Genomic DNA, 576,716 nt, shown 5'->3' with positions numbered 1-576,716 from the left:
ACAAGAATTGCTTCCTCCTTACTTTTCTGGGGGTACCAGGTCTGATCCAGCTTCAGACTGGAAAGGTGTCTAATTTTAAAAGGTGTCTAATTTACTAGGCCTGACCTGGATGGCCCAGGCTAGCCTGAGCTCTTCAGATCTCAGAAGTTAAGCAGGGTCGGCCCTGGTTAGTACTTAGCTGGGAGACCACCAAGGAAGTCCAGGGTCGCTACGCAGAGGCAGGCAATGGCAAACCACCTCTGAACGTCTCATTCCTTGTTCGATCCTGACCAAGTAATTTGCTGAGTAGTCAACGTTAACTTTTTTACACAGCTGCCTAGTCCAGCAGTGTCAAGTGAGGAGGTCAAGATGGACTCTTTCTCCAAAGGTCACCTCACACTCAAAGGTCTTTGACCACACAGCTCATTCTGCAAACAGAGGAGATGATGCCTTTAAGCAAGACCTGGGTGTGTTTTTGTTAAATGTTAATTCACTTTGTGATCTATGGGGCATCTGGAAGTGGAATCTGATTAGTAAGATGAGAAGCCTTGACACAGTCTATCCCCATGCTATTTGTTGCTGTGGTTACAGGTATCAAAGGCAGCAATAAAACATGTTATGCCCGGATATGGGTGGGGAGGGGAAGGCATGGATTGCTTCTCTCATTTCCCCATCTCCTTGTACAAAAGCACTCCACGTAGGTTTGAAAATTAGCTTGATCAGAGCTGGCTTCAAAGGAAAGGTGCATTTTATCACTCGACATAACTCTGATACTGAAGATTCAATATCCGTTTTTGGTGGACTGAAGCAAAAAGGAGAAAAGAAGAAGAACGTCAGGGCCAGGGTATTGACCCACATGCTTTTCCTAAGGTCAAGCACTGGAGATACAAGCTTGAGTCGAAAGCGGCTAAAGGCACAAAATTAAAAGCATACAGAGAGCTCTGCTGGATCAGACCAGTAGTCCACCTACTCCAGCATCCTGTTTCACACAGATGCCAACCAGTTATCCTGCAGGTAGGGTTGCCAGGTGCCCAGTGGGGGCGGGTAAACCCCCGGCAATTCGCCCTTCTGCCCGCCGACCACCTGAGGGTTGGCGGCAAACGTTCACGCGCCCACCAACGCGCGTGTGTGTCACTTCTGGAAGTGCCACCTTGCGAGGGGCCTTTTCCTCTTAGTTTGAGTGGTAAAGGGCTGCTTTACCACTCAAACTAAGAGGAAAAGGCCCCTCACGAGGCAGCAAGTAATGCACACTCACACACACAATCGTACCCACAGCCCTATAGCCTCCTGCCGGAGCAGAGGAGGGACCTGGTAAGCCTACCTGCAGGGCCAACAAACAAGACACAGAGGCCAAGGCCTGTAGCAATGGTATTCAGAGGTTTAGCGCCTCTAAAAGTAGAGGTGCCTTTTGGTCACTAGTAGGGCGAGGAGCCATGGATGGGCCCATCTGACATAAATCAGTCAAAGCCCCCTTTAAAGCCATTACACTCCTGGCCACCACATCACTGGCAGAGAATGTCACAAATTCAGGCGGCCCAAAGGGGAACTGCTCCTTTTAGCTATTTATATTTTTTACCAGGCCTAGCCAATCCAGATGCTTCATCTGAACATATGAAGCTGCCTTACACTTAGGGTAGCCAGGACCCTCTTCGCCACCGGCGAGAGGTTTTTGGGGCGGAGCCTGAGAAGGGCGGGGTTTGGGGAGGGGTTTCAATGCCATAGAGTCCAATTGCCAAAATGGCCATTTTCTCCAGGTGAACTGATCTCTATCGGCCGGAGATCTCCAGGTATTTCCCAACCCAGATTTGGCAACCCTAGGCCTAGCCTATTGAACACCTCAATTAACGTTTAGGTATGTTGTCTGCTTTAGTCTTCTTTGAAATGGCCACCCGTTTACCAGAGAGGTGGTGGTCTCCCAGCCTCTGCAGCTCAAGACCAAACTGAGTTCCTCTTGTCTGCAACAGACACATTGACTAACAAAACCATTTTGCTATTTTAAACTCTAATTGATGCTTTAGGGTTAGCAGGTACAAAGCACTGTGGTGCCATAATGAGACACAAAGAGCAACCCGGCTCTGGTTTGAAGCAAGGGACACAAAGGAATAGATTGTGGGTGCATGCCAATTCCCAGCCAACAGAAAACATTTCGAGTATAGAGCCATTCATGGTTTAAGCGATCATTAATTCAGACACAAGCTTATTCAGAGCTAGGCACAGCGTCTGCTCAGGCAAGCCTTAAGCTGGCTGTGGATAGGGTTGCCAACCTCCAGGTGGTAAACCCTCAATAATAGATACGTATGCTGAACAAACACTAGTTAAAGAGAAATGCAGCACCAGCTCATTTAAATGAGCTGGTGCTGCATTTCTCTTTAACCTCCAGGTGGTGGCTGGAGATCTCCCGCTATTACAACTGATGTCCAGTTGTAATAGCGGGATATACCTTCGCATTTCTTAAAAGGTAAAGGTCCCCTGTGCAAGCACCGGGTCATTCCTGACCCGTAAGGTGACGTCACATCCCGATGTTTACTAGGCAGACTACGGGGTGGTTTGCCAGTGCCTTCCCCAGTCATCTTCCCTTTACCCCCAGCAAGCTGGGTACTCGTTTTACCAACCTCGGAAGGATGGAAGGCGGAGTCAATGTTGAGCCGGCTACCGGAAACCAACTTCCATCGGGATCAAACTCAGGTTGTGAGCAGAGCTTGGACTGCAGTACTGCATTTCTTAAGAGTACCTTTAATGGGACTCTTTTGAATTTGCTCCGCCCCCACATCAAAGCATTTACTGAAGGAACCATGAAAAATCACAGCCGCAGCTTAGCTATGCAAACGACCATTGCTAGTGGCTATGCAAACGAAGGAACGAAGGAGCAGGCAAGTGGGGGGTGGAATTTGTTTGACTTTCTCCTCTTGCATCAGGACCGTGAACAGTCATTTTAAAGGGTGGATTTTAAAAAGCAGCTTTGAGCGAGCATCAAAATCAACCCTGCATAAATGGCCTGTGTTTACCATACCAAGACCTTGTGATGCTACTGTGTGCCGGGGTGTAGCCACACTCTCAGCTCAATGGTACTAGCCTAGAGAGCAATCCTAAACTGCTCTGCTCAGAATCCTGCACAAGTCTATTCAGTGGGGCTTACGTAGGATCGCACTGCTACTTTCCAGCCTCCTTCCCTTCCTCCACAAGCTCTGTTCCTTTTCCATGTTGTTCCCCCCAATCTATCATTTGTTTACTAAAATATATATATGCCACCTTTCCTGCTGGCCATAGCGGTCAAGGCAGCATACGAAAAGCCTGACTGCAGACAACAAGCAATTGAAATCCAAAGCAAACAGCACAAATGAGCACTCGGAATAATACCATACTGATAGAACACATGAAGACATGAAGCTGCCTTATACTGAATCAGACCCCTGGTCCATCAAAGTCAGTATTGTCTACTCAGACCAGCAGCTGCTCTCCAGGGTCTCAGGTAGAAGTCTTTCACATCACCTGCCTGCCTAGGCCCTTTAACCGGAGATGCTGGGGATTGAACCTGGGACCTTCTGCATGCCAAGCAGAGGCTCTACAAACTGAGCCAGAGCCCCTCCCCTATAGGACAGCTGCCAGACTACTACCTGAAAAAGGATGACCTGAGTATTCTTACAAAATTAGATAGCACAGGGGCCCTTTGCAACTCCTCAGGGAACCCACTCTATAACGCAGGAAGAACCCACTCTATAACGCAGGAGCTGCTCCCAAAAAAGAGAGAGTCCATGCTGCAGCTAGATAGGCATTTGGAACCGAGGGCCTCACCTGAAATATATTAAGAGAAAAGTGTCTCCTGGCTCTATTCTGAGCCCATCACTCTTTCTCTTAGGACACCTTTGTGAGACTAAAGTTTTAAGAGTCAGTCCTTTATATTTTGTTCAGGGTTTACTGGAGAAACGATCCCTGAATTTGCTGCCAGTTCAAATGAATACCTTATTAAATGGTACTGTATAATTTTTTATTGTTGAAAAAAATAATGGTTTTGGAAATTAGGTGGGTTAGGGGTTGCCAGCCCCAGGTTGGGGTGGAGCCTGAGTAGGGCAGGGTTTGGGGAAGGACTTCAATTGCCAAAGTGGCCATTTTCTCCCGATGAACTGATCTCTATTGGCTGGAGATCAGTTGTAATAGCAGGAGATCTCCAGCTACTACCTGGAGGTTTCGCAAAAAATAGACACTGCTGTACAATTGTTAGTTACAAGAATTCATATATGATTAGTCGTTTATAGACAATATTGTTAACTAGAGTAAAAACAAAATATTTATTATACTTATCTGATATAAGAAAGAGCTTGTACCTTTTTGATACTTTGTATGTGTACACTAGTTGGTGGATTGTATAGTTTATATGGGTGTGTTGACAATTTTTGTAACAAAGGATTTGTATCTATATTAAGTTGTGACTGTATTTTTGGGGTTGTAACTACCTGGAGGTTGGCAACCCAAAGGTGGGTTATGAATTCTGGAAAAGTTAAAATGATTAGGTAACACCTGGGACTTGACCCCAGACCATGATCCAGAGGTGCTCTCAGTAGATGTCTATAAAGTCCCATATAATATAGCACAAAAGGGAACAAATAGGGTTGCCAACCTCCAGGTACTAGCTGTAGATGTCCTACTATTACAACTGATCTCCAGCCAATAGAGAGCAGTTCCCCTGGAGAAAAGTCCCTCTCTTCCCCAAACCCTGCCCTCCCCAGGCTCCGCCTCCAAAACCTCCCACCGGTGGTGAAGAAGGACCTGTCAACCCTAAGAACAGAACAGGGACCCGAGAACTTGGTTTTTGTGTGGCTTCTTTCTCAAGTTTCTACATATAGGGGAGGGGCTGTGGCTCAGCTTGCAGAGCCTCTGCTTGGCATGCAGAAGGTCCCAAGTTCAATCCCCGGCATCTCCAGTTAAAGGGACCAGGCAGGTAGGTGATGTGAAAGTCCTCTGCCCCGGAGAGCCGCTGCCAGTCTGAGTAGACAATACTGACTTTGATGGACCAAAGGTCTGATTTAGTATAAGGCAGCTTCATGTGTTCAACAGCTAGATTGATACAGCAGAGTGGATTTATATGGCTTTTACTATACAAATATCTGTGAATAAGGAAGGCTGGGATAGTAGGAACAGGAGAAGGGCTTCACCGATGCTACATGGACAATTACAGAACAGCTGCAGTTGAGCTCTCTTCTGCTCTCTCTATTAACAGACCCTTAATAATAACTATCAGGTTCTCTTTAAGACCAAATGGATTAGAATGAGCACATAATTGTAGTTGGGAACAATAATCTGGAGTCATTTCTTACACTCGCTAAAAAACACAGTTGGGTGCTTGAGTAATTATACCCTTGGCAGGCAAGCAGGCGCTGCAAGTGTTAACAGTGACGACTAACCGTTTACAGTCCAGCAACAGGCATGAGGCAAATCCAGCATGGTCCTGCCAGACGCTCAGCAGCAACAATGCGGCAATTAATGTGCTTCATTTGCAAAACTGACCATTTGCATAAAATAGAAATTAGATTGCCAAGATTTGAGGAGCTGGAGCATGATAACTAGGGTTGCCAGCCCCTTTTTGCCACCAGCAGGAGGTTTTGGGGTCAGTGCCTGGGGAGGGTGGGGTTTGGGGAGGGGAGGGACTTCAATGCCATAGAGTCCAATTGCCAAAGCAGCCATTTTCTCTGGGTGAACTGATCTCTATCGGCTAGGAGAGCCAGTGTGGTGTAGTGGTTAAGAGCAGTGGTTTGGAGCGGTGGAGTCTGATCTGGAGAACCGGGTTTGATTCCCCACTCCTCCACATGAGCGCTTTGGGTGCCTATTGGGGAGGAAAGTGGGGTATAAATTAATTAATTTAAAGGTACCTAATTGCAGATAATGCCCACATAAAACTCTAACGTTAGTGAGGGATTATTCTCTGCCTTTTGTGGCTGCCTCGAGACTTTGAATCATGTTGTTCTGCATGCGCGCGCACAGCCTTCTGCAGTCCCTCACCCATTTCTCTCCTTTGTCCCTCAAACCAGAGCATTTTTACAAACTGCAGAATCTTAAAAACTAGTTTCAGATAAATCATGCAAAAACAAAAAAACTATAAATGCCCCTTCTATGATTAGAGCAACTGCTCTATGAGGAGCGGTTAAAACGCTTAAGGCTGTTTAGCTTTGAAATAAGGCAGTTAAGGGGAGACATGATAGAGGTCTATAAAATTATTCATGGTATGGAGAGAGTGGACAGGGAGAAGCTTTTCTCCCTCTCTCATAAGGCTAGAAGTTGGGTTCATCTGCTGAAGCTGGAGGATGAGAGATTCAAAACAGATAAAAGGAAGTATTTCTTCGCACAACACATAGATAAATTGTGGAACTCCCTGCCCCAGGATGTGATGATGGCTGCCAGTTTGGAGGGCTTTAAGAGGGGAGGTGACATGTTCATGGAGGAGAGGGCTATTCATGGCTACTTGTTAAAATGGAAACTAGTCATGATGCATGCCTATTCTCTCCAGGATCAGAGGCGCATGCCAAATATATTAGGTGCTGTGGAACACAGGGAGGACAAGGCTGCTGCAGTCATCTTGTTTGTGGGCTTCCTAGAGGCACCCAGTTGGCTGCTGTGTGAACAGACTGCTGGACTTGATGGGACTTGGTCTGATACAGCATGGGTATTCTTATGTTCTTATGATGTATTTTGAACATTTGGCTGTTTGATACATAACTGGTTTTTTTAAATATACAGTATATCATCTTAGGTCAAGCCAAAATCAATTTTAAAAAAAATCTCATTTTTTCCAATATTTTTACATCTAACCTTTTTTTAAAAAATCTTTAGGTTGTTTTTTTTTTTTACTTTATTCTCCGCCTTGGTGATTTTCTTCTTGATTAGCTTTTTGACTCAGTTGCCTTGGTTTGTTGCCTAAGAGACTGTGGCATGACATCAAGTTCCTACAGTTTAAAATGTGGCCTGCAATCGTGCTTTCATACCCATCTGTGCACTAACACACTCCATTTGACTTCAGTGCAATGCTATTAAAGCGAAGGTAACGGCATGCTGTGTAGCTAACCAACCATGTGCTGCACAAAGCCAAGGGAGCATGAAACGGAAATAGCTGAGCGTTCATTGGCCAGGACGAGGAATCTTGCTTTGAGGAACATGAGTAGCACATCTGTTTCGCAGTACTGAGAAAGTATAACCTCAGTTCAAAAGTCATGCAGATTCTTACCGCATTACTTTGGCAGGAGATGATGTTTACTCCTCACCCCCTGATTTCCCCAAATCAGTTCTCACTCTTAAATAAGATCATCTGCATTCTCATCATCATAAAACAATTATTCTAATAAACGTTGCTTCCTTCCATTCCTTTATCCCTTAGAAGCTCATGATCCATTGATCTTGAGCAGCGTAATTTTAAATCTAATGTTTGAGGGATATAAGGACTGAAATAAATCTTGCCATTGACAATGTAGCCTTGGGATCTCTGTCACTTAATTAAAAAGACATTATGTCAGACACAGAGGTATTGTTTTCTTCCATATAAAGGGCTGGATCCCATGAAAGATTTCCTTGTGCAAGTAGAGATACTGAAATTATCCCTTGCTCTCTGCTTGAGCTGAATGAAAGGAATTGTATCCCCACCACCTTTTCTGTGTATGCAACACATAACACAAGGTATTTCTTCTGACACCATTTCAACAGCAAATTAAATAAAACCATGTGAACCATCTGTTCTATGTTCCATTGCTTCATATGCACAGTTATTTCATTTAAAGATTACCAGAAAGTGCTATGTACCGTATGGTGAGGATCGTGAGGATATGGGGGTTGCCAGGAGCAGGGAGAGAGGAAATAGTGTGGGGAAAGGGATACAGGGGGAAATGAGGTGCCCCCTATGCAAGTGTTTGCAGGTTCCCCACAGTGCAACTGGTCCTGATCCAGTGACTGGCACTGCACAACTGGGCCATAGTTTTCCCAGGGAGAGCTTTCCGGGGGGGGGGGGAGAAAGGAAAAGGTGAGGACGGGAGCAGGTAAAGGTAAATTGGCTGGCTGGTGGGTGGGTCAGAGAAGCAAGAAATGAAGCAAGAAAAAGGGAGAGGCTATGGGGGCTTTCAGGAAAGGAAAAGATGAAATAGTGGGGTGGAAGGCTGAGTCAATCTTGAACCTGCTACCTTAACCCGACTTTCATCAGGACTGAACTCAGGTCATGAGCAGAGCTTCGACTACAGTACTGCAGCTTACCACTGTGGTACGGGGCATTTACAGCCTTTTAAATCCATTGAAGTCAATGGGTTTAGAAGGGTGTAATTCTGCTTAGGATGGCACAGTTAATTACTTACCAGCTATTAGTGGCATGACAGACACTTCTTTATGGTTCTCAACCATGCCTCTTGGTACATAAGAATAAAGGAACTACTTGGAAGGGACAGAATCGCTAGGGAAGAACCATGCTAGGGTTACTTTGCATTAGCCCATTCTGGTCACTATGCTTCTTTTCAGGTTGTTCTACCACACTTGGAACTGTAGCTCAGTAGTAGAATATCTGAGATCCCAGGTTCAATCCCTGGCATTTCCAGTTTTAACAGATCTGGTAGTATTTGATGTGAGCCTGAGACCCTGGAGATCTGCTGCCAGTCCAAGTAGACAGTGCTGACCCGGATAGTCCAAGGGTCTGATTCAGCATAAAGTACCTTCATGTGAGAATTCCTCTACCACTGAGCCATAGCCCTTACCTATAATTTGATATGAGCTTTCATAGGCAACTACCTGCTTTATTATCAGCATTCATCTGTGCTGGTCTATGACCGTAACAACAATAAACTAACTAAAACTATCAGCATCCAACGAATAAAAATTCCATACTGGTGAGATTTTAAGCAAGGCTTACATAGGTGGACACTTGTGCATGGTAAGTATTTCATAAATTTTATAAATTCATCAGTGCATTAGATTTGTATTTTTCAGACAGAACATGCTACTCTTATTGGAACTTGAAGCGCTTAGTGCATTGATGCATATATTTTTGAAAGGAAAAAAATAACCCATCTTTTCAAGCTTCTCTGTCATCATCAGTGGCAACTAAATAAAACATGTTTGTAATTGCCTAAATAGCACTTCCTTTCTAAATCCCATGTTACTCAATTAAAAGAATACTTTTACCTTCATTAGCTTTGTTATCTGATCTGTTTGAAAAGATTTTTTTCAAATTCCCAATATCCCATATGTGATTATTTTTTTAAAGAAACAGTTTTATAGCAACTGGTGGTGACGGGCAGATTGAAAGACTGATTCTCCTGTCAGAAGAAGAAAAGTTGGTTTTTATATACCAACTTTCTCTATCTTTTAAGGAGAATCAAACTGGCTTATAATCTCCTTCTCTTCCTCTCCCTACAACAGACACCTTGTGAGGTAGGTGAGGCTGAGAGAGTTATGAGAGAATTGTGACTAGCCCAAGGTCACCCAGCTGGCTATATGTGGAGGAGTAGGGAAACCAACCCAGTTCACTAGATTAGAGTCTGCCACTCATGTGGAGGAGTGGGGAATCAAACCCAATTCTCCAGATTAGAGTCCACCGCTCCTAACCACTACACCACGCTGGTTTATATTGTTGCTATTCCACTCAGAGTAAATGGAAAGAGGAGTTCTCCCCCCACCTGGTTGTCCACATAGAAACACCTCAAGATGTGTACAGAAAAGGTCTGAGGGCAGAAGAGAGTGAGATGAAGCCCCTGAGAGTGAAGGAAAGCCTGTTGCAAACTGAGTAGAAAAGCTGAACTCATGAGCTGGGCCAGATTCTGAAGGTGATACGGGTAAGCATTGAGTGAGGCCTCAAGGGCAGCAAAAGAACCAAACAGCATCCCCATTCTAACTTTGCACACAGAACCCAAGGTCGGCAGCAGAATGAGATGGTAGAATCCTGATGTTGTAAAGTGAACAGTGCCCCTTTCAAATTGTAGGTGGCGAGCTATTTTAAAAAAATATTACTCCTTTTTTTAAAAAAAAATAGCACATTAGGGGAGAATTGCTGAATGCATTAAAAACAAGGTACCTTCTGTGGTGCTTGGATCTAGATCCAGTGGAGAACCTCTCTCCCAACGTATGGATTAGATCCAACCAGATTTTCTGCGGGTGAAAAAAGAGCCCACCCCAAACCACCCTTTGACCATCTGAAAAAGCTACACTGAGTATTATGGGACCTGTTGGTACAAAATCCATGCTGGATGGGGGCTGTAGTATAGGGTTGCCAACTGCCAGGTAGTAGCAGGAGATCTCTTGCTAATTCCACTGATCCCCAGCCGATAGAGATCAGATCACCTGGAGAAAAATGGTGCTTTGGCAATTGAACTCTATGGCACTGAAGCCCCTCCCCTCCCAAACCCTGCCCTCCTCAGGCTCCGCCCCAAAAAATATCCCGCCGGTGGCGAAGAGGAACCTGGCAACCCTACTGTAGTAGGGAACATAATTTGGTATGATTCAGTGGGGAATAAGACTGGCTGGATCCAACCCAACTTCTGTCATCAGCAAGACCAGAGGGAGAAGCAGCAGCCAGCCAGTCCTTCATTGTGCCTGGATCTAGCCCCCTGTGAGAACCCCTTCCTCCAATAACCAATTGCCATCAGTGAGGCCAAAAGGAGAAGAGCAAGGAGCCAGACACCTTCCCCTCATGCCTAGATCCAGCTCCAGCTGAAAGCCCCTTCCTCTCAGGTACCACCTGGAGGGCTGGCGTGGTGTAATGGTTAGTGTGTAGGACTAAATCCTGGGATGGCTGGGTTCAAATCCCTCACTGGACCATGGAAGTCTGCCAGGTGACCTTGGGCCCATCAAAATCTCTCAGCCTTGACTTTCCTTGCAAGGTCGTTGTTGTGAGGATTATTAGGGGGGGGGACTATGTGAAAAGCTGCTTCAAGTCCCTGACTGAGGGGAAAAGTGGGATATAAATTTAAAAACAAGCAAATAAAATAAGCACTTGTTATCTCCAGAGGAAAAGGTGTCAGCAAAAAAGCTGGAATTGGAACTGCCCTGTGGCACAGAGTGGTAAGCTGCAGTGCTGCAATCGAAGCCCTGCTCACAACCTGAGTTCGATCCCTACGGAAGTCGGTTTCAGGTAGCCGGCTCAAGGCTGACTCAGCCTTCTATCCTTCCAAGGTCTGTAAAATGAGTACCCAACCTGCTGAGGGCAAAATGTAGATGACTGGGGAAGGCACTGGCAAACCACCCTGTAAAACACAGTCTGCCTAGTAAACACTGGGATGTGACATCACCCCGTGGGTCAGTAATGACTCGGTGCTTGCACAGGGAACTTCCTCTACCTTTACCTTTTACATCAGTCACACCGAAATCTCTGTGAGGGAATGCCCTCAGGCTGTGCAGGAGAAGGTGGGAATCCCTGCCTGCATCCTTTATAGGAAAGACTTTCCCAAGCTCTCATTCATAGGAAAATTTTTGGCTCTTCAACTGGTTTAATTGTTGGCTACCTGAATCTGTATGAAGAAAAGGTCAGGTAAAAGATAAAACTTTTTTATCAGGTCTCTACTTAGGACCAATACAACAAAGAAGGAAGGATGCATTGTATATCTTTAGGACTGAAAAGGTTTTAAAACATGGGACCTATGTTCAGAGATGCTCTGGATGATATATAGTTTTTGACAGATATTGGCAGCAGAATGAGTTTTTCCTACCAAGCTTGCATGGTAGCTTAATCTTGCAGATAACGTGGTTCTAAAGCAAGTAAAAAAGAGTCTGAATAAAGTCAAAGCACTTTGGTTCAGTCCTGAGTAAGTGCTTGTAATGGGATAGAGCGCCTTAATGCATCTGAAATTTTAATGCACATGTGTGGAAACTGCATCCGTTTGCTATAGCAAGCAGCAAGAAAAAGGAAGCCACACAAGAAATCACGAGGTCAGTTTCTTGAACTATGGGGCACTTTGCTGGAGGAAAACCAGAATGGTGGCATCTAAATCCTAGATGATGTTCTCACAAATGGGGCCACATCTACCTGTCTGTCTCCCACTTTCATCTATAGCACTTGAGATTTCTATACTTGCAGGGCAATCCTTAGCAGGGTTACACCATTCGAACCCACTGACTTCAATTGGCAGATACTGCAATCCTAAGTAAAATTACACCTCTCAAAGTCTATTGAAGTAAATTATCTCAGAAGGGGGTGACTCTGCTTAGGATCACACTGTTGAAGACTGACTGTGAATTGACTCCGTTGAAAAGCATGGCATTTGGAAGTTATGCAAGGAGATATGGAACCTGAATGCATTGTAATGTCTGAAATGTCCTATTCACCAAACATTACTAGATGCTGCAGTCATAGATAGTTAGCCATGCCTGTGTGACCCTACGGGACAATGAAACAAGCAAGCTTTGTCCCCATGTCAGTCCTGCTTCTGACAGAACAGTTCAGTTCCAACATTCCATGTTTTGCAGCATGCTCACCCCGCTAAGCACTAATGAGTATATTTCATGCACTCTGCATGTCCTCTCCCATAAATAAACCCTCAGGAGCCCAATTTAGAGATAGACGTCTCTTGATGGCTTAAAATAAACTTAGCCTACTAATATCTTTCCTTTCTGATAAGCAAAATGGAAAACTGCTTTTGTGTTTTAGCAACAGTACTCTGCTTTTGTGTTTTAGAAATAGGTGCCTTTTAAAAATCATAATGAAGTGGAATTATTTCTGAAGAATATTTCGAACTTGCCTCTCCTAAAGCTTGCTTAAGGGGGACAACAAGGACAAAAAAAGGATATGTTTAATTTGAAACAAAAACAGTTCAGAAAATTGCAGACAACATTCTCAGTGGTAAAAGCCATCATCATCTAAATCAGCAACTTAAAACATTATTTATGAATAAAGGGTAGGTTATATAAGTCATGAGGCTGCCTTATATGTAAGACCCCTGTCGTCTCTTCAGTTGAGACCACCACCCCAAATTTTGATCCCCAATCCCCTCTTAGTTGTTCCTACAGGGCAATGGGGATTTTCTTGGCATACATTTCAGAAAAGTGCAATGATGCATTTACATACCCCCCCCCCAGCTCCGCGGGATGCGTAATACTATATATACACCATGCTTCAAGGGCTGTTTTCAACAGAATGGCCCATTTCTGGTTAATGGGGAAAGTATCATCTCCGCTCTAGCTATCATTCAGGTCGATCCACCCAGGATGGGCCACCAAGAGGACAATTTACCTTTTCTTCAGTCCTGTGGTTCTTTGCCAATATGCTAAAGATACCCATCAAGGGCCTCACCTTGGAATGTCAGGTGTCATTTCCCCTCTTCCCGCTGAATTTTGGGGGCAGTTTCCTTCAAACTGCTTGATCGAATTCAAACTTTATTTCCTGACCAACCCTGAGCCTGGGAAAGTCAGGTCCCATGCCAAACTGTGGCATTTCCCCCCGAAAAAGGAGTAGCCCAGGTCTGTGAAAAGTGTGCCAGGTTTCTCTCGCTATTTGGACACCCCCACACACAAACTGCTTTGTGGGATCCTCTTGCTCCTCGTTGGACTTCTGCTGCACAGACTCTCTGCAATTCTCAGCTCCTCACCCACCTTGGATCAGGCAGTATTACCCACTTTCCCTCCTTAACCTTGCTTCTTTCCTTCATTCCTTTCTCCCATTCTCTGGTGTGTGTGTATGTGTAAGTGGCTTAAGAAATCAGCTTTTAATTTTATTTTTTATCCAATATAGTTACAATTACAATCACTATCTCTCTCTCTCTTTCTTTATAATTTTATTTTGGGGTACCCCTACTGAGATCTACCCTGGTATACGTAGACTACAAGGTCTCGCGTTATCCCTTTCTGGAACTCTTTTTAGCTAATTTCTCCTGCTCTGGGTCCGGTTTGGGGTAACATATACTGAATCTAACCCTTGGTCCATCAAGGTCAGTATTGTGTACACAAACTGGCAGCAGTTCTCCAGGGTCTCAGGCTGAGGTTTTTAACATCACCTGATCCTTTTAACTGAAAGTGACAGGGATTGAACCTGGGACCACCTGCATGCCAGATAGATACTTTACCACTGAGAGAGTGAGTTTAAACTACCAAAGTGTGATAAATTAGATAAATACTTGGGTAAAGAGTAGGGCTGTGCATATTGATATACCCAAACCAAAAATAAATTTGAAATAAGCGATTCCTGAAAAAGCTGAATAATTATCGGCTATTCACCTTTGTTCAGATGCACAGCTCTGTGCTTTCTCCCATTTTTCTATCTTTTTTTTTTTTACTGGTTTTGTTAGGGCCCCATAATTGGAGCCCTTTTGAGGTAGGGGTTGTGTAATTGGAGCCAACTTGGTCTGACCAACCAGGCGGTGGGCTGATTTGCACTTAAAAGATTGGGCTCACCTAGTCCCGTCTGGAGGGATATACCCTCCAACTAAAAAATGCCAGCTTCTACAATAACTTATTGGGCTACTGAAGAAGACTCCTTACCTGTGCTGACGAGCAATCTCCTTCACAAGAGCTGCCTTGGCCATGACTTTGGCTGGCTCCAATATTACCCTCCCCCTGAAAACCTGTTCTGAAACGGAAGGTTGCCCAAAGTAGAGGCTTCGTTCCCCATACCATGACCATCTGTTGAAATCACATTTTTTATGATTACAATAAAGGATGTCATTTGCCACCAAAAGAAATGTTTGGCATGCCTTCTTTTTCTTGCATTTAAGCTGTTTTCCTCAGTTTGGAAGCTAATTTGCATGGACATCATGGTATGTGCCCCAAATACGAATGGAGCCCCCAGACTGAGACACCAGCCTGCCAATCAGCCCTTTCCACCAGTCCTCAGCAGCGCTGAACTTCTGAACCTGAAAACTGATGGACAGCTCGGCTCCCAAATGCCTCGAGTATGGGGGTGAACCCTTTACCGGCCCATAAAATTGGACCTCTGTCCCAACATTCACCAAACTTCGGTGTCCATCTAAGGAGAGTCCCTTGCAGTTACGGTGCAAATATGGGGACTCTACTTCCAAAAATGCCCCCACAGGATCCTTGAAAAAAATCCCCATAGACTATAATGGGCCTGAATTTTTCGGTGAACCCAGAAATAAAGCCGAAATACAAATTTACTGGTATGGGTATTCTGCTTATTCGGAGTTTACTGGAAAAAAATCGGGCCCAATAAACCCGAACCCAAAATTTACCGAATGTTTGTTTTTTGCACAACCCTAGTAATGAGAAAAGCCATGGGCCAATCTAACAATGTGTGCAGAATCTTCAAGGCCACAACTGCACTAACATCATTAGCAAAGAAGTGCCATTGTGAAGGTGGCCATTTTACAAGTCTGAGTGATGGAGGTAGTAAAAGTATAGAAACCCAATCAAGATCTAACCAGGATGCCGAACTCCAATAAGGACAAAGTGGGAGTAGAAAGATGCAAAGGAGAACGTATTGATGACAATTGCGTCCCCAATGCATTTTAGCTCTTAATTAGGAGAAAGTTAATTCCAATTTATGAAATCAGTGCAGGACAATATTCTTGGCACATATTAATTTAGTTGGTGGAAATAAAACATATCAGCATCTCATTGCAATTAAATTTTCCCTTACAAAGAGATGAGAAAATAAAGAGCTTTCTTGAGTTTTACTTAATACTTACTGCACCTGTTTGCTTTGAAATCCAAACAAACCCTTTTAATTACCATAGTCAGTTGTTTACACAGTATAGACCCTGCACCATCCATGGGCAGACGTGTGTGTTTATGTACATACCAAAATAGCTTCTCCCTGTAAGAATTCTATACTTGCTCATATTTCTTTTTCCCTTCTTGCACACCTCCCCCTCACTTCTCCTCCATCTCTCCTCCTCTTTGGAAGCAGCAATGGAAGCAATATATGCTTCCTTAACTTCTTTGAGGTGCTGCGTTATGAACCGACATGCACTTCCAGAAGGCTCACAGTCCCTTTTCAGAACCCACTCAGTATCACACTAGTGAATCTTTCCCCATGTTTTAAAAAAAGCAACAACTTAGCTTGGAAAGAAGGCGGCTGAGGGGAGACATGATAGAGGTCTATAAAATTATGCATGGTTTGGAGAGAGTGGACAGGGAGAAGTTTTTCTCCCTCTCCCATAATACTAGAACATGGGGTCATCTGCTAAAGCTGGAGGGTGAGAGATTCAAAACAGATAAAAGGAAGTATTTTTTCACACAACACATAGTTAAATTGTGGAACTCCCTGCCCCAGGATGGGGTGATGGCTGCCAGCTTGGAGGGCTTTAAGAGGGGAGTGGACATATTCATGGAGGAGAGGGGTATTCATGGCTGTTAGTTAGAATGGATATTAGTCATGCTGCATACCTATTCTCTCTAGTATCAAAGGAGCATGCCTATTATTTTGGGTGCGGTGGAACACAGGCAGGATGGTGCTGCTGCACTCGTCTTGTTAGTGGCTTCCTAGAGGCACCTGGTTGGCCACTGTGTGAACAGACTGCTGGACTTGATGGGCCTTGGTCTGATCCAGCAGGGCCTTTCTTATGTTCTTAGGTGAGATAACCCGAAGGTGGCAATTTGAGGAGCATAATTGGAACACTGGGAGGGATGAGGAGAGACGGTTCTTTAGATAGGTGGGTCTCGGGCTATGAAGGGCATTAAAGGTTATATATTAAATGTTGTTAACTAGCATTTTGAATTGAACTAGGAAACAGATGACAAGCAATACAGCTTTTAAAAACAGGCAAGATGGGTTTAAATTGCGGGTGGAAAGCTACCGGCTGGATATTAAGAATAATTTTTTTTACAGTAAGAGTTGTTCGACAGTGGAATCAGCTGCCTAGGGAGGTGGTGAGCTCCCCCTCACTGGCTATCTTTAAGCAGAGGCTGGACAAACACTTGTCAGGGATGCTCTAGGCTGATCCTGCATTTAGCAGGGGGTTGGACTAGATGGCCTGTATGGCCCCTTCCAACTCTATGATTCTATCAGATGTGTTCCATCTGGCTAGACCCTGGGAATCATCAGACTGCCACCTTCTGAACTAATGAGAGTACCTGGGTTGTCTTCAAAGGCAACCCTATGTGCAGTGAATTACAGTAATCTAACCAAAAGGTTACAAAAGTATGGATGAACACGGCCAGGTTAGCTGAGAGTTGCCGAATCAAATGCTGATGATAGAAAGCACTCTTGGCCACCCCACCCACCTTCTTTTCCAACTGCCTGGTCCATGCTCAGGTCCCTTAATTTCTGCGCCTGCTTTGCAAATGTCAACTCTACTCCGTCCACCACAAGTGGGTCCAGTCCCTCCAAACCATCACCCTTCCCAACCAACAATATCTTCATCTTGTCTGGATTCAGCTTAAGCTTGTTCTGCCTTAGCCACTTGATGGAGGCCTCAAAGCACCTTGTGAGGTAGGTGGGGCTGAGAGAGAACTGTGACTAGCCCAAGGTCACCCAGCAGGCTTCATGTGTGGGAGTGGGGAAACCAACCCAGTTCAGCAGATTAGAGTCCGTGGCTCATGGGGAAGAGTGGGGAATCAAACCTGGTTCTCCAGATTAGAGTCCACCGCTCTTAATCACTACACCACACTGGCTCTCAAATGTAACTGAATGTCCCTTTCATTATTCAGTTCATAGCCCACTGTTCATAACAGTCTACAATTTATTGTTCAGTTACAACCAACTTGTAAATTTCCAAGACAATATGCAAAGTCTGCCCACGCTTTCATTTGTCTGCTTGGCAAACATTGGATAAACATTTCCTTCAAACCCATTAAACATAATAATATATTTCCTACATAATAAATTCAGAGGGGATTCCTTAAAGACTAATCAGATTAATCCCAGTGTGAGCTTTCAGGTGTCCAAGCGCTGATTCACAGAAGTTCATGCTGGAATAAATCTGGGCAGTCTTTAAGTTACCACTGGTCCTGTGTTTAATATTTTTCTACACTTACCCCTGAAAGCAGTTTGATGGGAGCTTTTTCATTCAAAGCATGCCAGTAACTACAAATGCGGAGATATTTGTCACATGGGGAGATTGTGGCAAATCTAGGTGGGTGAGCACTGGTGCTAGCAAAGTCACAGTGAAGCTAATGCAGCTATATGTTCTCCCCCTGTTGTTGAGGGCCCTTGAGGAAAGCACCAAAATACAGCTGCTTGGACCTACAGTTCAAAGCTAGAGAGAAAACTGATGCAGTAGGACAGAGAATCAAGGTCTAGGAGGAATATCAACCAGTCTTTCTGTACCCCTGCTTATTAGCCCTGAACGGCAAATGATTTTACTACTTTGCCCTCATCTTTCCCTCTTCTCCCTCACCTCACGGGCGGAGAGGACCAAGCAAAGAGTAAAACAGGGAAAGGATCCCTGCTGTGTGCTGTATCCCCAGAAGACAATGGTGTGATCCACAGCCTATTCACAGGATCACATTTATCACACTGTGATTCCAATTTATCATGTGACATAATGGACATCTGAACTGCCGCCCTGTATTAGCCATCTCTGTTTTTTAACTGCAGGCAAGCGGGCTCCATCCACCCGAGTCAAGTGTGCCTAAAATAAGGAGAATCATCACAAAACTGGGTCCTCAGTGGGTCATCTCTGATTCTGCCTGGAGTTGCACACTCTCATCAGGCAAAGGGCACCAGCTTCAAGAAGCACTTTGGGAACAACAGATAATGTTTAATGAAGGGAAAACAAGAATCCTAAGAGAAAACATGGCAGTGTGTGACAGGAAAGACTCTGCAAACAATTATCAGTGACTTTCATTGTGAAGGAAGCAGCTTATTTTTACTGTGTCTTACTTAAATTTCCTATATATATTTTAAAACAAAACCAATAGCTCTCAAGTAGTTACTCCTATGCAGACATTCCCCCCAATTAATCTTTAGCACATAAATGCTTCCAGCTGGGCAACCAGGATCATCACCCAGGAGCCTTCTAACATTCATGCCTTTTGGCCCCAAAGCCCATAGAACCAGCATGTGCTTGAGAAACAAATACTTTCACAGCTGAATGATGAAGACATCCTTGATATACAATCTCTGAGCTATCTGGAAGTAAGCCTGGAGTAGTTTGCAAACCTGTTTGAAATCACTATATGAAATGCCTTTTTTTTAAAGCAAATTCACAAACAAAACATATTATGAGCTCATAACTTTTTTATCATTATTATTCAAGAAGATCAATCCTGTAACCCAAACAATAAGGGAGAAGCAGTAAAGGAAACCCATATTTGCTGGATTGACTATTCTTCCTTGAACTGGGAACAGTATCAGTATATCAATATGTCTAAACCCCGGCTATAACAAAGTGTAATGAATTCTCAGGGGACCAGAATCTCACTATGGGGAACAATACTTCACTTTCTGGAGACATTTTTAAAAATACATAAGGCCAGTTCAGAGTTGCATAATTCCTTATAGTACACAGTATCAGTACATTTTAAATGCAGATTTAAAGTAGCCATAACCTTATTTTTAAAAGCATATACTTTTTTATACCCTCACCCTTAAATTCTTGTTTCTCAGACAAAAGAATAATTAGCTTTTAACTCAAGCAACAATAATTTGTACAGGGCGTATCATTTGTGGGTATTCTTACCAGTCCTTCTTCATGCTACATAATTTGAGTGCACTGGAAAAAAAATTGAATCAAATATCCTAACATGGAAGAAGTAAAATGCAAATGACCACATAGTTTTACACACTTGTTTGAGTTAAAAGAAATGTCTGCACAGACGTATTCCCAAGAGAAAGACCGTAACATGTTGCTTGGCACATCTATGCCACCCATGCCCACTTCTGGTCTATTATGCATATTGTTAGGATATGTATAAATGCCATATTGCTCAGAAACAATAAGTCAGGGTCCAGGCACACAACTGCATCACTTCATGCATGCATCTTGGATGTGACTGCAGAAGGTTACCTATTAGGATAACCAGAAGAAGCACAGTCTCTGTCCATCTGATCTTCCTTCACCTTCACAGCTGGGCTCTTGTTGGGCAAAAGACAGCTCAGGAGGCAAAGGAGGGAAATGGCACTAGGAGAAGGGGCTAACCCCTCTCCACCACCTCCCTGCCACGACCCCAATATAAACTTAAGGGGGAAACACAAAAGGGGATGTCCCATCTATTTTCACCTTTATCAGAGCCCAGTTGTATCTAGCTCCTACTAGGCAAACCTCATAGATATGTTTGGTCCCACTACAGATAGAGCAGATCAAAGGAGACAGAAGAAGAAGAGAAGAAGAGGGGATTTTTTATATGCCGACTTTCTCTACCACTTAAGGAAGAATCAAAACTGGCTTACAATCACCTTCCCTTCTCCTCCTCACAACAGACACCCTGTGAGGTAGGTGGGGTGAGAGAGCTCTAAGAGATTAGTTCTTGTGGGTTATCCGGGCTGTGTAACCATGGTCTTGGTATTTTCTTTCCTGACGTTTCACCAGCAGCTGTGGCAGGCATCTTCAGAGGAGTAACACAGTGTTATTCCTCTGAAGATGCCTGCCACAGCTGCTGGCGAAACATCAGGAAAGAAAATACCAAGACCACGGTTACACAGCCCGGATAACCCACAAGAACCAATGAACTCTGACCGTGAAAGCCTTCAACAACAGCTCTAAGAGAGCTCTAAGAGAAGTCAGCCAGCTGGCTTCATGTGCAGGAGTGGGGAATCAAACCCCATTCCCCAGATTAGAGTCCACCTTCCCTAACCACCACTCTTAACCACTACACTACACTAGCTCTCAAAGGCCTAGTGAACTTAAATCCACCATACTGAGAGAGCCAAACAAGACATAAGGTGGGAGATCTGTGTGCAAAAGTTTCAGTTTGTTTGTTTGAATCTCTGGGATACCCAAACATGGAAGTCCCAGGGCAAGAAGAAGAAGAGTTGGTTTTTTATATGCCGTCTTTCCCTACCACTTAAGGGAGAATCAGCCCGGCTTATAATCACCTTCCCTTCCCCCTCCCCACAACAGGTAGGGCTGAGAGGGCTCTAAGAGAGCTGTGACTAGTCCAGGGTCACCCAGCCGGCTGCACGTGGAGGAGTGGGGAAACCAACCTGGTTCCCAACCACCGCTCCGAACCCGCACTCTTAACCACTACAGCACGCTGGCCAGCCAGAGTCTGCGGGAGCGGAGGAAAGTGCTTAAAAGTAACGAGAGTGAGAAAAGTACGTTATGCAAACCATGTATGCAGAATAAGAAATATATATTTGAAATTCGTAGAAAAAGAAACAGTTAAAACAAAAAAAGCCCTTAAAAGTAACGAGAGTGAGAAAAGTACGTTATACAAACCATGTATGCAGAATAAGAAATATATATTTGAAATTCGTAGAAAAAGAAACAATTAAAACCAAAAAAAGCCCTTAAAAGTAACGAGGGTGAGAAAACCATGTATGCAGAATAAGAAATATATATTTGAAATTCGTAGAAAAAGAAACAAAACAAAACAAAAAAGCCCTTAAAAGTAACGAGAATGAGAAAAGGACGTTATACAAACAATGTATGCAGAATAATTAATATATATTTGAAATGCATAGAAAAAGAAACAAAACAAAACAGAAAAAGTAACGAGACTCCGGCGTGAGGAGGCGAGGCGCGGTTCACTCACACGAGCTCCGGCAGCGGCGCGGGGCGAGGGGCAGCTCCAAGCCGGCCGGCCCCGGCTCCTCTCCCGGGCGCTTCAGCACCGCGGACAGCGCCTCGCCCTCGCCGCTCTGCCGCCGCCGCCGCCCTGGCCGCCCTGGCCGGCCGCTCCTCGGCTCCCAGGCGGCCGGGGCAGGCGGGCGGCGCGCCCGGCGGCCGAAGAAGCGGCGCTGGCCGGGCGGCGCCGGAGCGCCGGGCTCGGAGCGCAGCTGCACCACGGTGCTCCGCGAGCGGCTCAGCGCCGAGGCGATGGTGCCCATGGCCGGGGCGAGGGTCGGGCTCCCGGGGAGAGCTTCGCCCAGGGCCGGGGGGACGGGCGGGCGGGCGGACGGACGGACGGGGAAGCCCCTTTCTCAGCGCGTCCGGACGAGCGGAGGCGGCGCCGGCCTCTCTCTCTCCGGCTCCAGGCAGGGAGCGCCGCTCCGGTCTGCGCCCTGGGACCGTCCCCCCGACGGCGCCGGGGAGGGGAGGGACGCCCCTTCGGCGCGCCGCTCGCTCGCTCGAGCCCCCTCCGCGCCCTTCGTTTACCCCGGGTCCAAGCCGCCCCGCCTTTAATCCCACATTTACACTTTTCGTGAATCTTATATGAGCGATCGGTTTAACTACTAGAAAGGATAAGAATGTGTTGATTGAAATAGTCGTGGGGTTAGCTCTGTTAGCAAAAGTTTATGCAATTTGTTTTAAGATAGAAGGGGGTGGGAGGGGAGGCAGCTTGGGATTGAATATAGTCGTATTACAGAATTTTTAGCATTATTAGTTTTTGTTGATGTTGGATATTATACTTATGTGTTGACATATCAAAATGAGAAAATAAAAAAAATTGTTGATTAAAATAGTCGTGGGGTTAACTCTGTTAGCAAAGGTTTATACAATTTATTTTAAGATAGAAGGGGGTGGAAGGGGAGTCAGCTTGGGACTGAATACAGTAGTATTACAGAATTTTTAGCATTATTAGTTTTTGTTGATGTTGGATATTATACTTATGTGTTGACATATCAAAATGAGAAAATGAAAAAAAAATGTTGATTAAAATAGTAGTGGGGTTAGCTCTGTTAGCAAAAGTTTATGCAATTTATTGTCGAAGGCTTTCACGGTCAGAGTTCATTGGTTCTTGTAGGTTATCCGGGCTGTGTGACCGTGGTCTTGGTCTTTTCTTTCCTGACGTTTCGCCAGCAGCTGTGGCCGGCATCTTCAGAGGAGTAACACTGAAGGACAGTGTCTCGGCCCCTTTTATACAATTTATTTTAAGATAGAAGGGGTGGGGGGGAAGTCAGCTTGTGATTAAATATAGTAGTATTACAGAATTTTTAGCATTATTAGTTTTTGTTGATGTTGGATATTATACTTATGTATTGACATATCAAAATGAGAAAATAAAAAAAATTGGGGGGGGGAGGTGTCCTGCCTTGGCTTTTTCAGGGCGGGAGACGGGGTCTCGGTTCGCAGAGGCCGTTTCTGCCGGGGAGGTTTGGCCTTGGCTTGGCCACTCTCTAGATGCGTGTTTCCCCCGTCCTCATTCTCAGAACTCGGCATGGGGGCCGATGGTTGAATTCTGAGGGTTTGGGTGGGGGAAATGTGCAGATGCAAATCCAAGGCGAAACCTCCCGTGAGTAAACGATCAGAGACTCCGGCCTTCTCTTCGGAGCCTGAGGCCATTTCTGCACGGGAGGTGTTGCCTTGGATTTGCATCTGCACATTTCCCCCATCCAAACCCTCAGAATTCAACAATCGGCCCCCATGCAGAGTTTTGAAAATTCAGATGGGGGAAATGTGCGTCTAGAGAGCGGCAAATCCAAGGCAAAACCTCCCATGCATAAGTGACTTGAGTGTGTGTGTGAAGTGCCGTCAAGTCGCTTCCGACTCATGGGCCATTTTTGCATGGTCAATTTTGATGCTTGCTCAAAGCTCTTTTTTTAAAATGCGACTTTAAAAATGCCTTTTCGTGGTCCCGACGCAAAAGGAGAAGTTCCACTCCCCCCACTCGCCTGCTCCTTTGTTCCTGATTGCATAGCTATTAGCATATGCATAGCTAATGCGCCTCTGTTGTTTTACATTGTTCCTTGAGGGGGATTCTTTGCCGCAAAGGTCGGGTTAAATGGGCTCTTTGGTAATGTGAATCTGGTAAGCACCGGCTTCGCAGTCACTTCTGGAATGACGGTTCAGCGTGCAAAATTCAAAAAAATATGCGGAGCAATTCAGCCTGGAAAGTGCTGCTAATTACCATGCAAAAATGGCCATGGTGACCCTATGAATCAATGTCTTCCAAAACCTCCTACCCTTAACAGCCTTTCTGAGGTCTTGCAAATTGAGGGACGTGGCTTCCTTTATAGAGGCAATCAATCTCTTGTTGGGTCTTCCTCTTTTCCTGCTGCCTTCAACTTTTCCTAGCATGATTGTCTTTTCCAGTGACTCTTGTCGTATTTTGGTCACATTATGAGAAGACAAGAGTCATTGGAAAAGACAATCATGCTAGGAAAAGTTGAGGGCAGCAGGAAAAGAGGAAGACCCAACAAGAGATGGATTGACTTAATAAAGGAAGCCACAGCCCTCAATTTGCAAGATCTGAGTTAGGCTGTCAAAGATAGTACATTTTGGAGAACATTGATTCATAGGGTCGCCATAAATGAATTGCTTACCTCTTTTCCTGCTGCCATCCACTTTTCCTACCATTATTGCCTTTCCCAGTAATTCTTGCACAAAGCTTAATACATTTGTTTCAGGTGAAAGTGCATTGGTTCTTTCCTACAAATGGATTTATATATGTATATGCGGGACTGCAACAAAGGTAAGAGGGCTAGTGAATCTTTACGTATATAAGATTCCTTTATTGAGTCAATGCATCTCTTGTTTGAATCTTTTCCTGCTGCCCTCAACTTTTCCTAGCATGATTGTCTTTTCCAGTGACTCTTGTCTTCTCATAATGTGACCAAAATACCACTGGACAAGACAATCATGCTAGGAAAAGTTGAGGGCAGCAGGAAAAGAGGAAGACCCAACAAGAGATGGATTGACTTGAATGCCTTCCTTCTTTGTCCGTATCTTTGTTTCACTTTATTAAGCTGAATTTGATCTATTGCTTACCTGCCAATGTTTCTTCACCTCCTTTTCTAGGATAGGCCCATTATTGAAACTCTGCAGGCACAACACAGCCATTGTGCCTCAAACACCACAGGCAGCACCTGCCACCCCCACTTTCAAATGGGTCAACAAATGCAATACAAGCCACAGCCCAACACAGTCAATACCTCAAGCAAATTCCTTTAAATGAACTGTGCTCTGTACTACAAAGAGAAGCAACATCAATACCAGAGCACAGGGCAGACTGGAGATAATTACTCTCTTTCTCCCAAGTATGTAAATACGTTTGCCATTTACAGAGCCTGAAGTGAACTCACATACCCTAGTCAGTCCAAGAGAAATATAACCCCCATTTTATGCCCTCCTCTTCCTGAGAACCACAGTCAATGCTGTGTTAAACATAAAGCTACTGTAGAAAACCACATACTTTGCACCTTTCCCCTTTCATCACAACTACATGAGCTCTTTTGTGACCTTACATCACAACACGCTACATTTCCTCAATCGTACGTCATTGCACTGGTGGAAGGAGGGGGAGTGAAGAAACACAGAAAGTCACAGTGTGTGCATAGTGCGCATAGAATGTCTTAGTAGACTTATATAAGGCTAAGCATAAGGTTACCATTTGCAATGGCATCTGCACAGTTAATGTAACATCTACTTTAGCCTTGATACCAAAGTAGGAGTATAACAGTGTCGTGCTAAGAGCACAATCCTGAAGGGGGGCGGGAAATCGGCATAGGATCCAGCATGACTCCGCACTGATGTAAGTGCCCATTTGTCCTGGGGTTAAGAGGCACATACACCTTCCTGGGTGGCACACAAGCCGGCGCCAGTAAGCCATGCCACTGTGTGGGGCATTCCAGAGGCAGCATCCTAACGCATTTCACCTTGGGAATGCCCCCTTGAGTTGTGGCATTACTACGCCATCTTTTGGGGTGTTTTGCTGTTTTCTACGGGGACATTTCCCCCATTTTTACCTTTTAAATTGTTTTCTTTCCTCTGCAACGGACGGGAAGCCTTTGTGGAGGAACCACAACTGTGGCGTGCCCAGCTGCCGCGCATTTACTCCCCCCCCCCCCGGTTTAGGAATAGGCTGTCTGTGAAGTTACTCCCTTTTTTATTATTCATTGTTGAAAGGGTACAGGAAAGGAAAAAATGGATAAAGAGGAAAAAAATAGGGGAAAAGACATATAGGGAAAAAGATACACAATTTGGTTTATATCTGTGCCCTTCAAAACCCGTCTACCTGTCGTCTTTTATTGTTATAGTTATCGTTATTGTTCTTTTAGTGGTGCGGGGGGGGTGAGGAGTAGGAGTAGGGTGGGGGGAATAGGGGAGTGACAGTTGTACTTTGATCCCTTCCACCACCACCCATCTAATTTAGCGCCTGAATCATGCGGACCTGTAAAATTTGTTACTGAGTTTTTTGTTTTGAAGTGCTATCCAACTATCTGAAAGGTGTTTGGTCTGTCTCAAGGTAAAGAGAAAAAAAGGGGGGGGGAAATTCCGGATTCTCCCTGCTGTGACTTGGAGGTAATCTTAGGTGCATGGGTCTTGCAGTCTGAGTATGTTCCAGGCCAGTTCTCATCTGTATTTGTCATAAAAAGATAGCCACTTTTGTTGATGGTTCTCTAGTTGTGTGCCGTGAATCAGGCTAGTCAGTCTTGCCATCCTCCAGCATACTCCAGCATTTTTGTAATCCATTCAGATGTTTTTGGGGATTCCTTGTGCTTCCAGTTTCTAGCATATAGAACTCTCGCTGCAGTCACCACGTATTGGAAAAATTCCTTGTGTGTGGTCTGTATCTGAGGTGCTGTTATTCCTAGGAGCATGAACTTCGGGTTTAATTCAAAGTCCACTTGGAGTATTTCCCTGATCTGTTTGTGTATTCGCTCCCAGAACTCCTGAGCCTTTGTGCAAGTCCACCATTGGTGGTAAAAGGTTCCTTCTGTTCCCGCGCACTTCCAGCAGTTTGCCTGGTTGAGTTTGTACATGTTCTGTAAGTCAGTGGGTGCTAGATACCAGTTTTCTCGTACGTCTTGGGACTGTGAGAATTCGATGCCAGAGTTCCACAGTTTCTCCCAGTCTTGCATTAGTATCGTTTCCCCAAAGTCCTGTATCCATTTTATCATGCATGTTTTGACTTGTTCCTCAGCAGTTTCTGTGGTCAATAGCATCTTGTAGAGTTTGGAGAGCAAGTGATCTTGGGATTTGGTTATCAGTAGTTCGAATTTCGTGGGTGCTTCTGGGGTATTATATTCGGTTTTTAGTCCATGGACTACTTGGTGGTATGCAACCCCGTTATTTTGACATTTCCTGCCTTCAGCTCCTCGAGTGTTTTGATCTGGCCATTTTTTTTCATGAGCCCACCGTAGGTCAGGAAGTCATTTTGTGTCCTACTTCCCAGGTCCAAGTATGCTTTGGTAGGTGACATCAGGCTTGATACAAGTGGACTGAGCATCCATTTCAGGGAGTTCCAGGTTTTCAACAGATTGAAGTTACTCCCTTCTAAGCCCTTTGGCTTCAATGGATTTAGAAGAGTGCAAACCTGTTTGGCTGGCACTGTAAAAATGACCATAGCCACTCCATCTGGCTTCAGTTGTATAACCGAGGTGACTCACCGGTTGGCAAGGCTGCCAGTGGGGAGAAATCATGCAAAATTAACAGAGGATGGAAAGGTGAAGAATCCACCTTTCTTCCTATTAGAGCCAGCGTGGTGTAGTGGATAAGAGTGGTGGTTTGGAGCGGTGGAGTCTGATCTGGAGAACCAGGTTTGATTCCCCACTCCTCCACATGAGCGATGGAGGCTAATCTGGTGAACTGGGTTTGTTTCCCCACTCTTACACATGAAGCCAGCTGGGTGACCTTGGGCTATTCACAGCTCTCTCAGCCTCACCCACCTCACAGTGTGTCTGTTGTGGGTAGGGGAAGGGAAGGTGATTGTAAGTCGGTTTGATTATGCCTTAAATGGTAGAGAAAGTCAGCATATAAAAACCAACTCTTCTTCTTAATGCAATTAAGGCATCGGACAAGCTTGCCTGTTCCTTCCTGGGAAGCAACAGACAACCTCATCATCTATCATTTCAAATACCCAGTCTATGTGTACCTTAGCTATTCACGCAAGGCTGAACGTTCAAGAGATTCAAAACTGAAGGCTGCTGGGAGCGGCCGTCCTAGCATTTCATAGAAAACCCAAGGATTACATCAAGTCATAATTACTGTAATATAACACTCGTCCCTGCTAAGAGGCTGATAATAGACCAGAGAGAAACTGCTTATGCTGGGGGTGTGATTACATTGAGCATCACACCACTGAATTTCCAAGATGACAAATACCAGTATATGCTGTTGTTGTGTATTTGTTTGTTACGGATACCGTGGACTGCCAAAAAAAACAAATCAGTGGGTTATAGATCAAATCAAACCTGAACTGACCCTAGAAGCTAAAATGACTAAACTGAGGCTATTGTATTTTGGCCAAATTATGAGAAGACAAGAGTCAGTGGAAAAGACAGTCATGCAAGGAAAAATTGAGGGCAGCAGGAAAAGAGGAAGACCCAACAAGAGATGGATTGACTCAATTCAGGAAGCCACGGCCCTCAATTTGCAAGATCTGAGCAAGGCTGTCAAAGATAGGACATTTTGGAGGACTTTGATTCATAGGGTCACCATGAGTCGGAAGCAACTTAACACAAACAGACGTGTATTAGGTTATTTTGCCCTATATATGGTCTCAGAAAAATGTCCAGCTGTACCTCTGGGTCTAAGACTTCTTTTTTAAAAGATTTTATTTTTTATAAATATAAACAGAACAAGGAAAAACAGCAATTACAATTACATCAAAAGAAAAAGATACACAAGCATTAAATGGTGATTATCATAATAATGTTAGACAATATTATGAAATGAATTGTGATGAAATAGAATAGATAAAAACTTGCAGTGGTAATTACTATTATAAATCTAAACATAAATTTATAAAAATACTTCTAGAATATTAAAAATTGAGTCCATCTATTGTTATCATCTATCCATAATATATTAGATATTTCCCTCCTTTTGACACCTTTTCAAATACGATATAACTAAAGGATTATTAGTAATTCATATATATCATTTCAACAACCTCCTTCTCTGCTCCCCATTTTTTTAAATAATGTGAGTAGTATGGTTTTCCGTTTGTCTTGAAATTCTTTAATTTGTCTACTATTCACACAGTTAGTTAATTTTTGACATTACTGCATATTCGGCTAGTTTACTTTTCCAGTCCTCCCAGCATGGACACTCTTCTGCTTTCCTTTTTTTTGCAAATGTAACTCTTGCCACCGTTATCATATATCTAAACAATTTTTCCAAGATTTTTGGGATATTTTTGGCACAATGCCCAATAGCATGCTCTCGGCTTCCATCAAAAATTTAAGTTTTAAAATATTCCAGATTTCTGCAAGTATTTATTTCCAACTTTTTTGTCTTTTTGCATGTCTACCACATATGATAAAGGATGTCGTCCACCTCTTTGCAATTCCAACATTTCCCTTTATAGTTCTTGTCCATCTTCCCTTTATTTTGGGGGGTAATAGATCACCAATAAAACATCTTATACCAATTTTCTCTCAATGTTTGACTAACTGTAAATTTTATATCTTTTGTCTATAAAGTTTCCCATTGTTGGAGAGATATCTCTTTGTCAAAATGTTGCATCCATCTAACCATAAATGTTTTAACTTGTTCTGTTTCTGTGTCAGATTGAAGTAATAGTTTATAAATCCATCCTAATAAATGTACTTTTTGCTGCATTATCTCTTTTTTGAATTCTGTCAACTCCCTTATTATGCCTCTTGCTGTGTGAATGTCCTTTTTAAATCTTGAAACTAGTTGAAAATATAGTAGCCATTGTACTTTTTTTTTTTTTTGCCTTCATCCTTCATCTTAATTAAGCAAACAAAGAATCAGGCTGTAATCACCTGAATAAGATTTTTCTTTTTTGCCATGCCAAAAAACAAAAAGAGCACTATTCTCGTCCTGAGCCATGACGGAATTTTGATGGAGACCTAGGTCAACATAGCAGCTCTGACATCACAGGGAGTTTCTCTTGCTAACATAATTGTCCCTTCAGTGAATACAAAGGATTCTGGCACACTCACCCTCCAAGCTAAAGCAGAAAACAAAGCTCCAACCTGTCCCTTTTCATTTGTTGTTCCTTGTCTCCAGGGCATCTCTAAGGTTGGTCCGTTGCTTTCCCCTAAAGGAAGAAACACAGAGGAGCAGCAGAGGTAAAATAATAGGTGGTGGAAAGCGTCTTTCCATCCCAAGGGGTGTCACTTTGCCAGTGACTAAGGATTGACGCTTTCTTGCGCATGCAGAACTGAACGGAAAGAAGCCACCCTGGAATTGATTTTTTTGTTTGGTTCTATTTCGTATTTTAGTTTTGTATCCCTCTCCAATGCTTAGGTCTCAAAGCAAGTAATAGTGTTTCCTTGTGGGTGTTATGTGCCCTCAATTCACTTCTGACTTATGTCAACCCTGTAAATTAATGACCTCCAAAATGTCTTATAATTAACAGCCTTGCTCAGGTCTTACAAACTGAAGGCCCTGGGTTCCTTTGTTGAGTCAACCCATCTCATGTTGGGTCTTCCTCTTTTCCTACTGCCTGCAGCCTTTCCTAGCATTATTGTCTTTTTCTAGTGAGTCTTGTTTCTCATGATAGCCTCAGTTTAATTATTTTTTTGGGGCAGTAAGAAATATCTGAAAGCCCTATAATATTAGGATTTGTGATAAGTTATAATTTTATATTGACCACTGAGGAAGGCCTATCCCGGCCGAAACATGCCTGGTCCTTTTTGGATCTCATATTGGTCAAAGAAAGAGTGTACATCAAAGTTGTTTATGTTTGTATATACTGAATGTGTAAATTTTAGCCTTTACTAGGAATTTTATGCTTTTAATCTACATGTGCACCTTATTAAAATTTATATATTTGTAATTTTAACTTTTTCCAGCTCAACTTCTTTGGTTTGCAATCAGTATTTTGGTTGAGTTCCATCAGGATTCCCCCCCCCCTTTTGTTGTTTTATCCGTAAGACTGCTCCAACATCACATTTCAAATGACTCAGTTTTGTTCCTTCATCGTCCAACTTTCACATCCATATGTAGTAATGGGGAATATCATAGTATGAGTTATCTTGAGCTTCGTCTCTATCAACACTTCCTTACATGGGTTTAGGATCTTTTCTAGTTCTTTCCTGGCTGCCCTTCTGAGTCTCAGTCTCCTCCTGATTTCTTGGTTGCAGCCTCCCTTTAGGTTGATGATTGCACCAAGGAATAGAAACTCCAAAATCTCTTCCAAATCTCAAAACTACACATGTGACAAGATGATTATTTTAAAAGGGATGTCAACCAATGAACGAGTTTTAGGACTTACGAGGGAAGGGTTGGCCTTCTGTTGCTGAGAATTTTTTTACATGGTCTGAAGACTTCTGTTGATTGACTTGATTCATTTCCCTGCTGCTAATTTTAATAAGATTTTAATGCTTCTGTTGTATGTTGCTTTTAAGCTGCTCCATCCTGCTTTTTGCTGTTTTAAGTTATGCTACTTTATTTCTCTTCTTTTGCAAATTAAGTGTTGCCTGCTCTAAGCAAAATCTGTCAATACATGCCTTATGAGACACAAAAGGATGTGTAAGATTACTTGCAATTGCATATAAAAAAGTCATCAATCCTAGTTATGTGAAAAAGCCAACTTTGCATTTTTATGCTCACATACCCGATCTGCCTTGAGTCACATCAAGAAAGGGAGTCTACAGATAAACAAAAAGATAGATACATTCCTTCCTGGCTCCGGCCGGGGAGAGCGGGCTATAAATCGTAAAACAAATAAACACATAAACAAGCAAGCAAGCAAACAAACAAGCAAACAAACATCATTTGGTGTGAACAAGGAAAAGTGTTTGTTTCTCATCTTTGGTAGGCACAATTGGAAACCCAGATTTTTGAGGGCATCGGTTGGAAACGTGCACCCAGCCCTGTTCACACAAAATGGTGACTGCGTGTTTGAAGGAGTAACATCATACGAAGAAATATTTGAGTTAAAAATCATCAAGAGATATACTGCATTTTAATTAAGGGATATTGGTGTCTTTTATCTAGGGTTTTTTGATCTTGACTTTTCCACTAACTCAAGCTGTTATCGCAGAACATAGTAGTCATATGGCACTCTTTAGAAGGTTTGACATACTGTATGTATGGCTTTATGTCTGATATTGTAGTTTATCGTCTTTTGCTATACATATAATAAAATATATTTTAAAATATAGATACATTAATAGATAAATAGGGTTTTTTTAAAGAAACTGAGCATGTCCCATCTTGCACCCTCTTTTCCTATGGGATGGAAGTGGTATATGAAATGGTAATCGTTCTTTTTAAGAGAGCCACCATAGATAGCATACCATACAGGATCTCAGCTCTGAATGTAATGCAGAACTTTTTGATACAAAGGAATGGAAGGCCATGGCTTCCTGGGCCACCCACAGGAGATCCCTGGGTCACAGGTCACAGAGAAATTTTACCATTAATGCTATCCAATTAATCAGTCTTTGATTTCTTCCTTATGGATTTGGGGGTTGGGTCTGGGTGGTGCCAGGGGAAACCCAGAGGGAATCTTTGTCTGGGGACCCATGATGGCTCTTGAAAGCCCTGCTCTTTCTTTTGCATTGTGACTACGTTGGTATCTGTAAAACAAAGACTGGAGTTCTGGACCTAAATGCCAAACTGTCAACTGCTCTACATGATCTGCTTCGTTTGCCATTTCTTAGACATTATGGAAGACACAGCTCCCCCTCCACACACATGGCTTTTCAACTGCTGAATGGCTGTCATGCTAAGAGGAGACATAAAACACTGCACTTAATGACACCGGTGCGGAAACCTCACACCATGCCTTGCAACCCTGATACTGGTGGCCCAGCCTTCACTGACATGAATCTTATTCTGGGAAACAGTTAGGATTGCCAACCTCCAGGTACTAGCTGGAGAACTCCTGCTATTACAACTGATCTCCAGACGATAGAGATCAGTTCACCTGGAGAAAATGGCTGCTTTGGCAATTGGACTGGATGGCATTGAAGTCCTTCCTCAGGCTCAGCTTCAAAAACCTCCCACCGGTTTTGAAGAGGGACCTGGCAATCCTAAAAACAGTGCATGTCTGTCCATAGCAACACACTGCAAGCTTTAACCCCATTGCAATAGGCATCTTGAATAACAATATTAAATTTAGTCAAATCATTAATTTAACTACATCAGCTTATACTCATGTTCAAGGGTTTTGCTCCTTGCAAGGAAATTTGGAAGTTTAGAGACTACCCAAGCTTCTAAAATAAGCATTTGTCTTCTAGTCTGGTTGAATAATGTCAGCCACATTGTTTTCAGAACACTTCTAATCCTTTATCCACTAGGAGGACATGCAGTCTCTTTGTGGCCACACAATACCGAGATTCAGATGTAAAGTATGTGAAACCAGGAAACAAGTCATTTTAACCACTGAAGGTTAAATCCTTGACATTTTGTAGTGACATATGAACTTGGCTTAATTTGCACCTCCCTCATAAGCCTTCAGTTATATCCAACATGAAAAGTCAGACAAAGTGCTCCGTTGCAGGTACAGCCTCATAAGTCTGTGAAGGCCCTATTAAAACAAATGAGTAATTCAAGCAGGATTCCCTGCCATGGGCACGTTCACCAATTGGGTTTTACAGAGACAAACCACTGAAGGTTAAATCCTTGACATTTTGTAGTGACTTATAAACTTGGCTTAATTTGCACCTCCCTCATAAGCCTTCAGTTATATCCAACATGAAAAGTCAGACAAAGTGCTCCGTTGAAGGTACAGCCTCATAAGTCTGTGAAGGCCCTATTAAAACAAATGAGTAATTCAAGCAGGATTCCCTGCCATGGGCACCCCGTTCACCAATTGGGTTTTACAGAGACAAACAGAAGACTTGAGTTGAAAATACACTTAAACCAAATGGTCCATTTGCTCAACACTCCTTCCGTAATGTCTTCTATTAGTCAAATCAATTAATGTGTAAAAGGCAATACACAAAGTAGGGAATTTCTGTGGAATGCCTAATCAGTCTGTTATATAAGCTGAAGCCCAACTGTTGCTCAGGGCTACTGCCTTTTTTGCTATGGGCAGCCCATTCCTGGCCTCCAAGGACGAACGTCTTTAGGAGGCCAAAAGGGGGCTTTATTGGCATTGGGGGGCCCCGCGCTGGCGCCCGGACTACTTACACCGCGCATAGCGGCCCCAACGCTGGCAGGTAGGCTCGGATGCCAATCTCCCAGTTCTGCCGTGGCAGCACCACCCAGGGATGCTGGCTGGACTTTCTGCCAGCGTCCCACTGGCACAAAGGCCCACGCTGGTGTCCCAGGGACGTTTCTGGGGCGTGCCAGGGGGCTGAGCTGCCAGTAGGCAACTTCCTGCCCCCTTTTGGCCAGCACACTGTTGGGGAGAACAGCATTGCTGCGACTACTTTTTTGCAGGCACAGCCCCGCTGTTCTCAGTGGGGCAAAATGCCCCATTTAGTTTAAGAAGCCAGAGAAAGGTTTTTAAAGCCTTTCAGCGGCCAGGAAACGGGTTTGGAGGCACTGCGGCCACGCTGTCCTTGGCCACTGAAAGGTAAGGGCTGTAAGCAGCAGTTAGCCTTATTCTGTGCACAAAATAAAACTTTGTTCGTCTCGCACGTGGCGTTTCTTCATTGACCTAAAAGTTGCACCACAGTTTTGTTGTACAGATTTTTTGATCTGTGCTCTGTGGGCCACCCTGACCTGGATGGCCCAAGCTAGCCTGATCTCAGCAGATCTCAGAAGCTTAGCAGGGTCACCCCTGGTTAGTACTTGGATGGGAGACCACCAAGGAATACCAGGGTTACTATGCAGAGGAAGGCAATGGCAAATCACCTCTGTTAGTCTCACCTTGAAAACCCTACTGGGTTGCCATAAGATGGCTGCAACTTGATGGCACTTTACACAAAAACTCTGGGGGGCAAGTTATGAATTAGAGGTGATGGTTTTCAGGCTACTAGTGGAAAGTAATAAATATCGCTTTCTGTAACAATATCCACACAACTCTCTGACAGTTTATGGTTAAATATCTCAGAGCAGTGTGGGCTTGTTTGAGGCCATCCCCATTCACAGCTAAGAACTGAGCACAAAGAAGTGTGACAAAAAACAGCAATTGGTGCAAGGGAAAATATTTAATAATTAAATTGCCCCTACATGTTTTGCATACACTTCCTCAGGGGGGGTCTGATAAATAAAACATACAATAAAAGGTTAACACGTATATCCACATATGTTAAAAACACGTCTATAACATATCTAAAACAATAATATAAACCACAGCTACCTTACCAGAACACATGTTACTTATGCATTACAACCTAATCGATTATACTTAACACTACTCTTAGAGCAGCAGCAAGGTGTGTTGTCAAAACACAAAGGTTTTTTGGAAAAACATTAAATACAAATAACCCTGCATTCTATATAAAATTATCAGAAATCCTTCCTCAGAATTCACAAGACATATTACTGACCTTTCTTATCTCAAAGGTCCCAAGCAAGTAATGAAGCAATCATGGAACCTAATCCAGCTGCAACCAGTATCTTAATTATAAAAGTGCTTGCCAGGAGATAGTTTCATTTAACCCTTGAGGGTGTAATATTTTCAGCTTTAATATCAATTCAGCTTTTTTCCTTAGAAGGTTTTTGTCATTAATTGTCCCTAATTTGTATACAACCCAAAAGGAAAAATCTGTAGGTTTACTATTATTATATGAAATGTTCCACTAGACGTACCCCTATCCTGTAATGCAAAATATTACTTTTGTGCTTTGAAAGTCTTAATTTTAAAGGCTTGTTAATTTTGCCTATATAGATTTTTTCACACTTGCAGGATATTGCTTATACCACATGGTTACTACTACAGGTAGTAAATTGCTTTAAGTAAATTGCAAATGGCTTTTGTCCACTGGGTTTACAAAGCATTTCATGGATTTTGTGTTGCTATAGAAGCAGCAATGCCCACATAGGCAGTAACCTGATGGTACATTACTGCCTGACAGGACAGGTTGTAAATTTTTGGAATAATAAGTGTTGCTATGTACCAACAGGTCCTTTAGACTAGCTGTTTTTTGGTATGCAATAATAGAAGAAGAGTTGGTTTTTATATACCAGATTTCTCTACCACTTAAGGGAAAATCAAACTGGCTTACAATCACCTTCCCTTTCCCTCCCCACAACAGACACCCTGCAAGGTAGGTGGGGCTGAGAGAGTATGACTAGCCCAAGGTCATCCAGCTGGCTTCATGTATAGGAGTGGGGAAACCAACCCGGATCTCCAGATTAAAGTCCACTACTCCAAACCACTGCTCTTAACCACTACACCACGGTAGCTGGTTTCTTGTTGCACATAGGTTTCTTGCACATAGGTAAATCATACAAAATATTCCAGTTCCTATAGATGCTCCTTATAAATTACACCCACATAAATTGTAGGTGAGGCTGCATACTAGCCTGTCCTGATCCTTTTTTACTTTCCTGCCTGGGAGGATCTGACTTCTGTCTTTAGTGATGGCTTTAGTAAAGGACTACTTTGGGTATCCTTTATCTGCCATTTTTTTCTGTAGTATTGAAGCCTCCCTTTGAAAATCCTGTAGCTTCATGCAATTTTTTTCGAGTTTATGATGCTCTTACTAGCACCATCCTGCTTCACAGCCAAGATATGCAAAGACTTCTTCCATAAAAACTCAGGCAGCACTAGTTAATGTTAAACAAATGCAGGGCAACTGTTGCATGTTCACAGGCTCTGCTGATTGTAAATGATCATCACGGTGACTCAACTTTTGTGGGTGTTGCAATAAAAGGCCAAGCTTATCAATTTCCTACAGTGCACTTATAATTTAAATAGCCAGGACAAACCACTAACAAAATTCCTATTAGCTCAGCCTCGCTATCAGATCTTAACAGGGGACAAATCCCTATGTTCTGATTAACACCACAAAGCCCTGGGCAGTATGAATCACAAACATCCACCTCTCTGAGGGGGTTGCTTTTTCCAGTGTTGTTCTAGCTGAGTTCCATTAGGACCAACCTAAATGTCACAAAGGAGTGAGGAAACTTGCAAGTTTCCCAGAACCTTTCATCAGGATGTTAAATAGAAGAAGGGTGTGTGTGTGTGTGTGTGTGCACAAAAAGCACCAAAAGCTAATGGGACAGAAAAGCAAAACACGCAAACATGGTCCCTTTATTTACTTGATTTATTTGTGGCATGCCTTTCTCACTGAGGCTCAATGCAGTGTAAATCAATGCAATCAATAGGACGAGAAATATAATAAGCAATGTAATAGGACCAGTATTACTGCAAAGGCGTTCCCTTCAAATCAATACAATCAGTAGGACGAGAAATAGAATAAGCAATGTAATAGGACTAGTATTACTGCAAAGGTGTTCCCTTCAATTCATCTCCAGGTTTTTAAAATGAGGGCTACCCTGTTTCCTTCTGCGTCTTGCCTTACAAAGGGCCTGTGAGATCCGATCAGTGCTGGAGAAACGGCTGAACAGCTGCTTGCTTTTATATTACCAGCATCATCTAATCAAATGAGGACTGAAGAGAAAGGGGTGCTTTAAAAAACTGGAGATCCAAGTGCATATCAGCCAGAAGGCAGCATGACTGTGTTTAAGAACAGAGGGATACAGTAGGCTGATGTAGTGGGGGACAGTAAAGGGAAAAGCCTGAAAGAAAAAGGGACAGGGTACACATGGAATTGCCAAAGAGTGGGAGTCACAGGAGGAAGAATTGGTTTTTATACCCCACTTTTCTGTACCTTTAAGGAACCTCCCCTTCCCACAACTGACACCTTGTGAGGTAGGTGGGGCTGAGAGAGTTCTGAGAGAACTGTGACTAGCCCAAGGTCACCCAGCTGGCTTCGTGTGGAGTGGGGAAAACAACCTGGTCCTCCAGATTAGAGTCCATCGCCCTTAACCACTACACCACACTGGCTCTCAAGGACTTTAATCAGATCCTAGAGAAAGGAGAAACCATTTTCTCTGTTGATGGTGAAAGGACAATAAGGCTGAGAAGGCGGCTGAGGAAGAAAGTAGGAATTGAATTTCATACAGAAGGCAGGGTTTTTGTTTAAAATATTTCTGCCTGTACTGTCAGGCACATCGTGGCTCATGAGATAACCTACATGAAGGTCCAAAAACATAGATTACAATCTACAAAATGGAAAAATAACAGCATACTTCATGAACTGGTGATGCACAAAAATGGGTTTACAAAATGAAGACCAAAACCAAGCAGATGAAACAAAAAGCCATATTGGAAAATACCATATCAAAGAACAGAGATGTGAAGACCTGGAATAAAATTTTAAAGATGGGTTTTCCCCCTTTACCCAAGGGTTTTACCTAAAAATTCCAATGGAAAATTTTGAGGAACACTGTAAAAAAAAAAAAGCATCTCTTTTGGAACAACTAAAATGATTACTCATTCAACATGCACAGTGTTCTTATATAAAACAATTCAGTGTTAGACAATGATGATTCTTGTGTATACTATATATACCATTTTCAAGGATATCTTTATTTTTAAATGTGACAATACACTATCCAGTGATTTCAACGTTGTAAAGTTTATGTCAATATCCAGATATGCTGCTAGTCCTATTTTGAGTGTATGAGACTGTTTCTGCCTAAAGTTTGTTTTCTATTTTCTATTTTAATTCTTCCCTACCTCCTAAGACCAAGCATATGTGCAGCAGTCTGTGGCTGTCTCTAGTATTGTGTATAGTTGCAATTTTGCTTGTTGAAGACATTTATACTTTTAAATTTAATACATATAAGTGGGGGACTCACAAGGACTTGCAGGGGGCATCTCATTTTCCCTATATCCCTTCCCCATTTTCTCTTTCCCTTCCCTGCCAGCCCTCATAGTCTCTCCATTTTTCCTGCTTCCTTTTTGTCCTTCCCGTCCACCAGCCACTTTATGTGCCCCCCTTCAGCTTTTCCCTACTTCCGAAAGGGCGGGGATCGGGGTGGGGGGATTTCAATGCCATATAGTCCAATTGCCAAAGAGGCCGTTTTCTCCAGGGGAACTCATTTCTGTCAGCTGGAGATCAGTAGTAATAGCAGAAGATCTCCAGCTAGTACATGGAGGTTACAACAAAGAAGATACAACAAAGAAGGACACCTTTGTACTGCTACCTGGAGGGTTTGGAAATCAGTGCATAAATAGCATAAACAGTGAAATGCAAAATCTATTGAAAGACAGTCAAACTTACAAACAAATTGTAGATACAAAAATCATCCAATCCTAATTACATATATACAAAATATTCTCATAGGTCTTGTGTGAATTTTTAAATTTCTGTCTTCACCATGGTCCACATACAGGTACCACCGGGAAGCGTCCCACACTGAAGGTAGAAGGGGATACAGCTGTTTCGAAGTCTTCTTCAGTCCCATTTCAAATCATTTTTCAATATACGTTTTCCATCTTACAAATTTCCAGTGTAATGATAACAACAATCTTCTTACATCAGGATGGATTGCTAGTTCCTCATCAGGATACCCAAAGTAAATACTGATGTAAGAAGATTGTTGAGAGACTTATTTGCAGCCTGTCTTTTAACCATGTCAGTGCGGGCCTTAAGGAAAGCATATATAGGAACAGGAACATTTTGGAAGGCATTCCTAAGTGTGACAAAAGTCCCGTTATCTCTGTTATGAGAACATGTAATCTGAGAGATCAGTTGACACACAGTTACCACCTCTGACAGCAGGCACAGACTTTACCTGGAACTAACCTTTCCCAGGAGCTTTTTGCCTGTGGGAACGGCAGGTATACCTTTAGTAGGAACAATTTTATAAACTCTGTAGATAATAAAACAGACATACTCAAGATCTTACTACATGCAGCCCCATTCAGGTAATTTATGTTACCAGCTGTGCTTGTCATAAATTGTATGTTGGGGAAACATTCAGGAATCTAAAAACACATATTGTAGAACCTAATAGTAACATCCATATTTAAAAAGCAAGTGCTCCCCTAATTAATTGCTTTATACTGGATACTCACCATCCCATGAACCTGACATTCTGGGCCATTCAGAGACTAGCTAGTCATAAGGATAAACTGTCACTCAGAAAAGAGGCTGAATGGATTTTGAGATTGAGAACTTGGGTTCCTCATGGGTTAAATGAGGACCTGCATCTTTTGCAGTTGGCATAGATAAGACAGCTGCTGTATTCTGCTTTCTTTGTGAGTTCAGCAGTTTTGGGGGAAACGCTGGAGATAAAAATATTTACAGATCAGTTCTATTATATGTTTTCCAAATCCATTGGTCTAAGTATTGTTATATGATACTTCATGCTTGGGACAATATATTAACTATGTGCAACAAAGTTCTATATTGCTCTGTCAGGGAGTACATGTTTTATTGTCTGCAATTTATTAATTGCACCAACTACGGTCAACAGGCAGCCATCTGTTAGCTATCCAACCACTTAGGGTCCTGGCTAAGGTTGCCAACCTCCCGGTGGTGGCTGGAGATCTCCCGCTATTACAACTGATCTCCAGGTGACAGAGAACAGTTCTCCTGGAGAAAACGCCCCCTTTGGCAACTGGACTCCATGGCATTGAAGTCCCTCCCCTCTCCAAACCCCACCCTCTTCTGGTTCCACCCTCAAAATCTCCAGGTATTTCCCAACCCGGAGCTGGCAACCTTAGCCCTGGCCTTTTCCATCATGGCTCCGGCCCTGTGGAATGGGCTTCCTGAAGATGTGAGGGGTTTCCCCTCCCTGGAGATTTTCAGAAGGCGCTGCAAAGTCTGGGCCTATTTGCCTGGGCGTCTGAGGGGGTTTGAGCACCAGGCATCTTTTAAGGGGGGCAGGGGAGGGATTTGGGGCTTATTTTATCTTTGTTTCTAGTTGGGGGTTTAAAAATTATTATTGTAAACCGCCTTGAACCAAGAGGAAAGGCAGGATATGTTTTAATTGATAATAAATAGTAGTATAAATTATTTATAGTAGCTGGGATTTTTCAAATTATGTAACCTTTTCACTTGTGCTCATTCATTTATGTTCCTTCTAATGTGTTTTTAATTTCTTGTACTTTGTTTTATTAATGTTCCTTTTGTATCATGCATGCGGTCCCCTGATTAATTTGAGTGGAAGGGGCTTTTTTTAGTATCCATACACTAAATATTAATTTCTCCGCTGCACCATTTAGCTTTGCCTTCTGTTGTCTTGATGACTGGTGCAGACCTTCTTGTTTTCCTCTTTCCTTCTCCACCGGGGACATGACAGGGGAGAGGTACTGGACCTTTTCTAGGGCTGTTTTGGCCTCCAAGTCCATCGCTGTTCCTTCCCATGGCTCAGCAATATTGTTGTGGTTGCCTAGAAACTTCCAAAATGCCCACGGAGAGTTTAGTGGGCATTCTTTTCTTAAAACTACAGGGATTGTTTCTATTATTTGGGAAAAAAATTAATCCCATGGGTTGGGTTGGCTTTTTTTTTAGATTTTTCTGGAAACCAGGAACTTTCTTCAGTTTTGTATAGAAATCCCCTTTATCTGAGCCTAGCTCCAAATTAGATATATGATGCCAAACAGTACAATTTTAGATACTAAGTTATCAATTATGCATTTGATGCAGTTAAAAAAGTAAAATATATTTTGATTTTAAAAGTAATTATTGCACATATTTCAAATTTCCCCAAAACTTCCATTTTTAAACAGGAAAAATGCCCCCCACAGCTTCCAAATTTGCAAAAAAATAAAAATAAAGCAGACTTTTCTGCTAGCCAGTGACATTTGGATTTTGTTGAGAATTTAAACTCTGCAGAGCTGTCATGCACTAGTTCTGGTACTAGCTGCATTTTCAATAAATGAATAACTTTGACCAGACCAGCATGAACTGGTTGGCACATTGAAAAGCCACGTAGAAACAAGGAGCAATATCCACCATTCCTCTTCTAATACCATCACAAAAGCAGACTCAAAGAACAGAATGCGGGGTCATCTGCTGAAGCTGGAGGGTGAGGGATTCAAAACTGATAAAAATATTTCTTTACACAACGCATAGTTAAATTGTGGAAATCCCTGCCCCAGGATGTGGTGATGGCTGCCAACTTGGAAGGCTTTAAGAGGGGAATGGACATGTTCATGGAGGAGTATTCGTGGCTACTAGTAAAAATGGATACTAGTCATGATGTATATCTATACTCTCCAGGATCAGAGGAGCATGCCTATTATCTTAGGTGCTGTGAGACACAGGCAGGATGGTGCTGCTGCAGTAGTCTTGTTTGTGGGCGTCCTAGAGGCACCTAGTTGGCCACTGTGTGAACAGACTGCTGGACTTGATGGGCCTTGGTCTGATCCAGCATGGCTTTTCTTATGTTCTTATCCAAAACAAGTACAAGACACTTTGCAGATATAAAATTAAGACTGATGACTTGCAATTTGTCATTCTTTATGCAGTGTCTTGGAACTTCATTACAAGATGAAATTAATTCCATTATGCTTGTCCTTTTGTTCATGTGCCAATTCCTTTGGCTAACATATGCTGCTATTATTTACCCATTGTTGGTTTTCTTTTGGAAAAATGTATTAGAAGTATATGGACAAGATGCTACCACTCCAATGTAATGGCCAAGTTAAATTTAATACAGCCACTTAGCACCCAACTAAACTGATAATAGATACTATACACTTGGAGTGCTGTTCCCAGTTCTCAAAAAGAATCCTTTCATCTACTTTGATTTGTTCACGATGGAAAAGTACTTACCTGCAGAATTAGGAAATTCTGTATGACAGCAAGAAACGACAAATAATAATTTGAACTGTCAATTTTTCACAGTTTGCTATCAAAAGACCACACTGCTAGATGTAAATTAATGGGTCTTATTCTCCCTTTGAGTTGTTACATAAACTCTTAGTCTTCCAATGATTGTTTGTTCAGATATTCTCCCTCTAGTGGTTGTTTAACATCAGTGTTCTTGAAAACAATTAGACTCACATGGCTTGAATCCAACTCTTAACCATTTCCACCAACTCAGTGAAACACAAGGTACATGGGGGAGCAGGTACTGGCCGCCAATTCCTTTCCTGGCTACAACATGTCACTCTAAAGCCAAGGTCCCCCTTACTCTTCAGAAAGGGCTTTTCAACAGGTCAGGTGGAACATGCCAAAAAGGGGGAGAACAAAACCACCCTTGTATCAGCAGGAGCAGTTTCATATTCATGTGTGTTCAAGCCTGTGTGCCCAGAGACTAGAATTCAAGGGGCAAAGTGGGACCAATTTCCCCCTCTGGTGTGTATCAAGCAAAAACTGCAATTAGGGCAGCAATAACTTAGTTTTAAAACCTGCCACCTCACATAAAAGCAGTTTCTGAATGTCCCGCCTCTGAAAACTTTGCTTCCTCAAACCACATTTTCATAGAATCATTGAGTTGGAAGGGACCAACAGGGTCATCTAGTCCAACCCCCTGCACAATGCAGGAAATTCACAACTGTCTCTCTCCCATATCCCCAGTGACCCCTACTCCATGCCCAGAAGATGGCCAAAAAAAACCCTCCAGGATCCCTGGCCAATCTGGCCTGGAGGGAAATTGCTCCCTGACCCCAAAGCGGCGATCAGCATTACCCTGGTCACATAAGAAAGGGGCATGAGAGCCAAACACTGACGCAACCCTTCCTCCCTCCCTCTCATGATCTGCCTAAGATCACAGAATCAGCATTGCTGACAGATGGCCATCTAGCCTCTGCTTAAAAACCTCCAAAGGAGAGCCCACCACTGTTCCACTAAGGAACTGCTCTAACTGTCTGTTTAGCTGGAAACTCTTTTGATTTAATTTCAACCTGTTGTTTCTGGTCCGACCTTCTGGGGCAACAGAAAACTCCACACTATTTTTTTCATTGTTACACTGAACATCATGAAACCATGGTGTCTTTCCCTAGTCGATTAAATAATCTACAATGGGACGGTCATCCAGGAGTATACCGTTCTGCAAACCTAGGGTAATCTCTGAGTTTGCAAAAACACACATACACTTTGGGGTTGAAACATCCCCAAAAGTACCTTATGATGTTTGCATATGTGTAGATGACATTTTTTTAAAGGCGAAACAATAAGAAAAGACATAAGGATTGACAAAGGAGAAGGGGAAAACATGCAACGGATAGGGCTGAGGGAAGGGGTGGAGCAAGAAGAGAGAAATCTGGGCCCAGTGGGTAGGGGGGAAGGATTTTCTCCTACTTTCTAATCTCAGTTTCCCTGCTTCTGTATATTTCTTCAGATGTTGTATATTTCTTCTGCATTTGGCAAACAGCAAATGGTAGGGTCAGTTAGTAACACAAAAGTGGAGAGGCTATACAAAGAGACTTCAGTAAGCAAAGCGTAATGAAAAGAATGATTTATCTCTAGTACTAAAGAGGACAAGAGCAAAGAGAGATCTACGGGATGAAAAAACACACGTTCTCCAAGGGAAATGCAGCTAAGCAGTCCAACAGTTTAAAAGTGATATTTATATCAATTCTAAACAGGTTGAAGCAGTGCTCAAAATTCATAATCACATATATTAACTACATAAACAGAGTGGTTTTCACAGCTTCGGTAACATAAAAAAAATCTTTATTCCAAAACTCTGAACAGAAGATTTTGCTTTACAACAAAGTCATGATTTCAACTTACAAAGTCATCATTAAAGATGCATTTTCCCTGAAATGGAAAGTCTTACTTATATTCAAATATCAACCTTAAATGTAAAAACAAAAACACCATTGTTTCCTGAAAATATTCCTGCAGAATATTTAAGTTCACCAAGAGGAAAATGAATGTATTTACACTTCTGGTCCTTCTCCTCCAGGAACCAACTATAAAGGATGAAAAAAAAAGAAAGAGATGTCTGTGTCATATGAAAAGATAAAGAATGTAAGCATTTCATTGACAAAAGGTTATTTCAACCATTTCTACGCCTAAAAGATGGAATTACATAGAAACATGCCCAGTGAATTTTTGATTTGAAAAATGAGGCAACTGCTAAAAATAATAAATTACATCAGAAGAACCTTTATCCCCCTTTTATATATTTGTCAGGACATTTATACTCATTGTTAATAAATGCTAACAGAGACACAATTACATATTTGTTCAAAGTACAACACTTTCCCACAAGGGAATCTTCTTAGGGCATTCTATTAGGAATTTTAAAATGTGATAGTGCTATTTGATTTCTTCCATTTATACAGTGCTTTTTTTTCCCAAACAGCAAGCAGGAGGACATTTAACATTTGACTGCCTAACTCTGAACTTGGCCCCAGGGTACAAACTTAAATATTCATATAGTGCAGGGGTGGGGAACCTTTTTCCTGCCAAGGGCCATTTGCACATTTATAACATCATTCGGGGGCCATACCAGGTGTAGATCTCCCGGGGGGAGGGGAGAGGCTCCGGCCATCACCTGGAGGCTGGCAACCCCAGGGGAGGCCACGCAGAGAAGGCCTGGAAGGCTCCCCCGGTCCTCCCCCCCTCCCAGGCGGGAGGGCAGCCAGCGGTGGGCCCCGAGCAAACGAGGCGCCAGGGAGGTGCAGCCCGCGGTTGATCGGCAAGGAAGGAAGGAAGGAAAACAGAGAAAGAGGAAAAGGGAGAGGGGGAGAAAGAAATGGATAGAGGGGGAGAAAGAAAGGATGGAAGGAGACAGACAAAGAAGGAGACAGAAAGTGAGGGAGAGACACACACACCCGCCGGCCCCACACGACCTGGCCCCAGGCTCCATGCCCTCCCCGCCCCAGAATCCACAAAAGGCCCCCTGAAGCCCGATCGGCTCCTGCACGCATGCTCTGCCACCGGGAGCTGCGAGCCTCTTCCCTCCCCCCTCGCTTCTCAACAGCCGACAGGCAGCAAGAGGGGCTTACAGTGTGCCCCGGTGTTCCTGCACGCTGTGGCTATAGGGGGCAACCTTGGGGGAAGCGTCCCTCCCCCTCCTTTTGCCAACCAACAGCCGTCAGTCGGCGAGAGGAGATCCAAAGGGAGCTGCAGCACCCCTGCAAGCCATGGCCCCAGGAACACCCTCAGGGAGGGCCGTCCTATACCGCGCCTCCACGGTGGGGCCCAGGAGCTCCCGAGGGCCACAAAAAATGTCCTCAGGGGCCGCATACGGCCCCCGGGCCTGAGGTTTCCCATCCCTGATATAGTGGGTACATAGGGACAGGAGAAAACCCTGAAGAGTTGCAGGTTAAAAACGCAGAACCATAAAGACACAATGGTGGTGGTGGTAGAAAATGCCTTCATGTCGCAGCCGACTTATGGTGACCCTGTAGGGTTTTGAAAGAAACGTTCAGAGGTGGTTTGCCATTGCCTGCCTCTGCATTGCTACCCTGGACTTCCTTGGTGGTCTCCAATCCAAATCTAATCAGGGTCAACCCTGCTTAGCTTCCAAGATCTGACAGGATGAGATCAGAGTAAAAAAAAATACTGTATGCACACGTTCAAATGGTACGGGGGGGGGGGGCTTGGATGACAATTTTTGTTTGCCACAGCACTCTGAAATGGCACCCCACAATGCAAAGAGAAGTGCAGTGGGAAGAAGAGGGGAGAGAAAAAGAAGAAACTGTAGGCAGGGGAAGAGACAGGAAGAAAAAAAAATGGGAGGGCAAGTAGACGGAAGGAGCAGGGTTTTTCTCTTCCTTATGAGTTCTCTCAGCTTTGCAGCCATTCTTGGGTGTTAGAACGTAGCTGCTGAGGCAGTCCCAGCAGCCATTGCTCTTTAAACCCTGAGGGTAGTTGGAAAAGTAGTAAGAGGCCTATGCTTGCAGACAACCTCAAGGTTAGATGCTGGACTGCACCAGCAGCTGCACTTTCTCAAGCCCAAGAATGGGTGGAGATGCAGGACCATTTGTCTCTGTAGCCATCCTCAACTCACATAAAAACAATCTGCAGTATTTTGTTGGGTGTCCCATTTGCACATTCTGATCACAATTTATGTACTGGGTGTGAAAACACTGCTTCTCTCATAGTTAAGCAAGCTTCCAGTCTGAGCCAGTCAGCAGGAATTTAAAGGAAAAAACAGCACGCAAGAAAGCACACTTACCATTGTTATGTTGTTGCCATTTAGCAAAATCTGATCTAACTTTGTGATTCTTCTTCCTTCAGGTGTGATCTCACTGTAGAATAGTCAGGAAATATTTCAAAGTCAGAGGTGTAGATGAAAACAATCAAGGCCGTCAGCAGCAGTTTTCATTCAAAACTTTCATACTGAATAAAGGCTGTGCTCTCAAATAGTTTTATATAAAAGTAAATTCCACTTAAATTAGCAGGACTTAAGAACATAAGAACATAGGAAATGCCATGCTGAATCAGACCAAGACCCACCAGGTCTCGCAGTCTTTCCACACAGTGGCCAACCAGGTGCCTCTAGGAAGCTCACAAACAAGATGACTGCAGCAGCATCCTGCCTGTGTTCCAAAGAACCTATTATAATCAGCTCCTCTGATACTAGAGAGAATGAGTATGCATCATGACTAGGATTCGTTTTGATTAATAACCATGGATTGCCTTCTCCTCCATGAACATGTCCACTCCCCTCTTAAAGACTTCCAAGTTGGCAGCCATCACCAGATCCTGGGGCAGGGAGTTCCACAATTTAACTATGTGTTGTGTGAAGAAATACTTCCTTTCATCTGTTGAATCTCTCATGCTCCAACTTCAGCAGATGACTCCGCATTCTGGTATTATTGCTGGAATATGCAAGGCTGTCATATTAGCTGTGGCAGGCAGAGTTAGATGTAGTGGATCTAACTGTCAACCTGGGCTGATGTCATGGCCTGGAAAGCCCCTAGGAGGCCTGATTACACTGGCCAGAACCAGTTGAGGCCAGAGGCTGAGGTGATGTGTTGCACCTGTAGGGTGACTCAGCCTGAACTACTAATTGATGCCTGGTGGTGGCATTATGTATATAAGTGTTAGACTCCATGAGTCTGTGTCGGGAGATATGGTAGATAGAATGGATATTTAGCACTGTAAATAAACAACTGCATTTCTATAAGCTCTAGTGGTTCTGGTGGTCATTCCTGGACGTTGGCACAATCCGCCAGCTCTCGCGTCAATTATGAGAGAGGGAGAAAAGCTTCTCCCTGTTTACTCTCTCCATACCATGTGTAATTTTACAGACCTCAATCACGTCTCCTCTTAACCGCCTTCTTTCCAAGCTAAACAACCCCAAGCTAAACAGACTTGTTTGTAAACATCAGGTTCAAAATTTGCTCTACTGATTCCACCAGTCTTTTTAACCGGTGGCATCTGATCCTTTCTATGGGTTCTCTCATCTGTTCTTATCTTTCTGTAAGAATCCACCTAACTCCTAAACTCCAGAATTCCCTCTTTGTGGATCTGTAATCACTTCCCCCCCTGCGCATGCCATGCCTGAGGCGATGATCTCAAAAAGAACTGCTTCAATTGAGTAAGTGCACTTTTAGTCCTTAAAGTTCTACAACCTGTTCTGTTCACACTGGGCAGGTGCAGGGGATCAGTGTCAGCTCTTATGTTAATTTAATGATACAGTGGCTTCCCAAATAATTCTTGAAAATGTAAGAGCCTTAAGACACTACATGTTGAATCAATAGCATGGCTGCTTTCCACACCTGCACCACCCAGTGTTGGCGACAACTGCAGCAGCGCTTCCCACGTAATCTAACGAACCACACAGAAAATATGGCTATTAACACTATAGGCAGAATTGCCAAAAACTATTCTGGAATACCCCAAGTAACTTCAAAGACAATTCTGCTGGGAGGAGAAATCAGCATTATGTGTCCCTTTTCTGAAACCAGTGTGAACAGGGCAGAAGGCAGACACACCTTCCGGAATAATCCCAGAAGAAGTACCTAATGTAGTAGCCTTATTTACAAGTGAATATAGGAAGCTGCCTCGTACCAAGTTGCACTACTGGCAGTGCTGGTAAGTAGTCTACTCAGGTGGTCTCTCACACCACCTAATACATTACCTTTTTAGCTGGAGATTGAATTTGGGAACTTCTACATGCAAAGCAGCACGACAGTCCTCATAAAAAAAACAATTCTACCCTTGATTGATAAAATGAAATCTAGCCAAGAATTCTCAGTATGCCGGTTTTTGTTGAATGAAACTATTTCTGAAGTCACTTAAAGATGGCGGAATTTTAGATGGATGTTGTCAATATAAGGACTGAAGTCTAAACCATATTTAAATCAAAAATGTATGGACAGTGAATTTTGTGTACTGCTTATGTCATATCTCTGAGTATATGCCAATACAGGTCGATTGTTGTTGTTACATGCAAAGCAAATACATGCAAACTGAGGCAAGCTAGCAGAGAGAACAAAAGTAAGGACAAATGTTGGTACAACTAAATAGCCATGAATCTGTTTAGGTAGAAAACCTCAAGCAGCGATACTTACAACTCTGTAACATCTTCTAGTACCATATCTAGAGTTTGGTGTCAAGGAAAAACAATGATTATAAGAGTACTGATTAGCATTTGTCCAGTTTCAGAGGTTGTTGAAGGGCTAACATGGTACAAGAGCAAGATGCGGGCCCTGTTAATATGTTCTGTGGCCCCTAGGAAATGTCCAGGTGTGGTTTATCATACTGGACTATGCTTGGGGAGACCCAAGTTCAAACCCCACTACTGTGAAACTCACTGGGGACCCAAGGACAGGCCTTCCTCTCACACTCCTCCTCTTAGCCTACCCCACCTCACAGGTTTTAATTAGCAAAATGGGGGGGCATGTACCAAGCTCCTCAGAGAAAGGGCAGAATAAACATCAAATAGAGCCGTTGTCTAGCTTCCAAGCTGCTGTACTGCTTGGGACTAATGTACAGTTTCCAACTTTCTGCTGTTCCAGCAACTGAGCTGTCACATGTTCTGATGAGGGTGCACTCCCCTTGAAGGAACAGGTCTGTAGGTTGGGGGTGCACTTGGACCCAGGCCTACTGCTGGATAAATAGGTGGCAGCTGTGGCCAGGAGCGTCTTTTACCAGCTTCAACTGGGTAGCCAGCTGCAGCCTTTCCTAGGCAGAAAAGATCTGGCCACAGTGGTACATTCCCTGGTTAGATTGGATTACTGCCTGGTTAGATTAGACTACTTGGGGGCTGCCCTTAAAAAGTATTTGGAAACTCCAACTAGTGTAGAATGCTGCTGTCAAGATGTTGACTGGGGTGGATCATAGGAACCATATCCCTAGAGTCTTGGACCATTTGCACTGGCTCCCTATTTCCTTCCGGGCACAATTCAAGGTGCTGGCATTGAAATTTGAAGTCCTACATGGCTTGGGACAAGCATATCTGAAGGGCTGCCAACTCCTTTATAAACCTACCAGACTGCTATGGTCATCATCTGAGGCCCTACTTTGGGTGCCCCCGCCTTCTGAAATTAGACGGGTGGCCACATCGGCATTCTCAGACATGGCACCAAAACTCTGGCCCTCTCTGCAGAAGATTCGTCTGCCCCTTTCTGTTGCCATCTTCTAACAACAGGTAAAGACTTTTTTTGTTTGTTTCATCCAGCTCTCTTCCTTCATGCCCTGTGTAAATTGGTTTTATGTTTTTGTATGTGTATTTTAGCTTGATTTTAGTAAGTTTTTGTTTGATTTTAATGGTTTTCAAGAAACATTATATACATATTTTTAATGCGTTAATCATCTTGGTGGCCTTGATGTACCACCTAATGTGGGGTTCAAATTTTGTAAATAAAAGGATACCATACCCATGCAGAAGTGCCAATTAATATAAATGGGAGCTCCATGTAAGCCCAAAGGACACATGCACATTCTCAGAGTCACATAGCCAAGAAGCACATGAACCAGCTATAAGAGTTAAACCTCACCCTGTTCAAATAATCAACACAAACTCTTTACCACCAAATGCAGATTTTGTTTCAAAACAGGCTGGCAAAAGCTTCAAACACTCCTTTTAAAGGATACTGACAAAATCATCGAAACCAAGGAGGGTGCCGACAATTTCTTTGTCACTTTTCATCACGATATGAATGCGTGATCCAATACACTTGTCCACAAGCTCTGCCAATGAGAAAAATATTGGTTTAATAGCAGATACTACAGTTTTAAACATACATCTTTTACAAGGTAGCCTAAAAACATTTGAAGGGTTAGCAGAACTCAAAAACTTCAATGTGACTTTAATCCAAAATCTCCTATATCTGGTTACATTTTCTAATAGCCTTGGGTCAAACATAGCAGATGTTTTTTTTAAAAAAATAACCTCTGGTTTCACTTCTGCGTTACAAGCTTCACGACTGCTTCAGCACTTTTTCACACAACACTCTAAACATGCAGCTAAAATATCTTAGGAGTTACCGTCTACCTCAGGGGTGTCCAATCTTTTGGCTTCCCTGGATCACATTGGAAGAATTGTCTTGGGCCACACATAAAATACACTAACATAACACTAACATAATGTTTTAAGTAAGTTTATGGTTTTGCATTGGGCCACATTCATAGTTGTCTTGGGCCATATGTGGCCCGCAGGTTGGACAAGCCTGGTCTACGTGGTCAGTCTCCACTGTGTAAGAGAATTCCATGCAGAAATGTGTGAAATTAGCCTTCGTGACTCACAACAGTTGAAAGGCAGTAAAATGCTAAGGAATTGCAAAAAACAATCTACAGAGAGAAATATGCAAGGTGAATAGATGTAATGCACTTTAGAAAATAAGGAATTCGCCCTTGCTTTTCTATCAAATCCCATTTTTGTCTTGATAGGAATAACATCTTAAGAGTACAACTGTATGTGTGCACTGTTATGGTTCTCTGCATTTTTGCCAACAGCACCAATAACATGGTCATGCATATTTTTTCTTTTCCCACCACCTTCATTTGTTACCAATAGAAACTAGCGGCCTTTGCCAATACTACCAAATTGAAACACAGGAGCAAAGCACAATTCCCATTATAAGAAGGGAAAATAAAAGCAACAGAACACGAAGATTCTTTATATGTCAATGACATCCCTGCCTTTTGACAGCCCAGGACAACTATTTGAGTACAGCCCCAACTTCATTGCAAAGCCCTGTTACTTGTGAGGGATCGGTCCATGCAACAAAAACCTGTACCTCCAGAACAGAAGGGTAGGGTACAACCATCTTTTTCACTGAATCAGTTCCCCTCTATGCTCCACCTCTTTTGGCTTTTGTACACAGAAGTCCAATAATTCTCAGTGTTGCCTTTCCTGGACTGTCAAAGAGAACATCTCTTTCCTTTTCCACCAGCAGAAGAGCTAGCTAGATCCAAACCATTGTTTGGAAAGCAGAATATACAACCTGGCCAGACAGAGGGTCCCTGTTTTATGTGACCTCAAACATACACAATTTTCAGTTAAGACAGCCCACACATTCAGCATAGCAGGGGAGTAAAATTTGGACTGCAAGTGAAGAAATCACATTTTTCAATTTTTCTCTACATTAAGAACCCCTTAAAAAACGAAAACAAGCACAACAAACAAAGAGTTAAGCCCTTTCTTCTAGTTTTCTACTTGCAGGGGATTTTTTAAAAAATGTGTGAGAACACCGTGGAGTTCTTTAGCTCATCTGTAGTCTGAGTAAAGTACCACAGTAAATCCTACCAGCGCCTTCCGCTGCGCTGTTAATTATACAGCAGAATAAAGTCAAGAAGTGCTAAGGCAACAGTTGGATGCTCCCATTCTAGATTGCATGTAAGTGAATACGTTTTTGCATTCTAGATTGCATGTAAGTGTTTGAATACATTCTAGATTGCATGTAAGTTTTCGAATACATTCTAGATTGCATGTAAGTTTTTCAATACGTTTTTGAATACTCCTTTAAAAAAAAGCGAGCGCATCCAGAAGAAAGGATGTTTCCCCTTAGGGCTAGCTTTCCACTTGCAAGGCGAGTTTCTTTAAAACGGGTGTTCAGAAATGCAGCGCCGCTGTAAATCAGTCCAGAAATTTTGGAAGAAAATACATAAGAACGTAGAAGGCATTCTCGACCAAAAGATAATATATGATCCCAAACTATATCTATTGAATAAAACCCCAGATAACATCGACAAGGACCAACAAGATATGTTAAAATATTTAATTACAGCTGCAAGGGTAGTTTTAGCATCTCTATGGAAAACAAATAAATACCACAAGTCGAGACCTGGACTGATAAAGCATACGAATATATAACAATGGCACAATTAACTGAAACACTACAGAAAGAGGCTCAAAAACAAAATAGAGACAAATGGAAATCCTTCTATGACTACATTAAAACCAAAAAATAACAATAAAACCTTGTAAGACTCAGCAGATTCATACTTGAGATCAAACCCAATTAGTTAACAAGTTACTGTATTATGACACTCTATAAGGGGGCAGTACTAGATATATTAATGCTGCACAATATCTATGTATTTATCTATTTTTCTTTTCTTTTTTTCTTATTCCCTTGACTTTCTTTCCTTCTGTATCCCATTTATTATTAAAAATCAATAAAATATTTATAGATATAGATATAGATCTATTTATAGATCTATTTATAGATCTATTTTTAATAATAAATGGGATACAGAAGGAAAGAAAGGGAAAAAAAGAATATATATATATATATATACACACACATACACACATATACATACATATATACATATACATATACATATATACATACATATACATATACATACACATATACACATATATACATATATACATATATATATATATATATATATATATATATATATATATATATATATATATATAAAGAAATACAGCGCCGCCACAGATACCCACCCCAGTCTACTGGGCGATTGGGTTATCGAGCAGTGTACACGAGCGTCTGAACGAACCAACCCGGGTCCATATGGCACACCCAAATGCCACACTCTGAAAAGCCGACGAGGCTAAACGGCTCAGCTTCTCCACCCACCCTCCCGAGTTCCCGCCCTATCCTAACGGGCCCTCCCCGCTTCGCTCTTCCCGGCGCGACCGCGGCGTCGGTTACCAAGCGGCAGGAGCTGAGAGGGGTTTGTGGTTGGGTTGGCGGCCATTTTGCAGAAAGGCCTGAGCAGTCGATCCTGCCCGGCTCTTATCGCTCTTCCCGCGAGACTACCGGTAGCAAAGGAAACGCGGGAGCGGCCTGTTCTCCCATTCACGAGCGACTGGGCGGTCTTGGGCCGAGCAGACTCGACCAATCGATGAACGAGCAATCGAACTGCAAGCGCTAGGAAAAGGAGAGAGCTAGCTTAGCAGGTGTATTCCCCCCCCCCCCCGGCCAATGTTTAATTTGTAAAATGAAATGAACTCGTGACTAAGCTCGAACAAAACGTTTCTCAACTAGTGGTGATCACCTCTGGCATTGGAAAAGGGGCTGGTGGTCGTGAGGAAACATGTTCTGGAAAAGCACACGTGGACTGCGAGTGCAGTCCTCTGCATATTTCCCTGGGCATAAACACCGTTGAATATAGTGGGGCTCGCTGACTAGATAAATAAAATGTTTGAACTAGCAGAAATGGCTAAACTTACTGCTTTAGTAAATCAAAAAGACAATGAAGAATATGTGAGAGAATGGGAGGCACGGATAACACATTGTGAAAACGAATTAAATGTGGGAAATGTTAAAGGCTATGATTTAATCTAATTCAATTGATTAATGTTGAAAGGATGAAGAATTTAACAATTAAAGTATATAGGATGATAATATGTAGTTTATTGAAATGATACAATGAATTATAATGAATTAAAAAACAAATACAGCGGATTATATGGATATTAATTTGATACAGGAGTGGAGAGGGGAAGTCAGAAAAAGTCAATACTGATTAGGCTGATTAGTTTGAGATTGTTTATTTTATGTAACTCAAGATGACAATATTGAAATTGTATGTGACTTAATAAGAAAATAAAAAATTAAAAAAATATAGGGGGGCTCGCTTCTGAGTAAGCATGCACAGGTTGCTGTCTATCAGGTTTTTATTTATTTTGTTTTATTCATTGCTCTTAAATCCCGCTCTTCCCAGCAAAGCCGGGCTCAGAGCAGCTTACAATAAAATATAAATCTATTAAACTGTTAAAATACATCTAAACATTATATACCAGTAAAATCCAGCCCTGAAAACAACAAATCACTAAAAGAATAAAAACTGCGTAAGTGCAAAGATGGCACTCCTCAGTTGTATACGCCATTGCAGGGCCTATGTGCAGTAAGTCTCCCCACCTAGTGAATGACTGAATAAAGATGTCAAAGAAAGGGGGTGGGGGGTAGGGAGGACTGCACTGATAGAAAAGTGTAGCTGTCTTCAATCATAAGCCTGGCAGAATGCCTTAAAGCCCCGCAGAGCCCTGATCTCATTCGGGAGGCTTTTCCACCAGATTAGAATGCCGACAAATGTGTGGGGAGTATGCTTCCGTTGGAATAAAATTTCACCACCTTCTAAGGTGTCCCTGGGCTCTTACATTATTTTACGGGCACAGACTTTCAGAAACACACAGGCACTGGAGGAGATGCCTGCCGTCACGCACCCACACCATCGAGGCAGCCATATCCATGTATTTCACAGCTCCTTCTCGGTCGACCACCAGGCCTAACTTCTTAAGAACATAAGAAAGACCATGCTAGATCAGGCCCAGGCCCATGAAGTCCATCACTCTCAGGGCCGGATTTAGGTTTGATGAGGCCCTAAGCTATTGAAGGTAATGGGGCCCTTTATATGTCCAGCTGTCCTTTGTCAACAATAATATTTACGCAGGCTAGTAGGCGGGGCCCATTACTTACATCAGAGGAGCCTACACAACACAAAACACTGTTGCTGTATGTAGGTTTTATTTTGTTTTTTATCTTATATTTTGGAAATGTACATCCAGGGTTTTTTTCCTTTTAATTTTTTTGGGGGGGCCCTCAGCTATAGCTTGTTTAGCTTACATGTAAATCCGGCACTGAGCTGTCTGTCCACACAGCAGCCAACGAGGTGCCTCTAGGAAGCCCCCAACCAAGACGACTGCCGCAGCACCATCCTGCCTGCGTTCCAAAGCACCTAATATAATAGGCATGCTCTTCTGATCCTGGAGAGGGTAGGGATGCATCACGACTAGCATTCGTTTTGACTAGTAGCCATGAATAGCCTTCTCTGTCAGGGTCCTGACTGAAGTTTTCCCTGACTTTGCTCCTGACTGACGTTTTCCCTGACTTTGCTCAAGTGGCGTGTTGTGCCGTTAATCATGCTTATGTCTGTTCACGTGTATCATGTGGGTTTGTTTCTGTGTGTGATGTCAAGCCGTCAGGCAGGCTCTTGACATGAGTTAGGCCCATTGCTGTTCGATTGTTTCTTTTGGGTTTCGTTTCCCTGAACTGTTCAAGCAGCCCACTCTCCCATCCTCCCTCCCTGCTCCGACCTTGAGCCCCTAGCAGGCCTCACAGTATTACGGCTGGCTTACTCCCCTGCTTCCTACCAGGCACTGCTTTTATCTTTTGATTCCTAGGCCGCTTCGCTTTGCACCTGGGATGGCGTTAATGCTTAAAGTTATGCTTTGCAATTTTGGTCGCCATTAGCAGCTTTGACTTTGTGGATTGCTCATGCTGTATACCTGTGTTGGCGAACCTATGGCACGCGTGCCGGACTTGGCACGCCGAGCCCTCTCTGTGGGCACGCGCGGGTAAGTTGAGCAGCCCTCGCGTCTGCCTTCCCTGGACTCCCCGCCACCCAGAACTGCTCCGCGCTGCCTGCCCTTCCCTGGACTGTCCACCGCCCAGCTGCGCGGAGCAGTTCAAAGCCCCCCCCTTCCCTGGACTCCCCTCCGCCCAGCTGAGGGGCTTTGAACAAACATTAATTGTTCAAAAGCATGGCAAATGCAAACTTTTACCTTTCAATAAAAAGTTGTTTGTATCATTGAAAGCTCTCTTATTGTGTTTTTCTTTTAAGGCAAAAGATGTGAATGTATGTGTTGTTTTTTCTAAACTAAAACCTCAGTATTCAGGTTAAATTGCCGTGTTGGCACTTTACAATGAATAAGTGGATTTTGGGTTGCAGTTTGGGCACTCGGTCTCTAAAAGGTTCGCCATCACTGCTGTATACCTACATGCTCCTCGATAAACGTTTACCTGCTTCTGATTTACCTGCCTGAGCAAGTGGCTTAATTGGGACTGCTGAGGGCAGCTGAAGAACCTCACACTCTCCTCCATGAGCACGCCCACTCCCCTCTAAAAAGCCTCCCAAGTTGGCAGCCATCCCCACCTCCTGGGGCAGGGAGCCCCAGGGAAGAAGAAATATTTGCTTTGCACCTTGCTCGGGCGTTTGGGGAGGGGTATGCCTTTAAGAATAGAGCGCTGGCTTGAATCTTGCTCGGGCGTTTGGGTAGGGGTATGCCTTTAAGAATAGAGCGCTGGCTTGAATCTTGCTCGGGCGTTTGGGTAGGGGTATGCCTTTAAGAATAGAGCGTTGGCGAGCGGTTGCCAGGAGGAACCGCCCCGAGGCAACGGGGGTAAGGCGACCGCTCGCTTTCTGTCAACACCCCGTTGTTTACAAGCGCTCCCAACGTCTTTCTTCACCCGCGGCCCCGGTTTCCCTCCCTTCCCCCCTCCCCCGGCCCCTCAACAGCTTCTCTCCTCCTCCAACGCCCACCCTTCGCCGCTTCTTTCGCCCGGGGTCCCCCCTTCCCTCAGCCCAGCCGCCTCCGCACCCCCAAGGCGTCATCCCCGAGCCGGGCTCCAGCGGGCAGCCGTGCCCACAGCGAGGGCCGCGGCCGGCTTCAGCCGGCGCCACTGCGGCTGCGCGGCCCCTGGGCGCATGCGCGGTGCCGGCCCGGCCGCCGATCCTCCGACGGGCAGCGGCGGGCTGGGATCTGGAGCGCGGAAGGGCGGCCCCGGCGGGCTCGAGGCGAGTCTCCTGCCGCTGCTGCCGGGGCGGCCTCCTTCATGGAGCGGAGGGGGGGAGAGCGAGGCGACCCCCTGCCTCCAGGCGGGGGCGGGCCCCGGGGGCCAGTGCTGCACATCGTGGTGGTCGGCTTCCACCACAAGAAAGGCTGCCAGGTGAGGGGGGGGGGTGTGCGCGTGCTCGGCCCGGCTCCTTCCTTCCTTATTTATTTTGGCGACTTCTAGCCTGCCCTCCCCGGCCGAGGCCATGCTCAGGGCGGGGGACGTCATTTAAATGCATCATTATTATTATTATTATTATTCGCAGTGGGTCGCCGTGTTAGTCTGTGTGCAGTAGTAGAAAAGGGCCAGGGTCCAGCAGCACCTTCAAGACTCACAACAATATTTTCTGGCAGGGTATAAGCTTTCGTGAGCCACAGCTCACTTCTTCAGATAGTAGAAAAGCGCAAGAGTCCAGTAGCACCTTTAAGACTAACAAAAATATTTTCTGGCAGGGTATGAGCTTTCGTGAACCGCAGCTCACTTCTTCAGATACAGCTAAACTAAACTCAGTGCATTTACCTGGGCCGAATAAAGACCTTGCGTTCATGGCTCATGGCCAATGCTGATTTCTCCGCACCCATCTCTCCCCTGGACATCACAGACTCTTCTCCAGACCACACCTCATCCCATCACGCCTGCTATTCACATTGACATACTGTTAATATTGACATACTAATGCTTGTCTGAATTCACTCTCCTCTACTTAAAGACCGATGGATTCACATTCTAAGCTGTATCTGAAGAAGTGAGCTGTGGCTCACGAAAGCTCATACCCTGCCAGAAAATATTTTTGTTAGTCTTTAAGGTGCTACTGGACTCTTGCTCTTTTCTACTATCTAAAGAAGTGAGCTGTGGCTCACGAAAGCTCATACCCTACCAGAAAATATTTTTGTTAGTCTTTAAGGTGCTACTGGACTCTTGCCCTTTTTCTATTATTATTATTAACATTGGCAATCAATTCTAAGTTTTAAAGCAACAAAATCCCCTGTGAAATAGCTTCCTTCCTTGCTTGAACACGTGAAGCTGCCTTCTACCGCATCAGACCCTCGGTCCATTGAAGTCAGTCTTGTCTACTCAGACTGGCAGCGGCTCTCCAGGGTGTCAGGCAGGGGTCTTTCACATCACCTACTGGCCTAGTGCCTTTAACTGGAGATGCCGGGGATTGAACCTGGGACCTTCTGCATGCCCAGCAGAGGCTCTACCACTGAGCAACAGCCCCTCCCCATGAACACATGAAGCTGCCTTCTACTGCATCAGACCCTCAGTCCATCAAAGTCAGTCTTGTCTACTCAGACTGGCAGCCGCTCACCACGGTGTCATGCAGGGGTCTTTCACATCACCTACCAGCCTAGTCCCTTTAACTGGAGATGCCGGGGATTGAACCTGGGACCTTCTGCATGCCAAGCAGATGCTCTGCCTCTGAGCCGCAGCCCCTCCCTTGCTTCTTTGCTTGCTTCCTTGCTTTCCTTTCCTGACAAATTCTAAATTTTAAAGCAATAGAATCACAGTTAAAATAGCTTCTTTCTTTGCTTCCTTCCTTTCCTTTCCTGACAGTAAATTCTAAATTTTAAAGCAAAAAAAATCCCAATTAAAATAGTTTGCTTCCTTCTTTTTCCTCTTTTCTGCCCCAAGCCCTCCTCCCCATCACTGCCTACATCTGCCTCTGCCTCCTCCTCCTCCTCTTCTTCTCTCCCTGATCACTTTGCCCTTTGATTTCTCTTGTCTGTTCATGCACTGGCTCCCTTTTCTCCTCCCTGCTCCTCTCGGTAGAGGTGCACCATCTGTGTCTGCTTCCATTCCCCCATAAAGTAACCTTTGGCTCCCGAAAGCTGATGCTGGAGGGAACGCGGCTAGTCTTGAAGGTGCTGCTGGACTCCTGTCTTTATTTTGCTGCTCCTGACGAACATGGCTACACATCTGGAATCACGGGAGAGCATGTGCTTCCTTCTGTCATCCATGTGTGTGCATTAGGCATCCATCCCTCCAGTGAGGCTGAATGTCTTTTTCAAGGCTGCTAACGATTCTAAAAGAGCAGCCTGTCATTGCAGCAAAAATAAGCAGGCATCTTGTGGCACCTGAAAGGCTAACATGTGTTTCTCCTAGTATTTGGGGAGGTGGCTAAATATTGGGAGATTTTGGATAAATATTAGGGAAAACTTACACATGATGACAGCTGTTCAACAATGAAATATATGGCCGGGGGGGTGGACTCCCCTTTACTACTAGGGTTGCCAACCTCCAGGTGGTGGATGGAGATCTCCCACTATTACAACTGATCTCTAGCTGATACAGATCAGTTCACCTGGAGAAAATGGCCACTTTGGCAATTAGACTCTGACATTGAAATCTCTCCCCTCTCCAAACCCCGCCCTCCTCAGGCTCCACCCCCAAAATCTCCAAGTACTTTCCAACCCGGAACTGGCAACCCTATTTATTACAGTGGCTTGAATGGTCATCTGTTGGGGATGCAGTAGTTGCGTATATCTACATTGAACAGGGGGTGGACTAGATGACCTCAAAGATACTTTCCAGCTCAAACACTCTATGGCTGTCATAGTTTTTGGTCACATTATTAATTTGCTTCATTTATATCCTACCTTTCTCCCTAATATGGACCCCCATTGTTTTCTTCTCCGTTTTATTCATGTTGCGAGTCCTAGATTCACTAGATGCATCTGACGAAGTGAGCTCTAGTCCATGTGAGTTTATGCTGGAATTAAAATTTGCTAATTTTTAAAGTGATGCCAGGCTTCTGTTTATTTTAACATGGAGCTTTTGCGATCTGATCATATACGTGTTTACTTTGAAGTAAGTGCTGTTTAGTTTAAGGGAACTACTTCTAAACCAAGATTGCATGCTTAATACCTGGCTTTAACCACTGAGTAGTACTTCTGTTTGTGCCGACAGAATAAGATTAGATTATTTTCACCCTCTCTGTGTGTTTATGATGATGGAGTACCTTGTAGTCTTCATGAGGGCTTGTGAGTGTAGAAATAGGGAGTGATCGCTAATTACAATTAAGTCCTACAAAGCATGAAGGTGTGATCTTGGAAATGTGTTGTCTGTTTGCTCTGACTCACCAAAGTTCATGCTAGAGTAAATGTTGTTAGTCTTTAAGGTGCCACTGGACTTTTGTCTAGCATTGTGCAATTCTAGTTCATGGCTCCAGGCTTTTCATACTCATCCTATGAATTTTTACTCAGAAATAAATACCGCCGATTTCAGTGGCCCTTCTTCCAGGTAGGTGTGCATAGGTTTGTGGGTTTAACTTTCTGTTTAAAAAAGAAACATTGATAACCGTTTCTTATTTCTATGGGTGAGGCTTCATTTATTCTGACTGGCACAGACAGGACTTATTCCCTAGAGAAGCAATGATTCAGTTTGTCTGCTGTAATATCTTGCCCTTGTACTCAGCAATATTTATTCAGCTAGTGTCTTTCTCAGCTTTCAGATTCAAAGGTTGTACATTTAATAGAAGGTGCAAAATTTCAGGCAGGTTTAAAGAGAGGTGGCAGAACAAGTTGTGAGTATTATCAGACAAATCATACCTGTCAACTTAGATATCCTCCTTAATGGGGACAGAATGATTATGAATGAACAGAGAGTAAGAAACTCGCTGAAATGGCTTTTTGAAAAGGAAATGGCACAAATATTTATTTATGGCAGTTTTATCCTGTGCTATCTATCAGCCACGCTGGCTACAAATAAAACAGTCATCGACCTGAAATAACATGTTACAATACTGCCCCCAATCTAATAAAAGTAGTTCAGAGGCCAGCGAAGTAATAATTTATGTCCATAAGGCAGTGCGAGGCAGTTCAAATAGAGGAAGAAAAATTGGGGGGGTATATGACACCCATCAGGCAAATAGTTGTGGGGAAGAAATGTTGCATTTGAAAATGTCACAATGTAAAAGGCCCGGTCTCTAGTGGCCTCCAAGCTTACTTTAGAAGGGGTGGGGGAGTATATGACGCAGAGCCAGTGTGGTGTAGTGGTTAAGAGCAGTAGACTCTAACCTGGAGAACCAGGTTTGATTCCCCACTCTTCCACATGAGCGGCAGACACATGAAGCCAGCTGGGTGACCTTGGGCTAGTCACAGTTCTCTCTGAACTCTCTCAGCCCCACCTACCTCACAGGGTGTCTGTTGTGGGAAGGGAAGGTGATTGTAAGCCAGGTTGATTCTTCCTTAAGTGGTAGAGAAAGCCAGCATATAAAAACCAACTCTTCTTCTTCTACTTAAACTGAGCAGCACCCTCCTGTGAGAGAGGGCAGTCTTTTAGGTGCCTAGGCCCCAGGCCTTGGAAATGCAATTTTAAGCGCATTTATTATGTACTCATAGGAACAGGTGGGCCTAAACCTGTATAGAATCAGGCTGAAAAGCTTCCTTTTTTATGTTTGGATTCTCTTTTGTTACCTGCGCAGACTAACTGGTTCTTTGTATATGTAGATCAATTGCATTGCTAAATTCCCCTTGTGCATTCTTGCATTAAGTTCACTCAGACCTGTGCAAGTGTACTTCTTGGTGGGTACTTAGCCGACTGGCAGAGGCCAGCACTGTTTGATCATGGTTGGGTGCTAGAGACATTTATGGGGAAATCAGTTTCTCTCTTGTGCTTAAAAGTGTGAAAATGTATCAAGGAACTGCACAGAGTTAAAAGATTTCTGTTTCAGTACCCTCTCTAGGGAGAGCCTGGTATAGTGGTTAAGGTGTCGGACTAGGATCTGGGAAACCCAGGTTCAAATTCCCACTCACGCCATGGAAACTTGCTGGGTGACCTTGGGCCAGTCACACACTCTCAGCCTCGACCCCTACCAAGTATTTGGATGGGAGACCTTCAAGGAATACAAGGGCCTGATACGGAGGCAGGCAATGGCATACCACCTCTGAATGTCTCTTGCCTTGAAAACCCTACGGGGTTGCCAAAAGAAGAAGAAAAGTTGGTTTTTATGTGCCGATTTTCTCTACCTTTTTTAAAGGAGAATCAAACCGGTTTATAATCTCCTTCCCTTCCTCTCCCCACAACAGACACCTTGTGAGGGAGGTGGGGCTGAGAGAGTTCAGAGAGAACTGTGACTAGCCCAAGGCCACCTGGCTTGCTTCATGTGTAGGAATGGGGAAACCAACCCGGTTCACCAAATTAGAGTCCGCCGCTGATGTGGAGGAGTGGGGAATCAAACCCAGTTCTCCAGATTAGTCTGCCGCTCTTAACCACGCTGGCCCTCTGCACATCACAAGTCGATTGTGACTTGTGGCAAAGCACACACATGCACACTGTCTCAAGGAAGATGGTTAAGCAATTTTGAGACACTGACCACATTGCAGAACTGTGTTCGGGCTGGGTCACATGTAACCTTTCTAATCACGAACAAGCCTTGTGCTTGCATGCTTCCTACTGGCTCAAACAAGATACCGTTTGCTGTTACTTTAAAGTGGTAAACCATAGTTTGTGCTGTCCCTCTAGGCTGGGACTGGAATCCAACTTCTGACTGCTTTCCAGTCCTGATTTGGAGGGGGCAAGCACTGTTCGCCTCTTCAGCAGGAAAGCAACCAATCAATTCTGAGTCTTTGAGCAAAGTAAAGTACTGTCAAGCCGAAATCTCATTCTCACTAGTTAGAAGAATCAGAAATGTTGCATGTGAATGATCCCTTTGATGCAACAGGTCACGTTATCATTATCCTTCAGGTAGATGTTTATTTAAAAAAAAGGTAAAGGTCCCCTGTGCAAGCACCGGGTCATTCCTGACCCATGGGGTGATGTCACATCCCGATGTTTACTATGCAGACTTTGTTTTGGGGTGGTTTGCCAGTGCCTTCCCTAGTCATCTTCCCTTTACCCCCAGCAAGCTGGGTACTCATTTTACAGACCTCGGAAGGATGGAAGGCTGAGTCAACCTTGAGCCAGCTACTTGAAACCAACTTACAGTGGGATCGAACTCAGGTCGTGAGCAGAGCTTGGACTGCAGTACTGCAGTTTACCACTCTGCGCCACGGGGCTCTTAGACATTTATTACCTGGTATTAATTATGATTTGACTGATTAAATATGCCTATCGGCTATCTTTTCCCCATCCAAATACATAATCCTTAGCTTTGATGAAGCTGTTACTGTCAAAAAGGGAACACAGCTGGATAATATTTGTCAGATGTTGTATGAAACACTGTGTCTGTGACTCAAAGAACTGTGTAACTAGTTATATGGACCCAAGGGAATGTTGGCCTTGTGTTTCTCGAATAGCAGCTCCACTCACTGCATGACAAACTGTTTTGTTTGTTTTTTAATCTGGAAGGCCTTTCAGAAGCAGTTAGAGATATGACTTCGTAGGAGGGTCTGTTTTTGGAAGTGAAAAAGTCAAAATCCCACAGGGCATCCCAGAGCCCTCAGGTGAGCCTAAACTAGCCCTTTGGAACCCAGCTACTGCTGCTGCCGTGTCCCTTGTTTTTTCATAAGGCTAATTAAGTTTTGCTTCTGTAACTGATTTAAGCCAGAGCTTTTGCATCTGTTTTTTCCAGATATTCCAGGAACCTCAAGGGTTGGTTTACCATAGCAAAGGCATTTGCTCATTTTAAAAATGTGCTGCTTAATCCCCCCACCCTCCTTTGAGCTCAGTCACTTAACTTATATACCTTAATGGGATGAATGCTTCTAAGAGAAATTGCAGACAGTGGTCGTTTATGCATGGGTATTTACACTCACGTTCGCCCCTGGTCTGTCTCGGTTGTTCCTTGGAGTTATGCATGAGTTTTCCATCCATTAGAGATGACCTCGCTGCCAGCCCTCACAAATCCCAGGATTTCCTGTTTCTCTGTTAACCCAATTCTTCCCTCTCCTCTGAGCTCAGCCCAGGTGAAATCTCTGTGCATAAGGCCAAGCGTAGAACACTCAAGCTTGGTTTCTCTCACAGCCAATTACAAAGCAGTGTGTAAAGCGGCGGGGATTCAAATACTTTCTGCTTCCTCGGAGCTCTTTTTTAAGAGCTTTTTTATGCAGCAATTGGGTGCGGGGGGTGGATTTTCTCTTACAGTAAGCTCTAAAACGTAAGCCAATTACAAAGCAGCATTTAAAGTGGCGGGAACTTGATTTGAGCTTGGGAATCTCTGCACCAGCAGTCTCCAACAGGAAAGTGTGGGTCCAGCGAGCAACAAACCTCAGGTAAAACTCCCATGTGTAAATGACCAGTGTATTTGAGAAGAAACAAATAAAAGGTCCAGTTTGAATTGTTCAGATACAAGATCCAGCAATTGACTGTGCACCCTTTTTGGTGTCTGGGTGCCACTTCTGATTTTTGGTGTTATCATCCAATGGAGTTGGAACTGCAAACTAGCAACAAATGCCTTGTGTGTGAATAACCCAAACCACCCTGAAGAGCCTATGACAACACTACGTGAAACCACAATTTTTTTTAGGAGTGGTTATTATCACCCTAGCTCTTTTCCCCTTCAACCTACACCTTGCTGGTGGTAAATTGGGTGCCTGAGACCTTTGCCCTAAGCACTGACCATAACATTAGGTAGGTTGTGCAGCATGTGCAAAATGGCCATCTGTGTCCTTGGCAAACTCTGCACGCAATCTGCTTGCTGTGATATTGGCAGGGTCTAAAGTAGGGAGCCCCGTGCTGCAGAGTGATAATCTGCAGTACTGCAGTCAGAAGCTCTGTTCACGACCTGAGTTTGATCCTGACAGAAGTCGGTTTCTGGTAGCCGGCTCAAGGTTGACTCAGCCTTCCATCCTTCTGAGGTCGGTAAAATGAGTACCCAGCTTGCTGGGGGTAAAGTGTAGATGACTGGGGAAGGCAATGGCAAACCACCCTGTAAACAAAATCTGCCTAGTAAATGTCGGGATGTGACGTCACCCCATGTGTCAGTAATGACCCAGTACTTGCGTAGGGGACTACCTTTACCTTTTTAAAGTAGGCAGAAAAATGGTCATGTGAATTGTCCTTCAGCCCTCTCAAGATGCATGCACAAGTTTTGCATTCAATGGATAACCTTGTCCCTGCTTTGGAAGTGATTCTTTGTTCTTGATACAAAACAGATTGTTATTTCCAGGATGCCTGGCAAATTACTCTAAGTGAAGCATCATCATTTCTGCTCTGGTGCCTGCCTTGTGACGCCAATAACTTCCCATTTCCATGGCTGCCTTCAGAGAATATACCATAAAGCATGTAAAAGTCAGCTGATTTACCACTCAGATTCAGGAGGCCTGCAGCTAAAGCTTATTTAACCTTCATTTCCTGTCAAGCTTTCTGCCTTGTGGCCTTTACTTTAAGATGATTATTCCACAGAAGAGGTTTTTGCCTTGTAGCTTGATGTAGAACCTTTGAAAGTTATTCCATACTTGTATAACATCATGATTTTTAAAAAATAAAACCTGGTTCCTGATTGTATGGTTTTACTGAAGAAGTGGGGAGGGAAAGTTACTATTCTGTTATGATGTCCAGTACTTTTAGAGTATCTTCTTGAGTGACAAAATGCTGGAAGTCTACAGCCAAGAAACTGGATGTTTAGTTCAAATCAGTATGTAAAGTTCTAGTCTTTCCTCCATAGCTTCTGGGTCCATCTTGCTCCCTTTAGCTTGTCACAGTGCTATGGAGACTGTACAAAACAACTGGCAGAATTAATCTGTGCAATCCTTCAAGGTATAATAGCCCATCAGAGTCTAGAGACCAGGTTTAGCAATCCTATGCCTTCTTGGCTCCCTAGTTCGTGGTTCCCAGCTCTCGCTTAGCTGTCCATTTCTCCAGAGTCCATTCTCTAACATTAGGCCCATCATGACTAATTTCCCCACCTCTTTTGCTTCCTCCGCCTGACACTTTCTTGGTGTACATGGTTTTCCACCCCCATTTTATCCATTTAACCCTGTGAGATAGGTTAGGCTGAGACAGTGATTAGCAGAAGGTCATAAAGTAATTAGAACCTTTCCGGTCCTAGTCTGAGACACAGCCCACTAAGTCACAGTGGCTTTCAGTTCATCTCCGGTTCTTAGCAGCTGTGCTCTCTCAGAAGTTGGAATGTTTATTAATATTCTGTGCCATTTTGTCAGTTTACTTAATCTGTGCTTGAGGTTTCACTGCCTTAGGGACAATACAATGTAGATACAGAGCTGGCAACCCTAGTGTGGCTTCTGCTTCATTCATTTCAGCATCATTTTCTTTTTTTCTATGCGTTTCTGTAAGAGCTGCATTGAGCTTGGATCTTGGCCACAGCTTGAAATAATAATACTTATCAGAAAAGGTGTTGCTTAAACAACATTCAGCAGTTCTTTTTTGTGGAAGGAGAGTGTTTGTTTGTTTTTAAGGTGGAGAGGAAGGTGATAAAAATCTGCTTGTAGGCATTCTTATTCCTGAGAGCGGCTGAAGAACATTCTGTCTGATATGATAACTTTCGGAGTATAAAGAGAGTTTCACAGGGGAGCTATCATCTTGATAAATAACTTACATTCACACAATAGTTCCAGACTATCTGTTATGTGGAACAAGTTTGATCCCTTTCAATAAATATTTCTTGTATGTTTTTCTATTACCGTATATACTCACGTATAAGCCGGGTTTTTCAGCCGCAAAAATGGGCTGAAAAAGCCGGCCTCGGCTTATACGCGGGTCAATACGGGGGGAGGGAGGGAGGAGGGAGGGGGGAAACTTACCGCCGTCACCGCCAGGCCCGTGCCGCTTCCTGCCGCCGGGAGCGGCCTGGGGCAGCCTCCTGCAGCCGCAGGAAGGCTGCACCGGCCCCCACCGGCCCCCGCCGCCATTTTTCCCGGCCGGGAGGGGCCATGGGAAGCCTCCTGCAGTCGCAGGAAGGCTGCCCCGGCCCCCGCCGCCATTTTTCCCGGGCGGGAGGGGCCTTGGGCAGCCTCCTGCAGCCGCAGGAAGGCTGCTCCGGGTCCCCCTGAGCCTCGCCGCCGCTTCCTCCCGCCGGGAGCGGCCTGGGGCAGCCTCCTGCAGCCGCAGGAAGGCTGCCCGGCCCCCCCCGGGCCGCGCCGCCGCCGGACCCTCTCCGCTGGAGAGCCCTGTCAGGTAAGCCTGCGGGGGGGGGGGGTTATAAGCCGACCCTCGGCTTATACGCGGGTGCCTAATTTTCCCCCATTTTTGGGGAGAAATTAGGCACCTCGGCTTATACGCGGGTCGGCTTATAAATGGGTATATACGGTACTAGAAATCATTCATATGTGTTTTGTAGGTGTGTCCTTCTTCCACTTGTTAGGAGTTCTGCCAGATGAAGTTTACAGCTGCAATCTCATGGGAGAGGGTGCACAAAACAGGCAAAGGCTTTGTGCAGGATCAGGCTTTGGAGTGTTTTGTTTTACATTGTGTCACAGACTGCAAGTGTATCTAGTTTTCTTAAGTGGACAAAAGAGTGAGGCTTACAAGGGCTTTTTGCAATTCTAGTGGCAGAAGAAAATGCCAGCGTGGTGTAGTGGTTAAGAGTTGTGGTTTGGAGCAGTGGACTCTAATCTGGAGAGCCGGGTTTGATTCCCCACTCCTCCACATGAGTGGTGGACGCTAATCTGGTGAACCGGGTTGGTTTCCCCACTCCTACACAAGGGTGACCTTGGGCTAGTCAAAGCTCTCTTAGAGCTCTCTCTGCCCCACCTACCTCACAGGGTGACTTTTGTGGGGAGGGGAAGGGAAGGTGATTGTAAGCTGGTTTGATTCTTCCTTAAGTGGTAGAGAAAGCAGCATATAAAAACCAACTCTTCTTCTTTTTCTTCTTCACCACAGTGGACAGGAAAGTTCTGTTCCATGAGTGGAGCGCCATCCGGAGTTGGTTGGACACAACCCCAATGAAAGATATTTATCGATATAAACCACTCATGAACACAAACAACCCTTGCTTCATTCTCTATATGTGGCCTTCTGCTATTAATTGTCCAGGATTTTCTGCTAGTTGTTTCAAGAAACATGATATGCGAAGGGATTGTCTATGCCATCTTACACATGGATATCGGATGACTGATTACTGGATTTGGCAGGTCACTCCTATGGTTCTGGAGTCGCCATTCTTATAATGTCTCTGTTTGCAGGTTGAGTTCTCCTATCCTCCCCTAACCCCAGGAGAAAGTCACGACAGCCACAGTCTGCCAGAGGAATGGAAATATTTACCTTTCCTTGCATTGCCAGACGGTGCTCACAATTATCAAGAAGGTGAGTAGTCACTTGGGGTGGTTCCACCCAGTGCTATGTGCTTTCATTTTGATTTATTTTTTTTAAGAAAGGAAGTTTCTTGACAGACTCCTTTTATTCTGCCAGAAAAAAAATACTTTAATGGGTACTGTTTTTTTGAAGATGGATGGGTGGGGATCAAAATTAATTTTCATCCAGGGTAGCACAATAACTTGACCTGAGTCACATGCAGCTGCCTTATACTGAATCAGACCCTTGGACCATCCAAGTCAGTATTGTCTACTCAGACCGGCAGCGGCTCTCCAGGGTCTCAGGTAGAGATCTTTCACATCACCTACTCACCTAGTCCCTTTAAATGGAGTTGCCTGGGATTGAACCTGGTACTTTCTGCATGCCAAGCAGATGCTCTACCACTGAGCCATGGCCCCTCCCCACGGCCCTACATGCCATGTGTGCCAGTGTACCACACCATGGTTTCTGCAGTTTTTCCTAGGTACGCCATTCTAATGGGAAAATTGACCCTTAGGGTTACATTGTGAAGGATAACACCGTTGAAATGTCAAGCCTTGTTTCTGTATCATGTCGGTGGATTATGAGGCATTCTTTTTATTCTTTCAGACACTGTTTTTTTCCATTTGCCACCGAGATGCGGGGATCGAAGCACAGTGTATGGTGTCTCATGCTACAGGCAGATTGAAGCCAAGGTAATTGGGCATCGTTTGTGTGAATCTTTGAAAAATAAAAAAAGCTTTGTGCAGAAGCCAGTGTATGAAATGTAGTGAACTAAGCAGGAAGACAATGCAGATGGAACGCCATGCAAATATGGGGAGTTTCGGAGACCTGGTTCATTTTAATAACTGAGCTATGGTGGTCTATTTCAACCACTGTATAGGGGCGAGAATAGGAGCCCCATGGCACAGAGTGGCAAACTGCAGTACTGCAGTCAAAAGCTCTGCTCATGATCTGAGTTCGATCCCAACGGAAGTCGGTTTCAGGTAGCCAGCTCAAGGTTGACTCAGCCTTCCATCCTTCCGAGGTCAGTAAAATGAGTACCCAGCTTGCTGGGGGTAAAGAAGATGACTGGGGAAGGCACTGGTAAACCACCCCGTAAACAAAGTCTGCCTAGTAAATGTCAGGTTGTGACGTCACCCCATGGGTCAGGAATGACCTTGTGCTTGCACAGGGGACCTTTACCTTTTTACCTTATAGGGGCGAGACCTTGACTGTGGAAGAGAAAATGAGCACAAGCACTAAGGAGAAATATCCAAGAGAGGAATCTAATCTAGTTTTTAAAAACTGGAAAGTTAGACTCTCCTTTGATATAATGTAACATGTTTCCTGCAAGCTTCTCATAGCAGATGTATCTGTTTTTGTCCCAGAAAGACTATTCCCAAAGTTTTACAAAAAGAATTTACACAGTGGTACAAAATCCATCTATGCATTTGAGTGAAAGCTGATACTTTGGGGGCAGCATCTGAAATACTGGGTTTCCTGAAAATGTTTGTATCCTGCAAATGCTTATCAAAAGACTTCCAAAGCAGCGCAGTTATACACAGCGATTAGACAGGCTAAGCCACTGTTAAAAAACAGTTAAAACATTTTAGTCACAAAACTAATAATATACAGCTATCTACAGTGGTTTGCAGGAGTCGTAAGCTGTAGTACTGCAGTCAAAAGCTCTGCTCACGACCTGAGTTCGAGCCCAACTGAAGTCGATTTCAGGTAGCCAGCTCAAGGTTGACTCAGCCTTCCATCCTTCTGAAGTTGGTAAAATGAGTAACCAGCTTGCTGGGGGTAAAGGGAAGATGACTGGGGAAGGCACTGGCAAACCACCCTGTAAACAAAGTCTACCTAGTAAACGTCGGGATGTGACGTCACCCCATGGGACAGGAATGACCCGGTGCTTGCACAGGAGACCTTTACCTTTTACCTACAGTGGTTTGCAGCGTGACCTTATAATAAAAACGACACACAAAGCTCAACCAACTCAACAAAAAGCCAGGGCAAATGGCACCTAACCCTGAGCAAACCGGGCACCTGGCAAACAGTTTTGGGAAATCAGTTAGGATTGCCAGCTCTGTGTTGGGAAATACCTGGTGATTTTGGGGGCGGAGCCTGAGGAGGGCGGGGTTTGGAGAAGGGAGGGACTTCAATGCCATAGAGTCCAGTTGCCAAAGCAACTGTTTTCTCCAGTTGAACTGATCTCTTATTGGCTGGAGATCAGTTGTAATAGCAGGAGATCTCCAGCCACCACCTGGAGATCTCCTGCATTCCTAGAGACAATTCAAACTAGTGAGGTGCTGCTCCAGAAAAAGGCCCTCTTCCTGGTTTAACACTTGCCATGACTCCAGTATTGGAGAAAGGTGGACTAAAAATGCTTTAAATACATAGCGGAAGCACTAGTTGGAAATCCATGTATTTAGAATACAGTTTATAAGAGATATTGTGAAAAAAATACTTAGAGTATGTGCCACCTGTCTTTCTTGCACCCTTTTACTGCAGCCTGCCACCCCGCCCACCAGGAACCTGCTTGGCTGGTAGATGGCATCTACAGTCACAGGGAGAAATCAATGAATATTGCTCCCCACTTTATATGGGCAGAAATACCTTCTGTAAACAGAAAAGGTGGTTAAGATTTAAACCTTTGTGTTTTTGCAATAGAGTTGCTAAACTAAAACTAAAAACATATTTTGGGGGGGAAATATATAATCTTTTCAATTTTACTTTTTAAAACCCCCAACTGGAAGCACCTGTTCACTTGAAAATAATGCCTGCCTACCACCTTCTGTTTATATATTTTATATGCTAACCTCATTGTCCCAGCATATTTCATTGGCAGCAGTGTCTTACTGTGCGATGACTTAATAACAACAAATTGTGTTTGTTGTTGTCACCTGTGCCCTAATTGTACTTCAATAATTGTTTTAATGTAGTATACTCTGTAGTTATTGCCTCATTATTAACTGTGCCTGTTCGAAGTTAAGTCTTACGGTCTTGATGTCCCTTACCTACTGCTTACTTATCAGTAAAGATTGATTATTTTTACTGATTATGTTTACTGATTACCGTATCTGTTGATTTGTGTTACGTACAAGGCAATAAAACACTAGGTAAATGTTTTCAATATGCCCTGCCGATCTGGGACCTAAATATTGATGCCGGGTGCAGTTTCCATCCTGTTTTCTGGAGCATGGGTGAATTGTATGGCAGCACATCATCTGGCATAGCTCTTGCTGCTGTCGCTCCCAACGGGGAGAACTGCTTGTTCTGGCTGAGAAAGCTGCTGACAATCTGGTGTCGGCATCACTGCATCTGGAAAAAAGGGCTGGGAACAAAAAGAAAAACCGACCTTTCTTCAGGCAGAAAGTTCAGTTAATTGGTCTTTTGGCTCAGTTTTAAAAATGCCTCCATTTACCTGAGAAGCATATTGTTTTTAAAAGTCTTTTTTTAAAAAAAATGCAAGTCACCATCAGTTCCCCACATCCATCTCATGCGGAAGTAAATATTTCTTTTATGATGTCATCAGAAAACAAAACAAAGACAGTCAGCTCCTCCCCCACCTTGCAGAATGAATTTTTTTTATTCACATGAACACATGAAGCTGCCTTCTACTGAATCAGGCCCTTGGTCCATCAAAGTCAGTATTGTCTTGTCAGACAGGCAGTGGCTCTCCAGGGTCTCAGGCAGAGGTCTTCCACATCACCTACTCGCCTAGTCGCTTTAACTGGAGATGCCGGGGATTGAACCTGGGACCTACTGCATGCCAAGCAGATGCTCTACCACTGAGCCACGGCCCTTGCGCACCATTAATGAATTAAACCATTAAAATTTGTATGGTTACCTGGATTGTCAAAGCACAGACAAATGTATAGAAATTAGAGCTTTAATTGGCTTCTTTTTTCCCCATCAAGTCACAGCTGAGTTATGGAAACCCCTCTGGGGTCTTTAAGGCAAGAGAAGCTCAGAGGTGGTTTTCCATTGCCTACCTGGATTTCCTTGGTGGTCTCCCATCCAAATACTAACCAAGGCCGACCCTGCTTAGGTTAGGAAAATCAAGTTAGGAAAATTGTCTCCTTCTGCAGGGTGACACAAATACTTGCCTTACAATAAATGATTGAGAATGTTAGCCATTGCAAAACAAATAAATAATGTTGGCTGTAAAAAGGGACAGAAAAACAAAAATGAATCAAGAAAAGATGCAGCACTTTCTTCAAATGTGCCTTTTTCCTAACTTCTCCCTGTTCCTTTTCTCCCCTGATGTTTCTTGTCCTTGATCAGGGTAAATACTTGCAGAAGGTATCCATCCATCTTTGTACTTTTAATTTGTGTACAATGTCTAATTCTCTTAGGTGATTCAATAATAATAAATCATAAGTGGCCTTGTAGTGGCAAAAAAAATAATCTCTAGATGAATGTGTTTTTTAAATTGTGCAGGAGTAAAAGTACAGTAATAAAACATTCTCTCTTCTTCTTCTTTTTAGGCATTGAAAGTACGGCAGGCAGATATTACCCGAGAAACTGTACAGAAAAGTGTCTGTGTTTTAAGTCAGCTGGTAAGAGAGAGAGAGATGGCTAGAAAACAGCTTGGTTTTAGATGTTTCTTTTATGCTAGACTCCCCGTTCTTGAAAAGTATCATGGGTGTTGAAATCTTCGGCAAAAGTACGTGGTAAACAAAGAAATGGTAGCATGCTCTTAAAATGAGAACAGTTCTAATTGGTACATCCTAGGATGGGATAGCGTCCCATAGCATACTGGTTAGAATGTCAGACTAGAATCTGGGAGACCCAGGTTCAAATCCCTTCTGCTGTGGAAGCTGGGTGAACGTGGGCCAGTCACTCTTCCTCAGCCTAACCCATTTCCAAAGGGTTGTTGCTGTTGTGAGGATAAAAGGAAAGGAGAACATTTTAAGCTGCTTTGGGTACCCATTGGGTGGGAAAGTGATATATAAATGTGTAACACTTCAGCTTCATGTATGTTAGAGTGAGTGCATAGAATGTGCAGAGCAATTGGGTATTACAACCAGATCAATAGGTGGAGAGCTATCATATCCTGGATGATCCTTTTCTTTCTGCATGTAACATGATGTGTTTTTCTTGCAAGCCTCTGTATGGACTACTCCAGGCGAAGCTGCAGCTAATTACGCATGCCTATTTTGAAGAAAAAGACTTCTCGCAAATTTCAATTCTTAAGGTAGGTTTTCAATATACAAATACCCAGGACTTTGTAAAATAAAAAGTGCATAAGGACTTGTGGCTATAAGAACTTATATATCTAATTCCCAAGTCTGCGGATACCTAAATCTGCTGATCGGGACCACATTTATTCGTAGCAAATGTTTGTGCAGACTTGGGGCACCCCCTAGGTCTATATTAAAATCTGACATTTAAAAAAATATATTGGAGGGGGGTTGAATCCCTCCCCAATTAAAAAGTGCACAGAGAACGCTCATACCTCTAGAAACGGCAGCAGCTGCTGCTGCCCAGATCTACTCCAGGCCCGGCCGCCGCTGTGGTGGATGCCTGGAGCGGCTCCGGGCCCAGCCTCCACCACGGTGGATGCCAGGGGAGGCTCCAGGCTCACCTTCTGCGGCAGTGGGCTTAAGGTAGGTGGGGGGCCCTGGAGTAGGGTTGCCAGGTCCCTCTTCGCCACTGGTGGGAGATTTTGGGGGCGGAGCCTGAGGAGGGCGGGATTTGGGGAGGGACTTCAATGCCATAGAGTTCAATTGCCAAAGCGGCCATTTTTCTCCAAGTGAACTGATCTCTATCGGCCGGAGATCAGTTGAATTAGCAGGAGATCTCCTGCCACTACCTGGCCATTGGCAACCCTACCCTGGAGCCACGATGGGCCAGAAATAAAAAATCCCACGGGGCATGTGGAAGACTTGGGGCATGCCCATTAACTCTTTGGATCATGACCCATGTCTGCAGGAGTTTGTTGGATTAATGCCATGTCTTTTGGAATTCCTTTAAAATAGTTTCAAAGCTCTTAATATTTTGCCCAATCCTTGTTGTTTTGAAGTAGGATAGGCTTTTTCATTTATTTTCTGGTTCTTACGGGAGCTGCCTATATGAAATGTTAACGCTTTCTGAACCCATGATTTTCACAGGAGCTTTATGAGCATATGAACAGCTCATTGGGAGGAGGCCCGCTGGAAGGTTCTCAAGTTTACCTTGGTAAGCTGCTCTTACTAAAGAAGATCAGGCTGTTGAATGTTTGGTTTCCTGGAGAATGCATAAAACCGAATTAAGTACCCAAAGGTCAAGAAAAAACAACAACACCCAAGGCCAAAGGTTATACAATGTAAAGGTTATAGCAATACAAAATATGAATATATTTATTACAGGCTAAAATCAATAACACATATAAGGCCCTGCAATAGCCTACCAAGCCAACATGTTCATGTAAATACAACACAAATAGAAATAAAATCACAGAATTAGACTTTGACCGACTGTGTTTCGGCCAAATGGCCTTCTTCAGTGGTCAAAACAATCGCAGTTCCAGATTTAAAATGTACACGATTTTCTAAAAGAGAGCCAGCGTGGTGTAGTGGTTAACAGTGGTGGTTTGGGGCGCTGGACTCTGATCTGGAGAACCGGGTTTGATTCCCCACTCCTCCACGTGAGCGGTAGAAGCTAATCTGGTGAACTGGGCTTGTTTCCACACTCCTACACACGAAGCCAGCTGGGTGACCTTGGGCAAGTTACACCTCTGTTAGAGCTCTCTCAGCCCCACCTACCTCACAGGGTGCCTGTTTCTGGGAGGGGAAGGGAAGGTGATTGTAAGCCTGTTTGAGTCTCCCTTAAGTGGTAGAGAAAGTCGGCATATAAAAACCAACTCTTCTTCTTCTAAAAATCTTTATGACTGTAGGTACGTTGTGTTCTGCAAGACTTCCTCATCTGTTTTAGGCGTCCATACAAATGGGCAACTAATCCCTGTATGTGTTTCCCTCTTAATAAGGAGATGTTATTATTCAACCATATCTTAGTCATAAAGATGTCACAGAGTCTGGAGCAGCTATAAAGTATTTTTTTGAACTTTCTGTACTTAATTTTGTTTTTAGGGTTACGTTTCCCTTTGTTATTGGTGTATGACTAAAGCCTACTTCCAAGTCTGTTTGCCTGAATAATTTACTAATTATTATGATTACTTTTCCCTTCAGTCATGGGACTAAGTAATTATCTGGCCATCCACCCCCCACCCCCTTTTCAGTTTTCTCCGTCTGTGTGGAATTCCTGGCATTCCATTTACTCAGTCAAGTGAGCTGCTCAGCCAGTTCCCTTAAAACTATGTTTATTCATAAAACAGCAGCTAGAGTGTTAAAGATATATTAATAGGTTGTATATAACTTGCCTTCACCCTCTTTAGTTTTTTCCCCTCTGGTGAATTTGATGGGGGAAAGGCAACAATTTTGGGTGGTTAAAATGCAGTTGGGTAGTTAAAATACCCTGTGGCGCAGAGTGGTAAGCTGCAGTACTGCAGTGAAAAGCTCTGCTCACAACCTGAGTTTGATCCCAACGGAAGTCGGTTTCAGGTAGCTGGCTCAAGGTTGACTCAGCCTTCCATTCTTCCGAGGTCGGTAAAATGAGTGCCCAGCTTGCTGGGGATAAAGTGTAAATGACTGGGGAAGCCAATGGCAAACTGTAAAACATAGTCTGCCTAGTAAACGTCAGAATGTGACATCACCCCATGGGTCAGTAATGACCCGGTGCTTGCACAGGAGAGTACCTTTACCTTTTAAAAATCCAGTTCATGCTCCTGGTCAGTGAGCCATGCAGTGGCTGTTTTCCTGTGCTGAATATAACAAAAATACTGTGAAATCCTGCAGTCATGTTGCTGGCAGGCTTCTCCATATGTGTAGTGAGACATGTTTAACTATTTATATTTGGAAGTTCTACACACAGGAAAAATGCACTAATTGTTTTGTTTGCCTTGGTTTTTTTTTTTAGGTTTATCTCCCCGAGATCTTGTTCTTCAGTTTAGACACAAGGTATATATTCTTCTTGATCTAAATTTTTAGCACATGCAGCTCATGTACCACATATTTTTATTATGGGTCAAAGATTTTCAACCTATGAGCTGCTGCCCGTTTTTATAGTGTTCATAGGCTGTGTGCCAAGACGAATGCTGCTCTTTAGGCAGGGAGATTTGACTTACTGATTATCCTCTTGACACAAAAGATAGTTTGGATGTCAATATTGTCTTTGCTTCTTGACTGTCATCTTTCTCCTGACCTAAGCATCTCTTCACATTCTCTGTACGGTGATGGGGGGAGGAATAGAAGGTAGTTTTCATTCCTGCTTGCTTATGACTCTTAGATTTTGCTGTTTCTGGTACAAAAGACGATAATGTGCTATTGCATAAATGGTGCAAAAGAACTGAGTGAGAAATTGACCTTGACTTAAATGTGCACCATTGATGTCTAGTTAATGTTAATGACCCATTTGAAAGAGCTGCTATACATGTGGTAGTTAAAAGGGCAATTTCGACACCACTGTTGAGTTGGACCCATGGTTCCCTGTTGCTAAGGGAGGAATCTTACACTGAAGGAGGGAATCTTTTCTCCTATGGAAGATTGCTCTCTTAAGAGGAAGCATTGGTTCTAACCAGTGAGTGAAACAATTCATATGCATATAAATTGATGATCAGTTTTAATCCATGTATATGCCAACCCTTGAAGTACATAAGCATCATGTACGTAATTGCTCAGACCTTCAATGTACCTTAGCCCACTGTGAACTAACAAATATTATAGTGGAATAGTAATGTATGTACCAATTCCTGGTGTTCACTGAAAGACCTGTGTTTTTTAATTTTCAAGGTCTTAATTCTTTTTAAGTTGATTCTTCTGGAGAAAAAGGTAAGATCCTTTCATTCCTTAAGATGGTAGAAATAATTGAAATGGGCTTGCTGAACTACAGGATGTAATGTAATATATAGAGAGGATTAGGAAGTCGGAAAGTTACTAATAAAAATCTGACCTGAACTTTACCTGTTTGCAATTATGCTCCAATTATGAACAATTTCTGGAATTTGTGCGTGGTCAAAATCTGATCGCTTTTTCCGGTGGACTTTGTAACGTATAATTAGGCCTTCACTAAACAATACTCTGACAAGACAGTGACAGTAACAGTAATCTGAGAATGCTAGCTGTCCTCAGCCCTGCTGTATCTGCCTGCCAGTACAGTGGGTGCGATCAACAAGGGGTCAGCCTTTCTCTTTACTGTTGCCTTGTCTCTCTTGGGACATCTACATGGTCCAGATGTTTCAGGAAGTACCAGCAGCCCAGGCTACAAATAATGAAATTGGCCATTTACTTACAGGTTATGGATATAGCTGGCATTCTTCTTCACCTCTGCCAGTTTTCTCATCAACACCGGTTTATCTAGTGTTAGGATGAACAAAAAAATTTTTAACTACAACTTCAGTGCTCGAATGTTCTCTGTATGGGTTGTGTGTTGTGGTCTTTCAACATCTATTTGAATGAAAGGCCCTAGGACTCATGTCAAAGGGGCATTTCCCATTCATTGCTGTCGATTTAAGACATTGTGAATTGGCAATAGTGGTTTTTGTTCTTGTTTCGTCTCATCTCAAAGTTAATGCTGTCATTTTTTTTTCCCTTTCAGGTTTTGTTTTATATCTCGCCGGTGAATAGGTTGGTGGGAGCACTACTGACTGTGTTATCACTTTTTCCTGGTGAGAATATTTTCCCCCACTGCTATTCTCTCTTTCACTCTAATCCCATTTATTTGGTTCAGTAGCATATGGGGCTGTGTCTAAGGGCTGCTTCCTTTAGGAAACACACACACCACCCCAGCAGTAGCAGCAATACAAAATGGCTCAGTTCAGACACCTCACAAAACCGTGGATTATTTTAACTATGGGTAGCTTGTGAAACTAGGATTCAGATTGTGATTTGCACAAATCCTGGTTTTGCCTTGTCGCTACTTTCTCTCTAGCCCAGGAGGGTGTCGCGAGGGAACAAGTCAGAATATTTGCATGTGAAACTATCATTAATAAACCAGCTTCAGATCCTGACTTCACAGCCCAGTTTGATATTGTAATTAATCATAGTTAGTAGTTTGGCCTTCATTCAGACAATCACAGTAACTGTAGTTAGTTCAACTAAACCTATGGTTTCACATGTCTGAACCAAGCCAATGGCTGCAGTTCAGGTTGTAAATTATGAGGCATACAACCATGCATAATACTTGGGACACTTTTCTCTGTGGTGCTAAGATATAGGGTTGGATACAACCAGGTTTTCTGCTTGCAAAAAAAGGGAAGAGGCGTTGTCTTTTGACCACCCAAAATGGCTATGCTGAGAGTCATAGGACCTGTGCAGTGGGGGTTGCAGCATAGAGGGGAGCTGAGTGAAAAGCTGGTTGGATCTAACCCGTAGCTTATATGTTTGTGATTGGCTGATGCCCTCCTTTTAGGGCCTGTTGGCTGGCTGATAGAAGGAAGTTATGCTTGAACAGAATGGAGGGTTAGAGACAACAGCTTCGGTGTTTGATGCAGGTAATGTAGCTGTTGCTGCATCAGAAACCTCCTAAAATACCTGCCCACCAGCTGCAGTTCTGTGGCTCACTCATTGGTGGCATGTGCTGCTGTATGAGGAATGACTTCCTGTGCTAGCAGTGCAGATGGAGATAAATGTTTCCTCCTCCCTCCCACCCAGTGTAATGGAAGGAGCAGAGCTATCCTTGCTGCTGCTGTTGATGGATTAACTTTCTCAGCTACTTTAGTGATATGCTGCCACTGCTGGGGATCAGGGACTTAGAAACTGTGTCAGTGCTTGCAGATATTACACACGAGCAGAAGACTGAGGGTTAAAGTACTTATTCGACTGAGAATCTTTGAAGGAAAGGATTCCCAAAATGATTTAAGCAACAGCTGTGGACGAGGCTGGGGCCGTGGCACCAGGGAAGAGGGGAAACTGCACTGAACCATTCCCCCTCAGCCGAAACCATTTCCCAGGTTGTTGTTATTCCTCGCTGTAAAGAGACAGATGCCCTCTCTTTGTTAGCGAACAAGTGTGGTATTGTGGGTAGCGTTTTGGACTAGGATCTGGGAGACCAAGGTTCGAATCCCCACTCTGCTATGGAAGCTTGCTGGGTGACCCTGGGCCAGTCGCATCCTCTTGGCCTACCCTACCTCACCAAGTTGTTGCAAGGATAAAATGGAGGACAGGAGAATAATGTGAGCCGCTTTGAGTATGAAAAGAATGGGGTATGAAAATATAATGTTTCCCCCCAACTGATAGCCACTTGCATACAGATTTTTAATGAATAGCATTGGGGGGATTGCGCCCCCTTTTCCCATTACCTCCACATTCCAAATCAGGATATATTGGAAGAAGAAGAGTTGGTTTTTATATGCCGACTTCCTTTACCACTTAAGGAAGAACCAATCACCTTCCCTTCTCCTCCCCACAAGAGACACCCTGTGAGGTAGGTGAGGCTGAGAGAGCTGTGACTAGCACAAGGTCACCCAGCTGGCTTCATGTATAGGAGTGGGGAAGCCAACCCGGTTAACCAGATTAGCCTCCGCCGCTGATGTGAAGGAGTGGGGAATCAAACCCAGTTCTCCAGATCAGAGTCCACCACTCCAAACCACCACTCTTAACTACTACACCACACTGGCTCTCCTAGATATGTTGCTATCCAAATGTTGTGTTACTATCCTGGACTTTATCCAAAATGTTGTGTTACTATGTTTAAATTCACCTTCCATGACACTGTCATTGAGTTTGATTTGTGTACCTTTGTTTCCAGGGATGATAGACCACGGCCTAACTGACTGTTCACAGTACCGGCCCAGAAAGAGCGTTTCTGATGATGGTGTCCACCAGGGAATTGCTCTCCCTTTAGAGGATGACATTTCACTCTCTGCTGCGGAGCTCTCCAGTACAAACCTGGGGAGGGCAGAGGAAAGCCAGACTTTGTTGGAAAACCAAGAACCAGCCACTGAGAAGGTGGACGGGCCTGTATTCGAGACTGAGGATAACGCCAATAAAACACAACCTTCCAACGGCACAGGGCAGCATTTGAAACCTCCTTCCCATGCTTCTCCAGAGTCCTCTGAGAGCGACTGGGAAACCTTAGATCCAAACGTCCTGGAGGACCCCAATTCGAAAGGAGAACACGAACCTTCTGTGACAGCAGGGGAGCCTGAAACCCTTCCCAAGGAGTTGGTGGTCTCTGAAAGCATTCCGATTACCATGCAGCCGCAAGCTAAGACTGGGCACACAGTGTTCGTTCCTGGACTTATATCTGGTTTAGAAGAGGACCAGTATGGCATGCCTTTAGCTATCTTCACCAAGGTAAGAGAGTTACCAACATTTTACGGCCTTTCTTCAGAAGGTGAAGCGCAGTCTCCTGTGCGATGCTGGTTTAAAAGGTCTTGGTTTAGGCCAACAAATGCTACAGATCTAGGTCTTAATAGACTTCGAGGGCAAAGGTGCATCTGACACAGTTGTAGCAGGACAGATGAGGGGTTCACTCAAAGCACCACACACACTTTGGGGAAACAGTCGTGTTGCCAGCTTGCCAGGGGGAGAAATGAAGGTAAGTGCGTGGGCTGTCTTTGAAACTGTCTGGTGTATAAGCTGTTTTAAAACAAGGAAAGGGAGTACATGGTAAGCAAAAACCAAAAGTAATGACTGTGAACAATCACCATGTAGTGAAGCTCATGGGCCAGTTGGCCTTCCAATTAAACAAGCTTATTGCTATGAGTGTATCATGCATAATCAGATTTATACCAAGACTGTTTATTTACAACATGTATTAAGTCATTTTTTTTGTTAAGCTTCATACAGCACTTTGCTGTTTATATTTAAATTTTCTATGATTGACTACTATTTTACAAAACTTGGCCACTAACTTTGTTACCTGAGAAAATTCATGCTTAGGAAGAATGTTATCTCTAACAGATTCAGGATAACCAGTGCTCTTTCTTAAAAGAGGGCCAAGAATCTTCTCCCTGTCCTCCTTATAGTAGTTACACCTAAGGAGGACGTGTTCCAAAGTTTCTGGTTCCCCACTGTTGCAGGGACAGAGCCATTGCGAGAAGGTTTTTTTTAAATTTTCCTTCTAATACTGCGGAGGGCATAGCAGTATTGAAAAGTTGTAAAGTGGATTGATTGTTTAATTTCATTTATATTGCTGACCAGCTATTTTAATGAGAGCAACACTTTGTATAGTGTTTTAATCAAAATGCATGGTTTTATACTGCCTTTTTTGGGTTGGGCAATGTACCTGTAAATATTTTATGTTTGGACTAAAGACTGTTATTATTATTAATTTATTTATTATTATTATTATTATGGCACTTTGCTATAGTTATTTTGAAATTTGATCAAAACGCTATTGTTATTTGGAAACTTGGTATAAATTTGATTATGCATGATACACTCATAGCAATAAGCTTGTTTAATTTGTAAGGCCAGTTAGTCCATACGCTTCACTACACGGTGATTGTTCACAGCCATCACTTTGAGTTTTGGTGCATAAGCTGAGCAGCTGGGATGTGAAGGCGGGGAATGTCCAGCTCTTGGGGATCCTTTGGGCAACCTGTCCAAGGAAGACTGTCAATGAAAACAAACGGGAATGAGGCAAGTGAGCAGAGAGACTGCCCCCAGAGTCCCTGCTCCATCAGTGGGAACACTTGGACATGCCCATACAGTTCAAGGCCCAGGCGGATCTCACACCAGTCAAAGAAGCAATGTTCATTTTTGATCAGTGACCCTTTAGTGGACATTGGGCCCAGCTATGATTGGGAAATACCTGGAGATTTTGAGGGTGGTGTCTGAGGAGGGCGGGATTTGGGGAGGGACTTCAGTGCTGTAGAGTCCAATTGCCAAAGCAGCCATTTTCTCCAGGGAAACTGATGTCTATTGCCTGGAGATCAGTTGTAATAGCGGGAGATCTCCAACCACCACCTGGAGGTTGGCAACCCTAGGCCCAGCACAGCACTTTCCTAGCTTCATCGGTTTCTGGTGCCGGCCACACACGATGTCCTTAAAAGTCTCATGGCTCAGGTGTTACAATGTCAACACACAAATCCGTGAGATGAGATGGGAGGGGCCATGGCTCAGTGGTAGAGCCTCTGCTTGGCATGCAGAAGGATCCCAGGTTCAATCCCCGGCATCTCCAGTTAAAGGGACTAGGCAAGTAGGTGATGTGAATAGACCCCCTACCTGAGACCCTGCAGAGCCGCTGCTGGTCTGAGTAGACAATACTGAATTGGATGGACCAAGGGTCTGATTCGGTATAAGGCAGCTTCATGTGTTCATGAAAGGGCCACAAACTATTGCTCAGAAAGGATGCAGAAGCCTCTGAACATGGAAGATTTCCGCCCCCCTCCCCCTTTAATCATTGTGGCTAAAAAAAACCACCCTTTGGGGGACTGTTCATGGATTTCTGTCATTCTTTTTAAAGCCATCTGTGCTAAAGGGTCAACACGGGAAGCAATCTGCTGGTGGCTCCTGAGCTTTGTGTTACAGGAATTCTTGCCTTTGTTTCCTGACTGCCAGGCATTCTGCCACGTGCTTCCTTTCATCCTGGGTCTGCTCTGTGTGCCCGCTGCCCTTTTTACTTAAATGCCACAATTTTTATAGGGCAGCAGCTGGAAGCAGGCTGGCATTACTTGTTCTATTTATAATTTTCAGCTTATTATGCCTTCAGTGATATCCTTTGAATTCAGGGTGTAATCTACATAAAAGTACTTTGTTCAAAGACTTTAAAAAACACAACTCGAAGCTTTTCTGGGAAGTACTAACATAATTGATGGCATAGGAAGAGAAAAATATGGAGCACAGGAAATACAGCCGTTGGCTCTGTAATCTTCACTTGGTGAAATTCTAACTGGAAAGTGTGGGGACCTCTGTTAGTAACTGTATGGATTTCTCTTGGAGCGAGTTTATACAATGAAGTTTGTGGGGTGAGCCCTGCACCTACTAGAAAGGCAAATTCCTTGCATTCTTCCATGGCTGCTCACTTTGATAACCCCATGATGACTTTGAGGGAGTTGTCCCCAACTGAATTTCTCTGTGTTAACATTTGTGGGAAGGAGGGGGACATTTATAAAAGTGAGCAACCACAGAAAAATTACAGGGAGTGGTCACATTTTTTCTGTAAAAAAAAACTTTTTAAAAGGCAGCTTTTTCTTATATCTTGGCAGTAGAATACTTGTACATCTATCTCTGTGAAAGGTAATGGTAGTCCGCTATGCAAGTACCGGGTCATTACGGACCCTGGAGGGACGTCAGATCACAACATTTACTAGGCAGACTATGTTTACAGGGTGTACTTTGAGCCTTTTGTTCAGTTACCAAAGATGATGGTAATTGGTCTTACAGTTGGACAGTTTTGTTCCCATGGTCATTTGGCACCTCCAAGCTATGCTCTACTGGATGAACAGCCTGGATTTAAATGAAGGGATGGTTCCGATGTAACGCCATGCTGCACTTCGGTGCTCCCTGAATGAGCCCTATGTTCACATTCTCCGCATAGTCAATTAGTGAGTTCTGCTGCAAACCACAGTTTGCTGTTACATCTGGCTGCAGATTGTACTATGCCAATAAAGGTATTTGAAATTTGTTACTTCTGGAACAGCAAAGAACAGTCTGAGTTCCTCCTCCAAACTGGGATTGCAAATCCCAATTTGAAGGCAGTTTGCAGTCTAGTTTTGGAGGGGGACTGCAAGCCCTAGCTCAGATGGCAAACTGCTTGCGCTATGGCAAACGCCGCCTGTCAGCTGAGATGTCATGGGAGCACAAGCATTGACCATGTGGTTACAAATCATGTTTTGGCATTGCGTCTGAATCATCCCTAAGACCTGATGTCAAGAGAAATGGTCACCTCTGTATCAATCAACCTGACAGTTTATAAACGCCAGCAGTTAGCCATTTGGTGTAGAGGTTAGGAGTGGTGGACTCTAATCTGGAGAACCGGGTTGGTTTCCCCACTCCTCCACAATTAGCCTGCTGGGTGACCCTGGGCTAGTCACAGTTCTCTTCGAACTCTCTCAGCTCCACCTACCTCACAAGGTGTCTGTTGTGGAGAGAGGAAGGGAAGATGATTGTAAGCCAGCTTGATTCTCCTTAAAAGGTAGAGAAAGTTGGCATATAAAAACCAACTCTTCTTCTTCATAAATTTAAAGCATCACCTGTTTCCTGATGTGTCTTCCATGTGTTGAAGAATAACATGGGGAGAGTTCCATATCCAATGCTTACCGCTCTTCTGCTGTTCCCAAGATAAGATGAAGAGCTCGAGATCGCACATTTGCATTTCAAAGTGATCTGACTTAACTTCTTTCAGTGATGTGAGATGGGAGGAGGGAATCTTGCTCCTCTTTGAGAATCATCTTTTGGATCACATTCTTGATTGGCTTATACTGGTCAGGGGGTCAGTGCAGCTTCCTATAAATTTACCCTATAAACATTTGGCATAAGTTTTGCCAAGTGTGGCCCAAAAATACCATCAGGACCAGTAATAGGTCAGGTTCCATCCTGCTGCATCTCCTACCTGATACTTTGCTACTCATGCTGATTAGAAGATGTTGTGCCCTGCTTGCCTTCACGTATACAAGTGTATGTTAGGAAGTTAGATTTTGTTATTTTTGGTCCTTTGCCATATGCTTAAGCCCAAACCTTTTCTTTAATCTTTTCAATAAAGGCTGTTGCTTTTATTGGTGTGTTCTACTGCATGTGTGTGAGTCTAAACCCAGTTTTGGTCGACTATCAGAAGCTGATTTATTCCAGGGTCCTGGGGCCAGGGGGATCAAATCATCCTTGCAAGGATGTGGTGGGTTGGAAACTGCCACCTTTGACACCTGGCCAGGTTGTTCCTTGATTGGTTGATAACCATTCTGCTAAATTAAAATAACACTATTCCAGTGCGGTAACTGTAAACGTGAATTCCACAGTGGAGATGGGTCATTATGTTGCTTAGTGTGTCATCTAAGAACATGACATCTCTTTCCCCATCAAGTCTTTTGTCTTTCCTTTGCAGCTAATCACTTCTCTTTTCTGTTCCAGGGGTATCTTTGCTTGCCTTACATGGCGCTGCAGCAACACCATCTCCTCTCTGATGTAACCATCCGTGGTTTTGTTGCGGGAGCCACCAACATCCTCTTCCGCCAGCAGAAGCATCTAAGTGATGCCCTCGTAGAGGTATGAATCCTTTCCCTGAACAGCTTTTGGAAACACCATTATTTGCACTGGGAACACGCTGAGCAGTGGGGCCAGGTGACGTTCAACGGGCGCTAAGAAGCTGATGTAGGAAAGCAGGTTATATATTTTGAAGTGAATAAAATGTTTTCCAGCTGGAAGTTTACTACTAAATCCGCATCCAGTTTGGCTTCCTGTTAGTAGCCATCAAGCTGGTCTGCAAAGTTATTTACAGGCTGCCTAAGGGCTTTTTTCCCCCCCAAAAAATGCCAGAGTAAAACTAATGAGGCTTTGCATTTGCACAAGCTGGCTTACACACTGTAGCTCCCACATGGTAGTTGCTTGAAACAGCCTTCCGCCCCATATCAGAACGTGCAGAATAGTTCATTTCCATGTTGGGTGGAACATCTCTTCATCACCACTGGCAGCCCCAGCTGTAACTGACCTTTCTGAGTTGGAAGGGACCATGAGAGCCTGGACCAGCTGTGCCTAACAGGCTGGAGCAGCCTCCCCCCTCCTCCCAGATCCACCTGTACAGCCCATACAGAGAGCCAGCATGGTGTAGTGTTTAAGAGTGGTGGTTTGGAGCAGCGGACGCTAATCTGGAAAACCGGGTTCGATTCCCCACTCCTCCACATGAGCAGCAGACTCTAATCTGGTGAACCGGGTTAGTTTCCCCACCGCTACACATGAAGCCAGCTGGGTGATCTTGGGCCAATCACAGTTCTCTTAAAGCTCTCTCAGCCCCACCTACCTCACAGGGTGTCTGTTGTGGGGAGGGGGAGGGAAGGTGATTGTAAGCTGGTTTGATTCTTAAGTGGTAGAGAAATTCGGCATATAAAAACCAATTCTTCCTCTTCCACTTCTTTCTCTTCCTCCTCCTCCTCCACCACCACTGGCCGCCCCAGCTGTAACTGACCTTGCTGAGTTGGACGGGACCATAAGAGTCTTGACCAGCTGTGCCTAACAGGCTGGAGCAGCCCCATCCTCCCCCCCCCCGAGATCCACCCATACAGTCTATACCACAGTTTATCACGAGAAAATGAGTGATTATGAGCGACAATGTACATGGTCTTAATCAATAAGTTGCCTTACCCCCTTGCTTTATGGTTGGACAGAGAGGGCACACATCTCCAAATGTTACACTATCTGATATCTGCTGTGGTTTGTTGTACAGCGGAAAATCATCTCTCGCTCACTCTCTATCAAAAATAAAGCTCTGTTTTGCTTTTGTTCTGGACTGCTTTTTCATGTGGGCTCAATCCCAACCCTGTGGCGCAGAGTGGTAAACTGCAGTACTGCAGTCCAAGCTCTGCTCACAACCTGAGTTGGCTTCAGGTAGCCGGCTCAAGGTTGACTCAGCCTTCCATCCTTCCGAGGTTGGTAAAATGAGTACCAGGTTTGCTGGGGGTAAAGGGAAGATGACTAGGGAAGGCACTGGCAAACCACCCCGTAAACAAAGTCTACCTAGTAAACGTTGGGATGTGACGTCACCCCGTGGGTCAGTAATGACCCAGTGCTTGCATAGGGAACCTTTACCTTTTTTTTTTTTTTACCAATCCCAACAGATTGAAGAAGCCCTTGTCCAGATCCATGACCCAGAGCTCAGGAAGGTTCTGAACCCCACCACCGCTGACCTGAGGTTTGCAGACTACCTGGTGAAGCACGTCATGGAGAACAGAGATGATGTATTCCTGGACGGCACTGGCTGGGAAGGAGGAGACGAGTGGATCCGGGCTCAGTTTGCCTCTTACCTCCACGCGTTGCTGGCCGCTACGCTTCAGCCAGGTAAGCGCTACTACCATTGTTTCTCTTTATAGTTTCTTTCAACGTTTTATTCCTTTCACATATTATGTAGATAAGTCTAATGGGGTGGAAGAAAAGAGAAAATTCAGGGAGAAGGGTCAGCCCTGGTTTGTACACAGATGGCACCTCTGACCCCATGTTAAAAAAATGCAGCCAGTGTGGTGTAGTGGTTAAGAGTGGTGGACCTGGAGAACCTGGGTTTGATTCCTCACTCCTCCACATAAAGCCTGCTGGGTGACCTTGGGCTAGTCACAGCTCTCTCAGCCCCACCTACCTTACAAGGTGTCCGTTGGGGGGGAGGAAGGAAAGGTGATTGTAAGCCGCTTTGAGACTCCTTAAAGGTAGAGAAAAGCAGGGTATTAAAAACAACTCTTATCCTTCTCTTCTTCTATTTCCCCACCCAGTCATGTAAGTGCCTGACAATTTGCTGCTCAAGTATACAGGGTAGTGTCTGCTGAAGAGTCTGCCTCCTTTAAAAAGACTTCTTTTTTGTTTTGACAGCACACATTTCTTGTGTTCAAGGTTAGAGCTACGTGTGTGAAAGCTGGTGGGTTGTGTGTGGGGTGTGTGTTCTTGCCCACATAGGGTGATTTGTCTGTGCTCTGCCATCTGCCACCCTGGCACTTGCCAAAATGTTTTACAAATTCTTTGCTAATGCTCAATGATAAGCATAGTATCTCAGCAGTTCTCTGCTGCAGTGTGCTCAAAGCGTGAGTCATCTTGTTGTCAATTTATTGTTGTAAATGCGGGGATGAGGCTGAGGGAGTAGCTTGCACAAGACCTATTTGTTCAGTTGTGTGTTTTTTCAATTGTATTTTTAGTCCATCTTTTCTCCAAGGAGCTCAGGAGAGGCATACATGATTGTCCTCTTCCCCACTCCTTTCCGACTAAATTTTTCTTAGTAGGTTTATGATGGAGAGGGGGACTCCAGCCAGGGACTTCTTTATTTGTTGCTCAAGCTCTAGCAGTGTACAAGCTCACCAACTCTCTATGAAACTTCTGATTAGAATTTTTTTTCCGGATTTCTCTACATTGTCAGAGGAGCATGGCTATTATATGAGGTGCTGTGGAGTACAGGCAGGATAATGCTGCTGCTTGCTAGAGGAACCTGGTTGGCCACTGTGAACAGACTGCTGGACTTGATGGGCCTTGGTCTTATCTATAATGTTTGTGTTCTTATGATTAAAAGAAACGGGATTTCCCCGACATAGAATTTTGAGCGTATGGCTGAGAGCTCTGTTTACAAAGTCCAGTGCAGTGAGTGAGGGCCAAGGCTTCAACTAGATGCATGGGAAGAAACTGTCCTGCCTCTCCAAGTGCAGCTGACTTGATAATTTGTTTTTACTCTGGTGCCTTGTCTCTTCCCAAGCTGTTTCCCTGCATTTTATTCCCATGTCTTGTGATCAGTAGCCCGGTTTGAAAAGAGTGTTGCCATTTCTCATTGATTTTATAAATTAAACCTTTTTTTTATATTCACTAATATTTTTTTGAGTACCCAGCTTGCTGGGGGTAAAGGGAAGATGACTGGGGAAGGCACTGGCAAACCACCCCGCAAACAAAGTCTGCCTAGAAAACGTCGGGATGTGACGTCTCCCCATGGGTCAGGAATGACCCGGTGCTTGCACAGGGGACCTTTACCTTTACCTTTTTAATATTTTTTTATCTTTTGGCAGTAGAATAGTAGTTTTAGAAAGCATGGTAGGATTCCTGCTCATTCAGGCGTTTAAATTGTAATGGATTTTCTGAAGGGTGGGTGGCATTTTTGAGTCTTGCAAACAAAACCGGTCCACTTGCTCTACAGTGAATGTACATTCATTTGTTATATCCATGTCTGTGTTCTTTTCCTAGAGGTGTTATTCCAAGCAAAAGGATAGGCTTAAATGCAAGGGGACGGTGTTCATTTATTTGCATTTATATACATACACAAATATCTTGCCCTCAATAAATTGTCATGTAAGTAATGAAAGAAGACCCCCCCAAGCTTATCTGCCTACATGGCAGCAGACAACACATCCAGTGAAAAGTAAGAGACTGAATATTCAGTCTCAGTCAGTTAACAATTGCCCCTTTTTGAAGAGCTATTGTCCTCCATTATCTGTATTGTGTATATTGTTTCCATACACAGTAGTTTTCGTGGATCTTTTCTTGGGTACATGCAAACATATACCAAGTGTGTGAAATTCTACAGAACCACTTAGTGTGCCTATTGTATTTATTAGACAATGAAAAAATACTGTCAGATTTTGGAACGACCTTTGTAGCAGCTTGGAGGAATACACACAACTACAGAGTGTGGAACAGCAATAAACACCCCGCTCTTGCAGAGGTAAATCCTAGGTAAGAAACGAAGATTTTGTGTGTGTTTACAACTGAACCAATTGTGAGGTCCATTTTGCAATAATGGACATCAGTGTCAAAAGTCCCCCTTCTTTGGCTGTTTCAGCATCATATCTGATATCAGTGTACAAGCATTCGAATCAGAGTAGTAGCCATGTTAGTATGTTGTAGCGAAGTCCAGTGGCAACTTAAAGGCTAAACACTTATTTCAGACTTCACTTTAGATATGTAGAAAGAAAATCATTTTGGGAATTCTCTCACCTGTGCTCTTGATATTGCATTGGCCTCTGCTTCTGGACATCACTCTGGGTACTTTGTGCACGGTCCTAGTTTATTGCATGTTCTGCTTCATCAGCCCTATAAATTGTCGATTGGAGGGGGGGTGGGCAGGCAATTGGATGCTGGCTGTACATACAGCTGCTCTACAAAACTAGAACTGGGAGGGAAAGGCCAAAAAGATTGAAAGCAACTGGGACACGGTTTGGCATAGACTAACCAGTTTTAGATCAGGGAACCACTTGAAGTCTCCATGTAGGGGAGAAGATACAGAGGAATTGGCAGAGCATAGGAGGAAGTGGATTCAGTGGAGAAACTGGCTTGTAGCTCTGGGAAGAAATTCTGAGATGGGTCCATGCCAAACATTCTTATTCACTCTTCAAGAGAGGCTCTGGGGTCTATCCATGTCTTCTCCCTCTACCCCCAACAATTTTGCTTCAATGGGAGTGATTTTTGTTCAAGTATTTCAGGTCTGAAAGAATGATGGCTTATTGTTATAGTTGACAAAGAAACATTTGACATTCTCATCTTGTTTTCTCTCCCGTTTTTCCCTTTCCCATCCTCTCCCACCCCAAAACACTTTCCAGTCACCCATTCCAAGGTCAATATTCGGTTTCAGATGTAAAATTAAGATTATCACAGTAAGTACCATATCTAACTATGCTTATATGGTGCTTTATTAAATTTGTGGGCTGACCTCTTAGTTTCAGTTGGGGTTTACACTCTAGGAGGAAGTGGTTGTTGTAATGTAAACAACTGCTAGAACGACTCTAATTCTGATGCCAAGATTATATAAAAACTTAGATTTTTAAAAAGATCTCTAGACCTCTGATCACTTACTTAATATTCCTTAACTGATAACATCAATTTTACATACCTCGGATTCCTAAATCACTGTGAATAATGCTGTATTTTCCTCTTCGTTTAGTTCTGTTCAGAACAGTGAACGGGGCAAGAAGATTGGCAATGCCATGGTTACTACCAGTCGGAACGTTGTACAGACAGGAAGAGCTGTAGGTAAGAAGCCCCACAACCACTGTGTGGCATCAGCTGCAGATACATGGGGGAGGGGGGGAAGGCCACACCGCTGGGCAGGTGAAGACAAAGGAGAGCAAGGTGCAAGGCCGAGAGTTTATTCAGCTCTTCTAGATCTTTACGTGTTTCTACATTCTGTCATTCTGCCAGAGTCCAGGAGATGGGGTGTAATGCATGCTGAAAAAAATTATCAGACTACAAGTCTTGGAGGGCCAGCATGGTGCAGTGGTTAAGAGCAGTGGACTCTAATCTGGTGAACCGGGTTGGTTTCCCCACTCCTACACATGAAGCCAGCTGGGTAACACTGAGCTAGTCACAGCTCTCTTCGAGCTCTCTCAGCCCCACCTAACTCACAAGTTGTCTGTTGCGGGGAGAGGAAGGAAAGGAGATTGTAAGACGGTTTGATTTAGCTTAAAAGGTACAGAAAGTCGGCATATAAAAACCAACTCTTCTTCATGGTTTAAAAAACATTTTTGGGGAGGGGCCATGGCAATGGTAGAGCATCTGCTTGGCAGGCAGAAGGTCCCAGGTTCAATCCCCGACATCTCCAGTTAAAGGGAACAGGCAAGTAGGTGATGTGAAAGACTTCAGTCTGAGACTGTGGAGAGCTGCTGCCGGTCTGAGTAGGCAATCCTGACTTTGATGGACCAAGGGTCTGATTCAGTATAAGGCAGCTTCACGTGTTCAACAGTTTGAGTTTTACTCTTAAGCACAAGCAAAGATAAGCTGTTTCTTTTTCTCCCCCCACCCACCCCCTCCTCCAAATCTTGAACACAGGGCAGTCAGTCGGAGGGGCCTTCACAACTGCAAAGACAGCCATGTCCTCCTGGCTTTCTGCTCTCGCCCAGTCACCCCAGGGCATTGGAGAGTAGCCGTCCTGGAGGGACCAACGCCTGGTGTTTCATTTTGGGAGAGAACGCAAATTGCTTTGCTGAGCAAACCCATACAGAGGGTTTGAAGCATCATGAAGATGAAGTATCGCCTTCCAAGCTGTTTTGTAGGACGTCATTTGCATTTAATGCCTCTTTGTGTTTAAATCTGAGCCTTCGTAGAGACAGTAGCAAACAAGCCTTCACGTAGGACAGGCTTTGTTTTCCAATGTATGCTGTTCTGTGGGTGGTGAAGACGTTTTACGTAAATCTGGCTATGTTCTAAAATCCCTCCAGACCTGTTTTTTTGTTTGTTTTTGCATCAGCTGAATCATATTTCAGGTTGGAACAGAAGCTTTCAACATTTCAACAGCAAGGTTAAACTCTCCACCCCGAAACCTATCTGGAGAAATGAGTTCCTTCCATTTCAATGGAACATACTTCCATGAACCCGTGTACAGGATTGAGTACCTGCAAGTGGAAGAAAATGAAACAAATGAGAATACCTTTTGATGGATAATGAAATGTCCTGTGCCAGCTTCCTTTTTATCTTTTAAAAAACACAGCCAGTAACACTTTCCCCCCAGCATTTATGAGTTTAAATTTAGACTGGTCTAAAAAGCTGGCTGAAATTCATATTCTAAGAGCCCCTGTACTTCATTGGTAAGAGCTGATTCTTGGAGAAACTACTTTTGCTCAATTAAAAGTCCCCATTCTGGTAATGATGGGAATATATGATCTTAATTATTTTTGTCTAATAGCTGGGGAAACTGTTTAATTTCACTTTCCCCTTCTGCTGTGTATCTCCAATAGGTTTGGAGAACCTTTCACCAGTGAATACCTATAACTAAGTACCTACCTCTCTAGTAAAGTTAGGCTCTGCAGGGGAGAGTCAGGAGTACTTCTGCTTCCTTAGTTCCTAGCTGCTATAGAATTCTTTAGTTTGATGTGCGAGCTAGCAAGGACTTGGAAAACAGTCCTTGTCACTGCAGACAGAAGCAAACGCAAGATTGCACCTGTGTGCTAACTGAGCTAAGTTTGAGGCAGATATGGCATGATTACAGCATGGCTGTCAGTAACCCAAGGAGAATAAAGAGTTCTAAGGCTGCCCCACTTCTCCTTTTTTATACATATCGCAACCACAACTTTCACATTCCCTCCTTGACTAACCTCACTTTCAAACCTCGAGTAGGCCAAATGTGCTAGAAGTCCTCTGTACCTGCATGGCCCAACTATTTCTGGGTCCCTTCTTGAAAACTGAATATTCATATAGTACTGATGAACATTGTGGGCCTGCTAGTGATAGAGAACTATTCCAGCTTTGGGCTTCTGCCTACATCTTCAAAATCCTAGCTTGTAGGTATATTACAAGATGACTTTTATATAGATTTAGTAAGATCACTTTATGCAATTTTCTTAAACCATATGATGAACTGTAGCCCACTGTATATCTATTTTGTACAGAATGAAGAATTGGGGTAAGTTGTGGCACATTGCCAAATACACATGGCAAACCGTGTATGTGGCCTTCCTACGGGAGTGTGTGTACACTCTCATTCACTTGCTATGGGTACCACACTGTGCAACTCTGCACTTCAAATAATTCCATGCAAACAGTTTTGACTATAATTGGTAACTTCGGGCCTTTCCCCCCAAACTGCTGACGCTGGAAACACCTTGTATTCTTCAAGTGGATAAAAACTTTGAAGGTGCTAAAGGTATAAACTACTCAAATGAGCCTCCACTCTGTGGTTCAGGTCTCACACTACAGGTGCTGCCTGTGCATACCTAATATATTTTGACCCTGAGGTTGTACTGTACAAATATTACCCTTTAAATTTCAGAAAGAACTTGGTATGCCATGACAGGATAGACTAGAGCTTGTATCATCACACATCACCTTCTGCCCTGCCACCTTCCATAGAGCTATATTTTAGAGATTAGGCTGCAGAATTCTTAAACACACAATGGGATGAAAGGCTAACATCTTCATTGAATTTTTAAAGTGATAATTCAGTATAAATATTGTATATATATTTACAATAGCCACTATCTTAGAATTAAAAAGTTCAGTATTTCACTCTACTTAAACAATCATACCTGTTTCAACAAAAAAATGGGCAGTATTTAATTGTATAATTATGTGTCAATGCAGTTTAGAAAAATGTTTAGTCAGGTAATGTAACATTCCTTCTGATTAGAAATAAGTGGAAGAGCCTGTTATCGTATTGCTGTGTGTTGCAACAGTAGTTAAGCGCCTCTAACACAGCTAGTATACACTGAACAAATCTGTAAGCCCCACTTCAATGGATTTGTGAAATAGCATACGTGTGTACCTCAAAAATTAATATCAATCCATATGAAACTTTGTTTTCCAGCCATTTATAACTTCTCTTTTGGGCCACAGGCATATGAGACATCAGCCCAAAGCTCTTACTAAAAACTTGTTTTTTTATATTATAACAAAATTTTCGCTCTCAGAAGAGAGAACTGCATGAAGCTCTGTCTGACGCATCTCCAACGAAGATGATTTCATCTTCACTAATTAAGGAACAGGACAAAATACAGCATGAGAAACATTCTTGTGCTTCTAATCTTGTTCACTGTTACTTTAGGGGAACTTTTCGAAGCTAATATAACCCTGTCCTAGCAGTACTTTTAGTGGTATTTTTCAAGAACTGGTTTACACAGCAGGCCAGCATGTAGGTTGTGTATATTGACTTGCGTACTCCCCTCCCCAAGAAAGTATGTGATCCAAGACCTGATTAAAGAGACTGCATCGAGCACTTCAGCACTGCATAAATACTGAATATTAACACCTGTTTCCATAGATCAGCATGTGCATCTAAGCCCACTATAACAGATCACACTGAGGGGAGCACAGATTATATGCAGCCTGCTGTACATAAGGTACCCAACACTACATGTAGAAAGCAATAGAGCCCAGGGTCCATCTGAACCAATCTCAACCAGCAAATTCATTAAGACCCCCCGAAAGACTGTTACAAGCCTAATTGTGCAGAGATCTTGCCCCACAATCAAATTAGTGTTCAGGAGTGAACACATCGCATGGAATGCCAGCGCATCGCTTAGCGCAATGTTATGGCCCTTAGCGGGATATTATGTTAAACTTCTCGTCCTAACTAATGTTTGGGACCAGGCTGTTATAAAATATCAAGTTAAAAGCACTGTGTGCGCTTTCTGTACAAGTTACACATTTACATCATGCATAGAGAAATTGACTCAAAAGTTTTAAAATTTAGCATTCAACATGTACCTTAATACCATAGAGACTTGAATTCTCTTCTCCCATTTATGTGGGACTGACCAATTTCTATTTTCTTACCAAATTTAAGAGACACAATACAAGGCTAATTTCCGAGCATGGGTTATTTTTAGCATAATGTGATGAATGTTACTTCTGTCTGATCTTTGCTGCTACCAACCTGCTAGGTTGGTAAGTTTAAATATCACATCTATTGTCAATGTGCAAAGAAGTTACTGTATCCCAAAAGACTATGGATGCTGCTGTATATTTTGTTATAAAGAAAATAAAGAGATTGTTCTTGTTTTGCTTGAATACCATGTTACTAGGCACTGAATAAGCATTTCTTAAGTATAACTATTAGCTGGCAAGGGAATTCTTGGAGTGTAATCAGGAACAGGCTTCAGGCTAGCAACTGCATTCCAGTTTGCTCACCGCTAGGTACAAATGAGCCAGTGAATTAAAGACTTCCAGCCCAGCTCTCACTCACACAAAAGAGGTACAGTAACTCAGGCTTTCCCTCACCAGTAGCATAGGTCTAGTTTCTTGTGAGGGAAGAAAGAGATACGGTTGCAATATCTATACACTTATAGCTTTTTAAAACAGGGAAACTAAATACAAGCATACCTTGAAGATATAGCGGATTCGGCTCCAGACCACCTCAATAAAGCGAGACATGCACATTTTTTAGTTTCCCAGTGTGTATAAGTTATGTTTACCCTATACTGTAGTCTATTAAGTGTGCAATAGCATTACATCTGTAAAAATGTATACTGTAATAGTAATGAAAAAGCTTGAACTATTGCGAGATTTATCAGATAGAGAGGCACGAAATGAGCACATGCTGTTGGAAGAATGGGATTGTGGCAAGTAGAGGCCTCCTCCTCCCTGGTCGAGACCTGGGTGCGTTGGCAGGGGACTTTCTTCGCTCCAAACTAGATTTGTTTGTGCTGACAGTTTCCCTACTGCCCCCTCTCCCCTGCTTGCATTGGGGAGCTCAGGAAGACCTCCTGTGTTTCTGTCAAGGCAAACCCCTGGGTTTTTCAGAGTGACATCTTGATCTGTTCTTCCTGCATCGGATCAGCATCCCAGTCCACACAGATGGTTGTGTGCCACTGTGCATAATCTGCACATTTAAATGCTCTAGGGTGCTCAGAGCACCTCCACATGCTTACCTGTGGAACAGAGGGCTGGCACACGCAAAAGTACGTTCAGACGGAAGGGGGAGTTCCAAAAGGTGCTTCTAAATTGATACAATCTGAACTATGTCAATTACTAGACATGGTAGGAAGATACTTTATTCCAGCTGGGGACTCTATGTAAACCACCTGTTTACAAAATGTTTCAGGGGGTTGAAAGCACTTCATAGGCATTGCCTAGGGTAGCCAACTAGCCAGGAGATAAATGTGTCCCTCTAACAGAGGCTTAGAATCAGAGTTGGAAGGGGCCAATACAGACTAACCCCCTGCTCAAAGCAGGATCAGCCTAGAGCATCCCTGACAAGTGTTTGTCCAGCCACTGCTTAAAGACTGCCAGTGAGGGGGATCTCACCACCTCCCTAGGTAGCAGATTCCACTGTTGAGCAACTCTTACTGTAAAATAATATTCCTAATATCCAGCTGGCACCTTTCCACCTGTAATTTAAACCCATTGCAAGTCCTTATCCTCTAACAGGAACAGCTCCCTGCCCTCCTTTAAGAATTAGTTTGTACTATAGTCACTATATTTATTATTTAATAAAATACATTGTTTTATTTAATAAAATATCAATGTATTTTCTTGATTTAAAAAAAAAAACTAATACCCACACGGTCTTTATGGAAAGCAAGGGGAAGAGTGATGGTGCAATCCTATGAAGAGTTATTGCAGTCTGGAGTAACTCTCCATAAGACTGCACTGTTTGGCCCAAAACCTACCTCTATGCTTTTCCTCTTTGTGGTATGTACCATAAATAATAATTTATTGATGGTCAGTAGTCACAGAACAGTGAGGAAAGAGAGGACCGAGTAGAACTAGTGAGACTGAAATGTTAGAATCACACACACAACTGCCTGATTTCCTGTTTGGCTTGCAATTTTCATTTTACACTCGCTTTTCAACTGTTACAATCAATCATGCACAACGGGAGATCACACATCGCACATGCCTCTTAATATGCATGGTTGTCACTTGGTGCGAACCAGGCAACACACATATTTTCCACCTTCTCTATGCCCAAACAGATATCCAAAAATGATCTAGGTTTTCTGATCACATGGAACAAAACAAGAAAACAGGTGTATTGCCGTGTTCAAACACGGCGACTATGTGTGTCAAGAGGATCATGGTATGCACAATCTTCCCTTACATGTGGATGGTCATAACAACTGAAAAAGGGCACTGTGTGAAGGTTAAAAGACCTTCATTAAAGTAAAGGAAGTGTAACTTCTATTTAATTCACAGAGGAATATCAAAAGAAATGTTTTTAAATCAAATAAAGGGAGTTCACGTCTTTGACAGTGTGACCCCACCTTGTCACACTTATATTTATGAAAATGACAATAAACAAACTTCAAAATTTCTTTCCCTCCCCTAAGGAATAATATATGAAACAATTAAATATGTATAATAATAATTGACATATAAACAGTTCAGGCCTGTTGTGTTCAAGCAGGCCAGGCTGTCAAGTCTTTTCTGACCTCTATCTAGCCTGTCCCTTAAAGAGGTATCAACATGCAGCTCTGCTCATGTGTGTTGTCTGCTTTTTCTTCAGTTCCTAGTAGCCCTAGAATATCAATGTGTAGTTTTATATAAAAGTAGGAGTCCTAGGATCCCTAAAATATCAATGTGTAGTTTTATACAAAAAAAAGTTGGGAGTCCTCCTGAGGTAAGCAACCTGCAGCTTGAGGCCCTCCAGTCACTCTGGGAAGTGTGTGCCTTTTTCTCATATGAAATACCCCCTCTTTAGCACCCCCTAGGGGCCTCAGGGTTAGAAAAGCACAACATCCCTATACGAGCAAGTTCTCTGGAGCAAAGGTTGAATGCATTTAGCAAAACATTTTTACTCTGCTTTTCCCCTCTGAAAGGGATGAGCAACGTGCTGAGTTTATGTCAGACTTACTGCTTCCTCTGTTGCAGTGTTTATTGCAGTGTAATAAAGGAGGGCTAGCTCACTGGAAAAACACCTTACACTATCTGGGAGATAAAACTGCCAGGAGGCAATGCATTGCAGTTAAGACATTCAAATTGTACTCCAGTGGCTTATTGTACAGGCCTGAAAAAGATGACCTGAGAGTGGTCATTTCCCAGCCATACATAATTCTACTAATAAGCCTGCTGTTTCTGCTTGCCCTGTTCTCTTAAACCTTTGGAAAGAGTTCACTGGAGGTATCTGCACTGTGAGGTTGACCTGTGTTTTATTTACTCATTATGTTTGAGAAGGCAACAATTTTCATGGCTGAGATCCCTGCACATGAGCAGAGGTATGGGAGGGGGCTAGGCCAGCAATAGATACCCCATTAACCTGCCCGGCCCCATGAGGAACAGGAGAAAAAATGGCCTCCGTGTAGTGATGCTATAGGAATTTCCCCTAGAGCCTAAGGGGAGGCAGTCTAGAGCAGGGTTCCTCAATTTTTTTGAGCCTATGAGCTCAATTCAATTTATTTGGAATTAATTAATCCTCTATATTTTACAATTGATTTAAAGGAAACAGGCACCATAGAATATCTGAACATTGATTGAGAAAAATGCCAAGCAAGGCAGGGTACATCTATCCACTGATAGAATAGCAGCTGAGGGGTATTAGAGTGCGCATCTTTAATATTTTAGCTGTTTGCCTGGAATTTAAAAAATAGGATTAACTCAACAGAATCCCCTATTCAGTGGGATGGATTCAACCAACTTTTCTTACAAAAAGGAAAGGAAGCACTGTCTTTGATCACCTATACATGCTATGCAGAGATAATCAAGGGATTTTTATGTACAAAAGCCATATGGGATGGAGTAGGAAAGAACTGGGTGTACTGTGTGAAAAAGCTGGCTGGATCCAACCCATCATCTTCTCTTCTCCCTCCCCTCAATGAAAGCCTTATTACTGCAGGGAAAAAACCCATCAATTAAGATCACAGCAGCAATACACTATTACCTGGAAGTCTTCAATGACATGGCGGTATAAAACATGGGAATTCTCGTCTGAACAACTTTTTCAAATGCCTAGCAAGAATTCAGATTCTGAATTTATTCAGTTTCCTCCCACTTTACATTCAGTTAACCCTGTCACTCCTTATCTCAAGAAGAGGAACCCCTAAAGATATTTCATAATTCATTTTTTTTAAACTTACCAAGGTCGCTCTAGTCCGCCAACAGTTTATTCCACAGTGTACGTGATATCTATCTCTAAGGCGCCACAAGACAATTTTTGCTGAAGCAAACTAACACAGTTGATAATCCTCTGGAATCTGGGCTTCCATGACCGCCTCAAAATTAAAAGAAGCAGGAACAGCAGGAAGTAACGAATGGTTCTCCTTTTCTATAGTATAGACCCTTTGCATCTACCCAGTCTGGACACAGATTATACATCTCACCAGAGTGGGGAAATGGCAAGTTTTGTTTTAGCTGATATACAGAAGCACAAGGAAGAAGGGAGCACTCATTTTCTCTTCCTGTTGTCTAAACTGCTGAAGCTAACTACTGTAAGAACCACCCCTTTGTTAGGTAATACAAGGTTTGAAGGAGTGAGAGATTCAGTGAACAAAAAGGCCTCCTAAATCGTATCAGATACTCTGGTTTCCAAGACAATGATATAATGCTCATATACAGAGTACACGCATTTTGATTGTTTTTTTTAATAAATTAATATCATTCAAAATACAGTGCCAGAACATGATACAGCTGAACATGCTAGTATGATCCATCATGAAGCACCTGTGCTCATGTAATATTGGTGGCTCCCCGCTACTGCTAGTGGTTCCTGGGATTAATGCCAGAGCAGCACTATTCAGCTGCTCTCTTGCACAGAAGGGTACAGAGTATTCCTGAACAATTTTCTCCCCTCCCCCCCCCCCCAAAAAAACACAACAACAGCTAAGGGGTTATCTACACACAGTCACACTACAGTAATGCTTGATATTAAATTAACAAAAAGAGACCTCGGTTAATCCATACTACATCTTTGTTTACAATGGGGGTGGGATGGGGGGAAGGGAGAACGTAAGCAGCAGGAAGTAATATGCATGAGCCAATGTTTCCCAAATACAGAAATGTGGAGTCATTTACTGATCCAAAGCTCCACAGAGACCCGCACTAGGAGGGGCTGGCAATTCTTAACTGCAAGCCCAGCAATGTTAAGTCCACACCTGGTAAGCTACCAGCTGCTCGGAAGACCTGTATTCTAAATAGACAGGTATAAGTTAGTGAAAATACATGCACATAATGATAATAATAATAATACAGCTTGACTGAACCCGCAGTCATTTTGCCCTGCATGTCACTGTAAAATGGAAGATCTACCCTTCCTACCACAGGGAGATCCATGGGGTTTGTTTCTTCTTTTACATGGCATTATTACATACCAACGCAGCTGTTGTGTATTAAGTGCAGCACATTCCATTAGGCCACACTGAATCTACTATAACGAGCACATACAAAGATTTCCAGAACTCGATCATATGCAACTGGAAGATACTTTCAGAGCAACTGACATACCATCCTAAAAACAGATGCTGCTTTTGTGAACATTTCCTGAACTAAATCGTCTTCACAGGACTAGACATTTAGGCAACGAGCAGATGCTTTAAGCTTGCAATATACATAGGCTTGGATCCAGCAATGCACAAGCAGAAATACACACAGCAGTTCTGCCTGTGCAAGATCTTGTGCAACACCTACTTTCCTCCCTATATATAGGACCCAGAAACTGGATGTGCAAGGTCTTGCGCAAGCAGTAACAGAAGGAGGGGAATACAATATGTTTGATAGCACGAGCTGTTACTATGTTTTTGTCCCTTTCATTTCTGCTTGAACACGAGCTCTAGCACAAGCAGAAATTTTGTGCTGGATCTGACCCAGAGATCCCATCAGCTATCAGAGGGATTGTTTTAAATTATGGAAGCTTATCTGCTTGGAAATTTCACCAATTTACATTGAATGGCCACAGGGCGTACAGACAAGAGTCTTGTTGTTGTTTTTTAATTCCCAGTTCTGATCTTTCAGACAAATTTTCATGATAACCAATTACAAACATGCAGTCTGAGTTTTGGGAGCTAGACAGGCGGTAGCGTAACCATCTCTCCGTGCAGCTCAAATTCATCTGCTCCATCTGGTGGAAAGAGATATGGTGGAGGCTTCCATGGGGACTCTTCAAGGCAAGATGGATAGAGCTTTCCCACAGTGCATCGAAAGTCTTTCCCTAGGTCCCATAGCACCCGCTCAGAAATATGTTGCCGCAAGAACCACCGGTCAAGGTCCATATCGTACTGGTAGGTGGCATACTTGGCTCTCTCGTTCATGTGGGTTTCTCGTATGAACACACATAGAGTGTTGGAGATGACAACCGCTCTGACGCAGGGGTCAGAATACCGCTTGGCAGGGATATTGGCTGCCGTTCGCCATTCATTTTTATTCACATCGTAGACTTCCACGGTTACGGAAGACCCATCTACAGTGCTAGTTGGGAGCCTTATACCGGAGTTGCTGCCAACATGCAAGCCACCAATGTAAAATATTTTGTCTCCAAAAGCAGCAGCTGAAGCAAAGCATCTACTAGTCTGTCTCATAGCCATTTCAACCCAAGCATCTGACCTAGGGAAGTAACAGTACATCAAATTGTGCGCCATTACATAAATGCAGTTGTGAACAGCAACTGCCGTACTCCATTGCCATGAGCAGGGCAATGGGCTTACCATGGTCCACTCATCTCTCTCAGTATCATATCTTTCTACAGTTCTCCTGTTTAGCTCTCCGCCGACATTGTCTCCTCCAATTGCATAGATGTGGCCTTCACAGCAAACCAGAGATGGCTTTATGCGAACAAACAGCATTGGACTCTTTGGAAACCAAGTGTTCTGCTGGGCATCAAACCAGTAAAAGCAATTCACAGTTCGGAAGGCAACCTGAAGTTTGCTTGTTTTACTGTGATTGGTTTTTGTGTTTTTCAGTGGAATTTGCCCACCTGCTATATAAATGTCATTGTCAGGAGTTACAAGTGTTCCAACCTTATGCAAATCAGCAGGAGGGCTGCAGAGCTTGTAAACTTTTTCAGCCTGCGGGCTGTAGCATACTGAAGAGTAAAGGTTACCGGGATTTTCAGCAGCAGCTTCAATGAAAATCATCATCTCCTCTTTAGTCATCCCGAGCCTTGGCTTAAAAAACTTAGGCATAGATTTATACAATCCTTGAACCACAACTGACTTATCATTTGGTGGCAAGCCTTGAAACCAAGCTCTCTGTGTAACTTCAGAAAGTGCGTCAATTCTTATTTGGCTAAGAACAGACGACAAATACTGTGATCTAGATTCCGTGTTATACTCCAGCCACAACATAGCAGCTTCACGAACTGTTTCCTCCTTTTCCACATTTAAATTGTCACTGCTCAAAATATCTATCAAAAGATCGTGAGAGAGCTGCATGAAAGCCTCCTGATGATATACAGCTGTGAACTTGTGTTCTACCATCCTCTTAGCACTCTGTTTTAACTCTTCACAGCTGAAAAGGTCAGCAAAACTCAAGAGCCGCACACAGTTCTCTGCATTAATTTTTTTAATTAAGTATTCTCGACACCGTTGTAATACATCTTCTACCTGCAAAGGAAAAAAAACACTCATGTTAGAGGCAAAGTATGGTTTATGTTAAAAAATGTACAAGAACCACAACTATATACATAACAGTAGAAAAAGTGGGGAAGCTGCCCTAGATGCAGCTGTTTCACATTTTATTGAACAATGTCTGCTCCACCAGGGTGAAGGGATCTGTTACGAAGTACAGGCCTCTTCCCACACTGAAGACAAACCAACACTAGGGGTGTTTTGCAGCCTAGAACTAGGGAAGGGAACCAACTGCCTACACACCAGTCTGCTATGGAAGAACTCACCTGACTGGCAGCATTCTCTATTGATCTCTGAATAATTAAGATTTGCCAGCTGTGTTTGTCAACCTGGGTGGCAAATTACAGGTAGGTCATAGGGCCCAGAGAGAGGAGGAGGAGAACAAGGAGAGAAGGGGTGGTTCTGGGAGGCTCAGAGGCAAATATGGGTTCATCTGAATCCTATATGAAATGGCCATGAAATATAATCAGTTGTTCAGCAGTGCTCCAATAAACTTGAAGAACTGTAAATTTGTTCAGTATATCCTGAAAAGCAGCATTATACACCAGTAATCCAGCGGCCATGAAGTACATAAATAGAAATAGTGCCATACAGGAGAAGGGAAAACACACTCAAATATCTTGTGCCTAAATGTTAACAGGCTAGGTGTCGGGCTAGCTGCTGCGGACAGGTCACTCAACAATCGAGGTACCATTACAGAAAAGACACTCTGGCATTAATTGCCTCTGAAGGTGGGGAACAGAGCAGAACTTCTCTAGAAGGTTGTGACTGGCAGGCAGGTTTATATGGGAGTAGACAGTCTTTTAAATACCAGGGGGGAAATGCTACCTTTCCAAAATAACAAAAAAAGGTACCTAAGTATGAAGGGAGACAAAACAAAAGTAGATAGTAAATAAAACCAACCGACACCCACAAAATGAGGAAAGAGATTCTAATCACTGTACAAACAGAAAAATTCACTACACAACATCCTACTATTCATAAAATGTATCAAATTGAAAAATATACCAAAGAATCAGTAAACCTCTACAATAGAACCATTTGATGTGATTCTAACAACATGTATAATTTTTTTGGTTTGGTCTTGTGTGGTATTTAACTATTTTTGGAGTTTTGTTGTAGCTTATCTTCTGATTTTTTACTTTTCCATGTAGTCTCATAAAAGGAGTTTTTCCAACACATGGGTTTGTTAAAAATAAGGAGACAGAAAAAAAAGAATACATTCTGGATGTGAGGAAAATTGTAGATTGAAACAATCTGCTAGCAGACATCAAACCATTCTATTTTATTACATTCTATTTATGGTCTCATTACAGAAGTTTACAGGAACCCCACGGAGGTGGACTATATTAGTCAGTCCCACCCCCCTCCCACAACAGTTCCAGATTTTTGAGAGTCTAAATCTAACCAAGGCAATAGTGGATCTATGATAAAGAAATTATCGACATTTCATGTCTTCATTCTGAGCTATTCAACATTTGTTCAGAACAGAAACAAAATCAAGCCGAGCACATGACTTGCCACATGCACGGTGAACATGATGGCTTAGGGCAGCTACCTAGTTGTCAAGGCCCAAAGCTACCCCCAGGTAAGGCAAGCCTCTGCATGGATTTTGAAAGCCAAGGACTAAAAAGATTCAGAATTCGCAATACTAGATTCTCAACACCTCTATCAGATCAAATAGGACAACTAATGCTACAGCAAGAACCCTGACAAGAACAACTGGGAGACATCAATTTTCCTCCACCGCCACCCCACCCACCCAACAAGGCCTCAGTGCCAGTTCAGCTTTTTCATGCACAAACAGGTCCAAGCATGATTGACATCTGACCAACGACTGATCTAGGGGTTGTGAGGTACCCCCTGGCAATTGGTGGGGGAGGGTTGAGGGGGTGACTTCCTGAGAGCAAAGGGAGGCCTAGGCTGGCATTGCCCACCACGTCACTTCTGGTATGCACTGGAAGTGATATCACCGCATCATCGGCAACATGGGGCTCCTCTGGTATTCAGACAAAAAATATATGGTAGAAATCATTTTTATCATAGAGTTTTTGCCCAAATACTAGAGCGTTACATCCTCACTGGCAACCTGATAGCATCACTTCCACTGCATGCTGGAAGTGATGCTGCTTGCAGCATAGGCCTAGGCCTCCTTTTGCTGCCAGTGAGCACCCCCTCCTGCTGGCCAGCTGATTGGTGCTGAGGGAAGGCCCTGGAGCAGGGAATAATCCTCCAGTAGTGGAGGACTGGCAACCCTAGAATCATCTGACATCTAGCAAAAACAGCTGTTTGAGACCCTATGGCATCCTGACAACTTTCAGGATGCAGATAGTTGAAAGACCAGAAACAGAGAAAGGTCCTATTGTCTGATCTCCCTCTCTTTATTTGGCCCATTCTTCTCCTGACAACATATCCCTCCTACCTGTAATCAACTTTTGCACCTTTGTAGATCTCCCTACAGTAATAAAAAAATTATAAGTCAATTCTCAAAGGTGTTTTCTTAGGGCATCCTGTTGGTGTTATACTTCCTTGTCAGACAGTTTACAATTACACCCTTAGTATGGAACATGCAAATACTTCCATGGCAATTTATGATAATGTTCCTCGTCCATATCTACAAAAAGCAAATTGACTTGAAAACAAAATCTGATTACACACTTTAATTAAGCTCAATCATTATATATTTTAAATGTCATTTCAAGACAATGTATAGCTTAGAAAAATTACAGAACATTCCTACCTGTAAGAAGCAGGCCGTTTCATAAAGCTGTTCAACTGTTGTGTCACTTATTGCCAAATTACCCGTGTAAGCATAAGTTATGATGATCTGTAAAGTGGCTGCATCCACATTCCTCAGATGGATATGGGTTTGCTTGCTTTCACTCAACCCGCTCATGAACATAGCCCTGAGGAATAACCACAAAATACATTAACCTCAGCCATCTTCTAGCTTCTAATTTCCCAACACTCTGGAGATTACAATGCCCTGCCTTCTTTCCACCTGAGAGGTGGTTTGTAAAGAAGCACGAATCAGATGATACAATTTTGTTTAAAAGTTGATAGATGTTATCCACTTATTCATTGGTATGTCCACAGAAAGAAACTACTGGTTTTCCAAGAGACTGAATATAAAATGGCTGACCTCTGACGCTTCAAGGAAGTCAGGGCAGTAGTCACAGAGCTAGGCTGGGAAGTCGAGCTGTGACCATGGATAAGTTGGCACTTCTCACTACAGCCTACCCCACCCCCAGCCAAAGGAGACCAAGAAACTACTCTGACAGCACTCACAGCTGAAATTGCTGTTTTCCGCCTCTACTAGCTCTGCATCCTTTCTTTTGTTGTCTTTGGTAGTGAAGGAACAACTACTGGCAACATTCCATCACTTTTGGTATTTACTTCCTGTCAAACCTTTGGTGCTGGCCAGTCACTATGTTACACCCATGGAAACACTGCACCCCACCCACATACCAGATTTAAGCCTTTTGTTTTGGCAAAATAAATTCTGATACCTATATACAGCATAAGTACTTGCTACAGCTCTCAGAATTTCAAAATACTTAAAAATCAGGAAGCAAAACATGTGCAGGAAACATGCACATCCTGGCATTCTCTATCCCATTTCAGGGGATCTTATACCTTTGAGTTCATCCTCAGCAGCCACTATTTTAGTGGCCTGGTGAGCTCAAATACAATCTCCTGTTTGAACTAATGCTGCAAACTACCCCAATCACTTCACTACTTTGTTAAAAGGGAAGCATTCTGATCTCCCTAACCTGAAGACTAACAATCCTCAACATTAATGGGATCCAACCTCTGTTATTTAAAATAGCTGTGCCCCACCTTATCTCCACACATTCAAGGTGCCTAGCATGTGTGCATATAGTATTATTTTTCTGGCCCAACTCCTCTAACAGACCATAAAACAATGGCAGTCTGCTTCTTTTTTCTTAGATATACTTGCCATCAACCTTAGGACAACATGAGCATGGGCTCAACACTGGTAGATTTTATCCCCACTAAACAGACTTCCTTCCATAAAAGCCCTAACACCCCCCCCAAAAAAATAGAATGCTGCCTGCATTGTTACAATGTAGATTTCCCACTTTCACTGCAGAGCACCTGTGACCCTTGAAGTGGTCTGAGTGGTGCACACTGACTTAGTGTTTCCATATTAGCAATTTAAAAAAAAATATTTCAGCCCTCCATTTTTAAGTTATCAGCAGAACCAACATTAGAACTATGCTACACATTGGACAATGTGAACATCTGAGTAGCAGCATCATTTAACACCACATTTTTTTAGATCAAGCAATAATGCTTTAGGCACATACCTGAAGTAAGAGCTACACGTAGCAAGAACCATCTTATGGCATGGGAATTCAGTACCCTCAACAATTAAAACTATGTCAGTTAATAATTGCTGTTCATAGAACAGCTTTAACTGCTCCAGTAAAGATACAGCATATTCCGTATTGATCTGCCTTTCTTCCTGTGTAGACATGACTATGTTCCATTAATGTTTCCAGGATCAGATTAGAGAAGCCACTTTAATTTGGCAGGACAGAGATCAAGCAATCATTTCTTGAAAAACTGAGAAGAGACTAGAGGAAATATGTTTGAAGCCTTTACAAGCTTTATTTAAGACATTTAGCAATGATGGACTAAACTGCTGAACCAAGATTGCTTCAGACTTTGACCCACTCCCAGGTCACAATACAATCATTTGGTGACCATCTATTCTCCTGAGGCTTTCAAGAACAACTGCCAAACTTCTCGTGAGATTTCCAGTGATACAGCACATTGGCAAACAAATGCAATTTGTGAGGTAGATTTTCTTGAAGCATCTCTGTCAGTCACTGCACTTGGGAAACTAGAAGAAAAACAACAGTGTCAGTAACTTTGCTAAGCCTGTTGTTCACAGCAGTTCTGCCTAAAATACTGTTTAGTAAACATTTAAACTGTTTATCAAGCAGTTTTACCCAGAGAACAGGTGCAAAAGTTAAGATTAAAAATAAATTTAATACTGTTTCTTTACCACTACAATACATGAAGAATGCCTGTAATTAGAGATGAAAGGCTGGCTAAGAGTACTGGTGCTGAAGTATTACAGAAATACACTCAGAACTATGACTGACATGTCTTGCTTCTGTGCTGTATTGGAAATGTCTCCCTCATAACCCCAAATATGGTTAAAGGTTTTTGCCTCTCCCTACATTAAGCGACACGGGTACCATCTAGCTCCACTGGTGCAATTATTTACATTTGTGTTTTAATCCTGACTTTCTCACCGTAAACAGTTAAGGCAGCTGATGAAGCCGCTGAAGCTAGCAACAGGACACTAAAATCAAAAGCGCCGGAAACATTAACACATCAGCAGCCAGCCATCATATACTCCTCAGACATAATATGCCACTCAGCCCCACTGATGTACCCCAATGAAGATAATTAAATTCTGTTTAAACAGAAGAGTGGACAACAGTACCCATGGCACATTATGCACAGTACTTCAGATGTGCTAAAATTAGGTGCCAACCACTGTCAGTGCCTTCAGGATTTTTCAAAACAAGTACATGCTGCATTGTCTTTAAATGTTACATTCAAAGCTTTATGCAGAGTTTTTAGTAGATCAATACTTCTAATTTTTTTTAATCACATTTCATTTGTTTGTTTTTTCTAACCAAATATTTCAGTTTAACTGTATTGTGACTGGCACATAAAATTAACATGAAGTATTTAAAAAATCTGTTTACTTAGATATAAGTAAAAATAAATATGCTGACTCAGATCATGCTCTATTTAGGACATCAAATAACTTCCTAGAATTTTTTCGTATTCTCGCTGTGCCAGAAAACCTGTATCACTGCAATGTAGTATGGAAGCTGCTGAGTTCTCTAGGACTTCATCACGCTGGATGCAAAACAAGGGGGAAAGAAAAAATTCTGGCCATTATGGTCTTTTATCTGCATCTTGTGAAGGGTGTACTGCAGACTTGATATGATCAATTGGTGCTGCATGGAAGTAATATTATATTCCACCTTAGCCTACCAAGATGAAGGGGAAAATGTCATCTTCTATTAGAAAATACAAAATGCCACTTTTTCTTCACTTCAGAAGGCTAAAGTGCAACTCGATACTACCTACACACAGCACAATAAAATTTCATTGTTTAAACATTAACCATTTCACAATGCAGTCCACATATGTATCTTTACATACCTATCAGCTTTGCTTCTGATCTTGACAAACAATTAACATGCTAAAGCACTCCAGTATCAGTCTTGTGTGCAGACGACCAAACAGTAAGGCCAGCATTGGAAAACACGTTCCGCAAGAGCAGTGAACCTGGAATGCACAGGTAACCATTTTTTAGTTTTGGAAGCCCACAAAAATCATGTCCATATTTACAGCAAAATGTAATTGGTAAGCAAATCCTTATCACTTAAGCATTCAATTTTAAAGCCTAACCCAAAACAGTCACATGTGAAGAACTATGGTGCTCCGTTCTCTTTAAAACAGTGGACAGAGTCTCATAATGGGTGACAAAAAGTTGAACAAGCTAGGGTTAAGCTTGTTAATGTTAAGACATCTCTGAATTAATGTGAGGAAACCAGTTTGAAGACAACTATGAATTACTGTAACAGATAAAACACTATGAAGTTTTGCAAAACACTGGATTTAAAGTAATAAAAGTGGCATGTTGTCCAATATTCTAATAGCATAGTCAGTCATGATCTCATACCACCATAAAGATGAAGGACCAATTATTCTTCCTCCAATAATTAATACTGCACAGTAATTCCATCTTCATAACTCAAAAGAAGAAAAAAAATTAAAAGTAGCAATAGGATGACATCCACTATATAGCCTGACTCCTAAACCAAGTGGACAATTAAACTACCTTTCACAACAAATTGGATGCACCCAAGTTTCAGTAAGACCTAACCATGCCAAACCATTTCTTCTCCTGTCCCTGTCCCACACACTCCTACTTCTAGATCCAATATTGTTTTATGTAAACCACTATGACCAACAAGAGAAGAACTTTTCTTTCAGGTTTTTTTCCTTTGCTTTGCTGATCAGGAAGTTTAAAGTCCTAAACCAGGAGGAACAGCTACTCTTCTACCTGAAAGGAAAACTAGGTTTTTGCCCAGAAGTGCTGTCAAAAGGACAAACAAAAAACACCACCACCTGGGGGTTGTCTTAAATTCAAATACCAGTTACAGGCATGTACTACAATAAAGACCTTTGTGCATAACATTTTTAAGGGGGTCACCTTACTTTCAGGTAGCTTAATTTTCATAAGGTGAACAACATCCAAGTTGGGGAAATGAAATAGTATCTGCTTAGCAGTTACCCAATTTTTTCAGAACAGTTTATCCAAATGTTCAATTAAGGGTTCCCCTATATCTTAGGATCCCCACTTTATTTACTTCCTTTATACCCCACCTTTCTCCACAACGGAGACCCAAAACAGCTTACATCGTTTTCTTGTTTATTCTCACAACCTCCAAGTGAGGCAAATCAGGCTGAGTGCTTGTGACTGGCCCAAGCTCAACCAGCAAACTTCCATGGCAGAGTGGGGATCTGAACCTTAGTCTCGCAGATCCTAGCACAAAACTCTAATCACTACACCAAACTGGTGTTCTAAAAAAAAAAGTCCTGAAGTCAACTGAAATACAGTTTCCACTGCAGACAACTTAGCCTACAGCATCTTAATCACTTCTACCTAAAATGTTACATTCTGTGCAATCTCCAGTCCACAGAACCTTGACTGTACAGTAATTATTTAAGAACTCTGAAAGGCATCCCAGTTACAATGGCAGTTACCTCAAAGTAAGCGTATCTATTAGAGTGCAACTCTGAAGATGACCCCAGCTGATGGACTAAGCATGCTAACACACTGAAACAGCCAGAGTTACTCCACAACTATGCGACCAAGAGAAACCATGATCATGCAAGAACCTCAGTATGTGTTCTATACTCCCAGTACTTGGGAGTACTAAATTCAGCAAGCAGCTATCACCGTATTCCAGTTATTCATGCAGTTCTTGACTCAGTTCAACCTTCTGTAGCTGAAAGTGCCAGTTCTCTTCTTGCTACAGAGCTATCCTAACATGACACCAAGGTGTAAACCCACCCCATACCACAACTAAAATATGTCAACTATGGCTGGTTATGAAAGCTGTGCAGAGTACTGTCTCCAGTCAAGCCGTTAGTTGTTCAGGCTAACAGAATGAGATCACACAGAGTTGTCCTACTGCATATCCATGAGCACTGCATGCACAGCTCAGTCTCCAAGGAAGTGCTATATTTGCCTAAAGACAATTTTTAATCACTACAGTAGGCAAAGCAAGCTTTGTTGTGAACTACTTCCTATATGCTTTCTATAAGCACCCTCAATATTACATGATTTGTGTAAATTTTACTTGACCACTGTGGTTATCTTTTGCCCTGCTCCCATCTTCTGAGTGAGTGGCAACCAGGAACAGAGCCCTCTCTGTTGTGGCACCAGATTCTGGAACTCCCTCCCCTGGAAGACTCATCTGTCCCTTCTTCTGTCACCACCTTCCACCAGCGGGTGGAGACTTTGTTTTGTTTGGCGTTCCCTCACTGATCCTTCTTCCTGCCCAAAGTTTTAATTATTGCTTTAATTTTTTGTATGTGTATTTTTAGCTCTAGTTTTAATTGCTTAAATTGTGTTTTTTTGCTTTAATTGTTTTAATGATATATTTTGTTGGATTTGAGTATATGATTTATTGTTTTTAATTTGTTTGCACCTTGATGGTTCTTATGAAGGCAGAAAAGCAGGACAGATTTTGTAAAATAAAATAAAGTAATTCACACCTATGAAGGCTGGTGCATGTTTTAGAAAACCATTTTTCCTTCCAATTGAACTCTTTACCCTGTACTATTAAACACAGAACACATACAGGGTGACTGAGCAAAACAGAGTTCTCCACCCACAGCCTTTCAGATCTAGTGAAGTTCAGTTTTTAACTTGCATACAAATTCTAAAACCTTTCAGAAATCACATGTAAACAACGTGATTTACAAAGTCTTTTTCAATAAAACTCTCAGTAGTGAACTGTTTTATTCATTTTCCCCAAAACTCAATCAGCTTATGATAAGACTTCTTTAGAACCGTACAAATCAGTTACTCAGGCCAGATAACTGCTTCTACTAAGTGATCCACACCAGATGACATATCAGCTCATTCTAAATTGCAGGTCCTGAAAGTCACAATCAATTGCTGAATGATACACAGTAGGAGCAGCATTTTAATACAAACTGGCACTCTACCAAATTTAAAAACACTAAGATGAACCCTGTTGTTACAATAATTTATCTCCCACCCAGAAACACCAGCATGTCAAAACGCTCCACAGTCATCTGTTTTTATATCTCAGAGGAGACTGTATTCATTGCTTCAAGAGAAGAATCAGATTTACATATATCCTAATCAAAATAGATCACAGAAGGTAATCAGGCCACTGTTCTCAAATATTGTAAAACAAATGCACTTCATTCACATTGTAAATCAGTGGTTCCCAAAGTGGGCAGTACCACGCCCTGGGGGGCGGTGGGATTACCTAGGGGGGCACTAAGAGGAAAGGGGGCAGCAGGGGGGTGCTAGAGGTGGGCCCCTTCAACTCTGTTGTTCACTAATTTATAATAGATCAAGCTATGGCACCATGCTAACAAATTTGGTGTAAACTATCAGATTTTTTTTCCAGACTTTGAAGTTGAATAAATTTCAACTACAAATTTTTAATTTGATTTTGAATAGATGTGCAATTGTTACTGTTTTGAAATGTTATTATCTTTAGTGAGTCATGCAAACCCCTTCTTTGAATAATACTTTTTATAGGCTAGGGGGCGCTGGGGTTGAGTTTGTGGAACCAAAGGGGTGGTGGCCCGAAAAGTTTGGGAACCACTGTTGTAAATGAAACATTGTCCTTTCCAGCCAAAGAAAAACCCAGGCAAAAACAAACCACAGCAGGTCCACAATCTAAACTCAGGTGAGCCCTTTCCTCATTATGGAAGATATTTACCACAACTTTACATCTACAGTCAGAGGGGCCAGGGTGGTGTAGTGGTTAAGAGCTGTGGAGTCTGATATGGAGAATTGGGTTTTAGTCCCCACTCCTCCACATGAGTGGTGGACTCTAATCTGGTGACATGGGTTGGGTTTCCCACTCCTACGCATGAAGCCAGCTGGGTGACCTTGGGCTAGTCACAACTCTTAAAGCTCTCTCAGCCCCACCTAACTCACAGGGTGTCTGTTGTGGGGAGAGGAAGGGAAGGTGATTGTACGCCAGTTTGATTCTTCCTTAAGTGGGGGAGAAAGTCAGCATATAAAAACCAATTCTTCTTGGGGGGAGCGGAAGGAGCAGTTCACCTCACCACCTGGGGCAGAAGGTAGCATGACTCACCCACTGGGAGGCTACGCTGGCATAACCTTATCGCATTTCCTTTCCAAGGGTGCTGGGAACGTTTCCCTAACAGCAACCCAGTGTGAAGCCTCAACGTGGACGCCCAACACAGTACTGCCACGCAGCTCTCCCCCCTCATCCCACCCCTCCAAAGTGCTTACAGACAACCACGGCTGCAATGCAGACTGAGACGTGAACCGGAGCTGGAGACAGGCCGAGCACTGCACCGTGTTAACAGACGCCCGCCCTGCCGCGGCTTCCCCTCCCACATCCCAAATATCACTTCCAGCTTCCCCAATACCACCTCCTGCATCCCAAACATCACTTATAGCTTTCCCAGTATCACCTCCTGCATCCCAAATATCACTTCCAGCTTCCCCAATACCACCTCCCGCATCCCAAACATCACTTCCAGCTTTCCCAGTATCACCTCCTGCATCCCAATCACTTATAGCTTTCCCAGTATCATCTCCTGCATCCCAAACATTACCTCCTGCATCCCAAATACCACCTCCCGCTTTCCCAGTATCACCTCCTGCATCCTATCACCTCCAGCTTCCCCAATACCACCTCCCGCATCCCAAACATCACTTCCAGCTTTCCCAGTATCACCTCCTGCATCCCAATCACTTATAGCTTTCCCAGTATCATCTCCTGCATCCCAAACATTACCTCCTGCATCCCAAATACCACCTCCCGCTTTCCCAGTATCACCTCCTGCATCCTATCACCTCCAGCTTCCCCAATACCACCTCCCACATCCCAAACATCACTTCCAGCTTTCCCAGTATCACCTCCTGCATCCCAAGTATCACCTCCAGCTTCCCCAATACCACCTCCCGCAACCCAAACATCACTTCCAGCTTTCCCAGTATCACCTCCTGCATCCCAAATACCACCTCCCGCATCCCAAACATCACTTCCAGCTTTCCCAGTATCACCTCCTGCATCCCAAATATCACTTCCAGCTTCCCCAATACCACCTCCCGCATCCCAAACATCACTTCCAGCTTTCCCAGTATCACCTCCTGCATCCCAATCACTTATAGCTTTCCCAGTATCATCTCCTGCATCCCAAACATTACCTCCTGCATCCCAAATACCACCTCCCGCTTTCCCAGTATCACCTCCTGCATCCTATCACCTCCAGCTTCCCCAATACCACCTCCCGCATCCCAAACATCACTTCCAGCTTTCCCAGTATCACCTCCTGCATCCCAATCACTTATAGCTTTCCCAGTATCATCTCCTGCATCCCAAACATTACCTCCTGCATCCCAAATACCACCTCCCGCTTTCCCAGTATCACCTCCTGCATCCTATCACCTCCAGCTTCCCCAATACCACCTCCCACATCCCAAACATCACTTCCAGCTTTCCCAGTATCACCTCCTGCATCCCAAGTATCACCTCCAGCTTCCCCAATACCACCTCCCGCAACCCAAACATCACTTCCAGCTTTCCCAGTATCACCTCCTGCATCCCAAATACCACCTCCCGCATCCCAAACATCACTTCCAGCTTTCCCAGTATCACCTCCTGCATCCCAAACATCACTTCCAGCTTCCCCAATACCACCTCCCGCATCCCAAACATCACTTCCAGCTTTCCCAGTATCACCTCCTGCATCCCAAATACCACCTCCCGCAACCCAAACATCACTTCCAGCTTTCCCAGTATCACCTCCTGCATCCCAAACATCACTTCCAGCTTCCCCAATACCACCTCCCGCATCCCAAACATCACTTCCAGCTTTCCCAGTATCACCTCCTGCAACCCAAATATCCCCACCCGCAAAGCATCAGCACCTTCCCTCTGTACTTAGCCGCAATACGGCGCGGGGGGGGGGAGGGGAGGCGCTGGCCGCGCGGCTACCAAGCAGCCAAGCCCGGCCCCTTGCCTCTGCCCCCACCGCCGCACTAGGCCCCACAAGCGCAGTCCCCGAGAAGGGCGCCCTCGCAGCCCTCCCCCTCCTCCCCTCGCCGAGTCCGGCGCTCTCAGCGCCGAATCAACACAGCGCCCCCTCCCCTCCCCGCCCCGCCATGACACTCTTGAGGAAGCCGGTGCCGACCATCCCCGCCGCCCTTACGGAGCCCGGGCCGCTTCCCTCCTCCGCCTCCCTCAGGGCCGCGCCCAGGCGCCGCGGAAGGGCGACGGCGCCTCGTTCCCTCGGCCGTTTCCCCCCCCCCCTCAAGCAGCGCCGCCGCCGCCTCCCCTCGCCGAGGGGAAAGGCCTACGCACAATGGAAGAAGAGCCGCGGCGCCCCCGACCGCTTCCCCTCACCGACACAAACCGCCGTCCGCCGCCGGCGCCGCGCAGGAGCCTCTTGAGCGCGGAGAATGAGCGGAGAGATGGGGGAGAGAAAAAAAAACACCCGGCGGAGGGATACACGGCGACTGCGCGCGCCCTCGCTCACCTCCTTTCCCGCCCGCCCCCCCGACGTCCGTTGAGAAGCAGAGGGGGGGAAAAAGAGCGCGCGCGCGCAGGCCCGTCGCTTGCCGTCCCTCTCCTGCGCAGGCTCCGAGCGAGGGGGTCGGACGTAGGCGGGAAGAGACGGCCGAGGGAGATGTGCGCATGTGCAAAGCAACCGCCGTTTCTCCCCACCCCCGCTCTTTTAAAAAGTCGCTCACCCTTCCGCGCTTTTGCGCATGCGGATCTTTATCTCGTCACGACAACAAACCGAAAACAACCTGAGTCTTAATAGGCCTTTGATAGAGGGGAACGGCAGACGGCGATATCAGTCTTCCCTTGTCTCTCGCCCCCTGCTGGTCGAAGGCTGTAACTACAGCCTAAAGCTGAGCATCACATTAGAGGCGGATTTGCCTTTGAGTTGCCAGCTCCGAGTTGGGAACAAGGTTGCCATCTCCATGTTGTGAAATACCTGGAGATTTTGGGGTGGAGCCTGAGGAGGGCAGGGTTTGCGAGGGGAGGGACTTCAAGGCCATAGAGTCCAATGCCCAAAGCAGCCAGTTTGTCCAGGTGAACTGATCTCTTTCGGCTGGAGATCAGTTATAATAGCGGGGGATCTCCAGCCACCACCTGGAGGTTAGACCAAAAAACTCACTCTACTGTAAAAAGTATTGATGCAAATAAACAGTAGTAGGTGAAGATGAATCAGGCAACGGACGATAGCAAGCAACAAAACAGCCAAAGCTGTAATTATAATACATAACAATGAAAATATTATGCAACAAGGCTAAGCAACCGAGGTTACAAAGCTGAGACGTAACAACATAAGGAAGAAAAGCAACCAGCTAAAAAAGCTGATGAAGTGCAAAAAAGTTCATGTAAGACATAGAGTCATGTTCTAGTCATTATCAATGTGTCTTCAGTTGACAAGAGATGCAGATGGTAACACGGCTCCGGATGCATTCCAGCGTTTTCGCTACAAAAGTAGCTTCATCAGCCAAAGAAGGCTTAATAATACTATTCCTAGGATAAATATGGAGCTCCCTGACAGGCTGCTAGCTTAATAAGTCATGTGTCTCCAGTCATCACCTGGAGGTTGGCAACCCTAATTTGTCTCATCTCTGCTAACCACGTAGTAATCAAGCATTAGAGACGGATTCAGATCTCTGATGAAGTGGGGCCTAGTAGTCCACGAAAGCTTATGCTGGAATAAAGTTAAGGTGAAACCCAGAGTTGGCAACTGTAGCTGTTCCCCAAGAGTTGGTGGAGAAGACGTTAGGGAGCTTTGCAAACAGCAGCAGGAGAGATCAGGAAATTCCCTTCTGGGTTCAAACAACTTAGGATCTAAGCCTTCGTTTATGTTGAGATCTAATTTTTCACCCTAAAAAAATGAAATCTTCTGTGGCCAACTGTATTCCAAGAGAAGCTGGAAAATGCATTACTTCTGTCTTGCTGACATCTGCAATGGTTCAAACATTTGATCTTGTTATGGAGTTGCTCACACCCATGGGGGACATTACTTAAAAAGTCACATCAATACGGTTGCCAGCTCCAGATTGGGAAATTCCTAGGTATTTGAGGGTGGAACCTGAGGAGAGCAGGGTTTGGGGAAGGGAGGAACCTCGGCAAGGTATAATGCCATAAAGTCCACCCTACAAAACAGCTGTTTTCTCAAGAGGCATTGATCATCTGTAGATCGGTTATAATTCCAGGAAATCTCCAAACCTTACCTGGAGGTTGTCAGCCAGATGTCTTCACATGTTTTAAAGCATTGCATTAAACCACAGAGAGCCAGCATGGTATAGTGGTTAAGATGTTGGAGTAGGACCTGGGAAACCCAGGTTCAAATTCCCATTTGCTCCATGGAAGCTTGCTGGGTAACCTTGCTCATAGTTTTTGTCATTATTTGCCATATTGGTCATTTAAGCCATGGCTGCGTATTCCAACAACTTTTCTTTCCATTCTTCTGTGTCTGTGAGCCATGCCTACTTCCATTTCCTTGCTAAAACTGTTATCACAGCCGTTGTAGCATATTTAAACACATCTTTAAGTTGCGGAGGTAATTTTGATGGCATAATGCCTAACAGCATGCTCTTTGGATCTAGAGAAATTTTTTGTTTATCCATCATGAGCTTCAAAAGATGTTTTTTCTTCCAATACAACTGCAGCTTCAGACAGGTCCACCAAACATGAAAATAAGATCCATCTGATACGTCACATTTCCAACACACCACTTGGTTTGTGCTGTGCATCTTTTGTAACACTCTGCATTCCCCTTTCTATGAAATACACACACACACACACACACACACACATATATATAAGGATGTGGCTATCTTATACAGACATAATCAGTTCAGCTCATATTACTCAATTAAACCATAAAATTTGTTTTCTCTAAAGATGTGATATAAGATGCCTTTGAGCAATGCAAAGAATAATTTTTGCAAACCCTGTTCCATTTGTTATAGGATTTATTCTGGGCATCAAGCCATTGATTCATACTTTATTATTCTCAACTGTTAACTAGAATGAAGAAAAAAAGGCATGTTTGCTAGGGTTGCCAACCTCCAGGTTAGACCTGAAGATCTCCCAGATGTACAACTGATCTACAGATGACAGAGATCCGTTCCCTTGGACAAAATGGGTCCCGCCCCAAACCCAGCACTCCCAAGACTCTACCCCCAGATCTCCAGGAATTTCTCAACCTGGAGTTGGCAATCCTTCTTTGCAGATTTACACAAAAATCTAAAAGCAAAATCTAAGGACTACTGTGTTAAAACATCAAAAGCAGTGGTTTAAATTTAAAATTCGCCACACTGTAACAGAAAGTTCTTATGGCTGCAGTCCTAAGGTCTCTTTTCTGGGAGCAAGCCCCATTTAATAAAATGGGGCTCACTTCTGAGAAGACATGCTTATGATTGCCCCAGAAGTGTGGAGAATGTACAGATAAAGGAAGCAAGCCAAGCCACAGCCTCATTCATGGGCTGCTGAAGGCCCGAAAAAGGAGCTTGGTTTTGCAGATTCTCTAAAACCTGTAAAGGTTGGTGCCTTCCTCGCTCCTTGAGAAGCCCCATTCACAGTGATACCCAAATTGGGGTTCAGGTTCGTCTGCCTGGTGCTATTTTGATACCAATTACAACACACACACTTAGTGGCCAAGAACAGACTGACACAAGGGAGTCATCTCCAAAGCTTGCGTAAAGAGACAATAGGTGTGCTTTGCATTTTATACCTTGATTAATTTGCCATTTCTTTGGTTTGACAACATATAACGTAACATATTCCGTCCCATTTCCAACATACCGCTTAATCCATAGTTGGTCAGCAGTTCCACTTATTTACCTGGTCTCCAATACCTGTGTCTTTTCAACTTTGTTATCTGCCTACCTGACATAAGTACCCATTATACAGTAACTGGTACTCATTTCTTCTTGGCCCCTCTGTCAGCTACCTCATCCTACTCCTTTCCTTTCTGTTCACACAAAGATTCCTCATTCCTAGCCTGAATATAGTTTTTGGCAATCACTCCAGGTACTAGCTGGTGATCTCCTGCTATTACAACTGATCTCCAGCCGACAGAGATCAGTTCACCTGGAGAAAATGGCTGCTTTGGCAGCTGGACTCTACGGCATTGGACTCGCCAAACCCTGCCCTCCTCAGGCTCCGCCCCCAAACCCGCCCGCCAGTGGCAAAGAGGGATCTGGCGACCGTAGCAATCACTAACCAATTCTAACATATCTTAATAAAGCATACTATATATGCCAACAGAATTGATGTTTATAATAATTCCTACCATTTTACTACATAATATATATTTTCTCATACTATCAACAGCACAGATGCAGCCACAAAGTGTGATCCTAAGCAGCAACAGTTCTTCCTGATCTAAGTGGGGGAACTACTGGCAACCTTGGCCTGATAGCCGGAGCTGCCTGGCTGGCCCATATGGGTGGAGGTGGTCTCACAGATACATTCTGCTGCACAGATAAGCTCACATGTATATATAGTGATTAGCGTGTTGGACTAGGATCTGGGAGAGCCTGGCTCACTTTGCTTGCTTGCTGACCTTGAGCTAGTCACACACTGTCAGCATAACCTACCTCACAGGGTCATTGTGAAGATAAAATGAAGAAAGGGGGGAACATTGTAAACCACACTGGGTCCCCAGTGGGGGTATAAAGTGAAGTACATAAGTGTATATATGGTGTCATTTGTGCGTAGGGTTGCCACCTTCCAGGTACTAGCTGGAGATCTCCTGCTATTACAACTGATCTCCAGCTGGTAGACATCAGTTCACCTGGAGAAAATGGCCGCTTTGGCAATTGGACTCTATGGCACTGAAGTCCCTCCCCTCCCCAAACCCCGCCCTCCTCGGGCTCTGACCCAAAAACCTCCGCCGGTGGTGAAGGGGGACCTGGCAACCCTAATGTGATGTCATTTGTGCGGCATGTTCTTGATTACTTCCCAACCTGCACAAGAACTGGCCACCAGATATTGAATAGCTCTCTGGTGCTTCCCAACTTCTGCTGCATACCATCTGTTTACAAAAAATATTTTATGTCCTTTCCACCCACAAACCTCATTTTCTGAAGGGGAAAAAACTTTAATTTCACACGAATGAAACTTAATTTATAGCTCTCAGTGACTATGCATAGCTATGTACCTTAGGGTTGCCAACCTCCAGGTGGTCAGCACGGAGGCTCAATAATAAACACCAACTGGTAAATATATATGAAAAATTATAATAAAGGCATTACTTCATGCAACAACAAATGTGAAATCAACAGTTAAATCACAAACTCAAAATCCATACAACATGTGGATAAACAACTCCACGTTATGGCAGCAAGAAACCTCAGGTCAGCGGAAAACGTCCGTTCCAATGTGTAATATATAAGGGGTCCAAAAGTCAATAAATCAATTCAAATAAAAAGAGAATGTGTGGCTAGTCGTTGGTGCACGTTTCAAGGCTGGATATCTCCCACTATTATAACTGATCTCCTGGCGACAGAGATCAGTTCCCCTGGAGCAAATGGCCACTTGGCAATTGGACTCTATGTCACTGAAGCCCCTCCCCCTCCAAACCCCGCCCTCCTCAGGCTCCACCCCCAAAAACTCCAGGTATTTCCCCGCCTGCAGCTGGCAACCCTAATGTACCTGCTACTTCCAGTGTTTCAGACAGTATCTTTAAATGCTAATTATACATTGAGTTCAAACATATGTAATGAAGCCCTGACACTTTTTAAAACTGAAAAAAAATGGGATCTTTGAACCTAAGGAAGGAGAAGTCCACCATTTCTGTGTTCCAAATTATCTCCCTTCCAGGTTCCTAAAGTGAAACAGCAGTGGTCAAATGAGTTACATACCCTTTCTCTCCACCAAATTATCCTTGGAATGGGTTAAAGATTTTCATTTTTTTAAAGGAGTCTGTGAAGGACATCCAGAGCTAACTGCAGGTTATACACAAACTAGGAGCTGAAGTGGAAGTCTAGGGCTAGGATCAATTAAGCATTTCTGCAGGCAGAAGGATTTTTGCCCACAGAGCGCAACTTTCCCCCATTCCACTGCAGCCCAAAACGCCCCCAGAAATGCTGGTCCTGGAACACCATCCCAGGGGGTATTTAGGGTTGCAATGTGAGGGGTGGGAGAGAAAGCCTTCTATCCTGAGAACACTTTCCTGAGAGTAAGCCCTGTTAGATAAAATGGGATTTGCTTCTGAGCAGAACTGCTTAGGATTGCTGTCAAAGCCACATTTGGGAATCTTACTCCTGAGGAGACATTCTTTTGAATCCAAGACTAGAACCTTATACTGAATGTAAGTGAATGGAATTAGGGCACATCACTGAACTCTATACAATTGCTCATCTAAAACGCTAACTTTAACAGTGCAATCCTAAACAGAGTTACTCCAAACTAAGCCTATGAATTTCAGTGGGCTTAGACTGGAGTAACTGTCCAGGGTTGCATTATAAATTGGCTTTAATTGTCGTGTAATTGAGCATCCACTGTTCAGGTAATTAAAAAGGTGTCAACGGAAAATGTTGATCTTGAAACTTTAGAAATAGTCAATGAAATGTTATAGGCGAAGTACAATTAAATCCGAAAATAGTTTAGTTGAAAGAAGTGATCGCTATCCAGAAACTATTGTCATAGCTGAAATCTAGAAGACTGTGAGAAGACAGTGAATTATAGACTTAAGTTGCTTTGACAGAATTTGGATAATGCACTCTCCCTGCACCATAGTACAATTTGCCACCAGATTTTCCTGTTTCACACAGGAAACAGATATACTTTTTTTTTTATCCCACCTTTCTTCCAACTAGCTGAGGGCGATGTCCATCATCCTCTGCTTCTCAATAGTATCTCAAGGCTAATCTTGCAAGGTTGTAGAAAAGAGCAAGAGTCCAGTAGCACCTTAAGGACTAACACAGTTTCTGGCAGGGTATGAACCTTGTAAGGTTGGTTAGGCTTAGAGGAACAGGCCAAAGTAACTCAGTGAGCTTTTATGTCTGAGTGGGAATTGAAACCGGAGGCTCTCAGATCTGAATCCCACACTCTAGCCAATACTTCTAAATGAAAGAATATACATGACTCCCCCTTCTATCAAATGTATATTTAGGCTTTAAAATGCAAAGTTTCACACCTGAGAAGCTGGCTTCACCTAAGCTGGGGTGGTCTAACTCTGCATGAGGTTAGGCTTCACAGAAGTGGCAAGCAAAAGAGGTTTGCTGGTGATGGTCGTGGGTACAGGATAGCGCTAAGTATTCGCAGGATCAAAACTTCTTCCTGCAACAGTGACTGTGTATCTGTTAGAAGCTTGAGCATAAATACCCGAGGGAACCATATAGGTGCACCTTAACGGCCTTGAGTGGAGGTATCTAACACAGTACGGGAGTATGTTGTTCTGTTGGTGGCTGTAGCATTAAATTAGTTACAGGCATTTGAGGGGGGGGGTCCTAGTCCTGTGATTCTTATGAAAGACCAGGAGGGGGGGGGGTTCCTGTGATTCTTAAGAAAGACCAGAGGAATGCTGGATTGGGTTCTTGCTGGGCTGCCTTCGGCTGTATCAACAGCTGGGACCTTTGGTTCAATACCAAAGGGTTAAAAGCAGCTAGAAGGCAGGAGGGTGTCTGGTCTGCGAGAAGAGGGTTCAGACAAAAAGCCTTTTGCTTTTCTTTAATGAGAACAACCACTTGTTAGAAGGGCTCTTCATTGCTTTACTGTCTTTTGGTTCCAGCAGAGGTAGGTAGGCTAATGTTCCCATTTAACTGAATGGCTTTCCCTTTTGCTCACCCTCTATTTGCTGTATCCTTAGGCATGTATCTTAATACACAGCTTGTCTTAATAATGCTAAGCAAAAGATAATTTTATTTGTAGCTTGGGGTGGGGTCCTAATAATACTGAAGTTACAGGGAGGTTTGTAGGAAGATTTCTTCTTCTTTTGAATTAACGTGGGTGGGGTAGATGAGTTGTAAGGGTGGGAAGTCTGCGCTCTAATTGCTTTGGTTTAGTTAGAAATGGCTACTTTGATTCAAAGCTGATAATCTGGCTCTATAGTGTACTGGGTTCTTAGGGCTGCCAACCTCCATGTGGTGGTCTTCCGCTATTACAACTGATCTCCAGGCAACAGAGATTAGTTTGCTTGGAGAAAAAGGCCGCTTTGGAAGGTAGACTCTATATGGCATTATACCCCATTGAAGTCCCTCCCCAAGCCCTGTCCTCCTCAGGCTCCACCCCCAAAATCTCAAGGTATTTCCCAAGCCACAGCTGGCAACCCTCTTTCTAAATAAACATGCATTAGATCCAGTTCTAAGAGAAGGATTGCTAACTGGCCAAGAGAAAAACATCCTGTTCCTTTAGCAAAGGCTTAATACATAGTAATGGGTACTGGAAGCTTAATATGGCATGCAGGTAGATAACATCACCTGGTGTTTGCTGTGGGTGGGGTTGCAAGCAACCTGAAGGGAGAGAAAACCATCCTGCCCCTTTAATAGAGGCTTAATGTGGGAAAAGGTACAGCTGAAGCTTTTCATGTAATGGAGGTAAATGACATCACCAGGCAACATCCCATTAAGCTTCTCTTACTGGGGCGGGGCGTTTTTCTCTACACTGTAAGCAGCACTAGCTATGGATCAAACTGATATTAAGGGACACCTAGAGGGACCTGTTCAAAAGGTGGCAACCCTATGTAAGGTAGCCTCTCTGAGGGTTCTTTTTTGAGGTTCTCTGTTATTCCGTAGTAGTGTAGCTCTAGTGCCGTTCTGCAAAAATATAACTCACAAGGTGGGCATGGCTGGTGTATGTGTTTCACTTCTCTGTCTGGCCCATATGACTAGAGTGTTTATGGCGTATAACAGCCTTAGTAGGGTTGCCAGCTCCGGGTTGAGAAATACCTAGAGATTTTGGGGAAGGAGCCTGAGGAGGACAGGGTTTGGAGAGGGGAAGGACCTCAATGAGGTATAATGCCATAGAGTCCACCCTCCAAAGCTCCCATTTTTCTCCAGGGGAACTGATCTCCGTAGTCTAGAGATGAGCTGTAATTCCAGGGTATCCCCCGAGCCCACCTGGAGGCTGGCCCCCCTAGTGGGGCATGTGTGTAACGTCACCTGGAGGATCTTCCTAAGCTGCCTTTGCTACAAGGAGGAATATCTAGATACATTTGCTCCTCCGTTGTCTGTCTGGGTCTCCCTCCTCCTTGACTACCTGAGGCAGAATATGGTTTAGAAAAGGTTGCCCCATGTATGACATTAGCTGCTTGTCTATTTTAGCCTAGAAAATGAATGCTGCTTCAGCCTCAAAAAATGGACCCTTTTCCACAACCCAAGAGCCCTTTTTTTACGCACAACCGACTGCTCAGCAAATATTCCCGAATCCATGCTTCCTTGGCCCTATGTACAACCCATATGGCATTCCTACCACAGGTAAGGCAAGTAACAAATGATGGGGGGAATAGGTAGCTTGAGCAACTGTTGGTACTAAAACACTTGGGGCGCATTCACACACACTGAATAATACACTTTCAATCCACTTTAATGATAGTTCGCAAGTGAACTTTGCCGTTCCGCACAGTAAAATCCAGTTACAAAGTGCATTGAAAATTGATTATTTGGCATGTGTGAAAGAGCTTTAAGCTTTCTGTTAACTTTCATGTTGGAAGTTAATGTCCAAAGCTTCCTCTGACTTATGTATCTGGTTAATGTTCGTATAATATAGTATACTTATATAGGTGTCCCTATAGTTTTAGTTATCAGGCTAGTGTTTCTCCATCTTCTACGGGAGATCTTCTTTGGTCAGTGGTGTTAGTAGCAGAACTTCAATGTGTAAAACTGTCAGAAACTTGCAGGTAGTGACAGGAAACACTTCATCTCCTCAGGAGACTCGTGAAGACTAAAACTTTTTCAACATAAGTGTTTGTGAGCGTATGCTTGCTTCCTCAGCTGCATGGGAGTGTCAGTCTATGAGGCCTGACCATATACAGAGCAGAAAGGGGTGAATGCTTCAAAGGGAGGCTGATGTAAAAATGAGATCAACCAAAAGAGTAATGGGTTCAGAGACGCTTCCAGCAAACAACAAAGTGGAATTAACATCAGATCTAATGCAGGATGAAATGAGGGAGTATAACTTCAATATTTGTAAGGTGTTGGACTGTGGAATGTTAGCCCCTATATGGGATTAAGACTTCAGGGTATCATTGCAGCCTTAGGGCCTGTGTTGTCTTTAGGGTTGCCAACCTCCAGGTAGTGGCTGGAGATCTCCTGCTATTACAACTCATCTCCAGCAGATAAGAGATCAGTTCACCTGGAGAAAATGGCCGCTTTAGCAATTGGACTCTATGGCATTGAAGTCCCTCCCCTCCCCAAATCCCGCCCTCCTCAGGCTCTCCCCCAAAACCTCCCACCAGTTGCAAAGATGGACCTGGCAACCCTAATTGTCTTGAGTGTTAATGGATTCTAATTCAGCACTTTCTCTTTGGCACTTATCTAGGGTTGCCAGCTCTGGGTTGGGAAATACCTGGAGATTTGGGGAGGGGAGCCTGAGGATGGCAGGGTTTGGGGAGGGTCTTCAATGGGGTATGATTTATAATGCCACACAGTCCACTTTCCAAAGCACCCATTTTCTCCAGGTGAACTGATCTGTCACCTGGAGATCAGTTGTAATCCCAGGAGATCTTCAGCCACCACCTGGAGGTTAGCAACTCTAAGCCTACTTGTCAAGTTCTTTTGAAGAAGGCAGAGTAATCTGGAATGGAACACTAGAATTACTTCATTTGGTTCATTTGTCTTAGTCATCTGTTAACAATTTGGGGAGGGGTGGAGTAGAAAGAAAAACCCTTAAATGCTTCTTCAGAGCATTCATCCATTATGAATCTAAGCCTGCATTGCACAGAGCAAGTCCCACTGAAAACTATAGGGCTTACACTTGGAGTCCTGGTCCCATAGCCAAGATGTGTAAAGCTGTTGGCAAGAGATGCCTTTAATGAAAATCAGCAAGTATACTGGCCTTCCTTTAAGTTTACTTAAGTTTACTTAGTTGCATGTGTGGTGGGGAAATTCTTTAAGTTTGTCAGGCAATTCAAAATGGCTAAACAATGTGCTAAAATTGCAAGGGTGGGTCAGGAATGGCTATACAGTTCAGCAGATGTGGGTCTTTGTTGAATTCTGTGGGCTTCTAGTTCCCTATGACATAAATTGAAGTAAAAATGGTTTAACTATGCAGTGTTCACAGATTTCCAATACGGAAGGAAAGTAGTCTGATGGAGGACAAAGCTGTACCATCAGCTTAGGGTTGCCAGCCTCCAGGTGGTGGCGGGAGATCTCCTGCTATTACAACTGATCTCCAGCCAGCAGAGATCAGTTCCCCTGGAGAAAATGGCCACATTGGCAATTGGACTCTATGGCACTGAAGTCCCTCCCCCCTCCAAACCCCACCCTCCTCAGATTCCACCCCCAAAATCTCCAAGTATTTCCTAACCCAGAGCTGGCAACCCTACATCAGCTGGTATGAAAGGTTTCCATCTAGAGAATGGCTTATCTGGTCTTGTTAAAGGTCTGGGGATCTGCAGTGTAATAAACTAGCGAACTTGGAAGTCAGGAACATCTTGGAGAATATTCTATTGATAAAATGTGTGTGTTTCTTGTTTGTCTAGGCTTTAGGAGTGGAAATCCATATTACCCAATCTATTCTATACCTCTCCATGACTACCCGGGATTTCTTGTCCCACAGCATCCCATGCATGTAAGAGTGAACAGAAGACCTTATTTTAACGGTCACGTACCCTCACCCATGTTTCGTCAAGCGACACAGGTCAGGCACTACAGCCCAGGGAGACGAACGGAGACTAAAGAAACCCAGACAGATGTGAAACAGTCTGAAAGTAAACTGAAAAAGCATCAGGATCACGGTATGGAAGTTCAAGGCTGCAGTGCTGGAAATACAGCTTACACCCCCTCTAGTACTGTTAAAGGAACTGAAAGCCCCTTGGAAAAACAGGATAGGTCTGTGTTTTCTACTGTTTCCGACAGAGACTTTGCCAAGAGCTCTTCAGGGTCTGTACAGCTCCGAAGCCTCCCCCCACCAAGCTATGCCTACGAAAAAGAGGAAGTCAGAATAGAGTATGATAATGACGGTGCCCCTGCCATTCAGTTATGGAAGTCCTTCAAAGAAACCATCCCTCTATATGATGTGGCGGAGAAGTCAGTCCCAGAGAATGTAATGCAAAGAGATGTGTTTGTTCTGGCTTCCTGTGAAGGAGTTGTGTATGGGCCCCGTGAACGAGGGGAGTTGGTGCCCAGTATCACATATCCAGAGGAGCAAAAGGCTCTTGAGGATGGGCAGGAGAAAGAGACTCAACATAAAGGAAAACAGGATGCCGAAAAACCAGGGACCACAAGCCACTGGACAAGATCCCCACCAGATAAAACCAAAGCAGCGCAGATGGCTGAATCAACTAAACATGACTCGGTAGGAGCAAGGCAAGAAGATCTGATGTCCAAAAGATCTTCTGGCTCAAAAAGGTCAGTTGGTTCAAAAACTCCTCAAGAGGCATCAGACCAGGTTCAACAAAATGAACCATTTCTGTCTGATAGAGAGAAAACAAATGATGCCGGTTTCCCTAAGAAACTGGAAGAAAATAACGAGGTGTCCCTTGGAAGTCAAGCAACTCTAGAAAGAAGCCTATGGTGTGATGAGTCTGAGAAATACATTCCTTCCGACAGTTGGCTGGCTTGCTTGGACTACATGGACACCAACCAGAACATGTATGTGTCCCAAAGAAAACGCCCTAGTGTGCTCAGTCTTACCTCTGACGAGATATCTTCTGTGGATGAAGGCTCATCCCTTGATAATGTACCAGTGTCTTATTTTGCCCCTGGCCACGCATTTCAAAAGGGTGTTCATCCCTTCAAAAAAAGCACAGAGGGCTCAGAGAGAGAGAAAATAAAAAGTGGAGGTTTCCTCAATGAAGACAAGGAAGTGGTGGGAGGAGAGAAGGTCGGTGTTAGTGAGAGCAGGAATGTGAAGAGCTGTTCCAGGATCAAGATTAAAGAGCTCTCCAGCCGATGTAGGAAGCTGGGTACTCTGGGTAAGTCTTCCAGTAGAAAGAAGCTCTATTCACTGAAGAAAAAAGCTGCTAAGAGTTGGTCGCCATCAGAAGCCGACGACTCTGAAGAATATTGGGTGAAAGAAGCGGAGGATGAGGAGGAAGAGGAGGAACAGGAAGAATACTACTTGATCCGAGGGGTCGCTCCTTATGGGACTTTACCCCCTGCCAAATATGGCCTCTACCGACAGGATGGCCAGCAAGTGTTTTGGAAGGTACCCAAAAATGCTGTTCCAGCACAGCTCATCAATTGGCCTGCTCAAGAAAAAATAAAAATTTCCAGACTGGCTAACAAGCTGAAGGACGAAGAAGAGGATGAAGAGCTTTGTGATGACTACAACTTCTATCTGAAGAGACCAATAGCCCAACAACTTGAAGAGCTTGAGCACAGAAAAAATTTCCAAAGGTATTCAGGTAAAAAAAAAAATGGCGCTTATACTTGGTAAAACTTCTACAGCAGCATTCTTTTTGTCTGTGATCTTTTGCCTATTGAAAGTGAGTGGGAGGGGGATGAAGCTTTTAAGCGCCTGAATCTGGAGTGGGAGAATACTTTGAGGCTGATTGGCTGAATGTCCATCAGACTGCTGAAGGCCCCATTGCACTGGTTCCTAGGTGTCAAACTCAGTTGTTAGGAGGGCCGGATATGACACAAATGTCACTTGGTCGGGTCGGGCGATGCCTCGCCAGCCCAGATCGAGAGGGGGGGGGGGAAGCTGGCTGGCTCATGGGCCAGATAAGAGCTCTCAAGGGGCCAGATCCAGCCCACAAGCCTTATTTTTGACACCCCTGGTCTAGGACATACAAGTTCATGCACATTCGTATATCATGATTCTAACGTAGTAACTTGTGGTGCTTCTTCATGGAAATTCAGCATCTATTGAAAGTCTTCTTTAACTAGAAGGAATGTCCTATCCTTGAGCCGGAGGAGGCAAACAACCTAGTCTCGCTAGGATTATTGCAAACCAAAGTGCACATTATTAAGTTCTGCTATTAAATTGGGCCCTGACCTGGATAGCCCCAGGCTAGCCTGATCTCGTTCAGACCTCAGAAGCTAAGCAGGGTCAGCCCTGGTTAGTATTTGGATGGAAGACCTCCAAGGAATACAAGGGTCGTGGCATAGAGGCAGGCAATGGCAAGCCACCTGTGAACATCTCTTCCCTTGAAAACCCTACAGGGTCGCCAAAAGTAAACTGTGACTTGACGGCACAAAAAAATTAAATCAATGCATGGGAGGTGGGGTAAGAAGATCTAATGGGCAATGACCAAATAGTAAATGGATGCTAGCTGTAAAATGTAATTCTAGAGGCATTTCTGAACACTCTGTTTTCAGCTCCATAGACTGATGATATGCTTGCTAACATTTATAAGATCAAGGTATGAAGCAACTGATTGGCATTTTACTTCCTTAACTCTTTGACCAGGAAAGCTACTGAAGGAAGGTGAAGGAGTTGCAGTCGATGACTACTGGCTAAGAAGTGGTGCTAAGCCCAAGTTTGCTAGCTTGCTTCATGGTGGACTCTCTCCAACATCCAAAAGCAGAGAGCCAGGTATGGCTTTATCTCTTTAGTGCATATTCGAATGTCTCGTTTTTAGTTATGCTCCGGCACTCTGTGATTTATTGTTTTGGCTTCTGTTCTTGTTCCTGCCCACAGGAGGGAGAACAAATTGGCGAAAGGAGGCATAGATTGGGCATTACAATCCACAAACTCTTGATTGAAGTAAAGACTATTGCAGCAATTTAAAAAAGTGTGGTACCTCTAACTCTTCTATTCCACCCTTTCTCCAATGTCTCCAGCTGAAAAACAGCTGGGAAGGAGACATTTGAGCTACAGCAGACAGAAGCCAAGTTTGTTTAGTACCTTTTATCCTACCCTCCTTCCAAGCAGCTCGCCTAGATGTACATAATCATTCTTTTCCTCTATCTTATCTTCACATCAGCTCTGTGAGTTAGGTTAGGCTGCAAGAATGACCTACCCAAGGTCACCCAGGGAGTTTCCTGGTGAGTAGAGATCTGAACTTGTCTCCCAGAACAACACGCTTCCTTACCGCTGTACCACACTGGCTCTTGTATTAAGTTCCTATCCATGTGTCTTTCCCTACCAGGGCTTAAAGCAGTTAGGGGTGCGTGTGTGTGTGTTTCAGTTGGGAAAATGGTGCAGGGCAGGTTGAGTCCCGATCCACTCATGACTCTCTCTTGCAGATAACTGCATATCCATAGAAGCATAGAGTTGGAAGGGACCACCAGGGTTATCTAGTCCAACTCCCTGCACAATGCAGGAAATTCACAACTCCCCCCTCCCGCCACAGATCTAGTTGCAGATCCCCACTGTACATGTAGTGTGGCCCTAATCTAAAAATGCTGTTACATCAATTAGCCCTGAGAACGAGTCATATGACACTGTTCTACAGATTCTCATTAGTTTAAGAATAGGCTAGTCAGGCTGGCAGATGGGCCAGTAAGACTTCTGGGACTTTGGTGCAAATTCCCTACTACAACAATAGAGGGAATAACTCTGTTAATCCATCCAAACTGGGTTTCATAAACCTGATTGATTCTGCACGCAGAATGCACACCGAAGAAGAGAGGGGTACGCAAGCCTCCGCACAAGCGTAGAGACACCAGGCATGATGCAGAAATAGAGGAGCAATGGGAGAAGATGAAAACCACCCATCACCACAAAGGTTAGTGTACAAGGAAGGTGGATGCTTTAGCAGGAACAAGCAATGTAGTTATGTTTTTTTGAGTTCAAGTATCTGGACGACCTTAGCCTCCTGGACCAAAAGTCTCCACTAGCATGTGGGTTTCCAAGAGTAGCTGTGCAACACTAGAGTGAGCTCTCTGGTGCGGGATGCCACTGAATTTGGAAAGCATAATGTGACTTTGAATCTGAGTACTAGATGCTTTAGAGGTCATCATTAAATAAATAGGGGCTGTGGCTCAGTGGTGGAGCATCTGCTTGGCATGCAGAAGGTCCCCGGTTCAATCCCTGGCATCTCCAGTTAAAGGGACTAGGCAAGTAGGTGATGTGAAAGACCTCTGCCTGAGACCCTGGACAGCCACTGTCAGTCTGAGCAGACAGTACTGACTTTGATGGACCAAGGGTCTGATTCAGTATAAGGCAGCTTCATGTTTTCATGTGTTCAAATCTTTATTTAAAATGAAAATGAGTACGTTAGGATGTAGGTGACTTTCAGCCCATTCCTGAGGTTTCAGGTTGAAACCTCTTAGGAGGCAGCCTGACCCCGCTGCCAGCATAAGTGCGTGTAATCATGAGATTACATGCACTTATGCTGGCGAGGAGGGCGGCTCCGCTGGTGCCCAAGCACCGTGGAGCCTCACCCTTCCGCCGGAGCAGCCTCTCTGTGGCTCAGGCCATGGCGTACAGTGGCCAAGCTGGCGCAGGGGGACGTCCCGGGGGCGGGAGGAGCGGCTCCCTATCCCAGTTCGGCCCAGTATGCCAGCGCCGGGAACTGCGGTGCTGCATCTGCTTTTTAGCAGGCGCAGCCTCGCTGTTCCATATGGGGTGAAAGGCCCGTTAAAACAAAAAAGAAAGCTGCGAAACGGCTTTTTTGTTTGTTTGTTTAACGGCATACAGGAATCAGCTTAGGAAGAGGCACCACCGCGCCTCTTCCCCGCCTTCCCCGTACGCTGCCAGCTCAGGAATGGGCTGTTAGGCACCTTTTCCTTAACGTTTTAGCTTTCCCCAGACAGAGCTATTATGGGACAAGATGCAAGCTTAATACTGGCCAGAGCAAAATTCAGAAATGGCACAAACCTTAAGACAACATCACATGTGCCTGCATTTGCCATTTTATTCTGATTAGACTGGGCTTAATGGTAGGCAGAGTTCTGTTGCAATAAGGAGCGCAGCGTTTAGAGTGGGTTCCTACTAGGATACCAATGGGTGATCTCTGCAGCTCTGAATGTAACCCATTTTGAGGCATCTCTTGTACATAAGCGTTACACTGATTCAAGATTCACCTGTATCTCAAGCTAAACTCAATCCGTTGCTAAAGAACAAGTGCATATTTAGAAAGAAACAAATAATAACATTCCTTAATCTCTTTGTGCAGTACATGGAACAAAAAGATTTCTCTATAAATGAAGATCAGCAGAACTGTAAAAATGCTGAAGTTTCTCCGTATCATCCTGATGAGTTATAATTTATCTTGCTGGAAGCAACTCAGCAAGATTTAAGTTGCACTCCAAAGGCAAGGTTCCTGACTGCACGTTGAAAAATGAAATATATTAAAAGTCAGACATGAAATTAAAGGTGTTTATTGTGATGTTTAAAATACTATTAAAATTTAAAATTGCACAAATGTGACTTGTAAGACTTATTGAATCCTCACATAGATGTTACTAATAAACCAAATGACCATCTTAAAGGGCAGAAACGAACGACTGCATTCGGACATCATGATATATTTTGTTTGAGCTGGTCTGCATGACCCCTGGTTGGCATACATAACTGGTCACAATTTGGAAATCCAAGGTAGTGCTTCTTGCCAGCGTGATGTAGTGGTTAAGAGTGGTGGACTCTAATCTGGAGAACCGGGTTTGATTCCCCACTCCTACACATGAAGCCAGCTGGGTGATCTTGGGCTAGTCACAGCTCTTTCAGAGCTCTCTCAGCCCCACCTACCTCACAGAGTGTCTGTTGTGGGGAGAGGAAGGGAAGGTGATTGTAAGCCGGTTTGATTCTTTAAGTGGTAGAGAAAGTCGGCATATAACAACCAACTCTTCTTCTCTTCTTCATTTCCCATCTCCCAAGGAGAAGCTCTGGATGCTCTCTCAAGCTCCCATGTCCTGTTGGGCTGATGGCAAAGCCTCATTCCATATACAACTTGCTGTATGTTGGGTTTGTTGCAAAAAGGGGGCACAGCAAGCCAACCCACATTGTTGCTAATGATCATTGGTCTCCCTCTCCCCCTGGCTGTTTTAACTGAATTCCTGAACTTCTCAGCTGTGAAACGGCGCCTCTTCTCCCCCAGCCCCTTCTGTTAGTTTCATTGCTTCTTAATGTTTCCTTTGGGAGCAACTGAAAACCCAAGCATATTCCTGCTCAGGGCTTCCTCCTTAGTGTGTGTGGGGGGGAGGGTGTGTCTTAAGGCACTGCTGAAAGGTGAATGCTGCCGGAGCAGCAAATTGCTTGGTCTGTGCTTCCCTCTGTGTGTGCAGGAGGCGAAGAGGAATAGTGCAAGTCGGGGTGTTTGTGTGTCTGTATTCAGACCTCGTGATAAACCGTAGTTAACCCAGATCCAAACCAGGGTTTAAGAATCCTAGTTTAGTATCTGCTATCTGCACGTAGCTTGTGTTCAGACAAAACTTTAAGTGGGAGTTTAATCAAACATGCACCCAAATGTCTACAATGGCCCCTTCTATATTTCTGATTTTGCCCAACCAAATGAGCAAATTTATCAGTCTGCCTTGCTACCTAAATTTAACTGAGCTTTAAAAAAAGGATGTAGTTACTTCTCCCCTACAGATTGTGTAGAAAGATTACCCATTAAGGATAGTACTCTAGCAATTAACTGAACAAAAGGCTAAGGGAAAGGGCTCTCCCCTTATTAGACACCATATTACAGGGGTACTAATGATCAGTCACGTTCGGCAGCTGGCTTTTTCAAAATTGTTCTCGTGTGTGATTATCAATGGTAACCACTACAGTAATATTTCCTGTCTACAGCTGCCTCCTACGATTGAGTGTTATCTGAACTTATAACATGAATTAGCCTGAGCATTGGATGACATTTAAGCACCTTTACATAGGTGGTTTTAGACAGTCCAAAGATTACTGCCAAGGGAGATAAGCAGTTGAGTTTCCTTATGTGCAACAAGCCAAGTGAGGACCCGAAGTTTCAGCCCCTTACTAGAGCGGAGGCACAAATTCTAGCTTTGCAAATTCTGCTGGAAACAGGGTCATTTGCCTGCTGTTGGCCTCGCTCATTTAAGAGTATACTAAATATGCTGCAAAAGTTAGCCAGTGCAGGAAAAATGTGCATTTCAGTTATGCAAGATTGGTATAGAAAGCTAATCAGTGGCATTTTTTATTCCTTCGACACTAGGTAAACAATTTATCTTGAATTAGTCAATTGCTTACAGAGATGACATTCAAAATGTGTAGGTTCTACATGGAATTTGGTAATATAGCTAATTCAGCCTAACCTACCTCACATGTGAGGATAAACTGGAGGTGGGGAGAACTATATATGCCACTCTAAATTCCTTAGTAGAACAATGAGATGGAAATGTACTGAGTAAGTAAACAAATACCACATGTTTCCAGTTGTTTTAAGACAAGCGCTACTCTTTTTGTCATTTGGGGAGCTCCCCAGTAGAGAATAGTTTGAGGGAATATCCTATCTCGTCTGCTTGGAGAACAGTGGAGTAAAAATATGATAAAAAGCCATATTTTCTGCCTTACTGATTTATTTTCTTCCATTCAGATTAAGACCAGTCATGCCTCTCCCCATCCTAGTATATTCTAGAGCATCTCATTGAACCTTTAGGTTAGGGGTGTCAAACATAAGGGGCTGGATTCAGCCCGCAGGCCTTGAGTGCTCTTATCCGGGCTGCAAGGCAACGCCCCCCCCCAATCTGGGCTGGCGAGGCTTGGCCCAGCCCAACTGAGTGGTATTTATGTCATATCTGTTCCTCGTAACAATTGAGTTTGACGCTTTAGGTACTTTTGGAATTTTCAGAACAGGTAGTTGGCGCCACCACAAAATGACTTGCCGTGCTGCTTGGTTCCAATCACAAAATGCCGGGAGGGGCCAGACATCCTCTCTTGAGCGAGGCGGCTGTTTCTGAATGGCCGCCTGACACAACAGTGAAGCCTCCTGGCCTCATCTGCATAGGCAAATGCTTTCTCAGAAAAATAACTGTCTAAGAACGCCATGTTCAAAGTATGGAGAGAGTCTCCATACTTTGTAGTATAAATATCTGAGGAATCAGCAAATTCACCTTTCGTTGCACCTTCTACTGGCACACACATATTTGAAACATCCCGGTTTTCAGGCTGTGCTCCTTCAATTCCCCATGAATGAATTGCCCCGTCTGTGCATTCAGGTACAGGCTCAAACCCAGCTCCAACTCCACGACCACCCCCACAATAGCTACAGCAGAATAGGACATCAGAATAGGAACCAACACAAATATGAGCGCTCCGAGAAACATCAGACCGATGACCATAGCACTAGGGCTGTTGATTCGGTTCCATCCGACATGAAAAACAGCTGAATTTTCCCCGATTCGGCAGTTTCTAGTTCAGATAGAGCCGAAGTAAAAAAAGGCGGGAAAACGAGCCGAATTCGGCAAGTTCGGGCGGATGCCGAATACATTTGGGCAAATTCGGAGTCCCCGAATGAGCATTCTCTCGTGGCCAATGGTGGCCCAAGCTGGGTCTTCTTCTGGCCAATCAGAGCAGGGATTCTCCGTTTTGAATAGGCCAGGAGAAGAGTATAAAAACTCCCGTCCCATCCCGAGTCTGTATTCATTTCCTTCCATTTTGGTGGTGCTGCTCCTGAGAGATCCCGCTTACTGGAATAGGATTGGATTGGATTTACTTCTCCTCCCTGCTCCTGCTGGAAGACATCCACAGTTTGATTTTTGGAGTTTTTCTCTATACCTTTTCTCATGTGTGTGTGTGTGTGTGTGGGGAAGCCAAAGGAGGGCTTTTGCCTGTTCGGCTGGGGGGGGGTGCCTGCTCGCCTCTGCGGGAGTGTGCGTTCTGCCTTTTTCTGCCTGTTGCCACCCTCACCTGGAGTTCAGTAAGTGCGGCGGTGCGGCGTGAGTCTCCGCTCAGCACCCGCGCCGCCTCCTCCTTGGGTCGTTTGTTTGGGGTTGAGCCGAGCCGTACTGGTTTGAGGGGGGGGGGCTTTTGCCTGTTTTGCTGGGCGGTGCCCGCTCGCCTCTGCGGGAGTGTGCATTCTGCCTTTTTCTGCCCGTTGCCACCCTCGTCTGGAGTTGAGTGCAGCTGTGCAGCCATTCCCGTTGTTTCTAATGGGCTAGCCTGTTATTAGTTTTAGTACATCCCATGTCAGTGAGTCTCTCTCTGTCTGGCCTGTTCTTCTCCTTCGTTTGGAATTTGAGTCTTCTGGTTTGGGGGGGTTGTTCTGCTGGGGGGGGGTTGATTGCCTCTGTGGAGTGTGATTTGGGGGGTTACCTGTCCTGGGGGGCTGATTGCCTCTGCGAGTGTGATTGTTGCTATGGAAGATTTGAATCCAGAAGCATGAAATCTATCAATACTGAAGATACGCAATTTGCGCAGGTCGCACTTACGCTAGTAGCGTTATAAGATGAACTTTCACTGTATTGAAATGAAAAGATACGTTACCCATGCTAGTTACGCTGTTTACTTACGCTTTGAGCATTCTAGGATGCACTTTCAGTGTAGTATGAAAGCTTTTCTTGCTTGTTTTACATCGGCTCTTAGAAGCCACAGACTGGCTTCTACTGTGTGTGGGGGGGGAGCCAAAGGGGGGGTTACCTTACCTGTCCTGGTGGGGGGTAGCTTGATCTCCTCTTTGCAAGTGTGATTGTTGCTGTTTTCACTGGTTTCACAGTGTGAGTTAGTGAGTCTCTGGCTGCCCCAGAAACAATGGGAGGTTTTGCCTTGGATTTGCCACTCTCTAGATGCACATTAAGGATTGCCGGCTCCCATTCATTCCAATGGGCGGATGGGGGACCCCTTCCAGACCCCATAACTCGGGACCCCCTGTCCCAATCTGCACCAAACTTGGGGGTTCTTGCAAGTAGAGTCCCTCTAAGCTACCCTGAAAGTTTGGGACCTCTACCTCCAAAAATGCCTCCCCCCCCCCGGAGCCGCGGAAAGCTGCGAATGTGCTTTAAATGGCTTTATTCGGCCAAATTTATTCGGGGATGTCGAATTTCATGCCGAATTCCACTGATCCGAATAGGGGGAGTTCGGACTTCGGCATTTCCCGAATAAAAACGGGCCGAATTTTGCCGAATCCGAATTTTACCAATTTTTTTAACAGTCCTACATAGCACTAACTGTCATTGCTCCTCCTTGCTACCTTGGAGCAAGATAGCCACCATAACCATAATCACCACCAGCAGCCATACTAGTGCCACCACCAAACTCACGGGGTATATGTGGGCATGGGTCTCCAGGAATGGCTGTCTTTATTAGCCTTCTCACTGGATCCTTGCCATGCCCCTAATCCAAAGATATGGGTACCTCCCACCCCTTTGATATATTGGGTACGGGTGAATACCATGAGTCCTCCTCCTCCTCAGGTGGAGCAGTTGGTGTCACTCCTCTCACCTCAACTCCTTTGGCCTGTGGTACCTTCCCCTTCTGTTCCTGGGTAGCACATTTCTGTCTCCACAGCTGGAGCAAGTCAGGTGTTGGAAGGCCGTCTATCTTCTCCTTTTTCACTCCTTGCCTAAGAAGCTCAAAAAACATCTGCCTTTGAGTTACTTTTGGCTCCTTTATTTTACCCTTTGACCACTCCTGCTTATTTTCCACAGGAGCTCTGGGCTTATTTTCTCTTGGAACGTCCCCCAACTGTCCCTGAAGGATTACCACATCCCTCACTGCCCGCCCTTGAGCAAGTCCCAGCAGGGCTAATAGAGCACCATCCAAACTAGGCAGGGCTCCCCTAATTAGCCGTGCTCTCATACCTGCCGTTAGGAGCATAGGGTCAAGACCTTGGAATCCCTGGATATATATCCCAGTTTGCATTACCATCCCCCTAAGCTGTATTGTTGCCTCAGCAATGGTATTCCAGGGTGGCAAATGTTCCTCCCAGTCCATGGGGGCAGGGTACCGTTATCTTACACCCATGCAAATCCAATCAAAGAGGGTCTGTGTTTGACCAGTAGCTCCCCTCAAATACCCATTAATCAGTATATCATTGGATAGCGCACCTAATTTCAATAACTCCTGGGGGCTCATATGCACACCTGTATAACCTTGATCCCAAAGTTGCACCAGCCATTGGCTCAAACATTCCCCGGCTGCTGCTTGGTATTTCTGGTGATTTCAGACAGCTCCTGCTGGCTGAAATCCCTTACAGTGCGAGTGACCTGTGCTTGCCCTCCAGGTGGACCCTTGGCCTTGTTGGAAACCAGAGGTCTTACGTGCACTTTATCATTTCTACTACCTTCCCCCTCAGTCCACTCTGCCTCACTGGAATCCCCTGACTCTGCAGAACTCCAGTCTCTAGGGACCTTGAGTGCTCTAGTTTTATAGGGGTATTTCTTCTGCTGTCGGTTCCGTTTAATATTAGTCACACGAACAGCTATAGCCCCTGCCTGTTCCTCAGCAGCATTCCTGCCTTCTCTTGCCTTCTTCAGGGCTTCCTGCAAAATCATTTGCTGCTCCTTTAAGGTACTTATCTCTTCAGCCTGCTCTTCCACTTGCTTTCAGGAGGCTTCCAACAACTTCCAGACCATTTTTAGTGCAGTTAGAAGTAGCCAACCCACTTTGCCACATTCCTCTACATCTTCACCTTCGCTTATTCCTATCTTTCTTAAACATTTAGTTATTGCCCTGGGTGTGGGACCTCCTGCTTTTTCAAGCTCCATATCCCATTTGGTAGGTGGGGTTATTGAGTTTAATATGTGCGCAGCTGGGACCCATGCACTCGTACAAGACCATCCTGGGATGCAGCTTTGCACATTCCCTGCATTCCTCTGTCCCCATATTGCCTCTGGAATCTTGCTCACAGTGCCAATTGTATTACCCATGTTTCAGTAAAAACGGATTCCAACAGACAAGTATTGGGGAGAAAAAGGTATGCAGCTTTATTAAACAAAAATAACCCTTTATCCAGGCTAATAACCTTAAGAAGATGGGAAGTCGTCTCCTGGGAGGCAAGCAAGCCGCTCCATCCTGTCTGGCAGCCCGTCCTCCTTCTGCAGACGCTCCTTCTCTCTGTCTCTGGCTTATCTGGAGCCCTCTTCTCCTCTCTTCAGTAGTGAGCGAAGCCAGATTTATTTCCCCACCACCAGGTGCTCATTATTTACAGTGTAGTGTGACAATTAACTCCTTGAAATCCTTAGATTGCTCTCACATGGAGAAGGGCTGTATTGAGCACCACCTACCTCCTCGTGAGTACTCTTGTCTTCCACAATTTCCATTACAGTAGTAGTTCTAGTACTCTTATAAGGTATCTTCCAACCCCCCTGCCAAAAAACATGGCATAGAATCATTACAAAAAACTGGCCTAACTCACAACTGTTTGCCAAGACTTTCCCACTATATCCAAGCAATAAATCCTGCAAAGCTGTATAGCTTATTTTTAAGGCTCTTTTGCAGAAATCAGAAGGAGATGGGGACTGGGAAGGGCAGCCATGAAGGAGCTAGAAAAGATTCTTAAGTGTAAGGATGTGTCACTGGCAATCAAGATCAAGTTAATTCATGCTATCATAAGCTGGACAATGAAGAAAGCTGATAGGAAGACAGTAGATTCCTTTGAAATGTGGTGTTAGAGGAGAGTGCTACGGATACCGTGGACTGCCAAAAAAATATATATCAGTGAGTTATAGATCAAATCAAGCCTGAACTGACCCTAGAAGCTAAAATGACAAAACTGAGGCTGTCGTCAGTTTGGTCACATTATGAGAAGACAAGAGTCACTGAACAAGACAGTCATTCTAGGAAAAGTTGAGGGCAGCAGGAAAAGAGGAAGACCCAACAAGAGATGGACCAACTCAATAAAGGAAGCCATGGCCCTCAGTTTGCAAGATCTGAGCAAGGCTGTTAAATATAGGACATTTTGGAGGACACTGATTCACAGGGTCGCCATGAGTAGGAAGTGACTTGACGACACTTAACACACACTTTTGCAGCAGTCAGTTCATTTGCTTCAGCCTGCTCTTCCACTGGCCATATCCAAATATTATCAAGATAGTTTTAATGCCTGGGAGTTCCATTCAACAGGCCAATAGAATTGTTTTAAGAGTGAATAGTGGACTAGAATCCACAATCTGCAGAGGAAAATCACTACAGAAACCACAGCTTCTACTGCATTGGTTAGGATTCTGCAAATCCAAATGCTTTTGTATGATACAGTTGCAATAAAGCACTAGCATTATTGCTCAGACTTCTTTCATTCCCCTTTCTGCCAAGACTTTCTCTATCAGACGAAGACTAAGGGGATGGTGTAGCATAATCCAATTTTATGAAATAGTATCATAGGTGGCCAATTGTTGTATGTGCTGTTCACGGATCTTGATTTACATCATTTTGTCACAGCAGACGGCGTAAATGAAAGGGCTGGATATGACTCCACATCATATACGTTGAGGTTTCAGATAACGGAACTGTCAGAACAAAACACTATCTGCCAATAACTCAAACGGCACAGACGGGTTGAAGTTAAGCCTGTATAATTGAAGCCAAGTGCAGCCCTTCAGCTGTGTAGAGGGGCTGGCCAAGTCAAGGGTGAACTGGGGAGTTAATACAGTCCAGAAGTAAGCCAAACTGCACCGCCCTTATAGCGCACAAGGCCACCAGTGGAAGTGGTTGGAAGAGGAAATTGGTCAGTCGACACCAGTCGTGGTTGCAGCTGAAAGGTCTGAGCCAAGAAGCTCCTGCATCAATGCTTTCTCCTGGCCATGAGAGGCCCCACCCAGGAACTTTTCCTGTAAGTTAAGTGGCTGCTTTATCCCTGGACCAAGTGCTTGACAATTACCCCCTGATTTTGTAGTTCCAAGCAAGCAGCAATACAGGCAGTTCATGGAGCCTCTTATTGTACAGATTTCCCGAAAAATGGCACTGTTTGGCCTGGTGGCCAAGAAAATCAGGGCGAAGCAAATCACGAAAGGTGGTAAAGCTGGATAGAGTCGAATGGGCGTATTTTAATTTCTTAATTTTCGTATTCTTTTAATGATTCTGGTTTTGTATATTTTAACTTATTATATTGTTTTAGATTGTAACGGCCTATGGCCTTATACAATAAACTCAATCTGATCCTATTATACAGAGCTAGTAGTGTGTGACAAGTTGCACAGGCCAGCTTTTAAGTTAAACTGGGTATAACCCTGTTTCCATTCAGGTACAATTGTAGTCATGAACCATCTCCTTGAATTACAGGACACGAGCTACAGTTTCTGTGAAGTCAAGATAAGTTTCCCGTGCTGAAAAAGCACCCCTTTTCATTTGAAGGTTCTGCAGTGTGAAATCCACACAAAATCCCACTCTTGTTCTGGCTGCTCCTGGCCTTTGCTTCAGAGAACATGAGCCTGGTTGGCCGGAAGCAACCATCTTTAGCCTGCCACAGTGCAGAGATTTCACTTTCATAACACTAAAGCAATTGTCCAAATCTCTACTCTCCAAAGTTACAACCCAGAGAGTCCTAGTGCTTACACTGCAACAGTATTTTTCCAAGCATCCCTACTGGCAATTCCTCTCCCGCTTCCCATCCTGGGTTCCAGATTAACACACCTGGCTGCCAAATTGCTTTCAGCCTCTTAGGAGGCTAAAAGGATATATAGGGATCTGTAGGCCAATACCTCCTAACAAGGAAACTCACAGGGAAAAACAGCATATGCATATTGGAGGCAATTCTCTTTCACAGCAGCTCTTGTACCAAATCATCCAACTAGTTTTTAAATCTTAAGTGGGCGAGAAATGCAACACAAAGATATAGCTGGAGAGCCTGTCGATAAGACAACTTGCACAATATTGCCAAGGAACACGTAAACGTGTCTGCAGATCGTATCGAAACGATCCCAAAACACCTTGGATGCTTCCCAATGCTTCACAAAGCTTGCCGCGGTGGCAACATCTCCTCAGTCCGATTCAGACCTTCTGTCTGACTTGGAAGATTTGCGCTTTCTCTTTTTCTTCTTCTTCTTCTCTTTTTTCTTTCTCTTTTTCTTGTGCTTTTCCTTACCCTCCGAAGAACTGGAGCTCTCATTACTGCTGTCTTCATCCGAAGTGGAGTCTTCGAGCAGCTGCTTCAACTGCTGTATCCTAAACAGATAAATAGACCTGCAAAATTAAATTCTGTTCTCTCTCTCTCTCCCTCTCTCTTTTTTTTTCTTCCCTTTGTTAGACAATCTACTAGTTTCATTTTGGCTTAAATACAATCCTTATGCTTGAGACACGGTGACCAGATTAATGACATGATAAATGGTGTGTGTGGATGTTTTTCTCTTGAACTGGCACTGAATTCTGAAAGTACCAATAGTTGAGAACTACCGCACAGCTACTTAAGAAACGTGAGATTTAAACAACGTGAGATAGCTATGCTATGGATCTTGGGACCTGCAGCTACAAAAGCCACATGGGATGAGGTCTGCAGTAGGGAGGGGAACTGAGGTCATCTCTGACCTCAGGAAGTGGTGTTAGGCAAGCCACTCTGTCTCTTAGCCCCAATCCCTCATCTGCAATACAGACATACTGCATTATGTTTTTGATCCCACCCTTCCTTCAAAGGGCTCAGAGAAGGATGCACAATTATTCACTCCTCCTTTTTATCTTTACTACAACCCTAAGAGGTAGGTAAGGCTGAGTGAGTGAGCTCCAGGCCATAAGGGAGATCTGAGCTTTTGCCCCACCCTTTCTCTAAGGGCATTGGAGTGACACAAAGTTCAAATCTCCACTCTGCCACGGACCTTCACCGGGCAACTTTGGGCCAGTAACACACTGTTGGCCTAACTTACCTTACAGGGTTATTGTAAGGATAAACTGGAGAAGAGAGGAACAACATAAGGCTCTTCATGTCTCCGGTAGGCAGAAAAGAGGAGCATAAAAAAAGTAGGTAAATACATAAAGTGCTGCAAAGTATGTTTGGCCGAAAGAGTGACTGGTCAAAGGTCAAGGTCTGTGGCCCAGTGGTAGAGCCTCTGTTTGGCATGCAGAAGGTCCCCGGTTCAATCCCCGGCATCTCCAGTTAAAGGGACTGGGCAAGTAGGTGATGGGAAAGACCCCTGCCTGAGACCCTGGAGAGCCGCTGCCGGTCAGAGAAGGCAATACTGACTTTGATGGACCAAGAGTCTGATTCAGTATAAGGCAGCTTCATGTGTTGTATGTGTCAGCCAGCAACTTTCATGGCTGAGTCAGAATTTGTACCCAGGTCTCATTAGTTCTAGTGCAACCGTTGGCACTCCCTAATACTACAGGGTCACTGTAAAGATTAAAAAAGATAATGGGTTGGATCCAGCCAACCTTGCTACTGGTGAAAAAGGAAGGAGGGGTCTCTTTGGCCACCAAAATGGCTATGCCATGGAACATGGGACCTGCAGCTACAAACCCCACATGGGATGAGGTCTGTAGTAGGAAGAGGAACTGGCTAAGATAGAGTGAAAAAGCTGGCTGGAGCCAACCCAATGTATATGGAGCACTATGAACACTATTATTATTCAATATTTGGATATGTTTTAAAAGAATGCCAGGCTTACCGCATTTCTTTCTCATGGTGCTTATTTTCCCTTATTATATCGTACATGGGGTCTTCATGTGCCTTGAAAAAGAAAAAAGCTGTAAAATTTATTTCTAACAGCTTTGAATGATGAATGCCAAAAATGGAATCTGACCATATACCTAAGGTTTAGAATGCAATTGTACATTTATGGTATTTCCAATATATGAGCATTCAGATATGTAATGTGTTCCTACATTTTCTGGGTTTCAGTTGTCCTCAAAATGACAGGCCATGTAATATGGATCATGTCCAAATACAGTGCAGGCTCCCAGGAAAGGTAGCATAAAAATTCTCTACAACAATAGCAATAACAATTATTATTATTTAATAATAATAATTTGATATCATTGTTTCTGCTACACAAGGCTTCTAAATAATTATCGTCTACATTAACAGTGAATTGAGAATGTTTCTGACATTCTTGTTGTCCAAGTTTCTCCTTGGAGTTAGGGTTCTGGGCTTGTTTCTGGAGTGGGACAATGCATTACGAATCCCCCACTGTTTCATTAAAAATAATTTAAACTGTGTAGTAGTGATGGAAAGTGCCATAAAATCACAGCTGACTTATTGCGACCCTGCAGGGTTTTCCAGGTAAGAGACAATCGGAGGTGATTTGCCATTGCCTGCTTCTGCATAGGAAACAAATCTTGACAATTGAACACACTGAGGTTCTCCCCCACCCCCCGTGGTTTACCAACACATATAATAATGGGTTTAAGTTGAGGGCGGAAAGGTACCGGCTGGATATTAGGGACATTTTTTTCACAGTAAGAGTTGTTCGACAGTGGAATCTGCTACTTAGGGAAGTGGTGAGTTCCCCCTCACTGGCAGTCTTTAAGCAGAGGATGCATGAACACTTGTCAGGGATGCTTTAGGCTGATCCTGCATTGAGCAGGGGGTTGGACTAGATGGCCTGTATGGCCCCTTCCAACTCTATGATTCTATGATATGTGCACATCAGTAATATACAAGAGGAAAAAGACATTAATGAAGGAAGAAACTGTAAGCTGCAACAAACTACATCAATCGTCAAGATTTGTTTTCATATACTGTGCAGGGGTGCATCAGTAAAACAGTGCATTAAAAACATCTTGATGCAGCCCCTATCAAGACTGCTTTTTTGCAGTTTTACCAATGTATCATGTACCAGCGTGAATAAGGAACGTTGATGCAAACCAAGATGAAAATTAATCGAAAGCTGCAACAAAAGGCATTTCCTCCAATTCCGAATTAAATTTAGAAATTATCCTCCTTAAACCAGAAATAAAGAGGAGTAGATCACCTCCCCCAACACACTGTATCCTCCCCACCATCACCACTTTTCGTTCCTGTGGGTCAGTGGACCTCAGAAACAGTGTTGGGGGAAAAATGGGGTCTGCAGGGGAAGGGAGAGTTGACAGAAATCACCCTCCATTCCTCCACTAATAAAAATGCTGTTCTGTTGGTGGAACTACAGCTGCGCCAATGGAACAACAAGTTGAGATCCTGTAGGAATGGACTGGGGGAAATCTGCACACCTCTATTGCGAATTACCACCAAGAAACAATTCAGAAGTTGTACCAAAGTTGCCTCTGCTTTTTAAGACTGCAATGGGTCACATTAGTGAATTGTTAAGTCTACTTATTCAGAATTATTATATATAATGTATACATATACACACACAAAGAACATGCTGCTGTATTTTACTTACTACTCTGAATTGTTCAAGCTTCTGATTGCCTTTAATGAAGAAAGGACACTCTTTATCCCCTGTTCTGTGTCCATAACGTTTACATCTCCAGCCTAAACACAGAAGATAGGTTTTAAAGATGTTTTAGAATAGTGCACTGTAACAGGGAAAAAAGGACTTTAGCAAGCTTTGTTTTCTATTTTTAACATAGTGGCAAAAGTCTTCTTGATTTTTGTTAGAGAGAATGGTTAATTTTTAGCTCCAGGGGAGTGTGGTGTAGTGGTTAGGGTTTCACACTAGGTTCAGGAAAACTCAAGTTCAAATACCTACTATGCCATGGGAGCTTGCTGGGGGACCTTGAGCAGGTGATTCTCTCTCAGTCTAACATGCCTCTCAGGGTGGTTGTGAGAGTAAAATGGAGAAAACTATGTTAGAACTATGTTCCTCAACATCTAGCATCGCTTACTATTAGCACTAAATCGCTATTAAACTGTAGTGGTGGTGGCTATACTTACCAAGAAAAGAAAAAGGGCCCAGTGTATCCCAATCATTTTAAAAGAAAGGGACATGGTTATATGTGAAAAGAAATTAATTATTTTTATTTTAGTCATCCAAACTCCACTTTATTTTCTCAAACTGTCCTTAGTCATTACTTTGACTGTATACCAGTGGGGTCAGAGATAGATGTGACTGATGAAATTGTGGTAACATGCTGCAAGTTTATAGGATGGGTTGGTGTTTAAATAAACAAGCAATTTGATCATCACTATGACGTCAATCATTATCTCAGTTCTTACACCTACTCTTTTTCCTGCCACATGATTTTGAAGCGGGTCAGTGCCTTTCGAGAGACTAGGCTCTTAGAATCGACCCCTTCCTGAAAAGGGATATATTATCTTATTCAGCCAGTCACCTACTAAGCAGGACTCAACTACTTTACCTACTTTTAAAAAGCAAGTCTTTTTATTGATATACTTCCAGTAAATATATGTAAATGCAAGTTATAAAGTATTTATGTTCAACAACAATGTATTTAACAATGTTTGTATATGCAGCAACAATGTTTGTAACAATGTATACTGTTAAGCAAGCAAGTTCTACATACTAATCAAAATCTTAATCCAATATTTCAAATATAACAGTCAAAAACCACTGACTTAGGTTAAAGTATCTAATTCAAATTCTAGAATAATATATTAGTAAAGCCATACATACCAATCAGCCTTGTCTGAGACTCTTTAAGAGAGAAGTCTGAAGTACCAGTCTTACTGGGTCTATATTTATACTATTTCAGTTACCTTGAGGCTGTGCGTTACTGCTCTATTTTAAGCAGCCTTTCAAGTCACCTATTCCCTAAACATGCTGGAATTTCTCAAGGCAGGAGACTGTATTGCTAACTATAAACAATCAGTTTTAAGCTTTATCATTACCCTATATATTCATATTTAGTATCATTCTCATCTATAGAAAAATAGCTTTCATTTGAGCCTATGCATTAATTTCCAGGAGCCTAGTATCCATATATAAATCATAAAACATAATATAGTTCACATTACAATATTTGTATATTTTGGACAGTGCACTTGTACACCTGTCTATGATGTCATAACATTCAACAGCTGTGTTCCTGCTGGAATTCTAGCAGCATGCTATTAATGGATATTCCAGTAGCCAGTACTGATTCTGATGTCCAAGCTGGAATTTCTCCAGTAGGCCATTGGTAGTGATAGACTGGAATTTCTCCAGTAGGTCATGATACACTGGAAGTTCTCCAGCAGGCAGTGAATGTTACTTGATAAGTTACTTGAACTTATCAAGGTGTCTGTAAGAATGTGAACAGTGAAATGTAAATGTAAGAGACAGAAAGCCTTTTACATAAGAGTATTCTTCTTCTTCCTTTTAAAAAGAAATACATTTAAGTATTTTAAAAGGAAATATATTTTCTGTATGTTGTGTTTGTGGTGCTATATTCTGAATAATTCTACATATGTACAACACCAACATCATGTTCATGTGCTCTATATGTCAAAGCCTGTGACAATTTGTCCCTCTGTATAAATGATTCTGGAGGGAAGGCGGCATGGTATAGCCTGATCTAGTCAGATCTTGGAAGCTAAGCAGGGTTGGTACTTGGAAGGGAGACCACCAAAGACGACTCTGCAGAGGAAGGCAATGGCAAACCACCTCTGCTTCTCACTTGCCTTGAAAGCCCCTTGCTGGGATCGCCAAAAGTCAACTGCGACTTGAGGGCACTTTACACACATAAATCATTCTAGCAACATCCAAAGCTTACATTGCATAACTTTGACTTCTTTTCCTAGAGGCATCCAGAGCCCCTTTGTTGGCGCATGTGCGAGGAATTCTCGTGCGTTTTCATTACCAGGCACATCAGGAATGCAATCCTCTGGTTTTGTCTCGTTTTCCTGGGACAAGGGGGAAACCACATAAAAAATAAAACCGTGGAAGTAAAATGTGGGAAAAGCGAAGTGGGTGAATTTTGCCTCAGCTTCTGATCTACAGGCAAATGGTTCCCACATGGTAAACTCACCTCAGGATACTGGACTCAATTTTATTACTGTAGAAGCAAGTTATGCAGTTGCTAAAAGTTCTTTTTTTCAACTAAACGTTCTTTTTTCAACTAAAAGTTCTTTTTTTTTCAACTGTAGGGCCTAGCCCTACAGATGGCCCTTTACCTTGATATGGCTGATCTGGCCACTTGGATCCATGCCATGGTAACATTGAGACTAGACTGCTGCAATGCGCTGTACATCGGTCTCCCCTCAAAATCAATTTGAAAACTCCAATTGGTCCAGAATGCTGCGGCTCAGATACTATGGGGAGCTAGATGGACCATGCCTATTACTCCCATCCTGCAGGCACTTCAATGGCTGCCCATCAGTTACCAGGCTCAATTTAAGGTATTAGCTATCACATACAAAGCCCTTCTTGGCCTTGGACCCTCGTATCGGCCAGACCACCTCTCCCCCTATGCTTCACCATGACAACTTCATTCATTGGAGCAGGGTCTTCTGCAGGTGCCAGCCTGCAAATGGGCAACATCAACAACTGCCCATACACGTGCCTTCTCTGTTGTGGCCCCCAACTTGTGGAATGACCTGCCTGAGAAGGTCAGGAAGTCTCCCACTGTCATGCCTTTCTGCAAACTGCAAAACTGAATTATTCAAGAGGGTTTTTCTATGCAGGCAACAGAGTTGCACTGTACTAAATGATAACTGTACTAAATGATAAAGTTACTTAGAAAAACTATTAGGGGCTGTGGTCTATACCACTGGTTACAGCTTGCTGAAACTAGGATACTGCTATGGAATCTTGCATCATTTAACGTGTCATGTTACTACTTATGCTTCAGTTCTGTTTTTAGACTTCCGGTTGGTTCTACAGCCCTAATCCTATTACGCTATTTATTGAATGTCCCACCCGTTGATTGTATTGACTCACTCTGTGCAATCCGCCTTGAGTCCAAGTGAGCAAGGCGGACTATAAATAACGTAAATGAATAAAATAAATACATATACTGGACCCACACGGAGAATTTGGTGATCATTTCTGTGAGGTTAAGAAGAACCTTTAAAATGTTTCTGAGATATTTTTAAAAAAGCATTATGGGCTACCAACCTACCTTAATCAGCCCTGGAGGAAGTTTCTCATAGCTGGAAAAAAAGAGAGGAAAATACAGCTCTATTAATACTTTTTCTTTTACTACTTATGCAAAGGAAAATATTCAATCAAAACAAAAGTAAGGGGAGAGGGATAATTTTCTAAGACCTGTCACTTCAGTATTTTTACTTCCTCTACATGAGGAAGCTGACAGGAAACAGGTTAGGGAAAGGACCCTTTTACGAAGCCCCTTCTGAAGAGCTAAAAAGATACCCATTTACAAGTAATTCAGTTCTGCAGGTCTTATCCTAATTCAAACTAACAGGGACAGTTTCCGGTCAGAGAAACACTGCTCGAAAATAGAATATCTTCCTGAAAGTGCTGCTGCTTTCTAGAAAATGGCGTCCTGGTTTATTTCCACCATCTTGCCACAGTAGACATTGTCATCAGGTTTTCACCATGGCCCCCATTGCAGTATCAACTTGGGACAGCCTGTCTCGCACAGATTTACTGGCAGGCCTGTTCCTCTCTTTAGGAGCCCAGGGCGGTGTGCTACGGTTTTCCTTCCCTCCATTTTGCCATCACTACAACCCTATGATGCGTCTTCAGCTTAGAGGTTACCCAAAGAGTTTCCTGAGCGAGTGGGGATTTGAACCTTGGTGACCCAAGTTGTCATTCAGCTGTCTAATCAATATACTAGACCGGCTTTCTGGAGGATAGAAAAGCTATAGTAAATTGGCGAGGAGGCTCCCAAGATGGGGACCAGCACGCTGCTGTGTCAGGTTCTCTTGCCAGGGTTTTAGCGATTTAGCATTTATTTTATCTCATGTTAGTTTAATTTTAACTGGAGAGGCTGCGGTTTATCTCCAGCGGTCCCGGGTAATTAATTGCATTGCAAGTAATTTTCCTGTACTCCAGCTGGACTTATCTTCGTTGTGGTTGTAAACCATGAGCCCGTGCTCATGGAGACGGAGTTCTTTCAATATGGAAGTACCTTTTTATGACTATATGGCAACTAAAAAATAATAATAAGACTTCAAGAATTACAATAGACTCAAGGTGGAGTTTTTATCCCCTTAATTAGAAAATAACGGTATTAAAAAAAAAAACTCTAGAGGGTAGCGCAAAGCACTATACTGTTAAATACTGAATAATTTATTGTTTGTCTGTTTTTTGCTCATTTTCCCCACTATTCCTTTTTTTTCTTTTTGTATCCTTCTTTATTGTTAAAAGTCAATAAAAATATTTATTAAAAAAAAATATGGAAGTACCGCCGCCAGAATCATATACGCAACTTATTGGAAAACTTCGACGACCCCAGAAATGGCTGAATGGATTAGCAAACTATTTGATTTTGCTCTGATGTCCACATTAACACACTTGATTAAAATGAATTAAATAGATGAGTTTAAGTTGAAATGGCAGCCGCTATATGACAAATATTCACGTGCATTAAGTGCTCTTGTTTTTCAGTATGCAGAGAGGCACTGGGCAGTATGCTAAGCTAGTATTTAGCATTTGAAGGTTGCAGTTATAGTTTAATTGATATAAAAACGTTTACATATGCATTTTATCGTAACCGTTATTATCTTATTATTAACTACTAAATAAGCACTTCCAATGTTTTTCCTTTTTATTGTGATTTAGGAGAATGATAAATTAATAATCAGGATTAGAAATCAGGATTAGAAACGAACAATTTAAGTTTAAAGTTGATGAAGGGTGTATGTATGTATGATCACACTGAAGCTTGGGCACAGACATATTTCTTTTTCTGATTTCTTCCCATTCTTTTTTCTCCTCGTTTTCTTTTTCTGTACCCTTATAGAGAAAAATAAAAATTATTTAATATTAAAAAACAAAAGAAAAAGAAAACGGAGGAGGAATTCAGGCCGGCTTTCCCCAACAAAGTCTACAATACAATTGAAAATTGACGATTTTATTTCTTCTAAGGACAATGCAAGTGGCTTATCAGCTTTTTACTCTTCAAATAGAAAATAGGTATCGGAACAGCTTTGGCCAACAAAGGCAGCAGCAGTAATTATAGCATGAAACTAGAAGCCTGTCAGGTATCTGAACATGTACTGAATGGCCACCTCTCATCACTAGGGATTGTTCCCTTCCAGCCTGTGTGATGTGGTTAGTGCCAGACTAGGACCCGGGAGGTACCGGATTTGAATTCTCACTCTGCCACGGAAGCTTGCTGGGTAACTCTGGACCGGTCAGGTATAAATGAAGCAAGAAAGCAAATAAGAAAATAAAGGCATTCTCAGGCTATTAGACCACCATTTATGCCCACAGAAAGTACTGAGGGTGGTAATGAGAGAAAGGGCCTTATCAGGAATGCCCTGCCGAGGAAAGTTCAAGCAGCATCATCCCTTCTGCTTTCATGGGTTGCTGGAAATGGCCCGTTTCAAAATGCTTTCCTGTTGAACTATGATGCTGCCGGTTACGATAAATGCTTTTGACCGGTGATGGTTTTCAGACTGATTATAAATCTGTTGCAACCTGCCATGGGAATATTATTTCCTTGGTGCACTTTTATTCTCCCTTCCTCCAAGGAGTTCAGGGGGGAGGTATGCCATTGTCCCCTCCTCCATTTTATCATCACAACAACACTGTGAGGTAGAAGAGCTAGATTTTAGTCCAGGGAGCCCCGTGGCGCAGAGTGTTAAGCTGCAGTACTGCAGTCCAAAGCTCTGCTCACGACCTGAGTTTGATCCCAACGGAAGTTGGTTTCAGGTAGCCGGCTCAAGGTTGACTCAGCCTTCCATCCTTCCGAGGTCGGTCAAATGTGGACCCAGCTTGCTGGGGGTAAAGAGAAGATGACTGGGGAAGGCACTGGCAAACCACCCCGCAAACAAAGCCTGCCTTGGAAACGTCAGGATGTGACATCACCCCATGGGTCAGGAATGACCCGGTGCTTGCACAGGGGACCTTTACCTTTACCTAATGCCTTAGAGATCAACAAGATTTTCAGGGTTTAAGCTTTTATTTATTTATTTATGTTATTTATAGTCCACCTTTCTCACAGGGACTCAAGGTGGATTACACATAGTGAGTCCGTACAATCACACACACACAAATGGGACATTCAAGAACCAGTGCATTCGGATTTTAGAAGTCTGGAACCATCAGAAAGAACTGAAGCATAGCATAAGTATTCACATGACACATTTAGTGGTACAGAAACTACATAACTAGGGCCCTACTTACAATAAGCTAAACACAGCAGTGTAGACCACAGTCCTTAATCATTTATCCAAGCAAGTTTGTAACACCAGCATGGTGTGGTGGTTAAGAGCGGTGGTTTGGAGCAGTGGACTCTAATCTGGAGAACTGGAGAACTCCTATTAGCTGTGCGGGAAAGCCCTCTCAAATAGTTCAATGTTGCATAGTTTGCAGAAGGCCAGGAGAGTGGGAGCTTTCCTGATCCCTTCAGGCAGGCCGTTCCACAAGGAGGGAGCCACCATGGAAAAAACTCACGTCCGGGCAGTTACCCATTTGCAGTTTGGCACCCGCAGAAGCCCCTGCCGACTTGAGCGAAGTTGCTGTGGCAAAGTATAGGGAGAATGGCGGTCCCGCAAGAAGAGGGGCAAATGCTATGAAAGACTTTGTACGTGACAGCCAACACCTTAAACTGAACCCAGTAACACGGGCAGCCAACGGTGCATCTGCTGAATGGGAGTAATATGTACGAACATATGAAGCTGCCTTGTACTGAATCCGACCCCTGGTCCATCAAAGTCAGTATTGTCTACTCAGACCAGCAGTGGCTCTCCAGGGTCTCAGGCAGAGGTTTTCCCCATCACGTACTTGCCTAGTCCTTTTTAACTGGAGATGCCAGGGATTGAACGGGGGACCTTCTGCGGGGTAGAAGTTTGATAAAATAAAATAATAAACTTCCCACAGCTGGAGCTGGAAGAAGGGCAGCTCAAGCTAGCTAGGCTGATTGGGGGGTGGGTGGGGGTGGTGAATGAAAGAGGATGAGCTATAGTAAGGGGTCTTGACAAGTTCCCCTTTCACAGTACCCGGGTAACAAACACAGCTGTCACTATGGTGGGGGGAGCTGCATTTCAAGCACCGTCATTGTGTGCAAATTTGCATTTGTGAATCTAAAGTAGCATATGCAACTTTTGTGCAGATTTCAGTCCTCTCAGTCATCCACAGGTGGGCCATGCTTCTTTAGGGGCCGCTTGAAGGCTCGGCAAGTCCTAGAAATCTCTCCAGGATCAGAGGAGTATGCTTATTATATTAGGTGCTTTGAAACACAGGCAGGATAATGCTGCTGCATTCGTCTGGCTGGTGGGCTTCCAAGAGGCACCTGGCTGGCCACTGTGTGAACAGACTACTGGACTAGATGGACCTTGGTCTGATCCAGCATGGCCTTTCTTATGTTCTTATGTATGTACATCGATGCATACCTATTCTCTCCAGGATCAGAGGAGCATGCCTATTATGTGAGGTGCTGTGGAACACAGGCAGGATGGCGCTGCAGCTGTTTTATTTGGGGGCTTCCTAGAGGCACCTGGTTGGCCACTGGGGGAACAGACTGCTGGACTTGATGGGCCTAGGTCTGATCTAGCAGGGCCTTTCTTATGTTCTTATGTATGTACATCGATGCATACCTATCCTCTCCAGGATCAGAAGAGCCTATTATGGACTTGATGGGCCTTGGTCTGATCCAGCACAGCCTTTCTTATGTTCTTATGTATGTACATCGATGCATCCCTATCCTCTCCAGGATCAGAGGAGCATGCCCATTATATTGGGTGCGGTGCAACACAGGCAGGATGCTGCTGCTGCACTCGTCTTGTTTGGGGGCTTCCTAGAGGCACCTGGTGGGCCTCTGTGTGAACCGGCAGCTGGACTTGACGGGCCTGGGTCTGATCCAGCAGGGCCTTCCTTACGTCCTTATGATCCGAAGAAGTGAGCTGTGGCCCACGAAAGCTCACACCCTGCCAGAAAATATTTTTGTTCGTCTTCAAGGTGCTACTGGACTCTTGCCCTTTTCTACCACTTCACTTCAGAAGAAGTGAGCTGCGGCTCACGAAAGCTCACCCCCTACCAGAAAACATTTTTGTTCGTCTTGAACACTGGTTCCCAACCAGGGGGTCCACGGACCCCCAGGGGTCCGCGAGAACTCCATTAAGGCCCGCGAAACGAAGCGACAAAACCCAGAACCAATCAACATTTTCAATTAACAGTTCTCTATTATAAAATATATATATTCAAATATTATTCTAAGTTTAATGTTTCGCTCACGGTTGTGATTAGAGTTTATTTTTCAAATCCTCGGAGTTTTTATTTGGAACCTTGGGGTCCCTGCAGGGGACAAAAAAGTCCTAGTGGTCCCCGGTCAAAAAAAGGTCGGGAACCTAGGTGCTACTGGACTCTGGCCCTTTTCTACTTAGGTCCTTATGTCATCCAGTGGCCGTCCAGCTGCTCCCCCCCAAAACACACACACACACACACACACACACACACACACACAGAGCCAGGGCCGCCCTTACAAGGACTCCAGGTGCTGGATTTCTGGCCCTTTTCTACTTAGGTCCTTATGTCATCCAGCGGCCGTCCACCTGCTCCCCCCCAAAACACACACACACACACACACACACACACACACAGAGCCAGGGCCGCCCTTACAAGGACTCCAGGTGCTGGATCTCTGGCCCTTTTCTACTTAGGTCCTTATGTCATCCAGCGGCTGTCCACCTGCTCCCCCCCCCCAAAAACACACACACACACACACACACACACAGAGAGCCAGGGCCGCCCTTACAAGGACTCCAGGTGCTGGATCTGCTGGATCTGCTGGACGTCGCGCCTCTTCCTCTTCTGCTCCTTGCGCTCCAGCCCTTTGCCGCCGCCGCTGGAGCCGCTGCCGCTGCCGCCGGGCCAGGGCGCGCCGGGGCTGCGCTGCCGCCCGCTCCGCTCCTCGTGGCGCCGGCTCGAGTGGGACATGCGGGCGGCGGCGGCGGCGGCGGCGGCGGGAGCGCGCAGGCGGCAGAGCCGGAGCGGAGGGAGGGAGGCCCCGGCCCGGCCCCCTTCCCCCTTCCACTTCCAGGCGAGGCCGAGGCAGGCACTTCCTCCGGCCGGCGGGGACGCCTCGTCCTCGGCAGCGCCCCCTCCTTCCCCGCCTCTCCGCCTCCTCCAGCGCAGGAGGGACGGGGCGCGGCGGCTTCGTGCGCAGCGGGGGGGGGGGGGATTTGAACCCGGGGCTTTCCGATGGCAAATCTCTCTGCGCGCTCGCTCGCTCTCTCTCTCTTTTTTTTAATTAATAATTTTTGTGTGTGCTACATTTGATTTATTTTGGGGCTGTATTCGACCGAGTTTATCTTCCAATGGAAACTGCTATATTGTTTTTATCTACTTAACGTTTTACCCCCCCCTTTTTTTTCCCTCGTTGTACCCCCCCCCCAATTATATAAATAAATAAAAAACACCAAGCCAAAAAAAAATTATTTTTTTTCTCGGCAGGCTACGCTCTAATATATAAAATCAATAAAAAAATTATAAAAAATAATAATAATAATATTGTCGAAGGCTTTCACGGTCAGAGTTCATTGGTTCTTGTAGGTTATCCACGCTGTGTAACTGTGGTCTTGGAATTTATAATAATAATTTTTTTTATTTTCTTCCTATAACCTATCTGCGTATAAAACAACATCCAGTACAAAAAATAATAATAACAACAATAATAACAAAAATTCTAATAGTATGGCTAATTTAACAATAAGGCGACTTCCCCCTCCCCCACTTCCATCCAAAAACCAATCGTCTAAACTTTTGCGAACGGAACTGATCCCAACATTATGTTAAGTAATACAGTCTTATCCTATCCAACATTTTTTAAAAACTATACCTAAATATAACATTAATTTAAAATATAGATAAGGGGTTAGATCAAAGAGTGTCCTTTAAATGAACCCGTTGAAAATTGATTTTGCACAATACATTCTCCAAGGCTCCCATCCCCCCCCCCAAAAAAACCTGAACATTATTATTCTGGTTTATCAGAGCTTGTAAGCTTCGCCATTTCAGTCAATCCCAGCATCTTTTTTATCCAGTCTTTTTTGTCTGGTATCTCCAAAGACTGCAAATCTCTGCGCTCTCGTCGCCAAAAGAGCCACCAAGATGATCAGGGGGATAGAGCAGCTGCCCTATGGGGAGCGGTTAGGACGCTTAGGGCTGTTTAGCTTGGGGAGAAGGCGGCTAAGGGGAGACATGATGGAGGTCTATAAAATTATGCATGGTTTGGAGAGAGTGGACTTTTCTCCCTCTTTTCTCCCTCTCTCATAATACTAGAAGGCGGGGTCATCTGCTGAAGCTGGAGGGTGAGAGATTCAAAACTGATAAAAGGAAGTCTTTCTTCACACAACGCATCGTTAAATTGTGGAACTCCCTGCCCCAGGAGGTGGTGATGGCTCAAGCAAGTAAAAGAAAATGTTTATGCAATCCCTAGTGTATAGACTATAAGGGGATAGTAGAACACATGGTTTGCATGCAGAAGGTCCCAGGTTCACGTCTTAGTTATACAATTAAATTGTGGAACTCCCTGCCCTAGGGTGTGGTGATGGTTGCCAACTTGGAAGGCTTGAAGAGGGGAGTGGGCATGTTCATGGAGGAGAGGGCTATCCATGGCTACTGGTAAAAATGGCTACTAGTCATGATGCATCCCTATTCTCTCCAGGATCAGAGGAGCTTGCCTATTATATTGTGTGCGGTGGAACACAGGCAGGATGGTGCTGCAGCAGTCGTCTTGTTTGGGGGCTTCCTAAAGGCGCCTGGTTGGCCACTGTGTGAACAGACTACTGGACTTGATGGACCTTGGTCTGATCCAGCAAGGCTTTTCTTATGTTCTTATGTCACAGGATCACGCTGGCCTACGACTGTCAGAATCTTGCGGGTCGGAAAGCTCCTCTTATGAGAGGCTCCTTAATAGTGTGGGGTGACCCCTTCAGTTGCAAGGCTTCAGTTGCACAATGAAGAGGGATGTAAGCCCCTCTGAACTCAGCGTGACTTGCTACCCAATAAACGGGCATCACCTCTGACTGCAAAGGTGCTGGGGGGCTTGAGGCCTGTCTGGGAAATGGCCAGAACATAAGAGTAGCCGTGCTAAATCACACCATTTAGCGCTATGTCCCTTGAGTCTGGCATGCAGTTTCCAACACTGGTTAGTCAGATGTTACAGAAGCCCGCAAGCAAGGCTTAGAAGATAAGAAAAGGCATGCTAGTTCAGACCAAGGCCCATCAAGTCCCGCAGTCTGTTCACACAGTGGCCAACCAGGTGCCTCTGGGAAGGCCACAAACCAGACGACTGCAGCAGTGTCCTGCCTGTGTTCCACGGCACCTAATATAATAGGCATGCTCCTTGATCCTGGAGAGAATAGGTATGCATCATGACTAGTATCCATTTTTACTAGTAGCCATGGATTGCCCTCTCCTACACGAACATGCCCACTCCCCTCTTCAAGCCTTCCAAGTTGGCAGCCATCACCACATCCTGGGGCAGGGAGTTCCTCAATTTAACTATGCGCTGTGTGATGAAATACTTTCTTTTATGTTTTGAATCTCTCACCCTCCAGCTTCAGCAGATGACCTTGCATTCTCTCCATACCATGCATAATTTTATCGACTTCTATCATGTCTCCCCTTAACCGCCTTCTTTCTAAGCTAAACAGCCCTTGCTACCATCCCTTGCCTGCTGTCTGCTTTTCAGCATCTGACAACCAGAAGTGTTCTGCCTCTGAACGTGGAAATCCCATTTGGCTAATCGCCAGAAACAGACCTATCCCCCATCAATTGGTTCAAGTTCCTTTTAAGTCTCTCTAAACCAGTGGCTATCAGCATCTCTTATGGCAGTGAACTCTACAAATCAGCTACCTGTTGTGTGAAGTAGTACTTATTGTTTTCTGTACTGAATCTACTGCCAATCAGTCTGACAGGATGCCCCCCTTGGAAGTCCTTTTATCAATGTCATACTGTAATTTCTGGCAGAGTCTTCTCCTGTACATCCTATTTAGCACAGACACCCGCTATGCTGCTTTAATAAAACAGGACAGATCTGTAGATTGCTTCACACTGTATCAATGGCAGGACTTAATTTGGACTGGGTTTACCAGGGAATAGCCCAGCATTAGCACCCAATGGCAGGGTTTAACGCCCAGAACACATGAAGTAAGGAAATATTACTATGCTCCTAAAAATGTTCAGAATGTATTTCCATCACTATTGAATAGGAGAGATAACACTTGAATACACCAGATTAAGGCTTCCATATCAGTGTTTCCAAGTGGACATGAGTCATTGCAACCAACCACGATCTGTGTTGCACAGTGTTGTGCTCAGTCAGAAGTGCTGCCTTGAGTCATCACCCTGTCACCCTGCCCCACACACTTTTTGATGTACAAAGTACAACATGTACTGTCTGCAATTTTTCCCTCAGTTCCCTTCCACAATTGCACCAGCAGGGAAAATCTAGTGTGGACCCAGTTTAGATCATTGTATCAAGAAAAAGACTGGGTAATAACATACAGTTTTAACAAATGTTGATAATTTCACATTTATATCTTGTTTAGAATGAAGAAGTAGAGTTGGTTTTTATATGTCGACTTTCTCTACTGCTTAAGGCAGAATCAAACCGGCTTATAATCAACTTCCCTTCCCCTCCCACAACAGACACCTGGTGAAGTAGGTGGGGCTGAAAGAGCTCTTAATAGAACTGTGACTAGCCCAAGGTCACCCAGCTGGCTTCATGTGGAGGAGTGGGGGAACCAACCCCGTTCACCAGATTAGACTCCGTCACTTATGTGGAGGAGTAGGGAATCGAACTCGGTTCTCCAGATCAGAGTCCACCGCTCCAAACCACCGCTCTTAACCACTACACCACGCTGGCTCCTGATCTTTAATTCTGCTTTTTAAAAAAGACATCATATTCCATAGTGTTTAGAACTGAATTTTTTATCCTTTGAGATTCTGATCCCAATAATTTCAGGTATTTCAAAATATTAATGGGTCAAGAAAGATTTTCCTTTTCAAAGTCTCAGAAATGATGTTCTGCTTAGGAAAATGCCAATTCCACAGGGGTCGCTGGTTTAGTGTGGTGTAGCCAAAACAATAGTCTCGTGGCACTTAAAAAGCCTAACAAATTAATGTCAGCATATGGTTTTGCAAGCCAAACCCCCTTCATCAGATGCAGGGAATGTTACGTTTCATTTGCAGGAAGGTATACATGGGCAAAAACAGATGAAAAGAGGGGGAGATTAAAAAAATTAGGTCAGGAGGCCCAGCAGTCCAAAGGGTAATTGTGTTACAGTAAAAAAATGAAAATGAGATACAGATAAAAGAACAAATAATCCAATCAGACTGGATGCACACCACTCCCGACAGGTGATGCTGTAGCAAAACAAGATTAATAATATCCCTGTGAGAGGCAAATATTTTCTGAAGTGAGCTAGCCAGCCCTAGATCCTATTGAGTCCGATAGTATCAAATCTCCATATGAATACCAACTCAACATCTTCACGCTGAGGTGAGGTATCCCTTTGAAACTTTAAATATGACAGTTTTTAAGTCTGCTACTGAATGTCCAGTGAGCTGAAATTCTCCCTCACAGGTTTCTGCATGTGTTCATTTTTTGTATCTGACTTTTTCATTTTTATCTTTTTTTGCATGGGCCCAGTCCAGCTGGGACAATGCAAATGTCAGAAAGGCACTGCCGTTACATGAGAGTGTAGGTTAAATAAATAGGAAATGCAGGGGTTTTGACTGGCACCTGGAGAATTCCAACCTACATTGGAAGCTGCTATGTGAACCCATTCTATGTAAAGGATCGTATGTTGCTTTGTACTCTAATGGGACAAGAAACAGCCAACTACGGACACCCACTGATTTCTATGGAACAAATGGACTGCTATCTAAGACCTGGAGAGGGGAAATGCCTGCCCCCCAACACTGAGGTCACTACAGAAATAGGGACGATTTAGCCTGCACCCATAATGCCCCTGAGTACACCTCTGTGCTTTCCCTATATATTAGTCATTCTCTTCCATGGAGAAAAATAAATGGCTGCACGTAGAGATAGAGGGGGCCAAATATTGGAGTGGCCTAGCCCTCACTAAGAGGACTACATTGGAGAAGAATGTAATGAGTCTCTGTGCACAGATAATCACCGCATCAGCCCCTACCTAGGGATTTTTGCTGTGTAAAGACCTTCCTCATCCACAGACTTGCCTCTGTAATGAAAGGCATTTTGCTGAAATGACAGAATCCTGCTAGACAAACTCTTCGCCAAGTGGCCAAAAGCTCCAGGGCAGTACTACTGAGCTCAGTCTTTTGGCTGAGGAAGCACTGGAGACTTAGGATGTCTTTGTAATATTTATTGTATTTACAAATATGCAAGCAGCACAGCAGCGAAGGCTAACAGCTCCTCCTACGAGACAGAACATCTCCACAGAGAGGACCTCCTGCCCACCCAAACCTACACCCCTAGTTTCAGCAAACCAGACAAAAACTTTCTGTTCTGCCTTTGCTCATTTCAGCTGCAAACTGCTTATGCCTCTGCCCTCTTCCCAGGCCCACCCTAAGAACGATTTGCCCATTCAAGGCACCATCCACACTCATTCAAGGAATATTTGTCCTTGAATACTGACAACTCTTTTGTCAATATTCTGACTCATCCAGGGGCACTTCAGGTATAGTGGCAGATTCTTTCACAGTGTTCAGACAAATCCACAAACAATATTTTCTTTCTTCAGCAAATTCTGTAGTAAACTGCAGTTGCTTACCACAAAAAAAGGGGGTTTGGGGAGAAATAGGGAAACAGAAATAAAAGGTTATGTTTGATCATGAACACTTATGCGCTAAAGATACATTCTGTAAGAGCAGCATTGTTAGTTTATTGCTGCAAAGCCAACAGATAATCTTGGGGCCTTGCTAATTTTTTTTGTGGAATGAGCTTTTATAGGGAAGTAACCTGTTTCTTCAAACTTGTGGTTGTTGTTTTTTAGTGCACAAGTGTCTTTCTGGCTTTTTGAAGTATATGCAAAATCCAAGCACAAATGCCAAGTTCAAAAGCTGTCAGTGCGAGTTCAGCTGAATTTACACTGTAGTGACGAATCAACTCTGTGGACTGGAAGAAAAAGGGAAAGGGAAATCCTTTAATAAACATTACAATAGAAAGTTCTCTCTCCAGTTTGTAGGATATAATATAACGGATGCCAAAGACTTACAGAATCATTTATTTAGAAGTTGAGCCTGCCCTGTTCTTAAAAGTGGTGAAATTATAGAAATCATAGAAACATAGAGTTGGAAGGGTCATCTAGTCCAGCCTCCTGTCAATGCAAGAACTTCTCAACTACCTCCCCCACCCATACCCCCAGAGGTTGGCAAAAAACCCTCCTTCTAGCCTAGATGTTGTATATAACATTTGCTCCTATTGTTCAAAGTCACAGCAATCCTGTCAGTCAGGTCTCAGTTATTCCTATATCTTTGTATTCTGCACTTCTTACAAAGAATATAGGGTGACACCTGCCCCCAAGACCTATTAGCCTGAGCGACTGCACTTACACTAGATCACATTTCAGTGCAGTGCTCATGAGGACTGGCATTCCCCATTAAAATCAGGAATAATGCACACACCTCCAGCACAAGCTTTTCCTAACCTGTTTGGATTAGAAATATGAACTTGGTCCCATAGTGTGCTGAAGTATCTATTTGATACAATGCGTAGAATGGCTACGAAATTCCTTGAAATCAGTGGGAATAAGAAGAAGAAAATAGTTGGTTTTTATACCCTGATTTTCTCTACCTTTTGAAGGAGTCTCAAAGCGGCTTGCAATCGCCTTCCCTTTCTCTCCCCACAACAGACACCTTGTGAAGTAGGTGGGGCTGAGAGAGTTCGGAGAGAACTGTGACTAGCCCAAGGTCACCCAGCAGGCTTCCTGTGGAGTGGGGAAACCAACCGGGTTCACCAGATTAGAGTCCGCCGCTCATGAGAAGGAGTGGAAAATCAAACCCAGTTCTCCAGATTAGAGTCCACCGCTCTTAACTACTACACCACGCTGGCTCTCTGGAATTAAGTGGCCGATATCTGTGACAAATACAACTCTTTTGTCACCACCTTTCTTTCTAGAGGACCCGTGTCTTTAACAGATGCATATGGCTGCCAACAACTTAAGAAAAAAGTCTTGCCCCTTTAATAGAGGCTTAATTGGATGTTAGCTACCAGGTGATATAATTTACCTCTGTACTATGAGAATCTTCAGGCGCCCATTTCCACACATTAAACCTCTGTTAAAGGGGCAACACCTTTTTCCTCCCCTCCAGGTTGTCAGCAGCCCTACAGTTGCATCACATGAAAAATCGACCAGTGTAGCTTTCCTGGCAAAGAGATACAACTTTCCCTTTGCTGCAAGTGCTACATTTCTGCTGGTCTGCTTTGCACACAACAAAGTCCCTCAGCGGAAAAGCAGCAACCTCAGCACTCCCCTGAGCATGTGTTTAATTTTAAATATGAAAACTTTAGTGGAAAGGCTTTGAGCTGCAAACGCTAATTCAACAACACAAAATCATTTTTAGAAATAAATAATACAAGAATTCAACAAAAAACAGAGGTGGCGTAAATAAAACTAATCAGAAGGTACATACATCGAGTCCACGGTGAGGAAAGGGACTTTCTGGAAATGTGGCCAGTCCAAATTCCAGAGAATAAAGAACTATAGCCAGTACTGCTACGATCGTGCTAAGAATCATGGCAATGAAGGTCCATTTTTCCTGCGGGGAAGGATAAACAATTGTCGGTTAACCTTTCAGGTTCACCAAACCTTAAATTCTACAGTGGCCATCAGTACCATCTCTGTCCATTTTCTTGGCCTGCTATGATACGCCACAAGACATTCCCAGATTTTACTGCTCAGAGGGAATCTGTCTTCAGCAGAATGCTAATATACTTAACTGCTTAGGTGACAAAATTGAAAAAGAAACATGGTTTAGGGCTGGGAGAAGCTGTATTATCAAGAAAGGGAGAACAAACAGGACTTCTAGGTAGGTAGGGTAGGTGAGGGTTGGGAAACTAGGGAGAAACACAGGAGGGTCAGAGAAGCCTGCAACTAGGTGGCTGATAGAAAGGAGACAGAGTAGACAGTGGGCTGAAAACCAAGCACTTTTAGGTTGAGGACATGGACAGATGGAGTTACAGGGAACTGAGGAAAGGAAGAGCAGAGGAGAAAGCAGGACCAGGGAAAACTTCATCAGGGGCCTAGTAAAAAGTGGAGTTGTGTTTTGTGAGTAGGCTTTGGATTCAGAACTAGAGTTTCATGGGCAGGAGGCCAAAGGAGAATAAGGGGCTAGTCATAAGTAGACTTGAACCTAGCTCAGTTTTAGCTGCAGCTTGCCAGAGCTGAAGTCTTTTTAAAAACAAGATGATGGAGCTCAATACCCACATCTTCTCATTTGGAAGTCTTTCCCCATAATCTTTGATGTGTGGCGACTGTGATTCAACAGTTGGGCAATGTACTCTGCACTTGCTCATGGTAGGGCTGCCAACTGCCTGCAGAAAAAATGTCCCACTCCTTTAATACAGGCTTAATGTGATTTTATTAACTAGATGATGCTATTTATCTCCATGCCGTGAAAAGTTTCAGCTGCCTCTATTAAGCCACCATGAGCCAAGAAGAAAGGTGAGGTGGAAATGTTAAAGGGAAAGGATATGTTTCTTCAGGCCTGTTGGCAACCCTAGCCCAGAGTCATTTTTGTCTAGGCCTGTCATGAAAACCTAATGCTAAACCCTGTTGTGCTCTGGCATGAATTAAGCCCAACTCTAGTATCAGTCTATCTAATTCTCAATCTGGCCCTATCTATGGGTACGTAAATCTGGCGATGGCAGTCAAGAACAGACAAGACAGATCTTTCTACAAACTGAGAAAAAAACTCAAGTTTGCAAAAATAAAAACCTGAATTCTAAAAGAAACAAACATTGTGGGGATTAAAATCCCCCCCAAATAACAGACAAAGTAAATGTCTGTGGTTTAAGAAATTAATGCCCTCAGTGGCTACTGATATGCAACCACACAGTAATGCCAGCCTTCAAGCCTTGGTTTCTATCAGAAAAGGCAGTGGGAGGAGGCAGGACCCTTTCCAGGGCTGTTTTGGCCTTTAAGGGGCAGCAGCCCTGGGAAAAACCGTTGGGTGACTTGCTATCACTCACCCAAGCCTGGCTACTTGCTCCTGTTCAACAGCAACCACCCCATGAAAGTCATTGTCATATAGTGGTAATAATTTCAGTGTAGAATCTGGGAAACCCAAGTTCAAATCCCCAGTCTGCTGTGGATGCTCACTGGGTGACCTTGGGCCAATCACACCAACTCAACCTAACCTACCTCACATGGTGGTTAAGGGGATAAAATGGAGGAGAGGGGAATTATGTAAGCTGCTTTGGATCCCAATTACAGAGAAAGACAGGGTACAGATGAAGCACATAAATATAGCGTTAAGATGGGGGAGGCACCCTTATGTCGATGGCCCAGGCTAGTCCGATCTCATCAGCTCTCGAAAGCTAAGCGGGGTTGGCCCTTGTTAGCACCTGGATGGGAGGCCACGAAGGAAGTCCAGGACTGCTCTGCAGAGGCAGGCAATGGCAAACCACCGCTGTTCATTTCTTGCCTTGAAAACCCTACAGGGTCACCATAAGTCGGCTGCGACTTCACGGCACTTTCCACCACCATCAAGGGGGGGCAGATAAAATGTAGGTGGCTGGTGGGTGAGAAGGAGAAAGGAAGCAGGAAGAGAGGCTATCGAGGCTCTCTGGGAAGGGAAAGAGGGAATAGTGTGGGGGTGGAATGAGATGCCCCCTGCAAATTCTTGTGGGTCCCCCACTTCCTCTAAACTGTAACTTAAAAGTTTATGTATTTGGCTGACATATTTTTCCTCCGCAGGTCAGAAACTACTGCTTTTCTACTGTGTATCTTTTCTACTGCTTAGCAGATTTAGAGGATTATTTTAAAAACTGATAGTTGACAGTTGGAAAGTTTTAAGGCTTAGACTGATCTTTATTTAAGAAAACAAACTTTCTTAACTTTCAAACTTTCTGCTCATGTTCCTACCATTTCTAGCCTTTTTCTGGAAAAAATTACGCAAGTCTTCTTTATTTCAATGCTGTTTATGCCAGTGGGGCATGGGGGACCAAAGTACCATGAGCTTGATCATTTTTCTGATCTGAGGAACTTACCCAAACAACTGTCTGCTTCTTTAGCACCAGTATGAGAAGAGAAGTGCCAGATATAAGGAACTGCAATAAGAAGAGAAAAGGTAAAGATAGTCCCCTGTGCAAGCACCCGGTCATTACTGACCCACGGAGTGACAACATATCATGATGTTTACTAGGCCGACTGCATTTACGGGGTGGTTTGCCATTGCCTTCCCCAGTCATCTACACTTTACCCCCAGCAAGCTGGGTACTCATTTTACTGAACTCGGAAGAATGGAAGTCTGAATCAACCTTGAGCTGGTTACCTGAAACTGATTTCCCTGGGAATCAAACTCAGGTCATGAACAGACCTTGGACTGCAGTACTGCAGCTTACCAGTCTGCAACATGGGGCTCCTTATTAATAAGAAGATAACAAGGATTTTTTCTTTATATTTTGTGTGTTGGTCTTGCTGCCAGAATTGTAAATCGGCTGCTTGTATAGTGGTTTTTGTCTATGTGGGGATAATCCATAGCTCAGAGAATACAAACTTGGTTGGTATATATAACGTCCTATGTTCAATCCCTAGTAGCTTCAGTTAAATAATCAAAGCTAATGGCTGTGAAGGACCTCTGCCTGAAGCATCCAAGAGGTGTTACCAGTCTAGGATGGAGGAAGCAATTGACGAGCGAGGCTTCAGTGTAAACCAGATTTTTTAATTTAATTTTTATACAGCAAAAATAGGACAGTTTAGTTTGGACTAAATAAATACATTAGTTTGTCTGCCTTTTTATTACCGACTATGATTTTATTACCATGATTCCAGACCACCATGGTGTTCCAAAGCCCGGTTGTCCAAAACAGCCAGCTACAATCATTGCGACTGCAGACAAAATGTGTAATATCTGCAGAGAGGAAATTTTGCAGGTCAGTTGCAAAACTTGAATATGAACTAGAGGCAAATCAGTAATCGATTTTTCACAGCCAACTTTCACCAGGCTTTTAAATTCACGATTCTAAAGCTAGTAGGAATTACATCTCCATCCTGAAAAATTCAACAACAAAGCTACTCCTCCTCCCCCCCAGCCCAGATGCAGACATTATTTTTTTATTCCTGATTTCAGCTACATGCATAAGTCCCTAATTACTGTGATGATTATAACTGAAGGAATAGACCCAAAGCTAAAAACAGTGTCTCTGCACTTCAATATATTCCTGCTTCATAATGAACAGTGAACCAGAATTTTGTTCCACCTTTAACAAAACTTTATTCCCGCATAAACTTTTATTGACTTAAACTGGAATAGAAATATTTTGTTAGTCTTTCAGGTGCCACAAGATTCCAATGTATATTTCTTGCATTAGAGTAACACAGCTACCTTTCTGGAATGAGAAATTGTGCTCTCCCAGAACAGGGGTCGGCAAACTCAGTAGTCAAAAGAGCCAAATATCAACAGTACAACGATTGAGATTTCTTTTGAGAGCCAAATTTCTTAAACTTAAACTATATAGGTAGGTACACTGTTTATTAACTTAATAAACTTTAATTAAAGTTTTAAGTCTTAATTAAACTATAGGTACACTGAATAAAACTTGACATCATACTTAATAGTGATCTTATTTATTGATAAAAAATAAATTGTAAGTCCCTGCCATTTCCCCCTCCCCATCTGGAGGGTCTACCACCATAAAAGCCTATTGGTAGACCTGGCCTCCGGCTGAGTCCCATTGGGAGGCCAGGTCTACCCATTGGCTTTCTTGGTAGTAGACCTGGCCTCCGGAGGCCCATAGAAGCCAATTGGTAGACCTGGCCTCTGAAGGGGGACTTTTTTCCCCTCCTCGGAGTCCAGGTCTACCGCCAAGAAAGCCAGTGGGTAGACATGGCCTCTGAATAGGACTCAGCCGGAGGCCAGGTCTACCAAAGGAAGCCCGCCCTGCCCAACAGCTGATAGGCCAGGGGGCGCAGGAACTGCCAAGCCGCCCGCCCAGCAATCGTGTGGCTAGAGGGGAGGGGAGGCTTTAGCCTCCCAACCATTGAGGGCAAGGGAAAGGGGGACCTGGCCATTCTCCACGGCGGGGGGGGGGGGAGAGAATCAGGGCGCCCGCTCGCCTGCTCTCTCCCTCTCTCTCTCTCAGGTGCGCCGGCTTCGCAGCCCGGCTGCCAGCGCGAGCAGGCGCGAGAGCAGGGGCTCCGAACCAAGTTTGGAGAGCCGCACTCAACAGGCCAAAGAGCTGCATGCGGCTCGGGAGCCGCAGTTTGCAGACCCCTGTCCCAGAACAAGCAGTATCGGACCTGCCTTTGCATGAGACAACTCTGCTGTTATTCTTCACTTTCTTAATGTTTATAAAACACAAACAATGCACTGATCTGTGATGCATGGGTAGGGTTGCCAACCTCCAGGTGGTTGCTGGAGATATCCCGCTATTATAACTGATCTCCAGGTGACAGAGAACAGTTCCCCTGGAGAAAATGGCAGCTTTGGCAATCGGACTCTATGGCATTGAAGTACCGCCCCTCTCCAAACCCTGCCCTCCTCAGGCTCCACCCCCAAAATCTCTGGGTATTTCCCAACCCAGAGCTGGCAACCATATGCATGGGAGTTACATCACCCTCATCCAGAGGACCTAAAATTCAATATTATGAGTTACCAAAAAACAATTTATTTTTCTTCAGGATCTACCTATCAGTCCGACCTGCTGAGCCATTCATGATTGTATGGTGTCAGGGTCCCAGCAATGTGGTGAGGTAAGGGCCAGACTAGACATGATGGAGTCCTCGTGTCTGCCACGGGGATGACAATGCTCTTTTAAAGTGATTTAAAGGTGCCCTAAGGGTCTGGGTCCACAGGCTGAGGTGCTCTTGTCCCCCCACACCATGCCTTTTCAACTGTTGAAACAGCTGTGCCCCTCCTGTGGCTGTTCTGGCTCTTGAAAAAAATATGCAGAGGGGGAACAAGAGTGTCTCAGGATGAGGACACCAATTTCAATCTATATATGCTGTAATACGCGAATCAGTACTTGTCTTAATACCAATTTACAGGGAACAGTGATCCCTGCTGGGTATTCGGATCCTCTAATTCTTTTCCCGGAGATCTGAATGAGATTTTGGATTAAAGCAGCCACTCCATGTTTTCTCCAGCAAAATCTCAGTGTTCTGGTGACCATATGGGAGCCTATGGTCTCTTTTAAGTATAACCAGTAACAGATTGATAACTGTTTCACATATTGCAGAACTAAAGTTTATACTGCTTCATACTGCAAACATCTCACAAAGTGGGAGGGGAAAACAGAAACATCTTTTTCTACCACATGTGCAGAGCTGCATTTAATTTGTGTGTCGTCTCTTAGAGGGTATGCGAGGAAAGCAAGCAGTATTCATTCAACTATACCCACTAATTTTACAACATGCTAAGTAGCCCTGCCCATTGTAAATACTCACAGCAGGTATTATAGGTCGCATTTTTTCAAATTTTGTTTTCCAGGCTTCTGGTAGTTCACTACTTGTGCGTGTAGCTTCCATCATCCTGTGAAAATATTAATCTGTAAATTAATCAAGGAAAAAAGGTAAGAAAGAAGACAAATAATTAAGAACTATAAAAGGAGGAGAAAGAATTTTTAATCCAGCCAGAAGGAACTGAAGCCCACAAATGAAGCAAACATAGCATCAAGCATCAAACAAGGCAAGAAAGTTCTGGACACAATTAAGGGCCTACGTGATGTAGTGGTTAAGAGCAACAGACTCTAATCTGGAGAACCAGGTTGGTTTCCCCACTCCTTTACATGAAGCCAGCTGGGTGACCTTGGGCCAGTCATAGTTCTCTCCAAACACTCTCAGCCCCACCTGCCTTTCAAGGTGTCGGTTGTGGGGAGAGGAAGGGAAGGCAAGGCAATTATAAGTCAGTTTGAGACTCCTTAAAGGTAGAGAAAATTAGGGTATAAAAACCAATTCTTCTTCTTCTAAGAAGCTGAGACTGAAAAGACAACAAATAAAATATTAAAAATGATCAATATGATCAATGATCCCATGCATCATGTTAGTTTGGCCTTTAATCACAGGTTGGACACAAATTTTGGACTCTATAGCATTGAAGTCCCTCCCCTCCCCAAACCCCGCCCTCCTCAGGCTGCACCCCAAAAACCTCCCGCTGGTGGCGAAGAGGGACCTAGCAACCCTATTTAGAAAAGAAAGAGAGAGACAGAAGGGGATATAGTAATGGTAGTACTTTTCTGATGCTTTAGTATTCATAAAATTATAAGAAAGGTCTCCATAACTCTGGAATTTATCTTCCGTTTGCCTATATTTGAGAGACCTTGTGGTAGCAACCCATCACATTTTCTTACTCCCTCACGCAGAAAAACATTTTAAACTCCTAGACACAAGCATCTAATGTGTAGGCACAGAACCTAAAGAAAGGTATGAAATGCCTATGAGTCAGCTTAAGTGCCTGGGTGTTCATCAACCTGGGAATTTCCTACCTCTGGCTATAAGAATCTCTCCCTCTTCCTGATATTTATGGGAGCATTTTAATATGACTATGAAAGAGTCTCTAGCCATGGGATAAACATGCTCATCTTTCCCTCATACCTGCAGAGAATACCCCAACAAGAAAGCTTTGTTTCTAATCAGCTGCTATGGCAGATTTTAGTATAGTATACAAGATAACAGATCGAGGATCAGTTTCTTACCACCACATTTTTAAGAGACAGTCAATCCTTGCTTGCTATGAAGCTCACTAGATGACCTTGGTCCAGCCATCTATCTTTCAGGCTAATCTACCTCAAAGCATTGTTGTGAGGATAAAACTGGGGGCAGAAGGAGAAAAAGAAAAGTTGGTTTTTATACTCTGATTTTCTCTTCCTTTAAGGAGACTCAAACCAGCTTATAATTGCTATCCCTTCCTCCCCACACAACAGACACCTTGTGAGGTAGGTGGGCTGAGAGAGTTCAGAGAGAACTGTGACTGGCCCAAGATAACCCAGCAGGCTTCATATGGAAGAGTGGGGAAACCAACCCGGTCCACCAGATTACAGTCCGCCGCTCCTAACCACTATACCACACTGACAGAGACCACAGTTAAGCTGTGATGCGCTTAAGAATCCAGAAAAATATTGCTCTGCAATCTAACTAGAAAAAAAACTTTTAACTAAATGAATTTTCAGTAAATGGGCTGCTATAGTTGAAAGCGAGGAAATGTGAATACTCACATTACTATTCTTCTCTTTCCTTCCTTTGGGCAATGAGCGGATGGTCTTCTCTCTTATATTTCTGTTGCCCGTCTGGTTTCGAAACAGCCTGTATTGCAAACGCAAGATAAAGAAGAAAGTTTACCTCTGACTAATGCAAATGTTTTACTTCTGTAAGGAGGAAGTCAAATGATTGAGCAAGAACATGTCTGCCTACTAGCGTTTTAAAAAACGGAATGCATGTAAACAGTATAACATTTAGATGGGCATGGGGAACAACTTTTAGTCAGAGTAGCTACCTCTACTTTACTTCTCTCCTGTGGTAACTTTATCCCTCATTTCTGACCCAAGGTGACTTAAAAAAAACTTTGTACTCTACTCTCCCTTCCATTACAGGGAGAAAGATCCTTGGATATCCATTAAGTGCCTTACATCACATTGCTAACTGGTATAAACTATGTATGCACAGCTATAGCTGTTATAAACATAATTTCTGGGACAGAAGAGCACAGCCTTGGTATGTAAATATTGAAGAGTCTTAACTCTGCCAACTCACACTAAATCTTTTAACAAGGAATCTCCAACAGGCAACAATAGGAACAAGGGGAGTTCTAATAGAAATAGCTCAGCTCCCCCATACCTACAGTATCCAGGATTGCTTGGCAAGGTATGAAGAAGAGTTGGTTTTTATACCCTTTAAGAAATGAGAACGAGGCTTTTGAAAACCTTTTTAGTCACACTCTGCTTCATTTGGTGAACTACTAACAATGAAATAGCAGCCCATTTTGGGAGCGGTGAAACAGCTATAAGCTATATTGCATATTTGAAGGTAAGCTGCATTGTTACTCCTACATATTTTTAGGTAGTCTATAAACAAAATAGCAGCCGATTTTGGGAGCGGTGAAGCTATATTGCATATTTGAGCAGCTATAAGCTATATTGCATATTTGAAATTTATGTTATATTATGCAATCAGGCTGAAGAAGCCACTTTTATGGCAAAAGCGCTGCTGCATATCCGGAAAAGCGTTTCCTTTGATGTGCCCGTCTGCGCAAGCATCTAGCATCGAGTCAACCTGATTCTACTGGACATTGTTTCCATATTATGAACTTACAAAAATTACATTGATTATTATTGCTGTCGCTTGCTCATATCATCTCCACACAGAGTTTGTTGCTTGTTGTTGCTTGTTATTGCTGCTTGTCATTGTTGTCATCTCACTTGCAATCTGCCATGTGTTTCTGTATTGCTACACCTTGTTGTTTGTAAATTTGCTATTGTTACCTTTGGTGTTTTATTACACTATTATTATTGTGTGCAGAGCCGACTACTGTTTGTTACTACAACCTCCAGGTACTAGCTGGTGATCTCCTGCTATTACAGCTGCTCTCCAGCTGATAGAGATCAGATCCCCTGGAGGAAAAGGCCGCTTTGGCAATTGGACTCTATGGCATTGAAGTCCCTCCCCTCCCCCAACCCTGCCTTCCTCAGGCTCTGCCCCAAAAACCTCCCGGTGGTGGCGATGAGGGACCTCGCAACCCTATGGATGGAAGCAGTCAGCCCTCAGAGGATCTGATCTCTCGACCCATAGCAAAATGTTGTAGTAAAACAGTGTTTCTGAAAAACAGCCCCCCCATTCTGTTTGCATATGTTAATGCAAAACTGTTATCTTTATTTCTGATGAAATATAATCTCTTAATTAGTAGGAATGTGCATTCGTACAGATCAAAATCAGATCCTTGCTCCTCTCTTGTTTAATCTACGTATACCTGAATGATATGGCAACCAATTTCTCAGAGTTTTGCCACCCCCTAAAGCTTGCAAGTCATCCCACCCCAATTCTACTCTATGCTGACGATGCAGTTCTCCTGTCCTGCACAAGAATTGGTTTGAAAAGATCTTTGCAAACTTTTTCTGAGTACTGCTCTAGGGAAGGTCTTAAAATAAACCATCATAAATGTAAGATTATGATCTTCACTAAGAGGAGAAAAATGCCTCTTTTTCGCTGGGTATTAGATGGCTTTGAGGCTGACCAAGTCAAGGAGTTTGTTTACCTTGGCATTCTTTCCCCCCATAACCTAAATTGGAATGCCCATCAAAAAGCAGTGTCCACCGAAATTAAACCTTGGGTTGGTGCTATTGTCAACTTTTTTCACACCAAAGGTGGCAAATATATTCCAGGGGCTATTCAGGTTTTTAATCTGAAAATTACCCCAATTATCCTCTTTGGTGTTGCCATCTGGATAACAGTCATCAATGAATCTATCGATCGTCCACTGCTCCAGTTCTTACAAAAACTCCTAAATGCCCCTCGATGTGTTGCTGGCATTACTCTTCGTTCTGAGTTTGGCCAAATGTCACTTGAAGCTAGGATGTAGTTGGCCACCTTTAAACTACACCTTAAACTGTGCTTTAGCACTGAGGGGTTCCTACCTTCTCTGAAGCATGACCCTTTTAAATCCTCATGGCAAAAAATCTTAGATGAGAAACTGTCATTGTTGGGCTTCTCACAGGATATGCTATTAGATCTTGGGAAAACTGAAGCTTTTACCAAAATTAAAAAGCGCATTAAAGAGCTCGATTATAACAACACTACTTTTCGTGCTCGTCGTGTCTGTTCACCCCAGTTCTTCGGAATACCCCCTCCACGTGGTCTGCCTGCCTATACATATTATCTAACAACTCCTCGTCTTTGTAGAGCTTTTTGCTTGGCTAGATTGAATGCTAACCCTTCTATGGTAATGCAGGGCAGAATTCTGAATATACCATACCCAGACAGGATCTGCCCTTGCTCTTCTGGCTCTATTGACTCATTAACTCATGCCCTTTTGGAATGCGGCTTTTACGAGGAACTTCGATTGCACTATATTTCCCCCCTTTTAACATACTAATCCAGTGCCTCTGTGACTGACATAATGCCTTTTTTACTAAGCGATAGGGACCCCAAGGCTACTGTCAGTGGCAAGATTTGTTTCAGTCCTTATATCCCTCCAACACTAGATATATGCTGCTCAAGATAAATTAATCAAGGAGCTTCTAAGGGATAAAAGAAAGGATCAAAATCAGAACAGAATCACCTTTATTGTTTAATATAACTAATTCAACTGCTTAAAATGACAATTATGAGTAATCTGTAGAAAACTTTGAAAATAACTGTTATTCTGGTGCCTTCCTTCCTGTTTTCTCAGTTATACAAGGTGAGGTCAGCAAAGGGAGAAGGTGATTCACCAGGTAATCTGATAGGGGCATCTTCCAAGCAGAAGAGTTAGCTGATGATCTAGTTGAAGAGGTTAATCCCATATGGGTTTCTATGGACAACATTTTTACTATCTGTTCATCACTGTAACAAGGCTTTCATGTGTTCTGTAACATATAAGCAGAAAGTGGATCCAGTCTACTTGCTATTCTCTGTTGCTGAGTTTTCCTGCCTGCCAAGGGCAAATATTTTGCTTTTACACTCCAGGCACTCCAGACTGCTTAACCTCAACAAAAGGCAGGGACAAATGGATGAGATGTGTTACATCCATAATGATGGAGAAATTGAGTTCTCTTTATGTGGGAGATCATTAGGGATCAAAGTTCTGAGACCTCTCAATGTTTCATTTCATGTAAAAGCATCCATGCCTTTTCTCCAATACAAATATCCCCTACCCAAACGGCTAATTCTCCAGGTAGGTAAAAAAAGCGATGAAACCTCCTATACCCATGTTTAAAAGTGTGTGTTTCTATTTTAAAACAAAATTGGACCAGGTGGGAAAGGGAAGCTGAACTCTGTCCCCTCCCATTCTTTACTCAGGTGCTTATATCATTATTCTACCAGCCCCAGAATTAAATCTAAAGCAAACAAAACCAATATGATTTCTGAGTACATTCCTGCTAAAGGGCTCCTGCTAATACCTTTTCCAGACTCTGTTACCCATAACCAACATTTTTATACAGTCATATAGAACAAAATCTCATACAGGAAATCTGTGACAAATTCTCCAGTAAAAGTTAAATAGCTAAATCAGCCTTGCAGTTTATACATGGAGGGGAAAAACAACTTCAGTTTTTTCCCCACTAGGATCAGGAATATGTTTCAAATTCCACTGTTGTTCTCTGGAGCTTGAGTTATTAAAACAATTTTATCAGTGCTATGTACATATTGACCCTGGGCTGGATAGCCCTAGACTAGCCTGATCTGGTCAGGTCTCAGAAGCTAAGCAGGGTCGGCCTTGGTTAGGTTTTGGATGGGTTACCTCCAAGGACCACCATGTGGAGGCATGTAACGGCAAACGACCTCCGAACATCTCTTGCCTTGAAAACCCTATGGGGTCGCCATAAGTCATCTGTGATTTGAATATACACACACACACTCATGTAACTATGTATTAGTTTTAATGTTGATTTAACTCCTGTGTTAAGGAATTCATTGTGTTAGGGAATTTGTTCTTAGAGATCTGTAGCTCCATAGGTGACTGGAATGACTGTTAATGCAGTTTAAGGGGTTGACATATGCAATGGTACCTCGATCCCATTTTCAGCTTTTAAGGCCATTTCAGGAGTGAGAAGGGAAAGGAGTGCTCAACCTTATTGATTTCCCTGATCCAAACTTTCCCCCAGGTAGCTCCTTGTTATGGCTTTCCAAATACACATGTATGAGGAAGCTGCTTCCAGGCATAGTTGAGTCATAAGAACATAAGAAAGGCCCTGCTGGATCAGACCAAGGCCCATCAAATCCAGCAGTCTGCTCACACAGTAGCCAACCAGGTGCCTCTAGGAAGCCACAAACAAGACAACTGCAGCAGCACCATCTTGCTCGTGTTCCACCGTACCCAAAATAATAGGCATGCTCCTCTGATACTAGAAAGAACAGGTATGCAGCATGACCAGCATCCATTCCAACTAATAGCTATGAATACCCCTTTCCTCCATGAAAATGTCCACTCCCCTCTTAAAGCCCTCCAAGCTGGCAGCCATCACCACATTCTGGGGCAGGGAGTTCCACAATTTAACTATGCGTTGTGTGAAAAAACACTTCATTTTATCTGTTTTGAATCTCTCACCCTCCAGCTTTAGCAGATGACCCCGTGTTCTAGTATTATGGGAGAGGGAGAAAAACTCCCTGTCCACTCTCTCCAAACCATGCATAATTTTATAGACCTCTATCATGTCTCCCCTTAGCCACCTTCTTTCCAAGCTAAACAGCCCTAAGAGTCCTAACCGCTCCCCATAGGACAGTTGCTCTAGTCCCCTAATCATTTTGGTTTCTCTTTTCTGCACCTTCTCAAGCTCTGTAATATCCTTTTTTAGGTGTGATGACCAGAACTGTACACAGTATTCCAAGTGTGGTCTCACCACAGATTTGTACAAGGGCAGTATGATATCAGCAGTTTTATTCTCTATTCCTCGTCTAATTATGGCCAGCATGGAATTTGCCTTTTTTACAGCAGCCACACACTGGGTTGACATCTTCATTGAGCTATCCACTACCACCCCAAGATACCTTTCTTGGTCTGTCGCTGCCAGCACAGATCCCACCAGTGTATATGTGAAGTTGGGATTTTTTGCCCCAATATGCATCACTTTACACTTACTCACATTGAAACTCATTTGCCATTTTAATGCCCATTCTTCCAGTATGTAGAGATCCTTCTGGAGCTCTTAACAGTCCGATTTTGTTTTAACCACCTAAATAATTTGGTGTCATCTGCAAACTTGGCTACTTCACTGTTTAACCCCAACTCCTGGGTCATTGATGAACAGGTTGAAAAGCACTGCTCCCAACACAGATCCCTGAGGCACCCCACTGCTGACATCCCACCATTGTGAGAACTGACCATTGATTCCTACTCTCTGCTTCCTATTTTTCAGCCAGGTCTCAATCCATAAGAGGACTTGTCCTCTTATCCTGTGACTATGAAGTTTGCTTAGCAGTCTTTGGTGGGCAACTTTGTCAAAAGCTTGTTGGAAATCCAAATACACAATATCCACAGGCTCATTCCTGTCCACATGCTTATTGACGCTTTCAAAAAACTCTAATAGGTTAGTGAGACAGGACCTACCCTTACAGAAGCCATGTTGGGTTTTGCTCAGCAGGCCTTGCCCTTCTATATGCTTGACAATTCTATCTTTAATAATGCTTTCCACCAATTTACCCGGAACAGACGTTAAGCTAACTGGCCTGTAATTTCCTGGGTCCCCCCTGGAACCTTTTTTATAAATGGGTGTTACATTGGCCATTCTCCAGTCCTCTGGTACAGAGGCTGATCGAAGGGACATATTACATATCTTATGTTAGAAGTTCAGCAATTTCCCATTTGAGTTCTTGAATCCTAAATAGAGTGACACCTTTCAAAGCCCTTTGACTTCAATGGACTTAAAAGGTATAACTCTGTTTAGGATTGCACTAGACACTTACTTCTGAATAAACATGCTTAGGATAATACTGTAGGGTTTCTTTAATTGACACAGCAATCCTAATTTCACCTGTTGGCAAATGCTTTGCCTAAGATGACTGATCTTGGTCCTTGCACTAAAACTGAATTACTGTCATACTATTTATAACTATTCTGGGATACAAAAAACCCACCATCAGTGATTAAACAGAGACTCCGATTTCTAGAATAATTCACAAGCTGTTTTCCCTGATCTAAACTGCTGTAAACATGTATTTCATCTTCCGTGTTGTACATATATTATCTGCTCAAATGCCAAATGTAATACCTTGTCTCTTGATATGTTGTGGCTCAGAAATGTTCCTTTCTGTCATCTGAAAGCTTTCTACTATTACCAAGGGAAATTGATCTAATAAATTATATCTGATTTGCAATTCTCATACTGCAATTGTATGCACAGTTAAAGGTAGTCCCCTGTGCAAGTACTGGGTCATTACAGACCCACGGGGTGATGCCACATGCCGACATTTACTAGGCAGACTGTATTTACGGGGTGGTTTGCCATTGCCTTTGCCAGTCATCTACACTTTACCCCCAGCAAACTGGATACTCATTTTACCAACCTCAGAAGGATGGAAGGCTGAGTCAACCATGAGCTGGCTACCTGAAACTGACTTCTGTCAGGATTGAACTCAGGTCGTGAGCAAAGCTTCTACTACAGTACGGCAGCTTACCACTCTGGGCCATGGGGCTCGCTTATGCACAGTTACTCCATTAAAATAAATTGGCTTAAATTGAGGTAACTTTGCATAGGATCTCAATCTCTCCAGACCAAAGTATTTGAGTATGACTTGTGCCTTGCAAAAACACTGGAAAGAAAGAAATGTGAATTCATTTCTGTGGATTTTCAGATGGACAGTTATTGATACAAGACTGGATACAATTAGGCAGTAACAGATAATGCAATAAACTCATATTTAATATCTCTGGTATTGAATAGCTATGCTAAACATACACTTAAAGCAAACTATTTGAACAGTGCAGTGTGCTTGCTAATCCAGTGATTCCTTTTTTCCTTTGCTTTTTGGGGTCAGTGATGATGTTTCCATTTTCTTTTTATAGCTTCTTTATGTAAAGTATAACAATTGAACACATTCAGACCTGAATTTTTCTGCTGCCAAACTTCTTTTAAAAAAAGTTTCCATGTTATCATAAAAGAAGGTTTTTGTTGTCAGCTAAAATGTTAATTACAGAAGAACCTGGACTTTTGAGCCAAATTTGAGTATTAAGAATTGGATGAACAAAGTCTGGCAAATCACAAATCCAATAAAGGCTAAGTGAGACAAAATCCAGTAGTTTTTAACCTTTAATTCACTGTGTGTGATAAGTGCCGTCAAGTCGCTTCCGACTTATGGGGACCCTATGAATCAGTCCTTCAAAATGTCCTATCTTTGCCAGCCTTGTTCAGATCTTGCAAATTGAGGGCTGTGGCTTCCTTTATTGAGTCAATCCATCTCTTATTGGGTCTTCCTCTTTTCCTGCTGCCCTCAACTTTCCCTAGCATTGAATTAATTACCCGTGATGTATGCAACATTATCTTTGAATAGCCCGAGTCACGTGAAAAACAATTAGGACATACACACAGCAATCCAGACATTTATTATCTAATTCTGAATATGCCTTCTGTGAGGACCAAAACCTCCCCAAGGAACGGGGGGGGGGGCATTTCCAACAAACTCAGGAGAACCTCCAGGTTTGCAGAAAAACCAGACCATTAAAAAAAAGTGAGAAGCGTTTTCAAAAATTCCAAACTGACTTACAGAAAAAAAAAACAGGAGATCTCACAACACGACATCGTGAGATCTCAGCTGCCGTATCGGGTTGCCTCCTTGCAGCTCTGACAAATGTTGCTGAAGGCTATGGGAAGAGAAGGGGTGGGAGGACAGTGGCACCAGGAGGGTGCAGATGTTGGGAGGAGACAGCCGGTGGGGGAGGGGGGAAGGGAGGGGGACGGCAGGAGGAGGAGGGGGAAGGAGGAGGCAGTGATGGAAAGGCAGAGGAAGAAGGGAGGGAGCTCCCCTGTTTGTACAAGCATATTTATGATATAAGCTGATAAAGGAGAAACAAGGTATCAAAAAAGCACAAACTTCTATTTGAACCCAGTTAGCACATTCTGTGCCTAGAACCTCTTTCTACCACTATTTTTTGTTGCTTTTCCTGTGCCTCCTCGGTTGTTTTCTGCCTGGAAGCTCATTGGACACTTCTAGTCTCACGGCAGGATTATTTTTTTGGCCCACTGGGGAGAGGACATTCCTGCCTGAGTTCGACTGCTTGTGAGTCACTGTTTTTAAGGGCGGGGGAGGAAGTCTAGGATCTTGGCATTTATCCTCATTTATTGGGGTGACCAATACGTGGGCACCACTGTATATTTTCTTGCAGGGGACAGTCTCTGGAGTGTGGGGATGTGTAATGTGGGGCGGTCCAAAGATTGTTTTGGGGGGCAGCTGAGCCCCAGTTTATGTGTGTGCATTTGTCCTGGGGGCACCCCACTCGGGAGCAGCTGGCACAAGAACTGGACTTTGGACCAGGACCCAGCATGCGCCCCCTCGAAGGGCACAGTGCCCTGAATGTGGAGGGGGGGTATGATATGTGGTGGTCCAAACTTTCTTTAGGGGTGCAGAGCTTTTAAATTGTCCCCAGTATCATTCAGGAGCGAGGGAATGTGAATAAGGAACTGGGAACGAACTGGGAACCAACTTCAGCCTCCTCTTGTCCGAGGCCTTGGAAGTGAGGGAAAAGGGGGTGTCTGAGCTCTCCAAAGCGCCCCTCCCGGTTCTGAACCCCCCATTTCGAAATCAATCCTCCTTGCGGAAAAACTAATGAAGGCAAGCTGGCATGAAGAAGGGGCGAGCTGAGGCGTGGGCCTGCGCCTTCGGCCACTCGCTGTAACTCCACCACCTCCCATGACATGAGCAGGGATGCTCTTTTGCTTCGAGCAGTGTTTCCCAAACTTTTTGAGTCACGGAACACTTTTCAGGTGAGAAAGTCATCACGGAGCACTAATTTTCACCTTGCATCTATATACTAAACCGAACGATGGTAGTATTTTTCTTTTCAATCTCTTCATGGAGCCCTAGGAGACGTTTCCCAGAGCACCAAGTGCTCCTTGGAGCACAGTCTGGGAACCTCTGCATTAAAGAAAGCCTTCTTCCACCGCAGTGGTTCCCAAACCTTTTGAGTCACGGAGCGCTTTTCAGGCGAGAAATTCGTCACGGAGTACTAATTTCCACCTAGCACCTATATACTAACTAAAGCGAACGACGGTAGTATTTTTCTTTCCAATCTCTTCACTGAGCACTAGGAGATGTTTTGCCAAGCCCCAAGTGCTCTATGGAGCACAGTTTGGGAACCGTTGGCTCAGAGGACTGCCCTGCAAACCATGGGGGCGCTGGACACACTGAGACCTGACCAGTGGGGGGCAAGAATTGACCCTTCTAACAGACCACTGTTAGAAAGGTAAATTCTTGCCCCCACAGGCAGAGGCGGATCTACTGTGAAACTAATGAAGCTTAAGCTTCAGGGGCCCTAATCCCGGAAGGGCCCCCTAAGCAACTTTTTTTTTAATGAGTGAATTTCTCAACAAAATCGATGGAGTTTTTTAGTGATACAATCATAAGCCAATGGGTTGAAGTACTTAATACTGACCTTAGAATATGCTCTAACACCCATTTCATATGGCCTCAAAATGTCCCTGTAATTGCCAGAAGCTATTCATAGCCTACATTTTTGGCAGCCGGATCCTCAAATCCTTTGTTGGTTACGGCTTAATAGTTCTGTAGTTTTATTTCGTCACTGTATGGCCCATTTTCAAGGACTCCACCCCACCACCCTGTTCACTCCCATTTGGGCCTCGAGGTCCTTGCAAGGGCAGCAAGGCCCTTTGGACCTTGTTGGATGTTGCCCTATTGTTGCTGGCTGCAAAGGGGGCCCCATAACAGTTCAAGCTTCAGGGCCCCAGAAATGTAGGTCCGCCACTGGGCACAGGTATTTAGTCGCCAAGCTTAAAACTTACCATATGTGGAGCACTGATTGTTGCTTGGAATCCTATAATGCAAAAACACACACATGTGAGTCACCAAATGCTGAAACGTTTGCAAGTTTGCTATAGCACATATATGAGCAGGATATAATTTCTAAAGTATTATGTCTAAAGAAATATTTTCTGGAAAAATCACTCATGGTCTTAGTTGGGGCTTCAGGAAAAGGACTCAAGAAAAGGACTCAACGACTCAATGCTCATGATTTAAGGAAGAATTATTAAACTTATTTTGGGGGCTCCCCTGACAGATTTCAGTGGCAGAAAGCTCAGATGGGGAGAGGCACTCCTCAGCCCATACACATCTCTGAACATCTAAGGATTTATAGATAAGCAGCAGTACTTAGAATACTATCCAGAAGCTGACAAGCAGCTAGCGCAATTATCTGACCAGACTTATATCTATTTGGCAACTATTTGGCAATTATCTCAGTTTGTCCAGCGCCCTGCTGCAAAGGCACCCTCCTTCGAGGCGGAGAGGGGGCACTGTTGCTGGGAGGCCTGAGGACATATTAATGGAGGAGAGGGGTATTCACGGCTGTTAGTTAGAATGGATATTAGTCATGCTGCATACCTATTCTCTCTAGTATCAGAGGAGCATGCCTATTATTTTGGGTGCGGTGGAACACAGGCAGGATGGTGCTGCTGCAGTCGTCTGGTTAGTGGCTTCCTAGAGGCACCTGGTTGACCACTGTGTGAACGGACTGCTGGACTTGAAGGGCCTTGGTCTGATCCAGCAGGGCCTTTCTTATGTATGTACATCGATGCATACCTATTCTCTCCAGGATCAGAGGAGCATGCCTATTTTATTGGGTGCGGTGGAACACAGGCAGGATGGTGCTGCTGCACTCGTCTTGTTAGTGGCTTCCTAGAGGCACCTGGTTGGCCACTGTGGGAACAGACTGCTGGACTTGAAGGGCCTTGGTCTGATCCAGCAGGGCCTTTCTTATGTTCTCATGTGTTTACTGCGTCTGTGAATCTAGAGAAAAGTTTGCTCCTACTAAAAGTATCATGTTGAAAGGTAGTGGGAGAATGGTTTATGAAATTTTAATGAATTATTAAGAGGGGAGTGGACATGTTCATGGAGGAGAGGGCTATCCATGGCTACTAGTCAAAATGGATACCAGTCATGATGCATACCTATTCTCTCCAGGATCAGAGGAGCATGCCTATTATATTAGGTGCTGTGAAACACAGGAAGGATAATGGTGCTGCAGTCTCCTTGTTTGTGGGCTTCCTAGAGGCACCTGGTTGGCCACTGTGGGAACAGGCTGCTGGACTTGATGGGCCTTGGTCTGATCAAGCAGGGCCTTTCCTATGTTCTTATGAGAACCAGAGGCCGCCAAGCCAGTCCCCCCGCTGCCTTGAAAAGGAGCGCCACGTTGCAGCGCGAGCTGACCCAAGGGGTTTGGGGGTCGTCGCGTTGTTGCCGCCCCCCCTCGCCGCCGCCCCCTTCTGGCATAATGCTCCTCGCAACCTTAATAATGGATCGGGTAAAATGGCTAGGTATCTAGATACCTAGAGATGCCTTCTCAATGCCGCGCTTTTCTATTAGCTAGGGTGAATGCATTCCCATCTAGGATGCCCTTAGGCCGATCCCTTCCGATCCCTAGACGTGAACGCTTACGCACATGCGGTTTAAATTTGTTGGGTACAATCGACCACATCCTTTTCGGTTGCCCCTTCTATGTGACCCTGCGGGATAAACGGCTATTTATTTGCTCCAGTACAAGAGATACAGGAGTAATGAAGCGAAATGCAAATTTTCTCCCGAGCGATCATGATCCTAAAATGACGGCTCCCGCGGCTGAATGCCTTACAGGAGTTCTTAAAGAACAAGAAAAGTTTTATTAACCTGACTTGTAACTTCTATGTCAGGGGTGGGGAACGTCAGGCCCGGGGGCCGCTTAAGGCCCGCGAAACCATTTGGTCTGGCCCTTCGTGGGTCTTCGCAGGTCTCTAGCTCCGAAGGATCTACGACCGGCGATCCACCCCTGCCACCGCAGGAATAGCTTCTATTCAAGCCAGACGTGAGTTTGTTTTGCCGAGAAAAGCAACCTTTATTCCCCCTTGCAGAAGAGTCGTTAGCGACGGAGCCGCTAGGACCGCCCGAGATGCCACTGGTTGGATGCCTGCCTACTTGCCCGCACCGGGGGGGGGGGCGGGCGTGTCCTCTGGGGCAGCTGCGTGCTTGGGGTTGGGTTGGCCAATTGTCAAGTCGATGATTGTCTACGGCCCGCGAACGATGTTATAAATATCTAAACGGCCCTGGGCGGGAACAAAAAAGGTTCCCCACCCCTATTCTATGCATTGCCCTTGGGAGGCAGATCGTTGTTTCAGCTCTGACTTTTGGCATGCCAATAAAGGGGAATGGAATGAAACGCTCCGGCCGGAGGGAGCTGGGGGGGGGGGCGGCCGGGCCCTCCTCTCCCCCCCCCGACGGCGCCCCCCTTCCCCTCCCCTCCCCTCCAGGCTGGGCTCCTCCTCCCGCGCCCACCCCTTCTCCACGTCTGCAGCTCGGGGAAGGCGGGATCGGGAGGGCAGCCCCCTGGCCGTCCCTTCCTCCCTCCCTCCCTCCCTCCCTCCCCGTCGGCGCTGGCTGGGGCGCCATGGAGAGGCCGCGAGCGCTGCCGCCCGGGCGGAGGAGGCCGAGCCGCTGCGCCTGGCCGCTGCTGGCCGCCTTGCTGGTGAGCTGCGTGGCCTGCCAGGCGCCGCCCGTGCCGGCCGGCGGCGAGCCCCAGTGGGACGGCCGGGCCGTCTGGGTGCACAGCCGCTACGTGCCCCCGCGCTGCCCGCGCCTCGTGCGCGCCGGGGACTTCGTGCGCTACCATTACCACGGCACCTTCCCCGACGGCCGCAAGTTCGATTCCAGGTAGGGGCGGCGCGGGGGGGGGGGGCTGGGTCTGAAAAGGGGGGGCCGGGAGACGAAGGGGGCCCGCAGCAGGAAAGTCCCCGAGCCCGTGTCACGTCTGCGTCGGCCTCCCGCCACCCTCGTCGGAGTTATTTATTCTTAAATCTAAAGCATCCTTGGGAAATGATGTTATTCCAATAGCCCATGCCCTTTGGGAAGGCCGCTTTTACCAGGAACTTCGATCGCACTATATTTCCCCCCCTTTGAACATACAAATCCAGTGCCTCCGTGACTGACATAATGCCTTTTTTACTAAGCGACAGGGACCCCAAGGCTACATTGTCAGTGGCAAGATTTGTTTCAGTCCTTATATCCCTCCAACACTAGATAGATGCTGCTCAAGATCAATGGAGCAAGTACTTTATTAAGAGGCGGACAGAGGTGATGGGGAAGTCAAAGAAATTTCCTTTATCTTTTTTCTTTCTTTGTAATATTTATATGTTCTTAGCTATTATGGAAAATTTCTATTATAAAAACCAGTAAAATTTTAATTAAAAAAAAAGATCAATTGATCAAGGAGCTTCTACGGGATAAAAGGAAAGGAGTTATTACAGTAGCAACGCAGCGTCAAATTTAGTGGCGCGCAGTGATGATATGGAAACTTCTGTTATGTTTTCAAGCTACGGAAAGGTCGTTAACGTTTTTAACATGTTGTCTAAGGTTTAATTTGCAAGATCTGAGCACGGCTGTCAAGGATAGGACATTTTGGAGGGCTTTCATTCATAGGGTCGCCCTGAGTCGGAAGCACTTAAAGGTCGTTAACATTTTTAACATAATGTCTAAGGTTTAATTTGCAAGATCTGAGCAAGGCTGTCAAGGATAGGACATTTTGGAGGGCTTTCATTCATAGGCTCACCATGAGTCAGAAGCGACTTGACAGCACTTAAAGGTCATTAACATTTTTAACATAATGTCTAAGATTTAATTTGCAAGATCTGAGCAAGGCTGTCAAGGATAAGACATTTTGGAAGACTTTCATTCGTAGGGTCGCCATGAGTCAGAAGCGACTTGACGGCACTTAAAGGTCATTAATATTTTTAACATAATGTCTAAGGTTTAATTTGCAAGATCTGAGCAAGGCTGTCAAGGATAGGACATTTTGGAGGGCTTTCATTCATAGGGTCACCATGATTCGGAAGCGACTTCACGGCACTTAACGCACACACACACACTAAGGTTTAAGGGGGCCCATTTGACATCGGGCCAGCTGACACCCTGGCCAGTCCGCCACTAGGCAGCAGGCCCGTACCCGGATGGGCATGTTGGCTGAGGAGGGAGGTCCGTGGGTAGTGGTTGGATTGACCCCCGGGGTAGTGGTGCATCAATTTTGGACACGTGTCACATGAACACATCTACTGAATCAGACCCTTGGTCCATCACAGTCAGTATTGCCTACTCAGACCAGCATCAGCTCTTCAGGGTCTCAGGCAGAGGTCTTTCACATCACCTGCTTGCCTAGTCCCTTTAACTGGAGATGCTGGGGATTGAACCTGGGACCTTCTGCATGCCAAGCAGATGCTCTGCCACTTAGCCATGGCCCCTCCAAGATCCCACGTGCACTCCTGGCCATTCAAAGGTTAAATGAACAAGCCTGGGAAAGCAACTGCCAATATTAGGCTAGCCTTGTATTGGCAGCTTTCAAAGGTCTGGTTTCTTTGATGTTCACATGGATGGAGGTGATGCCTTAGAAGCGATGGGAGAAGCCCAAGAAACATCCCCTGGGGAGGAATTTCCAAATAGAGATTGCAGGTGGCACTGCTGGTCCAAAGAAAAACTCAAAGCCCTGTCACTCCTTTCATTTGCACCAACCAAAATAACACAACAGTTTTTTCAGCAGGTTTTTCTATGGGTGTTAATCATAGGTATGAAATGAGTTTTGATTCTTAGCAGTGTGTGCCTGTCGGCATGTTTAAATGCAGAAGAAATGTGTAGATGCTCCTCCCCCCACCTAGGAAGACCTTCCCTAGACTGAAGGGTTGCTTTGTGTATGTGTGTGTGGGGAGGTGGCGGTGGTTAAGGCAGAGGTGCGCACCCCATGGGCCTGCAATGGTAACACTAGAAGAATGATGCACTGATGTCCTAGCAAAGACTTGTAGGTGTTTTGACACAAGTTGCCTTTGCCCCTATCTTTTCTTGCATCTGAATGGATGCAGTTTTGAATGTACCGCTCTTCAAAGGCTGTTTGAAGGCTGTAATAGGTCTACAGTGCAGCAACTGGTTTGATTTCTTGGTGTTAGTGGAACTGCTAATATATGGGCCGCACTAATTTACCAGTATGCTTCCAAGTTCCAGTCTATATTTAAGGGAATTATTTTTCAAACTTGAAATCCCTTTGTGTGCTTGGCCATATGCTTGAGGGGACACCTCCTCTAAGTACCATCCTGCTCATTAAGATCTGTCAGAGGCTGTTACCGCACTAGGTATTCCCAGCGATGTATCAAGAGTTTGGAAATGTTATAAAAAACATTGCTTTAAAAGGGTTTTTGGATGCCATGGATAAAAAATGGTTGGAAGACGTCTTCACAGCTAAAGGGGCCAAACAAAGTGCGAACAGTATTTTTTTATAACAGTTTCAAACTCTTAATACATCGCTGGGAATACCTAGTGCGGTAACAGCCTCACTGATAATTCTTCAGTGATCTTTTTGCTGAAGAAAAACGAATTCTATTCATTTCTGTTGCAGGCCCAAAACACAATTGCTTTATTGTGATGTTACCATAGGCCTGAGTATCAATGTGAAAGAATAACCCTGGTGTAGAAATGGAAAGAAATAACAAAGATAAATCTAGGGGCAGAGAAAACTCTAAATCTACCTCTTTAGAGTTCACGTTGCTATAAATCCCACTAATGTAAGGCTGACGGCTATCACCAAACAGTCTACTACACCTTTTTTTGGATCCCACTTCTAGCTGTGGTTTGCCGCAGCTAAGACCTCGATGCTTTTCAGAGAGGATTGGAAGAGTCATCTGTTTACCTAGTCATTTGGTGATCAGTGTATTTTGTGATTGTTGGTTGTGGTTTTAAGTTTTCTCTTTTTAGAGTTGTATTTAGTTTTATTTTGTGTACCTCCCTTTGAGAGCATCACACTGGGGGAAAAGTCAGAATTTCTTTCAAATTAATATATCTTCATAATTATGTTGAGGGCCTGGATGGGAGGTGGAGTCACATTCACATTGGAATGTGGATGTGGTTTATTTATTGCTGCGAATATGACATAGCAGACATCTTCTCACATTGTTGCTACAGGGCTGAATACTAGCATTTGCACTAGTTAGGTGAGGGAAAATATTTATGAGCCAGTGAAATGAAGTGGGTAGATATATTGCAAATATGCAAGATCATTAAAGTTTTGTTTTTTTTACTGTAATGTGTGCAGTGCCCTCTGGCAATGTTCCAGAAGCCCCTATGGAGAATGCGCACCTTGTTGGGAGTTAGATTTGTACCTCATTACATCACCTGAGTAGCTGTCTGCAGCCATTATCACAAGTGACAGTTAAATCAGTTTGCTTGAATGGTTGCATGAGATTTTTTTTTAAAAACCCAATCATTCTGTAAAAAATGCACCCAAGGCAACTAACGCTCATTACAAAAAAAAGAAGAAGAAGAAGCTCAACTACAAACTGAAATTTTACCTCTGTAAAGCTAATGGGGAAAAAGCTACATTGCTACAAAATAATAAAGATTAGAAGAAGAAGAGTTGGTTTTTATATGCCGATTTTCTCTACCTTTTAAGGAGAATCAAACTGGCTTACAATTTCCTTCCCTTCCTCTCCCCACAACAGACACCTTGTGAAGTAGGCTGAGAGAGCTCAGAGAGAACTGTGACTAGCTCATGGTCAGCAGGCTTCATGTGTAGGAGCAGGGAAACCAACCTGTTCACCAGATTAGAGTCTGCTGCTCATGTGGAGGAGTGGGGAATCAAACCTGATTCTGCAGATTAGAGTCCGCCTCTCTTAACCACTACACCATGAAAAGAAGAGCAGAATCGCGCAAAGTGGTCAAATGTGGCCACATCAAATGGAGTGATTGCTTTTAAAGGGTCAGACAAATTCATAGAGGGTAGGCCTTTCAGCAGATGTTAGCCATAACAGTGGTGGTGGGATGGGACAAAATTTGCAACCTGACAATGAAATACTTGAAATAAAGATTGAGTGACTTATGAGTGACCTTGTAACTAACCTGTTTCCCCCCCTCTCCTTCTAGCTATGACAGGGGTTCCACGTTCAATGTGTTTGTGGGGAAGGGGCAGCTGATTGCAGGAATGGACACGGCCCTGCTCGGCATGTGCGTGAACGAGAGGCGATTTGTGAAAATCCCACCCCATCTCGGCTATGGGAGCGAAGGCGTTTGTAAGTGCTGTGCAAAGTGTGTAAAAGATGCCTAGATATGATGAAGATAGTTTCAGAGGGTAGCCAGGTTGGTCTGCAGTTGAAGAGCTAGATTCGAGTCTAGTAGCACCTCAGAGACCAACACTATTTTCAGGGTGTACATTTTCAAGAGTCAAAGCTCCGTTCTGCTAGTGGTGGTAGTTTCCTCTAGTAGGAGAGCCCCTTGTGTCGGGGGAAGCTCTTTGATTTTATTTACTTAGGTAGTTTTACCCTGCTTCTCTTCCCTGTGAGGAATTCAAGCAGCTTACAAAAATATAATTTAAACACACAAACAAACAAAAGTGCAATAGCTCATTCAAGATGTGGGAGAAGAGGGCTGCCCCAGGGATGGAGTGAAAGGACAACAACAACAACAAAAAGGTGCAATAGGAAATAGAATAGTTTGATTCTGTTATTCTAACCCAGTACATTTCACTTCTGCTTCTTCAGGGGGATCAGTATAATAATCCCTAGCAGTTCCCACAGCAACAGAAAAACGGAATTCGTTGGGGTAGTATAATGGAATAAAACTATTATTTTCTCCATTGAACCAGAGCATTCAAGGCTGTGATCCCTGGGCTGAGAACCAAGGGCCAGGCTCCATTTGGGTCTTGTCTTTCACTCGTTCCAAGAGGCCATGCCCAGGCTTAACTATGGCCTTTTATGCATGGGTTGTTTCCATCACATATTTTCTGACCTTTATAAGTCACCTCACTCTCCCTTCACATTTCCCCTGTTTTGTGGATGCTGTTTTACCCCGGTTTAGTGCCTACCTTGGTCCCATATTGAAAGCTGGTCCCGTGCATACTTGTCAATTTGGGGTCTTCTCCCCACATTCATTCTCGCTTCTCCCTCCCACTTGTCTTTTCCCCTCATCCAACCCCTCCCCTCAAAGCTGGAATACTATGAGACTGCTTATTTGGTCAGTTTCACAGTGAGTGTTGGTCAGTTTCAGACCTCAGCCTGATGCAACAGGGTTTTGTGTGTGTGTGACTAGCCAGAATGCTTAAATAATCACAAAGGACCTATGAAGCTGCTTGTTTGGTTAGTTTCACAGCGAGTGTTGGTCGGATTCAGGCCCTTGTGCAGAGTGATTTGAGAATTCGACTGCAAATACTGTGCATTAAGAGAGCAGCATATCCAATGGAAACAACCTGTGCATAAAAGGCCTACCTGCGGCAGGTAGGGAAACAAGCTCAGCCCAGATCTTATGCTGCAGGCAGATGCCCTCAAGAATTCCCCTTTCTTGCTGGAAGAGCCTGTGACCGTGCTCAGGCTTCAATACCTTGCACCAGAGGAAAGTACCACTGCTAGCCAAAAGGATCAATGAGTTGCAACCCGTAGCTACAAAAAGCTGTAAAAGCTTGCCAAGCCTGTGATTCATGGATTTATTACTGCCCACAAAGAGACTGAATTAATATAGGCAGGGATAGAATTGCTTAGGTCTGTTTTTAGCCCTGGAGGAATGTGACACCATTTCTGAGGCTTTTCCCCCAGACCAGAGGAATCTTGAGAATCTCTGCTTTTATTACAAAATATGAATTTCCAACTCTTGTTACTGCAAGGAACATGGGATGTCAAAACTGCCCAGGGCTGAACAAGTTGCTATTGCTGATTTGGCCATTATTTGCTTTATACAATATGACACTTTAGCAATGAGAAGCTTTGGATAGTGCCAAGGTCATGGATTGGGTTTCCCAGACTTTTAATCTGAATTAAAATCAGAAGGGTTTTTCATTCTTACAGTGAAAAATAGCCTGATTTTAGAGTGTATAAGAGTAGGAAGTTACCACGGTCAGAGGAACCTCCTCTTTGTGTCTGCATGCTAGTAATTGGAAAGAGGCAAGTTAGGTGTCCATGCAGAGGCACAATCAGTAGCCTCCTCTGAATCAAGTCGAAGGTTACCACGGTCAGAGGAACCTCCTCTTCGTGTCTGCGTGCTAGTAATTCGAAAGAGGTAAGTTAGGTGTGCATGCAGAGGTACAATCAGCAGCCTCCTCTGAAGACAAGTAATGCTGTTGCGTCTCTATATCAGAAGCAGTTGAACAATCTAATCAAGTCTGATGCAGAGGCTACCTGCCACTCATAGAGGCTGGTTAGAAGGAGGCAGATCAAGGCCGTTAAATCATGAATCGATGCAGCGGACAACTTCCTTATGTTCCTAGAGCACATACCCGCATAGAATTGCTATTTACTAAGCCATGCCATTGTATAAACTCCGGCTGGATCAAACTCCTCACCTTCTGTGCTGGCTACTGATAGTCCTTCTGAATTTGTTCTCTTGCTCCCCCTGTTGGTCTCTTGCAACATTACATGTTCCTAGCTGTTGTGTGTTATTGTGTGTGTGTAAAGTGCCGTCAAGTCGCAGCCGACTTATGGCGATCCCTTTTGGGGTTTTCATGGCAGGAGACTAACAGAGGTAGCCGTTGCATTTTGCTTTACTTTTCCTCTCTCAGATGTCATGCCTGAATAAGTAATAAAAAAAAGCATCGTAAGCATTGTTGCAGCACCCTTTCAAGTCCATTGAAGTTAGAAGGGTGTAACTCTTCTTAGGATTGCACTCTTGTTACGAGTGCATTTGTCTTGCTTGGGAGGTCTACGTTACCAGTCTTGATGAAGGTGTGCTTGTTTCATATGTAAATTAGCAGTAGAAGCTCCAGTAAGTTGCAGAGATCTTTCCAAATCAGAGGGTGAGATTCCCTTAAGATCTTTGTGCTCGGGAGAAGAACTGATTTTGTTAAAATCTTTGATGTTGAATACTTAAATATTGTCTTTTTGGATTAGGACATTTACTTGCAAGGGTTTTTTTTGGGGGGGGTCTGTATTTTGGTGAATGTAAAATTGAATGTAAATAAGACTAGAATAGGTTAATTGCTCATCTTCTGTTTAAAACATTGTTGATGACTACCATGTGTTTGCATGGTACATATGCCATGGAAAAACACAAAGACCCCTTTTAAACAAAGTTTTTAACATAAAAATACAAACAAGGACAATGTCCCCTTAATGGAAGTATTCAATGCACAAACAGGTTAAAAACAATCCTGCACAGTTTATTTATTTAAAATATATGTATCCTGCCTTTCTGCCCAATTGGTGCCCTCAAAAAGACATTAAAATCCACATTAAATGGAATACATGTACATAAAACCAGCAATTAAGAAGAGAAGAAGGGTCAGTAAATAAATGCCAGATGAAGCAGAAGAGTCTTCACCCGCTGGCAGAAAACAGTGATCAAGGGGGTTATCAGATCTCCCTGGGGAATAAATTCCATTATTTTGGTGCCACTGCTAAGAAGGCCCCTTCTGTGGTTGCCGCCTGTCTTCTTCCCAACAAGGTAACAGAGTAATTGTTACAGTAATGCTCTGTGAAGATGCTTAATTATTTCTGGCTGAATGTATCTTTGTGCCCCACAGCTGGTGTAATTCCTGCAAACTCTGTCCTTCATTTTGATGTACTTCTGATTGACATTTGGAATGCTGAAGATCAGATTAATATTCAAACTTACTACAAGCCCGAAAACTGCACCAGGACGATTCAAGTGTCTGATTTTGTACGGTACCATTACAATGGGACGTTTCTAGATGGGACACTGTTTGACTCAAGGTATAGTTCAAATGTTTTTCTTTTTCATTAATTTTGTATGTGTGTGTAGTCATACATATATATTCACACATTATATATACACACATATATTATTGGGGCATTTGCAAAAATGTTAAAATATGAATGAAAGTAGTTTGTTGGCAATAGTGAGAAGACTATGCCTGGGACATTGAGGGTAATGGCCAGTCACAGCAGATAGAAGAAGAATAAGAGTTGGTTTTTATATGCCGACTTTCTCTACCACTTAAGGAAGAATCAAACCAGCTTCCAATCGCCTTTCCCTCCCCACAACAGACACCCTGTGAGGTGGGTGGGGCTGAGAGAACTCTAAGATAGTTGTGACTAGCCCAAGGTCATCCAACTAGCTTCATGTGTAGGAGTGGGGAAACCAACCTGGTTCACCAGATTAGTCTCCGCCACTCATGTGGAGGAGTGGGGGATCAAACCCCGTTCTCCAGGTCGGAGTCCACCACTCCAAACCACCTCTCTTAACTACTACACCATGCTGGCTCCCATGGATTAGATGGATGAATGGTCTGGCCCCAATGTAAGCCAGCTCCATACCATCAAGCCATGGCAGCAAACAGCTATTGAATAAAATGTGACCCAGAAACAGAAGTACTGATGTCTTTGTGTAGCTTTTGTTTAATTGTTGTGGGTTTACACTGGCTCTGGGAAGCAACGAGGCCTCCTGTACTGGCGCTGTCTCCTTGGCAGCGTTTTTCCAGTGCAAGTAGCTGCACAGGTATCCGGGGTGGGGGGGCATTTCCGGGGGTAGAGCTGCCTTTAGAAGAAGAAGAAAAAAAAGAAGAGTTGATTTTTATATGCCGACTATGTCTACCTTTTTAAGGAGAATCAATCCGCCTTACAATCTCCTCCCCTTCCTCTCCCCACAGCAGTCACCTTGTGAGATAGGTGGGGCTGAGGAGTTCAGAGAGAACTGTGACTAGCCCAAGGTCACCCAGCTGGCCTCATCTGTAGGAGTGAGGAGACCAACCTGGTTCACCAGATTAGAGTCCGCCGCTGATGTGGAGGAGTGGGGAATCAAACCCAGTTCTCCATATTAGATTCCATTTGTAGTAGCTCTTAACTACTACACCATGCTGGCTTTAGGCAGCTTCCACAGCCCTTTCGCCCCAGGAATGCCCCATTTTGCAGGCATCCAGTTATGCCTGCAAAATAGCTGGCATTGCCCTATGAAACTCAATGAGGGAGTTTCACGGGGTTTCTTTTTAAATACATTTTTAATTTTTTTTCTGGCCAGGAAGCCTCTTTGGAGGAGGCACGACTGCCCCGTCCCCATATGGTAACTAACTAACCCCCCTTACAGGAATGGGCTGAAAATCAGTATCATATATATTCCATCTAAGACTTCCAGTTTTTCTCTCTCTTCCAACATTAGAACAAAGAAACTGACTCTTAAGTAATTTTGAGTTTATTTGTACCTTCAGTCACAATAGGATGCGAACATACGATACCTATGTGGGAATCGGCTGGCTTATCCCTGGTATGGACAAGGGTCTCCTAGGAATGTGCATTGGTGAAAAGCGCATCATCACAGTGCCGCCGTTTCTGGCTTACGGAGAAGATGGAGATGGTAAATGCCAGCTTGGTTTATCCCTGTCATCAGTTCTTAAAAACGTTAACAACTAGAAGATACTTCTGCATTATATAGTGTCATCATGTCTTCTGTGTAGGAAGCAAATTATTGACAAGACATATTCAATACCCTTATTTGGCAAAAGAGATTTTTGTCTTCAAGTCCAAGTTGCAAATGGAGAAAGTTTTATTTGTTATCTGTTAAACACCCATTTGTTTTCCTGACGAAGTAACAATACTGTGTTACTAAAATAACATTATTTTAAAGTTTCTCTCCCTCTCTTTGGCTACAAGCCTCCATGAACAATAAGTGCCAGTGGGAAGGAAGCGCCTTGGACTGGAAACATGAACACACTGTGCTGTTACTTATTTCTGAATCTGTGAACAACCGGGGAGGGGGGGCAATTTTTCGCTGTTCCATGATAATAATCTGAATGGAGTTTTTTTATTAAAGTGAGAGGATAATGAACAATATTACAAGTGGATTTCAAAAAGAGGTTGTGTGTATTCAGAGAGGTTAAGAACATGGGCATCATGCCGAATTGTCCAAGCTTAATCAGCTAAGGATGTCCCTAGAAACAGCTGGAAAACAGGAACAAATAAAGCAGATAGAATGAGGACCTGACCCCTTCCAAAAAAAGGGCACCTGCTTAACAGTCCCATCGATTTTGCCACATGGAGTTTTTGTAATATTTCTTACCTTGATGCTATGGATGCCTTTTTGGAATAAGCCTTACTGAATGCAGGGGGTGCTTCCGAGAGAACATGCATAGGATTGGGCTTTCAGTATAATTGATACTCACTTCTTCTGGGAGTAGCATTTTTCCTTCTGCCAACTGATAAATGTATCTGCTTAAGAACTGGCAAGAAATCATATTGGGGAATTGGGGAGGGGCTGTAGCTCAGTGGTAGAGCATCTGCTTGGCCTGCAGAAGGTCCCAGTTTCAATCCCCAGCATCTCCAGTTAAAGGGACTAGGCAAGTAGGTGATGTCAAAGACCTCTGCCTGAGACCCTGGAGAGCCACTGCCGGTCAGAGTAGACAATACTGACTTTGATGGACCAAGGTTCGGATTCAGTATAAGGCAGCTTCACGTGTTCATGTTGTCTGTTAGCATGGAAGAAGTGTGGGATCAAGGGAGCGTACTGGGGGCTTACATACATTTCTTGCATAATTGTTACATTGACTTAAGTGCTCAATGTTTGCCTCACTCCTAGGTAAAGAAATTCCTGGTCAGGCTTCTCTTGTCTTTGATGTGGCTCTCTTAGACCTTCACAACCCAAAAGATGGCATCACAGTTGAGAAGCAGTATGTGCCTGAATCTTGCGAGCGGAAAAGTCAAGTGGGTGATTTCCTCAGATATCATTACAACGGGACACTTCTGGATGGCACGCTGTTTGACTCCAGGTGACCAGTCTACTTGAAAACAAAGTTCTAGCTTCCTGTTTATGCATGTGTCCTCAGCGGGTTATTCAGATAAGAGTATTTTTTAAACTGGTGCAATGATTTCCCTTGGTTATCGTTGAAAGGAATCCTCTTGAAATGTCCTCCTTTTCGCTCTGTTTACCATAAGAGATTTTAAAAAGCGTGGAAGGTGGTGTTGTAGAAAGCACAAGTTGAAAAATATGCACAAGTGCTTCATGTCATCCTCCTTTCTTGAATAATTATTATGATTAAAGTGCAAAATTTTGCACTTTCCAGTTGCCAAGTTAATGATCGGTGGAGAAAAAAATGAGCGTAAAATGTACACTGGAAAATTCTGTGCGCACAAAATCATTTATCACAGGATGTCAAAACACATCAAGCAAAAATCAGATTACCTGTTCAAACTTTAAGTGCTTTGTTTTTCGTTGCTGTTGCAGTTTATTGCTTCAGAACATTACTTTTGCATGCTCATAATGAACTAATAGATGCCCTTTTAAACACACGTGTTGATTGATGCAACAGGCTTCCTTATCTTAATGAGCAGGTAAACAATAAGCACCATACCTGCCATTAAAGTGGCATGAACTCATTTAAAAAATGCCATTTCTCTGAACTCCCTGCATAGGCCGCAAGCATGGGCAGTTTCCTGACATGCACCAGAGCTTTGTCAGCTTCTAATTTTGTTATTGGGATTTGAAACATGTAGGAAATCCCAGCTGTTGCCTAAAGTATCTGCTGGTTTGTATATATGGGCTTGGATCTTGCCTACAGTTTCAGCAGACAGGATGATTTCCATCTGCAGGTGTAGCTTTCCCACCCATCCCTTCCTCCCACTGTCCGTAGCCTGAGATGTGCACTGAAATGTTGCTACTGGGGGTGGCAGACCCCAAGGAGTAGCTCAGCAGCTCAGAGGTCTACTGTAGGAGGGGGGAACTGGCAAAAATGCTCCCAACTTACATGGACTTACATTTTTAGACAGGATCCAATTCTGTGTTTGTGATAGCTAGTGCGCAGGTGGAACGTGCGTGTGGAACATATTGGTCCCACTATGACAAGTAGTTCAAGGCTGTGGCTCAGTGGTAGGGCATCTGCTTGGCATGCAGAAGGTCCCAGGTTCAATCCCCATCATCTCCAGTTAAAGGGACTAGGCAGGTAGGTGATGTGAAAGACCTCTACCTAAGATCCTGGAGAGCTGCTGCCGGTCTGAGTAGACAAGACTGACTTGGATGGACCAAGGGTCTGATTCAATATAAGGCAGCTTCATGTGCATGTGTTCATCACAGACTGCTTTTTCCCATCATCAGGCACAACAGTCTGTTTTGTGCATTCATCAACTTCCTTCTGGTTCCACTGGGTACTCCTCAAGAGCAGGCTAGAGAAATAAGCCCTACTATCAGGGCTGGCAGGAGCTAATTTCCAGTACCCCTGATTGCTGTTGTTCATGGCTTGGTCTATACATGCAGCAGAATGAGGTGGTAGAATGAGCTTTACCGTTTCAGAAAGCAGGTGAGAGCATGCGGGTTTTTAAAATTCTCCTCCAGGTACAAACTCTGGTATGTAAGAAAAATTAGCACAATAGGGGGAAAGGTTCTATCCAAGCCCATTCCATGATGTGTTGGATTTACATTTATAGGGAGTTAGTCATGTAGGTGAAGGAACTTCCAGACTGCAGTCTCTCCCCAGCAGTGTGAAATAGTACTATCCATTCAGCCACCTTGTTCTGGTGAATGTGTAGACCAGGCCTCTAGCATTTCTACTTCATTCTCCCAGTCCCTAAAACTGTGTGGTGAGGTTGCCATAAGTTGACCCCCAAAATTAATGATGAAATATTAAAATACTTGACACTTTGAATATGTCTGAATTAAAAAAAAATCTTGTAAGAACTCTAGGTTTTATCTGTGTAATGGATAGAATGTTGGATTTGGATATTGGAGACACCATTTGAAATCCTTGGCTCACTCATATATTCCCCCCTCCTTCAGACATCCCTCTGGACTGCTGCTTCCTGTGCAATGGAGAAGCATCCCTTGTCCCTCCCTTCTACCATACATGCCTGGTCCCCAAATGGTTTATTCATGTTCTTGTAGCTAGCTTTATTGGGTTTCTGCTGTTCATGCACCGTGATACTCAAACCTTTTCAAGGCTAGAGAGAAGGTGTAAGCTTAAATAGTTGCTAGCAGTCACAGTAACCTGCAGTACTACTCTGAGTTACAGAGTAACTCGGGGGCCTTGCTTTGAGAGCACATCACTCCAGTGCTGAAACAACTGCACTGGCTCCAGCTAGAGCATCAGATCAGGTTCAAGGTGCTGGTTTTGACCTTTAAAGCCTTACATGGCCTGGGACCATCGTACTTACAGGGCCGCCTCTCCTGGTACACCCCCCAGAGAGCTTTATGCTCAAGGAACAGCAATTTTCTGGTGGTCCCCGGCCCACGGAGTATGCGGCTGACTTCGACAAGGGCCAGGGCTTTCTTGGCCCTGGCCCTGGCCTGGTAGAACAGTCTACCAAGCGAAACCTAAGTGAGTTCTGCAGGGCCTGCAAAACAGAACTGTTCCGCCAGGCCTATACCTGGTCAAGTCTTTTCCATTTTCATCTTTTGCTGGCCTCCCCATCCTCCCCCAACCTAATCTGGGGGTCCACTGCTGACCAGCCCTGTCTTGTGTGGCTACGATTGAAATTAAATGTCATCCTGTTTTATTGTAATATGAAGTATGAGTTTTTAAAGTATGTTTTAATTCATGTTTTCATCAATGTTTTATGACTGTGTTGTGATCCACTCTGAGCCCGGCTTGCCAGGAATGAGGGCGAGATAAAAATCCAATAAATAAATAAAGTGATTTCAGTAGACCAAGACAATTGATTGTATATGGCCATTGGCCATCACAAATAACTAAAACATAGCAATACAACAAACAGTAGTATGTACATACATACAATTGGCTAAAACATGGTAATACAGTAATATAAATAAAACAAATCATCGATTAAAATACTATAACAGATACTAGAATGTTCACTCGCTGTTTTAAACTTAATTAATGACTCCTTCAGAAACCTTAGATCTTATTTTCTTTGCTAAGTGATTTCAGTAAAAGCAGAGTCTTTCCCCTAGCTATTCACGGAACCACACATACGACACCTACATTGGGAAAGGTTATGTAATTGCTGGGATGGATGAAGGCTTGCTTGGTGTATGCATTGGAGAGAAGCGGAGAATAACAGTCCCACCTCACCTTGGATATGGAGAGGAGGGAACAGGTAAGTACATGTTTCAGTTCAGCATTATTTAAATTTAATTCCGCATGAAGACAGTAAATGTGCTGCAGTCATTGAAGGGGTAGGACCTGAGAGAACTGGATTCAAATCCCCACACAGTTTTGAAGCTAGCTGGGTGACCTTTGACCAGTCATACACACACATTCATTCATTCTCTCTCTCTCAACATAACTTACTTAACAGGTTGTTGAGAGGACAAAACTAGGGGTGGAGGAAGAACCACGTATGCCAGAATAATAGATTAAGATGTATTGATAGATTTCTCACTAAGACATTATGGTTTTTTCAGTTCACATTGGTGGGGCCAGAATGACATTAGCCCAAGTATGGAAACGGCAAAAGACTAGAAAAAAGACAGTGGATAAATAGGGTTTGGTTTGTAATGGCTATGAATAAGATCTGTGGTCACAGAAAACTTGGACATTTAACAAATTTGTAAGAATCAGTTCTCTTTGTATGAAATTTCGGAATCAGTATAATCCACAAAGCATGGTAAAGGAGGAGGTATTAGAATATATTTAATAATGTAACTGTTCACTTACCTTGCAATTCTTTTACTTTTCTGTCTAAGTGAATAGTTCTGTATTTTTATGTTTTACGTACTGGGCTGGCTCCAGCCACCCTTTCCCCTCAGTCTCACCCTGTTCCCCTCCATACTACGGCCCCCATCCCACATGGCTTTTGTACACACAAATCTCTTTGTTCTCAGCATAGCCTTTCAGAGTAATGAAAGAGGATGCATTCTTCCTTTTCCAGCACCATTAAAGGTGGTTGGATCCAGTCCACTATGATTATAATGGATATATTTACATCGATAGAACTCTTCCCTATGGATACTGTGCCTGTGTGTGTATACATGTAAGGACTGGTTGAGATTGTTTATGCATGTATTTTTATTGCAGTTTTTAAAAATGGACAGCTAGAGAGAGGTTCTTTCACAAGCACCAGTGTCCTACAGTTCAGTCAAAATCTGTGGAGGCAGGATCATTTTATTTTTAAGGAAAACCATAGTATGTGGTGTATATTTTTATGCTTCTAAAGAGAACTGTTTTCAAGTATAATGAAGTGTTAGTCCCAACTCAAGATCAAAGTCTGAAAGAACTTCAAAGAGACTATATCACAGCCCCACTCCTAGACACTTAGCACTTCTACACACGTGCCACATTGATTTGTTGGTATTGCTTCTTTGAGGTATGTTTTCTCTTATTATAGAGTTAGATTGGTTTGTCCAGTTTTAACAAGGGATTTCAAAATAATATTTAGACCAGAACACAGTAAAGACAGTCAACTGTGCCAACCAAGCCTTTTACTCACATATGTGGACACTTGGTTCCATCTCTATAAATAGGAGGCACATGTAACTACAAATCAGTAGTGATTGTTTTATATATTTAAATTTTTGCAATTGATCAGGAATTTATTGCTGAAAGAACAGTCGCTTTTAAAAAATGTACCTGTAGTTATTGGGAAAGAATCACCATCTTAATTTCACAGTGAGCATTAGAGATCCCAAATTGGCCCCAATGGAGGGAAGGGCACTTGATACATACTTGAGTTGTTTCATACAGCTTTGAAAGACTGTACCTCTTGAGATAGGAGGTCTATAGGGAAGGTGTTGGAGTTGTTGGAGTCTTATTGACTCCAAACAGAAGCAAGCACACTAATTAAAAGTATGGGCATTTAAGAGTGGCTTCAGATATTATAAGGAAATGCCTGGAGAAAATGCGTTTCTAGTACGATGTCAGACATTGTGACTTTTACATTTCTCCCAAGTGTAAAGGTCATTTTAAATAAGACCCCCTTGACGTGCATGAGATGTGTGCAAATTAAAAAGGTCAAATGCCCCCAATTTAATAAACCCATTCCAAATAATTCCCTGGGAATCTTGAAGGGCTGTTGGGCAAATCTCATTTAGTTGCATAATATACATTACCAATAGATTTTGCCTACCGAGTATTTAATCAGTATAAGCAGAAGGGTGGGAGTTTTTTTTTCATATGATTGTTTATTACTATAGGGAAGATTCCAGGATCGGCAGTGTTGGTCTTTGACATTCATGTGATAGACTTCCACAACCCTTCAGACTCGGTTGCCATTACTGTCCATTACAAACCGAGCAACTGCTCAATACTGAGCAAAAAAGGCGATTACTTGAAGTACCACTACAATGCCTCACTCCTAGATGGTACTTTGTTAGAGTCGACGTAAGTATATCACTTGGCATTTAATGGTCATAGAAGCATGGGGTTAAATGCATCCACTGTAACAGAGTAACAGCTTGGGGAAATTTGTCACATGTGGCTTCATGCATGTGGGCCAAAGCTGAATATTTCACAGGTATTTCGGTTGAAATAGGTGAGAGAGACAGAGGGGTGACAAAGGGGAAGGATAATCCAGATTGAGGGGTACCGAATTTTGGGGGTAGCTGTATAACAAATGTAGCAGCATGAACAGCTCAAGCAAGCCCAAGCTCGGAAACTAAGCTGGGTTGGTCATGGTTATAATTTGGATGGGAGGCCACTAAAGAAGTCCAGGGTTGCTATGCAGAGGCAGGGAATGGCAAACCACCTCTGTCCATCTCTTGCCTTGGAAACCCTATGGGGTCGCCATAAGTCGGCTGCGACTTTACAGCACTTAATGATTATTACATAACAGATATTCTGTATGGGATAATTCTGTATGCAGATAATTGATCAGATCATCACTTAAATAAGGGCATGTGTGTGCAGGCATAAGTGCAGAAAGATGCAGAAGAAGGCAGGATGGTGCTACCATTAGCATATCCAATCCTAAAGCAGAAAAAGCATAGCTCTTTGCTTGATGGCCTGTAGTTATCTAGATGATCATTTTCACACAATATACCATGACTGTTTGGGTTGTAATCCACTGTTTTCTTTGTTCAGATTTAGCCTTGGCAAAACCTACAATATAGTTCTAGGATCTGGACAAGTTGTGCTGGGAATGGATATGGGCCTCAGAGATATGTGTGTGGGAGAGAAAAGGACTGTTATCATCCCACCCCATCTTGGTTATGGAGAAAGTGGAGTTGGTAGGTATCTGAAACCACATGCATGCAGTTACTTAGCCTACCAAAGTTGGAAAATTAATGCTGACCGATACGTTGAACAGTTTACTTTTAATCTTTGAACACATACATGAACGCATGAAGCTGCCTTATACTGAATCAGACCCTTGGTCCATCAAAGTCAGTATTGGCAACTCAGACTGGCAGCAGCTCTCCAGGGTCTCAGGCTGAGGTCTTTCACATCACCTATTTGCCTAGTCCCTTTAACTGGAGATGCTGGGGATTGAACCTGGGACCTTCTGCATGCCAAGCAGATGCTCTATCACTGAGCCAAAGCCCCTTCCCTAAGCCACAGCTCCCTTCCCTATCCTTTCTTTGCAGTGTGCCATGATTCACTTCTGAGCTGTCTTAATTCCTTTAAATATTCATTGATCTATGGGCAGCTCCTTGCTGTTCTCCTCTGTTCATAACACAGAGCAAATCTGAATGATGTAGATCATGTAGGAGGAAACTTAGAGCTGTACCATTATTCTACTTTGAACTAGTGATTCTTAGATTGCAGTACGGGTTTAAATGCAGTTTTAACATTAGCCTGAAGGTAACATGCTCAGCACGAGAAGTAATGAAACCAGTTTATCTTTCTGAATACTGAGCACACTTTCTATTAATAAAATAATTGTGAATTTTAAATGAACATGGTGATCCATAGGAAACAGCAAATTTACCTGTGTTAAGTCCGCAAATAGTTGAATGCAGGAAAAAATGTCAAACATGAACACATGAAGCTGCCTTCTACTGAATCAGGCCCTTGGTCCATCAAAGTCAGTATTGTCTACCCAGATGGGCAGCGGCTGACCAGGGTCTCAGGTAGAGGTCTTTCACATCACCTACTTCTTTTGGACCCAGTAAATACTATTTCTCCTATATCTCACTGGATTAAATATTATAATTAAATATTATTATTTATATTTGCTGGAGGTGGGTGGATGAGGTTTTTTTCTACACTTCATATAGAAGTGTACACTTTTCTACACCATACCACGTTGCAAAGACTGACATTTGTTTTTGTCATTTACTGCACCAGAAGGAGAAGTGCCTGGTAGTGCCGTACTGGTTTTTAACATCGAATTGCTCGAGTTAGTGTCTGGCTTGCCAGAAGGCTACATGTTTGTATGGCATGGTGACGTCTCCCTTAACCTCTTTGAAGAAATTGACAAGGATAACAATGGAGAAGTTCTTCTGAATGAGGTAAAGTTTTGGCTGGTAAAGCTGTTTTGTAGGGATTCCTTGTTGGCAGATTCCATTTGGTTCACAGGGCATATAATTTTGCATCTGTGGGACAGTAGCTTTGAACACGATATTCTTTGTGTGCTTCCAGGCACTACACAAAGTTGTGTAACTTCATGTGTGCTAGGTCTTAGCAGCAGTATATGGGACATACTGAAATCCTGCTTTTAAACTGTACTGTTTATGGAGGTCTAGGGTCAACTGATTTCAAACTCACGTTCCTGTCACTCTAATCCATAGTTTTACTCTTTTTGAAATTCACAGTTCTCTGATTATATCCATGAACAAGTTAATTCTGGCAAAGGAAAGCTGGCTCCTGGCTTTGATTCTGAAATAATTGTGAAAAATATGTTCAGCAATCAGGACCGGAATGGAGATGGTAAAATTACAGCTGAAGAATTCAAACTGAAGGACCAGGAGCCAAAGGGACATGATGAATTGTAGTTTGAGTGCTTGTTTGTTTTTTAATTGTTTGCTGAACTGCTGTTAGAGTGTATGCACCATAGAAATGGGTTGAAAAGCATGCACACTAAAACTGAGGATAGTGGGAACAAATGTCCATGTCTCTATATTCATGATGCAGGTTAAGGCAAGGCTATACAATGGAAGCCTTTTTTTCCATAAGGCGTTTCTTGTATAACACATGAAAAGTGCTGAAATTGGTTTCATCAGCTTTTTCCAAAGGCCACACAGCCTACTGTACTGACAGGCATAATCTTTGCAGCCTGTCTCAGAGATACAGTATAGAAGCTGATGATGGATTTTCAATACAAAGTGTGTGCGTTTCCATTTAGGACCCTCTTGAATTTTCACACTCCGTTACTCTTCAGGCACATAGTTCTGCTCCACTGTTACTGAGCATAGATGGTAAACCATCAAAGTGAGTTTGCTTCACATTGATTCCACCCTCTGCCCCCACTAAGCTACTATATCTGGACTAAGGTGGTAAAACCTAGCCCTGTAGGTACCAGAGCTTTGTGCTTCCCTAGAATCTTTATTTGTAGCTTTGGAAAAACCCATTGTCACATTAAATTATTCTGGAAAAGATTGTCACACAATTGCAAGACTTTTCTTATCCTAGGTATTACTTAGGTAAATTAGAAAAGTTAAAGAAGCATTGGAAAGAGAGAACTTTCCATTTTAGAAAAGTAAATTAAAGCATTGGAAAGAGAGAAAGCTTTCCATTAAAAAAAAAAAGCAGGATGGTGGACTTGTTGCTTGTACAACATGCAGGTATTTCCATCTACTACTTGGATAAGTAATAATCCTCACATTAAATAATTGTTATTTGGTACCCTTTAGAGAGAATCACAAGCTCCTAACTACATCTATTAAAACCATGTTGCAGATGTGGCTAAATATTTAAAATGAGAGCATAAATTAGGTGAAAAAATGACTTTCCCAAAGCTAAAGGCAATGATCATAAAATCACAGTAGCTCTGAATAGCAACTGGACTGAACAAATTAATATATGGCCTTTTTGTGAATGGTGCTAGTTTTAAACTCAAGACATGCTTCTTAATTTTTTTTACAGTACATAAAAAGTTCATAGATTTTTAAACACTGTTTAATACTAATAATGCCATGAAGATTTCTCGAATGTGATACATGCTGGTATGTTTTATTAAATAAATATTGACAGACATTATGTATGGCATTTCTTCAGGTGTGTGGGCATGGGAAAGGCTTATCTTGCATTATCTTGCAACCTGGATTTTAACTGATCTTCCAAATGATGGTTAGTATTGAAATTGCCTTGAGATCCTGGCTTCAGACTCCTTGGGGAAAAGAACAGGGATTTTGATAAAGCAATTTATGTACTTAAAAGTTCACCTACATGATGGCAGTAAAAGTCTACCTCACATAAGGCTTAATAAACTAAGGCTTATTGCAATTCATTTAGAAGAAAAAGAGATGTTTTTTATATGCCGACTTTATCTACACTTAAGGAAGAATCAAACCGGCTTACAATCACCTTCCCTTTCCCTCCCCGCAACAGACACCCTGTGGTAGGTGAGGCTGAGAGAATGTGACTAGCCCAAGTGCAGTGATTAATATTTAACATCCCTAATGCATTGCAGACAGGATATAGTTAAGTGATCATGAACAGTATTTGAGATATTACAGGGCTGCTTTGAGATGTATTTTCTTTTTAGATGCAAGGTAATTTACTTTATAGTCCACCTTTCTCTCTGAGACTCAAGGTGGATTAAATCCATCTAGCTGTTGGAACCTATTTTTTAATGGGAAAAAGTGAATGTGTGTGCTGGGGACGGGGAGAGAGAGAGAAGGTGGAAGGGGTAAACTCCCTAAGGCTGATCAAAGCTGTCTAGGGGAAAAGACAGGACCAGTTCATGGGTGTAATTAGCATCACTATGAGAAACCTGAAATGCAACCATGTGTGCATGAGGGTATGAATGATGAAGAAGAATTGGTTTTTATATGCTGACTTTCTCTACCACTTAAGGAAGAATCAAACCGGCATACAACCACCTTCCCTTCCCCACAATAGACACCTTGTGAAATAGGTAGGGCTGAGAGAGTTCGGAGAGAACTGTGACTAGCCTAAGTTCACCCAGCTGGCTTCATGTGTAGGAGTGGGGACACCAACCCTGGTCACCAGATTAGAAGAGTCTGCCGCTCATGTGGAGGAGTGGGAAATCAAATATGGTTCTCCAGATTAGAGTCCACCACCCCTAACCACTATACCATGCTGGCTCTCCAGAAGAAGAGTTGGTTTTTATATGCCAACTTTCTCTACCCCTTAAGAATCAAACCAGCTGACAATCTCCTTCCCCACAACAGACACCCTGTGTGGTGGGGCTGAGAGAGCTGTGACTAGCCCAAGGTCACCCAGCTGGCTTCATGTGGAAGAGTAGGGAATTAAACCCAGTTCTCCAGATTAGAGTCCACCGCTCCAAACCACCACTCTTAACCACTACGCCTCAGTAAAAACCATTACAATCTCAGGGGGAACCAGTTCCCATAAATTGGCTGGTCTCTCATTGCCACTTGAGAAAGTGGTGAGTTATACCACCAGTCACACACATATGACCCGGGGACTGGAAAGCCTGTCCCAAGTCATTGAATGCTAATGTAACAAGCCCTGCTCTCCTCTGTATACGAGATGCCGCCACTTGTTCTGAATAGGTTGTGAGGAGAGATTCATTTCACTGCTTAGTCAACAGTGCAACATTGCTGTCTCCTAGTTTTGAGGATTTTCATGTTGCCTGTTTATTAGCTATGAGTCTTCATTATAGGGAGGCTGTGATCAACTGACAAGGACATTCTCCCTCTTTAGCCATTGTTATGGACTTTGAGGAACAGGTTTCTTTAAACTGGACTAAAATAGTCTTTTTCTCCTAAAGCCAAAAAGCAAAAACACTTGGATTTGCCTGCTACCTATAGAAGAAGAAAAGCTGGTTTTTATATGCCGACTTTCTCTACAACTTAAGAATCAAACTGGCTTCCAATCTCCTTCCCTTCCCCTCCCCACAACAGACACCCTGTGAGGTAGGGGAGGGTGAGAGAGCTCTAAGAGAGCTGTGACTAGCCCAAAGTCACCCAGCAGGCTTCATGTGGAGGAGTGGGGAATCAAACCTCCAGATCAGAGTTCACTGCTCCAAATCACCACCCTTAACCACTACACACTGGCAATAGGAGAACAGATCCCTGGGACAGTAGATATAAAATGGCCAAGACTACATCCTTCTCCTAAAGCACAAGGGTAGAAACAAAGGAGGAGAAGCCAGACATTTTTCTTTGACGTCTGTCTCTTATTGGCCAGAAGAAGAGAGAAGTCCCATGTATAAAGTGCTGCTCAATAATAATGTAACGGGTCCAGTTTCAAAGCATTTGACTTTCCATGTTACCTGAGGGATGAAAAGTACACCGGTACATGGTATATATTTAAAATGGCTATACCAATAGTACATCTCATTAAGGCCATAATGAAATTATATCCTCCAGAGCTGGCTTGAAAAATTACTGCAGTGTTCGTACAACTCGTGACTGATACTGATTAAATCAGAAAAAGGGTCTTGAATCCAAAAGGTGTCGGTATACATTTCATGTTATTCCAGGTGACTTTCTGGTCCTCGAGCAGCTTGGGGGGCACAGGGAGCTGAAGAAGAAAAGACCTGTTTCACAAGTGGTAATCCACTCACTGCAATTTGGATACAAGTTGGGGTCTTTAGAACTGTCCAACGCCACAAATACAGGGAAGCCAGAACTACTCTCTTGTGAAAATACTACAGTAAAGCTCTGTAATAGTATATGCTTCAGCATTACTTAGCCACGATTTTGGCTGGCAAGATCTTGACATTTACCCTAACTGCTCTTTCCAGTAGTGAAGAATTAAAGTTGATTTTGTTATCCATACTCTGGAGTAATTTAAGGAAGATACAAAGCTCTGCACTATTAAACTACTTTCTATTTTAATTAACAGAACTGTAATCTGGGCAGTCAAACACTGCACATTTAGCTATTCACCATGTTTTGCATATTTTCTACCACAGTTCCACACATTCTGAAAGTGACCCTTTATTATGCACAAGTAAAAACTGAAGGAGCCCTTTTTCAGTGATGCATACATCCTATTAGAATAAAGTATGCATATTAAAGATGGTGTTTTAACAGAAGAAGAGGAGCTTCCAGATGTCCACAGATGCAGTATATTACTTTTTTAAAAAAGCGACATTCGCATGGGAAACAGAATGAACATTAGTATTCTAAGATAGCATGAACATGCTGCTCTGTCCATCTGCCTCCATTGGGAGGAAAGATCAAATCCTGGTGAAAACAGGTTACAGAATCTTCTGCAGGATTGAGTTGGCCACATCCAAAGAGTCATCCTTCACCAGAACAATATCATAGGAGTCCATATATTTTTCCAGCAGTTCTTCAACCTAGTGTTAAGAATTAAAGAAAAGCCAGGTAATACAAGAAACAGCTATAACTTGCCAATAAGTGTCAGAAGTGTATTTTTTTTGGCTACAAACTACCGTATTTTTCGCTCCATTAGACGCAATGGACCATAAGACGCCCCCCCCCAGCTGGCCGTCAGGGCGGGGAACGGTGGCTCTGCGCCCCCCCGCTCCCAGCTGGCCGTCGGGGCGGGGAACGACGGCTTGCGTCGCTCTGGAGGGCGGGGCACACAGAGAGCCCACCTCCCAGCAAGCCGGCGTTCCCCGCCCTGACGGGCAGCTGGGATGAGGGCGGGCCCGCTCTGTGCGCCCCCCCGCCTCCCAGCTGGCTGTCGGGGCGGGGGCGCACAGAGCTGGGCGCGCCAGAATGACGCGAGCCAGCGTTCCCTGCCCCGACGGCCAGCTGGGAGGCGGCGGGGGGCCGCACAGAGCGGCTGTGCGCCCCGCCCGCCTTCCTTCCAAGCTAGAATGTGTGTCTTATGGACTGGGCTAGGGTCCATAAGACGCACATTCACTCCATAAGACGCACCGACATTTCCCCTCACTTCTGAGGAGGAAAAAAGTACGTCTTATGGAGCGAAAAATACGGTAATGTAAATTTTTTCTCATAAATTCCTAGGCAGATTGAAACTATACTATAAATACAGAACCACAGAACTAGAGAACTTCAATATACAGATATTTTTAGGCTTTAGATTACTTACTATATTTCAACAAGACATATTTATCATTATTCACAATTATAATAAAATATTTCTGACTGGTCAGGGAAACATTCAGATGCTGTTTGATTTTGGTTTCGCACCACTCTGGTTTACCTTGATTTTATCTGCTGTTTGAAGTTTCATTACTAATGTATTTTATGGTGCAATTTTGATTTTTTCTTGTAATCAGCTTTGAGGAGACATTTACAATTAAATCTGATTACTAGTCAAGAATATTAGTCAAAAAGGCTATAGCTATTATTAAATACTGCCCCTATCAAGTAAATATAATGGCTTTACAAATTAGGACAGACTAATCAAGGAAATCAATGTATACTGTAAAGACAGTTCCACCCCCCTTTAAACAGATCTGCGCCTCCCAGCTGGGAGGCACAGACCTGTTTAAAGGGCCCCCTGAAGGCGCACGGGGGCCCTTTAAACAGGTTATGCGCCTCCCGGCACATATCCGTTTAAAGGGGGTGGTGGAACAGGGGGGGTGTTTAAAGGGGGGGTGGAACAGAGCTGCGCCTCCCAGCTGGGAGGCACAAAACCTGTTTAAAGGGCCCCCCGCGCGCCTTCAGGTGGTTCCCTGAAGGCAAGCGGGGGGCCCTTTAAACAGGTCTGCGCCTCCCAGATGTTTAAAGGGGGGGGTGTTTAAAGGGGGGGTGGAACAGATATGTGCCTCCTGGCCGGGAGGCGCACATCTATTTAAAGGGCCCCCTGCGCGCCTTCCCGGGAGTCCCGGGAAGGGGGTCGGGGTGGCTCTTTAAAGTGATCTGTGCTGCCAGACAGCCCTGGCAGTGCAGATTGCTTAAAAGACCCACCCCCACCCCTTCTCCAGGCTTCCGGGAAGGGGGTCGGGGTGGCTCTTTAAAGTGATCTGTGCTGCCAGCCCATGGCTGAACTTCCCTCCCCCGCTCGGCTTCCTGGGACTCCCAGGAAACTGGGCAGGGGGGGTTTAAACTGCTCCATTGCCTGGGCAGCTAATGGGTGGGTCTTCCGAAAACTCCAGGAGCGGGATTTTCAGCTTCCGGCGCGCTCTGATGGACCCCTTCCCTGGTAAATAGGGGTTGGGGGGCTCCTTCCCCCACTCCCGCGGGTCGCCATTGGGGCCGGGAGCCTAGGTGGGGAGTTTAAAGCCCCCCCAACCTGGTTTCCCAGGACTCCCGAATTTGTTCGGGAAAATGCCGAATTTCCTGCCGAATTTGGCATTCCCGAAGGGGGGGGGTCAGAATTGGGCCGAACCGGACCCAAGCCGGTCTGGGTTTGGCCGAATCCGAACCATACTGAATTATTTTTTTCAACAGCCCTAGTTAAATAGCATCCAGCACCTTACAATATCACACCCCTTGTGCTTACCAATAAAATGCTAACTTACTTTATCATTAAGATACCCAATCTTGAGAATATGCTCCACATTGGCCACTCCGTCTGCCATAGTTAAGTCTCCTTGGGAGTCTCCAAGCAATATGATGTTGCTATTTTCTTTTAGCTGTTTAAAGTACTCTGTGTTCTTCAAGGCACCATCATGTTTATTGTAAACATGGATCAGCTCCCCTTTAAATCCTTTCAGTACACCCTGTTAAATATGACAAAAGTAAATTCCAAGGCTATGCAAGCATACTTTAAACTCTGTTCTTAACAACACACTTCAATCATGCAATTTATCATGTAAAGAACAATTTTTTAAAATTAAAAAATGGGACCGTTCATTACTTTTTGGGGAACCCTTTTTCCTTTTAGTAAATCTGATCTAACGTACAGAATTACTTTATGAAAAGGAAAGGATATCCCCATTTTCTGCTTGGGTGGGCAGCTATATAGCCCATTTATATAATATAGCGAGGGTTTGAACTGAATATTATATAATATATAATTTGCTATCAGACACTTTTATACTTACATTCTCGTCAAACTCCATGAAATTGGAAACTACTTTGATGTTGGGATGGTAGACACCTGCCTGATGGATGACCTCTTCTAAGATGTCACCAATGCCAGCAGAAAATATGAATACAGGAATATTATGCTCATGGAGCTTATCAAAGAAGGCCTCATATCCTTCTCTGTAAAGCAGGATAAGAAAACAATGTAAGCCTAACTGCATTACAGCTCTTTAATGCTAAGACATTACTTTAACCCCCCCCCACACACAAATGTTTATGAATATGCAAGATGATGGTACACTTTTCTTTAATTAGTAGCTTCTTACCGTATATACCCGTGTATAAGCCGACCCGCGTATAAGCCGAGGTGCCTAATTTCTCCCCAAAAATGGGGAAAAATTAGGCACCCGCGTATAAGCCGAGGGTCGGCTTATAACCCCTCCCCCCCGCAGACTTACCTTCTGGGCTCCTGGCGGTGGGAAGCGGCGGATCCGGCGGGGGTGACCTTCCTGCAGCTGCAGGAGGCCCCCCCCCCCGGCCGCTCCTGGTGGCGGGAAGTGGTGCGGCCCGGCGGGGGCGGCGGAACGCCCTCCCCGCGGCCGCAGAGGGCCTCTAGAGGCCTCTCCCGGCCGGGAGAAGGTGGCGGGGGCGGCCGAGCGCCCTCCCCGCGGCCGCAGGGAGGCTCTGGAAGCCTCTCCCGGCCGGGAGAAGGTGGCGGGGGCGGCCGAGCGCCCTCCCCGCGGCCGCAGAGGGCCTCTAGAGGCCTCTCCCGGCCGGGAGAAGGCAGCGGGGGCGGCCGAGCGCCCTCCCCGCGGCCGCAGAGGGCCTCTAGAGGCCTCTCCCGGCCGGGAGAAGGTGGCGGGGGCGGCCGAGCGCCCTCCCCGCGGCCGCAGGGAGGCTCTAGAGGCCTCTCCCGGCCGGGAGAAGGCGGCAGGGGCGGCCGAGCGCCCTCCCCGCGGCCGCAGAGGGCCTCTAGAGGCCTCTCCCGGCCGGGAGAAGGCGGCAGGGGCGGCCGAGCGCCCTCCCCGCGGCCGCAGGGAGGCTCTGGAAGCCTCTCCCGGCCGGGAGAAGGCGGCAGGGGCGGCTGAGCACCCTCCCCGCGGCCGCAGAGGGCCTCTAGAGGCCTCTCCCGGCCGGGAGAAGGCGGCGGGGGCAGCTGAGCGCCCTCCCCGCGGCCGCAGAGGGCCTCTAGAGGCCTCTCCCGGCCGGGAGAAGGTGGCGGGGGCGGCCGAGCGCCCTCCCCGCGGCCGCAGGGAGGCTTTGAAGGCCCCTCCAGGCCGGGAGAAGGCGGCAGGGGTGGCCGAGCGCCCTCCCCGCGGCCGCAGGGAGGCTCTGGAAGCCTCTCCCGGCCGGGAGAAGGCGGCGGGAGCGGCCGAGCGCCCTCCCCGCGGCCGCAGAGGGCCTCTAGAGGCCTCTCCCGGCCGGGAGAAGGCGGCAGGGGCGGCCGAGCGCCCTCCCCGCGGCCGCAGGGAGGCTTTGAAGGCCTCTCCTGGCCGGGAGAAGGCGGCAGGGGCGGCCGAGCGCCCTCCCCGCGGCCGCAGGGAGGCTTTGAAGGCCCCTCCCGGCCGGGAGAAGGCGGCGGGGGCGGCCGAGCGCCCTCCCCGCGGCCGCAGGGAGGCTCTGGAAGCCTCTCCCGGCAGAGAAAAGATGGCGGCGGTAAGTTCCCCCCTCCCTCCTCCCTCCCCTCTACCGTATTGACCAGCGTATAAGCCAAGGCCGGCTTTTTCAGCCCTTTTTTTGAGCTTAAAAACTCGGCTTATACGCGAGTATATACGGTAGTCCATGACCTCAATATTTTAAAATGCTTTATCAGAAATCTGCGATCCACACCCATGAATCTGTGTTCTTTTAGAAAATGTTGTGATGCCCTCTGGGGGGAAGGGGAACATCATACCTGGGGGACATTGTACATGGGGTCCATGGGGACATGAAAGCACCAGCTCAGTCACTGCTTCATTGCACAGGGGGTTTTTATTTCCAGTTGACTCTTATAAGTATCTGACTGAGGGTGTGGTTAGCTTCACCCACCTCAGGATTACAAACAAATTGGTCTGGCATTCTGCTGTTTGGTACACATGTCAAAGGCTGCTTGACAAGGACAGAAAAACCTTTTGCCTCTGCAATGTCTGATTCTGCCTTCCTCATGACTGAAGGCACTGCAAGAGGTTGCAGTCTGGCCTGCGTGCCAGGTCTTATCACTTCCATCGAATGGGGGGAAAAACAGGAGGGGGAATCTAAGCATTCTTGTAAAGCAAAGAAGGGGGAGCTTTAACGTGGTGAATCTGAATATAAAAACAGCCTCCTTTGTACTATAACCCCTACTTACACATTCATTCTACCGTTAATATTATAATGAGAACTTTACAGCTTGTGGAGAAATGGCCCCACAGGTGATCTGTATATAATTTTCATTTCTGGGTGGGAAAAGAAATAAAATCTGCCTTCTTAACGCTCAGAGGTTAGTCTAAATCCTTTCTAGCCTTCTCCCTGCCTGAGAGCCACAGATTTTCCAAGCTAGATTTCAGTTGGTGTCTGCCATTCTGGCAGAAATGCAAAGATATGTTTGTGATTAGCCGAAGAAGGAGGTACAGTCCTGACCTAGTCAAGTGTTAGCATAAATAGGGGACACAGATGATGCTGGAAACCTGAAACACTGGGTGATATTTATGTACTTCATTTACTTCTGCCTTACAGCCCAATGGGGGCCAAAAGTGGCTCACTCCATTCTCCTCTCCTCAATTTTATCATCACAACGACTTTGCGAGGTAGGTGAGTGTTAGAGTGGTCCAAGGTCACCCAGTGAGCTTTCCTGGCAGAGTGGGGATCAGAACCTGTGTCTCCCAGATCCTATCCCAACACAAACGCTGCACCAGGCTGACTCTAATAGATCTCAGCAGGAACAGAGCAGGATGTTTTTGTTAAAGCAAGTGGGGGACATGGTTGGGGGGGGGGGGATGTGGCTGACATAGTCAACTGAGAGTATCTAAATTTTAGCCATGAGGGAAGCAGGAATTCGCTACCTGAATTCCCTCAGGGCGGGTTTAGATAATGATGTACATATTTCCTATTCTGATTTTCCAATGCTCAGAACGTTATGAGCAGATTGCTTATTCAATATGTTATTAGTATCCACTAAAAAAAACACAACTAAATCTTTCCCCCCAAATATGTGTAATTATATTCCCCCAAATGTGGTCTGTACCCATCTACACTCACTGAATTTGATCCATACTAACAAAGGAATTAAGAGCCCCGTGGAGCAGAGTGGTAAGCTGCAGTACTGCAGTCCAAACTTTGCTCACGACCTGAGTTTGATCCCTACGGAAGTTGGTTTCAGGTAGCCGGCTCAAGGTTGACTCAGCCTTCCATCCTTCCAAGGTCGTTAAAATGAGTACCCAGCTTGCTGGGGGTAAAGGGAAGATGACTGGGGAAGGCACTGGCAAACCACCCCGTAAACAAAGTCTGCCTAGTAAACGTCGGGATGTGACGTCACCCCATGGGTCAGGAATTACCCGGGCTTGCTTGCAACAAAGGAATTGGTAGGAAAACACAGTTGTTTCTTTTTGGATGTTCAGTGTGAATGCAGGGTAACTAAAGTAGTAGCCTGAGAAATTTCTGTGGAATGGTGTTTTTGGAGGACTTTTGAATGTCCTTATAAAGGTTTTTGTAAATAGGAGGAATAAAACTTTAAAATATTTATCTCTTATTGGTGGCAGTGGTTAAAGATTTTAATTCTCTTGTGGGTGACGAATAAGGCTGGGAAGGAAAAATCTTATTGAGGTCTGGTAACTTTGGACCTTAGCAAGCTGGTTAAATTCCTTATCCTGGTAAGTTTTTCAAACTACTGCCTGTTTTTAGAGACTGCAACATTGATGAAAAGTTCCTTAAACTTTAAATCACTGGCACTTTTAATTCTAAGTCCAGTACTGAAGTAAAGATTTTCCGGAAAAAAATAGGAAACAGTATTGTATCACAACTCAATGATCATAACAGCACCAACAGTTATCTTCAAAGACTACTAACAATATCTGAGCTGCTTTTTTATGGAAAGGAAAATCATAAATATGCACAGACATCCCCAAAACAATTTCTTCTTAGTTTTAGTTATGTAAAACTCACACATTAAAACATCACAACCTTTTTTAAAAGTCCAGTTCTCATGTTACCATTGTGATGCAATAACAGGTTCAGTCTGATAGACTGGGTACATGACCATGTCATCTCTCTTTTCCATTGTAAGTTTTCGAATACAGGAGTTATAGGATGAACACAAGGCCCAACCACATGGAAGCAACTTCTTCCCACAACTGTAACATAACAACTAGTCCTTAGTGGAACGCATACAGGCATACAATATTTAGCACAGCTTCTTATTTCTGAAAGCATCAGCAAACTTTTTCCTCGTGAAGTGGTACTGTACAGTACCTATGAAACCACAAAGGAACAGACTACTAAGAAGAAGCTTGCTTACTTCAGCATAACGTCCGACTCCCTCACAATCTCTGTAAACTTGTCCTTTTGCAGTCCTTGCTCAATAAGCAAAGCATGTGATTTATTGTACCTAAAACGAAAATGAAGTTTAAGTTTTATGCACATGCACGTAGGTGGAGAGTTCATTCCATCATACACAGAAGAATATACATTAAAAAAGAGTTGTGGCTGGTCTTTGGAGAATTATTTTAAATGCTTTAAAATAATTTGAACGTGTTGAATTTAAAATAGTCACAGCAAATGTTAGACATACCAGACAAAACCAATTCTCAGACCACTCTTTAAAAATGTACAGTGAAAAGTCTTCCATCATAAGATAGATCATCTATATACTATTTCCCAAGTGTGCCCCCTGTGGATATCTAAATCAATGGATTGGGGCCACACCTGCACTAAACTGATGTTTCTGCAAACTTGGAGGACCCCCTACATTTGCAGAAAAACCTGACAATAAAAAACAACAACATTGGGGGTTTGAAATTTCCCCCCAAATAACCCCTCAAATAAACATCAGCACAACTTTAACAGAAAAGAAGAGAGTTTAAGAATGAATAAGACTTGGCTTCCTGTCCTGAAAACCTCCAGACTAACAAAGACTACAATCCACAATAGCCATGCAGATTAGCCTTGGATTTCACACATTAACAGATCACTTCAGGATACAATGGTTCCATATTAACATACCACACCCTCATTAGCACATTATCTTGATACTTACAGGACAATGATTAGCACATTACCTTTGATACTTTTTGCAGGACAACGATTCAGCTCAAACCCACCCCTTTCTGACTATATATTACTCTTCCTACACACTTGACACTGAGAGAAACTGTCCTTCAGTGTTACTCCTCTGAAGATGCCTGCCACAGCTGCTGGCGAAACGTCAGGAAAGAAAATACCAAGACCACGGTCACACAGCCCGGATAACCTACAAAAACCAATGAACTCTGACCGTGAAAGCGGAGCTTGGAGATGGGCGAGTGTTGGGCAGGGAGCGAGGGGTGGGGGGGAAGTGTGGAAGGGGCTGACTCGTGTCTCGTGGTGGGGGCGGAGCTTAGAGCAGGGTGGGGCGAGTGTTGGGTAGGGACCGAGCCGTGGAGGAGGGGGTGCACCTGAGGAAGCGGCTGACGCGTGTCTTGTGGCGGTGTCTGCTGGGTTTTTTTCCCCCATGTGTGACAAGGGGGCGGGCTCTTCCTGGGTAGCGTTCACACATGCACTCTCAGTCCACTGTCGATGCATTTTGCAGCTGGGTTTTACTGTGTGAAACTGCAAAATCCACTTGCAAACGATTGTTAAAGTGCATTGAATGTGGATTGAAAGTGTGTTATTCAGTAAGTGTGAAATTGCCCTCTGTGTGCATGTGACTGTGTGCATGCAGTAGGGGTCCCTGTGGGTGTGTGTGGGGGAGGTATATGTATATTTCCTGCATTGTGCAGGGGCTGGGCTAGATGACCCTGGTGGTCCCTTTCAACTCCAAGATTCTATGTTGTTGTCAGGATTTGAACCCAAGTCCTTGCCCATTCTAGTCTGATACTGTCACCTTCTCCACACTGCTCATACAACCTATAACCACTTTCTAAAAACACTTGGTGGGTGCCATGGCACCCAGGGGCACTGCATTGGGGACCACAATTTACTGGATATCCAATTTGGTTGATTGTGTTGACTCACTTTACGTAATCCTCCTTGAGTCCCTGTGAGAAAGACGGAAAGTTGCATTCCCAAACAAAACATGTGTGGATTTACTACAAATGTTACAAAAGGAGTTTCAAATTAGATTTAAAGAGCTTCATCTCCATGGACAGGATGTACAGCTTTTCCGGAACCCATTTTCTGTTGACATTGAAAATGTCGATCCGATTTACTAAATGGAATTGGCCGAACTACAGAACTGTGACTCTCTAAAAGAAGCATTCAAATCAAGCAGCCTTACTAATTTCTCTGCATCTCTCTCCTCTGAGATATATCTTAATCTCAGGAACCATGCACTCAAAATTGCAACCATCTTTGGCAGCACCTATATCTGTGAACAGACTTTTTCCCGAATGAAACATCTGAAATCTCCAACCAGATCCAGACTAACTGATGAACACTTGCATCACTTGCTATGACTAGCAGTGACAAATATGGAACCGGATATTGACCATCTCATTAGCCAAAAGCAGGCCCATACTTCCCATTGAAATATTATAAGTTTATGTTGATTAAAATCGTACTTCATTTTAAATATTGCATTGTTTCTCTTATTTTTTGTGCACTACAAATAAAATATGTGCAGTGTGAATAGGAATTTGTTCATATTTTTTTCAAACTATAGTCCGGCCCCCAACAGTGTTTGAGGGACAGTGAACTGGCCCCCTGTTTAAAAAGTCTGAGGACCCCTGATTTAGATGTTAAGAGTAGCCATAATATTAACCCTTACAGAAAGGCAGTCAGTCACCTTTCATAAACTCACCACTCAACCATGTAAGGATACTTCTCTTCAATTGTAAGATTTGGGTCAATTTCAATGGCATAATATATTTCTTTCAGTTGTAGCAACTGGAAAAAAAAATCAAGTTACAGCTTTTACACAATTATTCAGAAACCACTACCTTGTCTGTGGTTGGTCATGTTTTGTTTCCCTACTGATTTACAAGGAACCATCACATTTGCTACCAGAGTGAGTGATAACATCTGAAACCTGTCCTGCTATGTATTTGTAATTAATATGGCAAAGAAACACTGTAACGGTTGTTTTCGTAGAGATAAAGTGTTTGGTAACTACTACCTTCCACACAACTTTAACATTCAATTCAAGAACCAGGAAATAACTTCAGCGGCAAGAACAGTTTTGACATCAACTTGGAAACAAGAAGAAATTCCAGAAATGGGAAAATGGCAAGACAAAATGGCAGAATACGCAGTGATGGCAAAACTATCTATTCTGGTGAAAGGCAGTTTGATGGAAAAATTCCAGAAGAACTGGGCATCTTATTTTCATTATGTAAAACTGAAATTATAACTTAGTAAAGAGGGGTCAAGGTATATTTGTGCTTACTAGAAACTAGAATAGCAATATAAAGATAATAAACTCAATGGATACATGATATAGCTTAATATGGAATGGTAAATAGAGATTATAAACTAAGTTAAGATAAAAAGAAATGGTAGAAATGACCAATATTACTTCTAAAAATCTAAGATTACCGTATTTTTCGCTCCATAAGACGCACTTTTTTCCTCTTCAAAAGTGAGGGGAAATGTCTGTGCGTCTTATGGAGCGAATGTGTGGGAATCCGGCCCCGGGGTGAAGGGCAAAGCTGCCTAGGCAGCGCAGAGCAGTTTAACCTCCCCCCTCCCCCCACGCTTCCCGGTCCCGAGGCTCAGCTGTTGGGCGGGTCCCCGCCCAACAGCTGAGCCTCGGGACCAGGAAGTGCGGGTGGGTGGGTGCGGAGGTTAAACTGCCCAGGCAGCGCAGAGCGGGGATCCGCCCAACAGCTGAGCCTCGGGACAGGGAAGAGCGGGGTGTGTGTGCGGAGGTTAAACTGCTCTGCGCTGCCTGGGCAGGCAGCGCAGAGCAGTTTAAACCCCCACCCCCACCCCTTCCCGGGAGTCCCTGGAAGCCGGGCGGGGGGGTCTTGAAAGTTCTCCATGCTGCCATCCCAGTCAGCGCAGAGCAGTTTAAATACTCCCCCCCCCGCCCGGCTTCCAGGGACTCCCTGGAAGCCGGGCCGGGGGGGGGGGGGACTTGAAAGTGTTCTGTGCTGCCTGGGATGGCAGCGCGGAGGAGTTTAAAGACCCCCCCCCGCCAGGCTTCCAGGGAGTCCCTAGAAGCCGGGCGGGGGGGTGTCTTGAAAGTGCTCTGTGCTGCCTGGGATGGCAGTGCGGAGAACTTTCAAGACCCCCCGCACGGCTTCCAGGGACTCTGCTTTAAAGCCTCCTCTAAAAACTTGTTTTCCTCCTCTAAAAACTAGGTGCGTCTTATGGTCAGGTGTGTCTTATGGAGCGAAAAATACGGTAAGCAGGGTACTGATAAACAGCTGTGCTTTTTTTCTTTCTTGTAAGTTTGAATCGATAAATTCAAAACGAATCCCCTGGAAGTTTGGCTATATTGTATGTATGGGAATGATTGAGTTTGTCAAGTGTGTTCTTTTCTTTTTTGAAATTTTTAATAAAATACTTTTTTAAAAAGAACCAGGAAATAACTTGTTCCATAATATTCTACAGTTAATACTTTTGGTTTTGCACTTCAAAAGGTAAAGTTAGCAAAGAAGAAGTAGGAAGAACTGAAATAGATACAAAAAGCATATTGTCAGATTAATGATTACCTTTTTACGACATTCATCTGTGATGAGTTTGCAGTTGTCAATGATGTCTGAAAGACATTCACAAAGTTATCAGAAAAAACTATGTAGAACAAAAAGCTGAGATGGATCCTGCCGATCTTCTAGAAGAGGCACTTGTCTCTGGCAGAAGGCTCCTTCTGCTGGAGGAAAGAACCCCTGCTGAAGGAACAACACCACGGGATCCAAACCAATGCAAGGTTCTTACTTGCTCTCGACAATGCAATTGTTTCAACCGGTTAAGTAGCTAGCAGAGCTAGTGATAGATTGAATACTGAAACTGGCAAGACACATTTGGGCGCAAATCTGAGCAACCTTTAGCTTGCAAAAGTCATTAACTCTAATTCCCGTTACTACAGGAAGGTCTCCGTACGTTAGATTCATATAGAAGTTCTTATGTGCATAAACTGAAAGTAGTACTGAACTAAGTGTACAATAAGTTTTACATAAAATAAAATGCAACGTCAAAAATGAGCCATGGAATGAACTGCTAGGGAAGGCAAAAACCTCTGAGGTTACTAGCCCAAATGACCAGATTGTGCGCGTTATATGTAGAAAAATATACTGATCTCAAATACTATATTTTATTGCAATTCTAATAGTTACTTTGAAGTATAACAAAGTATCAGCAATGTCTCAGACTATATTTTGATAAAAAAAATTCTTATAACAAATGGTACTTACTATGACATGTTGGACATCTTTTTCCATTGTAGGAAAATCTACTTAATGTCATATCAAAGTCTGTAATTATCTGTAAAAATGAAGAAACCAGTTACAAACCATAAGCCCAATTGATTCTTGTAGGTTATCCGGGCTGTGTGACCGTGGTCTTGGTATTTTCTTTCCTGACGTTTCGCCAGCAGCTGTGGCAGGCATCTTCAGAGGAGTAACACTGAAGGACAGTGTCTCTCAGTGTCAAGTGTATAGGAAGAGTAATATATAGTCAGAAAGGGGTTGGGTTTGAGCTGAATCATTGTCCTGCACACTTGACACTGAGAGGCACTGTCCTTCACTGTTACTCCTCTGAAGATTCCTGCCACAGCTGCTGGCGAAACGTCAGGAAAGAAAATACCAAGACCACGGTCACACAGCCCGGATAACCTACAAAAACCAATGAACTCTGACCGTGAAAGCCTTCGACATAAGCCCAATGTTAAGTTAAATTTAAAAGAAAGACATAGGTAATATGACATATTCAGTATCCCTGCACTAACATAATAAATTATTCAAGGAATGATTTAAAATGATTAAATTACATATGTGAATTGGAGGAGGCATTTACTAAGAATTTTAACATAAATTGTAGAACTCAAGGAAAATGTAAGATTTCTGCATCCTCTCTTAAAACCTTTTTATTTTGTCTCCATAAACCAAAACACGATTTTTTAATAATACAAGTATGCTTTGTTTCTCACCTGAAGTTTGGCAGCTCCACCTTTGATGAGGCCACAGATAATTTCTTCCACTCTTTCTGGGTCCTTGATATGGACAGTCTTTTTCTGAAATTCAGGCATCTAGAAGAGAAGAAAAATCAAAATAGATATTAATTTTACAAAGACACAAACATTTTACAATTTGAACATATGACCATTAATGGTACAGTAGTAGATATATTAACAGCACAATCCAAGGGGAGGGTAGTTTTGCGGCAGCTGGGGATGGCGCAGCTGCGGCACCTCCCAAGTGGTTTGTTGTACCAAGGTGAGCAAGCCACACAAGCAAATTCCCCAAACCCGCATGGAACTGCTGTTTGGGGCTACACCACCATTTTTGCTGGCTCAAGTTCATGCCAGCAAAAATGGGCATTCCTGAGGCAAAAGAGTTTTGGGAGCTGACTAAAGTTAGCCCCACCACTGGGAATTCCCTCTTTGGTGCTGGAGGATTGCTGCTGCCGAGGCTGTGCTGGCGCCCATGCCTTGTGCTGCTGCGCCACTCCCTGGCGCTGGCATAACTGGCCCAGCACTGGCATCAGTGCACATCAGTGCAAGTGGCACTTATGCTGCCACAGGGTTCACGCTGCCTTCCCAGGCCTTTCGGCTCCCTTCCCCTTAGGATTGCACCGTTAGGCTATTTTGTGCAAACCTGGCTTGGCAAATGGTGGGTTAATCATTAAAAATTTAAATTCTGACTCACAATCTAAAAGAAAATGCAACTACCTAAGGCAGGTAGGAAAACAGAGATATCAATTTGACAGTTAACATACCTTCCTTAAAGTAGCTGTATTTTAAAAGTCTTTGTTTTCCAGTGTGCCTTTGTTATCCTGCCCTTTGTCCAAGGAGCTCAAGGTAGCATGAGCTCTCCTTGCCCTTCCCTCACAACCATCCTGAGAGCTACACAGGATGTAAGAGGAACTTGCCCAAGGTCACCCAACAAGCTCCATGGCAGAGTGGGGATTTGAACCCAAGTCTTCCAGAGCCCAGCCCAACATTCTAACATCACACCGGATCTCGTGATTATAGCTCATTATTATAATTGGCATGGATGTGAACCACCATGTAATTGCTGTTGTACCATGCTGAGAGATAACTAAATATGTATTATATATATTGTTGCATATCAAGAAACCATGCTTTATTGTGGCATTTCAAAATGCTTAAAAATATTACAGACAGATTATACACTAGTTTTCAACTTATGGTAGTATGAGAACACCTGTCTATTTCCTAGGCTCTGGGGTACAAAACCCCACACACTAAAGAGCACCCATGAACCTTTACTGATACACTGACAGACCATGTAGATAGTCTGTAGATGAGTGTTCAACTGCGGGTTTTTCACCTAACAGGAGAGAGAAAGTGAGTAGGCGCCCCAGAGAAAGTCACCTGAGAGGTGACTGTTGATTACAAACATTTCATCCCCCCTCCCAAGATTAATACTGTTTAAATTGTACAGATAAACTGCTTTATTATTTCTTCTCCACTGTAATCTAGGTAATTAGCATTCTTTTAGGATGAACAATTACTGACCAATAATAGCTACAGTATTAAATAGACATATTAACAACATCCTTTCAGGAAGGATGACAGGATACTTGTTTGGCCAGTACCAATTCAGTAGCTCACTGGAATATACTCCTGGGTATGTGCACAGCTGTAATGGTTTTGAGAGAGAGATCGAGAGATGCCCTGACATAGCTATAAAGGTATTTGAGGTGAAGAGAGCAATTCTCGCTATCTGCAGCACAGCAGTTAACAACAATCCCCATCTACCCAAGATAATGTTTCTGTTGTTGGCTCTATGGCGGTAACTGCCATCAAACGGCAGCTGACTTATGGCCACCCTGTATGACTTTCCAGGCAAGAGAAGAACAGATGGGGCTGGCCATTGCCTGCCTCTGCAAAGCAACCCTGGAGTTCTTTGGATGGTCTCCCAGCTAAATGCTAACCCTGCTTAGCTTCCAAAATCTAATAAGATCGGGCTACCTTGGGCCATCTAAGGCTCTATGGCAGTTGAAAACAATCTAGGATGGGCACAAAGTTCTCTGTTTTGTTAAAGACACAAGCAGATAATACTAAAATCTACTTTATCTGATTGCTGAAATGTAGTTTACCTGAGCAGTTTGGACAACTGATTGGTACGTGCAAGTGAAGTAAAGAAAAGGTGTGCAGCCAGAAACCCAAACTGGACTATGAAACATTAATATTTACTATAAATAAAATATTCCTGGCACTAATAGAATGTTAGAGCTGTGAGCCACGCATTAAGCAAGTAAACAAAGTAGACTTGCTTAAAGAAAAATGGGATAATTTGTCAGAAAGACAGGACTATAAAAACAAAGCACTCTTATTTGTTGATAGAAACATGATTATGAACGCCACCTAGGAAATGTTTACATAAGAAGCTGGTCTTGAAGGAAGCAAAAAGCAAAAGAATTTGAGGAGGGGAAAAAACATTCCTAATCTGCCGAATAAAATCCCTATTTCAAATATATGGCCTTTGTCGGAAAGTGTTTTGTCTTTGGCATCTTATACTCAATTCCAAAACACACATACTTGGCAGAAGTCCCACTGAGAGAACTTAAGATTCTGGCCAGTGGTATAGTCAATTATGGAGTATCAACATAAGAGCAGTGGTGTTACAAGTGTTCTTGCAATAAACTGTACATTTAAACAGTTCTAAAAAAGTGTTGCTAGATTAGAGACCATTAGCACCTTAGAGACCAACAAGATATTCGGGGTATAAGCTTTCGAGAGTCGGTGCTCCCTTCAAGAGTCAACTGAAAAACTTAAAGAAATATTTAAATAATGTTAGCAAAAGAAAGCAAAAGCCATGTACAAGCACTGGGATTTGTCCATGCCTTATATCCCACATTTAGCCCATCTGACATGATTGATTTGTAGAATAGCTCTGTCAACTATAGTTAAACATGCTGTATTTATATACACGAGTAGAAAATTTCCCATAGAAAAATATAGCATTGGAAATTTTTCTGGAAATGTTCTGTTTCGAAAAATTTTCTGCCCCATATCACTGTAAGTATGGCTTCATTCCCCAGAGGCAGCTAACAAACAATATCAGGAAAACCTTGAACATCATTAAATATTGCAAAAGCTTGAAAACTGATTCGGTCATTATTTCTTTAGATATTGAAAAAGCGTTTGACTCGGTAGAAACTAATTACCTAATTCTTTTATTAGAGAAAATGCAATTTGGGCCAAAATTTATGCAAGCAATCAAAGCAAGTTACACTCACCCCACTACTAAAATAAAAGTTAATGGCTTGACTTCAGAATCAATCAGACTACACAGAGGAACCAGACAAGGGTGCCCCTTGTCTCCATTATTGTTTGCATTAGCGACTGAGCCCCTCGCCCATCACATTAGAACTAATTCAAAAATTGAAGGTATTAGCATAGGAAACAAGACATACAAATTGTCACTGTTCACATATGGTTCTTTATATTACAGAACCCTGCTCATCACTCTCCTTCGTGGATGAAACTATTGGGCATTTTGCCAGTATTTCAGGTTTAAAAATTAACAAAAATAAAAGTGAACTTTACCCTATACATTTATCACCTAAATCCTTCTCAACAATCAAAGAGAATTTTGACTACAAGTGGGTGTCTACAACTTGGAACCACCTAGGTTTGTCAATCCCTGTCAATATTGCTGATCTAGAAAAAATCAATATAAAATAAATCAGAAACTCAACCAGTTATACTTGGAATGGCAAACAATACAACTTTCCCTATTTGAAAGAATTAACCTTATTAAAAGTTTAATTCTTCCCCACTTTATATTCTTATTTAGATCTCTCCCATCAATGTTTTCTTACTCCTGTTGGAAGTATTGGCAAAACAAGATCCAAAGGTTCATTTGGAATAATCACAAACCAAGAATCTCACTAAATACACTTCGGTCTCCATCCGCAAAAGGAGGCCTAGATGTCCCGGATATCCGCCTCTACCATGAGGCTATTCACCTCAAAAATATAATAGTACTAATGAAAGATAAGCCTGCCCCGGACTTGTTAGACTTGGAATTCTCTGGCAGAACACAAATCTCAGTATTTGAATTCCTCTGGAATAATCCCACTGATAGACCAAATAGAACTCAGAATTCCTTTCTTAATTTCAGTATAAAGATCTGAGACAAATATCGACAAACTTCAGCACCCCATCCATCTAGAATAACCCCCTTTATAGGACAAAAATGGTTTAAGCCAGCTTTTAGCACTAATGACTTTACTTGGTGGAGGACAAATGGGAAAATTACTTTTGAAGACACCATCAAAGCAGGACATCTTTTAGATAAATCTAGGATTGAAGCTGGTACTAGCTCTAAGTTACCCTGGTTTCAATATTTCCAATTAAAATATTTATTTAATAATAAACAATTTTTACAAGCTTTTAAAAAACCCCTAACTGATTTTGAAACTCTGGTTAAATTATACACCAATAGACAAAAAGGCCTAATCTCAAAACTTTATCATATTTTACTGGGGAAAATATTAGAAAAAGGAGTTATTACCTACTTAACTAAGTGGAACAAAGGTTGTGGAAAAATAATTTTAGACAAACATTGGTCACAAACTTGGAAATCATACAGCTATACATCAAGAATAGTTTCTGTCAAGATGCAAATGGTGAAACTGTTGACAAGGTGGTATCTAACTCCTTGAAATTAAACCATATTAATAACTCCTTCTCTCCAAAGTGTTGGAAAAATTGTGGTAGTCTGGGTACCTACCTACATTGTTGGTGGTCATGCAAACACATTAATTCTTTTTGGGACGATATACTAAGATAAATTCTTTTACTCACAGGTTATTCCATACCAAAACAACCAGAACTCATATTATTAAATCAAGGATATGATCCCAAAATTCCCAAGATTAGAATCCAGCTTATACAAATTCTTATTTCTATAGCAAAAATAATAATAGCATCACAATGGAGAAACAAAAATCCTCCCACAGTTTCTATGTGGCCTAATTGTATTAAAGACTTCCTGATTATGGAAAAAATATCAGAAAAAGTACAGCAAATGGAAAACCCCAACCACGAGTCACTTTTCTTAGAAACATGGTTTCCAATCCTAGAAAAATTTGATATGTTGGCTTTTCCCGATTTTAAATACCTGTTTTAACTACTCAATACGTTCCAATCGGTAAAGGTTTTACCTACTATTCTTAAAGTCATTACCTGTTGATCCAATTTATCATAATGTGTTATGTTGAATAGTTACGAATTGTATTGTATTTGTTTGTATGTGCGAGTAAAAATAAAATAAAAAACTACAAATTAAAAAAAAAAAGTAATGGTTGCCTTCCATTTCCTGCTCTATTTGTCCAGGTTTCGCGTTCATCCCCTCACAATTCCATTCTAAAATCTCAAGAAGCAGGGTCCTGAAAGACCCTATCCGGCAGCACAAGGCTGTACGATCCTTACTGTTAAAGGACACTTCTAGATCAAAAATACCTCTGACCAAGGCGAAAAGCTTCCTACATGGCTTCTGACCTGGAAGCATGAATGCAGAGATAGTGTAAAGAAGCAAATGCATACACTGGGATGGCATCCAAAGAGCAGCTGTGACTGTCATCCCTAACAGCTTGGTTTCCGTAATGGGCTATGCATTTTGAAGGACACTGGCCACAAGTATAATATCAAGCATGATTCTCTAGGGGGATTGTCAATTACAGTTATACAGGGCAGTGTTTTGGAGACACCTTGAAAAAGTCTCCTAGGGAAAAAAACAACAACAGAGTGGTGTATTTATAAACAGACAGCCGTGTAAGCCTATACTACTGGTATATATAAAGTTCTCACTTGCTTTGCCAAATGTGTGATCTGTTTATCAGGGCTCCTTAAAGTGAAGACCTGCTTTAAAATCCCCCAAAGAACTGACTATTTTTAACTTGCCAACCACAAGAAAGGTGGCAAGTTATATATCAAAACAGGATTTTTCAACTACCCCCCCAAAAAAAGATGCTATTGAAGACTACCCTACATAAAAATTACAGCAAATCTAAAGGACATGTGGCAAAGGATCATTATAGCAGGTAAGAATCGGTTGCAAATACGGTGTGATGTTCAAAATGTAAATGCACCATGAAATAAAAACCATTAGGTACTTTCAAAATCTATGTCATTTAGGAGTTTGATCTCACTCTCTGCAACACAGAAGCAGGCACGCAGAAGACTGTGCTCCAGGCTCCCCTAGAACTGGGCTGGGAACTGCCCTCACTGCTTGACTGAGGTGGAGAATCCTCAATGTGGTTTTAGGGCAGAACTGCTGCCAGCCCCCATCTGCACTAAAGGCTGCAAGACCTCTTTGCTCAGGTCCTAAGCGCCCAATGTCAAGACTGTTTTGCAGCTGCTGGAAGCTAGCAGCGCAGCCTTTCCCTCTTGCTTACAACAGAAAGTGAGGCAGAACTGGATAGCTTTACCCCACTAGTGTGCTGCAGGGTGCTTTACTCGTGCAGCAGCCCTCTAGATTAGGATAAGATTGGGCTACAAGGCTGCAATCCTACACAGAAACAGTGGGACTTGCCTGCCAAACATACAAATGTAGAACCACAGTGTAAGCCACAGAGCTGAACTTCAACAGTGACTAATCTAGAGGAAACAGGGGAAGGTACGTTTCTTTCATACCCGTTCGCCCTAAAACAACTGTAAATAAATCCATTAGAGATGTGGTGCATGAAGATGTTCTTTCAATGATGGCAATTTAAATAAAAAGATAATCACTCTTCCACAGATTTAACAGAGAAAGCAAAGTTAATGCCAATTACTACTTCTTTAAACTACTGTGTTCTACATGTCTAAAATGCATCCAGATGTGTAATCTATTCCATCAATAAAGAGAACGCAGTAGCAACAGGTTTCAGTCTGGTTTCATAGACAGTGGTCATACAGCTGGAGAGTATTTTCAAAATTCTATTCTGTATTGGTTCTGTCAAGACACTGGCATTTTATCATCATACCAAGTTGCCATAGAAACACAGCATTACTTTTTAAATTATTTAAGATTATTATTTGGTATACCAAATTCTGCCAACTGATGGTATAATGCATGGATCAAAATGTCATTCAGACCTCGTTACCAAGAGCTTAGATGCAAACTCAATAAAAATAAAACTAGAGAGCTTTTATGTATAAAAATATACCTTAAAAAGACCAAGATACTAAGTTGCTTGAACAGTTTTCAGACTGCCACGCGAATAAGACAGCAATCCTAAACAGGAGTACTCAGAGTCCTACTCAGGTCTGTTCAATGGGGCTTACTCTGTGAGAACTGTTGTTAGGATTGCATTGTAAAGCATTTTTTCATATTGCAAAACTCCCCAGACTTTCAGCCGCATTGAACTAGGGAGCTTCTGGAAGACTAGCAACACTTACAAAAATGAAAAAAAAGTGTTCTAGCTTGGTTTGTGCTAATTTTGGAAACGGAGTTTATCAGTTTTCCTTTGTGCTTTTTTGGATTAAAAGGAGAGTACCTGTGTGCTGAGCTTAGGGCACTCTTGGTTCTTCCGTTCTTGATTCTTTCCTACCGCAACAGCACAGGTGGCAATCAGAATCCAGAGATGCAGGGCTTGCATACAGGCTGCCAATAAAAACCAAGCAAACCACTTAAGAAATGGTCTGCCACATTATCCTGTCTTCAATATTAGTGTGTATAAACAGGGTACACACAGAGATTCATTTGAACAGCTTCAGAATTATCTGGATATGTTCTGATCTACGAACAATTCTCAATATCTAGGGCTAACTCACATAGCAATATTTATTTCTGTGAATTGATTTTAACAACCCCTCTAAGATTGTTCAAAATCTGCCACAATCAGGCATCACAAAGCAGACAATACTAACTTGGAGAGCAACAGCTCTGTTTACAACTTACCGGAGGGGCTGGCTGAGGCTGCTGCAGCAGCAAAAAGAAAATTCTTCCTGCTAGGCAAACACTAATATAGCAGCACAAGGTGCAGCTGAGGGCGTTTCCAAAAGCAGCCTGACTAATCCCTGGGCAAAAAGAACCCGCCCCTGTGACGCACATCAGGAAGGCATGGCTCAACAATCCAGCCTGTCAGAGTTACAGATGATCAGCGGGGGACACCAACAACAGAATCTCAGACTTCCAATGACTGGGCAGCTCTGACAGCAGGCAAATTGGAACGGCTGTAACAAGAGGAAGGCACTTATTGGGAAAGCAAAAATCCTACTTCAAACGAGAACACGATCCTTGTATTATCAGTGTTTTAGAAACCTGTTGTGACACTTCCTGGAGTAAACAATATTGGCACCTTTGCCTGCCAGAGTTGCTCAGTGTATTTCACAGAAAGGAACCAAACTATAATACATACTCAAAACTTCAATTAGAACAGTGAACAAGGAAGTTCAGAAGGGTGCTTTATCTGAATACAGGAGACTGAAAATCCAATTATTTCTTAAACAAACAGTAAGGACAACTTTAGAAACATTTATAGGACCAACTTCTTGCCAAGGTTTTACTTTGTAAGAATTAAAAAAAAATGTTTTGTATTTTGGAAGAAATTCCAGCTTGACAGAAACTGTATAAATTCTGTTAGGTTGAATATTGCCTGTCTGATCTGGGGGTTTGACAGTCTTTTCAGACCCTCACAACCAAGAAGGAATCAATTTGTTTTTAACGTTGTAGCCATTAAAGACAGCATGGAACAGGCACAAGTTATAGAGCCCCTCGAGCTTCAACAGGTTTATCACCTATTTGTTCTGTGAAACAGAAAAGGAATTGCTTATGTAATCAAGGCTGTTCCAACCACAAAGTGAGAGGCATTATACCTTATAAAGTAGTCCTTACTGTCACTACCTTATATGCCTTTTATTAAATTTTCGAAGAAGGTATGAAACTTAGCTAAATTAAAGATGATCAAATTATTGGAAAGATTACCTAAGGAAACTCAAGGACGGACATTTTATATAGGCATTTGCCAAGATTATCTATCTATCTATCTATCTATCTATCTATCTATCTATCTATGCTCATACAGCTATAGAGTTGAGCAGAAAAAAGTACCGTAATAAAAATGCCTTACTTAGTGTTATTCTTTTGGTATTTAATTATTCCCCCTATAAATCTTGCCACAGACAGAGTAACAGAATCATTTGTATCTGATAGTAGCCACACTACTTGTGCCCTCATTCTGCCAGATGCCTCGTTGGATATTTCCATATTTTTAAATAAAGGAGTAATTAAACTGGCCCTCAGCTCATTACATATAGGACACTGCACGATCATATATTTAATAGTTTCACCTTTGTCATGTGATCATCTACATGTTCTCGTGTTTCTGGAATTAATGATTGCCTCTGACTTTCATATCTTCTCTGTTTCTGGATTCAACAATTCAGGGGAAAAGGGTGATATTGTCTTTGACAAACATCTAAACACTCATACACAAATATCCTGGTATGTGAAAGTTAGCAAATTAGGGAAAAGTCAAATAAAAGTTATATTCAGGAAAAAGGGGAGTTATCCCACAAGTGCATTATGTAGTACAGCCTCAAGAGAACTGTACCATATTTTTGTGCTCATTTGACTTGTTCAGAGGCAATTCATACAAGCATTTCAGTCACACAGAGAAGTGTCTGAAATTGCCAGTCACGGGACTTCCTATGGTGGAGATGAAACTCTTCAAACTATATGGCATTACCATTTCTGGGACGATCTCAGAAATGCACAGCAAGTCAACCCTGAGGTCCAAATCAACTATTTGGTTTGAGGTAGTACAGCCTTTCCCCCCGCCCCCGAGGTTGCAAATCCTGATGTAAGAAGTGCAATTTTTTATGCAGGTGGAATTTTCAAACCAGCACCATGAAAACCAAAGTTCTATAGCATTCAAAAGCAGAATAAGTCATAGTAAGAAGGGAGAATTCTACATGTGCTGAAAAATTCCTGCAATGTTAACTAATTAACTAATTTAAGGGATCAACATCACATTTTGTCAATTATGAAAAGTAGTAATGGATTATGTAAAGATGGAATCCTTTCCAAGCTGATGATTTAGAAGAGCTCAACTGTCTGCTCCTAATATTTTTGAACTGTAACTTCTGGATCAAAACAGGGATGTCCCTGATAAAACAAAATACTGAAGAGGTATGCTGCCTTTATAGTTTATCTGTAGGGATGTCTCACATGTCTCTATGTGCTGACACATAACTAAGTTTTGAACATTCTTCTGAAAATCATGCCGACCATTCTTTGCAGACCATTCATGAGATTAATATATATTTTAATAACAGAGAGGCTTATGTTGGCTAATACTGGATTGCATTTGAGAGTTTCTTCACACTAACACTGATTAAAGCTTTTCAAGAGTGAATCAGTGTCAAATTAAATCTGACACATATTAAATGTGACAAAGCTATGTGACCAAAGATAAATTCAACTGGCACCACAGAATTTCAGTGTGCCTGAGATCAGAAAATAATGGAAAAGGTGATGAAGTACCAGAACATAGACATAGAGAGCCTTGTGATGGAAAAACTGTTTCTCTGTCCTGAAGGAGGGCTGGGGGGGGGGGGGGATGAACTCTTCAGAATTTGAGGTCAAGGTGAATTAAGATTGAGAGGAAAAGCTGAACTGTTTCAGAGGCTGCAGCACCATGCCTTGACCAATAACCCCTTTCAGAGGTAAAACAAGAGCTCCCCATTAGAAAACTTTCCACAGAAAGGGCAAACAATTCTAATAAGGGGCTTTCTAAATATTCCTATGATCTGAAACCATATATAAAATTACCCACAATTTTTTAAAAAGTCATATTTTACACAAGTTTTGCAGATACCTAGTTTTTGAATACCTCTAAAACTCATTGCTTTCTGTTGAAGGCTTTCACGGTCAGAGTTCATTGGTTCTTGTAGGTTATCCGGGCTGTGTAACTGTCCTTCAGTGTTACTCCTCTGAAGATGCCTGCCACAGCTGCTGGCGAAACGTCAGGAAAGAAAATACCAAGACCACGGATAACCTACAAGAATCATTGCTTTCTGCTCAGAAATTAGAGGCAACATTCATTGTGGCCTGATATGATACATAAAAAAAATAAACGGTGTCAGGGACTCTGGAGTTTGAAGCAGGAAATTCTTCGCCTGAAGGACTGGGAATCTAGTCCAGTGAGTTCCTTGGAATTATGAGCACTCTGGCCTTAGAGCCCTTGCATAGAAAGGGCCTAAGGAGATGCAACAGTAGTGCCTGAAACTGGAAAGCATTATGACACCTCTGAGCTTACTAGGCCTAGTATAAAAACTAAAAGTGATCAACATTTCTGTATGCTTGCATTTCAAGCCATTACCCTCACTCCGGGCTCCAGAAACAGCTAAGACTTTGCTCTGGCTCCAGCACATGACTTGAGGAACTCTTGAGCTAGAGAAAACACGTTCCATCCTGGATTCATCACCCATGGCCCCAGACCCTGAAAACTCATCCCTGACTGATTCCAACTTTCTACTGGAAGACGTAACTAATCAGTGTACTTTTACAGAATAAATACATATAAAAACCAGCCTGACATTTGGAAAGTTCTTCCTCTTCAGAAAATGGCTGTACTGAAAACTTATAATAAATAAATAAAATTAAAATGGCAAATTTTATTCCATATAATAGCTAAAACAAATCTTTTGTTCAATATAGGTGTACTTCAAAAACATTCTCCATTAAAATATTTCTATAAAATCAACACAAGTTGTACTATTAGAATTTAATGAAAAACGTTTTCTGCCTTTTATTTCACATAAATATAATTTGCCTATTATTTTACTTGTTAGTATCAACTAATTTCTGTTTTAAGAATTTAATATGCTTTGAAACCTGTATTATACCAAATTATTAACAAGTTACAAACTATTATTCTCTCACTTACATACATATATATTTCTTCCTTCATCAGATGAAATTTGCCTTACAATAAACAGTAAACGTGATCTCTTTAACTTTAAGTAAGCTTCTAAAGAATTAACATAAAATCTCTAGATGACAGTCCAAGAAATTTAAATGAATCAAGTTAATACAGGAATAATATTGTGTAAGTTAAGTGCCATCAAGCTGCTTCTGACTTATGGCAACCCTATAAATTAACTGCCTCCAAAACATCTTTATTGTTCACAGCTTGCTCAGGTCTTGCAAACAGAGGGAATAGTGTTACCTGGCTTCAATATTGTGATAAAAACACCTACTCAATTAAATTATGTTCCTCAAATAAACTATTGCAGGAACAGGGGTTTGTACAGAATGATCCCTACCCTAACATATAGAAGAATTTAAATATACAATATTTTAAGTAAATTTTTATCAGTGTGCCCTACCTGCTTTTCAGTTTATGTTTTAAAAAAATCACTTTATATGATAACATCAGGGTTAACACTGAACAGAAAATTATGAATAGTTATATCTTATATAGTTTTATATATATAGAGAGAGATTTTTTAATCTATATAAAGTTATGTGTCTGTGTAAAGTGCCGTCAAGTCGCAGCCGACTTATGGCGACCCCTTTTGGGGTTTTCATGGCAAGAGACTAACAGAGGTGGTTTGCCAGTGCCTTCCTCTACAAAGCAACCCTGGTATTCCTTGGTGGTCTCCCATCCAAATACTAACCGGGGCCGACTCTGCTTAGCTTCTGAGATCTGACGAGATCAGGCTAGCCTGGGCCATCCAGGTCAGTGTATATATAGTTATAGTTATGTATAAAATAAATCTATAGGAATATTTAAAAGTTTCAAATCAAAATAGTTAAGGGGGGGGGGAGAAAGACTCCAACAGGCAAGTTACAGGTAGCCCAAAAACTTGTAACCCAAAACTTGGGACCTGTACAAACTAGTGGAGACAGCTACACATTTGCAAGAGTAATCAGGTGCAACAAATAAGTACTAAAGAAACTTGCATCTAGAGTCATCAGATGAAACGACCTTTTGTGCTTGGGACCTGACTTGACACTACCAGTCAGCACATTTTTTATATCCATCAAGATTCTAGGAAGAATGCAAAAAAAAACTAGGACAGGGCAAAGAGTGTCATTAACCCTCCCACAGCACTGATACTCCAAAGCTGTAATTCTACACAGTTTACAGGGAACTAAGCACCAATGAATTCAGTGTGCTCTATCTCTGACTTGCTGGGACAATGTGACTCGCTTCTGGGTGAATGTATTTAGGAATGGACTGCCAGAAACTACACATCACTTCAAAACTAAGATTAGGCTGAAAAGCAACTGGTTTAAATTCCATTTCTTTTTTTTTTTAAAAAGGAGGGGGTCAAAATGACTCCATTAATTGTGATAAGTTAAATCCTGCACAAAGAAATATAAAGCAAACTTTGTACTTAGGTAAGAAAAGAACTAACAAATCCAGTATTTCCAGGCTCTTTTTTCCCCACACTAATCAGAACAATCTGTAACACAACATTCTTGTGGGTTAAAACTCCAAAGAGCAGAAAGATTATTAGTTCAGTAGCTGAAGGAGTAATCCTAAACTTGGAAATCTTTCCCATTTCGTTCAATGGGTCTTACTCCCCACTCATTCTTGAAGCTTTTTTAGGATTGCAGCTGTAAAGATGCAAGTAATGGGGGGGGGGGAGAGAATCATCATCTGATATCACATGGTCACTGAAGCCTACATAGGATAGTACCTTGCTTATCCCTAAATGCGTTTTGAAAGAAAATGCCACTGATTAGGTTCTCTCTGAAGTGAAATGTCGAATTCTCTAAATTCAGCCTAATACTCTCCCTTCAGTCTCAGTATTCTGTATGCCCCTTCTGATAAACAGATTCAGGAGCAGGCAGAAGGATGTACAAACCTAGAATATTAGACAGATTTCCTCTGCACATTCTGCAAAGTCGGTGTGGTGTAGTGGTTAGAGTGCTGGATTCAGGAGACCCAGGTTCAAATCCCTATTCTACCATGGAAGCACACTGGGTCACCTTGGGCCAGTCGCTCTTTCTCAGCCTAACCAACCTCACAGGGTTGTTGTGAGGATAAAATGGAAGAGGGGAGAATGTTGTTTCAGGTCCCCTTGGGAAAGAAACGTGGGGTATAAATAATTTCTGAATTGCAGTGATTTGAAATTTTGCAACTTGTTTTTCACCAGGAAATGGATACAGGGACCACTTGTTTTTTCCCAGCTGCCAATTTGACTGCAGACAGCAAGGGACAGGCAATTTTTGACTCAAAGCCGTAATGGCCCACTCACTGTACCTTTAGCACTGTTTGGCTCACTAAAATCTACCTGCCCTGCATAGAAGTTCAATCTGACATTGAAACAAGAAAGGAAAAGCCAGGAAGCTCAGGCCACTAGCATCCTCAGAAAGACAGTCTACTGCTATATTGTTCTGTCTTTTCACATTTTAAGCTGTAAGCCATTTTGAGAGTCCTATCAAAGGCAGCATATAAACACAGTAAGTAAATGATTAAACAAACTCTATGTGTTCTGCCAGGTTTCTGGACTACATTCATTCTATTAATTTTTTTACTGCTTTGTTTCATTGTATTCCTATTTTGCTACTGATGCAGATTTTTATTGGAATATTCATTTGCTGTTCAGAATTTAGTGAAGTGGCTCACTGCATTACCTTCTATTTTTAAGTATCTTGTACACTACCTTGGGTAGGTCTGGGATAACCGAATGGAAAATACCACCACCACAGAATACTATGAGTTGGCTGAGCTCTAAGGCTATGTGCTCACCTAAAACACTGGCATCAAATATAGTCACTCAACTTGCCTTCTGTGAGAGAAGTATTATAACTCTACCCATGCCCCTACAAGACAGTTTGGAGAAGATGCAGAGACTGGGTACACCCTACTCTCACCTCCCCCCCCCCCAATCCAGAGTACCACAAACAGGGCTCTGTCCACTTCACTGCTTAAAGAGAATGGGATGGGATTGTTAATTAGGATCACAAGAAATGCTTCTCTGTCAGTTCTAATAAACAACCCCCCTCCATATTGTTTAGCTTCAAATTGCCTTTAAAAGATTATAATTTCAGTATTTGGTGGTGGGAAATTAGGACAGAAAGGCTCTGTTGAGTGCTCAAAATCATGCTCAATTTTCCTTTTTTCCCCCCTGTGGCTCCTGTAAGGTGCTGCATGTGCATAGCCCTCTCTGAATAATTTTTTGCCCTCCCTCCCTTCTTTTTTTAAATTACGAGTGAATATTTTTCTGCATACCTGATGAATCTATGGGTATGCAGAAGAGTTAGTAATGGTCTTATGCTAAAACGGCTCTACTGCTGTGGGTTGATTAACACAGCCTGGCTTTCTACGGTTGCAACCCTCTTAGAAGCTGACAGAATATGAAACCATGTCCTTGTTTAAATCTCTTTTTCTGCAGCAGCTTTGACATTTTATACAGTATGTTAGGGAGTATCTTCTAATTGTTCATCTTCTGTGAGTAAGAAGCAGGACTCCAAGGGTACACATGAAGCCAGCTTTGTGGCGAAGACTACCTACAACCCCAAATATGTATCACCTCCGTTCAGACGTCATGCTAAATAATATTTTTACTAGTTTGGTGTGATGTCTGATTTGAAAACTACTGTTACAATCTGATATCATAAGCCAGTATGGTGTAGTGGTCAGAATGCTGGTCTAGGATCTGGGAGACCCAGGTTCAAATCCCAAATCTGCCATGTTGCTTGCTGGGTCACCTTGGCCCAGTTACGATCTGTCTCAGATACCTCACTATTGTGAGGAGACAATGGATGGGAACAGCACAGCATACACTGTCTTGAACTCCTTGGAGAACAGATGGATAAAAACAAACTTAATGAATAATCTGTGAGCATAAAAAAAACAAAAGTGGTCAGGAAATGCTAAACCATGGTTACTTGCACACTGGGAAACTCAACCTATGGTTTGGATTCTAAACTACATTCTCAATTGTCTGGACTGAGTATATGTGCACGTACACATTCTCCCGAACATGAAGTGCAAAGGAGCTGGACAGGCATAACTAATAGAATACACTGATACCTAAACAGGTAAGGAGCCCCGTGATACAGAGTGGTAAGCTGCAGTACAAGCTCTGCTCACAACCTGAGTTCGATCCCGACGGAAGTTGGTTTCAGGTAGCCAGCTCAAGGTTGACTCAGCCTTCCATCCTTCAGAGGTCGGTAAAATGAGTACCCAGCTTGCTGGGAGTAAAGGGAAGATGACTGGGGAAGGGACTGGCAAACCACCCCATAAACAAAGTCTGCCTAGTAAATGTCGGGATGTGACGTCACCCCATGGGTCAGGAATGACCTGGTGCTTGCACAGGGAACATTTACCTAAACAGGTATATATTGCACTTATCCATTCTTGAACTCTGATTTTTACAGCTAAACAAAGCGAGAGAAAAGGCAATGGAACTTACTTGTGCATGTGTTTCAGAACAAATTCTAAAATGCTTATTAAAGCATCACTAACTTCAGTGACAACTGAATAGCAAAACACTTCATCAACAGGAGCGGTTAATGAGTCTCTCACTTCATTGCACTTTAAGAATATAAGGAACGTCTAAACACAGTAGAATCATAACTCTATAACAAAGAGCTATTTTACTGTACAGTTCAGCACTTTGGTTTTCCAAATCGAGGAACCCTGCTTGAGGAGTATAGCCAGTAAATCGCAATATGGGCCACAACTATCAGGCCATACATATCTATGTTAATTCCAAATTAAGTCCTGGTGATTTAAATGGGGCTTACTGTCAAGAATGCATAGGATTGCAGTCTTTATGCAGTTGCAGCCTATGCAGATATTTTCACACAGAAAAGATATTACGAAAAGCATACCGGCACCTCACTCTGAGTGTGGTGCAGTGGGCAAAGTGCTGGACAAGAACTGGAAAGATCTGTGTTCAAATTCCCACACAGTCAGGAAGCCCTATTATGGGAGAAAGGCAGAAATAAATAAAATGGGTGACATTGGAAAAGTTTTTCCTTCTCTCAGCTTAAGCTACCTCACAGGTTGTAATGAAGATAAAATATAAGCAGGGAGTATTATGTATACTGCCCTACACTTGTTTAGAAAAGGGAAGATAAAAATGTAACTGATGTTTTCTTTGGAGAGTGTTTTCCTTTGCTTTGTATCCACTTAATATGAATAAGGGAACAAAAAAGAAAGAAAAAAGATACATGAAATGAAGAAGACATTCGCTGGATGAGAGTTAGTATTGGGGGATGAGGAACTGTAGGGTGTAAATATTTCGCTGTTGCCTAGCAAGAAAATGAAACTTGTTCAAATATCCTCTTTACTGACTGGTGATGACTGTTGTGCTACTACAGAAAAGGAAAACAGCAGCAAAATGGTAGTCAGAACATGCTGAGAGTTCTGTATTCAGAGTTCTATTTTTTTACTTTTAAAAAGAGGTACACATTACCTTATTTGATAACTTGTTCCTGCCGATGTTGCTGATTTTACAACAAGCACTTTTTTCAAAATCAAAACTGAAGGAAGTGATTACTCATGCCTTCTGACTATTGTTTCACACTATTTCAGAAGCACATGTTCTGTGTTTCTCAAACTACAATTACTTTCGAAAAATGCATTATTAGCAGAGAACATGCCGAATGCCACTCATCCAATTCTCCTCTTAAATAGCTATATGCAATTTAAAACAGGCTTACAGTGTAATCCTAAACAGAGTGACTCCAGTCTAAACCTATTGATTTCAATGGGCTTAGACTGGAGTTACTCTGTTTAGAAGTGCACTATTAACCACCCAGTTATATTTTCATTTCTAGTTTCTATGCCATGCACAAAAGATCATGCCCCATGTTCTCCAGTTATAAGTCTTTGGCTACATTCTGGTGAATGAATATTATGTTATTCATAAAAAATGTATAAAAAAGATGAAAGATCTACTGTTTTGTCACATGAATTACAATTTACATATTGAGCAGATACTGACCTCCATTAAGGGACCAGAATATGCCTTCACAGAAGACAAAAAGAATGGATTTGCCAGACTTTCAGTAACTACTTTTGGTTGCAGTGTGGACTGCAGTATCAACACTATAGAAAAGGTTTATATGGATTCAATGAAAACAAACTAATCTTTTATTTTCCCTTGCTTCCTTGCCAGAGAGTCTGGCCTACACCAATTAAAAAACAACAACACACCACTGTTTGCATGCAAGCACCCTCTACAAAGAATGCTTAGTTTCAAACTGCTGTGCCACGTACATTTAGTAGGAAGTTCTAACAACACAAGTACAGGACAGGCCTGCCCAAGCCTCACTCTAAAACATGACTATTAACATGACTACTTATTTTAAGGCATGCTCACACTGTATGAAGGGAACACAAAGAATGTCATTAAATCCGTTGCATAAGAACTCAGAAATAACTTGCACTTTCTTCAGAGTGCCTTGCTTCCAAGTTAAACCTGCACAGGACTACTGCTTCACAGCCAGATACTGCAAAGACAATAGGATTTATTCCTATGGAAGCCAATTCCTAACAGTTACTTACTTACAGCAACATTAAACAAGAGTTCGGTGGCATCTTAAAGACAAATTAGCCTTAAAAGGGGAAAGCAACTGTTAACACCATGCACTGAAATAAGGACTGAAAGAATGTCAAGACTTTACAGTTAAATGGTTGCTTTTTGTGTTACAGCTCACAAAAGTCCATGCAGGCATAATTTTTGTTCATCTTTAAGGTGACACTGGACTCCTGTAACTTTCCCCATGGAAGCATGCATATAGGGAACAGAAGCCTTGACTTAAAGCATGCTTACTTAGAAATAAACCCCCAACTCATATGCTCTGAGGAAGCAATATTGAACTGATGTACAGATTTATATTCACACGAACTGCTTATGAAACCAGATCAGACCAGTGGTCCATCTAGTCCAGCATCCTGCTTCCTATTCCCATATCTGCCAACCAGTTGCCCTGTACGGACAACAGACAAGGCGCAGAGGTGGAGGCCCTCAGCTGATGTTCCCACCTGGCACCAGTATCCCCAGCAGTTTATTGCCTTTTAATGATGAGGTCCCCTTTCATCACTAACAGTGCAATCCTAAGGAGAGTTACTCCAGTCTAAGCTCACTGGTTTCAATGGGTTTAGACTGGAGTAACTGAGCATAGGATAGATCATGATGGGTAGCCGTGTCAGTCTGTCACTAGCAGTAGATAAGAGCAAGAGTCCGGTAGCCCCTTAACAACTAACAGAATTTCTGGCAGGGTATGAGCTTTCGTGTGCCACAACTGACAAAAGCTCATACCTTGCCAGAAATTTTGTTAGTCTGTAAGGGGCTACTGGACTCTTGCTCTTATCTACTGCTAGTGACAGACTAAAACGGCTACCCATCGCGACCTATCCCCATGGAAGGCACCACGTTTAGCCGTACAGAATGGAAATCCATCCTGTACAGAATGGAAATCCATCAAACTTGTAAAGAAACTTGCACAGGTACAGACATCTGCATAGGATTGCACTGTAAGCCCAGCAGACCCAAACAGAACTGGTATGTGGGGAAAGCAGAAACCACATCACTGATGGGTCCCTTAAAAGAAATTAAACAGGGTGTATGAGACTGCAGCCGTGGGGGGGGGGGTTACTAAAAACATAAGAAAGGCCATGCTGGATCAGACCAAGGTTCAGCAAGTCCAGCAGTCTGTCTGCACAGTGGCCAGCCAGGTGCCTCTAGGAAGCCCCCAAACAAGACGAGTGCAGCGGCACCATCCTGCCTGTGTTTCACAGCACCTAATGCTCCTCTGATCCTGGAGAGAATAGGCATGCATCATGACTAGTAGCCATTTTTACTAGTAGCCATGAATACCCCTCTCCTCCATGAACATGTCCACTCCCCTCTTCAAGCCTTCCAAGTTGGCAGCCATCACCACATCCTGGGGCAGGGGGTTCCACAATTCACTCTCGAGTAATCACTGATGGGGTAAACGGGGGTTCGTGGGGGGAGAGAGAGACCTGAGATCGTTATTTCAAGAAAACATTTTATTTGCAGCTGCTGACTCAGAGGCCCTAATGGGCAGAAATCTCTGAGATCGTACTGAGGGAGAGATATTTCTCCAACTTCAAGATGTGACAACCCATCAACACTCAGGGTAAAGCTGATAAGCACTACAGACGTAGAGGCGGCAGTAAAGAAACAGTTTCACCCAGTTCTTGTTATGGTTTACTGTAACCCTCCGCGACTCTTGCCCCAATTACTACAGACATAGAGACACAGAGATATCCTGCCCAGCAACAAGCTATTCCCTTGCTGTCCTAATACATTTCGATACATTTACAGAAAGGAAAAGAGGTTATTACCAACCGCTAAATCAGTGGATCTTCCATGGTCAGGGGAAGTCTACCTTGCTGTCTCATCACCGACCCCACCGCTACGACTACGCGCGCGCCCGCCCCCCTCGGCAAACGCGTGCGCGCCTACCATCTCTATGATCTTGGTCTTCCTGCCCGTCTTCTTCTTCATGGTGAAGATATACTGGGCCAGGACCACCCCGCCGACCAGGGCGCACACGCTGGCGCTGGCCACCGCTCCCATTTTGGCCACGGCGCTCTTGTCCATGACCACGGCCCGCCTGGCAGCGGCTGACCCCGACGCCCCGCACCTCCCCGCCGGCGGCGGCGGCGGCGGCCAAGTCGCTCCGGGCCCGAAAAACACAAGAAAAACCCCCTTCCAATGTGGGGAGGAAGAAGAAGCCCCGCCCCCCTTCCCCCACACGGCGCGCGCCGCCAACCGAAACAAGCGACGGTTACACGCTCCTCGTTGGAGGAAAAGAAAGGACGCGCATGGGGGAGGGAGCTACTCGAGAGGGAGAAACCATTCTGACGGCAGCGGGGGGGGGGAGGCCGCTGGGTCTCTGCCACCTTTTGGGAGGGGCCTTCCTTTCGACAGGTTCTTCGTGACTATAAAGGGGCGGGGATGAGCATAACGACTATAAAGGGGTGCGTGGGGGGGGTGTGACAGCAAAATTTTTCCCGTGCTTAACAACCCCCCCCCCAACCCAAGGGGACGTTTCCTCCCCCTCTCACGGAATCGTTCGACGCCCCGCTCGTTTACCTTTTTTGGGGAGGGGAGAAGACTACATCTCCCAGCATGCCCCGCGCCCCCGAAACAACGCCGCTGTTTGTTTGTTTTTTTTGGCCCGGGTCTTGGGGCGACTTCTCCGGGCGCCGTTGGTCGAGAAGGGCGGTGGGCGGGGCTGACGTTGGCTGTTGAGGCGCTATGGCAACGGGGACAAAAATGGCGGCGGGCAGCGTCGGCTAGAGGGACGCTTTCGGGGCTTGTTGATTTTTTAAACCTCGTGCTAGCCGCCGCCCCGAGCCTTACGCTCAGCTTTTCTCGCCTTTCTAGGAATCCGCGCGGGGCGAGTTGCTTCATGCTTCCCCACAGCCTCTCCTCGTTGGTCGTTACCCTCATGGCCGCCCCTAGTAGACACCCGTCCCATAAGCAGCGATGGTGACAAGGCCTGAGCTGTCCTCTCGTGGCCAGCGACTTAATTCTCGCAGCCAGCCTGACGGGGTCGATGCAGCCCCGGGGACGAGCTTCCTAATGCACGCTTCACACACACATTGGAGCCTCCCTGCACGGGCTGGAGCCCCTGTGGTTTCTATATAATTGGAAATTGCTGTGGGGGGGGGGAGGGTCCAGGGGAGAAGATAGCCCCCTTCCCCAGAATTCCTGGACAAGTCGGGTAAGTAGATTAGAGGAGCTTAAATGTTGCGTCCTGCATAGCGGGAAAGAGACGCTCTTGTCACTTGGGACGTTTTGTAGTCCATGCCTGCCTGCGGGTGTTTACTTGGAAGTAGGTCCCAGTGTGTTCAAGGGGGCTTACTCCCAGGTAAGTGTGTTTAGACTAGCGCCTTACTGTCAGAGCTTGTGCATTTGACTCGGCCCAACGTAACGGAATATGGCTTGCTTAGGTAGATGTAGGATTGCTGCTCAGCTATCCTTGCTTTTAAGTATACTTAGTGGAAGCAAGTTCTGTTGTGTTCAGTGGCGCTTATTGGTAACCGTGTTTACGTTTGCCATCTTGTCCTATGCATGCATGATCTGGAAATAATCTCCATTTAAGTTGCTGGTTCCTGTGAGTAAGAATGCTTAATGCTGAGCTGTATGGATGATTAAGTATATTACAAATACACTTTCTCTCTAGCATGAGAAAAGAGCAAAAGTCCAGTAGTACCTTAAACACTCTCAAAATTTCTGGTAGGGTATGAGCTTTTGTGAGTCACACCTTACTTCTTCAGGTAACTGAAGAAATGAGTTCACGAAAGCTCATACCCTACAAGAAATTTTTTTACTCTTTAAGGTGCTACTGGACTCTTGCTCTTTTCTACTGCTACAGACAGACTAACCCAGCCCGATCTATCTCCTATATGAGTAAAATAAGGTAAAGAAACATGTGTTGCCAGGGTCTGTAGAAAATATCCAGTGACATTTATTTAATGACTGCCCATTGTGGACATTGATGCAGAACAACATTTAGAGCTGGAAGTTTTATTTTCCCTGCAAGTTTACCCCTGAAGTGTTTTGCGTTCTTTGTGGCAACTGCATATGTCTAAAGATACTGTGGTTTGGGTGGTTAGATGTTAGTGCAATGGGTCCTTCAACAGTTTTTCTAATTAACATCTGAGCAACGTGTTTGCACATTAAAAAGAAGCTAGTAAGATTGCTGTGTATTTTGGTGTGCGTACTTAAATGCTTGCCTGAGGTACTTATCCAAGTACTTGTAGGCTGAGACAAGGATTGTTGCTTCTTCAGTGTGTTCTAAATAACTGCAAGCAGGCATTAGAGCAGTCTATTTGTGTCTTGCTAGATTGAGTTCCTTGTGTCTTAAGGACAGCTTCAAGATGATTACATCAGAGGCCTAGATGCTTGTCTTGTTCATGGTTGCAGTCTTGTTACGTTAAAATCAATGGGAGCTTGCTCATTGCTGATTGATTTGTGCTATTAAGGGACTTCACCATATAATCTTGACTTGCCATTTGTTGTTTTAATATATAATGCTTTCCATTTACATGGGTCAGGATTGAAGTAGCCCGAATATGAGCAGGAAATATTTTGGTTAATGAAGGAGAAGATTCTGATTTTTCTTTCTACTTGCAGCTGTTAATACCATGCTGAGTTGTCCTTTAAACCCCCTGCTTCCCCAATGTACAGGGACAGCTTTTGGGGGAAGGGTGAGTGCAAGAGAATATGGTTAGAACGATTCCTAGTCTAGTCTATTGCATGTACTCTACACATGGTCCTTTAGCCCTGCATTCTACAAGGTAACAAAAAAGATCCTTGCTCTTTTTGAAGGAAGTTGCAATTTGATTGTCTTGCTAGCCCTTTTGAGGGAGGAAGAATGCACCGTTATAGTTTAATCTATACAGCTACCGTCATCACTTCATTGTTGGCATAGAGTTCATTTCTCATACTGAACAGTCTGGGGTAAAGATACTTTATAAATGAGTAATTTGCAGAATTAAGCCGTTACCTTGTGATATGTTAATGTCTCTTTGGTATGGGCAATGGTTATCTGTGTGAATGAATGTGATGCATGTGATCCACTGGTTCTTTCCAGACACATAAAGATTTGCACATGCGCTATACAGGATATTAATCTCTCCTTATCTTCCAGCAGCTTCAACACAGCCTTACAAGTGGCTATTGAAGGTCATCTGAGTTCTAAAAAGCAGCATGTGATGGGGCATGGGAGGAGGGACCCTCTGGGCTATGTCGGATGGTGATGCTTTCTTTCTCCAATACAATACCAATAGCTGAATTTTCGTTTTGAATTGTGGGATCATGCCCCCTTATGTTCATTTTCTTGGAGTGAGCATAGAAGAGTCGGCCCATCCAAAATGATATTTAAGAGAGCAAACTGTGTGGAGACTGAAGATGATACATTGCCAAGTCCACCATTGCTATTTATGTTCCACAGCTAATTTTAACAGCAGCCCTCTTGTGGTTGGGAAAATATTGAATAGATGTTAGGGCCATTTGCTTAAGTATTTATTAAAAACTGCATTGTGACTATAAATAGTATGCAAAATATGGGTTGATAATAATAATAATAATAATAATTCCCCACTAGGGCTGAAGAAGAATGTCTTTATTTAAAGCTCGTGACTGGTGGTCTACAGTAGTTTGCAATAAAGAGGAATTTGATCAAGGATGCTTATGTGTTGCAAATGTTGACAACAGCAGCAGTGGACAAGGTAAGCGGAAACTGTTTTGTAGATTTGATGCATGACTGTTGATGTGAAATGTATCGCTTGTGTGTTTATTTGAACATTTATACCCCATGTGTTTATTTGAACATTTATATTTCTCCAAAATATTCCAAACTGATTGACAGTACACCAGAATTAACAAATACAAAATCCACAGTAAAACAATCTATTGACAACCTAAAGAAAAATGCCCCAATTTGTATTGGTCAGCTGCCCTATGAGGAGGAAAGGAGTCAGCTGGACTTTCCAAAAGGCTGTTCCAGAGTGTTAAGGGCTGTTGCAGTGATGAGTCCTTGATGAGGTCAGCTCCACTTGGAGAACTGGTGGAGTTACCAAGAGGAATTTATTGGCTGATTTAAGATGGCAAGTGGGCCTAGGGAAATGTGATCCCTGTTATATGGTGTTCGTCAGAGGTTGCAATCCCATGTGTATTAAATTGGAAATATTTTTTGTTGAACTTGAAGAGCATTAATTCTGAGTATGTTTAGAAATGGGCTGTAATTTTTCTTTTTCTTTTCTTTTATTCAATTTGTACCCCGCCCTCCCCCAGCAAAGCAGGGCTCAGGGCGGCTTCCAACATACTACAATCCATCAGTCATAATACAGTCAATAATAATAAAATCACTTCTAGTTAAATATAAAATCAGTTCATTTAAATTATAGGATTTTGTTCCTTTTTCCATGAATGTAAGTCTATAACCCCGAGATCCATCCTGAACAGTGCAGCGTAGGAGCAGTTTTATAAGTTTCACTGTTACTTCTTGCATATGTTTATTTTTCAGATAAAATAATTGTGGGCAGTTACATGGGATTTCTTAGAATCTATAATCCCCATCCTGCAAAACCTGGAGATCCTATGCAAGCTGAAGAGTTACTCTTAGAAACGCAATTACGCGAACCGATACTGCAAGTGGAAGTAGGAAAATTTGTTTCGTAAGTAAATAGTGTTGTTGCTAATTATCATTCTAATTAGGAGACTTGGGTTCAGAGGGTTTATCGTCAAAGCCAGCTTACCTCCCCAAGGATTGAATAGATACATTATGAAGTGCTTGCTTAGTAGCAAGCATGTTAGAATCAAAACATGGATTTTGGCACATCCGTTGTTGTTTTTCATCCTAAGAAATCTTTCTTCAAACATGAAGGATTAGAAAATTAACTAATTAAAAATTATGCAAAGCTCTTATACTATTTGTTTAGATAAACTTCCAGGTTGTTTGGGAACATGCCTCTGGCTCACACACTCCTTCCTTGCTTCCCCCTCACATTTTGTTTCCTTCCTTCATTTTCCTGTTTCCTCTAACCATAGTCTGCTGTGACACCCGAATTGGGCAACTGCAGAATTAATGTGGGAGAGGGCACCATCATGTTTGTGGTAAAAAAAGGAGGGTTGGGCTCCTTGAAATGTGTCTCTCCCCCAGGCTAATATTTTTGCTTTGGTTCTCTCGTTCTCAGTAGCTGCTGTAGTGCTGCTTTTTTCTTTCTTTCTCGCTATGCGATCCAGATGCTGAAAGATCACATAGCCAGTGTAATTATGTCATGGAGCATAAAGCCAATCGGAGCTGGGTACCCAAGAACGTTTTGAAGATGAAGCAGAGTAAATTCAATTGTGTAGCTCTCCCAAACTGTTACTGAAATAGGAAGGGTGTTTTCAGGGAGTAAAGATTTTTTTTGATCTAACCCCGTGACACCTCCCGATCCCTTTCAGAAAAGTAAGTATTAACTATCAAACTATGGTTTGAATACCTAAGCCAGCCCATCATTTACATTTGTGATTTGGAAGCTAGTATGCCTGATTACTGCATCATGGTAAACTATGGTTAAAGGCAATCGGGAAATCTACATGCAGGGGGGAAGGAGAGAGTGAGGAGGACCTAAGTCTGCAGTGTGTTCTCTGCCCTCTAAGCCACACATTGCAATGTGATGCCTGAAACTCATTAAAGTATTTACACTTCAATTTGGCACAGTCATCTTGAGAGTAGTTTAATTGTTAATACTGCACTTAGGTAAGTATCTTTTTGCTGGGTGTAGACACTGGATGTATATAATACATGTATATTGTAAGCAGCATAAATGGAATGGAAACTGTTTAATTTTTCTTAAACCTTTCAAGAATATTGTTTATTTCTATTCAGTGCTCTTAACTGGTAATTGGATATATGTAAGAACTCTTCAGAGATGCCTGTTATTGAGGTATCCCCTGTCTCCATGAAATAATGTCTTGCATGTATATCAAAAATGATGGGTGAACTTGTTTAGTTCATGTGCTTGCAAAGCCAAAAATATCATTCAGCATGAACTTGATGAACATGTAAATGTAGTGTGACTTGTCAAAGGTGTTGAATGTGAAAATTCTTTCAGGTGCAGTATTGTACTCGTTACTGGTTATTAGCAGTTTGGAACTTAATCTTAACTAAAGAATCCTAATTAAGCAATCTCAGAGTATGATGTTCTTTTTTCATGAAAGTTCACATGTTTTTTCTCTTGTCCTTTTCTGGCAGTGGTACAGAACTGCTTCATCTGGCTGTGTTACACTGCAAAAAATTGTGTGTGTATGCTGTCTCAGGTAAAAAAAAAGACGTTCTTTTGGTCACAGTTTCTTTTTCACCCGTGGAAAACTTATTGCACTTTTGTTACTCCACATCTACTGTTGTCATGTTAGTTTCTACAATGTAAGAAACTGTGTAGTATAAACTTGCTTCTTGCTTTCTTGGGAAAATTGCTATAACCTTTGCTCTCTTGTTACTGAAAGTTAATTACTGGATGAGTCAAATGTCTCTTGCTTCTCAAGAAGTATTTCTTTTTCCTTATCTGTGCCTCAGAGAATGGGGCTTCCATTTAATATTTGTCCGTCTAGGGAAAGCTTTGAGTAGAGCATTGTCTCATTTGGTAGAGCCTGGGCAAGTCATTACTAATCTCATATGCATGATAATAATCCAGTGGAAGCTAAACTCTGGAATGGAATGATTGGAATTTCAGTGTCCAGTTAGACTGCAATGTGGAAAACAGTTATAACTAAATTATGAATAGTACAAATGGAAGAAAGAGTTAAGAAATATAGCAAAAAACAATTGTCTGAATTTGAATTTGCAGTAATTTGAAAAGGCAAGGTTGTCCTGATTTTGATATGTTGGAAGGTAAGTGAATTGCCAATCTGAAAAGGATTATAAACTAATTTTATAGCAAAATGAAGGAAAGGGCCAAAACTTGGATATACAGTGGCCATCAAGAGATTTGTGCAAGATTAGTGCAAGAACTTAGACTCTGGCTATAGATTCAAGACAGACAAAATTAATATTTCTTTGCTCATTGAGCATTCACTGCCAACAGACATAGTGAGGACCACAAGCATAGATGGCTTTAAAAGGGGGTTAGACAGGTTCACGGATGACAGATCCATCAATGGCTACTAACCATAGCGAGTTAAAGGAACCCCCGTTTTTAGAGACAGCAAATTTCTGAATACTAGTGCTAGGAGGCAACTTCTCTTGTTCTTCCCCTTGTCCTCTCTGTCCTGTTTGTTGGCTTTGTAGGGCAACTGGTTGGCTACTGCTTAAAACAGGATGCTGGACAAGATGAAACACGGGTGTGATTGAGTGGGGCCCTCCTTATGTTCAATTCTCAATAAAGCTGAAGGGATTTTGATTATGTCTTTTTTCCTTACAACAATAACAATACCAATTAATTTGCAACATGTTATCCTAAATACGTAATGTACTTCTGGTGAATGACAGTATTTTAATTTGAATTCTCTGGCAAAAAGAAAGTGTTAGTTTTGTGTTCTTCAAATTTTACTTTCATTAAAGAGTGACAGTATGAACTCTGTGTTGGAGGTATTTGGCAGAGGCTAGTGCTATAAATAGCAAATATATCCTAGCCTGACCTTTAGATTTGAAACACTGGCAGTGTGTCTGGGGTTGCAATATAGGAACACATAATAAAATGCCAATTTAAGTTAATTTTAATTTAATTGAGCGAATCAGTTTCTGAAACAATGTACAATAATAAGAAATAGGGCTTACGTGGAGAACTGAAGGAGTAAAAAGGGAAGCGTGGTACTTCTATATATTGATAATCCATAAAGATGGAAACACCAGAGGTACTCTGGGCAACATTATTAAAATCTTAATCACCAAGTTTTCCCTTTTGGTTTTAGATGCTTTAGAAAAAGCAATATATGTGACTACCTTTTTTTTTGTGTGTGTGCTTAACACAGTACTGTTTTATTACCATTTTAAAAACCCGCTCATATCTTGATAATCTAGGAGAAGTGAATTCTGTAACCAGGAGGCAAAGAATACCTAATAAAAGGTTTTGGATGAAGTACCTGGAGAGCAATTATGATGGTGTCCAAAGTTGACCTGTTGTTCTATAGGTCAACAGAGTAATAGCTGATCCAGATGTACAGAAAAAGGATATGGTGTACTCTGGGGCTTCATGTTTCAAAAGTAACCTGTGTGAAAAGGGAGATTGTCTCTGAAAAGTGGGGTTATAGCTACTGTTAATATTATAATAATACATATTGTAATGTTGTTTCTTTTTGAGAGCCAGTGTGGTGTAGTGGTTAGTGTGTCAAACTAGGATCGGGCAGACCAAGGTTTGAATTCTCCCTCTGCCATGGGAGCTTGCTAGATGGCTTTGGGACAGTCATGCACTGAGTCTAACCTACCTCACAGGATTGTTGTGCTGTCACTTTCAGAATTCTGTTTCATAGCATCTCCTCTTTCTTGCAATGTTACGTAGGATCTAATTCAATTGAATTATTATTCCTGATTTATTAGCCTCCTGATGCAGTACAGTATATATTTTTCAGGAAGGGAAAATACTGCTGGTATAACATCTACGTTCTCTTCATAGGAACTTTGGGAAACACAGAACATGGAAACCAATATCAGCTCAAACTTATGTATGAACACAATCTGCAGCGAACAGCATGCAACATGACTTATGGGCCTTTTGGAGGGATAAAAGGTAAACTTTAAATGAAGAATGCATTGTTTTATACAGCAGTAGGAAAGAGCAAGAGTCCAGTAGCACCTTAAAGAGTAACAAAATTTCTGGCAGGGTATGAGCTTTTGCGAGTCACAGCTCACTTCTTTAGATACCTTGTTTTATATAATACATACAGCTGGAATATAGTTGTAACAAATTCTCCCTGTTCGCAGTGGTTATAGGAGTCATAGGAAAGGCTGATAACTTGGGTTCTACAGAAAAGCGAGGGAGGACTGGGAAGTGTAGTGGAGTCCTAAGATCACTTTTTCCTGGGAGTAAGCCTCAGTAAATCGAACTGCTTAGGAAATGTACTGGCAAAGAGATTATAATGAGCCAATTGGCTCTTGTACCATTTGTGAAGGGGCTGGGGTGGCTGAACAGCAGTATCTTCTTGTAATATGATTGCCATACCATTCTTGAGGTAGGAAAGGGCAAGTTGGAAATAACTGGAGTGGGTTTTTCATTCATTCATAGCCTTATTTATTGGCATAGTAGCTTAAAACATCAAGTACAAAATACGGGACATCCAATACAAAATACAGGGCAGTTATAAAATGGCCATACTTTGGCCAGACCTATACAAATAATAACTACAAACAGCTTTAATGCTCCATATAGAGGCCAGGGAGACCATTATATAACCTGAATCCTTCGTTCATTAACTACATTCACTATTACTCCAAAGTAACCGTAAGAAATTTAGCAACCGCTTCAGAGAGCTGCGAGTTATGATCCTTCAGTAGTCGATGGGCTAGCCATCTACTTTTGCTGTCCTCACCATTTTTTATCCATGGTGTAATTAACTTATCTCGCTTGGGAGTGGATTTTTGCTAGCATGCCTGTGAGAACATGGGTGGTGGTAAACTACTCAAAAAACGGCAAGGAACGTATGTCCAACATTGGGCATAGTAGCGAAGTGTTACTGATTTCAGTGGGCTTAGACTGGAGAAACGTTGTGTAGGATTGCACTGTAAAACGCACCACACTAAAACAACAACAAAACTAGTATTAAAGCATTTTCTTTCTTTCCTGGCTTCTCCTCAGTTAGAAATCTTTTGGTAAAACACATTCAGTCATGGTAACCTTGAGCGTATATTTATTCAGCTTGGATAGAATCCCAGGTGAACTGTTGATCTGAACATATGTTGTCATTTTACAATGTGTATTGTTCTGTTAGGGTAGTTGAAGCCACAAATAGCAAGGCTTGGATAAAACTGGGCTAATCTTGGCTTTCGTTGAAAAGACGTAGTTATTCACGAGTGGTCCTATTGAATTTTTCCTTGGTGGTGTCAGAAAAGCTGCCAAAGTCAGCTTGTAAGTCCTCCTGGGTGTGCAAAATATTAACTAATGCTGTCATATTTTCCTTAAAGGCTCAGAAGCCAAGAGAAATAAAATAAGTTAGAACTGATTAAAATCATTTCATAATTGTTTGTGGCATTACCACTGTTAGAGTACTGTTGATTTGCAAGGTATTTTACAGTGTGTAGACAATAGGTCCCTTCCCCCTAGGAGCTTGCAGTCTAAAATTTGAGAGTGGGCGGTAACACTAGAGTGGAGGACGATGGAAGTGTAAGTAAACAAGGGGAGTGTACGTGTTCATTACATTTACGTGTCCATAGGCTTAGTTTCCACTGGAATAGGGAGACAAGAAGTTGATTTTCTCTACCTTTAAGAACTCTCAAACCAGCTTACAATTGTCTTCCCTTCCTCTCCCTACAGCAGACACCTTTTGAGGTAGGTGGGGCTGAGAGAGTTCAAAGAGAACTGTGAGTAGCTCAAGGTCACCCAGCAGGCTTCATGTGGAGGAGTAGGGAAACCAACACGATTCACCAGATTAGAGTCTGCCGCTCTTAACCACTACACTACCCTGGCTCTCTAAGGGGTTGTGCCAAGGGCTTCAGTGAAAAGGAGGGATCTGAGGAAGGGTGTGTATGAGAGAGAGCCTCATGGAGGTGTTTTGGAGGCAGTTCGGGCAGGCTGCAAGAGAGGAAGTGGTGGGAGATGACCAACCTGTGCTCCTGCGTGGGTGAACCTTTTATTGACTTTCTCAAGACCCTCCTTCCTGTGCAGCTGTTGGCCCACCAGGCTCAGTCCTTGGGTGAGAAGGTGTCTGGGAAATATGGGCCCACGGTGGAAGACCCAGCAAGACCCTGGGGCCTTTTGGTGTGAAAGAGGCTTCTCCGAGACCTGCAGCCTGCTCCTCTCCTCATTCTCAGGCCTAGGATCATGACGCTTTGGGTGATTTGTTTGATTTTTGGCTCTAAAGGCTTTATTTAAAAGAGATACAGCCCATTCCTGATCCTAAAAAACGAAAGTCCTTAGGAAGCCAGAAAGGGGCTGTGTGGCATTTGGGCCCCCTGCGCCGATGCCTGTGTCACTTACGCCACCCAGGGTGGCACAGACGCCGATGGGGGGCCCCAGATGCCATTCTCCCAGCGCTGCTATGGCAGCGCTGCCCAGGGTCACTGGCACAGCCTCGCGCCGGCATCTGGATGGAACACTTCCATGCACCGTCCTCCCAGGGGCATTCCTGGGGCGATTCCCGTTCTGGGCCAGGGGAGGAGCCACCTTTAGGCGACCTCCTAAGCCCTTTCTGCCTGGGAATGCCCTCTTTCCCTTACCTGGAGATACACCACCTTTTGAGGTGGTGTATCCCTGTGCAACCCAATGGAGCGGTTGCACGGGTTTTCCAGGTAAGGGCAAGGTTTCAGCCTCAGTTGGGGGGGGGAACCTCTTTTGGAGGCAGCCCTCCCCCTCAATAATGGGCTGTTAGTGTAGTAGTAAGTAATGTCAGACTAGGCTGGGAAGATCTGGGTTCAAATTGTCAGTCAGCCACGACGCTAGAAGACCTTGGACCAGTCACATGCCCTCAGGCTAGCCTACTTCATAGCATTGTAGTGAGCACATATTGGAGTATGAAAGAACTGTGTACCTGTGCTTCTTGGACCATGGGATGAAAATAGAAATGAAATGAAATTTGAATGGAAATGAAAATCTTGTTTTTAAGATAGGTGGTGTTTTTCTCTTAAATGTGTGCTGGCCTCTGTATTAATGTGATTTAAATATATTATTTGCCAGGTAATTTTATATTGTGTTTTATGTATGTTCTGGAAGCTGCCTCAGGGATGTGGTATAAAATAATAATTTAAATAAATCAAATTGGGCATACGTGGAGACCTTTAGGAAGTTTAGAGCAATGGAGCTGGAGGAAGCACGGTCACAGGCAGGGACACATTAGGATATGAGGGGAGAAATAATTCATTTTCCTTCAGTAGGGAAACTTTAATCCTCAGAGTGTGTTCAGTTTGGGTGAGCAGAGGGTCTTTGAAGTGTATTTTACTTTATAGTGTAAGAAAATTTACTTCCTGGGTTTTATGTCCATAATTTAACTGTTTTATGTGCTTTTAATTGAGTTGCAAGATTCTAGTTTGAGTGCAAAATGAGATATTACATATTTTTGCATGCATATGCATATATTTAGCCACCAGAGGGCGCTCATGTATTTCTCTGAACCATGTGTGTTGTGGGGGCCGGGGGAGAAGGTAGACAAATGTAGAATTAAAACCTAGCATAAGATACTTAAAAATCAGTTAAGTGTTCTCCAGGCAGACTAGAAGTGATGCACATACACACTGAGCACAGGAAAGTCTTCGTGTGTTTATGAGCAGTGCCAACATCACATACAAAAAGAGCATGGAACTTTTGGCACCATCTGGTCTGCAGTTACTTTGACGTATCAAAAAAGTAGAGTTCACAACTAAAATTTAGTTTGCGACAGCAGAACATCACAGAAAAGGGGAGTTGATATGGAGGAGTAAATTTCCTTGCTAGGAATAAAATGTGTAAACAAAATTTCAGTGTAAAAGCCCTTTGCATGTTACTTTTTTCTAACACTGATAATAAGTCCCAGAGAAGGAATCCTTTGACTTGGCTGATAAGACTGAAACATTGTGTATCTTTCATTATATTTCTTAGCTAGAGTAAGATAAGTAATGTGGCTTGTTTCTTTCCTGCCATTTTAATGAGGCTTAAAGCCAAAATCAAGAATCTGAGGATTAAGGAAAGCATTTCCTGCATTGTTGTATATTGTCAATGTGACATCTGTTATAAATAACTAGATTATAATATAGTATGGTGTTTGGTTAAGCATCTTGCACTGCCAGCCTATCAATATTAGATCTGTGCTGTGGACATGCAGACTTCATTTCTTGTAGTCCTAGTCAGCGGTTCATTCATTAGGAAATGGCATTCTAGACCTTATTTGATTTCATTGCCTCCACTGTAAAATTTAAGAGGGATTGCATTCTGGGGACATTCTGCAGATAGAAGGAGAACAGGCAATTCACCTGATTCCTCTTCTCATTCGTACCGCCTGACCCACAGGTCCACAGGACAGGGCTTTTTGTGCTTGGTGACAGTTGCTTACCATTGTCCGGCAACCTTGATCCAGCTTTGTGAAGACAGTGGAAACAAGTACCCAGAACCTGCTGTGCCCCTGTAGCCCGCCTTTGCAGATGTTTCCTCAAAGATCTGTGAAACAGACACGCACAGGCTGGGAAACAAGTTGATAACTCCCTACTTTGCTGGAGGCATTGGTAGTATTTTCAAGGGTTGTTTAAATGTGACTCCTTTTGTCTACAGTTATTATGCTTTAATGTCTGTTACAGGTTGACTATCCCTTATCCGGACATCTGATATCTAGACTGATCTGAAAACCGGACCTTTTGAGCCAGCATGGAGGCATTACTCACAGACCCTCAGCATTGCCTCTGATGGTTTAATGTGCACAAAATTATTTAAAATATTGTTTCAAATTACTTTCAGGCTATATAACATAAATAAATGTGGTGTTTAGACTTGGATCCCATCCCCAAGAGATCTCATCATGTATATGCAAAAATTCCAAAAAATTCCAAAATACAGAAAGATCCAAAACACGGGCCATTTCTGGTCTCAAGCAGTCCGGATAAGGGATACTCAACGTATGCTATTGAAGAGTTTAGTGTTTTGAATGTTGCAGAGCTTAACTCTATAGCCAACTATGTTGATAGTCCTCTTGTGACTGTATGAAAGTATTTCTGTCTGTGTAACACATGAGGTTGGATCCAACCAGCTTTTCTGCTGGTCAAAAAGGAAAGGAGAGCCCCCCTTTGACCACCAAAAAGGCTGTGCTGGCAATCATGGCACCTGCATGTACAAAAGGCATGTGTGACAGAGCTTTAGTACCAGGGAGGGTAATTTGCATGATGTTCACTGCAAAGCTGCTTAACTCTACTTTTTTTTTTTTAACGAAGGAATTTGTGGCTTTCTGTTTTCAACCTTTATTCTTTCCAGCCTCTCAGATGGTGAAAACTAAGAAATACATGGTAAGGTAGCATAGGGCAGGGATCTGCAAACTGCGGCTCCTGAGCCGCATGCGGCTCTTTGGCCCGTTGAGTGCGGCTCTTCGAACTTGGTTCGGAGCCCCTGCTCTTGCGCCTGCTCGCGCCGGCAGCCGGGCTGCGGAGCCGGCGCGCCTGAGAGAGAGAGAGAGAGAAAGCGCGAGAGAGCAGGCGAGCAGGCGCTCTGTCTCTCCCCCCCCCCCCCCGGCCGTGGAGAATGGCCAGGTCCCCCTTTCCCTTGCCCTCAATGGTTGGGAGGCTAAAGCCTCCCCTCCCCTCTAGCCGCACGATTGCTGGGCGGGCGGCTTGGCGGTTCCTGCCCCCCCGCCCGCCTATCAGCTGTTGGGTGGGGCGGGCTTCCTTTGGTAGACCTGGCCTCAGGCTGAGTCCCATTCAGAGGCCATGTCTACCCACTGGCTTTCTTGGCGGTAGACCTGGACTCCGAGGAGGGGAAAAAGTCCCCCTTCAGAGGCCAGGTCTACCAATTGGCTTCTATGGGCCTCCAGAGGCCAGGTCTACTGCCAAGAAAGCCAATGGATAGACCTGGCCTCCCAATAGGACTCAGCCGGAGGCCAGGTCTACCAATAGGCTTTTATGGCGGTAGACCAGGCTTCCAGACGAGGACTCCAGACGGGGAGGGGGAAATGGCAGGGACTTACAATTTAATTTTTATCAATAAATAAGATCACTATTAAGTATGATATCAAGTTTTATTCAGTGTAAAAGGTAAAGGTAAAGGTCCCCTGTGCAAGCACCGGGTCATTTCTGACCCATGGGGCGACATCACATCCTGACGTTTTCTAGGCAGACTTTGTTTTACGGGGTGGTTTGCCAGTGCATTCCCCAGTCATCTTCCCTTTACCCCCAGAGAGCTGGGTACTCATTTTACCGACCTCGGAAGGATGGAAGGCTGAGTCAACCTTGAGCCGGCTACCTGAAACCAACTTCCGCTGGGATCGAACTCAGGTCGTGAGCAGAGCTTCGACTGCAGTACTGCAGCTTTACCACTCTGTGCTACGGGGCTCTCAGTGTACCTATAGTTTAATTAAGACTTAAAACTTTAATTAAAATTTATTAAGTTAATAAACCATGTACCTACCTATATAGTTTAAGTTTAAGAAATTTGGCTCTCAAAAGAAATCTCAATCGTTGTACTGTTGATATTTGGCTCTTTTGACTAATGAGTTTGCCGACCCCTGGCATAGGGTATACCAGTTCGCTGCTCTGTCTTTAGTACTGGATGTATTTGAAATGTTGCATGTAGAAGGGTCAGGCATTTAGACTTTCAAATTTTATAAACATGCCAAATAGTGCAGTGTTTATGGTAAGTTATATGTATTTTATGTTGTTAAAGCAGTAAAGCTATGTAAGAAAGTATTAATTTATATTTTAATGGTTTCCCTAATATCACCCATTCCCAACTTTCTGCTATGGCTTCAAAATTTTCTGAAATTTTACAGTGCCTTTTCAGGGGTCACATAAGGCTACTGTGGGAAGGAGGGGGAGTGCCTCCTGTGGAACACCTGTAGGATACAACCCAAACTGCAGAAAATACTTTTTGAAGTAATTTTGGGGTGTCATACTAGAGTTCTAAATGGCTCATACAGATGGCCAGAATTTTGAGTAAGGCTTGCTGAATTCGTATTGAGCTGCTTTTGCATCATATGTTGAACTTTTTAGAAGGGTATGATAGTATGCATTTCATAAGGCTGTGATTGTATGGATGAGCAGCTTTCCTTGCTTGACACAATCAGACTGTGAGCTGATCAGGTATATGTTTGGATTGCGCCGACCAACTTGAAGGGCCGCCAATCATGAAGCTTGCAGATGCCTGGTGTTCAGAAGTGGACTCATGGCTGAACATTGGGGGATCAGCTGGGAGTTGGGTTCTGACCTACCCACTCAGCAAAATAGTTGTGCTGTGAAGTTGCATGCTTGGTGGGGACAGAAGCAATGCTTTTGATCTCTGAATTGCAAAAAGGAGAGAAAACGCTAGTTTCTCTTCCCTTCCTTCCAAGCTGGGTGGGGACCGAATCAATGCTTTTACAGTGTGCGTTAAGGGAGTATGGAAAGAGCCCCCCTTCAGCTAGGCAATGTTTTTAATCTCTGCATTGCAAAAAGAAGAGAAAGAGCTGGCTTCTCTGCTTTTTTCTGCAGCCCAAGTTGACAGTTTGTGGTTGGGGAGAAAAGCAGAAAAATCAACTGGGCTTCTGATAAAAACACCCCCCCCCCCCATATACTGCATCTCCACAAGTCTTGGAGGCAGCAAAGTTTCCAGACCAGGAGATCAGAAGAACCCAACTCCCAGCTGATCAGTTGGTAGCAAGTAGCTTGTTCTGCGAGTAGACGCAAACAGTTGAAAAGTGCGTCGATTAATTACCTGCCTGAATGGGAAGTGAGCCAAACTAGCAGGTGTTCGAGCATCCCTTGAATGTGAAATAGCATTTTTATAGCACAAGTAGCATTGTAAGGATCACAAGGACTCTTACGCTGTTTAAAAATATAAAACAGCTCCCAGAATTACACATCTGGTTTATGTTAATCCACAGATCCAGAAAAACAAAAGAGAAATAATAAATACAATGTACAACGGTAGAAAACCTGTACAGGAAAAAAACTACAAGGGAAAAATACTATAGGAAAGCTAGCTTTTCTTAGCCAAATGTCTGAATCCGTTTTACTTTTATTATAGTTCTGCCTGGAGGCAAAGCATGTTTCAGTTGTATAACAAAGAAGGTGCTATGAGTAAGAATTCTTTTTAATAACAAAGTACTACATATGTAAAAACCTTGCAATCTTGTAACAGGAAACTTGTAAGAAAAGTAGACTGTGGTTTATTTTTCCACGATTTTGCAGGGTGATTTTTTATTAGGTGCTAGTCAGAAAAAAAGATTATCAGCTGAGCTTTATGTTGCAGAATTAAGTATCTTTTGCCTCTGTGAAAATAAGGGAGTGATATAAACATGGACTTTGATTTATCAGGTGTTTGGCTACTAAATTGGAACATTTAGCCTTTCACATGAAGACTGTTGAACAAAGCAACATGATTTCAAAAATTCTTTTGTGAGTTTTGTTCAGCAGATAGGGCCAGCCCAGGTCTCTACCAACTGTCCTATCTTTCCAATTTAAGATGTGGCTAGCCCAGGTCTCTACTGTCTGTCCTGTCTGCATCATTAGTGATGCCATTCATAACTAGGAATCAGACTTCCCTGGTTATTGCACAGGTTTTATGTAACAGTTCTCCCATCTGTGTCTGCTAGCTCCTTTTCCTGTTAGCTATCAAAACAGTGTAGGTGTTAAAGTGTCAGACTAGGATCCGGGAAACCCAGGTTCGAATCCCCACTCTGTCAGGGAAACTTGCTGGGTGACCTTGGGCCCAGTCACACACTCTCAGCCTCAACCCTGGGAAGTCTTTGGATGGGAGACCTCCAAGGAATACCAGGGTCATGATGCGCAGGGAAGCAATGGCAAACCACGTCTGAACGTCTCTTGCCTAGAAAACCCTACGTGGTCACCATACGTCAGCTGTGACTTGACGGCAAAAAAAAAAAATCGGAACAGCTTAGAGAAATTTTTCGTTTTAAAAGACATGTCCCTATCTGCTGCTGAGCTTGAGGTAATGATGATGTTTAAGGTTTTTTTTTTTGGGAAGGATGGTTATTAGGGCTTTTTGATAACTGTTTTTCTACTTTAATGAGTTCAGTCCTATGTACTGTAAGCATAACCGTGTTCCCACACACACCTACTATTTAAAGAATAAACTGCTGGGAACTCCACTCATAGAACTGGTTTTGGAGGTAGGAGAGGAGGGGATATTTTCCAATGCTCTCCCCACTTCAATTCAGATACTAGGTTTATGGAGGGAAAGAAATGCATTATGTTGATAAACTCTGTGTGTGTGTGTGGGGGGGGATGGAAGCAAAATGTTCCCTACCTCAGTCTCCAACAAGATGCCGGTGTTGCTTTGGCTGGATCTGAAAAGCCAGTAACTCTGTCTCTTGGTTCTGACCGTTTTGCTCCTTGACCTTTCCATTTATCATCAAGGTGTTTGCTGTGGGCAGAGTAATATACGGAGTCGAGATTGCTTGGTTGGAGAAACTGTCACATGATAGCACATAATCCATTACCTTTCCTACAGAAGGACCTTCTCACCGTTGTGCCTGCCTTATTTCTCATTGAAGTGAATGCCCCCCTAGTGGGTGAGAAAACATAAACTGGGAAATAAGAAATTGCCTTCAGGAGGAAACCAGAGTTTGCCTCAGAGAAGACCATCTAGGACAGTTCAGGTTTTCCTTGGGCATTCTATTTCCCATCACCTCCATCTCCCTTGTGTGTCTTGTGTATTTCATCCTTTGGTTCTTACCTATCCCTTCTGGATGGACTTCTGCCATATCTCCATCTCTTGGCTATTTCTTTTGGATCTCTGATCCTTTTATCATACCATGTCCTTTGTGTGAAAGATGCAGCTTCGTCACCAGGGTTCAGTTCACCGAATGGCTGAGATGCCAGCAGGCCAGTGTAAACTTAGCTTAGCATTGCATGTAAATATCCTGAATTATGTACAGTTTAAATCCACCAGATAAATATGTTAAATATAGCTGCCTTTTTGCTGTTTTTATACAAATCATACAATGGCCATATTTGTTCTGTGGCCAAAAAATGAATTGTTATTTTATGAAAAAAATTCTGCTTTAAAATACATTCCCTATTAATAATGTATTCCCAGTCCAATCAGAACTGAGCTTCACGGCACAGAGTAGTAAGCTGCAGTACTGCAGTCCAAGCTCCGCTCATAACCAGAGTTTGATCCTGAAGGAAGTCGGTTTCAGGTAGTCGGCTCAAGGTTGACTCAGCCTTCCATCTTTCCAAGGTCGGTAAAATGAGTACCCAACTTGCTGAGGGTACAGTGTAGATGACTGGGGAAGGCAGTGGCAAACCATCCTGTAAACACAGTCTGCCTCATAAATGTTGTGATGTGATGCCCCCCATGGGCCAGTAATGACCCGGTGCTTGCACAGGGGACTACCTTTACCTTTAATCCAATCAGAATTTCAAGTTGTCCCCCCCCCCAGTACATTTAATTAAACGTATTACTGTTGAACTAGAATGAAAAACTGTTCAGAACCGAATTGGCTGTATGAGCAGTAAAGTAACTAGAATGAAAAATGCCCTAATTCTGATCTGTTGTAGCAAGAGTCCTGTGCATACACTAATATGTATACAAAATATTGCAGCCATTTGAAGCATCAAGTACTTCTTCGATCTGGGTGGTGGCTTGTTCATAGCGATTGAACAGGCCAGGTCTTGATACTAACTAGTTGTATCTGTGGCAACAGATACCTTCCCAGTTCAATGCAGATATCCCTGTAGTGGTTTGTGGTGTGATTTGGAGATGCAAGGTGCTTTGAAGCTCACCAGGGGTTCCCTAGGATCCTGACTGCTGCTTGCATTCACAGGGAAGAGAGCCATAAAATGCTCTGTGAGGTCAGCGGAGCAGAGATGTGTTTCTGCAGAGAGATAACCATGTGCTGTGACTGCCAGGAAGGGCAAGATGGATAGGGGCCGTGGCTCAGTGGTAGAGCCTCTGCTTGGCATGCAGAAGGTCCCAGGTTCAATCTCTGGAATCTCCAGTTAAAGGGACTAGGCAAGTAGGTGATGTGAAAGACCTCTGCTTGAGACCCTGGAGAGCCACTGCCCATCTGAGTACACAATACTGACTTTGGTGGACCGAGGGTCTGATTCAGTATAAGGCAGCTTCATGTGTTCATGTTACAGCTGTTGAAAAACATGATTCAGGTATTGAGATGTGTGAGATGTGTACCCTGGGTTGATTGGGCGACTGGGACTCACCTTCCCATGCTGGAGCGAGTTCCTAAATTTGTACTGAGCAAGAGGCTTCCTGCCAGAAAAGGCAGGAAGGGTTAAAATATTGGTAACACCTGTTAGTCTTCATTCAAATGCTGGATGTCAGATTCCCCTGCATGGAGCAAGGTTAGGATGTACATTTGGAAGATATTGGAGGTAAATCTTCTACAATGGAGGAATGCTCTGTTTGGTAACATCAGGGCCCTGCGGGACCTTAAAGAGTTCCTCAGGGCCTGCAAGACAGAGCTTTTCTGCCAGGCCTACAGTTGAAGACAGCTGCAGGTATCATCCTCTGCTGGCCTCCCTATCCCCCCCCTCGTTCTATGTTACTCTCATTATTGGGGGGGGGCAACCTACTGCTTACTCCGGGCACTATGGGCCAAGTTAAGCGCCATCTGGAGTTTTAAAGGGTTTTTAATTGGGTTTTATTGTTTAATTTTAGAATTATTACTTTTATTGTTAATATTATATATTTGATGTTCCCCTCCCTGAGCCTGGTCCTGGCTGGGGAGGACGGGTTATAAATTGAACAAATAAATAAAAATAAATATTGTTAAGTTTAGCTTAGTGTTATGCTTTTCTGTTATTTTCCTTAGATCTGTAACCCAGTAGGCTGGATAGTTATTTTCCCTGTCTTGTGCTGTAGCTTAATTTGTAGCAATAAATATTTTCCTGTTTAAGAGAGCAGACTGTGATTCATGTGCCTTAATCACTCACTCCCACGGGGACGGGCTGGAATAATTGGGAACCTGCCCTTTGAAGATGCTAAGAGGCAGCCTTTACTAGTGTCCCCCAAGTGACTGGTAATGTGGGAGGCTGGATTTCTAATTGGGGTGGTGGCACAAAGAGGAACACGCTTTACATACACTTGAACACACAATGTGCATACGAGCACACATAGGCCCAGGGTGGGTTTGTGACAGTTTGGAAACCGTTTTGTCAGGAAGGAAGTTTCACTTTGACACAAATTAAGTATCTGGTGCAGTTACTTCAAGAACATGGGGATGTGAGTTCAGCCTGGGTGCCAACATTCTTTTATCCTTGTTTGTATGCATACAAAAAGGATAAAAGAATGTGAAAACAAGGATAAAAGAACATGAAAGATACTGCAGACTTGGCCAACCTGAGAAATCGGCAGTGGCTGAACATGGACTGACCCAAACAGGACACAGGGTCTTATTCCAAGACACTGAAAGACTGGACAATTCTACCAACTATTTTGTCAGATTACACAGAAAAGCCATTGAAATTCATAAACATCAGCACAACTTTAACAGAAAAGAAGAGCGTTTAAGAATGAATAAGGCTTGGCTTCCTGTCCTGAAAACCTCCAGACTAACTAAGACTACAGTCCACAATAGCCATGCAGATTAGCCTTGGATTTCACACATTAACAGATCACTTCAGGATACAATGGTTCCATATTAACATACCACACCCTCAATAGTACATTATCTTGATACTTACAGGACAATGACTAGCACATTACCTTTGATACTTTTTGCAGGACGATTCAGCTCAAACCCAACCCCTTTCTGACTATATATTACTCTTCCTACACACTTGACACTGAGAGACAGTCCTTTAGTGTTACTCCTCTGAAGATGCCTGCCACAGCTGCTGGTGAAACATCAGGAAAGAAAATACCAAGACCACAGTCACACAGCCCGGATAACCTACAAGAACCGATTAGCATACAGTATTTTCAAATATTTTTAAGGCAAATCTTTTAACCTATCATACCCCCCCAATAGTAGCTTTATGTTTAAAGTCATTTTCTGGCTGAGGTAAAAGCCACTTACGGCTGTGGTTCCTGAAATTCTATGGTACAATCTAAGTGATTCCATCTGATCTGCAGCAAACTCTATGTTCTATGTTTTCACTTTATAAATATGTCACTGGAAAAGCCTGAAGTAAGCTTTTGGAAAAGAGAATTTCTGGCCTTGTTTTTGGAAGACTCCATTTCTGAAACTGAAGTACAAAACCCCTATTCATTTTGTTCATATTTAAAACAAAAGGCCAAAGGAAGCACAATGAACTAAATATGATGATTTAATTTTGTATGACTGTTTAACTTTGTTTTAGTTTTATAACCTGATGCCAATGCTATAATAAAGTATCTTAAATTGTAGCATCTATAAAGAACACATAACTCAGGGGAAAATAAAAGGGTTAAATTTTATGTAGGGGTATGTGCCATTAATTTACAGAATGATTTACTAACTTAAGCACACATGTAACAAGGTGCTTATGAGTCTCTAGGAAGTAGGATTTAGGGAATATGAGGTTTTGTAAGAATTACTAAGGCTCCTGCAAAATAATCAAAGTAAAGTATGCATCGGGGTAGTTCTTGGGTTGAGGTGCAGACCATGTCAATCTTTTTGTAGTATATTCTCAGGAATATTACATGAGAGGTGGAAGCAGTTGTTCCCCTGGTGGGATAGAAGCAATAGATTGAAAGATCAGAACATGAACTAAGGAAGAAAACCTCACAAAAAGCCCAAAAAACCTGCATGTGGCTGAGGAGGCTGGGTAGCTGAGGGCTAGGAGAATCTTTAGTACTTCAGGATACGGAGACCAGACTCTTATCTTTGTTCTCCTGTTTATCACACTATTCCAAGCAGAGTATTCCATATTATTAAAAAAAAACACAACCTACCTACTTCAGAAAAGGTAGACTGATTTTCCATTAGTTTGTCTAATTCCTTTTAAAAGCCTTCTGTTATATTAGGGCTGAATCCCTATAATTTGAAGACTAGTTCTAGGTTTCTGGATTAGATTAAGCCAGGAAAATCTGTGGGAAAACTATTTTCCACCCTTCGTTATCCCCACATGTGAGCTTTATTAAATACGGTCATGACTAATAGCCATTGATCATTGTATCCTCCATGAATTTGTCGAATCTATTTTATGAACCATCTAAATTAGTGGATATCATCACATCTTATGACACTGAATTTCTTTACATTGAGTGAAGCTTTTTGTTTATCCTAAACCTTTGTCAATCAGTTTTAGTGGGTGCCCAACAATTCTAAAGTTATGAGAGAGTTAAACTTTAATTTTTTAAAAAATCTGTAGACATGTAACGACAATATTGTAGAAGGTAAAATAGAAACCCTCCAATTAAAATGGTATTATCATAAGCTAATAGTGTGATTTGTTTATCAAGTAGTATTAGTATAAAATATTTTACCAATTTCCATGGACTACTTTCTGAATGAATGTTACTGGACTCATTTCATGTGATCGTTTCTGAGTCAGGAGTGGAATTGAAGCAGTCCACCAAATGTTCACTTCAGCCAGGAATGCTAATCAGTGTAAATTCCCAGAGTGTTAGAGAAACTATTATAAATAAATAAATGATTTTATTGTTTGCTTGTTCTTTTAGATTAGATAAATATGTATTAAATAATAACCATAAAGGGTTATCACATTTTAACAATTGGCTATAGTAGCATATATATACACAGTATGAAATGAACTGTTTCTAATGTTATAAACAATAAAATCTAGACTGAACAGAAGCCATATATCCTGTTCTATAATTTAAAAAACATGTTTCATGAACCTAAGGAAAGTCCTAGCTCTAAAACAATTGACTTGTTCAGAAAAGTCTTTAAAATTGTACATGTTAAACCTATAATTCTGTTTAAAATTATTGAATTTAGTAATAGGAAGCGTTTGCTCATTGACTTAAACTGAGGAGTTTTTGTTTTCTAGAAGGATGGATGAGCTTTACTACAAAAGCAATAGAAAAGTCTTAAAATTACCACCGCATGGAAATCTGAAACAAACTTCAACATTGCATAAACATATTATGATGAATAGAAATGATCTAATTTCAGTTGTTAGTGAAACTTAACAACGGGATTTACAGTCTAATGATTATTTGTGTGAGTGTGTATGTGTATATAGTTTTTATTTTTTGTAAGTTGTAGGGAAAATGCAAAGAAGATATATTTTGGCTGATTTTCTGTAGTTGATATGGAATGACAATTTTTGGTACTGTGTATCTAATACTTCCATATTGCAGATCTTTTTTCAAAAAATACAGCTAATATGAAAGATTAATTTTCATTGGTTCGCTGACTTCCTTTGAATGTCATGATTAATGTGCTGTTTCATTCTATTTCATGTTTAATAAGGGAAACAGGATTCTTTTTAAAAGTGATGGAAATACTTTTAATATGCTGATTTACGATTTTGTTAACTCCAGCTGCTAGCTCTTTTTATTAAAGTTTTTGGTATATTGGAAATGTGTTTCCGATCAACAGTCAGTAAAAGAATAAAAGAACTTTTACACCTTGAGATAATGTACCTTATGTTTAATAAGAGATGTTTTTTTCCTTTCAAAAAAGGCAGTTTTATTTGAATTGGAAAAGTTTGATGTACTAGCTGAGATTTACTTAGAACTATATCTCATTCCTCTCATTTCATTAATATTATACTTCTACAGTTGCAGTATGATTCTCCCATAAAGCAGACAAAATTTGGTTAATATATTAGGACATGAGAGTATATAGAGAAATCAAAACTTGCTGAGAAATTTCTAAGCTATAATTTTGTTTTATGTCAGGCATTTAAAAAAACAAATTTAAAATGTTGTAGGTGGTAACAGATGTGTTTCTTTCCTATTCACACTACTTTTGATTGACCGTGATTATATGATATGACTGACTGGATGTTTGCACAGTTGTATTTGTCCCAAGGAAGGAAATTCTAGCCGAATTTATAAGTAATTGTGCAACTCTGGTATAATGTAGAAAATAAGGATATATTTGAAAGCATGTAATAGAGATTGAGAGCCCCGTGGCGCAGAGTGGTAAGCTGCAGTATTGCAGTCCAAAGCTTTGCTCACAATCTGAGTTCGATCCCAATGGAAGTTGGTTTCAGGTAGCCGGCTCAAGGTTGATTCAGCCTTCCATCCTTCCGAGGTCGGTAAAATGAGTACCCAGTTTGCTGGGGGTATAGGAAAGATGACTGGGGAAGGCACTGGCAAACCACCCCGTAAACAAAGCCTGCCTAAAAAATGTCGGGATGTGACATCACCCCATGTGTCAGGAATGACCTGGTGCTTACATAGGGGACCTTTACCTTTAATAGAGATTGAAAAAAGGAAAGCGAGTATTGATACTCATAGCAACAAGAGTAAAAAAACACATACAATTTATATTTTCGTGTAGACAGTTAGCCCCTTGATAGAAACTCTTTCTATTATTAAAAGACTGTTATTAGGTCTTTACTGAAAAAAATCATCTTTGAATCCAGCTGACCTGAGCAACTACAGTTCAGTGCTGAACCTGCCATTTTGGGGCAAGGTCTTGGAGAAGGTGGTGGCTATGCTGCTCCAGGTAACTGATTATCTTGGTCCTTTTCAGCCTGGCTTTCATCCAAGTTGTGGAAAAGAAACAATGTATCTGTGGGACTTAGTTTTGCATACAGATTTGAACCAATTAGTCACTGCAGGCTTCTAATGTCTACTAATAAACGTTAATTTGCAAAACCTTAGCCTTATTGCTGTGCTTCTTGGCATTTTGTTTGTCATGCTTCATCAGGTGTTTGCAATCAAGGTTGCATATATGGGATATTCAGTAACTTTAAAAAACTTTTTTCAGAGGATAGCCATGTTGGTCTGCAGTAGAACAGTTTCAAGTCCAGGAGCACCTCAGAGACCAACAAGATTTTTGGTGTATAAACTTTCAAGAGTCAAAGCTCCCTTCATCATATATCACTTGACCAGTTGTATTTTTGACAATAAAAACACTTGACCAGCTGTATTATGTATTTATTTCAAAAATGAAAGAAAGAAAAAAGAACAAACCCCCCCTCAAAATCCAGCAACTAAATAGAATAAAAAAGGGGGGAGTATGCATGAAGTAGAGACAATCATATAACAACAATGGTGGCAGATCTACACATAAGTTTCTATAAAAGATTTCCAAACATCTAAAAATAAGTCCATATGCAATTGTCGTCCATGTGCCATGTGTGCAAATATAGATTTCTAAGATCCTCCATCTGTTGATTTACCGAGGTGGGCATTTATCTTTCCAGTGTCGTAGTACGAAACTAAGCTGTAGTACATAAAATGAAATCTAGCCAAGAATTCTCTGTATGTCGGTTTTTGTTGAATGATACTATTCCTGAAGTTACTTTAAAGGTGGCGAAATTTCTGATGGAAGTTGTCAATATTGGGACTAAAGTCTAATCCATATTTAAATCGAAAATATATGGACAGTGAATTTTGTGTACTGCTTACATCATGATTCTGAGTATATGCCAATAAAGATTGATTGATTGTAGTAAGAACATGGAGGGTCCATTTCCACTGACCATCGGTTAGCCTCCTAGAGACAGGCAGATAGTTTAAAAGTACACAAGCATCCTGAAAAATCAATGAACACTCTAATACAAAATTTAAACAAACTGAATGAATGGACATGCCCAAAGCATATGTTTAGAGGATGCGTCATGTGAGTTGCAACGCCAACAGTTACACTACTCAGTCCTTTCCTAAAGAGCTACCATGGTGTCTGGTATATTCTAAACATGATGTTTTGTTGTATAAGTTGCAACTTAAGATCCATTGAGAGAGAGTAGGTATAAACTTAACGTCCATATCCTATTGCTTTGGCAAAATAGGGCAATCTACCTCCTTATTCCATCCCTGAGACACTGAATATCATATTTATTTATCAACATCAAATATTCATAGACAAATTTTGTAGGTTTCATTTTCTGCATCAATTCACTTAATGCTACAGCGCCATACTTAAACACCAACAGTTGTTGCAACTGTAAATATTCATACCAGAATGAATAATTCAGGTATTAAGGATTCATTCTGGTATTAGGCGTTTTGTCAACCTTCTTTGTTACCTGGTCTTTCTGGGCTGAAGTTTTTCTTCCCCTTTCTGTTTTGGTTTTGCAGTTGTGACTGTTGTCATTCAACAGAAGTTGACAAGTTATATCTAGACCTCAGCTGAGAAAATGACAAACTCACCAGTTTTATTGTTGACATAAAACCAGTCATATTGTTGACAAATGTGTAATAGTTATAGTGAGCACTTGCTGTTAAGTGTTCATTATACTTCTATTATTCCTTGGGTGAAGAAACACATAATAAGTACTTTTTAAAAATATTCTGTGTATTCATATTGTAGCAGCAATTGGGACAGAATTTTTAATTTGGAATTCTGTGGAACCTTTGGATTCAGCAAGCATATCCCATGGTTTTTGCAAAATCTTATACTCCCCACCTCAGACACGTCATTTTCTCTTTGTTATAATTATTAATTAGTAGAAATGTTTTGCTTTTGAATTTTATCATTGGTTAAAATGAATGAATCACCACTTTTTACTTTTGGTGGGCAGGGGTAGGGGACTGGTGCTTTGGGGGATATCGTGATGTTATAGCGATACCTCAGTAAAAAAGGGGGTTGCAGCTGTAAACCACTGCATTGGACTTCTGATGAAGAAATGGTTCGCTAAAGCTAATGATTTTGCTTTACTTAGTCATGTTGGCTTTAATATGTCAGTTACATATCAAGGGATTTACTAGTAATTTCATAGTTTGCATTTAAGAAATGTAGTAGTTTTAAATCATATACTTAGTTCCAATAACAATCCAGGTCCAGTTTTCTGCAGAACAGAATAGCTTACATAGACTGCTTTGTTTCTTTTTTATTTAGGTCGGGATTTGATTTGTATACAATCTATGGATGGAATGCTCATGTTGTTTGAACAGGAAAGTTATTCTTTTGGCCGCTTTCTACCAGGCTTCCTTCTGCCTGGTCCATTAACCTATAGCTCTCGAACAGATTCCTTCATTACCGTCTCTTCTTGTCGGCAGGTTGAGAGCTACAAGTATGTATGAATGTTAAATATGTAACTAGTTATATTGAATCTGTTGCCTTTTACCAGTTAATTGAATCGAGCAGAAACAGTCACATTTTGGGGGATGAACCATATTAAATGCATATCACTAACCTAACTAGATCAGATCTTGTATCTTGTCTCTAACAGTGATTATATCAAGGTGTACATCATGGTGTGCTAATGCTCTGTACCTTTAGGCTATCCATGCAAAGCAATTTTGTTAGTTCTTAGATTAGAATCTTCTAGTCCAATGAAATAATAACAGATTTAAAGAATGGATTCTTTTACATATTTTAGTTAGTTTTTCCCCATAGGTTCTAAAACAGTGATTACACACACAAACACCCAGGTACAAATATGAAATGATTTAAAAGAAGCTACTTAGGGGGTTATTTTTTGTTCTTTCTTTTTTGCAATAGGTACCAAGTGCTTGCATTTGCAACAGATGCTTCCAGACAAGAAACGGAGCAACAAAAACTAGGTGCTGGAAGAAAACTCGCGGTAAGCTCCGCTCGTCAATAAGAACAATCAGTGGCATGCTAAAGAAGGGGGAGGGGAAATTAAGTTCCAATTTATGTCAAGAACATAGTTCCTTTTTTTAAAAAAGGACATCTATAGGCATGGCCCATTAAGCTGCTTTACAAGCAATGGGTATTTTGTTTTGCTTGCTCTCAGTAGGAGCCTTCCCTGCTTGCATTAAGAAGCAGTGCTTTAAACTTAAGGGAATTTGAAAAACAACTTGTGTTGAATAGGTTGCTCTGGTTTAGAAAAGGTGCACAAAAGTCCGACTTCTCTGTACTGGGGCTGTTATATTTTCCTCGATATATGTTGTGGGTACAATATACGAGTGTTTGTTACTAGTTTTTTTCTTTTTGTGTTTTATCTGCCGTGATGTGTCTTTACTGTGATGGAGAGTAGCCTTTGCTGAATGGAATTTGTGTGATGGAAACTGGCTGGCGACTGACAAATCAAGCAAAAACAAACAAACCTAAAGTCACAAAGTCAGCAGATACGATAATTTAAATACAATGTTAACGTCACAGATTATCACTAGTCACTTGCTGTTACATCCACCTTCTAACACTAATTTTAATGAAGTTACTGTGATATTATGAGTTTGGTACTATGTCAAAATTTTATTTTTGTATGATTGAGAAATATAGCACTAAAATGATATGCCTATTTGGTAGCTAATCATACAACATTAATCTCATGTTGCTGAAAACTCATTTGATTTGAAAGAGCTAAATATTTTGCTAATGTCTTCTGGAGTGCATTCAGTTTGCTGGACACTGATTTTCTGGTTTTTTGCGGGCTTTTTTTTTAGGTGGACTGGATTTTAAACATTGGAGAGCAAGCTCTGGATATATGTGTTGTCTCTTTCAATCAGACTGTTTCATCTGTATTTGTTCTGGGGGAAAGAAACTTATTTTGCCTTAAGGATAATGGACAAATTCGGTTCATGAAAAAGCTTGACTCCAGTCCAAGTTGCTTTCTTCCTTATTGTTCAGGTTTGTGAAAATAATTTTTTAAATAAAAGAAAATTAGTTCCAGCAGTTGTGATTGCTATAATGTGACAGTACCCTAAGCTCAATATTACTTGTTTTTACTGTTGCCTATTGAAGCTAAGTGCTTGAGTCCATACCCCAAATTTTGTGTTCATTATGCTTATTAATTCTATTTTTAATTACATGATGATTAGTTTGCCTTATGCAGGGGTTGCTACAATGTTGTAAAATGTTATGCATATGCTAGCTGTGGCCTGATGCATAGTTAAGAGTGAAGGTGCTGGTTGTCAGTCCTAACGACTGTCAGTCATGCTTTGGAACTATACTACTACTACTGCTGTTGCTGCGAAATTGCTGAATTAGAATTCATTGACATATTCAAGACAAAGTACCCCAGGCTTAAACTTAGCTTCTGAACTGACTATAGGTATTAATATCCTGCATATCCCACCTGTTGCAAATGCTTTGGCTATATCTCTGTAACTTCCTATTGAATCTGCTTTTTCATTATCTAATAATAGTTGGAGGTGTCTCACACCCCTGCTGAGTGAACTGATTGTTCGTTGGATTTGGTGTGCTTTGAACTGGCCTCTGTAAAATCCTCTCTTTCTGTTGTGTACATAATGGATTTACATTCCAGTGCATCTCAAGAAGTGAGCTCTGGTTCATGAAAGTTTTGGATGCAGTAAACTTTGAGGTGCCACTAGACTCCCATTTTTGTTCTACTCCTTCTGATCACTGTTCGTTTGAAAAGGCCGCAGATGTCTATGTCTTGATGAGGTGGCTTGCTGGGGTCACATTACACCGCACTGGCTTCCTGTTGTATTCTGAGCTTGATTCAAAATCTGAAGTTGTTGAAATTGATTATGTCACATAACGAATACAGTGACATGCCTCAAAAATGAGAGAAACAGACTCTTCAAGAAATGTAAAATAAAAACGGGTTCTAAGGTCTTTCTGTGTTTTTAACAGTGTCTGAAGGAACAATAAACACTCTAATTGGAAACCACAACAGCATGTTACATGTTTATCAAGATGTGACTCTGAAGTGGGCAACTCAGCTGTCCCACGTTCCTGTAGCAGTAAGAGTGGGGAATTTCCAGTAAGTAACCCTGGCATAATTTCAATTTAAATACTTTTTGCATTATTTTACTACAATGCCCTTGGGCGGATTTTAACATTGATGCCTTTGATTGGAATAGTGCAGTTTTCTTGCTCTTTGATTCTTGTAAAAGTCTCTAGTTGACATTTTAAAAACTTACACATTTTAATACAAAGATGTGGGAAACGTGGCAAAATGTTAAGGGCTAGAAATTAGGACGCAAGAGAAAACCAGCTTAACAGCCCATTCCTGAAACCTGCAAAAGCCGGGGATGGCATGGCTGTGGCTTGGCTGTGGTGCTGCCACTGTGCCTTCCCAGAGATTCGCAGTTACTGCAGGGGGAAAAAAAGGCATTTCCCCCCAAAAAAAATTAAAAGAGGGGGAAGTCTCATAGAGAACAGCGATGCTGCACCAACAAAAAGTTGGCGCAGCACTGCTGTTACAAAAGAGGGCATTCATGGGCTGAAAGGGGTTAGGAAGCTGCCTACCGGCAGCTCCGCCCCCAGGAACGCCTCCCAGGACTCCGGTGGGAGGAATTGTGCCGGAAGGATGTCGATGGGAGGCTGAGCTGGTGCCCGAGGGTCAGCGCAAGTGGTATGGATGCCGGCGTTGGGGGTCACATTGCCTCCTAAGCCCGTTCAGCCCCCAAACTCAGGAATGCGCTGTTAGAATTTTACAGAGACAGGCGTAATATTGGGGCTATCTTGGCTACTGCTTTTTGTTGCTGTCTTGCAGCTTTTGATCTCTACTTTTTGGTTGTTTAATTGCTTGCTTTATTGTATCATGTTCTGTTCTAATCTCTGTTGTTTTAGTATTCAACTTAAAGGCTTTTGAAGTGGAAAGACAAGCTAGAATTTTTTTTAAAAAAATAGCCAGTGATAAAGAGTTTGGAAAGAGGCTGTACTCTGTTCTTAAGCTTGTGCTGAGAAAAACACTCCCCTAACTATTGTTAAGGAATACTCTGGTGTGCATATTAAGCACATTTGAGGCTGACCGGACTTTTTATACTCTAGTCTTGCCAAGTTGTTAATAATAGTTGATGTAGTGGATTCAAAATTCAAAGTATAGCTACCAGATTTCTTTGATTTCTTCTAAGATTCTTTGAGTCTCAGTCTCTCTTGCTTTCTATTTAAAGAGGAAAAGTAGTTTAAAATACTACAAAAAATTCAGAAATTTGAATGTGTTATATTTGACCAATATTTATTACTTGTATATTCTTGTATTTATTACATTAAATACCTTGGTGGTATAAGTTATTACTTAAATCTTTGCTGGACCATAACATAATTTGCAGACAAACATTAACATAATCTAGGTTTCCAGTTCCTGATTTATTTAAAACACTGCATATTTTGAAAACAATACAGATCGACCTTTTAACTTTAATATCCAAATGAAGATGTGAAGAGAGCAAGTAGAACTTATAATAAGATGAATAAGCATCTTTGGATATATATATTTAATCTGTCTTAGTGTAATAGCTACGTTCTAAGAGGAACTGCAGAATTTCAGAACTTTCTCTTTAATTTTGACAAAAAAGTGTAAAAGACAGAAGGAAGTGAAAACCTGTAATAGGAAGTAAAAACCTATAATTCGTACTTGTGATTTCATGCTTTGTAAGTTTTGTGTAAGAATAGTTTTGTAGGAGTAATGTCAAGGCTACCTTATTTGTCCTAGTCTGTTCTTGAGGCATATGAAGACATCAGGTTATACTGGCAGCCTAATGCTGCCATTTGCGATCTGTAGTCAGCTGGCCATGTATCTTGAGTGAATGAGTCTGCCTTCCCAAACTGGATCTGTTGTATAAAATAGCTGTGCATAGGAAAGAAACCACTCCGCCAGTGTCTCACTCCTGTCCTAGAAAGAGCTGTTGACCGGTTTTATTACCCAGCTAGAAGGAAATATGCCCCAAACCTTGTCCTAGACCACCACTTTCTGATTTAAGGATTTTTTTTTGGCAAGGTGGCACATCTCCAGTGCAAGGTTGGAATGGTGATGGATATCGGAATTTAGCAGAGTGATAAGAGAGAGCTTGAGAGAAACCAAAATTCAGCCACACAGTCAAAATAATATTCAAGTACAAATGTATTAATGTTTCAGTACAAAATATACCAAGGAGTGCACAAGTACTGTACTCAGTTTCAGCACTCATATAATATTTATCCTCACATTGCAGTGTGTATCTTAAAGAATGGAGGGAGAACAGTGAGATATTGCCTGCCCTCTTCAGTGTGGGGAAGATGTATGGGGTTATTTATAGTGTCCCAGGGGGCCTGAAGAGCCAGGTGGATTACAGACCTACACTGAACCAAAGGTTAGGAGTCCTAGGATGGATTTCTTGGCATGGGTACAAAGGGGGGGGGGTTCAAGCAATAAATCCAAGGAGCGGTCCAGAGAGCAGAGCACAAGGAGCAAGTTTTAGACCCCCACAGTTGAAGCTGGATGTGAATTGTAAGGTTGAGGGGCAAGTCGGTATAGGGGTCAGAGAATATTAGAGACAAAGGTCTGGTTTTTGTGGGGCTAGCTGGAGGCAGGGAGAAACGGAGGTGGCATCAGAATTAGGCACCTAGATTGATTTGGAGGGGATGAAGGTGGAAGGGTAGAGGTAGGAAAGAGCTGTGCCTGGGAGGGAGCATGCTGTGAAATTGTCTTCAGTTACAGCAGTGGTTCCCAAACTTTTCGGGCCACCGCCCCCTTGGTTCCACAAACTCATCCCCAGCACCCCCTACCCCATCCAACAACACAGTTGAAGGGGCCCACCTCTAGCGCCCCCCCTGCTGCCCCCTTGCCTCTTAGTGTCCCTGTCAGACTTCAGTACCTCGTTGCATCTCAGCAATAGTAAACTTCACTCCAGACGTTTCAGAGAGTTTAAAGTTTTATTAAGAAAGCAAACGGGTTCAATAGATCTATACAAACTTAAGGTCAGAATACAGATGGGGGAAATACAGGCCATCTTTGTAGGGGACACACACTAGAATTGATTACACGTAATCTTTGAAATGCAAAACATCAGGGTTCTTTCAAGCTTCTAGAGGTGCCAGGTTTCTGGCAGAATTGACACCTTGAGATCAGAGTTGATTTACAATAGGAAGGCGTGCTTTGAAGTGTTAGTGTCTCCAGCTTTCGCACCTTCCTCCCAAACTGAAGAGACTTTTCCACGAGACCGGGAGGGGGGGGGAAGAACACGGAGCTTGCTATCCGGGGCCCGACTGGGTGCCCTCGCTGACAGTCCCCTAGGTAGTGTCCACTAGGTAATCCCACCGCCCCCAGGTGGTGGTACTGCCCACTTTGGGAACCACTAGGTTACAGGTTGAGAGATCCCTGGAGGTCTTTTCTGTTGAGCTAGGCCGAGGCCATACCACCGAGAATTTAGTGTGATTGGATTGAAATGTTTTAGAATGACAACTACAGAGCTGTCCATGCCTGGCTGAATCTCTTTAGGCTTATCCTTTTGTGTCGAGGCTATACCTTTTCATGGCTGAACTAGCTGTCTGTTATCCTCCATGATTAGAATTCGCTTATGTAAACATGGTCTACTCATGCCTTTTTCCTAGCTGGTATAATCTCCTTTGTCTTGTACTCACTAACTAGCAGAGGGTCACCTAATCCTTTTGGTAAGCAGCGCCTTTAGACAAGGACAGGCAAGACTTCTCAAAAGGGGCAGAACAAGTGGACTGATCACAGACCAAAGAAGTGTAGGGGCTACAAAACTGAGCCGGAATGGTTATGAAAGCTCTATTTTGGTGATTATACCTCTAAACGAAAGGAGTGACGTACTTTCAAGATTGGACAGGAGTCTGAATCAACATATGCACTGTGATGGGAAAAGGTTCTAATGTTTGCTTTGAGCTGCACGTTCATTAGGTGTTAGCATGTCAGAAAGGAACAATCTGGAAGAACCCAAGTTACATATAAACAGTGCTTTCCTATTTATTTGACTTTGTGAGCAAAGTTCTTTTAAAAAATATTTTATTAAATTTTATAGGGTGAGCAAAGTTTTTGTATAGTTCTTTCATGCAAACATAGCTGACATTTCTATGAACAGTCAGTTGTTACAAGATTTTCACCAACTGTGTCATGAGACTTTAAGGAGATTTTTTTCTTTCATTGTAGTCATTTCCATTGTTACTTGTTTTTAAAAGCACAGATTTGTGTGTGTGTGTGCATTGGAAAGGCTGTATTGAGAAGTGTTCCTTAATCTTCCTGTTCAACTTAGTATTCCATGAAGGATCCAGAGGTTTGCTAGTTGTGCGGTATGATCACTGGCTGCAATAAATACATGTTGTCATCATAGTAAAGAAAAACGTTAAAATCTTTATGGTTGTTTTCTCTTTCATTCTTAAGAGTTGAGATCTAGGAGGAATTCAGCTGTCAGTTTTTTAAAAATGAAATTCTGTAGGGAAAGCACTGTAGTTGCCCTTCATGGGAGAGAGATTCTGCTGAAATACACTAAAGATACCTACAGCCCTTAGTGTGCCTTCAAAACAAGTCCAGTGTGCCTTATTATAAGGGGATGACAGGTACGTACAAGTCAGTGGAAGTATACTATTTCACTTTTCTGAATATCATTTTACTTGGTAATGAAATAGATTCAGAAAAAATGAAACATCAAAGTTCTGTTTTAAAAGGCCTAGTTGTGGGTGGGCAAGGATGTCCAAGGTGCTGATTTTTGGTACAGAAAATAAGGCCATGACCTTATTTTACAGCTTCAAATAATACTTGGGATTAACTGTTGAAGGGATCACATACAACCACAGACAAAATCGCTCTCCCCACCTCATCTGCTATGGATTCTGGGGAGGTAGGCTGGTTTAAGTGGGATGCTTTGAATGTGAACCCCTTCATCAGATATCACAGCCTGGAGGTGCAGCTAGACATCATCTTCGGGCCCTTTGAGGGGACTCCCTTCTGGCAATAGATGAAGAACCCATTTGCACTTGCCTGCTGGCTGCAGTCCCTTCCTGAATCTCAAGTGCCAGCCCAGTTGTAACCTCAAGAATGATAACTATAACCAGACCCATAACTAATAGATTAGATTCAGTGACCTGTCAGTTGAAGGCATTGGTGGACATATATATGATGTTACCTGCTCTGAGCCAGGTAGGGCAGGTTATAAAGCACAAAATAAATAAATAAATATTTTGTTGCATTCCCTTCTGACCCCTGGAAAATTGATTCCAGAGGTCACAGGACCCATGTCCAGTAATTAGTTAATTGGACTTTTAACCAGATCTTTTAATGTCTCTCCCTGCCTTTAAAAAAACTAGTTTGAACTGTTATCCAAATGAGCGTGGCTGGTGGCCTGAACCTTGGAGAGGGCATGCATACTCACCTGTGGGAGCCTGCTCGCTTTTCCCTATTCTTTCCCCCTCCAAGGGTGGGCATAAGTGGTTAGGGCCCTGACCAGCCCAGGGCAGCTGGCCTGGTTGCCCCATGACTAAGACCTCCCCTGAGGTCATGTATTTATAATATATATTATTGTGTATATCATGAATATTTTGATAACCAAATGCAGTTTTGTTACCACTAGTTATAATTCGGTTATACACCAAAGTCTGAAACCATGGTTTTTTAAAATTATAGTTTGGAGACAAATAAGATTAGCAGTAACAATTGTTCACTCAGTTTAGGTTTGTCATGGCAATATATTGTTACCACAAACCAGAAAGTAAAGGATGGAATCAGTACATTTCAGGGGAGTGAGGATAGAGTATGAAAGGTCCCTGGCAAGGTTATAACATCCAAACTGAGCCAATAAATAAGTGCTACGTGGGATGAGAAACTTCTGCGTTGTGTTGTGGTGTTTTACAAGGAAGGGGAAACAATGCCCTATTTTCTCCTCTTCTACTTTTTTTTTTGCAAAAACATACAGCTCTGTTGCATAGATAAATGTCTGGCATAGCCAACAGCAAATAAATAGGAGTGTGGGAGCTAACATGAGTAGAAAACCATGGAGAAAGGAGAAGTTCACTTCTAGTTGAATGTAAGCATAAAGGATATTAAATGGGGATGAAATAGTGGGTGGAGTTATAAATGAAACTACTATACATTCAGTTTTCTTCATCCAGAGGGGGGGGAAAATACTTTGGTCTCCATTCCAGCCCATCTGTTACTGCTTCTTGTAGCTGACATCACCACAACTGTTAAAGCATCACTATATAAAACTAGCAAAACTCCCATATTAAATAGGGAAAACTTAATACTTATTGCAGGAGTTTATAGACAAAAGATGGCAGGATTCAAAGTTTCCCTTTTGCAACAGTGCTGGTTTAACAGAAGTTTTGCCAGTTATGACACAGAGAATTGAATTACGATATACATTTAGTGTTTTCTAAGGCTGTTCATTATAGCAGAATGTAAGAAGTTTCAGCCCAATGATTTTTACAGTTTCCATCTAATTTCTCACTAAAGAGAAGTTAGATAACGAATTAAATTTATATTTAAGTCATATGCCCTTTCATCTGCGTTAGCTAGAGATGGTCATGCAAAATGTTGTTTTTAGGAGTCTTGGGTAGATGATGATTTATTCACCAGTAGTTTACATTCAGGATTATATCTATGAATGGTAAATTTTTCTATGTTGGTAGTTATCTCTAGTCTTTCTCTTATTTCTTTTGATGAGACAGTAGGTTCATGATACAAAGTAATTACAGTAACCACTGCATGACTACATTCTTCAGAGGTTTCTTTGTGGTACGTTTGTTGACGTGTTATAGTCTAAAGGAATCATATAGCCCCTTTTCCGGAACAATTCCTGAAATCCTTCTTTGTCTCATTAAGTCTCGTATAATGTTGTGAACTGGCGTGAGATTGTTCAAATGTGTACCCTCTGTGCAAATTCTTTATTTTTCCTGGCTGACCTGGAGCTTCCTTTTTGCTCTTTTATAGTGGTTGTAAATAGCAGAGCAATTGTCTTATACCAGGGATGGGGAATGTCTGGTTCCCGGGCCGTTTACGGCCCCCGAGGCCGTTTTCGGTGGCCCTTGGGAGCTCCAGGGCCCTGCCACAGAGACACAGCCCAGCACGGCCCTCCCTGAAGCCCCAGTGTGCAGGAACGCTGCGGCCCCTTTAAACCCCCTCTTGCCGACTGTCAGCTGTTAATCGGCGAGAGGGGCAGGGAGGGAGAAAGATGCTTCCCCCAAGCCGGCAAGGCGAAGCGTTCCTTCACGCCGTGGCACAGCAGTTGAAACCTCTCTCGCCGCTGAGGGAGGGGGGAAGAAGAGGGAAAAGCCAGTCGCTCCTGGTGGCGGAGCATGCGCGTGGGAGCCGATCAGGTTTTGTGGACTGGGGTGGGAGGTGGGAAGGCTGAAGCCCGGTCGCATGGAGCCGGCTGTGTGTGTGTGTGTGCATGTGTGTGTGCGTGTGAAGGCTTTTCTCGCTTTTCTTCCTTTTTCTGTCACTCTCTCTCCTATTCTTTCTCTCTTTTTCTGTCTCTTTCTTTCTCCCCCCTCTCTTTCTCTATTTTTTTCTCTCCTTCCCTTCCTTCCTTCCTTCCTTCCTTCCTTCCTTCCTTCCTTCCTTCCTTCCTTCCTTCCTTCCTTCCTTCCTTCCTTCCTTCCTTCCTTCCTTCCTTCCTTCCTTCCTTTTTTCTTTCCTTCTTTCCCTGCTTCCTTCCTTCTTTCCTTCTTTCTGTCCTTCCTTCCTTCCTTCTTTCTTTACTTCCTTCCTTCTTTTCTTCTTTCTGTCCTTCTTTCCTTGTGTGAAAGTACCCCAGAGATCTCCCGGTAATAATTGGCTTCCAGACTGCCAGGGAAGGAATTTCTGCCTAGCTACAAGCCTGCTCTGTGCACTGGGTAACTGGGCTAAGAGTCATGGAGTGTCAGAGTGAACGATAAACAATGATAGGAGAAACTGAATGAAACTGCAACTGTACTGAGTCGCCTTTCTGTCTGTAATACAATCAGATATGCATAACTTGTTGATGTATCGTCATAACTTGAATTTGGATAAATATCTCTTCCCCAGTATAATCGGGACTCAGAGATTTCTGCCCATTAGGGCAGAAGCTGAGTCAGCAGCTGCAAATAAACTGTTTTCTTGATAACGATCTTGGGTCTCCCTCTCCCCCGCGAACCCCTGTTTTACTGTTTTACTTTCCTTCCTTCTTTCCTTGCTTCCTTCCTTCCTTCTTTTCTTCTTTCTTCCCTTCCTTCTTTCCTTTCTTTCCTTCTTTCCTTCCTTCTCTCCTTCCCTGCAGATCGAATGCAGGCTGCAAGCTGTGCCCCCCTGGCACCTTGGTTGCCTGAGCCCGCCACTGGCTGCTCTCCCACCTGGAGGAAGACCTGGGGGAGCAGAGGCACCCTCCAAGCCTTCTCTGCATAGCCTCCCCTAGGGTTGCCAACCTCCAGGTGGTGGCTGGAGATCTCCTGCTATTACAACTGATCTCCAGCCAATACAGATCAGTTCCCCTGGAGAAAATGGCCACTGGGCTCTATGGCTATACAGTCTCCCTCCCCAAACCCCGCCCTCCTCAGGCTCCAGCCCCAAAACCTCCTGCCAGTGGTGAAGAGAACCTGGCAACCCTAGCTTCTCCCCCACAACCCAACCAGGAGATCTACGCCCGGTATGGCCCCCGAACGATGTTATAAATATGCAAATGGCCCTTGACAGAAAAAAGGTTCCCCACCCCTGTCTTATACCAATGCGCTGCATTAAAACGTTGGCAATTGAATTTGTTATTTGTATCAAAATTGTGTTGGCTCTAAACATTCAGGCCAAGAGGAAAGGGATAATTTTTTGGTGCATAATATTGGTGCCAGTGGTTGTGAACTGGACTATAATCTACCAATAGTCACAGGTCCTATAGATAAGACAGGGGTGAGACAGCTCTAGGCCCCAACCATATTGTAACTTTGCTAGGCTCAACAAAAACCCTGCTGCTTCTCCTTGGCTTCTTCTCCATCTAGGGTTCCAAACTGCAGTGGTGTTTTTTAGAGCATTCCCATGATTGTTGTTCTCTAATTGTCCAGGTGCCAGGCTTTTCCTTCCATGAGCCCCTTGTGGCTGCTGTTTTCCCTGCAGTATCACTGGTGGCCTTTTTGAGAACTTTTTAAAAAAATTGGTAATTGCCACAGAGCTGTAGCGTCATAACGTTAACAATCTGTCGCTGTGATTTTCTAGTTCCTTTGAATCTCCAGCTTGCCATTTTTTAAAAGTAAGTCTCTGGCCCTCTTCGCAATGAGGGTTGCTTGTAAGGAAGGCCATTTAATTAGCAAGGCAGTGAAACTTGGAAATGGGCCCGGAAAGGATACAAAGTCAAAGCAACAAAGCTCAAGACTTTCCTCACAGTGAGAAAAATGGGGATGGTGTCAACTTTAATTGATACCTAAGTACTTCAAAATGTGCTCTAAGCTGTCAAAGAGTACCTGTTTAGCGGCCAACATGATGGTGGTATCTGCCAGGTTTGGTTTCCTAACTCAGTGTGCAGCTGGATGGATTTGCTGCAGCCCTCTGACGTCAGATTAACTCAGAACCTTTACAAAATATAGTTTTCCTTGCTTTCAGATATTTATTTATTTCTACATGGAATTTCAAAGAAAGTGCTGTACAAAATTATGTAAAACGGTATAACGCTTCTGTATTTATTCAATGGACATTGTATATGATACACTATTATCTTAAAGCAGCAAGAATGGAAAAATGAGGTGGTGGGCAAAATATATATACAATTTTACACTGCATTTTGTGCATCTGCTTCTAATTTAACAAACCTCTTCTCTAAGCCATTAATTATTTTTTTAATAAGACTTGATATCACTTGCTTGATTTGGAAAGTGCAGTCCACCCAGCACTGCTTCTGCATAGCACCCATTAACATTTGTGGGTCTTTACAGTCAAATTACTGTAGTGGATTGCAGCTCTGGTTGAACTCTACTATGGTTTAAGAATTAATGGAAATTATTACACGTCATGTGTAGTTATACTTCTAGAATTTCATCTTGTGCAGACAATCAAGCTATATCTTTGATCTTGTAAAAAGGTTAGTCACCCATTTAATTTAACACAGCAGGCATTTCTTAAGTAGGAACCAAGGTTTTTTGCTTTCTTTTGGTTTTGGCAACATGGTGAAAACATTTTTTGACCCATTATAGTATTTAGTCACCATTGGTGTGCTGGTAACTGAAAGTTACTGACCTGCCCTTGGGAAGGCATTTCTTGTTGTACAGTCAATGAAACAGAAAAGGACATGAGCTGCTTTCCTTTAAACCTTGGGTGAGTCCTTTTAAATGCTAACTGTCCAGACTTAATGAAGGTTTATCTTCACATCTCACAATTATTAAAAAGAAGGTAATGGCTGATAGTATCTTTAGAAAGATACTATTAACCTTTGCTTTAAAGGGTTTCCCAAGACATGCGCAATGTGCTTCTGTAGTGCTGCAGCTACAACTGACTAGGTCATCTTTCACCACAGGCAAGGTTTCAGTACATGGCAGACAGCAAGGTAACATCTTGAATCTTTCAGTTACACAGAATGAGGGCGAGAGGACAATTTGGTAGGGTTGCCAGGTCCCCCCACTTGATCAGTGGGAGGTTTTAGGGGGTAGGGCTGGGGTGATCCTGTGCGCGCGATTACCTCACTTCCGGGTTTACCCCTGGAAGCTCCTCATTGCCGTCATCATCATTAATTTCTCGCCAAAACCACCCACCTGGCAACCTTACAAATAGGATGTGTCTGCCATCCAGAGGTTGATGAGCACAGTGTGTTGGTTTCCTCGACTTTGCTTTGTTACATTGGGGAGGCCAGGTGGTCAGAGTGAGTACTGGTACTTGATTCACTAAACCATGTGTTGTAATTTGGGCTTTCAGAATTTCAGATTATGGCCCTAGTCTTCATTTTTTGGACTATTGTTAACAATAAGCACGAGAGAATACTTCCAGGAGGTGTGAAATATGTCCCCATTATACTAAGAGTTCATAATGGAAATGAGGCTTGCCTTAGCCTGTGATAACAATTTGCCTCTGTGGAGAAAACCGTAGTGACTATTGGAGAAGATTTAGGACATAATTACAGCCCGTTTGAGTATGTGTGTTGCCCTTGTTCAGAACTGGTTAAGCAAGAAGGGGTTTTTTTGCCCATGGAATGATCATTTGGCTACCTTGAAATCATTGAGTTAGTGTAAAAAAATGTATCTCTTGTGTTAAAAATCACGTTTGGTTTGTGAGCAACTCCTTTTAAAAAAGGAAACGAAGCATCTTACTTAGCTTTAGGAACGCTGATAGTTTTGACCTGGTACTGCTACTGTCATCTGTGGAAACTAAAGAAAACCTGATCAAAATGTAATTGACTAATACAACAGTAAACTTGATGGAAAGGTTGTTCCGAGAAAGATTATCTTAACTTTTAACGATTAAGTCATTCATTCTATATGCTTGCTATATTTTACAAACTTCTAAACTTTTTCCTGTTAGCAGTTATGCACAATCCATATACAGAACAATAGACCTGCTGATAATGTCATAGTCTCTTAAATCATAATTGATCATAATTCCATAGATTACAGATATTACATGTTCCTTAGATTCTACAGATTACAAATATTACATGTCTGGGTAGCACATTTATTTCTGTAGGCTGAAAAGGAGTGCGCACTGTTAAATGGCAATGCGTTTTAAATGTGTAAAAAGTAGCAGAAAGTGGTAGATTACTAGATTAATTTTTAAAACAGGTAGTCAGGTAATTTATGGTTGATGGTATTATTAATCCATCTGGAATAATTAATTTTATTGTATGACTGAAAGTATGCAAAATGTTTAGATTCGTTAAAATATTATATTTTGAGCAATTTGTTTTGCAAAAGAGACATGCAAAAAACATATGCTATTATTTTTGTCCCAAATCCAGTAAAGGATAGTTTAAAAAAAATTACTACCATATGTGTATAGGATTTGCTTTGAACAATAAAGTTATTATAGATACCAGAATAATTTGTTTCTTTCTTTAGTATAAATGTGTTCCTTTAACTTTACATTCATATGACTATTTTAAGCACAGTTTGAAAATTATTCTCTTTCAACAGAAGTAATTGAAATTGCACATTTTAAAAACTGTTAAAGGTAATAATGTCTGCAGAAGTATAGTACAAAAGCAGTAGCTGTAGGAAAAATCGCTGTAAAATTTATTTTAAAAGCCTTCAAAGCTGCCTTTCTCAACTTGCTCTGGAGCAATACAGACTTAAGTAATTCTATTCTCAGGCAAGGCAGCTGAGAATTGTAGGTCTCAACTGGGTGTCAAGTGTTCCATAAGATGAATTAATACATCATAATTCAGTTGCTTGCCTCTCTTTTGTATCAACATACTTATGAATTCATGGAAAGAAGTTAACGGGTGTATCCTCTAAAAGTTTTCATGGAGTTCTGTATACTTCCATTTTAAATATGAAACACCATAGATTTTAGGAACCAGAGGAAATATAAAATTCTTTGGCTGGAATCCTGCATACATCTAACCTAGTTAAACAGCACAGAAGATAATAGGATTTAAACAGCCAACTGTGCATAGGATTGCAGCAATTATCCCTGAGTGGAGCAAAGGCAAAAATCATTGCATTTTATATCCCTTTGCTTAAACAGTTTATATATTTTTTTCAAACCAGAGCAACTATAAAGAAATTATTGGCAGAAAGGAATAGATTACTAAAATAGAAACATTAAGATTGCTTTTTTGGTCCAGATCTTCAAAGGAGCCTCATTGGGCTTTGAAATTTGTATAGGACATTCATGGGATTATTACCCAATCTTAAAAGCTGCCATGTGAGAATGCAAGTGCTTAGTCTGCAGAATGTCAGAAGAGTTGCATACATTGTAATGTCAAGCACAGCTGACAGTTAGGTTGCCATAATATTTCTAGTGGACACAGTGTTGGAAATACTTATGATCTCCTCAAACGTAGATATGCGTGATGCATATGCACATAAAGGGACTTAAATAGTCAAATTGAGCAGTTAATGGATACGTATGCAAGTATACAGTTTGGCTTTTTAGGGAAACATAATTTTGAGGGGAGGTAGTTTTCAGTGACAAAACATGGGGTAGTAGGGTTGCCAACCTCCAGGTACTAGCTGGATATCTCCTGCTATTACTATGGATCTCCAGCCGATAAGAGGTCACTTGGAGAAGTGGCTGCTTTGGCAATTGGACTCTATGGCATTGAAGTCCCTCCCCTCCCCAAACCCCGCCCTCCTCAGGCTCTGCCCCAAAAATCTCCCGCCGGTTGCGAAGAGAGACCTGGCAACCCTATGCGGTAGTTGGGTGCCTGACCTTTACCCGCTCACAACTTTTTCTCTGTACCCTGTCCCCCCGATTTCTTTTCCTCTTTAAGTGAGTTTGCTTTTACTCTCATGAATTACATTAGGACTGTTTTAGCTCCAGTCCTTAGAAAGTAGCCACCCTTGTTCCCGTGAATAGGAAGGGCTATGGATTGAAGCCTAGGATGGGGAAATATTGCTCATTTATAAAGTGGTTTATTAAGTGTTGTTTCTCTAACATTAGGACTGTTTAAAAACATATTGGGAATAATAGTACTGTAGTTCTGTGCATTTTAGCAGTCCTTTAAGAATGTCTTAATAACAATTTTCTGATGATAGAGAATTCACAATAGCAGTGTTTTCATGTTGGTTACAGGTGATCTGTTTTCAAGTGGCTGTGTAGACCCAATAGAAGCAGTTTTGCAGATATTTCTGGGGAACTGTTTTTAATAGAAGTAGAAAGTCTTTGTTTTGTGCAGATTTTCTTGCATCATGTACGGTTTCTTTCTTTTATGCAGAGATTTGAAAGGTGTGATAGTTGCACTGAGTGATAGCGGCTGCCTACAGTGCTCCTATCTTGGTACAGATCCTTCTTTATTTCAAGCTCCTAAAGTTGAAGCTAGGGCTATAAATTATGCAGAATATGATGCAGAAATGAATAAACTTCAGAAAATCATAAAAGAGGCCACAAAAACAAAAGGTACGTGAATTCTCTTTATTGTCTCAATATCAATTTTATTTTCTCCCTGTTAATTATTTAAAATACAATTTACATTTATGTTTAATGAAGTGCTGTATATCTAATTCATTATTTGATGTAGAAGTTGCACCAAATTCTCACTTACTGAACACTGCATATAGCTTAATTTTACTTGGAAAGAGTTCGATAGAAACGATTTTATTTCAAGTAGTGTGTAATTTTTAGCCCCAATACTGGAATACAGTTGTAACGGTAGTACACAAGTCATGTTATATGAATTACGTTTATTATTTAAATGTTTGTAGAACAATAATATGCATTATATGGATTATATTTAAAATTATATTTAATATGGATTATATTTAAAAAGACTCAACCATTGGATAGCTTTGTCTATTTAGAATATTTATATTCTGCCTCTCCAGAGTCCTGCTCAGGGCTGTGTACAGTTAGCTTTGTCTATTTAGAATATTTATATTCTGCCTCTCCAGAGTCCTGCTCAGGGCAGTGTACAGTTAAAAAACACAATATAAAAAGAAGCCATTGAAAAACAAACAGACCATTAAAAAGCTGATAGGATAGAACTGCTAATTAAGAGCTTGAGTAAAAAAAAAATTGTTTTGGCCTGGTGTTTAAAAGAAAGTAAAGTAGGCACCAAGCAAACCTCAGGTAAAGGTAGTCCCCTGTGCAAGCACCAGGTCATTCCTGACCCATGGGGTGAGTTCACATCCCAACATTTACTAGGCAGACTATGTTTACAGCGTGGTTTGCCAGTGCCTTCCCCAGTCATCTACACTTTACCCCCAGCAAGCTGGGTACTCATTTTACCAACCTCGGAAGGATGGAAGGCTGAGTCAACCTTGAGCTGACTACCTGTAACTGACTCCCTTTGGGATTGAACTCAGGTTGTGAGCAGAGCTTTTGACTGCAGTACCGCAACTTACCACTCTGTGCCAAGTGGCTCTTGCAAGCCTCAGGGGGGAGGGTATTCCAAAGATGAGGTGCCAACACAGAAAATGCCCAGTCTCTATTTGCCACCTGCCTCACCTCTGAAGGCAGGGCACAGAGAGCAGAGTTTGAGAGGTAGATGCTAACCGGTGGGGTGGGTAGTATGGGAGGAGATGGTCCTTCAGGTACCCTGGCCCCAAACCATTTAGGGCCTTAAAGGGAAGAACCAGCACTTTGAATTTTGGCCAGGAACTGATGGGTAACTAGTGCAGATCTTTCAGCACAGGGGTGATACGTGCCACAGAGGAGACCTGAGCCTCCAGCTGTAGGCCAGGAAGCAATAGCATCCCTAATCTATTAATCTGCTCTTTCTGGGGAAGTGCAACCCCTAGCACAGGCTGGCTCCAAGCAGCTTCTCTGTTGATCAGTAGCACCTTAGCCTTGTCTGGACTGAGCTTCAGTTTATTGGCCCTCGTTTATCCCATTACCTTCTCCAAACATCTATTCTGGATTTCCACGGACCCACCTAGTTTAGCTGTTAAGCAGAAATAGTGCTGTGTGTCAACAGCATATTAGTGGCACCTTACTCCAAATCACAAGATAATCTCTCCCAGCAATTTCATGTAGATGTTAAATAGCGTGTGGGATAAGAGGGGACCCTTTGGGACCCCACAGCATAAATGCCACAGGGCCAAGCAGCAGTTCCTCAACACTGCCTTCTGGAATTGGCTGGTCAAGTAAGAGTGGAACTGGTGGCTCATTGGTAGAGCATCTGCTTGGCATGCAGAAGGTCCCAGGTTCAATCCCCGGCATGTCCAGTTAAAGGGACTAGGCAAATAGGTGACTCCTGCCTGAGACCCTGGAGAGCCGCTGCCCATCTGAGTAGACAATACTGACCTTCATGGACCAAGGGTTTGATTCAGTGTAAGGCAGCTTCATGTATTCAACCACCAAAGCACGATAGTAACTCTGTAATATTGAAAAATTAATATCAGTTTTGTATGTTCATTTCATAAAGTCGACAAATGGGCACCAACATTTTAATGAATTTCACAGTGCTCTGTCTTCTCTGAGCCCAAAGGGTTCAGTGAGTTGAGACATTTGGGCTACAGGCCGGATTCTAGGAATCCATTATTTTATTTTAGGTAATAATGTATTATACCAATTTTATGGTGTGGCCATTTTGGCAGCTGTCAACACATTTATAATTGCATACAAAAAACACTAATAGTTTATGTACTTTGTTTCTGCTTTTTTGTTTATTATATCACACACGAAAAAGAGTGGTGGGATAGAGGGTAGACAATCTTTATTCTTTTTACCGTTCCTCTACATCCTTCACCCAGTCCAACTAAAGAAATTCATGTGAGGAAGCATCTTTCTGCCTGCATACCCCTTTTTTAATTGGAAACTACAGGCCTAACTAAATTGGATGGGCCTCAATGTGCTGATTATGTCTTTAAAATTGCAGTACTTTCATTGAAGCACATACTTGGATGCCGATACAAATGCACATTCCATGGAAGTATTCCAAATGCCCCCTGCTCCCTCCTCTGCTGGTGCATTGCATCTGTGGAGGAGGCGATATTATTTCATTCACTCTGGGTTACTGCCGCACCCTGTGCCGTGGTGCATTTTGTTTGCGAGGCTCTCCTGGCCCTCAGAAGTTTTTCAGGACAAATTGCAGGTTGCTTGGGATGGGGGAAAAATCTGCTCCACCAGCTTCTTCTGCAAGCATTTCTAACTGGATTTAGCCAAGTATCCCACAGTGTACCAGGACAGAACCATGGTGCAGGGTAAATGGATGTTACAAGTCTTGGACGAATTGCTGAAGTGTGGGCATGTGTGGGGAAGGAGCTCAGCAATACTTCTTGCATGTAGATTAGGGGGGGACAAAGATCTGTCTGAAAAGATAGGACTGTTGATGTTATTCAGACCTATATATTTTCTACAGAGTCAGATCACTGGTCTCATCAAAGTCAGTATTTTCTGCTCTGAAAAGCAGCAGCTCACAGACAGAGGTCTTTCATGTCACCTGCTTCCTAATCCTTTTAACTGGAGATGCTGGGGATTGAACCTGGGACTTTGTGCATGCAGAGCAGGAGCTCTGCCACTGACTTGTAGCCCCACTTCATGGTGGACAAGCATTTCCCAGACTAGACCCCTGCATTTCCAAAAACTTGGGGCCTGATCCTAACTTGAAGCTCCATCCCTGTTAAGTCTCCATACCATGTAGGGACTGTTTGCTAATCTGTTTTTTTCTTGCAGATGTTTTGCTCAGATCAGAAAAAAATGAAGAGTTGGCACTTTCTGTGGAGGTCCTGACTGCTCTCGATTCAGTATCTGTATGTAAGCCTATAAATGTTTTTTGAAATATGTGCAGTTTCAAATCATCCTGTATGCGTTTTATGTTAAAGTAATAGGCAATGGACTTAAATCTGGCTGAGTTCTGAAGACCTGATGTAGGTATCGCTAAGGGCCTAGGCATATCTAGAGAAATATTTGGCTTTGAATAGTAGGCCCATGTCACACTAAAAAACTGTTTGGTTTCAGCAGTGGTTTGCAGGACTGTTTGAGAAATATAAAGCCAAAGCCATCCTTGGCATGTATATCTAGTCACACTGCTCTCTGGATGCAGACCCATATAAGGTGTTCATAGTTGCATTAATTTAAATACATGGGCTGTTGTAAACTGGGCCATCTCTCTTCTCTAAATGCTGTAATCTTATGTGTAATTACTAGGGAGAAAATCCCATTTAACTCAGTGAAACAGACTTCTTAATAGGCATGCTTAGGAGGGTGTTTCTTATTCTGTAATGTGTGTGTTTTGCAATGGTTAGTTTTAAATGGATCTGAAAGTCATTTAAAATATCCCAATGTATCTAATAGACAGTATGGCCCCATCTGCGGATAGTGCAACTGCAGACAACTGTTCTCCCAATGCAAGCGGGCGTGCAAGGAGGAAGAGGGTGGGGGAGGAGGACAGGAAGCTGCTGGCTTGAATACATCAGCCACTGAGCGTGCAAAACGGGAGATAGACAGGGGAAGAGGTATGAAAGGCATTGCTGCGCCACCACCCTCCAACCACCAAGGCCGTAATGCTGGAAGTGGGCAGTGATGGAGATGCCAGATGGTCTCCCCACCCCCTCAGTCACTCAGATGGTGGCAGGCGGGGGAAGAGCAGAAGCCCCCACTGCCCCCTTCTGCTGTCTCTGTGGCAGAGTTGTGAGTTGGCGAGGGAGTTGGAGCCTCTGCTTGTCCCACATGAGGCGGACAAATGACCTGCCGTAGGAGACAAGCGGCTCTTCACCCGCAAATTTTGCGGGTCCCCACTTGTTACAGGTTATATTTTCAGGTACTCTAGAGAGAAGAGACCTGTGGCGCAGAGTGGTAAGCTGCAGTACTGCGGTCAAAAGCTCTGTTCACGAGTTCGATCCCGACGGAAGTTGGTTTCAGGTAGCCGGCTCAAGGTTGACTCAGCCTTCCATCTTTCCAAGGTCGGTAACATGAGTACCCAGCTTGCTGGGGGTAAAGTGTAGATGACTGGGAAGGGAATGGCAAACCACCCCGTCAACATAGTCTGTCTAGTAAACGTTGGGATGTGACATCACCCAGTGCTTGCGTAGGGGACTATCTTTACCTTTTACTCTAGGGTGAAGTGTATTGAGATAAAGCAATATGAGGGAGAATTCAGGGGAACACTCCATGTAATGATTGCTGTGTGATAAGCCAATGATCACAGATTAATTTAACATATGAAAATATGAGGAAGCAAGTATATAAACCAGAATAATTTATTATGGTCAAAGACCAGCAATTACAAGCAAGTAAATCTATTATCTCTATCTAACTATATTGTAATTATTTAAAATGGAAACTCATACTCCAGGTAATGGGAATTTCTTGGTTTTCTCCAATAATGAGTGAATGGAAGCTGCCCCTTGACCCAGCTGATTGAATAGAAGCACACTCTCTCCCTACAGTATTTATAGCAAAAGCATAAAAATAAATTACCATATAAAGTTATGCTTAGAATGTTTTTAAAGTGGAATTGCTCATACTAGTGAAGAAAAAAAACCCCCCAAAATGCAGCATTTGTGTTGAATTACCAGTCATAAAGATTTGTATGACACTTAGTATTGTATCATTAAATATTTCCTCCATGGCTGGACTCAATTAATTATGCAAGAATATCCTAACACTTCTTCAGAGTATATTTATATGATCCTAGGCAAACACTGCCAATATCCGCTTAATGTGGTTAGAACCAACATATAGCTCCTTTGCATGTTTTGCTCTAATTCTGTTAATATTTGGCCAACTAAAACTAGAGTGCATAGTTTAGCTCTGCCTTGGTGTTGCTGCAATATGTGATGATAATTCCTTAGTGGAAGGTTTGGGTCCTGAGAGAATTTAGTCATTTTTGTCAGTGAAATCTTAACTCTTCCTGATACAGTGCTGTGTGTTTTGCACAACTATGGGAGAGCGAGTAGGATCTTATTTTGCTTATGACTGCACTTCATTGATATTGTTGGCAGGGTTCTCAGCTGATGAATGATGACAGCCCAAACCACAGTCAAAAGAAGTTGGCTGCCTGTAGTAAACTTATACTTCCACACCACCCAACACAAGTTTATTTGCTACCATCTGCTGTCTGCCCCAGAAGCTCAGCCCAGCTTCCTGTTCCTACCAAGAACTGTCAGTCAAGTGTTGATTCACCACAGCTTTATCCCAGTTGTCAATTCAGACCATGCCAAATCATAGTTCAGACCCCAAATATACATCAGACTTGTTTTCTGTCCTCTCAGTAGTCTTAAGCTCGTACATATCTATCCACAGGGTATGGCAAGCGTAGGAGGCACAGTAGTGGACATAACTATGGTTTACCAGTTCACAAACTATGCCAAACTGCAGTTATGCTTCTTTAAGCATACTTTGGTGTCAGAAATGAGCCATTGATTCTGACATAATGGCAAACTCTGGTTTTGCATGAATATCCATGGATCTCTTCCCTTCTCTCTTCAGTTAGATAAATGTGTCTAAGTTAACTGCAAACCATAGCTGGCCATTACATCAATTACAGCAGCAAACCCTAGTTTATTCTCATAGAAATCCTGACTTACAGAGAAAGCGTAAACCATAATTTTCCTGTTCAGATGTAACAGTAAACTACAGCTTTCCACAAAACCAGGAATCTCTAAATAGTTGGTTGCAGGTGAGTGGAGGAAGAAGTTCTCAAGCCCAGGAATCCTCCTGTTCATGTAGTGGGAAATCATGGTTGGCTGTTAATAATGTGTGAATCAGGATTTTCTGCATTCTTTCCTTTTCTTTCTCTTAGTCTAAAAGTTGTTATTGAAAGTTGTGGACCAATTGTATACTTTTTGCAGGGCTAATTCTCTTGGTTATAACAAATCTGTCCCAATAGGTTTTCATAATACCATTGTAAAAAAGATCTAAATTGCCTAGAATAGCATCTATACTTTGGAATAAAGTGAGCTGTTTAATGCCGTTTCATTATTGCATTTTGTGTATACAATATTAACTCTCATATTGAAACTCTGAAAGATAAACTTATATAAAGCAAATTTTGAATGTGTTTCCTGGAGTTTTGAAAATACATACAACATTGTTGCCATGAGCTTTGTTATAGGTTTTATTTTTAAAATGTATATTCATTTTTGTAGGGATGTTAACTACATGTGGAACTACCAGTAAAGAATTTCTGATGAAGGAAGAGAACACTTTTGCATTGTATTTACTCCTGTAAAATACTGAGTTTGCTGTTTCCATTTGTTTGCTTTTTCACAGAAAGCCGTTGATAGTGAAGTAAAAGCAGAGGTGGTTCCTTCAGTGACAGTAAAGGTATTGTGACTTGTTCAGACTATGAGGCTCAAAGTATTAGATTCAAAAGGTACCAGCAGTTTTGACATAATTGTCTCATCCATTTGACAAATTATGCGAGTACAAGTTAGTTAAAAAATAATATGACACGTTTTCTTAGACGTTGGGTGGTGGGGGAGAGTGCTTTCCTAAAGAATTTACTGACACAGTTAAGATTTAAGTGATCCAGCAATTGGCACTGTACAAAAAACAAGGAACCCCGTGGCGCAGAGTGTTAAGCTGCAGTATTGGAGTCAAAAGCTCTGTTTACGACCTGAGTTCGATCCCGACGGAAGTCGGTTTCAGGTAGCTGGCTCAAGATTGACTCAGCCTTCCATCCTTCCAAGGTCGGTTAAATGAGTACCCAGCTTGCTGGGGGTAAAGGGAAGATGACTGGGGAAGGCACTGGCAAACTACCCTGCAAACAAAGTCTGCCTTGGAAACGTCGGGATGTGATGTCACCCCATGGGTCAGGAATGACAGAGAGAGAGACCTTGGAATGGTACCACATGAGAGGAAGGGCTCTTGCCTCCCACCCCCATCAGTTTTCTCATGTGGAAAGCATCCAGGGTGGTTGGGGAAATTTCATCAATTTTGCTGCTCCCCGTGCACAAATACAGCATATCAGCGAAACAACTATCCCGCCAGCACAGTTTTTGTGTGAAAAAACTGCTGTGTGTGAGGGGGGCAGGAGCCCCATTTGAGCTTTAATTTTTTTGAAGCAGTTCCCCACAGCTGCTGTGTGGCAGCAGGGAACACAAGTGCAAACAAGTGAAAGAACGTATCGTGTAGTTTGGCTCTTATTCCTTCTTTAATCTACACCAGACTTTGCTGCTGCTTCTGAATCAACGGACTATGGATTGTGCTTATTTATTTATTTATTGGATTTTTATGCTGCCTTTTCCTGGCCAGGCCGGGCTCAGAGCAGCTTAACAACAAGTTCAAACTGGTCACGATGCAATTTAAAGCTATGCATAAATTAAAAATCCAAGGCGCCCTAATCTATACATGGTAGCATAAAAGCCATAGTGGGAAACAACAGAGGGAAAAGTCAAGGAATGACCATATCCCAAAAAGATAAATAATCAGATATTCCCAACAGTAGAAGGAGGGGAGGGAGGGGCTTGCCCTGGAAGCCAATATTGAGAATCACAGATTGAAGCTGGTTTGGAGAACAAGCACAAAATATAATTTGCTGGTTTTGATAGTTGTAACAGTAACCTGTGGCTTGCTCTAAACAGAGCGTTAATAATTGGATTCGAGTACAGAAGACAAGAAAGGAAGGATGAGAGTATACATAAGAGCCCTACTGGATCACACCAGTGGTCTGTCTAGTTCAGCACCCGAATCACATAGTGATCAACCAGTTGCCCTGGAGGGCAACGAACAGGGCATAAGGGCCAAGGCCTTGCTCTGATGTTCAGAAATTAACAATGTTAATTACCACTTTAACAATGTGTTCAATAGAATAAGGTGCATAAAAGGAGCATAGGAATAAATAACAATTGAAAAGCAATTCAAATATAACTCTCCCAAATATTCAGTGGGTAGACTTCCAAACAGAGCGGCTTAAAAGGCCTCATGGCAGTGCGGTAGCAGCTGCAAAATTGTATTTTGGAATGAGAAAAAGCTTGTGATTCACTGCTCTGCACTTTATTGGTAAACATGGTGTTTTAAAAGGGATCTTTATGTGTATCTGAAAAACAGTCGAAAAGGAATTGCCAGCACACAGTCATACTCTTGGCCTTGTCCCCCTCTCCATTAAATTTCATGAGCTCACTCCTGAGTTAAGAATAACAAATGCTCCAGGTGAACCCTTTGCCTTTAATTAATTATGCTTGAAAAAGCAATGACTTCGTCATAATAAGCTGAATCACATTTTTTAAGTTGTAAGTGACATATCTCAGCTTTGGAGCTCCACAACAAGAATTGTTATAGTGTCATATGGTTTAGATTCTAAAGTGTAAGTCTGAGTCACTGGCCACCAAGATCAAGTTAATTCGTGCCATCGTATTCCCTACTACTATGTATGGGTGGGACAGCTGGACAATGAAGAAAGCTGATAGGAAGAAAGTAGATTCCTGTGAAATGTGGTGTTGGAGGAGAGTGTTAACGGATACCATGGACTGCCAAAAAAAGCAAATCAGTGGGTTCTAGATCAAATCAAGCCTGAACTGACCTTAGAAGCTAAAATGACTAAGCTGAGGCTATTGTACTTTGGTTACATTATGAGAAGACAAGAGTCACTGGAAAAGACAATCATGCTAGGAAAAGTTGAAGACAGCAGGAAAAGAGGAAGACCCAACAAGAGATGGATTGACTCTATAAAGGAAGCCACGTCCCTCAGTTTTCAAGACCTGAGCAAGGCTGTTAAAGAGAGAACGTTTTGGAGGACATTGATTCATAGGGTCGCCATGAGTCGGACGTGACTTGACAGCACTTAACACTCACACACACATATGGTTTAAGGGTGCCCTTGAAAATTTTAAGAGATATTGTGGGTTTTAAATTGTAAATTGATGTGATTCTAATTCTGCTGGAATTGCTGTGAGCTGCCTTGAGCCTGACTTGGTCGGGAAAGGGCGGCATAAAAGTTGAATGTATAAATAAATAAATTTTGCGTTTTGAGTTGCGTTGTGTTGACATTCCTTTGGAGCTGTTTTCTAAGGACCTTCTAAATGTTGCCTCCAACAGATCAAACTGGAGAGCAGACGGACACCACTGAAAACAAAATTAACAGTATGTGTGCAGCCTCCTTTAGCAGTGACCCGTGACAAGTTCATCTTGGAATTAGGTATGTTCTTGTTTTGAATTACGATCCTTTGTTTTTTAAATATGCTGTCTAACAAACTATGGGTGCTATCTACAATAGAATTAAGATTAGTAATGCAGTACTATTTCTAAATCATTATCAACCCTATATGCTCCCAACTGAGTTGTGCTGACATTTCATACAACATGGCAGACGTGGTAGTGAAAATAATGAGAAATAAATAAGGTTAAAAACAAATGTGTGTTTTAAATAAAAGGCCAAAGTGGTGAGCCTACACAGGCATCAATATTGTAATTCAAATACCTTAAAATGTAAGATTAAATTAAAGGTGGCCGTTGTGATTTTTAATGAAATTTCTCAATGAAACCTGAAAGTAAATAGATCAAGAAAAGAAATGTGTGATTAGCAACCTACACCATAGTGGATTTGGCCTTGATTCCCCACACTGCACAGAGCCAAATACTTTGAAACTGGGGACTTTCAAAAGAAATGTGTAATATGGCATTGAAGACTAAAAAGTGTTAAAGAATTTCTGCTGGCCTGCCTACAGCTTCCGAAAACTAGGGAAAGTATGCAGATGAGATTGTGGAGCTCTCTAGCAGAAGCTTGCAATCCATTAAATACCAACAATTTGTTTGCAAGTAAGTTTTCCATTTTTATGTAGAGATTTCACATAAGTGAGTGGAAGTGATGAGCCAGGGGCCCCCTTTGGAGCAGTGGCACCCTCTAGCATCTTACGCCCTCTAATGGGACAATCTAGGGTTGCCAACCTCCAGGTAGTAGCTGGAGATTTCCCAGCCAATAGAGATCAGTTCACCTGGAGAAAATGGCCTCTTTGGCAATTGGACTGTATGGCATTGAAGTCCTTCCCCTCCTCAAACCCCGCTCTCCTCAGGCTCCGCCCGCAAAATCTCCAGGTGTTTCCCAACTCAGAGCTGGCAACCCTAGGCAGCCTCAGCGTGGGCAGAGCTACCAAAAGAAGTGTTCAAAGCACCCCGTAGGTCATTCTTCCTCTGCTCCTGGCTAATGCCTATTAGTTCTCAGAGGCTGCTTAGTCTCTCACCCCTTTTTAAAGCAGAATATTGAGAGCCATGCAGGATCTGAGCCCACCCCTGGCCCCTGATCAGGAAGTGGCTTCATCTGGGAGTGTCAAGTGGGGAGGAAACCCAGCCCTTGTTACTGAGGAAGCCTTGCCCCCTTCAGGCAACGAGGCCAGGCCTTCTGCTGGGCATCTGTGCCACTGGGGAAATCGGGATGGGCCAAGCGTACCAGCTGGCCCCTGTGCTTCCCCTGGAGGAAAATGTCTGTTGGGCCTGGCCAGTGTGGCTGCACAGCAGCTGCCGCTAACTCAGGTCTGGGCCCTTAATTTGGGGTGGAGCTTTGTTGCCCTGTCACTTGGCTGGGAGGGCAATGTGGTGCTTCTGGGGGAGGCTGGAGGGGGTGCTCCGAACAGTAGATTTGGAGTACCTGTTGCAGTAGTGTCAGTGTAGAATATTTTTAGGGCCACAGTTGTAAGCAGTTACTTGGCAAGTTACACAACGGCAGAGAACATTCAGAAGTTGCCTCAAGGTATACCACTGAGATTACCCTCTTGCTTGTGGTTTCAGTTGTCTTATTTATTTTTGGGTGGCATCGTGCTGTTTTACCTTAGACCTGTTGCCTGTAGAACCAGAAATGGGAATTCTGTGTAGCAAAATATGGAAAGCAAGTCTCATGTTCACCTGATGCTGCAAAGGAAATGTGGAAAATTTCACAGCAATTCTCAGTTCTATATGTTGGGTTAGGCAGTGGCGGTGTTCATTATGCTTTCAAAAATACAGATACTGATGTCTGCAGTTTATTGGCTTTAAGAGGCTTAAGTCTCATATACTGGGACAGGCAGAGCTTCTTCTTTTAAGTAGTCCGTGGGACTGATTCCCAGTTTTGTGAGAATCAAGGTGTTCATTTCTGGTTGATTACATGTGAACAATTTACATTGTTACCTATAAAATTTAAGAAACCATTGCATTTCCTGTTGTGTGTTTGGATGGATGGGGAGGTGTATACCTTTGACATTGTTTTCTTGACAACAAACTTTGACAATGTTTCCTTGGTATAATGCTTACAGAAGCATTTCCCAATATCTTTTTTCCACTTGACCTTTTCATTTTTATCCTTTTATTTACAGAGACAGCTAAATCTAAAACGGTTGTACTTTCTGCCTTTTTAAAGGGGAACTGCCCACCAGCAGATCTGGAAGGTAGTGCCTTTGCTTCATATAGCACACCGACAGGTAAATAGTGTGAACAAGTGAATTGGTGCCTGGGAGCTATTTTCTCTTTTAAAGAGGTTACGTTCTTGGTTGTACTTGCTGACTTTTAGTTTTAAGATACTTTCTTCTTTAATACAATTTGTCTAAGTGTGTTTGCAGAAGCATCTGATTTCGCTGCCTCATACAATTCCTTTTCTTTTGACAATGCTGAAGAAAATAAATTAGAAATTAATTATTTTTACCACTTTTACACTTGTTTTTGTTGCTGGTCATGCTGTCAAGACGTGCGATTATCAGTGTTGTGATCCTGTCCTGCACAAAAGTAGACTGAGATAACTATAGCTGTTTCTGTTCAAAAGTTTTTTTCTCCGGCTTGGCTTCCAAACTGGAGTCCTTTGGGGAGAGCTTTCACATGACGTCCTGTAATTGTCCTGCTTCCAGGTTTTCTCTGTCCTAAATAGGTCTTTCCCAAACCTGCTTTACTCCAAGCTTTTTGGAAAGCGCCCAGTCCAAACGTGTTGGCATGCTTTCTGGAATGAACGGTGCACATTTTCCTATTTAACAAAGGTTCTGCCCCACATCAGCAACCTTTTCCAGCATTACTTTTCTTGCCAAGCCACTGCAAATTCTTTTTTTTAAAAAAACTTGTTAACTGCTACAGTGCTATGATAAATGGCAATAGTTCATTTATTTTAAATTTTAGTAGAACTGCTACAGCACATGTATAACGAAAAGGACAAGGGGGTAGCAAGTTATCATGCAAACCGTGATAGCAATGCGCCTGAGAACCAACACAGTTACTGTGGAACATGTATAGAAGGGAAAAGTTGGGAAAAGATGGAGGAAAGTATGCAGAAACCTCTGCCAGCGGTGCACATGCCTCTGAATTTGCATCCACAATGCAAAAAATCCTCACTGTGGAAGCAGCTTATGGAGTTCTGAATATTCCCTCATCACATTTTCTCTTTGGTCTGTTCAGTAGCATTTAGTACATTTTGTGAACAAACCATCAGAAAAAAGTCTGATCAGAAAATTACTTGCTGATCTTGCCTCCTTCATCCAGATTTACACTATACTTTGACAGGTGTGATTTTCTCTCTCAACATATTATGCTGCAAAGCTAAGGGGCCCAAGGTTTACCTTAGACCTGTTTGCAGGCCCGTGGAGGGGGCAGGGAGGGAGACGGTGCTTCGGCGCAGCTGGTCAACGCCTGGGGAGGCTTCTGTGCAGGCACGGATGTTCCAGCCTCCCTGGTTTCCCTGACCTCCTTCTTGCACCCAGGTCGACCTGGGGGTGTGGTCCTGGCTGGCAGACTTCACTGAGAGGGGTTTCCCCTCCTGTGTGTCTGGCCCAGATACTAGTTTCTGCCCTGTTCCCAGGCCTCAGTCAGCTCACGTATTTTCCCCACCTCGCCCTCCCTATGTACATTGCATTTGGGTTTGTTGTGTCTAGATTTTTACTTGCGTTTTTTGAATTGTCAGTTTATTAGTTCTCCTGACACAACTGTGGTGGGCAGTATCAGCATGGGGCCGGATCTATTTGGGGGGGGGGAGGCAACGTGTGTGCCCGTTTACCTCATCTTAGGAATCCCCTTAAGGGATTTTGGATGAGGGCTTACAGGGGACATGTCCAGCTGGGGGGCTGTCAAGGTGCCCTCACTTCCAAGTGGAGGGGAGGCCACACAGTGGCTGGTGCCCATGTGGAATTCTTCAACCTGCTTTCCCATGGTATCTCTCCCCACCCAGCAGGTGGGCTGGAGCGGGGTGGGATACCTCAGCCGACAGGTGGGTTCACCGATCTTGGGATTCATTGCTCCATACTGTGCCAAGGCTTTTTCAGCTGCTGTGCCAATAAAGCTGTGGCCAGTTTCATTCCGGAAGGTTGTCCTTGTCATTAAATCTGTCTATGGTGGGGTAGGGGGTGCTTCGCCGTCTCTCCCCCCCCCCCTTTAGCACTAGGGCCGCAATCAGTTTCTTCCACTGATAGTCATGCATGAATGCTGTGAAAACTGTTTTACTTTTATTTGGAAATACTTTATCAGACTCAAAATCAAGACACCAACTTGGTGCAAAAGCGAAACCCCTCGATTAAGTATACGAGTAGGTTTGGTTGTATGAAATAGTAAATGGAGTTGAAGTGCTTTCAGAATTGAACATGCTGCCCAGTAGCCCAGTTAGCTATTTGTAAACTGACCTATAATCAGAACAATTAATATTTTGAGGTGGGAAAAACTGAAATTCTAGTCTAGTTAATAAGCTATGGATAAACTGTCCCTTTGACTGTTGTTTCTCCCGCAATCACTCCTCTTCTGCATCTACCTTTGTTGGTTTTTCATATGATTTCCTTTTTCTGATCTGTTTTCATAGATAGAAATGTAACCTACTTCTTACTGTAAAAACCTAGGCATCTCACATAATTAATGATTTAGTCTTTATTTACTTTCCGTTATCTGTTTCTTTCCCCCCTTTTCCATGTCGCTTTCACTGATTGTACGGTAGATCTCTGCCCAAAAGGTGAGTGAAGGTAATTCATTGAACCAAAATAAAAATCATACAGAGTATTTGTTTGGGATTAAGCAAGTATAGAAATGAACTGGTGGCGCTCCCTGTACAAGTGATTGTAAAGCTGCTTGGAGTACGTAGGGTGACAGAATACTATGTATGATTATTATTGCAGTTATGGATAATTTTGAGGTATTATGTGTGCATTGAGAAGTGGTATATAATAGATACTTATTTTCATTTGTTTTATGAACTATGTAGCCATTGGATTATTCATAAACTATGCAGTCCAGGTTAGGCTGTATGTTTGGATTTTCAATTTAGAAGTGATGACTTGAAATTCTCTCCCTGTGGATTCTTGATTGAGTCAGGTCCTGACGTCCTTGGCAAGAGCCATCTTGGAGAGCATGCTCACTCCCTTTCTAAGTCTCACCCTCAGGACCAGTCAGGTGCAACTAGGAGAAGTGATTCTGGGTTTCCCTCATCTCCATTCCTAGAGGGGAAGATGGTTTACCTTGACTTCATCATGTGGATAAAAACTTCACTAGATCACAGGCAGGCGAAGATTGGCAGAGAGGAATCTTCCCACTGTCTGGGTTCTTCCCTCACATGGGTGGTGGAAGAGATGAAGCTCTCCTGTTACAGGGAGGTCTCAGAAAAGGTAGAGTCATAAGCAAGGACCTGTCTTCTGCCAAAACCCAGCACTGGGCCCTAACAAGCCCTCTACTGCCATAGCAGGGATCAGGCTTTTAGGCATCCCACCCACCCAAGTCATGGCAGCCTGTTCATCCCTGACTGCATAACAGACGCAGGATGCTAGAAGACAAAGCTATCATCCATCTACCACTTTAAAAGACAGGGTCTTGTGACTTTATAAGAGTTATAACTCTCTGCCTTACTCAGCATCTCAGGAAATGAATCCTTACGTAGTCATTCTCTCATCAAGGGAGTCTCTCGTTTTTTGAGGAAAACTCAATCACATATTTGCATCTGTACAAGAATAAAGGTCCTGTATCACTCTGGCTTCTTACTTTAATGAGCTTCCCACAATGAACACTGTCTGCCTAAACCACAGTGTGTTTTAATGTCAACAGGGGTGTGCGCTCATAAATTATACGTGTATGGTTTTTTTTCAGGTATACCAAGAGTTGCCCAGTGCAAATTTCGATTCCCCTTGAAATTAGTTTGCTCTTCAGCTCAGCCTTCAAAAACTGCAAACCAGAAGTTAACCATTGACACCAACAAACCTCCAGTTAACCTTATTAACCTTTTCCCAGGTAGGACTTCAGATAATGGTAATTTGCATTTTGTGTTAGGAATGGAAGATTTATGAAAAAAATGACTAAATGAAAGATAATATTTGGTTGACTGGACTCTTTGTTTATAAGATATGTAGTTCTTTATCCTTCACTTAGGTAGTGTTATCTACATGCCAATCATGGTTACTTTATTTCTACTGGAACATGTTGAAACAGTTTCCAGACTTGTACAGTCTTTGTGCAAGTGTGGGACCTGAATCATCTGTAGATGAGCAGTGGGGGAAATGAGCTGTGGCAAAATTTGAACCCAAGTTTATGAATGGCAAAAAATGTTTTAAGTGATAGGAGGTAATTGCCATGTGTCTGGCTGTCATTGGTTTGAATGAATAAATCTAAGTTCTAAGCAATCTTACCTGAAGAAAACCTCAGGAATTCTAAACTAGAAGGCTATACTATCATAGCAATTGAGGCAGAGGAGGTGAGCTGGGAAGGAGGACCTAGTGGCTTAAAAAGCTTTAAAATGGCTGCTGTGGGGGCCACACAGCGGACCAGCTCATAATAGGTAAGCATACCATGTAGTGAGTGACCTGCTCAGCCTTGCAACAAACTAGTAAGAGTTGGCATGTGCATGAGATCCAAATCTGGCTAGTAGGTAAAAGTCCTACTAGTAGGTAGAAGTAGGTAGGTAGTAGGTAGAAGTGACAGCACCATGGGAAGGGTGAGGAATGTAGGCCTCTTTAAAGGAATGTGTAATTAAACCTCTAGCTATTTAAAAAGGGAGTAGTATATTCTGCTGATGGTATGTCAGTCCCATTGTATCATATAGAATATTACTGATTTATTTATTTTTTACAATTTTGTTTTTTTACTTTTGGGAAATTGTTGGATGAAAAACTGACGCATAGGTCATAAGCACACTGGGAAAATAGCTGGAATCAACAATATTCATTCCCAATTGTGTTTAATCAGGCTGTACAAGTCTGCTTGTTTATGCAAGGGTAACTTAAATGCATCCGTGTTACCTTTATTTTTCGCTGATTATAATGTTCCGTGATTGAAACAAACAAAAATCCCCTGTGGGTTGGATCCTAAGTTGTCATTTGCTCATGGAAGATTCCCACAGGTTCCCCTCTTCCACTGCAGACCTGTATGTTGCAACCCACAGTGTTGCCAATTGTCTGTTCCCCTTAAGGAGCTGCATTTCAGGGAGCACAGTGGGAAGAAAAAGGTGAAGAAGGTCTGTTCCATGCTGAGCAGTGCTCATAGTGCTTATGACCCAATCTCATGCATGAGCAGAAGGCCTACTCCTTCCCATGCAAGGCTGCCATCTCTTTCTGCACCCCACTTTAGCACTCCTGTTGCATTGCACATAGTTCTAGGACAACTTTTGTGGAAAGGGGCTGCAGCCTGGGGAGACTCAACAGCCTGTATCCAATGATCAGTGCATGGAACAAGGAATTTAACAGTATTCCTCTTTATATTTGCACCCCCTTTCAGCCTTCAAAAATATCATCTCTGAGGTTGCCGCATAGATCAGGCGGCTAGAGTGAGGAGGCACAAGGGGTGCAATTGCTCCTCCTCCCTCTTCTGAAAGCACAACACCCCATCATCCCATTGTCTCTCCTCACTCCAGCAGCATGACCCATGTGGCAATTTCTTTACATGATTCCTGCAACCCTCTGAACGATCATTCCAGAGATCAGAAAGGGCCATAGGAATGGAAAGAAATATGGGGAAATTCCATGAGCATGGATGGTTGGATACAGGCCAAGGTTTATGGTATCAACAAAGAACTTGCAGGTGAGGGGAGGTCCCCTCTCCTGCTGTTCACTGTTTTGCTTCTTCCTCCTCCCCTTGCCGCCATCCCCTCCTGTTCTTCTCTGGCTGTCATTTCTACCTTTTTGTTTCCTCTCTTCTCCTGCTCACTGTGTCCCTTGCCTCCCTGGTGATGAAGAGGCTGGACTTGGATTTTAAAAAAATAAATAAAAATAACCCAAATGATAACTGAGTCTCACAAGATCCCCCCTTAAATTTGCCATTTGGTTTTTTTTAAATCCCCTTCATCATTTTACTTTAGATTTTTCTGCACACTTGGGTTTCCTCCAAAATCTGTGTAAAACAAGCAAACAAAACACAAACCCATCATCCTTATCAGTACATAGCCCTGTTGGGCGGAGTTCTAAAAATCTACACTAGGGGTTCTGCTCAGAATTAGATACAAAGATTAAATGTGTATGTTCAAGTCTAATAATTAATGGTACAAAGAACAATCTGGGAAAGAAATAATCTTAAAACAGTCACTGAAGTCTGCTGTTGATCTTGAACATTCTCTTTATCTAGCATTTATATTTATGAAGTGGAATAAATTGTGTGTTTTGTTGATTTTCTTAAAGACTTTGCTGATAAGGCTGATGAAGATCAACTGAATGCTGTAGGATTTCAATTACTAGCTGGCTCCAAAATCACAGTACTGGCTTCAAAATCATCACGTGAGTACAAGGTATAGATTAGGGTTTCTCATGGTGGCCTTTACTGTGACACCACTAAACTACATGTACCATTCAATTACCATATTTTTCGCTCCATAAGACGCACTTTTTTCCTCCTCAAAAGTGAGGGGAAATATCTGTGCGTCTTATGGAGCGAATGTGTGTGAATCCGGCCCAGGGAGAAGGGCAAAGCTGCCTAGGCAGCGCAGAGCAGTTTAAACCCCCACCGCCCCCCTTCCCGGGACTCCCGGGAAGGGGGGCGGTGGGTCTTGCGCAGAGCAGTTTAACCTCCTCCCCGTGCTTCCCAGTCCCGAGGCTCAGCTGTTGGGCGGGGACCTGCCCAACAGCTGAGCCTTGGACCGGGAAGCGCGGGGGGAGGGGGAGGTTAAACTGCTCTGCGCTGCCTAGGCAGGCAGCGCAGAGCAGTTTAAATACCCCCCCCCCCGCCCGGCTTCCAGGGAGTCCCTGGAAGCCAGGCGGGGGGGTCTTGAAAGTTCTCCATGCTGCCATCCCAGGCAGCGCAGAGCAGTTTAAATACCCCCCCCCCCCGGCCTGGCTTCCAGGGACTCCCTGGAAGCCAGGTGGGGGGGGTCTTGAAAGTGCTCTGTGCTGCCTGGGATGGCAGCGCGGAGGAGTTTAAAGACCCCCCTGCCGGGCTTCCAGGGAGTCCCTAGAAGCCGGGCGGGGGGGGGGTCTTGCAAGTGCTCTGTGCTGCCTGGGATGGCAGCGTGGAGAACTTTCAAGACCCCCCGCCTGGCTTCCAGGGACTCTGCTTTAAAGCCTCCTCTAAAAACTAGGTGCGTCTTATGGTCAGGTGCGTCTTATGGAGCGAAAAATACGGTAATAGGGAGGTTTGCTGATGTTGAATTAGTGTGTCCTAAGTGAGCAGTGGGCTGCTGTTTTACTGCCTCCCTGTAATAATATTTTAGATTGAAAAGGCCTATGGCTGTGTACAATAAACCTACCTACCTACACTGCCTCTCCTTCCAGCAACACTAATATAATATAGACTGCTTGCATCCCCTCAAGGTAAATCAAAGGTTCTCTGGAGGAGGTAGGTCGTTAGTCCAGCCTGTAAGGCCCTCCAGGATGTGGTCACTTTCTGCTCCTAGGAGAGGGCATTCCATGAGCTGCGGGCGGGGGGGCAGAAAAAGGCAGCAGCCAACCAAGCTTCCATTAAGGCTGGATCCCTAAGAAAAGGCTTCTTGTGCAGATCTCAGGTTCGCAGGTTGGTTAGGTAGAAATAATCTTTTAGGTACTTTAGGGCCTTAAAGGTCAGAAACAGCACATTGTATTTGGCCTGGAAACAAATTGGAAGTGTAGATGGGATAAAACTGACTTAGTGTGATTGCAGTGACACATCCCAAATAAGACCCTGGCTGTTGGACTTTGTACCAGTATGAGCTGGTTTTAGATAATGCTTTGGCATATTCCCTGGTATTTTGAATTTTCCGTCTTCGACCAGGAAACCTCTGTGAGCAAAACACCATCTGTTTCTGGAAGCCCTGTTGGTTTCAAAATTGATTTGCCATGTTTCTTGGGAGTTTCTTCTTGAGAAACACAGTCCTCTAGCCATTTAAACGTCTTGAAGAAGTTGCATGGTTTTCTCCAACCTTGTCTTTAAGACTTATATTAAATGTTGGTTGTGTCTGTTGATATCTCTCCCTTTGCCCAACTAGCACAAGGTGCCATACGTTGTTTTTCAATTCTCTGTTTTATCCCTATAGCAATCCTGAGAGGTAGGTCAGGCTGAAAGAGAGGTACTGGTCCATGGTCATCCAGTGATCTTCATGACTGAGTAGGAATTTAAATCTGGTCTCCAGTATGAAATACTAGCTTTGTCGAGCGGCAATACTTGATATTTTAGTTAATTTTAAAAACATACATAGCTTTTGCCAGTGTTTGTTATACACTGCCTGTAAAGTAAGGGGTCCTGATTGGCAAAGGAATATCTGCTCAAGGGCCTTGTACTGATTGTCTAGCTTGTAGGGATGCCTAGATTTGATGGTATGTGAGCTTTCCTCTATTAGAACTGATGTCATGAGTACTTAATCTGTAAGAGGTCTTAATATCTTTCAACATAAATCCTCTGATGGGAAACATCTGGACAAGCAGTTATGTAGGGATTCTCACGGTATCAATTAATGTACTTTTACAGGCTCCGTTTCTGTTTGTGTTTGGTTGTGTGCACATTTCTTGAGTGTTGTGTGATTTTAATATTTAAGTTGACAGTAAAAAAAAAAAAGTTAAAGTGAAGTGGAACATTCCATAACAAACATCTGAGAAGTCTTAAAAAATTTTATACATAGTTTTACATCTGGGCTAAAATTAGATTGGTTATTTGGATTCTTACAGTTCAGTCCTAAACACAATTGCACTCTTCTGCTGTGCAGAGGAAGGCACTGGCAAACCACCTCTGTTAGTCTCCTGCCATGAAAACCCCAAAAGGGGTCGCCATAAGTCGGCTGCGACTTGAAGGCACTTTACACACACACACAAGTCCACTGAAGCCAACGGGCTCAGAAGGACACAACTCTGTTTAGGATTGCCCTGTTATTTTACCAAATTAGTAACTTAAAATGATGATCATGTGTGAACAAGATGTCAGCTGGAGGAAATCAGTGTCTGGACATTCATTGAAGGACAAGAAGCTTTAAATTATCCTAGCAGAGGCTTTGGCTAGCTGGTGTGTATAATAACCTTTTTGCTTGGGGCGTTTAATCTTCCCATCTCATTGTGATCTTCCCTCCCACCAATCATTTTCTTCTTGGTTTTGTTTATTCAAAAATCTGGTGTAGTGCTTGTAGTCTCAATATAAGCTTTCCCACGCTACTGCTTGAAATTTGCTCTAGCGTTTGCTGCAGTGTGGCTTGGATACTGATAATTTCATAACATTCCTGAATTATTTAGCTACCTGCTCACGCTACTTTGCTGTTTTGCAAGCTGTGACTCAGTAAGGATTACACAGTAAATGTTGACGCTAGAGAAATAATTTATGCTTTTACACTGCTGGCTTCCGTTTTTTCTGCTTGAATTGCTTCCTCCTGAAACAAATCATGCAAGAGTCAGTTTTTACGGCCTTCCATAGCTTATGCAGTTATAGATAATAAGAATATACCAAATAGAAATATACAAAACATACAGGCAGGTGTACTGGTTAATTGGGGGGGGGGAATTAATCAGCAGTATTTCTTCTTTAAGAGCAAATAAAATCACAAAACAACTGACTGAGAAGAATGGTGGAGAGCCTCATGTATGAAAATATTTAATGTACATATATTAACAGATGCAGTGTAAATCTCATAATAATCATGTATACCAAAGTGCACTTGAAGTTATAGATCAACATTATCAAGTGTGGCATTTAGGCAGTAACGAGCTTAATGATGTTGTGGTAGAACTGCTTTATATATTTGTTTTCTACATTGTATATTCTAATGGAGCAAAATAACTCCCCAAAGAGGATCCTCAGGGCACACAACAATTTTAGAACATTTCTATAGATTGGGAGGGTACGTTTAGTCCATTTTTCAGACCTGTACAAGAGTCTGAACCTTGCTATCCTAGATCCAGGGTTTATTGACCAATTTAAAAAGAAATGACCATTCATCTACTTTAGTGCTCATTACTGAAGAATGAAAGGTGTGGCTGCTTGTTGTGAGTACAGTTCTAGTTTGTGCTCCAGGTATCTTCTCATATAGCTCCCATTAGATTATTTTCAACTTTAGATGATTCTCAAATTTAGTTTTGGTTCTACAGTTTATATTGAAAAGTAGTATTCTGTTAAGCCCAATGTTATGTAGAGGTTCCTTGATAAAAATCTGTAAGTGATTTTTCAAAATTTTACACTTGGCCCTTCTAAGAGCCATTATTTTAGAATTTTAGAATGTAACAATGTCAGCAAGAATTACTGTAGTATTTAATAACTATTTTCAGTAGAATGGTGCAACTAATAGATCAGTATTGAATACAATGTTCACTTGTAAACTGTAGGTGTTCTTCCAGAATACATTGTCTTTTTATTATCATGGTAAAATACATAAATGAATCATTATGTTCATTTAATACTAAACTTGTAAAGCCTATAAAAATTAATCAGTTCTTGTAGGTTATCCAGGCTGTGTGACCGTGGTCTTGGTATTTTCTTTCCTGACGTTTCGCCAGCAGCTGTGGCAGGCATCTTCAGAGGAGTAACACTGAAGGACAATGTCTCTCAGTAAAAATTTCTTGCTGGTCAATACAACATTAGAAAGAATTTGAAACCAGCTTAGTACTGAAGCTAAGTACTAACCTAGGTATTAGCATCAGGCCAATATCGAAACTGTGGGTTAATTTTTAGATAAATGGTACTCTGCTGTTCTGTTCAAAATATCCGGTCATTATGCTGGAAATATATCTGAAAATAAGGTTGAATGTTATCATTAACAGATGGCTCTCTGATTTTAAAAGGACATGTTTTAAAATAAAACCTGCCTATTTTCCTTGTACACTGTAAATAGAATTTGTCATAGTCCCATCAATGAAATGCATTTTCTGGGAATTCTGCCAGTAGAAATGTTATACAGTCTTGGATTACTAATCTTATGAAATTGTTTAGTAAGTAATGGTCTAAACCCAGTACTTTTTAAAACTTGGCCAAACTTCTAAAATGTACAACATTACGTTTTTAAAAAGAAATCTTTGTGTTTTATATTCCCACCCTCCTCCTTACTTTTCCTCACAGCTTTGATTTCAAATGTATTGAATGAATATATAGTATTTTCATAAATCCCTTTCAAGAAATTATCATTGTTCCTTACTTAGCCCTATCAGTGGCCCATTTCCATTAGCGTGAGATATGCAAGCAGTCTGCAAAAAACAACCTTTTTTCCTAGGACAAATCTTATTATTTGACCTGTGGGAAGAAGAGCTCATATGGGGAAAGAGCAGGTTTCTGTGTATTCTTAGACTAATATTAGAAGTAAGCACCAACCACTTTAAGGCTTTTGTGTAACATATTCACGAGCTCCTTTTCAAAGACAATAGTGCAAAATGTCATCCATTAGAACAGTTGGAGAGGATAGATATGCTGCTTATTCTATTAAATCCAGTGCATGCATAAAAGTTCCTGATCTTTAACTGTAGTTAAGAGATTGGAAATATCACTAGGCTCATATACTGTTTCCCCTTCCTTTCTCCTCTTTCCTCTTCTGTACTGAATTCCCCACTTTTGTTACCCTTTCAAAACTAATCTTGGTTAAAGTCTGCACTGAGCTTTGTTAGCCATGGTTATCCTTAATGTAGAGTTTGAAACCCATGTGAAGAAATAACCTTTGACAATGTGCAGATGTTCTCTTTTTGCCACTGATAAATCCCACATGGATGGAATCTATTAATTTTGGGGAGGGGTGTTGGGGGAGAGAGAGAATTGGTTGCCTGTCAGTGTGACATACAAGCATGCTTGAGTCTTCACACTTGTCATTTTAGAATTTCTCTGCCAAACTGCCCTTCCTACAGACCCTTAGTTAAAAAACAAGCTGCAAAGTTAGTGTTGTTGGCTTGCTTCCTCTTAGAAACTACGACCAGGCTTGTCCTCAAGGGAAGGAGTTCATTTCATTAACCTTTATTGGCATACCAAAAGACAGAGATTAAAAAAACAACAATGCAAGGGAAGGAGTTGTATTGCCCCAGCCCACCCTCAAGAACCAGCATGGTGTAGTGGTTAAGACCAGTGGACTCTGAGAACCTTTCTCCCTAACTCTTTTAAAAACCTTTGGTTACGGATAGGCAGTTATTCATCCCCTTATCTACCGTATTTTTCGCTCCATAGCACACACCTGACCATAACAGTCCCCCCCCCCAGCTGGCCGTCGGGGCGGGGAAAGCCGGCTTGCGCTGGAACGACTCGAGCCGGCTCTGTGCGCCCCGCCCTGCTATTCCAGCGCACCCAGCCGGTTCTGTGCGTCCCGCCCGCCTCCCAGCTGTGCGTCCCGAGGCGCACAGAGCCGGCTGGGCACGCTGGAACGACACAAGCCAGCTCTGTGCGCCCCGCCCACCTCCCAGCTGGGAGGCGGGCGGGGAAAGCCAGCTCGCTGTTCCAGCACACCCAGCCGGCTCTGAGTGCCCCGCCCGCCTCCCAGCTGGAAGGCGGGCGGGGAAAGCCGGCTCGTGTCGTTCCAGCGTGCCCAGCCGGCTCTGTGCGTCCCGGGGCGCACAGAGCCAGCTGGGCACGCTGGAACGACGCAAGCCCAGCTGGGAGGCGTGCGGGGCGCACAGAGCCGGCTGGGTGCGCTGGAACGGGGCGCACAGAGCCGGCTCGCATCGTTCCAGCGCGCCCAGCTGGCTCTGTGTGCACATTCGCTCCATAACACGCACAGACATTTCCCCTCACTTTTGAGGAGGAAAAAAGTGCGTGTTATGGAGCGAAAAATACAGTAACCTCAATTACTTCTCCTACATTAAGGTGGGCCTTTTCTAGGACCAGATTTGATGCCCTTCCATCAGCTGTATTTTTGGGAAGGTTTCTTCATTGCCCAAGAGAGACACTCAAATGTTCTTGTTCTATGGATATGGTGGAGATGCTAGCACAAATATCGTTCCATTGTGAACATTGTGATGATGCCAGAAATCGTTTAATTACTCCACTGCTATCTTGGTTTGTGCATTCTTACCCCTCCGAGGCCTCTTTGGTAGAATATCTACTGGAAGATAGGGTGACTTTTATCTCACACTCTGTACCAAAATTTTGCTTTTATGTCTGTTGGAAACGGAAAGCATTAATGATGAACAAAGATCTTACGGATAAATCTTCAGACTAGTAAGCACGGATGAGATGTGGTAAGTGGGAGCTGTATAGTCTTATCATAGGATGTATATTTTATATTTTATGCTGGCCTTTGGCTGTAATAAAGATGATTTGATCTGATCTGGAGAACCGGGTTTGATTCCCCACTCCTCCACATGAGCAGCAGATGCTAATCTAGTGAACCGGGTTGGTTTCCCGACTCCTACACATGAAGCCAGCTGGGTGACCTTGGGCTAGTCACAGCTGTCTTAGAGCTCTTTCAGCTTCACCTACGTCACACGGTGCCTGTTGTGGGGAGAGGAAGGGAAGGAGATTGTAAGCATGTTTGATTCTCCTTAAAAGGTAGAGAAAATTGGCATATAAAAACCAACTCTTCTTCTTCAGTCTCATACATCATGTCTGTAAGGCTTTTAATCAAACCTTCAAGACAATAATTCCTCTCCCACAAAAAAAGTTCTGTCGCTGGTAAGCAGGTATTTCCCCCACTGTCCTGAGACACTAGCTTAAGGAACAAAGAACAGTGAGCATAACATATCAGAGAATTGTTTCAAATTTTTCATCCAGGGAAAGTGGGGATCTCACTGTTCAGATAGGCAACACAGAGCAGAGACGCAGGGTCCACAAACCCAGCCAGGTTCAGACCAGGCCTAATATTGGCTTAAATTGAGACTGGGGTGGCTGGATGGGGAGAGTCTCAATGAAGCATGTGGAGGCAGGTGGTGTCTTGTCTTTGGACTGCAGTCAGATGTTGAGACCCTCTCATGCAGCCCACACCAATGCGCAGGCAGTGTGTACTATTCTCAGTCGACCCTACCAGGCAACTGTTTTGTTTGCCACAGAGAAGAGGGGCTTTGGCTCAGTGGTAGAGCATCTGCTTGGCCTGCAGAAGGTCCCAGGATCAATCCCCGGCATCTCCAGTTAAAGGAACTAGGCAAGTCGGTGATGTGAAAGACCTCTGCCTGAGACCCTGGAGAGCCACTGCCGGTATGAGTGGACAATACTGACTTTGATGGGCCAAGGGTCTGATTCAGTAGAAGGCAGCTTCATGTGTTCATGTGTTCAAGAAGATGAACAGGAGCTAACAAACAAGGAGATAGCCAGGGTTTTTTGCTGCAGTTGGGCTGGAGGATAACAGCAGTGCTTTGTGGGAAGGATATCTGGCTACATTCCAAAAAGATGAGGCATCCTGAGTATCATGAGATTCATGTGTACTCCCCCCCTCCACTTCTTGATTTAAAAAATATATATTTTTATTTTCAAACTACACAGAAAAACAACGAACATTCAGTACAACATACTTAACAGTCAATGCACATTCCACTACTTAATGCACACATCAGTACATACCTCATCTATCTTTAACATTTTTCTGGGCGTATCTAGAACCATTTAAACCTTCTACTTTACTTAAACTATCCTTTATAGTATTGATAGAAAAAACACTTTATAATCAAAAGAGACATTAAACCGTATTCTTTTTGCTCATATCTTTCATAACTATTGTATCTATCGCCTTATATAATAATTAACATGTGATACAGGATTAATAATGTTTGATGTAAATAATATTCTCTTTAACAATTTATATAAAAATGTTGATATAATAGTTGAGGATTAATCAAATACTAATTTGCTTAATTTTATTTTTTTGAAGAGCGTTACAGAATTCAAAGTGAACAATTTGAAGACATCTGGTTAATTGCAAAAGAACTGGTTCTTCGTCTTGAGAAACATTTCAGGAAACGAAACTGCAAAGACTTCGCGTGTACCTTTTCAGACCCAATCCCCTTACAAGAATATTTTGAGATAATTGATCATCATTTTGAGGTACGTTTTGGATTTCATGATACTGGCTAGTGGCTTTTTATTATTATTCTGAGTCATTACAATGGTAGATATTAGAGATAGCACTTGTTTCATGGGCTTGGTTCGTATATCTGTTGTCTGGGGGCACCTCCATATGGGCTTTGTACCCATGGTTATGCATAGTCACTGTGCCCCCTTCTTCAAGTCTTTGCAAATGGGTCTCTGTGCTGTGGGAAAATGCTGATAATAACCTGCTCAGTGCCTTAGAGCCACTTCAGACATAATGGAGTTAAGATTGGGAGTCTTCCAAGTTTTGCGGCTTGATTTGCCGTTTCAGTTCTAATAATCTTTGGCAAACCCAGGATATATTAAACTGTTCTTCAAAATGCAGAAAGTGGTTTTGGATTGCCAAATGGCAAGATAATTATAGATGGAAGTATGTTGTTTTGGTACTTGGACTGACATCTGATATAATTAAGTTTGGAGTGTTTTTGGAGGGTGTATTGGCTACAATTCTTCGGTTCTCTCAAAAGACAAAAATCTATTCTTAGAGGCATGGCACAATACTTTAAATACCCCATTTCCTGCTGCAACAAATATTGTATTATACTTGAGCATATGTGCTACAGATCCAGCATACTGAAATACTTCATAACCTAGTGATGACGAGTTAATTTCACTGCTGTCATGAAACTCCATGGCAAGATTATCATGCATTACTGTAGATTACCTTGGCTGTCAACAATTATTTTCAATTTCTGTAATAGCTGGCATTATTCGAGCCTGTTAGTAGATCTTGTGATGAGTGTGAAATTACTACTTTTCATATGGGCAACATGACTGTAGGAAAGCACTATGTGATTTCATACAATAAAGCTTCCAAAATGTGGTTGTCCTCCACCTGTTTGTTATAAGTATCTGATGGAAAATATGTTCTGCATTCTGTGATAGTCTTATCCCTTTCCTTAAATCTTTTTAAATTGCAGCTGCGCTTGAATGCTGCAAAATATGAGCAGCTATTATCTGAAAGAGCCATACAGTTTAGAGCTATTCAGAGACGTCTGCTTGCACGGTTTAAAGATAAAACTCCAGCTCCTCTTCAACATCTGGACACCTTGCTAGAAGGAACTTACAGACAGGTCAGTATAGTTGGGTTATGAGCCTGTCCCTTTAATGTTTCCCACCCCATTTTAAACACATAGTTTTAAAATACATAAGCTGTACCTTCCTGGTTACATTTGCCAGCCGAGAGACCCTGGAACAGTAATCTGTTTAATCTAATATTCCCCACAACTTTCCAGATGATCTGCAGTGCTTTTTTTATTTGATCTTCAGATACAGGATTGCTACTCAGAGGTCTCGCAAACTTTGACAGTGCATCATTCTTTCCAAGCTGAAATAGTTATGTGAAAATATTTTATAGTTCAGAGCTCACGTAAACATTTATGGTATACTGTAAACTGATGGATTGGTTTAACTGATGTAACATCCACAACACAATAATCTGAGACTAAGCGTCTCCGTTTGCTAGCATATTTACATCCTGGGTGTTTCAAAGGCAATAGCTGAAGGAATTGAAAGCAAACGGATGGGTCTTCTGTTGCCAGAGTGTGTACAGTTTGAGTTTTTAAAAAATCTTTATTACTTCAAATCATTGTTCCGATTTAGCTTCCTCTCTGTCGCCCACAGAATCACTGGAGTGATATTTTTCTTAAAACTAGAAAGTCCTGTATTGCTTTAGTCCATTATTTTGTCTTGCGTGCCAGGAATAACATTAGAATCAGAGCTGGCTTTCCTCGCCCCAGGCAGGCCAGTTTGAACATCTGGCTCCCCCCCCGCCCCCAGCTGCTCTAGGCATGTCCCAAGCTACTGTTTGGGCAGCTTGGGGTTTACTTGCCCTTTGATGTGGAGGGGGGGGAGTTGTATCCAAATCTAGAAATGGCACTACTTCCGAGTGATGCTGTAGAAGCCCACAAAACCTGTATGGGGAAAAAACCATAGAGACTTTGGGGGTTCCTGGAGTGCCACCCTTCACTTCCACGTTCTGTTGCAAGCCCCTGCCCCGTTTTCTCCCACTGCGTTGGCGGGCAAGTCAGCCCCAAGCCCACCAGCTGGTTGGGGCAGCAGCTCTGGGTTGCCTTTTGAGTGGGGCCCACACCTGATTTAAGTCAACAGAATCCATGGAAGAGCTTGAGCTCCCTTTGTGTAGATAATGGTTGGAAGAATATCTGTCTAGCTTTACACCTCTTTAATATGTTAGGATTATAGTCTGATCTGAGCCTTGCATATATTTAGCATACTGAACAGGTTATGTGTGTATATGTGTATCTATTTTTCTTGAGTGTGTGTTTATGTATATACCTGCTTGCTCGCTCCTTATCATCCCAGTGTGGTGGTGTGGTTAAGTGGTTTGGAACAGTGAACTCTAATCTGGAGAACTGGGTTTGATTCCCCGCTCCTCCACATGAGCGGGGGAGGCTAGCCTGGTGAACCAGGTTGGTTTCCCCACTCCTACACGCGAAGCCAGCTGGGTGAACTTGGGCTAGTCACAGCTCTCTTAGAGCTCTCTCAGCCCCACCTACCTCACAGGGTGTCTGTTGGGAGGGGAAGGGGATTGCAAGCTGGTTTGATTCTTAAGTGGTAGAGAAAGTCAGCATATAAAAAACAAATCTGCTTTTTCCTCTGCTTCTTCATCCCTCCTGAGTTATGGCATCTTCTGTATAGTAACTTGTAGGAAATATATTCTGGTGAAGAAACGGCTTCTCAGTTGATCTTTATTCTACTGATTGCATTCAAATGATGTCTTGACTTGCCTCCATACATACTGTAAACTCTTAATTAGCAGTAGACTGAGCGCCTCTCTACTGTTTGTACTATTTCTGTTATACATTCCCTATAATTCATGTGTGAATTAAAAATACTTCAGTGACACAGAAGGTGGGTGTGGGGCCCACCTAAGCAGTCACTGTAGTCCCTCTATAGTGTTGTGGGACCTCAAACAGGGCTATTTAAACTGGAAGAAGCAACACAGTGCTCCATACGTGACAACCACTAGATGGGGAGACAGTCATTCAGCGCCGCTGCTAAGGAAGGTGGAAGAATAAAGATAACTAACATACACAAACTATTGTCTTGTTGAAATAATCTACATGCTATCTGGCAGCCTCAGTGTCTCTGAGGCACCGACTGGGTGCCTGACTTTACTGTTTTGATTGTAATGTTGGCAGAGGGTTTTGCCAAAAAGTATGCCTGGAAAATGTGCATAAAATTGGATACTTTTCAACAGTTAATTGGAATATGTTTTCAAATCAAGATGCCAAACGTTCGCAAAGGAAATAGTCTGATTCAGCTTCATGCTTAATGACAACCTGATATAGTTTTCCATCCGATATTAATTATGGCTGATTTGTACCAAGTTCAGTTGTAACACAAACAAGACGTGGCACATGTATTTTGATATTTAAAAAAAACCTCACTTAAAGCATCAGAACTTCCTGCTTATTTACAAGCCACTTTTGTCACTATGCCAGTGAAAGAGCAGCAGTCAGCATGATGAGAAAGACCTGTGTGAAAGCTCTTTTAATTTATGGAAGCTAAATAAGTTCAGACAGGTTGGAACATTCTGTCCAAAAGTCTCACGTTGCACACGTCACATGATGAACAGAAACTTCATAGTGCAATCATGTAGCCTTCACCGTTTTGATCTTAGGCATCTTAATATAACAAGAAGAAAAACAGTAGAAAAGTTCACAACATTAAATTTAGGGTTCTTCCTGCCCTTTTAAACATCAAAATTCCCACTATTGTACATGTTGAGGAAGTGAATGTATTGCTCTGCCTTGAAAAGAAGACTTTTGAATTGTAAAGTGTACTGAGCAAAGGTGTTGCATCAGTTTTTCTATCACAGTGCTATTGCATAAATTATAATAGAGAATGTTTGCACATCCAAGCCAAAAGTCTGAGAAGCATAGTTGATACAAAGTGGATTATATACCACTGGGATTTTGTCAGTAGTTGATTGTTGTAATGCTACAACACATGACCGGTGTGAGTGGATCAAGGTATATGCTTTTCACTAATATCTATATGAATGCAGGTTCAGCTACAGAAGGTAATCTGTCAAAGTGTCTACTTGGTAGGCCAAAGCTTTTTATTTTGTAAAAAGTGCACCCTAGTAGTTGTTCAGTTTTCTGTAACCCGATAACCTTGGAATTTGAACTATATTTGGCATATGTATAGATTTATAAAGATTGTAGATATCTGAGATTTATTTGAATGTGTATCAGGATTTTTTTGTGTGTGAATTGGAAAATGATAAAATTTAGGTAATAGATTAGGCTTCCAGAGGTAAAGCTTTATAGAGATGATGGGTGGTGACTTTTGTGAGGCAATATGAATAGTTTTTACATTATGAAATCTCTAAAGAGTGAAGCTGGAAATATAACCAATCTGATGTTTTTCCCGGGCGGGAGGGGCCTGGGGCAGCCTCCTGCAGCCGCAGGAAGGCTGCTCCCGGTCCCCCTGGGCCTCGCTGCCGCTTCCTTCCGCCGGGAGCGGCCTGGGGCAGCCTCCTGCAGCCGCAGGAAGGCTGCCCAGGCCCCCCCGGGCCGCGCCGCCGCCGGACCCTCGCCGCTGGAGAGCCCTGTCAGGTAAGCCTGCGGGGGGGGAGGGGTTATAAGCCGACCCTCGGCTTATACGCAGGTGCCTAATTTTTCCCCATTTTTGGGGAGAAATTAGGCACCTCGGCTTATACGCGGGTCGGCTTATACATGGGTATATACGGTACTTTTAAAGGAAACATTGCATTTCAAGCATGTGTGGGGATGAGGCAGTGATATTTTCATGTACTGAAACAATGGCCTTTCTACCAAAGCAGAGTTGTGTGATGAGTGATTTGGCAATGTTGTTATAATTGCAATTGTATAGTTATTCTTGGGTTGAATTGACTTCCTAACTGGTCTCATTATGACTAGTGGAACTTCTCCAACCTTACTTGTGTTTGCATATAGAAGTACTATGTTAAAAATTCCGGGGGTATAAATTGTGGCCCTAATGCAGGGATGTATTTGTGTTGTGTTATGTTGCCCATGTTCATATCTGTACAATTTTCATAAAATATTCAATATTAAGTTTGGCCATACCAATTAGCTATTTGGATTGATCAGGCTTGACTGCACACTTGCTTGTATCGTGCCACTTGGCAAAGTTTGAAGTTTTCCTCTAGCCTGAGAAGACTTCTTCTATTTGGCTCTACAGCAGCTTCTATCAGAGGAAGGCTTCTTAGGCTGGAGGAAGACATCAGACTTCACTGAACGGAATATGAAGATACTTGCTTGCCCAGTACTGCATGCACAGTTCCTGATCCATCAGGGAATCTGTATGCAGAAGGCTGTTTCTGTGTATGCACCTCATATTTTTAACTGGATTGTAGAGTCTGATTATATGAGGGTTATATGAGGGGGAGGGTTGGGGTCACTGGGAATGTGGGGATGTGGGGGGAGGTAGTTGTTAATTTCCTGCATTGTGCAGGGGGTTGGAATAGATGACCCTGGTGGACCCTGGTGGTCCCTTCCAACTCTATGATTCTATGATTCTATATTTTTTCATGGCTTTGGAGTAAATACAGTCTTACCTTAATATGGTAACAACCCAGAAGAGAGAAGCGGTGGCACATTGTAGTGGAGAAAAGATGTTAGTGAGTCATGATAAACAACAGTGTCATAAGATCACAGAATAATAGTTTTTTGTTGGACAAATCCACAGGCCTAGCCACATTAATCACATTAGGCAGCAAATGCAACCAAAAAGTTTGATGGCACCATAAAGGCTACTAGATTTATTGTAGCATAAGCTTTTGGGAGCCAGAATTCACTTTGCCTAATAAGTCTACGCTTAAATTACAATAAATGAGTTGGCTTTTAAGGTGCCGTGAGATCATTTGTTGCCAGTGGACAATTCTGCTGGATAACTTTTTGTTAATCACATTTGACTAATGATTCTTCCTGTACAGGACTACTTTATAATTTACTTGATCATTGGGTGGGGGGAGATGCACACTTCTCTAAAATGCTAAACAGATTTGTTTGGAATTCTAGTATGTCTGTTCCAGCTGTCAGTAGGTTTCTATTAGGCTTAAAAGACTAACAAGCATTCTTTGATGAAGTGCTACTTATTTTATTTTCAGTCATATCAAGGCATTGCAGTATGTTCCCGTAGCACTGGATTATATTTTTCTATTTTTACTAATATTTTTAAATCAGATCAATGATTTGTTTTCATCAGCCTTTATTTTGCAGAACAAATAGACTTCCTCTACATCTCCCAAGCACATTGGTCAGATTCCTGAAGTTAATACAGACTCTTATAATTGATTTTCTCCCCCATTTCAAGTCACATAAGAACATAAGAAAAGCCATGATGGGTCAGACCAAGGCCTATCAAGCCCAGCAGTCTGTTCACACAGTGGCCAACCAGGTGCCTCTAGGAAGCCCACAAGCAACTGCAGCAGCATTATCCTATCTGGGTTCCACAGCACCTAATATAATAGGTAATGATACTGTAGAGAATAGGTATGCATCATGGCTAGTATCCATTTTGACTATTAGGCATTGATAGCCTTCTCCTCCATGAATATGTCCACTCCCCTCTTAAAATCTTCCAAGTTGGCAGCCACCACCACATCCTGGGGCAGGGAGTTCCACAATTTAACTATGCATTGTGTGAAGAAATACTTCCATTTATCTGTTTTGAATCTGTCGATCTTTGGTTCAGTCTTTGATAACTTTCTGTAATAATCTGATGCTAGACTTTGCCGTGGGACTGTTTTCTGTTTGACGTGGCTGCAGCCACCGAGGCTACTGATGCATCCTGCATGTGCGTGTATTGGCTTCTTTGAATTTTTGCTTGTTTCTGCTTTCCAAGAATAAGGCGGGAGAAAACAAAATCTGCTGAAGCAACCTTCATGGCTCTTTGCAAAAGAAACGTTCAGTAAAATCCAAAAACAGTTTAGGCAGCCTAAGTGGATTAACAAGTATAAAGAATGGCCATTTCTTTTTCTGTCCAAGCTATGGAACTAAAACATTATTTAGCAGGTATTAGTGGCAGTTTCAAGGTATATTATTTATGCCTGCTGGGACTAATGCCAGCATATGACTTAGTGAAAGAGGAGTTTTACTCATTGTTCCTAGAAGACTGCCAGATCAAGTCTGCCGTGTGTGTGTGTGTGTGTGTGTGTGTGTGTGTGTGTGTGTATGTATGTATGTATATATATATATATATATATATATATATATATATATATATATATATATATATATATAACTTCTGAAAATTCTGTGCTAATATGAAATAGGTCTTTTTTTCATCAGAACTTCAGTATTGACTGCATTGGAGTGGGAAGATCAACAGTCACCCTTTAAGTACAGGCTTATTGTTTTATAGGGTTATGCATAATGAAATGAAAAGGCCTGGGTATTTAGTCTGGGCATCTAAAATTAAAAACATATTTCTTCATGTGTGTGGAGACTGGCAAATACTGTACTAAAGACTAATAGCATATGCTTAGTACTCAATAAACAGCCACTTGGGATATTTGGGAATTCGTACATAGCTTAAGGTATGAGGCATGACATCCTCTGTTACTGAAGGAGGGTTGCAGTACTTTGTGTTTAAATGAGATATTGTTTGAAGTATCCCATTTTGTGTTTTTACAAGTGGCACAATCACTTCCAGCAGAGTGCAGCAGAAGACAATAAATACTGCGAAATATCACTCCTTCTTTCTAAGTACCTGAAAATACGAAAAGAAGACATTTTGGGTAATCATTTGGACTTAGAAATTATAAAGAGAAGTGCAGAAAGCAGTGTCAGAATGGTGGTGTTCAAGCTTTTCTCTGGTAGTTTATCATTCAGAGGCAGAAGTGGCCAGACTAGAACAGGTATCATTTATTGATAAAGGTTGTCCTTTAATACCCTGAGATCTTCAATGACTAACGGTGCAGCCCTAACACTTTCTTGAGAAAGATTCTGAGTAGACCTTCTTTGGATTCCTCACTAACAGTGCAACAGTGACTTCAGTGGACTTAGAAGGGTGTAACGCTACATAAAATGTCATTGTCAATACTTGATTCCTAGCCTTGTGGGACATACACTTAAGTTTGTGTGTGCAGGCTAAGGAAGGATGGCTTCTGAACACTGCTTTGTCTTCCAGCCATTGCAGTTGTTTCATGAACTGATGCCTCCTCCCTTGGAGTAAATGGAAGCAATATATAGTAGAAATCCCAGATCGTGTGGCTGTTAATTAAGCAGAACTCCAGGGGTATGGCTGAGCAGGGCTGAAAAGGGAGAGAAAAACGTTTTTCAAGGCCTTATCAGGATTATTTGTTTTCAAAAAGTTTTTTTTTTATTAAAGCTTCAGTGACTTAGTTTCATGTACTTTGTCAAGAATATGATGCTAACGTTTTAAATGCTTGCAGAAGTACCATCAACAAGCTTGGCTAAAAGAAAAAGTTGTATAATGAATCAAAGAGTAAAACCCATGAAAAAGAGTTTAAAAATTATACTCAAATTTATAGCATTTACCCCACAACAATTTTTTTAAATTACATTATTATTGCTTCTCTCTCCTTTTATGTTTGAGAAATGCTTTTTAGCATGGTATACTTCTGGTAATCTCCTATTTACTCTCAAATACCAGTATAGTATGAGGCATTCTTAATATTATGAGAGCTCTTTTATTATTGACTCAGTGAAGTTTCAGTGTTTTGTTAGCAATGACAATGTGGCTTTGTGTACAGGTGTTGTAGACCGCAGTGGTCTTCCCTCCAGGGCTGATTTTAAAACTTTTTGGTACAGAGGCTTTTTCTATTATGAAACAGTATTTTTATTCATGAATGCACTCCTCTAGGTTTTGTCAGCCTTAAAGTTGGGTCTAAAAATTCTTATAGGCATGGTATATCAGTTGGCAATCAACTTTACCTTGGAATAAAGGTCTGTGGGTTATTTCCCTGCACAGTCCTATACTGAAATAAAAAATAATATAGGCAATGAACATTAAATTATGCTCAAATTTCCCTTCTGTGGAAGGGACTTACACATTTTTGGGCTCAGAACTATACTCCTGTGCTCTTTTTCCAGAGTTTTTGAGACTGAAAATCTCTTTTGGCATGTAGAAGTTCTCAAGTAGAAATTTTGTGCTTGCAAGAGCTTCCCCTTTGCTTCAGTGCAGGAGACAGCCCTGTCTGTGAAGTCTCCAGTGAGCCAACGGAGCTGCTTCTCACACGGGAGTCTGTCGGAAAGCCCACTTATCCAGTATCCCTGTGGATACCATAGTATGTGCATGGTCATGTTTTTTCCTGTTGCCATAGATAATATGTGTTCTTAAATTTAACTAAATTCAGAAATTCAGCGTTTCTGGCAACGGGTATAAAAATTCCCGCAAAGTTGACTGACACTCTGTTTGAAGTGAATTTATTGATAGCATAAGTAACGCAAGAACAGATGGCGGCTGCTTCGCAGTAGTAAAATAACTATAAAGATCCAATACATAGCTGTGGTCCAAGGACTTGCCCACTAGGATGTATCATGAATAGGCTACATCATCAGCTTTGAATATTCCATACATTCCAAAAAGTGTTCCCATCTGGTATTGGAAGAGGGGGAGGCTGTTTGAGAATGGAAGCCCAGCACTCTGTTGAAAATTTGGAGCTGATTGGGCTGGGATCCAATTAACCGTCTGGATTCATTAACCCTCCTTCTTCAGCAATCTGTAAAGGAAGCTGTCACCATGGAAGCAGTTTTTCTGTTGCAGCAGTGCAGGAATGAATAACAACTTAATGTTCTCCCAGGCAATCTTGCTTGAGTTGCTGGGTCTCACAGGAAACAATGGAAAGTAATTTGGGCAATTAACACACATTACTTCCCTTGAATGAGCCCTTAACTTTGCAACACTATCATTGGAGACATAATTGACTTAAAGCACTTGTAGCTCTTGGGATGAAATACAAAAGTGGTTATGAATAAGGTCAGTGCTGGTCAGTGGATTGATGCCTATAGATTATAGGTTAGAGTTAATTTGCATCCTGATCAATTTACGTTAATATCGATATACTACTTTTACACAGAGAAACAACAGCACACTTTCTGCTTTCCCTCTGGGACAGCTACAGATAAATATTAATATTCTATACTCCATGGTACTTATTTGAAACTTCCAGGAGTTATTTTGGTGTCTAGTGTACTAGATAAGGAGCCCCGTGGCGCAGAGTGGTAAACTGCAGTACTGCAGTCCAAGCTCTGCTCACAACCTGAGTTCGATCTTTACAGAAGTCGGTTTCAGGTAGCCGGCTCAAGGTTGACTCAGCCTTCCATTCTTCCGAGGTTGGTAAAATGAGTACCCAGCTTGCTGGGGGTAAAGGGAAGAACTGGCAAACCACCCCATAAACAAAGTCTGCCTAGTAAACGTCGGGATTTGACTTCACCCCATGGGTCAGGAATGACCCAGTGCTTGTACAGGGGACCTTTACCTTTTACCATAGTGTACTAGATATCCTGTGCTGTAAATCTTCTGAATGCAAAAGTTTTACAGATTTCAGCAATGTGCATACAATTCCCAATCCAGTTATGGCAGTTAGTAATCTTGCAACTTAAATGTTTCTAACGGTTGTGTTTTCTTAGGTAATGTTTGGTTTTTAAAAACTTTTATATCTTTCGTTAATTACTATATTGTGCATTATTTGTAGTTAATGCTGTTTTCATCCCAGTATCAATGCCTAAGAAGGTAATGCGGCAATATTCTCTTACATTTTACACCTGTTCTTGCTGAGATGATAAACTACCGACTCATAGTGACCCTATGAATCAGTGTCCTCCAAAACGTCCGATCTTTAACAGACTTGCTCAGGTCTTGCAAATTGAGGGCCGTGGCTTCCTTTATAGAGTCAATCCATCTCTTGTTAGGTCTTCCTCTTTTCCTGCTGCCTTCAACTTTTCCTAGCATGATTGTCCTTTCCAGTGACTCTTGTCTTCTCATAATGTGACCAAAGTACGATAGCCTCAGTAGCTTATCACATAACACCTCAGAAATGAAGAATGATGCATCAGTCTCAAATGCTGTATATTTCTATTTCATCCAGTCTTTTGAAGGCAGAACCTGTATCCTCTGGTGTATTGTCAGTTGCATGGTTATCTTTGCCATTAACATTATAGAAGAAGTTGAATTTTACTGCACAGTCAAAATTGTCACAACATTACAAGTACTCTCTGAAACATGGATAATCTAAACAGCAATAAAATATGTGTTTTTAGCACAAACTCAAATCTTGGTCATTTTAATAGTTCAATACCTGTCATTTTGTTTTTAAAGCATACTTTGTTCACTATTCTACATTTGGTAAGGAAAGGAAGGAGTAGGATCAAAACAGTTTATATAGTTGGTGTCATAATACATAGCATATGAAAAGAACACTGTGGGTTTTAGCGTCTGAACTAATAGAAATATATAATAAGTGTATTTTCCTCAAGAGAGTACTTGATGGTGTGTGTTTGAAATATGTTGGAGCCCTTTCCCAAAATAATTAATGTTCAGAAGAACAGCATGAAACTTTGCTTCTTTCGTTTCAAGCTTGATATTCAAGCTGTAGCTTAAATCTAAGCTGCTGTGACTCCAACTGTGAAGTACAAAATAAAAACACTTTGTCTTTCATATAGATGTTCTTTTTTTACCGCTTGTGAAGGAATAGACATTGTTCAAAATTGTATTGTTCAAAAATAGGACAACATCCACATTAAACTGTGAATGAATACAGCACAGCAAGATCACATGGCAAGCACGAAGAGCCTAATGCCTCCCGGGAATACAAGTTGGTGTGGTGAATGTAGCAAAACAATTGTCCCGTCTAGTGATAGGAAGTTGCCCCAGCAACCTGATGGCAATTTCTGCAATTGTAGCAGCTAAAAAGAAAAGATAAAACCCTGAGAGCTGATGCTTATTTCATAATTTGGTGTCTGGTTGCTGGGCTGCATTTTTGGTCAGGCTAATTCACTTATTACATCGTTTAATTGGCCACACATGCATTCATGTCTATAGACACCCCTAGATACCCTGGTCCCATGCCAGAGAATGTTAATCACACTTAAGTCCTGTTGAGATTAGTCTTGTGTTAGTTGTAAATAACGTTTCCCCATTGGTTTACTGGGGATTAACCGCAAAACTAAATTTTGGTGGGCTATGGTCATTGTGAGCTAACTTCCTCTGTATGAAAGTTATGAAGTTAAAGCTTTATCAGTAGCCTTGAAACCTTGCAAGAGAAACCTCCAAACCAGCCCATCCAAAGTCTGATTTTGCTTCTTGCTGCACAAGGCTCCCTTCATATATGCTGTCCTCCTATAATAATGGCTTCTTTATTTACGTTTGTATTAAACCTGAGGTTGATGTGAATTAAAGGCAAGAAAAATAAGTGCTGGACAGTTATGTGACAGCTTGCTCCTCAGAATAAATCACTAAACAGTATAGCATGTCCATTATTTAATCTATACAGAGAATGGGGAATATTTTCAGATTCAGCTCACCCATGCATATACCTGGAGTGACTCAAAATAGCAAGACATAGAATATTTGCCACAGACTTCCTTTAAAATGACATTTGAAAGAAGGCCATTGTCTCAAGAAAACCATAAAAGAACTTCTACCTTCTCTTACAGCAATCCTATCTGGTTATTATATTGACATGTTGTTACATTGTGCCTTCTATTCAAATATTGGGGTTCTCTGCTCCAAAGGTAACTGGCTGTTGCCCTGTAGATTTACAACAGAACTAAAGTGAAAACACAAAGACTTGTATCCTACCACTGTGCTCAGCAAAGTTTGAAAGTTAAGAAGTCTCTCCTCCATCTGAAGCATCTCTGTCTCTGATGAAAGAGTAACTTCTCTTCCTAGCTGATAAAAGCTGCCAGAGGGGGCTGGTTAAGTGACTAAGGGGAGTGGTAAATATTACCCAGAGGGTAGGGGTTGTACCACCTGTGCTCAAAGAGGCAATGATTAGATCTGTTTTTTTTGGTGGGGGGGGGAACCTCTAAGCTTGGAGTTCTGGCCAGTCTCCAATCTTCCATTCTTGGGCAAGGTGCTTGAATGGGTGGTTTCTTCTCAGCTCCATGGGCTCTTGGAAGAGACTGCATTTTCTGGACCTATTCCAATCTGGCTTTAGGACAGTGTTTGGAGCAGAGACTGCTTTGGTCACCTTGGTTGATGACCTCTACTGAGAACTAGAAAGGGATATCGTGACCTTGCTAGTTCTGCTGGATTTCTCAGCAGCAATTGCTGGATTTCTCAGTTCAATTTACCATAGTATCCTACTTAGCCATCTCTTGGCATTGGGACTGTGGAGCACCATGTTACGATTGTTTGAGTCTTATCGGGGTGCTGGGGTATTCCTGCTCGGCCCTATGGCTGTTGACCTATTTAACCTCTACTTATATAATTTACCAAATAAATTGCAAGCCAACCATTCCCACATTCCTAGTTTGGCTGCTCACCTACCAATTCTACTTTATGTAGATGATGCATCCCTTCTTTCTTGCTCGAGGATATGATTAAAATCTCTTCTTTAAGCTTTTGTTTTGTACTGTAATGATAATTTGCTTATTATTAATTATACTAAATCCAAAATAATGTATTTTCAGAAATATCTGTCACGCAGAAAAATAATCCCCTGGATTCTGGATGGACAAAGGTTTGAGCAAGTGTAGAATTTCAACCGCTTAGGCTTTCATTTTACCTCTTCCAATAAGCAGAAATTCCATTATTTTCATCTTCTTGAGTCAACTAAAGTACGTTTAGCTGCAATTATGAGATTCCTTTATCATTCTGGAGGGCAATTTATTCCTTTTGCTCTGGAAGTCTATAAGGCAAAAATCAGTTCCTTTCCACTTTATGGAGCTCCAGTTCGGTTTCCTGCTCTTTCCTCTAAAATTGAATCTCTACAATCAAAATTTCTATGTGCCATCTTTCAAGCGCCTAGTTGTATTTCAAATTCTAACTTATATTTACAGGCTGGTCTTGATTCCATCTCCTTGTTAGCAAGGAAATCTGTGGTGAAATTAAGATTTTTCCTACTAGACCAGGATTTTCTTCCTGATCTTTTAAAATGGACTGAGCTTGACCCTTTTGTCTCTTCCTGGACAAAGACAGTAGATAAAAGACTATCAAGTTTACAGATTCCCTATCCAGGTTTTCCCTCAGACCTCCCTTTAGTTATGAGTAAGATACTTACAGATTTAGAATGGACCATCTTGAACTATATAGTGATGCTGAAAGGAAACATGCACCCTCTTTCTGGGGACAGAGCACCCCTCTTTTTCAGTACTTCTAGATTTTGTTTCCGGTGGAAGTCTTTCACATCACCTCATCTTTTTAATTGGAGATGCTAGGGACTTTCTGCATGCAAAGCAGATGCTCTCCTACTGAACCATTACCCCTGGTCAGCCATTTTACTGCTATTCTATTATCTTGTTTGGTGATGTTTTTACTTTTATTTTCATAGATTAAATAATTATTTTTATAGATTAAATAATTATGGCTGAATGAAATATATTTACTTTCTGCTTTTCTCTATGTAACTCAAAGCAAGCAAGTTACAGCTCACTTCTTCAGATATTTGTTGTAATGAGAACCAAGAAGAGAGAACATTGTTTTGGAAACAATGGGCTGGATCTAACAATGGGGTGCATCTGCAGATGTAAGGATCATGCATCTTTACAAAGGGCATTCATCTATGGAGTACTCTTAACAGTTGAATTTTGCCACTGTTTTGTTCTTGTTATCCTCCCAGGCATTTATATTTGCACTGATTTTTCATTTAAATCCTAAACTACTTTTTAAAATCAGGTTAAATTGTCAGCAGAAGTGGCCAAATACTGTGGCTTTACCTGCTTGTATAAGTTTGATTAACAGCCCATTCCTGAAAAATGGGCCGAAACCTCTTAGGAGGTGGCATGACCCCGCTGCCAGCGTAAGGGCGTGTAATCGTGTGATTACACGCACTTACGCTGGCGGGGAGGCCAGTCCCACCGGCGTCAGAGTGCTGTGGGACCTCGCCTCCCCCCTCCGCCGATGCGGCCTCCCCGTGGCACAGGCCATGGCATACAGAGGCCGTGCCAGCGCAGGGGGGTGTTCCGGGGGCGGGGCGGGGGAGGAGCCACCAGTTAGGCAGCTTCCTATCCCGGCTCAGTTGGATACGCCGGCGCTGGGAACAGCGGTGCTGCGCCTGTTTTTGAACAGGCACAGCCTCGCTGTTTTATGACTTGCACGAATCGGCTTAGGAGGAGGCGCTGCTACACCTCTTCCCCGCCGACTCCACACGGCGTTGTTTCAGGAATGGGGTGTTAGAATTTAAGAAGCTCCTTGTTTCCTGTAGAATAAAGAAGCAGTTCCCATGCAGGATTTTTAGGAATACTATGGATTTTAAGCATAGGAAGAGCTGAGGGGCATTACCCGCTCCCCCTTGGCACATGGGATTGTATTGTGAGGCATTCTGGAAGCAGACTGGGTGCATCTAAGATCTCAAGCAGCTAGTAAAGTAGACAAAGTTAGATCAGCTGTGTCTTGTGTCATGTGACTCTCTTAAAGGTCCTGCTTTTAAAATTACAGTTGGACTCCCCCGGATTCTAATAAAACAGTATGAGCTGAACTGAACTCTTTAAAAGGGAAACTCTTCTGCTTTTGTTAGAGATTAAAAAAATTATCCCCATAAGTAATCCATGAATACAATTAATAGTTTACAGTTGAACAGCTAAAGACTACAAGCATCTGAGCACAGGAAAGTAAAACAGAAACATATTCTTCTTTCCCTAGGTCTAAAACTTATTGCTATGATATGCAGGAATAGTAGTTACAGGTTTATTGTTCAGTTTTACCTTCTTCTCCATCAGGCTAGATACCACTCTACAGGGCCCCCACAAAGTTTACCTGCCTCCTTTGTGTTCCTAACAGAAGTCACTGTCAGAAGGTGGGACGGATCTTGTCAAGAATACTTGTAAAGGTACCATGCATATTGTAATCAGCTTAATTAGAGCAGAGAGGAAATGCTAGGGGACAGAAAATTAGCATCTGTAGTAAGATAAGATTCCTATGTCCCTATTTAGCCCTGAAGGGCCCATTGTTCAGAACTTGTGAATTAACTCAAGTCCAGCAATCTCCCCTTGTAATTTGCCTTTGAAATTATTGTAGTGTGTCTCAGTCATGTTCAGTATAAGTGCAAAGCCTGTTTAACATTTCACATCAGAATGTTTTGTTGGGAGCCAGCATGGTGTAGTGGTTGAGAGCAGCCGACAGTAATGTGGTGAAACAGGTTTGATTCCCCACTCCTCCACATGAAGGCTTCTGGGTGACCTTGCGCCAGTCGTAGTTCTCTCAGAACTTTCTCAGCCTCACCTACCTCACAAGGTGCCTGTTGTGGGGAGAGGAAGGGAAGGAGATTGTAAACTGCTTTGAGACTCCTCATGGTAGAGAAAAGCGGGGTATAAAGACCAACTCCTCTTGTATACCATAAAAATGCATGTGCATGAAGGTCTAGACATTGTTCCTTTATGTTTGTGTAACTTTACACCATTTGGTGGTGGTGGATCACTTCATTTGTTAACCGGTTGATTTCTATACTGGCTCCAAGTTTCAATTAAATTGAGCTTTTTAAAGCAATAATGAAATGATGCAAGATTGCGGGGGAAGTGTTACGTTAGGATTAGAGGTTTTTTGCTATGGTGATGACAACCAGGGTTACCCTGTATTTCTTTATACACTACAATACTTTTTGTCAGAGCTTTAATAAAATTAGAAGAAGTGGATAAGCACTTAGGACTGGGTTTTGAGTAGCAATAATTAGAAATACGGTCATTAAAATACAAACCCTGAAGGATGAAAAAAGAGTGTGGCTTCTGCATTTTTCTGAAGCTAAAGCCAAAGAAAATGTGTCAAGGCCTGTTTTAGTAAATTCCAGGTCACCTTTTTCTGTCAGTTTCTGGTCCTTCAGTGCCCAAATGTTCAGTATCTGGTGAAATCAGAAAGTTTGGTCCGTGTGTTCTGATACATGTGCTTTCAGAGTGAAAAAAAAATGTTTTACTGAAATTTCATAAACAACCCTTCTCCTGTCGTTTGGTTTATTACATTCCGGATACTATAACAAGCACCTTATTTGAACGGATCTGTGATTCCCAGAACTTGCAATTTTACAACAGGTTTGTTTCAGCCTAAGAATAGGATTATTTCATTTTGTGGAAGGAACCCAGTTTATGATCACATGCAGGTTTTTTCTTTTTTCTTTTCCGAAGTGGATGTCAAAGTAATTTTAAAAGTGGGAAAATGCAAAGTCAAGAGGGACAAGCGGTTGAAATATACATAATTCTCACAGTGAAATGTTTTCGGCACTGTGTGTTGACACATTTATTTATTCTTTTGATAGCTAAGAAAGGTCTTTACTTGCCCCATTAATGTCTATGACATCAGTAATGTGCAAGTTAGACCGCGTTATCCTGTGACTTAATAACTTGCCTCATTCATTTGTAGCCTTTTCAGGGTGTGCTTGTATTAACTAAGCAGGTGGCACCATTTGTTTCTCTGGAAAATGTGACCGCTGTCTCTGTTTCTCTTTCTCTGCTTTCACACACTGCTTTAAACACCTTAGATAAGTAATTAGAAACTAAAGATTGCAGTTAATTGTCCAGAACATAGGATTGGAATGCCAGGCCTGGCATAACCCCAGTGATTTACGCTAATTTTGGCACTTGAGCATAAGCGGCTGAAGTCACTTCTAATGACACGTCCCTGTTGTAAACAGGTGTTTGCCCAAGGGGAACATGCAAGCATTACTCTGCAAACGTTATGGAAGAGTGATTCAGTGGAATATGTGAGCATTTCTAACCCCCCACATCCCAAATATATTATGTCAAACCCTTTTTAGCACTTAGTGTTCAGTGAGGTATTGCTTGCAGCGGTGAAGGAGATTGGATTCCAGCGAAGGTGGCACCTTTGTCTCTGTTAGCCTTGTTCAATGAACAGCGTTTCTAAATATGATTGGCAGTCTCTTGTCCCCTCTTAATTAAATTGCTCCCTGACCTAGAGCTGGTGTTAAGGTTGTCAAGTTGGTCTTTTATGGCTAGTTTTCCTGGAGAGCAATTTGCGCTGACCATTAAAATACGTGAACATGTTTGATAATATATTCGTTTAAAGCTGCCTGAAACCACCAAGCTCGGGGAAGGTGTTTAATTATTTTACCTTCCTTTTACCCTAAGAGATTAACAGGACATAATTATTAGCACTTCAGCAGAAAACATCTTAGCTCATATAGGCTCAAATAATATCACATAAGCCACCTCTGGATGAACAAATTATTCTGTTAAAACTGATAGTTTTCACGCTTAGCTTTGTGCTGTTCTGCCCAGGAAAGTTAGGCCCTTGGAAGAAAACAATATAATCAGTTTAGCAAATGCTTCTTACTTGTTAGTGGTCTGGTGGTTTATCTCTATACAAAAAATGTTTGTATTGTAATGCTTTTCTTAAAACTTGAAATGTGCTTACTGATAAGCAAGAACTGTGGTATATAATTTGATTTCTGGAATGTTTCCACTGATTCTCGAAATAGCTACAATTAGGAGGTTTTTATTATATTGGAAGTTCCATTTGTATATCTGCTTGGGTATGTTGCTTGGATGGGGCTGGACTGGCTTGATTTCTGCAACACCTCAAGTCGACCTTTTGGCGAAGATGGAAATTAAAAGTGAAGTGTGCCCAATGAATAAAAATTGAGCTAAGTCAGCGAGAGAATAAACAATTTGAAATTGAAGACTGTGATCCAGAGGAAATCCTGTTGTCAGATCTGTATACAAAACAGGATCCTCCCATTATATGCTGTAAACTGTTTCTGAATTTCAGCTGGACTACAGATACAGTTGGTGATGAAAATAAGAATCTTACAGAATCAGACTGATGATTAATCTAGTCCAGCATCCTGTTTCCCAAAGCAGCCAACCTAATAATCATTGATGGACCCATCTTCCATGATTTTTTCTAATATTGTTTTAAACTATCTAAACTCATGAAGAAGAAGCATAATTTCACCCTAGAAAGTGCCACATCCTTTGGAGTTTCACACATTAATTGTGTGATATAGCCTCCAAAATGCTCTAATTGATAGTAGGAGAGCCAGCGTGGGGTAGTGGTTAAGAACGGTGGACTCTAATCCGGAGAACCAGGTTTGATTTCCCACTCCTCCACATGAGCGGCGGACTCTAATCTGGTGAACTGGGTTGTTTTCCCTACTCCTACACACAAAGCCAGCTGGGTGACCGTGGGCTAGTCACAGTTCTCTTAGCTCTCTCCCAGCCTCACCTACCTCACAAGGTGTCTGTTGTAGGGAGAGGAAGGGAAGGAGGTTGTAAGCCGGTTTGATTCTCCTTAAAAGACAGAGAAACCAACTCTTTTTCTTCTAGGGAAAATCCTTGCTTCCTTTTTTAATATGATAGTCAGGAATTCAAAGAACCTGATAGAAATATTATTATTATATTGTTATGATATGTCAGTTATCATTTTTTTAAGCCCTCCAGTGGCAGGGTGAAGGGGAATGGTCACCATGGAGGGCCAGCTCAGGGAAAATGGCTCTTATGTGTGTGGCACTGGGAAGGGTTTCCCAATCCACATGAATGCCACCCCAACCTTGCTGCAGTCTTTCCCAAAACTTCACAGCAAAGCAGGTTTGGGAAAGATTTTGGGGAAAAATGGATGAAACCTGGGGGGTGCATGGAAGCACCATGATGCTATGAGGAAACAGGGGGAAAGCCCCGCTTCCCAGTAGCATCCAAGCCGGGGCAAACAACCTGTTTGTAAGTGACCTAGGTTAATTTTATTTATTTATTATCCTGCCTTGTGCTGTTTTTAGCAGGTATGTTCTACCAGAAGCTGGCTTGTAGCTTACCAAGACTGCTCAATACAAGTTTGATGATTTACAAAATACCTAGAATTTCTTCCAAATTAAAACTTTTGCCACAATATAAGAGTAAACCATCAGAGCAATATTTTCTCTTATGTTTGCCATCTGCATGTATTGCAGTCATGAGCTATAGAACTCTACTTCAAGGAACAGTGTTGCTTATCATCCTCACTGCAGAATAATTTCTTAAAAAAACAGCCAGGTTTCAAATCAAATCAAATCAAATAACACTTTTATTTAGCATTAAAAAGTACATAATGAGGTTAAAAGGAGATTTATAAACTTTTGACGAAGATCTTCCTTACAACATTAAAAGTTAAAACTTTAATATAAATCCCAGGAAGCTAGCAACCCCTGCAGTAACCTGGGGATAAATATCACTTAAAAGAAATCGAACTAGCTCCTTATCAGTGCCACCAGGGCAATCTGTCAGTAGGGGTTCGATGACCTGTTCCCGTAAAAGTGAGCCATGCTTGCAATGTAGTAGTACATGGGCCACAGTTTCAACCTGTCCAGAGGCACAAGAACACAGCCTTTTTTCATAGGGGACTCTGGCATATCTGCCCGTGGTCCAGGCTGTGGGGAGAAAATTTAGACGAGCTTGCATAAAGAGACGTCTCAAGAAAGGGGAGGTCAGAGTGCAAAAGTAGCTGGGTAGCGAGCCCGGGGCCGGATAGATACCAAGAGCTAAGGGTGAGCAAGAATTAGTAGCTCTAGCAAGGAGCGTTTGTTTTTCAATATCAGTAATCCTTAGTTCTAGAGTTCTAAAGGCTTGTGCTTCATTTAGGGGGAGTAGCGCCTCAAAGGATACCCCCATGGATTTGATTTTTCACTGATATTCTTGCTCCAGGGTGAAACAAAGTGATCTGATAGCATATGCCACGTCAAACTCAAAGGGGTGGCTCTGAAATGAAGCCTCAACCAGAACTTAAAATTAAGTAGCCAGGCCCTAGTTTCTAGTAGACCTAGCCCTGTCTCTAAACAAAGAGCGGGGTAAGGGACACAGTTGGGAATTCCCAATATTCGCTGCAGAAAAATAGACTGGTCTGACTTCTTGTTGTGAGTTACTCCCCAAATAGGAATTCCGTAGAATAACAAGGGGAGCAGCTTCGCTTTATAAATTCAAAGAGCAGCTGGCACATATTGGCCACCCCTAGAATAAAAGAAATTTGTGACTGCAACAGATTGATGTCTCATTGCATTAGTAGCCTGGTTTACGTAACAGCCAGGTTTATTAGAAACAGGAAAAACCCCATCGTTTAGTATATATTTCGGTAGCAGCTTTGGCTTCATAAATGGTACACGGGCAGACTGTATTTTATTCCAGTTAAATCTTAACAAGATGTTGTTGGTAATCATTTTCCATAATTAAAATAATATGTAAATTTTTAATAAGAGATCTGATGCCATTTTAGGAAGTGAAATCACTTAGTGGCCTTCAGTGTTGGCTACTAAAGCACTTGCTACTTTAACCCTTTCTATTAATAATTGAAATAGTTTACTGAACTCCATGCATATTACCAAACATATTAATCAAATTTACCCTATTTTCAGAAATTCATTTTTCTTGGCAGTCAACATGTAGTGAGGTATTTGGTATACCTTAATTAAGTAGATTGTAATCTAAATCATATCCTGCAAACTGCATCAGGAAAAGAACAGACCATATTAAAAGCTTCTCAAGGCTAAAAAAAGAATCATAGAGAGTTAACTGCCTCTTTAATTATATTTTCTTTTAAACTTTGGGCCTAAAGCTAAATAAACCATTAGCATACTGTTATAAAATAAAATCTAAAACTCAAATGCAACAGTTTGTGCAGACATTAGGAGATTCTGGTGTACATCATCTGAACTGCAATTAACTAAGGGGGAGAACGAATTGAGGATCAGTGGCATGTGCTTTTGTTTATGGTTTCCATTTTAATTTGAGCAGTAACAAATGCCAATTGTGACTTCCAATATATTCACAAGTTGCTAACCAGAATATCTGGAGTAAGCCCTTCTTCCACTGGAATTATGGTTGTTTCACAAGGTCATAACAAATGGGTGTGGGTGAACTAAAGAGGCAGGGGCATGAAGATCAAAGAAGATATTCTAAAAGTAAATTTAGGTACAGGTGTGGATTTCCTTTGCTAAATTGCTCTTTGTGGATTATAGTGACCTAAAAGCAGTCAAAACACAGGAGGAAGATAACACCAAAACATAATTGCACAAGGGGAGGACCTGCTGATCCCTGCTCTACTTAAGTTAATTAGTTAACAGCACAGGGTTCTTTTAAAATTACCCGTGGTATGTTAGAAAACTAATTTCTTACAGAGAACTTTTCCTTTGAAGTCACATGGCCGGGCAGTTGTCACACTTATAAAAGTTTGAAATTCCTGGACAGTTTGAAAATACCCACTTGACTTGGTAAAATTTAATATTGAGATGTCACTTCATGAAGACTTGCTGTTCCTCCAGTAGCAGTGTTTCTCAACTATACTGCCTGCTGGGTTTACTCTTTCTGGTCAGACTGAATATTTTGGATGCATTTGAAAATTATACTGCACTGCAGTGCTTTCTTCAGAAGGCATGCAACCCCAGAATCACAGTTTGCTCTGAAAATATGCAAGTGTAATGAAATATAATGACAGTTGCTATTTCAAAGAGCGGTCCTCACAAGGGGTCTTTTCTCTCTCCCAAGTCATCTATCTATCGAACTAATTTAGTGATGAGAAAGATTAACCTGTGTTGAATTCTAATAATCAGTAGATATTAGTGTGCTTATGGACAAAATGTTTCTCAAAATGACACACTGCTTCCGTTGTTTAGAAAAGCGGGAATCCCCGAATTTACTAGGGAGGTGTCCTCTGGAGAAGAGGTTGGTTCCCTGAAGCTGCTTTCTGTGAAAGAGATGCTGCCACTCCAACAGCTGGAAATGCCTAGGGGACATGCATGGACTTCCTCAAAAGGGTCTAGGTCAGGGGTATCAAATATAAGGCCCGAGGGCTGGATCCGGCCTTTGAGAGCTCTTATCTGGCCCACGAGCCAGCCGAGGCAGCCACCTCCCCTACTCTTGATCTAGGCTGGTGAGGCCTGGCCCGAACAAGTGACATTTATGTCATATCCGTCCCTCGTAACAAATGAGTTTGACACCCCTGGTAGACGGAATACTAATAAACATAAGAAAAGACCTGGCTTTTAGTGTCCTGCCTAGCAACCTAAATTTGGATTCCAAGACCTCCAGACTACACTTCCCCACATCGTTGGTGCCAGCTTGCACCACGATCACTGGCTCTCCTCCCCACCACTATCTACCAGACTACCAAAATGATGGGTAGTGTCTGCAACCTTCGCACCAGGCAGGCAAGTCACCATGCGGTCCCTGCGCCTGCCAGAAATCTAGCTGTCTACTTTCTTAAGGATTGAACCTCCCACTTCAAGAAGCCCCCCTCCCCTCAGAGATTTATCCTCGGTACGAGAGGATATCTGTTCATCCACCAAGGAAGGGATCCCTTCTAAGGTATTGCATTCCCTTACCTCAGTGAGGTGACCTCCTTACCCAAGGGCTCCATCATCTGTGACTGGCAGGGAGCCATCACCCTGTGACTGGGATGCAACTATTTCATCCCTGGGGAAGACACTTGGCCTTTCTCCGCTGTTGTAAGGGTGAGTGAGACAGCAGAGGGCTGAGGTATAAGGTCAAGGCGCACCCCTCCCCTTTTGCAACTGAGGCCACTGTTGGTTCCCCAAGTGTCGAACCCAAAGAGGAGCAGTCTGTTTCCCCCCCGCCCGCCCGTGTATGCTTTTCTGTGTTCTATTATGTGTTCATGCTGTAATTTAGGGCATTCCATCAACAAACTTTTCTACCAATTGACTGCTAAATTTTTTGTAGCCTTCTCTGGTATTTTCATTGGATTGTTGCTGTCGAGTAGTAATTAAGACATATGACATTAACACAACAAAATAATGAGATTGGATTAGTGAAGCACTCCTTTTATAATGTAAAGATGGAAAATAAAATCACTCTCAGGATCACAAATTGGGAAATGTAGTAGGTTCTTTTCAAATGATCCAAGACCTGCCCTGGGATCTTGTATGTGCTAGTTTGCCAAGTAGCCATCTGCTTGTTTTATTGCATGGTTTTATCACAGTGCACAATGATGAGAGCTGAAAAACCATTTTCCTCATTATGTGTTGAAAACTGATTAAGGCTGTTGATGGAAAGATTATTTATGGGGCAATCAGCTTTAACACAGCTTGCATTTGCTACACACAACATCAAGATCAAAAACATTGTTACGGTAGATCACGATGTAAGAGTCCAGTAGCACCTTAAAGACTAACAAAATTTCCGGCTGGGTATGAGCTCACAAAAGCTCATACCCTCCAGAAATGTTAGTCTTTAAGGTGCTACTGGACTCCTATTCTTTTCTGTTGTTACGGTAGGAAGGGGGAAATTGTCTTTCCTTGCTGGGAAACTCTCTTAGACCAAGGGGTCCCTGGAAAGTACACTGGTAATCTGCCGCCACCACTCATGACCTCCTGAAAATATCTAGGCTGACCCGGTGAGAAGGCACTCTTCCAGCACTGTGCTAGAACAATAACAAAGTAACAGGGTAGAAACCGTAGAAAATACCTTATAACCAGCCCGGTAGAACCTGTGGATTCTGGCACACGGGGAAGAGATTGAGGGGAATATCTCAGAGAAATAAACTGTACTAAGTGAAGCCAAAAACTTATTTATAAAAAAGGGTTCATTATAAAAGAGTAACAAACGGGGGAAAGTGGTTGGATTCAAAAGGGGGGAGGGAAAAGGGCAAAAAAAAAAACACAATACAGAGAAAGGCACACAGCAACAGCACAGAGAGGTTCAAATGAAAAACAATGCTATTGAACTAGCTATCCTAAACACATTTTACCTAAACTGTAGCAGGTTCCTCGAAGCATGTGCAGAGTCCCTGCAGTAACAAGAAGTTGGTTCCCTGAAGGGGTCGTTAACTCCTACCCAACCTCCTGAAGACTGAAAACGTAAGACAAGGGAAAATCCCAAATGTCCAGATATTTACGGTAGATCAAATTGGACCTAAGACAACCTCCTTTCTAAGAATGACAAGCTGATTTCTCCAATCCCATGCAAGTCCCCATCTCTGATGTCAGGAGCTACTGTTACCAGTCAGAGCCATGAAATATATTGTCCTACCCCCATCAAGCCTCTGGTAATGGCTCTGAACTTTCATGACCAATAGGTAGTCTGGTCCAAACCAGACTGTCCTTTATCCAAAAGGGATTAAGTGTACCAGAATGGTCCAATGTGGAGTGGAAATGAATTGGTCATTCTGATAGAACCTCCAGGTAGCCAAGATCCCAGACACTTAAGTGGCTCGCTTGCCTTAATAAGGTGGTCAAAACCAGTTCCCAGAGAATGTCACAGAACACAATTTAACTATGCCAGCAATTCATCCTAAGCCTAGGTACTCATTTTTCAAAAGTCTTCATGTTGAAAGACTGAGGTCCTATTTGCAGTAAAAAGTTGCAGTGGTCTTGTCTGAAAGAGGTCTGGTGAGGTACTTCACACCTCTGTTAGAAATACCTAGTTGGCCTCACAGAACAACAGTTACCCCAGCATTCTCTGGGAAGAGGGGATGTCTATCTATTGTCTGTAGTATAGCTGTGGTATAGTTAGCTGTATTTGTTTATTTTTCACTGACACTCAAGGCAGATAACAAGGTGTAAAACAATGTTTTACAAGTTTGCACTTCCATCTGATTGTGTGTTTCCCATGTGTGCAAACTGATTTAAAAAACCCCTGCAATGACAAGAATATAAAATCAGTTGGGCACTGTAATGTGTAAAACATTCACAAAGGATGCATTCCAAAGAAATAGGTGGTCTTGGTGTTCTGGTGACAATCCCTCGAAGTAAATAGCTTAATTGCTCCCTTCCAGAAAGCATTCTTGAAGCACAAAGGACCATGAATTTGGTATATTTTTGTTACCAAGATCTAATACTTTAGAAGTAATTTCAATCCTGCCTATCTAACTGCTATGTAGCCTCTTCTTTTTCCTTTAACAAAGGGAGCAGTGAGGAAACAACATACAGTTTGCATTTTTTTCCTCTTAGTATTGCGATGGTATCTGGCTGCTGGGAATAAGCAATAAAGTATATGCATACCCTAACCTGTGCTATTTCTTAACAAAGCTTAGAATTTCCTTACAGACAGCGTAGGAAGTTTGAAGGGGGGGGGGGAATGAGGCTTTAGCTGCAGGGATTCCACACAGGAAGTGTTGGGAATGTCTCAAAACAGTAATTAAAGACTAAAATCCACTGTGGACAGAGTAAAAATGTTTACCAAACGTGTCTCTTCCTAAAATATATGCTTGGTCTTGCTAATTTGTTCAACATGTACCTTGGGAGGGTTTTGAAACTTCACACAAGATAGTAACAAGTTACTATATTTAAAATAATCAGTATTCAAGGGATTTTGTTTTTTTTATTCTGTATATGGAAGTGTCTCTAAATTACACTGTCTTTGTCTGGGAGTCTAGTTATCACCCAATCAAAAACGTCCATTGAAAGAAGATCCTCAGATCGCTCAGACATATCTTCATGCAGCATATCCAAATGGTCACAAAAAAACTTGCAGATCATCATCTTGTATCCCACCTTTCTCTTCTAGCTCAGACAGGGTCAGAAATTGGCATATGACGGCCAATATTGTGTTTACCTGATTTCCCCCACCCAATATTTATATTTATTTACCATAATTTTTCCTCTTACGGGAATTGTTGTTACGTTTATACCCTAAATGTCCCCTCAGTTACCCAAATCTTGCACTCTGTCCCCTAAATCTTTCGTTTGCAAAAGTTTTTTTTTCCTTTTTGAAAATAGTTAATGAGAAATTTTAAATCCTATATAACCTAGAAATGTTAATACTGGGTGGGCTGCAACAAAAATATAACTTATATAGTAAAACTTGTACTTCATAATCAACAAGTTCAGTAACGAAAAACACAAGAAAATAGATACCACACTCGATACTGTTGTGTTATGGACTTACCAGCAAAAACTAGAAAAATGACAGAGACAAAAGCACATGCAGTGACAACAGTTTCTCAAAATGTGGGATACTGGTCTGAGCAGAGCTCTGATGGAGCATTTACTAAAAATTCTAATAGTTTCCACCAGATTTCAGCACGGTCAAGGCAGAAAACTTGAAGTGCCATTTGCTGGCATGGTGCCATAGCCTGGTCAATTGTAAATAAATGAATAATGGGGTCAAAGGGGCCTACCTCCAGTGCCCCCCTGTTGCCCTCTTGCCTTTTAGTGCCCCCTAAATAATCCCACTGCCCCCAGAGGGTGGTACCCCCCCTTTGGGAACCACTGCACTAGACCTTTCAGATAAATGAACGGCTGTTTTAAAAAAGAGCTATAGTAGTGTTATATGACACCCCCATTGCACAGACTTTGTGTGACTGCTTCTAATTTGTGCTTAGCTCACACAGAGAGGCTCTTAGGCTACATGGCACCTCTCTTGTTCTCTTTTACTGGGAATCACTGTAATAAACTGACTGACAACAGATACATGGCACCTCTCTGATTACTCCCATGAAAGGCAGTGATCCAGTTAGAATGGTCTGCTCCTGGATAAAAATGGATCTTAGTGGTTTTCTGGGGGATTTTCCAGCTGGATTGGCTGCTAGTCACACTGGGAAGTTGATGGGTTTTTGGAATCTGGTTAGGCACAATAAGGATAGACACAATTGATCCTCAGTGCCCTCTTCAGCACACTGTTGTATGTTATAGGCATTTATGTACCAAACCCTATTTATAACTTTGTGTAATCTTATTAATTATTAAGGATAGAGTCATAAGAAGACTTGTTCATAGGTTTCCTTAGCTAGAGCCTTTTAAGTTGTATTTCCGTAAGTTTTAATGTCCTCGGTCAAATTCATACTATTATGTGACTGTGCATGTTCCAGCACTTCTGATCTTTCTAAGAACACCCCCCCTCATTTTATGCTGTCCATATTAAGTATGTATTTCATCTAGAAGCAGAATGTACCAAATTACTCAGATTGTTAACTTCACAAGCTTGCCAGGATATAGAAACTGGCTTGCAACTTGTAGCAAAGAATATTTATGACCCTAGGGCAGTGATGGCGAACCTTTTAGAGACCGAGTGCCCAAACTGCAACCCAAAACCCACTTATTCATCGTAAAGTGCCAGCACGGCAATTTAACCTGAATACTGAGGTTTTAGTTTAGAAAAAACAACTCATACGTTAACATCTTATGCTCACAAGCATAAAATGATGCAAACAAAGTAAGGAAAGCAATCCCAAGTGCTTTCATTGATTTAAAATTATTTGGCAGAGAATTCCACACTTTAAGGATTTCATTTTCAGAACTAACTGTACTATCCTTTGTCATCCATAAAATTAAATCATGGCAATGACTGACAAACACCATTTTCCCCATCTTCATTCTCAAAACTCTGCAGGGGGCTTATTGTTGAGTTGTGCATCTGAGTGGCAAGTCCAAGGCAAAACCTCCCATTCACAAATAGACAACAACCCCCCCAATGCAGTTTTGAGAATCTGGATGGGGTAAATGTGCATCTCAGTGGCAAGTCCAAGGCAAAACCTCTCTTTCACAAATAGACAACCCCCACCCATGCAGTTTTGAGACTCTGGATGGGGTAAATGTGCATCTCAGTGGCAAGTCCAAGGCAAAACCTCTCTTTCACAAATAGACAACAACCCCCCCCCCCCATGCAGTTTTGAGACTCTGGATGGGGTAAATGTGCATCTCAGTGGCAAGTCCAAGGCAAAACCTCTCTTTCACAAATAGACAACCCCCCCATGCAGTTTTGAGACTGGATGGGGTAAATGTGCATCTCAGTGGCAAGTCCAAGCGAAAGAGCCGCCCGCCGCCAGCCTCCCGCAAGCCTCCCGCCGCCCCGCTCCGCCTCAGAAGCAGCGCCGCCGCCCCACCCAGGCGCCGCTCTGGACCTGCCGCCGCCACCGGCCGCTCATGCTCGGCCCCGAGGGCTGCCCTGCCGGCCACACCGCTACGCCCGCCGAGTCGCCCCCGCCCCTCGACAAAGTTGGCTGCGGCGCGGCGGAAACGTGCGCCGAGGCCGCGAGGAGGGGCGGAGGAGGGGGACGGGCAGCCAAGGGGGCAGAGGAGGGGGCGGGGGCGACTCGGTGGGCATAGCGGTGCGGCCGGCAGGGCAGCCCTCGGGGCTGAGCATGAGCGGGCGGCGGCGGATCTGGAGCGGCGCCTGGGTGGGGCGGCGGCACTGCTGCTAAGGCAGAGCGGGGCAACGGAGGCAGATGACGTCGAGGCCGCAAGGAGGGGGCGGGGGACGGTCGGGGGGGCCCGGCGGCTCCATGCGTGCCCATAGAAAGGGCTCGACGTGCCGCTTGTGGCACGCGTGCCATAGGTTCGCCAACACGGCCCTAGGGGGACCTAACTGCAGAGGAAGCTTCTGAGATGGAAGTTTGTCATCCAGGACATGTTTTCAAATTCCACCAGATTGGAAAATTTGGGAAAGCCCCATAACACAAACCTACTATGTTTGTCATGCCTTCTTGGTCAACAGATTTGTTTGGAATTTTGTGGTAAATTGATATAAAAATAAGTTTGGACCAAAAAATTAATATAAGATGCTCAGTACTGTCAAATCAGGCAAATTTATTAGCCAGTTTCATTTCATTGGACAAAGTATACTAGAGGATGCAAAATTACGTATTTCATTTTACCTAATCCTGGCCAAACCAAACATATTGAGTTTCCTTGAATTACGTCATTAATTTTAAAATTGTATTAAAATAGGAGTTTTAATTAAATATAATTTGAGCACTTTATCTTTGTTTGAGAATGAAAATTAAACCCCACTTGAAAGTTTATATTGTCCAAAACAATTCAGAACATTTGTTAACGGTCTGGAGGAAATAGTTTACCTAAGAAGTCAACCTTACCATTTTCCCCCTCCTATCTGTTTTATTACTTAATTTTTTTTAAAGAAGTAAGCACATAGTACAGTGAACAGAGCCAGGATAATAATTTAACAAAGGCACACACAAAAAACTAATGTAAATCACAGTTAATAGTTCTTGCCTTACATTTCGTTCTGGTTTAACACAATTCCAATAAATAAATAGCTCCTGTTTTAAAAGAATAAATTTTGGTTGGGCATCTCCTTCCATCCCACTTGCAATGGGTTAGTGTATCATTAATGTATCATTTGCTTAAAATAAATAGTTATATATAAACTTTATGCATTAAGTTTTCAATTAATATTTGCTGAAGTCAGTACTAAGAAACCAAAAATAATAATAATAAAGTCAATATGCCCAACATTACACATTTTTAAATAAGCTTCTTATTTTCAGTGTTAAATGGCCAGATACAATTTTATTTAGATGTTGCTAATAAATAAGGAGCCCCGTGGCGCAGAGTAGTAAGCTGCAGTACTGCAGTCCAAGCTCTGCTGACGACTTGAGTTCGATCCTGACGGAAGTTGGTTTCAGGTAGTTGGCTCAAGGTTGACCCATCCTTCCATCCTTCCGAGGTCAGTAAAATTAGTACCCAGCTTGCTGGGGGTAAAGGGAAGATGACTGGGGAAGGTACTGGCAAACCACCCCGTAAACAAAGTCTGCCTAGTAAACGTCGGGATGTGACGTCACCCCATGGGTCAGGAATGACCCAGTGCTTGCACAGGGGACCTTTACCTTTTTTTAAATAAATCGAATACTCATGATAAGTCTGATCTCATCAGTGTTTGGAAGCCCTGGTATGCCCCCCCCCCCGGGATGATGGCGCAGGGACTTGCGCTAGCGAGAGGCCGGCAGAAGGCCAAACTGGTGTCCCAGGGCCATGCTGCCACACCAGCACAGGGAGGCTGGTGTGAGAGTGGCACAAGTGGCCTGGGCGCCAGTGCAAGCAGCGCCTCCTAAGCTCTTTCGGCCTCAGAGCTCAGGAATGGGCTGCCCAAGGGGCACAGTTTCATTGAACACAAAAGGCTGCAGCAGAAGGGGAAAGGGAGGAAAGTTGCCATTGACGTGGGGTAGGTCTGCTTTTGCTGCATGGGATCCAAGCCAAACATTATAACCAACATACCAAGGTACCCTTATCTTATTTTCTTTTAATTGTGTGAATGAATGGCAGAAATCTGATCTTGAAGTTAAAGATCATGCCCATCGATCCTTTTCATAATGACTTACCCCTCCCCAGCAGTAGTGTGGTAGTGATTCCTATTCCCTTTTCTGCCCTACACTGGCGAGTTATCAAACCACTGAGATTCAGCAGCTCAACTCTTCTATACAGAGGGCTTCTTTCTTGTTTTCAGTGTTTTTCTGGATAGTGAATTGGGGTGTGTGTGTGATATAACCCTATGAACGCGTACTATTGTGAAGTGGGAAATATGTGTTTGGGGTATTTCCTTTTTACCCTTCTTTCCACATGTGGTCATAGGCCTCAAGCTTGTACCCACTTAACTTCAGCAAGTCTGTGATGTATCTTCCAAAGAAATCCAGGAACTTGAATTTTGAAAAGCATCTTGTTGAACTTACAAATATTTAAGGAAGGGATAATCTGTTACCAATAACACCTCTTCATTTTTAAGTATTATGTCTGTGTGAGCCCTACTAATTATTACAAATACTGTTAATGTGTCTAAGTATTAAGTACGTTGGCATGAGCATAAGTATCTTACTTTTTTTTCAAAAGCTACTTAGTTACTGATTGACGTTAAAACAAACAAAACTACAATCTTTACTGCTTGCTAAGGTACAAAATTGGATCACGCCCATCATTCTTTTTTACAACTTTATTTGAAACCTGATATAATCTTGATTAATGTATCCAGACTCGTCTCGTTATCAACATTTGTGCTTCAAGTGCTATGAATAAAAACAAAAGATGGAGTAGGATTCGTTTACTCATTGTGTTTGCTTTTTTTTTTTTGCTTCTCAGAACTTTTTGTGTGTGAGAATAATGTTTAGAAACCTTCTGGCTTAAACAGTGGCACATACTTGCTTTTGATTACAAGTTAAATAACGTGCAAGTTGATTGCCAAGTTAATGTCAAGTTCCATAGTGAGAAGCAGATGTAAATAGTATTGATTGTTAGATGTTTCATAGGGCAACAAGGTGGATTGTCAACTTTCAGTGTGATACTTTAAACTGAGAATATGGAAGGGTCTTCTTTTGATTTTAAACGTGAACCAAGGCCCTGACATTGCCTCTGTAGTGTTCAGAATGTCCCTTCTTGGCTCTTGGCTTTCAGTAATTAGAAAGACGCCAACAGTACTGTTAATCGATGGAGTTAATCTTATGTCTGAAGATATTAAGCTACATATTTTCAAATATCAGCTGAGGTATGACATCATTAGAAATGTTGGTTGTAATACTAATTTGGTGACTGAAAATTATACATACTTCAGCAGTACATAACAATAAAATTGTTCTACGATTAAACAATCATGAATTAGCTGTTGGCAGGTTATTTTTTTTATTGTTTGTAATAATACATGCTAATCTGTTTATCAGCTTTGCCTTCGACAGAGTGCAAATGGATCAGTCTCTCCCTCTCAGTAATCCTGCTGTAGCTTATCCCGCTCTGTAAAAGATTCCTGTTCTAAAGGGCTAGCTGGAGATGTCTTTGGAGAGATTGAGGGTCATATTCAGAGTAGTTTTTTAAAACCAATCAGAACTCTTCCTTTAATCAAACATTTAAAATGTCTCGCCTCCTACATCTGCAGGGCAACAACTGACTTTGGACTTGGCAATGGTTACTATTTTACACCTGATTCCTCACAGGAGTTTTCAGTGTGGGGAAAAAAACCCTATATTTCTCAAATTATGACATCTGTCAAGACAAATGCACACCTATATGCTGATACCAGTATTTACAATTTATTACAAAGTATTGGAAACTATGCATTAGTTTTGAAAATGTACACAGTCTTGTTTAAATAAAGAGTTCTATTCACAACCTGGTTAAGGTAGTAATTGTGTATATAATCTGATGCAATTTCTGTCAGTGGGACCTCATGCTGCAGTTTATCTCTGAATAGTTCACATTGAAATTAACCTGCTCAGGATCACACTGTAAACCATTTTGTATATTGGATTTTAACTGTGTTAATTGTGTGTTGGCTTTAAATTGTTGGACATGTGTGATGTCTGCATCCTGCAACTTTCGCTGTTTCATTCTTTAGCCACCTTGTGCTTATGGAGATAAAGTGGGGTATGAGTATTTTAAATAAATAAATGTTATATCTAATTGTCCATCATTAATCATTAATGCTGCCTGGGAAGCAAAATATCAGTTGAAATCTATGTGGTATAGAGTACTTTGGTCATTTTTAATTATTTACATACAAAGATTATATCCTGCCATGAACCCAAGGCAGCTCAAAACAAATAGATGGTAGTTTATACTGCGGCAGGCTTAAACCTATCCCCAAATACCAAATATTTTGCAGCAGGGATGTCAACCCTTTGAAAATCAAGCCCCAAATTTATGTCTCCCAAACTTCTTGATTTCTGCAAGATTAAGGACAATATAACAAAATGGAACACTAAACAAAATTTTGAAATACATCCACCATTTGACTTGGACAATACAGAGGTCCGGGTACGTTTTATACAATACAATTTTTTTGATCAAGTAGAAGAGTTGGTTTTTAATATGCCGACTTTCTCTACCACATAAGGGAGAATCAAACCGGTTTACAATCATCTTCCCTTCCCCTCCCTACAACAGACAGACACCGTGTGAGGTAGGTGGGGCTGATAGAGCTCGAAGAGAACTGTGACTAGCCCAAGGTCACCCAGCTGGCTTCATGTATAGGAGTGAGGAAACCAACCCAGTTCACCAGATTAGAGTCCGCCACTCATGCAGAGGAGTGGGGAATCAAACCCGGTTCTCCAGATTAGAGTCCACCATTCCTAACCACCGCTCTTAACCACTACACCACGCTGGCTCTCTCAAATATTTTTGGTGTTACTGTTGGAGGGTGAAATTGATAATGTTCCTAGGGGAATATAAAACACTTCTGAAGCTAAGCCATACCAAAGCCAACAGCAAATGTGAAATTTTAATAAAGACCAATTAAATACGTAACTTTGATGTAGGCATTATTTTTTCCCCTGGTTTATGCCGGCATTTTTATTTTTTACAAGGGGCTCCCATTTATTTTTTTAATGTTCTGGCATCTGTTTGGCTACAGAGAAGTTTAAAAGAGCGGGTTGAGAATTTGCTCAGCTAGCAAAATGCATACGTGTGCACACACAGATCTATAAATGACAAGCAAATTTGATTGACTTAAAATTATAAGAGATATCTTGCTTTTTGAGCTGGTGCTGGTACTTCTTTGATCTTTGCAATGCGGAACATGTTCCCCTCTTGAGGGATAATCTTACAGACAGGTTTCAGTGCTATTCTTTCATTTTAAAGCCCTTGCGAAAACAAGGTAAAACAAAGGAAATCTACTGATAGTGAAAAATCATGTGTTTTGATTTATGGACTCTGCTTGAGGCTTCCAAGTAACTACCATTGCAACTGAAGTATACTCATGTTACCCAGTTTCTGCCCATTTGGTACTGTCAAATGTAGACTAATGAGTCGGTGACTGAAGTGCTCTTGTGAAGCTGGATGGAAACTTTATACATGCAAGCTACAGAAGCAAAGTGCAGGCTATTAACAGCAGTACCAAATTGTTCTAATCACCATTGCTAATTCTGAATGAGGACCTTGTACTATTGTGCCTCCTGATGCAGGCTGAATCTTCCTGACTTCCTTACCCTTGCTTAGGGTTGCCAACCTCGAGGTGGTGGCTGGAGATCTGCTATTACAACTGATTTCCAGCCAAGAGAGATCAGTTCACCTGGGGGAAATGGCTGCTTTGGCAATTGGACTCTATGGCATTGAAGTCCCTCCCCTCCCCAAACCCCACTCTCCTCAGGCTCCGCCTCCAAAATCTCCGGGTATTTCCCAACCCAGAGCTGGCAACCTTACCCTAGCTTGTTTCATGACCTAGTTCTGGCTGGTATGGATGGCTGTGAGGTGCATGGCAAACCTGAGGTCCTTAAGATCTCTTTCTGCCTGTGTTTCTTGTTGTGTCAGTGGCTATGCAAAGGAGACTAGAGCTCTCCACTTAACATCTGGGAGATGTTAAAGTTATAGCTCCCCCAATGCCACCTGTAACACATCTGCATTACAATGATTCCCTTGCTAAGAGCATCTGAAACCCTGGAACACCCCAGACACCCTTCCTGATGTCTGTCTCACCTTTGTTGTCCCCCCACAGTCTCCAGTAACTCCAGTAACAGTTACACCAGCTCAATAGTACATTGAGAGGTAACCTATCACAGTACAACCTAGAATGTACATTTATGCTAGTTCAAGGTTTTAACCAGCTCCATCCTTTTGTCCCATTTTGGAGGAGGGGAGGCAAAATGCACTCCAAAACAGTATTTTGCTCAAAGATAGAGAACACAATGAAAGCTGGTTGGCATGTTCAGGTCGCAATTCTGTATTTTGAGTTCAAATATAGTTTTTTCAAGGGCTCCTGGAAATAATTGAAACAATGGTAATGTGAGCGTTCCTTTGAGTACTGAGAGATCTCAGGGAACCTTGGTGAATATGTTTATGCCATAATTTTTCATTTAAAGTTTTTTGATTCCACTATAATGAGACGTGGGGGCAGTGGATGGGATTTAATAAAGGGAGAGATAAACAATTTGAACAGCAGAGTTCTGGATAGAGGTCTGTACTGTGTATGACACGAGGCATTATAAAACTGGTATGTGGCAGTAACAGAACTAGGCACTCCCTCACAATTTAATTCACTAGGTGGCCTTCAGAAAACCACTTACCATTTCATTGTTTTAGTGCTGGTGCTGCTACTTCTACTGATTGGATCATATTACACTTTGAATTGCTTCTCTCTGTCTCGATTCTGTTTTGAGCTTTGTGTTGAGAACAGCATATAAATATACTAGATCAATTAAAAAAACAAACCCTGCAGCCTTGCATCTTCAGCATAGGGATAAAAATATTGACCAATGTTTCCAAGCTGTGGAAAAAGTCAGGAGCCCTCATGTTACAAGATTTAGATGTAACCATGTGCAAATAGAGACATTCATATGTATACTCTTTTTTATTTTTTTATAAATTTTTATTAGTTTTATATCTTTTCCATTAAACAAGCAACAATTTAAAAATATAACATTTAAATGTCTAGGTATGTTGCTATCATTCTAAATACATGATAATAAAAATAAAAAAGAAATTTTGACTTCCCCTTCACCTCCTCTTAATAAAATGGTTAAATTCCGTCATGATAAGTTCTGATCCTAATTACTTCCACTAAAATCATAACATTTTCACTTCTAAGCTATATAGTCAGTTCAATAATAATTATTAACATTAATATTATCACCTGGATCAGATTAATAAGTAATCTTCCATTTTTCCCAGATCTAATTCATGTTTACAATATTTCAACCAAACCTCCCACTCCCCCATATGTATACTCTTTACTTGTAATTACTTTACAGCACTTATTTGGAAACTTGACTTGTTTGGGATTAATTTTGAATGGGTTTTTATGAGTTGAAGATCTCCCCCCCTCTCCCCCCCACACACGGGCAGTTCATATGGGCTCTGTCTTACTATTTAGCTTAAGTACTTCTTGAACTTGGATCCCTTGAGTTTTCTGTTTTATTTAGAAGTTGCCTTTTTTAAAAATTACAAAATGCATATCAAAGTTTTACTTCAGGAACAAAAGTCTCTTGCAGAAATCTGTGCATTTACTTTAGCAATGAACGTTGAATGCAGTGGGAACAAATGAACCCTCGTTCTCTATATAAGGCATTTGTGAGATGGAACACTGCCCATCTGTTCAGTCATACTAGTATATCACTGACCGTTGGATGTAGGCTTGCCAACTCTGGATTGAGAAATTCCTGGAGACTTTGGAGGTAGAGCCTAAGGAGGGTGGGGTTGGAGGAAGGAGGGGAGCACAGGCAGGAATAATGTCATATATTCCACCCTCCAAAGCAGCCATTTAATCTAGGGAGAATAACCTCTGTAGTTTGGAGATCAGTTGTAGTTCTAGGAGATCTCCAGGCCCAACATGGAGGTTGGCGACCCTAGCTGGATGCTTAAGAATTAGATGTCCCTATACTGGATTTGTTTTTTAATTCATCTTGACCTTTAATATCAAGTGGGTTAAGGAAGGAAAGATATATGAGACTAGGTCATTCTCCTAGGGGAGGGGCTATGGCTCAGTGGTAGAGCATCTGCTTGGCATGCAGAAGGTCCCAAGTTCAATCTCTGGCATCTCCAGTTAAAGGGACTAGGCAGGCAGGTGATGTGTTAGACCTCTACCTGAGACCCTGGAGAGCCGCTGCTGGTCTGAGTAGACAATACTGACTTTGATGGACCAAGGGTCTGATTCAGTATAAGGCAGCTTCATGCGTTCATGTATTCCTGTTTTATGTGTGCCAGTTTCTGTAGTATAAAGTGGTAATGTGATTGTTTTAATTAATAGAGATCATCAGTGTATGAACTTCACAGAGCTTCCTGTGCAAAATAACAAGCTGCTGGTATGCAGGAGCTTACAATCCAATCATTGCTATATTTAGTAGTAAACTGCATGAACCCTGTGTGGGGCCACTGACAAATAAGATAGGGGTTTCTACATAGCCAAGGGTCTCTCTAGCTATGCTAGCTAGCTAACCAAAAGAAAAGGAGGAGAAACTCCAAATGGCCTGACGAGGGACTAAAACATGCTCCACAAACGATGGAGCATTGAGAACGCTAAATGTAGGTTAAAGGGGGGAAATCCGGTGTATTATCACCCTGTGCGAGCCTGTGAGAGGTTAGAAAATGGTGGAGGTTGGGTATATAAAATGATTCGACTTTAATTCTAAGCTGGCAGTACTTTACATTCTATTTTATTTTATTTTATTTAATTTTTAATTTTGATCTTCTCTTGCTTTTCCTGACAACCTCTGGTAGTGATGATATTAATAAATAATTTATTTGATTTTAGGCTGGCTATTTGGATTTTTAATTATTACTGTAATTTTCATGTACTGTTAACTGATATTGATGGACTGGTGGCGCTGTTGCATCGTACTTTTCCATGAATAGTTGTTGGGTTTTTGGAGGTCACAGGTTGCCATATCAATGAAAGGGTGGCTGAAGGCAATTATTATCAGCAACATTTAATGGGAAAAACCAAACCATATTGTTTGAGCAAAGACAGGAATAAAAGTAATGTAGAAACTCAGGAATACTAAAACATTATATCTTACTGCATTCCAGTCTCATAAAATGTTATAGAATCAGAAATATGTCAAGTATGTTCATTTGTGCTTTAAACTGTATCCTTGATAACTAATTCCTGGAAGTCTTATCAAGGGAGTATGGGAGGGACTGTGGCTCATTGGTAGAGCATGAAGAAGGTCTCAGGTTCTATCCCTGGTGGCTCCACTTAAAAGGATCAGGTAGTTGGTAATGTGAAAGACCTGGAGAGTTGCTCGCAGTCCAAGGAGCCCATATTGATCTTGATGGACCAAGGGTCTGATTCAGTATAATATGTGTGTATACCAGAAGGTGATTCAGCTTCATATGTGTGTAAACCAGAAGGTGGTAGGATATGTTTGGAAAATTCTTCCTTAGTTCTGCTCTTACTAGATAAATGTTATTTCCTTTAAGGGATGTTGCCTTTAAATTGTGCTGCTGTTATGAGTAATGTTTTAACGGCATTTACTTAATGCTTAAATTTGCTACCTTTTCTCCAGAAACAGCCCTGAAGGTGACTTACATCAATAATATTAAATAGAAATTAATATAAAGTAATTATAACAACAGCAACATAAATCAGATACAAATAACCAAAGAACTAAAAATACTAGTATCAGCGTAGAGATAAAATTCAACATTGTAAATGTTTTCATAGAAGAGATGCATTTTCAGAAATTATCTAAGATAGGAAGCCTTGGAAAGGAGTTCCATACTACTGGAGCCATTGCTGAAAATTCTCTAATATTAGTTGAGGACAATCCAACTTTGACAGTCAGGGCCCTGCAACAATAGTTCCCCAAATAATTTTAACTTACGAGGTTGGCTCATAGGCTTTTTAAGTCATCTAGCACTTTGAATTTAGCCCAGAAAATCCGAACTCAGTGCAACTCAAGAATAATCTATGTCGATGTGCTCTGAAATCTGCTCTGGCTAGAAGCCAGCCTGACTCATTTTGAATTAGTTGGAGCAGTCCAGTCAAGAAGTTACCAGAGCATGCATGTGTTGGCTTAGCTTCCAGAAAATAACACAGGTGGTGAATCAGCCAAAGCCTAAAAAGAATGTACTCCTGGCTATGAACTGGGTGTCTTTGTTAAAAAAACTCCTTTGACCAGAGATCTTGAGCTGTACAATAATATTAAAATGAATTAATTATATAATGCACAATGTTGTTAGACTGTACTATAAACCGTAAGATAATAATAACTAACATATTATTAATTCTGAGCTGGAGGGCGCTTTAAGAATATTACAGCAGACAAAAACTTAGTTACAAATCTACTAGTTTCTTTTTTAACTATTTAGTTTTCCCATAAAAGAAAGAAAAGAAGATTTAACATAAGATACACTATACAATACTTGATAAACACAATAATAATATTAGATAATATTATAGAGTGAATTGTGATAAAATAGAATAAAAAACTTGCAGTGGTGATTACTATTATAAATCTAAACGTGAATTTATAAAAACATTTCCCAGGTATTGACAATTATCTTTCCATAATATATTTAGATGTTTTTTCCCTTTCAACAGCTTTCCAATACAATGTAACAAAAGGATTGTTAGTAATTCATATATATCATTTCAACAACCTCTTCCTCTGCTCCCCATTTTTAAAGAATAATATGAGTAGTATGTTTTCCATTTGTCGTTAAATTCTTTGATTGGGCTATCATTCACATAGTTTGTTAATTTTGCCATTACTGCGTATTCAGCTAATTTACTTTCCCAGACCTCCTGGGAAAGACACTCTTCTGCTTTTCATTTTGTTGCAAATATAACTCTGGCTGCCATTATCATATATCTAAACAATTCTTCCAAGATTTTTGGAATGTTTTTGGCAAAATGCCCAATAGCATGCTCTTGGCTTCCATAGAAAATTTAATTTTTAAGGATTTCTGGATTTCAACATATTTTTCCAATTTTTAAAAATCTTTTTGCATGTCCACCACATATGATAAGGGGTGCCACCCACCTCTTTGTATTTCCAATATTTCCCATTATAGTCCTTGTCCATCTTATCGATATCCTTTGGGATACCACCAATAAAACATCTTATACCAATTTTCTCTTAATGTTTGACTTGCTGTAAATTGTATATCTTTTGTCCATAAGGTTTCCCGTTGTTGGAGAGATATCGCTTCCTCAAAAGTTTGCATACATGTTTTAACTTGTTTTGTTTCTGTGTCAAATTGAAGTAATAGCTCATAAATTCATTCTAATAAGTGTTCTTCTTGCTGCGTTATCACCTTTATGAATTCTGTCAACTCCCTTATTATGTCTCTTGCTGTGTGAATGTCCTTTATTCTTGAAATTAGTTGAAAGCCTGGGTGCTTCTCAAGCTTGTATCTGAGACCAGTTCTGTCAACGTGTGGAAATTGTGGAACTTGCTGGGCCAGTCACAAACGCACACACACACACACCCTAATTTGTCTCACAGGGCTGTTGTGAGGTTAAATTGGAGGAGAGGAGAACAGTGGAAGCTTTGGGTCCCCATTGGGGAGAAAGACAGGTTATAAATGTAAATAAGTAGGCCCCGTGGAGGAGCTTGCCCAATTAGAAAACAGGATTAAGCAGTTGATACCATTTCTAGCTGGCATGCTGTAGTGGTTAAGAGATGCAGACTCTGATCTGGACAACCAGGTTCGATCCCCCCACTCCTCCACATGAAGCCTGCTGGATGACCTTGGGTCAGTCACAGTTTCTGTCAGAGCTCTCTCAGCCCATGCAGAAGCAGGCGACGGCAAACCACCTCTGAACACCTCTTGCCTCAAAAACTCTACAGGGTTGCCATAAGTCAGCTGTGACTTGACAGGTAAAACAACAGCAAACCACTTCTAGGTCAGGAAAACAGTCTAGTCCCAAACATAGACACGCACTGGCTCTGGCTGCAAGTGGGCAGGAGGCAACAAAATAAAGGGGGTGTGGGACTCAAGGTGGCAAAAATCTCATGGTGTTGCCAGCGTGTAGTGGCTAGGATTGGTGGTTTGGAGCGGTGGAGTCTGATCTGGAGAGCCGGGTTTGATTCCCCAGTCCTCCACATGAGCGGCGGATGCTAATCTGGTGAACTGGATTTGTGTCCCCTCTCCTACACACGAAGCTAGCTGGGTAACCTAGGGCTAGTCACAGCTCTCTCAGCCTCACCTACTTCACAGGGTGTCTGTTCTGGGGAGGGGAAGGGAAGGTGATTGTAAGCCAGTTTGATTCTTCCTTAAGTGGTAGAGAAAGTTGGCATAAAAAACCCAACTCTTCTTCTTCATCTCCTCACCAGCTGTGTGAAATGGCAGTTAGTGATCCTAAATATTACATCTAAAAAGATATAGTGCACAAATAGGATTGCCAGCCTCCAGGGGATGGCTGGAGATCTGCTATTACAACTGATCTCCAGCTGATAGAGATCGGTTCACCTGGAGAAAATGGACCGCTTTGGCATTTGGCAAGGAAGTCCCTCCCCAAACCCTGCCCTCCTCAGGCTCCGCCCCAAAAACCTCAAGCCAGTGGCAAAGAGGGGCCTGGCAATCCTATGCACAAATCGACTTCCATAGCTATAATTTTTATTTAAGGCAAGCCATGGATATTTGCTGTTACAATTGTGCTTTGCCATTCCTTGTGGGCATGTGTAGGAAGTGGATAGTGTGTTTTTGAAGGTCTGATACTTTTATTTACAGCCATTGGCCAGCATATGGATAGTGTGTTTTGGAGAACATTTTCAAGGATTAAAGTACCACTTAATTGTGTTCTGTTTCTAATTGTCTTTTTCCACTGAAGCACTGGATCTTTGACTAGGATAAAATATTCTGCCAGTTTAGAAAGAGGGGGGGGGGAGCTGGCATTTTAGTTCAGCACACCTTCAATTTCCTTTTCAAAATCTTAGTACGCCAGTAGCTATGCTTGTGCTATAAAACATCAGTGGACTGACCACATGTGAAAAAAACTGCTGTTTTTATAAACCGCGTGTGCATGTGTCGATTAAATGAAAATGTCATTGATACAAGAGGATTAATTCTTTCCATGTAGAAGCCACCAAAAGGCTATCTGATTTTACATTAAATGATAGGCTTTGGAAGTTACGCCAGTGAGGATGATCACAGAGGGACTAATACTGTAGGTGGTATGTAAAATGAGTGCTTACAATTTGCGAAGGGCTGCTGTGTCATATTATATACTGAGGATCACCCTGGAGTCCTTATTATACTATGTATGTAGACCATGGAGAGTCCCTTCTGCATTGCTTGTAATCATAGATTAATCACAGTACCATGTGGCTTTTAAACTCTACTTCTCATTCAAGAAGATGGCAAATAATAACTCCATAATCTATCTGGCTTATGTTTTTGGAAAGCAAAGTTCATGAGGCTCTTCTAAAGAAAACTAAGGGTGAGCCAAATGCAATGTTAGTGTTGAGTGCTCAAGAATGGTAAAAGTATACCTAACAGAAGTTTGTAATTCTTTTTTTGCAGGTAATAGCTCTAGCAGATGCAGCTGAAGAAAACCAAGCCAATATGTTCCAGGCATTCTCAAAGCTAAAAAGTGCCACCCAGCTGGTAATTCTGCTTATTAGCCTGTGGCAGAAATTGAGTGCTGACCAAGTTGCTATTCTGGAAGCTACATTTTTGCCATTAACACAGGATACTCAGGAACTGGTAAGAATCTGCTAGGTTTACTGAAAATCTGGAAAAGCACTAAAACTATAATTATCATGGGCTTTCCAGCATGTTCTATTAAAGGGTGATGGTGGTGGTTTTTTTTTTTTTGTTTTTTTTTAATGAAAGTTATGTACAGCTATTCTTTTTTTTTTAACATGAGGGAAGGGGGTATAGATTTGTTTTTAGAATGTCTTGCTGACCTGTACTAAAGGTATTTTATAGCTTGTGTTTGTTTATTGAAGCTGGAATTTCTCTTCTGTTTGCTTCAGAACCAGATCTACCATGAGGACAGGGATGTGGGCTGCTTCCGGCAGCAGATTTGGGGTTCTATTATTAAAGGGCACCAAATTTGGGGTTCTGTTATTAAAGGGCACCAAATTGTCAGTCATGTTTACTGTGGTGGAAAGGGCATTCTGTGGATTTTCTGCATCAAACCATGCATTCCTGAATGGAGGGGCGGGGCCACAAAGGAGCCGGTGTGACCCCATGCTGGCATCCATGCCACTTTGCGCCATGATAAGTGGCACCAACGCCAGCGCAGGGGCACTTATGCCAGCCCCTGGGAATGGCGCAGCGGCACAGACCTCAGCCCCCAGTGCTGCCACATTGCTGGAAGTGAGTGCCTGTGCCGTCATTGAGGGGGGCGTTCCCAGGGGCGGAGCTGCCTTTAGGCAGCTTCCAAACCCCTTTCGGCCCAAGAATGCTCCTTTGCACTGCCGTGGAGCTACGCCAGCAAAATAGCTGGCGTTGGCCTGTGAATCTCAATAGGCGAGTTTCACGGGTTTTTATTTTAAATGCTTTCTAAATTTTCATTTTCCGGCCGGGAAGCCTCACAGGAGGTGGCGTAACTAACTTCCCCTCTTTCAGGAATCGGCTGAAAATGTCCTGGGCGAGCTCTGATGCTTCCTAACCGATATTTCAATAATGTTGATCCCCCACACACCCTTGTATAGTCCATACATCTGGGAATAGCTCCTAATCCTCAAAGGAAGACTGATTCAGTTTTTAACGTTACCCTTCAAGATCAGACGTGTCTTTTTTGCTGAAAATGAGAGTGCTGGAAGCAGGGTTAAGTATTTTTGGCTATTTCTCTTCCTCCCTTTACCTTGATCAGGGTTCAGGAATGGAAGCAATTATTGGGCCACTGTTTCCCAGAAAATTCTGAAGACACCTGCTTTCTGTGGTCCTGGGAAGGTGGAGGGATCATGAGCAGTTTAGTGCCAAAGTGTTAACCCAGACGTATTCACCACATGCTGCTCACCAGAGAATATCCAGGGCTTTTCTGTCTAGGCTACAAAGTGCTACTGTATATAATTTCTGGTCATTCTGAGAGTGAGGAAGCTACCATTATAGCATTCTGGTGTAGGAAGACATCTCCAGGACTGCAACCTAGAAATCTGTTCACACGTTCACAGTAAGAATTTTTTCTGTCCTTGGTGGGTGCTGCCTTTGGACAGTGGATTCTGCAGATGGTGTTGAAGCATAGCCAGACACAAACTACTAACCTACCCAGACGAGACTACTGCTGTTCTGTTACACTCCAGATTCAAAGTCTGCCTCCTGTGTTCCTGAGAGGCTATGAGAATTTTTTTTCTGTACTGAATTTCCCTTTCTTCAAAGAGGCCAGTCTACCTACCCAGAATTGAGTGTGTGGGATGGTTAATGCTCTTATTTATTTAAAACATTTGTATGCCACCTTTCCATCCAGTTAGGGGCCATCAAGGCCACATAGAATTAAAAGATTAAAAGCCAACTTTTGCAAACAGTACACACACACACACACACACACACACACAAAACTGACAAAAACAAACAAGGAGGGTCAGTGAGCATATGCCAGATGAAACAAAAAACAAAAATCTTAACCTACTGACAGAAGACAGTGATTGAAAGGGAGAGGTGAATCTTCCTGGGGAAGGAATTCCATAATTTTGGTGCCGTGACTGAGAAGGCCCTTTTTCAGGTTGTCACCCATCTAGCCTCAGATGGCGGGAGCACCCAAAGCAAAGCGTGGCCTCTGACAGTGGTCATAATGGTTGCATAAGTGGGTCTTAGGGAAACTTCAAGGATAAGCAGGACATACAGTGATTCTCTGTATTTACCTCTTAACATCTTTTTCACTTGTTAGAGGTTCGTAGTTTTTGTGGTTGTGGCTATACATTCTTTCCCCAGTTACCATAGTTTGTTCCTTGTTGATGGGTATTTCCTTTTCTACCACTTCCAGCCTGGGAAGGCAGCCTCCCCACCCAAAGTTCAAAGATTTCCCATCTTTCTACCAGGAGGAAGTACTAATCTTAATGCAGAGAATTGCCTGTGTATTCCATGAAGAATGGGAACGTACCATGTGTAAAATTTACTTTTAATTAAAACAGTCGTTATTATGGCAGAGGTTATTTAAATAACCCCCTATTAAATAAGCTGTGGAATAACAATTGTGTCAAAAAAGTAAAAACAAAAAGAATTTGTAATTTTACAATTTCACCCATGTTAGTAAAAAGTGCAAATGAGGTATTCATGGTTCATGTTGAATTTAGGTGATCTGTCATATAGATAAGTATGATAGATAGGTTGATATGATAGATCTTTAGACTTTAACTGGACCCTGGGAAAAGAAAGTACCACTCTCTCAAAAGAGTAGAAACATAGTGAGTTGGATCCAAAGAACCATACGTGGAAGGAAAAGAACCGCTAGCACCACTAAAGAGATTGCACAAGAATTCACCCAGCACTATAATAGGCAGTTGTTATGCCTATGCAGGAAGTTTATGCAAACCCTTGCACAAGTGGAGGAATGTATCTGTAGTTTCACTTTTCTTGCACAATATTCTAGTGCTGCATATAACAGTCCTTCCATGATCAGAGGACTACTTCTGCATGCAGAAGAGACCCTTTGGATCCAGCTCGCTATGGATTCATAATGCATAGTATGTGCACACAACAAATCTGTGATGCCCATGGCATGTTCTGATATGCGTGCCAGAGAGCCAGGCTTAGCTGCTAAATCCTGTCTCATAAGTCCACACTACTCATGAGCCCCAAGTTGTTTGATTTCTCCTTTGTTCACCAAATCTGAAAGAGACAGATCTCAGGCATCAGATATCTGGAATGCAATGGTTCAAAATAGCTAACGTAATTTTTTAAAATCTTAAAATGCTTAGTTTGGGTAATGCTTTGAGACATTTTCTAGTACAATGTGGAGAGAAATCTGTTTGATACCTTAAGACAAAAGATACTACTTTAGTACCTGTACTTTTGTGATCCCAGTGCATATATATCCCACGATATGCAATGTCAGATTCCAAGACGACAGATATAAGTGGTGGTGTGCTGTGCTCAATTGAAAACCTAAAATTGATGGTGGATTTTGGAGCAAAAAGCATTTTCCCAGGATGCTGCAGTAATTCCATACTGAAGTTATTACAGTACCACAGAAATCTGAATGCAATTTAAAGAGCAGGGTGTGGGGTGCACTTTTGACATTCCATTGGTGCCTTCAAGACAGAAGCTTCCAGTTGTGTTCAGGTTTCCCCACAAGCAGTTGAGTGGGACTTTGGTGGGAGGGTACATTCTGATGATTTTTATTTTACTCTTTAATCAGTTCTACATCTTGATTGGCTATGTGTTTTTGCAGTACAGTTTTACTTGGCATAGTGCATGTTCTGTAATGGTATTTTCTGTGTACGGAACGGCAGTCTTTCTAACAGCATCCTCACCACCAATACATATCTGTTCAAAACAGAACACAGCCTCTTGTATTCTGGACATTTATTTAATATAAGAGTCTTTCACAGGTTTGTCCTTATCACTAAGCAGTATTTAACAGGTGTCACTGTTAAATGCTTCAAGTAGCTTTGGTTGGCATAGATATGTAAAGGTAAAAAGAGTAGCAATTATTTGAAAGTGTTTTTGAAAAGTACAGCGCAGGCTATTAAGTTATATATTACTATATTATGCCACAGTAAATTCATTAATTTCACAAGACTGCCTATTGTTTAGATCGGGTACATGATCAAAAACATACTCCCCCCAGTGTGGTGTAGTGGTTAAAAGTAGTGGTTTGGAGCAGTGGACTCTGATCTGGAGAACCGGGTTTGATTCCCCACTCCTCCACATAAGCGGCGGAGGCTAATCTGGTGAACTGTATTTGTTTCCTCACTCCTACACATGAAGCAAGCTGGGTGACCTTGGGCTAGTCACAGCTCTCTTAGAGTTCTCTCAGCCCCACCTACCTCAGAGGGTGTCTGTTGTGGGGAGGGGAAGGGAAGGTGATTGTAAGCCAGTTTGATTCTTCCTTAAATGGTAGAGAAAGTCAGCATATCAAAACCATCTCTTCTTTTCTAGCTGTAATGGGAATATTATTTGTACATATTGTAATTGAAAATGTTGGTTTCTTGCTTAGCTGTTGTGTGGGAGAAGTGGTTTCAGTTCCTTTCTCCCTGCCCCTTTCTATTTTCCCATCAAACAGTTTATTGGCAAGACTCAGTTTCCTTTAATCAGCTATGCAAGCACAGACCTAGTTGTTTGATGAGCATTTTGTTGAGCTAGGCCCTCTGAATTATCCCCTGAAATAGATTTTAGTTCACAACAGACAAAAAGTGTACAGTAAAAGATGTGATTTCCCATGTGGAGCTGAAGAGTTACAGTTCCGCAAGCAAGGGCGTTTGGCCTTCAGCTATAAAACCAGCAGTGTATAAGACTGTGTATAAGACTGAAGATCCCACCTCTTTCTTGTAACCAAACCAATGTGCCCATGTGGTGTGGCCATTTGCAGGAATGGGTTCAGAACATTGTCACTGTTTTTTTCTTTGCAGAGGGTGAGGTTACCTCCATACTTTAAACACCATGTTTTCTTCTGCTTTGCATGTTTGAAGACAGTTCTTTATTTGCATTCCCAGGACACAGGTTTTACTATTTTTGGAATCGGTAGATGGGGAAAACAGATAAGCAGTAGGATGTTTGCCATTTATAAAGACTGGTTGTCTCAAAGCAGGTTAATGAGCTAGCTCTTAAGTGATAAAGAAGTCTCTTCCTGGTATTGAATGGTTAGTTTGTATCTACAGTTAAATAGGCCACTGAGCCTTTGATGCTATTAATCTGTTGGGGAAACTTAGCTTAAAAGCTTAGAAGTGACACAAAAACTGGTAAGGACCTCTAGTCCTATCTTGCCCAGTCCGCCACAACAGACTTTAAGAAACAGTAGTCACCCCAACCATAGGCAAAGCAAACTTGTCTTTAGAACTGCAGCCAGCATTTATCCCGTTACAGCTCCAGAGACATCGGCACAACTGACATTTCCCTTAAAGAGAAATATTTGTCTTTATTTTTATTTTCAAAATCCATTTCCATTGGTTTGTTTAATGGTGGTATTTTTTATGACTCCTCTCATGCTGTGCAGAAAAAAAGAAATTGTAAATATTTGTTTTGTGTTACTGGTTTTTAGACTTTCTATCATCCTTTGCATTTATTGGAATTATAAGCAGATTTGAAAGGCAGAACATTTCTCCTGCTGTCATTCTGTGGTTTGCAGGCTTCGTAAAGCTTTCCCATGAAGGCCAAGTCTACAACTATTTTTAGAGTTTTCTTGGTCCTAATATAGATGTAATTTTCCCTGATATCTTGGCTGTATTTAAGATAATGGGAGTGTCCTGCAAATTTGTGCCCTCCTGCTCTCTTCCCACATGAAACCCTAGTGTGTGTAAAGTGCCGTCAAGTCGCAGCTGACTTATGGCAACCCAGCAGGGTTTTCGAGGCAAGAGACTAAGAGGTGGTTTGCCATTGCCTTCCTCTGCATAGTGACCCTGGTATTCCTTGGTGGACCTCCATCCAAGTACTGACCAGGACCAACCCTGCTTAGAGCTTCTGAAATCTGACGAGATCAGGCTAGCCTGGGCCATCCTGGTCAGGGCCGTGAAACTTTTACCCTCCACTCTTTAAAACTATGATTAACTTTAACCAGGTAATCAGGGTTTGAAGGCGAGTTTGCAGACCCTGGTTAATCACAGCTAGCAATAATGGTATGTCGATGAAAGAATATACCATTGGTGATTACTGAACAGAGAAAGGTCTGGGAGGAATTCTCCAGACCTCTTAACTCTGGTAAAGAGATCAGGAAGTATAGTGTTTGCACTGAGCTTGATGCCATTTCAGTACACAAAGTAATTATCTAGCCTTTCGCTACGTAGTGTCTTAATGCATTTGTAATATTGTTACCTTTCTTTTTTAAAAAAATATTTATTTAAACTGGGTTTATCTTCCTGTGTACCTCATTCATTCTGTATATAAACCATCACCTTCTCAGTCATCTTCATACATCTAATTAAGTAGGCTGCTGTTTATGAAAGCTCATGCCAAAATAAACCAGTAAGTCTGTGCCAAAATAAACTAGTTAGCCTCCATCTGGGAGATTCCCCTGTTGTTGGGCTGACTCTTTAACACAAACGAGAGAGAAAAAATGGGACCCGTGACTGGAACTGTATCATATCAGACAGGTTTTGTGCATTACTTCTTGTTTTAAGAACATTTTCTCCCTCAGTCTGAGCCTTGTTAAAGCAGTTAAGCTTGTACTTTGTCATTGAAGAACGAGTTAAACTTAGCTGTTGGAAGTGTTTGTTTTAAAGCATGTACTGAAATGACATTCTGCAACACCTGAAATATTAATGATCCCCCCTTTCGATTTTTAATCTCTTTATTTTGTAACAGGGGAAAGCTGATTCAAAAATCAAAAGTCTATTAATCTTACACATAAATTTCTTTTGAATGTGGTGTTATGGTTTTCTTTTTCTTTTCCCCCCAATAATCCTTTATAGGCTTTTTAAATAGAAAGTAGGCCACTGTGGGCTTGTAATCCATATTACACATCTTAATGAAGTAAAGTTAGCATACTGCACTTAGGGTTTTTAAGAAGCAAGGAGATTTATATCCCTTTCTAATCTTCCTTATCTTCATATTTATGTACTTTTTAACCTTTATCTTTAAAACTGTCATTGCAGTAATCCCTGTCTGATCACCTGTTATTTATACATGCTCAGTCTTCTATATAGCTGCCTTTAATCAGAGTTTGGCTGTCCAAATACAGCTTTCAGTACTCGATGGGTAGTCGTGTTAGTCTGTAAGTAGCAGTAGAAAAGATCAAGAGTCCAGTAGCACCTTAAAGACTAACAAAATTTCTGCCAGAAATTGTAGTTCATCTCATCTGCCAGAAATTTTGTAAGTCTTTAAGGTGCTACTAGACTCTTGCTCATTTCTATAGCTTTTAGTACTGATCACAATGTAAATTCAGTACCCTTAAGCAAGAAGCCTCTATTTTTCTACGGGTTCTCACCCCAGTGGGTACCAACTGTTAGTAGGAAGACATATACTCCAAAGTGTTACTGATATGAATTAAATGGTCTGTTGAAAGGCATTACTGAATAATACACTACAAAAGCAAATTGCAAACTGAATCAGATGCATGATACAGGAATATATGACAAAAGGCATGGATACAAAACCATCAGTAAGATGCAGGTGGTTACAGGAAATAATATCAGCAGATAAATAGGCAGTGCTGAAACATGATTAAATAGAGTATAATTCAAAATCAGTTGTAAACTATTAGAGGTCACACTACATAGTGGAGAGATGAACTACAAACCTTTACATGTATTTGAAACAAAAGGTTGGAAACTTCTAGTTTAGCTCAGTTTCTTAGCAAGTCATCTGATGCAGTTTCATAGCTACCTATCCAGGGATCCAGGAAAGATGAAGAGACATGACCTTCACATGCTTGTGAGCCTCTCAACCCTCAGACTCCTAGAGAAGCTTTGTGACATCTTAAAAGTGCTGGCAAATTTACTTGGGATTTTAAAGATTTTTTTTTTTAAGAGCTTCAGTAACTATTAGGCTTTGAAACTGCATCGAACATATCCATAGATGACAACAAGAAAGCAGCAGCCACTTTCCAGTTGATTTGCATGTGGCAAAGTATTTATTAGGTGTAATTGGGCGAAGGAGAAGGTCCATATTATTTGCACATTGGGAACTATTTGATGATTCTCTAACAACCCATTCCTGACAATGATTCCTCTAACAACCCATTTTGGCAGCCAGGGACAGCATGGCTGCACCGCCTCCTAAGCCGTTCCCTGGCCTCTGAAAAGCTTTAAAAAGCCTTTAGAAGGCCTTTTATTTTTTAAATGGGGCTTTTGCCCCATTGAGAATAGCGAGGCTGCACCAGCAAAAAGTTTGCGCAGCCTCGCTCTTCTACCGTTGGCATACCCAGGTCAAAAGGGGACAGGAAGCTGCCTACTGGCAGCTCCGCCCCAGGAATGCCCCCGGGATGCTGGCGCGGGGTTTGCATCAGTGGGGCACCAGCGGAAGGACCAGCCGGTGTCCCTGGGTGGCGCTGCCGTGGCAGCACCAGGAGACCAGTGTCTGGGCCTCCCAGGCGCTGTTGGGGCCACTCACTGTTGCGTAATAGTCTGGGTGCCGGGGGAGGGGGCTATGCTGGCGCAGCCCCTTTTTGGCCTGAGGGCTTTCATCCTTGGAGGTCAGTAATGGGCTGTAAGTTTGTTTCCGTATCACTATTTACTGAAGTTTCTTTCTCTGCTGTAAAACAGCAAGTTGGTTTTGCATTTCATTTTTAACACAGAAATATTTTTTTCTCCTTTTGTGCAGGGTTGGGAAGAAAGTGTGGATGCTTCAGTCTCTCACTTGCTGAAAACATGTTTGTCCAAGAGTTCTAAAGACCATGCCCTGACTCTTGCCAATCAGTTGAGTATCCCTAAGGATACTAACAGGCTGAAGAAACACATAACCTTGCTGTATGATAGACTGGCCAAAGGTGGTCGTATGTCTCTAAATACGGACACTGACTCTCAACAACTTACAATGTTGCCAGGTAAGATATTCGATATACACCTTGTTCAAAAATAAAGGAATGCAACTTTGGTTTAGGTTTGCAGTTTTGAGTTTCCTGCTAAAAGGGTGAGAGTCAGGAGAAATGACTTTTCTCTCCCCCTCAGAAATTCCAGTGTAACCACTGAATAAATATGCTAGTGGAATTTAGATGCCAAATATTTTTAGAATGGTATGTATTTCTTTGCTGTAGCATTAAATATGATCCATTATGTTTTTCTTCTAACCAATAAAAAGTGGATTAGAGAATAAAACCATTTTGAACTAACGTTTGTCTAAACTTGATCACTGGTTGCCATATTTCAGGAACATAAATAGACTAATACAGAAGTTAATGCACCCCAGATGATCATTTTCTGCTGCCTTAAAGCTAACCGCGTTCATTTGAAAGGCACACAGAGATATGCATTTCTTCTGTGTGGGAGTCTATGTATGTACACAACTGCGATTTTATAGTAAGTTCCTAGAAATGGCTTAAAACTGTAGCTGCCTGAGAAGGGAAGCCATAAGAAATTGATTCACATGGCTCTTCTTTCCCATGATCCAAAGCCTTAATTTTTTTCCTTATCAAATAGGTAGTTAGAAATTAATTGTATATGGCCAACGGCCATCATTGCAATATAAAAAAAACAAGTATCCAAGATAAAAACACCTCCCCAAGATTATCAAACACAACACTGGAACATGTATAATAGGGACTGGGAGGAGAGGAGTCCTTCCTTCTTACACTAACTTCATGGAAATGCATACAGGTAAGGAGCCTATACCTCCTTCCCCCTGCATACCCATCTTAGGTATGAAATATAAACCACTCTAGTGGCCTGCATCTAACAATTGACTTGGAGGAGAAAGGATACCTTACCTGTTGATGTTTTGTGATTCAGTGATTCCCCACCCCCACCCCACTTCTTGGCAGCTTATAATAGCCTGGTTTATAACAAGTTATTCTACTATCTTGAACAGGTTTGGTGTCACAAGGCTAGCCTGTAGTTGGCTTTACTCTTTTAGACCAGATTCAGAGAATAGCTCTGGAAGGTATCTGTACTGCACTATGGTGGTTAATGTGTTCTATAGAATGAAAGAACACACGCACACACACACCTTATATACTGTATTTTCTGGCGTATAAGACTACTTTTTAACCCAGGAAAATCTTCTCAAAAGTCGGGGGTCGTCTTATACGCCGGGTGTCGTCTTATACGCCGGATGCTGAATTCCGAGCCGGACTGGAGAATCTGCCTGGGGAGCCGCCTCCGCTCTGTCCATGTCCGCTGGAGGAGGGAGGGGAAGCGAGCCCTGCGAGGGCGCTCACTGCCCGGCTCGGAGTCGGAGCCAGGTGCGCCGGGGTGCATGGAGGGAAGTGCTCGGCTGCGCTCCAGCGGCAGCGCAAGGCAGGCAGGCGGCTGGCTGGCCGGCTGGCCGAGGCTGGGGTGGCCACTCTCTTCTCTCGGCACAGGGTGTTTTGGCTGCCACCTAGCACACCCAACATGCCCCCTTTCCTCCCCGGCCTCCGCTTCAGCTTCTGTATTTATGGGCTTCCCTCCCCTCCAAACCCTCCTTTAGCCCCGCCCTCCGCGGGCCGTCGGCTCAGTCCTCCCCTCGCCTTTAGCCTCGCCCTTCTCGAGGGCCCTTATCTCGCCCCCGTCCCCCTTTTCTTCCCCGCTCCCTTCTCCCCTCGCCGACTCCCCCCGAGAGCCACGTCCCGCCACTTCGGGCTCCCACCCTCCCACCGGGGCCCAGGGCTGAGCCTTGGCTACAGCCGGCGTCTCTGGCTGCGGGGCTCCCGCTGCCCGGGGAGGCTCCCTCCCCGCCTCGCCTCCAGGATTTGCTCCGGCCGGGCCGGGTCGGCACACACTCTTCCATGCCGGGAGGTCGGCCCCCGGCCTCCTCCTGTTCCTCCCGCCAGCCCTACCTCCCGGCGCGCTGCCAGCTCGTCCGGCCACCCCCGCCCCCTCTTTCTCTCGCTCCGGTAAGTGGTGTTGTTTCCCCAGGGGTTGAGCCACCCCAGGAGGCCCGGGGGTGGCCGTGGGGTTGCGGTGCAGTCCCGAGGGCCGGCCCCAGGCCGCGGACTCGGGACAATCCCAAACTCTATATTTTAACTGTAAAAATGGGGGATCGTCTTATACGCCCAGTCGTCTTGTACGCTGGAAAATACGGTATATCAAGCTGTAGGAGAGGTGGTCCAGAATTTTGCAATGTAGTATCCTCATTCTGCTGAGACATCTAGTTCTTTCTGAGTAACGAAGACTTGTCTGCTTGTTAAACTAGTGTTAGGGAGGTGCAATAAAATGGATGTACGCCAGCTAGGCTCAGATTGTTTGAAATAACATGGTACTAACGTTATTGGGGAATCCTACCCCTCTTAGAGTTATGAGTTGTGTTGTCATTGGTGGAGCAACAACTGTATAACTGAATCTTCTGCCTAGGGAATGCTCCTAAACCTGGTGCTGCTCTTTGATAAGCAATTGACACCAATGGAGTTGCATTTTTAATCAATTATATTTGATACATCAGCAAAATTCCCTTCTATGCAATAAGAATCTTTCCACTATCTTTTAATACCGTTGTAATATTGAGAAAAATTACTACTAAAGAGCAGGCCCAGGTACAGCACATTACAGTAATGTTCTGTAGATGTAGGGTTCAGTGTTCAGTTCCTAATGTGTACGTGGAGGAGACAGTATATACAACCGGTTCTATGGCTGCTGCATGGGCCACTAGTACATTTCAAGGTCCAGTAAAAGTGTTTGGTGCTGATTTTTTAAAAGCTCTTAATAGATTGGAATCTTCACAGCTTAGTATTTCTCCCAGTATGTTTCCTTGTCACTGAAGGTTGCGTGGAAAAACCCTGTTTCCACTTCTGTTCTCTGGAAAAACTGTACTTGGGATCAGAGGCTTTTATAACCCTTGCTCCCAGACAATCTGGACTGAATTCCCTATGGTGGTTCATCACATTTTTGGAAAAAATGCAAAATTAATCTTTTCGGGGTTGCTTTTGGTTTATAATTCTGTGTCTTCATTTTCTGTTTTAATATTGCGGGTTGTGCTTTTAATAGATTTTATGTCCCTTTGTGCATATGATAAGGCAGAAGATAATTATCAGAATAAATACAGATATTTGAACAATTGGAAAATAACATGGGTATAGTCAAATTTGGGAGAGGTTGTGGATGGGTGGGGATTTCACACATACACACACTATTTCCATTCAAATACTAAAGCACTAGACATGCACACACAGAATTTAATAGGTATTTAATTGTTGTTTTTGCAAAGATAAACCAACTCTGACATTGACTAAGTTGCTATATAGTTACTTATTTTCTAACATAATGAATCAGTCATCACAGTGGTAGAACCTGATTAATGCTATATATATTTTGTTTTATCATCCATATGCATACTTTTTTTTTAAAGTACAGCTACTGTGCCCTGAAAAGGGGCAGCTAAATAGTCAGCTTTTCTGAAAATTGGAATGCTCATGTAAGCCCTTAAAAAAAAAAGCAACCAACTGACCAACCTCAGTATAGAGATCAGTAAAAAAAAAAGAGATAGATTTAACTGTATTCAAAAGCAGGGCCATGATCCAAAGATCCATGAAACTAATTCCATAAGCCCCAGGGAACCAGACTTCTGATTTGTTAGTGGACCCCTCCACAAACTGCACAGTGGTAGTTTGCTATTGAAAGTGGAGGGATTCTCACAAACTGCTTGTTCATCCTGATCATCCTTGATGCTTCCTGGTAATCTATAATTCTTTATTCTCTGCTCTTGTGACAACAGTATTGAGCACAAACAGATCCAACAACAGAACAACAACAACAACAACAACAAAGAGTAACAATAACAACAACAATAAATATGCCTATGACAACTAGGGCATCAGGTTGCTTAGATCTATCTGTTAGATTTGATTACATGGGGAAAAAACTTGGCAACTGCCAGGGTGATATAATCACTTCCATCCAAAAGGGTCTGTAGTTTACAATGGGCTGGAATGCTAACCAGATCCTTTAGAAAGGGAGGACAAACTTAGTTCTATACCTATGAAAGTTTGGACAATCCAATAGACAATGGAGCAAAGTCTCCCTGTGTCATAGCTACAAAGTCTATCTGCAAATGGAATCCTCCCAAAGAGGCCAAAAAGTTATGCCGTTGGGATTGAATTAAGGCGAGCTGACATAAAGGCTCGTTGGTATTTGGGAACTGCCAAGTATTCAAGATAGACTGGTCTGGAGTTTGGAAACGCCAATCCCAAATAAAGAGAACAAACTCTACGGTCCCGGATTCTGGTACTGAGCTCATCTAAGGCATAGAGGTGTTTCAAAATCAGATTTTTAGTAGAGGTCCGACTGAGGCAATCTATATCATTAGGGGAGATCCCTAAACAGTTCAGGCGAGAGGTTACTAGTTTCTACCAGGTTGTTCTAAAAGTGTCCATCCTCAGTAAAAAGAGCCCACCTGTTTCTGGGGAGCCAAAAGTTAGCTTTAGCTAAAAACTAAAAGCAGATACCACTGTTTGTGATATTGCATGTGTGTAAAGGGGGAGGCAGCTTTTAAAGAAAAAGTGAAACATTGCACTGGCCTAATGTAAGGCAATGCCATGAAACCGTGTAGCTGTTTGAATCCCACCCCATGTTGTTTAGAACTTGAATGTGATCTCCACTTAAATGGGTGTGGCTAATGTGGATTTTAATTTTAGAGGTTCTTTAGCTAAGGAGAAAGATTAATAGCCACAATGTGCCTTCTTATTACACCTATGAATATGTGTGGGAAAAAGTCTTAAATTACAATCTTTATTCCATCCCAGTGTTTTCTTAAAGTGATGGTGAAGCTTGCCTTCAAATAGCACCTCTGAAACCACAATTCACAGTTACAAAAAGAAAGAGGAGCGAAAGATGTTTAGAAGCCATCCCACAAATAGTAGGATGATACAGATCTACAAGTCACATCAGAATGTGTTTTATACTATGTTGCCTTTGGCAGCATCTTAAACAGCTGGCTTAAGGAGGAAGTAAAGGGGTTTGAGGAACTCCGCCAATCTTTAGTATGGGTCAAGGCCATAGAGGTTCCACTAAAACGTGGTTTTAGACCACCCTGGTGATTCTTAGTGGGTGGGCAATTCTTTAAAAAGACTAAATACAGCAAATGAATTCTGGAGGGTGTTTTAGTCGTATATTTTGGTTGGGTTTTTTGAAATATATATCATATACCACATATCAAGCCTTCTTCTCATAATGAAATTTTACAAACATATACTTTATCCTTTGACTTGGCTGGAATGTCATTTTGCTGTTGTCCTGTATTCCAGAGACTGTTCTTTTCTCTTTTAATCTATTCTTTTCTCTTGATGCTGAAAGTTGGCTAATAACTTCTTTTCACAGAATCTGAGACCTTTTACTTCAAAGATGAAATCATGTATTTATTTAAATATAATCAATGCCGTGCAAGATTCTGACCTCCAAATACGAGCTTGAATCCTAAGCAGCACTAGTGGTGCTAGAGGAAGCAACTTCCTTGCCTCTCACCGCAGCCTTCTGTACTCCCTGAGACCACACTCCTGTAGGGCACTGAACCCAAGGGCAATGATCATGGGGAACAAATTAGAAGTCTGTAGCAGAAGGGAAATTGGCGGAAATCGCCCTCCACTTCTCTGCGGACAAGAGCCATTCCGTCAGAGGAACTCCAAGCTTTTGTGCAAAGTCAATCGGTTTTGTAAATGTTGATCCTTTTTATGACTATAAGTATCATAGGTTCTCAAGTAACTTAATTTTCCTATAGTCAACCCAACTTTTTACTCTGTGATTTTGGAGATTTCATGTCGTAGTTTGTTTCTGTTACTCAGTTGTACATGGCGATATTGTTGACAACGATGACTGCATATAGAAGAATTGAGCTTTGACTCATGAAAGCTCATACCTTGCCAGAAATTTTGTTAGTCTTTAAGGCGCTACTGGACTCTTGCTCTTTTCCACTGAATATAGAAGAGAATAGAAAAAGGGGGAAATAATCAGATATCCAGAGAAGTAAACAGGCCAAACGAGGAATATGTGAAGCACTATAGAATAATGCAATATGCTTATAAAGATGCTTGTAAAAACAATTGTAGTGACAATGAACATTCAATTATTGCTACACCTACGCTGTGTATTATAAAAAGACATCTGCACATTTTATAGCTTGGTCCCCATGGTGATTCTAGCCACTTAACCAGAACCATATTTTAGAACTTCCGAACTGGAGACTGAGATTAGAAGCTTGATTACCTCACTAGCATCGGGAAAAGCCCCTGTGGAAGATTTGATTCCCCCAGATTTGTATAAAGCTTTTCCAATATGGTGGTCCCCTGTGTTGGCTAAAGTCTCTTAATATATAAATGAAATAGGTTCAGTTCCTTCTGGATGGAAGTTAAGTATTGTTGCCCTGTCCATAAGAAAGGGAAAGAAACTGATCCACAGAACTATAGGCCAATAAGTCTGTTTGACATAGCAGCAAAATTATATAGTAAATATTTGCTCCTTAAGTTAGAAGAATGTGTGGTTGAGAATCATATTCTATACCCACATCAGGCAGGATTTAGAATGGGCTATTGCATGGTTGATCATTGTCAGACCTTACAACATTGGCTTTCTCAGGTATAAATGGTCCAACGAAAGTGCTATATGTAGCATTTTTTGATTTGGCCGCTGCGTTTGATTCTGTTGACAGGAACCACTTATGGCAAAAGTTAGCAGAACTAAATATTGATAAGCGGTTATTATTATTGCTGAGTGGGCTGCACAAATTCGGACACACTTGCACAAATTAGAATGGGAACATCTGGCTCTTTAATAAAATTCTGACCTCCAGAGGGATGAAGCAGAGTTGTGTGTTGGCCTCCTTGTTATTTAACTTGTATATAAATAACATTGTTGAAAGTCTATCTGGCCCGCAGTTAGTTCCTACTCTTGGGGATAAAAAATATATCCTCCTATACACAGATGACGTGGTGGTAGTTTATCTTACAAAAATTGGGTTGAAAAAGTTGTTGCAGCAATGAGGGCCTTACTGTAAAGAAGAAGCTCTTAATAAAAAATATGGGAAAATAAAATTGGTCTTCAGGAAAAGGGCTAAAATATCTTTTTGGAGTATACTTGGAAACCCAATTAAACAGTGTAGTTCCTTTAAATACCTTGGATTGACATTTAGAGAGTCTCTAAATTGGGATTACCATTTGGCAATTATTAGGTCCTCTGCAACAAGGATTGTGGGGTCCATTTTGAGGTTTTATTTCACAAAGGGAGGCTTTCTTAAAGACCCAGCCTTAAAATTATTTAAAAGTAAGGTCATCTCCCATCTTAAGTTCATTTAGTCAATTATCGCTGTTTCCGTGCTTTCTAAACATTTTTCTTAATGATTTTCTTAATAGTTTATTGTCACGATATTCCATCCCAGATGATTTTTTTTTTTGGCCTTCAGTAGATAATTCTCAACATAGAGACTGAGGATATGTGCGATGCCTTGATAGATAGAGCATTAATTTTGAAATCACAGTCTGCATCATGGTTTAAACTATTTAAGTACGATCACTTTAGATCTACCCATCTAGTTATGATCTCAAATCATAACCTCAGAGCAGCTTTCAAGTCATTATGCTTTGAAACTGTTCCTATGACTGTATTGGACAGATGTTATAAACAAAAGCCAAAGGACCAATGCTTATGTATTTGTGGTATGCGAATGCTGGAGGATTTAGCCCATTATATACTTGATTGCCACATATATGTACACCCCAGGAGCAAGATTCTGACTGGGATATTAGCTAGTTTAAGCCTTTATCATGATAAAGAGAAAATAATATTTCTGCTATCAGATGTTAATTATCATATATCTTACAGAAGGTAGTGTACACCCTGGCAGCAAAGAAAATAAGGGCCAAGGCTATCTCTTCAAGAGCAGTTTCGAAAAACTGATTTTGTTTGCGGTTGTTGTTTGTATTGTGTTATCAAATTTAATTATTTTAAGGTCATTTATATTATTGTAATTCCAATTTTATAGCCTGACTTTTATTTTGCATGTTTGTGTTATAATGTGATATATTTGATTATGGTGTTTTTTTAATGGCCTATGGCCCTATACAAATAAATGTATTCATTCATTCAACCAGACCCATATTAGTTTAGCAGTGTATTTGTATCACATATTCTAAACAATTTCTGAATAATTTCAGGTATCCCAAAGAAAATGAAAACAAAGGCTATTATGAAGAGAATTAATGTATTATTCAAGTTTTGATAACACTGAAAATTTACAGTATCTTCAGTCTTTCTTGTTTGATCTTACAGAAAATGTGTTAGGTATGTCACTGTTTTCATTTTGCAGAATAGACATTAACGATAAACTATAGAGATGGAAGTGGTAGAATATGAACACAGCACTTCCAAATAGAAGTCTAACAGCCTTTCCATTGGGATGCATATTATTAAAGCGTATTGTAGTGATACCTACTGGATTTTTATGTGGACAACGAAGTCAGATCCTTACACTTTCCAAAAGGATTGTTTACCTGCCCTTTCTGTTACAGTCTGAATCTGGTTTCATAAGTTGCTGGGCTGGGAAGTAACATTTATTATTGGCACAACTAAGATTATTTAACTTTAATGTTTGTGTCTAAGACTGGAAACTTTATTTTACAGAAATTAATTTGTTCCATTTCAGAGTTTTTAAAATTTTTATTTTATTAAAATATTTATATTCTGTCTTTCCTTGTGGAACAAGGCAGCTTTTCTTCTTACTGCTAAGAACTTACATTTTCTGAGGGCGCAAGGCAGCAGAAATGTCTCCCATTTGAACCTTAATGGAGTAGATGCAAGAACATGGTGATTCAGCCTTAAGTGTTTGCTTTGAGGGTTTATAAAATGTTTTTCTTTTAATGTGTAGGTATTAAAACTCAGACACAGAATGGTGATGCAATTCCTGTCCAAGTTGCACTCCTGCAGTACCTACTGCCAAAGATTTGAAATTTAATGTTCTGGTTCCTTATATTGAACTTGGCATATATCTTTCAACACATGATGAAGTATTCTAGTTTCCCCCAAATTTAGCAAACTGGAAAATGTTGGGGCAGAAACATTAGAATAGAATATATTTCGCAAAACTCTCGGGGGGTGTCTCATTACTTGTTAAAGTAATTGCCAGCCTTCTTCCACTTCTCATTCTGTAGGTACCAGTATCGCAGGCTTAGAAGTCACGGCGATTTTTAGTGCCCACGATGTGCAGCGAGCACCAAGCACTTCATTATGTTAGAACATATGGTTCTTACCTCCAAAGAACTTACAGGGCTATTTTATAGAAGACTAATGAGGGAGTGGGAAAGTGACAAAGAGCTATTTGGGGATGGAGAGGAGAGGCTCAGCGCAAAATCACCTTTGGCTCCACTAGAATATGCTGGCTGTGAGGGAATGGCATTGGTAGGTTTCTTTGATCTGCAACCCCTGGGGGAAATTGTCACTGCTGTCATATCCCTACGGGCAAATATTTCTGGCAGCAGAGGAAAGGACTAGCAGGAATAGCACATTGAATTCCCAAGTATAGCATCACAGTGTAAGAGTTTGGGGGATTTTTAGTACTAATTTGATAGAATGCCTCATTGGTAGAGATTATTCTGGCTGTTGTAGTAATCTGTCACCTAAGCAAATTTTTCATATAAAGAAAGAGAGGCTCTGCAGTTGGTTCCTCCAACTGCTTTCATTCCCCCACATCATCACGAGCATCTCTGAGCTAGAACTGTTAATGTGAAGCTGCTAACCAGATCTTTGAGGCTTAACCGCTGAAGAACTGTATGCATGATAGACCCCTTCTCAAGACCCACTTGTTTATAAGTCTTGTGGTATTTTTTAAATGTAGTGAAAGAAAAATCAAATTGTGTAACGAAAGAAAAATCAGTCATGCTTTGAAAAAAAATTGTGTTCTCCAAGAGTTCAAGGGGAGCTATAGGTTATAGTAATCAACGGTACAAACCAAAAAGTGGTTTGTTGTGCTCACAGAGACTCCCCCTCCCTAATGTCCCAGTATGGTAGACAAGCCCTGCAAATCTGAGGGATATTTTTGAAGCTGGTGGTTGCCAGTTCTGGCCTGTATGTTCCTGGAGGTAGGGCTGTCAAACTCCAGGTGGTGGCCGGAGATCTCCCGCTATTACATCTGATCTCCAGGCGACAGAGATCATTTCACCTGGAGAAAATGGCCACTTTGGAAGGTGGACTCTGCGGTATTATACCCCATTAAAGTCTGTCCCCTTCCCAAACCCTGCCCTATTCAGGCTCTGCTCCCCAAATCTCCAGGTTATTTCCCAACCCGGAGTTGGCAACCTAACCTGGAGGCTAGGCAACCTCTGTGGGTTATCCTATACGTTTATTTCTACCTTCAGGTTTTATGGTACAAGCAAATTGTATTATGTCATTAATATGGTATCAGAACAGAGCTAAGACTTAGACCCAGATCCAAGTGCAGCATCCTTGTCTGAGTCTTCACCAGTGCAAAGTTCTGAATTCTCAGAGTCTGTATATCCTAGTGATTACAGGTTTGATGTTTAATTTCCTTTAGCTTGCTATATCTCATGTGGACTGATGCTCCCTTGAGTAAAAAGTTGTTAGGGGTAGCAAGATGAATAAGTACACTGTATAGTGAAAAGACATCTATTTGCTTGATGAATAAACACTCCATTGGTATGTCTGCTAGCAAGCGCAAGACAATGAAAGAACAAGAGCATTAAAATGGGAACAGCATTTTAAAAAAATGAATAATTTAAAGAGGAAAAAGTCATGCTTAATGAATTTTTTAAAAATCCCATTGGAGACGTGGGACTTATTGGTTGTTTGGACTGTGAAATTCAGCTGGCAGGCCTACAGTTCCAGCTCCTCCTCCACCTCCTCGTACTCTTAAGTACAGTTGGGATCAACACATTAGCGACTGTATGGAATCCTATGGCTGGCTCTTTGCGTTAAAAGCATTAAATTTTAATATGTGCAGCTAAAGTATAAGTAGTCACCAATGATTAATAATGTTGATGTCAGCTTTTGGTGAAAATAGTGGGCAAATAGTATTTTCACTGATGACCGTATTTGTCTCTGTACTTCATTTTCTGCACAGTTTGTTTTCTTAGGGCGACTGCAGCCAAATGTAATCCCCACTGCACCTGGTGCAAAAGCTGGTTCCTTAAAGCAACAGGGGAAAAATATGTTTATAATTTTTTATAAAAAGTTCATAAATCTGCTGAGTTTTCTAAAATGACTTTGTTTGGAGTAACAAAGAAGACATAATATGTTATTTAAGCAATCCTGATACCTTTTTAAACTAAACAAAATTTATTTTGAAATAACATGACTTCATCTTCTTAATTTCTTTTTAATATGTCTTATCTCTGAGGGCTGAGTGTAGGCAACAAGATCTAAAATAATGTTTAAAAAGTTCATTAAAAATTAAAATAAGAACATACCACTGAGCAAATCCTTATTGAACCAGGGCCACTAAACGCTTATATCATAAAAAAGCAAACGATAGTAGAGCCTCCCTTTCTACAGTCTTCCTTGAGTAGTAGTCCACCTTGGTTGCTTATAAGTATTGTGGACCTTTCATAGCGAGTTGCATTAAGACTTTCACTGAAACGCTGTACCAGTGGATTCAAAACTGAAAGCCATATGATACCTTTTATTAAGATCATCCAAAATATCTCAACATATTGTGCAAGCTTTCAGATTCTCGTCAGAGAACTTTTCGTCAGACTGGATATTAAAAATAGGAACCATCGTACCTGGGGGACCATCTTTCCTAGTATGCCCCTGAAAAAGCTTTGTTTGTTTTTTACAATTCACTGGTGGTCCCCAGCCTAACAAGTGTCCAGCTGTCCGCAGTTAGGGCCAGGACATTTGCTGCCCTGGCCCTAGCCTGGTGGAACTCCCTTTCTAATTAGACCAGGGCCCTGCTGGACCTTAAAGATTTCCACAGGGCCTGTTATTCTGCCAGGCCTTTAGTTGAGGACAGCGACGGTTTATTATCAGAGCTGGCCTCCCTGCCCCCTCCATGCTGTCATTAATCTATATAGGGGGCCCTGACTCCTCTGTTAGGCTGACTATGACCCTATGCTTCTGAGCGCCATTTGTTTTAATTATTTAAATTGATCAGGAATTGGATATTGGTTCTAATGATTTTAATGTTATTTTATGTGTTTTTATTCTATTATTATTATGTTATTAATGATGTTAGCCGCCCTGAGCCCAGCCTTGGCTAGAAATAGAGGGTGGGGTAGAAATCAATCAACCAATCAATAAAAGGGTGTGTGGGGGGGACACCTTTCTGGCCAGGACATTAAAGCCTCTGTTTGCATCATGTAGGATGCCTGTGAGATGCTTCGCTGGTTTCAGCTGGCACAGGATGTGGGTAACTGGTTTCAGATCATACTAGGGTTGCCAACCTCCAGGTGGTGGCTGGAGATCTCCGGCTATTACAACTGATCTCCAGCTAATAGAGATCAGTTCACCTGGAGAAAATGGCCGCTTTGGCCATTGGACTCTGTGGCATTGAAGTCCCTCCCTTCCCCAAACCCCACCCTCGTCAGGCTCCACCCCAAAAACCTCCTGCCAGTAGCAAAGAGGGACCTGGCAACTCTAGAGCATACTGCTGGAAAGAAGTAAAAATGGAAGCCACCTGTTGAAAATACAACCACTAATAACGTACTAGTGGCTGTAGTAGCTACGGTGTGGAACTTTGCCTGGAACGTAAATACGTTCCAATCTCATCTCAGTTGTGAACCTCACCATCTCCCCTTGAGCCAACACTCTTGTTCAGTATGACCTCCTCTCAGGGGGCTGCTATGAGCGTTAATTAGGAATGAAAGAAAAGGTCGTAACATGAGCTAGTTGTAGAAGTGCTTGATAAGATGAACCTTTTAAATTTTGCTTAAGTAGTTAATTTATTTTTGAGTGCTGTACAATTAAAATACTTATGTATATCTAATACTTATGTATATCTATGATATGTATATGTCACATATCAAAGAGGATATAATACCTTATATTTAGAATATAGAAATTAAAGCTGGTTTTAGTGTTCAGAGAGATGTGCCATGGCACAGAAGCACAACACACAGCAAAGGAAGATATGGTACCCTCGGCTGGAGGGCAGGCAGCCCAGTGGATTGGCGGGCTTTTGCTCATCCCCACTGGGCAATTGGCAAGCCTATTCATGAGGGCAGCAGCAAATCTTGCCATTTGGAAAGTAATTAATTTGTCTCTGTCTTTATATCTCTGGATTGCAGCAGCGACCATATACTTCCAAACCCTACGGAGAGGTATATCGTGAGGTATGTTGCACACTCCTTTGGCCCTCACTATTAAGAAGCAAAGCATATTTGCATGTAAATCTGAGAAAGTTAGAACAAAGCCCACAGGGAATATTGGTTTAAGTAAGAAAGCCTGATCTAATCTTGAACACTTTGAAAATAGCTGAGAAAAAGGGCTATCACATCAGTTGGCATTTACTGTGTCCTTTGCGTCTGTGCGTTTGATGGTTTTCCATCATCACATATGATATAGTGTTAGCTCCTTTACCCTAAAGTATAGCTACTCTGAAGTCTGAAATTCAGTACCATGCATTATGCAAAGCCAAAATTCTCTGTAGAAAATATATAGCTATATTTCACTGGAATATATTTTAAATTGTTAAATATTGGGAAACCACTATTTTTCAGAGCTTCCCTTGGTCTTCTGGGGGCTTTCCCCACGCTGTGGCCCACAACTTTATCCTCTCAAACACCTCATTATGAACGGTGCACCAGCACAATAGTCTATTTTGTAACAAAATGAAGAAAAATAGTGTGTTTTTCTTATTCCCTAATAAAAATAGATGTTGGGGCCACTGCCACATTCTGCTTTTCAGGTCAGCCTGTTGAATCCGATACAGAACTTTGGAAGGACGTCAGTTTATCTGCTTGAAGCACAAAAAGACTATGGTTGTTAAAGATCTTCTGTAAAAATTTTCCTGCTGGCAAGGGATGGCATTTTTAAGGGAGAATAAGCCAGGCCTTGTGTTGAGAAGAGAAGTTTAAACATTCTTTGCCAATCAAATCCTGTTCTTTGATAAATTGGTGTGGTTTCTGCTGAGGTCAGTTGGAATTGCAGTCCTGTGTCGGAAAGAAAAATTTGATTTCTGGTAAGCTGTGGGGCTTTTTTTGGGTTATGTTTTGGGGTTTTTTTCCCTTTAAAAAGACTACATTTTTATTCTTGACAAATTGCTGTCCTTACCAGTATCATTCCAGTTAAGTTGTGTAGATGATTTTGCAGCTAAGACAATATATTGTGATCTATTATGATAAAACACTATTCCTGAATATCATACTCTTCAAGGTTTTTCCCCAACGTTGCTGTCCTGATCGATTTTATAAAGCAAGAATTTAAACTTTACTATTTCTGGAAATAAGCTGTAATCAAAAAGCAAAGAAAATTCTGTTTTTCATTATTTTTAGCTATTGATGACTGAGTGGGAGCTGAATCGGATCAAAATGGCACAAAGTAGTCACCAACTGCATAAACAGTTTGCATTGCTACACCTTTTGTCAGGCCACCATTGCAGAAAGAACCCTGTTCGCACCGCTCATGCCTGAATAGAGTAACAATGTTGTGCCAAAGCTTAAGCTCTTCAGCCATCTGTGGGTTGAGGTTAGAAAACTGCCACAAAGGTTTAGGTTGCCTCTTAAATACCAACACCTAGCCTTTGGTAGCCAGTCCCATGAGCCTGTGCCTTACCACAGTGGCTTCTCATAGCCTCTGGCCATAAGGCTATTCCTTGGCATGTGGGTGTTATGTGTTAATTGTCATTAAGTCGCTTCCGACTCATGGCAGCCCTATGAATCATTGTCCTCCAAAACGTCCTGTCCTTAACAGCCCTGTGCAGGTCTTGCAAACTGAGGGACGTGGCTTCCTTTATAGAGTCAATCCATCTCTTGTTGGGTCTTCCTCTTTTCCTGCGGCCTTCAACTTTTCCTAGCATGATTGTCTTTTCCAGTGACTCTTGCCTTCTCATAATGTGACCAAAGTACAGCCTCAGTTTAGTCATTTTAGCTTCTAGGGTCATTTCAGGCTTGATTTGATTTTTGGCAGTCCATGGTAGCCATAATACTCTTCTCCAACACCACATTTCAAAGGAATCGACTTTCTTCCTATCAGATTTCTTCATTGTCCAGTTTTCACACCCATACATAGTAACTGGGATTACGATGGCATGAAATTCCTATTCCTTGGCATAGTAATTTATTAACATTTATCTTCCATTTTTCACCTGTTGCAATTTTGATTTCTTAAGTCACAATGCTATTCTTTATTATTTTGTTAAGCATGTGTCCCTGTTCAACCCTTTTAGAAGGCCCACCTTGCAGACCCTGAGTTGGGTGCAAAAGCAGCATAGAAATGTTTTAAAGAAATAAACAAATTACATGGGAACACCAGTTGACTCCCCTCTAGCCACTTGTCAGTCTTAACAGTGTGCAAACATCACAGTGCAATATCCTAAATTCACTTTTCTGGGGGTGAGTCTGATGAATTGACCATCGAGTAGGATTCTGGGTTATACCTGCTTAGGATTGCACTCTCAAGTGCTCCCAAACCCTTGACTAGGATGCTGTGAGCGTAATCATAAGGGGGGGGGGGAATTGGCTTAGGAGCTGACATAAACCCATGCTGGGATAAGGGTCTATTTATCCCGTGATAATGGGCACTTACGCTGGTACGGGGGTATTTCTGTCAGCGCCTGGGCGCTGCGGAGCTGTACCAGCCTCCTGTCGGCGTCCACCCAGCGCAAGTCTCCATGCCGGCGTCCCAGGAGGCATTCCCAGGGTAGTTCTGGTGGCAGAGCTGCTGTTAGGCAGCTTCCTAACCCCTTTCAGGCCGGGAACATCCCTTTGCCCTTACCGTGAGTTATGCCACCTTTTCAGGTGGTGTGGCCCCATAGAACGCTATGGAGCAGTTCCTTGGAGCTCACAAATAAGGGCAGCAGTCTGGCTTTGGCGGAGGAGCTGGATCCTGCTGTGGAGGTGGCGCAGCTGCGCCGCCTCTGGCCACCACCTAACCCCCCTCCCCCGCCCCTGGGAATGAGCTGTGTGTTGTCTCATGTATGAACAGAAACCCCCTATTTTGTGTCTGAAGCATTTGGTATAAAAATAGATTATGCTTGGATAAAATTACTGGATTTTCTTTGCAAACTCATGCTAAGTGCCAGTTATGGCATTCTTTAGAATAATATATTGTAGCACAAAACCACCATAGATTAAATCTTGGTTTACAGAGTCATTGTGTGTGAGAAGAATAGGTTCGTGGGGAACCAATAGTGGTTCTAGTCCAATGCAGGAAATGTTTTGGAAGGAACATAAGGCATTGATTATTTCAGTAACTTTTATTAAATTATTTATATTCTGCCTTTTGGACCGTGGAAATCCTCAAGGTAGCATTAGTGAGTACTATTCCCTGTTACTCATTCCTACCTGATATTTGTTGACAGCATTTTTATTAATTCAGTTCCTGTGTATAACTGTAATGGTTTAAATCTAGGTTGACTGTAAAAAATTTTTTTTTTAAAATGTCCCAGCATGTATGGAGAATGGTCTGAAGGCATCTGATGCAGTTCCATCTCTGGGGATAAGCTGGCCTGGGTTCATGGCCAGTACCTGGTTCCGAGAACATGTTGGAACAACCACGTATGCTGCTCAAGCTCCTTGGAGGAAGATGTAATATATTAAAATGTTAAGCTGCACAAAACTCCTATGGTATATTTCCAAATGAAATTCACCCAGTGGCCTTTTAAGTGCCATCAGCAACCAGCCTTTAAGCTTATAGTTCATTAAAAGAAACAGACTTGGCTTAAATTCATCAGTAGTTTCTAATTTATTTCAGATCCCAGAAGGTATGGTTTCATATTATGATAGTGGTCTGTGCTTTCGCTTTTTCTGACTCGTTCATAAGCACCCCAAAGATTATACAAAGGTCTTTAATGACTCAGGAGAGGAGGATTTGCCAAAATGAGAAAGTTGGAGGTTTATATTCCTTATTTATTTGTTCACCAGGTTTGATTATTCCATAGTAATATTTTAGGAATAAGGAAGGCAATTCTTTATTCTCTTGCAAATACTGTTTTTGATTATTTTTGTTGAACAGTTGCCAGTAAGATTTGTCTCCCATTTTATATTCCTGATGTCTCCCACTAGGCAGCACGCATTCAGAATGCAATCTGGAGGAGGAAGTAGTGAAGAAGGAGGGAAAGCCAGGTTACAGTTTTACGTGCTCACCTTCTTCCATAGCAGCCTCTTTTAGAAAGTTTATTACTTAATTTTAGGGGAAAAGATACTAACAACCATTCAGGAGATTCTTTGCTATGATTCGAATTATCAATGGAGACTGCGGACTGTTTTCCTTTGGACATTAAAAAAAAAAAATAGGGATGCAGAGAGGCCTTTGTGCCCAAAGCACAATTTTCCCCTCCAGAAGCATACCCTCTAATTTCATGGAATTTTGGATTATGCTCAGACTTTTGAGGGGGGTCTTTAAAGGGAAGAGTCAAATTTGTGCATGGCAGATTCTGGCCAGGTTAAATATGTATCAGTCATCTGTTAAATATAATTTGTTCTGCCTCAGAACACAGAGTTAAACTGGGTGAGCTTTAGCTCCTCCCAGGTTTTTTTTTGCCTGGTTATATGTAGATTGCATTAAACATATGCCATTGTACTACCCCTTTTTAATATTAATGTTGATTTTGCTGAATGTATTTGATACACAAAAGTATGACAGAGGATTCAAGTCTAGAACAAGAGGGAAAAGGCCACTGATTTGGGACAATTTTAAATTTATAAAGCATGTGAGACAATTTGCCTCAAGTTTGTCGAGATATTGTCTAAGTTGATAGTTCTCTTGTAAAGGCCTTAATTTAAAGTGATTTTTCATGCCCATTAGCCATGAGAAAAGGGAACCCTTCCAAATCTCTGCTCCGATCAGAAGGGAAGGTATGGTGGCTGTATCCAGGGAATGCATACCCATGCAATTATTGTTTTTAGTTATAATATGCTCAGAATGAACAGACTTTTTCAGTAGTTCCTGAAAAGCAAGATAAGTTTATTCTACACTGAGCCATGATTTATTGAAGCACTACTGAAGTGTTTCTGGTACTGAATGATATTGTGATTCTAAAGAAAACAGCTGTTAAATCTGTTATTCAGTGGTTTGTTTCCCAGTGCTATTCCTATGAGTTGCATACCACATGTGCTCAACCTCATCCTGGAAACATGGCCAAAAGGATTTGAAGACTTCAGCAAGCATTACTACTGCTGAAATATCTTGCATATTCAGGGGTGTAAAAAGATCTAGTAATTTAAAATGAGGATTTGCTTGCAGAAATGGTTGTATTCTGAAACTAAAACCTGCCATGTCCATCATTTTCTCCCATACATTCTACCAATAGGCATGTGAAATGTATGAACACTACTGAGCAAACTGCCCCAAAGAAATAAAGCCCTCATTTGAAAGAGAGTAGCAGCTTATTCCTGAGCCTTGCAGTGGCTGAGACGCTGCTGTGGTGCCTCCAAAGCGGTTTCCCGGCCGCTGCAAGGCTAAAAAAGGCTTTTAAAAAACCAAAAAATCAAAAATGGGGGAAATAACCCCATTGCAAACAGCGATGCTGCACCAGCAAAAAGCTGATGCAGCACCGCCGTGGTGGAGGGGGTCGTACCCGACCTGGAAGGGGTTAGGAAGCTGCCTACCAGCAGCCCCGCCCCCAGAATGCCCCGGGAACCCACCTCCTGGGACGCCAGTGTAAGAACTTGTGCCAGCAGGACGCCGGTGGGAGGCCAAGCCAGCATCCTAGGGCCACACTGCTGCGGCAGTCCTGGGGGGCTGACACAAGTGGAATTACGTCGGCGTCTGTGCCAGTTTGCACGGCGCAAGTGGCAAGGACACCAACATAAGCCCCTTGCCGCCTCCTAAGCCTTTCATCCCCCAGGCTCAGGAATGAGCTGAAAATGACAGATTAACATTTTTTCTAACTACTGTATTATGGTAGTCTATAATAATGCAATGCTGTTCATTTAACCACTGTTCAATATTTTAATTATGTATTTACTACTCTATTAGAATGCAGAGGTTCCTTGGTCAGAGGATTTATCTGCATTTGTCAGAGAAGTGTCAGAAATGGTAGTGATCTCCCCCCCCCCCCCGCCGTATTTAAAGCAATGATTGGCAGGCAGAAAAGGTCAGGTCTGTTGCAGACAGGAAGTTATTAGGCAGCCAGTCAGAACTGGGTATTGTGGACCCATTGTGAGTTCACAGGAATTAGCAGAAATTGCTCCAAATCTCAACTTTATTTTTCCTCCAAAGAGCAGACTGCCCGAGCATTGTCCCTCAGGTGTATTTGCAAGAAATGTGAAGTGTGGTACTCTGGTGGGCAGTTAAAAATCCTTGCCGTTTCTCTTCTCTAGCAGCCTTTATGGGAATGGGAATGATTGATTCATGCTCCTCAACCAAAAGGCCTGAGTCGTTGGTCCATGGTTTAAGTGCAGTGTATCATTATCCTTCACGAGCTCCCCTTCAAAATCTCTATCCCTCAGTTTCAAGGAATGTGAGGTCCCCAGAGCTGACTCATCAGTGTCTCTATGAGGAGGTCTAGAGGTTGGCCATGACTGCTTTGTCATTCTGCCATGACTGGACAGAGGAGTAAAACTGAGCTTGATTAGTATTAGTACCAGTTGTAATGTCACTCAGTCCATCAAATATAATTACTTTGATCGTCCTAGCTTATTGCCTTAAAAGAATATATTTGTCGTCGACTTCTGTTCACTAGAGAAAGTACTAAAAAGGACATTTCTCTGAAGCCACAGTGATGATAAAAAAAACCCTACATTGAATAGAGGCATCAGACCTAGGAAATATGTTTCCAAAAGGCTGCAGATTAGTGCGCCTTAATCAACATCACCTTTTGCCTGTTTCTATACTGCTAAAATGTAGGGTTTTTTAATGTATGGAATTTTGTCGTTTATTTCAGAGACTTGGTGTTCATAAAGAAAGATAGTCTCTAATTTAGGGGAAATTAAGGCAAACCCTGGAGTAAGCCTTAGAAAAGCAAGTAAAAGGATCCACTCCCCCTCCCCATTAAATTAGATTTAAGCCAATCTCATTAACTTGACAGGGACCTAACTTGATTTAAGAGACACGTTTGGCATTGCAATCTCTGTTTTTATGCACAGAATACTGAGCGTAAATGTTTCAGTTTAAGTTGCAGACAGAGTCTCAATTATGACTTGGTCTAGAATTCGGAAAGGTTTCCTGTGAGAGTGAGAGTTTAAGTAGTTCCATCATTTGATGAACTCGTTGAGGGAGACATGTTTCTTCACATAGTTTACATATTTTCTTCATTAGCAACACATCTTATGATCTTATGATCCTCCCCCCACACACACACACAAACGTTTGTAGGACAATTTAACCTTTGAAAATAAGTGGAACAGGGAAATCATGTCTAGAATAATGTGTAATTGTTAGTCTTTATGTATGCTTCCGTTTGTCTAGGCAGTGGATAACCTGTTTTAATTGGACCCGTACTTGTCAAAGTAGTTAATCCGGTGAACTTTATATTTATCTGTTCACCAAAAAGCACCCCAGTAGATATCAGGCATTCTTGAAGTTATATTTGTAAAACGCTTAGACGTTTCATTCCTGGGAGTATCTTGAAGTTATATGTTACCATGGTGCTTTCCAGGATCAAATGCTAGCAATAAGAGAGAGAAAAACCTGTAGCAAAGGAAGTGCCTAGGATTTCACTTGCTTTTTTAATCTTCAAGCTCCCCCCCCCCATTTTATATCACTGTAAGATGTAAAACATGGATATTTGTTCTTATAACAATATTCTTATTATTGTCAGCTGTTGTATATGTAATGAGAATTATTTATTATTATAATCCTCTTTAGTTACAAATTTATTCCAGAAAAGGGCCGTAGTTTATCGTTGAGAACCAATGGAGTCATTGCTGTTATAATGTGGTGTTAGATTTTCTAGGAACTTATACTTATACTAGATTAAGCCCGCAATTTGCATTCTGTGAAGGAAGGTATATAAAATTAGAGACTGGCAATTAAGCTTTATCCTTGATTATCTTGCAAAGTAAAAAAAAATTAAATTTATTTTTGAGTTTTTTTATTGTCCTACTTTTTTGTTATTGCAATATGTTTAAAACATTGTATGGGGAACTTTTTACAAAATGGTCAGTATATTAATAAAATACAGACATGTTTTACTTGTTTGCTTTCTTTAGATATGTGTCTTTTCCCCAAAGTTGAGCACAAAATGTGGTGTTGAGCACAGTAAGCGAAAATAAACAAGAGGGGGTCCCATTTCCTTCGATGAGCAAAGTTCACAATTGCTTGGCTGTAATTTTATGAATGTTATACGCTATCAAATAGTTCTGCTGACCACAGCTCGCTTGCTGGATTTATCACAACTGATAAAAGATCTGTGGTGTCAAACAAGAATTTAGCTACACAGAAAAGGGGGAAAGAATAGGTCATAATACAATAACATATCCTGGATGCTGTCTTTGCCAACAATTAATGGGGAAATTCATTTTATGAATCACTGTTTACAGACTTACATCTGGAGAACTTTTCAACTTGAATGTTTTCCAAACTGTCAGATTTATGTGCCAGTCTTTTTTTCTTTTTTTCTAACGTGCTCTTGTTCTTGGTACAGTTTCCTTAAGTAATCATCAGTGGATACAAATAATTATGCCCTGTTTTTTTCAGTCCTTTGAGTGGGTTGTTTAGATTTCTTCTCAACTAGAAAGCAATGCAAAATACAGGAAAAGAAAGCATTATGTATACTCACGTGGTTGGGGAATAGCCATTCCTGAGGGTTTTGAAGGCTGACATACTTTTAGTTACAGGATTGAAATCAAGACCCATTTTGAATTCAATGTAAGGAAAATTTTATTAGTTCCTTATTCCACATCGGTATTTCATTTCAATTTGGTCCTTAGTCACTACATATACAGCATCAGAACGTCCGAATGTTACTTTCTGGAACAATGGATCCTGATTACACTAATGCTGCTCACTTAGGCTAGATGACCCTGTTTAAGTGAGATATTCTCTGTGTGCAACTTCACATGGTTAAGTTTTTTTTTTCTCCCACTCCTGATGGTCATGCTCAAATTGAGCCACTGTAGAAGACTGCCCTGTTAAAAGTTTAAACTTTACACTTGCTGTCCTCGTCCAATGCCTTTTCATATCAGGTGGAAGAAACCCATGGACTTCTTTACATGTAACCAGTTATGCTGCTCGATTGAAGATAGTAGTGAACAGTTGTGAAAAATAATTTTCTCATAACTGCCGGCAAAACTATGCATTTTTTAGATTCGGGAGACAAATCAGATGTAACAACTACATGGTCCAATTCATGACATGTCAGATTTCTCTAAAGCCAGGGTGGGGTGATTTAAGGCACCTGGGGTGGGTGGGAAGGTTGCTGTATCCATTTGTAACCTTTAAGTGTACATTATAGGGATTCGGCAGCAACTCAGTTCTGTCATTGTCCTGTCTAGTTTGGCTTTAGTTCACTGTGCTGAAAAAATAATTGTATATGTTGAAAGGGAAAGGAAATTTTCAAAGAAAATTCATGATGAATCCCAGAAATGGTTTTGCTTTGTTCTCTAAAATAGAATTTTTTGCAATAGACTTTTCCATTCTGTTTTTAGAAATGTGATTTATTTGTAGGATTTTTGTGGATTGTTGAATCACCTCTTGCATAACAACCATCGAGAAGTAATAAAGCAGCAACTTTCGAAGTACAGGACAGAACCCACATAAAATGACATACTTGTTCACTTGATCACACCCAAAAAAATGAACATTCGTGCACACCCATTCACTAAGGAGGATTCACTACTTTTGATTCAGTGAAAGGCATTCAAGCATGTGCAGACGGTGATGAACCATGATTTAATAAAACGAGAAACCGAGATTAAACCTGTCCCTTTACTAGCGGTTTCTAAATGTTTCCTCTATGAGTGGGTGGCTTCAGGATACCCTAGGAGGTTGCAACTGCATGTTTATGGCAGTTTCATCAGATTTTTTTTCATCATCTTTGCAGTAGAAAGCTTTGATTACCCCACCACATACATGCACACACATACATACTTACAGTTGGGTAAGGTCAAGTTGCATATGCACATTGTTTTCTATAAGGCTCTTTTTAGCAGTAACAACCCTACAAAATGCACATGGTGCATATGATTTGCGGAGACAGTTTGCTCAAAGCAATGCCTGTGACTACCAGAGGATGGTGTTGAAAGTGAGTGAAAGTAGCCACCTCTTCACACTCTTTAAGTTTCAGTGCTGTTACTGGAAGAATATTCTTTTTGATATTTAGGGCAGTCACACATGCTATGTTGCCCACTCAAATACAAAATTAACAACCCCAAAACATCTGAAGTGTGGTTGTTTGCATAAGATTTATGGCAGATCTCTTTAAAAAATTTAAAAAATAGTGGTTAATACTTCCTTAACGACCCCTCCAGAATATTTTAAGGGAACATATCAACCTTTTTTTTTTAAGCTTTGCGATCTTCCATGAAGTATCAGGATACACAACAAAGAGGGAATTGGCCCTCAGTTAAAATTGGGGCAAAGTATTATAAGGAGGGTAAAAGGAGCCCCGTGGCGCAGAGTGGTAAAGCTGCAGTACTGCAGTCGAAGCTCTGCTCATGACCTGAGTTCAATCCCAGCGGAAGTTGGTTTCAGGTAGCCGGCTCAAGGTTGACTCAGCCTTCCATCCTTCCGAGGTCGGTAAAATGAGTACCCAGCTCGCTGGGGGTAAAGGGAAGATGACTGGGGAAGGCACTGGCAAACCACCCCGCAAAACAAAGTCTGCCTAGAAAACGTCGGGATGTGACGTCGCCCCATGGGTCAGGAATGACCCGGTGCTTGCACAGGGGACCTTTACCTTTAAGGGGGTTAAAAGGGCCTTAATTTGGGCTCATTTTTCCTTCACAAAGGAATAAAGTTGCTAGCACATTACGCTGAAGAATAATGAAATATTTGGGTTAGGGGTGAAAAATAGGCAGTTTTCGGTTAACATTTTGCTTTCATTTTCAAGTTCTTTTAGTCTGTCCATGTAAGTATTTCTCTATTTTTTTAAAAAAAATAAGGGATTCTATTAATTGTATGTAAGGAACATAAGACAATGGAAAATTACTCTTCTAATACTGGTACATTTTGACAGTGTCAGTTGACAGGTAGATCTTAACACACCTGGGATCAAAACCAAAATCAGGATGTCGTGCTTCCTTCCAGCCAATAGCTCGAGGTGCCTAAGGGCAAGGCGACATTTTTTTGACAGCGATTAAATTACCTCAACTGGAAAATTGTGCTGGTGCCTAATGAAATAGTTTGGTATAAAAGGTATTAATTTTCAAGGCTATATATAGCCTTTGGGATTTCAGTTTTCAAAATAAACTTTGAGCATTTTTTAGTTATATGGAGAAACCTTATATGTGCTAATGGAGTACGTGACATTTTGCTCCATTTCAGTGTTACAAAATACTGTCTAAAGGGGTTATTTGTATGAATTTTAATAGCTTGTTATGTTCACAAGATTTGTTTTTATCTGAGACGTAAGGATTATATGAGATTAAAGGAGTGGGGTTTTTTTTCCTTTAAATATAAATAAATTGTTTTTTGCAACAGAGTCCTGTATGAAGCTGGCTATATGAAATGTGCAATGCAGGAATTGATAATGCTGTTGGTCAGCTTAATATAGCTTTTCTTCTTTCATATAGCTGAAGTTTTAGAAAGGCATTCCATCCTAACCTGAAGCGTAGTAACCCAGCTACACCATCAATGATTATTGCCACTGCCTAGGTGGGAAACTGCTCTCAGTGCTGCTTGAGACCAGATCCTCTAAGCAATCCAGTGAGAGGCCTCGCTTGACAAAATACTAATTTTCACTTTGATCGAATAATTGAATAAAGTTCAAATGTTGCTCAGAATTTTATAAAATTTTAACTGTTTTACCTGCCTTTCTGAATGCAGAAGGCACAGCACTTTCAACTGTGAAAAGAAATGCTCTACACATTCATGGTTTTCCCCCATTCCTCTGAGAAAAAATCCTCTGCATGCCTCCAAGCTCTTTGCGGGCATCCGGGTTACTACATGGTATCCATAGGCTGTCACTGCTTCTCATCCTCTTTTCTGATGGGTAAATGGTCTGTGCCCTGGGGTGCAGAGTGGTAAGCTGCATTACTGCAGTCCAAGCTCTGCTCATGACCTGACAGAGGTTGGTTTCAGGTTGCCGGCTCAAGGTTGACACAGTCTTCCATCCTTCTGCGGTTGGTAAAACGAGTACCCATCTTGGGAAGGCAATGACAAACCACTCCGTAATCATAGTCTGCCTAGTAAACGTCAGGATGTGCCATCACCCCATGGGTCAGGAATGACTCGGTGCTTGCACAGGGGACAACCTTTATCTAAATCACTGGTTCCCAACCGGGGGTCCGTGGACCCCCAGGGGTCCGCGAGAACTAAATTAAGGTCCGCGAAACAAAGTTATAAAGTTCCCGGAATATAACCAGACCGAATCAAAAGATACCCAAAAGCTGATTCGCAATCATTTTGGTATTGCTGTTGAAGAGGCTGCAGAAGAAATCCAGGAAGAGCTCATTGAATTCCAAAATGATAGGCACTGTAAGGATGCGTTTGAATCAGTTTCTCTTGAAGAGTTCTGGTGTAAAAAAGCAATTTCATATCCTACAGTTTGGGGATTCGTCTTGCGATATCTTATGCTCTTCTCCACAACTTATTTATGCGAAAAAGGTTTTCTGCTTTGCTTATAATTAAGAACAAGACCAGAAATCGATTAGAAGCAAGTGATGATATTCGTGTAGCTCTGAGCAACAGTATTAGCCCCAGAATTGCCCAGCTTGTAAAAAGGATGCAAGCTCAAAAATCACATTGATTTTCAATTAAAAGTTCTCTATTATAAAAATATATTCAAATATTTAATGTTTAACTAACAGTTATGATTAAAGTTTATTTTCAAATTCTTGGAATTTTTATTTTGAACCTTGGAGTCCCTGCACCGAACAAAAAAGTCCTAGTGGTCCCTGGTCAAAAAATGGTTGGGAACCACTGATCTAAATGGTCTGTGCATGTGTGGATCTTCTCCTGTAATTGCATAGCTGCTGTTTTGCTTCCAGGTATATTCAAAATGATTGTCTTTTGTTTTATATATAGTTATAGTTATACATCTTTGGGTCCCTAGGAAGTGTCTTTCATTGGAGCCATAATCCATAAGGATCAGCAGGAGAGGCCCTACTCAGAATTTTTTTCCATGTATGTACAGGCAGAGCAATTGTTAGAGGGCTGGATTCAAACCTGGGAGACCAAGGTCAGATCCCCTCTCTGCCTTGAAAGTCACTGGGTGACCTATGAGCCAGTCACACACACATGCATGCTCTCTCCCTCCTCCCCAGCCTACCTCACAGGGTTGTTGGGAGGATAAAATGGAAGAAGGGAGAGAACAATATAGGCCACCATGAGCTCCTTGGAAGAAGGGTGGCATCAAGTGTTTTAATTCAATAAATAGCTGACAGATACACAATTCTGTACTTTCTTAGGTCTAACTACAGCGGTAGTAAACCTGTGTCTGGATTGAGTCACTCCTGACGGCAGATGAAGATTGCACAACAGTCCCTGCAATTAAAAAAAAAAATCCCTGCAAATGTAATTATGTAAGGGAGAACTAGATTCTAATCTGGCCTTCTGCTTGACAGGCTATTTTTCTATGTGTGGCAATGTTTATCCCCATGGGAGAGCTGTTGATCATGTGACCCCCCTCATGCAGTCTAGAGCTGCTATGATACGGACACGGGTGGACTACCTCTGATTCTACGGAACTCGGGGATACAGCCTATAACCCTACAAGTTACAACAGCGACAGCAATATTCTCAGGGTTCTAGTGAAATAATGTGTCATAGGTTATGACACATTCTCTCTAGGTTATTGCAGACACTGGGATACCGATTGCACCCAAGAGCTTTTGATCCGGAAAGGAGGGTTGCCAACCTCCAGGTACTAGCTGAAGATCTCCCACTATTACAACTGATCTCCAGCCAATAGAGACCAGTTCACCTGGAGAAAATGGCCACTTTGCCAATTGGACTCTATGGCATTGAAGTCCCTTCCCTCCCCAAACCTCGCCCTCCTCAGATTCCACCCCCCAAATCTCCCGCTGGTTGCAAAGAGTGACCTGGCAACCCTATCAGAAAGGGATCCTGGGGCATACTACTTGCATCATGCAGTGCAGTCGCTCAAACAGACGAACAGTCTGTGCCAGCTTGAAATATAATTTTTTCAGCTGTTAACATTTGTTTATGATACATTTCGGGAAATGATTTCTTTCACTTTTTTGCCTTCATTTTTTTTTAAAAAAAAAATCCTCTTCAAAAACAAAATATTTTGTTTGCAATTTAGGAAGCTGTGATACCATCCCAGAATCTGACTTGGAGGATAGGCCATCCTCTCAGGACTCCACAACGATGTTTACCAACCACAAGCACCTCACCAAGCAGAAGACAGAACCCGGTAAGAGGAGGAAAGTGTTTTTGTTACAGTAAATATAAGAAAAAGATGTGTTCACAGTGTTGTTCATAATGATCAAGTTGTTCCCTGGTAACTAATTCTTTGCTTTAGAAAATTGGGCCTCTCATTTAATGTATCCAAACGTGTAGTTGGTTTTTTTCCTTTCTTTCAAAAAGCAAGATGGGGTATACAAATATGCCTTTGTTCCCCTGAGCCACATCAGGAGGCGCTTGCAAGGATGTGTGTGGGCACCCTACAAACTGTTGTACTAATAGGGTTTCCAGGACCCTCTTTACCAGGAGATTTCTGGGGCGGAGCCTGAGGATGCCGGATTTGGGGAGGGGAGTCACTTCAATGCCATAGAGTCTAATTGCCAAAGCGACCATTTTCTCCAGGTGAACTGATCTCTATCAGCTGGAGATCCGTTGTAATAGCGGGAGATCCCTAGCTAGTACCTGGAGGCTGGCAACCCTATGTACTAACTATAGACAAGGCCGCTCAAGAGGCTATATAACTGACCCAGTGTCTTTGAGATGAAAAGTATGCAGAAGTGAAAGTGAGGATAATTCAATTTACGGACTTTTTTCATTTCTGGGGCTTAGTGCCACCTGATGAAAGTTGAGTCATTTATGTTTGTGACACTGGGGCAAACTCATTATGGTTTAATAAAATTTCCCATAATATTTTTTCCATTTTATATTCTGTTATAGTCTTGTCTCTGGTTGCCATTCATCTGACGTACAGAGGACCCCGAATGTCCTTTAGGAATGGCTAATCTTGTCCTTGTTCACAGCTTATCATAAGTGTGTGCTACTCAACTTTCCTTTTTAGACAAGTATTACTAAATGTACATTTACATTAGATTAAGGGAATGTGTTGGAAATCTGTTTATGGGGAAACAAAATGGATTATCTAACCACATAACAGAGATCTGTGAATTTCGCAATACTTAGACATAAGATGGATTTCATTCCTTGAACCAGTTCGTATGTGCATAGATGATAATTCATAGGCGTCATGATACAGTTATGAAGCTACACTGCATTTAGATTTTCAAGTAAACCCAAATGAGCAACATTAAAATGTGAGCTGCCCTACTCGTAATCTGCATTGTTCTAGGATCGTCCCCCCCCCCAATCTATGCCATGCTTAAAGGAAAAGGTAATGGAATTCAGGATGGAGCAGGGGTTGTTTGTCAGGCTGGGACTCTGTCCTTTAGGGTGAAACATGGTCCCTTTGAGTGTGTTTGCTGTCAAAACAGTTGTATGTTTCCACAATAACCTACTGAATATTGGTACAAAAAAAATGTGCGCAACTCCTGCCAGGTGATGAAATAATTTTAGTTAATTAATCATTGTTTTGTAATTAATTGATTAAATACATTTGCCTTTTACCAAAACCTCAATATAGATGGTTTTTTTTGCAATACTGAAGGAAATGTCAAGGTAACCTACATATTAATACCCCCAAAATGACCACGTTATTGCAAGTGAGGCCAGCTCTAGCATTTTCTTTTTATTCCGTTTTGCAACCAGATCTGTCACAGATATCAGTGCAGTCAGCAAGCTCCTGTAACTAACAGTGTGTACAACTGGATGATCTATGAACAATGTGGTACCTGAACTGGAAACACGAGGAAGATCACAGTAGCTGTGTTCATTTGCAGAAATATTGTAAAATGCATTTTTCTTCTGATGATAGTAGCTGCTGTTCTGTTCTGTGTGGTCCCTATCAAATGTTAATTTAGCTTCTCCCCCCACCCCATCATGGAACTTCTTTGAAAATGAGGCACCTGTAGTGGCTCTTATATGCCAGGATCAAAATAGCCTGATGAATAGAGAGAGAAAAGGCCTTGATTCTTAGCACTGCAGATTTAAAATTGGCCTCTTCTTGTTAAACAACAAAAGGATAGGTTGATTAATCTACTGCTAATTTGCTTTTAATAAACCTCAGAAGATTCTAATCATGTCTCATTTGAACTAATTTTTCAAACTTTGTACTCCAGGTTTTTTTCTTTCTCATCACTCTCTTTGCCTTCTGGTTGGCACCAGGTACTTCAGTATCAAACAGCCTGTTAGCAGTTTTTTGTTTAGTAGAACCCCATGCGCAAGCGGTGAGTGCTGCTATGTCTGCATAGGTAGGCTTCTGATTTTCCCTTTTGGCTGTATGCCTTAGCCTTCATCAGGTTCTCCTTAGGGGGGTCCCTTGAAGAGCTCCTTAGGAGGGTTCCCCAAGGAGCTCAGGGGGCATAAGAGGCTGCAGTGGGGAGACTGCAGACCCCACCCACAAAGTCCTTTGAATTCTGGCCAGTGATAGTAGCACCCTTAATAAAATGCTTACAGCATCTTACATTTTCCATCTAGACAATCCAGATTATAAGGGAGCATTTACCTTGTTGCGTTATAATGAACTCCCCTCAGCTATTCTGGAGGGTAGATTCAAAAGGATTCCTCTTGAGGATTGTGAATGTTTATGTAAAGAGGGGCATGCTGAATCTTTAGAACATGTTGTTTTTGACTGTAAAATCTACAGGCATATTCGGGAGGCTTTGATTGTTCCTATAATGAAAGGCTTGCCAGGGAAGAATAGAATATTTTACCTTTATACTATGCTGTCAGATAGGAGTTGACTTTTAACGTGGCAAAATTTGGCTGGCTGGTCTTAAAGATCAGGAAATCATGGGCTACACTGGTACAGGAAGGATCATAAGCAGTTATTATTATATATCTTCTTTTACCCATTTTAAAAAAATATTATTTTATCTTATATTTTAGTGGTGATGAATGATTATCAATCATATGGAGTCTAATGATAGGATGTTTATAGTTATAGCCTACGTTATACTTTTAATTCTATGTATATAACAGCGTTCTGGTCTAGGACCGTAATAAATATTTACTTACTTACAGATGCTGTCCTCTGTGTATAGTGGGTTAGGTGGTTAAGTATGGGGCGTGATAAACTTTTCCAGTGATGCAGTCTGCTGCGTAAGTGTGTAGTGTTTTACACTGTTGCAGTGTAATAAACTAGTTTTACTAAAATCATTCAGGGGGAGTTCTCTTCATCGGGTAAGCTCTTTATTACCTCTGTTTTATTTACAAAGTAACCCTTAAGGGAGGGAAACACCCTTGGTTATAGTCGCTTTGATATCACTTTCAGTAAAGAGCCACGCAACACATCAATTAAAATGAAAACTTTGCATGGCTTATGTTCAGCATCACTTTTCTAATTGTATCTGAGTGTGTTTAATTTATTCTTGGTACACATTTTTTTTTACCATACAAACTAATATCTTAGTTTACAGGTTGCTGAATATTAAGTCCCTCAGGCCAGAAGTGGACGTTATGGAATTTGCATGGCTAGTGGCCCATATCTTTTCCCCTCCTGTGCCCTTCCAAAAAATGTAGTAATACAAAGTGTGAGATTCACCAGGGTAAAGTTCTCAGCACAATGGTGTTGTGTCATGCATTTAGGTGTTCAGAGGAGGGGTAGACATAAACAGGGTTGTAGTTGTTTTTTGTAGCAGTGGTGTGCCTCCCGTAATGACCAATACAAATCCAGGCCCCAACTTCTGCGAGCTGAATCAAGTGCGTAAACAGTGCAGATCATTCAATTTGAATTTGATCTCATATTTTGACTTTGATCTCAACTTTTCAACTTATGTTTGTTAGTTCTTCTATGTCCTCATGGTACGGTAAGATATTTGGACGCTAATCATTATGATTAGCCCCGTGGTGCAGAGTTGTAAGCTGCAGTACTACAGTCCAAGCTCTGTTCACGACCTGAGTTCGATCCCGACGGAAGTTGGTTTCAGGTAGTCTGCTCAAGGTTGACTCAGCCTTCCGTCCTTCCGAGGTCAGGAAAATTGAGTACCCAGCTTGCTGGGGGGTAAAGTGTAGTTGACTGGGGAAGGCAATGGCAAACCACCCCATAAACAAAGTCTGCCTAGTAAACGTCGGGATGTGATGTCACCCCATGGGTCAGGAATGACCCAGTGCTTGCACAGGGGACTTTTACCTTTTTAATCATTATGAAACTGCCAAGATGTGTAGACTTACTGGACTGTTAACGTTTGAAAGTATTCTCCCTCCAACTCTATATGACTCTGAAAGTAGACCCATTTTATAAAATTACATGTCCATTTGTGGCGCCATGGCTCAGTGGCAGAGCATCTGTTTTGCATGCAGAAGGTCCCAGGTTCAATCCTCAGCATCTCCAGTTAAAGGGACTAGGCAGGTAGGTGATGTGAAAGACCTCAGCCCGAGACCCTGGAGAGTCACTGCCGGTCTGAGTAGACAATACTGACTTTGATGGACCAAGGGTCTGATTCAGTATAAGGCAGCTTCATGTATTCATTAATTACTACAACTTCCTCTAAGATAGGGGTCCCCAACCTTTTTTGAGCCTGTAGTCACAGGGTGGTGGGCACAGCCACCAAATATCTGCTGTAGCTTACCTACAGTCACACAGTGAAGATCCTTGTGCTGTTGTGGCAGCTGCTGCCAAAGCAACATTTAAAAAAAATCTGCAAAGCCAATCAGAAGCCCTACTGGCCAAAAGCCCCACCTGGCCCAGCCCTTTTCTGAAAACACTTGGCAGGCACCAGAAAGGTGTCAGCGGGCATATGGTGCCCATGGGCACCATGTTGGGGACACTTTCTGTAAGTTTTACAAAATGCATAACTTCCTCTTTGGTACTAAAATTAGATGTAATGCAAGCCTCCATGTGTGTGTTCTTAATTGTTTTTGGGCAAGACTGCAGCAGAAACTTGAGAAAGGGGTGTGTTTTGGAATTGGAAACAAAAGCTTTCTGTTTGGGTAGGTATTAGGCAGGAGAACAGTTAAGCAGTACAGTTGTTCTGTGCTGAATTGTATTTATCTGCTTTAAACATACTTTTTTATAATTGCAGTATACTGGCTACATGTAACTTGTTTTCATTAACTTTGATGTTTTATAATGTGTTTGGATTTATGCGTAAGTTTTTTTTTTTAAAGTACTAAAACACTGTAGTCAAGCTGTGAACTTGTCGGCCACCAGGGAGCCAGCGTGGTGTAGTGGTTAAGAGCGGTGGAGTCTGATCTGGAGAACCGGCTTTGATTCCCCACTCCTCCACATGAGTGGTGGAGGCTAATCTGGTGAACTGGATTTGTTTTCCCACTCCTACACATGAAGCCAGCTGGGTGACCTTGGGCTAGTCACACTCTCTCAACCCGACCTACCTCACAGAGTGTCTGTTGTGGGGAGGGGACGGGAGATTAATTCTCCCTTAAGTGGTAGAGAAAGTCGGCATATAAAAACCCTCTTCTTCTTCCTCCTCTTCTTCCTCTTCCTCCTCCTCCTCTTTTTGCCTTTTGAAATGTGCTTGTTTGGCAAGTTTCCAAGTATCAGAGTGTGGACCAGCAATCTGGCCTAAAATGGGCCGTGATTGAATTCTCCTCCTTTCCTTTCCCCTTTTTGAAATAATTTTTCATTTTAGTTTATTGGTGCCTTCAATGTGACTTTGATGAGCCTTTACAATTGACTTCCTGCTTATTCCTATTGCAGTTGTAGTTTGATATGAAACATGCCGGCCATCCATCTGAACTTTTTGCAAGATGTTTCACATGAAAGATCGCTTGGGAATAATGTGTACAAAGGATTGTTTCATCTTTACAGCATGTGTACAAAACATTTCATTTTTTATTAATGAAGCTATCATGGAAAACATGGTTTTAAGAATTTTCATATGCTGATGATTTGCTTTCTGTAATTGAATCTAGGCTGCGACCACATTTCTAGAGACTCTGAGGCAGTTAAGACATAAATAAATAAATTTTATTTGCGGCCAATATGCCAGATAAAATAGGTACAACAGAAACTGACCATACAGTGTAAATGTTTACAACCAGGGCCAACAAAATTTGGAATCATCCAATTTTACGCTTCCACAGATTAAGGAAGTACATTAAGGCGACTTAGCTTCATTGCTACTGCACAGTATTTTGTGACCTGGGTGGTGATTGGTGAGCTGTCTCCCAACAGAAACCTTTTGGCCCATTCACACTCATCACCAGAGCCCATTTTCCTAATCAAAGGGTCAATACTATTGAAGCGGGCTGACTTGTAGAGGGGACATCTCAAAAATACATGCTCAATGGTTTCCAGCTCCCCTGGGTTACACGGGCAAAGTCTCTCCACCCTGGGGATCTTCTTAAATCTCCCTTCTAATATGGCAGCTGGTAGGGAGCACATCTGGCCAGTGTATAGGCCCTCAGTTATTATATACAAAAAATGGTTTCCGTGGATCATAAAATGCAGTCTGGCTATCTCGGAGAGGTATGGTTATATGTGACCCCGTGTTTTTAATGGCTACAGCATCACCTTCCTAATAGCAGTTTCTGCAGTCACACTGGGATATTTTTCAGCTGTCATAATCATAAGAAACATTTCTAGTCATTAGCATTGGTGGATGTGCTGGATTGCATGTTGCTGTTCTCTACATGAATGGATTGGCTAGGCACAATAGAGGCACATTCTGTGAACCACCTGAATTATATGGTGGGGTTCAGAGTGTGGGTTTAAGCAGACTTTTTCTCTTTAAGCTCAGTTATGTAAGTGAAGCACCTGTTTTAAGTTTACTATGATAAAAATGTTACGGTCGCTTACAGTGGGCATATTTGGCACTAGAGGTATTCTGCACATGTGTGTGTGTGCAATTACAAAAAGGTATGTATAAAGCAGATAAATAAAATGCAGCACAGCACAACTGTACTATTTAACTGTCAAGTCACTTCCAACTCATGGCAACCCTATGAATCAGTGTCCTCCAAAATGTCCTATCTTTGACAGCCTAGCTCAGATCTTGCAAACTGAGGGCTGTGGCTTCCTTTATTGAGTCAATCCATCTCTTGTTGGATCTTCCTCTTTTCCTGTTGCCCTCAACTTTTCATAGCATGACTGTCTTTTCCAATGACTCTTGTCTTCTCATAATGTGACCAAAATACGATAGCCTCAGTTTAGTCATTTTAGCTTCTAGGGTCAGTTCAGGCTTGATTTGATCTATAACCCACTGATTTGGGTTTTTTTGGCCATCCACGGTATCCGTAACGCTCTCCTCCAACACCACATTTGAAAGGAATCTACTTTCTTCCCATCAGCTTTCTTCAATGTCCAATTCTGCACATAGATAGGGAAATGTCTTGTTATTTGTTGGAAGCACCAGCACCTACAGTGCTTCCCATAGCTAGATCCATGTCGACTTGGAACAGTGTCCCTTTCATGGAGGCCGTGACATCTACAGCTGTGTATTGAAGATCATGTGGTATAGTGCCTAAAAGAATGAGCTGTCATCTGGGAGTTCTGCAGTTAAAATATCACCTCTACCAAGTACTGTTTAGCCCTTGGCTCTCAGCTCCAGATGTCTCCTTCAACACCCACCCCCCAACCCTGCCTTGCAACAGGGGTATAAGAATACTGGCGTACTTTGCTGGGCAACTGAGCTTGTCTAACACATGTCCAAGGGAGGGGGCTCTTGAAGGCATCTTGTGAATTAATGGCTTTTCTTTTGGAAGTGTTTCAAATTAAATACTGGTCAGTATACAAATCTTAGAAGCAGGGCTCCATTCCACTCTCTTTCCACAGACCCAAATGCAGCTCATTCAACTGTTGAGATTCTTAAGAAGGACACAAAACAGAAAATTGTGAGGAAAACCGAGAGAAAGGAAAGTGAAGTCTTTATTTTTAGTCTTCTTATCAATCATAGCACATAAATTCATTACACAGGTTTAAAGAAATTAACTACTTTTTGATGGCAAATGACACTTAAAAATATACATCTGAAAAATAGAAAAAAAGAGTTCAAACCTGATCCAAACAATTCTTCAAAAAAATACATAGCTTTTATTTGAGTTAACAGTTAACTAGTCAACAAGAAAGAAAAACTGATCATTAGACTTGCACCTGTGGCTCCTCATGCCACATCAAATGACTTCTATTGTGATATAAGAGGAAACAAATTCTATGTGACATCTGCTAGTCTAGTTTAACTAGGGTTGCCAAAATCTAGATATATTCATTTATTTTTTAACTTCATTTATAGCCTTACATCCATGTGTACATTTGGGGGTCGAGGAAGAGTATAGAGAATAGGGACCTAGGGGAAGTCACTGGTCACTGGTGATTCACCCAAGAAGAAGAAGAAGAGTTGGTTTTTATATGCCGATTTTCTCTACCTTTTTAAGGAGAATCAAACCAGCTTACAATCACAATCTCCTTCCCTTCCTCTCCCCACAGCAGACACCTTGTGAGGCAGGTGAGGCTGAGAGAGTTCTGAGAGAACTGTGACTAGCCCAAGGGCCCCCAGCAGGCTTCATGTGGAGGAGTGGGGAATCAAACCCGGCTCTTAACCACTTCACCACGCTGGCTCTCCAATGCGTATTTATACAGATCATGCCTATTTATACAGCACCACCAATGTTCTCAGAACACTTGTAAAAGCTAGCTCCGAGAGAGGTCCCAAAGTTCAACATTCACTAGTTCACAATAATTTGCTCATTCGTCTCACTGAAGCTGTCAAATTTGCACATGGATTTTTTTTCATGGCCATATTAGTTCATTCCATTGAAATTAATTTCATTTTGGCAAAAGATATCCATTCTCATCTGATCGCACAGGATCAGGAGGGCAAATACGTGGTTTCTAAGGCCTGCTGAAGCAAAATTTTCACTGATTCTATTTACTGGATACTAAGATCCAGATTGTACACATATGCACCAGAAAGGGCAGAACAACTTCGAGGTTTATGACACTACACTATGAACCCCCAACTAGCCCTCTATTTAATGCTCTTGAAAGCCTTTAGCCCAGACAGCTCGCTTTCCTTTTTTGCACAATCAACCTTTAGCAGGTGTTTCAATTTTCCAATGACTCTACCAATTTGAATTTAAACTTAACCAGTAGCGCAGCGCTCTCGCAGCCTTCCCAGCTGAAATAAATGGGCTTAGAGCAAAGTTGCTCTGCATAGGATCACGCAGGGAAAGAAGTGCCTTAAATGGCAAGGTATGTCCAAAATGTGGTTGAAAAGCAATGAAGAAGAAGCCGGGGCTTTTGGAAAGCTGTGTTTTACTTTGTCTTACTCAAGTGGTGGTCTGAATAACAGCTAGCTTGATTTTGGAAAGATGTGAGGTGCATAGCTTTTTATATTAAAACTGTAATCTAAATTTTCCTGGGACTATTTCAAAAATGGGGAAAAACCTCAGATAATATTATGAAGCTGTTGTTTATCTAAAATATCATAAGGTCCCACATAAACTATTCTATTGGGCAAAAGCATGTTATTTGGGACAAACGTATAGTATATTAAAGCTCAGTCCAAATCTGGACTTCATAAATCTTTAAGTATAGTTTAATTCTATTTTCCATATCTCTCTTATGAACTCAAAAGCTGCCAAATTTCATTTTGAAACGTCAGTTTGAATGCTAGTCAACTACAAGAAATAGTAAGAAAGGAGAGGGAAGAACGGTATCCTTTGAGCCTCGCTGAACAAAACCCTACAGAAGGTCCTATTCAGTGCTTTAAAGCTGAGGGCGCTCTGCTAAAGTCACTGGCTGTGCAATCCTTCAAACACGTTCCTGGGAGTAAGCCTAATTAAACAGAGTAGGATTCTGAGATCTGTTTGGGAGTGTGCTCAGAAGAATTAAAAACAACAGGATTTTTATAACAAATCATAGATCTTGTTATTCTAGATATTAGCCATATGTCCATTTCTAGAGCTACCTTGGCTGCTAGACAGTTACTGTGAAGTAGATTTATCATTTACCTTTCAAAGGTAATTATTTATATTTAACTTAGTGCATTCCAAAAACTTCAATATGGGTGTCTCACTGAGATATTCACATAATTATAAAATAACTTATGAATTAATAAATAACACAATGATACCGGAGACGATCACCACCACAAAACATCACAAATGCTAAAAACAAGTAATGCAATAATACCCTTTTATTAAAACCGAACAAAATAATGCAAGCTTGTATGTTAGCTTTCTAGTTCTTCAGAACTCTTTATCAGGCTAGATGTTAAGTAAAAAGTGAAAGGGAGGTGGATATTTCTTAGGCCATGATTTTAAAGCCTCTTGTGCTAGAACGGGGCACCGTAAGAATGAAACTAAATCCAAAATTGGTCTTCTGTTGCACAAAAAGGTTATACAAGCTCCCGCATAAGTGGAGCATCAGCAACTGTAGCCTTCAAAGAGTCCTTTGTTGAACTTGCAGCTATTTTCCTCCTCTTTGCAAGATCCGATCTGAGGTGTACAACCCTCATTGTGACAGGTTGAGTGTCTCTTATCAGGACTGTTTGGGACCAGAAGTGGTCCGTATTTTGGATCTTTCCGTATCTTGGGATAGCTGATCGTCAGGAAAAGAGAATGAAGCAGCTACTAGCAGATGTGCCAGTGGTAGTCTCCTCCTCCCCGGAAGGAAAGCTGGCTCCCCCCCCCCCCACAATCCTCCTTCCTGTCTCCTCTGTACCTTGTTTTGGGCGGCGTGAATCTGCCTGCATGGCTCAAACGGTCTGGTTTTCAGGTCAGTTTGGATGTCCGGATAAGGGATACTAAACCTATACTAGAAAGTTATGTTTTGAGCTAAGAAAAAGTATACACATAATTTCCTTTTAAATATTTTGTCTAGAATCTAGAGATTTAGTCATGTCCAACCAGATTTGGATTATTTTTAAAAGTTTAAAATCTCATCCAACAGACCTAAACTCGGTCTTAAGAACCTGACCACAGTACCTTAATGTTTAGGGGGTGTAATTTAAACGTTTTTACTATATCTTTTTCATCCATAGAGAAAATAAATGCAAAATATGGAAGATATTTGTACACTGCAGGTTCCTGTGAAGCTTTGCTCCAAAGATGCCAACTATGCGGTGGTCTGACTTTCTGGCACTGATAAAATGAGCTTTTCTACATGAAATATTAGCTCTCTTGTATATATTTCCTCTTTACTATGTTCAATTATCTTAATGCACATTGTAAATGACACTGATTCATGAGCTTAGTGTGGGCAGACGTTCAAAGACCTACATCAGGAAAATATCTGGGTACAAAACCCCAATTGACTCCATAATTAATTAACTTTACCATACGATTTCATAGCTCTTGACAGAAGTCAGGGATTAGACTAAAGGGAGAGATTTTCTTTCTCTTCTTGTGCTTTGCTTTAGATAGGTAAGATGACTCCATAGGTTAGGACTTGCTAAAAGACTATTTAAAGTATCCATATATTTATGGAACTTCTGGCATGAAAGAGTGAAGCGTATTTGTGCAAGGGGGAAGAACAAGTAATTTAATAACTTAAATCCCCAAAGTAAGAGATGTAAGCCTCAATTAGAGTTTCTTTTTAATTTGGTTTGTAGATTAATTTGGCTCAGTTTGATCACATCTGCCATTATAAAACTGTACCACAGATAAAAGGAAGACAGAATGAACCGCTCCTCGTGTACCTACCACAGGTCTCTTTCATATTTTTGTTTGTTTGTTTCCAATTTCCTCCCAACAGAATGCCCTGCAGCAGCTATCTGCTCATATGTAAGTCCTACAGAAAGACTTAGCAATATCCCTTCCTTCAGGGACTGCTGTTGAAAGGCAGCTTCAACTTTTTGAGATGGAGCTGGGGGCAGAATTGGTTTCTGTGGTTTAGTTGCCCCCATTGTTTTTCTGAACCAGTGTGGTGTAGTGGCCAAGAGCAGCAGACTCTAATCTGGAGAACCAGGTTTGATTTCCCACTCCTCCGCATGAAGCCTGCTGGGCGACCTTGGGCCAGTCACAGTTCTCTGTGAACTCTCTCAGCCCCACCTACCTCACAAGATGCCTCTTGTGGGGAGAGGAAGGGAAGGAGGTTGTAAGCTGGTTTGATTCTCAGTAAAAAGTAGAGAAAGTCGGCATATAAGATAAAGAAGAAGCACCCACACGTCCCTTTAGTTGATTGGGCTGGCAGTCTGGGGGGATTTATCCTACTGATTCTTGTCAATAAATGTGTTAAATGTAAAAAACCTCATGGTTTGCTTTTGCAATTGATAATTAGGAAAATGCTTTACCAGAAGATTAAAGATCAGGCCTTCAGTAAATTGGGATGAAGAAAAGAAGTGCATCTCCCTACAGCAACTTTTTAAATTCCCTGGTGGAGCCATATGGATTTGAAACTGATTGTGTTATTTCATTAAGGATGTCGTCGTTCTAGCGCCTTGGCCTTATCTGTCTTGTTATCTGTCGTTGGAGTTATTATGAGCCCTTTGCCAACCAAGGGAGTACTTCAGCAGAAGATGCATAAAAACTGTGGAGTTGCAATTTGTTGTCTCCCCTTTCTTTCGCCAGCAATTTGTTAAAATCAGTCTAATGTCAATGTTAGTACAGCCCTGCAGCGCACTGTAGTTTCTTATTAGGATATTCAGATTTTGCACCAAAAAAGTGAAATGCATATAAATAGGACAATCAACAGTAAGAGAAAATTAGGAGGAGATTACATACAAGGAGCAAAAGAACATCAGATTTCACGATATCACTGTTAAATCTGTTACAGCCGTATAGGTTTTGAGTAAGCAGAGTTACATCAGAGTCCTAAAGAACATTTAAGGTCATTGAAACCATTGTTGTGTGGAGGTCTGAATATCCATAAGAAAGATTTAAGCAAGCACTTCCATTGAAATCAATATGACTTTGTGGTGTTTACCTGTGACCCAGGTTACCTTTCCTTTTATCCCTTAGAAGCTCCTTGATCAATTGATCTTGAGCAGCATATATCTAGTGTTGGAGGGATATAAGGACTGAAACAAATCTTGCCACTGACAATGTAGCCTTGGGGTCCCTATCACTTAGTAAAAAAGGCATTATGTCAGTCACAGAGGCATTGGATTTGTATATTAAAAGGGGGGAAATATAGTGCGATCGAAGTTCCTTGAAAAAGCGGCATTCCAAAAGGGCATGAGCTAATGAGTCAATAGAGCCAGAAGAGCAAGGGCAGATACTGTCTGAGTATGGTATATTCAGAATTCTGCCCTGCATTACCATAGAAGGGTTAGCATTCAATCTAGCCAAGCAAAAAGCTCTACAGAGACGAGGAGTTGTTAGATAATATGTATAGGCAGGCAGACCACGTGGAGGGGGTATTCCGAAGAACTGGGATGAACAGACACGACGAGCACGAAAAGTAGTGCTGTTATAATCGAGCTCTTTAATGTGCTTTTTAATTTTGGCAAAAGCTTCAGTTTTCTCAAGATCTGTTAACATATACTGCGAGAAGCCCAACAACGCCAGTTTCTCATCTAAGATTTTTTGCCATGAGGATTTAAAAGGGTCATGCTTCAGAGAAGCTAGGAACCCCTCAGTGCTAAAGCACAGTTTAAGGTGTAGTTTAAAGGCGGCCAACCACGCCCTAGCTTCAAGTGACATTTGGCCAAACTCAGAACGAAGAGTAACGCCAGCAACACATCGAGGGGCATTTAGAAGTTTTCGTAAGAACTGAAGCAGTGGACGATCTATAGATTCATTGATGACTGTAATCCAGATGGCAACACCAAAGAGGATAATTGGGGTAATTTTCAGGTTAAAAACCTGAATAGCCCCTGGAATATATTTGCCACCTTTGGTGTGAAAAAAATTGACAATAGCACCAACCCCAGGTTTAATTTTGTTGGACACTGCTTTTTGATGGGCATTCCAATTTAGGTTACGGGCAAAAAGAATGCCAAGGTAAACAAACTCCTTGACTTGGTCAACCTCAAAGCCATCTAATACCCAGCGAAAAAGAGGCAATTTTCTCCTCTTAGTGAAGATCATAATCTTAGATTTATAATGGTTTATTTTAAGACCTTCCTTAGACCCAGGTTACCTATTACATGTATGGCAGCTGCCATCTATGTGATTGAGTTGAGTTGATAGCATTTTCTACCCATACATATTCTCCCCATGTTACTTGAGTGGCACTAAAGAGGCAGGTGCAGTAGCAAGCACATAGCACTCAAGCAAATTTATAAAATACCCATTACTTATAGTCTACCCTAGATTTTCACTACAGCAATCTCTTTGAGGAGAGAAGCATGGTATAGTGGATAAGGTGTTGGACTAGGACTTGGAAAACTCAGGTACAAATCCCCACTCATGCCATGAAAGCTTGCTAGATGACCTTGGGCCAGTCACACACTCTTAGCCCTAACCCTGAGTAGTATTTAGATGGGAGACCTCCAAGGAATACCAGGGTCATGATGCAATGGCAAACCACCTCTGAACGTCTCTTGCCTTGAAAACCCTACGGGGTCGCCAGAAGTCAGCTGTGACTTGACAGCAAAAAACAACCTCCCAACCTTTTTGAGAGTCTGAATAGTCCATAAGTAAATGTTTAGGAGACTTACAGCCCATTCCTGAAGGGGGGCGAAACTCTTTTGGAGCCAGCGTGACCCTGCATCGGCCTAGGAGCCACCTTATCATGAAACAAGGTGGCATCTACGTTGTCGCAAGGGCAAACATACCAGCATCAGAGTGCCACCGGCCCCTGGCACCAATGCAGCCTCACTAACAGGGCTTTCCTGGAAGGGAAAGCCCACACCAGCATGGGGAGGGCATTCCTGGGGTGGATCTACCTGTAGGCAGCTTCCACAGCCCTTTTGCCCCGGGAATGCCCCCTTGAGCAGCAGCAAGGCTGCACCCCATTTTTTGGTGGCACAGCTTCACTTTTTTGAATGGGGCCTTTCCCCCCCCTTTTCCTATAATTTTTTAAAGTTTTTTTTGTGTGTGTGTTCACGGCAGTTGGGAAGCCTCTGAGGAGGTGTCATGGCTCCGCCGCTCCTGGCTGCCGCGGGAACAATCCTCCCCTTCAGGATTGCGCTCTTATTCTGCCTAAAGAAAGAGAGCAGAATGACTCTGTGAGATCCAAATGTTGCCTATGGGTGGGCCAAGCAAAAAAAGAAAGAAGAAGAAATAACAGACTGCCACACATATAATTTTTGCCATTTTATATATTTCTGTAAAAACCAAACGCGGATTACTGCACTTCATCCTTGGATACTGTTAAGTGGCTTTTAGGTGATAGCTGGCACTGTATTATAAAGACTGCACCAATGAAAAAAACTATTAATCTGAATTTGTTTCTCCCAAACCCCATGTTAAAAAAGAGAGTCTTCCTTGCTCCCCTCCACCTTCCAGCTTCCCAGATCTAGTTTGGAAAAGAAGAGGAAATGCATATTAGACCAAACATAATTTGATAATGTGTTTTCCTCCTACAAGCAAGTTGTTCAAAGTGTTAATGTGGACGTTGTAAACTTTATGTTGGTATGAGTAGCAATTCTGTGATGTTTGGCAATTCTGAAGTACCAAATTAAAACTTAACATCCCATAAGTGAAGTAAATCCCTATTAATCTAAATGTAATACTTAATCTGAAAACATCCGCTGGAAAACACATGTGAGGACGCATTTATTTTGAATCTGAATGTCCAGTTTGGATGCATTTGAGAATTGTTGTTTTAGCTTATGCACTGAGGTCCAACCCCTCTCCCTCTCTGGACTGCTACTACTGAGCTTGGTATACACGAACCATGAATTTTCCTTCAGTCGGTTGGATTGTGTGTTTAACATTGTAAGCATTCCCTGGATGTTATCCAAAGCAGTGAAATCCTTAGTAAAGCTTATTTAAAGGACAGTATTCCATGTGCCATTGTTCCAATGGGGCCAATTGCATTTTTCATTGCTTTCAGATGAGAATCAAAACAATGGTTGGTTTAGTGAGATCTGTAGCAGGAAAAGTAGTTAAGCCTCCTGTTAAATTCATTGATTGTACAGAGACCTGCGAAGTAGCCACTGAGCCATCATTGTATATTTTCACAGATGCTGATGTGCTGATTTGAACTTTTGAGCTACTGAGAAACTTTCCCTGGCTTTACTGAATTGATTTTGTATGCAGAGCAACCATCAAAGAATTTAAGCAGAATTCTCTTTTTAAAAAATCATTATGTATTAAAAATGAAAGATCTGTATTACCCAAAAAGTATTTTATGGAGATTATGTTGTGACAGTTAATTCTTGAGACTTTTCCGATTCTTAGAAATCACTGGAGATAGCTATTTGGTAATTAGAATTCCATAGTCCTAAACCACGTTGGGCTTTTTTATCTCATAAGTGCTGTATTTTCTTCTTACTGTGATTTCCTAATAAGTCTTATGCTGTTGGTTGGGACGATGTGTCCCCCCCACCCATATTAAAGCAAAAAGCAAACAAATAAGTAAAAACTCCATAACAAAACCTAGGTAGTATCATACCTTTCTTTCACTATTCTGAAATAAACTAAAAATTGCACTTGTTTTGGCTGCTAGTACAATGGATACTCACCTATCAAAACCACTATGGTTTTTTGTTTTTTTTACTTCCTAGCCACTCTGATTCCTTAGTAGACTTAAAGGGTCTGCTTTATTTATTCCCCATGTTTATTCCCCATGTTTTTAGGTATTGGGTACCATCAAATGAAAGATTAGGATCTGTTGCATTGTTTGGTGATAATAAATGACAGCAAGTTTCCATTTCTGGGAGTAGTTGAAGAAATCTTCAGGAAGGGCCTTTTCTTGGTAGTAACTGTAAAGTTGAGTGAACATGAGCTTCTCTGCCCTACCAAAGCAAATCATCAGTGTCTATCCCTTTACCCACACATCCTCAAATAATGGGTGTCTAAAGAATATATATAACTAAGGAAATGCTTTGTATTTTGGACTCTTTTCTCGGGATTAGTGGTGATTGTAGGGCAAGACTTGGGTAAACTGTCATTCCAAGCTTATCTCAAATCATCCCTAATTTGGGATGAAGTTCCAGAGAAATCCTATTTTTGTACTTCTGCAAGCAAATATTTTTACTTCCCTACCCTCACCCTCCCTACTAATTATTAAATGTATGCCCTCGAAACTTGGGCTGGATGCCCATGGACATACCATAGTGATTGATAATGTTCTATCTCTGTTACCTTCAAAGAGAAGATTCTTAATCAGCATCTGTAGATTTTACTAATTAAAAAGTAAGGCTTAACATCGTACCTTTGATGTTTGGTATATGGATGGAATAGTTATAACCTTCTTTGCTGTCTCATAAATCAAATGATATTTTTCTCCTCAATTAATTGTCAAATGCTACCCTAGATGAGAGAATTTCCTGGCTGTTCTCCATAAGTGCCATCCATAAGAGGCCTACAGCAATAAATGTTGCTTTTTTGGTTTTACTACCTGAACATCTCAGACTGTCATTGTAAGGAGTTTGTAATAGTAATAGAAAGAAGGCTTTTCAAGTAGCTCATAAATACTAAAAAAAAGAGCTAGGAATACCACTTTTCTAATGTCAGCATGGCACCCACAAAAATTATGACCAGACAGTTCAGTTGTTTAATTGTGAGGGAAAGGAGAGATCCCTTTAAAAGAAAGATAAAGAAAGAGAATTTCAGCCTTATTTAATCCCATTAGAATATAAGCAGACATAAGTCATGTTCAGTTATTAAATGAAAATGTTGAGGAGGAATTATTTGCATCTAGGAATCAGCCCATAAAATTAGGAGCCAGACTATCTTTCAACTTTTAAAGTTTTGAAGTTTAATGGCCAATTTTTCTAATTATTGCTTCCACAAAACCTAATCTTAATTACTTCACAGTTTCTCATAATTCTGTTAAAACTATGGCAAAAACATTGCAATATGTAAATAAATATAAGGGTCACCCTTTTTGTGATCACCACAATTCATTATAATTCCATTATTATTTTTAAAAGCTCAGTGTAGTTTAATATTGGAAGCAGTATAGAATGCAACTGCTCAGAAAATGAATTCAAAGTTGGGTACCCAAAGGTTGAGTGGAAAAGAACTCCATAAAACTATGAAATATATTTATTATAAAGCACTCATATATTAAAAACAAGCCCATGTGGCAACAAGTACAAGGTTGATAATCTAAAACCAGATGCCAAACGCGTTTCGGCCCCCAGGCCTTCATCAGTGGTCTAGTAAAACGTATTATGCACACATACACATAAATCAACAGATAAAACGATTTTGTAACAGCCCAGGTATGTAGTTAAAGATGTCTGAAAACAATCAAGAATAAAAAATATATGTTAAAAACAGTTTACCAAAGTTTATTCTTCAAAAAGAAGGATTTTAAGGCTACTTGCATTCCAAATGGACTCTGTGCCTCTGACATCAGATTGTTATTAAAATATGTTTTAAATTGTAAAAGCACACATCCGAGGAATGCAGTCTAAATATTTTTTTCTGTAAAAAGAAAAATGCCAAATAGAACGATTGGAATAACAAAAGCAAATGCAAATTAACAAAACAAGGCTGAATCCTAGAAATGCCTTATAATATGCATACCTGGCTGGGCTGACCTTACATTTAAAGTGTGCATAACAGTATCAACCAAATGGATGGTACTATCTGAAGATCCATCTGGGTTGGATCCAGCCAGGTTTTTTACTCTGTCTCAGCCAGTTCACCTCCTTATTACTAGTTGGATCCAGCCTTTTCCATTTCCACTGAGAATTGCTGAGAGGTGTTACCATAAAATCATTGCCAATAATAGTAATCATCACAATGTAATTTCTAGGCATCATGGTGTCCTGGTACCTAGGATTTGTCTAATGAATAGATGGAGATCAAGATGGAGGACTTACCCCTTTGTGTGTTCATTTTGATGCCTGAACAGGACTATTATGTCAGGCCATACCAAAGGTTTTTCAGAGTTAATCCTGACATCTAGATAGGGTTGCCAACCTCCAGGTACTAGCTGGAGATCTCCTGCTATTACAACTGATCTCCAGCCGATAGAGATCAGTTCCCCTGGAGAAAATGGCAGCTTTGGCAACTGGACTCTATGGTATTGAAGTCCCTCTCCTCCCCAAACCCCACCCTCCTCAGACTCCACCCCAAATACCTCCTGCTGGTGGTGAAGAGGGACCTGGCATCACTAGATCTAGGACTGCCTTCCAGTTTAAGGGGAAAGTATCCAAGAAGTTGTGCAAGAAAAGCTTTTTTGGTTGGTGGTTCTTCCGTCTCACATTATAAGGGCTCTGGCTTGACAGCCCTTTTTCCTACTTACTTCTTTTTGTCTGTGGCGGAGTGAGACTCATAACCTGGGCAAGAGAAATTCAGGCATGCAGTTTATAAATGCTTGACAGAGGGGGTTATTTTATTATCTCGCTTCCTACTCGCAATGGCAGCCCTTTCTTCATTTAAGATTTTCGTTGAAAAGGAAAACGTTTTTTGCAACCTTTTTGTATTACGTCAACAGAAAACAAGGGAGAGCACAAAGGGCGCTTTTTAGTTGATGGGAATTGGAATAAGTAATATTGGAATTCGTTTCCAAACCCAGACCTCAAAGACCCAGATCTAGCCTGACTTGCATCCCCACAGGCTCCTTTTCTTGGCTGCATCTCTTTTGGGGAAGACTGTTTCCCTGGAGGCTGACCAAATTGTATATATTTTTCCAGAAGCACAGTAAGACTTTTTTTTTTTTTTAAATTCAGAATAGCTTTAAGTGGCAGAGGTAAGCATGTCTGAGGATGTCAGTCTCTCTCTCTCTCTCTCTCTGTCTCTCTCTCTCTCTCTGTGTATTCAAATAAAGTGACAAGTATAATTTTGTATCCCTGTGTTTTCCATCCATGTTAAGAATGTTGTTAACTGCTCTGAACCTTAAGCATAGACTGGGTTACACAAATAAATTAAGTGTAACCAAGCTATAGAGGGCAAATTGCATTAAAGTAAACAGGCACAATTAGGGAAGCTTATTTTGTGCAGGATGGGTGATTTTATGAGGCAAGGGCATATTTATATTGCTTTTAAATTTTAGCGAGAAGGTGATGTGGTAATGAATCAATAATTTGCTTGATAGATTTAATGGGAAAAGGAAGAAAAGAGCATTAAGGAAGAACCTGTAATGCCCAACTCACCTAATAAATAAATAAGAGACCGTCCTTTCTAAATCTTTGTAACATGAAGATTTACAAAAATGGCTAGGTAACTTTATAGACCGAGTAGGAGTGTGCTGATGGCAGAGCTAAGATGCAAAGAATTTAATCCAAGGTCATACTCAAAGTCAGTTGTAAATCTTAGTCCAGCAACTAAATCTCCCTAGGCCATTTCATGTGTGAGAGAAAAAAATGGCTTGTGTTTCAAACTCTCAGTCCTTTAAAAGAGGAAAGACAATTCTGCTACATGAATGGAATACCTTTCTCTTTGTGACTGGTTCAGTACTTGGTGTATCCTCCCTTGTTCGAATAGGATCAAAGGCATCTCTTCATCAGCACTCCTCTATATCTGTTCTTTGGAATGTCTTGTGTTTTCTTTTGACCCCAGCTACTGGTGTCTATTTCTTCATGCATTTCCTGCCCAGGCACAGTGTGAGATTTTTTTGGGGGGGGTGTGTCAATTAATTTTTGAAATACACACAAATATGCCAGCATGCTTCTATGTAACTGTAGGTGGAGGCAGGGAGGTGAAAGCACGTAGAGGAGAAGCCTCCGACACTCTAGGGTTTAAGCAGTTTAAAAAGGGGAAATAGAAGAGCAGATAAAAATGCCTCTTTTTTGGCAAGCATGGATGAAAAAATGGAAACGTGCATACTCAGTGTCATTTGGGAAAGGAACAATGGGGCACTAGCAAGGGTGAAGGCCCCTGGAAGATATTAGTCCACACGTGCATAGGGGATTTTGTGGCAAGGCTTACATCTTTTAAACAAGGCACTAACTTTTGAGCTAAAATCCTGAATAGAATTGCTAATTGAAACGGTGCGGGATGAGGTGTAGAATTTGCAAGTTACTTGTGTTACATTTTGTGCAATCATGGGAAGTGCAGTCACTGCAGCTGGAGTAATGGAGCCTTAGCTAACTCTGGTGTGTGGTCTTGATAAATGAAGAAAGTTGTAATTATTGCTGAACTGATTCATCAAGCGTCTTGCTTTAGACGTAAACTTTTAACAATCCCATCATCTCCATATTTTGTAAAGAATTGCACCTTTGGTTGTCTAATTTCCAGGGTGAGCACTAATTTAATTACGTATCCATGCTGAGGCACCTACAACATGATACATATTTTTAGAAAAGATCAAATGACCATTTATTCAAGTTCTGTTTTAGATATCACTGAATCTCTGGAAACTTGGTGTCTGTGGCCCTGGGGTTCAACAGACAAAAGGCATACGGTTTCTAGGTCTAGGCTCTAAAAAGGTTTGAAGGAAGAATTCCTCATCATGCACCTTCACTTATGGTGCCATATTGTATTTCTCCTGACCAGGAAATCCCATTGAGGTAACAAAGACTAAGAAACAAGAGGGTAGAGAGCTGATCTGATCTGAATTAATTTTCCAATATTCTAGATGTATGTTTGTATTCAGCAATTAATGAAATTGTGACATGGCAAGTACGAGAATGAAGAAGGATCTGCATACATATTTTTACTTGACTTACCCAGGCATGGCATAATGGCCTTTCTTGGGACATGGAAAACACGTGTACGGTATATATGTGAGCCATAAATTTGTGTCCCCGTCACCTGGGAGATTGTGTGAAAATCTTGGTTGAGTATTGGGAAATGTGGGGACATGGCAAGTGCAACCGAAAGACGTAAATGAATAGCACATAAATGTAGATTAAGCCAACTTTTTAAGTTTTGGCTTGGATTCTGGTTATTCATAAGCCTAAGTAAAGCATGCGTAAGCAGTTCACCCGTGCAGCACACTAGATAAATTTAAATATTCTTAAAGTACTGTTCTGTTCTAAAGTGAAAGAAGGCATGAATTAGACTATTATAGCAACTGAGCCGTTCCTCTGTTTAAAAAAATATTTTAATTAGAAATGATTGAGTGTGAGATGCTTGTTATGAACAGTTTCAGTTTGTCTGGTGTTTTCATTACAAGAGCATATCATACCACAGTTCACTTAGTCCCTTAACACTCATATTCACTCTCCAGTGCAATATGAAAAGTAAATTTAAAAGCTTACCAGTAAATAGGCTTTATTCTTGGTAGCTTCCAACTCTTCATTTAACTGTATTTAATTTCTTTTTCCGACTTTCAGCCCATATAACCTCCCAAGGCACCTCACAACAATCACTTAAAGCACAGAACCTAAAAAAAAAACCTTTTAAACATCATAAAATCATCAATGGGGCATAGTAAAAGAGGACATTGAACCATCACATATGTCATTCAGCTTGAAAGTTTTAAGGGACTGAAACACCTTCATCTTTCTATAGGAAGCCTGTAAGGATGGTGCCAGTTTCTCGTTCTTGTAGGAGGGAGTTCCGTAGTTTGGGAGCAGCAGCTGGGAAGGTTCTCCCACAATTTCTGCTAATCTGACTTCTGACAAGGAAAGTTCCAGCAGCAAGGCCTCCCTCATCAGTCTCCAGCTCAGGCAGGCTGGTACCCAGGAAGGTGATCCTTCATGTACTGTAGATCCAGCAGACTCTAATCTGGTTAACCGAGTTGGATTCCCCCCTCCTCCACATGAATGGTGGACTCTAATCTGGAGAACCGGGTTTGATTGCCCACTCTTCCACATGAAGCCTGCTGGTTGACCTTGGGCCAGTCACAGTTCTCTAAGAACTCTCCCAGCCCCACCTACCTCACAAGGTGTCTGTTGTGAGGAGAGGAAGGGAAGGTGATTTGTAAGCCGCTTTGAGACTCCTTACGGTAGAGAAAAGCGGGGTATAAAAGCCAACTGTTCTTCTTCAAAGGTCAAAACCGTGACCTTGATTTGAGCCCTGGAAAAACACCAGAAGCCAGCACAGCTTTAGGAGAACAAGTGTTATATGTTTGTTATGAGTAAGGACCCTGAGCTGTTGTATTTTGTATTTGCTGAAGCTTTAAGGGCTGTCCCACATAGAGTGTGGAAAATGGACTTTTTCTAACGTGAGGCAAAGATAAGCAGATAGTGGAATCTAACTCTAGGAACTGCAAATATTTCATATATGGATGAGTTGTTGTTCTTAGGAATCCACGGATAGCTAAGAGTAAAGCTGACATTACTGTACACATACTTTTCTGGGAGTTTTCCGACCTGCCGTTCTCAGCTTCCATTCATTTCAATGGCACTTCTGCAGAAGATCTTCTTGGTGTATTTGTTTGTTGCGATAACCCAGAGAACATATCCTCAGTAAGAACATTCAAAACAATTATTTGTGTTAGTATATGAAACACAAGAGGTGAAGAAAGGAATGACTGCTGGAGAATAACTGGTAAGGCAGTAATTAATCTTTAATAAAAGAAAAGAAGGGACAATGATGGTGTCATCAGCTTCTTGTCATGCATTTTCTGATTTTTTTTCAGAGTCAACCAAAATTCTACTTTTAAAATTTTTTTATTTGGTTGAAAACCTGTAATTATGATAAAATGAATCATTTAGAGATATTACCTCCCTGTTCAGGAATTGGTAATTTGTGAACTTATCTTAAGATCACATTACCTTGTTCTAGGACAACAGTTAAAGAGAATTGTACAAAAAGCTTTAATTGCTGCTTATGTTAAAGAGGTTTTGAGCCTTTCTTCATTCCAGTGGACCCAGAAATAGTACAGTAATTATGTGACGTAAAAATTAAGAGTTTGGAATCAAGCCTTTTCCTCTATGGCAATGATACTCTTCCTGGTGCAAGAGCAAATGTGCTGTAGTGACTAGAGCGATGGTCTTAGACTAGGGAGACCCAAATCGAACTCCCTGTTCAGTCATGAAAGTTACTAGATGACTGGGGCCAATTGCTATCCCTCAACCTAACAGGATAGCTGAAGAGGCCTGTGAAGACAGAATGGATGGGTTGAAGGTGAGGATACACATTTGATAGACTGCTGAATGGAAACTGTTTCTGTTAACATGGGGGAAAGGCAATGATAGGAAGGAAAGTGGAGTACAGGACTAAAGGAAGTAGTAGAGCCAGCGTGGTGTAGCGGTTAAGAGTGGTGGACTCTGATCTGGAGAACCAGGTTGGTATCCCCACTCCTACGCTTGAAGCCACTGTTCTCTTAGAGCTCTCTCAGCCTCACCTACCTCACAAGGTGTCTGTTGTGGGGAGAGGAAGGGAAGGAGATTGTATACTGGTTTACTTCTCCATAAAAGGTGGAGAAAATCGGCATATAAAAACCAACCCTCCTCCTTCTTCGTGAGACTAGGATCTGGGAGGCCTGGATTCAGATTAGCACACTGCCGTGGAGTTTGCTGGATGACCCTGTGTCAGCTGTACTCTATCATCTACTTTAGGGGGTGTTTTTAAGATAAAATCAAGAAGGGAGCACCATGCGCATCTCTCTGAGTTCATCAAAGGAAAGGCAAGATAAAAATGTGCAAGATGAATAGATAAGTTTGATTTTTATCCCTTGCTTTTTAAAAATGTTATCCATTTTTATGGATATGTGGCTTGAAAAAGTTTCTGTCTGTTTACGGAGGTTAACAGAGGTTTAATTTTCCAGCCATTTGCCTTCATACCAGTATTTATGTAACCAGTACCAAAATTACTTAATGGTCCCTGCTGAGAAGGAGAGATGTATGCAAAGGCCATTAAGCAGTTGGTAAAAATTCATAATCACACCCAATTAATTTTTATCTGTATTTCCTCCATGTGAAGCTTTTCTTGGCTGGTTTTAACAATGAGATTATTATTGTCACTATGCTGCTGTTTTTAATCATCTTGGGAATCAGGAAGGCAATGCTGAGGATCCTTAAGCAAGGACTCTGCAGCTGTAAGCCACCAATCCACATGCAGTCCAGCAGCCACGGAGTTGCCTACCTGGCACTTAGTTTTGTTGCGTCTCCATGGGCTGTAAAAAGGTTGGGGTTGTCGAGCACCTGGGATGCTGCAGTTAGTGGCTGATGGGTAGGGTTGCCAGGACCCTCTTTTCCACCGGCAGGAGGTCTTGGGGCAGGAGCCAGAGGAGGGCAGGGTTTGGGGAGGGACTTCAATGCCATAGAGTCCAATTGCCAAAGCGGCCATTTTCTCCAGGAGAACTGATCTCTATCGGCTGGAGATGAGTTGTAATAGCAGGAGATCTCCAGCTAGTACCTGGAGGTTGTCCAATATTCTGTTCCTATCATGCTCACTATATGCAAAAGATTCAACCCACGTAGCCATGAATTACAATCAGGTAAGGGCGTGTTGAACAACTAATTTGGTAAATTTATTATAATTTGGTAAAATTATTATAGATGGCAAGATATATTTAAGTCTGAAGAGCAGAACTTTATACCCGCGAAACGAGAAAAAAACCCGGGATCTTGTCACATTGTGGCACATTGGTGCCTTGTTAACAGCATTGAATGGAACAAATCTTCTGTGAGCAGTATACATCCTTATCAGCAATTGCTGTATAGGCAAGAGTTAACAGCAACGCTGAGCTCCGGAGGACGTTGCATGATTGGTCAACTACTGTCAGCTGACGGGAGCAGTGAGTGCATCTTTCAACGCGGCGCGGCGGATGCCGCAGCCGGCTAAAGAAATATTTTGTTCCAAATCCTTTGGCGTTTTGAAAGCTTTACAGTGAAATGCTTTAAAATCTTAGCCTATAACATATGGCTTTTTGTTGTAAAGATATTATTGTTAGTTCTATTTCACAAGTGGTATAATTTGTAACTTTAAGAATACAAAAATATATAAGTAACTTTAAGAATTGAAATACAAAGAGAGAATGCATATAGTGGCTGCGTGTTGATATATTTTTTCCGCAAGGAAATTTACCAAAGTACCTGGAGGTTGGCAACCCTACTGATGGGTGGTGTTGGGTTTAATGGGTCACAGGCTGTACAGGTCTGAAAGCATAGGCCTATATCTGTGCAGGTCAGAACTATTGAAGACTGTGTCTTAGGGCAAAATATGTTTTGCGGGGGTCGAAGTATTTCCAAAATCCTGGAACGTTGAAATTCTGAAATGACCAGCTTCAATAGCATTTAGTAAACTGGGGAAAATCCCCCTCCCTTGATCTGCACATGAACACTTAAAGTGTTGGAATGTGATCTAGCCAAAACGGAAAGGGCAGTAATCTTCAGTGGGCTTTCTTTGTAGTATGCCAGTATATAAATACAGTGTGGTTCGATGGTTAGAGGCTTGGGCTGAAGAGAACTGGCTTCAGGGCCCAACACCCGCCATCGTGAAGCCTTTGAAGAATTCCCCCAAACGAATTCTCCCTTACAACAGGGCTGCTGAATGAACTTTATTTAAATAGTTACGTCCAACAGACGTTTCACTGCTTTCGGGGCCTTTTTTTACCTACTATATGATGGAAAGCATTCCAAGGAATTTTTAACTGCTCACTACACATTCATGATTACGGCACATGTATACTTCCTGTAACAAGACCTAAATTTTATTCCCTTCCATCTGTAATCTTACAAATCAATTCTTACACAAAATTGTTCTTATAGAATTCTAAAGCATGATATCGACCTTCTGGGGAGGTAGTTTTAACTTAGGAGCAGCCACTATTCAGCCAATTAATTAATTGAATTAAATCCCTGCCTTTCTCCATAATGGGGACCCAAAGCAGCTCACATGGTTCTTTTTTCGACCATTTTATCTTCACAACAACCCTGTGAGATAGGTTAGGCTGAGAGACGTGACTGGCCCAATGTCACCCAGTGAGTTTCCATGGCAGGAATAGTGATGTTTGACTTTTCTCCCGATGTGAGATTTTGTTTGTTAAGTCTCTGCAGCTTTATTCTTCAAAAAAATTTCACTGCTAAATCTTCCAGTGGTTTAGTTTATGTTTTATTAATTACTGTGATTTTAACTCTGTAAGCAGCTTTGGGGGGTTCACTGAAAACTAACCTAGCAATCAATGCAGTGACATTACTGCCATTTTTATAGGTTGGGCCCCGAACATGGACTGAGGTTTGTGTGGGGTAAAAGTTCAGGTAAGGTTAGGGGGGAAACTCAGGATGTCATTCTTCAAACCACCAAACAAAAAATGCAAGCATCAGAAGAAATCTGAAGCTATTTGGATATTAAGCACTGTACAGCCAAGCCCTGTTTAACATATAAAATGACTTTACTAAATGGTTCTTGGGTACTATGTACTATCCAAATACTAATACAACCCAAAGATCATAGATTTGAAATTCTATACACTTGCAAGGAAGAGTATGTGTTACTTTTCCAAAGGATATAAATTAAGTTTTCCAGGAAAAATTGCACTGAACCAGATTTATAGGGAACAAATGTCTTTTAAGTTCTAAAATGGGGAACAAGCACTTCTTGCTCCAAAGATGAGAAAGGGTGATGTGACAGAGTTTACTTATCTCCAGGAGAATGTGAGCGAAGTTCTGGAACAGCCCAAGTTGACACCCTATTGAGTTCCACAGCCTGCTATGGAAGGAATGAGTTTTTTTAAATTATGTTTTAGCAGTGGCTAGCTTGAGTGCTGTATTATTTGGGCATTGTTTCAGTATGTGGCATCGTTGTTTAAAAAAAACAAAACACACACATTTGACAAGTAGTTTTTATTGCTTCTCAGCCTTTTGACTAAGATCAAGCATAGACAAGTAGTTTTGCGGAGCCTGGAGCCTGAAGGCTGGAGAGCAGAGCCAGTTTTTAAGGAAGTTGTGGAGGGCTTATCTCGATGCAACAATTGAAACCCCACTGGATACATGAGGATTAGCATAAAGCAAGTGGGACGCCAATTTTCAAGCACAGCATGGGGTAGGGGGTGAAATGCTAAATGTTTCACCTGCTATCTTGAATTTGCTTCAACCAGCTTCCTACCAGTAGGAATCCAAGGCTACAAGTAATCACTGATGGGAGAAAAAAAGGGGGGTGATGAATGCAGAGTTGGGCATCTTCTCCTCACTTTTTTTTTTTTTTAATGCTATCAAGTCATTGCTGATTTATGGCGACCCTGTAGGGTTTTCAAGGCAAGAGACGTTCAGAGGTGGTTTGCCATGCCTGCCTCCACATCAGGCCCTGGTATACCTTGGAGGTCTCTCAGCCAAATCAAGCCAGGGTCAGGGTTGAGAGTGTGTGACTGGCTCAAGGTCATCCAGTCCCTTGATGACTTTTTCCTCTTTAAGAAGATTATTTTTGTTTGAAACCTGTTCTCACTTTCCTAAGAGTTTGGTCCTATAGTATATAATATAGTATATAATAGGCCTTAACTGAAATTTCGACTAGCATCTAAAATAATTCATTTTTATATTTTAAAGAGGGGTGGTGGTCTCTTGCAATGTGAAGGAACGGGATTCTTGCTGTAAGCTACTTTTATTTTCCTCTTAACGTTTTCACTGGTAGCCACTGCAGTCATTACATGATTTTGTTTGCAGTGTGTTAGGTGTATAGCTTGCTCAGGCTAGTGAGCAGGGGTTCAAAGAATTCCTGGACTTGCTAACATTGAGCTAGTGTAACAGGTGAGTGCAGCCACTAAGCTTAATTCCTGCCAAACCTTTTCAGCAGCAGAGGCTTGATCAAAGAATTGAGATTGGGATTGGCAAGTGTCTTGGGGCTGAGACTTTATGCACTGGTCTGGATAATCTTGACAATTTTGTGCTCGCTGGATATTTAGGGTCAAATTGGATGTGATGCAGGAGACCCACAACCAGTGTCTCTGGTGGTCCCAAGGAAGGGGGTTGTTTTTGCCTTGGAGCAAATAGAAGGGGTTGGGGGGCTTAAGTTCCTCCATTTCCCCAGCCCGTGTTGCCTTCCCCATAATTGGGTTAAAGTTTTATTTTTTTAAAAAGCATTCCTATAGGTGATCAGAGGAAGGGTCTGGAAAAAGGCTGTGCCATTAGCAGAAGACATCCATAGGCATCCATTGTACCATCTACATCTGTAGTGATACAAGTGCTACATATCAAAATATGATATTAAATGCTTGTAAATAGTATAGAAGCCCCTACTGTTAGCTGACTGAAATATTTGAGCTTGTAAAGGAATAGGTGAGAGAACTGAAGGAATCTTTCAACTGCATAAACTGCATAATGTTGGAAATAGTTTTGAATTTGAGTGATTAACAGCCCATTCCTGAGCTCTGAGGAGGAAAGTCCACAGGAGGCATGCAAGGGCCTGTGCTGGCGTCCGGGCCCCTTGCACCAGTGCCCAGGCCACTTGTGTGGCACGGAGTGGCACGGACACCAGCGTTGGGGCGCTCATGCCGGCCTCTGTAGGCTGCCGTGGCAGCCTAGAACACTGAGATGCCGGCTCTGCCTCCCAACAGCATCCCAGCGGCACAAATGCTTGCGCCGTCATCCCAGGGGGCGTTCCGAGGGGCGGAGCTGCCTGTTGGCAGCTTCCTAACCCCTTCCAACCTGGGAACGCCCCCCTCCGCCTCAGCGGTGCAGCACCAGGTTTCTGCTGGCGCAGCATTGCTTTTGTCTATGGGGCTGCCTCCCACCCCCAATTTTTGTTTTTTGGGGTAAAAGGGCTGTTTTCCCTGCTTGCAGCAGCCTCCAAACCTCTTTGGAGGCACCGCAGCAGTGCCCCAGCCACGCCAACCCCGGGCGCCACTGAGCTCAGGAATGGGCTGTAAAAGGTGAACAGATTCTTATGGACCTTTGGATCCAGGGTGTCCATAGGCCCCTCCATCATAGCTTTCCTACCCCCCTAGTCGTTATTCCTGCTCTCCAATTCACAACCACCACCACTCCCAATTGCAGCCCCCTCCTCCCAATAGAGCTGAAGCGGAGGGAGCAGAGTAGGATTTGATTACATTCCCTTTAAACCCATTGGTACTGGAAGGTCTAAAAAGAGCAAAGAAGATGTCACTGCAAAGTTGTTGGGGCCTCTGGACTGATTGGGAGAGGTGCCTGAAGGAGGTGGCACTGCCCTGTTCTCCTGCATTTTGCTTCCTTCACTCCCTTCAGGCATTTCTTTCTCTGGACAAAGAGAGATGATGCATGGTCTCCACTCAGAGGTGGGCGCTCTGCCAGTCTCTGGGCCTTGGCATGTGTCTAATAATGCTTACCCTGAATATTGTGGTTAGGTAATTAAATTTAGAAGTGCTTGCAAACATTGCACATTGTTTTCTGCACAAATCATGGAGGGGGTGTTAAGCTGAAAGAGAGAGCTGAGGCTCTACATCACGGCTCTTGGTACTTATTTAGGTGAATTTTAGGTCCAACAAAGATGGATGCCATCCCAAAAGAAGGATGCAGAGAGAAATCCTCTCAGAAAAAATAGATTTTAATGTATCGATGCAGGAGAAGACGGCTGGGTGGTTGCGTTCTCAAAATACCTCAGTCTTTGTAAGGCTTATATAGAGCCATTTAAGGCAACATGTAGTTTCACAGAGAGCTGGCAACATTTAACATTTGACTAAATCATCTTTCCTGTGTCTGTGCAAATCAATACTTTCTAATGTTTAAACTGAAAAGCTTTATTTACCCAAACTTTAATATTTACTCAGGTGCTTTAGGGGACAGAATACTCTCTGACCCGTTAATTATCAATACTTGTTTTCTACGTTTGAGCAGTTTAGAAGGAAACTGTATGTGTGCCAGGAAGACAGGCTGATATTGTAGTCAAGACAGGGGCTGATTTTCTTAAACCTGCTTTAAGTTTCTTAAAGAATTCTCCAACACGTACATAACAATATCTCTCATTTTCTGCATCTCCTGGGTGGGAGAGATGCAAAGGCTGGTGCACAGGAACAGGAAGTTCAGGGTGCTTACACATCTTGTACCGTGCGAGCAAGAAGTGCCCAAGCTACTCTGAGCCATGTTGACGCCTGCCTTTCATTAGTAGGGTTGCCAGCCTCCAGGTACTTCAAAACAATTCACAGTGCGATGCTAATAGGCTATGCAAGAACAATCCACACAAGGCTCAATTCTATACATATATTCAAAATTAGATAGTCAATACAAAACATGGTGCAAGCAATATCTATAGGTCAGCGACAGTTAAACAAGAGAACATTATACAAAAATATCAAAAGACAAGTCAAAGAACAATATATACAACAAATCTATGTCTAATGTTTCTCTTTGAGTCTTAAAGATTTTCCAGTATAGTTTCAGTCTTTGTAAGAGCTGGTCCCGAAAGTGGAAAGAATTCCTACAGATTTTCCAAGAGTCCCAAGTGGGGAATTAGACTTTTATATCCACTGGCTATGAGCTGCAGTTGTTTCAAACGGAGACCAAGCTGGCACTTATAGTAGAATGGAAACGTCTTCCAGGTAATAGACACTTTCACCAATGATGGCTTCTTCAGCCTTGTTGTTTTCTTAATGCTACATAGTAGTCTGGTGGTTGAAGTTTGCCTTGCATAGCCTCCAGGTACTAGCTGCAGAACCTCTGCTATTACAACTGATCTCCAGCCAATAGAGATCAGTTCCCCTGGTAAATTGCTCTGGCAATTGGACTCTATGGCATTGAAATCCCTCCCCTCCCCAAACCCCGCCCTCCTCAGGCCCCGCCCCAAAAATCTCCAGGTATTTCCCAGCCCGGAACTGGCGACCCTATTAATGAATTAGGCACTGGAGTGCCCTTCAAAATCACGTGAGAGAATCACCACAAGATGGTAATGAGATCATGTTTCATTACTCCAACAGGACGGCCATTTCCCCTTGAAAGTTTACTTTGTTTTAAAAGCACCTAAACAGATGGGAGGCAGAATGTTGGGGAACAAGCGGAAGTGATTGAGTCATTTTGGAGTCTGATGAGGAACAGGGTTCATGATCAAGGTCATGACGCCATACTGGGTAAACCATTTTACACTATTAAAAACTTCTGCAGTGATAAATCTATTGTTCCATAACATTCAAGAAAATATGGAAAGTATATTTTATAGATACATGAAACATAAAATGGGGTGGGGGAAACAATGAATCTTTAAGGCAAAGTTGCAGGAAGGATGAAACGGCACTTCCTTGTCAGACCAGAATGTGAAGTCTTCCTTCTTGTCATCTTCTGTCCTTTCCGAATCCTCTGTACTATGTTACCAATATCTATGTACTGTCAGCAGGATCTGTGATAACAAGAAGCCGGTGTTGCTTTTATAAATGGCTACAGTACACCTCCTAGAAGTTTATTTATAGTTGAAGTAAATCATTCTCAGTAATAATTCATAGAGTTCAAACAGTAAATGCTCTGCAGTTTATCTGTAAGTGTGGCCTGTTATAATGGAACTATCCTGCAATTTAAAAATAGCGGTTGTATAAAGTTTAAGATTTAAAACTGATCACAAGGGGAATTGCATTGATTGATCTCAAGCGAAGACAGTCACTAACACTGTAATATGAAAAGGTCACCTTTCGCCTTACTTTCATTTCGACCCAACGTCTGTCCTGTGTTTTTCTTTAGCATAATTTTGGCCTCCCCTCCTCTTCTTTAATGCAGATTTCCTCTACCAAATTGTAAAATAATTTTAGATTTACATAAATGTGTATTATTCTGGATGAGGTGGCTGATTTACACGGCTTGGAACCAAGGCATGTGAAATTCACCTTCTCATGTGAGCCTGTCTGCTGGTTAAGATAATCTTCAAAAGGACTAATCTTGGATGCTACCATTGGTTAAGTTTGTATTGAGTGCCCTGACCTGGATGGCCCAGGCTAGCCTAATCTCCTAAACTAAGCTAAGTAGGGTCAGCTCTGGTTAGTAATTGAATGGGAGGCCACCAAGAAATACCAGGGTTGTTGTGCAGAGGAAGGCAGTGGCAAACCACCTCTGTTGGTCTCTTGTAGTTATATAAAGTTTTAGATTTAAAACTGATCACTAGGGGATTGAATTGATTGATCTCAAGAAAAAATAGTCACTAACACTGTAATTTGCAAAGGTCACCTTTGGCCTTCCTTTCATTTCAACCCAACTTCTGTCCTGTGTTGTTGTTTTTTTAATCTTCTACGCAAAACAATAGACAGAGAAGGGAGGAGGAGATTGATGGAGAAGGGGTGGAGCAAAAAGTGAGGGGGTAGGTTGACAGTTCAAGGGAGGGGGAGAAATAGAGAGGGGGAAGTGGGAGAAAGAAAGGGGGAGAAGATTGACAGAAGGAGAGGGGTAAGAAAGAAGAGGGAGATTGTTAAAGAAGGAGGGAGAGGGAAGGAAGCAAAGGGGATGGGATGTACCCTGTGCAAGTTTCTTGCGGGTCCCCATTTGTTTATTCTAATTGTCTCAGTGAACAGTTAGATTTGAGTCTGGTATCACCTCAGAGACCCACAAGGTTTTCAGGGTATAAGCTTTTTGAGAGTCAAAGCTCCCGTTCCTCAGATACGTTTTTGGCAGACCAACACCACTACCCTCTGAAACTGTCTCAGTGAAGGAGTTCATGACATATCCCGTAGGCAATTAGATGCGGTGGAAGGGTGTGCATCCGCCACTTATATGTGGTGTTTCTTACTGGCAAACTGTTGCTTGCAGAAAATGGAGATAAAAGGAGCTTCTCAAAACAAATACAGGAGGAATAGGCTAGCAAAAGTTCTCTTTCCTCCTTCAGCTAAAGATGAAACTTGTTACAATGTTACAATTTTTATGTTTGATCACATTTTGTACTCCAGGCTATGGCGTATTATGATATGAGCTTTTCATCATCTGACTGCCCTCCAAATACTTCTAACAGAACAATCGTATGCATGTGGTTTAGGAAGTAAATCCCATTGTCTTCAATGGGGCTTATTCCCAGATAAGCTAACAAAGGGATGCAACTTCTGTTTGAGCACAGTTAAAAGAGTTATGTTTCTGTGACACCTGACCAGGTAAACTTTGTTTTTGTTCTACAAAATGGAGTGGAAGTGAAAAATGTGTCCTTTCTGTAGAACAACACACTTGTGGTTTTCTGGCAAAGTTTTATGGTAATGAAGGATTAATTTCTGGCCTGACATTATATCATTCATTACTAGCTTGCTCTTGTATTTGCGACCTTCTCTTCTGGGCTAGAGACTTTTCTGAACATTTGGATCTGTGGACATCCAGAGAGTTTTGTTTGAATTCTTGTCATTTGGGCTGTCATAATAAAGTTGAATTCTCAGACTGTTCTAGCAGGTTGCAGCGATATTAAATCCATGTTTTGGGAGGAAATACAAAACACATCATTACAACAAGTCAGAAAATAGTTTGGTGATGTTCTTTATGTTTATATTTAAGTTAAAAATTGGCACGTTTTAAAGAGTCAAGATCAGAGCCTAGCGAACTTTCAGCTGCAAATATATGACTGAAATACGTGGTTGCATTTATTTACATACAGCCCTGTGTTATAAATGTGAGCTCGAACTACCCTGTTTAATGTGCTTAATCCATTGCAGATGTAATGGTCACTGAACTATTTCTGTAAACCACTTCTGCTGGCATTCACTGGACTTCCTTTAGCACTGATTCAATTTTAGCCGCTCCAACTTTAACCAGAATATGACCGTGCCAGAGTATGCATCTATGACACATGTATTTCTCAGAAACCCCACACAACTGTGGATTTCTCCAGCCTGCACCACCACTTTGTACCTAATTAGACTAGACGTGGCACTAAAGAGAAACCACAAACACAGCAGTGTGCCCTGATAGATATTAATACAGTCCAGGATCTTAACAAAGTGAACAATTGCCCAAATAATGATTTCCTGCTGCGGATTTTTGTGTGCTTTGTTTGTTAAATCCTATTTTCCTTTCTGCTTTCCTGTTGACTACAGCAGAATTGAATTTTGTGGAATCCTTCTCATACAGGGTCAGCAAAACTCATGTCACCTTTTTAGAGAAGACATTAACTCATTGAATGCTTCTCTTTTCAGGAGCACACCCGTGCCTGTTAAAGGCATTTTTACTTATTAGGAAAGTGAAGGGGTTAATGCAGTTGTGAGATGATGGGGCACACAATTGCTAATGCAGCTATCAAAGCTGGGGAGTTCACAGGGTACCACAGTTCAGTTTCTTGTTCACAATAATTTGTTAAATTAAGTGAGCCATCTCACCCCCCGCCTTCCTCCTTTCGGCTTAAATAATAGCACACAGAAGATAAATGTGCTGTTTTTAGCTACTGGAGAACTAAACATCATATTAGGAAGGAAGTGGATGTTGGAGGTAATTTTTTGTGTAAACTAAATTGGATAAAATGCTGACATCCTTTCTCAGAATGCTTTTGGCTAACTGCTACTGGATTTCTGAAGGTAATATCCCATGATTTAATAGCATGTGGAAGGTTCTCCGTCTAACCTGCTTATCAGCATCTTTACCACTACTGAGCATAATGTACGATGCATACGTTAACAATGAAGAAGCCCACTGATCAGCATTGCTGATCATAGTTTGGTATTTCATGGCATGACGTTTTGCGCTGCAGAGTGTTTGATGGACTGGGATGATGATTCAGCACTGCCTTAGAAGACATTTTTTTTAAAAATGGAAGAATTGTGTTTTTCCCATGTCAAGGTCAATCTGTCATCTTGATTTATGTGAATTGATTGCTTCAGTTTCCATTGCATCAGAAAATGGGAATTATCTCACAGTACAATTTTAAATCAATAGAATCAAAGAGCATTGCTTTCAGTGGGATTTAGTCTTGCTTTTGGGCTTCTTCACTCTGTCAGATGCTTACATGTGATTATGTAGTAGTCATCTGTCTAAATGGTAGATGAACTAGAGCAGATTGATGCAAAGAACTAGAATTACCAGATAGTGGCTGCACCACTTCCAGCACTTAGAGATAATCGCAGTAGCCATAGTTTTTCTCAGGCACCCCATGTATATAATTGTCTGGAGGGATTTGGTGACGTGAAACAGCCCTCATTTTCTCTGAATTGTGTGTTTCCGCCAGTTACAGAATAAATGGTGTGATTTCTTTTAGAGAAACACCAGTTGTATATGAACTGTCCTAATATTTGTACTGATGATTTTATTCTTTGTTTTGATTTATGGTGAAGTTATAATTTTCTTGAAGGTGTAAACAGTAAATGCTTCACAATGTTTTGGAATTTTCTGTACTACAGCTAGAGTTTTATTGGGACCAGGTAGTACTGAGAGGAGGAAACGCTACGAATAAACATTTCCCAGATTTTAAATTTGGAGTTATAGTCAAAAGAATAGTTTCTGTTCTTTCAATGATTGTAAGATCTACTTAAGCATCTGTGCTACATTTCAAATTTACCTTCTTCTTTTTTTAGCTCTATCATGTGCCAGAGTTTGGGCTATCATCTGTTCAAATGGTATTGTTTGAATGGAAGAAAGGTTTTGAGACAGGCAACAAAGTGCATGTATAGCAGAAGACCAAAATTAAGCCTCCCTTAGTTGCTTCCAATATGGTCTTACTGTACATTTTGTTCAAAGAGTTACTGGAATGTTTTCCATAGTCTTCAAAATCCTTTGAAAGGTGAAGCAACACATGGCCAGACAAAGCTTGGACGCCTGGTTGAAAAATGTTGCCAGCTGAATCTGAGTAATGGTTTCCTGAACTACTAAAGGTGGTATTTCGGGTTTGATTTTTAGAGTTATTCGTGATAAAACATTATCCTCTTAATGTTATCCATAAAAACAGTAACAAATTCTTCAAGAAGCTGAAGTAAATTTAGTGGTGATGCTTGTGATCTGTTAAGGTTTCTCCTGTTAAGGGTTCTCCTGTTTTCAGTGAGGTCACACTCCTCAAAAGGACCACGTGTGCAGTTCTGGAACAGCTGGGGAAAACAGGCTTGCTCCTGGATTCCCAGGTTACATCTGTAGCAGGAGATCTTGTTTCCCAGCCTGATAGTTTGCTGTGTATGTTCCTTGAGAATCACCATTTAGCACCTGTTATACATGCCCTGGTAATTTCTTGGCTCAATTACTGCAATATGTTATGTGTAAGGTTGCCCTTGAAGGCTGCTTGAAAGTTACAGCTTGTACAGAATGTGTTTTGTGGACTCCCAGTTTGCTTTTGGGTACAATTCTGGGTACTGAATTTGACTTAAAAGTTCTAAACAGTGTGGGTTCTCAGGTACCTTGGAGAGCATACACTTTCATATGCACCTCTCAGCTTATCTACAGAAGTCTTGCTGAACAGACCTCCTTTATCAGAAGCCATATTGGGGAGGGGCTGTGGCTCCAGTGGTAGAGCTTCTGTTTGGCATGCAGAAGGTCCCAGGTTCAATCCCCAGCATCTCCAGTTAAAGGGACTAGGCATGTAAGTGATGTGAAAGACTCCTGTCTGAGACCCTGGAGAGGCGCTGCTAGTCTGAGTAGACAATACTGACTTTGGACCAAGGGTCTGATTCAGCTTCATGCGTTCATATTGGCTATGTTACTTTGCAGGGCTTTTCCCACTGTAGCCTCATATTTATGGAACTCCCAACAAAAGCTCATCAAGCTCTGTATTTTTTAGGATTCCAGAGAATATGCAAAAATGTTTTTTTTACCTGCTAGGCATTTGATTACTTTTATTTGGCTGGTGTGATGTTCTGTTGTTTTCCGCTGCTGTCTGTTTGTTGCTCCGTTGATTTTATATGATTGCTGGATTAGGAGACACCTCAAACACTTTCTGGGAGAAATTTATATATTTATTTACTTCATTAATACCTCAGTGGGCACCCAAAGTGGCTTATATTGTCCTCCTCTTGGCCATTTTATCCTCACAACATTCCTGTGAGGTAGGTTAGGCTGAGAGTGTGTGTGACAGGCCCAAAGTCACCCAGCAAGCTACTGTGGCAGGATGGGAGTTTGAACCCAAGTCTCCCAGATTCTGGTCTGACTCTCTCTAACTACACCACACTGGCAAGACATAAATCTAAATAAGTAAAATTAACATAATACTTAGGAGAAGGAATTGTGAAATAGAAAAAGCTAGATTCAGATCTTACCCATCAACTCACTGTATAATGGAAGGCATACTGTTATTTCTGAGCCCTTATCTATAATATGGTGTATTAATACTGAGAAAAATATATAGGAAGTGCTTTGAACTGTATAAACACTACTGCATGTTGGTTCTTGTAGGTTATCCGGGCTGTGTAACCGTGGTCTTGGTATTTTCTTTCCTGACATTTCGCCAGCAGCTGTGGCAGGCATCTTCAGAGAAGTATTGATAATAAAGATTGATAATCTCACCTACAGAAAAATGGAACAGGGGTTAACCAGCCATACTTCCAGACAGAAGCAAAAGTTTAACAAATTGCAGGAAAGAAGACAGACCAGTCCAAAACTTGACAACAAACGGATTATCTTCAATCTGACAGACCGACAACTCTCACCTGAAGAAACTTCCATTTTAGCCAAGGGAGGAAACTTTGCAGTCACTCCCACCCAAATTCCAGTGAAAGACATCATTGCAAATGTAGAAGCTGCCATTCGTAATCTACCTGAAGAAGATGCTGAGGAAATAGGAGGAGAGACAGCAAGAATTCTACGAAAAGCAAAGCCCCTGCTAGCAATATAACACGCAAGGAGAGAAACACCATCAAGACCCTCAATGCAGATCCAGAAATCATTATTCTACCAGCTGTCAAAGGCAATGCCACAGTGATCATGAAAACAGAAGAATACAAAAAGAAGATTGAGGAACGTCTGGACCCTGCCACATACAAAAAACTAAAACGAGATCCAACTTGAAAAATTACCAGGAAAACTAGCATACTAATCAAGAATTCCACTCTTCATCCGGACACACACAGAAAACTATGCAAGACAGAAGCACAACCACCACGATTATATGGACTACCTAAAATTCATAAGGATTCCGTCCCACTCCGACCCATCGTGAGCGCCATTGGTTCCCCAACATATGAATTAGCTAGATATTTGACCACCCTCCTACAGGACCACATTGGAAAAACCACTTCTTACATCAAAGATTCAACTCATTTCATCAACAAATCCGTCCGTTGAGACTCAATCCACAACTCCTCTGAAGATGCCTGCCACAGCTGCTGGCGAAACGTCAGGAAAGAAAATACCAAGACCATGGTTACACAGCCCGGATAACCTACAAGAACCAATGAACTCTGACCGTGAAAGCCTTTGACAATACTACTGCATGTGTTTGGGATCAGTATATTAATATTTCACAGACTCTGCACCCTTCTATGTATACTCATCCCTGCATAGGGAAGTCCTGCACTGTATATTGTTTTAGCTCTAATGTAACAGAAGTGGAAGAGAGCCTAACCATGCAATCCTGAAGGGGGGGAGCCACATAGGAGCCAGCGTGACCCCTATGCCGGCGTCTGTTCCACTTGTGCCATGCAAAGTGGCACAAACGCCGGAGCAGGGCAACTTACACTAGCCCCGGGGAGACATGCAGCAGCATCGGGGTTCAGGCACCGGTGCTGCCTCCCAGCAGTGTTTTTCCCAGTGTATCTCCCCATGCTGGTGTCTGTGGGGGGTGCATTCCTGGGGCTTTCCCAGGAGTGGAACAGCTTTTGGCAGCTTCCTAACTCCTTTTGAGCTGAAAACATGCCTTTTTGCAGGCATCCAGTTATGCCTGCAAATTCGTGGCACAGTCCCACAGACGCCACCTAACCACCACCACTCTTAGGAAAGGGCTGTAAGAGTAGTATCTCTCATATTAATCAGTTGCAGAGCTGGAATTTCCAATTTATTTTCATGGAACTGCATAAACAGTCTTTCAGCTGCCTCTATCATTGGTGGTTTTACCTGGAACAGGGGTGTTGAACTCGATTGTTATGAGAGCCAGATATGACAAAAATGTCACTTGGGTGGGCCAGACCATGCCTCACCAGCCCAGAACGAGAGTGGGGAGGGTGGCTAACTTGGCTGACTGGTGGGTTGGATAAGAGCTCTCAAGGGACCGGATCTGGCCCAAGGGCCTTATGTTTGACACTCCTGACCTAGAACATATTGTAGCTAGTATTATAGTAGGCCAAATGATTCATAATCACTGTATCTAGCTTATAGATAAGTATTTTAATATTATTTGTTTATGCAGCAAGTGCTGCTTGTTCAAGTTTAGGTTTGCTACAGAATCACGGGGAATAAATGTGCTAATGTGGTATTAGTATTTTACTTGTTTGGTTAGGATCCTTATAGGTGCATGTCTGTGAATCTGAGCACAGTAGCTACAAATATTTGACATCCAGTACATCTTATTTATTTGTATGTTTTATTTTAATCCTGCCTGTTCCCCAGCAATCAAAGCTCGGGGCAGTTAACAACGGAGATACAAATAAATAAATAAAATACAAATTTACTATAAAACAATTTAATATGATGGCACCCTGCCATGATGATCAAAGAAGCTGATATTAGACCCAGTACAATTGCCTCAGTGGAATGATTGGAGGAATGATTCTGTCTTGCAGGCCCTGGGTAATGTAGACAGGTCACGCAGGGCACAAGTCTCTTCAGAGAGAGCATTCCTCCAGGTTGGGGCCACGATTGAAAAAGCCCTTGTTCTGGTTATAATTAAATGAGCCACATAAAAGCCAGGCCCTACCATGAAGCAGAACACAAACACCATAGCAGGTTGTAATGGAAGAGACGGTCGTTAAGGTGTGACGATCCCAGATGGTTTAGGGCTTCATAGGTAAAACCAGTGCCTTGAATTTGTCCTAGAAACCAATTGGAAGCCAGTGCAGCTGCTTCAAAATAGGCTGATTGTCTGCAGATCAGTCGACAGCCTGGCGTCCTCATTCGAGACAAACTGAAGTTTCCGAAGTGTCTTCGGTGGCAGCTCTGCGTAGAACAAATGGCAATAGTCCAATCTGGAGGTGACTGTCGCATGAATCACCATAGCCAGATCTGACCAGGACAAATAGGGGGACAGCTGACACTCCTGGTGGTGATAGAAAAACGCCAATTTTGCAACTGAGGACACTCAGTGTAAGTTAAGTGTCTAGCCAGACCCCCAAACTCCTTATGAACTGATATTGAAGTTATTGTTCCAATTTCTGATACAGATTAATTTGGCAAACATTTGTATCTATAGAATAAAGGCGGTAGCATCCTTTCTTGAATTTTTCCTGATTTCAATGGTGCCCAGTATATTTAGTTTAATCCTCAAAGTACTTTGTCGACCAAACATGTTATAACATGTGCTGGTTGAGTACTTTTGTCAGTTTTACTAGTAGATCTACGCTTGATGACCAGCTAAATACTTGGAATCAACTGAGATCCAATAAAATAACAGTGGTTTTCAAATGGATTGTACAGGAAGAAGATTGGCCTATCAGTTAAAAGCCAGGGCTATTGCCAGCAAGCCATGCAAAGAGGCCCCATAACACACATGCAATATGGGCAACCATGTGGTTTAAAGATACAGTCCATTGATGGGTGATAAAAGAGCTTTGCAGAGTCATTTATTAGGACAGGAGTAGACCTGACATTTCACAGTGTATTTAATATACATGCGTTCTTAACGTGCTACACCCTAGAGTGTACAAAAGATTTGCTAAACTCACAATAAATCATACTAATGCTTACTCATCCCTGACATATGCCAGACTTGGATCACTGGTGCCTATCCTGAATTTTCCCTGCAGTGGTTTCAGAAACTTATTTTGGAGCTTGTATCTTATTTTTAGCATGCAAAAACAGTATCTTTCTTTCACATTAGAAGACATGCTTCCTTTTGCCTTCTGTTGAATCAGTTTGGCAATTTGTATATATTTAATGACTGCCCTTGTGAGACAAAACTGAATATTTTACACGATGGTCTGCTGTGGGAATTATAATGGTAAATGGCTTTAACAGTTAGGCATGCCTACCTGTTCACTACTTCAAGAGACTGTACCTTTGTAAAAATGTTATAGATAGATTTACAGAAATATTAATGAAAAAGGAGAGGTGCATCACAGTTGCACAAAAGCAACTTTAATTTAAACATATTAGAAGGGCAGTTTATCCCACTAAAACAGTATTAATGTTGTGACACATGTAACAGTTTTCTTATAGTCTTGCAATGCAATCCTTATTTTGGGGCTCTTCAGGAGCCATTCCTAATACATTTGGTACATTTATTGGATTAGAGATGTACAACTATATCTGTGTTGCTTGGTATGTACAGTCATGTTCTATGTCACTCATTCTCAAAACTAAACACTATAATTGGCAATAAAAAATCTTGTTTTTTTAGAGAATTTTGATTTAATAATATCTTATATGACCAAAACTTAGCAACAACCCCAAGGAAATATTTATTTGTTAGAATGCAGAATGCCTTTTTAACCAATTCGGAGTCCCCAAGACAGTGAACATTAAAACATTTCAAAGATTAAAAAGCATTTACAATACAAATATATATATAATATTTTAAACAATTAAAACCTATAAACATAAACTCATACAAACACTTAAACAAGGAAAAGAGCTAAGAAGAGTTAGGGAATGCCAAACAAAACAAAGAAGTTATCACACACTGGCAGAAGACAGCGATAGAGGGACACAGATAAATCTTCCAGGTTAGAAAGTTCCAAAGTTTCAGTGCCTCAACCAAGAAGGCCCTTTCTTGGGTTGCTACCCATCTATCCTCAGATGACAGGGGCACCCAAAGCAAGGCCTCTAAAGATGACTAGGGTGATTGGGTAGGTTCATATGGGAGTAGGCAGTCCTTCAGCTATGCTGGCCTCAAGCCATATGGGGCTTTATAGGTCAATATTGGCACCTTGAATTGGGCCCAGAAGGAAAATGGGATCCATGGTCCTTATGATTTTGTACCATCTGTTGGTTCCAGAAAGTCTTCAAGGGCAATCCCACATAAAACTGATTGTAGTAATCTAATCTAGTTGTTACTAGTACATGCACCACAGTGACATAATCATTCCTGCCCAGGAATGGCTACAGCTGACTCACCATCCAAAGTTGGTGAAAAGCACTCCTGGCCACCACTGTCACCTGTTTATCCAATAAGAGGCCCAGATGCAGCAGGACCCAGTTCCCCCCAATAGTAGCACCTCCATTTTGTCGAAATTAAGTTTCAGCATATTAGCTCTCATCCATTCTAAAACTACCTCAGGACACAGTTTCCACAGCCACCCTGAGATTTGCTGGAAGTGTGTGAGAGAGAGATGTCTGTTATCCGCGTAGTGGTATCAACTCAGCCCAAATCTCCAGGTGACCTCTCCCAGTGGCTTCATGTAGACAGTAAAAAGCTTGGGGGAAAAGATGGAACTTTGTGGGACCCTGTAGGCCAGAGGCCACATGGCAGAGCAGCAGTCCCCCAGCAGTGCACACTAAAACCTACCTTTGAAGTAGGAATGAAACCACTGCAAAACGGTGGCTCCCAGTCCCAACCCCAATTTTAAAGAATACTGATGGTATCAAAAGCCATTGAAAGGTCCAGGAGAATTAACAGGGTCATGGTCCTGCATCCATCTCCCTGCCCAAATCATCCACCAAAGTGACCAAGGCCATTTCAGTCCTTTCTAAGGTAGGAATGAGGCACAGCTATCCACAAACAAACATGTCCTGGATGGTTTCATGTTGAATGGGGAGCATTTCCTATGTAGATGTCTAGGATATATAAATACAATACATGTACCGTTCTTTCAGTCTTTTGATTTAATTTATTATCACTACAGACCCATATTGTCATGTTGGCCTAAATTATCACAACAGTCCCATATTGTTACATTTTCACTACAGTGAAATTATGGACTAAAACCCAAATCCTCTTCATGCACCCATGCTTGGAACAGGACATTTTGCCTTAATTGTGTCACTAGTTGGGAAATAGCCTGGTAAAGTACATTTTCTTAGCAACACTGAGAATTAAAAAGCATTTTTAAAGCACTGGGTCTGATTTTCAACTTCCCCCCCCCCCAAGTTGGAAAAATACCTATTCCTAGATTGACATGTGGGTCTAATCTAATGCTAAAAATAAATGTTGGCTTCTCTCCTGATTTTCTTTGTAAATGTCCTAAATAACAGGTGTGCCCAATATTACACATCAGGGAGGAAGCATACCAGACAAAAAAGCCAACCCAAAATGTCATATTCAAGCAGCCATAAAGACTGAAATGTGCAAATCCAAACTTGATGACTGGCTTCTACCTCTTTAGCAATTTGGACCACACCCATTGAGTGGAAAACTTCTAGTTGATCAGTGTTCATTTAATTTTAACTTGGTGAAATCTCTGCCTTTCTGTTCAACCATTGCTAGCCCTTAGAATAATTAATTCTTTTCCAGAAGATCTAGAATAAAGTAATAGCCGTTTCTATTGTTATTTCTGAGGCAGGGTCGCAGAACACTTTGTGTCAAAATAGAAAATCTTATGGCTTTTCCGAGTAAGACCCATATGAGTCAACATCATTCTACCCTGCTGATGGATCTTTCTTTTAAAATTCACAGGGATTTTCAACCAAATAGTATGGTATACTTGCACATAACTTCTTCCTCTCACTGCCATGCAATCATTCCAAGTCCAGTCTTGGGGAAGAATTTTTATCAGACTTAGTCCTTACTTCCAAGTGTTTTAGTTTTATTTTGTTTGTTGTAAAATGAAAGGCTTTCCCCAGTACCAAATCTGGGGATTTGTGTGTGTGTGTGTGTGTGTGTGTGTGCGTGTGCGCAAAGGCTTCCAAATATTATTACATAAGAATGTAATTTTCAAGGTTTTTATAAATGAGATATTATTGCAAATATGAACCCAGAGGGAAAAGGAAAATAGGTCGCTTCCTTGTTCTTTGAAACTGAATATGGAAATCACTTTATACCTGCAACAACAAAAATAATAAGCCTTCGTTCTGCTTTTACTTGGAACTTGTGCTTTTCACAGAGATTAATGCATGTTGTGCCTGCGATAGCTAGGAACCATCGCTGTGTTTGAACCAAATTATAAAAACTTGTATTTGAATCCAGCTGGCGTGCTTAACTGTGACTAATCTTCTCCCCGAGGCTAGCAGATCGGCGCACACCCTCGCTGTGCCACTGCTGCCTGTTTATGTTGTCGAGAAAATGGTTCCTTCGTCTCTCGAGCAAGTGCTGCTCTTTTGGCCTGAACAGCATTTCATCTGGAACTCTGACCAAGAGACTTGCGGGTCTGACTCCGACATCACTTTTGAAAAAGCCACCCAAGCGATGTCATTCCTTTCCCAGGGCACAGATCCTTCTTCCAGCCCTTGCAAGGCTTGAGCTGGAGCCTGTGGTAATAATGACATCATTATGTTTTGCCCGTGTTGCCCATTATGTCTTCAATCGAGGGCTCATCTTCTCATAGTAGTTAATCCCTTGGGGTTTAATTGCAGAAAGGCTCTGGTCACCTTTGACTCAAGGACAACAAAGCTCTTTGTCCTCGGAGGGAAGAGACAGAGAAATTCCCTGCTGTTTTGTGGTATAATAAGGCACTGGAGCCAGCAGACTTTCCTTCCTAGGGAGAATTACTACTTTCTGACCTTCTTTTGAACTTGAATTTAGATGCTTGCCACTCCCCTGCCATTTGCTGCTGCAGACCGGGAGAGCTAGACAGATGAATAAATAGCAGTTCTCCTGAGTGCTGAAGTAAGGTTTTGACAAATCCCAAGTACATCAAAGATAGGAAGAACAGCCTGTCGCCATTTAGCTCACACTCTTATTATCACATTATGTCAGCCGATGGGCAAAGTTCAGCTGACTTAACATGCTGCTACCGAAAGCAAGAGCTCTTCCTTTGACAACGGGGGGAAAAAACGGAAAAAGAAATCTCCGCTCATAACGGGGAAAGCGTCTTGAAAATTTTCTCCCCGCCACAATCTCATGCAGGTTTCGACAGGGTTTAGAAAATGGAACCAGATTGTCAAGGAGCTGGAAGTGATTGTTCTCGCTAGCTAAGTCCACTCGTTAAGGTGTTGCACCATGTGCCAAATCCAGAGCAGCTCTGAAACCGGAAATCCGAAGAAGGATTTTCACACTGTGATAATGTTGTTGTGAGGAGTGGGGGGTGAGTGGGAAGAGATGATTAATAGTGGTTGCCTGAGGAAGCTTGGCTGTTTGTCTCAATTCTGAACGTTTGACAGTGCTGAAGCTTGGCTGCAGCTGTGACAGAGCTTTTGCACAAAAAGGGAAACCTAGATACCCCTTGATCTTTCTATAAAGGAACTTGTGAGCTTAAGGACTTTGGGGAATGACACATTTCTAGGTATCTGTAAAAGGGAGCCTTGACTCTCGACAGCTTATACCCAAAAAATCTTGTTGGTCTCTAAGGTGCTACTGGACTAGAATCTAGCTGTTCTACTGCAGACCAACACGGCTACCTTCTGAAATGTTTCTAGTGGTGGCCAGCTCTGGAGTGAGAGCTGTCCCCATGATCAGGAAGAATAGGATCCATATGTAATTGGTGTTACATGTCATGATCACTGTGGAGAAGCTGCTTCGTAGATGTTTGCAGTGTCCTCTGCACAGATGGTGGGGGGGAATGTGTAGATCCAATTTAATATCGTGATCAGAGCTACAAAACTCAAGTCACCTCTTAGATAATTATTTCACAGGATTCTTATTTCTTCAGCATATTGGTGTGAGGACACAATGGCCTTTACCCCATCTACACTGAGCATCCTTGAGGAAGAGTTGCACTAAAATGAGATTAAATATGTAAACAATTGGACTTTGAAGGCACCCATTAGTCTAATTTACTCTCAGGCTCTAAGACTGGGTGCCACAAAACTAAGGCATTCCCAGTTGTCCAGACGCCTACAGCCAAATAATATAAATCATTTAAGAATATAAAAATTACCTTGCTAAATAATTTTTGTCAAGCAATATGTTTCCAGCAGTGGCAAGCCAGATACCTCTGGGTGACTTGAAAGTCAGGCATGATGGTTTCCCTTTGTTGTTGACCCCAATGCCTGTTCAAATATATATTGCCTCTATACATGGGAGTTCTAAGGAGCTCTTATGGATGTTAATTAATTGATATACTCAGTCTTTCTATTCCTTTTAGAGTCCATCTAAGCAAGATTATGTTGTGATTCTGAGATGTAAGGTGCTTTGAAGCTCACCTGGGACCATGACAGCTTTTTGCTTTCCCAGGAAAGACAGCCATAAAATGCACCAAGAAGTCATTAAGAGCAAGATGCATTTCCCCAAAGAAATAACCATTTGCTCTACCTGCCAGGAAGGGCAAACATTATCTGAGTATTAAGATGTGTGGGACATGCACCCTGGGTTGATTGGGAGATCGGGGTTCACTTTTCACATGGAGGCGAGTTCCCTAAACCTGAATTGGGTAAAAGGCTTCCTGCCAGCTAAGGCAGGAAGGGTTTAAAGGTTGGCAACTTCATGTTCAAATGCTAGAAGTCAGATTCCCATGCATAGAGCAGGTGAGAGTCAGGATTTGCATTTGCTCAACAGACATCCAGAGAGGGACGTCAGAGGTAAATCGTCTGTATTTTCTTTCTTTGTTTCTTTCTTTGTTATTTTTATAGACAAAAATATAACAACAGTGGTGATGGATCTACACATAGGTTTCTATAAACCGTTCCCAAATATCTAAAAATAAGTCCAGTTGCAATTGTCTATATGCCATGCACTCAAATATTGATAGAGTTCTAAGGTCCTCAATCCATTGATTTACCAGAGATGGTCTTTAATCTTTCCAATGTTGTAATGCAAGTCTTTTAGCTGTAGTAAGGGCAAGGAGGGTCCATTTTTGTTGACCATTGGTTAGCCTCCAAGAGATGGGCAGATACTTTAAAAGTACAAAAGCATCATCAAAAATCAATGAACAGGAAAACATAATACTAAGCTAAACTTAATCTTTTGTATTGTTAGCTTAGTGTTATGTTTTCCTGTTCTTTTCCTTAGATATGTAGCCAGTAGTTGTGATTGTTATTGTGCTTGAGCTTAACCTGTACCAATAAAGTGTTTCCAGTCTAAGAAGAGCAGACAATGTTTCAAACTCCTCCCCATGTGACCTTAGCCATTTGCTCACGCTAAACGCACAGGGGAAGGGATGAAGTAATTGGGAAACTCTGCCCTTTGCACTTGCTCAGAGGCTGCCTTTACTAGTGTTCCCCATGTCACTGGTAAAGTGTGAGGCTGGATTCTTAACTTGAGGTGGTGGCATGAAGAAGAGGGACATACTTTACATGCACATGAACATGCTTCATGCATGTAAACACACACAGAGCCAGGGCGTTCTTATGACAGATGATACCACACTTTACCCCCAGCAAGCTGGGTTCTCATTTTACCAAACTCAGAAGGATGGAAGGCTGAGTTAACCTTGAGCCAGCTACCTGAAACCGATTTCTGTCGGGATCGAATTCAGGTCATGAGCAGAGCTTGGACTGCAGTACTGCAGCTTATCACTCTGCGCCACGGGGCTCTTATGCTAAAGGAGGCTTTAGCAATACAAATGTTGCTTCCTATAATCTGTCACTGCAATGGCACATATTTGGAAGTTCCTTACTGCTTCAATGATATTAACATGTAGGCTACCTCCTAGATACCAGAGAGAGTTGGTATTGGAATGAAGGCATTGTTTAGATCTGAAGTAGTTTGGCCCAAGTACAATAGTGTTGTATACTGTTTTTGCATGTTTAAAGTGGCTCTCAAGTGTTGGCCAGTGTAAATTAATTCTCATTTGCATATTTTGTAATTTAATAGAACAGATGGAGAGTGTAATGTTATAAAGTATTTTTTTCCTCCTAGAATCAAAAGGCCCTCCTTAAAACGTTTGAAATCCTGCAAAGAACTAGGATGATGTCAACAGGTTTTTGAGGCCCTCCCAAATCTTGTCGACCACCAAGGTGATAATTAGTAATAATCTGTTTTGTGGATTACTTAATCCACATTTAAAATGGATGGTTTTCCCGGTTCTTTGGTAAATAGGTACTTTTCCTTCTGTAGCATTCAGGCAATCGTTTAAATCCTGTTCTCTGAACACATACTGAAGTAAATTCTGAAGGAGGTGACTAATTATGGGTCTTGGGACTCAAATTACTCATGATTTCAGGTGAATAAATGGCTTTCGTTTCACTGCAGTTCAAATTGCTGATTTATAGCTTTAGCACCTTGCATACATGTATCAACTGAGGACTGCTCATTTGTCAACCATTTCCTTAATTTTTCTAGAGCTGTGTCATTCTGTTTGAATTTTAGAACTGTGCATTCTGTAGAACTCTTACTGATCATTTCTCTCATTTGTGAAAAAGCACAGAAATGGATCCCGTGGATATTTATTCTTAACTTGTATAGTGTTGTGTAGCCTGTGTGTGATCAGCATGCGAGCCTACATGTTCTCTTTGATGCAAGAGCCAACTCAAACTACCGCCATAAACATAAGAGGGTGTTCATTCTTGAGCTGCAAACCGGATTTCCTGGTTATTTTTCAGAGGGGTAGCTGTGTTAGTCTAGCAACAAAATCGCCATTAATGACCTAACACATATACTGCTACATAGGTTTTGTGGACCAAAGCACACTTAGTCAGATGAATGAAATATTACCTTCATTTGGCAGCCATGTACACACAAACACATACATGATGGAGGGGAGAGAGAGGAATGTATTAAAAATGAGCCCAGAATGCCCAACAACCTGAGAGGGAAGCATGCTCCATTACCACGCAGACCACAAATGAAAATGAACTTCAGTCAAAACATTAAGCGGTCCCACTCCAAGCAGTTGATAAATTGGCAAAGCAAGATGAATACCATACACCCAACCACATTGGGTTGGATCCTAGCGGAACAGAATGCAAGTTGCTGTTCCCTCAGGGGAAGGCGCCATCTGCTTTTGCAAGTAGGGCTGGACTTGTGAGATCCAATCCAGGGACATTCTGTAAACCCCAAAAATGGAATAAGCTATATCAAATAGGTATCAACTACCATCAGCAGGATAAAAAGAATAATAAAAGCAGCCTGATGCGGATGCAAGATTTTTTAAAAACACAAAAGAATAAGATGAACCTGTGGTATGCACCTCACTTCCCTGGAACTTCCCTTTACACCCATGCAATCTTCCACTTTCTCTTCCCCTCCCACCTCTGATACAAAGCTTCACCTACAAAGGAGACTCAGGATAGTGAAGAAGTGATACAAGAATTTGACCACGTAATCTTATTTGCTTACTCTAAGTCCTATTGGTTGCAGTCTTGCTTTGGAGCAGATTATCCTGTGTAAAGCAGAGAAGAAAATTAGTAGGGTGAGTAAATAATCCTAGAAGATTTGAATTATTTTGGGGCACTGTATAGGAAATTATTTGGGGGATTAGTATTTGGGTCTCAGATCCTACCACAGCTTTCTTACCTTCACCTTTGTAGAGTGGGCGTGGTGCAGCAGCAAACTTTGGGTCAATGGAGTCGTTGTTTTTAGGGGTTCAGGCCTTGTGCTCGATGGACTTGCACATATGTCACAATCTAACATTCTGTTTCCAGCAGCAGTAAGCCTTGTGCTTCTGGGAAACTTGAAATAAGACTTATTGGCAACACTTTTCTATTTGTCCCTAGGGACTTGGTATTCTGGAATAAGCTGCCTCTCAATATGGAGGCTCCATTAGCTGTTATGAGCTATGACCACCATAATTCCTTGACGTGGAAGGAGTAGAAGAGCTTTGGATAGATGGAGCCAAGGAAAGATGTAGTGGGAGTTAGGGTTGCCAACCTCCAGGTGGTAGCTGGAGATCTCCTGCTATTACAACTGATCTCCAGGCGATAGAGATCAGTTCCCCTGGAGGAAATGGCCGCTTTGGCAGTTGGACTCGGTGGCATTGAAGTCCCTTCCCTCTCCAAACCCCGCCCTCCTCAGGCTCCACCCCCCCAAAATCTCCAGGTATTCCCAACCCGGACCTGGCAACCCTACTGGGAGTTGTAGAACACACCACTTTTTGAAGGTGCCAGCCACCTTTTCATTCAAAGGTCTCTCCTTCTGCAGGTGCTGAAAATGAACAAAGTGAATATTCTGTGGCATGACAGCTTGATCTTATCACTTGGCAGCTACTTTTTCCACAGTCAGCCATGCATTAGGAAGTGCTCTCTCTTGCATCCAAAAAGCATGTATTATGGTCAAGCAGAAAGGATAACTGTTCTCTTTTGCTGTACATTAAGTCTCACTTATGCAGCAAAAAAGGGAGGTGGGGAGCTAGACGCCAGACACAGACACACACACACACACACACAGCTTTCTTTGAGTGGTCAAAAAGATAAGTGGGCTGAATAGAGACAAGTGTTGTTCCTCCATAAATTGTGCCAGCAGGTTTATCGCCAAAGGCTGTAGATTATGTTGAGCGGAGTTAATCAGGAGGAAGAAAGGGAGGCTAAAATAACAGAGTGGTAGGACTATTTTGATTCCACTATCAGACCCTCCTTGACTTCTGGCCCTCTTGTTGGAAAGTGCTTATGTTACAAAATAACATGCCATCGGTATACGGATAAGAAGTGGCAGTTTTGCTTCTCTCTGGTTTGCATTGACTGATATTAGCTGCTTGGGATGTTTACATTTTACTGGAAGTACCTGCTGCTGTTGATCACGAATAACAATTGAGGGACATCACAATTTAGGAACTGGGGAGTAAATTTAGATGTGAAACAGCAGCTACACTTCTTGTTTGCATGCTTACCCTGGTTATATATAACTTGGGAATGGCGCGGGAGGGGATAACTCTAGCATCACCATGTAGCCGAGGGGGCTTGAATTCTCCCCTCTCAGCCTTATCTCCCTGTAGTTTGTTCCCTGAATTCTTTATCGCAACCCGCCCCACCCCCAGCCTGGCTCTGATACTAGAATTGAGCTGTGCAGGAGAAGGGCCAGGGCCATTAGATCCCAATTCAGTCCTCCCCCCGCCCACCTCACCAACACACCCCTTTTCACAGATAACATGTAAAAAGGTAAAGGTTCCCTGTGCAAGCACCGGGTCATTCCTGACCCATGGGGTGTTGTCACATCCCGATGTTTACTAGGCAGACTTTGTTTACAGGGTGGTTTGCCAGTGCCTTCCCCAGTCATCATCCCTTTACCCCCAGCAAGCTGGGTACTCATTTTTCTGACCTCGGAAGGATGGAAGACTGAGTCAACCTTGAGCTGGCTACAGGTCGTGAGCAGAACTTGGACTGCAATACTGCAGCTTACCACTCTGTGCCACGGGGCTGTTACCAGTTAACATGAGACCACCATAATTCACTTTGTGTAGAGCAGAGGCATGAGCAAGGAAACACAGATGCAGCCGTGGCTTAGTGGCCATGGCTCAGTGGTAGAGCATCTGCTTGGCATACAGAAGGTCTCAGGTTCAATCCCTGGCATTTCCAGTTAAAGGGACTAGGCAAGTAGGTGAGATGAAAGACCTCTGCCTGAGACCCTGGAGAGCTGCTGCCAGTAGACAATACTGGCTTTGATGGACCAAGGGTCTGATTCAGTATATGGCAGCTTCATGTGTTAATAACTGTCATGTCAAGATTGGCCCCCAGGCAGTGCTACTTATTTTCTAGATATAATGGTTGATGGTTTAGTAAATGATATAAGTATAAGGCAATATTAATCAAGTTTCGCAATGTAGTTAATTTGCTTGAGGTTTGAGTATAATTATATATATATTCCTCTTTTTGTTAAAGATCTATTTACTCGTAAGATTTAAAGATCAATGCTAGACAGTATGGTATGATGTAGCCCCGCTCATAGGGTATTTGATGAAGATCTTGTTGCAGGCATAAAGTATTGGTTCTGTATAAGGAGTGTGTGTTGTATGTTGTATGTGTTGTTTTATGTTGTTTGGGAAATAAAAATTTAATAAAAAAAAAAAAGATTGGCCCCCAGGATGGGAATTAATGATTGATGTAGAAGGAAGGGTAGATTTCAGGTGAATTGTCTCCCTTCAATAAAGGTAGCAGTGTTTGGAAGAGTTTATAGGGACCATAAATCTGCCCAGATAATTGTTTCTGTAACAGAAGTTAATGGAGATGTTCTCTTTGAGAGCATAAATTATGCCTTTGCAGACTTCAGTGGCTCTTCAGAATTCTTATCAGCTCAAAATTAAGATGCTTGATTAGTGAGCCAATGGTGGGTCTTTGATGTGAGAAAGTGGGGGACAGCCAGGTTTTTTTATTTTTTTATTTTTTTTTAAGATGCCGTGGAATTGAATCAGGATCAGGAAGCAAAGGAATTGTTTGTTGACAATTCAGTTGATAAATAGTTGTTGGAAAGAAGGTGAGATTCCTCAGGTAGGTGTGCTTGTTCTGTTTTATTGGCTGCTGAAAACTGCTACACTTCTGGCCATCTTCCCATCTCTGCCTGAGCTTGGATTAGGATCCACAAGCATATTGTCTTTTAGTCATTCTCCTGCTCAGTGTGGGACTGGGTATTATTCCTCATCTTCTGTAAGATGTTCTTCTGTAAGATCATCTTCTGTTTCACCACTGTCTCGCATGCTTGCCTGTCTGAGCATCACCTTGATTCTTTCAACACTGAGTACACCCTGCTTTTTCCTACGCTATCTCTTGCTTCTTCCATGATGTGCTATCTGTTATTTAAAAAAAAAATAATGTTTTTTTTTATGTGGGATACAAAAATTAAAAAAGGAATATTGGGGGGAAGAGAAAAAAATCATAAACATAACCAAGGTAAAACAACCACCTGAAGCATTATTATTAGAATCCCTGCTATATTTACTACTAGGATATTTTCTATCAATGTTAAAAATTATTACCGTATATACTCGCGTATAAGCCGAGTTTTTCAGCCCAAAAAAAGGGCTGAAAAAACCGGCCTCGGCATATACGTGGGTCAATACGGTAGAGGAGGGAGGGGGGAACTTACCTCTGCCGCTGCCGCCATCGCTGCCGGGCCCGCGCGGCTTCCCCCGGCCAGGAGCTCCCTAGGGGGGGCCTCCTGCGGCTGCGGGAAGGCCGTGCCTCAGCTGCCACCGGGCGCGCCCGGCTCCCCCCGGCCTGGACCGGCCTGGAAGGGCCTCCTGCGGCCACGGGAAGGCCGCGCCTCCGCCACCGCCGGGTGCGCCCGGCTCCCCCCGGCTCCCCCCGGCCAGGAGAGCCCTGGGGGGGGCTCCTGGGCAGCAGGGGGGGGGCGCCGCCTCCTTCACCGGGCCTGGAGCGGCCTAGGAGCGGCCTGCGGGGCCTCCTGGGCCGTGGGGGGGGGGGCGCCGCCGCCTGCCTGCGCACCTGGAAAAGGTAAGCCTGCTGCGGGGGGAGGGATTATAAGCTGACCCTCGGCTTATACGCGGGTGCCTAATTTTTCCCCATTTTGGGGGAGAAATTAGGCACCTCGGCTTATACGTGGGTCGGCTTATACACGGGTATATACGGTACTAAACAAAAATATAAATTGCACCATTTTATACCAGTTACTGTATTAGTTTAAACTTTAAATACAATATCATGTTGTTATTTTTTTAAAAACATGATGTGCTATCTGTTGATGCTCTGGTTGTTGTTGTTTTTTCTTTACAAAGCATTGCCAGCACCCAAGCTCTCCTTGGATTCTGAAGTTCAAGAAGAGAATTTCCTTTTTAGAATGCTTTGTGGAGCTGCTTTGAAGTTTAGGAACACAAATCTTTTGCTGTGGCTTATCATGATTAACAGTAGTGGTGGGCCATCTTCAAGCTGCCCATTAATTGAACAGCATCATAGTAGTAAAACACCTGGGGAAAAGGTTGGTTTTTAGAAAGAATTCTGAATTGGTTTACAGTGTGAAATGAAATCCTGCACATGCACCAAATGTGCGGATTGTTTAAGTCTGTCTTTAATCAGAGTTACAAATGTTAGTTGCAGCTTAACAGAGCTGAGCAGCATTTAGAGGGAAAAGGGTTTGGGGAGATCAGCATTGCTCTCAGAGTGAAACTCATCTGTAAAAACTCATCTGTGGACTCAGAAGCAACTCCTGTTTTGTCTTCAAAAGAAATTGATGACCACTTGGAGAGATGCTAACTAGTGTTGCCTAGGGTTGCCAGTTCTGGCTTGGGACATTCCTGGAGATTTGCTGGCAGTAACAGAGGAGGGCAGAGTTTGGGGAAGGGAGGGAACTCAGCGGGCATGTGATGCTCAGCGGGCATGTGATGCTATAGCTCCATAGCTGCTGTTTCTTGTAGGGAAGCTAATCTCTGTCATCAGGAGATCAGTTTTAATTCTGGGAGAACCACAGACCCCACCTTAAGGTTGTTACCCCTGATTGCCATAGGTTAGTGAGGATGAGTTCTTTTACTCTACATAAAGGGACTGAAAAAAATATAACGAGTATATTGATCATCTACCACCTCCAGGCTTCATGTATGTGCCTAGCTACATAGGTGGAGCCAGGTTATGAGAAATGTGAAAGCTCAAAAGAAGCAGTGCCGAGATCCCATGGTGTCGATTTATAAACACCACATGGCTTCAGAACTGGCACTCTGTATGCATTATAAACCAAACTTCTGGTTGAAAAGATTTTATTTTTTAATTATTCACAAAAGCCTTTGAGCTACTGAAAGGTTCATTCAAGAAAGTAGGAAATAGGAGCGGTAGTATTACAAACTCCGCTTTGGTGCTGAAGATACGAACTGGTGATTTGCAACTGGAAACCGTTCGTTAAAATGGGAGTTTGAAAAGAAAAATATACACCCAGGGTGTGTGTTTACCTGTTCGGTTTTGGATAAGAAGATTTAATTCAGAAATATTGTACTTTTAGAGCTGAAGACTTCAACATTGTAGCAGAGTGATGAAATAGTTAGGATTTTTGTTGGCTGTCCAAGAATATTGAGTAGCTGCAAGATAAATAACAAATGGTGAGAAAAGGAAGTGGGGTTTAAGGCCCCATTTAACAGAAATCCTTATATTTATTACTATCAGTTTTAATGCAGTACAGTAATACTCCTTTATAACTGTATTCTGGCCCACATGGGGAAAAAGCTACTATTGAAATCCTGAACATTATTTGAGGCTAAATTGGCTCCCCCCTCCCCATTGGCTGGCATTTTTCAATCAAAGGCATAAGTAATATCTTGATGAGTGCAGTTCTGATTATCAGATCTCTTTTCTAGCACAATTACCTGCACTTCAGTGGCAAGAAGTTAGAGAATAGGGATTTTAATTGCAACACATCCTAGATATTAGGCTTCACGTACTGTAGCAGATTCCAGATTTCAAAATTGTTCAAGTTCTGTGGTACAGTGTTTTAATCAAACCCATATGACATTTGAAAGTAGCTGATCCAACCAATCAGAATTTTTGAGCTGGCACCAAAATGGGATTTTGAACTAAGGGCAGTAACAGTTGTTAACCACAGGCTATATTAATTGTGGTTTGTTGTGATATTTGATTCACAAACCAATTTGTTAAGAAGCCTGGCGATGTAGACAGCAATAGAAAAGAATGGCCTCCTGTCAAGAGACAGGAGAGCAGCAAGAACCAGACAAACAGGCAGATCGTGAGAGGGAGGGCAGGAAGGGATGAGTCAGTGCTCAGCTCTCGTGGCCCTTTCTTACACATCCAGGGTAATATCAATCACCACTTTGGGGCTAGGAGGAATTTTCCTCCAGGCCAGATTGGCCAGGGATCCTGGAGATTTTTGAAGAAGAAGAGGAGGTGTAGGAGTTGGCTTTTATATGCCGACTTCCTCTACCCCTTAAGGGAGAATCAAACCAGCTTACAATCACCTTCCCTTCCCCTCCCCACAACAGACACCGTGAGTTAGGTGGGGCTGAGAGAGCGTGACTTGCCAAGGTCACCCAGCTTCATGTGTAGGAGTGCGGAAACAAATCCAGTTCACCAGATTAGCCTCCACCGCTCATGTGGAAGAGTGGGGAATTAAACCTGGTTCTCCAGATCGGACTGCACTGCTCCAAACTACTGCTCTTAACCACTACACCACGCTGGCTCTCTTTTGCCTTCTTCTGGGCATAGAGCAAGGGTCACTGGGGGAGTGGGGGGAGGAAGATAGTTGTGAATTTCCTGCATTGTGCAGAGGGTTGGACTAGATGATCCTTGAGATGACCCTTCTGTGTTTCTTAACTGGAGTTTATATACAAACCGGAATTTTTCAGATATACTAACTAAAGGTTTTCACACAAAATGCTTGCACAAACCACAATTTATAATGGTGTGTGTAACATTCTAGCTTATTTGCATTTGAAGGGTACTTCCCCCATTCTTTGGATTACTTCCGCAAGCCACTCCCAAATTAAAGCATAATTATAATGAGATTTATGCACATATTTCTATCAATGACTTGAATTCCACCACTTCAAGAGTCTCAGTGAATGTTAGTCACCGTTAATTAATTTTCCTCAAATAGTGTTGCCATTCATTTCTAGTTACAGTCTAAATAAGAAAAATGAAGATCAGAATTCACATTAACTGCTCAAGAAGTTTGTTCACAGCTAATAAAGAAAGTAGCTTAACAATTGTATATTGCTAGATCGTTATCCACAGGGAATGTTTGCAAATCTGTCGCTGTACTGGAAGTCAAGTCAAAATCTGTTAAAAACAATTACTTTAAAACCACATTCCATTAGGCCCTAAGACTGGCCCTTTCATGTATAACAGAGAAAATGGTTTTAACATATAAATCACTAGATTAGCATGTGTGTGCATCAGGAAATCAATAAACTGCAAGTGCCAACCTTGTCTATGAATGAAACGTCTATAAACACAGTATATAGCACATTTTTACATAGCTGACCTGTTGAACATTGGCACATGTTTTTCATTGATGTGGGATTGTTCCCTCCTAAGTGGATTCCTTTCAGTTTTTTAAACTTGATTTAAATGAAACAGACACCTTAAAAATCTTAACAAGCATAGTTGACCTTTGGGTAGAATTCTACAAAACAAGGCCTGTGTGTAGTCATGTTTTCCAACGTGTGCTCAGAGCTTGTTTACGGAACAAATAAAGAAGCATACAGAGTCTTTCTGTTTTATGAAACAAGGGGGGGAATCTATAAGGAGAGTGGGCGTAAAACAAATAAATACAATTCTACAGTATAAATGCCAGACATAATGAAAACACTGGCACTGGCCTAAGATGTGTATAAGTGATGCGTATAATGGCCTGGCTGTTCCACTGTGTGTGCTGCTAACATACATGCTACAATCTATGGGAGACGGGTAATCAAAAGCCATTGTTATTGTTGGAAACAGGAAATATTAACTCCCGTCATGTCAAAGGAACATGTCCGTGCTGTAAAAACAAAAATGTATGTCACCACCACAGTAGAGGTGCAAATCAGAGGTGTTTAATTTGAAATATCTTTATAGCATTCAGAGGTTATAGCTTTTTTAAAAATGGCAACAGCTATTCCAGGCAGGCTGCTGAAGTCTGACAATGTATGTTTATTTTTTTTTTAAGCCAACTGTATTGGCTGCCTAAATTGTGCCAATTATTTATTTACAGATTTCTAAAGTTTTCCTCGGGCTCAGTCACCACGTTCCCCCATCATCACTGTCTTTATTGCTAAATGTATTACATTTGTATCCCTCTCTTCCTCCAAAGAGCTCCAAGCAGTATATAACTCTCTTGAAGCATACAAAACCCCCTCTGGACTTCGGCATGGCCAAGTGCAAGTGGCCGAAGGTCACCTAGTGAAAATGTTGTCTGCATTTGATCTCGGGTCTCCCAATTCCAGTATTATCTGTTTCCGTTAAGGGGACAGGCTTTCTTTCAGATACTTCATGTTTTCCCAGATTACGAAATGGCTCGATAGTCAGTCATACATACACTGCAACATTGAGTTCTGACAGGCATTATTGAACAAGGCTTAAAATAATCATCTATATAATGAAATACAAATGTCTTCATTTCCGTGAATTTAGGCAGCTCATTTGGTTGGTTGGGTTGAGTTGTGTGGGTTTTTTTTTAACTCTCTCATTTTAAAAAACTCAGCACAGGATGCCAGAAATAGATTATAGTACCATTTTCAGACTGAAAATTCCTTTGCTAAACTCTTTCAGATTTTTTAAAATGTTAAGTGAGTATCCCATGACTACCGTGAGAACAAAATCCATAGTTCTTATATAGGTCAAAGATATAAGAAATATATTAAACATATAGAGAAGGAAGATGACCTGTTATTTATAAAAATATAAAAGAAGCTAGAGGCCTAGCGTGGTGTCATAGTTAAGGTGTCGGAAGCTTGATGGGTGACCTTGGGCCAGTCACAAACTCTCAGCCCTGACCTTGGCTAGTATTTGGATGGGAGACCTCCAAGAAATACTGGGGTCATGATGCGGAAGCAGGCAATGGCAAACCACCTCCGAATGTCTCTTGCCTTGAAAACCCTACAGGGTCACCATAAGTCAACTGTGACTTGATGGCAAAAAATAAAATACAGTAATGACACTCTGAGTGATAGCCAAAGCTTTTAAATCTAAAACTGTTATTCAGAGCAAATCCTGTAAATTATGTTCCAGAATATCTTTTAAATGGTTTATGTAGAAACCATAGGTGAAGAATTTACCCTTTAGATCTTTATATAATTTGAGTAATTTGAGCCTTTGCTGACCTGTGAGACTCTTCACACATATTCCTATCATGTCAAACTGAGTTTATGGATAAACAAATGAATGTATTTATATATCCATACATAATGTACATCATGAGGGTACATATGCACATTTAAACCTGTTTGATAATAAAAGGCAGCATGCTTCAAAAAGGGAAATGGTTTGCTCGTTTCAGCCCTCAATGATCTTGAGTCAATTGCATTTTAAGTTCCACTTTTTGTACTCACTGGAACCCATTTACAGAGGGCAAGCAGGATATAAACATGAACTGTAAAGAAACATTTCTTGTGGGTTCATTAATCTGCAGGAGCACAACTTCAGGGACCCAGAAGACTGCAGTGGGGAGGGGGGTAGAGGCAGAGAAGTTGCTTTCCTCTAATACTCCAGTGCGGCTGCATGGCTGAGCAAAATAAAAAATTGACACCACCTTCCCTGCCCCCAAATCGTTTATGTGGTTACACTGTTGGATATTTACACTCTTGGTGGTTGAGTGAACAGTGAGCTTTTTTTAACAACGCAAGAATCAAAAACCCAGTGTGTGCCTTAGCATGCCATCTATGTAGATAAGTGGTTCCCTTTATCAGCTTATGGAATGGGCAGTTCAATAGTTGGAAGCCCCAGAATGAAGCTGTTTCCTGCTTTGTCCTTTCCCCTCAAATCATGCTTTTTGAGACAGCTGGTAGGAGGGAGTTCATTAGGCCTAAGTATGCATTTGAGAGGGAGAACTCTCTCCTATGTTTTAAAAGTCTCTTATTTTCTGCCTGCCCCTTTGAAAAGGTGGTTCAGAAGGCAAACTGAGGCTGGAATGGGCAAGCAAGTATAGAGAGGATTCTTTTCCCAATGGTAAACTCTGGTCTTTTGATTGTGGCTTCCTTAATAGAGAGGGGAAGGTGGACGGAAGTTTAATTGGTGCTGGTTCTGCCAGCTAGCCATTTGAACTAGACGGTCTAGCCCATGGGTATCAAACAAGGCTCGTGGGCCAGATCCAGCTCCTTGAGAGCTCTTATCTGGCCTGCTAGTCAGCCTAGGCAGCCACCCCCACCTCCCTCAATCTGCGCTGGTGAGGCATGGCCCAGCCCAATCAAGTGACATTTCTGTCATATCCAGCCCTCATAACAATTGAGTTCGTCACCCCTGGTCTAGCCCTACTGTCTAGTAAAGAGTGACATGCCAGTAAAAGGAAATGCCAACCACAAATGTATACATTTACACATTCCCTAGCACAGTGTGGTGATTAAGAGTGTTGGTTTGGAGCGGTGGAGTCTGATCTGGAGAACCGGGTTTGATTCCCCACTGCTCCACATGAGCTCTGCATGCCAATTGCCTCATTTCTTACGGGAACAAATCTGCTTATAATGTTTACTTGTTCCTCACTGCTGGCTTGATTTGCAACATTATATGTGTGTTGCATCCTAAGCATTTGTTTAATAATGTGAAACTGTAGGAGTAGGTTGTCGGTCTCATTGACATCAGTAAGGTTAAACTAGGTTGCGTCCAAGTACTCTGGCTTAACTGGTTGTGGATTGGGTCAAGGGTGAAAGGGCTGCTTATGCTGGCATGGCCTCGCTGAAATCAGTGGGACTATGCCAACATAAGCTGTCAGTGAAAGGCTGCCTGAAATTAATAGTTCTGATTAACTATTATGTGTGAAATCAAAGGCTAGCTGTTTCTCTGTGGGCTGCACACTTGACTGGTCTCCTTCTCCATCAGTCTCAAAGAACAAGAGGCAAAATAGGGCAGTCCAGACATGACTCATCACTTACTTTACAATGTAGCCAAAGGACACATGAAAAATAAACAGAGACGATGTGAGGCTAAGAAATGGCATGAAACAGTCCTCCTGGCCATGTACGGTCCTCACAGTATCAAGAAGATACCTTAGGGACTTACTTGTCAAAGATTTTTGTGAATGGTTATATATGCCCATATTTCTGTTGCTCCACAGATTTGCTGCAATGCATTTGCTTGTTATTTTAAAATAGTTTTTGGTTCTTGCGTGATCCATAGGTTAAAGCATTTCCCCCCAGATAATCCTATTCCAACACATTTTCAGTATTATATTGGTTTGTTCCATAGACTGTAAAACCATACATGCTTCAATTTTTTCCCGATGTGTGTTCATTCAGCTAGTGAGTAAAAAGTACCATTAGTATTTTCTGTGATTGCCCAATGATAATGTAATTGCTCACAGTGATTGCCCAATGAGAATGTAAACACAGCATTTGGACCCTGCTCTCATAATCATTTTACTAAAGCCAAGGTAATAGTATTTGGAAAACGGAGCTGCATGTCTAGATGGTCCATAGATGATTTCCCTGTTGAACAATACCGAACCTTTAAATATTTGGGAATCACATTAAATGATACACTTGTCCCGGGAGGGGCCCCCACCCGGAAAGGAGGGAGTCCGTCTGCTGCAGCCACGGAGACAGCGCGCCCCCGGACCGCCGCAAACAGGGCGTCAGCTGTAGCGGACCACGCCGCTCCCCAGCTGATGTGCGGGCGAGCTAGGGCAGGGAGCAGGGGCGGACCTCGCCCAGCGTCTCATGGCTGGGAGGGGGAGTCTGCCAGCCCTTATATGGACTTCCGGGGGGAGGGCTAGGGGCGGAGTTTGGGAGGAGCTTCTCTGGCCTGGAGGGTATATAAGGCCAGAGAAGTCTGACTGCCAGGGAGGAGAGAAGCCAGAGGCTGCCTGCAAGGTGTGTCCTGCGGCAACCTGGTGACGTCTGAGGGAGAGTCGAGCTCTGACTCCCCCTTGGACTGGTCTGAGGTGGAAGAGACTGTCTCAGCCCCAACGGTCTCCCTGCCAGAGACCCTCCCAGCTATCGGGACTATGCCCCCTGCCGACAACACTTTCTTGTCAGGCCCATCTAGAAATCATGAAAGCAACAGGCCTTCAGACAATGGGTTCTTGATCGACCCAGCAATAAAGCTTTTTCAGAGCAAGGTTATCGCCCAACTCCTATATGGTGTTGAGGTTTGGGGATGGAATGTTGCTTTACTAGCTTAGAGTCTAAAACCTCTTCATGAAAAAGGTTCTAGGTCTTCCACCAAAAAGATTCTAGGTCTTCCACCAAACACCCCAGCCCCCTTGTTAAGAGCGGAACTGGGTCTTCCTTCCTTGAGGGCATGTGCGCATAAAGTCCTGTTTAACCATTTGCATAAAATGAAGAGAGCTCCAGCAAACATCTCTCAAGCATATGGAGAAAGTTTTATTTCTCCTTGCAGATTTGGAGACAGCTGTCTCTCTTAAAGTTGCTCTCTTTGCTTTAGCAGCAAAGAAAATACATGCCAGGTTGGCCCAACCCATTAATTCTGAAAAGAATTGAGTTAACCAAGCGGCTGATGTGACCGGGCTTTACTAATCACAACGGTGACTTCTATCTGGCGGTCTCTCATTTCCCAGGACTAAAATCATATTGGGCCTAAGGTCTCACTTTTTGGGTTTACCTTATCTCACAGAGTCGATTTTTGGCTTGAATAGTTTTGTTGTTTATTTCATGTTAGATAAGTCCAAGATAACTCTGAAGGCTAACCATTTAATAATGTTTTATGTATTGTATTTTGTTAAGATCAGGAGGGTTAGTGAAACATACCCTTAAAGCTTTTAATTTGTTATGACAATGTAACTTTTATTAATGATTGTCATCCGGTTTTGTGGTGTTTTTTTTTTTTTTTTGAGAGCCAGTGTGGTGTAGTGTTTAAGAGTGGTGGTTAGGAGCGGTGGATTCTAATCTGGAGAACTGGGTTTGATTCCCCACTCCTCCACATGAGTTGCAGACTCTAATATGGTAAACCAGTTTGGTTTCCCCACTCCTACACATGGAGCTAGCTGGGTGATCTTGGGCTAGTCACAGTTCTCTTAGATCTCTCAGCCCCACCTACCTCACAGGGTGTCTGTTCTGTGCGGAGGGGAAGGGAAGGTGATTGTAAGCCGATTTGATTCTTCCTTTAGCTGTAGAGAAAGTCCGCATATAAAAACCAACTCCTCCTCCTCCTCCCCTTTCTTCCCTTTTTCTTCTTCCCTTTTTAAATATTCTGTCCTACCATTGCAAGTTCTGCGATCTCTGGTAGGTATCATCAGTCAACTGGCAATAAAGGAGGTGATAACACATATATTCAAGAAGGGGTCAGGAACACAAGTGCACATTTGTGAAACAGGTTCAGAAATGGTGGCTTTTTAAAAAAAATGAAGATCCAGAAAAAAGCAGGATCAAATCCAAGATGTGCCACATGAGGTGTTGATAAAGATCAGAGGTTTCCAGCATCATGTCAGCCTGCACAGAGCTCTGTTAAAGTCAGATGTGTAATTATGTGGTCATTCATCAGTGCTGTTCGCAGTAGATGATGGTGTGCCACCATTTTACACTCCAATTTTCCATGTATATTCAGTTTCCAATACACACTCTATTTTCTGCTCAGATCCTGTCCCAGGAGCTTTAAGCCTCCACCATTTGTAAGAGCAAGCTAGCCAGAGTGACAAGCCCACGGTTAGGCAGCAGGGTTCCATGGGCACTTGAACCTTGGTCTCCTAGATGCTAGTACAACACTTTAACCACTACAGTAACACATGGAATAATAAATTTATAATACTAAAAGGAGTTAATTTTTTTTCCTACTGAAATCAATAGCATTTTCTTTTCATGCCAGAATACAACCAGAGTGAACCTCGAGCAGTAACGGAACAGTGGAGTAATAAAGGATTAGAACAGTGAATTATTTCTTGGGGAAATGTATCATTTGAAGCATTTAAATACACCTTTACAGTATGGCTTTTCTTTGGGATAAGAGAGATTTATATCAAACTTATTCAAAAATCTTTACTGGGTAGGATAGTATCCATTGCCTGTTTTACTTAGTATTTTTTTTCCTGTGACTGCTTCAGAATAGCCTGCCTACAAACCATCTACTTTTGGGGGAGCAAAAGCAAAATCTGGAGCAGTCTGAAACGTTAACACATGAATGTGCTTGCTTGCAGAATGGCAGTCAGCTTTTAGTCATTTCAGCTGCTTTCGTCCTCAGTATTGTTTTTCAGAACCAAAAGTTCAAAAGTCTTTAATCCTCTGGATGTATAGACTTCTTGATTAAAAAATGAACCTTTGTGTTAAATGACAGTGGCAAATGTAAAAAAAATGAGCAATGACCTTGGCAACTATGGAACGTTTGTTAATGCTGTTTATTATCTTAGTGCTAATGGTATGTTGTGTTAAACTTTCAATGAATAATATTTTCCTGTAAGTTATACCACACAACAAGGTGAGCATTCTAGTACAGGATGTAAAAGATTGCTTGGCCTATGTGCTGTGATATGCAGGATTCTTATGTTCTCACACGGTTTTTGCACTTTTGTATTTTTTTAAAAAAACATAGTTTACAAAAAGTCTCACTGAAGGCTAAAAAAATCTTCATAACTCGTTTTAGAATTTGTGTGCGATGAGGGGGGGAAATCCAAGAAACAAACCTAATTGAAAAGGAGAGAGATAATTTCATTTTTATAACGATCCTTTAAAATTTGTATTTTTAATGAAGGGCCAACAATACAGCCTCTCTTCTCTTCATTCTATATATGCCTCCTTTAGACAGTAGCATATTCTAACTAAACTGCACGGGACCAGATAACTTCAAGGAGTGCTTCCTTCTGTATGAGTTTACCTGGGCACCAGCATCATTGTCAGAGGTCACCCCCACCACCACCATCAGATATAAGGGCAGTGGCTGTATGAGAGAGTGACCATTTTATGGGGAAAAGTTTGCCTTGCTCCTCCTAATTGTATTTCCAACTCAGCACAAATTGCTGAGTAATGGTTCCAGACTTGGTAAGGGCCAAACTACACATTACTTTTTTCACAAGTTGGGTCTGTTTTCTGAAGCTGAAATGACCATGGGGGAGTAATTTGCCCATTTTGCAGCTCCAAAGATGGGTAAATTACATACCCCTGGGGAATTTCAACTTAAGGAGGAGGAGTTGGTTTTTATACGACAACTTTCTTTACCTTTTAAAGGAGAATCAAACCAGCTTACCACCTCCTTCCCTTCCTCTCCCCACAACAGATACCCTCTGAGGTAGATGGGGCAAAGAGAAATTGAAGAGAGCAGTGACTAACCCAGGTCACCCAGCAGGCTTCATGTATAGGAGTGGGGGAACCAACCCAGTACACCAGATTAGAGTCCACTGCTCATGTGGAGGAGTGTGGAATCAAACCCGGTTCTCCAGAGTAGAATCCACTGCTCCTAACCACTACAGCATGCTGGCTCTCCACTGGGAAAGCAGGAGCCATCTCCTGCCCCCCGGCAATCATCTGAAGCCCAATCAGGCTCCTGTGGACTTTAAAAATGACTTTCTCTTTAGCTGTTGTTTGACAGCAGGGAAAGTGAGTTGAGTCCAGGGAACCCAGACCCAACTCATTACAAAATCTAATGTGTAGTTTGACTCTAAGGCTTTGTAAGTGACATGAATTTTGAATAGGTCTTTAAAGGCAGGTGTTGTGATAGAAGAGATCCTTCTTTGGATAGTGAGAAGTATGCCAAAATCTTGGGGAGGACTAAAGGAGATGTATAGGAGTTGTGCTTAAGCCAGAGAAGAAGAAGAATGGAATATAATGATAGACAATTGTGTAGACTTCATTCAACAAAACCACACAGCTAAGCTATATTCTTTTCCTAGCAACCCCCATTCAAACCCCTTTTGAAACATGCCAAAATGACCACAGTGTTGCAAACCCCCTTTGAAACAAGCCAAAATTTAAAATCTGTTTATTATAATACCATAGAGATCAGCAGTGCAAAAGTAAAAAGTAAAAAAGACCCCTGAGCATGCTCAAACCTTTGGGCACCATTAATACACCTCTTTGTTCTCTAGCCAATGACCAGGAGCTTGAATGTGATGGGGGAAACCAGTGCAGGAGACATGTTAAATGTGATCCAAATGCGAGGAGAAGAGAGACAGTCTTAGCAGCCTCTTTGGAATTGCTTGGGAAAGGAGGCCAGTTGACAAGAGGGAAGGTCAGTAGGTGGGAAATGATTGGAATATAGCCAATGATTGGAATATAGCCAGTGGAAATACTGGATAAAACATTAGTTAATCTTTGAGCAGATTCTGTACGTTTGTCCAGATGATAGTGTTTTGTAGCATGGCTGCACAGAATTCGTTCTTCTGGTAATATAAAATCAGGGTTCTGTAGCTCACCTAAATGTGGTTTTCTTTTCCCTGTAAATAAATAGTGAAAAGCAAGCCTGGAAGTGATTATTATTTATTTATTTAATTTTCCAGAAGCTCATCAGTTACTTTTTTCACTAAAAATTGCATATGACAATGCACCAAGATGCTTAAACAGATGCCACGGGCTACCGGGTTATCTTTTTTTGATGCTGAACTAATAGTTTGTTTAGATGTGGCTCTTTGTCTGATGAGTGTTTTGTGTTTTGCAAAGGTGATTCAGGGGCCCCCAAGCAAGCCCAAATCACCAGCGGGAGAAAAAGAGACCAAGCTGTGGAAGTCAATGAGTGGAGCTGTGCTCAGCAGTGCAAGCTTGTCTGAAATCAAGCATGAAAGGGCCCTTCCTTTTCACAAAGTTTGCTTTCACTGAGGCTTTATAGAAACACCCGACTGGACATATTACAGTTGCTTGCCAGTCAGTTATTGAAGTTGGCATTCACTAGAGTTGTCCATGGGATATGTAAAATGTTGGCTAACAAGTGGTAGTACTTGACCCAAAACCTAACTAAATAGATCTGTGGACAGTTTTTGGCATCCAGCTGGTCGTCAGAGACCAGTACCTTAAAGTTTAACATGTAGCTTGAATAAAGCTTGACTGTCAACTGCCCAGCATATAGAACGTTATGCTTCACTGAACTGAAAGATGGTCATGCTCTGCTCTCAACTGAATGGAATTTTCAGCTTTAAGATTCATGGTTGTTGTTTTTTCTCAATGGCAAACTTTGGCCCTAAGTTGTCAGGTTTTGTTGTTGTTGTTGTTGTTGATAAGCTACCATTTGTCTCACTTCATTAAGGTAGTCTAGGCTCCGGGCTTGAGTCGTGCAGGTCTCCTGAGTTTTTGGATGTTGTAGCAAGTCAACACAGTTCGGCCAATTTAGATTTGTTAACTGCAAGAAACGGTTGATGGATTGTTTGAAAATGGAGCCACTGAGTTACTAAACTGAATGGTTCCTTTTTTAAAGCTCCAGAAACTACTTGATAAAATGATGTGCCAATTGAGTATAAATATCTTTGCCACAAGAATAAAGGAAGCCATAATTCTGCGGATTTATGTTTTATTGAATTCATCTGCTTGCATTTATAAAAAGAGTGAAAATAAGGAAAAAGTGGTGGATAGAATGATATAATGCTACTTCTATCCATTTGTAGTGAAATGAACCATTGCCAATAATTTCATTCTTTGATAGGTCAAGAGAACCAGAAAAGGCTTTGAGTATAAACTTGAAGAGCATTACTATGAGTAATAGATTTTTAAATTATCCTGAATTGGACCTGTTGCCCAGGAAAAGCCCTTTTGGGGGAAGGAGGAAATATTTTAACAATTCTTATTTTTGTTATTAAAAAAACCCCCACCAAAAGCAAACCTTTGTGCTGTAAGATTCCAGAGGTTTTTGTGGGAATATCTGAAATTTCTCCTACTATTATTGAGGGATTAGTTTGTATATGTTAATAAAAATGTCATACGTGATATATTCCTCTACCACAAGAGCTGTGAAGAATTACTCATAGTAGGAAAGAAAAAATTGCATATAAATATCACACTTTCCATCATCGAAGGGTGTGAGGACATTAAATCTGATCATCTCCTTACAGAAAGAATCCTATCCATTCCATTTATTTACTGGTCAAAGACCAACAGGTCACAAGCAAAAAGAAAACAAAATAACATATAAAACAAACAAAATATCCAAGATCATATAACATTCATTTCGATTTTCTAATTTTAAATAAATAAAGATACAGGTTAAAATTTTAACAGATAGTACCATTAAATGCCATAGATAAAAATTATGAGACCACCAAGGACACGTTTGGATCAATATCTGTTAGTAGCTTAACTACAATCTCTTGCTTAGTATCGGGGCTCACTTTTTGAATATATCTATAGATTCATTTCTCATGGGCCACACTGTATTTCTTGCAATCAATGAAAAAGTGTCAAATGGTGTCTAAGTCCCCTGAGTTACAATTGCAGAATCGACTTGAAAAGGGGATTCCTTGAAGTCTGCCTGTTAGTTCCCCTAATGGCAAAGCATTTAATCTTTCCCAGGAGAATAAAATTCTGTATTTGGGAATCGTTAAGAACTTACAATATGCAGGTAATGACTTCGGGACTGGGAGGCCGAGATAATATAGGGAACATACTTTTCATGCTCTGCAGCACATGCTAAAGTATCCTATCAGCTGTGCAAGCATATAGGGCGGGACCAACCCAGGACCCACCCTGAACTGTTCCCATACACCCACTGAAAGTGTCTGATGCTCTTACAAATCCATTGTTTCCCTATTCCAAGCATACTCTTCGTATCTGAAGCATTACAATAACTCCATATCTCAAAAGTGCAACTTGCTAATTTCTATCAGTGCTTTCGTATTGTCCATTTATGGTGCTTGGATAAGGTGGGATGATAGCCAGCATGGTCCACACCCACCCTGCAGGCTGTTCATAGCTGTCTGCCTCTCTACAGCTTCCTCGCCTTCCTTCCTTCTGGCTCAGGTTTTAAGGTCTCCTCCCAGTCCTCTTGGTACTTACTGCTGAAATGAGTCTAACATTTAGGGTAGCCCATTCCTCTAGGCCCTAGGGAGACTGTCCTGCCAGCATTTAGGAGTGGTCAGACATGGAATATGAGTCAATAATGTGATGCTACGTGAAATAAAAAGTTACTAGAAAGAATAGAGAACTATTGTGCATTACAATCAGGTTACTGTGTATTAGACAATAAATTTTATAATGGTCTTTGTCTGTGGAATGGGAAGGTTTTGGTAAAATGTCAGGAAAACAACACATGATTAGTAGTGGAATTGGTTTTTCTTTTAATGCGAAGCCTTTAAAAAAAAAAAACTAGAGTAAGGTCTATCCGTGTCTGACACTTAATTATTGGGAGGGGGGTTAACACACCATTAGATTTTAGATTTCTCTGCAAACCAGGGGCTTTTGAGGGTTTATAGAAAGATCTGTCCTGTCTGTTCATGGTTCCAGTCTCTGGGTTTTAAGTACCAACAGATGTGGCCTTATTGAAGAAGAAGAAGAAGAGTTGGTTTTTATATGCTGACTTTCTCTACCACTTAAGGGAGACTCAAACCAGCTTACAATCACCTTCCCTTCCCCTCCCACAACAAACACCCTGTGAGGTAGGCGAAGCTGAGAGAATGTGACTTGCTCAAGTTCACCCAGCTGGCTTCATGTGGAGGAGTGGGGAAACAAATCCAGTTCACCAGATTAGCGTCCGCCGCTCATGTGGAGGAGTGGGGAATCAAACCCAGTTCTCCAGATCACACTCCACCGCTCCAAACCACCGCTCTTAACCACTACACCACTACACCACGTTCGGCTTTTTCAGCCCTTTTTTGGGGCTGAAAAACTCGGCTTATACGCGAGTATATACGGTACTGGGATTATTTTTGTTTGAAGTCCTTCCCTCCATAGTGAACAGTCATGAGTAAATGCATCAGCTTAAAAAGGCAATTGGGCCAGCTTCCCATAGAAGAAGTGAACTTCATCACAGTTGGACGCCTGTTTTTGAAGTACTGTTGAAGGAAATGAATTGCATGTCAGATGGATGCTGGGCTCGGAACATACTTGAATAATATTGTCATTGAAGTTGGATCTTTTGCATGAACGCCATTATATTTTGTCCATTATAGTGTAGTAGTTCTTAATGGTATTCTTTTATACATATTATTGCATTATTATTTCAATGTGTCTGACTTTTATTTGCAGTAGAAAAGAGCAAGAGTCCAGTAGCACCTTAAAGACTAACAAAATTTCTGGCAGGGTGTGAGCTTTCATGAGCCACAGCTCACTTCTTCAGATACAGCTAGAACTCTTGGACTCTTGCTCTTTTCTACTTCTAGTGACAGACTAACACAGCTACTCATCCTGACTTTTATTAGTATTGTCTTGCAACACTGTAGCATATTGTTCATGGTAGTAAGCATGGTAATGCTTTATTGATGTATTATATCGCCTACTGGAAATCACATTTCTTCTGATGATCCTAAAGTTATTTAGGACCTAAATATTCATTAGAATATTTCTCCTGAATCTTCTAGTTGTTTTTGACTGCTCCAATGTCCCTCCGTATAAATACTGTTTAAACAGCTCCAGTTACCATTCATGCTGGCATATCGGGCCAGCTACAGTCCTGAATGCATTTCCAATGCCAGCTGATTGTCATCCCTGCTTTTAGGGGTAAGCAGTGTATCCCCTCTTTAAATATTTCAGCTCTAACAGATCTGGCAAGGAGAGGGTGACGCTTTCAATTCCCCCAGGTATTAATGACTCCCCCTTTTGTAGATTTTCCTGTAACAGACTTTTCAAATGTTATAAGCCACTGGTATACAGTTTCATTCAGATGAAGCTTTTTTCGGCTGACTGTGTATGCGCACTACTTGGTTCGGCCCTGTCTCAGTCCTGACTTTGGGTATCTCAAGAACCTGGAATATTCTAACATCATGACAAAATGCCAGGCACTGAAACCTTTGCTAAGTTCTACATAATTTACCTAATTTAAAATTTACTTTATTTATTGATCACCTTTCTCACTGAGAAAGGCAAATTGCACAGTGTAAATCAATACAGTCAGCAGGATAGAACGTACAACATGCAGTCATATAGGATTAGGATTGCAGAAATCATCTGAAACTAAGCATAAGTATTAACATGACATGTTAAACGATGCAGAAAACACAGAGAAGGATCATACATACAGCAACAGATAGTACATAGTGTATACAGTAGAATAGTCTATACTCCCTTTCCCTGCATTAAAGCATCTTCTGACCCATACTCTTATAATACAGCCTTATTACCCAAGGTCAGATCTGCATTTGTTCTCTATTGTGTAGGGCAGTGGATACTGCAGACGTTCTTTTACAAAACTCCCAAGATTTCTGGCGCTTCGTGTTATAATTTTCTTAGTTTACTTCTGTGACATACCCCTTTTAGTTCACTGTAAAAAATACAAAATCTAAGCAAACGACAGTAAAGACTCTGTTGATGAACACCTAGTGCCAAATAACAGTGCTGTCCTGAGCAGAGTTACCCCCTTCTAAATCCATGTAATTCAGTGAGTTCAGGAGGCTGTAACTTTTTTGAGGATTGCACTGTAAATGAATAATAGGCTGTTTGAAGGAAATCCTTGGATTGTAGGTTGACAGGCTATAAAGGAATTCTTGATCAAACGCGCCTGTAAGGCCAGGAGTTGAACGATAGTTGGGTATGCTTTATTCACCAAAGTATTTTAAGTTTGTTATGGTCTGAGGGGTATATGTTCTTATAAAAATCCATCAGGGCAACCTTTTTTAAAAAAGATTCTAAGATACCGTCTGAGTGTAACGCAGAGCATTTCAAGCCATTTTTGAACAACAAAAAATGACTGTGTTATAGGGTTTAAGTTCAAATGTTCAGGAGTGGAACTGGCTGTAATGGTATATCTGTGGAAAAAAAATAGACGCTTGTGGTGAAGCTGGAACCCCAGTGCCAAAGCACAACATATAATTGGTTCTAATTTTTTCCATATGTATCAACAAAAACAGCCCTTGCTGCCATGAGAGATGAAAGCGTCCCTTTTTTTGTCATATTTTTATTTTGTATATAATTCCAAGCTCTTTACAATTTTGTAGGCTTTGGACCAAAACATGTCAGAATTGAGGGGAGATGTGCTGTTGGCCTTGACCCCCGTCTAGATGTCTAATAGAGCTCCGTATTGAGGATGAGTGCAAAGAGGGAGGGACCCGTTTCTTTTTTGTTCCTGCGAGCCATCCAAGTGGAACTGAAGCAATCCTTTTGTTCATTGTTTGAGCCAATTAGCCAAAAAATGCCTTTCAGGAGTCGCACTTTAATTCTGAGTAGAGTAACTGTGCTGTTCCTTGACCCCGGACATAGGGGGGAAATTGTTGGAGAGGAGACCAGATTGATTTTGTGGTGTTAGCAAATGACCACAATGAAATATAATGGTGTGTGGCAGCAGAAGCTAGTTTGTCACAATACGCACCCTACACCATCCCATGTCCTGCAAATATAAATGGGTGTATATACAATTGTATCTTTCGGTATATGTTTGTATCCTGTATGGCACATTGCCAAGCAATTATGAACACGAGAAACGGAGTTCAAGTCAGTGATCTAACACTTGTGGATCTTCAGTTTTCCCTACCATGAACAGTCCTTTCCAACACCAGGAACATTTGTCCCCGGGGTTGCAGGGCTCTCATGGAGTAATCGCCATGCAGGTTGGTGGGTTTCAGTGAAGAGGGGGAAGAGGCTCCTTTCAGTGTAAAGGGGAGGGGCTGTGGTTCAGTAGTAGAGCATCTGCTTGGCACGCAGAAGGTCCCAGATTCACTCCCCAGCATCTCTAGTTAAAGGGACTAGGCAAGAAGGTGATGTGAAAGGCCCCTGCTTGAGACCCTGGAGAGGTCACTGCCTGTCAGAGTAGACAGTACTGACTTTGATAGACCAAGGGTCTGATTCAGTATAAGGCAGCTTCATGTATTCATGTGCTTCTTCTGCCAGTAGAACTCCACTGAAAGAAAAGAAAGGAGCCAGCAACTTTGCACTTTCCTCTCCTCTCTGCAGCCTCTGAACCACATGGCTGTTATTCCATTGGAGCCCTGTGACCCCAGGAATAAACTCTCATGGTGTCAGAAAAGCCTGCTGGGAGAGGAGAAAGTGGGAGGAATTCATGTTCCTGGCACTAGATCCAACTCGTTTATTTCTTATATAAAAGTAACAGTTCTTCTGAAAGTAAAACAGAGTGTCTTTTTAGAGAAAACTGAGATACAAACCGGAATTTATAGCATACAGGTTGAGCATCCCTTATCCGGACATTTGATATCTGGACTGATCCGAAAACCAGACCTTTTGAGCCGGCATGTAGGCATTACTCACAGGCCCTCAGCAGTGCCATTGATGGTTCAGTATACACAAAATTATTAAAAATATTGTTTACAGTTACATTCAGGCTATGTGTATAAAGTATATATAAAACATAAATGTATTTCATGTTTAGACTTGGGTCCCATCCCCAAGATATCATTATATATATGCAAAAAATCCAGAATATTCTAAATCATGGAAAGATCTGAAATACAGACCACTTCTGGTCCCAAGCAGTCTGGATAAGGGATATTCAACCTGTACTATCAAAGTCTTTGCTATGCAAATGCAGTATGTCTGCAGAGTAGCACAGTATCAGTATCACACTATTTAGTAGTATGTAGAAAGAGTTTTCAGATACTCCCAAAAACGAGAGGATTGTCAATAGCTGGACAGAATATAGTGCATCAGTGAGCTCTAGCATGCATTGCAAGATTATTTAGATTATAATAATCAGATTTTGTGGGTGTACTCCATAAGAAAATAATCACCTCTTTTGCAGTAATGCTTATGTTTTATATATGACCACAATCCATAAGATAGTTATGATGGTGCTCATGCAATTAAATTTGCTTCAGTGATCCCTTTAAAAGAAAAGAACATTCTCAGGTATGTGTATTGACTCGATAACTGAGATATGAAACTGACCAACATTCTACTCAGGATTAATAACAAACATTGGATATTTGCTATGTTAACTCAATTACAGTAAAAAAAACCCCACCAAAATGTTAATGGATTAGTAGCAATTTGTCACAAAGCTCATAGAGCATTATTGATACAAAGATACCTTTAAGAAGGTGCAATATGTATTAGTCAAATCCAAAGATAGGACACTGATGCTTCTACTAATTTGCATTTGTAACTAATTTTTACCTTTATAGGAAAACAGCTGCACTAGGAAACAGTGTGACATTAAGAATTACTGCCCTCTTTTCAGAACGGGGCCCAATTTGTTCCTTGGGTAGCAGTAGGGGTAAGTCCAAGAGCTTTGGCAGAGGCTGGCTACCAGTCCTGCCCCTGGGCCAGTTCACCTTGTGTTAGTTGGCTGGGGTGGGACTTACTGGCAGTAAGCCTTATTGGGAAGTTCCCTGTTCAGTCCACCTCCAGCTAAAAAGTGTGATCTCCCTGCCTTCTCCATCCACATGCCCTCACTATTTGACTGTGGCTATTTTACAGTGTTGCCTGTTCTTGTTTGGTTGCTGTCACACTGCTTGGATCTCGGGGAGAGCATAGCACAACAGTGGAGCCATAGAATATGAAGGTTCCAAGTTCAATCCCTGGTATCTCCAGTTAATGGGTCAAGAAGCAGGCGATGTGTCTAGAGACCTATTGGCAGTCAAAATAGGCAGTGCTGAACTCAACCAATGGTCTGACTCAGCTTCATATGATATATGCTTTATGTTGGATTTAAGTTTGCTGCCAGTTGACAAAGCTGGGAAGGAATTTTACTGTGCTGTCAGATTGATCGGAGAGGTCAGTGAATTTAGCCTGTCTTAACCAAATGTCAGGGCAGGGGTTGCCATTGATGGTGAAGTCTGGCTCTTCACAACTAGTGCTTGTAGTACTGCATATGGGATAAGCATGAGTACCCTCCAGATCCCCTTTGGGAAACCTCTTGAGCAGAGGTGTCAAACATTTGGTCTGGGGACTGAATCTGGCCCCTTGAGAGCTCTTATCCGGCCCACGAGGCAGCCACGCCCCCCCAATCCCGATATGGGCTGGTGATAGGGTTGCCAGCACCAGGTTGGGAAATACCTGGAGATTTTGGGGGCGGAGCCTGAGGAGGGCAGGATTTAGTGAGGGGAGGGAATTGACTGAGGTATAATGCCATAGAGCTCACTTTCCAAAGCAGCCATTTTCCCCAGGGGATGTGATCTCTGTCAACTGGAGATCAATTGTAATAGTGGGAGATCTCCTCCAACACCTGGAGGCTGGTAACCCTAGCTAGCGAGCCCCCTGCTCCCGATCTGGGCTTGCGAGGCATGGCCCGGACAAGTGACATTAATGTCATATCCAGCCCTCATAACAACTGAGTTCGACACCCCCTGCTCCTGAGGCTCGGAGGCATTGCACAACAATCTACTTCAGGACTGGCTGTCAGCCACACTCCCAAATGGGGAGGGGGAGCTGTGGGTCTCACATGTGTCGCCTACAGTCACAATTCATTCCTTCGTCTGGGTTATCAAGTAGTCAGACTGGGCAGTACGTTTTGTCAGCAGCTGGGCTGTCAGCAACGATGGCCATATCTTTGACTTGTTTGGATGCTGACATTCAATAAAATATGGCCTGTTTTGCACAAGGTTCTATCTGTATGTCTCCTGTTCTCCCTTCCCCATTGCAAACAAGGTGAGACACACAGAGAAGAGTATCTATCTTATTCAATACTATTTCAAAAGCAGTTTTATAGGTACTAAGGAAAACAATATTATTTAATTTACTCAAATATTGTTAGGGTATGAAGCAGGCAGTTCTTGAAGAGATGTGTGTGTGTGTGTGTGTGTGTATGTGTATGAGAGAGAGAAAGAATGTCAAAAATGTTCCCAAAGCTTGTTTTATCATTCATGAAAGCGTAAAAGTGTATAATCCCATTCCTTAGAAATGGGGTAAATTAATAGGAAAATAATCTTTTTACATCAAAAACTTTGAAAATCTTGTCATTTTTCCTTGGTTTATAAATGAAACTAGATTTGCAAATGTTTGTTATCATTTTAATAGCTAGTTACGGCGTCTGCATGACCATAGGTCTGTCAGTCGAGTGATGCTGTGCATAGTATTTTTTAAAAAAATGTGCGCTGCTTCTTCCGCCGCCCCCCCCCCATAGACTTTGAAAATGGCAACGTTTCAAGGCTGTGAATGCCTCAGAGGGTAATGGTGCTCTGATAATTACGCTATCCGCCATCTGTCTGCCTTTCTCCCTCAGAGGAGACAGGGTAGTTGTGATCTCTTCAAAGGCTTTGTTTGAGCCCTGTCAGTTGGCACGACAGAAACGGGCGCTTAGCAGTGGACTACACCCCGTTCTGAAGAGTCTCAGTATACATTTCCTTCATCAGCTATATAGTCAGCCGATTTTCATCTTTGCCCATGTAATAACAAGACTAGACCGCTGCTTGGGGTTCTTGTTGACAGAGTAGTCAATCTGGCCTTCTCATTGTACGATGTCAAAACTGGTTCTTGAGGTATCGTAACCAGCTGCTAAAAGGCAAGATTTATGGTACAATGACAAGCTGAGTTTGCTTTGGAAATTTTTATTCATGAAGTTTTGGGCAAAGGAGGGCATGGAACTTTTTTTTTTTTGTCCAAAGGAGAGCTGTTACTAAACCTTTCAAGCCAGGAAATTCCTTTGGTATCAGTAGCTTTAGTGGAATATTGTGGTGCAGCGAACTGTAGCATATCTTAGTTACACATCTACTGTATTTACATACTTGTTTAAACAAAATTGCCGTAAAGTTGCATGAGTTTTCTATATGCCTATCATCCACATGGCACTTCCACAGTTCTTTTTGTGCCATTTTTGGCTGCTATATTGACAGTCCTTCAGTCAAGCTCTTGGAGTTTTTTTTCTGTCAAGGAAAGCAGAAAAGATGTTGGCTTTAAAAGAAAGAGAAATCCACAGATGATAAAGTGTTTGTGTGGCAGATTCCCGTATTACTGTCCAGTGTGATACATCTTTTCCTGCAGTAGCACATGGGGTGATTATAAGTCAACTAAACAAGTCAGTGGCTTAACATGGAATGCTGAGTTCAGGAGAACGTCAGCAAAAATTAATTTAAAGTCAGGAATGTGTGTGTGTGTGTGTGTGTGTGTGTATATATATATATATATATATATATATATATATATAATATATAATATTATATAACACACACACACACACACACACACACACACACACACACACACACACACACACACACACACACATATATATATATATATATATATATATATATATATATATATATATATATATATATATATATATATATATGAGAGTCTAGAGGGAGGGAGGCTAAAGGGAGGAGTTTTTCCCTCCAGTCCTTAATTAAAGGTCTATTTACAAGCTTCCAAGATTTAGCAATAACCATCCTAGCTGCTGCAAAACTATATTGGCATATGACTCTATCATTCTTATTCATATTTTCTCTAGGAATTCCTAATAAACAAAAAGCTGGATCCATATTTACTTTACTATTAATCAAATTGTTTGTCTCCCGCACTACTTGTCTCCAGAATTTTTTTATTTTATTACAAACCCACCAAGCATGCATAAAAGTTACTTTGTCCGTTCCGCATTTCCAACATAAACCAGAATTTCCCATCTTAAATTTACTTACAATTTCTGGTGTAATATACCATCTATAAAACATCTTATACATGTTCTCTCTTATTTCATTAGTAATTGTAAATTTAAATTCTGTTTTCCATAACCTTTCCCAAACCTCAAGATTAATATTATATCCCAAATCTCTCATCCATTTTATCATAACTGGTTTAATCCTCTCTTGCTCTAAATTGGTTTCTATTATGAGTTTATACATCCTTTTTATTTGACCTTTATTATCCAAATTTAATATTACTTCCAGTTTAGATTTATTTCTATTAAACCCTAATAATTTATCTTTATTAAATATATCCTTTAACTTATAATACATAAACCAATCTCCAATCTTAAATTCTTCTCTTGGTTTAAGAATCCAAGTATCCCCATATTCCTCAATGATATCCCTATAATTACCTATATCTAAATTAAGCTGCCCTTTTCATATATGCTTCTATGGGGTTAATCCATCCTGGTGTTTTAAGTTCCCAACATCTTTTATATCTTTTCCAAAATTTGTAATAAACTATTCCTTATAACATGGAGGCTAAAGTCTTTATTTATTTTTTTCTTTATCATACCACAGGTATGCATGCAAGCCGAATCTTATATTAAATCCTTCTAATTCCAATAGTCTAGGATTCTCCAATAATATCCAATTCCTTAACCAACCAAAACAGGCTGCTTCATAATACGTTCTTAAATCTGGAAGAGCCAGTCCTCCAGTTTCTTTTAATTCAATTAAATTATTGTAAGCTATCTTTTCCCCATAAAAAATTCAAAATATCCTTCTTCCAAACTTTAAAAATCTTTGCTCCTTTTATAATTGGCAAGTTCTGAAACAAAAAAATCATCTTAGGTAATACCACCATTTTAATAACTGAGATCCGTCCCCATAAAGACAACGCCAGTGTTTAAAATCTTTGACAATTTGGTGCCAAATTTTTAAATAATTATTCTGGAACAAGTTAAGATTATTTGAGGTTAACCATATTCCTAAATATCTAACTTTAGACTCAACAATAAAACCTGTTTTTTTAATTAGATCTGCTTGTTGTGATAGAGTCATATGCTTTACCAAAATCTTGGTTTTACTTCTATTTATTTTAAATCCAGCAAGCTTTCCATAGACCTCTACAATATTATTCCATTTTTCCATTTGACAGTTAGGATTAGTCAATACACATACCAAATCATCCGCGTATGCTTTTACCTTATAATGATTCCTCCCAATTTTTATACCTACAATATTATCATCTAGTCTAAACTTATTCAATAATACTTCTAAAACTAAAATAAATAACAAAGGTGAAATGGGGCAACCTTGTCTGGTGCCCTTTTGAATTTCTAATGATCATGATAATACTCCATTAACCATAAGTCTAGCAGTTTGTTGGGTATATATACTCCCAATTGCTTTTTTAAAGCCAACACCCAATCCCATATATTCCAGTACTTTTTCCATAAATTTCCAATTTACATTATCGAAAGCTTTCTCTGCGTCTAAAAAAATCAGCCATTGGGGTTGGAGTAAACTCTGAATATTCTAATAAATCTATCACCATTCTAACATTTTGGCTAATCATTCTTCCAGGAAGAAAACCAGTTTGATCTTCATGTATATACTCATTTAATACCTTTTTTAGCCTTGTGGCTAAAATATCAACAAATAATTTATAATCATTGTTTAATAATGAAATAGGTCTAAAGTTCTTAACTGTATCCAATTTTGGTATTAATACTATATTTGCCTGTTTCCAGGTTTGTAGAATAGAACCATCTTGTAAACATAAATTCATTACTTTCAATAGGTATGGAGATATCTGTTCTTCAAATATTTTATAATAAAATGCCGTAAATCCATCTGGCCCTGGTGATTTATTTAGTTTACTTTTACCAATTGCTATTTTTAACTTCTCGGGAGTTATAATAGAGTCTAAAAAAATCCTTCTGTTCTTGTGATGTACATTTCCAATTGAATTGTTTCAGGTATGCATCTATTTTTTTATCTGAAATTGGTTGCTCCCGGTATAAATTTTTATAATAATCTACAAATGTCTCCATTATTTTCTGTTTGTCTGTTGTTATTTTACCTTCTTTCCTTATTTTAACTATTGGTGTCTTTTTCTCCCTTTGTTTTATTTGCCAGGCTAGCAACTTGCCAGGCTTATTAGCATGTTAAAAAAATCTTTGCCTGTTGAACATAATATTTTATTTTCTATTTCTGCTGTTATTAATAACTCATATTGTTGTTGTAATTGTTTCAAGTTGTTAGCCCTCTCTTGCTTATCTAATTTATCTTGAGATCTTTTCATTTGTATTTCTTCTACCTTAATTTTTTCTAATATTATTTTCTTTTGTTTTTCCTTCATCTTAAACCACCTCGTATTATGTTGAATCAAAAAACCTCTAATTACTGCTTTACCAGCATCCCATACCATCCCCTCTGAAACCCCGCACAGTGTTCTTGGCTCATTTGGACTGACCCTTCCAGTAGTGCAGCAGGCATGTAAGACCACCTGTCCTGTGCAAGTAAAGAATGCAAGTAAAGACACCATCCTCTGCCATCTTCTGGATTAGCTCAAAGATGCCCCTTTCTATTTCTCCCTTTTCTCGTCTATCAGATGAAGTCAGTTTGTGGTATATTTTCTGAAACCATGAGGGCTAGAATCCTTTTAAAACATGAACCTATAATGATATGGTTACTAGCAGGACTATAAAATACTAAGTGGAAAACATTACATGTAAGTTTTGAACTAAATATTGTCTATCCTCCGCTTATACTTGCATGAATTATTTAATGTGTCCTTGCTGTGATGTATAACACACACACACACTTCCTCTTTGTTCAAGATATTTTGAGGTGTGTTGCATTTACAATCCTGTTCTGCAAAGGCACCTAAAATGAAGCAATAAACTACAGGTGATATTAAATCGTGTCAATTTAATTAAATGGATGGTTTTTCCCCCAAGAACAAACAAGACTAAAGCGTGTGCTTATGTTACACGAATGCATGCAAAGATGCTGTAATTGGCCACACAAGTCACCAACATGTGTGCACAGCACATTAAATGAATGAAAATATGTTCATATAGTCTCATGGTAATTGGTACATTTTGTGTGTGTTTGCTTATATGGAAGTGTTATCCATATAGAAGTTGCAACATCTAAAACAGTGGTAAGTTAATTGCTTACCAGTTTTCCCCAGAAGGGTGGTATGAATCCATACACTGTATTTGAAGGACATCAAGTCTTAATATTAGGTCCTTTTAATTGTGTGCTATGTCAGTTTTCTGTAGAAAAATAACGCTGTGCGGTCTCCATAGTGGCGGCTTTTTGAAGGATCCTGTATACTGGTGAAGGAATGAGTGCATACTATGAGATGTTGGAGGTCTGCCATTCTTCACAATGGGCTCGTTATCTTTGCTGCTGTTTTCTTCAATTGTAGAAAAATAAAATTTCAGTCAAGATCCAAGGGCCAACTCTTGCATTCTTTCAAATGTTGTATGTAAAAAGTGTTTGCTGTTGCTACTTTCTGTTAATTATTGCTTGTCTTCTGTTGGTATTTTTCCTATCACAGTTGTGTGAGAATATAGGTCATCATAACGAGAGTAAAACTGACACTGTTTGAGTGTAGAGCCAATGTATATATAAAAGTATATACAAAATCAGTACACAATTGTATTTATCTAACAAGGCACTCACCCTTCCTGACTCTTTTTTTTAATAACAAAGGAATCAGAGATGGTAAAGTTTGCAAAAATTATATATATTTTGGCTGCCTATTTTAAAGAATAAGGGGAATATATTAAATATTAACTATTTTGGCCATTGTGCTTTAGTGTGGTCCTGCTTAAGATCTATTGGTCATTTGAGCAAAATCATTAAAGTATTTCTCTAACCACCATTACATCAAGGTATGAATTATTGGTGCTAGTAAAGTTATACTCAGCACATCTACATCACTGCCTGGGCTGGGGCAAGTAGCGGCAGTGGCTACTTCTGCCTTCACAAAGTGGAGTAAGCGGATGGGTTTCCCTGTCTGCTTCACAAAGTGGAGTAAGCGGATGGGTTCCCTGTCTGAGTCTGAAGAGACTCAGGTCACACAGGTGAGATCTAGGTTTAAGCAAATCACCTGGGATAGGCATTCAGGAAGTCTCATCAACCAGGTGGTATTCATTGCGGCGACTGCAGGAGAGCCTGGCAGTAATCCTTCCCTGTCATTCCACTCCCAACAATGACCCTGCATTTCTCCCTAATATATCCCGTCTTTCTACAAAGGTTCTGCCGGCCGCAAAACTGCAAGAAAGTAAAAGGCTTGCCAAACTGTAGGGACAGACCGTTACATACCAGGGTGTAGGCTCTAGGACAATATAGTGCATGACCGCTGCATCAATAACATCTGTGTTCAGCTTTCAAAATTGCATTTAACTAGAACATTCCGTACTGCGTTTGCAAGCATTATTTTCTCCTTGTTTTATTTTTGTGTGACCAATAGACTTGCCAGACAATAAGATAATTTTTATGGGCTATCTCTTATTTCCAAACATCAAAGTTTCATAACTGACGTTTTTTTGAGACACTTCCCTTCTGCTTAAAAAAAAAAAGTTTTAGTCTGGCCGTCAATTTCAATTCTCAATTCAATTTATTACGGCCATTGACCAGCAAAGTGGTCTGACTGTCATATGCCAGTACATGCTTTCCCACCTTTGCCCTAACGCAGGACTTGATAGAGTTGTTGGTGAACTCTGTGGAACTTAGATGTTTGATGTGGATTTTCTATCACTCACTGATATATTTTAGACCAGATTGACAGCTGAGTTAGATACCTTTAGTGAGTGAAACAAGGTTGGACACTGGATGCTGCTGGGCATGTGCATTATGTCTAGAAAAGCTGGAGACCATGCAAAAATTCAGATCCTACAGCTCCCACTTTCCCACAATACACTGTGAATGTGCAGCAGAGTCCAGAGCTCACGAGTCACTACACTGAGACCTTAAATGTACCCTTTTCAGTCATCCCTTCCCCACTTCCTACACATGAAGCCAGCTGGGTGACCTTGGACTACTCACAGCTCTCTTAGAGCTCTCTCAGCCTCACCTACCTCACCAGGTGTGTGTTGTGGGGGGAAGAAGGGAAGGTGATTGTAAGCCAGTTTAATTCTTCCTTAAGTGGTGGAGAAAGTCGGCATATTAAAATCAACTCTTCTTCTTCAATTGGGTAGGTATTTGTAAAGTTGTGGGAGGCTGTACCGGCAGCAGTGAGAAGGGACTTATTCTAGCCATTCCAGATCAGGCCTCTGCCATGAGTCTGTGACTATTGCAACAACAATCCAACTGAGGACTTACAGTGCATTCCTAAGGAGAGTTACTCCAGTCTAAGCCCATTCATTTCAGTGGGCTTAGACTGGAGTAATTCTCCTTAGGCATGTACTGTTAGGGGGCTGATCTGAACCTAATCCAGAATCCAGACTAAACTGTGGATGTCCAGCAAATATCCAGGTTTTGAGTTTAGAACTGTCATCCTCACGCATCAGGAATGTGTAACTTAAGGCAAACCCCACTCTCCAACCCCAGCCTTTCTGATAAGATCATGGGTCTCATTTGAAAACTAAAACAGCTAAATTCAAGCTCTTCGACTAAAAAGCCGTGTGTAAGGGCACTTCTGAGCTGTTTCATAGAGCGTGCCAGCTCAAGAAGACAATACTTTCCGTTTTGCTGAGTTCATGTGTTCCACCTTTGAATTTTGCCAGATTCTTGCCTTCTACAATGTCCCATGACTCTGAGTTTCCTGCTCCTTTAAGTGTTGTGTGAAAAATTGTTTCCTTTGATCAGGGTTGAATTTGCTACCTCGTACGTTTGTTGAAAAATCCACTATTGCCAGTTTCATAACACAGGAATGTCTGTTCTCTGTATTTTGTCTTTTTTATGCTTTTCACTCTGTACCTTTTTAATGGGGAGGAAAGAAGAGAGGAGGGGTACTTTCTCTGTGCTTAAGAAAGACTTGAAATACAGTCCATATCATGCCAATAAAGGTGACTGAAACTGAATTATATGAAATACAGTTGTATCTTGTTTTAAGCCATTTGTATTTACATTGTTCCCACTTGAAGGTAAAACCAGGATGTGAAGAATCTGCAAAAATTTTCAAAAAACAACACAGAATAAGATAATTAGAGCTCTGAAAGGTTAGGCTGTTGGTGAACACCAGTGTAGATGTTTATCCAAATGTGCTTCACCAAGCTGAAAATGTTAATAGTACTCTGAGTTTCTATAGCACCTTTCATCTGAAAACCCAAAGGACTTTAAAGAAATTAATTTAATTAAGTTTCGTAGCACTCCCATGAGTTAAGTAATGTTTAAACAAGGATCATTTCAACCAGTATTGAAATGTAGTTACCCTTAGGGGAGAATGCGGTAACTATTCAGTAGTGCATAGCAACCCTACACAACAATTTTAGGAGATAAAGAAAAGAAGAGTCTGTATCCAATTGAAACTCCGTGGGTGGAGGGGGGGAACTAGGTGTGTAGCCTAAATTACCATTCTGGAATTTGCCCAGGACAATAAGTGTAATGCTTCTCTCCTTAATTATCAACTGCCGTTGAAATGGACAGAATGCAGAACAGTAGAAAAGATGCCTATCCCGGTGTGACGGCCTGTAATATATCCCTCCTATGTTTAAAACCAGGTTGTTCCTTGGAAATTCCCATGCAATTGCTGTACTGAGTCGGCTTTGTAGAAATTGAGACCAGATGGATTTTATTGCAGAGATGAACTATAGTTTTAGAAATGGCTTCCACATAGCTTTCTTTGGGGCAAACCCTTTAGACCAAAACTCAAAACAGTGAAGTCTACCGGGATAATTCAGAATTCTAAAAAATGCAAACAGAACTCTTAGCAAATGTTTTCTGGTTCTGGCTGCAACTTTCCTTGATCTTATCTTGCATCAGTATACTTTGCTGGCTGTATGGAGGCTGGGGAACATTATCAAAGGGAGACAAGATTGTTAGGGATAATTATGATCATGAATATAAGACAATAAATTTAATTTGTGTTGGTAGCTCACCCCATTGTGAAGTGACTAGCAAGAGATAAAAATGCCCAGTTCAAATCTAATATAAGCATGAATGTATGTATCAAGTACTGTAGATTCAATCATTTGCTGGTTAAATCTGGCTTTTGAATACTAGCCCTTATGGAAGGGCATTCTTTCAGGTGCTTATGTGACCATCTTAACCACTTGATGTGTGTTTATGTGTGTGTTTAATCAATATTTTTGGTTCTGAGTTTGCAGAAAAGTCCCCCTTTTTGGTACATGGTCTCATTGTGCAGATGTTTTGATCTGCATTCCAAGCCCCTGTTCAGTGTCAGTTATAGATCTGGTCAGACAGCCCCATTTCCCTTTCTTTTTACTGTTTTCAATTCTAACATCAATGCCAAGGCTCTCTAGAGCACTAGAACCAATGGTTGCAACTATAATGATTCGGTTTTACTATTCATACTAAACCTCCATGATTTCTTCATTAGCACTATGGGGAACCCTGCATTATATTGAAACTAATGGAAGTGGATATTCATTAGAAATCTTAGATGCTTAATAGTTAAAGGTTATGACTATAAACACATGCTTTAATATACTGACACTTTAATTTTTGTAAATGTTTCTTTCCTGTGTGGCTATTTATTCTGTTCTTTTCACTTTTTAAAATTTTCTAAAAGTAAAAATAAAAATACGTAGTTTTGCTATCTTGCATGGGTGATGGACGGTTGGCTTTTGCCTATCAACATAGGTTTCTATTCAGGGGTTTGTTTAAATTACACTTTTGACAACAAATTAAGTGATTTCCCAGCCTAATTTTATGAACTTTTGCAACGGTAATCTTCAGCATCCCACTGCCTATTGTGATTGAGGATGCCTGATTGTCCTCTACTTCAGCTTCTGTGTACCTTGCCTTATGGATTACAGGTAGCTGAAGCTTTGCAGCTGTTCATCTGCTTCCAAGTTGATCTTGAGCATACTACATGGCTTTTTTGCAACTGCTGCCCCCACCCCAACCACTGAGTATGGTAGCAGAAGCACCCCCTCCAGTTTAAAAGACACGTTACAAAAGGTTTTACATGTTGTTCTGAGGCTTACTCTTTCGGTTTCTCTTAAATATGCAGTATAACTTGCTGTTTTGTTAGTGGCTTCTGAGCTGTCCTGATCACACATGCTAGTTCTCACACAGACTCGTGGGAGTTGTAGTTAATTTCCTTCCCCCTCTCTTCCCTTCATCCAAAAAAAAAAAAAAGCCTTATGGTATACCTATGATTTTAGCATTATTAATTGGACAGAATAGATTCTTTAAAGGAGCTGACCTCTGACACTGTGAGAAGCATATGAGATTTGGCTTGAGATACCTAGTAAAGAAAATCCCTCTTGTTTTAGAATACTCTTTCAAAGTTAAATCTTGGGGAAAGTATAAAGAAAGGATAGGCTTATGTTGTGTTCGCTAGTAATAATTTCAGCCATATATCCTGTGTATATTTTTCATTTCAAATTTGTAAATATTTAATTTTTATAATTAAAAAAAACCTTTACAGTGTAAATTTTGGTAACATCAGAAAGGAATTACAGCATTTTTGAAAATCTCATAATGAACAAATCACTGTCAAAGCAGTTTACAAACTACAATTATAGACAAGAACAAATAAAATACAACCCAGCAAAGCACACTATGTCAAAGGAAGGTCAATACTAGTTAAGGGGCAATTAGCACGAGGAATTATCATGAGACGTACGTTCGAGCTGGGATGCTGAGCTATGAAGATCTCTTGCATAATCCATGTTTAGATGCATGTGATCTCTGGGCTTCTTCCTCCAAAACCTATGGTTTTAGCCCTATTGCTCAAATGCAGGCAGCAGCTCTGATACAGACAGGCTTGTGCTGCCCCAAGCATACAAACTATACAGCCCCAAACTACAATTTCAACTCTCCAGAGTTGTCTTAAGGCTTCAAGGTAGCATCGTTCCACTCTCTGACTTCCCTGTTAGGGATGCATCTGTTTTGTGAAAAGAGTGGTCCAGACATGTGGTGTTGTAGTATCTCTTCACAAATATACAAATTGAGGGGAAGGAGCAAGCAGAAACAAAGAAAGGCAGTGTTAGTGCTAAACCGGACTCCATCCCACTAAACCTGGTATTAGTATCTGACCAGCACTCTAGGAAGAGCAGTTGACCATCAGTGCCAATGAAAGAGGTAGGTATACAAGCACAAGAATCATTTCTTTGCTTTGCCCAACAGCTCAGATATAATCCTTGTTCTCACCCTTCTATCCCAGCCTTCCCTATAAAGAGCTCTTGTGACAGAGTACTAGGTAGGTAGAGTGAGGGACTGATCCAGTTGTCATGGTCAGTATTATGCTTAGAGTGTGGCTGGTACAACAAAAACAGCAATGCTATTTCTCTCACCACCTCTTTTCTTGGAGAGTTGTACAGAGTTTCAGGAAATGCTGCACTTCTGGGAGGAGTTTTGCACTCATGTGAACCCATGATGTACAACATCACTAGTGAATGCAACAATCTTATACATTGGCCACAAGTTTTTAAAGTAATACGAGTTGTTGGCTACTTAGAAAAATTGGTACAATTCCAATCCCCAAAATTAGAATCTATTTATTTCTCTTTCCCTATAGATAGCATTTGTTTTCAGCTCTGAAAGCACATAAATCTATCACAGTTAACTAGCCAAAAAGACCTTAATATTTTTGGTTCACATGAAGTTGGACAACACATAATTTCGCCCACTTTTGGGAGCTTGAGTTAAGACAAGACCTTGGAAGCACAGAGAAGTTATTATTTCTGAGAAAATGACAGTTTATGGGTGAAACAGATCAGAAACTCTTGGACTAACCCTCGCCTGCTTTCAATCTGCTTTCATAAACACTACACTTACAGTACAAATATCTCAAAAGAGAAGCGTCCTTGCCTCGTGTTACATGTAGGTGAAATTCTGGATGCTGCTGCCTTTTTCACCTACTGTATTTGTGTACACAGAGAAGTGGTTTAGCCCAGAAAAATAAAAAATAAGGGAAATGAATACATTACATTATAAGATGAGGCCATTCTTAAAGTAAACTAAACTATGGCTGAAATCTTTTATCTTTGAAAGCCACTGTAACTGGGGTCACAAGTTTAGTAAGCAGTAGCATACTTCATTTTCATCACGGAGGGGAAATCCTACATTTGCCTTCTTTTGATGAATGATGGATGGATTTTTGTTTTTAAAGATGCCAACTAACGGTGTCACTACAGTTCTGTTCTGAGGCTAGGGCATCTTGAAGCTGTGGGTGTTTATCAATGCTCTCCAGGTTTGGAGCGGTGGACTCTGATCTGGAGAACCGGGTTTGATTCCCCACTCCTCCACATGAGCTGTGGACGATAATCTGGAGAACCGGGTTGGTTTCCCCACTCCTACATCTGAAGCCAGCTGGGTGACCTTGGGCTAGTCACAGCTCTCTTAGAGCTCTCTCAGCCCCACCTACCTTACAGGGTGTTTGTTGTGGCGAGAGGAAGGGAAGGAGGTTGTAAGCCAGTTTGATTCTTCCTTAAGTGGTAGAGAAAGTCGGCGTATAAAAACCAACTCTTCTTCATCTTCTCTGTGAGGTAGGCTAGGCTGAGGGAGAATGGCTGGCTTATGGTCACCCAGTAAAGTTCATGGCAAGCAAGCAGGGATTCTAACCCTGATCTCCCCAGTCCTATTCCAACACTCTAACCACTGCACCGCAGTAGCTCTCTAGGATTGCAGAATGACATCATATCCAGAATCCTTTACATGCCGCTCATTTGGCCTCCCACGTTACAGCCATAATATGCCAGTCTGCAGTGAAGAATTCAGAATTAATTATTACTAAACTGAGTGAAGGCCATTGATGCCGTACACTAGCCTGGAGTGTCAAGTATAATTTTCTGCTGAGTGTCATGCTCAAAGGCCACATGTTCCAGTGGCATTTTTTAAACTGGAAAGAGTAGGAGATTGCTCCTCTCTCTCAAGACCTCTTGCACAAACTTCACTATCCAGGATATCCTGCAAATCAACTTTATTATGTTTATTTATAAAACCAACATCCCACTTTTTTTGGTGTAAAAATAACTGTAAAGCTGCTTACATAACCACAATTAATGCAAATAAAATACAACCAGGAACGCTCAACATTAAGATCAAAAACCTTTTAAAAGAATAGCCAGCAGGAACATACAGAGCCACAGTAGACCAAGATAACTTTAAAACTGTCCATATTCAGAATTAAATTAAACTCAAAGCCTGCCAAAAAAAGTAAAGGTTTATTAAATTCCATAGAGATGGTGCCAGACATGCCTCATGAGGAGGGAGTTCCACAATCTTAGTACCATTACTGAAAAGGCCCTGTCAGATGTGATTTCCATTACTGGAAATTGCAAAGCAAATCCTTACCACTCTTTTTTCCCTGAAAACTCCAAATTCCAAGCCTGAAGCAGCATATTACTACTACTTCCACTGGAGACTACTTTTAGCCTTCTACAACAGGAAGTAACCTTACAAAATTAGAAAAATAATAATTGAATTAGTCATTATAATTGCGTAGTGTCTGTGGAAATGAGAAATGTCACGTTATGGGACCTTTGTTTAGGGTGCCCAATACAAACGCTCAGGGTTTGAACCTGGTGTGGCTTACATTTATGGGGGATCAAACACCTTTGAGCGATGGTAGTTTCAGGAAAGGACTGTCTGAGTGAAAAATTGCTCTCTTGGTGATACAGGTTAAGCTTCGTATAAGAAGCGGGGCCTTATAATGAGGTTTGGCTTCTCCAGAGAAGAAAGAGCTTTGATATTGGGTTGTGAAGAAAACAGCTAGCAAGTCAGAAGCCAAGGTTAATAAAAGTTTTGGAATGACAGAGAATGGTTTCAGCCACAGTCGGGATTATTGTTATTGCTGCGTTAAATCAGGCTCTTCCAAATGCCAGGCGTTACTTTGACTGATTAACTGAAGTGGCCCTGAATGAGAAAACACTGAGGATTTGTCAGAGTGTGGTTTCAAACACAGAGATAGGTGTGGTTACGGCCAGCACATTCAGACATTGCTTTGGATGCCGTCGCGGATAGAGAACAGTGCCTTTATAAATCTATATGGCGTTTTGAGAATCTGGCAGAATCGGAGTTTGGCTTGGATATCTCGTATGTGTTTTGGCAGTCGTGTGTATCGCCTTGTCCGCGGAGCAGGCGGCATTGATGGCTGAAGTAACACCTACCAGTGAGGCACATTCAGTTGCCTACAGGCAGCTACTGACTCACAGCATCAGATGACTCATAGATCACTGATCTTTGTGGCCACTTTCTGTTCCCACCCCTGTGGTGGATGCCAGCTCATGTTAGGATTTTGAACATGTGCTGACTTCTTTAATTAGCCTTGTTCACAGGGACGAAACGCTTTGAGTCGCAAACAGATGAGCAATTCTCCTTCTGCACTAGCTACGATCCAGTGGTTGGAATTTGCTCGATGTTCCACCTATGCTGCCTTGTTGAAAATGTGGCCACCTACAGCAGATACTACAGCCCAATGCTGAGCCTCATTGGTTCTCCTTCTCCTTGCTGCCTGCTCTCCAAAGGCCCACGCCTCCATTGAGAGCCACCTGTGGACGGAGAAAGGGAGGCAACATTTAAGCGGTGCCATGACCGCACCCCACATAGTCAGTTGTGCTAGCAGCAGCAGCTCTGCTACAAAGAGGGAAATGGTAAAGTTATGTTGGTGCCACTGTTCCCACACATGCCAGTCTTTAGCACCCCATTTGGCTAGCCAGCCAAGACACAAAGCTTACAATTTATTGGTTCCCCCCCCCCCCATGGCACATTGGTTTGGTTAGCTCAAATCAATTTGTGAAATTCGACACACACCAAGTGATACCCAAAGATTTTGCAAGTGATACTATCCTGCATGGATTGTCAATACAGATTTCCAGTCATAGATGTGGCTTGAAGGCCCAAGCACCCTGAGATCACTCCTGTCCTTATGTCTAACATCCAAAAGGATGGGGCCCCATACAGATTTTTTAAAAATCCTCACAACAAGGACTAGCCATGGCTACAATGTAGGTTTCTGAAAAACCGTGTGTGTGTGTTAAAAATGGAATGCCCAAAAATATTAAGAGTGTTGTCTGTGCAGGTACAAACATGCTGTGGGGGGGGGGGGGGAAGGTGGCATCTGGATGGCAACCCAAAATAGTACCTGACATTTGAGGCACTTGTGCCAGCCATCGGCACCATGAGGTTGAGGAATGAAGCCCCTGAAGGACGGAGCGGGAGCAAGAGCCAGTAGAAGCAGGGAACAGGAGGAGAGAATGGAGCCAGTGGCCCGGATCAGGATGTGGAGAAAACAGAACCTAAGGGGAGTCAGGCTGGTGGTCAGGGATAGGAGTTCCCCTCCCTCTTGGATCCTAGTGATCCCCTCTTGGGATAGAATTACTGCCTTGAGGATACATTCCTTAAACACCCAACATCCAGTGATGCTGTGGGTGGAGATGTTTCTAGTGGCCAGTTCCCCCCTGTGCAGCTGTTGAACAGAAATGAACAGAATACCTCTTGGGTTTGAGCCTAGCAACTCTGTGCCCTCTTGTCTCCTTCATAGCTTGCAAAGCTCTGTTTTTTGTCCACTTCCTTCCTGTCATTGCTTACAGTTCCCGTTCCTAAGCTCTGTGTGAGCTGTTCCCTCCAGATTCGCCTCCTTCTTGACTTCTCTTTTCATCCAACCTTTCCTAAAGTCCTGGCTTCTTCTCAGCCGACTGCCAATGTGGCCTGCTTCCTTCAGCCACCCTGTCAGGTCCTATGAGGTTTAAACTGGAATCTCTATAAATCAGACACTAGATTCCAGTGCCACCCGAGGACCAAAACAGACATGAGTCTGCAAAAAGTACATTGCTCATGTAGTCACAATGTGGATTAGATCTGTGTGGACATGGAAGAAGGGATTTAACCCTTGAAGCTCTGCTTCATTTCACTGCTCAAAGCTGGGCTTCCTACACAGCTGTTAACATTTTAAAGGGGGAAGGGTTTTAGAAGGACATGTATTTTTCCCTTTCAAACTGGCCACACAAGGGAACCTGCTTTTATTAGTGAAACCAATCGGAGCTTGATGGGTTAAGTCCACTCTGTCCCTCCCATGTGACTGTGATCCCAAACACTCATGTGCTTTTTACCAACAGAGGGAGATCTATGATCTTCATCATACCTGGTTTGTCCTGAGGTCAGAAGAATGAACTAGATCAGATTTCCCCACAACAACCCACAATCTTGCTTTCCTCAGCATTCTCTTTTCCCTAGCCATCTTTTCTGTAGGCCACCTATGCACATACTCCTGACATTTTGTAACTTGTTCTTTATTCAAATGATAATTTAGATAATCTGTAATACCTTTTATGTATATGGCACTTTATCCAGAGCCATTCACATTAGTTCTTTCAGTAATTCTTCCAGCTATACCATTAGGTGAACTTGTATTAGCCCTATATTGCAGATGTGGGGCTGAGACCAAGAGATAGTGGCTTGTACCCGTTGAATTAGTAGCAACGGTGAGATTTGAACTCATGACTTCCTGGTTTACCCCTCAGACTCTTAGCTCTTGTGAGACTCTGGCTTTCCTTTAAAGCCGCTGCTTGTTAAAACAGCCTGCCAGCAGGCAACAGCATCTTCATTTCTATAAAATATTTGAACGTTATTTTGAACGTGCTTTAATGTTATTTTGTTTTCTGTAAAGCAATCGAGTCTTTTAAGTGCAGTCATGTCTATCTGAAAGAGACGCCCTATATTAGACTAGTGCAGAAGGAGGGCGGCTGGGGGGGGGGCACGCCCTTTGCAAGGTTTTCATACAGTATTTGTCTTTGGGGTTGGCCGTACTCAGAGCTGTCTCAGTATATCTGTGCACATTTCTTCCTGAAATCCATCACCTGGAGCGATTCTAGTGGAGCTTTCAGAGTTCCGTGTGAACTTCTGTTGTTAAAAAGTCTCCAGCAGAGCCTGCCTTGAAACGCCATGTGTAAAACCAGAAGGTCCTCGGAGGGCCGTTTGGGAGGTACAGAAAAGCAGTTCCCAGGGAAAGAAACATTTTAAACAGCGCAATGCTGTGTCCAGCCAATATGTGACATAGTTATTTATCGCTCCGTTTTAAAGTATGTCATCATGTTTTATGGAAAACATTTAAAAATGAAATAATCAAACCCTTTTAAAAACATTTATTAACTCAATAGATAGTAAAAGTATAAATGCATATATGGGGGTTTTAAGTCCGTCGCTGAGCAGGGTTTGCATTCTTTACTGAGCTTTGATCAAACTTGAGTTAATCAAAAGGTTAATATTGCTACTGAACATTATGTCTTAGGGCTTTGGTGTGCTAGCTTGAACTTATCCTTGTAAAGGAGACATTAAAGTTATTTAAAATCTATTTAATGTGTGTTAAGGATGCAATGAATATTTTTTACTTTTATTTCCTGAAGTAAATCCTCAGCTGAATGTTTGCCTGTCTTGACTTTGGAGGCAAAAATTGCCCTTTCAAGGTCTTTGAATTATTCTTTACACATACACACACACACACACACACACACACACAGAGAGAGAGAGAGAGAGAGAGAGAGAGAGAGAGAGAGAGAGAGAGAGAGAGAGAGAGAGAGAGAGAGAGTCTTTGCCTCTTTCCTGTGTGTTTGCCACCGTTGTGTTGGATCCAGTGCAAAAATTCTGCAAGGAAAAGAACACAATAGCTGCTTGTGCTAAGTCAAATTTATTGTATCCCTACTCGCATTTCAACCAGTTTCTGGGCACTATAATACGTAGGGAGGAAAAGTGGAACGTTTCAAAAGTGGAACTGCGCTACGTTTCTCTTTCTGCTTGTGGATCACTAGACCGAAGCCATTATTTCCCGGTTCTGTTGCTGTTCTTGCATATTTTATCCCCTTTGCTTCAGTCTTCATTTCATCTCATTACATGATTCCAGCCAACCAGGGATCACCTAGTAAATGTGATGGTGCCGTGATGCTTAGGTTTTTTTGGCATTGCAGTTTAAATTTACGTATCTGTTATCTGTATCTGTTATCTGATACAGACAAATTTGTGACTTATGGAGTTGCATACTATGTGGTTTGTGCTACTAGGGTTCATTTTCGGTTTACCCATAATGAGACACTGAATTGCAAAGCTGACAAGTTGGCTGGAATAGTTCATTGTTAATTTTTATACCATGACTTAGACTTGGCTATATACTTAGAGCAAATAAACTGAGCCAGCCAAATACAGCCTATTCAGGACAATACTTCTCGAACGAAGGAGTATTTTTGTTCCTGTTGCTGTGATCCATAAAAAAATGTGTATTTTTTTTCAAATGCTGAAATAAGTGTGTATGAAAATTGTTCCCCTTTGGGCTCTGTCCTAGTGAAAAATCACATTACTATGCTCCTCAAATATAGCAACCGTATTCCTGAAGCACGCTTATTACATTAGGTTCTGTGGAACCCAGGCAGGATAATGCTGCTGCAATTGTCTAGTTTGTGGGCTTCCTAGAGGCACCTGGTTGGCCACTGTTTGAACAGACTGCTGGACTCAATGGGCCTTGGTCTGATCCAGCATGGCTTATGTTCTTTTCTTAATCCACCCCACCCTTTGTACAAGATAGTGTGCAACCGGGTGTCACAAGACAGGCAAAAAAGTGCAATAGCAGCATGTACTTTTTAAAATTCTACGCTTTGAATTAAGAGTGACTCAAATGTGGAATAGTGAGCTAATGAAAAAGGTAGAGAAGAACATGTACCTATTTTTAAATAAGCAATGGAAGTATCTGAGTGTTTCCATGGGGGTCTATGTGAAATAAAGGTAAGATACTTTGTCCGGGCTAAAGGAAACCATTTGAAAAGTCCTGAGCTAGTAAAAATTGTGTATATATTGTGATTCCTTCACAGGTGAGCAGACTCTTTAGTGAGACACAAACATCCTCAAAAACGTAAGGAAAATTTCTCACATTCCTCTATAAAATAAAGCACGTGTGAACTTGGACCATCGCACTGGTATCAACAAGTATATCAGTTTAAGACATTAAAATCATTTCAAGTATGTAATTTGCCATATCACAATATATCCCACTTGCCTTCAAATGTCTACATCCACAGTTGCCAAATTCATGAGCCTCTAGGCTCAACCAGGCTTTGTGTGTGTATAAAGAGCCATCAAGTTGCAGCTGACTTATAGCAAACCCCCAGTGGGGGTTTTTCGAGGCAAGTGATTAAGCAGAAGTGGTTTGCCATTGCCTTCCTCTGTAGTCTTCCTTGGAGGTCTCCCTTCCAAGTACTGACCCTGCTTAGCTTACGAGATCTGATGAGATCGGGCTATACCATGCTGCCTTCCCTCCCCAACCAAGCTTTAGACTTCTGTAATAGCAGAACTTATTTCTCACCAGATCATGTAAACTGATAAAGTTTTACTATTCCTGAGCACGGTAAGTCTGCTACAGTTTTATGGTTTCCTTTGCCCATTAGAAAGCCATACTGTTTTTTTCAAGTGTTACCTTCATCTCTCCCAAGACTTATTTACAGCCTAATTGACTGGCCAATACATTTACATAACTAGATGTGTGTGTAAAACAAATAAAAAATTTCAGGATCTTTCAGCCTCACAGAGATCTTTAGTGACTCAAAATATAGCCTCAAAACTGTTGGCATTAGTTACAGCTATTCCTATACTGAATTTCTCATCTTAAGATAGGTGTATAGAGGTGTCTTATTTGTTTCCAGTACTCAAAGACTGGCAGGTAAAAAATTGAGGGGAAAGGGTGGGTGTGCCAGCATTGTGCTGGCATGTAACATCCCTTCTGGTGAAAACAGGAAGTGACATCATGATGTCAGGGATATTGCCCCCCCCCACACAACAGGACATCAGCACACCTGTCCTGCAAAAGTTCACAGGGGTGCCAGGCTGTGGCCAGCATCCTTAGTTTGGACCCCAGTGATGTGATTAAATTAATGGGTTGAGAAACATTTATTTTTGTTAATATATTGCCCTCATTCAAAAGCTCTGACCACACAATAAGCAGACATTATATGCTAACAAGAGCTTCACAGTACAGTAGAGCAGCCTTCCATATTTTTTTTAAATTTAGCATGCTTTACCCTACAATCCAGAAATCAAAATTTTCACAAGTGGAGGTCATAAGTCTGTACATTTTTACTGTCATATGTTTCAGTCCTAAAGTTGAATGTTTTTCCAATTTCAGTGTTCAATGTACAAATTTTAAGAACAAGCTGCAAAATGATGTTTTAAATAATTTCAATACAAGGTTGCATCAATTAGAAAAAAGTCCAGTATAAATGCAGTTTGGCCCTTTATAAATATTTATCATTAATTCTTATGTATTGGCTTATGAAAATTAACAATTTAATTTCTTTACAGGAAATTGATTATATAAAATTACTACAAAATCCTTAAGTAGACAATGGGAAATTCACATGAATGCTGTAATTGTTAGATTGTCTATATTAGTAACCATCACAAATGAAAGTAGTCAAATTCACATAAGGGAGATCAATTGTATGGAAAACAAATGTGTCAAAAGATTTTGAATTTTCAAAAATGGATGGCTTCTGCCCCTTAAAAATCCCAGTAATCTTCTGGGGGGCAGTTTTGATGTTTTGGAGTACTGTGTATCATCTCTTTTCAGCTTGCCTTCTTCTCTTCCCCACCCCAACTCATTTTGTCTTCTGAGCCCCTAAAATATAGCACTAGCCATCTGTTCCATAGCAAAGCATGCAGAAATTTTGCACAGAGCTTTGATCTACTGCCAAGTCAAGGGACTAATCCAACACTGTCATTAGAAAGGAGAATAGAAGAAGACATCTGTGACCCCCTCACTGAGCATAGTTCTCTAAGAACTTTTACGAGAACAAAGCACCCATTTTCCCATACCACATTGTGATAATTGGGAAGATGGAGGTGGGGTTAGCTACCTACAAGCCTAGTGTATCTTTGATGAGCCTCATGTGTCTCTGACAAGCTTTATGAGACAGTCATTCAGTGGACAATGTCTAACTGGTAGTGGGTGGCATCAGATTCACCTACATCAGAATTTATCCCTTTCTAGAACTTTGCACCTTGAGTCCAAGTGTTGAGCTTTCTCCATGCCTCTCCCAACAATTTAAGAAGAAGTAGTGTTGGTTTTTATACCCTGATTTTCTCTACTTTTTAAAGGAAGACTCAAATCAGCTTACAATTGCCTTCCCTTCCCCTCCCCACAACAGCCACCTTGTGAGGTAGGTGGGGCTGAGAGAGTTCAGAGAGAACTATGACTACCCCAAGGTCACCCAGCGGGCCATGTGTAGGAATGGGGAAACCAACCTGGTTCACCAGATTAGAGTCCGCCGCTTCTAACCACTACACCACGCTGGCAGAATAGCTGCCCTTTACCTGTGGTGCCATCAGGGCTAGACATGGACTAGATAAATTGATGTCCCCAGTTCATGGGCTCACATTAAAATCTCAGGGTGGAGGAGGCATAAGACCATTAAGTCCAAAATCACCTAACTGTACCCCACTGTCCTTTATAGACTAAGGGTTTGGTTACTCAAAAGCAGGATATCCCATAATTGTCTTATGATAAAAAGGCAAAGCCAAAGTGCTAAGGTTTCTATGTAACACACACATACAACTTTCCCATTATTTTAGTGTGAGTGTTGTTTTCTTTTGTTTTGAAGCCAAGAGTGAAACTTATCAAGTGATCAGTTATGGAAAAAAGCAATGTGAAATTCAAGACTGGAAAATATTACATGAAAGTATTATTTTCCCCTGGCTATGGTTTTTAAGCATCTATTTCTTTTAATCCCTCAACCCTTCCTCCTCCCAGCTAAGAGTCAAAAGGAAGAATGACATCAAATGGTCAAATGTTATTGTTCATTATCTCCAGAGGAATTTTTGGAAACCTATAATGGCCTCCCTCTTTTTTAAACATTCCGAAGGGCAGCAATTCATTGAAAGTATTCTGAGCAGGAGAAACTGATTCTTCTGTGAATCCTCTGCCATCAAACTCATCAAAATTGTTGCAGGGCCTTAAATATTAAGACAGATCCCTAAGAGAAACATGGGGAGGGGGTGCTGAGTTTCAGGGCTCTGGTCCCACTTGTGCGCATTTACCACACATTGGCATGGAGCCTACATGCACACAAACTGTTCATGTGTGTAGGCTCCATCCCAGTGACTGGGAATGTTCAAGCTTGAATGCATGTGAGTGCATGCATGGTGCCCCTGTACACTGGTGTTTTTCTTGTCAAGGTTCAATGCAGATTACAAAAGTTGGGAACCAACATTAAATACAGTTGGAACCCATAGTACATTTCCAATAAACAGCAGTATGCCCTCTTTGGGGAGTGTGTATGATGTAGTGGTTAAGGTGTCAGACTAGGACCTGGGAAACCCAGGTTCAAACCCCACTTGTGCCATGGAAGCTTGCCGGGTGACCTTGGGCCAATCACACACTCTCAGCCCTGACCCTGGCTAGTATTTGGATGAGAGACAAGCAATGGCAAACCACCTCTGAACATCTCTTACCTTAAAAGCCCTACGGGGGTTGCCATAAATCAGTTGTGACTTGATGGCAAAAAAAACCCTTTTTTGGGAAATGTATTGGAAGCAGAGCTGGAAGGAAAAAAAGGGAATGAAAACAAATAAAAACAAAAGCTGGGTACCTGAGGTTGGGTGAGAGGAAGATTTATATAAGTCTATGTAGAAATATTACAAATATAATTTATTAGAAGCGCTATGCAAAATTTAAAATTATTTAAAAGCATTAAAATAGCACAATGGCAAAACTTAGGTTGATATCTATAACCACAAACCCAAACGTGTTTCGGCCTCTAGGGCCTTCATCTCATATATATAGAAATACAATGATGTAAACAAATGCAAATACAAACAGTTTAAAACCCAACCAGGTAAGTGAATATGTTGTAAAGTTTATTCTCAATTATTCAAACAACTGATATATTGGGTTGTTGTAGTACTGGTTAGTATAAGTCTCTCGTATATTTAGTGTGCAAACTTAAGAAAAGGTTTTAACTAACCACTGATGAAGGCCCTAGAGGCCGAAACGCGTTTGGGTTTGTGGTTATAGATATCAGCCTAAGTTTTGCCATTGCTCCATTTTAATGCTTTTCAGCGTCCCTCCAGGGCCACATCCCACTAGGAACTTTCTGGTAAATTAAAGGGTCAGTCCACCCCTGCATTCTCTGAACCAATATGTACCAACAAGGTACTGTTAGATATGAAGTTATTTAATGTCATGCAATCTCCTCATAGACCTCTGGATTCATATTATGAGGTCCTGGAATCTCCCAAACACTAATCTAAATGTGCTGTGGTTAGCCTCTATGTCAGAGCTGAGCTGCCTGTGACAGTCAAAAGGAACCACAGTCAGTCTGCAGATCAGCCATTTTGCAAGACCGAATTACTAAATACGATAGCAAAAGCACAGAGGAGGTTCAGCCAGTTGCCTGGTTCAGCCAACGGGCCCATGAAACACGTGATCAGCTCCCCTCATATAGGTCCATAGCTGAAGGGAAAATAGACTCTCCACATTCTAACTTTCATTTGAACTTGGAAGTTGGTTCCAGTGAGTATCTCACTAGGAATGCACACATTTTATTGTTCAGATAATTCATATTGCTTTGCATCTAATCCAGATGCCCTCAAGATGCCCTTTCAGAAGAACATTATTTTAATGGTTTTAACAACAGCTTATTTGTTTGTTTTTAATAATACATTATTGGGGCTTCAGAGATGCCTGTGGAGCTTCAGAGATACCTACTGAGTTGTTGTTTGCATTTTCTAATCAATTCTTTCCCCTCCCCTTGCAAAGATAGTACCTGTCTTCTGTTGCAATGGCCTTATATGTCTGTTAATCAAAACGAAATCCAAGCTCAGCATGAATCACAATACCTAATCCAAAATGCTCCCAAGAAAACACAGTGAAACGCTTAAATCTATACTATGTCCTCAAAAGGCCTAAGCTCAGCAATGCTTTTACCATGAATTTCAGAACATAATTCAGAACTCAACCTCCTGTGGGCTACCTTAGAGCCTCACTGTACCTTTTAATGTAAGCTTATTCTAATATGATGTGTCCTAGCTGGGTTTAACTTTCCATTAGTGGTGTTGTGGGATGAGGGTGCAGGAGAAGGGTGGTTAGAAGCAGGAATCTGAAGTCATTAGCTGGTACCTCATACTTTGGTTGCTGTGCTACAGTGCTTCCGATTGCTTCAGTTCATGTTGCCCAGTGGTTGCTTTTGAAGATGAATGTTCCCACTAGAGGTAGGGAGAGCTTCAAGTAAGCTCTTGAATATTTCTTTGCTCAGGCAGCTGTTTCTGTCAAGTGAATGCAGCTGACATACCATCACCTAATCAAACGGAATGCCAAATTAATCTGCATGTGCAAAAAAAAAAAGAATAGTGATATATTTCAGCTTCTTCCATTTTGGAATCTTCGAAGGTTCGGTCCCATAGTGCTTTGAAGCATTTCATTCAGATTTAGAATGGCTGAAATCTTCCATTTAAAAAATGGCGAGACTTTGACAATGGTAATCCCTTCTGTATATTTCACAATCCAGTTTCATTGAGCCGAACAGAATTCTCCAAATGTTCCCTCTTTAGGCTTGGCTCCTCGTCAACCCCTGTCCACTGGGTCTAAGGGGTCCACTGATCCACAGGGGCACAATTTTGTGGGGTACAGAAGACAACAGTGTATATGGGCGGGGAGGAATGTTGCCTGTTAGCTAACACAGCTATACTCATGGTACATAGAATCTTTCAGTGACTTTCCAAGTGCCCCATAGGAGTCTTGGTTGAACTGAAAATATATTACTGTGGCTTCCCAAGTCCTTCTGAGCCTCAGTAACTGACTAAAATAGAAGTATCATATGACTGTGCAGTTTGATTATGTGAGGATCACCATCTACATTACAAAGGAAGTGCCATCTTGGTGTAGTGGTTAAGAGCGGTGGACTCCAATCTGGAGAACCAGGTTCAATTCCCCACTCCTCCATATGAGTGGCGGACTCTAATCTTGTGAACCAGGTTTGTTTCCCAACTACTACACATGAAGCCTGCTGGGTGACCTTGGGCCAGTCACAGTTCCCTCAGAACTCTCTCAGCCCCACTTACCTCACAAGGTGTCTGTTGTGGGGAGAGGAAGAGAAAGAGATTGTAAGCCGGTTTGATTCTCCTTAAAAGGTAGAGAAAGTCGGCATATAAAAACCAACTCTTCCTCTTCTTCTTCTTCCTTTTTTTTTTACTTCATACTGGTAGATTTCCAAACTTGTACTAGGATTGCTTAGTTTTTTGTTCTCAGAAGTCAGATAAATACCTTTCTGGCATGCAGTCATGGGAAAAAGATTGCTTGCAAAGAAAAAGGAAGCCGTATTTTCCCCTTAAGCCTTTTTGAAGTGATAATGAAAATTATAAACAATAGATGAATTTTTCAGAGACCAATAATTATCATATTATCATGATTGTGGTTTAAGGATGCCAGGAAAGCTGCTATCATCTGGCCCATGAGATAGCTGAGAACTTTTGCCACTCTCCTGTCAACATGGGCATCGAGGACTTGGAGTTATTTTGTGTAATACTGTGTAGGGTGTGAGAATAGTTTTATTTACCGGAATAGGGATCAGCAACCTTTTATCATTAAAGAGCCAAGCAATGTCACAATTCAGAGCAAACAATCAGCAAAGAGCCTTCTAAGAAAGCGTATTTGTATAACTGCAAAGATGCAACTTGGCATTACTGTTAATTGACGTGATGATCAGTAATTCATGAAGTTTCTTCAGCCCAAGCACTGGTCATTATGAATCCTTCATTAGGAAGTGGCACCCATGCCATCTCAGAACAAGTAATAAATATACACAGGAACTCCCTAAATTATTTTTTGAGTGCAGAGTAGGGCTGTCAATTCGGTTCGGCCCGAACTGAAAATCAGCCGAATTTCCCTTGATTCGGTGGTTTTTAGTTCGGGAGGAACCGAACTCAAAACTGGCGGGCAACCGGGGGGGGGCCGAATTCAGCGAGTTTGGGAGTTCGCGAATAAATTCGGCCAATTCGGGGCCGTCAGTAAGCAGCATAACGTTCAGTAAGCAGCATTCTCCTCCCCCGGCCAATCGGTGGCCAAGCTGGGTCTTCTTCTGGCCAATCAGTCAGGATTGAGTACTGGAGGAATCAGCTGATGTGCGGCCGGCCGGGGAAAGAGATAGAGAGAGGGAAATCCTCATGTGTGTGTGAGGGGGTGCTTGTGCACATTCGCTCCTTTCCGTGGCTGCAGGGGGCGCATTTTTTGGGGTACAGACCCCAAACCTTCAGGGGATAATCAGACAGGTTTTCTTAAGAGACCACCCAAGTTTTGTAAACATTGGGTCAGGGGGTCCCGAGATATGGGCTCCCCCCCTTTTTCTTTCCATGGCTGCAGAGGGCGCATTTTTGGGTGTGCCGACCCCAAACTTTCAGCGGAGCATCAGACAAGGCTTCTTAAGATACCCCCCAAGTTTTGTAAACGTTGGGTCAGGGGGTCCCGAGATATGGGCTCCACCCCTTTTTCCTCTCCCCCCTTTTCCATTTTCGTGGCTGCAGGGGGCGCTTTCTTGGGGGTGCAGCCCCAAAACTTTTATCATAGCTTCAGACAATCCCTCTTAAGAGACCACCCAAGTTTTGTAAAGATGGGTTCAGTGGGGGCTGAAATATCGGCTCCCCCCTTTTCTCTTTCCGTGGCTGCAGGGGGTGCATTTTTGGGTGTGCCGACCCCAAACTTTCAGCAGAGCTTCAGACAAGGCTTTTTAAGAGACCACCCAAGTTTTGTGAACATTGGGTCAGGGGCCCCCGAGATATGGGCTTTCCCCTTTTCCCTATTGGGATGAATGGATCACCCTCGAGAGATGCATACATATGGATCTTATATTGGATACAAATGGAATCATATTGGATTACCCAGCCTCCCAGCCCCTCCTGCTGGAACAGAAGACAGCCACAGTAAGACCCCTTTGGGGGCTTTAATCTATAATTTTTCTTTTCTGTGTGTGTGGGGGGGGGAAAGCAGAGTCTGTGTGTGTGTGTGGGGAGGGAGCAGTTTCTGTGGGTGGGGGGGGAAGCCAAAGGGGGCTTTTGCCGGTTCTGCCTGGGGTGTGTGTTCCCCCTCCAGTCTATCTCTCCCTGGTTTGAGGGGGGGCTTCATTTTTATTCTTCAGGTTTTTCCTCATGCATAAGATCAGTTAGGTTATTTTGATGCTTGCTCAAAACTGGTTTTCAAATGGTGACTTAAAGAATGCATCTGCCTGGTCCCAAGTCGAATGCAAAAGGAGAAATTCCACCCCCTCCTGCTCATTATGCATAGCTAGCTGCCTCTGTCCCTTTCCATGGTATGCAAACTCCCAGGTGTCAGGTGTTGCTTTGCACTGTTGCAAAGGTGTTGCATTGCGTGCTTGTGTTGCTTTGCAGTTGTATTGTTTTGCAAAATTCTTCACACCTGCCCTGCCCTTTGCATGTTTGCAAAGGTGTTGCTTTTCAGTTGTGTTGCTTTGCAAAGTTCTTAGCATCTGCCCCGCCCTTGCTCTCATCAGCTGTTTGTCAGGGCTGGCAGCTTTGTGCGTGGGCGGCAAGCTCTGCTGAGAGATGCACATTAAGGGTGGGGGGGACCCCTTTCAGGGCCCATATCTCAGCCCCCCCGACCCAATCTTTACAAAACTTGGGGAGTCTTTCAATATACGTCCTTTGAAGCTCTGCTGAAAGTTTGGGACCTCTAAGCCCAAAAATGCCCCCCCCCGAGCCGCGGAAAGGCGCGATTGTGTTTTTAATGGCTTTATTCGGCCGAATTTTTTTCCCGAACTTTGAATTCCCGCCGAATTGAACGGATCCGACGTGGGGGAGTTCGGACTTCGGCACGTACCGAACCCACAAGGGGAAATTCGGCCGAATCCGAACTGTACCGAATTTTTTTTTTTGACAGCCCTAGTGCAAAGGCATAAATCTGTATATGGTTCGCACTTGAATTACTGGCAACTGTTTGCCTCTATCGTTTGCCTTTTTGTAAAACTCATCCAAGAAGCTCTTCAGTCCCATAAAAAATGGTTGCCTGCCATTCCTTTCACATCCTCACCATTTTAGCACCCCACCTTCCACTCCAATATGTTGCTGCTGCTGCTGCTGCTGCTGCTGTTGTTGTTAATAATGATAATAATAATAATTTTTATACTCTGCCCTCACTCCCCAGCCGAATCCGGGCTCAGGGCGGCTCACAGCATACATTCCAACAATAAACTTAATTAAATACAATAAAACCTCATAATAAAACCATAAAATATGATCTTAGAACATCAGAATAAATAAAACAGGCAATGGAGCTGTGAGTTCCATTCAGGTCTCACTGACATGATCTTTGTTCTGCTCAGATTTGGCAGAGCTTATTTTACATTTGGCACAGTTCCCCAGCTCTTGCAAAGACCTGCCAGCTGAGGTTCTGCAAGGCTTGCTAATGCACAGAAGCATTCAACATTTCAATTTATTTTCTAAAGAGCCACTTGTGGTTCCATACTGTCCTGAACTTTTAGGGTGTAGGAATAATTTTGTCTACTAGAATGTCATGAACTTTTGAAAGCCTTGGTAAGAAGTAGAAGAAGAGAACTTTCTTTGTGTCATAGTGCTGATAATTTTGGTCAGTCACCCTAGCCGTACAAGGCCACTTCTGTATTTCAATTTTCCCTGACCTGGCTGTATCGCCTAGAACATCTTGGCATGGGATCTTTCTTACAGCAAACAGACTATCCAAATGATCAAGAAGACTCAGTGTGGAAAGCGGCTCTCAACATTTATTTATTTAAAACATTTATATCCCACTTTTCTGGTGTAGTGGTTAAGAGCGGTAGTTTGGAGAGGTGGACTCTGATCTGGAGAACTGGGTTTGATTCCCCACACCTCCATCTGAGCAGCAGGGACTAATCTGGTGAACTGGGTTGGTTTCCCCACTCCTCCACATGAAGCCAGCTGGGTGACCTTGGGCTAGTCACAGTTTCTCAGCCCCACCTACCGCACAGGGTGTCTGTTGTGGGGGGGGGGGAAAGGGAAGGTGATTGTAAGCCGGTATGATTCTTCCTTAAGTGGCAGAGAAAGTCAGCATATAAAAACCAACCCTTTTTCTTCAAAGCAGCTGATTGCAGTCCAGATGCTGAAAGCCACTGAGTGAAAATATCTTTCCACAAAGATGGACAAAAATTACATAGGAGAGCTCCTTAGTCTGAAAACCCTTGGAGTCTCTAGAATGTCAGATGTCAAGTGTTTCAAATCAAAATTGACAATGTTATAAAAAACCCAGCACAAATGAGTAATTTGCAAGCTTTTCACTGACCTATCTAGCCTCAGCCTGCTGAGAGACCCTGAAGGCCAGGTGACTGTTTTAAAGGCAGAAGATCCACCCCCACACACACCTTCAGTTCACTGGGATTGATGTGAAACTGTTAGCAAGCTGAATGCAGAGCAATTCTCAGATGTAAATTCTGATGGACTTGCATTGACCGGTAATCTAATATAGGCTGAATCTTTCCAGTGGCCACGAGAATTTTCATTTATTTATTTATGTGCTTCCTTTATAGCCCAATTTTCTCCCTGGGGCTCAAGGCAGATCACAATATATATATAAAAAACAAACAAACAGTTCAGTCAGGCAGCCATACCCACCAGTAAATACTGCAGTAGGACTCGGATGACAGCATTGGGGAACGATGCAAACAAAAACCTGTCTTGAAGCATGACATACCGTAATGCAGAAAGCTGGGCGAGTTACTAAGATAAAAGGCAATGCAATGCAAACAAGGTGATACATATAGTAAACACTGCAACAGACTAGTTTTGTCCCTTATAAGAGCATTAGAACATAAAAAAGCCCTGCTGGATCAGACCAAGGTCCATCAAGTCCAGCAGTCTGTTCACACAGTGGCCAGCCAGGTGCCTCTAGGAAGCCCACAAACAAGACAACTGCAGCAGCACCGTCCTGCCTGTGTTCCAAAGCACCTGATATAATAGGCATGCTCCTCTGATCCTGGAGAGAATAGGTATGCATCATGACTAGTATCCATTTTAACTAGTAGCCATGAATAGCCTTCTCCTCCATGAACATGTCCACTCCCCTCTTAAAGCCTTCCAAGTTGGCAGTCATCACCACATCCTGCGGCAGTGAGTTCCACAATTTAATTATGTGTTGCATGAAGAAATACTTCCTTTTATCAGTTTTGAATCTCTCACCCTCCAGCTTCAGCAGATATAAGCAACCTCCGCCACTGTTCCACTGTACTACAGTTCTAATCCATTCATAAAAGTGCCCTCCTGAACATTTCTGTTTTGCATGTTCTTTGAAATGGGGGGAGGCCTTCCTCTATGAAGTGACAATAATCACTGAAGGTAAAAAGTAGTGATTGAGCCAGCCATTAGAACAGGGGAGGAGGGAAAAGAAATGTTCCAATCCGTAAAAAAAAACCTTTCCGTGAAACAGCCACAGAACAGGGGGGAAAAAATTAGAGAATCCCTGCCTCTGTAATGTTTTTAATTTGAGTTAATTTCCTTGGTTTCTTCCTAGCTGTATAGACTTGCCAGGGGGTAAACATCTCTGATCTATCTATCATTCTGCTATCGTCAACCAGTTTAATAATTGTTTCTCTTGAATAGGGCCAGGTTAAAGACAGTAGAAACTCCTCTGTGTGTGTGAGAGTGTGTGTGAAGTGCCGTCAAATCGCTTTCAACCTATGGCGAGCCTATGAATTAATGACCTACAAAATGTCCTATCATTAACTGAGGGCCATTTTATGCAGTTACCATCTTCATTCCACTTCCTGCATTAACAAATGCTTTGCCTGTTTTTTGTTTTGTTTTTTTACATCCCATGATGTTTACATGCATCTGTCTATAACTGATCGCATTTTATCCTGTCCTTCCCTCTGGGACCTCAGGGCAGCATGCATGGCTCGTTCCTCCTCTTTTATCCCCATAGCTACCCTGTGAGGTACATTAGGCGGAGTGAGGGACTGGCCCCAAATTACCCGTGGCTAAGTAGGCGTTAGGAGACAAACCTTTTCTTGCCCACAGACAGCCTTCTAACCTTAACTTCTTGTCCACAACAAGGCCCTTCCTAACATGGACACAGAGTCTGGGACGAGGACCTGCAGCAGACCGAGATGCCAGCTCTGTCCCCGTATTCACTCTGACAACACAATCACCAGACCGAATAACACCAGCCATACCATTCCCTTGTTCATTTTCCAACATTATATACACTATCAGATGTCAGCAGTGCCCTTCCACTCTCCACATCAGACAAACAGGTCAGTCCCTTGGTTCTTGTAGGTTATCCGGGCTGTGTAACCGTGGTCTTGGAATTTTCTTTCCTGACACTGTCCTTCAGTGTTACTACTCTGAAGATGCCTGCCACAGTTGCTGGCGAAACGTCAGGAAAGAAAATTCCAAGACCACGGTTACACAGCCCGGATAACCTACAAGAACCAATGAACTCTGACCGTGAAAGCCTTCGACAATAGGTCAGTTCCTGTCCAAAAGAATAAATAGACATAAATCTGACATAAAAAACCACAACACTCAAAAACCAGTGGAGTTTAATCTTCCAAGTAATCCCATTGCTGACCTGAGTGACAATCCTCAAGCAGAGAAGTTTCAACGGAAGATTGCAATGAGAGATTGTCGAACTTGAGTTAATTCACAAGTTCAGAACAATTGGACCTTCATGGGCTGAATAGAGACATAGGCTTCTTATCTTACTACAAATGCTAATTTTCTGCCCCCAGGCATTTCCCCTCTGTTCTAATCAAGCTAATTACTACGTGCATTGCACCTCTGCATCTTGAGTTCCTTCTTTGCAACAGCCCTCCCCGCTTCTTACTGGAATATAAGGACTCAGAGATCTCCATTCCAACTTGTATGTGACGAAGGGACCTTTGACTCTTGAAAGCTCATACCCCAAAAATCTTGTTCGTCTCTAAGGTGCAACTGAACTCAAATCCAGCTGTTCCATGGCTGAGTGTGGATTTCAACCCGGCAGTCACCAGGCCTAGTGTAATTCTCTAAGCACTACATCATGCTAGCACAACCAGCATGCTCATGCCATTGGCCTTGGGGGAGTGGGCTGATGTGTGGAGGAATCAAGACCTCCCTTTCACCCAGATCCTGGGTGATCCTCATTATATTTGTGTATTATTGTGGTAAGCTTATTATTGATTGTGAAAGTATCTTTTATTGTAGATTTAGTTTCATAATTCTCAGTTGCTTTGAGGACTGAGACTCATATACGGAAACATGAACTGATGCAACCTTTCCTGACGAGTGTATGTTTTGGATTTTTAGTTTTGGAACCAGATCTTTCTTTTCTTTCCTGGCCACTTTCTGAGTTGTCTTTGTGTTCTTTCACTCTGTTCTTTGGCACTTCCAGCTCTTCTCAATGTATTATGAGTAGCACACTTAATTAACCTGTGGCTTGACTCTCTATTCCTGGTCACTAATGAAGTGTCGAAATGCGACAGGAGTGTATCATGATCCCTTCGGTCACCTCAGCATGCCCTAACAGCGCAGAACAAAAGGGAGCCCCTGCCACAGTGACCTCTGCAAATCCACCCCACCTCTCCACATGGTCATTTTGATTGTCTTTTGGAAAGCAGACTCTCTGGAGAAAGGAACCTCACAGACCCCGAGGGAATGAATGCTCGCCGAGACATCACTGCTTTGGTCTTTTGTGCTGGTGAACTGGGACTTCTGTGTTCGCCTTTGGGGGGCTTTGCAACTCTGCTTCTCTAGTCTCTGGGCAAAGTTTGTTCAACTTCTTAACACCCACTTAGTCCTGTATCCAAATTCTTAAGCACCCCAAACTCAATGGTTGGGGAGGGGAAACAATCTGAATCAAGCCATTCACAGTTCATAGAGTCCAGCTTATCTTCCAAAGGCAACTTTATTCCCCTTTCTTGCCCTGTCAACATACTCAAAGAAGGAATTAATGGAGAGGTGATTGAAAGGAATGCCCCCCCCGGAGGGGGGGCTAATGGTTTGGTACAGACATTTCTCCAAAAGCGTCTGCTATGAAAAAACGGTGCTTTAAAATACACCCCTCGAAATAAGTTTCAGTCCTCCATTGTCTTACCTTCTGAGGTTAGTTACACTTGGTCAAAAGAGCTGAATTGCACATGTAAATGCCTGTGTAGCTTGCAGAGTAATGGAATATCAGGAAATTAAATTACTGGAAAGTATTGGCTTTAGTGATTCACAGGACTTTGGCAAACGATAGAATTGCAAAGTATTAACATTGAGGCTGCGAGGTATAACTATGTGTAGTCATAATCTTCCTTTTTCTTTCTTTCTGTTTCTCTCTAGATTTGCCACAGGATGAATTACAGGAAGCAGAAAAGCCATGAAAAGCTCAAGAGAACCCTCAGGAGGATTTTTAAATCTGTGCATTTACCATCCAGCAGGACCAATTTATTTTCCGCTGTAGCGAACACAGCCGACCTCAAGAAGAAAGTCCAATAACAGTGCAAAATACTTCCAGCTACATCCACTCACCTGGCTCTCCTTTTACCAGCTACAAATCTTTTGGCATGCTTGTTCATTACCAGGTTCTGGGATGCTTAGTAAAGTGGAGGAGTAAGCAGACTTTAAGAATGCTGATAACTGATCAAGCACTTTTTAGAAAATTGAGATGACTAATCTCTTACACACAAAGCATATCTCATTTTAAAAGTCTTTCATGCTCTGTCTTTCAGGGAGTTTGTGAAGTCCCCTTCCATCTATGTTACAATTGATAAATTGTATTTTCTTTTCTTTTCCTTCAGCTATTAAACTGTGCGGTTGAATTTATCATTAAAAATCGTAAATGATCCATCATATTTCTCATTCTAACTATTAGAGACCTACTCTTAAGTGATGTTTTGTAGATCCTATATATTTACTTGATATTGTTTTCAGCGCCTCTGTTTATGGAAAAAGATGTACAGACAGTGAAATATGTCTCATCCCCTGTATTTGTTGTATGTTGTTCTATTCCAGGTGGTTTAAGGAAGTACGATTGATTGTTTATAAAGGATGAAGTGTTTGGAGGTTCTGACATCCTGCCACTTAAAAATAAGGTCAATAGTTTAGTCAATGCCATTTCAGCTTGGAGCAGATATATGCAGAAATCCAAAACTGGATGAATTTTGAGCATCCCACTGAGTCGATTCAGAGGGCAGATTTGATTTTAGCCATACATCTTGACTTCAAAAAAAATGTATATACTTCTAGAATCCCAAAATGTCAGGGTCAATCCTAAAAAGTTAGAGTTTTGTTCTGAAAAGCAGATTTTGTACAACCTTGGTTTTGGGGATTGGCTTTATTGGATATGGTTTCTGTATGCCAATAGAAAGCATGTAAAAGGACGATTGCAGCCAAGATGAGCAGAGTGTTAATTCAGAGAGGTGTCCCATTGTCTGAAAATAACTCAGGCCTGGTTCCAATACTACATGCTTCAATCAAAGCATATGCTTCTCTTTTTGTTTTGGTCTAGCTGTTTCACCACATCAGATTACAAAACCTCCGCTTCTTTGGCAGCACATGCTGCATGAATTCTTAGCTTTGACCTTAGCTCTTTCTGGTGGGGATACAGAAGGCAAAAATCTCCAATTCTCTTGGCACCTTGACTTGACTGTCTTGGCAAACTTTCCTGCATTTTGCAGTGAATCAGCAGGGAAGTGCTAGCAAGTGTTTCAGTTAGCAGGTTAGGGGCATAACATTATTGCAAATTGTTTTGGCATCTAGTTTATGTGCACCCTGTCTCCCTTGGAGATTGTTATCATTTACCAACATTATAAATTGAACTACAGTAGACCCTCACCCTTCATGGGGAATGCATTCTGAGAATCATCTTGAATGGTAAAAATCTGTGATTTCTGGGGCGGAAGTCTGCTGCCTCTTAGTAGCAAAACAGCCACGTTTCCCGCAAAATGTAACAATGTAATTGCATGGCGGACGTAAAAACGGGCTCACATGGTTGGAGCAGGGAACGTGAATTGTAAGTCTTTAGTCCACAAACGGCAAGGGTCTACTATATCACCTATTTTCACAATAGCTAATTGCTAGTGACCGCATTTTATTTGGTTTGTGGTCCAAAGTAATTCTTCCAGCCACATATCTTTAAAAGGACCAAATTTCTTCTTATCGTTCTGTGAAGTAATTATAGTCCCGTGTGGCCCTGTTTGTGTCCCTATAGCATAATTGTGTTGTAAATTCAATTGAACAGTGCTCTTATTGGTATGTCTAGGCATGTAAAGGTTTCCTAAGTAATCAGGCTACTGAGGGCATCTATCAAGGGTGGGCGCCTACCTCAAAGCGCCTACCTTCTTTTTACCAAGCCCTAAATACTATGAGCACTGGCTGGCCAGAATCAATTACTATAAATCCCATTGATTTTTGTGGAAGTGAGCTAAGCCCATGCATAACTTTCCTGCTGAAATCAGTGGGACTTCAGTGCTTGACTGTACCCAGTTTATCTTCCATTTCAGTCTGGTAAAAAGTAGATACATGATACAATTTTATATTGCTGCCCCCCCCCCCCACTTCTGCAGGATTAGGTATAATTCCAGGTCATCATGTTCTCTGTAAAATCTTAGGGAACCTCATAAGAAGCTAACAGTTCTTTGTGATGTGGGTATTGGAATAGAAAGAAATAATGTTGTTCTCTTCCCTGTTGCCCTGTTCCCTGTTGCTCACATCGACTCGTTTGGAGTGCGCTGCTGTGTCATCATCTCTCCCTCCACCCCATCCCAAATATCCATCTCCACTTTGTGTTCAGTATTCAGCATCACTTTTTGCTACTGTTGATTTTGTGTTCTCCTGTAGCAGCTCTTCTCTGGAGAGAGTTGTATTGTCCGTCTCCTTGCAAACTTTGATTCTTTATAGTAACTATAACAATGCATGTTGCTGTTAGACTCTTGGCTAGCCACTTGATCATCTTTTGGTTTCTATTTTTCTGCTCATCTGTGGTTTCTGAAGCCTGAGGAGTGTTGCTTTTTAAAGCAGGGTGAGATGTATTCGGCATATCACTGATGCAGAAAATTTGCATAACGCTAATTCTAACATTTGGGTTTGAAGTCACAGTTTAGTGCTGGCCTCAGATTTTGTTCTGATGTCGGAGGATGGTTTGAATTAGAGCATCAACACACTTTAGGCAAGCTTTTTATTTGTGGGCTGTGTGTGCGCCGAAGTAGAAAGAACAGTTTTAACACGGCTGTCATAATTTAATTTGTATAGAATGTGAAGGGCCTCGTCACAGTGGTAGGTGTAGGGCCCAGATTTCATGTTGGTTTCCTTTCTGGTCCTTTCTTATTCAGTTTCCTGCAGAAAGCGAAGGTTGGAAACTGCCACAAAATGCAAATGTATCTATTAGAAGAATGCATGTGTACCCCTTTGTGCTCTCTCTCTCTCTCTCTCTCTCTCTCTCTCTCTCTCTCTCTCTCTCTCTCTCTCTCTCAATTCTTTTACAGATAACTCTGATGAAATGTCCAAATTTCTGGTTCTTTGATGGCATTTTTGCAGTTACAGTTATTTTAAAACAATAATTAGGCTGTTTGATTTCCTCTTGAGAAAGCTTTTTAGAGATGTAAATTTCAGTGTATTCAGAAAAAATAGGTCGGTCTCTCTCAGAAGGACCAGTAAAAACTAGTAGTGGTAGTAGCAAACCAACGATACCCTCCCTACACTCTCCTAGCTTTAGAAGAAAGGGGATGAAGAATGTGGGAGAGAAAAGGTCTGTTAGTTTGGTTTTGGTTCCCTTTAAATTGATAAACCTGTATCTGGTCTGTATCATCTTATACTGCTGATAGGGCCTCACACGACTGACTGTTCCTTTTTACAAGAAACATTCCCTGTGCTGGCATGTAAGGAGAAAGGATTCTACGCTAACTTTCCCCTTCACTTTTTAGGTTTTTTTTATAGTACGTTGCATCATATAAGCAGATGCTTATGTGATGCAATGTACTGAATTGGTATAATTCTGATAAGACTGAATTGGTATAATTCAGAGACAGATTTACTTCCTCCATTGTTAAGTCACTGTTTTGCCCAACTATTCATGACGTTCACTCTCAGAGTTCCCACTTAAAACTGAAATGCAGTCATGAAAACATGTCATTTGCCATTGCTACGACAACATAGCCCTTACCATTTGGGAAATGTATGTTTTTCATATACCCCTCATATCGGTATATATTAGTTTTCAAAGAGCACTACAGTATGTTTAAATGCAGGTAGGCCATAGCCACCTTCAATTAAAAAGTTTATTACTTAAGAAAATCAGAATCACCAGGCATTTCAAACATTAATACAATTATGAGATTCCTAAAGTTGGCTTTAAAATAGGCCCCCTTTGTCTTAAGAGAACATGAAAAGTCAGCTGTAAGATTTTAAAAGCTGGAAGTCTACTTTCCACAGCTCAAAAGGCTAGCAACCTGCCTTGATTGTGCTCAAGGACATAGGAGAACAAAGAAAGTAGGGACCAGGTTTTTATTCCATAGCTACATTGTACAGCAGGAAGCTCTGGGTGAAGATGAATCTGCAAACAGCCTCCTGGGTACTGGAGTACTAACCTTTAACCATGAAAAGCTGCCTGTTCTTGGCAAAAAGTTCTCCACTGCTGCTGGCAACATCGGCCAATTAATGTCTCCACAGCAAGTTTGGAAAAACCCCATCAAAGCTCAATAACTCATAAATGAAGTCTGAGCAAGGCAACTGCAGCTGTGTCTGGTAAGGACTGATTAAAATATAAGGGGGAAATCAGGAGGCCAAGCAGGGTCAGTGCGAACGGCGTGAGAGGGCCCTTTGCTGACAGTAACTGGGCTTCTCTCCCTAAAATGGAATCCAGAGCTTTTAAAAATGGAACCCAGAACATCACACAAGCCACTATAGGCTCATTTTATCACATACATATCATCCTTATTTTATATGATATTGAAAAATTCCATATGGTGTTCATTCCCATTTGCCTATATTGTGATATGTGATTTGAAATTCCTGTGGAAATGAAGGATGCAGTCCTTCACAAACATCTGTGCAAACGTACACGTGAGGCTTGCACAACATGTGACTTCTGGGCTGCACATGGTGCACCAGCTGTGTCTTGAGGATTACCAGGTACTTGATGGCTGGGCAACAGAATCTATTGAGCGCATGGCAAGCTTCAGGACATGGCCAGTGTTGCCACGTCTACTTCAATGGCCATGGTTTATGCAATCCCGCCTTACGCTATAAATAGGAATTTTGCAAGAGCACAGATACAGCATGCCGTTATGCAACTCCCATTCGTATTTGTGGGGATTTAAAGGACAATTTACTAGCACAGAAACTTTTATCTGCAGTATTTATAACAGAAGGAATTACCGGACGAAAGTACGAGTAGTAATAAAGGATGAAGTCTGTGTACCTTGTGATAAAATGAAGCAATCCTTTAGGCAAATTCTTTTAATATGCAAGGGACATTTGGACTAAGGGATCAAAGGCCATTTTGGTTTCCCATGATCACAAAAACTATAGTGTAATTGAACAGATACCACAATTTGCTGTTTATTCCAACAGCATAACTGAACATCCTCCAGCATAATATCAGTTACAATGTGATTATTTTGACTGCCAAAAAATAGGAAAAAAGCCAAATGACAAGCTGTGTACAAAAAAGCCAAAAAATAAATAAAAAAATTCAGCGTGCTCATTTTGGAGGGCCAGATGTGCAGATGTCAGCACCCAAGTTTCTGAAGCCAATGACGAAAACATTGCTGACCGTGTCGAGCGTGAGACTCTGGAGCAATATTTAGTCAGCAACAGAAGGTCTGTAACCTAATCAGGAGGTCTCTAACCCTTTAAAAAAAGAGAGATTTGGTGTAAATAGAATTTTCTTATGTAGTGTCTTAGTTAATTATATATATTTTAATAAGGAATACAAATGTAAAAACTTTTCTGTTAAAATCAGACAAGCTTTAAATATGCAGAATGGATGTTACATCATCAAGTTATTTAAAGAGTATGTTATATTTTTATGAGATGATTGGACCAAAACAAACTTTTGTCTTTGTCCGAGCTATTATGAGCATGTGTAAATGTAATATTGTGGGCACAGTATGGTAACTTCTAGCCGGTCCATCAGTGATACTAACTTGACCTTTTTTTAAAAAAAAGCTCCTTTAACTTTCTACAATTTTAAAAGCATTTTCTAACTTGCATCCTTTGACAAAAATGTCCTAGTCAATTTTTGGGGAGGAAAGCGGAAAATACTGTAGAACCATTAGTTCTTGTAGGTTATCCGGGCTGTGTGACCGTGGTCTTGGTATTTTCTTTCCTGGCATTTCGCCAGCAGCTGCTGGCGAAACGTCAGGAAAGAAAATACCAAGACCCGGTCACACAGCCCGGATAACCTACAAGAACCAATGAACTCTGACCGTGAAAGCCTTCGACAATACTGTAGAACCAGTTTGCCAACCCACAACCCTAGTAAGCCCAGACAATCACATCACAGTTGGTAAAGTGTCACTGACCCAGAGAACCTAGTTTATAAAAACCAGTTATATTGAACCATTTAGATCAATGGTTCTCAACCTTTTTCCGACCGTGGCCCCCTTCTGACCTTGTTTCCTTCCTGTGGCCCCCCTGTCCTACAGGTAGAAAGGCAACTATTTAAATGTTTTGTTTGTAAATAGCCAAGGAACAAAGAAGCATAAACAGCCACACAAAATGCACACATGCAGTTCTTATTGGGAAACATATTTACAAAAAATACCCCACAAAAAGGGAATACAACAATGTTCACATACAAGCGCAGCGGTGGAGTGCGGAAGTGGGAGAGAGAAGGAAGTGGAAGAGATGTTGCCACAGAGTGCAAATGGCGATCTATCCACTGGGAAGCACGGTCACTTCTCTGTTTTCTTCACTTCTCACTTCCCTCTGTGGCCACCTAGTCTCGTGCCGTGGCCCCCCATTTATGCAATTTTCACCTGTGGCCCCCTTGGAATATCCTGGGGGACCCCCGGGGGACCATATGGCTCCAGGTTGAGAACCACTGATTTAGATGGTATCTAACAGAGCAGTCCTAAGGAAGGTTAAACCCTTCTAAGCTCATTGCGTGCAGTGGACTTTAGAAGGGTGTAATTCTGTTTAGGATTATACTGTAAGTGCCCTAAATTGTAGACTGAGCTGAAAGGCAGTGAAAATGCTACTGTACAACATTAAATAATTTGTGGGTTGTGCTATCATGGTTTGTTTGCTTGTCCAGTTTAGAACAGTGTGCTAACAACAGAATAATTCCTCCTTAGAACAAAATATGAACCATAATTTAATATTATATTGAAACCTGCAAATTGTTTTTTTGCTGTCAAAAGTAAATTTTGCTTTCAAAGTAATATTAGGCAATGCATAATAAATGTCTTTTTTCTAATGGATTAGATGTTACTTCAGTAATATGCGCTTTCTTATTGTCATCCTGTATTGTCCTGTATGAGAAATATGCTTGAATTGTCTTATTTCTGTATATGCATTATAATTTACTGCCAGGGACAAAAGGACATAGAGTGGAGATAATTCTCATAAGAATCCTTCAGCAGAAACCTCCCCCACTGTTATTTATGTAGTATACTAAATAAATATCTTCCTTATCAAAACAGCAAGTACAACACTTTTTCTATATTTTGCATATATTTAAGTTAATTTGGAACATTGTATTTGCCTCTGAAATTGGAAGGAATTGATTTGGGGGGTTGTTTGGGTTATTTTTGCTTTATGGAGGAAAATGGAAATAGCATGAGGACGGGGATACAGGGGGAATGTTGCCTCCTAGCACTCTGAGGCCTCTGAATGTAGAGATTCCCTTCAGTCACTATGGCTAGAAGCCACTGATGGACCTGTCATTCATGAATTTGTCTAATCCCCCTTTAAAGGCATCTATACCTGTGGCTGTCACTATATCCTCCAGCAGTGAATTACATATTTTACTCATCTGCTGAATAAAGAAATACTTCCTTTGGCTGTCCAGAATCTATTGCCCATCAACTTCATTGGATGCCTCCGAGTTCTAATATTTTGGGAGAAGGACACAACGTTCTCTTTACCCACTCTTATGTGGCTCATGCATAATTTCTTAAATCCCTATCATGTCACCCCTCAGTCGTCTTTTTTTCTAAATTGAAAAGTCCCTGTCTCTCTAGCCTTTCCTCATAGTAAGTGTTCGAACCCCTAAATCATTTTGGCTCTCCTCTTCTGTACTTTTCCTAGCTCTGCAGTATCCCTTTTGAGATTCAGTGACCAAAAGAGAAGGAAGCAGTAAAAGGAAAGGATATGGAGACTGCCAGGAGGAGGAAAAGAGGAAGTAGGATGGGGAGAGGGATACAAGTGAAATGAGATGCCCCCTGCAAATCCTTGCAGGTTCCCCACTTATTTGACTCTATCTTCAGTCCCAGTATGACATGTTAGATCGTTCAATAGAACCCCTGTCTCCCTCCAATCAAATGTCATTCTCTGGGAAATGCACAACCTGTGATCTCACTAATGTTTGTATTATTTATGGGGAAACAGACTTGGTTGAAATCTCTTGGAGTTGATAACAGGTGATGGACTTTGATTGCTAGTTGTTTATAGTCTTTGCCGGGAGGGAAGGCAGCATGGTATAGCCTGATCTCGTCAGATCTCGGAAGCTAAGTAGGGTCAGCCTTGGTTAGTATTTTGATGGGAGACCACCAAGGAATACCAGGGTTGCCATGCAGAGGAAGGCAATGGCAAACCAACTCTTAGTCTCTTGCGTGGAAAACCCCATAAGGGGTTGTCATAAGTCAGCTGCGACTTGAGGGCACTTTACACACACATATGGTCTTTGTCAAGGAGCTTGTTCAAACACTTTTAGGCTTAATAATTAAGGGAACATCTATCATCTTTTAAAAAAATCATTGCAATGGTTTTTGTGTTTTATAATGCATATAAAAGTCTCTCAATTATTTCTAGCCTCATTAGGACAGGTCACAATATTGCCACTGTTTCAATCATTATTTATTTAAAATCTGAAACATATGATATGCAATATAAATTTTAGACCTTTTTATCTGCCCCGCTGATTTCCCCTGTGCTCATTTTTTGAAGTGTGTCCAAGATCTCACAGACCAGCTATCTAGCAGCATTTTATTAGCATTCAATGTAAAAACAATAGATTTAATTAGTTGTGGGATTGAAGCAAAAGAACATTAAGTGATTTGACCTGATATCTTCTGGCAGTGTATCTTGGCCACCATACCTTAACATCTGCTCTGGGCGAGAGAATAAAAGATATGCAGAAAAATAAACACACTGAGAAGGTATCTCCAGACTTTCTCCCAGTTATTAAATAGCACTATATTTCCCAGATGATTGCAAGTTGTGGGAATCTGAATGGTCTCTATTACAAGCTAGTAATCATTCACAGACTGAAACTTTCTAGAAGGCTGAAGGCCTTCCTATTAAATTCCTATGCTCAAATTTTGTCAAAAAAATCTCAATTCTTCTAACAAGTTAAAAACAAAGGAAAATATAAGAGGTGGTTATATGGAGCACAAGATTATCTATTTACAACAAAGGAAAATTGGGATTTTTGAACGCCATCTTGGAAGTAGATCACTTGGCTTCGTTGGGTTAGGGGGAGAGTTTTTTTTTCTGGTTGCCTCATAAATAGCTACCAGAATTCACCAATTTACTACAGAGCTGATACAATCCCATGTCTGTTATAGCAGTGTGGTCACCAGAAGTACCATCTCCATTCCAAATGTCTGAAGCCTAAGCCCACTGTCTACAAACCATATGCTCTTGGAGTCTCCTCTCCAGCAGTACCTCAAATTAAACTCAGAGGCAGATCACGATGGGTAGCTGTGTTAGTCTGTCACTAGCAGTTGAAAAGAGCAAGAGTCCAGTAGTACCTTAAAGACTAATGAAATTTCTGGCAGGGTGTGAGCTTTCATGAGTCACAGCTCACTTCTTCAGATACAGCTAGAATGTGATTCCATCTATCCTTTAGAGATGAGTGAATTAGACACACAATGGCAATGGAATGGATAGATGGAATCACATTCTAACTGTATCTGAAAAAGTGAGCTGTGGCTCATGAAAGCTCATACCCTGCCAGTAATTTTGTTAAACTCAGAGTGTTTGACTGTAATTGGCAGAGGTGATTTCTGATCCCTGAGGTGAAATCTTGTACAAAAATTGTTGGTGTTTTTCCATCCTTGGCTCAGACAATTGATCAAGAACCCCTGATGTCATTCTACTAGTGGGGCTAATTAAGTTCGGTCTCTGAAAACTGGATGGATAGTAGATTACCTGGGAGAACTGTATGTAAGCTGTTTTGGGCTCCTTGAAGGGATTGATTGATATGGTATGTTTGGGCAGCATCAATCGGTAACACTTATATTAACAAGTGGGCTGTGGTAATGTTAATCCAATTAAATTAAGGCGCAAGCATCCAATAATTAATAGTTAAATTGCCTGTAGAATATTTCAAGCATAGATAAAAATCAATTGCTAGACACATAAATGAGTTTTCTTTCCTTGATCATTAATTGGGGTAGATACAGTTGGGATTCATAAATAACCCAAAGCAATCAGATTTTCAGAAATACATTATCAAACCAGAGGCTATATCTTTATAGCTGCCTGAGGTTCTTCCTACTATCATGGCATTCATAATGGCAAGAGATTCAATAAAGGACATTACAGGACATTTGTAAACCACAGTTTTTCTGCCATGCCTATTTAGGGGGATTCCCTGCCGCTGTAAGATTTACACTTTCCAATTCTAGTTTGGCAGTGAAACCTTGGTTGAAAGATCATCCGACATTCTGACCATCCAAGGGGAGAAGGTGTTTAAATTAAGAGCTTGTATGACTTCAGGAGCTCTGACCTGGATGGCCCAGGCTAGCCTGATCTCGTCAGATCTCAGAAACTCAGCAGGGTTGGCCCTGGTTAGTACTTGGATGAGAGACCACCAAGGAATACCAGGGTTGTTATGCAGAGGCAGGCAATGGCAAACCACTTCTGAACATCTCTTGCCTTGAAAACCCTATTGGGTTGCCGTAAGTCGGCTACAACTCGATGGCACTTTAAACACACACACACACACGACTTCAGGACTTTCATTGATAGGAAATTGTTACCCACATCATATCTGCTTCAAGCAGCATGCTCACTGCAAGGGATCCTAGAATTAAGTTAGGAAAAAGAAATTAATGCCAATGGTAGCTAATTTCCTTATAAATAATAGCAGGTGTGAATGAAACAAGCACCACAGTGAAACTGTCACCACCACCGTTACCTTAAGAGGATACTTAATTTTTCAAAAAAATTATCCCATCTTTTCGGCCTCACAAGAGACAACAGGGCGACTAACAAATTAAAACATACATAATAAAAACACACTGTAAAACTTTTAAAACCAACCCCCCACCAACACACACATAATTACAGTTACAGTTAAGTGCAACTCTGTTTTCATTGTCGGTCTTCAGTGCAGCCCCACATGGGGATTGCTGCAAGCTTACCAATACAACCGGAGGCGGCCAGCGACCTTACTGAAATAATGTGTGCAACCCTGCTCTTCTGACCTCTGCATCTCTCCTTGGTTGTAAGTCCAGGGCATAGTGCTTGACAAATGTCTCTTCTGTTGCCCAGGTCGCCGACTTGCAGATCTCACTCAGCGGGACTCTTCGGTGGAATGCTGATGATGATCCCGGTGGCCGTGTGGCGTGAGCCCTGGCACTCCAAGGACATGGCTTGCCATGCGTGTCTGCACAGAATACCTCAGTGCACAGCCGTTACAGGTCAGTGCCACTCTGTTATATAGCATATTATTAAAGTTAAGTGAAAATGAACTTCAACAATATATTTGCTTAATGAGCTAAGAAGAAATGTGTTTGAGGGTGCAGGATTGGGAGGAGAAAACTGCTCTGAGGAAAGTTGCAACTGGATTCTGGAAAAGGGACTTCCATAAAGCACAACCTTTATTCAGTGTAAGTGACTTACACTAGCAGTAGAATTGGCAAAAGAAGAAGACAAAGAGCTGGTTTTTATAAGCCAACTTTCTCTGCCACTTAAGGAAGAATCAAACCGGCTTACAATCACCTTCCCTTCCCCTCCCCACAACAAACACCCTGTGAGGTAGGTGGGGCTGAGAGAGCTGTGGCTAGCCCAAGGTCACCCAGCTGGCTTCATGTGTAGGAGTGGGGAAACCTCACCTACACAAGGTGTCTTGTGGAGAGAGGAAGGGAAGGTGATTGTAAGCCGGTTTGATTCTTCCTTAAGTGTAGGGTTGCCAGGTGCCCGCTGGTGGTGGGCAAACCCCCAGCAATTTACCCCTCTGCCTGCCAACCACCTGAGGGTCGGCGGGCAAACGTGCACGTGCTCATCACTTCCGGTTTAGAATCAGAAGTTCCACCTCGCAAGGGGCCTTATACCTCTTAGTTTGAGTGGTAAAGGGCCGGAAGTGACACGTGTGTCGACGCGCGCGTGCGCGCACACACACACACACACACACACACACACACACACACTTTCCAACAACAGCCTCCCACCGGAGGAGAAGAGGGACCTGGCAATCCTACTTAAGTGGTAGAGAAAGTTGGCATATAAAAACCAACTCTTCTTCTTCATAGTCTTCCTCTTCTTCTTCTTCAATCAGGTAAGGCAAAAACAGCCTACTTCCTCTGATTGTGGGGGTCACCAGTGTCCTGAGTCATGTTAGTCGATAGTTAAGAGGTAAAAGAAACAGCCTGTCATCCCATTGGCCAATGTATTGGTTATTGACAGATGCTGCAAGCTGGTACATTTGAATGCATGTTTATCTTGGTATGGCTTCCGTTCAGAAAGGCAAGGAGTTGAATCACCAACACACCCTTCAAGAGTGCCTGCAAGCTTTACAGGAGAACAGACTTAACAGCGGTTTGCCTGCCTTGTATGTGTTCCAATTGCTCGTATTCATTAAGCCCAAATTCAGCAGCAGGAGCTAATGCGCAGATGAATCATTCAGTAAATGTCAGCTGGTCTTCAGATGAGTACTAAATGGTAGCTTACACAGTCATCTGGCAATCGGAAGGTGTGGAACATTCCAAGAAAAGGTCCAAAGCAGAACAGTAATAAGGGAAACAACCAGTACATCTAAAATAGAGTGGTCTACATCCTGCCCCTCCCTAATTATTAACACATGCCTTGCTGGCTGAATTGAGTCCAACTGCTGATGTGCGGAGGTCAAGAGAGGATTGGAGACCCGTTTAGAAGTTTTCTCTAACCAGCCGTTTGGGACATTCCACTGACTAGCCAAAATTGGGGGAAAGGGGTTAGAAGTGTGACGGGGAAAGCTCACTGGTTCTCAGATGCTGGATTTTTCGCCTTGCAGAGCTGTGGGTGTCCCACCGCAAGTTCTTTTTCCAGAGGCAACAGCTGGTACCCAGATTCTACCACAATGTCTCCAAAAACTCCCACCACCGTGTGACATTTTCCTTTTGCGTGGGACAAGGCCAGGAAGCTAATTACGGCTTCAGGCACTTTTTCAGCTCAAGGAGCGGACCTTTATAAGATCTCCCACTAAGACCATTTAGCCAAGAGAACAGCAGGATTTGATCGAAGGCAACCTAATTCCTTCCTCTGCCTTTTTTCACATCATTCCTACCTTTGATCCCATCAGTTACTCTTCAGAAATCTATTGTCTTCCCTATCTACTTAACCTCCCCAATGTCTCCCCTGTTGTTCTCTCCAGTAGCTCATTCTCCCGTCACATACAAGTTATTCCTTCAAATTGTGGTCACCAACCAATCCACAGTCATGCTTTTGTACCCCATGGTCTTTCCCCCTCTTCTCCCATTTCTATACTTTTGTGATGTCACCAATTTTAAACAACCCTGGCTCTCTCAGATGGAACACATCTGTTGTTTTTATAACAGAAGAGCATATAGTGGGGAGATGGGAGGAGGTCAGTCCTTCACTGGATATCTGCCCTGTGCCTTTGGTATGAGGAGATTTTCTACCCAAGTATTCTTACCATTGCAATGAGAAAGAGGTCAGTTTACGTTCCTTCCCTGCTCCTCCTAACAGCTAAGGTGTTTATCTCCCCACCCCCTCTATTCTGAGAAGAAAGAGAACACAAGCGTCATAATTGCTGCCCTGGTTTTGTTTATTTAAATGTATTTATAACATTTATAAACCTGCCTTTCTCCAAGATAACTGGGACTCCAGTAACATCAATAAAAACAGTATAAAGCATAATTCTTAAAACAAACAGAAAACAAAATTAAAACCCAAAGGACCCATAGGTTAATCATGTGAATGAGACAAAGACCTTAAAGAGTTCAATCTCACAGTCTGTTCAAAACAGAGGCAGGCCTTCTAATAGGGTTGCCAGGTCCCTCTTCACCATCAGCGGGAGGTTTTTGGGGCAGAGCCTGAGGAGGGCAGGGTTTGGGGAGGAGAAGGACTTCAATGCCATAGAGTCCAATTGCCAAAACAGTCATTTTCTCCAGGGATACTGATCTCTATTGGCTGGAGATCAGTTGTAATAGCAGGAGATCTCCAGCTACTACCTGGAGGTTTGGCAACCATGCCTTCTAATTCTCTCTGGAAAGCTGTTCCCCCACAATAGAGCAGCCGTGGGAAAAGCCCACAAGCAGGCAGCAGCAGAATAGATCCTTGCAGGGGCAGGAACAACTACAAGGCATTGCTTGTGCTGAGCGAAGCGGCCACAGGGGCTCATATCAGAAGAGATGGGCGTTCAGGTAGGTTGGCCTCAGGTCATGAAGGCTAAGCGTTAAAGGTAAGCACCAACACTTTCAATTGGACTCGGAAACCAGGGCAACCAGGGCAAAGATCCCAAAGTAGGCATAATGCAGTCCATGCAGCCTGCCCCCAATAACAGATGGCTGCCCCATTTTGCACCAATGTGTGAATTGTCTTCAGGGTTAGCTACACATAGAACATGTTACAATAGGAGAGCCTTAGGGTTACTAGACTGAAAGAATTATGCTAAGCGATTTCTCAGTACACTTTGTCCTCCCACAGGGAGTGTGTGTTGAGATAAACCAAAGAACATTCATGCTAACAAAACATAACACACACAATAATTTCTGTAGGCATAGACAAAAGCATAGTACTTAAAAGGACAATTTCCCCAGACACAAACAATGTATTCTAGCAAACCCAAGGCTGAGAGATTATCCAGTCATTCCAGCCAAGGATGTTGAAGAGTATATGACTGTACTCTTAACAGGTCACCACTGGATAGGTTGCCAACTTCCAGGTGGTGGCTGGAGATCTCCTAGGATTACAACTGACCTCTAGGAGGTGACAGAAGTCAGTTCACCTGGATAAAATGGCCACTTTGGAAGGTGGATTCTATGGCATTATACCCCATTGAAGCCCCTCCCCTCCCAACCCACCCTCCTAAGGCTCCATCCTTCAAATCTCTAGATATTTCCCCACCTGGAGCTGGCAACCCTCCCACTGGAGGATGCTCTCATCTCAGGAACTGAGAGGCCTGGTTTACACACAGAATGCACAGCAAAGTGATAACACTGCTCCACTGAAATCTCTAGGTGTGGTACTGAACATTTTATCTTTATATTATACATAATTACTTCTCATTCTGTGCTTCCAGCATTTTGTGATCCCTTCAAACAGTTCTGCCCCCCCCCCAACCTCTTACATAAAATGACTGCATAGTGGGGGTCTATTCATAGCATTTGAAGAAGTGGGCTCAGGACCACAATAGTTTGTGGCAAAATAAAATGTCGTAAGAAGAAGCCCCTCCCCACAACAGACACCCTGTAAGGTAGGTGGGACTGAGAGAGCTCTGAGAGAGCTGTGACTAGCCCAAGGTCACCCAGCTGGCTTCATGTGGAGGAGTGGGGAAAGAAATCCAGTTCACCAGATCAGCCTCTGCCACTCATGTGTAGGAATGGGGAATCAAACCCGGTTCTCCAGATCAGAGTCCACCGCTCTTAACCACCACACCACGCTATAGCAATATAGCTACTAGTGATATAGCAGGATAGGGAGTTGGGGGGCATAAGCAAATACTGAGGAAAGGCCTGAGTGTCCCTGTATGGATGTTCTACTTCCACAGCAGATTCTCCTGCCTTCTTGATGGCAATGAGTACACAATGGGGCCTTGTTCCCATGTGCAGCAGCAGCCTCGGCAGAACTAATAAAACTCTTTAATAAAACAGAGTTCACCCGGTTTCTATCTAGTCATATGCCCCTGGAACTCTTAATTTAAAACCCTACATTTAATTTGTAAGGCAGGCTTCCTTGGATGGTGGTGGGCTCTCCTTCCCTGGAGGTTTTTAAGCAGAGGCTAGATGGCCATCTGTCAGCAATGCTGATTCTATGACCTTAAACAGATCATGAGAGGGAGGGCATCTTGGCCAAATTTGGGGCACGGAGTAGGGGTAACTGGGGGTGTGGGGGGGAGGTAGTTGTGAATTTCCTGCATTGTGTAGGGGGTTGGACTAGATGACTCTGGTAGTCCCTTTCAACTCTATGATTCTATGACAGCAGAAACCCCTTTATCTACTTGTCTTTTGAAAAGAACGTTCAGAATTGGTTTATCTGTGGCACAATCCAGCATTTCTGTACAGGAATTAAAATTATGTACTTGGATGGGAGACCACAGAGGAATACTAGGGTCGCTATGCAGAGGCAGGCAACGGCAAACCACCTCTGTTAGTCTCTTGCCTTAAAAACCCTACTGGGTTGCCATAAGTTGGCTGTGACTTGACAGCACTTTACACATGCACAATTGTTAACATGCAACAACCCTCACAATAAAAACAAACCTGCAGGTAGCGTTGACAAACAAGCAATCTTTACATGGGTTCCCCAGTAATTTCTACATGGAATAGGAAAGTGAATTATGTATAAAAAGCAGCCCTGAAAACCTCATTCTAATATCAACACAAAGAGGAATAGCGTTTCAGCCAGATTCAAGTAATGCAAATATTTATAGTGTGTTCAGATTAATGAGTTTGTGGTCAGGGCCAGGCGACAGGAGCCGTCCTTCCTACTCCACCAGATGTAAACCTGTGGAGGAGGCACTGTTACTATCTCTCCTGCAGTGTCCCATCCACCTCTGACCCTGCCATTTTGTGACTGTGGGAATGCACCCAGCATGAGGGGGAATGACTTGGGAGAGGTCTCAGAACGAGGCAATCGCTGGGGACAAAGATGTAGGACTCAGCCAGGGATTCTTTACTCCATGGCCTGGCCCTGGTTGTACAACACAGAATTCATTTAAAAATACTGAAAGTGACAGGCATTCTTATATAAAGAGGGTCCTTCTGGCACCTTGGAGGGCCAGTGTGGTGTAGTGGTTAAGAGCGGTGGTTTGGAGCGGTGGACTCTGATCTGGACAACCGGGTTTGATTCCCCTCTCCTCCACATAATCGGTGGATGCTAATCTGGTGGACTGGATTTGTTTCCCCACTCCTCCACATGAAGCCAGCTGGGTGACCTTGGGCAAGTCACACACTCTCAGCCGCATTTACCTCACAGGGTGTCTATTGTGGGGAGGAGAAGGGAAGGTGATTGTAAGCCAGTTTGAGTCTCCCTTAAGTAGTAGAGAAAGTCGGCATATAAAAACCAACTCCTCCTCCTCCTCTTCTTCTTCTTCTTCTTCGTCGTCTTCGTCATTATAACAATATAGGAACCACCAAGTTTTTTAAAAGATAGCAAAGAGCCCACCCATGGCAGTGTGTGTGTGTAGGTGGTGGGTGCACGGGGATGTGGAGTGGGAATTGAACATGTGGACAGGGAAGTTTGGAGATCTGGACCTTGCTGTTCATATGGTGGACAAACCTGCATTGACTCTGATCCTCAGAAAGATCTTATCAAACCAAATTTGGAGAAGAGCATACCAAGGACAAGGAAAAGGTGATTGGGGAATGATGTGGGTGGTCCAAAAAAAAAAAAAAAAAACCCACCACCCTACTCCTGTCTGGTTACCAAACAGAACCAAAAGTTCCATTTAGAAGCAACCCAAGGAACCTGCTAATGTGGCACGTAGCCACTTGACCAAGTAGAGCTACCACAAATTGGGTTTCTTTGGTGGACTGGCCATTGTGTCAATGCTCTGATTCATATTGAGATCTCAGGCTTGGACGATATAGACTGGCGGGTGGAAAGTAAGGGCTGAGCTTTCAGGAGCACATGTGTCATGTTGGGACTGAATGTGCTATGTGAGGAAGCTCTGTGCAGATTTGTCCCAATCAGCTGTTAACGTTACCAAGCCCCTCATCTTCTGGTCTTTCACTGTCAAAGAGAGGTTGGTCCCCGGCTTCGTTACAAGCTGTCTTATTGAGAACATGGCACAGTGTAAGTTCCTACAGCTTCCCATTGGTACGAGATATTAATTTGTTCAGTTTCTGCTTTTTCTGTCCGCTCTCAAAGTACAGAGACGGCGTTGGCCTAGGTGGCAAGCAGGTTGGCAGAGCCTGGAGCCAATAATATTAAATGCTGCCAAATGATCTTGTTCCCCAGATTCTGGGTGGTGGTGCTAGAAGACTGGTGGAGGAGAGAGCCAAAGCGATTTTCCACCTTGGGTGCCAGAATGTCTATGGCTAGTCCTAAGCAAAAAAAAAAAAAAGCAGCCAGCAGAACCACGCTGAATGTTTCAAGAACAGTTTGCCCTTTCACAACAGAGTTGGGTCATCTGTGTCTGTTTCATACAGACAGGACTGTTTTATGCAACGTTGGACTCCTTTGAATTTCTACAAGGTAGCATTGATTCAGTGCATGCTTCGTAAACAAATAATTACAAAAGAAAGAAAATTGTGCGGCGAGAGTACAAGCACCCAAAGAAAACAAGCAACGTTGAATTTTCTAGGGATGTTGGAAATTGAATTTAACATCACAAACATTTATGGGGCATGATGAGCATAGCTCGTTCTTTAGGAGAAAATGCTAATGAAAGTGATGCTACCAAAATGCAGGGAACTCTGGAGCCTAGCCAACGTTTCTCGGAGAAAATATTCAGCGCGTCTTGCATTTTGAAATACTCATGTTCGTTGGGCTTAATGAAAATGCATCAAGATCTTTGGTTGTTGAGGAATTCACATAACTCAGACTTTTCCCTTCAAATGTGCAGCACAGAATTTTTTACTTGACACTTGAACAAGCAGGGTTGTGGCTTAACAGTACAGCGTCTGCTTTGCATGCAGGAAGTCCCAAGTTCAAGCCCTGGTATCTCCAGTTAAATCAAGTAGTAAGTAGAAAGATCTCAGCTGGAGACCCTGAAGAGCTGCTTCCAGTCTGAAAAGATAATGCTGACCTTGACAGACTGGTGGTTTGATGCAGAATAAGGCAGCTTCGTGTGTTGGGTATTCAGGTGTTATTCATAGGTACCAAGGGGTTTCTGAGAGAGCTAATGAAATCTCCATCCACAAAGATGGTATACTTTTGAAAACTAGATATTAGTAGAATTGCCAGGTCCAGGTTGGGAAATACCTGGAGATTTTGTGGGGTGGAGCCTCAGGAGGGTGGGGTTTGGGGAGGGGAGCCATTTTCTCCAGGTGAACAGATCTCTGTCGCCTGGAAATCCGTTGTAATCCCAGATCTCCAGACACCTCCAGGAGGTTGGCAACCATAGATACTTAGGGACAAATGAGAGGAAGGCCCTCACTCACCTTCATGTAGGGTTGCCAACCTCCAGGTGGTGGTTGGAGATCTCCCGTAATCACAGCATTGAAGTCCCTCTCCTCCCCAAACCCCGCCTTCCTCAGGCTCTGCCCCAAAAACCTCCCGCCAGTTGCGAAGAGGGGTCTGGCAACCCTAGCGAGGCCTGTGCTAGCAGTGCAATAACAGTTCTTACACCCCAGTAGCAGCTCCCCACTCACGGCTGGGCTCTATAACACACAAGCAGAAGCCCTGGCAACTGGCCCCCCGTGCTTTCCCTTTCTGTACAGTGCTCAGTTTGGAAAGCCAGCTATGTGTACATCTCTGCCTGCCCCAATCACTGTCAGCTACATGGCAGAGACCAGATCGGGCCTGCAGGTTGCAGGAAGAAAGGCTTCCCCTCCCCATGGAAAGAGCCATCTGGAAGTGCCCCGAGCGAATGCTGTCCTTGATGCTAACCATAAACAGCCATCAAGGGACCGAGTCTTTCCTTTGAAAACTTACCCGCAAAGATACAAGTCATAGCCGGCCACCTAAGTGGGGAGGGGGGGTGGGGATGGGGAAACCATTTTACAACTGCGCTAACTTTGTATCTGGATGCTAATGGCAGAGATACAATCTCTGTAATGCAGTCTTTATTTGATTTCTTGTCCCAGTTCACGTGCATGATTTTTTTTTTTTTAAATGCATCTAATAACACAAAGCAAAGCACTCTGGAAAATAAATCCAGGGAGCAATTTTACTCATCTAGGAAGAATCCATTAACACATTGATAAAACACGGAGACCAGCATACCCTTTGCGGCACAGACCAGCTTTAAAAGCGACTTCCTAGCCAGTCTGCCTTGAGCCTGATGATTCCCAACGCTGCCATCTGTTGACAGTTTCTATGCACAGCAACTCTTCTCCCTAATCTATTATATAGATCTTGAGAGGACCTCGTTGTGTGTACTCTTCTTGTTTTACATGACTCATCTACCCAGTTACTTTTATTTATTCACTCGTTCATTGAAGAAGCCTTCACGGATCGTTTTGTTCAATTGAAAACTATGGTAACCGAGGAGAATTAAATCTAACATATTTATCACTAAGTGCCGCTGACGTAAAACAAAAAGATCTTGACACGACTGTTTCCTGACAAGTTATGAGAGAACGATCAGGGAGAGATGGAAAATGTATGTAAATGTCTTGGTGGATTTAGTTTTAGCCCTTTTAGCGTAGAGAATGTTGGTTGTAGTCAACCAGCCATGTGGGGATCTCTACTTGCAGGACGCAATGTTATTGCTTCCTGGCCTGCTGCCGTCTGCTTTATACCCCACCCTCCAAAAAACAATAATAATAACATTCAGGGGTCCTGCAGGAAAGCACTGGCATTGGGCTGCCAACCTCCAGGTGGTGGCTGGAAAACCTCCAGAATTAGATCCTGGAGGAAATGGCAGCCTTGGAGGGTGGACACTATAGCATTATAACCCACTGAAGCCCCTCCCCATACCCTGCCTTCTACAAGCTCCATCCTAAAAATCTCCAGGAATTTCCCAACCCAGAGCTGGCAACCCTCACTGGGCAACAGGTAAGGATAGGCAGCATGATGTGGGAAATCAGTGGGAAACAACTGGGATACAACTCTGTGCTAAAACCACCGCTTTCCTAACATTTCAGTGATGTTAAAATAGATTTAAGAGGTAGTAGAATAATGTTATAGTCATTGTTTATAGGATTGTTAACAATAGAGGCTTCTAGACTTCTGTAGGCTTATAGGGGAAGGGACTTCCTTCCTCTGGAAAAAAACAGAATGATAAAAAAAGTATGTTTTCTACATAAAAGTAATTGAAACAACTGATCTAGTGACAATATGTATCTCTCTCTCTCAAAGGATCTCTCTCTCTCTCTCTCTCTCTCTCACACACACACACAAAGGAATTACTGCTCTCTCCATCATTTCTTGCCTCCTTGCAATTTCTTACAGTATTTGAATTTGCTGCTCCTTTTTCCATTGTGTGTCAACAGCTGAGTCAAGACATCAATGAACCCCTAAGACTTTGCTTAGTTGCATCTTTTCAATGAGATGCCCCCTAATACATAGTGTGGCATTTGGACAAAATCCTTTAGGTACTTTAAGAGAATGATAAGGAGATTAACTGGTATCCTGTAATGATTGTGATTGTTATCTGTAACTTTTCCTGCTATGGCCTAATCTCTGCACATTTTCCCAAAATGTGAAAAAACAATAATTCCTTTGTCTTGACATATCTTTGAACAGAAGGGATGACATTTTTTTTCCAGTTTTTATAGAGAAAGTACCATTGATAGCAAATTCTACTGAATTTTTTCTTTAGGAGTCACACAAAATGAGCCCTTCCATCTCTGCTATACACGTATTAATGGTGTAATCTGATAGTTTAAATTAGACTTCTAAATGGAAGACATTAGACAAACAGAGCTAATGTGTGAATAACTGTATGACCCTTTTAGTCTGGAATTTTTTTTCAAGGAATGTAATGTTAATTTTCAAAGTCTCTCATAGGGAGCAACACACCACTGTACAATTCTTATTTACTGGTATCTGTCCTTGGGAAAAAATCAATGTCCCTTTAGGGTAGGTTTTAAGGATTTTGAGATGTCATAAGAATTATATTTTAAGTTGTTAAAGCTGCATTGAGAGCCATTTTTTTAACTCTTCTTGTTAGAAAACAGGGCAAAGAGGCAGTGGCTGTAGATCCTAGTGAAATAACAAACAGTTGGGTGATGTTATGGGTATAAATTATTATTCAGGGTGTCCCAAATTCCAAACATCAATTTTATGAAAGCACTTTGAGAAAATCTGCTAGCGTATTAATCCAAAAACAAAAAACATGTCAGCGAGATTCCTCAGAAAGGACTGCTCCCAACGTATCCTGTGCAGCATGCTTTCTGAGTTCTGAAATTTGGGCAATTGAAAATACATATGAGTTGTGACCATTTGGGAATTAAAAGGTAAAGGTAGTCCCTGTGCAAGCACCAGGTCATTACTGACCGATGGGGTGATGTCAGATCACAACGTTTACTAGGCAGACTATGTTTACGGGGTGGTTTGCCATTGCCTTCCCCAGTCGCCTACACTTCATCCCCAGCAAGCTGGGAATTACAAACACTATTAATTTTTGAAATAATAATAATAAAAAACCCCGACGAGGCTGTTCTATAAATTAACACTAAAAATATCAATATCCCTAATTTTCTTGTTAGCCATGGACTTCATTAGCTACTCCAGTGCTTGAAAAAACACACACGCTTTTAGTCTGGGAATTTCCCGACAAAGAATTGCATCTTACTTGTCCTGTTTGGCATGTGACGGATTCAGACCCCTTATCAGCCCCACCAGCTGTTCAAAGGCAACACTAAACATCTAGTTTTCACAAAAAGAAACCCTTTTATGAGGGCAAGAATATACTTTGTTTACAGCGGCTCAGTCACAAAACAAAATACAAACTCTCCCTGTAAAATTGCTATTGTTTTGTCTAAGGATAAGTTAATGGCATCCGCTGTCACCGGCCATAGTTAATCCTGTCAGCATTTCCTATTTGTCTGGATGTAGATGTAGGATGTGAAATGTGCAAGTACTCGGTGTCTCTGTCTGGGAGTGACAGTTAATTTCCTTCAATTAAAAGACCCTGTTCAAGTTTCATGTGCATTTGGATGTGTGTGCATGTGTGTATTAAAGGATTCTCATGTCAGTTACGTTTGAGAACCAGGGAGAACCCTGAAAAATCAACATTCTGGTACTCATGTTCAAAGCTGGAATATATGCACATTTCACCCTTCAGGAAAATGGTGGTTGAGTTTATTGGGAGGATAGTCTCCTTGTACAAGTGGTCAACCATAACTCCTAAAAAGGGCTATACTGGACAGGCACTTCAGCACAACACTTGCCTGTATTTATTGCCTGTTTTTAAGGGGAAATAACTAAGGCAACACAAGTGTAATCAATTCCACACATCCCATCTATAATATAAGGTTGGGTCCAGCTAGCTTTTCCCACAGAATCTCACCCAACTCTAGTTTCTAGAGCCCCTATCCCTCATGGTATTTGTACATGCAAGTCCCATGAGTTATATGCCAATAAAGGTGCTGTTGTTGTGGTCCCATGAGTCCTAGCATAACATTTTTGGTGATCAAAGAGGACCCCTCCTTAATTCCCCCCCCCAGCAAAAAAAGTGGTTGTATCCAACCCATATTCTTCATAAGGCTTTATAAAATGTTGGTCAAAAGGGCCAGATAAGGATCTGGGAGACCCTGGGAAGATTACTGAGTGGCTTTGGGCTCGTCACATGCTCTCTGCCTTACCTACCTCACAGAAGAAGAGTTGTTTTTTATATGCCGACTTCCTCTACCCCCGCTCTCCATTTCATGAAGATAATAATATGTTGTCCATTTATCTTGAAATTCTGTAACTGGTCTATTATTCACAGAACTCATTAATTTCATCATTACTGCATACTCTGCTAGTTTACTTTCCCAGTCTTCCCATTTTCCATTGTCTTGCAGATATAACTCTGGTGACCATTGTCATTTATCTGAATAATTTTTCTAAGATTTTTGGAAGGTTTTTAGGAAACATACCCAGCAGCATATTCTTTACCACTTCAAATGGTTTTTGATGGGGTAAAGTATCTGATGCATGGTTTGTTGCACAGAGAGAGAGAGAGAGAGAGAGAGAGAGAGAGAGAGAGATCATTAGTTCTACTGCAAAACAATATTTTTTAAACCACCTCTGGAAATGTTGACAGGTACTATTCAGGTGATATGTTTTGAATTAGCAAGAATAAGTTGACATAGATTTGGGAAATGTTTGGTATATTAAAGCTGATATTATCTGAAATTATTCGAAGTAGTCACAATTGAGGCACTAACTGATTATCAGGATTATTACTGGACTGAATTTGAGAACAGAGGTCAGTTATCAAAGGTGAAATTGAAACAAAACGTAACAGTAAGCTTGCATTGAAATTTCAGAGAAATGACTTTCACCAATTGCATTTACAAAATGCTAAAGAGAGAAATATAATGATGCAAAATAAAAGCCATTGGAAAATATGGTAAAATTACAGCCAAAAAATGTATAAAAGAGCCAAAGATACAATATCTAGGTGTTTATTCACGGATATTATACATTAAGATAAACATTTGTCCTACTCAACTAAAGCCCCCTCTCTTGGTCTTGTTCTATTTTATCTTAAGGCCAATTCAAACATTATGTTTGCCATGTGGAAGCCACTGAAAATCCTTTCCACCTGGTGATGATAAGGTGTAATTTCCGAAGGCCTCAGGACTTCTCACTATCTTCACTCCAATGCCTGTGTCGGTAAGGAACACTGGGGGGAAAACCCTCCTTAGTAAGCAACTCCTAAATGTTATAACCCCGTGCAGGGAGTGACACAAAAACATAATTTCTTGGTGCAAATTCCCAAGATCCTAGGGGCTGTAGTATTTTAAACAGCCTTCAGATACAATACAGGCATTCAGAAAACCTGAACATAACCAAAATACATCTTAACAGTTTTAAGCTGAAAAGCAGGAGAAGCCATATAATAAATGCCATCTCAGCAGAAACTCGGCATACTCGTGAAAGGATATGATCACAGATGCAAAGAAGAGTTTTGTCTCCCAAGAAATATTTATGTAATGAAATAATTCCAAATTTTGAAAGGGCAGAGTTCCCAAAAACTCCAGTCTCACTCTCTGTCTCTAACAAGACACACCCAAGATGTGCCATTAGAGTGGCCAAGAGCTAAAAAATTGTCAGCTACTGAGGACCTATTCCTAGAATAATTTTGTGCATTTAACAGTGAAATCCTATGGACAGTTAATCCAGTCTAAGCCCATGGACTTCAATGAGCTTAGACTGGAGTAACTCACCATAGGATTGTACTGTCAGACATGTATGAGACATCTACTAATGTTTTGTAACACACAGCAGATTTTAATGTTACTGCCATTACTGCATTGGTCCAGGCACATTTCTCCCAAATATTCTACCTTGTAAGTTTTGATTTGAAGAGCTTCCTTTAGGTGCCACCATTTGTATAGTAAACCAATGTATTGGGCCTTATCTCTATGTTTGTCAACAAATGATTGCCACTAGAAACATATACATGTCTTTGACATGGCCCTATTTCTGGAACATGGCAGAGATATACAAGTTCTGCTCCCCTGGCTGTTTAAAGAAGACTGTGAAAATGTTTTTTATTTAGATGTTGATATGTACCCGCTGTTGAGAATCTATAATTTTTTTCACAACTGCAAAGATAATTTCATCTTCTTTCTTAAACAATGTTTTAGAGTTTTTATTATGTATTTTTAATTATTGTTCTTAGCTGTTATCACCTTTGTTGTGTAAGGCATACAAAGGGGGATAGAAATGTTAGAAAAATATAATCTTTAGACCTTTTCTGTTCCTCTCTTTGCTAAGGAATTTTTTGTGACAAATATGTAAATAAAACTGGCCGCCATCTGCAACATTTTATTGCTTTCCAACTTACATCAAAGAGAGCTTTTGCAAAAAAAGTTATTGCATTTATTAAATTATTTACTATTAAATATGAATATGAGAAATCTTATATCCTTACATTTTCTAGGGAGGATGTACTCATGGCACTTGAGTTATCAGTATATGAGCTCTACCTTAGTGTAATAACATTGTCTTCCAACATAAGAACGAAGGAGTCTTGATGGATTATACCAGTGGTCCATCTAGTCCAGTATCCTGTTTGACAACAGTGATCAATTAGTTGCTCTGGAGGGTCAACAAACAGGGCATAGAGGCCAAGGCCTTCTCCTAATGTTGCCTCCTAGCACTGGTATGCAGAGGTTTGTTGCCTCTGGATGTGAAGGTTCCCTTGAGTCATCATGGCTAGTCATCATGATTCCACGAATCAGTCGAATTCCATTTTAAAGCCATCCATGCTTGTGGACATCACTATGTCCTCTGGCAATAAATTCCACAACTTACACTTTGTTTACTCGACAAGTAATTATTTCCTTTTGTCTGTCCCAGATCTATTGCTCATCAACTTAAGTGGGTGCCCCAGAGTTCTTATATTATAGAAGAAGGAATAAAAATTATCTTTCTTCATTTTCTCCACCCCATGCATAATTTTATAAAGGTCTATCATGACCCCTTAGTCATCTTTTTTCTGATCGGAAAAGTCTCAGTCTTTTGTTTTTCCTTATAGGAACCACCTAGAACTAGGACTGGATGAAATGGCACTTTCATAGAAAAATATTGGTCGGCTGTATATATTTATGGAAACATATATGGAGGCACTGAATTTAAATAATGTGATGACTTATACTAAACGATATTTTTGGGCCCAAACACTCCCAATCTTTTGCTTGTCCTTGAAAAAAATATATAAATAAAAAACCAGAGGAATTCACCCTTGTCCAGAAAATCCAGTATCTGAAATGTGCTGCAACTCAGCCTTTTATACATTCTCAGTTTCTTGTCTAACTTCCTGTTTCTTTGGGGGGGGGGGTCAGTTCTGCATGCATTTTGCGCCCTCTGATGGTTGATTCGACATCACACAGATTTAAATTAAGCGTTTCTCCCTGTAGTTTAGATCAGCAACTTTTTGTGCTTCAAAAAAACTGGTGTTATGTTAAATTGACCACTAGAGGGAGCAAAATGCGTGCATAAATGGAAAAAAAAAACCTTGAAGAAACAAGAAGTTAGACTCAAGGAAACTGAGAATGTATAAAGGGCCTCAGCAAGCATGGGAAAGCATGCTCAGGTATAATTTCATAGGCCCCCTTTTCACATCTGAGCTCTTTGAAGTCTAAAAGCTAAGTACAGTCTAATTCATAAACATTTACGGTCTTTGACCTTAATAAAGTATTTGATTTGAACATTTACCAAATTGTTTTTAATTCATATTATTCGCAGATGTAACTTTCACATCTTGTTGTAGTGATTTTCTGTAAGACAGAGAAGGCACAAAATATTATTGACCCGTTCAGTAAATGCTGCATCTGTGGTGGCGGCTTGGGACTGGTTTCTGCATGTAGAACTGAACCAGGTGGACAGAAGTCTGATGTATGAAGGAAAAAGACCATGGCAGCACCCATACATAATTGGGTTTCCCATAGTTGTCGCAACACAGCTATAATCCGCAATTAAATAGCTCGTCTACACAGGAAAATCCAATTACAAATTACTACTGTAGCACAATACTAGCACAATATCTGTGTAGTGTAGGGTATAATCACATGAGTAACACAAACTTATCCCTTAGTGTTAGCTTATAAAAATAATTGGCAACATGTAGTGGTTAAAACTGTTGGACTAGGAACTGCGAAATCCAGGGTTGAATCCCCACTCATGTCATGGAAGCTTGCTGGGTGACCTTGGGCCAGTCAGACACGCTCAGCCTAACCTATCCTTGTTGTAAGAATAAAACAGAGGAGAGGAAAATGACGTAAGCAACTTTGGGATCCCATTGGGGTGAAAGGAGAGATATAAATAAATAAAAATAAAGTCTGAAGAAGTGGAGGGGCCATGGCTCAGTGGTAGAGCTTCTGCTTGGCATGCAGAAGGTCCCAGGTTCAATCCCCGCCATGACCAGTTAAAGGGACTAGGCGAGTAGGTGATGGGAAAGACCCCTGCCTGAGACCCTGGAGAGCCGCTGCCGGTCTGAGTAGACAATACTGACTTTGATGGACCAAGAGTCTGATGCAGTATAAGGCAGCTTCATATGTTCAAGAAGGATTCAAAGGATACGAGGTAAGTCTTGAGACCAGCAAATTTGTAATATTATCTTGACATGCATTTAACATTGATATATGTATTTGTCATTGCCAGTACTTATATATATATATATATATATATATATATATATATATATATATATATATATATATATATATATATATATATATATATGAATATATAAAAAAAACATTGTACCTCTTTCCACCAATTCCTCCCTCCCTCTGCAGATGCACAGAAGGCTGTTCCTTAGGGTCTACTCTCTCTTTCTCTGGCTAAGAGAGGAGGGGGCTGGCTTACAAGGGTCAGGATTTAGGAGAGACCTCCAAAAGTGCCGAAGCTCTGTACCGGTGAGTGAGTGTGTTAAGTGCCATCAAGTCGCTTCTGACTCCTGACATCACTACAAATTAATGTCCTCCAAAATGTTCTCTCGTTAACAGCCTTGCTCAGGTCTTGCAGACTGAGGTCCATGGCTTCCTTTATAGAGTCAATCCATCTCATTGGTGAATATCATCACAAAAAAAGCCTTGAGGATTTTTTGGTTTTGTATAATGGAATCTGTAAGAATATATTTGAGATTTTCACATTCATTATTTAGGGTAGAAAAGGGCAAGAGTCCAGTAGCACCTTAAAGACTAACAAAAATATTTTCTGGTAGGGTATGAGCATTCGTGAGCCACAGCTCACTTCTTCAGATACAGCTTAGAATGTGAATCCATCTGTCTTTAAACTCATACCCTACCAGAAAATATTTTTGTTAGTCTTTAAGGTGCTACTGGACTCTTGCCCTTTTCTACTATTGCACACAGACTAACACGACTACCCACTGTGAATTATTTAGGGTACTTGTGGTTCACAATTTTGTTATACAGTTTCCTAGAGGACTGGCACCTTTTTCTTTTGTGCACAGCCTCCCGCAGGTGGTCTTTGGGATTCAGTGAAATGTAATCAAGTTGCCATTTTCATGAGTTAGGACAGCCTGGCTATGTTATCAAGTACGAAAGTATCAGGCTGAAATTATTTAGCAACTGAGTTTTTGCTTTGTAAATAACCATACTTCTATCTGGAATGCTAAAGGCAATGGTGCCCCTAGACCTGTGCCTTACCACTCCACCAAGCAAAATTTGGGGCCTTCTTCCAACTTAAGGGCCTTTTTCTCCACTTAAGTTGGAGGAAGGCTCTTCTGGAATAAGGTGGGCTAACATTCAATGCATTTGCTGCTTCAGTTGGTAGTCGATTTCTGTAGGCAGAGGCTTGGCTGATGCAGAAGACAGGAGAGAATATAGAAGGTGGGTTTTCTTGTGAGAACGAATGGGTCACATTTCTCTTTTGTTCCATCTGTTGGTGATCTTGCTGCATCTCCCAGAAAGTGAAACAGCAGAGAATGACTGCACCAAATAAGCTTTCTGTAGACAGATGCTGTTAAAAAAAATCAATTTTGTCTAAATTTACTAAAGTAAAAGCCGCCAATAAACCCTAAACAGTAATGTGCGGAAATAGTCCAGCATTGGAAGGAGGTGGGATGCAGTAAATGTGATTGAATGGAAGTATCAGTGGTGTTAGCACGTTTGCGATTGATTGTGGGAAATCAAATAGCTGATCTACTTGTACTCTGCTGCATGTTATCAGCCATTCTAATGGGCAGATGTACAATGCATGAGGACTTAATTCCCTAGAAAGCCATGCTCTATATTTAGACTCCTGCAGTCTGGCTTCAAAGTACATAGATTCACGGGAACCGTTTGAAAGTTGGATACGACAGAATATAAATTCTTAAATAAAAAGTGTTACATGTTTATATGAGCCTTTCCAGATGTGGGAATCATGCTCAGGAAGAGCATCTTCAGTAGAAAGTGACCTGCATGATGCTTCTGCCCATCGGTGTCCACAGTACAGATCTGATCTTCAGGTCAAGGGTTGTTAGTAGTTCTACTAGGTTAGTGAAAACCACTTTGGTATTCTTGGTGACTGTTCCTGTAAAACGGACCAGGCTTCCTGAGGACAAGGGGGGGGGGGAAGGCTCCAACCCTTGCAGAGATTTCAGATAGATCACAATAAGAGATTTCAGAGGCTCTGTAAAATGGAGCTTTTCCCAACATGCTCGTGGTGTCTCATGAGTATGGGTCAGTTATCATGATAGGCGACCGCTTCCTCTTTTTTCTTTTATTTGTACAGGTTGATTATCCCTTATCCAGACTGCTTGGGACCAGAAATTTTCCATATTTTGGATCTTTCCGTATATTGGAATATTTTGGAATTTTTGCATCTACATAATGAGATATATTGGGAATGGGACCCAAATGCATTTATGTTTTGTATACACATAGCCTGAATGTAAGTTTAAACAATATTTTTAATAATTTTGTGTACTTTCAACCATCAGAAAGCAAAGGTGTAACTATCTCACCAGAATACCTGTATCAGCTGTTAAACAAGAGCAACAACAAACAACAAACTAACAATCTCAGGCTTTCAGTCTCCACCTAAGATACTATGTATACACGGTATTTTATTTTTTTAGGTGAGAGGAAACATAGAAAGCAGGAAGCATGGCTTTGCCGGCATGCTGGCTCGAAGGGTCTGGTTTTCAGATATGTCCTGATATGGGATGTCCAGATAAGGGATAGTCTACCTGTATTGCCTTTCTGTGAGCTGAGATTTTGGCTGGTTTAATAATGTGCGCCGTTGAGTCCTGCTGATGGGAAGAAAAGTGGGATGTAAACATTTTAAAATAAATAACTATATTAATCAAACCCTCTGTTTGCACCATGGGCAGCCCATTTCTGAGCCTAAAGGACGAAATTCCTTTGGAGGCCAGGAAGGGGCTGAACCGGCATTCAGTCCCCTGCGCCGGCGTCAGCATTATTTACACCTCCCAGGGTGGGCTGGACGCTGGCAGGGAGGCCCAGACGCTGGTCTCCTGGTGCTGCAAAGGCCCGCGCTGGCGTCCCGGGGGGCATTCCTGGGGTGTGCCAGGAACGGAGTTGCCAGAAGGCAGCTTCCTGTCCCCTTTCGGCCTGGCATCCCGGCAGGGAGAACAGCATTGCTGCGCTCGCTTTTTTGCAGGCGCAGCCTAGCTGTTCTCAGTAGGGCAAAATACCCCATTTAAAATTTAAAAAGCCGGCGAAAGGCTTTTTAAAGCCTTTCGACGGCTGGGAAATGGGTTTGGAGGCAATGTGGCGGCACCTCGACCACGCCGTCCCCGGCCGCCGAAAGGTAAGGAATGGGCTGTATGGACTGCTGTCAGTTAAATAAAGCTGTGGTACTGGCACAAAGTTTGATGGTATTTTGTGCGATACATTGTCACCAAGATAGCAAAGAAATTGAAAGAGAAGTGTGCTAACACGGTGTGTGTACGTGTTAAGTGCCTGACTCTTGGTGACCCTATGAATCAAAGTCCTCCAAAATCTCCAAAAAGTTTACCAGTTTAGTAAAAACTGAACAGGTGGGGGAGGGGAAATGGGAGGGGGCGTGTTCTGTAGTGGGCGGGTCTTGAGGGGCCGTGGCTCAGTGGTAGAGCATCTTCTTAGCATACAGAAGGTCCCGGGTTAAAACCCCAGTATCTCCAGTTAAAGGGAGGTAGGTGATGTGAAAGGCCTCCGCCTGAGACCGTGGAGAGCCGCTGCCGCTCTGAGCAGACAATACTGACTTTGATGGACCAAGGGTCTGATTCAGTATAAGGCAGCTTCATGTGTCCTATCTTTGACAGCCTTGCTCAGATCTTGCAAATAAAGGCTTCCTTTATAGAGTCAATCCATCTCTTGTTGGGTCTTCCTCTTTTCCTGCTACCCTCAACTTTTCCTAGCATGACTGTCTTTTCCAGTGACTCTTGTCATCTCATGATGTGCCCAAAGTACGATAGCCTCAGTTTAGTCATTTTAGCTTCTAGGGTCAGTTCAGGCTTGATTTGACCTATAACCCACTGATTTGTTTTTTTGGCAGTCCATGGTATCCGTAACACTCTCCTCCAGCACCACATTTCAAAGGAATCTGCTTTCTTTCTATCAGCTTTCTTCAATGTCCAGCTTTCACAGTGCTAACACTGGAGCAACTTAAATGTGTGTAGTTCTGTAGAACAATGAGGCTACCACAATGTAAACACTGCCTGGTACAGAAGAAGGCACAGATAAAGAGGGATGAGAGAATAACGAGGTTGCGATAAGATTAAGGCAGCAATGGAAGGTGCTCGGCCTGGACCAGGGTATTAAGAAGTCAGCATGGGACAAATTCAATAAGGGCAGTGGGTTGTTGCTGTTTTTGCAATAATATATCTAAATAACCATAATTAGGGCAGATAAAAAACAAGAGGAATGTGACCCTACATTTTGATTCTGTATTCACGAGTGCCAGAGTGCTAAATAGCACTCATTTCTGCTTTTTAAACATTGTTGTTTTAAGTGTTCCAGACCGGCGCTGAGTTTCTAAATGAAAAAAAAAAAAAGAGAGACTCCAAGGCTAAAGTCTGGTTCTTTCTCCTTGTTTCTGAAAGTGTGTGTGTGTGTGTGTGTGTGTGTGTGTGGCAAAAAGGAGCATGGGGAATGCAAGGTGAATCAGCGGAGTCCACAAATGTTCACTGTGAATATAAGAAGTCTTTGTTGAAATACCTGCGCACTCCAAACACCAAGTGACACTGCAATTTGACTTCTGTTGATTCTTTATGTAGTTCGCCATCTAAAACGAACGTCCACTTTTGCTAATGACTACTTTTCCTTTACTCCTGCTTTTTGCCTTAGAAAGAACTTGTGTGTACTGATTCCTGTTTGAGAAAGCCCATGCCACACCATACCACTTTTTAAAATTTTGAACAGAAAGTTGCCAGTGGCTTTTGGCCCATTTTGAAATCTGTTTTGCGCCTATCCCCCAAAGCACTCTAATGGAAGTCTACAACAGCTCCCAAAACCCATTTTAAGATTTCAGCATGCTGAAAGTTTTAAAGGCTTTTCTACAATAACCTGCAGCATCTTTTTCTTACATACTTTCCCCACCCCCTTTTCACCCAGTGGACTGTTAGAGTTTGTCCACTGCTGTGAGATGGTTCTAGTTAAAGGCATTATGCAGTGGTTGATTTGGATCCAACCCCCACCAATGGATAAGTTCAGGTATTTCAGATCTTTGTCCAACCCTGCCAATGATTCAATCTGTGAGCCAGTCATTTTTCTGACTCTTTTTTTTTTTTTTTTTTTGGTCAGTAAATAATAGCAAGTCTATGAGAAGGAGCCCCATGGCGCAGAGTGGTAAGCTGCAGTACTGCAGTCAAAAGCTCTGCTCACAATCTGAGTTCGATCCTGATGGAAGTTGGTTTCAGGAAGCCGGCTCAAGGTTGACTCAGCCTTCCATCCTTCCGAGGTCGATAAAATGAGTACCCAGCTTGCTGGGGGTAAAGGGAAGATGACTGGGGAAGGCACTGGCAAACCACCCCGTAAAACAAAACAAAAAAGTCTGCCTTGGAAACATCGGGATGTGACGTCACCCCACGGGTCAGGAATGACCTGGTGCTTGCATGGGGGACCTTTAACTTTTTACCTTATGAGATTGGAGCGAGGATGACAATTATTTTTTTTAAAAAAAACTATGAAAAAGACTACAGGAATGAGATGGAGCAGAAATAAGTACGCAAGTGTTCCAAGTGGGTTTGCATGCAATGTTGCAACTTTGTGGTCATGGGGGGAGGGGAGGCACTGAGGCACAAATTGCTTAACTGGAAACCCTGCCTGCTGGTGTAGTGGTTAGGAGCGGTGGACTCTAATCTGGAGAACCAGGTTGGTTTCTCCACTCCTACACATGAAGCCAGCTGGGTGGCCTTGGGCTAGTCACAGTCCTCTTAGGGCTCTCCCAGCCCCACCTATCTCACAAGGTGTCTGTTGCAGGGAGAAGAAGGGAAGGAGATGGTAAGCCGGTTTGATTCTCCTTAACAGGTAGGGAAAATCAGCATATAAAAACCAACTTCTTCTTCTTCCATGAATCCCTGGTCTGTAGGGATTCCTGCTTTTGTGTACCATTCAGGGGTGCTTTTGTCTATTCCTATACTGCAGGGTTATCTCCCAGGCAAATGACTTTGGGGCTCACCTGCTATGAAAAGGGTCAACAGCTGATTCCTGCACCTCAAAGGCACAGGCTGCGTCCTAGCTGAAAGGTCACTCCACACCTCCATTGGCAGGCCAAGCAAGTTGCTTTATGGAGATTCTGAACCCAGTTTCCCAACAATGGCCCACAAGCCGCTCCCCTTCATCCTTCTCTTTTGGCCCTCCAGGCCGCCTCCAGAAGCTGTGGACGATGGGGCCTGAAGGGGTGAGCAATTCTGGACACTCAGGCCCTCTGGGGGGGGGGGCTGCCCACCTCAGTATTGTCTCCTCTGAGTGGCAGTGGGTCTCCAGGGTTACAGGAAGGGTTGCCAGCTCCAGGTTGGGAAATACCTAGAGATTTTGGGGGCGGAGCCTGAGGGGGGCGGGCTTTGGAGAGGGGAGGGACTTCAGCGCCATACAGTCCAATTGCCCTTTTCTCCAGGGGGACCGGTTTCTGTCGCCTGGAGCTCCGGTGTAACGGCGGGCGCCCTCCAGCCGCACCCTGGAGGCTGGCAACCTTCGTGACAGGCAGAGCTCTGCCTCTACCCTGCAGACTGCACCCGGGGCCTGCCCCAGGTGGCGCTCCCGCCCTCCCCACGGAGCCCACCCAGCGGAGGGGCCCCCAGAAAAAGCGCAGGGCCACCGCGGCGCCGCCCCCCCCCCGCAGACATAACAACAGCAAACCCCCCCGCCGCGCCACAACCACCCTGACCGACCGGCGCCCTCTCCTTTCCCCTCAGAGCAACCTCTGGGCCCGGGAGGGCGGCTGCGCCTCTGTTTGCGCGCCCAGGGCCGCCACGGCCGGCTCTCCTGTCAGCGCGCGAGGCGCACGGGAGGGGGGGGTCCCCTCCGGCAGCCCCGCCCGCCCGGCGTCCTGCCCACCCAGAGCCCGCTCAGGAGGGGCCGGAGAGCGCCCTGCCCGGGCTCGGCGCGCCCTCCCTCCTCCCCTCCCCTGCATCCCCGGCAGCGACTTCCCTGCGCGGCTCTCCTCCTCCTCCTCCTCTCCTCCTCCTCCTCCACCACCGCCTGCTTCTTGACGCGCCGCCGAGCCCCCTGCCTGCCTGCCTCTGGCGCTCGTGCCGCAGCCCCAGCCACCCTCCCCGGGCCGGCGAGCGAGCGAGCGCGCGCGCGCCTGCAGGCTGGACGATGCTCTGGCTCTGCGGCGGCTTCCGAGCGGCGGCTCGGCTGCTCCGCTCCCCGGGGCTCCGCTTCGCCGCCTGGCTCCTGCTCCACCACCTGGGACCCCCCACGGCTCGCGCGTCCTCGCTCCTGACAGGTAAGGGATGGGTGGGCGCGAGGCGCGCTCCGCCGCCCGGGCGAGGAGGAGGGCGCGCGCCGAGCGGCGGAGAAGCGGACCCGCGTGGCGGGGCGGCGGGTCCCCGCGCGGGCGGGCGGGAGGACGGACTCGTCCCTGGCCGCGAGGCTGCTCGCGGCGCACAGGTGTGCCCCCCCTCCCCGGGAGCCAGGTGGGGCCGCCAGTCCCTCGGGAGCAGCAGCCCCCAGTGCTGCCTCCCGGACCTGGGACGGCGGACCCCGCGTGGACCTGCACCTATAGCTGCGCCCGTCACGTGGCGCAGGGTTTCCCGTTATCGAGGGAGCAGCTGCTTATGATCTGGGACCTTGCGCTGCTTTGAAAAGAGTTTGAGAGAAGTTTCCAGCCGCGCTTCTCTTGAAGCGCCGGATTTGCAGAGCTGGGCTCCCCCTTGCCTGTGAAAAGAAGACAACCGTTTTTTTTAATACATATCTATTTTATTGTGGCGCCTGACTTGCCTGTTATTCCAACAGGTGAAAGGCTGAGCTCCCCCCCCCCACCACCTTCCCAACTGTTCTCCAAGGGCATACTTTACTGACACCTGATGCAGGAAGAAAAATGTTGAGTCCGTTTCTAGTCATTGTGGGAAGTGTTAGGTTTCCAAAAGTGGGGCCATCATGCGATAATGTTCAGGCAGGGAGTTGGGTTTTGGTGGCGGTGGGGAACGGAAGGTCACCGGGGAGGTTTTGCTAACGGGACTCGTTTTGCAAATTGATGCTGATGACAGTCTTGGTCTTTGTGGATCAAATACGCTGATGGGTTGAAAGACCGGTCTTTTATTCAGTTGATCTGATCCACCTTAAGTTCACAATAGAAACATCCCCATTCATTTCCACTGAGAAATTAGGTCCTTATCAAAGGTGCAAAATTCCAGAGGTAACTATTTTTTAAAAAAAACCAACACCAACAACCCAAAAGCCTGTATGTTCCCAAGGTATTTGAGAAGATCAAAAACATCCCAGAGGTACAAAGATAACATAAATAGGGTTCAATTAATTTTAAAGCTGGATTGCCAGATAACAAAAGCAGTTTTTTTCTCCTGCTTATACTTTGGTTGTTTAGCATGAGGTGACAAAATAAACAATACTTTAAAACATCCACTGCCTACAAAAATGCACCCAACCTCCCCCTCCCCCAAGCTTCCAGCCTAGTCCTAACCAGGTTTACTTAGAAGTAGGTTCTATCCATTTCAAAGGGACTTCCTTCCATATAATAATCTACATAGAAAGGCTGTTTAAATTGTGGCTGTATACAGGATTGCAGCCTTCAATTGCAACAGAAAGTATCTGGTATAGTTTAAACTGAGACTGGAAACTCCAGCTCTGAAGATAGTTTGGGAGCTCTGAAGATAAACACCAAATGCATGATGTGTGGGGGAAAATGGTATTAACTATATTTTGTTGTTTTTTAATGTCCATCCTAGGTTCCATTGCAAAATGTGAAAATGAAGGAGAAGTTCTGCAGATCCCCTTTATCACGGACAATCCTTGCATAATGTGCATATGCCTGGTAAGTGTGAATTCATCTGATAAGATCAAACAAGAATGTCTCTTGTAATCAAATATTGCTTATCTTTCTTTTCTTTTGTGCCGCCAGAGGTTATCTTGCTTCTGTGCTGATTACAAAAATTTCCAGTCCCTAATCATGGGAATCATATCCTTGACTTTAAACTCGTAGACACAAGTCTTTGAGCTGACTTTGAGCCCGTGACATTGCGAAGCTATTTGAAACGTTTTTTTATTCGCAGGATGTGTTTGTGATTGAAACTGTTGAGGCACCGTGAAAGGCATTTGTGCGCACATACGCACCATGCGTGTGGCTGAGGAGAAAGCAGGGATGGTTTAGTTTGAATATTTGTCCGTTTCAGTGTCAGTTGAGGGGGAAAAATATAATGAGAGATACAACAGGTCAGTGAGGGAACAGCATCCAGGTGGTTTGGACATCCAGGAGTCTGCATTCCAAATGCAGTATAGTATATGTTCAGGCGTTGTGTTCTTGGCTAGACGTATTGTAATAAAAAGACAATGCCAGCACATATGATACTTCTATACAAAAAAACAAAACCCGGCACTCTGAGGATGACACTGGCTGCTATTTGTTCGGGGAATTCAGATTCCCTGGTATTTAACAATGACCCTGGCTTGAATTCCAAAGCAGGGGGAATCCTACCCTCCCACCCCCCACTCAGTTTTTTTTTTTTTTTTGCAACGAATCTCAGTTTCATGGTAGAAGCACTTTGCAAGTCAGACAGTGAGGGCCACGGAAAAAATAATCACTGATGATTAGAAAACAAAATTTAAAGGGACTTTTTTTGGGGGAAAAAAAACGTAATGCGGGAACTAGAATAGAAATAGCTGCGTTTGCAGGCTTTGGAAAGAGAAGCCGGGGCTGGATCTTTCGAAATGGTTTTTTTGGCCATAAAATGATGATTTTCCATCTGTCAGGTCTGAAATAAAGACAGGTGTTCTAGGGTCATTGCAGCTCCTCCAGAAATGCAACTCAAGAGTTTGTTATTTAGGTGCTCGGCTCTGCAGTGGATCTTTCAGTCAGGGCTGGGCAGTCTTTGGCCAGGAAGTCATTGAAATCTTTGTGTCATTGATGCTGATAGTTATTTTAGAAGGGGAACAGGAGGGAAAAATGGAAAGGGGGAAGAAGAGGAAAGCAACCCCCCCACCATTAAATGGTCTGTATTTTATCCTAAAGATATGGCTGCAGACTGCTTTGGGGGCATGATTTGAAAGAGCTCATTTAGTTCATACATAGTCTAGTTTAACGTAACAATTAATACCAGCATGGTGTAGTGGTTAAGAGTGATGGTTTGGAGCAGTGGACTCTGATCTGGAGAACCGGGTTTGATTCCCCACTCCTCCACATGAGCAGCGGACACTAATCTGTAACCTGGATTGGTTTCCCCAATCCCCACTCCTGCACATGAAGCCAGCTGGGTGACCTTGGGCTAGCCACAGCTCTCTTAGAGCTCTCTCAGCCCCACCTACCTCACAGGATGTCTGTTGTGGGGAGGGGAAGGGAAAGTGATTGTCTTTCTCCCTTAAGTGGTAAGAGAAATCGGCATATAAAAACCAACTATTCTTCTTGTTGTAGTAGTTGTTGTTGTTGTTCTCTTTTGTTCTTTTTAAATGACGTTAACTATGATGTTAAACAGGGGCTGACCTTCGAGCATTGCTCTTTTTTTTTTTTAAGTTCTCAAAACAGCTTCTTCCTGGCCATTATTGTCCTGATGTTCTTCCTCCACTGCAATAGTTTTAAAAAATGCACTTGTGCCTTTTGGGTCAGTCTAGAGGGCTGACACAGCCCAAGTCAAGGAGGGCCTTCCCCTTCCCTGTTGGAAGCTGCCCTGAGCCCCACTTGTGTCTGGGGAGGGCAGGGTATGAGTTGAATAACACAAAATAAATAAAAATAAATAAAGGAGCTGGGTGGGGCTCAGTTCCTCACAAACAAAGACTGATATTCCCAAGACTCTTGTGCATGCACAACCATCTCTGAGGCCTTGTGATGCCCATCTCATCCGGCATGTCTCCCTCTTTCTAGAAGAATGTCTCTACATTCCGTTTGGGGACGTTAATTTCAGATTGGAAATGACAGGGTCTGTTTATCACTATTTTTTTTTGTGTGTGCATATGTGCTGTTGTTAACAGCAGTTTTTGTGCATATTGTTTAATTTTTAAAAAAAATATATCCCAGGAGGAGAAAGTATGTGTGTACGCAAAATGCACAAACAGAAAGCTTATGGCCTCAATGATGATTTAAGCCCTTTTCAGATAATAGAATCATAAATACCAGGAGTGTACTAAGCACATAGAAGCATGTGTTAGCAACAGTCCTTCCAATGCTCAGGCTCCATGTGGTATGAACAGGAGCCCAATATGTATTTACCATGTAATGCTATAAGGATTCGCCAAAAAGGGAACTGGGGATAAATTGCTGTTCCTAATTTTGCCTGTATTTGATGTTCAATATTTTAATCACTATACTGTGTTGGTTGATATTATATGCCATTAAAGGTTTTGAATTTGAATTTGATTTGTATTTACCATGTGTGTGCAACTTTGGTACACATGACCTGACCCCTGAATTTTGCAGTGTTGATGCATACCAAGGCTGTTTCCACATGATAAATATGTGCGTTGCCTAGGGTTGCCAACCTCCAGGTACTAGCTGGAGATCTCCTACTATTACAACTGATCTCCAGCTGATAGAAATCAGTTCACCTGGAGAAAATGGCTGCTTTGGCAATTGGACTCTATGGCCAGCCTGCTTGGTCATAGCATCTTGCCTCAGCGGGAGCTACAGAAATTAGTGCACCATCTGTTTTTATAATTAGTGAGTTGTATTTTATTGTGATAGGATAGACAGACAGACGGAAGGGTTGCCAAGTCCCTCTTTTTTTTGTTTTTTTGGGGCGGAGCCTGAGGAGGGCGGGGTTTGGGGAGGGGAGGGACTTCAATGCCATAGAGTCCAATTGCCAAAGTGGCCATTTTCTCCAGGTGAACTGATCTCTATCAGCTGGAGATCAGTTGTAATAGCAGGAGATCTCCAGCCTCCATCTGGAGGTTGGCAACGCTAATATGTGTGTGTGTGATTTTATTGTTGTTCCCTGACCTGAGCCTGGTTTCAGCCGGGGAGGGTAGGCTAGAAATATAACAAACAACAACAACAATAATAGCTGACTTATGGTGACACCATAGGGTTTTCAAGGCAAGGGACATTGGGAGGTGGTTTGCCATTACCTGCCTCTGCATCACAACCCTGGAATTTCTTGAGGGTCTCCCATCCGAGTACTAGCCAAAGTCAGGGCTGTGAGCGTGTGACTGGCCCAAGGTCACACAGCAAGCCTCCGTGGCACAAGTGGGGATTTGAATCTGGGTTTCCCAAGTCCTAGTCCGACACCTTAACCATTACACCACTCTGGCAAACTCCAGCTACTACCTGGAGGTTGGCAACCCTAATCCCTCAGCAGCTCTTTGAAGTGAAAGAGGCTGCCCCTCATCTAATGCGCTTGAACCCAAATACTCCACATCAACCATCCTACTGAAGTAGCAAAGCTTGATTCTCTCTTTCTTTTCTCCTCTGATTTTTGTTTTTAAAAGGGGGGAAAATCCAAAAACAGCTTACGGAAAAGTTATTCTTAGATCTTAGCCGCCATCTGGTAAGATGCTCCAGTCTTTTGCCGACAATGACACATGCGGTGAAATTATATGGTTCTTCCTGCCACTGCCACCACCACCCAAGCTGTAGCCCTCATGGCCATAATCACATCCCAACATTTAAAAACTAAAAAAAAAAAAATTCAGGCTAGGATGATTTTGTGGAGAGTTCCTCAAGTGTTTTTTGATCCTGTAATTATGCACTGGATCTCATTTCACCTCCTTCTGCTAGGCTTGGGCAATTTTATGCCTTTCCTAAGATAACACTGAACCACGGAATACTTTACATAAAATGCTACAATATCCAATCTTAATTGTTTTCAGACTTAAACAACCCATTCTAAATATGATTGTTATCCCAGAATTTACATGAAAATACTATCTTCCTGCACTTCTTTCCTTCTGTGATGCCCTAGAACTTTCGCTGAAAATATGTTTTAATCTACATTTCTCCTCATACTTAGCAGCGCCATGCAGAATCTTTTTTAATACACCCCCAAAATTCCAAATCTGGAGGGCTGATTCACACATATGGTGATTAGGGATGTAAATTCATTTAATTAAGCAATAGGGTTGCCAGCTCTGGGTTGGGAAATACCTGGAGATTTTAGGGATGGAGGCTGAGGAGGGCGGGGTTTGGAGAGGGGAGGGATTTCAATGGGGTATAATGCCATAGAGTTCTCCTTTCAAAGCGACCATTTTCCCCAGGTGATCTCTGTTGCCTGGAGATCAGCTGTAATAGCGGGAGATCTCCAGCCACCACCTGGAGATTGGCAACCCTATTAAGCAACCATTTAAACTATGGGAAAATATTGTATAAACATTAACAGGCTCACATCCTATCTAGCTTACATAACATCAGCTCTGCTACGGGAGTCTCATTAAGAAAAAATAGAATGTTAAAGTGCTCTAGTATCAGCCTTGTGTACAGAAAAATTCACAGCAAGAACAACATAGGAAACACACATTCTGTAGGAATAGATGAACCTGGAACACACAGGTAACCCTTTGCCAGTTTTCTAAGCCTTGAAAAATGTTTAAATCTTTATAATTTAAACATTTAATATTTTACAACCTGAATGCTGACTGATAGCCAAAAATGCGAACTGGCTTCCTTTGGCTAACACTGTATTTGAAATTATTCATATCACACATGCATGACTACACCTACTTCCTCATATGAATGAGTGAGTGAATCACAGATGTAGCCCTACAGATAGGACTTTGTTATCTCTGAGTCACATCCAGTAACCTAAGCAAGTAGCAAGAGACAGCAATTGCTAGATGTGTACACATGAATTAGCCCTAAGCGTGTATCCAAATTCACCAAAATCCCATCTCAGATATCTAATAGCAAAGCAATCCCCTCCCCATGAGGATAAAAAAAATCCACAAGATTGGGCCACACAAGGTTAGAGAACCCCCCGTGTTTGCAGAAAAGTTAGAAACGCTTTTTAACAGGGGTAACTCCTCCCCGCAAAAAAGTTAAGACCAATCTACACACATGCGCAAACGTCACAACAACAAAACCATATCAAAATGGCATCACAGATTGATATAATGATATACGAAGGAAGTCAGTTGCCAACAAGTCAGTTGCCCATAAGAGCTGTGAGGATGAAGGAAGTCAGGGGTAGAAGAGATGAACAGATGGGGGGGGGAGAGAGAGAGAGAGAGAGAGAGAGACCAGGACAGGGTGGAAGAAGATTCTAGAAGGGAGGGGGGAAGTGGAGTAGAATGGCAACAGGGGGGTCATGAACAGCATGTAGAGGTATTTTCCATTCCCATCTCATCGTCTTCTCATAATATAATACAATATGCCCATATTTATGCAGTTTCTCATTAAATCCCTCACACAGCACAGCCCCAGGAATATCAATCCTCTATAGTCCAAATTACAAAATGCAGGTTATGAGACACAATTCTAGGAACGTGACTTCTTCGGATCTCCATTCTATGAGGGTGTTTTTAGCCAGAACAAATTGTAGGTCAGAGCAATTATTTGTAAACTACTTTGTATTGTGTTTATATTGGAGTTTTCAGTGCAATTGAATCTGCAGTAGGATAGGCTATTTCCTGGAGAGGCCCTGTCGGTTCCCCTTCACACCCAGGAGCTGTTTCACCATCGTATAACCCCATGTGGCGGCAGTATGTGAGCAGAGTCAGTAACGTGGGCCCTTCCCAGCCAATCACATCCCATCTGGCAGGACAACAATGATCTCTGGGAAAGGCCCATGTAATTGGTGCTTCCCACACGATTCCAGGAATAGAACACGGTTAAAACCCTTTATATACATTCCATAGTGCATGGGGGTTGCACCATAAAGAAGAAATCCCCGCCCATGACGTCTACATGAATGGCCATCTGGGTGTCAATTTTGTGTGACCCAACCCTGACGACAGCTGGAAAGATAAGGTAGTTATGGCAGTCAGGTAGGGCTTTCAGCTATGGTTAGTATAAAGGGGAAGGCATATATAGCCTATAGAGTAGGCAAGAGTGAGCTGGGAGTTAAAAGGTTATGGGGAGAGGAATCAAGCAACTCGACTGAGTTGGATGGGAAAGAATGGGCCACAACAAGGGTGGATGTTTATATCCTAGCAAAATGCGAAGATCTTGCAGGAGACGAATCATGGCCTAAGAGGTAATAGCTGAGAAGTTAGAAAGTTTCTGCTGCTGCTTGTATTCTCCTGTCCTCTTAAAATGACTGAGTTGCCCAACCGACGCCTGCCAGCAGAGCTGTTTTGCATTATTGTCTTTGAACAGTGGGCCAAATTGCATGCATATCACAGGTACAGAATGGCTCCGTAAACATCTGGCCCAAAGCCACAAAGGCTAACCATGTCGTAACATTGCAACAGCATTGGACACTACACACATAAAACTTATTTCGCAGGGCGAAGAATTGCAAATGACATGGCAGGGACCACAGGAAAAGTAATCCCTGGTCCATCATGCACTGAAATGAAGAAAAGGGGCACATATCAGGAGATAGCTGCGGATGTTACCGCCCCTGGTTTTAATGGATAGAATAAGCCTTCTTTGAGCCTAGAATCTCTTAAAGAAATTATGGTTCACAGATGTCCTGCAATGAATATGTGGAAAGCACCTTTCTGACATCCCTAGATAAAACTGCTTCATCTGAACCCTGTTCTGAGATTCAAAGGCACATGTCAGAGTGAGGGACTGGGAGTCATGATCACGGTTATCGGGTCCAAATCCCTCAATGTAAACAACGGCATATATGCACAGGTAGCTGCTAGTTGGTATGATTCACATGACTTATGCAGATCCACACACAGAAGAACGACGGTGAACATCTGCACTGAGCTATGCAATTTCCTTCATCCATTTGCCGTTGTGCAGAGAGAACAAAGGAAGTTAAAGATTGTCCGATAATAATCTGATAGAAAAATGATATCCCAGAGGGCACAAGGCTATTCCGAGGTTAAAGAAAAGGGAACGGGGATTAAGAGACTTCCATCTCATGCTCCAGAACACTTACTTTTGACTAGTCTTAATGTGGTTAAATAGTCTGTGCCAGAATAAATGGTTTGACAGAGCATAACAGGCTATAGTCCCCACTTTGCCTACCTGTAAGGCTTTAGACAAAATCACACCTTTCCGTACCCAAGATGTCTTGTTTGACTCAGAGTTTGTGTGAGCCTCCATTCATTAGTGTTTGTCAAGGCGCTTGGGTGGAAGGAACTATTAAAGTATCACTTAGACAATAACTTCTATATGAGCGTTTTGAACAACTGGACATTGCACTTTCTGCTACTCAGCAAGTGGCGCACAACTCAGGCAATTCAAATGACACATTTTGTTGTACAGACAGAGCAAGGCGAGCTCATGAGGCACATAAACACACATGAACACATGAAGCTACCTTATACTGAATCAGACCCTTGGTCCATCAAAGTCAGTATTGTCTACTCAGACCAGCAGCGGCTCTCCAGGGTCTCAGGCAGAGGTCTTTCACATCACCTACTCGCCTATTCCCTTTAACTGGAGATGCCGGGGATTGAACCTGGGACCTTCTGCATGCCAAGCAGATGCTCTACCACAGAGCCACGCCCCCTCCCCAGTGGACTTCCAAAGCTCATTCCAGTAACCATAGGTGGTTGTTATATCTGAGTACAGCCAACAGCACTGTTTTGATGGAAGAAGCAGCCATCCTATAAACTGTAGAACTAACACGAAATAAAGAGCATGTTCACACCAGGCTTCCAAGCTGCTCCTGCTTTAGTCTCTTTGTAATGCAAATATAAAATGTGCACTGAAATATTCCTTAGCATTTTGCATTAACAAAAATTAGATTGTTGGCCCACAGCTTAACTGGGGAGTGACTGGAGCTGGCTACACAGAATGTGACCCCTAAACAACACAACCCCTGACATGCAATAACCCTGGCATACATTTAAAGAGACAGACAACTTGCTGGGCTACCTGAAACCAACTTCCGTTGGGATTGAACTCAGGTCGTGAGCAGAGCTTTTGACTGCCACCCCCTATAAGCACCAGTTATACAGAAAAAAGGGGGGAGATGATATGGAGGTCAGCGTTGATAGACCACCAGCTGTGACTTGATGGCAGAAGAAGAAGCTTACATAGAGCTTTACCATCTCAGTGAAAACTTGCCTCTAACGTGAAGAAAGGGGTTTATTGTAACCCAGATATGTCAATACATTTATGTTCTTCCTTGGCTTATAACTAGGCCTTAGGTTCAAACTCCAAGTTACATGCAAGATCCATGGCAGATCTCCTAATGTATTTTAAAAAAAATTAAAATAGCCTTGGGGTCCCATGTGGAACTGAGGGGAACTCATTTGTCCCATGCCAATTTTGTGTAGAAATTGTACCCAGCTGTTGTTACCCGTAGTAAGGAAAAAGACAAGTACAATACTGGCCTGTCTTTCCCCTCTACCAGGGTTAATAACAACTTGGGGGAAGGTTTCCTAATGTAAACTGACAAAAGAGTTAACCCCCTCCCACAGCACACTCCAAATTAAAATTGCTCTCCTGCAACTGCTTTAAATTTTTTAAAACTACCTTGATGCGGAGCCTGTCAAAATTTGTTGTGGGAAGTAGGATTTCTATGATTTTCTCACCTCCTGCTATCACCCAAATACCCCCTGACATGCTGCTAGGGTTGCCAGGTCCCTCCTTGCCGCCAGCGGGAGGTTTTTAGGGCGGAGCCTGAGGAGGGTGGCATTTGGAGAGGGGAGGGACTTCAATGCCATAAAGTCCAATTGCCAAAGCAGCTATTTTCTCCAGGTGAACTGATCTCTATCGGCTGGTGGTCATTTGTAATAGCAGGAGATCTCCAGCTAGTACTTGGAGGTTAGCAACTCTACATGCTGCTCTTGTGGGATGGAGAACCCCCAGCATCAGCATGAGAGAAGAGTTCCAGGTCTACCCTGAGATGTGGGATTTTGCAAAAATCTCACCGCCCTTGTGGATCTGTTCAGTGGGATCATCCGACCCATTGGTTGATGATGCGTGTTCATTAGTTAACTATAAAAAGCAGGGATCCAGCACTGATAGCACACCTCCTCGAAGGCGTGCCAACCTCCAGGTGGGGTCTGGAGATCTGGAATTACAACTCTTCTCCAGGCTACAGAGATCAGTTCTGGAGAAAATGGCTTCTTTGGAGGGTGGACACTATGGCATTATACCCTGCTGAGATCCCTCCCATCCCCAGGCTCTGCCCTAAAATCTCCAGGAATTTCTCAACCCAGAATTGGCAATCCTTCCTCCTCAAAATACCTTGGAGCAGTTGTCCTAAATCTTAGAAGAACAGGGTTGGTTGTTACCAGCCATGACTTCTTAATTCTGCGGCTCAAAACAGCCTTTCACCAAAGCAAACCACTCAGTTGTGGAGATTATTGTTGTTCTATAATCATTGGACTGGAATGGAAATAAACTGAAGTGAATTATTATTGTGATAACTTTTAGAAAAATCATGTGTGGAGAACCAGTTGATAAAAGCCAGCAAAACCCTGGCAAAAGACATCTATAACTGTTCCCCCCCTTCCCTCTCAAATTTGAAGCCTGCCAAATTTACCCAAGCAGTGGTAATTGTAGTTCCCAATCTTTTATCACCTCAACGTAGAACAGAAGGAAACCAGTGTGAGCCAGAAAGTGTAGCCTTGCTCCAGAAGCACAAGAAAAGTTGGGAGACAGGCGCTCAGGAAACGAGAAATCGAAGCTTTGCTTGGCATGAGTTTTCTTCAGCATGAAACATCATTCTGTAGTTTAAGTTTCTGTTTCTGTATCCAAATATGCCAGGTAGGGTTTTACCTTTTGCTTATAAAACCGATGTTAAAAGTTAGTGTTGTAAGAAGTACTGTTCCACCTAGCTCGATGGATCCAAGAAGGATAATGAAAGAAACTTCAGTGCTCTTCATGTTTTGATAACCAAATAAAACCAAAACTATCTTGGTATTCCTAAATTCTCTAAATACCTGTAATAAAAATCAGTTGTTTTCCACTGTGCAGTATTCCCTTTTGATAGTGATGCCCCATCTAAAAGCAAGTGTTTGGCATATGTCTTTGGTGAAAACAGCCATGTCTTAGCACATCAGGATCCAATTGTTGTTGTGTCAAGGTATAATGTGGCCCAGATGAAATCTTGTGGAACAGTGCAGATTAAAATTATATCTTCAAAACAAGTACCTTCAGATCTGTTTTCTTCAATATACTTTCAACAGCTGATGGACATCATTCAAAACAAACTTCTAGAATGGATGCCTCTCAGTTTAAAAGTCTTTATTGCTATAAAAAAAAAATCAATTTTTGTTCTCCATCCTATACAGTAGTTTAATAGTAGCCTTCAGCCGCAACATACTGGAAAAGGTTTTGATCAGAGTTTGGCAAGCGCATCCCATAGTAGAAATGTGCCTATACGTGATTCCTTTTAAGGATCTTAAAAAATGTTCAAGATGTGTTTGAAACAGAAACTCTGTTTTGGGCAGCAGGGCATCTGGAGCTTATTTTTTAATGTTACCATATTAGCTGATGCATAAATGAATAATTGTGCGAAAATGGTGATTGGGATAGATAAGGATAGATAAATAAATACATTTCTGTAAGGATAGATAAATAAATACATTTCTGTAAGTTCATCACCTGTTGGTTTTCTTATCTGGATCTTATAGCACCAGAGTGAGAGGAGTTGAGGAACTAAACAACTTGATACTGGAATCAGTTGGTTCAAAGGAATATAAACAAAATGTGTGCAGAGTTAATAATAAGAGAAATATGTAGGGCCTGATCCAAAACTCAATCGCAAAGTGCAACGCTGAATGGTGGTGGTGGTGGTGGGGGAAGCATTCATATCAGTCCATGGCACCTGGATATCCTGATTGGGAGATATCCTGACTAGGGTTGCCAACCTCCAGGTAGTGGTAACAACAATTCACCATTACTGTGTAGTTAATTGTCAAAAAAGAATCAGTACCACACTCTACTACAGTTCTTTATCACAAAAACCTATAACTATGCACATGCAAAACAACAATGTGGGACAAAAAGTTATCTAAGTGAAAATCTATATTCATGTGATATTTTCTAAACATACAACATAACAATGTACACACAATTATATACAATCTTCATCCAAGTCATATATGATGCCATACAAGTCCAGAAATAATCTTAATCCGGAAGACGTTCCCATGCATCTTTACACGTCTACTGTCAGCATGTTTGGCTGTAAAAGCGATACGGAAGAAGACGACTAAAAAGACTAAAAATGCTTTTAAAAAAGGCTTGAAAAACTATTTTTTGTCCGAGTCACACATTTTTTCTCCCAGAAGAATATTTCTGGACTTGTATGGCATCATAAGGAGCCCCGTGGCGCAGAGTGTTAAGCTGCAGTACTGCAGTCAAAAAGCTCTGCTCACGACCTGAGTTCGATCCTGATGGAAGTCAGTTTCAGGTAGGCGGCTCAAGGTTGACTCAGCCTTCCATCCTTCCGAGATCGGTGAAATGAGTACCCAGCTTGCTGGGGGTAAAGGGAAGATGACTGGGGAAGGAACTGGCAAACCACCCCGCAAACACAGTCTGCCTTGGAAATGTCGGGATGTGACGTCACCCCATGGGTCAGGAATGACCCGATGCTTGCACAGGGGACCTTTACCTTACTTATGGCATCATATATGACTTGGATGAATATTGTATATAATTTTGTGTGCATTGTTAGGTTGTATGTTTAGAACATATCACATGAATATGGATTTTCACTTAGATAACTTTTTGTTCCACATTGTTGTTTTGTATGTGCATAGTTATAAGTTGTGATAAAGAACTGTAGTAGAGTGTGGTACTGATTCTTTTTTGACAACAACCAGGGAGTATCTGGAGATCTCCCGTTATTACAACTGATCTCCAGCCGATAGAGATCAGTTCACCTGGAGAAAATGGCCGCTTTGGCAATTTGACTCTGTAGTATTGAAGTCCCTCCCCTCCCCAAACCCCGCCCTCCTCTGGCTCCACCCCAAAAACCTCCTGCCGGTGGCGAAGAGAGACCTGGCAACCCCAGTTTTAACTATTTAGCTGTTATACCTGAAGGCCTTCCTGCCTGCTGTGGTGCAAGGAGGATAGATTTGGGATTATTCTAGTGCAATTGGGACATTTTGTGGTTCAAGCCCTTCTCTGAGGGAAAAAAATCATGCAATACAATCTTTTTAAAAAATGGAGTACTGTAGATTATACAGCCTAAGCAACCAAATGTAAACACTGCCTGTAGAATGACGACGACACAGTAGTTATAGTTGCAAGGAACATTCATTAGAAATTGGAAAGAAGACAAGAAAAGCTATTGACTACTTTCCCAGTAGGCTTTCTGATGACTGAGGACTGGGTAGGGTTGCCAACTGCCAGGTAGTAGCAGGAGATCTCCTGCTATTACAGCTGCTCTCCAGCCGATAGAGATCAGATCACCTGGAGAAAAATAGCCACTTTGGCAATTGAACTCTATGGCATTGAAGTCCCTCCCTTCCCCAAACCCACCCTCCTCAGACTCCGCTCCCAAAATCTCCGGCTTGTTGAGAAGAGGGACCTGGCAACCCTAGGGCTGGGGAGGGGAGTGCTTCAAAGGCAGGCTAGTGGGAAAATGGGGCAAAAAGGGGGTGAAAAAACCTGGCGACCCTAGCTGGAGATCAGTTGTAATAGCAGGAGATCTCCAGCTAGTACCTGGAGGTTGGCAACCCTAAGCATGGGGGGCAGTGTTAGGGAGGGGAGGGACCTCAGCAATGAATAATGCTATTGAGTCCATCCTCCAAAGCAGCCATTTTATCCAGGGAACTGATGTTGGTTGTCTGAAGATCAATTGTAATAGCAGGAGATCTCCAGGTGCCACTTAAGAGTCATAGAATAGAATCATAGAGTTGGAAGGTACCACCAGAGTCATCTAGTCCAACCTCCTGCACAATGTAGGAAATTCACAACTACCTCCCACCCCCCTACCCCCCAGTGACCCCTACTCAACGCCCAACTTGGAGGTTGGCAACCCTTCTTTCTATTTCATGCTCAAAATTGCTCTTTCGGCTTACTTTTCACCTGCAAGGGAAAAGATGTGTGAACTTTCTACTAGGGATGCATTCTGATATTTCCAGCTGTATATAACAAAAAATACCTTAGTATATTTGTGGGGTATATTTGAGTATCTGGGTGATATTTGGGATCCTGGGGAATACTGGATATTGATTCGCCAAAATTTTTCCAAATATTCAGGAATATCCACAACATTCAGAGCTGGCGAAATGTAGGGATATATTTCCCCCAGCAGTTTCAGATAGTGTGTTAAATTGACATGCTGATGAGTGATTAGCACCTGAGACAGGAACCCTGCAAAATAGCTCTGAAGATAAAAGGGAATAGCTTCTGTTTAGGTTATCTAATCAGGTAGCAAATAATAGGCCAGTTATGACAATGAGTTTTCTATCCACAAGGGCTTTCCCATTAATTTCAGATGGATTTGGCAGGGTAATGTGTGCGAAGGGTTGCTTTTTATGGAGCTGCCTCCTTTACAACAAAATTATTTATACCCCACTTTTCTCCCTAAAGTGGTTACAACACCCTCCTCCTCCATTTTATTCTCTTTGAAGTAAGTGAGGCTGAGAAAATGTGTGACTGGCTCAGCAATCACCTAGCACGTTTTCATGGCAGAGTGAAGATTCAAAACTGGATTCTGGATCCTAGTCCAGCAGTCCATCACACTGGCTCCTGTCCTTCAAGTGGGTGAAAACCTTGCTCAAACAGTAGTTCCATGTGTTCATCAAAGTACACATGATTCTGGAGATAAGCAATTGTAGGAAATGGCCCCCTTGTGATATATTACGGTTCTTCTGTGCCTTAAAGTTATACCTAGTGTGTGATACAAAGGTTTGCCAACCTCCAGGTACTAGCTGGAGATCTGCTATTACAACTGACCTCCATCCGATAGAGATCAGTTCACCTGGAGAAAATGGCTGCTTTGACAATTGGACTCTATGGCATTGAAGTCCCTCCTCTTCCCAAAACCCACTCTCCTCAGGCTCTGCCCCCAAACCCTCCTGCTGGTGGCGAGAGGCAACCCATATGATATAAGAAGTCCTTATTTTTGTTCTGCTCTTGATTTATATTGGTTTGTAGGTTATCTACTGCTTTTATCCAGTTAGTAATGTATTGGTTGCAGTGAGGGAAAACATGCATACATAGAGAGCTGGATAGGTTACACGTTTTGATGTCCCTCTGCCAAAAAGGAACTGATGGTAGGTTTAGGTTGTAATTAAGGGCTCCAGAAATCTGAATATAAAGCACATACTTAAAATGAATAAATAATGAAAATGTTGAAGGGAATTGAATGCCATAAATGAAATTAGGGAAATGTAATGTAAGTTGCAAATGTCTCTGGAATGTTTTTGCTTTATACGCAGAATAGATCTTGGGTCTATACTAAAGAAATAAATAATTTTTCTTTACTGCCAATAAGAGGAATGTTATTAAAGAGAAGTTTCAATATCAAAATGTAGCTTTAAAGGCATGCTGTTACCTGTGCGCACTCTTTTATAAGCTTTCACATTTCTTCCATGGAGTTGCTAATAGACTTTTTCAAAAAATTACAATCTTATAATTCTGTTGCAGGATATCTGGTGTTCAGCTGATGTTGCCATGTTTTGTTTTGTTTTTAAATAGCCATTCATCTTAAAAGGGGAACATTTTTTAAGTTCTTCATAAAGTTTAAATATTTAATTTGTTAATAAATTCATGGTAAAACTTAAAAGGGCATTATAAAAATAACTTTGTATGAAATGCTTCGCTTGCGTTAAAAAGTAAGAACATTGAAACGGCTACTGTACTTGTGTTTTTTTAAATCATAACATAATTAAAGTTGTAACTCCGATCTTTAAGTGTGAACTTGGCTTTGTTTCTGTTTTGCAAAATAGCCTTTTGTTGTCTAAAGGACATTAAGAAGAGCCGCGCTGGAACAGATGAAAAGCCCATCTTGCCCTAGTGTACTGTTTCCAACATAATGTTACCCCTATCATGTTTTTGCTTTCAGTGGCTTGAATGCAACCTCTTTGCCATCGCAAAGAGGAAGACACTTATTATGCCTGTGCCCAGGAACCTGTGTGTGATACTTTCTGCCCCAGCTACAACCTTTGGTGCCCTCTAAAAAGCTGCCTGGAGGCCCCCCAAACTTTCACCACTTTCCGGGAATGAGGACTGCCATCAGAAGTGGGAGGGGAAGCAGCCCCTATTGCACGAGTAAAGCATTCTTTTGCCACATTTAAAAGATTGAAACACCCTGGCGTTCGTCATAAAGCGATAGACTGGATGTGCAAATTCTGCCTTCCAGTCCAGTGTTGAGAGCCAGTGTGGCGTCCTGGGACAGGACCAGGGAGGCCTGGTTTCAAATCCCCACACAGTGATGAAGGGCACTGACACTGGAGGATCTTGGACCACGGAGCTGTTGTAAAGGGGTCCCCCCCCACCACTTGGGCAGAAACTCTGTGGTAGAAGCCATTTTTACCATAGAGTTTTGGCCTAATACCAGAGCGTCCCCACGATTGTCGGCAGTGTGATGATGTCACTTATGGAAGTGATGTCATCGTGTTGACACCAGCCTTCCTCTGGCCTCCCTTTGCAGCTAGTAAGTCCCCTCACCGGCTGGCTGAATTAGGGTTGCCAGGTCCTCCCTCTCCTCCAGCAGGAGGTTTTTGGGGCAGAGGTGGGGAAAGATCGTGTGGGCGTGCAGCCACGCCAATGCGATTGCATCATTTTGGTTTACAACCGGAAGTGCTGCATCGCAAAGGGGCCTTTACCACTCAAACTGAGAGTTTGAGTGGTAAAAGGCCCATTGTGATGTGGCACTTCCGGGTATAAACGCATTGCGAGGGGCCATTTACCACTCAAACTCCCAGTTTGAATGGTAAATGGCCCCTTGCGATGCGACACTTCTGGTTGTAAACCAGAAGTGATGTGGCGTGGTGGGCAGGCGCGTATGCCCGCGTTGCCTGCCGACCCTCAGCTAGTCAGCGGGCAGCCAGATGGATTGGTGGGGGTTTGCCGGCCACCAGTGGCACTTGGCAACCCTAGACTGAATGGTGCTGGGGGAGGGATCCCAGAGGGGGCTTGGAGTGGGGAATCCCCCGCTACCAGCGGGAGAATGGCAACCCTAACTCCCATCTAGGTACTAACCAGGGCCAACCCTGCTGAGCTTCTGAGATCAGCTAGCCTGGATCATCCAGGTCAGGCTATGAACATCTGTAGGCGTTACAAATCTACATGGGTGTAATTGCATATTCATATCCGTTTTCTGCTTGCTTTTAAAACTCTTCTGCTCTGTTTCCTGTTTTGTACATTCTGTCTAAGTGCAGACCAAGCATTGCACACTTTTCTTCCAATGACTATGGTATTTCATACAGAGAAAACATCTGTTGCTCACTTTTCTCCTGTGTGGATTTTTTCAGCCATGCATAATCCCGTTTCCTGGCATTTGAGGAAGATTAGTTGGATTAACAAGATGCTATCTGCTGTCACTACCAATGGAAATGTAAGCTTCTAGCAAAGATGGTAATGGCACTTGATATATTGCACAGCTTTTATAGCCATCACGAGGTGCAACTGCAATGGCCAATTCGAAGGCAGGTTGGGTTTCAAGTCTCATAGGGCCCCTTCTGGCTTGTAAGGAATTGCTGGTGGTCGAGGCCAACCCTGCAGATGTCTTTTACAGTGTCCCAGTGGTGACCAGAAGTCACTTTGTCAAAATGACAGATGGAGTTGTACATGTAGCTTTTTTCACTCTGTCACTTCATGTGTGGTGTCTGCTCCGTTCGCTTGTCAAAAGCAGGTATTTGTGTTACATCCAGCAGAGCCGGTGGGTGAAAAGGAGCAACGCAAGCACAAATCTGGTTCTATTCCTTCCAGTCAATTATTATTAACAATAATAAGTTTCACGCTTTCCCAGATCTGCTCTAAGTGCTTGAGCGCAAGAGGAGGGACGGGGCTCCCTTTCCCAAAGTGGTTCTGATCCTGCAGGGTTGAGAATTTTGCATAAACATATTGTTAACCTCTTAAGACATAATGCAAGACGCCTTCTTTCCATAAGAAAATCCATTACAGATGACAAAATCTGTTTATGTGAACTGCTGTTTGCTAGCAATGATGTCGCGCAGGAGCTGATTCAATGACAAATTACATGTTTCAGTCCTAGCCAGACATTGCGGATTTACATTTTCCAAAGGTTTTATCTGGGGAAAATTATACCCTAGTAGTGTAGCTGGCAACCAGGTACTGGTCAGAAATCAGTCTACCACCATAGGAGTTGGGTGAATTAAGGAAAGGCAGGCTCCAAGAGCATATGGACTTACTCTGGGTCTCTTGCAGTGGGGCTGTTCTTGCACTGGATAAACACCATTCAATTTGATGCTGTTAAGAACACTGCCACCAGTGTGTCACTGGCCACCAAGATCAAGTTAATGCATGCCATCCTATTCCCTATTACTATGTATGCGTGTGAAAGCTGGACAATGAGGAAAGCTGATAGGAAGAAAGTAGATTCCTTTGAAATGTGGTGTTGGAGGAGAGTGTTACAGATACCATGGACTGCCAAAAAAACAAATTAGTGGGATATAGATCAAATCAAGCCTGAACTGACCCTAGAAGCTAAAATGACTGAACTGAGGGTATCGTACTTTGGGCACATTATGAGAAGACCAGAGTCACTGGAAAAGACAATCATGCTAGGAAAAGTTGAGGGCAGCAGAAAAAGAGAAAGACCCAACAAGAGATGGATTGACTCAATAAAGGGAGCCACAGCCCTCAATTTGCAAGTCCTGAGCAAGGCTGTTAAAAATAGGACATTTTGGAGGACATTGATTTGTAGGGTCGCCATGAGTTGGAAACGACTTGACTGCACTTAACACACAAAAGAACACTGCTAACGAAGGTTGCCAGCTCCGGGTTGGGAAATACCTGGTGATTTTGGGGGAGGAGCCTGAGGAGGGTGGGGTTTGGGGAGGGGAGGGACTTCAATGAGGTATAAGGTCATAGAGTCCACCTTCCAAAGCAGCCATTTTCTCCAGGTGAACTGATCTCTTTTGCCTGGAAATCAGTTGTAAAAGCAGGTGACTGTCCTTGCCAGGATGCATTGATTTAAATCCCCAGAACATGATTTCAATAACGAATATGTATCAAATGTTTCAATGGATTATTTTATTTTTTAAAAAATTTATGCCGACTTTCTACATGATCAGAATCCCCAAAGGGGTGCACATAAAACCATTAAAACATTTTAAAAATTTAAAACATATAAAATTATAAAATAATTCAATAAAACACATGAACAAACAGCAACAGAGCCAGTGAGGAAGGCCAATAACTGTTATTGAGGGGAATGGCAAACAAAGCAAAAAAGTCTTCACCCACTGGCGGAAGCACTGATAGAGGAAGATGATGAATCTCCTTGGGAAAGGAGTTCCAAAGTTTTGGTGTCATGTCCGAGAAAGCCTTTTCTTAGGTTGCTGCGCATCTAGTCTCAGATGGAGAAGGCAACTGAAGCAGGGCCTCCAAAGATGATTTAAATACTTCCTTAATTAAAAGGACATAATAATTTGCAGTAAGTATTAAAGCCTGTTATTTAAGACATACTTGTGCCTTTGTACAATCTTGGAGAAAACAAAGCACGTTTCTTAAATAATATTTTTACTATTTTGAAAGGTGATATGCAACACATTGTTTATTTTTAGTTAACCTATTATTGTGACCCTGAATAGGGGTTTCTTCCACAGCCTACCCATCTACAGGTTTTTGTTGACATGTCCTAGATAGAATCAACATGATAAAATGCTTTTTTCCCCTAGTGTCCCTTTCTTATTTAAGCCTGGCTTATTTATGCAAGAAAACAAGGTGATAGGGCTGAGGAGCTAGACTGGGCTGCACCATTTGTAGGGTTGCCAACCTCCAGGTGGTTGGCTAAATCTCCTGTTATCACACAGTATTTCAACACGCAGCCACAAAAATTCCTTTTGTTATTTTTATAAATATTTTTCTTATGCTCACATAGACAAGTACTTCCAGTTCACAGAATCATCATTATAAACAAAGAAACCTTGTAATATTACAACTAACGCAAGCTTATCAAATAACTATAAAGAGACAGGATCGAATTACAGTTCATCAGAGTCACACAAGTCTCTACAGCAACACATTCACTTGCTGCGATCCTCTGTGTTGTATAAGCACTGGGCTCCTCCATAGTCAGCTGATGGCGGCTGACCAATAATGTCTCTTTCTCTCTTTCTCAAGGCTGTAACGTTGTCCGCGTCCATATAGGTGCCTACAAGGCTGACAGATTTGGATGTGTGAACCACAAAATGGTGGTCGGATGTAAAAATTATTGATCTGATGAAGCAATCACCAGCGAAACAAAGCTTAAACCGGTGGCTTGTCATATTGTTGACATAACTTCTGGCTGTGATTTTTACCATGGTGCTTGCTGCACACGGACAACGTTACAGCCTTGAGAAAGAGAGAAAGAGACATTATTGGTCAGCCGCCATCAGCTGACTACGGAGGAGCCCAGTGCTTATACAACACAGAGGATCGCAGCAAGTGAATGTGTTGCTGTAGAGACTTGTGTGACTCTGATGAACTGTAATTCGATCCTGTCTCTTTATAGTTATTTGATAAGCTTGCGTTAGTTGTAATATTACAAGGTTTCTTTGTTTATAATGATGATTCTGTGAACTGGAAGTACTTGTCTATGTGAGCATAAGAAAAATATTTATAAAAATAACAAAAGGAATTTTTGTGGCTGCGTGTTGAAATACTGTGTGATAACAGGAGATTTAGCCAGCTATTATATGCAACACACCCTTGCTTAATAACCTCCAGGTGGTGGCTGGAGATCTTCTGGGATTACAACTGATCTCCAGGTGTCAAAGATCAGTTCCCCTGGAGAAAATGACCACTTTGGAAGGTGGACTCTATGGCATTATACCCCATTGAAGTTCCTCCCCTCCGCAAACCCCACCCTGTTCAGGCTCCACCCCCCAAATCTCCAGGTATTTCCCAAACTGGAGCTGGCAACTCTATTTCAGAGGATCATGGAAGACTGAATTTCAGAATGCTCCTTTTTGTTAAAAAAAGCCCCCAAAACCCACGTAAATAGAAAATGAGCTCGCTGCATGATAATTGCCTGCAATAAGAAGATTTTGTACTCATTATTGAGACAACTTTGAAATAATATTTGTACATATGATCTTGGATATATGGTTTCTGTAGGTCTTTGATGTACATTTTGTTCTGTGTTGTCTTGAATCACATGTAGCAGCTTATAAAGAAATTTTGCACTTTGTTTAAATTGTCTTCACTCCTGTACTGATTTCCAAATCTTTTGATACTTGTACAGTGGTGTCTATTTCGTTCTCTCAACCTCCAGGTAATATCTGGAAATCTCCCGCTATTACAACTGATCTCCAGCCGATAGAGATCAGTTCCCCTGGAGAAAATGGCCATTCCAAAAATCTCCCACTGGTGGCGAAGAGGGACTTGGCAACCCTGGTTTGAAATGTGTGGAACAGCTTTTAGCTGGCATAACACAGAAGTCTTTTAGTGATCCTCAAAGGTTATATTGGGGCTTTTTTGTTGAGAAAATGCCCACATTCTGAAGGAAAACATCCATGATCAGCTAATGGTGGGATCCATGCTTTACACACCACAACCCTATTGTACTTCCTTGGTTGATGTGCCAGTCAGCTAATGAGCTAGTATTAATTGTGGTTGTTGGTTGCTCTCACTATTGTGACCTGGGTTAATTAAAGTGAGTCCTGTACATGATATGAGCAAATGGCCTGATCTAAAACAGTTGGGATATGAATGCAAAGCTGTCACCAACACTGAAGTATATGGAAAAGTCATTGCTCATGTGGGAATATTGATACTTGTGTGGGTTCCTGGACAGGCAAGGGGCCTCTCAGTTGGGACTATTCACTATGAAAAAAATGTAAACTGGTTTAAAAACAATACAAGGCTTTGTTTTCTGGCAGAACGGCAGTTCCCCAGGACTCTGTGGGGAAAACCATGATGCTTAAATGGGTTTCGGTCTGCAGTAGAGATATGGTCTGGGAGTAGAGACAGAGAGAATGCTGTCCGAAAAGCTGCTCGACAATGGGAAATGTACATATACCTGTCAACAGCTGAAAATACACAAGACAGAGACTTATAGTACACTCCCACCTATCTTTACTCTGAAGTAAATCCTATTGTGTTTGTTGGGGCTTGCGCCAAGGTAACATGTTTGTAGCCATAGGCTGCTATACCAAAAGTAAAATCAACACAATTAGATCACTTGTTGAAAAACTTGGGATTTGTTATGGTCACATTCTTGTGTGTGTGTGTGTAAAGTGTCATCAAGTCACAGCTGACTTACGGCGACCCCTTAGGACTTTCAAGACAAGAGACTATCAGAGGTGGCATGCCTTTCCCTTCCTTTGCATAATGATCCTGGAATTCCTGGAGCCGACCCTGCTTAGTTTCTAGAAATCTGATGAGATTTCTAGAAATCTGATGAGATCCAAATCAGGGTAATCTTGTGTGTGTAAAGTGCGAGAGACTAATAGAGGTGGTTTGCCATTGCCTTCCTCAGCATAACTAACCTGCTTAGCTTCTGAGATCTGACTAGCCTGAGCCATCCAGGTCGAGGCAATCATGTTCTTAGTTAAATGTAAAAATATTATCTTAAGCAACAGTGAAGATTTAAGTTAAGAAATCCTTTTAAAGTTGTAGTAAAGCTAGTCTATTGAGGGCATTCCACTTTACTGAGCAGCACTGTACTTGCAAATTTTATCTTGCTTATCATAATTGGCAGTAGCATTTGGTGGGACGTTGCTGAAGAAATATACCACTTGTTTTGTTTTAAATGAAATGTGTCAGAACCATGGTGCAGTGTACAAGGGATGGATTTGACCCCAAAGATTTTAGGAAATTAGGTCAGCCTTAAAAAGCAGGAATTTATCACCCAATGAGAGAGCTTTGGCAGAGCTGGATGTACCTTGGGATTTTCATGAAAACTGACATACCACATTTACAACTTTGTTTACACAGGTCTGCCTGGATTATTTGTCCTCTTTTGTAATATTTGCTACTACACAGCACAGGCAAGATCACAGGAAAAAATAAAACCAGGGTCAGCCCTTATTCAAGTTGTAAGTACATTAAAACAGCAGTGTCTGGAGGCCCTCTTGTTTAGATAATTTTGTAATAGAAAACAGACTGCTGCTACTACCTTTTTTTTTTTGGTTACTATTTTTATTTGGCTTGTTGCTTCTCAAGCCTTTTGGACAGATCCTTACTAAAACAACAAAGAAATTTCCTGACTCATTTTTGGGGGTGGGTGGTGGGTGGGTAATATTTATTTATCTAAAATATTTTAGAAATCCTAGATCGGAGGAAAGGAAGAATAAACGCCCCAGACAGAAAACAAAAACGGACACCGTGCTTTTAGCAAACCCTTTTACACACGCACACGCAAAAAGAGTAGATAAGGAAAGAGAAAACCATTTTAGGCATTCCCTGCTGCTACTTCTGGTGTGTGTCATATTTTTAAGAATACTGTATCATGAGAACCCTGTCATTTGGTGATGCATTAGGGTAATATATCTTCAGAAGATCATTTCTTTAAAGAGTATGGGCAGTAAAAAACATGATTCTGGCCAGACAGAACAGCAGGGGATTTTGCTTTCCTTCTTTCTTTTTTCTTTAATCTAACTTTGTTTTTGTGTTATACAGAAGTGAGTTTCTTCATGGGATATGACTTGTTGCAAAATAAGCCTGGGAGGCCCGGTGGGCTTTGTAAACCTTTTTGAAACCGAACAGCTTCAAGGGCTGCTTTGTTCGGGGCTTCTAGCGCAGGCTCTGGCCACAAGGAAGCCCAACAAGGTAATATTTGTCATGGCCTAAATCTCCAGTGTAAAGACCGTCTAAGCAGACCTTTGATATGCAGGGGAGACAGAGAGGAGGGGAAGGGAAGGGGGGAAAATCACAATCAAGGCAGCTTCGTTGGATGCAGCGGCAGGATGAAAATACCATCATTAAGATGAAGCGCAGTTCCAACTGCTTAAAATGGCAGTAAAAAAGTTCAAAGGACATATTTGGGCTTTTTGTGGGTAAAATAATGGTAGACTATTAAATTCTGCTAATGCGAGCATTTGACAGGAATGATGATAGGTTCACTTATAGGGACTGGAAAGTTGAAACACAGTTTCAGACCTTTGGGATGCTTCAATACATCTTGGTCCCTTGATACACATATCTAGGGTTGCCAGCCTCCAGGTAGTAGCAGGAGATCTCTTACTATTACAACTGATCTCCAGCTGATAGAGATCAGTTCACCTGGGGGAAATGGCCACTTTGGCAATTGGACTCTATGGCATTGAAGTCCCTCCCCTCCCTAAACCCCGCCTTCCTCAGGTTCTGCCCCAAAAAACCTCCTGCCCATGGGGAAGAGGGACCTGGCATCCCTACACATCTGACATGATTTTGTTCTGCACAGCTGCCCCCAGGGAAAAAAGGTACCAATCCCAGTTGAGAGTGGAAGGAGCCCTCCAAAGATACATTGGATCCCACAGATCCTTTCTGCTAATGGTGGCATCTTTGGCTACTGTGAGGTACCGTCCTCTGATATGAGATGGATATAGTGAGATGGATTACCGCATGGAAATGGCCTATTTCATTTTTATGGAATGATGTAATTTTTGATCACAAGCAGAAAATACAAAATTTGTATGCATTTATTATATTTTTGTCCCACCTTTCTTCTATCATGAAAACCAAGGCTGCTTGCATAGGGCTCCCAGGAGATATCATATTCACACCTGCCTAACTTTAGCAAGACTGCTGTGTCATGTGCCTTCTAATCATATCCTGGGACCCTCCAGAATAGGGCTGCCTGCTTTGGGTTGGGAAATACCTGGATATTTTGGGGGTGGAGCCTGAGGAGGGTGGGGTTTGGGGAGGTGAGGGACTTCAATGCCATACAATCCAATTGCTAAAGCAGCCATTTTCTCCAGGTGAACTGATCTCTATCAGCTGGAGATCAGTTGTAATAGCAGGAGACATCCAGCTAGTACCTGGAGGTTGAGAAAACCAAGCAGCACCAAGCTCAATTGTTAATTATAACAAGACTTTAGAGTTAAACAAAAACACCAAATACTATCATGCAGACATGAACATATATTAATCACCATATATGCTATAAAGATTTACAATCCAAAATCTCCAGTAAGATACTGAAATTATACAATAACTAATAAATGTATTACTTCAACTTTCAATAGAAAATAGTCACAGAGTATGTTCCATCACACAATTTCTAAAAGAATCCCTTCAAAATATAAGTCTCATAGGATTGCTCCACAGTATCGGTGCAAGTTCCAAACTTAGGTATGAAGAAATTCAAACTAAGGCAAATCCAAAGGAAAAGTCCAAAGAAGTCCAAAACGACACCTCCGGGTTTAGTGTTCGTTTCGCGGTTGCTTCATCAGTTGTCGTCTCCTTATCAATTCATGTCGGGTTAATAAACCTCTAAAAATATTTTTAATAGCCCAAAGATCACAGTTAACCATTCAGTCTAATATAACCATTCATAAATTAATTACTACATTTTAATCAAGCATGCAACAGCTTACCATCATTTGACCAGCGTCCCGTAGGGTTTCTATCTATCTCTGATAGCTGGTAAGAAACCTCATTGCAAGCCTCCATTAAGAGACCTGGGTCTGTCGGCACAGCTGAGTGAAATCAAGACCACATAGAGATTTTTAAAGAAAGACAGATAGGTCGAACTCATTGTTCAAACTGGCGGGGGAGAGCGATTTAAATAAATAGATGTGTCTAAGTTCTTGCTGATGTAATTGAGCTTGGTGCTGCTTGGTTTTCTCAACTTACGTTATTCAGCATACGTTGTTATTGTTCAGTACCTGGAGGTTGGCAACCCTACATAGAGTCCACCCTTCAAAGCAGCCATTTTCTCCAGGTGAACTGATCTCTGTTGCCTGGAAATCCATTGTAATCCCAGGAGATTTCCAGCCACCACCTGGAGATTGGCAACCCTACTCTAGGACCTTCCAATTATCAGAATGTTGAATGCCTTGTTTGGATTGCCACATTTCCTCGAATTTTAAATGGAAATTCCAGGACTTTGCTCTAATTTTAAATGGAAATTCCAGGACTTTTTAGTGTTATGGACTGAAATTTGATTGACATGGAGATCTGGGAGCTGTAATTCACATGAATACATGAAGCTGCCTTATACTGAATCAGACCCTTGGTCTATCAAAGTTAGTATTGTCTACTCAGACCGGCAGTGGCTTTCCAGGGTCTTTCACATCACCTACTTGCTTAGTCCCTTAAACTGGAGATGCCGGGGATTGAACCTGGGACCTTCTGCATGCCAAGCGGATGCTCTACCACTGAGCCATTCTGCGAAAGGGACTGAGGATCTGAAAATTCTCACTGAATTAAGATTTCCAAGAATCCCATAAATTGGTTGAATAGGCTGCTGATCTTGCCTCTGGGCTAATGCTATAGAAGGGTTAAGAGGGGGATGCTGAAGATTTTATCTGTCTTTGTAACCATATGTGTATTCATGTGTGCAGACAGTTCTCTGAATCCTAGTTAAGATGAACTGTGTAAAGTTAAGCCAATTTAATCTCTTGGGCCCATCAAAGCAGAATAAAAATATTCTGTTTGAATAGTGATGTGGATCAGTCTGCCCTTCTCTCTCTCTCTCTCTCTCTCTCTCTCTCTCTCTGTGTGTGTGTGTGTGTGTGTCTCATGCACGCACATCCTCTCTCTCTCAGTGTTACAGTACCAGAGCAGTGCTCTGCTGACAGGAAAACTCAGATGTGCAACTGAGCACAGGAGAAAATTTGTTTAAGCATCAGGCACACTGCAGGAAGTGATTGTTTGGCCTGTAGGGAGTGGTGTGAACTGCTTGTACAACTCGGTGGCGGGATGAAAATTTGCAATGAAATGTAGCGTCTTTGTGCAAGCTCAAACTTTTGCTTTTATTAATGTCTCCTGGGGTCGAAGGGGAATGCCGAAGGGAGTAATTGATGTTGGCAGAGATTCCTTGTAGACAGAACTGTAACACCATCCTTACCCCATTATCAACAATACCCTGCTGCTCTGGCCACCATGGTCCTTTCAGCCATCAGGATTCTGGGAGTATTTTGACCTAGAGACACAGCAGTGTTTTTGGAGTGATTCTAGCAGAGGAACAGACAGAAAAAAGTTGTGTTGGAACTGAAAATTCATGGGATTTTTTTTTTAAAAGAAAAGATCTGTGGGTAGGATCAAACAGAGATCCTGACTAACTGGGCCTCCATAAGCAAGGAATTCCGCAAGGTGGGGTGCTACAATGGAAAAAGCCCTGCTTTTCTACATCACTTGGAATTCCTCCTGTAGTGACAGTACTTGCAGGAGGACCTCCTAGGATGAGCTTTGTTATTCTAGGAAGCTCGTATGGGCAAAGATTTTTAGTGAGAACTGGGGTTTACGTACACGCATCAGTATCCATACGTTGTGCCCATGCATGTAGAGGACCTTCTCATGTACAAATGTATGCATGCAAACTCTGGTTCATTCTTAGGGTTGCCAGGTCCCTCTTCACCAGCTGCGGGAGGTTTTTGGGATGGAGCCTGAGGAGGCTGGGGTTTGGGGAGGGGAGGGACTTCAATGCCATAGAGTCCAATTGCCAAAGCAGCCATTTTTTCCAGGTGAACTGATCTCTGTTGGCTGGAGATCAGTTGTAATAGCAGGAGATCTCGAGCTAGTACCTGGAGGTTGGGAACCCCATTCATACATTATATTTTCAATGTGCAGTGTTAAGTCCGCGTGGGGAGGACACACGAGGTCGAGACGGAGTTCCAACAACAACGCGTTTATTGAAGAACAGAACAGAACTGGAGAACACAGTGTAAACGGCCCTGCTTATATGCTCCCCTGGCTGCCCCACGCCACTCCCCCCTGATCCGTGATGGGGGAAAACAACCCCGGGTTACCAATGGCCTGTGCTGGCTTAGGGCCAATGGCACGAGCTGGTTTGGACCAATGGCGCATGCAGGACTTAGGATCCTTCGTCCAGGACTCAAGCTCCTAAGTTTCCCCCTGCCTGTCGCCTAACTATATACATATATTACACCCCTCCCCCCTAAGTCCGGATAATGCGGGAACACACAAAGTCCTGTAGGTGTCTTGGGGGTGCTTGGGTGTGCTGGGAACGGCGCAGCATGGGAACGGGGGTTGCCGCTGAGGAAACCAGTATGGGGCTTGTCTCTGTGGCAGCAGGGGCATCCTCCGTTGGGTCATCCGTGGCGGCCGCGTCGCTGGGCCACAACCGATCCCCTGGCTGCTCGTGGTCCAGCGTTGCTGCCGGTTCTTGAGCTGGGGTATCGGTATGCGTTGGCGTTGCTGGGACAGGAACGACGAGCAGGTCCGCTGGGCGGTGGCGAAGCTGGTCAATGTGCCGGCACAGCAGCTGTCCCTCTGGGGTGGTGACCCTGTAAGACACCAGTCCCGTTGACTCCTGTACGGTGGCTGGGATCCAGGTGGGTCCTGCCCCATAGTTGCGGGCGTAGACCGTAGCGTCCTGTGCCCCGACTCTCGGGGCGGCTGCCGGGGACTTGTGACGGGGGTACTCTGGCACCAGGTCTGGGTGCAGTCGGTTGAGGACACACGAGGTTGAGATGGAGTTCCAACAACAACGCGTTTATTGAAGAACAGAACAGAACTGGAGAACACAGTGCAAACGGCCCTGCTTATATGCTCCCCTGGCCGCCCCGTGCCACTCCCCCCTGATCCGTGATAGGGGGGAAACAACCCCGGGTTACCAATGGCCTGTGCTGGCTTAGGGCCAATGGCACGAGCTGGTTTGGACCGATGGCGCATGCAGGACTTAGGATCCTTCGTTCAGGACTCAAGCTCCTAAGTTTTCCCCTGCCTGTCGCCTAACTATATACATACATTACATGCATACATTACATGCAGCATATGCGTTTGTGCACACAAAAGTTGCTACCGTGCCCTGTTGGCATGTACACTGCACTTGCAAGAACACTTTGAGAACTGTGACCCCCACATGATATTCATTGCTATGCAGATTGGTGTGTATATGTCGCAAGACAGTCCCCCCCCCCTGTTTAATAAAAGAGGCACAGGGTAAATATTTTATATTATAATACTGCAAAGCTGTTGAAAACATCTCTCTCTCTTTTTTTTAAAAAAAGTGGGAAAACTGGAGTAGAATGTAACATTGGAAGCATCTGGAGAATTAGCATCTGCACTAGCAGGACAGCCTGTTCCTCCTCTGCACCTGATAATCAAACTTTCAACTCGAAGCTTAGCAAGTCAGGTTATTCTAGAGTGTTCCCCGTATTCCCAACAGAAAGCAAGGCTCCTGTTCCAAGCCACAAGTGTGTTGAAGAAAGCAGTTATTGGAGTGGTTGATCTTTTCTTTTTTAAGCCGAGACGCAATAGGGAATCCTGTAGGAATTTTTGGCAGCTGACCTAAAACTGTGGTTTGGAACAGGTCCCATTCCAGATCTCCGCCAAACATTTTGGAATTTTTTTTTAAAGAGAAATCTTTTCATGTTGGCATTTTATTTTACTGTACCGTATGAGTTAAGGATATGATACGATTTGTCATCATAATGGGGTTTTTATACACAGAGCTGTTTGATGGTAGGTAAAATACAGGCCATGCTTTGAGGATGAATAAGTTATTGGTGAGGTGGGATTCCAGATTAGGCGACACTGGAGTCAAGCCTCTGTCTAGTTTGTCTTTCTTGTGAATGAGTCAACATAAACTTTATTTCCCCAGGGAAAAAAAGGAGGCTTCAGTTCAGTAGTACATTTGTGAAAGAAATTATCTTCTCACCAAGAGTTCCAATATCTCTTGGTCATATGTAGGTTTACCAGCTCTGGGTTGGGAAATACCTGGAGATTTTTGGGGCGGAGCCTGAGGAGGGTGGAGTTTGGGGAGGGGAGGGGCTTCAATGCCATAATGTCCAATTGCCAAAGCGGCCATTTTATCCAGGTGAACTGAACTCTATTGGCTGGAGATCAGTTATAATAGTGGGAGATCTCCTGCTAGTACCTGGAGGTTGGAAACCCTAGTCATATGTAAAAGGCCACTTTCTGGCTTCCATTTTTTGGTTGCATGTGGGTGGCACCAAGAAATTGTCTTAGAATCTAAGATGAGGTATTGCAAACAGAAGCGGCCTGGGATCTTAGTGATTCCTATTAAGTTCCATAGGACAAAGTCCGTCCTTAGTAATTGGTGAGACTACTGGAAAAACTGGCTTCCATACAGAATTGATTCAGTATCCCTAAGTACACATTTTTACTTTATATACTATATAAGTGAATGTCTGCCATTCAATCCCACAGGCTGAAAAGTTCTACACTTGTGGGATCCCCACTGGTTCCTGCACGGTTTGAGCCCTCTCTTACACCCTTTGCCTCTTATCATCACAGTCCTTTGGCAAGATTTACACAATAAGCTGAGCTGCTGTGAGAATGTGCATAAGCATTCTAGTGTTGAAAGAGGAGAGCTCAGTGCAGTTTACCTGAGAGAAATGAGAGGTTAATTAATTAACTTCAAAAATATACATGCCATCTCTTCAGAGCTCTGCTTGGCATAGCTCACAACATAACAGACGATATGATATCAAGTGCATTCTTTATGGAAAACAGGTTTTGCCAGTAGTGTTACCAAATGCAACCAACAGTAGAACTTAATTGGAGCCAGTGTGATCCAACCAATAAAAATTTGGGTGGTGAAATGTTACCCAAGACGTGGGAAGGAGCACAACACATTGAGAGCCAGCGTGGTGTAGAGGTTAAGAGTGGTGGTGTGGAGTGGTGGACTCTGCTCTGGAGAACTGGGTTTGATTCCCCACTCCTCCACATGAGCAGCGGAGGCTAATCTGGTGAACTGGATTTGTTTCCCCACTCCTACACATGAAGCCAGCTGGGTGACCTTGGATTAGTCACACTCTCTCAGCCCCACCTACCTCACAGGGTGTCTGTTGTGAGGAGGGGAAGGGAAGGTGATTGTAAGCTGGTTTGTTTTTTCCTTAAGTGGTACAGAAAGTCGGCATATAAAAACCAACTCTTCTTCTTCTAACAGACTTGGTAATGAAAAAGGAGGGATGCTGGGGGCAGTAAAAGAAAGACCAAGGGAGCAGGAAGGTCAGAGAAAGGAGAGAAGGCCCCAGAGACTGAATCTTTGGAGAAAATGGCAGAGAGCACCTCTGACAATCCTGAGAAATAGACACTTAAGGATTTGTGGAGGAGGCAGTTGAGAAAAAGAAGAGCTAATGAGTGTTGGATATTAGGGGAAACTTTCAACAATTCCTTGACATAGGAAGGCTATTTGCTTTGGCAGAAGGAGTGTGGAGATGAAGTAGCTGAGTGGTGTTGAAAATTATGGGATAAACCAACTGCTTGCTATATAGCAGTGATGGCGAACCTTTTAGAGACCAAGTGCCCAAACTGCAACCCAAAACCCACTTATTTATCGCCAAGTGCCAATACGGCAATTTAACCTGAATACTGAGGTTTTAGTTTAGAAAAAACAACTCATACATTCACATATTTTGTGTTAAAAGAAAAACACAATAACAGAGCTTTCAATGATGCAAACTTTTACCTTTCAATAAAAAGTTGTTTGTATTTGGCATGCATCTCTCCAGGACTCATCCTCTGCTCAGCCACCGGACATTATTGTACATAAGTAAACAATTATACTGTGCCTGAACCTCCTCAAGAAGTGCTTGAAACTGTCGACAATTCAGAGCACGAGCCATGATGTAATTCACCATTTTTGTGACATCTTTGAGGACACCGTCAAATTTTTTTGGAAGCAGGGAAATAAGAAAGGAGGAACAGGAAGGATCCATAAAAGAACAGGGGCTTTTTGTTCCATTGCAGCCTTGTCTCCTCTTTCCTGTGAACTACAATTCCCAAAAACCCTTGCAAGTGAGTGAGTGAGAGAGAGAGAGGACTGAACCCTCTGAAGACGGGCGGGGTGCCCCGACAAACAGCTGAGCTGCCCCACAGCTCAGCTGAGGGGGGGGCGTGGCAAGGTGCTCGGCCACATCCTCCCCGTCCAAACTGAAGAGGGGCGGGGCGCCCAACAAACAGCTGAGCTGCCGCCACAGCTCAGCTGAGAGAGAGGGAGGGTGCCAGCGCAGGCTTGGGGAGCATGGGCTTGGGGAGAAGGAGCACCGCCCTCAGTGCCCTCACCACGGCAACACGGCACAGCCCTAGGCAGATGCGATGGCTCTGCGCGTGCCCACAGAGAGGGCTCGGCGTACCGGCTGCGGCACGCATGCCGTAGGTTCGCCAACATGGCTATATAGGGTTGATTTAAAGCTGTACCTATTGATTTGAAATAACACTCTCAAACTTTAGCAGCAGGCTTCTAGTAGCAGATGTAATTCTCCATGTGACTTAGGGAAGAAGAGTTAAACAGACTCTCCAGATAAATGGACTAGAACAAAAAAGTATTATTTTTAGGAAAGTCTGAGCCCAAGATGAACCCTGAATGATGACCCTGGGTGTCTTGCCCAGTCATTACATGGGAATTTCATCAGACGTGACTGTATTACTCTGGATCAACTTTAATTGATTTAGAAACAACACCCCACATTTCTCTCCTTTGCTGCTCATGCCCATACCCGTGTGCACACTAACCATGGCACACACTAACCACGGTCATCTGGGAAGTTCTCTTGCACAGTAAAACTGCCCAACTTCTATGAACTTTAGTGGGAATTGCGCAGGAGAACTTCATGGTCTCCCATGCTCACGTTAAAAAAAGTATTCTATCCAAGGGCTAGCCGTTATGATCTTTCCCTGTATTTGTGTATTTACGCTTTAAAAAAATCCCAGATGTTAATCTATAAACCATCTGTTTAAAATAACTGTTGACTGTGGCTATAATTACATATTATTTATTATGAATCTTGGGATCCTATTACGGATTTTGCCTGACTCCTAGGTTTAAGATTTATAAAATGGTTTTATGTATTTATGAGCAATATGTCTCTTCTGTGCTGACTGTTAAAAATTGAAGACTGTGTACTTTTGGCATCAAAGAGGGGAGGGGGGGGAAAGCCTCTCCTTCCTGCCTTATAAAACCTTTGCTTCTGAATGTTGCCATCTGAAAGCCCCCACCCCAATCAGCACGATAGAAGTATTTGAGAGTTTTCAACAGATTCTGAAATGTGGGGGCAGACTCTAACTCACTGGGACGTTTCCTGATGGGCTACTGGCATCCAGTAACAAGCCAAGCCCTCCCCCCCCAGTACTGCTGCCAGGGCCCTGAAAGCATATTCTGCTCAGACCACCATTTGCTGGATCTGAGTTGAGTGACCCCAGGTACAGGGGTAGGGTTGCCAGGTCCCTCTTCGCCACCGGCGGGAGGTTTTTGGGGCGAAGCCTGAGGAGGGGAGGGTTTGGGGAGGGGAGGGGCTGTGGCTCAGTTTGTAAAGCATCTGCTTGGCATGCAGAAGATCCCAGGTTCAATCCCTGGCATCTCCAGTTAAAGGGACTAGGCAAGTAGGTGATATGAAAGACCTCTCTCTGCCTGAGACTCCAGTCTGAGTAGACAATACTGAGTTTGATGGACCGAGGGTCTGATTCAGTATAAGGCAGCTTCATGTGTTCAATGCCATAGAGTGCAATGGCTGTTTTTAATTGCTGTTTTTCCTTTTTCTTCTCCTTGTTCTATCTCAGAAATACAGGAAATCAGAAAGTACATGTACATAAACTGGTAGCAACTGTGAAATTTTGGGAGATGGATTAAAACCAAAACCAAAAGAATGTTCCTTGTTTGAAGTTTTATCTCCTTACCCTGAGAACTCATATAGGGCCTCAGAGACGTGCATTTTATAACACTAAAGTACAATAGACCAAACAATGATTTACCAACCTAGCTTAATCTAGGAGGGGGAACAGAAAGGTGGGGAGAAGGAACAATATACACAGAAACTTCCTTTTGCCTCCACATCATGTTTTACTGGTCATGACATTTCTGAAGATATAACCTACATGGTATGAATCATGTTAGACCATAACAGTTTTCAAAGAATATTCTGGAATGGTTTAAGGGTCATATCTAGCCAGAGCAGAAAGCAGGCACAATTCCAAAAGGTTTCAGTGGAATTACACATGCTTGTTTTAAGAGATGAATATTCAGCAGGTCTTTGAAGTATAGAAAAGGAAATGTGATATCTTTTTTTGAGCCAACTGTGTGTTGGCAAAGAATCATGCAAGTTTTCAACCTGTAGAGACTTCTTTATCAGGCAAACTGGAAAGGTAGATGCTTGTTTTAGCTGTATTACAAAGCAAAGCTCAGATGAAACTTTTACTGGTCTCCTTGGTGAGCTCTAAACAGTAATATAATATGTCTATTAAAACCACAATGTGGTATATGAGTGTGTATGTGTGTGTTTGACCAACACAGAAGAACTCTTCCTCTGGATTATTCAATAGTTGTACACTACTATCAGTTTGGCCCTGACCTGGATGGCCCAGGCTAGCCTGATCTCATCAGATCTCAGAAGCTAAGCAGGGTCAGCCCTGGTTAGTATTTGGATGGGAGACCACCAAGGAATACCAGGATTGCTGTGCAGAGGAAGGCACTGGCAAACCACCTCTGTTAGTCTCTTGCCATGAAAACCCCAAAAGGGGTCACCATAAGTCGGCTGCGACTTGACGGCACTTTACACACACATACATTATCAGTTTGAGATGCATTGGTAACCTGGAGGGAGAGATTTTTGTGAACTGATCAGTGGTAGTTTCCAGGTGGGACCTGTGGACCCTCCCAGAATTGCAGCTCATCTCCAGACTACAGAGATCAGTTCCTATGGAGAAAACGGATGCTTTGGAGGGTGTGCTGTATGGCATTGTACCTCACTGAGATCCCTGTCCTCCCCAGGCTCTATCCCCAAATCTCCAGGAGTTTCCCATCCTGGATCTGCCAAGCTTTCCCCCATATCCTCTACTGGTTGTTGGAGGGACATGGCAACCCTAGTAGTCAGTGAGGTAGTGTGAGATCTTAGTGGTAGTGGTTGGGTAATAAAGGTGAGACATGGGCAGATGAGGAGTGGCTTTGTAAAAGAAGCAGGCTTTGAGGAAGACGAAGGAAAAGAAGGCACTGATATTGTGTAAGTGTCCGGAGCAATGATTGGACACTGCTTGTGACATCACTGATGCTGGGGAAGGCAATTCTCTCCTTCCATGTGCCATTTTGTGAGCTTATCTAACGTTTTGTTTTCTCCTCCTCAGGCTCTGAGTGCTTGGCCTACTCTACTCTCCAGTATACTGTCATATAACAATGTATCCCGGGGTTTCTTTTGTTTTGGTAATTGCATAAAATAGATATGAGGAGAATGATGTAAGCTGCTTTGGGCCCCCATTGGGAAGAAAGGCAGGGTATAAATGAAGTAAAATAAAATAATCAAGAACATCTCTTCAAAGCATAGAGTCTCTCCACTGATTATATAGAATGAGATAAGAATTGCTGATTCTGGAAAGGGGCCCAACATATTATAGAAGAAAATAGGGTGTTTTTATTGTTTGGAAAAATCCATGCGCCATGATGGGGGGCAGGGGGAAAGGTGGGAACTTGGGAGTAGACTACTTCCCTCTCAAAATTCCTCCCAGCAACACCCCCATTTCCTTAAAATTGAAGTGAACATTGAGGCATTTCGAGTTCAGGCATTTTCATTAGTTAAAATTAAATAGACTATTCCTAATCCCTGCAAGGATAAACCCGTAGAAGCGGGGGCCTGGGCTATTTTTCAGAGGCTCCCCCCCAAATGGGGAAATTTGGGGGACCAATGAGAAAAAATCCTCCTGTGAAACGTTTTGTCTTTTATAATGAGTAACTCGCTTCATGGAGAGCCAACGTGGAGTAGTGGTTAAGAGTGACAGACTTTAGTCTGTAGAACCGGGTTCAGTTCCCCACTCCTCCACATGCTGGGTGACCCTGAGCCAATCACAGTTCTCTTAGAATTCTCTCAGCCCATGCCGCAGCAGGCAATGGCAAACCACCCCTGAATGTCTCTTGTCTTGAAAACCCTACAGGGTCACCATAAGTCAGCTGTGATTTGACAGCTCTTTACACACACACACAACATGCTTTATATGGCGATGTTTTCTGCATTGTGCTTGCTTCAGATGTAACAGCAAATCATGGTTTGTCATTAGGGGAATTCTCCCTCCTCCCATGCATGACTTGATAATGAAAGATTTGCGCATTTATGGAAAACCACAAATTGTTACTGTGTCTGAACTACAAACTCTGCTTTCTTTAGTACAAAGCAGGATTGCAAACCAGGATTAAACCTTGTTTTGGATTCTTGGTTTGTAGGACAAAAAACAGGTTCAGACATAGGGCTTGATTTCGACTTTGGCTCCGTGGGTGCAAGGACTTTTGCTCATGGACCACAATTTCCCCCTCCTCCCTTCTGTGGAAGCCTGAAATTCCCCCTAAAAACCTGTTTCTAGCGGTCTCTTGTCTTTTGTGGGCTATTTCAGACTCCCATGGGAGGAGGAAAATCACACTCTGCAAGTGGAAGTCCTTCTCCACCTGCAGAGGTGCTAGCTGAGATCCAAGCCACAGTTGCAAACTGTGGTTTGTTTCAAGTTTTGAGGGGGAGGAAAAGGAAGAAGGGAAAGCAGTTAATGAACTTGAATCCCCCAAGCTCATCCACAAAATGACAAACTGTGGTTTTCTATTATGTCTGTGACTCAGTTCAGACATAAGATGGAACTATAGTTTATTTCAACAGTGTGTGTCTGAAGAACTACCTGCCCCTCAACAGGTGGCTGCTTGCCATGACAGCAGAGGCTGTTGAGATTTTGCTACCTCCCTCAACTGTGTTGTGGAAGAGGCAGGAGGCTGCCTCATCAGGGACCAGGAGACAGTCTGATTTCTTGTGAAAGTGGAAACTCCCGAGAAGCCGGAAGCTCCAGGACAGCACGCTCAACTTGCCAAACTCTCTTTAAAATGTCCAGGAAAGCAGCCGACGAAGGCTGACAATTCCAAGTAGTGCAGGATGGAGGTCAGTTCGAGGAGGACGACCCCAGCGGTCACTGCTCCTTCGCTTTTCTCAGTCAGAGGCCACAGGGGGTAAGGGCTTGAACAGGGGCCAAGATCAGGGAGTGGGGGGAGTATGTGGACACTCTCCCCCCCCCAACAATCTGCTACCCAGATGTGGCTTGCAGGCAGTTATTCAAATCCCAGTTTGCATTTGTCAAGACAAATATTAATTTCCATGCCTTTGATTCCCCCCCCCCCTATCGTTTGCAAAAAGGCCTGGATGGTTTCCTCCACTTGCATTACGTCAGGGAAGTCAAACGTAATTGTTACGAGGGCCAGATATGACATAAATGTCACTTGGTCTGGCCGGGCCATGTCTTGCCAGCCCAGATCAAGAGTGGGGTGGAGTGGTGGCTGCCTTGCGGGTGGGATAAGAGTTCTCAAGGGGCTGGATTCGGCCAGCAGGCCTTATGTTTGACACCCCCGCATTACGTGATATTAGCAGCACAGAGGACCAAGTCAAGGCTGAGCCACGATATCTGCGATAGTGCGTCTTACAAAACCATTGTTCAGAAAAACTGTGGTTATTTGACCGATTTCAAACCAAGGTTTCGGATCCTGGTGGGATGTACTGTAGCTATACAGTGTCTTGTATCCGGTCACTCACACTCACCATAATTAACCCGTGGTTTTGTATGGCCTCCGAACTGAGCTTAGATTTAATCTTGAACATAATCAAGCTTTTGAAACTTGATGCAAAATCTTATACTGAACTATTCCCCCCCCCCCGCCCCGCCTTTCAAGGCTGAGTTTTCTTTCGTTAAGAGGGAAGTGGAAATTGGGCCTGACATCACCAAGTCAATTTTCCACCGGGTACGTTCTGCCTGCTTAGAGCCAATTCAGAAATGCCTGAAAGAAGCTGAGCAGATGAGCAACTGTCCAGGTAAGCCAGATGGATAGCTGCTTGAAACTGCAGAGTGGTGAAGCACAGCCAGAAGAACACAGGAGTGAATCATTTTGACAACAGGCACTATTCTGACAGCAGCTGATCCTCCGCTCGAGAAGTCAAATTCTTCTTGCTCATACTTCACAGCCGCTGTAGTTGAAATGAATGCAGATTTGGCCTGCTAAAGGAGATCATGAATCATAATTTATAACAAAACAGATACTGACTGCAGAAGGCGTAAGACGGAGTACGAGTGTTAGAAGGGTTCCCCCCCCCCGCCTTTAAACAAGCCCGAGAGGCTCACATGTAAAAACTTTAACCTCTGCTTCCAAAGTACCTTGGCTCAGATCATAGGAAACAGGGAAAACGAAGAGCAGAGCCTCTTCGTGACTCAGTTTTATGGTCGACATTCTTCTTTGCCTTTGATTCCCCCCCCTTCTTTTGGGCTGTGTAATTATAGCATGTGATCTCCTCAGGTGGACAGTGGCAGCCGGTAATTATAGAAGGGACATGCTGCAGAGCTCTCTCCCCCCACCACCCAGTGCTCTGTTGAAAGGAGGAATTTCGAGTAGTAAAATTTTATTCCTCAAAATTAAATGGTGCAAGACCAGGGTGAAGCCGAATGGCAGGGGAGACTAAAAAGGGAACTTGGTCTCTTCATTGTTTATTAACAGAGTTGTTGTAATCCCTTACCTTTGTCATTGGGATTCCTTTACTGAAATGCCTTTGAAACTCTTTCCAGGATTTATATTATGATATCAGAAGAGGTCATAGATTCCATAGGGATATGCAGCAGAAGAGCTGGGGTAGTACAGCAGGTCAATGTGAACCAGGAGATCCCTTTTGCCACAAACTCACCTGGAGCCCTTATGCATCCCAAGTTCCTGCTGGGGTGAGACTCCCCTGCCCCCCCAGTAGGCTCTGCCTGCCAACACTCAATCACTGTTTTTAAGGTTTAAGTTTTAAATTGGGATTTTATTGTTTTAAATTTAGATTTTGTGGTTAATTTTATTATTGATGCATTAATGTTTTTGTATGAACATGTTACCACCCTGAACCGGCTTCGGCTGGGGCAGGTGGGCTATAAATCACAAAATAAATAAATAAAAAATAAATATGGGCAGCTGGAGAAAAATAAAGGAGAAAATGGAGGGGTGATGCCCAGTGTCGCAATACACTGACGTCATTTCCAGACATTTGGGAAGTGATGTCAGAGCATTACTGGAGATGCTCTTGCATTTGGGAAAAGCCCTATGGTTATACCACAGGGTGCTTTCACACATGCTGAATAATGCACTTTGAAGCCACTTTCAATGCAATTTAACAATCCTTTGCAAGTGGAGTTTGCCGTTTCACACAGTAAAATCCAGCTGTAAAGTGCATTGAAAGTGGATTGAAAGTGCATTATTTAGCATGTGTGAAAGCACATAGTTTTGCCCGAATGCTACAGCATCCCCAGTCATGTGCTGACATAACTTCTGATCACATGGGAAGTGACGCCAGCATGCTTCGGTGAAGTTCCTGCCAGTTGCCAGCCTTGTGCTGGCAGGATCTTGTGCTGGCAACCCTAGGCGCTTATACCAGCTACCATTCTCTCTGGTACAGCCCTTCATCTGCAGTGTGGACACAGAGGCCTGTTCTAAAGGTTGCGAGGATATAATGTATGTGATATTGTGGCAGCCTTCCCATCAATGGCCCACCGGGCAGGACATGCCCTTGGACTCCTAATTTGTATCCGGAATGACCGTCTCCTTCTTTGATCTCTTTTGGACCTTTTGATCCATTTTGGATCATTGTTCAGCATCCACACTTACCTGACCATTTGTGTTCTTCACGTCTTGTTGGACTTCTCTGGTTTTGTTCGCCTCCACGTGAGGTTGGGCTGTTATGTTTATCTTCATGTGTGTTTAGACATTACGGTATATAGATTGCTATATATTGTAGTATTTCTTGTATGTTTCTTGTCTATTTCACTAC

General features: G+C 42.4%; 8 protein-coding genes across 9 annotated transcripts; 4 read left to right on the top strand and 4 right to left on the bottom strand.

The window, feature by feature from the left end:
- Positions 1 to 44,356: 44,356 nt before the first annotated feature.
- On the bottom strand, positions 44,357 to 53,762 carry LSM5 (LSM5 homolog, U6 small nuclear RNA and mRNA degradation associated). The gene is made up of 5 exons (XM_056857738.1): positions 53,695 to 53,762; positions 50,654 to 50,749; positions 49,129 to 49,156; positions 46,785 to 46,857; positions 44,357 to 44,568 (listed from the first exon to the last, which is right to left on the bottom strand). Exons 1-5 carry the CDS (start codon positions 53,738 to 53,740, stop codon positions 44,536 to 44,538), a joined length of 276 nt encoding a protein of 91 aa, XP_056713716.1. The 5' UTR covers positions 53,741 to 53,762; the 3' UTR covers positions 44,357 to 44,535.
- A 3,838-nt stretch (positions 53,763 to 57,600) lies between these two features.
- Positions 57,601 to 92,230, top strand: AVL9 (AVL9 cell migration associated). Its single transcript, XM_056857629.1, has 16 exons — positions 57,601 to 57,714; positions 68,622 to 68,742; positions 69,340 to 69,425; positions 73,203 to 73,274; positions 73,823 to 73,912; positions 74,829 to 74,895; positions 76,672 to 76,712; positions 77,544 to 77,582; positions 78,349 to 78,418; positions 80,500 to 81,047; positions 85,764 to 85,898; positions 87,464 to 87,683; positions 89,921 to 90,038; positions 90,902 to 90,955; positions 91,243 to 91,331; positions 92,127 to 92,230. Exons 1-16 carry the CDS (start codon positions 57,601 to 57,603, stop codon positions 92,219 to 92,221), a joined length of 1,959 nt encoding a protein of 652 aa, XP_056713607.1. The 3' UTR covers positions 92,222 to 92,230.
- Positions 92,231 to 101,702: 9,472 nt separating this feature from the next.
- On the bottom strand, positions 101,703 to 107,982 carry KBTBD2 (kelch repeat and BTB domain containing 2). The gene is made up of 3 exons (XM_056857631.1): positions 107,614 to 107,982; positions 106,023 to 106,188; positions 101,703 to 103,258 (listed from the first exon to the last, which is right to left on the bottom strand). The coding sequence occupies exons 1-3, from the start codon at positions 107,781 to 107,783 to the stop codon at positions 101,723 to 101,725; spliced, it is 1,872 nt and encodes a 623-aa protein (XP_056713609.1). The 5' UTR covers positions 107,784 to 107,982; the 3' UTR covers positions 101,703 to 101,722.
- A 16,921-nt stretch (positions 107,983 to 124,903) lies between these two features.
- LOC130484146 (uncharacterized) lies at positions 124,904 to 132,889 on the top strand. Its single transcript, XM_056857051.1, has 5 exons — positions 124,904 to 125,048; positions 127,274 to 129,139; positions 130,147 to 130,272; positions 131,291 to 131,407; positions 132,702 to 132,889. Exons 1-5 carry the CDS (start codon positions 124,904 to 124,906, stop codon positions 132,887 to 132,889), a joined length of 2,442 nt encoding a protein of 813 aa, XP_056713029.1.
- Positions 132,890 to 142,487: 9,598 nt separating this feature from the next.
- On the bottom strand, positions 142,488 to 155,384 carry RP9 (RP9 pre-mRNA splicing factor). The gene is made up of 6 exons (XM_056857050.1): positions 155,203 to 155,384; positions 149,440 to 149,470; positions 148,093 to 148,222; positions 145,821 to 145,912; positions 144,108 to 144,169; positions 142,488 to 142,677 (listed from the first exon to the last, which is right to left on the bottom strand). The coding sequence occupies exons 1-6, from the start codon at positions 155,382 to 155,384 to the stop codon at positions 142,494 to 142,496; spliced, it is 681 nt and encodes a 226-aa protein (XP_056713028.1). The 3' UTR covers positions 142,488 to 142,493.
- A 28,488-nt stretch (positions 155,385 to 183,872) lies between these two features.
- Positions 183,873 to 203,212, top strand: FKBP9 (FKBP prolyl isomerase 9). Its single transcript, XM_056857617.1, has 10 exons — positions 183,873 to 184,135; positions 188,378 to 188,523; positions 191,958 to 192,147; positions 193,599 to 193,744; positions 194,963 to 195,152; positions 198,284 to 198,429; positions 200,465 to 200,651; positions 201,351 to 201,496; positions 202,557 to 202,720; positions 203,024 to 203,212. Exons 1-10 carry the CDS (start codon positions 183,873 to 183,875, stop codon positions 203,201 to 203,203), a joined length of 1,758 nt encoding a protein of 585 aa, XP_056713595.1. The 3' UTR covers positions 203,204 to 203,212.
- Positions 203,213 to 207,487: 4,275 nt separating this feature from the next.
- Positions 207,488 to 241,091, bottom strand: NT5C3A (5'-nucleotidase, cytosolic IIIA). 2 transcript variants are annotated; one of them, XM_056857378.1, is made up of 11 exons: positions 240,948 to 241,083; positions 228,442 to 228,716; positions 228,038 to 228,144; positions 220,512 to 220,610; positions 219,778 to 219,847; positions 219,079 to 219,125; positions 217,224 to 217,309; positions 214,746 to 214,835; positions 210,292 to 210,454; positions 209,767 to 209,967; positions 207,488 to 207,666 (listed from the first exon to the last, which is right to left on the bottom strand). In XM_056857378.1, exons 3-11 carry the CDS (start codon positions 228,137 to 228,139, stop codon positions 207,565 to 207,567), a joined length of 960 nt encoding a protein of 319 aa, XP_056713356.1. In that variant the 5' UTR covers positions 228,140 to 228,144; positions 228,442 to 228,716; positions 240,948 to 241,083; the 3' UTR covers positions 207,488 to 207,564. The 2 variants fall into 2 exon arrangements, with proteins under 2 accessions (XP_056713356.1, XP_056713355.1); XM_056857377.1 differs by lacking the exons at positions 228,038 to 228,144; positions 228,442 to 228,716 and having other exon boundaries at positions 240,948 to 241,091.
- Positions 241,092 to 242,312: 1,221 nt separating this feature from the next.
- Positions 242,313 to 500,827, top strand: BBS9 (Bardet-Biedl syndrome 9). The gene is made up of 22 exons (XM_056857693.1): positions 242,313 to 242,361; positions 244,603 to 244,726; positions 245,524 to 245,674; positions 247,240 to 247,304; positions 249,596 to 249,709; positions 268,668 to 268,842; positions 269,274 to 269,355; positions 270,182 to 270,365; positions 271,335 to 271,464; positions 285,227 to 285,408; positions 288,625 to 288,701; positions 292,165 to 292,218; positions 294,931 to 295,030; positions 297,177 to 297,281; positions 300,898 to 301,038; positions 303,414 to 303,509; positions 311,948 to 312,120; positions 313,086 to 313,238; positions 354,842 to 355,024; positions 363,683 to 363,905; positions 391,451 to 391,561; positions 500,602 to 500,827. The coding sequence occupies exons 2-22, from the start codon at positions 244,615 to 244,617 to the stop codon at positions 500,640 to 500,642; spliced, it is 2,652 nt and encodes an 883-aa protein (XP_056713671.1). The 5' UTR covers positions 242,313 to 242,361; positions 244,603 to 244,614; the 3' UTR covers positions 500,643 to 500,827.
- Positions 500,828 to 576,716: the final 75,889 nt, after the last annotated feature.

The sequence above is a fragment of the Euleptes europaea genome, chromosome 11 (genome assembly GCF_029931775.1).
Source record: "Euleptes europaea isolate rEulEur1 chromosome 11, rEulEur1.hap1, whole genome shotgun sequence".
Classification (NCBI taxonomy): domain Eukaryota; kingdom Metazoa; phylum Chordata; class Lepidosauria; order Squamata; family Sphaerodactylidae; genus Euleptes; species Euleptes europaea.
The sequence above is the reverse complement of the archived record's forward strand: the minus strand, read 5'-3'. Positions and strand labels throughout refer to the sequence as shown.

Bases quoted from the DNA above. Each gene is read 5' to 3' on its own strand.
- LSM5 (XM_056857738.1), bottom strand. From the start codon at position 53,740: ATGGCCGCCAACCCAACCACAAACCCCTCTCAGCTCCTGCCGCTTG. The intron at 46,858-49,128 runs GTAAGTATCGCT...ACTATTCTACAG, and splicing joins CTAGAAGATGTTACAGAGTT to TGAGATCACACCTGAAGGAA. The intron at 44,569-46,784 runs GTAAGTGTGCTT...CATCCTTTATAG, and splicing joins ATGGCAACAACATAACAATG to TTGGTTCCTGGAGGAGAAGG.
- AVL9 (XM_056857629.1), top strand. From the start codon at position 57,601: ATGGAGCGGAGGGGGGGAGAGCGAGGCGACCCCCTGCCTCCAGGCGGG. The intron at 57,715-68,621 runs GTGAGGGGGGGG...CTCTGTTTGCAG, and splicing joins ACCACAAGAAAGGCTGCCAG to GTTGAGTTCTCCTATCCTCC. The intron at 91,332-92,126 runs GTAAGAAGCCCC...TCTTGAACACAG, and splicing joins ACAGACAGGAAGAGCTGTAG to GGCAGTCAGTCGGAGGGGCC.
- KBTBD2 (XM_056857631.1), bottom strand. From the start codon at position 107,783: ATGTCTACACAGGAAGAAAGGCAGATCAATACGGAATATGCTGTATCT. The intron at 106,189-107,613 runs GTATGTGCCTAA...GTTATTCCTCAG, and splicing joins ACGTGTAGCTCTTACTTCAG to GGCTATGTTCATGAGCGGGT. The intron at 103,259-106,022 runs GTAGGAATGTTC...TTTCCTTTGCAG, and splicing joins AAACGGCCTGCTTCTTACAG to GTAGAAGATGTATTACAACG.
- LOC130484146 (XM_056857051.1), top strand. From the start codon at position 124,904: ATGAATGCTGCTTCAGCCTCAAAAAATGGACCCTTTTCCACAACCCAA. The intron at 125,049-127,273 runs GTAAGGCAAGTA...TTGTTTGTCTAG, and splicing joins ATATGGCATTCCTACCACAG to GCTTTAGGAGTGGAAATCCA. The intron at 130,273-131,290 runs GTATGGCTTTAT...TTCTGCACGCAG, and splicing joins ATCCAAAAGCAGAGAGCCAG to AATGCACACCGAAGAAGAGA.
- RP9 (XM_056857050.1), bottom strand. From the start codon at position 155,384: ATGTCCCACTCGAGCCGGCGCCACGAGGAGCGGAGCGGGCGGCAGCGC. The intron at 145,913-148,092 runs GTAAGCTTTGGA...TTCTGTGTTTAG, and splicing joins AGAAGTCAAAGTTATGCAAT to GCTGGAGATGTAAACGTTAT. The intron at 144,170-145,820 runs GTAAGTAAAATA...TTCTTTTTCAAG, and splicing joins AGCTTGAACAATTCAGAGTA to GCACATGAAGACCCCATGTA.
- FKBP9 (XM_056857617.1), top strand. From the start codon at position 183,873: ATGGAGAGGCCGCGAGCGCTGCCGCCCGGGCGGAGGAGGCCGAGCCGC. The intron at 192,148-193,598 runs GTATAGTTCAAA...TTGTACCTTCAG, and splicing joins GGGACACTGTTTGACTCAAG to TCACAATAGGATGCGAACAT. The intron at 195,153-198,283 runs GTGACCAGTCTA...TCTTTCCCCTAG, and splicing joins GGCACGCTGTTTGACTCCAG to CTATTCACGGAACCACACAT.
- NT5C3A (XM_056857377.1), bottom strand. From the start codon at position 241,085: ATGGACAAGAGCGCCGTGGCCAAAATGGGAGCGGTGGCCAGCGCCAGC. The intron at 217,310-219,078 runs GTAATCATTAAT...TTTTTTTTCCAG, and splicing joins CAGATGAATGTCGTAAAAAG to TTGCTACAACTGAAAGAAAT. The intron at 207,667-209,766 runs GTAAGTTAGCAT...TCTTAACACTAG, and splicing joins TTGGGTATCTTAATGATAAA to GTTGAAGAACTGCTGGAAAA.
- BBS9 (XM_056857693.1), top strand. From the start codon at position 244,615: ATGTCTTTATTTAAAGCTCGTGACTGGTGGTCTACAGTAGTTTGCAAT. The intron at 269,356-270,181 runs GTAAGCTCCGCT...CTTTTTTTTTAG, and splicing joins GTGCTGGAAGAAAACTCGCG to GTGGACTGGATTTTAAACAT. The intron at 312,121-313,085 runs GTACGTTTTGGA...TTTAAATTGCAG, and splicing joins TAATTGATCATCATTTTGAG to CTGCGCTTGAATGCTGCAAA.